This window comes from Cyprinus carpio, chromosome A25, assembly GCF_018340385.1.
Source record: "Cyprinus carpio isolate SPL01 chromosome A25, ASM1834038v1, whole genome shotgun sequence".
Lineage (NCBI taxonomy): Eukaryota > Metazoa > Chordata > Actinopteri > Cypriniformes > Cyprinidae > Cyprinus > Cyprinus carpio.
In genome coordinates, this window is record NC_056596.1 from 8,244,718 (window position 1) to 8,753,888 (window position 509,171).

At 35.9% G+C, this 509,171-nt stretch overlaps 23 protein-coding genes and 1 pseudogene across 56 annotated transcripts; 13 read left to right on the forward strand and 11 right to left on the reverse strand.

The window, feature by feature from the left end:
* The first annotated feature begins 354 nt into the window (after nt 1–354).
* Nucleotides 355–2,062, forward strand: LOC122135574 (spondin-1-like). The gene is made up of 2 exons (XM_042715283.1): nt 355–725; nt 1,914–2,062. Exons 1-2 carry the CDS (start codon nt 497–499, stop codon nt 2,045–2,047), a joined length of 363 nt encoding a protein of 120 aa, XP_042571217.1. The 5' UTR covers nt 355–496; the 3' UTR covers nt 2,048–2,062.
* A 6,703-nt stretch (nt 2,063–8,765) lies between these two features.
* LOC109078844 (spondin-1-like) lies at nt 8,766–75,428 on the forward strand. 2 transcript variants are annotated; one of them, XM_042715280.1, is made up of 16 exons: nt 8,766–9,444; nt 10,631–10,737; nt 15,750–15,883; nt 22,056–22,129; nt 22,494–22,610; nt 25,765–25,913; nt 60,049–60,113; nt 62,360–62,561; nt 63,702–63,842; nt 64,997–65,072; nt 65,835–66,020; nt 69,133–69,303; nt 69,422–69,589; nt 71,353–71,517; nt 71,745–72,008; nt 74,245–75,428. In XM_042715280.1, the coding sequence occupies exons 1-16, from the start codon at nt 9,213–9,215 to the stop codon at nt 74,403–74,405; spliced, it is 2,412 nt and encodes an 803-aa protein (XP_042571214.1). In that variant the 5' UTR covers nt 8,766–9,212; the 3' UTR covers nt 74,406–75,428. The 2 variants fall into 2 exon arrangements, with proteins under 2 accessions (XP_042571214.1, XP_042571215.1); XM_042715281.1 differs by having other exon boundaries at nt 65,838–66,020.
* Nucleotides 75,429–94,643: 19,215 nt separating this feature from the next.
* On the forward strand, nt 94,644–122,944 carry LOC109068227 (synaptotagmin-9-like). The gene is made up of 7 exons (XM_042715284.1): nt 94,644–95,182; nt 102,808–103,165; nt 103,381–103,926; nt 117,796–117,917; nt 118,884–119,055; nt 119,973–120,102; nt 122,411–122,944. The coding sequence occupies exons 1-7, from the start codon at nt 95,035–95,037 to the stop codon at nt 122,471–122,473; spliced, it is 1,539 nt and encodes a 512-aa protein (XP_042571218.1). The 5' UTR covers nt 94,644–95,034; the 3' UTR covers nt 122,474–122,944.
* Nucleotides 122,945–133,741: 10,797 nt separating this feature from the next.
* On the forward strand, nt 133,742–136,996 carry LOC109109595 (olfactomedin-like protein 3). Its single transcript, XM_042715285.1, has 3 exons — nt 133,742–134,345; nt 134,781–135,066; nt 135,781–136,996. Exons 1-3 carry the CDS (start codon nt 134,235–134,237, stop codon nt 136,548–136,550), a joined length of 1,167 nt encoding a protein of 388 aa, XP_042571219.1. The 5' UTR covers nt 133,742–134,234; the 3' UTR covers nt 136,551–136,996.
* A 550-nt stretch (nt 136,997–137,546) lies between these two features.
* On the forward strand, nt 137,547–188,542 carry LOC109109596 (liprin-beta-2-like). Of its 9 annotated transcripts, none has more exons than XM_042715286.1 (28): nt 137,547–137,637; nt 145,971–146,078; nt 148,829–149,034; nt 159,972–160,058; nt 161,347–161,460; nt 164,682–164,819; nt 169,880–170,083; nt 170,841–170,933; nt 173,227–173,338; nt 175,319–175,380; nt 175,507–175,582; nt 175,677–175,789; nt 176,628–176,695; nt 176,912–176,986; nt 177,757–177,817; nt 178,049–178,084; nt 178,447–178,588; nt 179,834–179,969; nt 180,227–180,349; nt 180,430–180,574; nt 180,879–180,990; nt 181,841–181,929; nt 182,035–182,157; nt 182,260–182,385; nt 182,583–182,771; nt 185,707–185,889; nt 187,046–187,111; nt 188,075–188,541. In XM_042715286.1, exons 2-28 carry the CDS (start codon nt 146,015–146,017, stop codon nt 188,135–188,137), a joined length of 3,006 nt encoding a protein of 1,001 aa, XP_042571220.1. In that variant the 5' UTR covers nt 137,547–137,637; nt 145,971–146,014; the 3' UTR covers nt 188,138–188,541. The 9 variants fall into 9 exon arrangements, with proteins under 9 accessions (XP_042571220.1, XP_042571222.1, XP_042571226.1 ...); XM_042715287.1 differs by lacking the exon at nt 137,547–137,637 and adding an exon at nt 144,342–144,512; XM_042715288.1 differs by lacking the exon at nt 178,049–178,084 and having other exon boundaries at nt 188,075–188,542.
* A 9,681-nt stretch (nt 188,543–198,223) lies between these two features.
* On the reverse strand, nt 198,224–208,813 carry LOC109109599 (fibroin heavy chain-like). Of its 18 annotated transcripts, none has more exons than XM_042715302.1 (7): nt 208,586–208,813; nt 207,368–207,502; nt 206,433–206,672; nt 206,151–206,378; nt 199,014–199,097; nt 198,572–198,961; nt 198,224–198,469 (listed from the first exon to the last, which is right to left on the reverse strand). In XM_042715302.1, the coding sequence occupies exons 1-7, from the start codon at nt 208,674–208,676 to the stop codon at nt 198,336–198,338; spliced, it is 1,302 nt and encodes a 433-aa protein (XP_042571236.1). In that variant the 5' UTR covers nt 208,677–208,813; the 3' UTR covers nt 198,224–198,335. The 18 variants fall into 18 exon arrangements, with proteins under 18 accessions (XP_042571236.1, XP_042571243.1, XP_042571233.1 ...); XM_042715309.1 differs by having other exon boundaries at nt 206,151–206,282; nt 206,421–206,672; XM_042715299.1 differs by having other exon boundaries at nt 206,151–206,390; nt 206,421–206,672.
* Nucleotides 208,814–218,107: 9,294 nt separating this feature from the next.
* LOC109109156 lies at nt 218,108–235,239 on the forward strand (annotated as a pseudogene).
* A 289-nt stretch (nt 235,240–235,528) lies between these two features.
* On the reverse strand, nt 235,529–244,374 carry LOC109109163 (dickkopf-related protein 3-like). The gene is made up of 7 exons (XM_042715313.1): nt 244,070–244,374; nt 243,381–243,506; nt 243,141–243,221; nt 237,541–237,633; nt 237,227–237,371; nt 236,327–236,477; nt 235,529–235,834 (listed from the first exon to the last, which is right to left on the reverse strand). The coding sequence occupies exons 1-7, from the start codon at nt 244,268–244,270 to the stop codon at nt 235,792–235,794; spliced, it is 840 nt and encodes a 279-aa protein (XP_042571247.1). The 5' UTR covers nt 244,271–244,374; the 3' UTR covers nt 235,529–235,791.
* Nucleotides 244,375–244,923: 549 nt separating this feature from the next.
* LOC109109600 (protein-methionine sulfoxide oxidase mical2b-like) lies at nt 244,924–291,497 on the forward strand. Its single transcript, XM_042715914.1, has 38 exons — nt 244,924–245,279; nt 254,629–254,975; nt 256,785–256,992; nt 257,821–257,937; nt 258,878–258,979; nt 260,489–260,644; nt 260,962–261,062; nt 262,076–262,333; nt 262,800–262,915; nt 263,014–263,140; nt 263,233–263,323; nt 264,354–264,501; nt 265,151–265,350; nt 267,016–267,121; nt 267,212–267,271; nt 267,362–267,497; nt 268,925–269,053; nt 270,176–270,514; nt 272,432–272,536; nt 273,743–273,859; nt 273,999–274,091; nt 274,803–274,907; nt 275,601–275,787; nt 275,903–275,967; nt 276,956–277,330; nt 278,887–278,912; nt 279,919–279,980; nt 281,017–281,140; nt 281,426–281,502; nt 282,049–282,117; nt 282,988–283,097; nt 283,575–284,388; nt 285,287–285,357; nt 285,482–285,571; nt 285,777–285,870; nt 288,139–288,238; nt 288,311–288,384; nt 291,145–291,497. Exons 2-38 carry the CDS (start codon nt 254,712–254,714, stop codon nt 291,327–291,329), a joined length of 5,601 nt encoding a protein of 1,866 aa, XP_042571848.1. The 5' UTR covers nt 244,924–245,279; nt 254,629–254,711; the 3' UTR covers nt 291,330–291,497.
* A 1,067-nt stretch (nt 291,498–292,564) lies between these two features.
* LOC109109157 (alpha-parvin) lies at nt 292,565–303,498 on the forward strand. Its single transcript, XM_019122291.2, has 13 exons — nt 292,565–292,792; nt 295,851–295,940; nt 296,040–296,110; nt 296,205–296,307; nt 296,449–296,589; nt 297,087–297,202; nt 297,785–297,843; nt 298,796–298,815; nt 299,358–299,419; nt 299,496–299,564; nt 300,643–300,744; nt 301,134–301,206; nt 302,439–303,498. Exons 1-13 carry the CDS (start codon nt 292,657–292,659, stop codon nt 302,513–302,515), a joined length of 1,119 nt encoding a protein of 372 aa, XP_018977836.1. The 5' UTR covers nt 292,565–292,656; the 3' UTR covers nt 302,516–303,498.
* Nucleotides 301,134–344,809, forward strand: LOC109109167 (transcriptional enhancer factor TEF-1-like). 3 transcript variants are annotated; one of them, XM_042715314.1, is made up of 13 exons: nt 308,835–309,012; nt 309,347–309,448; nt 320,309–320,563; nt 332,530–332,594; nt 333,022–333,084; nt 335,074–335,208; nt 335,334–335,374; nt 335,491–335,546; nt 336,098–336,222; nt 337,580–337,753; nt 341,696–341,836; nt 342,647–342,799; nt 342,923–344,809. In XM_042715314.1, exons 3-13 carry the CDS (start codon nt 320,362–320,364, stop codon nt 343,034–343,036), a joined length of 1,269 nt encoding a protein of 422 aa, XP_042571248.1. In that variant the 5' UTR covers nt 308,835–309,012; nt 309,347–309,448; nt 320,309–320,361; the 3' UTR covers nt 343,037–344,809. The 3 variants fall into 3 exon arrangements, with proteins under 3 accessions (XP_042571250.1, XP_042571249.1, XP_042571248.1); XM_042715316.1 differs by lacking the exons at nt 308,835–309,012; nt 309,347–309,448 and adding an exon at nt 301,134–301,206; XM_042715315.1 differs by lacking the exon at nt 309,347–309,448 and having other exon boundaries at nt 308,834–309,012.
* Nucleotides 344,810–346,891: 2,082 nt separating this feature from the next.
* On the forward strand, nt 346,892–350,767 carry LOC109109168 (ras association domain-containing protein 10-like). Its single transcript, XM_042715317.1, has one exon. The coding sequence runs from the start codon at nt 347,072–347,074 to the stop codon at nt 348,398–348,400; it is 1,329 nt and encodes a 442-aa protein (XP_042571251.1). The 5' UTR covers nt 346,892–347,071; the 3' UTR covers nt 348,401–350,767.
* A 10,358-nt stretch (nt 350,768–361,125) lies between these two features.
* Nucleotides 361,126–391,344, reverse strand: LOC109064490 (USP6 N-terminal-like protein). 5 transcript variants are annotated; one of them, XM_042715319.1, is made up of 16 exons: nt 391,094–391,344; nt 390,837–390,924; nt 390,356–390,475; nt 390,081–390,252; nt 388,425–388,550; nt 388,040–388,163; nt 387,746–387,815; nt 386,031–386,145; nt 385,737–385,854; nt 381,909–382,021; nt 372,099–372,203; nt 370,521–370,678; nt 370,225–370,334; nt 369,569–369,586; nt 367,738–367,932; nt 361,126–361,461 (listed from the first exon to the last, which is right to left on the reverse strand). In XM_042715319.1, the coding sequence occupies exons 1-16, from the start codon at nt 391,213–391,215 to the stop codon at nt 361,383–361,385; spliced, it is 1,833 nt and encodes a 610-aa protein (XP_042571253.1). In that variant the 5' UTR covers nt 391,216–391,344; the 3' UTR covers nt 361,126–361,382. The 5 variants fall into 5 exon arrangements, with proteins under 5 accessions (XP_042571253.1, XP_042571252.1, XP_042571254.1 ...); XM_042715318.1 differs by having other exon boundaries at nt 361,128–361,461; nt 370,521–370,681; XM_042715320.1 differs by having other exon boundaries at nt 361,130–361,461; nt 370,521–370,681; nt 390,356–390,463.
* Nucleotides 391,345–393,650: 2,306 nt separating this feature from the next.
* Nucleotides 393,651–394,980, reverse strand: LOC109053024 (suppressor APC domain-containing protein 1-like). The gene is made up of 4 exons (XM_019070456.2): nt 394,808–394,980; nt 394,116–394,262; nt 393,943–394,039; nt 393,651–393,821 (listed from the first exon to the last, which is right to left on the reverse strand). The coding sequence occupies exons 1-4, from the start codon at nt 394,883–394,885 to the stop codon at nt 393,766–393,768; spliced, it is 378 nt and encodes a 125-aa protein (XP_018926001.1). The 5' UTR covers nt 394,886–394,980; the 3' UTR covers nt 393,651–393,765.
* Nucleotides 394,981–397,367: 2,387 nt separating this feature from the next.
* On the reverse strand, nt 397,368–402,837 carry LOC109064543 (carboxypeptidase A2-like). Its single transcript, XM_019081586.2, has 11 exons — nt 402,678–402,837; nt 402,481–402,562; nt 402,261–402,395; nt 401,693–401,791; nt 401,510–401,611; nt 401,334–401,435; nt 401,147–401,257; nt 398,195–398,285; nt 397,924–398,123; nt 397,694–397,778; nt 397,368–397,607 (listed from the first exon to the last, which is right to left on the reverse strand). Exons 1-11 carry the CDS (start codon nt 402,740–402,742, stop codon nt 397,420–397,422), a joined length of 1,260 nt encoding a protein of 419 aa, XP_018937131.1. The 5' UTR covers nt 402,743–402,837; the 3' UTR covers nt 397,368–397,419.
* A 1,195-nt stretch (nt 402,838–404,032) lies between these two features.
* On the reverse strand, nt 404,033–407,424 carry LOC109064544 (carboxypeptidase A1-like). The gene is made up of 11 exons (XM_042715324.1): nt 407,135–407,424; nt 406,979–407,063; nt 406,742–406,876; nt 406,502–406,600; nt 406,305–406,406; nt 406,114–406,215; nt 405,307–405,426; nt 405,106–405,202; nt 404,825–405,024; nt 404,662–404,746; nt 404,033–404,260 (listed from the first exon to the last, which is right to left on the reverse strand). Exons 1-11 carry the CDS (start codon nt 407,197–407,199, stop codon nt 404,073–404,075), a joined length of 1,278 nt encoding a protein of 425 aa, XP_042571258.1. The 5' UTR covers nt 407,200–407,424; the 3' UTR covers nt 404,033–404,072.
* Nucleotides 407,425–409,670: 2,246 nt separating this feature from the next.
* On the forward strand, nt 409,671–412,757 carry LOC109064546 (V-type proton ATPase subunit E 1-like). Its single transcript, XM_019081588.2, has 9 exons — nt 409,671–409,882; nt 410,720–410,785; nt 410,881–410,990; nt 411,068–411,134; nt 411,223–411,312; nt 411,665–411,733; nt 411,811–411,905; nt 411,994–412,081; nt 412,181–412,757. Exons 1-9 carry the CDS (start codon nt 409,850–409,852, stop codon nt 412,241–412,243), a joined length of 681 nt encoding a protein of 226 aa, XP_018937133.1. The 5' UTR covers nt 409,671–409,849; the 3' UTR covers nt 412,244–412,757.
* Nucleotides 412,758–414,262: 1,505 nt separating this feature from the next.
* On the reverse strand, nt 414,263–423,563 carry LOC109064545 (mitochondrial glutamate carrier 1-like). 2 transcript variants are annotated; one of them, XM_042715325.1, is made up of 10 exons: nt 422,727–423,561; nt 420,950–421,067; nt 420,709–420,831; nt 419,738–419,793; nt 419,456–419,546; nt 418,431–418,546; nt 418,016–418,208; nt 416,334–416,503; nt 415,117–415,192; nt 414,264–415,003 (listed from the first exon to the last, which is right to left on the reverse strand). In XM_042715325.1, exons 2-10 carry the CDS (start codon nt 420,967–420,969, stop codon nt 414,862–414,864), a joined length of 987 nt encoding a protein of 328 aa, XP_042571259.1. In that variant the 5' UTR covers nt 420,970–421,067; nt 422,727–423,561; the 3' UTR covers nt 414,264–414,861. The 2 variants fall into 2 exon arrangements, with proteins under 2 accessions (XP_042571260.1, XP_042571259.1); XM_042715326.1 differs by lacking the exon at nt 420,709–420,831 and having other exon boundaries at nt 414,263–415,003; nt 422,727–423,563.
* A 1,192-nt stretch (nt 423,564–424,755) lies between these two features.
* Nucleotides 424,756–458,868, forward strand: LOC109064477 (cat eye syndrome critical region protein 2 homolog). The gene is given in 19 exon segments (XM_042715327.1): nt 424,756–425,042; nt 443,837–443,931; nt 445,321–445,504; nt 445,619–445,746; nt 445,857–445,931; nt 446,058–446,125; nt 446,610–446,770; nt 449,748–449,837; nt 450,654–450,798; nt 451,407–451,533; nt 451,690–451,727; nt 451,845–451,936; nt 452,018–452,144; nt 452,592–452,626; nt 452,628–453,005; nt 453,145–453,285; nt 453,398–454,133; nt 454,253–455,990; nt 456,141–458,868. Coding segments are annotated over 19 exon segments (4,536 nt in total). The 5' UTR covers nt 424,756–424,922; the 3' UTR covers nt 456,199–458,868.
* A 395-nt stretch (nt 458,869–459,263) lies between these two features.
* Nucleotides 459,264–464,940, forward strand: LOC109078308 (adenosine deaminase 2-A). Its single transcript, XM_042715328.1, has 10 exons — nt 459,264–459,436; nt 460,266–460,599; nt 460,785–461,004; nt 461,084–461,294; nt 461,394–461,521; nt 461,818–461,908; nt 461,990–462,098; nt 462,243–462,400; nt 463,228–463,430; nt 463,560–464,940. Exons 2-10 carry the CDS (start codon nt 460,299–460,301, stop codon nt 463,648–463,650), a joined length of 1,512 nt encoding a protein of 503 aa, XP_042571262.1. The 5' UTR covers nt 459,264–459,436; nt 460,266–460,298; the 3' UTR covers nt 463,651–464,940.
* On the reverse strand, nt 464,884–468,380 carry LOC109078309 (RIB43A-like with coiled-coils protein 2). Its single transcript, XM_019093619.2, has 7 exons — nt 468,167–468,380; nt 468,000–468,081; nt 466,343–466,654; nt 466,048–466,166; nt 465,706–465,933; nt 465,419–465,585; nt 464,884–465,138 (listed from the first exon to the last, which is right to left on the reverse strand). Exons 1-7 carry the CDS (start codon nt 468,281–468,283, stop codon nt 465,060–465,062), a joined length of 1,104 nt encoding a protein of 367 aa, XP_018949164.1. The 5' UTR covers nt 468,284–468,380; the 3' UTR covers nt 464,884–465,059.
* A 394-nt stretch (nt 468,381–468,774) lies between these two features.
* On the reverse strand, nt 468,775–474,792 carry LOC109078304 (probable polypeptide N-acetylgalactosaminyltransferase 8). Its single transcript, XM_042715915.1, is given in 12 exon segments — nt 468,775–469,136; nt 469,303–469,470; nt 469,542–469,637; nt 469,770–469,907; nt 470,017–470,202; nt 470,290–470,404; nt 470,769–470,966; nt 471,057–471,240; nt 471,537–471,703; nt 474,326–474,406; nt 474,408–474,601; nt 474,700–474,792. Coding segments are annotated over 12 exon segments (1,755 nt in total). The 3' UTR covers nt 468,775–469,001.
* Nucleotides 474,793–475,943: 1,151 nt separating this feature from the next.
* LOC109050640 (NADH dehydrogenase [ubiquinone] 1 alpha subcomplex subunit 9, mitochondrial-like) lies at nt 475,944–479,972 on the reverse strand. The gene is made up of 11 exons (XM_019068210.2): nt 479,862–479,972; nt 478,975–479,145; nt 478,771–478,868; nt 478,579–478,670; nt 477,791–477,932; nt 477,512–477,614; nt 477,276–477,346; nt 477,117–477,193; nt 476,907–477,002; nt 476,296–476,362; nt 475,944–476,213 (listed from the first exon to the last, which is right to left on the reverse strand). The coding sequence occupies exons 1-11, from the start codon at nt 479,914–479,916 to the stop codon at nt 476,043–476,045; spliced, it is 1,143 nt and encodes a 380-aa protein (XP_018923755.1). The 5' UTR covers nt 479,917–479,972; the 3' UTR covers nt 475,944–476,042.
* A 3,338-nt stretch (nt 479,973–483,310) lies between these two features.
* On the reverse strand, nt 483,311–499,554 carry LOC109050639 (dual specificity tyrosine-phosphorylation-regulated kinase 4-like). Its single transcript, XM_042715334.1, has 14 exons — nt 499,433–499,554; nt 493,520–493,603; nt 490,859–491,002; nt 490,281–490,422; nt 489,901–490,064; nt 488,898–489,034; nt 487,421–487,561; nt 486,285–486,423; nt 485,585–485,666; nt 485,047–485,219; nt 484,662–484,722; nt 484,107–484,236; nt 483,849–484,009; nt 483,311–483,650 (listed from the first exon to the last, which is right to left on the reverse strand). The coding sequence occupies exons 1-14, from the start codon at nt 499,532–499,534 to the stop codon at nt 483,382–483,384; spliced, it is 1,929 nt and encodes a 642-aa protein (XP_042571268.1). The 5' UTR covers nt 499,535–499,554; the 3' UTR covers nt 483,311–483,381.
* Between the last annotated feature and the right edge of the window lie 9,617 nt (nt 499,555–509,171).

Genomic DNA, 509,171 nt, shown 5'->3' on the forward strand with positions numbered 1-509,171 from the left:
CCTTAGAGCGCAGCCCCCTGTGATTCTTTTCTCCTGCTGCTGCTGCAGCTCACGGCTGTTCAAACATTCGCGAGCTCTTTCTCCTCAGAGCGTCTCACCAAGAATGTCAGGCGTCTATGTCTGGGTTTTGTTTAAAGTCTGGTTCTATTCTCTTTAAGTCTGAGCTCGGGTATCAAGGAGACCATATAGGCATTTCTCAGTGTGAATATCCTTTGAGTAAAGTCAACATCTGAGTCTTCTGTCTCCGCGCTCGCCTTCAATCAATCTCGCGCTCCGCGGGCACGGGACTATCAGCGGTCCGCAATCTCCACATCTGCTCAGTGGGAATGGATACGGGCGTCTTTGCTCTCTTTTAATCGTGAATGGACCCAAAAATAGACAAGTTTGGTCGATTAATGCTTCTGTTTTGTTTTGACCGTCTTTTCCCGTTCTTTGACTGCGTTTTCTTGCTGGTACTAGTCTCTAAACTTGTGTTTGGACAGGATTAGAAACGGAAATGATGGATAAAGACGGAGTGGTTGTGCTGTTAGTTTTGTTGAACGTGCTTTTTATCTATACGGATGCGTTCAGAAGAGATACCGCAGACAGACAGTCGAGATCCGAGGGGGGGTTCTGCCGGATCTTTCGGACGCAAACGCGGGGCGCTCGGAGAGACGGACAGAACGAGTTTCGCCTCAGAGTTGAAGGAGACCCAGAAACTTACCAACCCGGGAGCACTTACAGAGGTCAGAGGTCACAAAATGTTGCTGTTTGGCCAATTTAAGAGGCATTTAGTGCACCCCTGGGCAAAAAACATCATGTGTGGAGTTTGTAAACATTGGTGCGTAAAACGTCATCTTTCGTGCATCTTCCGCAGGTAAACCAATTTGGCTGACACTAATATGCTAAAAAGGCGTTTTATATGGTGAATATGAGTACATATTGGATAGTGTGTTGAAAAGAGTTTTATTTTGTGGATATGAGTACTTGTTTTTTTAGAGAGTTTTTTAAAAATGGAGAATGGGTTTGCATGTTTATTTAAGAGCTTCTAGCTTTGTCTTTTTTTTTTTTTTTTTTTGATGCCTTAAATTTAGATATAATATTCACAAATTTGGCTGCTTAAAGTAGGTTAAACGTACAATTTATAGCTTTACTGTAAATTAGTGTCAAGTATGAAAAGTGCTGTAGTTACAACACTGCCATACTATAACATTAATTAAAGTGTGTCTGGTCAGTCCTTCTATTTCTGTTTCTTTTTTAAAAGAAAAGATTTAATATTGTCATACACTATGTCAAATTAAACCTGCTGATTCAGATGAAACCAGTTCTGCAATTTAATGTGCATTATAATTGGGTTTTCAATCATAATAATATGAAATTATACTTTCAAAATGTGTTTTTGTCCTTTAAAATCCTTTGTTCTCACGCACTTGATAGCTTTTTATTGCCACCTTAGAAGGATCACGGTAATTTCTAACCGGTTAAACTGTTACAAACTGTTATTAACCAGTCCTGCACAAGTGAGAATTAGTTTGAAAACATTACAACTGTTATTTTCCAGTATAACCTGGGTTATATTTGAATGTTTATGTATAATTTACCTGTCAGGATAGTTTTTTTATATCAATACGCTCTATAACCTGATATTCAGAGCAATTTGGATTCGTGTAAGTGGCCTTCATTAAGCAGCAGAGGCCTTTTTATGAAGGTGTTATACCCAGTGTGTTTGTACATGCATATGTATTCACCGCTCCATGTGAAAACCACTTGCACAACCTACACACTTACATGCAAACGTACTGTACATGCCAAATGCGAGAGCAGTTCGTGACTTGCCCTGGCACACTCTTGAGATCTGACCTACTGTTAAGCTCATTTCTGGTACTTCTGACCTATATTTTGTTCTCTCTCTCTCTCTCTTTCTCTCTATCCAGTGAGTTTGTATGCCTCCAGCCCATCTTACTTTCGTGGCTTTACCCTCATTGCTCTGAAGGAAGGAAGGGAGGGCGTCACTCCTGATGATTATGCTGGCACTTTCAAGGTGAGGAATTGCAGTGACCCCGTATAACTGCCTTGAACTGTGGCAGTCAAAGATGACAGTCTAATTGCAGTCTCTGCTAAATTTGCAGTTTATGTCTGGTTGCGTCGGCGTGTATTTAGACGTGGTATGTTTTAGGAAGAAAAATTATCATTAACCCTTTGATGCATGGGGGAAAAAAAAACTTTCTTCAAAACAAGAGTGTGATTATAGATATTTTATTATTCTTTCCCAAACTTATAACTTGGTGCATCAACACTTATATTGCCCAGATTAATTTTATGTTGTCATTAATAATTTTTTTTATATGTATATATTTATAAATGAACATATAAAGAGGAAAGCTATGGAATTAATAATCATTGTATTTCTTTTTGGGTTTATACTTTTAAGTAAGTTTTTTTTTTTTTTTTTTTTTTTTTTTTTTACTGACCCTAAAAAGTGGCTTTTAAACACATCTTGTCTGTAATACGGTTTTTCCTGTTTTGTAGTTTTATTGTCACATAAAAACTAAATGTCTCTGTGTGTGTGTGTGTTGGTTACACCACACTGACATTTGGAAATTTTAGAAATATTTGTGTGTGTGTGTGTGTGTGTGTGTGTGTGTGTGTGTGTGTGTGTGTGTGTGTGTGTGTGTGTGTGTGTGTGTGTGTGTGTGTGTGTGAGTGATCATTCCCAATCTTTTTTTTTTTTGAGGAAATATTCCAAATATACTTACTTGGTGCATCAACACTTTTATTGGCCACTTGATGTTGTCATTAAAAAAACACTAACATATAAAGAGAAAAATAAATTATTGACTCTACAAAGTGGCTTTCAACTGCATATTCTTGTTATTTTTAAGTCTTATTAAGTTTTCTTTAGACTTCTAGGAAACAAAAATGTTTTAAAATATTTATATTATATACTATAGCTATATATATAGAGAGAGAGTAACAATTCTATTGTATTATTTTAATTATTATTTATTTATGTGATAATTCCCAATCTTTTTTTCTTCACTCAAAATTATGCATTTTTGAGATAATATTCCAGGGGTACTTGGTGCATCAACACTTCTATTGGTGGTCTTTGATTTATGTTGCCATAAGTAAAAAAAAAACTTATGGAATTAAAGGTCAAAGGAAATCACCCCTAATTAGATAAAATTGCTGTAGTGGACATAATGCATCAGAGGTTTAAGTGTTTTAAGGATTTCAGAACCATCTTTTGCCAGCAAGCAGAACTGTGTGAAGTAGTCTCAGACATGGCGCTCCTCATTGGTAACACACTGACCGTCTCAGAGCCGTGTCCTTTCTGAAAGACAGGACCCCTATCATTTAGTGCTCTCCACATCAAGCCGCAGTGCTTCCCAGACTGAAGCAAGAAGGCTTTCTCCCCCCAGATCTCATTAGCTGTGGTTGGCGCTCTGCACTCCTTACCGCTGTGTTTTTCAGCGCTTAGATTGCCTGGCGGATGTTAGCAGACATTCTCTGTTGAGGTCTATAACTGGGGATTCCTCGTCTTGACAGTCTAAATTGAATGAAAGAAAAACACAATAAAGGCAACTGCAAAGGACAAGAGACAAAATTACAAAAAACGTGGTTTTGTTCTAAATTTGTAATATGGAGCAAATGCCGAAAATAATGAAAATGAAAATTCTTTTTAAAATGTTCAAAACAGGAGCAATTTTGTTAGAAATGTAATCTTCGTATTCATTTTGGTTTCATACAGTTTAGTTTTTTTTAATAGTTTATATATTTTTTATAGTTGACTCTAAAAGGTGACTTTCAGACGTTTATGGCATTTGTTTGTTTGTTTTGCCAGTTGAATCATGCATTTATCTTTATCATATATTATATATATATATATATATATATCTATATTATATATATATATATATATATATATATATATAAATATAAATATATATATATATGAATTTTATGTATATTTCTGTAAATTGCTATTTATTTGAAACCTGATTTTTAGTATTTTGTATAGAATATTTAACCATAAAATATACTTGAATTTTACTTGAATATTTTTTTTACTAGAATTCAGAAATTTTAATATATTTTCATTCAAGTTCTCTATTTTAACGAAGCCCTGTTTATATTTTTTGTATAAAGTATTGTTGAATGGAATAGTCCAGGATTTAAAAAAATCTAATTTTTTATATTTATATATACAATATATTGTGTGATATAATAGCTGAGAGAAACATTAATGTGTCCTCTGTAGTATAAGGGAATGACACAATTTATAACATGAGAATCTAATTTTTACAAGCCCAAGTTTAGCAGAGAGTGCTCAACACATTTATTAGGTTGCTGTTATGTAATGTAATTTTGCCAATTGAAAATGATTGGCATTCGCATTTGCTGGGTAAAAGCTTTAAATCTATGGGATTTCATTCTATTTCAGTTTCAGTAATTTGATCAGTGACCCTGACCTTGACCTGCATTATCTCCAGGGTAAAACCTTTCTGGATGTTTGCTGCATTACCATTTTGCTGTTACATTGAAGTGTTTTAGATGTTAACTCACAAAAGTTTTCATTTGCAGACGTAAACCTCATTCCGAGTTGTTTGCTACCGGTGTCTGTTTAACTGTGCCTTCAACATATTAATTTTCATCAGTCATCATGACAGCTCATATACAAAGCTGCACTTCTTATGCTAGCACGAATTGACAAACACAACTCTCAAGCCAAACCAGCATGGTCAAAATAAGCGGTCGCGACATCTCGCCATTCGTTTCACTAATCTCTCCAAGGAACCCCCTTGAAAACGAGACATCCCCAATTCCTTCAGGAGACGTGGTTATTCACTCAAGCCACAGAGTTTTGTGTCTTGCAAGAGAGACAAACTAAAAGAAGGAAAGGAGAGTTTAAGAAAGTCAACAGAAAACTCCTTTCGCTGTCCCTCAGGAGCAGGGCCACACAGCCTCACCCGGAGCCACAATACAAAAACATGCCTCTCTTCTCCTCTGTTTTAAAACAACATTCCCCCAGCTGGTTTGCAGCTTTTTAAGGCAGGCCACTTACAGGGCCAACTTTAGAGCAGAAAAAAATTTGTTTACAGCTTGGTACAAAAAGTGGTTTTGGTCTATATAGCTAATTTTGCCCTTCATGACAATGAATTTTTTTTATAACTCATCCGTTTAAATTGTATTAAGCCTTACAGTTCTGCATAATTAAGGGCGTGGCCACTTGAGTGACAGGTGGATCGCCGCTGCTATCACTGCCATCGAGCTAGGTGGGTGTGGTTTCAGCAACCAGCTCCCGCCTCTTCGCCCATTTTCAATTATCTGGGAGTGACGCACGGTGACGAGCTGCCAAGGTGTGACAGCCCACTCCGCCAACTTTGAGCTTCAAAAACACTCTTCAGAAATCTACTAGTGACGTCATGGACACTACATCCATGTTTTTATACAGTTAATGCAATAATTTTTTTATTTTTTATTTTTGTGAGCAAACTACTGTATCCCTTTAAGATGACTAGGATATTTAAACGAGTCATGATGCTTTTTAAAAGATCATTATTTTTTGTAATTGCAGTAACAGAATATGTTGACATGCTTTAATGTTCAAAAAACTAATTATTATATATTTTTCAAATACTGTACATTATTGTAGGTCCTCTATGCCCCGCCTTTCTCAAACGCATCGTTTTCTAAGAAGTCCCTCCTTCTGACAAGTGCAGTCTGCTCTGATTGGCCAACTGAGCCAGTGCATTGTGATTGGTCGAACACTGCAAGCACTCATCGGAAATGTAATGCCCCTTTCCATAATCGCGAGTTTCATCTTTCAAAATAAATGTAAAGACAGTTAATAATGTCCTTAGTTTTACCATCAGTAATGCCCCTTTCCATAATCGCGTCGCATGACAGGCATTGATGAAGCTCGTATGTGTTTGCAGTACACAAGCCACGGACGGTTAAGACAGCTGACTCCACTGTGTAACCCTGTCTCTCTCTCTCTCTCTCACACACACACACACACACACACATGCGTGCACACACACACACACACAAACACGATGCGCAAAACTCCCCATTTAAACTGTCAATAGCAAATACTTAAACTAATAACAAAACATACTTACAGTAGCTGATTCAGAAGCACCAGATTGTCTTACCAAAGTCAGAATTACCTCCTCTCCTAGGTTCACAAAACGGTCGTCCATTAAATGTGTTGCTGTTCTGTTGTAAGTAATATTAAAGCTTCCTAAATGCATCTACTTTCGGAAGGCCAAACAAAGTGCTTTTTTCTTTCGCCTGGATACACACAGCATCTCCCTGACATGGCTGCTTCAACACTAACTGCGGTTTCTGAAACCACGCCTTCTGAACATTTGGGCGGCATTACTCAAATATTTCCACATAGTGACGTAGAGATGTTGGGGCATGTTTGAATGAGCCATTTTAGAAGGGTGTGGCAGAGTCTTAACTTTGATAAAGAATATCTCTTAGGATTAGAGACTTTAGTCTTTGCAACTTTACAGATCTTCTTCATGCACCAAGAGCTTGTAACACTCCAAAGAGAACGGAAAAATTGAAATCGCATCATATGAGCCCTTTAAATAGACTTGCAGGCAATCAGTCAGACCGCAGACAAAGACTATGATTTATCTGGTTGAGCTGTTTCACTTCTTCCTCTATATTTAACTGACTCTTAAATATATACTTCTGAACTTCATGTCATTGGATTCCGTGGGTGAAAAACTGGCCGAAACAGAAAACTTCCCCATCCATTTACCCCCTCTAACTTTTTTTTTCTCATCCCTCTAGAGTTGCACAGTCTGTGCCAAAGATGAGCTGAAGCATTAACAAGCTCAAATGCTGCTGGTGTGTTTTTCTCACACAACCCCCATACTTGCTGGGGCAATACAGCCAAACAAACCTTCTGCCATATTTCACAGCCCCTTGAGTTGTCGCAACCCCAGGCAGATCAATAGGTCAGGTGACAATATCACACACAGGTTAGTGAATGTGTGAGGTGTCAAACTAACAACTCAGCCTAGAAGGTCGTCCTCTATAGACATTTATGGGTAAGTTTGGCCTTTGTATTGTTAGAAAGTGAATACTTTGTTTTGCCCTTTTGGTGAAGCATGCTGTTTTGTCCTTGGTGTCTGAATCGGTATCTACTGATGGTTTCCAACAAACCAAAAATAATTAAAACAACAACAACAACAACAACAAAAAAGAATCCTTTATTCTCAGAAGTTCAGTGAAAGATATTTGACGGTGTTCCTTGAAAAATACCAATCCATAAAACAATGATCAAAGGCACACTAATTATTCAAAACCAGCTGTTTCATCATATATTATATGGTGATAAATATGTTTTTATTTTATGATGAAACAGCAATGGCTTTTTTTTAATAAACCTACTGATATAAGGATATCAGAAATTGATGCAAGGAGTTTGTATTTTAAGCTGACTTTTTTCCCTACAGATTTAAATAAACCAAATATGTAAGATAACTGAGTAACATATGGGAAATAATTTCATTATATGGCATATTTCCAGTGGGAATTAGTGCAGTCAGTCAGGATGTGTTAATGACATCTGCTGGTGTGGTTCTCTAACTTCCCTCTGATCAGACAGATATGCAGAGTATGCAGATGTTCAAAAGTTATTCTTGTAGATCAGTAATTCTTAACCAGGGGGTCGAGGCCCGCTAGTGGGCTTCAACAAATGTTTAAGGGGGCCACAGAATTATTTAAAATGAGAAAAGGTCTACTTTGTTGGTAGATTAAAAATTATATTCTGAGACCAAACTGGTGCAAACTCAAAAATTAAGTTAATAAAATGCATATTTACAAGTCTTACCCAGTTGCTTAGATAATCTATTTTAAATATATAATATATATATATATATATATATATATATATATATATATATATATATATATATATATATATATATATATAAGTAATGCAACTTTTTATCTCACGATTGGGATTGTTTTCAATTCCAAGATATAAAATTACAATTGAGAAAAAAGTCATAATGGTAAAATGTAAACTCAAATGTAAAAAGGGGAATGTCTGAAATCTGAAATCTCACAATTCTGACTTTTCCCCCATACTAATATGAGTCCACATCAATAATTTCAAGCTTGGACTGCCATTACAGCATTGTTTTTCCATTCAACGCTAACGTAACTTTCCTGTTAGAAATTATTTAAGAAAATATACATGTTAAGAAATACTTCAGTATTCAGTATTATGACACTAAAATATTGCCACGATTTTACAAGATTTACAGTAACCTTAATTTCTTAGGTCATAACTTTTCATAACCCAAGCATTAGGCCCTAACTGAGAAATATAACACATTAGGTTAAGGAAATCACTCCCTTCCACTAATATATGCTGATCCAGTCTGGGTTCCAGTCTGTATTTTGTTTTGAAAAATAAGTTACCCTATAATAATTACTTTTATGGAACTGTTGTATATAACGTTTATGTTGTAGTAGCCTACTGAAGATCAGCACGGTTGTGATCGCATAGATATTCAGTATCAACACCGTGTGGTACTGCTTGATTATGTAATATGGGGGGAAATATCTTCTTTTAAAAGACTGTAGAAATATTAAGGAATAAAATGCAGTTAATTCCTCATATTAAGAACATGAGCCCTCAAACCATTTTTCCTTGCATAAACACAGCATATCAGACGGAGGAGTTCCCAAAATCATCCTCCATGTCTCCTTAGAGCGCAGCCCCCTGTGATTCTTTTCACCTGCTGCTTCTGCAGCTCACGGCTGTTCAAACATTCGCGAGCTCTTTCTCCTCAGAGCGTCTCACCAAGAATGTCAGGCGTCTATGTCTGGGTTTTGTTTAAAGTCTGGTTCTATTCTCTTTAAGTCTGAGCTCGGGTATCAAGGAGACCATATAGGCATTTCTCAGTGTGAATATCCTTTGAGTAAAGTCAACATCTGAGTCTTCTGTCTCCGCGCTCGCCTTCAATCAATCTCGCGCTCCGCGGGCACGGGACTATCAGCGGTCCGCAATCTCCACATCTGCTCAGTGGGAATGGATACGGCGTCTTTGCTCTCTTTTAATCGTGAATGGACCCAAAAATAGACAAGTTTGGTCGATTAATGCTTCTGTTTGTTTTGACCGTCTTTTCCCGTTCTTTGACTGCGTTTTCTTGCTGGTACTAGTCTCTAAACTTGTGTTTGGACAGGATTAAGAAACGGAAATGATGGATAAAGACGGAGTGGTTCGGATGCTGTTAGTTTTGTTGAACGTGCTTTTTATCTATACGGATGCGTTCAGAAGAGATACCGCAGACAGACAGTCGAGATCCGAGGGGGGGTTCTGCCGGATCTTTCGGACGCAAACGCGGGGCGCTCGGAGAGACGGACAGAACGAGTTTCGCCTCAGAGTTGAAGGAGACCCAGAAACTTACCAACCCGGGAGCACTTACAGAGGTCAGAGGTCACAAAATGTTGCTGTTTGGCCAATTTAAGAGGCATTTAGTGCACCCCTGGGCAAAAACATCATGTGTGGAGTTTGTAAACATTGGTGCGTAAAACGTCATCTTTCGTGCATCTTCCGCAGGTAAACCAATTTGGCTGACACTAATATGCTAAAAGGCGTTTTATATGGTGAATATGAGTACATATTGGAGAGAGCGTCGAAAAACGTATATTTTGCAGCACTAAAACCTAGCATGTTTACCAAAGAGGATCCAAATGGAGACTGAGTTTACAACATTCTTTAAACGCTTCTAGCTTTGTCTTTTTTTTTTTTTTTTTTTTTTGATGCCTTAAATTTAGATATAATATTCACAAATTTGTCTGCTTAAAGTAGGTTAAACGTACAATTTATAGCTTTACTGTAAATTAGTGTCAAGTATGAAAAGTGCTGTAGTTACAACACTGCCATACTATAACATTAATTAAAGTGTGTCTGGTCAGTCCTTCTATTTCTGTTTCTTTTTTAAAAGAAAAGATTTAATATTGTCATACACTATGTCAAATTAAACCTGCTGATTCAGATGAAACCAGTTCTGCAATTTAATGTGCATTATAATTGGGTTTTCAATCATAATAATATGAAATTATACTTTCAAAATGTGTTTTTGTCCTTTAAATCCTTTGTTCTCACGCACTTGATAGCTTTTATTGCCACCTTAGAAGGATCACGGTAATTTCTAACCGGTTAAACTGTTACAAACTGTTATTAACCAGTCCTGCACAAGTGAGAATTAGTTTGAAAACATTACAACTGTTATTTTCCAGTATAACCTGGGTTATATTTGAATGTTTATGTAATAATTTACCTGTCAGGATAGTTTTTATATCAATACGCTCTATAACCTGATATTCAGAGCAATTTGGATTCGTGTAAGTGGCCTTCATTAAGCAGCAGAGGCCTTTTTATGAAGGTGTTATACCCAGTGTGTTTGTACATGCATATGTATTCACCGCTCCATGTGAAAACCACTTGCACAACCTACACACTTACATGCAAACGTACTGTACATGCCAAATGCGAGAGCAGTTCGTGACTTGCCCTGGCACACTCTTGAGATCTGACCTACTGTTAAGCTCATTTCTGGTACTTCTGACCTATACTTTTGTTCTCTCTCTCTCTCTCTTTCTCTCTATCCGGTGAGTTTGTATGCCTCCAGCCCATCTTACTTTCGTGGCTTTACCCTCATTGCTCTGAAGGAAGGAAGGGAGGGCGTCACTCCTGATGATTATGCTGGCACTTTCAAGGTGAGGAATTGCAGTGACCCCGTATAACTGCCTTGAACTGTGGCAGTCAAAGATGACAGTCTAATTGCAGTCTCTGCTAAATTTGCAGTTTATGTCTGGTTGCGTCGGCGTGTATTTAGACGTGGTATGTTGTAGGAAGAAAAATTATCATTAACCCTTTGATGCATGGGGGAAAAAAAAACTTTCTTCAAAACAAGAGTGTGATTATAGATATTTTATTATTCTTTCCCAAACTTATAACTTGGTGCATCAACACTTATATTGCCCAGATTAATTTTATGTTGTCATTAATAAATATATATATATATATATATATATAAAAAAACATATAAAGAGGAAAGCTATGGAATTAATAATCATTGTATTCTTTTTGGGTTTATACTTAAAAAAAAGTTTTTTTTTTTTTTTTTTTTTTTTTTTTTACTGACCCTAAAAAGTGGCTTTTAAACACATCTTGTCTGTAATACGGTTTCCTGTTTTGTAGTTTTATTGTCACATAAAAACTAAATGTCTCTGTGTGTGTGTGTGTTGGTTACACCACACTGACATTTGGAAATTTTAGAAATATTTTGTGTGTGTGTGTGTGTGTGTGTGTGTGTGTGTGTGTGTGTGTGTGTGTGTGTGTGTGTGTGTGTGTGTGTGTGTGTGTGTGTGTGAGTGATCATTCCCAATCTTTTTTTTTTTTTTGAGGAAATATTCCAAATATACTTACTTGGTGCATCAACACTTTTATTGGCCACTTGATGTTGTCATTAAAAAAACACTAACATATAAAGAGAAAAATAATATTATTGACTCTACAAAGTGGCTTTCAACTGCATATTTCTTGTTATTTTTAAGTCTTATTAAGTTTTCTTTAGACTTCTAGGAAACAAAATGTTTTAAAATATTTATATTACTATACTATAGCTATATATAGAGAGAGAGAGTAACAATTCTATTGTATTATTTTAATTATTATTTATTTATGTGATAATTCCCAATCTTTTTTTCCTTCACTCAAAATTATGCATTTTGAGATAATATTCCAGGGGTACTTGGTGCATCAACACTTCTATTGGTGGTCTTTGATTTTATGTTGCCATAAGTAAAAAAAAAACTTATGGAATTAAAGGTCAAAGGAAATCACCCCTAATTAGATAAAATTGCTGTAGTGGACATAATGCATCAGAGGTTTAAGTGTTTTAAGGATTTCAGAACCATCTTTTGCCAGCAAGCAGAACTGTGTGAAGTAGTCTCAGACATGCTGCTCCTCATTGGTAACACACTGACCGTCTCAGAGCCGTGTCCTTTCTGAAAGACAGGACCCCTATCATTTAGTGCTCTCCACATCAAGCCGCAGTGCTTCCCAGACTGAAGCAAGAAGGCTTTCTCCCCCCAGATCTCATTAGCTGTGGTTGGCGCTCTGCACTCCTTACCGCTGTGTTTTTTCAGCGCTTAGATTGCCTGGCGGATGTTAGCAGACATTCTCTGTTGAGGTCTATAACTGGGGATTCTCGTCTTGACAGTCTAAATTGAATGAAAGAAAAACACAATAAAGGCAACTGCAAAAGGACAAGAGACAAAATTACAAAAAACGTGGTTTTGTTCTAAATGTATATGGAGCAATGCCGAAAAATAATGAAAATGAAAATTCTTTTTAAAATGTTCAAAACAGGAGCAATTTTGTTAGAAATGTAATCTTCGTATTCATTTTGGTTTCATACAGTTTAGTTTTTTTTAATAGTTTATATATTTTTTATAGTTGACTCTAAAAGGTGACTTTCAGACGTTTATGGCATTTGTTTGTTTGTTTTGCCAGTGAATCATGCATTTATCTTATCATATATATATATATATATATATATATATATATATATAATATATATATATATATATATATATATATATATATATATATATATATATATATATATATATATATATATATATATAAATATATATATATATGAATTTAATGTTATATTTCTGTAAATTGCTATTTTATTTGAAACCTGATTTTTAGTATTTTGTATAGAAATATTAACCATAAAATATACTTGAATTTTACTTGAATATTTTTTTTACTAGAATTCAGAAATTTTAAATATTTTTCATTCAAGTTCTCTATTTTAACGAAGCCCTGTTTATATTTTTTGTATAAAGTATTTTTGAATGGAATAGTCCAGGATTTAAAAAAATCTAATTTTTTTATATTTATATATACAATATATTGTGTGATATAATATCTGAGAGAAACATTAATGTGTCCTCTGTAGTATAATGACACAATTTATAACATGAGAATCTATTTTTACAAGCCCAAGTTTAGCAGAGAGCTCAACACATTTATTAGGTTGCTGTTATGTAATGTAATTTTTGCCAATTGAAAATGATTGCATTCGCATTTGCTGGGTAAAGCTTTAAATCTATGGGATGTTCATTCTATTTCAGTTCAGTAATTTGATCAGTGACCCTGACCTTGACCTGCATTATCTCCAGGGTAAAACCTTTCTGGATGTTTGCTGCATTACATTTTGCTGTTACATTGAAGTGTTTTAGATGTTAAACTCACAAAAGTTTTCATTTGCAGACGTAAACCTCATTCCGAGTTGTTTGCTACCGGTGTCTGTTAACTGTGCCTTTCAACATATTAATTTTCATCAGTCATCATGACAGCTCATATACAAAGCTGCACTTCTTATGCTAGCACGAATTGACAAACAACTCTCAAGCCAAACCAGCATGGTCAAAATAAGCGTCGCGACATCTCGCCATTCGTTTCACTTAATCTCTCCAAGGAACCCCTTGAAAACGAGACATCCCCAATTCCTTCAGGAGACGTGGTTATTCACTCAAGCCACAGAGTTTTGTGCTTGCAAGAGAGACAAACTAAAAGAGGGAGAGTTTAAGAAAGCAAACAGAAAACTCCTTTCGCTGTCCCTCAGGAGCAGGGCCACACAGCCTCACCCGGAGCCACAATTACAACAAACATGCCTCTCTTCTCCTCTGTTTTAAACAACATTCCCCCAGCTGGTTTGCAGCTTTTTTAAGGCAGCCACTTACAGCCCCTTTTTACCCAGGAAACAATGCACCGGGCTGCTTGGCCCACATGACCTCTTTTAAAATAAACACTTGTAGAGCGACTGTTGCACAGTCCTACAGCTCAAGCATATCTTTACAAAGTTTAGCCTAGTTTCCCTATCAATTCAGAAATTTCTAGTTTTGTTTTTAGTCTGAACAAGGGTGTGACAAGGTTGCTTGAGATGCCAAAATTGCAGCTTTTACTTTCTTTGCAGAAATGAAGGCTAGAATCAGAGGATATTGTGTGCAGATTTGGGTTTGCATGACTGTATGTGTGTAAAAGAATGGAAAGTGGAAATGGAGAGAATGAGAGAGAGTGAGAAAGAGAGAGGAAGAACTTAATGCACCACAAGCATGGATTTTACTCTTCAATGGACATTTGGCAGCGATTTTGTTTTGAAACATGCAAACAAAATTGTACTTTTCCTTCCCCACTGGAATTTCCCATCACTTGGACAATGTGATTTTACAAACAGTAGCAGTAATATATATCTGGAAGACAAAAAAAAAAAAAAAATTATTTATTTATTTTGTTTAAAAAAAAAAAAAAAAAATTTACGTAATATTGAACAAATAATAATAATAATAATATATATATATATATATATATATATATATATATATATATATATATATATATATATATATATATATATATATATATATATATATATATATTTTGTTTTCTCTTTTCTATAAATTCTAGGGTGATTTTACTAAATGGTTTTGCATGAGGTATTTCATGGCAAAAACCTGCATCTCATTTACTAAGCACTCAAAATCTCATTCAACCAGACAGTGAGTGTTTTTTTGCTGTCATTCTTTTTAACATAAATACACTACTTTCTTTGTAAATTAGGCTTATTATATAACTTTTTTTTCACAAAGCTTAATGCTATTTGCTGGGCACAATTAACTTCACAATATTACCGCCTGAGGAAAGCCAGTGATTAAACAATGTTATTAAAAATGCAAGTTTAAATTACATTTTTAGTTATAATGGAAGCAGTAATTCAACGAATGATGACCAAATGACAAAGAAGAGCATTATAATCAGGCGTTTAATCAACATTTTAAAAGCCAATTCATGTGTGTGGATTAGAGCAGTGCATTTTTCTCAATTACTGACTTTTTTAAAAGTTCTAACAAGTGTTGAAGAGCCTAGTAGTTAAGTGTGTCAAAATGTTGTTTCATGGGTTTAAATGAGCTCTAGGTTTAAGTAGCACAGAACCGTCAGTTACAAATATTTGTCCTCTGCACTGAAAGATGTTGAAAGGGCTGTCATGTATGGTTAGTCATCTTGGCCCACAAAGTGAAATTCTGCATCACAGAGCTCATTTATGGTAATGGTTTACTGTTTAGTTGGAAACTGTTGCATAATTGGACAAAAAAAAATTACATTGAAATTAGATTCTTGTATGAATGCCATTTGTTTTTTGTTTTATTTCCAAGGCTCTCCTAAAAAATGAAAATTATTTACTCATCCTTGTGATGTTTCAAATGTGTATGCTCTTATTCTGCCATGGAACATACATAGAACTTTTCAAAGTGTTTCATATGAATCATATGACATTTCTTTGTGTATAACAGTCTGTATAACTTAATAAAAGTAAAAGAAAAAAATAATAAAATAAAAGTGGTCCACATGGCTAGGTGCACTATATTTCAAGTCATTTAAATGATACTGTAGTTGTTTATGCTATATCACGTTATTCTGAAGGATCTTATTATTTAAATCACAGGAATAAATTACATTAAATACATTATATAAAATATATTATGATTAATATGTGTTACAAATATTAAAAAACAACTGCTTTTAAATTCTAATAATATTGCACAGTTTTACAGCTTTTTTTTTTTTTTGGATCAAATGAAAGCAGCCTTGATGAACATAAGAATCTTATTTTAAAAACATTAACTAAGTTACATTGTTGCCTGTTCCACAGCTTATTGATGAAAGTGACACACAGTTTATGACCAACTGCCCCCCGGCCGTCACAGAGAGCATTCCCAGAAGACGCACAAGGATACAGGTGTTCTGGACAGCGCCACCTTCTGGCAGTGGTTGTGTCACTCTCAAGTGAGTTATTGTATCATTTTTATTTTTACTATTATTCTGGTCTTGGATAGCAATAAATAAATGGGAATCCATGGATTTAGGCTGAGAGATGAAAGTCTGTGGTACTGAACCGATAGACTGTTGAGTAAATAGAAAAGAAAAACAGACTCTCTATACTGAGTTTAGTGTCTAGAATACAATACTGAGTCTGAGTGCTTGTCTCATTTAGTCAGTGTTTTATCAGTAACGTTCTGCAAAAGAATTGAAAAAGGAAAACAGTCTTTTTCAATCATATCTTAAAGGGATACTCCACCCCAAAATGAAAATTTTGTCATTAATCAATGCCCCCATGTCGTTCCAAACCCGTAAAAGCTTCGTTCGTCTTCAGAACACAATTTAGGATATTTTGGATGAAAACCAGTAGGCTTGAGACTGTCCCATAGACTGCCAAGTAAATAGCAGTGTCAAGGTCCATAAAAGGTATGAAAGTCATCGTCAGAATACTCTATCTTCCATCAGACATGCAATCTGGGTTATATAAAGCGACAGGAACACTTTTTTGTAAGCGAAGAAAACAAAAATAACGACTTTATTCAATAATTCCTTTGTCAACGGTCTCCTCTGTGTCTCTCCATATCAAGGATGCTGTGTATGCTCTTTTGTATAAGCCGTGCCACAAGTATGCACTGTTTCTACATGTATTTAGCTTTGATTTGAAACAAAAACAACGCATCCTTGATATGGAGAGACACAGAGGAGACCGTTGACAAAGGAATTATTAAATAAAGTCGTTATTTTTGTTTTCTTCGCTTACAAAAAAGTGTTCCTGTCGCTTCATATAACCCAGATTGCATGTCTGATGGAAGATAGAGTATTCTGACGATGACTTTCATACCTTTTATGGACCTTGACACTGCTATTTACTTGGCAGTCTATGGGACAGTCTCAAGCCTCCCGGTTTTCATCCAAAATATCTTAAATTGTGTTCTGAAGACGAACGAAGCTTTTACGGGTTTGGAACGACATGGGGGCATTGATTAATGACAAAATTTTCATTTTGGGGTGGAGTATCCCTTTAAGCTGAGTAAACAGAAATAAATTTAGGGCCATCAATAGAAGATGTGATTATGATTGACTGATGTTGGGCAGTTATTGTATGTTAATCTCGAGCCATTGGAATTGCCCTTGAGTGTTCCCATCATCTATAGGAGGCTGCGAATCAGATGATTATGAAAATTAAAAAAAACTTTGAAAGCGTTAAAATATTCTGAGAATCCAAACAACATCCTCCCACTTGAGTTCCCTTTACATACAGCAAGCGCACAAGCACACAACAGTGGTCTTCAACCAAACAAAATCTGAATGATCTGTCGGTGTTGTGGTGTCAGTGTTTCCACTCCACCCCCTCATGCTTTCATGCTGTCTTTGTATCTTTATCTCTCTTTCTCCTACTCCTTTTGAGGTTATAAACAACTTTAAGTGTGTTTGATGCATTAAAGACATGTTGCAGTGCGTATATGCATTTTTCCACATTATGGGTGCCAACCCTCAAAACACCCTTTACAACAACTCTCACTTTCTGAAAGCCTCTGAATGCCACTCTGTTTGGCCTGTTTACACTTGTTGTGAACCAGTAAGGTCTATAATACCAGGAAAAAGCTATCTGTTCATTTTAATGGGAAGTATGCCATTTAATATCTGCCAGTTTTGCTCATGGACACTCAGTTCAGGACTGTTTTTGAGCCAATCACCTGAGCCCTTGAAGGGCTTCAAATATTGTAAGTGTAACTCTAACGTGCTTGTCTGACATGCAAGAACCAATGAGTTTTGTTCTCACGTGTCATGCAAACTAATTTAAGGTTCCACAAGAACCAGTGAAGTTTGTTCTAACGTGTCAAGTTTGGTCATACAGTTGTGTCTCTTTCGATGGAGAAACAGAAATTTCTCAGGTTCAAATATAAGGTTCAAATATCTTCATTTGTGTTTCGAAGAAGAATAAAAGTCTTATGCATTTGAAATACTGTAACATTTTTGGGTAAACTTGCAACACAATCACATGGTAATTCCTGTCTATTTTATATTTGAGGAATTAGTGGCTATTTCATAATTAGTACAATTTCATTTGTATTTATATTTAGGTTTAGGGTTATGGGTGGATTTTAGATTTTTTTCAAAATTTTCATTTTCATACAATGTTAATACAAGATTGGCATATTGTAAAATATTTTTCTTGTGAGATCTGGTTGGAACTAAACCTTTAAACCCTTTGTTGTAGTGCAGTGGATGATTGATAGTCGAGTGGGCGATCCTTAATATTCTCACAGTATTTCAACAGTTTGTGGATTTAACTTTTGCATCTAAAAGTGATGCAGCTGCTTAAATGAGCCCCTGAATGTGTTTTTAGTTTACTTAGTAGAGCAGATTTTAATCTGCTTGTGTAGCAGTTGTGTAGAGACAATTAAACCTTCACATTGAGTATTTATGAGCTAGCATCCTCCTGCACAGTTTTCTCATTCTGTCCTGTTCTCTTTTTATCACCCAGTTACTCATTCATCCTTTTCATCCCGTCTCTGTCCCCCTGTCCCCTGTCTTTTTTTAACTTCTCAAAAAGGATAGCAGTCTCTCCTCCACCTCACTTGGAACCCATATCACCTACCCAGGTCTCGTCTTCGTCCATCTGCGAACTCAAGGAATTATTATGGTTTCATTTACCCATCTGTCTTATTAGGGCAGGGATGTCTGATTTTTTCCAATAAACATTTTCAGGGAAGCATCTGCTGTGCCAACGTGTTGAATCTGCTGTCACTTTGCCTTGGCGTGTCAGAACCGTGGAGACATTGTACCTTGTAGCACCGGGCCAAATGCCAGTGCTCAGGCTCCAAAACGCAACTGGCAACAGCGCCCAATGAACATCAAATAAAAGTGCAATTACATCTGGAATCCCTCCAGCACTTTTCTAGTGAAATGTCAAACAGACCAGGGATTGGAAGGGAATTTTTAATCTGGATTTTGTTTCCTTTGATTCTTTGGTGCCATCAAACTGTGGAAGGCAGTTAAGATGTGGTAAACATGATTTTTTTATTGACAAGCTTTGGAACTTTGGAGATACATGGCTTAGATGAGACGATCAAGACCAAATACCAACAGAGGAGACGTCTTGAGAGGTTTTGAGAAGAATGGTTTGAGACTTGAGCAGTCATACTTTGTTGACCACTGTTAAGGGTCCATGAACATATGTGTTTGGATTACAGGCATAATTTGTGATTTGTCACATAAATATTCTACAAACATTCACATTTTTTTCTCTGTATGAGACAATTTATTGCCATCAGCATTGCTTTGAACATATTACTTAAAGGGATACTTCACAGAAAAAGGAAAATTAGCCCATTATTTTCTCACCCTCAAGCCATCCTAGGCATATATGACTTCCTTCTTTCAGATGAATCCAATCAGAGTTATATTAAAAATTGACTTTGATCGTCCAAGCTGTTTAATGGCAGTCAGCGGGTGTTGCAGTTCATCAGTCCATAAAAAGTTAAATAAAGCACATCCATCCATAATAAAAAGTGCGGGGGGTGAACAAAGGCCTCCTGTAATGAATCGATGGGGTGAACAAAGGTCTTCTCTAGCATGCAAAATGTAATAATCACTTTAATATAGCTTGTGCCAACAATTGTACACGTAAACAGCTCCGGGAGGATGACGTAAGATATCGACATTGCGCATGCGCTGGTGAGTCTCGTGAAAACCAACGTTTGTTCACAGGAGCAAAGGAAGCAAAGTTTCCTTACTTTAGCAAATGAAAAGCTATCTCCTCTTGGCTTATATAAAAATCCTCCGACATTCTTCTATACAAATCCTCTTTTTGTACTTCTAATTCATGACCGTTGTTTTGTTTTGATCTCTCCCCTGCGCTTCCGTGTTTGTCACTTCTAAGCAGCGCATGCACAAATCCGACGTCCTACGTCATCCGCCTGGAGCTGCTTCCATGTACAACAGTGAGCACAAGCTTGATTAAATTGATTGTTTTAAATATGGCTATTTTTCTTACAAAAACGCTTCGCTACAGGAGGCCTTTGTTCACCCCCTGGAGCTGTGTGAGGCACTTTTTATTATGGATGGATGCGCTTTATTTCATTTCTGTTAGATAGATGAACTGCAACACCTGCTGATTGCCATTAAACAGCTTGGAAGATCAAAGAAAATGTTTAATATAACTCCGACTGGATTCGTCTGAAAGAAGAAAGTCATATACACCTAGGATTCCTAGAGGGCGAGGTAATACATGGGCTAATTTTCATTTTTGGGTGAACTAACCATTTAAATGCAATTTTTATTAAATTTAACGAGTCACTTAGCTGTTTTCGTACAGTGGTTGTTGTGAAAGGAGCTTAAAGAGAAACGGCATTCAAACATTTTCTGTCAAACAGTGCGCTACTCTTCAGTAATTCAATAATATAAATATATCTTATGATTTGATCCCACTTTATTTACTTTTTTTAGCTACTATCCTAACAACAAAATCGGGTTACAATTCATTTTGTTTCTTTTGCATTGCATTTGCAGTGAAAGGGCCATGAAGAGGAATAACATTTAAGGTTCTTTGCTATGTCAAATTGGGTTGTTATTCAATTTCTGAAAATGCACTTTGTAAAACCCAGATGAGCTGAAAATCTGTCATATTGCAGACACCTCCACATTTTGATAAGGCCTGCACCAGATTCTCTTGTAAGCCACCCACATTAAACATGGGATTATTCTCAGGAGGGCATAGCGTTATGGTCAGACCTGCCACATGCCACATCCTTGACTGACAGCAACGGCAATGGGCTCTAGTGGGACAGTAGCAGGACTCGCCATTGTTATTCCACATGGGTCGATCTAAGCTGAGTGTGGCCCAGTCTCTGGGGGGCTCCATCAGCGGCAGCTTTAAAAGCGATTCAAACCTCCACCGCCCCCTGAACATAGATGGTCCTCTTCAGTACATTTGCTTTTTCCCCAACTCTTGCTAAACATATTGACATCAGCTGATGTCTCTATATGGCTTCATTTTAAAAGCCAAACTGTTTTAATCATTCAGGATGTTGACTGGAGTCACTGAAATATACTCTCAGGTAGTAGCATTTTGCAAATGCAGCATTATGCACGGAAGCCTTTGTTAAAAAGATGCATTGTCTGTTCCCACTACAATACAATTTTGAATGCAATAATGATGGTACCATAAATGTAAAAGCACACTTTCTCAGAACTACAGTGGCATGAGAAAGTTTGGGAACCCCTTGCAGAATCTGTCAAAATGTGAATAATTTCAACAAAATAAGAGAGATCATACAAAATGCATGCTATTTTTCATTTAGTACTCTCCTGAGTGAGTTATTTTACATAAAAGATGTTTACATTTAGTCCACAAGACAAAAAAATAGCTGAAATTATTAAAATAACCCCATTCAAAAGTTTAGGAACCCTTGGTTCTTAATACTGTGTGTGGTTACCTGGATGATCCACTACCGGTTTTTTGTTTTGTGATGGTTGTTCATGAGTCCCTTGTTTGTTCTGAACAGTTAAACTGAGCACTGTTCTTCAGAAAAATCCTCCAGCTCCTGCAGATTCTTCAGTTTTCCAGTATCTTTTGCATATTTGAACCCTTTCCAGCTCAAACATTCACTGATGCTCCAGAAGGAAACACGATGCATTAAGAGCCGAAGGTGAAAACTTTCGAACAGGATGAAGATGTCCAAACTTTTCTTATTTTGTTGAAATATCTTTTTTTTTTCCATTTAGTACTGCCCTTCGGAAGCAACAGAAGCTACTTGCATTTTTCCCAGAAAACAAATTAAGTACAATTTACCTTGATCTTCAAATTCCAAAAGTTTTCACCCCCTGCTCTTAATGCATTGTGTTTCCTTCTGGAGCATCAGCTTTTGACCCCAACTCAGCCAACTTTTGAATGGTGTTATTTTAATAATTTCAGGAATGTCTTGTGGACTATATGTAAACATCTTTTATGTAAAATATCTTACTCAGGACAGTACTAAATAAAAAATAACATGCATTTAGTATGATCTCTGTTATTTTATAAATTATTCACATTTTCACAGATTCTGCAAGGGGTTCCTAAATTTTCGCATGCCACTGTATATCTAAAAGACAGATAAAAAGTTGGATGAACATTGTAATGTCTTCAATACAGGGCCAGTGTTGTGCAGCGAAGAATAATTTTCTTCCAAGATGAGGGCTCACTTACCAAAAGACTCTGCGAGAAAGGTACTTTTAAAGCTGGGTTTCTCATGCACATCCCCACTGATAACATTTTTACATCTACAAAGTAGTTTTGTTTTTTTTCCTGTCATGAACAGACCTCTTTTTCTGTCATCTGTTTTTGATGTTTCTAAATAAAATATGCCTTGTAAATGGTTGTGTTTATGCATGCCACATCAATTTGTGTATTTTTAATGTTTATATAGCGTGTGTGTGGAAGGAGACAGATAAATGCACATGTGCATTTTTATGTGGCAAGAAAAAGAGAAATGTAGATTCTCAGCAGTTGGTTAAAAATAAGGATGTAAAATGGAAATAATGGACACAATGCAATGGAAATTAAATAACTATCATCTTCTGAATGTTGCAGATCCATTTGCGATGACTGAAAAACCCATGCAAGAGTGCTGTGCTTGTGGAACAGCCAAGTATAGAGTCACTTTCTATGGAAACTGGTCTGAGAAGGTGCATCCCAGAGACTACCCAAGTAAGAACAAACACTTTGTGCACATGAGCACAATACTTGCATCAGTACTGTTATTGTTAATTAAAACAAACATTTTAAAAGTGTTCATTTATTGAAATAAAGCTGGAATAAAGTATAAATATTAGAGAACTTCAACTTAAAAAGCTTAAAAATCAAAAAGGGTGCTAAATGAAATAAGTACTAAAATGGCTAAAGATAAAACTAAAATGAAATATAAAAAGACATTATATTTAAAAAAAATAACAAAAGCACATTCAGTAACAAATTTAGTACAATTAAAATGAAAACTAATATAATAAAAGCTAATTCAAATTAATTAATAATATTAATAAATCAACAAAATAACATGATTCAATATTATAATTATAAAAAAAATTATATTTTAATATAATATTATCACATTGTGAGGTATATTGTGCTAGGGTTGTGCAGTATACTGCCTATAAAACACATTTACAGCTGTATGATATCTTAATTGATATCTTACCTTGAGTTTGACATTCATTACTGTTTCATTTTGTAATTTATCTGTACTATAAATCAAATAAAATGTAGATGTGATGCTGAAAAGTTAGTGATTAAAATGTTTGCACTATTTGTGTGACAGAATATTAATTGATTAACATTAACATTAATTAACATTAAAGAGGTTGTTGGTTGGTATTTTTGAGTTTTTTGTTTTTGTGTTGGAGTCCCCTACATCAGGTTTTAATGCATCTAAGGTCAGAAAACATTGTAATTTTCTCAGAATATACATTTAATATTAGAGTCATTTGCCAATGATTAGGAAATGATTAGTTTCAAGCAAGTTCGGAGCAAGCCCCTCCCTTCCTCAAGCCTACTCTGCTCTGATTGGTCAGCTGGCCAAATCTGTTGTGATTGGCACAGAGATGAGTCCTTGAGCCAGTTAGCCAGCGCTACCATTGACAAAGCACCTTTACATAAAACAATCATATATTCAATTTGTTCTTATAATGACATAAAATACAAAAACACTTATGCAAGCGAATCGTGCCCACAGCTAAAGTTTAGCTGCTAAACTGTGAACACTAGGTGGATACGTTAGCCGAGTGCTAACGTGACTAACTGATTAAACAATACAGTTTGTAAACCAAAATATGTCTACTGTAATGTTTGAAGAATGACAGACAAAGACGCTTGGTCTTAACTTTTAATCAGAACGCAGAACAGTTGTATCACAGGAGCACCAGCCGAAATCACTCATATCTCTCCCGCATTAACCCTATAACTGTCAGTGCAGCACAATAAACAGCAATTTCACAATTATTATAAAGTCTGTGTGCTACACTACATTCTTTATTATTAAACAAAGTAATTAGAACAACGTCAGTCTACAATAATCAACATATGCTTAGGTTTACTGCGAATTTTTAGAACTAATTCAGTAAGACAGTGATATTGTGCTTTACCTGGAAACACATTATATGTACTTTGAAAAGATAGAAAGCATATATAAAAAATTAACATAGTAATAGTTATTTAGACTGGGGCTACAACTACACAGAAACAATTTGCAACTTTAAAATACTGATCAGACAACACAACGACAAACAATTCACATGTCTCAATACAATTGTCATTGAAGACCTAGAAGCTAAACGGTGCTTACACAACAAACCAAACAATTATTAAGCATGCTACATAAAACGTAAAAGCAACAATTATTAATAACACTTACAGGTTATGATACGGAGGAGGAAGCTGATGCAAATACACTTGGAACTGAACCTTCCTTCAATATCAGCCGGATCGCGAATCCAAGTTTTATTGCATTTAAGTTGGTAAAGCAATCGTCTTCAAAATGGCGTGAACAAAGCACAAGGCTCGGACTATACTTCTGTGGTACAGTTGTATATATGAATTGTAGCCACTTTGTCTTCAAATGCTCATCCTTGGGCAGATGAAAAAAGTTTGCTTTTGAGTCGCACTTCAGAACACAGCGTCTCGTCGCCATGATGTTTTCTAGTTTTCACTGGCGTCTTGGAGCGCAATAAGTGGGCGTATCGTATTCAAATAATTTGACAAGTTGACGTCATCTAGTCAGAGAAAAAAGCTTCGGTCTTCTAACGATTCATAAAAATGACTCAGAGTCGACTCTTACTTTTGAAAGACAATAACTTTATATACGGTGCACTGTCATATTTCAAACTTTGCAGGATGTTTTTGTTCACTTAGATCTATGTTACACACTACATGAAAGGTAAATTTCAAAATTCCATGATAGGTGCTCTTTAATATTCTTATATTATTAATTATCAATAAAGTACAATAAAGTATGAAATATCAAATTTTGTACAGAAGATTACCAGACAAAAGCTGCTTTTTAAATTTTTTTTTAATATTTTTTTATTTTTTTATTTTTTTTTTACACAGAAATGTAAGTGTGAAATGTAAGTAAATTAAATGTAAGAAATTAGCTATATTATCGAATCATTGGAGATTTGCATCAAGTTCAGTGTTCGCATTTTCCACATTCGGATTCAGTTTAAAAAAGTGTTTGAAATTGTTCAGCATCTTTATAAGCGAACATGGCAAAGATTTACACACTCATTTTTTTTGTAATTAATTGCAAAAATGTCATTTTAACAGTCAGGTACTACAAAGAGCGCTGAAAACACATTCTTGATATATTTTAATACCACACTGATTTTACATCTCAAACTTGACAATTTGAACAAACTGCCTTGCAGAAAGAGTGAGAACATGGGCAGAGATGGCCAGCAATATCTTTCTCCTGCAGCTTTAGCTCTCAGGGCTGGTTTGCTAATAAAGCAGTCAGCAGGAGAGCTGGTTCATTTCCTATGTGTGTGGCAGCAATGATCCAATCTGTTATTTACTGTCTGGCAAGCAGGCAGGACTACAGCCTGGGCTGCGATACTTTGTGAGATAAGAGAAGCCAGGCGGATGTTGTCACATAGCGCACTGCTGCTAGTTAATGGGTCTGTGGAAACAGACATTGATGTATGCGGTTGGCTCCTTAAAGAGAGACAAAAGTAGAGGCTTAGATTTTGAAGATACACATTAGAGAACAAGTTACTTCAGAAGTGCAATTATCTGGGAGGATTTAACACTGTATAAAGCTGTAACTTGAAAGATCTGTTATTTGTTCACCGCTGTTGTTTCTGTCCCAAAGGACGTGCTAATCATTGGTCGGCTCTCATTGGCGCATCTCACTCGAGAAGCTATGTGTTATGGGAATACGGAGGTTTCGCCAGTGAAGGAGTCAAGCAGGTGGCTGAGTATGGATCACCCGTCAAAATGGAGGAGGAGATTCGACAAAAGGTAGGCCTTCTGGCTAAGTGTGACGAGATGAGATAACAGGATCAGACAGATAAAGTTCAGCTTGGAAGCTAACGTTGAAGTAATTGCTCGACTTTCAGGCCAAGATGTTCTTTTCTTGGGAATAGCAGCAGTTTATCCGACAGAGATTGAATTTAAACGTTTTTCATTGGCCAGGATTAGGCTCATTACATTTCTGATGCTTTTTCAATTTGCTGTTTGTTTAGGATTATTTTAAACCTTGACAAACTAGCCAAACGGGATGAATCTGAATGAATTTTTAAAGAAAGATTTTTAAGTGAATGAATCGTTCTCTTTCTCTTCCACTGATGCTGAAAATCTCCCTCGTGAAGTGCATGACTGCTTTGGTTGCTTGATAAAAATCAGCTCTAGTCGAGAAAATGGAGGGAAACAAATCAATCTGCTTTATTGTCTTTGTTCATGAAAGAGCTCATTGTGCTTAAAAGCTATTTCTTCAACTTTTAGCTGACTTGAAGATATATAAAGCTTAATTAGGCATAACAAGACTTGTTTTGGGTGTGAATGATTCACTGATACAATGATTGATTCAGTCACTCACAATACATGAAACATTTGTTTGAAATGATTGTTTCAGCCTAATGATATATTTTACAGAAATAACCAATCTTATTGGTGAATGGAATCAGAATATTTGAGTCACTGGAAATTAATCAAAATCCCCAGATCCCCAGTACTAGAAGCAATGCCCTTGCTGAAGCTTTTCATCAAAAACCATTAGCTTACTTATTGCTTTCACTCCATCAAAAGTTGCTTGGCACTCAGTTTATGCACTCATGGCGTCGGAAATAACATGTCAAAGGTTGATCAGTTAACGGAGGGTTCTGCCTAGCATCTTAATTAAACACATTTGTCAGTATCAGCTAATCTTCACATTGCTGTAATTTAATTGTTAATTTCCGCCTCTTGAAAGATACGTTAACAATTGCATGCAGTCTAAGACGGAAGGTCATTTAGCAGCATTGTAGGAAGATGTGTGTAGTATAATTCAGCGTTAACATGACGGGCTGCCTCCATGAGGATTTTAAAGGTCGCCTAGGAAAGGTTCATACCCAAGATGTTCCCATTTGTCTTTTGCACAATGCACTGTAGGTGGTTTTGCAGTGCACATCTCGACACGTCTCAGATTGATGATTATAGAATCGTTTCGGCTTCACCCATATGCAAATAAGACTTTTCTAATAAATTAAATTAAATATAATGTAATATTATATATTTATTATATTACGAATAATTAAATATATATTAAATGTTATATGTTATATTAAATGTACTTTTTTAAATATATACTGTATATATATATATATATATATATATATATAATGTATATATACTGTATATATATATATATATATATATATATATATATATATATATATATATATATATATATATATATATTATATTATGTTATGTTATGTTAATATATGATGTTTTACTAAATCAAGCATATTTCTGCTTCATTGCAATATCAAAATAAGAAAGATGATTCACTTCTGAGTTCTAGATCATAAGATGTCTCATCAGTTTTCATTTTTTCACATATTCCTGGAAGCTCTTTGTTTTTTGTTGATTGTCTTGGGGCATGGCTGATGCATTTACCCACAATTATTTATTGATTTGTGCTACAGGCACTTTCATGCTGTCAACATTTGTTTTGTTTGGCATTGCAAACAAGTACATTAAAAGTCCTGTCTACACAGTTCTTCCAAAAGACCAGAAAATCACAAGTAGATTAAACAAGTTCAACAATGAAAAATCAATATTAAAAATACAAAGACACATAGTGCAAGAACACCAAGACACAATACAAAAGTGCAGTATAAGCCCCCGGCCAATAGAGCTACTTTTTATTATTTCTTTTTTGAAGCTGTCAACTGTCTGTCATTCCAGAATTGATTTTGTTTTCTTCTATCTTGTCCCTTTATTTTACAGCTCTTTTGTGATTTCAGGGCTTTTTCCACATGCTTGATCTCCTTTCTGATACTGTTGGTTGGTTTTACCTGACATGATCATTCATCTTTTGAGGTGATGCGGATGCTTTGTAACCCCAGTAAAGGTGAATCTGTCTGCAGGGGCCCTTTGAACTGATTTGCTTTGTGGCAGTTTTTTACTTAGCTTTAATTTGATGTGCACAATGCTCTTCGACTTTAAAGAGGTAGTTCACTCAACTAAATGAATTCTGTCATCATTCACTCACACTCATGTTAATCTAAACCTTTGATTTATTTATTTTTTTTTCTGTGAGAAATTTAGATGTTTGGCACAATGTTCACACTGTTCTTTTCTATACAATTAAAGTAAATTGCAGACTAGCGGTTGTCAAGCTTTAAAAATGACAAAAATCGCCATAAAAGTATCATAAAAATGGTCTTGCAATATAATGAACAAGTCGTATAGATATCCTTTATGATATTTTTATGGTACTTTGTGGTACTTCTTGATAGCCCCTGGTCACTATTCACTTTCATTGAAAGGAAAAGAGCATTATGGACATTTTTCTTTTTTGGGTGCTCTATTCCTTTAACATGTTTACATTTGTATTGCAGTATAGTTTGGATCATTTTAAAGCTTTTAGCATAAAATGGTATTTCAGACTTCTTTCGCGTATAATTTTCCCTGCTGTTCGCCTAGAGGAAGCAGCTTCCAGAAACACTGCAGCGCTACTGTAAAATCAGTCATCAAAGCCTTTTCCAAAAACCATCACAGTCATTTACTGTCATTTTTGGCATTTCACCATAAGGCACATTACTTTCGGAAAAGCAATCGCAGAACATTCTCAGCAGAAAAGAGCCATGCAGATAAATATTTCAATCGTAGATCACGTTGCTGAGTCTCTTCTGAATGCCAAATTGCAACAATAGACAGGAGTAAGTAATACGTATTCAACAACATTGCAGAGAAGCTCACAAGCATTCTTTTATAAGTGTGGACTAGCACAATTTCCCTTAGTATTTCATTGTAATCTCAAAACCTGACCTCAAAATAGGAAATAATCCTATAATAAGCTAACACTTATAACAGGTTAAAACAAAACAACTTTGCATTAAGCCAGAAATATCGCTCTAGTGATAAATTATACTATCATCTTGTTTAAGGCTGCTTGTTCAATGGCTCTACCTTTAAAACTTATAGTCAGAGCTCTATAGCACTACAAAGACAAAAACTGTAATTTTCTTTCCTGTAGCTGCTGCGTGGACAGAGATGTAATCTTTTTCTAGTCTTTTTTTTTATTTTTTATTGCCAGGCCGTGGAATTCAAATCATCTCTTTCCCACTCTTTTTTATGATGATTAAAATATGTAATTTTCATTTCTCCCAGAGTCCCCTGGTGAATTTTGACCTTGAGCTTACAGTTCACATTTCCACAGACACGTTTAACTTGGAATAAAAATTTTGAATAGCATTATAACATGCTTGCAGTTAGTTAATGAGGTGAACATTATGATTACAGAGGTGTCGTAAAACTGACTCTAGGAAGGTCATGCAAGCTTTTGGAAGATCTCAGACATTGACAAACACAGTAAGTTAGGAGGTTCTGAGGCAATTTCTTAGCTGTTATGTCATTATGAATCTTATTATCATCTCATCTCGGTGATGATATATTTATCCCACAATCTATCAAAAGCACAGTGTGAGGCAAATGGGAAAGTGAATGAAATGAGCGTTGGAATGAAGCTTTCCCTGAAGAGGACAAGATGCTTAATGCTTTACGAGCACTATGGTATACATAACTGTGAAATTTCTATTTGTACTAACAGTATGGAAGCTCTCTATTTACATGCTAAATACGCCACAAGAATCTTTATTGTGCTGTATAGGTGGGTGTTTGCTTGTGCCTCTTAGCAGTATCTGTTAATTAGTGCCTGCATGTGCTAATTAAACATTGCAGCATTTATATGAATTTGATGTTTAGTTTTTGCTGACCCACTGAACATGAAGTGCTTCTTTCCTTGTGTTAACTGTCAGCTGAAGCTGTGAAGTGTCTACTGTCATAACTGGTTTTCGGTCTATTTCCCTGTGATATAGAGTGCTGCTTCCAAAACACTGTATTCCAGGTATGTAATTGTCATTGAGAAATAATCAAACAATCAGAATTCTTATCTGAACAGGATTTATAGAAATCGTTTTGTGACATTATAAATGTCTTTAATTCAGCAAGGATGCATTAAAATGTTTTTTTTTTTTTTTTTTTTACTTGCATATATGATCAATATATCAGTATATATCATCATTCAGAGGAATGTACCACCACAGTGTTTTCTTTTTTCTTCTTCTTTTTTTATAGTTGTCTGTGCATTTTAAGTTGGAGAGAGCATTTTAACATAGACAAAAAATTACTGCCTTCAGGTTCAAATTAGTTCATTTGATGCTAATTCTTAATAAAGATACTATATTTTTCTCTTACTCTCTTTCTCAAAAAGAATCGCAACTGATTTGCATTCTTTTGAAAGTGTTAATGACAGCATTTTTGAATTTGAACATATGCACATTGTGTTAGCCTGAGATAAGTTTCTAGCACAGAAACTCTCAGAGTTCCTCATTAGCATTGCAGGTCATCAACAAAACAACAAATTTCTACCATTGCGCTGTTCAAACTAGCAATTAAAGAAGTAAGTCCCCATGGAATCTGTATTTAGAGTGGATAGACTCATTCTATCCTATTTCTGTGATTTAACTTTTCATTTTTCTCTTGGATGTGTCTTCTAGATCCAACAAAAGACCACTTTAGAATAAAAAAGCATCAGAGGGAAAATAAAGAGTTGTGCTCGCCGTTTTGTGCCCATCTCCAACTCTGGCTGTGATGACAGTATTCCTAATTCCTGCAGGCTGAGCTTGTAGGGCTTTGGATGGTATACATCAGATTCTTCCACACCATCCCAAAACTTCTGCCAGCTGGTCCCATTATCCTTTTTAGCATGACCTGACCTTGTAGATGGTCGTACTGTTTAGAAAGATGTTTCAGTGCTTTAGCCAAGAACAATTGTCTTGTTTCAGCCGACTGGTAGGTTTCAGGTTGCCTGTCAGCTTTGCTTTGGGTGCTGCACGGAGACATCTGCGTATGAAAAACAAAGCTAATGTTTCTTCTGGCGGTGGTTCCATCAGGCATTACTGATGTAAAAAAGAACAACATCCAGCGAATTGTTTCAAGGCGTTTTGCTGCTCTGTAAACAACATAAAAGTGCTTTAATGTGTGTTTAATGCTTGAGAAGAATCAAGCCCAAGAAGAAGCATTGGGGTTTGTAGTAGCTAATGGGAATCTCACTAAACACATGAATAAGTCACAGCTCAGGGGACCCAGTTCTCACTTTATAAAAAACTGTGGGGCCAAAGAACAGTTTCCTTGAGTTTTCTATCATTTGGAATTTCTCCAAAACATGCTCCAGACTTTGAGTGTGTTTGACGTCAAAGCTTTATTTTCATAAAGTAGGCTACTAATACATACCCCTTGTTTTATAACCCTAGTATTCTGAGGGTTTAGGAGCCTTAAAATGGGACTTTGGTTGTGCAAGCAAAAAATGAACCCTCTATTTATGTGCACACAACTTCTGTCATTTCCACTTGGGTGTGTGTGTGGCAACCTGCGTAAGCACCACGGTCCAAAGATGCTTTGGTCATGTGTTCCAGTAATCCTTGGGATCATGACGGAATGTGAAACATCTGGGGTGGACTTTGCTCTGATAGCAGTGACTCAAAGCCAAAGATCTCCATACAAAGCTCTGTGTCACGGCTTAGGGTTGGCAGCCACGTCTCCCAGGCACCCCGAGGTGTTTCCAAAGCTCCTCTTCTAATCCTGAGAACCTCCAACGCACATCCCCAACAACAACCTCCTTGAAAAATACCTGCCAGTGTTGGGAAAGCTGCTGAGCTTCTGTCTTTCCAAGCTATAAGCTTAATCTACTTAAAGTTTAAGTAGTTCTGCTCCACTGCCGTGCAAAGGCAAAAGACCGTAACTTCGATTTTTGTCAAAAATTAGTTATTGATATTTTTGGGACATTAAAGACATCCTTTATCATGTGTATAAGTATCTTGAGTCAATTTCATTGTTTTTCCGAGAAAATAATGGTTCGTCTCAACAGTAACTCTGAAAAGCCCCGGAGAAACCAAGGCAGAACACCATATAACACCAGTTACCACTCTTTCACTTTGTTTGGAATGCTCAAATTGAATTATGGCATTCTGACCACCGCGCGTCAATATGAAGTTACGGTGCCGGTTTGGAGTTATACGTGTTCTGTCTTTGTTTTACTGTCCATTAAAGTCTGCCGCATTTTAATTACGGTGTACAAACAAATTAGATAGATCACGATCTACCTAACAGCTCCATTTAACAAAGCACTGTAGAGACTAGATACCTTGGCAGCAATACGTAATCGTGAATAACCTTTAAAGATTTTTTATTTTTTTTATTTTTGTAATGCAGATTATTCATCAGGCTGTCACTTCTAGTTGGATGCGTGTGGACTCGAATGCCATAGCTAGCATGATCAATCATAAAATCAGTATCCTACTAACAGTTCGCAATTAAATCCATTTCCTACCTTTTCTTGTCACCCGATAAAATCAATCCATGGCGATGAATGTCATCGGAGATGTTTAATCCACAAGCATTCTGAGCATTATTCCCACTTGTTGGCATTCACATCAATCCACAAGTCATGTTTTTAGGATAGGCTATTTCATACAAATCAATATAACAGCAATTATGCTGTCTAGCATTCTTTTACGTTACTGAGCATAGCAAATAAATTGGTGTCCACGGTATGCACTCATGTTTAACTTTTAGTCTGCTTGTTACGATCAACAACAACAAAAAAAACCTTTATACAGTCACATTACTATATGCAACATCCTATATGAGACAGACCATGATCACTAGATTTCATACAGGTGTTACTATAATAGTTTTGTATATGGTGATCAGCAACCAGATATTGATAATGTGAAAGTTACTGCATTTTGCCTTGGATTGACTTCTCACGTTTCGCAGACAATGCAAAGGCAGAGTACATTAACTTCAAAATAGGGGTAAAAATCAAGTTTGAGCTCACAGTTTTTTAATGTAGATAATTTTCATTACTAAAACATCTAATTGTTAAATTTACAGTGTCCTACCTATAATTAATTTGGCTGGACAAGTAAAAAACTTTAAAGTCGTTTTTCGCAGTTTCACACTCTAGCGAGTTAAAGTCTTTTGCCTTTGTAGGGCAGTACAGTGAAAGTACAATTTACGGTGTATAACAAAGCACTGTAGAGACTAGATACTTGGCAGCAATACGTAATCGTGAATAACCTTTAAAGAATTTTCTTTTTGTTATGCAGATTATTCATCAGGTGTGTGTGTGTGTGTGTATTTTACATATGTGTTATATATATATATATATATACATTGCCCATCCAAAAAAAAAGTCACCACCTGGATTTAACTAAGCAAATAGTTAAGATCCTCCCATTGGATAATTACTGCATGGATGATTATGTTATGTGCCCAAAGAATGAGGTCAGCTGACTACCTGAATATACTGAATGACCAGGTTGTTCCATCAATTAATTTTTTTCTTCCCTGATGGCACGGGCATATTCCAAGATGACAATGCCAGGATTCATCGGGCTTAAATTGTGAAAGAGTGGTTCAGTGAGCATGCAACAACATTTTCACACAAGGTCAGTTCACACATTTTCCAGAGTCAGACCTTTACCCCAATGAGAATCTTTGGGATGTGCTGGAGAAGACTTTGCACAGCGGTCCGACTCTCCCATCATCAATACAAGATCCTGGCAAAAAATTTATGCAACTCTGGACAGGAATAAATGTTGTGACATTGCAGAAGCTTATCGAAATTATGCCACGGTGAATGTGTGCCATAATCAAAGCTAAAGGCAGTCCAACAAAATATTAGTGTGTGTGATTTTTTTTTTGGATGGGCAGTGTATATAAAAGTTATGTTCTTACTCCAGTAAGTGTCTTTATGAGTCACTGATTTATTCGTTCAGCCAATTTATTTGTATATGTTGATTCATTCAAGAATGAATCAAGTGTCTGTCTTTATGAGTGAGTCAATGAATAATTTACTCAACTGATTTGTTAAAAAACATTTAATTCTTTAGGAACTTTCCTAACTTTCCTTCAGGAATGTTCCTAATATTGTTTGGGAAGTCACCTACAATAGGTTTACATGCATGCAAGGTCAGAAATGTTTTCATTTTCTCAAAATTTGCATGTAATATCACCTCATTTCCCAACGATTCTCAAAGGATTCATTCAAAGCAGTTCTAAGATTCAGTCTCTCTAAACTCTTCCATTCTGTGATCCTACTCTGCTCTGACTGGTCAGATGGCCCTGTCTGTTGTGATTTGTGTACCGCGTACAGCGTGTGTCAGAAATTATATGCCCATTGCCATAGTTCTGTATTTTGAACACTTGATAGATAATAAAAACATATATTATTTATCATACTCACAGGTTGAGATTCAGTGGTCAGCTGGTTCAAATAAACTGGGTACTGAGTCATCTTTCCACAGAAATCATTTTGTGAATCCTGCGTTGAATTCCCAGAGATTAGAGAAGCGGTTGTCAGTCAAATGACAGGGACACAAAAAAAGATTGGGGTTATACTGCTGTTATACAGTGGAAAAAAAGGAATTTTAACTATTGATTCTTTGTAGCCTCATCTTTTGGAAGTGAAAATAAAACTAATTTAGTTACACAGCATAGGACACAGCGTCTTCTCAACATGATGTCAACCACACAAACAAACTACAGTGTTTGAGGGCAGGTCAAGTTGTCCGTGGCTGGCCAGTGTAGAACATTATGCAAATGTGTTACCCCATGATGTGTAGCCATCACAGAAGTGGGTTTCGAATTACTGACGACTCGTTTAGGCTGTTTAGAGTTGATTCTTTCTTTTGGGAGACAATAACTTTATTATTATGCACTTTCGGCTATACAACTTTGAAGATCATTTACATTCACATAAAGCTACTTTTACACTGCATGAAAGGCAATATTATTCTTTGGTTGTGTGTGTGTATTTTATTATTTTTATATAAAATGCATGTGTATATATATATATATATCAATGATTTAACTGTATTTAATAATTTTAAAGATTTTTTTCTTCTATATGTGGGGACAGATTTACTCGAATGAATGAGACCGTCTAGCACTACATATAACCCATTAAAACATTTTTAACTGAAGGAACCGATTCATACTATGAGGCTTTGTATGAGCAGACTTGATGCTTTATCAGAATATAGAAAAATATTTTTTATTCGTTTATATTGTCCAGTTAGAGATCTCTGAACCAGTTTGTTGTGATAGAGACATTTGTGGATATGTAATTAACAGTGACACACTCTGGATGTAGAGGTCAATGGAGCGATGCTGATTGGGTGTATTACATGGATATGGAGCTGTGCTTTCTTTGACAGCGATGTGATACCTTGCTGCAACTCAGTAAAAGATTATCCTTTGAGCCGCTCCTGGTGGCTACATGTATAGATGAAATTTGATTTTACCCATTTCCTGTGTAAATTAAAGAATGAACAAGAGAGAGAATGAAAGATGATTGTGTGATATAGATAGAGAGACTGATTTCAGTGCATTATTACCAAGTGATAATTAAGTCACAAGGGTTTCTATAGCCTTTTTTTCGATGGGGCTTTACAGTGCAAACAGTTAACAGCTGTTAAAAATATTATATCATATAAAATATCTATCTATCTATCTATCTATCTAGAGAATAAATCTTTATTTTTGGGCGCTCCATTAGAAGCCTGCCAGACCTCTTCGCATGAGATGAGGCAGGACCGCCTACCACGTCCTCCTTCACTTTCGTCTGAACCCCACTTCTGCGTTTCAGAGGAAATTGCTGCGAACCACTCGGCCCCAAGTCTCCCAGGTCTGTCAAGTGAAAAAAAGCTAATGCTAAGCACTCACATTTGACATGTTACAGGATGTGCTCTCATTTTTTTTCCATCTCTGAGGCAACAGACTTTAAAGGGAATCTTAGCTACCATACAAACCTTCAAAGCTACAGCCTCTCTTTGACTACTCGCATTGAAAATAGACATTTAAAATTGGGCTCTAGCTCTTACCAAACTGGGGAAAAAACATTCTAACAAAATAATTATGAAAAAAAAAATCATTTAAATTTTATTTGTTTGATTTACTTACTCTTCCAAAGATTTCACCTTTCTGGGACACAAGAAATTATTAATACATACTTTTAATTGATTCAAGTGATTCATGTTCAATTCATGTCAAATATTGAGGTGACAGTTTAAGGTACTGTATATCATAATTTTGCCTTGTTTCATGAGTATTTATATCGTGAATATTCATGTGATGATGTCAATTATTTTAAGATAACAAGCACTTTTCTCTCTGCACTTCTTGTAGAAACCATGAAACATAATACTGAATATTTAAATATGTTATGTAAATGAAGGGTACAATTTGCATATAACTCTTTATCTTAGAACTGATACAAAATGGCATTACAACTTCACATTTAAGGTAAATTCAGAAAAATATTAAGAATTAGAATTTAATCAAATTTAATATAATTAAATAGAAACTCAGAAAAGGCAAATTATTGTCTTCATATTTTTTAAGTTTTCTAATAATTACAATTAGTAATTTGTTAGTATTGTGTGTGTCTCTGTCAGTATTACTCAATGTAATTGATCGTGCTCATTTACCCCATTACAAGTTTTCTTAGAATGATTTTATTTAACATTAAATTACATTTAATTACATTTGTTGTTATAATTATTAAGTATAAATGTATTACATTAATTACATTTAATTTAATGACATAATTCACTGAAATATTTTAGTTTTTTTATTATTAAATGTAATAACTAAATAAGAATCTAACTCTTAAAAGCCATACATTTTATTGTCTTCATATTTTAAATGTTTTATGCACACCAAATATTTATAATGCAATCAATATAAAGGCTCAAAGTAGAGCTGTGGCGAATGACCAAAGTATAACCCTGTTGTTCCTGCAGAAATTAGCATGTTGAGAGCCATGGCAGTGGCGTGTAGATGTTTATAAAAGACTGGCTGGCGATATTTCAGGATTCAGTGGACACACATGGTGTTTCACAATGTTCATTCCCCAGAGGAACAAGAGCTAGACTCTCCATTCTAGCATCCAAAGAATGTAAAAGAATGGCTAGCATTCCCATATTGAGATTCAGAGGGTACATCCAGCTCTCCTGACTCCCTCTAAGTCGGTACAGTCTTCATAACCCAGCACTTGGACAAAACAAAATGAAGCCACATTATGCGATGCACTTTCTTTAATTCATGAGGGATCCCTCATAAATCCGTTTTCAATAATGTCCCTTTTTCCCTGCCTTGTTTTCCCTATGTAAATGAGACCTCGGCGACTGACAGTAATCTTCCATAATTTGGTTTGCACGGCTCTGTGCTAGCGCTCTGGGAGGCCTGAAAGAACACATATCATTCAGAGAGAGGTCAGACAGTGCACAAAACAAACTGACAAGGCCAAAGCTCATACACACTGCTGACTGACAGCTGAGAAGCCTGCATACTCAAAAGGCCAGCCAAGACAGCGAACAATTAAAAAAAGAAAGCTATTCCGATTTTAGTGTGCGTGTCAGAAGAGCTGATGCTCATTTGAATGGACTGTCTTTTGGATTGATGGCAGGTCAAAACACCTGTTACAAACTAACGCCATTCCTGAATTTTAAGCAGATTTGAAAAAAATTAAGCTTCATGGTCATGGTACTTTTTACCATTAGGAATTTAAAATGTAAAGGCGCTTATCTAACATTATGTGTTTTATTGGATGTGACATCGGATGCTCATTTTCCACAAGTTGGTATGATTCTTTAGGGTCTTCATGAAATGTCTGCAACATACTTTGGTTAAAATTCCTCAATAGTCATGTAAAACAACACCCTTCGGTGCATGTCTCTTTAAATGATAATGAGCTAATGCTCTCTCCACCCCTCTCTTCTGTTTTTTTTTTTTTTGTGTATTCAGTGGTGTGTTACCATCAAAAACAAAACTATGGATGCAAACACCATGTAAAAGTGAATTTTTAATCCGATGTCCCCTTTAATACATATTCCTTTGCATGATTTATTGGTGCACATTGATATTTTATTTCAACTAACAAAGGTTTTTTTTTTTTTTTTTACTATAATAAAAAATAACCCCGGTGCATATAAATTTTGGTTGATATTATTGGATATTTAATTAATTTTCCCCATTTTTATTGTCCTTTTTTTAGAATCATTTCATTTAAAATGCAATTATGCATAATTTTATTTAAAATAACATTTACTGTACATTTAACTTAAAATTAATTAAATCAAATTAATAACATCTCATTTCTTATTTCATTTATAGTGTTTTCTTTCTTTCTTTCTTTCTTTTTCGTTCTTTCTTTTTTTTTTAAATTTTATAGAAATTTATCAGCAATTCATTAGTTACCTGCCATAATTTATATAAACAATAAAAATCTGTATTGGGTAGAATTTTAATAATGTGCATTCCTGCTTGGTACTTGGTACGTATCTTAAAAAAGGGGGGTACTTTTATTCTTGTTGTTAGTTTAAGCTGTATCAACCATTACTGATAAGGCTTTCAGCACTGTTTGCCTTCCAGCAGAATCTCACATCCCTGCCTGTAATAGTCCCACTGCGGTCCTGTCAGACTGAGAGATGATTGGCTGTAGAGCTTCAAGATGAATGAGGGGGAGAGTGACAGGTAGTGGAAGACAGACTTCAACTCCTTTAAAGGGAAAGATGTGGACAGAGGAGATTGTAAAGGTCTTTCATTTGGACTGTTTTGGAACATGCTTCACTGGATTCTTCACTGAAAGTAATGGAAGGAAAGGAACTAGGCACTTTTGAGTTGAAAAGCTACCATAATTTACAGAAAAAGAAGGATTACTTTTACAAAATGTCCAAATCTGAAATTAAATAACAGGAGAAGACATATAATCATTTTAGCATTCAGTATCACTTTAGTTTCAAGAATGAAATGGTACATCAAAACTAAATCAAGTGTGACAGTCTAAATAAAAATGTAAAATGATTCGTCCCAAGTCCATTGCCTAAACTGAAATGTTTCCTCAGATTTCTCGATCATTTGTTGGACATTTTAAATCAAGGATTGGGGGAATGAGGAGCTTGGTTTGGGCTGAACCACATCTGTCAGGTCAGCAGGTCCATCGTAGCTCTTTTTTCAGTCTGTCTTGAAAAACATGAGGGATGAAAGCTGTATGTCAAAAAAACAGACTTTCCCAGAGGTGTCAAATGTCTTTAAGGTAGTGCTGTATTGTCTTCACTTTTTGAGCCATGCCAGATGCTTGAGTGGAAAACCCACTTTATAGCATAGCTGTAATCTCAACAAGTACAATACAACCAGGGCTGGACTGGGACAGAAAATCAGCCCTGCCATTTTTTGGTTCAAATGGCCCACTACTACAATCAGAATCATCCCAGTTGAACAGGAATTGTGGATGGGGGGAGTGCATGTACAGCTTACCTGCTGTGTGTGTGTGTGTGTGTGTGTGTGTGGGTGTGTGTGGTGTGTGTGTGTGTGACTGTATATAAATATATAAATAAGTATGTATATATATATATATATATATATATATATATATATATATATATATATATATATATATATATATATATATACACACACACACACTATTAGGTACACCTTGCTAGTCCCGGGTTGGACCCCCTTTTGCCTTCAGAACTGCCTTAATTCTTCGTGGCATAGATTCAACAAGGTGTTGGAAACATTCCTCAGAGATTTTGGTCCATATTGACATTATAGCATCACGCAGTTGCTGCAGATTTGTCGGCTGCACATCCATGATGCAAATCTCCCGTTCCACCACATCCCAAAGCTGCTCTAATGGATTGAGATCTGGTGACTGTGGAGGCCATTTGAGTAAATTGAACTTATTGTCATGTTAAAAAAAAACATTCTGAGATGATTTGAGCTTTGTGACATGGTGCATTATCCTGCTGGAAGTAGCCATCAGAAGATGGGTACACTGTAGTATCAAAGGGATGGACATGGTCAGCAACAATACTCTGTAATGTTGCGTATAAACAATGCTCAACTGGTACTAAGGGGCCCAAAGTGTGCCAAGAAAATATCCCCCACACCATTACACCACCACCAGCAGCCTGAACCATTGAGACAAGGCAGGATGGATCCATGCTTTCATGTCGCAGCAGAAATCGAGACTCATCAGACCAGGCAACATTCTCCCAATCTTCTGTTGTCCAATTTTGGTGAGCCTGTGCGAATTGTAGCCTCTGTTTCCTGTTCTTTGCTGACAGGAGTAGCACCCGGTGTGGTCTTCTGCTGCTGTAGCCCATCTGCTTCAGGGTTCGACGTGTTGTGCATTCAGAGATGGTATTCAGCATACCTTGGTTTTAACAAGTGGCTATTTGAGTTACTGTTGCCTTTCTATCATCTCTAACCAGTCGGCTCATTCTCCTCTGACCTTTGACATCAACAAGGCATTTTCGTCCACACAACTGCTGCTCACTGGATATTTTCTCTTTTTCAGACCATTCTCTGTAAACCCTAGAGATGGTTGTGCCTGAAAATCCCAGTAGATCAGCAGTTTTTGAAATACTCAGACCAGCCCGTCTGGCACCAACAACCATTCCACATTCAAAGTCACTTAAATCCCCTTTCTTCCCCATTCTGATGCTCGGTTTCTGATGCTCACCACATCTAGATGCCTAAATGCATTGAGTTGCTGCCATGTGATTGGCTGATTAGCAATTTGTGTTACCAAGCAATTGAACAGGTGTACCTAATAAAGTGGCCGATGAGTGTATACAGTATATACACTGTTGTTCAAAACACACACACACATGCGTGCACACACACATTTAAACCCCATAATGTAGGGAATACCAGGTACACACTAACACTGTGTTTATGTGTGTGTATACCTACTGTGTATACCAGTTTAAGTGGACCAGTGCGCTCACATGCTCTTGACTTGCTGTTAAAAGTTAGAAAAAGTTATGACTATTTGAGGAAACTAACCAGTAGGCAATTGATTTTTCATGGACGATTCCGACTGTCGGCTGATCCTAATTTACTGTATTTACAGATGTCGCTTAATGAAATCACAACATATAGAATGTAGAAAAGAAATCAAGAAAATAAGTGTCTTCTACTCACCAAGACTGCATTTATTTGATCAAAAATGCAGCAAAAATTGTGAAATATGATTACAATTTAAAGTAGCTATTTTCTATTTTAATATGTGTTCAAATGTAGTTTATTCCTGTGATTGAAAAGCTGGATTTAAGTAGCCATTACTCTGATCTTCAGTGTCACAATTTGTCACAAATATGGAATTTGAATATTTTTGGAGGGGGAATTTTTATCTTTTTGTTTTGATTTGCACAGGTGTTAATGAAGCACCTAAGGCCATGACAGAGCGGAGAGTATTTGTTTGCATGAGTGTAGTCCTGGGGTTGTCTGTGTGGTCAGGATCAGACATTGTCACCATCCACTGGTGGGCCTGTTGGCAGATATGTTCTCCTGAGCTGCTTGGTTTGATGGATCCTAGATCGCTCTCTCTCTCAGCTCTGTACTCATTAGGCTGCTTTCTGAACAGACGTCGTCTGATTTATGCATGTCAGGGTTCATTTATTATGCCGTGTGTCATTCAAGCAGATTAGTTATTTCTAACTTTTCCACTGGGTTGTCAATTTGAAAACTAAGAACAGTTGAATATTAATTCCTATTTTGTAGTTAATTAAAGGAACAATTCACCCAAAAATAAAAACTCTATCATCAATTACTCACATAAATTCTAAATCCAAAATTCTATGACTTCATCTCTTCTATGGAGCATAGTAGGCTATTTTTATACATCAATGTTAACCAAAAGCAATTGGTACCAACATTCAGGATGAGTAAATGATGACAGAATTTTCATTTTTGAGTGAATTATCCCTTTTAATCCTATGAAAACATCTGATGCAGAGTCTGTGGTGTGCATATTCAAATAGGTGTCAGAGATCAAGTTTTAAATCATTCATATTCATGAAATAAGTACTTGAGCAATGATCCAGATGAGACAAATCATTTGGAGATAATGACGGTGACAGTGAGGAAACTCTAAAAGGCCAACTGACAGAGTTCTGCAGGAGAGACAACAATAGGTTGTCACATATCTTATTAATTTACTCAAGGAATAATCAAGGTATTTACATAGTAATTTATGCTAATTGTGAAAATTGTTTAGCTCAAGCTTGTGGACCGGTATACAGTAGAAGCACTTTGACTGGACATGAAGGGGTTTATTCTTGGCAGTCGATTTCTTGCCAAAGTGACTTTGAGAAAAGAAAGTTCAGATTACATAAGTGGCAATTACCAAAGCAGGTAGCTAAGGTTAAATGGCTGAATCCCACGTACGAATGAGAAGATAATGCAATTACAAACAAAGTGCTGATTCAGTCACAGTGCTAGATTCAAGTCAAGTATTGAAAAAAAGTGCAATACAAATGAAGTCTGTGTGTTAGTTAGTTTGGTTACACTGATATTGTCAGAAAATCATGTGAGAGGAGGTAATTCTTTATTTTTGTGAAATATAAGTTTATCCAAGGTGTGAATGACAGCTTTATTTAGGCTACATTTGCAGCCCTATTATTTGCATCCCTGTAATCCAGCTGTTTTTCAGGTGTAATTTATGTATTTATTTACATTTTATATATTTCTATATTATTTATAACAATGCATAAACTAGATGAGACTTGATAAGACTTTTTAATATATTTTAAATGTATTGAGACTTTTTGAGTTAATTTTAATAAATCATATGATATTTTAAATTATAATATAAATATTATAGTTTTGATTGCTTATAACCAAATGTATAAACTTGATGAGACATAACAAAACTTTTTTTTTTTTTTAAATACATTGATATGGATTACCTGATATGACAGTTTTTTCTAAATCATATTATAAAATAATATAATGAAAATCATGATATGCATATTACAGTATTTATTTATTTAACAAAATGCATAACAATTTATGAGACTTGATAACACTTTTTAAATATTTGTATTAATATTTAAAAATTGCATTGAATCTTTGATATGACACATTTTATTTTGTTTTATTTTATTAATGTAATTATTATTATTATTATTATTATTTTCAGTCAGAAATAGGGTACCTATTGAGTACCCTATTTCTGATGATGGCCAGAGTCCATCTCTGCTTACTTTACTGATGATTTACACATTTAAAAGCTTTGTTACGTTTCACTGACCATGTCACATATCCATGGACTACATTTATATTTTATTTAGCCAAATTGGGCATCATACTACCTAGCCTGCAGCTAATCTGTGGGATATTCGCCGGCCTGACAATGAAGAGTTGCCTCTGAGGAGCTAGCGATAAGCCACACGATTAGATATCTGATCTGCATGCTCATTACATGTCGAGAGATTGCTTCCTTAACGAGATTAAAACAATGAATATGCATTACACAGCCCTGAGTGCCAGTCATAAAAATGCATCCCAGTGTTAAACGTTTATTTTAATAACCTTTAGCTCAACGCTCAAATGACAACAGCACACCAAACCCCGACACAACACACCTGTTGTTTGTTAGATGTGAAAAAATTCAAAATAAATTGCCCTCTGGTCCAACACGTATGCAATCAATATCATGCCGGCCATATGAATTAAATTATGCCTGAACTTTTTGCTCGGGGGCTCTGTGGCATGGCATTTGAAAAACAAAATGATTAAACATTGCTTTTTTTTCTCTCTCTCCCAGTATAGCCTTTCCTTTTTATTTTGTTTAATCAATTTATTGAATGTAAAGCATGGCTGAGTTTTTAAAGTGGGAGGTATCAGACTGCTCTCATACAAGAGAAACTAATTACAAAACAAGATACAAAAGCACTTATAGAAAATGAAAGTCTGTGGGGCTTCGGGATATGAAATCTGATGATTGTTTACCTGTGACTTCTGTCATTTCTTCTGCAAAATAGTTTGTGCATATAGTAGATGATTTGTTTTCCACATTCTTGATTGTAAGCTTCAGATTTAAGTCCTTAAAATCCAAGAGAATGTATTCCTGTCTGAGTTAATCTAGCCTGGGGTATATGTATGTTATCCTGTCTGCGCTTATAAGCGTGATAGAGACTGTTATGGCTTCTTCAGGTCAAAGCAGATTAGCTGGTAGTCACTGAAGCTGTAGCACGTATAGGTAGTGATATCTTATCAGTCTTATCCTTCATGCGTGGAATAAACACTCTCGTAACTTGATGTCTTTATGATGCCTTGTCCCTGATCTTGGATTTATATATTGCTTTGGAGTAACGAAATACATAAAGATAGTATAACTTACAGTATAACACAGCTTCTTGTTTGAAAAAGTTGCTTGACAAAATGCTACATGGCATTTTTCATCATATTTTGTCTTGAGGTGATCATCATAACGCTTGAGTCTGATTCATTTTACTAAATTTGTTTGAACATTTCATTTAAATGAACAGTTCACTGATCAAATAAAGGATTGACCGATTGATTTTTATTAGGTGTCGTCTTTTGTGAAGCAAAACTTTTACCTAAATACTGTTGTTTGTTACTTTTTTTTTTTTGCTTATAAATTAGTTTGCTTTACTATTTTTACTGTTTCACAGTTAAGTTAATTTTAATGCTGTTGTGCTAATCTAGATGCCCATGAATGTATGGTTTTGTTTTCTCTCATTTGCTGCATTGCAGTATTTTTCATCATATTTTGTCATAATCATAGTGTTTGAGTTCACTGATCAAATAAATAATTCACTGATTAATTTTAACATTGTATCTTCTATTTTGAAGCAAAGTAGAGTATTTAGCTAAAAGCTGATATTTGTTCCTTTTTTGTTTGCTTGTTATTTTGTGCTAAATTAAATTCATTTTAATTCTGTCATGCTAACTCAGATGTTTTTATGCCAGATAAATGGTCTAATTAAATTAAATAGTTGCGTCTAATATTATGCATTTATAAAAATATTACCTCCTTAAACAACTTCAGTGTAATTATAAACTTTTTTGAATTGGTAGCTTGAATGTACTTCTGTGGAAAAGCATGTTTAGCCAAATTTAGTCCAAATTAAGCAAAATACAATCTTGTATGATCAGATTCAGAGAAATCTGGTATCAAAACCATCTAGATTCAGTCCAAAATTCTTAAAACAAATTTTCTCAGCTTCAGTTTTGGTTTTTTAGTTATTTGGTGACATCAAAATGAAAAAAAATAAATAAAATAATATATGTCTTGAAATTAGTTTTGTTTTCCATCATTCTTTTGTTTACCTGATGCTTCACAAAGTGAAATCTCCCACTGTCAGGGTTTCATTGTCTTCAACTTCTGAATGACATTTTTTGTGGGACATAAGGGTTCACTGGGGTTTTCATTAATCCTCCATCTTAATTGCTTGACTCGGTTACCTTACATGTCACTTCCTATTAGCAGCATTTGGATGTGTAATGTGCGGAAGACAAGATAATTACAGAGAGATGGCTTGGGTAGTGCACAACATAGAGGAAAGGTTATTTGCATTTGTATAGAGCTTGGGTGCCATAGAGCTACAAAGTGTCACGTCTGAACGTACTGCTAATGCGTTTAGCTTGAGTTAGACATGCAAGCTGTATTTTTCCTAACTAGCCTCCCAAGTGGATACTGCGTGAATTCAAATAGCAAGTAAAGAAAGTTTTAAATGCTGAGTAATTTCACTGACAAGGTTTGATAATGCCCTGTGAAAATAAGGGAGCGACATAAAAAAAAGTGAGAGTAGTTGTTTTAACAAACAAAAAAGTGAATGGTGATACAAACACACACACATAACATGAAATATTTAAAAAGAAAATAAATACATAATAACTCGTATATAAAATAAATACTTTCTAAATATTTATAATTTTATATAGTATATTGTGTGTGTGCTGTTGTGTGTGTGTGTGTGTGTATATATATATATATATATATATATATATATATATATATATATATATATATATATATATATTTATATATATATATACGATCACACTATTTTATATAAAATGAAAAATTAATAAAATGAAAAAAGAAATCATATTCAATCGTATATTCAACTTTTATATAATATTTGATGTTATATATTAAAACAATAAATATTTTTGTTTTGTATGTGTTTTATTATTTTTTTGTATGTTGTTCCATTACTTTTTATTTGGATTCTTCCGATTTTTCTTGTTTTGTGAAAAAAGTCTAAAGCGTACATTTGGACCAGAAAAACAATCCTGATTTTTAAAGTTCACTTCATCTTCACAGAGGGCCTATACCATGAAGATAACACATGTTATTAAAGAGAGCAATGTAATGATCATTTTGATGCTCAGAACAGGATATCAAATTTCTCAAATCAAATCTTTCTCTGTCACAAGATTTATTTTGGAAGCTTGTGAACAAACAAACTTCTTGACACGCAACATTTTCTTTTGTTGGAAGTGCATTTGTTATTATTCATCACTTTGACCAGGTCTTGCCTCCACCCATGTCCAAAGATAACATGAACTTCAGTGTATTATTATATTGCAGATGTGCCAAAAGTCCTTTGGAGGAGTTTTGTCGTAAGTCTTCAAGCCTGCTGAGGTCAGCAGGTCTATTTTCCTGCCAAATAGGTCTATTCCCTGGGCTGGCGGGAGGTCGGAACTAATTACAGAGCGCAGGGCAGGGAAAAGTCAACTCATCTTCTTCCACCTCCTTATTGGGGGTTGCACTTCAGCATATTGGTATACCAACAGACATTGACGGATGCACTTTGGCCATAATTAAAGCCTGTTGCACTTCATACAATACCTCTTCCTGTCAACACACACACAAAATACACACATTTAGGTGGCTCGCAATACGATAACATAAGCTTGGAATATGTCTCCAAGCCTAATAGACCAATTAGGTTATGTAACACAGCGACATGTGCACATATGTACCAACCAGAAATTGATGACTTTTAAATGTCTATAGATTTTAAGGTGGCAGCTGCCCAACTAGTAACTGATCATTCTCTGAATCTGTGCCATCTGGACTCGTGATTACGATGCACAAATGAAAACCAAGGCTCATGTTGCTAAGCTACATGGCAACATCTGCAGTTATACCAATTTCTTGTTTGTCTAATTGAATTGAATTTAAGTCCAAGAGCTAATGAGTGTAGGAACAATGGCTGGAAATCAAGTGATACATGCTGGCATGTCAGGTTCGAATAATAATGTGTAATTGGAAGGAGCGATGATAATGGATCGGGCTTTTCAGAGACAATTAAAGCTTTATTCAGCTCCTTAACATATTAGCATCTGTGTTTTGTTTAATTACACATCTGTTGAAATTCATTTTAACCACAACAAGAGTAAACCAACATCATTTTCTATCATAATTAAGTTTAAGGGTCCTGAGAGGATTGCAATTCGAGTACAAATGGAATCTGAAATTAATTTGCATTTATTGTTTATTCTATAAATGGGTGCTATTTGTGTCCTTCATATACAGTATTTTCGAATGGAATTGAAAATTAGTGGTAAGGGTCAATTTCTCAAAATTGAGATTTATACAGCATATGAAAGCTGAATAAATAAGCTTTCCTTTGATGTATGGTTTGTTATGATAGGACAATATGTGGCCGAGATACAACTATTTGAATATCTGGAATCTGAGGAAAACCCCTTTTTACAAGCAGTGTTTCAAAAAGCAAACAGAGAGAAAAGGAGTTTTACTTCTTAGTGTTTTAAAGTGACTAGCAATCTGACAAACTTTGACACACTGTGTTTAAAGTAGTTGTTGGTTAATGCTAATGTCTTAGCCAACTTTATGAAATGCTTCTTTAATTCTTAGCTTTTTTCCCTTTGCCTGCAGGAGTGAGAGAGAATTTGAGTGTGGACAGTCATATCTCTGCACACTTCTGTCTGAAATCATTGATTAATGAAGCTTAGCGAAGCACTTTCTGGCGCAAATAATTTGGTAGAGTGGTAGCTTTAAGTGAACACTCAAAAGATGATTTTACTGCTCTGCTGTTGCTCTTTCAAATTTTAGGAGAATTAATGGAGTTATGTGACACCGTCAGTTATGAAACCTTGCAGTATTCACTTTGTCTCGGATGTTTCCTATACTATTGCTATAAATAAAAAATATAAATAAAAACAAAGGGCTAACACACAATATGAGTATAGAATTATAAAATGATTATAGAATAAATTATAGGAATAGTTCACCCAAAACTGTGAATTTGCTGAAATACTCACCCCTCAGGCTATCCAAGATGTACTGTAGATGCATTTGTTTCTTCATCAGAACAAAAATTGAAAAAATGTATCATTACATCACTTGCTCACCAGTGGATCCTCTGCAGTGAATGGGTGCCGTCAGAATGAGAGTCCAAACAGCTGATAAAAACACCACAATAATATACACATAATCCACACAACTCCATGCCTTCAGTTAACATCTTGTGAAGTGAAAAGTTGTGTGATTGTAATAAGAAAATAATCAATCATTAAGTTGTTTTGCTTCTGACTATCCTCAAAATTCCTATATATTATAATATTGCTTTGTCCAGTGAAAAAGCAGTCTTGTCTGAATCAGGAGAGAAATATTTACAAATCATCTCAAACCATTCTTTATAAGCAAAATCTAAAAAAAATGGTTTTTGATGAAATAGGACAGCAGGGGATGGACTTTTTTTAGTGAAAGAAGCTTTTTTTATGGATTATGGCTTCATATTTGGCTAGGAGCAGTGGTTTAAAGTTAAAACATCTTAATGATGGATTTGTTTCTTGCAAACACACATCTTTTCACTTCATAAAACGTTAATTATATGGACTGGAGTCTTGTATATTATTGATGTTTTTATCAGCTGTTTAAATTCTCATTTCGACGGCACCCATTTACTGCAGAAGATCCTGTTAAGCTCCATTTAAGACCTTTATATTCTCTCTTTTTATATCTATAGACAACATTGGTAACAAGCATCAAATAACCCATAAACCAATACACAGATCAGGATAATCTATGGTGACACATAAATAATGTTTTTAATCTTCGTTTAACAAAATAGAAACTTCTGTAAAGGCAAAAATGATTTCTGAATATATGAATGCTGAATCTATTTCATAAGAGCTCATTTGAAACTTATACATTACATTAAAAAGTTATAGAAAAAGTTTCTGTGTGGGATAGACGTTATGAATGCCAGTGAGTTGTGACATTTTCACGATGCCTGCCGGCTGTTGGCCTCACCTTTCTCCTTCATCAGAGTGACAGAATGAACGACTGAGAATTTTATACAGAGACTTTCGACCGAAACAACCCTTCGGCCCCGATTGAAAGGTTATTATAGAGAAAATGAGAATAAAAAAAAAGAAAAAGAAAAACATTTGTTATATAAATGTCCTGTTTTCTTATTTTAGAAGTACTATAGGGTTGACAAAAATCCATAAAGGAGCCCTATACAGTGTGTGAAAAATAGAGCGAAGGAGAAAGAAAGAGAGAGAAGCTGAATGTTATCTCATTTTCTCCTGTCTTGCATTTCCTGGGATTACATTAAAGCCTGGATGGTGATCCAGTAAGAGTTAGTTATTATTATTATTTTTTTTTTTGATTTACTTTTTATTAAATTTTCAAAAGAACACACATATACAAACAAAACAAACAAACAAACAAAAAAATTAATAAAAATCAATCAAAACTAAACAAAACAGAGATAAGAAACCAATTCTGTCAGCACTACTTACATAGAAGATAAGTACTTTAGATGACATAGTAATACCCTAGATATGGATACTTCACAATTCTAAGGAGATACATCTACATCTCACTACCTAACGAACAGGTCACCGATAGATTTTACAGCTCTTTGCCAGGCCTGTACCATTCTTGGTTTAGCTTTATTTAATCTAGCTAAGGAGCATTCCATCGTAACTATTTGTTGCATATTTAGTAACCACAGTCTTGAGATGTCTGCCTTAGTGTCCCACCAAAGTGTGATTATTGATTTCTTTGCAGCAGTGAAACCCGAAAAAAGAATCCTTTTGTCCACTGTGCCAAGGTTCAAAGAAGAGACATCATTCAGCAAGCACAGGCAAGGATCCGGAGTGATCTTACGGTCAATCAGTTCTTCTAAGTCCCGACAAACTTGAGTCCAAAAATGATTAATTACTGAACATTCCCAAAACATGTGATACATTGTACCAGTTACAGATCTTTGACATATAGTGCAGTTAGGATCAGATATTAATCCCATTCTGTATCGTCTATATGGCGTCGCATAGGCTCTATGGATAGTTTTAAAATGAATAAGTTGGTGACTCCAATTTCGAGATGTTTCACTCATATTTGACCATACCGTAAGCCAATCAGGCCCGAAGTCAAGCCTGCTCTAAGTCCTTTTCCCACACTACCTCAATTGGCAAACGTTTACACTGTGTTTTTAAAAGGGAGTTATAAATTTGTGAAACCAGGCCTCTAGACTCTTTTCCAGGATCAAACAATCCTGCCAGTGGATGCGAAGGTAAAGAGTTAGTTATTATTAGCTCAGTTTCCTCTTGCGTTTTAGCAATATTATCCTAAACACAGTCTCCCACTGTAAACGGCGCAACAGAGGGCTCCCAACCCTGGATGAAATTATGAGCTCTTTTGATGTTGCAGTCTTAAGCGATCGAGCTTTGTTTTCATGCGTTTGATCTGAATCATTGGTGTGTTGCTTGGCATCCCTTTCATGTCAGAATTATTAATTTCACTGTTAATTTCACTGTTGTGTTTTTATTCAGAACCTCACATCAGCATCACGTGGCTCCATTTAAATGGAATGTTGAACAAGGGATTGATCTGTCATGCATGGCACAGTTATACAGGAGACCAGGGGCTAGTTGTCATGCAGAGAAGTTCTATAATTTACAAGATATGTATTTTAGTAACTATAAGATTCAATATGTATATTCAGTGTAGTTTGAAATTATGCTAGACAGTGCCCAATTCATCATAACTTATTTTTAGTGTTTCTTACAGTGCGACTCTGTGCTATCGATTTATCCTCATTTTAATTTTGAAAGTCACATAAGTCATTAACCAGCAATGTTAAAGAGAATAGCATTCTCATTAAACTTTTCTCTGCTTTTAAACAATTCCAGATCTGTTGCTGATTAAGTGAGCCTTTGTGTAATGGACTTGAAAGAATGGTGGACTTCTTGTGCTATTGTGAAATCACGCACCTTTCAGCAGATCCATACTGAAGATTGTGAATTAGTGAACAATAGCCTATAGGGATTTACAGAGACTTTTTACTGAGCATGGCCAATTAAAAACAATGTGTGCCTGAAAGACAGCAAAAAATGATTCATACATTTTAACAGTGGCAAACTGTATGAAAATAAGTTTTTTATAAAACTGTAATTCATAGACAGCTTGCAATGAAATAGAGTATTTTGTTTCTAATGGAAGTTATGGGGCTGACCAAAAGCTCTGAGGCTGTATATTAGTTTCAGCTTGTATTAGTGCCTTGTTAATGTTATTAATTAGAGTTTTTTTTACATTTTTAATTGCCAGTTCACATCAAGGACAATAACTAATGTATAATGATAAATATAAACTTTTGATAATTATTCTAATTCTAATAAAATAGTGAAGTCCACATCGAAACTATTATGGGAACAATATTATTGGAATCACTTTCAGAATGATTTTGTGATAAATGATAAAAACATTCACAGGCAAACAGAATCCATTGAAGAGCTCAAATATTTAAAGCAGCTGACAAAACTGCAGCACTAAATTATAATAAACAGAATATCATCATCTGTTGGTGTGGATGCTAATATAAATCCATTGAAGAGCTCAAATATTTAAAGCAGCTGACAAAACTGCAGCAGAAGTCATGGCCTAATGGTTAGCTCAAACTCCCATTCATTTAAGGGTTGGTGAGTCTCGAGTCACCTCGGGCCGGCAGGAATTGTGGGTGGGGGGAGTGCTACAGTGCTCTCTCCACCTTCAATACACGACTTAGGTGCCCTTGAGCAAATCGAAACCCCAAACTCATCCCCTGCCGCAGCATAAAATGGCTGCCCACTGCTAATTATCTTCACAGTGTGTAGTGTGTTCACTGCTCTTGGTGTGTGAACTTTGGTCTTGGGTTAAATAGCAGAGCAACGAATTCTGAATGGGCATACTTGGCTGAATGTCAATTCACTTTCACCTTTACGTCACTTTCACTTTTTTATTTTTAGCTGTTGGTGTGGATGCTAATATAATTATCTTTATAGTTATCATTCTTGGTGTGAATGAGTCTTTAGAACAAAAAAAGGCAAAATTGTTTGTTAAAATGGTCACATTGGCTTTTGAGCATGACAAGACAATTTTTTTTATTAATTTATATTGTTTTAACAAACCTCTTTACTAAAAGTCTTTAAGGCTGAAAACATTTTAGATGATGTGGAAATAAATTGTGCAAAAGCCTTGGAAGTGTGACTCTGAGTTGTTAGCTCTGACTGACACCTCTCTGAGCACAACTCAATTACTTCCAGCGCACCGCACTCGTTTCGCCAGCAGCTGATGGACACGTCCTGGGGGAATTGCGGTCATGGGCAGCACAGGCTACAATGGTCCAGACAAGGTCAAGATTACTGATGATTCAGAACTAAAGGCAACACAAAAGGGCCAGTAATTTACTAGGTCTGTTGAAGGATTATTCTGAAAGGAGGTTATTGGGTGTTAAGTAGCAATAACTAAAGAAGCGATGTAGATTGGAAACAGTGATTCAGAGGAGAACTTCAGTACATGCTTTCCAGGCTCTGGACGGCTGGTAATTGCTGTTTGCCAAATGAGTGGCACTTCCAGAAAATTCAGTATTTTTCGTTGCCACTCTCTATCTAATTATGTGTGTGTGTGTGTGTGTGTGTGTGTGTGTGTGTGTGTGTGTGTGTGTGTGTGTAGTAGTAGAGAAGATGTCAAGGTTTGGCTACTTGGTTGTCCAGTCAGTCCATGCTGGTAGGTTGGTTAATGAGATTACTCTTATATTTGTTTTCAAAGCATACATTAAAAATACAATAAAAATGACTTGTATAATGAACATGATTTTAATTGATGAATTCAAATTAATTTTGATATTTATAGGAGGCATAAATTCACATTTTTAGGCTAATCTGTTGTGTACCTATGTTTAAAAAAAAAAAAATACAATTCATACATAAAATGACTTGAATACACATATAATGAACAAGATTTTAAATTATGAATTAAAGTTGTGCCTCCTAAAATTATCAAAATGCTTGCATGATACAACTGTCCTGATACAATGATAAAGAAAGAAAAAATCAATTCATACATAAAATGACTTGAATATATATCTAAAGTGTATGACTTTCTGGGAGCATAAAGTCTTTAAGGTGATACAAGTGGCCTCATACAAGAAAAAAATTAATTCATACATAAAATGACTTGAATACACATCTTACATGATGAACATGATTTTAATTTCTGAATCTAAAAACAATTTTGATATTTTGGCATATAGGCAAAATTTTAAGGTGATACAAATTCCTGATACTATATCTAATGATGAAAAAGCCTCATTATAGAATGGAAATTCATAAAAGGCAAACCTTAATGAGATTGGCATGATTTTTATTATTATTTCAGATTACAAAAATAAATAAATTATATATATATATATATATATATATATATATATATATATATATATATATATATATATATATATTATATATATATATATATAAACAACCCTACGTAAAAAAAGTGATATAATTTATTGTATGAATTGATAACTTGTTATATTTGTGTAAAAAAATCCACATTGAAAAAGTTCAGTCATACAATACAAAAAATAATAATAATTTAACATGCAAAAATCATAATTTAATTTTTTTTTTTTTTTTTTTTTTTTTTTTTTTTTACTGGATAGTTACACCTTGACATTTTTAGAGTCATTAAATGTAAACTTTTGTAGAAAATTGTAGTTTTTCACTACCAACATGAATGCAAAGAGTATATTTCTAAGATCTTGGCACCAGGATGTTTTCATAGGGGTGGCCAGGGATGGGCCAGCAACCAGTCTGGGGTTGCACAGAAATCTTCATTATTTCAATATAAAAATGTGTTTGACTGTAAAGTACTGGGCTGTTTTAGTGCCTAAAAACACAACTGAGTACAATTAATTTCTACTTAACTGTAATTGAGATTTTTGTGAATTAGATCAAGTAATACTGAGTGAATATGACATTTTTTGTATTATTCCTCAACTCCAGGTATTTTAATAAAGGGGCTCACTATAGCTTTATTGCTTAGTTTCTCAAAACTCCCAAATGCTTGCTCTCCAACAATGCATACTTATGGATGAGACATACAGATGGTGATAAAAATGCGAAAAAAGACCGGAAGTCAACAGTAGACATAAATAATAAAATCAGTTATTTTATGCATTTAAATGGTTTCATGTCCGCATTTTTTAAGTGCACTGTGCTCATATTTATTTGTGAATTAAATTACAATAAAAAATACATACCAGCTTGCGCCTTTTGTTGTGATCTCGAACTGCAGAATATATTTTAGTGTACATGCATTTGAGAGACGTTCTTGTGTGCTGTGTATAACATGCACAGTTTGCAGCTTTAATTGCCTTTTTTGGTAATTTCGTGAATTAGCTGACGACAGAAATAGGTATGTATGCTCATAGTTTCTTGTGCAGGTTATTTGTGATGAAGTGATATAGAGCGTGCACCACATATTTGCATACAGTTAAAGAGTGTGCACCATGAGCACAGTAAAATGGCTGATTAGACAGGAAAGTGTGTTTTACTGACATATAGTCTAACAACATCTCATCAGACAGTTGTTCTACTGAAGCTCATTTGGCTGCTGTAGCTTTTCCGTGCTCATTTGACTCGTGTATATGACCTTCCCCGAGGCATTTCTCCAAGAACCCTCTGAGACCCTTTGGCTTTTCAGCAGTCACACTCCTCTACCTCTCATCCTTTGTTCCTCTTCTCTTCTGTCTCGCTCCATCCCTCCAGCAATTTGGTCGGGGTCAGTTTGGGGCGACGGTCTGTGAAGTGTAAAACCCGTTTTCAGAAACAGCAGCCAGGGACCCGAAGTGACACAGTTCTCATTAGGTGCACAGCAAAAATGGCCCACAAGCAAATTCACTGTGTGCAAGTGAAAGTCAACAGCTGTCCTTCTTATACAACATCCTGAGAAATCTAAGGTAAGAACCACAGGTGAACAGAGTAAAAGGTTTTAACGCAGGAATTGACCAAAAAAAATTATAAATAAATAATAATAATAATAATAATAAATAAATAAATAAATAAATTCTGTAATTTTGTATTCACCCTTTTGTCAATCCAAACCTATATGACTGGCTTGCTTCTGTGGATCACAAAAGATATTTTGAAAATTGTGTTGTTTTGGACCCCATTCACTTTCACTGTATGGACAAAAGCAGTTACAGTTCTTCAAAATATCTATTTTTCGCAGAAGTCATAGAGTTTTGGAAGGGCATGAGGGTGAGTAAATGACCGCGTTTTAGATGAACTGTCCCTTTAAACACTGTAAATGAATACTGTCATTAGCATTCATACCGCGATACACAGGATATCTGCATTCACAAAATGAACACCAGGCGAATGCGTGTGACCTGTATGTGAAATACGAGCAAGTGGCAAAGAATTGAGAACCAGTTTGCGACCAAAACACCAAAACAAAACCAAAAGTGTACTAGCCTCAAGGTGATAAAAGTTGAACTGGAGACAGATGTGTTCTTTACAGGGTCCTTTAGGGAGCTGCAGACTCTCTCAAAGGTTCAAAATCACCAGTCAGCCAAGAACAAAATGTCTTTCTATTTTTCTTGAAGTTCTCAGGTACATCCCTCCTTAAAAACCCTCAAGGAGGTCAAAAAGCCTCAGAAGAACTTCGTTTCTAGCTCACAGTTTGGCACTGATGTATTATTATTATTTCGCACCACAATCGATGTTCATGTTCAGAGCACTGGACCGGTTTGCTTCTTGGTTCAGCGGTTTGGTGATTTACTTTGAGATTTCCCTCCCATGTTGTCAACCTAAGTACACTTGATAAATCCTCTGAATAAGCAGAAGTGAAGTCCATTTGGCCCATTTCAGGCAGTATATTTCTTTCTGGTTCGAATGCAAGGACCCAACTTCCAGAGTGGTGGACCGTAAATGAATATCCTCAAGCATGTGCGGCACCATCTGCCTCTTTGAAACATATTCATCAATTTGGCCAATTAGCAGATTAATTGCTTAATTACTCCGAGGCAGCTACGTATTTCTCACAAAAAAATGCCAACAACACCAGAACCAAGTCTTATCACAATCTTACTTCTTCCACAATTCTTTGTTTGGTAACAGGTGTTATTGAAGTTCTGTTGCCTAAGTGGGAACTAGTTAGTGTGTCGATAAATATAGAAGTTGAATGCTCAACAATATGTCTTTGTTTACCCGTTTTGCCTGTGTGTGCTATTTCTGAGGATAAATGCAGTAACAGCAAATTTACTTTTAGTGCACTTGACCTAAACTGATGGCAGTTTTTAAACTCCTAAACTAAATCTGCATGAATTGATCCAGCAAGCATTGAGTAAGCAATGCTTTTGTATTGGTTGTCTTTGCATTAATGTAATTCACGCAGGCCTTTAGGAATGTACAAACTCACTTTGTATGTCTGTTTGATGCTGGGCAGCAAACTGTGAGTGTGGATAATTTTCTCTCTCTGCTCTGCATCAAAAGAGCGTTTGCCAACCGCATGTTAATTTTTCAGTAGTCTCACATTCATTGATCTGATGGGAGAGTTTTTGTGAGGTTAAATCAGGGGTCTCAAAGACATTTCACAGGCCGTTTTCAGTGCCTTATGACACTCCCGAGCAAAGCTGAATCTATATGCCTAACATTATTTGATGCAAAGTGGCTCATCATTACAGATGTCCTCACAAAATCTCTTACGTTGAGTTGTTAATACAATAAAAATCTAAAAATAAATAAAAATTTTAACTACATAGCCTAAAATGTAACTGAAATTAGTCCAACATAAAAGCATGAAAAGTATTTAGGTACAGCTGTTTCATTATGCCTCAAACATTGCAGAAAACCATGAAAAATATTAAACAATTCAAGTATAATGGTTTCTATGCCACCAAATGGCATTCAAACTGGCATCACCTTTATGGGACATGAACACATCCTTAAGTTAGATCCTTCCTTTTTAACACAAGAATAACAACAACAAGAAAAATTAATAATAATTATTAACAAACCTTTAATAAATATTATTAACATATCTTTAATTGTATTATTGTACATTGTACATTATTAATGGTTGTGCTTACAAGTTTTATTTTATTTATTTATTTTTGTTGATTTTGTTGTTCGTTTCTTTTGTTTTGTTTGTTTGTGTACATGGTTGTATCCATGGTTGGCTTTGCAAATCTGTATATATATATATTTTTTTATCTTTTTGTGTGTGTGTACATGTGTATACAATATATTTATGTGCATCCCCAAAAACTATCCATAGGCTTTTCACTCCAAGTCTAACACTGAAGACCCATTTTTAGAAACTGTACACATGCAAATACTAAGAGCTATTGCAAAAAAAAAAAAAAAAAAAAAAAAAAAGCTGACATAATAAGCAAAAAAAAAAAAAAAAAAAATATATATATATATATATATATATATATATATATTATTTGATAGTGCTCACAAAGTGTATTTTAATGCAGCCAGATTCTCAATAAAGCTGTTTTCACTGGTATATGTTTCTGTTTCTGTTGTAAGACAAGGGGATGAATATGAAATAGTGACTAAAAAGCGGCCCATTAAGACTACATAACCAGCTCTCCCTTAATCTGCACAAAAATGCTGATTCATAATCACGACGTCATCTAATGAAATCAAATACTCATAAGATAAAGAAAATGGCTGAGTTGTGATTTCGGCTATATTTACATGTAAAAAAAAGAGTTCGAAGAGAGAATATCTTGTAATAACTGAAAGCGCTACTCCTCTCACCCGCCCGCTGAACAGAGCAGACACAGAGAGAGGTGTGTACATGCTGGGAAAGAGAGACCTCGCTCTCGTGCAGCAGTACTGGCAAATTTCAGAAACTAAATAAGGTTTGTCCAAGAAATTGCTAGATTTGTCTCTAGGCGCTTTTTTGGAAAAGAAAAAAAAAAAAGAAAAAAAAAAGTTGCTAAGTTGGCAACACTGTGTCCACTCTCTTACATTAGCTCTCTCTGCTTGCCTGCTGTGTCACTTGGTTAGGTTGACAAACAGATATTTATTAAACAAAAGACAAGTTATTTCGAGTAATTTAACTCAAGTCCAAGTCAACCCTTACCAAAAAGTAGTATACTTCAAGTTTATTGTAAAGTTCAAGTATATTTAGACTTTTTGTAAGTATAAGTCAAGTATACTTAAATGTCATTTTAAGTATATTTCTGAGAAGTACATAAAGCCCATTTCTGAGAAGTACATAAAAAGTAAACTAAAAGCATACTTTCCTATTTTTAGTTTAAAAGAAGTATACTAATAGCACACTTGAATAAACTTCTTTTTCGTAAGGGAAGTCTCAAGTCATGAATATCAAGTCAAAGTCAAGTCAAGTCTTTTATGAATATTTGTCAAGCAAGTCTCAAGTCATAAAATTTGCGACTTAAGTCTGACTCGAGTCAAGTCATGTGACTGGAGTCCCCCACCTCTGGGGTTTGAATCTAAAAAACAACGCGAAGGAATGCATGACATAAAATGCATACACTGAATGCAGTGCAAGTCACTTCAGGAAAAAAGTGTCTGCCAAATGCATAAATGTAAATTTCTGTGTCCCCTTTAAATGGATATTTCAGCTTGTCCCACCTCAAAACTAATTTGATCTTCATGATCTTCATGAGTGTTTATTTTTTTACATAATTTGTTGATATGCAATTAATTGTAGTAAACTACTGTTTTAATTAATCCATTTTGATGACCAAAAACATACAGTATATTATGCTGTGTTTCAAGCACTTTTTAGCTGCGGTGCTGATATGGGCAAGGTGGGTTCGAATTTTAACTGTTTTGTGCCCTTACTCTGCTTATTTCGAGTTAGCACCCTATATTCAGAATCAATAAAATGGCAAAAACATTTCTTTCATATCATCTACTGTGAGCAAGAATTCACAATGTAAGGAGAAATTGTTTGTATTCTTGTTTTCATCACCAGCAAAAAATTAAACATAAAAAAAAAAACATAAGATGCCTGTTATCATACTGGTCACACTGGGACAAACATGAAATACAGTTCTGTTTAAATTTAAAACTAAATGCATTATCAGACAGAGGTCTACATAATGAACCGCTATGGTTCTGAAGTATGTTCTTATGTATGGTTCTGAAGCTCCATTATGCTTCAGTATTGCACCTGAAACTGTCAGCGGTAACGGGAACCTTCAGGATCCTGTCTGAATGTTGGAACAGATCATCAGACACTTCTTTGAGCTTTTATTTTCGCAATCGCAGCCACACAAGCTCCCAGCATCTCCTTGTGAATATGTACAGGGATTGCCTTTCTTACTCTTTCTGTGCCTGACGGTTGCTTTTGTCTCAATCACGCTTTCTTACTTTTCATGTGCCTGTCTCTGACTGTTCCTTACTAATGTGGTTTTATTATAGCTATTTCTTGTGGTTCTCAATAAAGTATTGTTAAAGTGCGGTGTCTTTTCCCTTGGGTCCAGGTATCACATAACAGCAGCAACAAATGGATCAATGCACCAAACAATAACAGAAATCTTAAGCACACAACCTGAAGTGTTGTCATGAATATAATATTTTCAGAGGCTTAGGGAGAGAAATAAAGGATAGGAAAGGAACTTTTCTTTTTGTAGTGCTGGAAAGAAAGTAGAACACAAAATCCTTGCTGTTTTGTTTTAGCGCACTTGACGTTCTATATATAGGATGCAATAAAAATTCACTTTCTCTTTTTCTGTCTGTTTCTCTCCATCTGTCTTCTCAGGGTGATGATGTTATGACAGTTATCAAAACCAAAGCCCAGTGGCCCGCCTGGCAGCCTCTTAATGTGTAAGTTTCCCTCACTTTTGTACTTTTACATTTAGACAACAGCCCCAAAAGGTGTTTTGACACTTTAGCCACACCCAAAAATAAAACTTCCACGATTTTGTATGTTTGTGTTCATATCAGCAGTAAACCGTACCGGAGTTCACTTGAACCACACCCCAGACCACCCCTTTTAAGAGGACTCCGGGTTCGGGGTGCGCAACCGGGTTCGGAAGACATTGTTCATATCATTCAAACGTACCGAACTCAGACGTCAATCGAACCCGGGTGTGTACCAAAAGTGCAAGTGCGAAAGCACTCTAAAGGTCAGCAGCCATAGCTTACATGAATAAAAATCACTAATAATTTAATAATTTAATATATACAGATTCATTCATTAATATGTACAGCTTTTTTGCTTTAGACCATCTTTTAATTTTAAATCCACAACTAAAATGTTAAGGTTTCATCTGCTGTCAAAAAAATATTAAAATAAAATATATTTTCAAAAATTTCAACATACTCTCATTAAAAAAATAACTATAATAATGTTTATTAGTTCTTAAAAAAATAGCTCAAAACTAACCAAAATTAAAAATATATATAATTATGATTTCTGCACAGGAGAGACTCTGTGTTGTTTTAAAACAAAAAGAAATATATATTGATATCGGCATCGTCTATTGGCCGAAATGATTTGAAAAATATGAAAATAAGCATATTAGAATGATTTCTGAATGATCATGTGACACTGAAGACTGGAGTAATGATGCTGAAAATTACATTTTAAAATATATTATATATAAAATATATATTTATATATATTTAAAGATTTATTTTTTAAAAAGATTTATATAAAAAGATTTTTTTATTTAGATAGGTGGACAGGAAGTGAAGTGGGAGAGAGGGGGATGGGATCAGGAAAGATCCATGAGCCAGGACTTGAACTCAGGACGGCCAAAGCACAACGGTGCTGCATGTCAGTGCACTGCCCACAAGGCCATCGGCGCCAACAAAATATCTAATTTTAAAATATTACAGTTTTTACTGTATTTTATTATTATTATTATTATTATTATTATTATTATTTAAATGCAGCCTATCAAAAAAAAAAATTCTACCGACTCAGAAAGTGTTGCTTTCTCCTGGATGAACATTTTTTCAGTGGAAAAGAACAAGGTCTGGTTCATGAAAACCCCTGTCAACACCTGCTGGGTATGTAGATGTTTCTTCCCACTCACTAACGAGGCGGTTAATATTTTATGTGTGGTTTTGTTTAGCGAAGACTTCCGTTTTTTGATGAGAGTTGCATTTCCCCTGCGGTGCTTTTGCGATTGAGGTTAATGGCCTCCCTCCAGCTCCAATACATCAGGACATTCTCTTGACCTATTTTAACATCAGACTGTCGATTACCACAACTAATTTACCCCATGAACAGGGAATGGCAATGGCAGACGCTAATTATTTCCAACCTTAAGTCACACATACGAGGCACTTTCCACCAATAGAGCACACTGTAGTATCCCCCACTGTACTTTTTTTTAAAAGCATTAGAGCCATAAATTGCTATTTTTTGTGGTGAAACTTTTTGTGGTGGATATGTTTGATAATCTATTGTCTAACATAAAATTAGACTAGCAAAGTAGTTTGTATAGGCACTTTGGTCTTTCCCTCCTCAGTTTCTTTATCTTCTTGACTGTATCCAACACTATTTTTAACTTATTTTATTTAGCAAAAAAAATATTTTATTTTATTAAAACATTTAGTTTATTTTATTTTATTTTTTTTTAAGTTTTTTTTTTATTTATTCATTTATTTGTTATTTTAATTCTTTTAAAAAAATTATAGCTATGTCCCACACTTTGCACATCTTTGCTTTTGATTTCAAAACTTGAGTTTAATTCTCATCTGCCTGGAATGCATGGCTCTCTCTCTTCCTCTTTCTTCTGCTCTCAAGTGTGGGCTGTGCGAGTCATAAGGTGCTGGTTTAATGATGAATATTTAATATGTGTTAATCAATAGATCCAAGTAACATCTTCAAACATGAAGCCTGCTCCGCTCAAATGGCAACAGTTGCTTTGGTGATGGTTTGTTATCAGGGCAATTAGTTTGATTAATTACCATCTGCATGGATTCTTACAAATTATGCCTTAGTGCATAATACATGACACAGACTTCCTGTAAGTGGCATTATGTTTGTGTACAGTCCTTCCTCTGAAACAACAACTTTATTTTCGGATGACTACACCTCTTCCCTTGTCTTCTCTCAGGCGTTCTGCCCCCTCGGCGGAGTTCTCGGTGGATCGAGCCCGTCATCTCATGTCTTTCCTGACTATGTTGGGCCCCAGTCCGGACTGGAACGTGGGATTGTCTGGGGAGGACCTGTGCACCAGGGATTGCGGCTGGGTCCAGAGACTGGTGAAGGATCTGGTGCCGTGGGATGCTGGTACTGACAGCGGGGTCAGTTATGAGGTCAGTTTTCACAGACTGATGACATTGTTACATAAGAACATACTGTGAGAACTTTCAGCATGCAGTCCATATACTGTAGGGTAGTGGGAGGCAATGTGGGCCATTGTGCATGCACTGAAGATAGGTTTTCATGACACTTCTCTTCTACTGTATGTAAATCTGAGATATATATATATATATATATATATATATATATATATATATATATAATCATATATATATATATATATAAAATCCACACTTTATGGACTTGCATGTATAAATGTTTAACTTGTAAGTGATATTTCACTTGTTGAGCTTTACTGATTTAATAAAATATATGGGTTTGATTTATAAATAAATACTCATAATGGGAGTCTTTATTATTTAGCTTTAAACAGGAGCTCTGAGGCAGAAATTTTTGTATGCACTCTGATTAGTTCTAATCATTTAAACCCATGAAATCTGACAATCTTAATTAAAAGGTAATGGAATAATATTTAGTTTTGCCCTGAAGGATTGATGTGGAAATTAAATGGTTATATAAACAAAGCGAAAACTACTTTCAATTCATAGTGCTTCCACATTGTCTGATATTTTAAGGTTACTTACAAATTGCTTATGTATATACAAAATCCAAGTCTGCACTAGATAAATAAATACAGAGAGGAAAAACAAGTGGAAGTGAAAATGTTTCATTTTTGTGTCGTTTTTTGTTTTTAGTGTCAATAAAATCTTCATATTTACTCAAGAGCTGTTCAGAGCAAACAGTATTAAGTCTTTGCACATCCCTTATGCTAAGTGGAACCAGGACTTCACATGCTGCCCCCTGCTGGTACGAGACAGTCCTCAGTTGTTCCTTGAAAGAAATAAGTTTGCTTCAGAAGTTACATTCAGTTGGTCTTTGATTGCAGCATTGCTCGGATAGCGTTGAGGGTGAAATGCAAGTAACTATCAGGTGACTCAAAGTGCAGAGGCAGGAAACAAGGCCATAAATCACTCATAAAGGGAATATTACAGTCAATGAATGATGCATATGGAGATGAAAGGTGGGAGGCCCTGGCAGATGGCATCCAAAAGTCACATACTCTACTTCTGTTTTTCTCTTTCCCTCCCTCCCCTCTCTCTTCTGTCATCCTGCTGTTTCTTATGTATATCCAATCTCCCAATAAACCCAGCAATCCCCAGGAGCGGATTCGACCCCTCACCAGTTTGGATCACCCACAGAGCCCCTTTTATGACCTTTCCGGTGGCCCCATCACACCCCTTGCCCGAGTGATAGTGGAGAGAATCGCAAGAAAGGTGATTTTTAAAAGCTGTTTTAATTTCCGGTGGTATAGTATATATATATATATATATATATATATATATATATATATATATATATATATTATATATATATATATATATATATATATATATATATATATAATTGTAGTATTTATGTATGTCCTAAAAGTCCTAAGAATCAAATTATATTAATTTTATCAAAGTTTGAAGGCAGTACGATTTTAAGAAATTAATACTTTTGTGCAGCATACTTTTATACTGTTACAAATATATGTTCCAAATAAATGCTGTTCTTTTGAACTTTATAATCATCAAAGAATCTTAAAAAAGTTATCATGGTTTCCATTTTAAACAATAACATTTTTAAATATATTAAAATAGAAATAATTTATTTTAAATATAGCTTTTTCCCTCTATTTTTCCATTGAGAATACATTTGCCATAATAATTTAAAGTTTCAGTCTTTAACACTAATGATTTAATAATAATTAATAATACCAAATATAATCGTTAGCAAATTTTTAATGTAATTAATAAAAAAAATTATACTGTACATTATAATGTTGTGATGTCTAAATTATTCAAACGAATAGTTTATTTTACTTTGGATGTTTTATTTTTTAATTTATTTAGACAAAATAATACAACATATATTGGCCACTTATCAGTTATTGGCCATAATACTGAGCATGTGTGTTTGTGAATTTATTATTGTTTATTTCCTGTTTTTAGCATTCAGTATGAACAGCTGTGTTGTTTAATATAGCTACTTACCCTGAATTGCTGAGTCATAAAAGTCTATTTGCTAAACAAACTAAAGCAATAGCTTACAAAAATATGTCAAAGCAAGCAGTCGTGAAACATGAAAACTCAGCAACGCTCATAACACATCTGTTATGCTTCAAATGACAGTGTTTGGAGGATTATGTTCTAAAATAATCCATTCTGGAACTTATCGACATGAACCAGAACTCTCAATATTCCACACCAGATCTTTCATCTCTTGTCTCACAGCTGGGAAGAATCTCATCTCTAGGCTTTTACAATCATCTGCCCTCAGAGAATCATTGTTTTTGCGTGCGGGGCTTAGCGTGATAGTGATCAGATGGCAAATGGTGGATCTTATCAGGCGCTGTGATGTTGATCCATGTTCTTCCAATCTGCAGGGAGAGCAGTGCAATACCGTGCCCGACACCATAGACGATATCGTTGCTGATATTGCTCAGGAGGAGAAGGAGGAAGGTGCGTATGGCTACGCTATCTTATCCAATTTGTAGCACCTCATTTAAAAACATAGCCACAGGACAGTTTAATGAACAAGGCAGCCAGCAGGTATCTTAGAGTACAACTCCTGTCACGGTAAAGTCAAACAACAGGAAGATGAAGAAGAACAATATGCTTTAACATAGTGCACTTCAATTATGTTTATTGGCTAATGCGCTCTGCCAGATAATTACCTGTGGTTTACCTCCAGTTTCTTGTGAGTTTCAGGAATGAAAAGATGAGGACCGGAATGAACAAAAGCTTTGCTACTTTTAAAGCTAAAGAGTTTAATTTCTATGCTATTAGCAGCTATTAGTCCTGCTCCGAACTCAACTGATGTCAGGCTGGTCAGGGAATGTTTTGATAGCAAGCCACAGAGAGGAATAAAAACAAGGACAGGATGATAGAAAGACACAAAGAAAAGTCAATGTTTATGGTGTCCCTATTAAAATATACTCACCTTCGGGGCCATCCAAGATGTAGATGAGTTTGTTTCTTCATCAGAACAGATTCATTCTGATGGCACCCATTCACTGCAAATGATCCATTGGTGAGTAAGAGATTTAATGCTAAATTTCTCTAAATCTGTTCTGTTCATCTCATCAACATCTTGACTGGCCTGATGGTGAGTACATTTTCTTGGGTGAAGTATTCCTCTAAGAAAGGGTTTAAAAGTGCTGCTGCTTTCCATGAACCGTGCAATGTTCTTTAATGAGTCAATCCTGTCACTCATTTCCACAGCAGACAACACTCCAGAGACGTGCATCTACTCAAACTGGTCTCCGTGGTCAGCCTGTAGCTCATCCACCTGTGATAAGGGTCGACGGATGAGGCAGAGGATGCTAAAAGCACAACTGGACCCCAGTGTGCCCTGCCTGCATACCCAAGACTTTAAGCCCTGCATGGGGCCGGGCTGCAGCGAGGAGGGTGAGCTAGATAATGCTGGTCTCCAGCTCTCCAGCACACATAAATCCCTTTGAGGCTGATGGATTTAGGGATCACTATCTCAGGAAGGAAGGTGCATAGAATAAGGGAAAGAAAAAAAATGGAGGAAGAAGGAATAAAAATGTTGTGCAGAAAAACATGCATGAAATGCTGAGTGGAGCAGGTAATTAATTGGTAGTCTTGTTAGTGCGAGTAATGTAGAGAAATGCAAGGTCTCTGTTTTCAAGGTTATGCAAACCTTATCCGACCTCAAACTGCTGCTGTGGAGTTTTATGCCTGCAATCTGCTCGAGCAGACCAAGGTATTGATTCCCTCGTTGGAGAGGTAGACGCTATAAACCATAACCATAAATTATATTGTGGTTTATCATTTAAAAGAATCAATAAGACATTTGCACTTTGGTAGGTTGGCCATTTGGGTCAGAGTGTAAAATCTTGGTAAGTTAAACTTTGCAAATAATGTTTTCTCTTTTGAATGGTTGGCTGTCTTTTCTTAGATCTGTATATAGTCACACATGGAAAGGCTGCACAATCCAATTCAAATCAAAATGGCTGTATGGCCTTATGTGACCGCAAAAAGCTGTAATTTAATTAAGTACATATAGTCCCCATGTGCTGTGGGTTCTAAATAGGCCCTATTCACCAGTGTGGCAGAAACAGGTCTTTTAAATTTTCCACCAAAATAAAGGCAGCATTTAAATGTTTAAAGAACCAGTGTGGGTAGAATGATATTTTATGGTATAAAAATATTCTAAAATGCTCTAAATGTTTTCAGTATAATATACTATTTATAAATAGTAAATTATAATATATATATATATATTGTAATTTTGCAATATTTTAAAATATTCTAAATATTCTTTTTTTTGATAGTATGTGAAATATTTTTGTATAAAAATATTCTATATTATAAATTCTAAATATTCCAATGTGTTTGGTATAATATGATAAACTATTGTATAAAATATTGTAATTTTAGAATATTTTAAAATATTCTAAGTATTCAAGTTTTTTGATAATATATGAAATACTATATGCTGTATAAAATACTTTAAAATACAATATACTATATAAAAATATGTTCCAATATGTTTTAAATATTCAGAACATTTCAATGTGTTTGGTACAATATAATACATTAGTATATAAAAAAAGAATTGTAGTTTTAGAATAATTTAAATCATTTCATTTTCTAATTTCACATCTATTAATGGTAGTTGTGACGAGTGGGGCGGGGCCGAGAGCCGTGGGAACAAAGCGAGACCGGTGGAGTGATTGGGAAATGAGCGACACCTGCTCCACTCACCGGTCTCGAGTCCCACGGAGGAGATTGGGAGGATACAAAAGAGGAGCGACGACAGTGAAGGAAAGAGAGGACCAGGCCTGGGCTTTATTTTGTGGTTTGGGTTTTGTTTGTGCGTGGCAGTCGCCCATGAGGGGCTGTCACGCTATTTTATGTTTATTTGGTTATTAAAGTTTTATTTGAGTGTTCGCCGGTTCCCGCCTCCTTCTTCCCGTGATTATGGAGTTTTTATATTATTACAGTAGTAGTAGCAGTAATGTTACAGTATATGCAGAAATAATATAATGTGGACAAAAAATATTTATAAAAATTAACAACTAAAAGTCCACTTTGAATTACATTGTGAAGAACTGGATTGCTTTTTAGCCCATTCAACTAAAAAAGGTCTAAATTTTATACTTTTTAAGTGAAGAAGCATGAAACCCTTAATGAGTAACTTTTTATATTAGCATTCCTTTTTGTTGTGCAAAACATCATTTAACTAGGAGACAAAAGGCACGAATTGCTAGTTTGTATTTTTTGCTGTTTTAGTTTGAATTTGTATTTTTCTTTTAATCTTGACTCCAGAGCAACAAATATGTGAGATGTTCTAACATACTGAAGTTCAGATCTTAATATCAATAAGCAAAAATAATCACAATAAGATTCTTAGACAGTGCCTGTGACCTTTTCTGTCTGTCCACCATTCTTTCTCTCCTCACCTGGCTACTGGTGACATTTTCTCTTTATTTCTCTGTCTGTCGGCATATCTGCATCAACCCTACCTCTCCATCCTCTGATCCATCTGTTTTTCCACATCACGTCTTCATTCTGTCTGCTCTGATGTGAGGCTTTTAAAGATGTTGAAGGCGGTTGTTTCTCACCAGCACTCGCTATTGATTAATAGAACCTGCATCGCTTCGCGTAGACTCTCTTTTGTTTTTAATTAATGGGCCGTTAAGGGCCTGCATTGATTGAAAATCCACCATCCCATTGGCAGGCAGACACTGGGGCCTCTGGGGGCCCCATCAGGGCCATGTTTATTTACAGCTCTTATTAATGATTCACTTAGTTCTGCTTTATTAGGTAGTGCTTGCTGCTGGTCCCAAATGGGATCTGCAATACTACACTGGAGGCAAATCTATGGAGAGTCGCCCCATGTTCATCCATCCCATCTGATAACAAATCTATTTACAAGCTCTGCCTTAGAGATAATTGGAACAGCTGAGGTGAGATACAGCAAGGTTGGATCGGTCACTTTTATCACATCTGTCAGCACTTTATAAGGGGAGAAATGTGGAAGATATGAATGATGAACTGTAGAGCATGGCAGCATTAAAAAAGAATAGAGGACTGTAATCTTAGAGGATTATATGGGCAGGTAACTGCATTGAATTGCTGTATATAGCAAAGAGGGAATATCTTATATCTTACAAGAGGGAGTAACTTACATTTTATTGTATTTTAATAAAAATAATCACAGTAAACAAATTTTGTGGAAAGTGATATAGTTAATTATTATTATTAATAAATGCTATGCATTAAATATTACTTTTGATGTTAAACAATGTTGTTGAAATTATTGTTATTATTATTATTATGAGATTAAACTATGAATACATTTTTGTAAAATAATTAAATAACAATTTGCTCAGATTTCAAGAATTTAAGCATAAATCTTTGGATCAAGCTTTTTATGAGAAAAATAAATGTGGTCAAATGTATCTATTCACTCATCACCAGAACTGTACTTTTAGGAAAGATTTGTGGCATACAGTACCTCATTTGCATATGACTGTGTTCTCTTCCCTAGAGGCGTCCACCTGTATGATGTCAGAGTGGATCAGCTGGTCTCCGTGCAGCGCCTCGTGTGGAATGGGCATGAGGTCCAGAGAGCGATATGTCAAGCAGTTCCCAGAGGATGGCTCCAGCTGCACGCTGCCAACCGAGGAGACAGAGAAGTGTGTGGTCAATGAGGATTGTTGTAAGTTATATATATGTTGTGTTCGTGTTTTTATGAACGTTCAGTACAAGTATTTAGTCAAATAACTATCCTTAAGTCTACACAAGTAATGTTAGAGACATGTTTATGTGCGTTTCAGCACCCAGTAGCTGTGTGGTGACCGAGTGGGCTGAGTGGGAGCCCTGCAGCGTGAGCTGTGGAGTGGGGATGAGGAGGAGAGAGCGCATGATGAAGATGGAGGCCTCAGATGGCTCGCCCTGTCGAGTGCAGCTGGTGGAGGCAGAGAAGTGCATGATGCCTGAGTGCAGTAAGTATTAAGTCACGAAATGTCAATTCACTCAACTCAATCCAACACTTTCTCATGGGCCAGGCAAGATTCCCCGCTTCGCCAGGCTTGATTCATTACCAGAATTCCTTTGCTGCTAGTCGATTTCTAATTAGACCTGCTTGTCACTTGCCCCAGGTAGGGCTGGACCAGCCGTTCATAAGGCCTTATTTAAATTGAGGCATCAAGATCAAGCTTGGGATTTTGTAGTCACATAATATGACCTTTATTTATCTGCTAAACAGCTTTCAAATTTGTAAACAGAAGTAGTATTTAAACGGTGTACATTTCAGATTTAATGAGTAACATGCTTCAGACTGAACCTTTGAAATATGATACATAATCACAAAATATAAGAAATAATCAGGAACTGCATCTAAATTGGGGCAATAAATAAATACCAATACAACAGACATTTATAACACACATTTATGTTCTATTACCAATGCAACATTTATTTATTTGTTTGTTAGTCTGTTTGATTGTTTATAAATTATTAGTTTGTTTATTTATATTTTTCTATTTGTATTTAATTTTTTCATAGCAAAATTGTATGTATTTTAGTACAATCTGCACATTAAATATTACATTTGATGTTAATTATAATGTTGTCTAATTTAACAAAAACATCAATAATAATAATAATAATCAGAGATTCATTTTTAAATAATTTAAATATGATTAATCTACTGTGGATGAGAAAACCAGTAAGCATCATGGCAGTTTTGATCTGAATTCTATTTGTTTTATAACATTAATATTTTAAATATAATTTATTTGAATGGCTATACAGTATAAATCTGAAACATATGCTGTAAAATATACTTTAATTTATATATATATATATATATATAAACATACACCCTACATATAGATTATAGATAAACCAAACATAAAAGATTTATAAGTAATATTTAATTAATTTTTTTTTTTTTTTCACACTTTATTTAAAGGTCCAATTCTCACTATTAACTAACTAATAAACTATGACTTTTGCCTTATACCTCCTAATTTGCTGCTTATTAGCAGGTAGTAATGTAGTTGTTAAGTTAAGGGATGGGGTTGGATTAAGGGATATAAAACACAGAATGGTCATGCAGAATAAGACATTAATATGTGTTTTATAAGCACTAATAAACAGCCAGTGTGCTAGTAATATGTATGCTAGTTAACAGTAAAAATAGGTCCTTAAAATAAAGTGTTACTTTTTTTATGCTAGCAAATTTATACTTAATATTGAATTCGGTAACACTTTATTTTAGAGTCTCTTAACTAGTTGCTTATTAGCATGCATATTACTAGAATATTCGTCATTTATTAGTACTAATTAAGCACATTTTAATGCCTTATTCTACATCCCTAATCCTATCTAATACCTAAATTTAACTACTACCTTACTAACTATTAATAAGCAGCAAATTAGGAATTTGAGATAAAAGTTGTGGTTTATAGTGAATAAGTGTTCCCTGTTCTAGTGTTGTGTTGCCTTGAATTTATATATTCATGTATAACAGTTAATTTTTGTGTTTAGTGTGCTTCATCAAATGACTAGTACTTTCATAAAATTAAAAAAAAAAAAAAAAAACTAGTATGCACTAGATTATGTGGATTGCAAGTATATGCCATATAAGTCTAAAGCAGACTACAAATGTAGTATGCACTAGATACTGTGCACCTCTAAATTAGTATGACTTGGGGGTATGAACAGTAGTAAATGTTCATAACTTATGTACTCATGTGTGTAGACGAGGTGGTGTGTATGCTGTCTCCGTGGTCAGACTGGGGAGAGTGCAGTGTGTCTTGCGGTGTGGGCATGCGTTCCCGTCAGCGCATGCTGAAGACGCCTGTAGAGCCCAGCCTGTGTTCAGATGAACTCGAGCAGGTTGAAAAGTGCATGCTTCCTGAATGCAGTGAGTAACACACACACTTTGTTTATACCAAAGATTTTGTGTTTTCATGTAAAGCTAATTATAAATACTACAGACTAACCCTAATGTGATTTACCAACTGAAGACTTCCGTAAAGAGAGGTTTTGTGATATTTATTTCACAAAATGATGCCCAAATTGTAGTATATGCACAGAAACAAACAAATGGATAAAATGGTCCCTTTTTAATTCCTTCCATTCCTCCTCCAGCCACGGACTGCATGCTGTCGGAGTGGTCAGCATGGTCCGAGTGTAATAAGTCTTGTGGGAAGGGTCACATGATCCGGTCACGGATGGTCAAGCTAGAGCCTCAGTTTGGAGGCATGCCCTGTCCCGAGACAGTCCAGAGGAAGAAATGCAGGATCCGCAAGTGCACAAGAGGTTCCCGTGCCAGCGAGAAGAGGAAGAGACAGGAAGCTTCAGACAGGAGGAGAGCAAAACCGAGCAGGGAGTCTGTGGCAGAGGAGAGCTCAGGTCCAGAATTATTTAATATTTACTTATTACAAGTTTAGCTCTCTGTCAACCGATCATTCCTGGAAGCAGGATTTATGTTAATTGCTCATGGTTTGTGCAACTGAATTTGACTTGAATTTGATTTATCTGAGACAGTTATTCCGAAGAAGTCTTTGCAATCTTTCATCAGTATGTAATAACTTCAACAGTTCCTAAAGGGACATGGTGATGGAAAATAATATGAAATGGGACGGAAAAAACATTGTTCTCTCACAACTTTTGGCATTGTCTTGCAAAAAGATTCAACTAAGAATATTTTGCATTCTCATGTAAAACCTGTGTGTTCTCGCGAGAGACTCTACTCTTGTACATAATTACTTGAGTAAGCTGTACAGAGCTCCAAAAGGGACTTGGTGATTGAGGAAAATCAGGAAGGAAAAATTATATTTCAATACTTTTGCATTCATTTGCAAAACCTTTGGGGATACCCCAGGAAATTTTGCTTTTGATGATGAAAATAATACGAAGTGGTTGAGAAAACTGTATTTCAATACTTTAGCAAAGTTTCTCTATGGAACGCAATTTTTATTCTTTCTCTGTGGGAACATGTTTTGTGAGTGAACGCAAAAGCATTGAAAAAAAAAAAAAAACATTTTTATTACCATCTCATTTTCAAATAACCATTGGAATATGTCAAGATGATGTGAAATGCCATATTTTTACACAATCCAATCAGTTCCAAAGGATAAAATATTCCATTTCACACAGAAATACATGACATTACAGTAGTAAAATAAGTTTCTTGTCCCCCTTTTGAATATAAGTTAATTTCCTTTGTATATTGTTCCTGAAAAATCCTAGTCATCTGCCTACAGTGGAAGTATTTCACTCATCATGCATTCGCTTTAATAGGCAGAAAACTAATGAATCTGCTTTGATAGATACTTTATGATCAGACTCTAAAGCTTGCATTTGCATGTACCATTTATGGAGGCAATCCCAAAATGCATTGTAATTAGGTCTGAAACTTATGAAAAATAGTTTTGTGTAATTACAAGTTTACTAATTTACCCAATATTTCTGTGTTCTGTACATTTTAAGGTTACTAATTCATTTTAGACTCATAACTCATGGCATCTACACTACTGTTCAAAAGTTTGGGGTCAGTATGATTTTTAAAAAAGATAACTCTAATGCACACCAAGATTGCGTTTATTTGATACAATTTTTTCAGGATTCTTTGAAGAATAGAAAGTTCAAAAGAACATTTATTTGAAATAGAAATCTTTTGCATCATTATAAATGTCTTTACTATCACTTTTGATCAATATAATGCATCCTTGCAGAATAAAAATATACATTTCTTTAAAATCTTTAAATCTTACTGACCCTAAGATTTGAGTGATATTAGAACCTCATTCCAAATTATTCACTAATAAGGTACCATAAGAATTAAGATGCATCCTAACAAGGCAAAAATTCTCTTTATAAGCCACAAGGCAGCTTACTGTTTTGGAACAGAGACAATATTTTTTGTTATTGATCAAATTGCTCTCCTAAGCTCCCTGTAAACCTTCTGTAGTGCTCATGTGAATCGATCAATACATCCAATCTTTTAAAGCTCCGCCACTCTCTGTGAGCCGAAGCATCTCTTACACACACACAAACACACACGTATTGTCAGCGTATGATGAAGTGATTCAGTATCTCTACAGATGGTGATGTAGAGGATGTCGCAAGCTCACTGTACTAGGAAAGTCTCTCTGGTCTTGCCACTTATTCCTAAAACGTATGAACACACGCACTCATACATCACCTTTAACTGTGCTGTCCCCATCGGTTGCGCAGGACACTGGTGATATTCATTCTTGACACTTTACCTTGGTCACCACCAGCACGCTTCAGAAACCCTCCACCATCCCCAGCTCCACCTAAATAAATCTGCTATGGGGTAATTTCATGTATGTTATACATGGGGGTTATTTAATAAATGTTATATGTGCAGCAGCAGTATTTCCTGCATGCTCACAGCAGCGTGTCTGTGGATGTATTGGCAGTAGCAAGTCTCAGTACTTGCTCTGCCACTGCAGCAGCAGCGTAGCAGATCTATTCCACCAAAACCACCAAGATATTACCATGCTTAACTCTCCAAGAGTTTGTCATAACAGAACTTTATTGGTGAACTATTCCTTTAAAGAGCCAAATTCCCCCTTATACACAAAACCCCCCTTGACTTTCTTTTAATCTCTTCCAACAGCCTGTCCGATACGCTCATGGTCCAGCTGGACGGAGTGTACCAAACCATGCAGCGGGGGGATCCAAGAGCGTGTGATGAACGTAAAGAGGAAAGGCAAATCTTCACAGCCCAACCACTGCAAAAACAAGGAGATTCGCGTGTGCAATGTGCACCCGTGCTAAAAGTGACTCTCTATCACTGTAATACAATCACACACACCTCAAAACACACTGACTCCGCCCTTAAAGAGGCTGATTAGGGCAGAAACAGCATAGTTTTAACCCAAGGTTTCCAGAAGGTTCCCAGCGAGGGGTGTGTGTTCCAGCTTGTAGGGTTTTTAGAGTAACACACACGTGGACCAGGCCTGTTATCAGTGATTAGTTTTAGATGCCTTCTTAGCGGGCGTATATACTGTATCAATATATAACTGACACTTTTCTGTACCAACTTCACTAAAACATCAGTGTGCACTTCCTTTTTAACAATAATTGCATCTTCTTTTTATTTGTTATGCACAACCACCTTCTTTTTGGGTAAAGGTCGGCAGTCAAAACAGATATGTAGCATTTCCTGTAAACAAAACATGGTTTCCTACATCCCATAAAGATTTGGATGCAATCTTATACTGGGTTTTAAAGGAAAATAGGTCATGATGTGGGATTCGCAGACAGTTTCTAATCCTTGGCTGCCTCTGTTGAGTGATATCAAGGTGGGTCACCCACAATCAATGACCAGTTAATTCGGACAGTAAGTGTTTGGTGATGACAAAGGATTTTTTTTTTTTTTAAGGAAAATCTAGCTGAATACAGGCTTAGGGTAATGCTTTGAACAGCATATGGATAGTTTAACATTGTATTTCTGAAATAAAAAAGCACAGGTAAGCATGACCATTCAACCTTTTCTTGGTTTTATTTTATAAATCGTGATATATTAACTTTGAGTTGAAAATAGATTGTGACTTTTTATTGCATTATTAGATGTATAAGAGGCTAATGTTAAATATTAACTCATCTGTAGGGAAAGAAGGCATTTAAATTAGACTCTTTCTTACTTTTACTGTGGAATTTTGATATATTTAGCTTTAAAAAGTCTTGCCAAAGTCAAGTGTGGATTTTCTTCTTTTTCTCTGTTGTCCTCTCTACCTTTTTTTCTTTTCATCTGCTATTTTGGAATAAATCTTTACAATAAAAATGTATGTGACTAAATGGTTTGGATTGATTATTGCCTCACACACTCACACACACGCACACACACACACACACACACACATACACTCACACACATTCTTTTAAACAGTATTGCCTCTTATACTCTTTCCTGATCTAGGACAGTCTCTCTGTATAACCGCTAGGGGGAGACAGAGACTAAAGTTGCGATTACTGTGTAAATTTGTCACCAAGTGGCATAATTCAATTGCTCGACAAACGTGGCAGCAGGACGACACCTTAAAGGAATAGGTCAGCCAAAAATTCTGTCAATCACATTAATCTTTTTCTTTCTTCATATATGACAATGAATGGTGACTTAATCTGTCATTGCGTCTTTTTTGTGTTCTATGGACGACAGAACGTCATGTGGATTTGGGATGTCAAAAGGGCTGTATTTCAGTGTAGGTTTTTAATTTTTAATCTGATTCTGTGCTTTTAATTGGTGTAGATTTGGTTTTAGCAATGGATAGCTGCCAGAAACTGATAGCTCTGTGGGGCAAGGATGTGTCATATTTAGTGTCCGTTTTTATTACACTTTGGTAAAATCACAAGCTGAAGTGCTGCGCTGTTACACGGTAGTGGTGTACATTTATTAAGGTGTGAACTTTACACCCTGGTGCTTTTTAAACCTTTTATGAAACTCCTACTGTGAATTAGCTTGACAAGTAAACGGCCCAGAGGTTTTATACTCTAAACACAGGAGATTTTCCTCTCTTCCTAAACATGATGGGAGCAATTTACTGTTAGAACACATCGTGTCTCAGCTAGCACTGAGTACTGAAATTAATTAAACTTTGCCAAACACAGCAGCTTGGTAGTCATGGTAACACGCTCTGAAGCCTTAATATTTCTCACACATGAAACGACCTGGCAGTGGATTTAAGACCTACTATGAGAAAAGTTTGGCTTATGAATATTAATGAGACATGACTTTTCACAGGTGGCCTGCTTTAGTCTACTCAAAAATGAAAGTGGTCAGTTTATCAATAAAACCACAACGCCATAATATACGGGACAAAAACAGCAGTTACAACTATTATAATAGATATACATAGTATATTGTAGTAATAAACAAAATAATGTTTTATATATTATAAAAAGAAGTAAAATGTCACACAAGCATCTGCAAGGAAATGCTCAGGTTACTATAACGTAACCATGGTTAGTACACTTTTACTACAATAAAACTATGGTTAATTTTCATAAGGGATGAGGAAACTGCAGTTTACTCTGCTACTGAAGCCTGATTTCTTCACTTGCGTGTAGCTGCATAAAACAATGGCATTTCAACCCGCCAAAAGGTGTGGACCCGACCGCCAAATAAGTTGGCTCTGAGTGCCATTTTGTCAGAATCTTTCGTCTGATGTGACAGTCAGTGATTCGCATGCAGCCTCATAGCACGACAGCCTACACAACGCTTGTTCCCTTTATCTCAGGGAACCTAGGTTATGTTAGTAAATGGAGCATTCCCTTTCGAACTGTCTCTCCTGTTGCGTCACTGATCCTTATGGAGAACATGTCCAATAGTGCCGTGCTATAAGCAAGTGCAGAACAAAGAGCATACAAAGAGCTGCTCTGAGTGCCTTAATGGTCCAGAGCAATCAACATACACTCTAAAAGCCCGAACTGGGCAGAGTGGATTAGGACCCTTCTCACCTTCTGAATTAGGGAGTACTAGAAGGGTGGTGACTTGTGCTCTGAATGGAGTGGAGAGAACTTTCAGCACATCGCCATATAGGGCGATTGAGGACGACTCATTAGGCCCAAACTCAGGACAGGATGCAGTGACTGACAATGCTTGCAGGGCACCCACTTGCTTGCCCAACGCTAAAGCCAGAAGGAGGATGGTCTTAAGTGACAGGCATTGCAAGTCGGTCGACAGGAGCAGCTCAAAGGCAGGGCCCCGAAGTCGACCTGAGGACTATAGATAAGTCCAAAGTCTGCACAGAATGAGGACGAAGCGGAAATCTCCAAGCTCTCCTCATAAACTTAACGACTTGGTCATTTCTGCCGATTGACTGGCCAGCCACGAGAGAATGATTCGCACGATGGCTGCACACCACCAGAGAGGACTGACCAAGGGCATAAAGACGTCTTGTAGATGGGGCTCTAGCCTCCAAAATGGTTGCTGCAGTGACTCCCGTCAAGGGGCCAAACATGAAGGCTCCACAGCTCTGGCCGGGGATGCTGAATCATGGCCTTCGTTTGCAAGAGAAGGTCCGTCCACAGTGTTATTGGCCAGGGGGCTGCCAATAGCAGATGAATCAACTCGTTGAACCACATTTGATTCCTCCAGAGTGGGGCCACCAAGAGGACCGAACATCTGATTTTCCTGACCCATCTGATGTCCTGAGGAAGCAGGGCAACCAGGGGGAAGGCATACTGGTAAGCGTTGGGCCAGTCGTGGGCCAGGGCATTTCGCTGTTTCCAAAAGTAAATTGGGCAGTGGAAGTTGTCTTCTGAGACTAAGATGTCCACCTCTGCCCTGCCGAAGACAGACCAGGTCATTTGAACCATTTGGAGATGTAGTCTCCATTCTCCTGGAGCCACATTGCCCCTGGACAGCATGTCTATCCCTTGGTTCAGTCTGCCTGGCACATGAACTGCTCTCAGCGAGAGGAGTTTGCATTGTGCCCATAAAAGGAGGCATCGAGCCAAGATGTGAAGGGAGTATGACCTGAGACAGCCTTGGTGATTGATAAAGGCCACCTCGGTCATGTTGTCTGAACGGACCAGGATATGGTGCCCCCTTAAGGCCTGCAGGAGAATTTTCAGGGCTAGAAAAATTGGTGAGTAAGCGTTGCTCCAGGTTTGACAAGGAGCCAAATGCTGATCTGTCATGAATGTGAATGTGAGCATCGTTGTCCCGTACCAAAGTTTGAATGATACCTCTGAAGCGAGGTGGCCTGTGAGTGAACTAATATCATCTCCATGTAAACTACAAAAACCTGAATTTGTTGAAAGGGGATATCATGCACATGTGTATGACATGTGTGCAGGCACATAGTGTTTCTTTACAAAGTGACATCATCAACTACTGTCCTGGCATGCATAATACAGCATTTTTGCAGATTTGTGTAAACTGTGATTTTGTCAAAGTTGTCATCAACTTTTCAACAACGCACAGGAATTTTTTTTTTATTTTTTTTTTCATTTTTAGTACAGTTGTTGTTGTGTAAACATACCTGTAAGCATGGATTTTACCAAAACTGAATTCAAGATTCCTTTCCTGTAATAAAACGATAAAATTCACTTGAACTGATGTTATGTATTTATCTGAATTGGAACTAAATTTAATTCTAAATTGGATACTCATTGTTTAATTATGTTAATTGGCATGATACATTCTTACCTAAAATGTTATATTTGATTTATTCTGATCTCTTCTGAAATCCTTATTCCTAGTAGATCTAAGAGTCTGGTATTACCGCAAATCTTTGTTCAGGATTTATCATACAAAAGGTTCAGTGAATGGAGCATGGAGCACATCATCTGAGACCTTTTTCGATTTCTGACTATCACTGCCTTTCTAAGTTGCAGTTTTCGTAAGTAAACAAAAACTATGCTTTTTGTTATGAACAAGCAGAGGTAGATACTCACCCTGCATCCTCTGTCTAAGACCAGAACTGATGAGTTTGTGTCCGTGAGACTGCGACCAGCCGGCGTAAGTTCTCTATGCGATACTGGGTCCCTAATGAACGAATAACTGAATGTATGGGATGTTCGGCATAATCAAATTAATCTAAATTAATACATAATTAATATTTGTGATCAGTTCTTAATCTAAATTTAATAATCACTTGAAATTGGAGTCAGATTAAACACGGAGCTAGACTAAAATTTAAACTAAATCCTGATAAACTAAGTGTGCAAGTTAAATACCTACAAGCATTATACCTTCGCCCACACCATTGGATTACGTTGTTGGGCCAACTTGGTGGACTTTACATACCCTAAGATTCCCAACTTTGGAAATTCAGTTAAAGTACTTCTGAACCATATTTATATATGTCAAAAGAATTATTAAAGTGTATTTTGACTCTAAAGATATTTTGATGTCATGCACTACAACATTAGGAGGACAGTGAGTCAGTTCAAGTTGCCTGACAGTGTTAAATGCTGCACATTCGTTACTTGTTTTTCAGTGAAACTGGTTTCTTTCAGAGATGTTTCCTCTGCATTCAGTTTTATTTGAAGGTTTTTCAGAGGTTGCAACCCTACTTTAAAGAGCATGTTACTGTCGGTGGGTTGGTAGAGACAGCCTTGATGTGTGGGGGAAAGATGTGGATGAGTTTAACATTATATATGTCTATATTATAAAATATACAATATTATAAAATGATGGAAACCATGGGAACATAATGGTCGTACTGTGGAAAGACCATGAAGCAGAGAATAATGTGCAGGGTACAAGGTGTTGAGATGTTGGTAATCCATGAAACACATTTTATAAAACATTATCTGCATCTATATGTACATAAAAGATGTTTCCTGGAGCCTTTTGTGAATTGAATGCTCAGTTGCAAGGAATGAAGAATAGCAAAATTAGTATTGTGGGTTTTCAAATGTCACAATGCATTTCACAAAAAGAAAATTTGAAATGTTAATCCTTAGGCATTGGACAGAAGGCCATTAAATCTCTTGAGAACAAAAGAACGCAATTCTGCTTTTATAATCAATTCAAAAAGGTGCCACAAACAGCCCAAAGCAAGAAAGGAAAATATGTAGATTGTATCTTCTGCTATATGTTTAGATGTTGTGTATTCAGGTTAATTTTTCTTTGTTTGATGCACCTAAGTTTTTTTCAGCTGAATCGTAACAGGATTCATTACTCTTTAACATGTTGTAAATTGTAGCCATCTGGTGGTCAAACCACTGATGATTCTGCAACTGCAACTTGATGGATTTGTCACAAACACTATACTTTCATAAGATGTTAATTGATGGTTCCTAGATTTTTGGATGTTTTTATCAGCTGTTTGGACTCTCATTCTGACGGCACTGCAGAGGATTCATTGGTGAGCAAGTGGTGCTAAACTTTTTTAAAACTGTCCTAATGAAGAAACAAACTCATCTACATTTTGTATGGCCTGGGAGTGAGTACATTTTCAGCAAATTTTCATATATGAGTGAACTATTCCTTTAAGTTGTGGTCACATTTACTATTGGAAAATTTTCATGGTCAAAATCCAGTAGTTTTAAGAATCCATGTGATTGGGAATTTCTTCTGCATGAAGATTTCATAATGAGTTGTTCAGACAAATACACAGACGAACTGACCTACAAAAGACTGCTTGGTTTGAAAGTGATTTGTGTGTGAGCAGTGCTTTATAGGTCGTAAGAATTTCAAAAACCATTTTTTGAAAGTGACAGCCAAGTACAGTATGGTGTCCCATACTCTGAATATGTGCATTTTTCCCATCCAAGTGCACACACAGAGGTGTTAGTAGTAAACACACACACACACCTGGAGCAATGGGCAGGCATTTCTGCTGCTGCTCTTGGTGAGTTTTGTTGCCTTGCTCAAGGGCACCTCAGTTGTGGGTAATGAAGGTGAATGAGAACGCTGGACATTCACTCCCCCACCTACAATTCTCACCAGTGCTGAGACTCAAACCCACAACCTTCAGGTTACAAGGCCGGCTTTCTAACCATTAGGCCACAACTGCCCCTAACTGTTATTCTTTTAGCAAAATTGTAGGCATAATTTTGCTAAATTGAGTGCACCTTTAGATGGACAATGCTTCAGATGTCACATTCTTTTGACAAAAATAAAACAAACTTTTCAATACATTTTTGACACAAGCTTCGAGTCGAACGTAACATCACTAATTGTTAACTCAAGAACCTCTCAGACTGACTGAGTTAACAAATCATTCAGACCTGTTTTGTGAATCGTATCGAGCTGTTCATTAAAAAGATCTAAACCTGATTTGCAGGAACATCTAAAATGGTATTGGCTGTATGAATTCTGTGGTCCCCTGTGTTCTTCTGTTCAATTTATAAGTCAGTTGACTTTCATTGTTGTATGTTGTCCTTAGAACACTTGCTGGTGCTCTTAAAAGCTTCAGTCTTTACAAATCTCATGTTTGCTGGTGCAGGACTTTTAGCGGTTTTATTTCACTCAACCAGATGCTGGTCTTGAGTCAAGCACAGAGAAGAACATTTATTTTTGGCACAGGGAAACAGAGGTAGATATTCTTATTTCAAGATGACTGTAACTATTTCCTTCTTCGTATTTATTTATTTATTCAAATACCTGTGCATATAATGCGTCTCCCACATGACTGGTGATTTTTACATTTCTGTGTTTCTTCATATAGGGTTGGAGTGGCTTCAATTGCATCCTTCATCACAGGTACACAGTACAGAGCAGCAGGTAGGAGCTATACAATGAACATTTCTGAATATAGCATTCTTTGTTCTGTTCTAATCATTTCAGGCCTGGTTAGTTCTGTTCTGTTCTGTTCTACTTTATTATTTTTTATTTTTTTTTGTTCTATTTGTTTGATTCTGTTAATCATTTCTGTTTTTTTTTTTGTTTTTTTTTTGGTAACACTATTTTAAGAACCTATTCTTGCTATTAACTAATTGCTTATTAGCAAGCATATTATTATCATATTGGCTGTTTATTAGTACTTATAAAGCACATGTTAATGCCTTATTCTGCATGACTTTATTCTAGATCCCCTAGTCTGACCCCAAACCTGAACTTAACAACTACCTTATTTACTATTAATAATCAGCAATATAGGAGTTTATTGTGGGAAAAGTCATAGTTAAAAGTGAATTATTATATTCAGTTGTTTTATTATATCGTTCTGTTTTGGATTCCACTCTGGTTGTTCTATTTTATTCTACTCTATTTGGTTTCTGTTCTACTCATTTTTTTCTGTTATATTGTTCTGTTTTATTTGTTCAATTATGTTTTGGTTCTTTTCTGTTATTTTTGCTTTCATTGTGTTCTTTGTTTGTGTTTATTTGTTATTATTTTTTTCATTACTGTTTGGGAATATTATGCTATGTTTATTTAGATTTGTACCATTATGTTCTACTCTGTTTGATTCTGTTTGTTTGTTTTGTTTGTGTAAAGTAGGGAGGCATAACGACACAGTAGTGGATCCAAATGCAGGCTTTTATTAGAATCATGGTCAAAACAGAAAACAGGTATAATCCAGGGCGAGACAATAGAGTAATCCAGAAAACAGGCGATAGTCAGGGCAGGCAACAAACAACAAGAAATCAGAAACAGTCAAGGGTCAAAAACCAGGCAAGGCAACAAGGAACAAGGAACAAGGAACACACTGGAACTAGGGAACGCTACAGGCTAGCAAATACTGAGCAATGAATGAATGAATAACCAGGCTATAAATAGGGTGAGAATGATGAGGTAACAAGACACAGGTGAATACAGTCGGTGATTGATGAGTCCAGCAAAGAATTATGGGAAATGTAGCCTGTAAAAGTGACAAGAGTCAGGGGTCCAGTGCCCTCGAGTGGAGTTCATGGGCACTCCAGCTGGAGATTGTGACAGTTTGTTTGTTTTTATTCTATTAATCTGTTTTGTTTGTTCAATTCCATTTAGGTTCTTTTCTTTTCTGTTTGCTTCTGTTTTTTTATTTATTCAATTTCTGTTCTTTTTTTTTTGTGAAGTTTTGTTTCATTTTTCAGTTCTGTTTTGTTCTGTTCTGTTGTTCTTTTCCTTTCTGGTATACTATTCTATCATTTCATTTTGGTTGTTCTATTCTGTTCTATTCTAATTAGTCTAAAGTTTATTAAACCAACGTCCTGGAGTTTCAGTTACGTATCTGTATATATTCATGTACAGTAGCCTACTTAAAGATCCCTGTGTTTAAATGTGTATGTGTATGCATGCATTTCTAACAATGGCACATCCTTGTGATTTTACAGGTCGCTGTATGGTATTGCACTCTATTAAAGTTTAATAAGTAAGTGCAGGGAGGCGGGGGACAGTCAAGTCTTCCTGCTGCTCTTCCCTGTGAATGCCACCATAGTTAAGACATCTTTTATTCATGTGTTGACTTTTTCTAGCGTCTTTGTACTCCATTATATCAGATCCCACTGAGCATCACCGTCACCAGCCACTCTGCTCAAGATGAACATTTTCTGCTAAGTTGTCATATGCATATCATTGTTTAAAAAAATACAGGACTAGGAAACGGTTATTATCTATGATGTGCAACATGCTACTTGGTTTATTTTTCATCCAGAAGACAAAGGGTCACTTGTTAAACACACTAAACATGTTTCCATCACATGCGACACAGGCCTAGGGTTGCCAACCATTCCGTATAATACGGAATCATCCCGTATTTAAGGCATCAAAGAACCGTTCCATATGAAAGCCATCTGGAAGGCAGTTTGTCCCATATTCGCAGGTATACAGTATGACCACATAGACCATATGAAACTCTAAATTGATGATTACAAATTATTTTTGGATAAATCATTGTTTTATTGGCGAACGTAGCCATTTGAGGACCATTTAAGATATTGCAGAATCCCCCTAACACCTGGTCGTTCCCGCTTCACAGCGAGTGGGACTCGGCAGATGTGTGTAATGTGTGACTTTTTTTTTATGACATCAAAATTCTTTTTAGAAATGTTGTACATAGATTAAGCAAAACAAATGTGATTATTTCTGAGAAACTTTTATACACATACTTAACTACAGACATGGACATGCGTTGTGGTACAGTACAAATATTTTGAGCATCCGTTATTCTGTCCCTTATTTTCCTATAAGGAATCACAATTGTCCCTTATTTTCCTTTTCTGAAGTCGAAAGTGCCCTGTGTTTAGTGTTTTTTTTTTTTATGCAAAAGTGTGTGTTTTGTGAATGGTATGAATATCCCGTAAGACTGTATATTTTAAATGCATATATCTGCTAAAAGTGAATTTCTTCAACTTTCAGGAGCATGCTAGCATATAGATGCTCTTTTGATATTTCTTGAAAATGGGCAGGTCATTCCACCAGCATGGAACAGTTAAGGTAAAAATCTGTGAAAGTGATTTTGTGCCTCTTTGGGATGGCACTAATGTGCCGTTCACTTGCAGAATGCAAGCTTCTGGAGGGCACGTAAGTCTGATTTAGTGAATTTAGGTAAATAGGTGCAGAGTCGGTGGTTGTTTTGTAGGCAAACATCAATGCCTTGAATTTGTTAGTCAGTGCAAATTGATGAACAGAGGCGTGACATGCACTCTTTTTGGCTTATTTAAAACTACTCTTGCTGCCACATTCTGGCTTAGTTGCAGAGGTTTGATAGAACTGGCTGGAAGACCTGCCAAGAGAATGTTGCAATAGTCCAGCCTGGACAGAACAAGAGCTTGAACAAGGAGTTGTTCTGATCGAAAGGGCAAGATCTTCCTCATGTTGTGTATGGCAAATCTGCAGGACCTGGCAGTTCTTAACAATGTGGTCTGTGAAATTCAGCTGATCATCAGTCACAACTCCAAGGTTCCTGGCCTGTCCTGGAAGGTGTTATGGTTGATGGATTTCAGAAAAATCGGACAAAAACATTGGTGAAGAACATCGCCTGTTTGCAGTGTGATCGGAAGGTACAGTAAAAGTTATTTCCATATTCTGGTGGTTGGGAGCAGATCTACTGAACACTCGAAAGAGAGTTTTTTATGATTCAAAAAGTAATTGAGATCTGTAGGAAACTGTATTTTCAAACATTGATAATAATACAACTCATTGTTTGCTCCCCAGACATACACATTTGACGTTTTGTGTTCCCTGCCATTTATTCCTTACATTTTCTTTACTTGTTCTTAAAAAGGTCTAAAACCTGCAGAAACCCTGCAAAGCTATAACAGAAATGGATGAAAAGCTCAAAACTCCCACTTTAAGTTTTTTGTGGAAGTTTCATGATGGACTGAGTGAATTAAGAGTAAGGTGAACTCAAGGCTGAACTTTTAAGATACTAAGATACATTTGTTTGAGAATATTTGGAGATGAAATGACCCAGTCCGTCTGGCTATTTTCTTCTTTTCCTCCCGCATTTTTGTTTAGACTGCATTATCCGACACTTGATTTTTAAATGAACGTGATCATCTCCCAGTAGCTTTGTAAATTATTCTGTCACTCACATTTGTTGAATAAGCTGTAACAGTGTAACCAAAAATAGCATGCTTTCTATGCCGCATCCTTGAGAGATTTCACAAATACCAACATATGCCACAGTACTGATGCTGAGGTGACATTTTGCATCAGTTTGAAAAATTACTTTAGGTGATATTTTATGATGCACAATTAAAGAAGGGTTGTTTTTCGAGGAATCAAGGCAGAACATCGTGGGCTTATTTAACGAGTTGCCATAGAAATATTCTTTAAAGAACTGCAGCCATAGGTACATAATGATCTTTTAATAGTCACACCATTTTTAGAGACAATAACATTTCACCTATATGAACAAGAGGAGAAGAAAAAATGTATTAAAATGTTATTCCATATAAATATTCCTAGAATTATTAAAACAACACAACAATTAGAGCTGGACTCTCAAATTAATTATTTTTATCATTTTCATTTTGAAAATAAACCATGCAAGCATCAACAAATTGACTCCTTATGTTAATTATGTCATATTGCAGTGGACACAGATTCCCACCTGAGTAAACCCAGCTGCTCTGACAGACTTCAGCAGCCATTATTTATTTTTTAACCTCATTACGGATGACACAAATGGCTCCTTCGGAAGAGGGGCTGTTGCCATAGTAACAGAGTGCAAAAGTGCCACAATGACCTCCTATGGGACATGGCCTTTCTAAGTTTTTATTCTGTTATACACATGGTCAAGTGATCACCGTGGACATGCGGCCTACATGATGTAATATGACAGTGTACCCGCGACATGATGTCATTGGTCAGTGAAAACAGAAAAACAGAGTTTGACCTGATCGAGTTGCTCTTAGAGGGGCAGATACCGTGTTTGTTTCATTCTAACGTGATTTATGAAGTGGTTGAATATATAGACTCTGTGTTACCATCTTTATTTGTTCTTCTGGGGGCTCGACTGTAATGACAAACAGTGTGGTGAGTTTCAAGTCAAAGGCCATAATCATGTGACAGTTAGGCACCTTGGATTTTATTGATGATAAACAAGGAGCCCGCTGGGATTCTGGGAAAAAGTGTGGATCGTGTTATTCATTTTAAAAGTACTTTTGACCAAGATAAAGATTGATTTGTACCTGCTTATAATCTGATAACTTTTTCAGTAGAAGAACCTTAAAGGCACAGTTTTCCCAAAAAAGAAAATTTGATAATTTACTCATCCTAATGTATGACTTACTTCTGTGGAGGAAAAAGTAATTAAATTAAATTCAATTCAAGTTTATTTGTATAGTGCTTTTTACGATAAAAATAATTGCAAAGCAACTTTACAGAAAATTAAGTTTCTACAATATTTAGTAGTGGCTTATCAGTGGTGACTGTCAGTTTATGTGCATACGGCAGAAATGTTCAGAAAAAAAAAAAAATGTAAACAAACAGACAATTAATGCTATTAACAGCAATTATGCAATCAAACTTATAGCAAAATGTGGTAGTTTCATTATTTTAGCAGAATGTCTATGGTGCACTTTTACATATAACAGAATGGTGATCAAGAATTTTCAGTGAATAACACCTTAAATCATCATAGAAAGCATAAAAAATGTCAGTTTTTCACACAGAGCATTGTATGATTTAAGAAGACTTGGAATATAAGATCAGTGATACGGACTACTTTGATTATAATTTTTTGTCAGTTTTGCTTTTATGTTATTTCTAGAGTTCAAGACTTCTATGTAATTTTTGGAGTTTGACAGTGTTGTTGTTCTTAACTAAAACTAAAACTATTCAAATTTGTTTTTGTTGATTGAAATAAATCTGAAATACTTTCAATGAAAAACTTAAACTTAAAAAAAGAACTTAAATGAAAGCTAGAAATGTTACCTTGGCAACCAAATTAGATAACATAAATGACTAAAATGACTCCTTTCACAAAAGCAGGTCATGTAGGTTTGGACAGAATTTTCATTTTTTGAGTAAACTATCCCTTTAAAAAGAAAAAACAAAAAGTGCTATTAAATCCAGTTTGGTTTAAATGATGAAGTTGTACTGATGTTACTGTTGTGCATTTGCTTTGGTTTTGATTTCTAAGCATATTATCTACAGCAGTGGATTGATGGTATACTGTGCCATAAATTCACACATTGTTTCTTAAGCCAACTGCGTTTGTGCCTGTGGAGCTGCTGAGAGAGGAGCAAATGCAATCTCAAAGAAATCTGAATTACATCATAAATTCCATTTGGACATACAGTATATATGCCATGAAAGATGATCAAGTGCATAGAGATCAAAGCAGCACTACTGAGCGCTTTTATCTGTGTAATATATGTGAAATCTTTCCTACCTGAAAATACAAATCAACAGTATTGTAAAAGTTTGTAAAAGAACTAAAAAAGGTTTAATAAATTATATATATATACTGAAAATTTTTTTTTTTTTTTTTTTTTTTTTTAATAAATAGATATATATGGCCAGTTTAGTAGTCATCTTGCACCTATAGTGAGAAGTATTGGTGTGGCTTCAGTAACGGCAAAAAAATTAAGTTGCTGAAACCATTGCAGGAAAAAATATTCAGTTATTCAATGAGAGGAGGTGTCAATAACAGGAGGGTTACCCAGGCTACATCTACATTGATCCAGATACATTTAAAAATGCATCTTTTGCTCCATGTTTGGCCTTCTGTCCACACTTCTGTCCAGACAGCGTTTTTGTCTAGCAAACACAACTTTTAATGATGCAAGTTTAGTCATGTGAAGCATATTGTACCTATAGTTATCCAGTTATACCAGCATGTGTCAGCTATGTGCTATTCACTTACACAGTGTTGCTAAAATAATTGTTACTTTGATTTCTCTCACTGTTTGTCAGTGGGTGAATGCAGTAGTAAAGTCTATACCAAAGGAATGAACGTGACTGTAGCACATGGCAAACACTGAGGACTTATGATATAGTGCTGTGTGTGTGAGAAAGCAGCAGCTTGGAGTTCACAGGACATTGACCAATACAGAGATTTGCTAGTGAGGAGTGTGGGAATGGACAGTACTAATGACTGGCTTTGATTGAACTTTAAGTGGGTGTTTACAATCAGTCATTTCGTGCATTTTGATTGGATTGCTATCTGACTCAGCGTGTACATTACATAAACACACACAGATCACAAGTTCACTGTTGCACTAATAGAAGTTTGGGAGCCAAGGTTATTACTGTAAACTAAAACTATTAAAAACATTTGTATTAACTGAATTAAAATAATGATTGTATTTATATATATATATATATATATATATATATATATATATATATAGATAGATAGATAGATAGATAGATAGATAGATAGATAGATAGATAGATAGATAGATAGATAAAATAGAAAAAAAATAAAACGGAAAAATAGAACTAACAATAACACTGAAATAATGAATGAAACCCAAATAGAAATATTAAAAATAACAAAAAGCACATAACAAAATTACAAAAAATTACAAACAAATTTAACTATATTGAAATGAAATAAAAATAAAAATATTAGATTTAAATATGAAAATAGAAAAATAAATAAAGCCAAGTCAAAATATTAATAACAAATAGTACAGTGTATAAATAATAGTTAAATAACACTGTTAGGAGCTCAAAGATTGTGAACTATTTTTTATTTTATTTTTATAAATTTGTGATATGATAATTGGTTAGAAACATCTGAATGATCATTTTTTTAAAAGAATTGTAGAATTCCAATTTATTAGTGAAATAAGGTCTGTGTTTAACAATACTTAAATTCACTTAAAATGACTTAAGAATGTTCCTGTTTTGTTCCATAATATAAATTACACACAATCATATCTCAAACATGAATTTTAAAAACATAATGTTTTAAAATCAGAAGTTGCTAACAAAATGTATTACTGTTGTGACAGACAATCCATCTTGACAACTTTATGAACATTCGAATCAAGGATGAAATCATAGAGCACAATAAAAGAGGATGTCACAGCATTTCATTGTGCTTATACAAGATTTATCAATATAATGGTCAAGGTTATGCTCTGTGTAGCTGTCAGAACACTCCACATAGTCTTCAAACAAGCAGAGTGTGCCATGTTACATAAGTGTGCTCTGTCAAAGCTCTTTCTGAACGTTCTTCAATAAAAGCGAATATGATCAAACCCCAATCTAACGTCTTGTGGCTACTGATAGACATGTGAGGGTGTGAGGCTTCTTTTTGCTTCAGCCAGCAAATAGCACACTTGAATAATATGTGATGCCCCCTGGCATCAACATGTCCAACATTACAGACTCATTTGAACCTCCCAGGACCCCACGTTTGGTATTGCATCATGCTATTGATGGTTAAGGGGGGAATAGCAGAGGAATAGCCTGCAGCTGGCTAAGTTCATGAAATCACAACACAGAATATTTTTTGTCACTTTAAGATCAAAATGTGTTGAGTAGTGTGTTTATAGGCTAAAGAAACCTGCCCATTAACAAACGCAGGCAGTATGTGCTCGTTTTTAATAGTACCGTCTGGCAAAACACCATCAGTCATCCGCCAAACCATGATTAAAATGGTTGCAAATGCAACAAAATAAAATCTTTGCATCACTAATTTAAAATTGGTAATGGTAATTGCAACTTTTATCTCTTATCTCTCGATTTTATATCTCTCAGTACTAACTTTTTTCCTCTGAATTGTGTTATAAACTTGCAATTGCGAGTTAACTTCTCGCAATTCAGACTTTTTTTGTGATGGAATCGCAACTCTTTTTTCTCACAATTTTGACTTTTTTTCTAGCTGTGTTTTTCTCAACAAAAAAAAAGAATTGCGAGAAAAAGTGAGAATTGTAAGATATAAATTCAGAATTGTGAGAAAAAAAGTAATTTGAGAGTATCTTCAACAGTCTGTGATGCCTGATTAGCGAAGAAATTACTCTTTCAGACCGTTTTTTTCCTAATGAGTCAGTCAGAAAGATTCACAGTCATAAATTTGCTTGTTGAGTTAATGTCTTGATTAGACTCACTCTGTCAGTGAATCGCTCAAAACCATTAGAGATTTAACAATTGACTTCCTTACCGAGTCATTTTTCAGTAGCTATGTCATCTCTGAGATTCAAATTTATCTGTTTTAGTCTATTTATATAGAGATGGACCAATGAAATTTGGGATTTACAAGCCTGTTTTGACTGCACTGATTGCAGTGTTTTTGAAGCTGCTGCCACTGATCTGGATGAGCTCACAGATTCTGTAACATCATATATCAGTTTCTGTGAGGATATGTGCATTCTTACCAGGACTTATATAACATACAACAACGATAAGCCATGGTTTACAAGCAAAACTCAGACAGCTTCGTCAGGCTAAAGAGGAAGCCTACAGGAGTGGGGAAAGAATCTTGTACAATCAGGCTAAGAACACACTGACAAAAGAGATGAGAGTGGCTAAGAGGAGCCACTCTAAAAAGCTGGAAACCCAGTTTTAAGCAAATGACCCTGCTTTAGTGTGGAAAGGTCTGAAAGACCTCACAAACTACAGCAATGAGGCAAATTAACAACTCGCTGAAGACCTGAATGAGTTTTACTGCAGATTTGAATTTCCCAGTCTCACACCCCACACCTATTCTGACCATCTCTCTATACAACCATCAACACCCCCAGCAACCCCCCTGGTGTTGGCTTATCTGAAGGTCATCACTGGACCCTTACTGAACTACCTGCAGTTTGCTTACCAAGCAAACAGGTCAGTGGATGATGCAGTCAATATGGGACATGGGGTTAAGCAGCTGCCTGTCTGGTGCAGTCTTATCAACCTGGAGCTGAACATGCTCAAAACAGTAGAGATGATAGTGAACTTCAGGAGAAGTCTTATCAACCTGGAGCTGAACATGCTCAAAACAGTAGAGATGATAGTGAACTTAAGGAGATTCTGGATCATGTTTAGATATGGCTTCTTTTTTTACCTATAGAGTTTTAGCCAGCAACAGCGAATGGCACGGTGGATTGTGTTCACAACAATGTTTTCTGGAAGTATTCCTGAGCCCATGTTGTGATTTCAAACTCTTTGCAATTTTTCTCTGAGAAACTCCTTTCTGATATTGCTCCATTGGGGAATTGGTGATCCTCTGCCCATCTTGACTTCTGAGAGACATTGCCACTCTGAGAGGCTCTTTTTATACCCAATCATGTTGCGAATTGACCTAATAAGTTGCAAATTGGTCCTCCAGCTGTTCCTTATATCTACATTTAACTTTTCCGGCCTCTTATACCTGTCCCAACTTTTTTGGAATGTGTAGCTCTCATGAAATCCAAAATGAGCCAATATTTGGCATGACATTTCAAAATGTCTCACTTTCAACATTTGATATGTTATCTTCTATTGTGAATAAAATATAAGTTTATGAGATTTGTAAATTATTCCATTCCTTTTTTACTCAAAATTTGTACAGTGTCAAAAATTTTTTGGAATTGGGTTTGTATATATATATACAGTATATATATATATATGTATGTATAGTATATATATATATATATATATATATATATATATATATATATATATATATATATATATATATATATATACATACATACAGTATATATATATTATATATATATATATATATATATATATATATACATATATATATATACAGAGCACTGAACACCAGGACATCCAGGCAGCCAGGCACATATACAGTATATATATACATACAGTATATATGTTTGTGTGTGTGTTTTCATATTTTTGTTTTTTTTTGTCTGTGTGTTTTTTTCCTCGTATGTGCAAACATACTTGGCAATAAAGCTCTTTCTGATTCTGGGTCTGATTAATCAGTATAGCTGGTTTAAATAATACAATATATAAATAAAAATTGTTCTAAAAACATTAAAATATTAAAAAGTTGTGATGATTGTTTCATTGTAATGTTGACTCTAAGGGAAACTTAAGGAATAAGCATAATAAGACTGTTGACATAGGAATAAGCATAGTAAGACTGTTGACATAATACATTTTACATAACAGAGTGACACTGATATGGCACAAATACAATCAAGATGAGAACGACAGCTAAAATTTTACCTAAATAATCTATAGTTGAACAACATCCTAGTTTTTATAACTTAAATTGTCATAGTATACTAAAACAACCATTCAGAACAGTGCCCAGCAGTGACTTTTGTTAAATGGTAAATAAACTGCATGCAATGAACTAAAGTGCTTCTGAACAATTCTTTTTATTGAACTAAATGTCATTTGACTCCTAGATGGCTCATTTTTTAGTCTGGTGTCCTCTCTGTGAAATTCGTATCTCATAAAATGCATCCCTAAAGACATCTTAAAGTTAGTCAGAATCTTTGAACATCAACGCTACCAAGCAAACAATCCCTTTTTGTTCTATAAAGACAAAACAGAGCACATAAACTAGCCATTAAGGGAAAAGAAGGCCAGCCGTACTTAGCCGTGTCTCTGACTGCTTTCTTTCAAAGCGACTGAACATCTGTAGGGAGACATGACCGGTCTCTAGATTAGTCCCGTATGAATAATCCATCAGGCAACACAGAACTATCACAGAGAACAGCTCTGTCTGTTGACTCTGTGGAGAATGGCTGGCACTCACAAAGTGTGAGAGCTAATTAAAACACAAAATGTGGCACCACACTGCCATAGATAGGAGCAAAAAGAGAGAGGGGTAAAAGGAAAGCTGGGGTGAGCAATCTTCACATCTCATTAGCCTTTATCCTTGGATGTGGGACAGTCTGCACTTGTCTTAGCTTTGACTTCAGTCATTGTATATCTTGTCACATTGGTTAATTGTTTATGTCGGAACACATGCAGAGTCTGTGTGGAGTTTGTGTCTATTAGCTGCAATGGATGGGTCCAGAGGAAGTGAAGGGTGAGGAGAGAATCCACTTTAAGTCTTCTGATGTTGCCTTGGAGCGTGAGCTCTAGATGCCCGAGTCTTTGTACATGGAGCGAGAGAAGCCTCTTATTATTCCACTACAGGATTATTTGGATTGATATCGGATCTGAGCTGCTGACGACGGTATTAAATAATCCATCAAGAAACTGGGAATATCTTTCTCACAAGTATCTTAGTTCATGTGTAGACAGCGTAAAGTGCACTGAATGTAAAGCTCTGCATAAGTGTTTATATAGCTTTTCATTTCATTTCATAAGGTCATTTAGAAAAAAAATACCTTTTTTTATGTTAAACACAAGTTGTTGTTTTTTTAAGTGACGACCAAGCGGCCGACAGTGAGTTTACCACGGAGATGGCGAGTCAGAATTGTCAGCTTCATCTTTGCAGAAAATAGTTTATTGATAAATAAACTATTTTCATTTTTGGGTTAACTATCCCTTTAAGTTAATGAACAATAAAGCATGTGATGCCTGACTCACTAACAAATGACTCTTTCGAACAGGTTCTTTTCAATGAATCACACAATCAAGCCAAGGCCTATTTATGTTTTTAAAAAGTAGCTATATATAGCTGCATCTATATCTATCTATCTATCTATCTATCTATCTATCTGTCTGTCTATCTGTCTGTCTGTCTGTCTGTCTGTCTATCTATCTATCTGTCTGTCTGTCTGTCTGTCTGTCTGTCTGTCTGTCTGTCTGTCTAGCCTATCTATATAAATTACAGAATACCTTAAAAGATTTGCCTACTCAAATAAAAAAATATCGTAATTTTAACTAAAAAAATTAATGTAAAAATGCTACAAAAATGAAGCCTATATAACATTTATATATAGCCTTTGTATATAGGCTATATAAATGAATAGTCTATATATTCAGCATATTTGAAGTGATAGCATAATTTAATTACACTATTAAATACTTCACTGTATTTTCAAGTTCTACAACAATTAGGCTATGTGTTTTTAATCGTAAATTTAACCACAACGACATTCAAATTTAGCTTCAAACCCTTTTTATTTGTATTTCGTCTATACTTGCAACTGTCAGGCCTCTGTCATTGTTTAACAAAAACGTTGATCTCTGAAACCATTTTGGAAGTTTTTTTCCCTCTCTCTCTCTCTGTTTACTCATTCTTAAATTTCTCTCCAACTTGAATTATTATGGATTTGAGGAGCACAAGAGGGATTTTGTAGCCAAATGATCCCGTAATAGAAGTCTGTGGAGAAGAGCAAAGCTGGTGTGGGAGGAGCAGTTTTAGATTGGCAGAAGACAACGGATCCCAGAAGGCTTGTACTGAGGGAGATGCGAGCCAGCCAACAGCTTTTTATTCATGAAGATGCAATTCAGCACCGGCACTTGGTGTTTTCTTCGGGTGTAGCCCAGCTGAGTGAATTCAACCAGTGTCACGGAGCGCTGTGCGCTCAACTAGAGCCATTCACATGTGTGCAAACTTGTGTGCTTGATCGGAACACCACTGGACACTGTTCAATTCAACTTTCCTTAAGGGATTGTGCTGGGCGAGTATGAAGAGCGCTGTCAGAAGCTGGAAGGGGCGGTCAGCAGTGTCTCGATAGGCGTTATAGGAGTCTTCATTCAGGAGGATGCTGGTGGGAAATGCCTGCAGACAGAGAGGATGAGATTTGTGGAAAGGCGCTGGAGCTTCTGTCCGATCTGTGCTCGAGAGGAGAGGTGCACGACAAAAACTGTTTGGATTTCACCTACTATTTTCGCGATCTAGGGAGACCGAGATATTCGGACTCTGGTAAGGATATTGTTAAATTCCTGTTTAAAACATTGTGTTTTCAGTTTTATTAATGTTTTGTGTGTCGAAACAAATCTAATCACATTTAAACAGTCACGTTCAGCTGCTCTCAAACTACATAAGACCCTTAAACTTGTTCAATAGCACTTTCCGCTATTTTTACTCGCTAGAAAGTTATTAGAAGCGTTTTAAGCAAATTTCCTTATTTAAAATAGCCTATATACATTTTATTAATTCGATCGGCTAATTAGCAGCTAGTATTGATGGAGTTTGTTGTCATTAAAGTATAACCACACCCAATAAATTATCTAAAGCAAACAGTATTGAAGATTAACGCTGATATTAGAAAAAAAAAACTATTGTAGTCAACGTCTTATTTACACAATAAAGGTTAGGCCTACTATACTATATATTTTTTGTTTCTTCCTAGATTTTATCTTTTTTTTCATGAATTTCAATGTGTACATAACTGATAGGCCTAAGCAAAATAGGAAGAATTGTGACCCCCTCTCCATGATTAAATTGTAATTGTAAAATTATACAAATATATATATATATATATATTATATATATATATTAATACTATATATATATATACTAATATATATATATATATATATATTATGACCCCCTCTCCATGATTAAATTGTAATTGTAAAATTATACAATTTTATATATATATATATATATTAGTATTAGTATTAGTATTAGTGTAGTGTAGAGTATTAATGACCTATTTAGAGCTGTCCATTTGAAAATGCAGCCTACATTCATTCAGATTTAATGCTGCAGCATATCAGATGCAATGTAATTTTAGCACTAATATCCTTGCAGGAACATTAATAACCTTTTTTTTTTTTTTTTCCTGCATTCAGAAGTTAAATAAAGCATAAAATGATTATACAGGCATTCAGTGTTCCTGAAAGACTTCACAGGAATCCCCAAAACAACCTGTCACCGATGACAGAAATAGAGCATTGCTTGACTCAGTATGAAGTATATGGGCTTAACTAAACATTAGCTTCACTTAACCTTCATTCATAGATCCTAGACTCTTCTCAGATGCTGTCGTCTTCATCCTCAGAGACACAGAGCGGTCGACGGGAAGCCATTAGGATTCCACCCACCCTGCTACTCTGTACACTTTCTCCTTTGCGATTACCCTGCATTAACATCCCTTAGCACGAGGCCTTCAGACCTCATGGGAGAACGATTTATAGTAATTCGGCCCCTCAAGATGGACTGAACAAGAATTTAATGAAAGTGTACAGCTCAGTTCCGAGGAACCCAATAAATATACTCTTACAGTAGCTTGATTGGGGATTCACATGTCACTAGAAAGTGCCTGTATGGTAGGAAGGAAGCCTTTTGTAATGAAACCCAAGGGAACCCAGCACTTTGAGAGGTTAATAACACATCACTGTAACACGATGACTTATAGACAGTTCAGGAAACATGTGGACACATATTGACAAGTGTTTTTGAAACTGACAGCCCAAACACAGGAAAGACAGTGTCTCATTCTCACACAGGCGAGTTTATGACACGTCCATGAGCAATGCTGATAATATGTGCCAGTGAAGGGCTATTGACTGTGAAGGTTGTGTACTAGTGAGTCATATTTATTCATAGCAATAGTTTCTACTAACGTTGACATCTGGACTGTCATTAAAAGTCTTCAATTGGTCAACCTATAAATACTTTTCTTCCTTGCGGTGGAAAAAACTTTGTCTTGCCTTCAAATTCACAAACATTCTTCCAGCTTCGCTCTGATTGGCTAACAGCTGCTAGCATCTGCGGTCTGTCACCTGGAATTACAGAAGCAGAAATAAAAATAGACGTTGTGAGAGGTTGAGCTGGGTGAATATGGTCTTTCGAACTATCTACGTATGGTGCATGATTAAATAGTGTTTTTATGTTCATATGTGAACAAATACCCACGTGTCTGGATTTATGTTACACCTGCTGATGCTCAAGCAGACACCTGCTTAAAAAGATGCATAACAACATGATCTCTGGGAATGTACTTTAAAATGAACATGCAAATTGAGATAGGAGAGGCGATTTGCCGGGAAGGTACCTTAAATCCAATTGCTTTCCTTTTCTGGCAAGTGTCATGACCTTTCTCGTAGACATTCAGGTGTGTTAACCTCATGTTCCTCTGTTTATATATAAAAGTAAAAGCTCATCTTTGCTCAAAGGATAAAACAGACTGTGAGGAAGGAGAATGCAATATCTCTCTTTTTTTGGAGAGTGATGGTATACAAATTCACTTTAAGCCAGTGTCATTAATCTTGTGCTGGATAAGTTAATAATGTGATGTCAGAGCTTAGAAATGAGTTTAGTGTCTTGTGGGATTGTAGACGCATTCTTTAGTTTCCATATTTGTAACCAACACAGATGCAACATGAAGATGTTTCCATAGAGATGCACTGATCTTTCTGAATGATTGCTTTTAATGCCTGAAAACAAAGAAACACCCGCATAGAGTGAGCAAACTTAATTGTATTTGACTCCTTTTAAATCAAACTCCCTTTTAAGGCAAGTTGACTAAGCAGCCATTTTGGAAATGTAATTTACAGTTATACAAATGCAGCTCTTCGATATTTGAAAGGAGAAAGAGCTTAATCTGTAAAATGTTTGTTTCGTTTTAATAGATATTTAAAATCAGGAATGAAATCTGACAACTGTGCTGTCATAAATAGTTTTTTTTTTTTTTTTTTTTTTTTTTGCTCACATTACACAGAAAAACCTTTTATTTCTCAAGCTAGTCAGGCTAATGCATATTCAGTAGTAAACAAACAGGCGATGCCTCTATAAAAAAGGCAGTTGGAACTTGTAACTTTAAAGCAGGAGTTCCACTTGTTTAACAAACGTGATTGGCTCTTTTTACTGTAAGGTTGGGCTACAGCTTTCATCTTGAATTCTATATTTCCAATTTTATTTATGAGTGGATGTCATCTCTGTTTTAATTTTAAATATATTTTTTAGCAAAGAGGTCTTAAGAAAAGCTGTCACAGCGAAAACAGGTAATCAGTAATAATATCCCACATTTTTTTTATTCTATTTGAGATTTTAGTGATTGTCATGTTTTTGAGGTATTTTTGGCTTTTTTAGTTTTTTCCTTATTTAGTAGATTCAAGTAAATTTCATTTGCACTTTTGGCACCATGTAAGATGGCCTTTACTGTTACATCAGCTCAGCTAGTAAATCATACCCTTATATTATGACGATATGCACAAAATATGCATATGCATTTATATAAACAATATGCATGAAACGTTATCGGACTGATTATGTGTCCCAGTGAGGCTGCTAGGCAGACCATGTTCTCTGTTGCATCATGTTTTTTCATATTGTACAGTGGGTATAGAAAAGAATCATCCCCCTTTAAAATAATCAAATTTTGTTACTTTGCAGCCTAAAATAAAGATGGACACGGTTTTTGTTTTATCCAGCTGTATTTACTCAACTTATAACATCCAAGTGAAAGATATAACGCCAACATGTAAAAATAAAAAAAAATACATAAAATCACTGAGTTGGAAAAAAATTACAAACTCAGGTGTAGCTAAAATCATTCTCAATGGCACACATAGCCATTTGACTTTCAGCTGTGATCAGCTGTGGTCATTTTGATGAGTTTAACATGAAAAGAGCTTTCCTGGAGCAGTCCTTGGTTGTGCAAAAAATAATCAACTATGGGTGGCAAGGCACTGTCAAAAGATCTCCGGGATAAAGTTGTGGACAGGCACAAGTGAGAAGACGGTCAAAAACATTTTTCAAAGTCTTTATCAATGCCTAGAAGCACAATGAAGTCTATTATTAAGAAGTGGAAGGTTTTTGGTAAAACACAGATCCTCCCTGGAACAGGACATCACTCCAAACTGGATGAAAGAGCCAGGAGGAAACTGATCAGAGAGGTGACCTATGATGCTGTTATGGGGTTTTATGGATTTGTGTGGTAGTTTTGTGGTTGTGTGTGTGTAGTGTGTAACAATATCTCAAAATATTGTGGATTGTGTGTTGTGTTTGAGGGTTGAAAGCCACACCTCAAGAAAGGCCACATTCAGTCACGACTGAGCTTTGTCAAAACACACCGTGAAGATTCTGAAATTAAATTATTTGTCTTCTTCCCAAACGATATGTCTGGCAGAAATCCGATACAGCTCACCATCCCAATAACAGCATTCCTCCAGTAAAGCATGGAGGTGGTATTATCCTGTTATGGGGGTGTTTCTCTGCAGCAAGGCCTGGAGCCCTTGTCAGGATAGAAGAAAAAATGGATGGGGCAAAATACCGTCAAATTCCTAAAAGAAAATCTGCTGCCCTATGCCAGAAAGTTGTCAATGGAAAGAAGGGTTACCTTCCAACATGGCAATGATTCAAAGCACACAGCAAAACTGAGCACACAGTGGTTGAAGGAGGAGAAGGTGAATGCCCTTGCATGGCCTAGCCAGAGCCCAGACTTAAACCACACTGAAAATCTGTGGAATGTCTTGAAGACTGCAGTCCACAAATTCTCCCCATCAAATTTAACTGAAATTGAGAAGTTCTCCAAAGATAACTGGAAAAATATTGCAAAGTCTAGATGTGCAAAGTTAGTAGAGACTGAGACATATCACAACAAACTAAATGTTGTAATTAAGCAAAAGTTGTTTCAACAAAATATTGACAGAAGTGGGTGATCCTTCAGTGATTCTGTTTTTTATTTTGGTGTTATATCTTTCACTTGGATGTTATAAGTTGCAATGAGTAAATACAGCTGGATAAAACAAAAACTGTGTCCGTCTTCATTTTAGGCTGCAAAGCAACAAAATGTGATTTATTTTAAAGGGGGTGATTCTTTTCCATACCCACTGTATGTCCTTGTGTGTGTGTGTGTGTGTGTGTGTGTGTGTGTGTGTGTGTGTGTGCATATTTTACTGCATTATTGCATAATGTTATTTTATATTTTAGCCAACATACTCTCATGGCAATTTGTAACTCTTTACATTTTGCAAATTGGTGGGATTTTGTTTTTTTTTTTATTTGTATCTCATTCTTTTTTGTACGATCTGGGGTTTGGGTTAACCTTCACACTTACTTTTTTCCCATAAAAGTTTAAAAAATTGTCGTTTTCATATCAATTATCCTACATCTGCATTCAAATACAATATTGTCTCACAGTAAACCAGTTATGTTTTCTTATAAGGGTTGATTTCAGTTTGATATTTTTGTTGATTTCTGTGATGTATTTCATACAGACAGGAATATTGTTGTATTCAAAGCGTGCTGGATGTTATGCACATAGTTTAGTGCACTGTTTCACAAATGGAGCCCATGGTTAATTTACTGTCACTGAAATCCCATTTTTTTATTGAGTGCTTGCTGGATGTTATGCACATAGTTTAGTGCACTGTTCCTTGACAGCATTACAAATAGAAAATGTCTTAATCCATTCATTTATGATTTCCCAGTAGGGAAGCTTGCAGGAGGATCTGTTTTTATGAATGACTTTCAATGATTCTAGCTTTTATTAGTGATATTTAAGTTTAGGAAAATGCATGATGATGGGGCCTTGATTTGTTGTGTGATTCTTTTCTCTCATAATTTATTGGGAAGTATATTTCATCATTTTTTTAAATTGTTATTTTAAGAAAGTTTAAAGTATTGTCTTTGTATAATTCATAGTTATTATATAATAAAATAATTTTTCTTATTTTAATGTATTTTGAATTTTGGTGTTTTGATGTTTTATTTGAACTATTTTCATTATTTAATTATTTTGTTATTGTGTTTTTTTGTTTTTTTCTGAAGAACACAAAATGAGATGTTTAGCAGAATGTTTACACTGCTCTTATCCAGTGAATGGTGACCACAGGTTTTATGATGCTTTTATTTTTTGTCATTTTTTGAAGCTTGGCAGCCCCTGATTGCTTTATTATATGCAAAAGCTGCATTAATATCCTGACTAACATTTCCTTCTGTGCTCTAGACAGGAAGAAAGTCACACAGGTTCAGAATAACATAAATGTAAGTAAATAATGACAGAATTGCCTCAATTTTTGACTGAACTATCACTTTAAGGACACCCTAAATCCTTCTCAGGTGTTATAACCTGCAAAAGTAGTCTGAATGTATGCATTTTCTTTCCCCAGTATAGGGAGAAAAGATCGGAGTGGACAGAAAAGCATGCAGGAGGCAGGGTAATCTGAAAGGGATTCATTCAGTCCACACTAAAAGCATGTCTGCCTGGGTGGCCTAATTCAGAGAAACCATCTCAAGGGGCTGAGAGAGAGAGAGAGAGAGAGAGAGAGAGAGAGAAAGAGAGAGGCAAAGATACAGAGAGCCAGAGTGGATCTTAAATGTAGCATCTATTACTGTGCATTCACCAGCTAGAGTTAAGCTTCAACTCTAGACCAGATATTAAGAAATGTCCTTTACAAAATGTCTCAATATCTGGATTGCAGAAAGTGTTTAAAGTATTCAGAATTCATTTTTGAAGAAGAAAAAAAGGGTTTGTAACAAATGTCTTTAAAGCTTTTATTAAAGCTGGCTAGTTGAGTTAAGTCCACCTTTGATCCCAGGGGTTGCCATTTGTCGTGCCTGATCAAAAAAAAGCTGCATAAAACATATTGTTCAAGGATATAGGCTTAGTTTGCAGACTAATCCAGGCATTTAATTTCTCTTAATCATTCTTTTAATTAAATTTATGTTAATTAGTGTAAAATTATAGGCCCATTCACACCAAGAATGATAACTATATTAGCGTCCATAGCATGATGATATGTTTATTATAAGTGTGCGCCGCATTTAAGATGTCTGTCGCTTTAGAAGCTTGCAGGTGGAATCTGACTGGCTGTCAGTTTCATTTAGAAGACTTGACAACCGCATTCTACATCGAGGTTGTCTAATTTCAGAAAAGTAACCACTACAGTCTAAATTTAAAAAAATAATTACAGTAAATTACACCTCACAATTGAATAAGTCAGTTTTATAATGATGCTTTTTCTCAAATTTGACAACCGTGATGACTTCTGATTAGTTAGTTTTTTTATTGTTGTTTTTTTTAAATTTGGCAACCGTGATCGTTCTGAAAAATTGATGATGACTTCTGTGGCCAACAAAGGAGGAAAGAATCGTTCTGAAATTGATTCCAGCAGCATTGTTTCCCTTTGTTGTCTCTATTCTCATAGAATTAGGATGATTGAAATGTATAATTATTTTTACAGTTATCGTCCTTTGTGCAAATGAGCGTATAGTCTAGGAAACAGCACCTCAGAAAAGGTGCTGTAAGTGATTGTAGCCATTTTGCTCATTTCAAACCACAGACACTCTCTCTCTCTCCAAATACATGTCAGCAAACATAAATGTGCAAAATTATTCACAGCCAGAGAGCCTTTCTGATTGGCTAGTTTTCTGACGTCCTCTCTTGATTTCAGGAATATATGAATGCTTGATCTGTTTTGTTAAATTTGTTAACGTTTTGTTTTGTTTTTTTCAGCTGGAGCCAGGAGGGTTATTTTATGTCTGGTATTTCAAAAAAAAAGCTGCTTACAGCACTTTTAAAGCTAGTCTATAAATATCTTGAAAGTTTTGAACACCATCCAGTGACCGACTTTCTCTCTTGGTTATTGCTCCAGATGTGTCTGTGAGCCTGTTGTCCCTCTTGGTGACCACATGTGGCCTGGCGCTATTTGCCGTCTCCCTGTTCGTGTCATGGAAGTTGTTTTGGGTGCCCTGGCGAGATCGGATCTTGCCCGGCCTAATGAACAAGCAGGGCGAGCAGCAGCCAGTCCTGACTGAGGTGGAGGGCATGGAGCGGGAATACAGTGAAGACTTTGAGAAAGATCCCAATGCGCCGATGGTGCTCCCGGAGTCAGCCATGAAGATCAGCCATACGTCCCCAGACATCCAGCTGGAGGCCCAGACTAAGGCCAAGGAGCTCATTCACATAGCTCGTGTACAACGACAAGCCACCGAACCAACCTCATCTGTCAGGTGAGTCATGTTTTCCTGACTTCATCAGGCGTAATCACTCACCCACCATTGATATTCATTTAGCAATTCCCAGTTGGCATTTGTCAGACAGTGTGGGCCTCTGTGACCTTCAGCTTTAATTAAAGTTCTTCTCAGTCTCGTTATTCAGAAGATGTCTAGCATATGATGCCAGCAAATAGCCCAACAGACATCCGCCCCCTTTCTTCTCGCTGCAGGCACAACTCCATCCGGAGACAGATGAACGTCTCCAACCCCGATTTCAACTTGGCCCAGTTCCAGAGACAGGAGTCCATATCGGGTCCAGGTTTGGGCCGCATCAAGCCTGAGCTCTACAAACAGCGGTCGGTGGACACGGACGACGGCAGACGAGCGGACAGCTGTGGTCGCTTGCACTTCATCCTCAAATACGACTGTGACATGGAGCAGCTCATTGTGAAGATCCACAAAGCCCAAGATCTACCTGCCAAGGACTTTACGGGAACATCCGACCCGTACGTGAAGATCTACCTGTTGCCAGACCGCAAAACCAAGCATCAAACCAAGGTGCACCGCAAGACTCTGAACCCCATCTTTGACGAGGTTTTCCTGTTTCCTGTGGCATACGCTGAGCTTCCCACACGCAAGCTCCATTTTAGCGTCTATGACTTTGATCGCTTCTCGCGGCATGACGTCATTGGTCAAGTGGTGGTCGACAACTTCCTGGATCTACCTGACTTTCCACAGGAAACCAGGCTCTGCAGGGATATCCTTTATGTTAGTGCGGTAAGTCTTCCTTAGCGTGACTTTATATACTGAACTTGCATTTTTCATGTAACATCTTATGTGCTCAATCCTCTCAAATAATGTTGACAATGGAAGAATCTTCAAATAGTAAAATTCATGATTGGAAAGCAAGGCAGAATTGTCACCAAAAGGATTTCAGGTTTGATTTAGGTGTGGGTTGTATTAGCTGCTATATGAAGTGTTGCAACACTGTGGGGGCTTTGAGTGCATGACTCAAGATAGATTTATCCAGGTACAGGAGGCTGATTTTGGAAATCTATGCAGCTTCATTGTGGTGGATTTTAGTACTTTATGCAGGTTTTGTGTGTATTTGTACCCGGTGTGTTGGTGTGTGTAGTGTGTGTGTCAGTTTGTGTGTGGTTAAAGCAAATGTGTGTGTGTGTGTGTGTGTGTGTGTGTGTGTGTGTGTGTGTGTTTCCCTTAATGTCAGTAATTATAACAATTTTAAAATGGATGGAAATTGATTTTTTTGGAAAATGCTTATAATTAGTGAAATCAGGAGAAAAAAATCGTATCAAAGTTGGGGACAGTAAGATATTTTTTAAGGAAATTTATAATTTTTTTAATCAAGGATGCATTTTCAAATTGTTATAAAATTTAAAATAAATGCTTTTCTTTTTAACTGTCTGTTCATCATTGATTCCGTAAAAAATGGTTTCCACAAAAAAAAAAAAAAAATCAGCACAAATGTTTTCAACATGGATGATAATAAGAAATGTTTTATAAGCACCAAATCAGCATATTAGAATGATTTCTGAAGGATCATGTGACACTAAAGACTGGAATTATTGATTTGACGTCATATGAATATATAACTTATTGAAATAGAAAACGGTTGTTTAAATTGTAATTAATATTTCAGACTATTACTGTCTTTACTGTATAAAATGAAGTAAAAAGTAAATTATTAAATGGACAAAAAGTGTTATTTATTCTAAATTGAATATTGTATAGGTTATGTTGTGTTAAGTCAGTGTTTGATTTTATTTCCATACTACTGATAGAAACATCAGACAAAATCTTACCATTTATAAAGGTCTTTCAACATTTAAAATTATAGTTTTATGTAGTGTTTAATTGACAGGTCTAATAGTTTTATTACTTTTATATCATACTTTTTAAGCGTAATTTCTCAGAGATCAGATTGAACTTCACACAAATGTGTTGGAATGTGCTAAGATCCTTGACCTAACAGATTCTCCAGTTTGAACACTACTGTGTACTTTGGCAAGTGGTGTTAACAGTTCATTTTAACACTATAAATGATTATTAGACCCATGTGACCACTCTGAAGTAAAAGCAGTTAATGGTCATGCTGGAAGAACATGTGAAAATATTTGAGCATGGTGTTCTCTCTCCTCCGATCACTTTCATGCTTCAGAGGTAGCAACATAAAAATATACTTTGAGAAGCGTGAATATTTCATAATCACACATAGTCCACGTAGGGGTGACCTATATTTGAAATAGCTGGAGAGTTTGCTCTGACATGAATATTCGGCGGTTTTTGGTTTATTGTTTTTAACAGGAGAGTGCAGGATTAATGTCTGATGGGGGAAATTGATCCGCCTCATAAGGAGACCCAAGAAAGAAACACAAAAGTGTTTGTGTGCAGGCGGTCTTTTCATGACATACAGTACTTAAAGAAATTGTTCACACAAAAATTTAAAAATGTAATTTGCTCACTCTCATGAAACCTAACCTGTAATTTTAAAGTGTTGTTCAATTTATTTTGATTTGTCATGAAACCTAACCTGTAATTTTAAAGTGTTAACCAATTTATATGCAGTAACCTAAATATTCTCAGATGTTTGGGTGAAAGACGCTAAAATGCACTGGTATATATATATATATATATATATATATATATATATGCATATATATACATTTTGTGTAATATATATATATATATATATATATATATGTATATGTATATATATATATATATGTATATATGTATATATATATATATATATATATATAATATTATATTTAATTTAATTTAATTTAATTTATGCATTTAGCAGACGCTTTTATCCAAATATACATATATATATATATATATTTCTTGGAAAAGCTCAAACCAGCAAGTTTCATTGGATCTAGAGGTTAGCTTGAAGTAAACGTCACAGGCTGTTTCAGTGCATATAAGTGGGCCATACCTCTAGGGAACGCAAGCTTGGAGGAACACAATCCATGTGTGCAATCCATGCATTAATCATTTTTGGAGGCTTAATTGTATATCTAACATAACTAATGTGATACTGTACGACATTTTTTGAAAATGTACTAAACTTCAGGCCATCGAAGATGTAGATGAGTTTCTTTCTTCATAGATTTTGAGAAATTTAGCATTACATCACTTAATCACCAATGAATCATCTGCAGTGAATGGGTGCCATCAGAATGAGAGTCCAAACAGCTTAATTCCATCAATACGTTCTTTAACTGCAAATCTTTTTTAGCTGCAAAAATATGAGTCCTCTATCAATAAAATTGTGAGTTGTTTCATCTTAATCAGGAGAGAAATATGCACAGATCAAGCACCAATTACAAACCCAAACCGTTCTAAACACATATGTTGTTGGATTTTGATGTGAGAGGACAACAGGGATTAACTTTTTTACTGAAGATAACGTAATTATGGACATTTTTGGCCTGAAGCCACAGTTTAAAGATGGATTTGGTTTTTATACAAACACATTGCTTTTCACATCATAAGACATTTAATCTGTTTGAACTCTCATTCTGACGGCACCCATTCATTGCAGAGGATAGATTGGTGAGCAAGAGATGTAATGCTAAGAAAGAAAGAAAAGTACAAAAACACACTTCATATGTATTAAGAAAATAATTTGGATTAATGTTTTGATTTTATGTTGACTTTAAAAGTGCAAATCAGGTTTATGCTAATTATGATTAAACATGTTTACGCAGAAACTCATTGATCTTATTGAATAAAGCGCATGTATGATTAAGCACAAAAATAAATAAATAAATAAAATATAGAATTTGTACCATTTATCTGTATCTTTCTGCCATCTCAATTTGATTGTGTCAGGTTAATTTCTATATAACTGGCATCGATCAGCATCGGAACAGTGTAGCACAGATGTCAGAGTGCTCTCTGCCTTCATGCTAACTCTCTGTATTACTTTAGGGATTATGAGTAACTTGTTAAAAATGCATGAGAGTTCCAGCAGCACAGCTGCTCTTAGATTGAAATGAAATACAATCCACCATACACGATCATGACATGCGAATACAACTCTTTCCAAATAACACTTCTGGAAAAAAAGCAACTTTAACCTTTCTGTTTTTTTGAGCTCAAGTAATTTGCATTCCAATCTGAATGAATGATTATGTTTGCTCAGATCTATTCAAGGTGTAATTTGGCTCTGCCTATAAATAAAACACAAGCTAGTTAATGTATGAAAAGGCCAATCCATTCCACCCAGCTGGAGAGAGAAAGATTGAGGCATCACTAATCCGGAAGAGTAAAAGGTCGATCAGCAGGATTTAGTGCTATTGAATCTCCTGTCAGAATTCACCTCTAACCATGAGACATTTACCTTGTATTATGACTGGAATGACACTTTTTTGTAAACATGAAACTGGGGTATGTGGGCTTTAATCCAGTTGGGAATGACTGGGAGACTGGGAGTGATTGTTACATTTCACACTATGTACCTGCATGCCCTAGTGACACATGGTGAGGCTATGGTGCCATTGTTTTTGTGGCTCATCCAGGCTGTATTTATTTGGAAACACAGTAGAAAACAGTAATATTGTGTGATATTTAAAATGGGATTCAGAAATCTCTCTAATATACTGATTTGGTACTTAAGAATAATTTCTTGTTATCAGTGCAGCTTAATATTTTTGAGAAAACTGATTTATTTTATGATTCGTTAATGAATAGAATGTTCAAAAGGATAGCATTCTTTTGAAATATTTTTTTGAACATTATAAATGTCTGTACTGACACTTTTGATCAATTTAATGCATCCTTTCTGAATATTTTTTTTTTTAAAAATCCTAAAAAATAAAAATCCCGCTGACCCCAAGGAAACATGATGATGAAAAAGTAGCCTTTAAACTAAATTTAAATCCACTCTGACTGAGATGGAAGGACTTATAACAAAGCAAAGCTTCTATTGTCGTGTTTTTTAAAAAACATCATAGACATGAAAGACGGGTGTGTCAGCAGACATTCTGAAATAGTCTGCAGTTGAAGTCAGTAAAACCTGTTCCATTTGCAGTGCCATTTTAGGTAGATATTATAAAGCTTTACAGCAGTTGAAAGAGAAAGACGTAAGTCTGAGTAGGCTGTAGTAGCAGACATGGAAAAAGTTGCTGAAAAAGTTGCCTTTTTTTTTTTTTTTTCATTTTTAGTTTAGATATTTTGCTGAAGCCAATATATGTAACTCTATTAAAGGGATACTCCACCCCAAAATGAAAATTTTGTCATTAATCACTTACCCCCATGTCGTTCCAAACCCGTAAAAGATTAATTCGTCTTTGGAACACAATTTAAGATATTTTGGATGAAAACCAGGAGGCCTGTGACTGTCCCATAGACTGCCAAGTAAATAGCAGTGTCAAGGTCCATAAAAGGTATGAAAGTTGTGGTCAGAATACTCCATCTGCCATCAGACATACAATCTGGGTTATATGAAGCAACAGGAACACTTTTTGTAAGTTGGCAGTCTATGGGACAGTCACAGGCCTCCACGTTTTGAACCAAAATATCTTAAATTGTGTTCCGAGGATGAATTGAGCTTTTACGTGTTTGGAATGACATGAGGGTTAGTGATTAATGACAAAATTTTCATTTTGGGGTGGAGTATCCCTTTAAGGTATCTGTGAGGTAAAGTTTGAAACTGTGAGATGTAGAAGCACAATTACAAGTAAAGTCACAGTTTCAAGATATGAAGCCACAATCGTTAGATATACAGTAAAGTTGCAATTACAAGAAATAAAGCACAGGAACAATTTTGAGATATAAAAGTGTAATTAGGAGAAATAATGTTGAAATTTTTAAATGTAAAAGTTACAATTATGAGATATACAGTACAGTCACAATTACTGTATAAGATACAAAGCCGTCTTTTTGACATATAATAGGGCAAAGCCGTGTTAAAATGTAAATTATTTGCAATAAGACCAATAGTAATGCTGTGTGGACAACTCTTAAAATAACTCTCTGAGCTTGTAGTGTAATTTTGTGTATGAAATTACATGTTTTGTGCCAGTGCTACAAATTGATTACCTGTGGTCTGGTCACAAAACAGAAAATCAGCAATTAAGCAAATGTTAACATGCCTCTTTACATTGCCCTGACTTGCATCCGCGTTTTCATTATGCTCTCTCTTTCTGATGTGGCGACCAGCCCTTCTGCCTGCTAATAGGCCCTTGAACGAGTAGGGGTCGGCGGGTGGGATGACAGTAGATAGACTCTCTCTGAACCATATTCAACCTCTTCACAACTGCACTATAATTTCATTTACAGTGCGCAAGTGACCATAATTCTACCACTGACTTGATTTAAGTTCTTATCAGAGCAGAGGCGTCTGTTATCCTATAGTCTACAGATGGAAGGGTGTAATTCAATTACCTTGCCTGAGAGGAATTGGTTTCACGAGGTTCAACCCTTAATGTCTCTTGCACACAAAAAGAGGGTGTGTGAGCATTAATAGCTGTTTGTACGCTGTGCTCCACCCCTTCCCACCATATTCTGCCCATACTGTACTAATAGAGGTCAGATAAAGAAACCATACAAATTGCAACTGAAGGGAAATTTGGATTAACAGTCATATTTTGCTATTTTAGTTTGAGATATTTTTGTTTGGCTACAACAAATCAATTAATTTCATGAAATGGACTTCTACTCACCTTCATGTTCTTTTAGAGGCTTTCTGTTGTCCTCTTTATTTCGTGCAACACAAAAATATTTTTGTGTCTTGCGTCAAAAAAATATATCATCAATTAATCATTATAACGTGTTTTTCCATAATTTATAATCTAACCAATTTCAACTTCATTTTTATAGTGTATTTCCAGATAAAACACCTAAAAATCTTTTAAACAATTTACTTGAGAAGCAACACTTCAGAACATGTTAAGAGTTGTTTTCAGAGAATATGTTTTAAACGCATTTAAAATGTATTAATGTAGATTGTATAATAATTCATTTTAACTAATTGAGAAGCAACTCTGCATAGAATATTAAGACTTTTTAAAGAATGCATATTCAATACAACCATATTTTGTCTTACTTTTTATTTACATATAAATCTGTTACAAAAAATCTAAGAATCTGGTAAGACAAAACACACTTATATTCAAGATATATGCTCCTCAAGTAAAGGTATATTGTTTTAAGGATTTTAAGATTTTTTTTCTCATTCAAAATCTCATATACACAAATGTATGTTCACGTAAAAATGTGCCACAACAGATTTGACATCAGTGACGACGTAGGTTGTCTGTGAAGGTTTTTCTGTGAAGACTTTGATCATTTTTGTCACACAAAGTTATGACTTAGGGGTGTGCGATATATATTTTTTATGATAATATCGTAACTGTTGTTTTAATAATGTGTGATTTGACATTATCGAGTATATCACAAAAACCAAACAAAACACACCTACAGAGTGCATGCATGAACTATACGTGATGTAGTCTAATAGGCTACTCAGTCTGTTAAAATGCAGTTAGAATGCTCCCAAAATTCATTGCAAAGGTGAATTTTGTTGAAATTTATTTGGTAAAAGCCAAATGTCTTGTTGAAATTGACTTTATTGATTAAATGTAAGAATTTGAAGCAAAAGATAATGCACACTTTTAGAAAAAATGGCTTTATAAAGATAAAAGTACCCATAAAGGTTACAAATCAATTTAAACTTATTGAAAAAATATAAATGTCTGTCACTGCTGTGAACTGATCACCACACAGAATATGAAAAATATCATAAACTTTTGGAGTCAGCTGCCCACGGCAGTCCTAAAGGTTCCAGTGCAACACTGATTATTGTTATCGATAAAATCCCAAAAAATATTGAGATATAATCTTTTGTCAATATCGCACACTCCTACTATGGCTTCATAATTTGTCACTTTTATGATGCTTTTTGTCTTTTTTGGAGCTTAACGGATCCTAATCATGCTTCAATCTTGTATCGAAAAATAGCAGTATAAACATTCTTCAAAATTTCTCCTTTTGTGTTTCAAGTCTCGAACAAAGACAGAGGTTTGGAACAACATGTTGGTGAGTAAATGATGACTTTGTAGTGAACTAATCCTTTAAACAAACGCCTCTAGCTTTTTATTTCTTCATTTAGTGAGCTGCTTGCTTTAAAAGACATAGCATTTGTCATTATAATGAAGCAACCAGGATGTGGCTTGATGAGAAGAATCCAATTTAGGATTTAATTTGCAACAAGAGTCAACATCTCTTACCTCTCTGTTAATAAAGACTGTGCTTCGTATGGATGAGACAAAGGCAACAAGAGGAAACTGTGCTTCCTTACCCACACTCCCTTTTCTAGATGCTAATTATTATGTGCAAAGAACAACAAACACAAACTGCCTACATTACATCAAGCCCACAGGCCATTACATTTATTGATCTTTCTGCATACTTTGGTACTAGGAAGCCATCCAATATGAGAAGAAATATAATTCAAATAAATTTGCCTAGGAAAAGTTATTTTGCCATTTTTAAAAGCAATATAGGCCTACAGTGTAAAGTTTTTTGCTTGAATACAGGAATTATAGATTAATTGATGTTTTGTTTAGTTTTGTTTTGTTTTGTTTGTCCCCAGGTGTACAGGGTTCAAATAAATTTATTGAAAAAAGTCTCTTGTGTTCACCAATTCTGCATTTATTTGATCAAAAATACAGTAAAAACATTAATATTTTGAAATATTATTACAGTTTAAAATGGCTGTTTTCCATTTTAATATATTAAAAAATGCAGTTTATTCCTGTGATCGAGAAGCTGAATTTTCAGCATTACTCCACTCTTCTGTGTCACATGATCCTTCAGTAATTTATTATATGTTGAAAACAGCTGCTCAGTATTTTTGCTGAAATGGTGATTCTTTTTTTTCAGAATTCTTTAATGAATATAAAGTTCAAAAGAACAGCATTTATTTAAAATACAAATATTTTGTAACGTTACGTTTTTGGTTGCTTTTTTGGAAAATTTATATTGTTGTTTATGATTGTAAAATTATTTTAAGTTTTTATTTTTATTATTTTTTTTATTATTATTATTATTATTATTATTATTTATAAAAAATAAAGAGAAAGAACTTTAGAATAGTTTGACTACTGAGGAACACAAAATATATTTAAAAAAAAAAAAAAAAAAAAAAAAACTTAAAGTGGGATCCAAACATTAACATTTGGGCCCCATTAACTTTTAAAAATATTTTCTTTTGTGTTCTGCAGAAGAAAGAAGGTCATACTGTACATGTTTTTAGGTTTTTAGGTTAACTATCCATTTAAAAATGCCAATGGAGATAGGAAAGGTTGTGTTTGCCACTGTATTTGAACCTTTAGAAACAAAGACTTACCTCTGGACTTGGTCAGTTTGCATGATGGTAAACTGATAATTTTGATTTGGGTGTTTGAGGTATTGGTGTTTGAATTTTTATTGCTGTTTTGTATGTGTTATTGAAGGTGATGACCAACCAGTTCCAGTTCATCCCTGTAGAGCATTAATGAACACGGTTCTCAGTATAGCCGTCAGGAGCGAACGCAGTGCTGCGACCTGGCCAGATAATGAGCCTATCTCTGCTGCTTGCTTCTGTGACCTTTCTGCTTCACCATAATAGATGGAGCCTCCCACTGTGCGAGAAGCCTGAGGGCTCTGAACTTCCCAGGAAGGGACTGATCTATCTTAACAAGCCCTCTGAGCTCCTCAAATACACACAATCACAGATGATTGGATTTGTCAGGAAGCCTTAGAAGCCCATTGAGGTGTGCTGACCACTCATGCAGTTTTCTTTACAGTGCCCAAAGTCACTTTGAGAAAGACAGTACCAACAAGCGCACACATTATTTTCTAAATCAGCCATTTTCTTGTTTTAACATCCTTAAAACATGTCTCCAGTCAAGTCTCAGGTGTTTAGGGAGAGGCCAAATGTAGTTTAGTTTAAAAATCTTGTTGAAGAGCAATCCGTGTCATATATTGTTGATATTTGGAGTTTGTATTCAGTCAAAAGTCACTTAATTTGTGACTTATGAGTGGCTTTAGTCCAAGTCTCAGATTCGAGTTTCCTTCTATGATTAATAGTTAATTAATACATTTTCAGATACTTTATCTTGAATTAAGTTGATTTTTCTTTACCCACTTTTTTTTTTTTTTGGAAAGTATAATTATTGGAACTTAAAAAATTATTGATTTGTTTTTTATTTGCTTTTTTTTTTATTAATTTTAAAATGAAAAAAAAAATTGTGCAAATGTCAAAGATATACATTGTTTGAAAACCATTCTTAATCTTAAAATGTATCTTATTCTAAGGATGTTTGTTTAAATTTATAAACAAAATTTTGGGGTCGCTAAGAATTTTTAGGGGGGTCTGATACTGTCAGACCGATTATGTTGGTGTTCAAAGTCGTTTGGTGTGCGGTGTCTAAGGAATTTAAGACCAGCTGTAGCCTCTAGCCACTACACATCCATCTGATCCCAGTGCAGAGCGTGTCCATTAACATAGATCAGTTAATAATTGACAGCACGTGAAAGTTCTGGAAGATGTGGGATCAGCCAGTGCTTGGCTGCCATGTGCATTAAAGACCCATTTGGGTTCAGCGCACACTTTGATTCATTACTAATGTATGGCCGTCGTCTTCTCTTCCATCCTGTTGTGTCATTGCATTAACGCACTGAGATGAACCACAGAGCTGCATGTATAACGGTTAACCGCTCGTGACCCACGAACTACATTGTTACCTAGACAGGTAATGACCACATTTAGTTAACATTTCTAATTGATATTTGGCTGAAATGTTGAAGGAACATGTACATACACATTTGTCCCAATGTGCAGTGATCCAGGGAAATTACCAGTGACAGAATTCATGTTCTGTACATGATATACTGATTCACGAGCTCAGGAGCTGATTGAGACGCACCCCCAGACTTCTGCCACTCTATCAAGGACTTCATTCCCCATAATCCTCTGCCCAGTCTCATCAGCACTCCTTGTTGCACCCGTGTCTCATTAGCACGGTTAGCTCATCCTGTATAAGGCCGGATCTCACTGTCATTCTTGGCTAATTCTTGTATATGTCATTACTGCAATTCTAAACCATGTTCCATACACCAAGCTCTGGTCAGAGCTCGCTCCAGTCCATGAATCTACTCCAGAGCCCGCTCCAGTCCATGAGTCCACTCCAGAGCCCGCTCCAGTACATGAATCTGCTCCAGAACCTGCTCCAGTCTATGAGTCCACTCCAGAGCTTGCTTCAGTCCATGAATCTGCTCCAGAGTCCTGAACTCTCAGAATCTCCTGTTACGGCCACTGGGGCTATTTCTTACCTCTCTGTGCTCTCTATTGCAGTTCTGTCAGCTCTGCCTTGGTGGCCTTCAGATCCACCATGGTGGGTTCCAGTCCTGCCTAATCCGTCTCGGTTGTCACCTGCCTCGTCAGCTCCACTTTGGTGGGCATCTGCTCAGCCTGAGCCAACTCTGTGGTCCCCTGCACCATCAGCTCCATTAAAGCAGCCCCTTACTCTGTCATTGATTGCCTATTTGTGTATGACCTATGCCAATCAACCTATCAATGTTTTGCTGCTTAATAATTTTGTGAAAACAGTGATACACTACTACTCAACAGTTTACATTTTTTTTTTTTTTAAAAAAAGGATAATTTAAGTACAATGAAAAAGTATAATTTCAAAAAAAAAAAATTAGTTCAACAAGTAAGCATTTAAGTAACAGTAAAAAGTGTCAGTAAAGACATTTATAATGTTACAAAAGGTTTCTATTTCAAATAAATGCTGCTCTTTTGAACGTTCTAGCACATTTAGCAGTAAATCTAGCCTGGGTGCCAGCCCGAACCCCGCCCACAACATTTTTTGGATGGGAAGTTCTGCCTAGAATATGAGTATGACGAAGTCAGGCTACAGTAAATCAGCATTTTAGAATGATTTCTGAAGGATCATGTGTCACTGAAGACTGGAGTAATGATGCTGAAAATTCAACTTTGCCATCAGAGAAATTAAGTACATTTTCAAGTACAATAAAGTACCCCTATTATGCCATTTTTAAGGTTCTTAATATTATTTTTGGAGTCTCCTACAATAGGTTTACATGCATGCAAGGTCAAAAAACACTTTTATTTTCTCAAAATATGCATTTATCACCTCATTTCCAAACAATTCTCAAATGATTCATTCAAAACAGTTCTAAGATTCTTTCTAAACCCCTCCTTTCCTTGAGCGTTCTGTGCTCTGATTAGTCAGATGGCCCAGTCTGTTGTGATTGGTCTACTGCATACAGTGGGTGTTGGGAACGATACACCCATTGTCACAATTCCGTATTTTGAACACTTGATAGAAAATATAAACATCTTTTGTTTATCATACTCACAGGTTGTGATTCAGTGGTCAGCTGGTCCAAATAAACTGGGTACTGAGTCATCTTTCAAAAGCAAGCGTTTTGTGAATCCTGCGTTGAACTCCTCAAAATTAGAGAAGCACTCGTCAGTAAAAAGTTTTTTTTTTTTTTTTTGTACTGCTGTGATACAGTGGGAAAAAAAACTTATTTACTTTCACAGCGTATGACACAGCATCTTCTTGACATGATGTCAACCACACTAACAAACTACAGTGTTTGAGGTGGGTTAAGTTGTTTGCGGCTGGCCAATATAGAACATAGGCGGGCATTATGCAAATGAGTTACCCCATGATGTGGAGCCATCACAGAAGTGGGATTCAAATTGACGACTCGTTTAGGCTGTTGAAAGTAGATTTTTTCATTTGGGAAATGATAACTTTATTTATCATGCACTTTCGGCTTTACAACTTTGCAGCTCGTTTACATTTGCATACAGCTACATTACGCACTGCATGAAAGGCAATGTTAGAAATGTCATAATGGGGCAATTTAAAAAATGTATATATATTTTAATAATTTTGTAATTATATTCCAAAATATTACTGTTTTTAGTGTATTTCTAATCAAATAAATGCACCCTTGGTAAGTATAAGAGACTTCTTTCAAAAACATAAAAAATCGCAATCATATACAGTACATCAGCTTGTAGAAGACTTGGAATGTGTGTGTTCTTGTGGTGCCATCAGCCAGTTAGTGTTGTTATACTTCTATGCCGTATTAAAATAAACAGTCATTATCATAAATTTGAGTGGTGTGTGTGTGTGACAAGATCACCATTAAAGTGATGTTCTATGCTTTGTTGGCTCCCAGTACACTGAGGCTCGTTATGATGAGATGTTAAATATGAATTGCATTTTTAGTTTGTTATACGAACATTTCTAATTTAAAAAAAGGTGCAAATTGTGGCTATTTTCAGAAGTGATAATTAGACAGCAGGTTTCTGCTCGCTGTTAGGAGTGGATAGCAAAGTGCAAAAACAGGATTCCCTTGAGGTGAAACACTTCTCCGTTCCCATAAATCTGTATTGAGTGCTTACTGTACATGTCAGACAACTATAATAATGTTTTATTTCTTAAATGGGCTGTTTGTGATGTTTTTCATTTGATGTCTATTTATAATATTTCTTGCACCAAAAACAGTTGTAATTTAGCTGTAGGTGACTGTTTTCTACCCTCTTTCTGGCCTTTTAAATTGAACAGGCTTTCGTTGCATGTGTAATAAGTTGCAGTGTTTACTGGCCAGGTTTGCTGTGGGGTCAAATACGATTGGCACTGCATTGTTCTTCAATAGCAGCGTCTTTGCCAAAGTTGACTTACAGTTTGACGCATTCATAAAACAAGCTGTGCCTTTCAGCTTTCTGTTTGAAGAAACTCCTAAATCTAAATAATACATTTTGGGGTTTAACTCTTTAAATTCACTTTAAATCCTGTAGGTTTTTGATAAAAGGTGTGCTATTGCTTTAAGCAAACAGACATAAAATTATAATAAAATCCAATCCAAAAAAATCCAATAGCCTTACTTTGAAACACCTTAGAACTACCCAAACCCCTCAAAACACCTTTTGACCCATAGATTTGTATACGTAGATGCCTCATTAGTGACTGTTTCTATGGGCCACTATACGTAAGCCGTCTGCTATATTGGAAGGGTCAACTTAATGTCATTCACCATAATGATCAATGAGTATTCGAAGACACCACAATTCTTATATATCTATGGTTCCACCCATCTCTTGCATTCTCACCTTGGAAAAGTTATCCCGTTTCTTCAGGAATTTAAATCCCAGTGGTTTTTACAACCATCGGCTGTGCAGAATTGTGGCGTCTTTGAATATGACCATTAAATATAGCGGATGCATCTACGTTCTTGGAGCTGTCGAATGAGGAATCTACCTATACATATCTATATTTTGAGCAACAACACTTAAGCATTATGGCAGTGAGTTTTGCACTTAAAACATCAAGTAAAGAAACAGTTCCATGGTACTGACCATTTAAAAGTGTTTAAAAAACATTTTTGTACAAATTGTATCCAAAGAAGTGTTTATTTATATAATACTGCACACTGCTATGGGAAGCAGGAATAAATAGACCATTTTAATGAGTAGAAGCTCAAGGAAGCCTTGGTAAATGTAATTTAATTTGCACTTAATTGACTTTTATGATATGATTCTTTGAGTTAATGTATCCTGTTTCTGTTTTTTTGTTTTTTTTCTTGTATGATGTTGTTGTTGTGGGTGTTATGTTTTTTTCTCTTTGTTACTTGCCAACTGCCGGCCGACTGACAATAACGATAATTAAAGCCAGAAATCTTAAAGCCATGGACATCACAGGAGCATCTGGTAGGCTTCCCATCGTCCTAACCTCTAAATGACTTACTGTATTGTCTCCGCAGTAATGATTTTTTGGTGTCATCATGACATGTTAAAACATAAGGTGCCCTGGGATCTCGAAAAGAGCATTGATTTAATCGACCAAACACTTGAGAATGTGGCAGAAGATTTTACATACACAAGTAGTTGCTAAGTAGGGTTGGGCAAAATCCAGAATTTCTTTTGCAGTTCATCTAACCAAACCCAACACACAGGATGTTGCATTGGAGTACAGTCAGCTATTAACAGCATTTACAGAAGTGCTTTTACACCCTGGTGCTTCAAAAAAATATATATAATTAATTAATTAATTATTAAGTAAATAAAATAGATAAAAAATATTTTAATTCATTGTTATTTTATTGTACACACACCCACAAACACATACATATTAATAATATAAATTTTAATTATATAATATTATTATCATTATGTAAATTACAAATAAATTATATAAATAAATGTATAAATAAAACAAAATGATTTCATTGCTATTTATTGTATCTTTTTTACAATATCTATTTTTTTTATATTTCTAAATATGTATTTTTATAATCAACTATTATATAAAATAATTAATAAAAATAATTAATAATGATAATTAGTTTATTTATTTATTTATTTATTTATTTATATGTTTTGCCAGGGTGGAAGAACACACACACACACAGTGAGTGTGAGTGTGTGTGTGTGTGTGTGTGTGTGTGTGTGTGTGTGTGTGTGTGTGTGTGTGTGTGTGTGTGTGTGAGTGTGTGTGTGTGTGTGTGTGTGTGTGTGTGTGTTTTATATCAGTCCATTTTAATTCACTTTTCTAAATTCAATGCATTTCTGTATCCTGTTTCAACCCCATTTCATATTCACCTGAAAAGAAAAAAGGTAAAATCCATTTTTAATTCAGTTCTAAATGGCTATTTATTTGCTTTTTCTGTCTTTAAGATCCTTATGTAAAGGTTTCTCTAATGTGTGACGGCCGGAGACTGAAGAAAAGGAAAACATCAACGAAAAGGAACACTCTCAATCCTGTCTACAATGAAGCCATTGTTTTTGATGTTCCACCTGAGAACATCGACCAAATAAGTCTTTCAATAGCAGTAATGGACTATGACCGGTAAGATACTAATGTGCTTTTCAGCTTCTAACTTAAAACTAGCGACATTACTCACATCATAGTATTATGTCACTGTCACATTTACATCTGAGCAAACTGAAGAAATGATCAAACATATTCAAATATGTTGTGTTGGGAAGTCTGATTTATTTTTACACTTTATTTACATGTGTTTCAGAAAATGACTGGTTCATGCACAGTGTTTTTACACCTTTAAAAAACACCTTGAATAGCTTTAATATAACTAGCTGCCTTTTGTCTTGTACTACTATATTTTTAAAAACTGTAGCGTGAATATAGTTGGGCTTGTTGAAAAGACCAACATATGTAAGCAGCAAGCATCCAAACCAGCATAAACCAGCTTGGTCTTGTTAGATAAGCCTGTCTTTTCAAAGTCGCTTCCCCAACACTATTGTTAGCCCTTCAGTTTTAGCAGAGCTAATCCAAACGTACAGCTAGCAGCGTGGAGGGAGCTTTTGAGTGTTCACTGTCAAATTTGAACTGAAAAACAGTCTCGTTTATATTAAATATGCTTTTAATTTTTGCCAAGCACAGTGCTCAGAGACTATAGAAGTTTATTCTTAGTGCTGGTGGGTGATCTGAGGAACAGCCTGAGCTGTATATTCCCAATGCAGCGAGAGATTCATATCAGATTTAGATCACTGTCCTGTTTGAGACGTAAGAACCGCAGCGTTTCAGTGTCTCATCGCTGCTGCAAAAACAAATGAACAGAAATGGATAGAGACAGAGAGACCTAGTGTCCTTGTAATGTGTATTGAAAGGTAAATGAAAAAATCATATTTTCATTGCTAAAAGTGGGTAGACGGCACTTTAAAGTGGGAAAAGAGACATTGTTTTGGAGGTGTCATGGTTCAGCTGTCACATTTTAAGCTTGGATATGCTCTTCTCATTCACAGCGTAGGTCACAATGAGGTTATTGGCGTGTGCCATGTGGGAAACAGAGCTCAGAGTCTGGGACGCGATCACTGGAATGAGATGCTCACATACCCACGCAAACCCATCGCCCGCTGGCATCCTCTTGTAGAGGTAATGTTGAGCTTACGATTATTGCTTTATGTCAATTTCAACTGAATGATTTGTTTTCTGAGATGTGTTTGGAGACCTAGATTCACTAATAGCCTGTTAATTACATTTGCTGAGGTTTTGAGGTCTTCTGAATCAATCAGGTAAATCTTTAACTACTCTTGGATCCAGGGCTGTTCATTCTGGGTATTCTTGCAGATATTATAAATAATAAAAGGCATATTCAAATGTTAATAGACGTATCTGTTTTGCAAGCAAAAGGCACAATGCCATCTTTTGAGACAATCTGAATAAGCCCACAGTATGATGAAATGTCCTCATGCATAGCAATGGGAAAGATGACATATTCAAACATAATGGCATTGACAGTTTAATGGGGGTGGATTTTTTTATTATTATTTTTTTATATTGTATTATTTACTTTTATTATTTCTTTATTTATTATTATAAATGTATTTATATAGTTATATTTATTTTTAATAACAATATTCATTATTTTGTATATTTTATTATTTATGCACTTATTATTATTATTATTATTATTTAGTTTATTACTTATTAATATTTATTACTTATTATACACTATTTTTAATGGACATTCTTTGCCAACTTACTGTGCAAAATACTCACAGACTTGGCATACTTTGATATTACATTTGCTTTAACTCCCATTTTATTTAAATGTTATATTTCATTTTTGTATTTATTTGCTATAATTAATTTTTTTATTTAATTTGTTCATATTATTTTTATTTGCTCTTATTATTTATCAGTTTATTTATACATTTACATCTATTTTTAATAATTATATTATATTATGTATTTATTATTTTGTATATATTTTTATGGTCCATTATTTCGTTTATTACTTATTTTTATTATACACTATTTTGAACATACATTCTTTTCAAAGTTGTGGAAAATACACACAGACTTGACATACTTTTATATTACTTTGATATTATTTTTGTTTTTTATTTTTAGTTTATTGTTTGTATTATACACTATTTTTAATTTTACATTCTTTTCATAGTTGTGGGAAATTCACACACTTTGCCACATTTTAGTCATTTATTCTGGTGTTTAGGAACAATAGTATCCTACTTCATTTTTATTCTCTCACTGTGATTCTAATGGCGGGCCAAGTGTCTGAACACCAAATAGGTGTTGTTGAAATGTATTCATGTGTTAATTTTAGGGATGGGCATTTTTCTAAAATATTATATTTGAATATATGGGCACATACAGTAAAAAACAAATATTTGTTTATTTAAATGGCATTAAACGAGAAAGATGTTGTTTTTTAATAATCAAGTTTTTGTCACCATTTCTGAACAAGCTTATGATTAGGCATTATACACAACAATGTTCTACAACAACGTTACGTTATATTTCGGAATAAGCCATTTTGCAGCTTAAGTTAAAATGTTTTTTTTTTATTTTTAGGATTGGGAAGAAAGCGCTTATTTCTGAAAGTTTCAGTATGTTTACATAAGATTCAATTTTTTATCATATGCTGCCTTTATTACATCATGCAAAACAGCAGTGGAAATGTTATTCGAATAAACCAAACCTATGAAGGTTTGCTGCAGAAACAAACTATAAAAGCCAGTGCAAATTATTGCAGGTGATAATATTTTGTAAGAAAAGTGCAGTGTAATGTCTTATTTTTGTTTACTTCCAACCCCTTTGAAGAATCCCATAAAGTCTCTTTTAGGTTTAACACTCATTTTCATCATCTTCTTTCCCTTTTTTAAGGCTTTTCACACATTACTGCTCTGAAATCTTGTTTGCAAATCTTTGACCTCTCAGGAGCATAGACTGTACATCTTCAATAATTCACAATTCCTGTCCTCCTCAACCATGTTATGCTCCTGGAGCCATCATAATATTAAACAAAAAGGGAAGCAAAAACCTCTTATAGCCTCAGCAAAACTCGCATAAACAAATACGAAAATCACATCTCAGAAGAATGGAGGTCAGCATTACGTCAAGCAAAACAAAGACATTTTAGGGAAAACTGAGGTCGATGAAAGGGTTTCATGAAGATTTCTGCTGATTTTTGCAGCCGTGGCATAGTCCCAATTGATCTGAAGGCAAAAACGAGCCATTCAGGTGCTAAGAGGACCATTGTGACAATACACTCATTATGACATTGCAGCACTTCAGCCCTTCAGTATCACGGAATTCAATTTTATTTCCTCCCACGATGTGTATTATGTCTGCGCTTTAAATATGATTTTCAGCATCTGATCTGATTTGAGTTATTTTAGTCTTATCCTGAGCTTTTTTTGTTTTTTTTTTGTTTGGTTGGGTTGGTCAAAGCACGGGCGGAGGCTCCTATAATTCCCTGAGGACACCTCCTTCCCCGTAATGGATGCCGTCAAATTTCAGCCATGGAGACACCCGGCAAGGTCCAATTCATAACTTTAATGAAAAGGAAAGAGCGAGAGAGAGAAAAAAATATCTTGATCCTGTTAAAGGTCACTTTAAATGTGTGCACGCACTCAATGCAGTAAACACCCAGGACTCTTTAGACATAAGATTTCCCGGATAGAAGAAGAGTGTCAGGTCCACTGCATGTGAAGTGACTGTGTGTGAGCAGTATTTGGTTATAAAACGAGCCTTGAACATTGTTCTGCTTTTGTTGAAAACTTTAGTTGAGAGGTAAGTATTTTTGACATTGTCATGTTTTATGTATCTGTATTAACACATTGTAATACACTAATATTGTTTGAAGTGTGGTGCATGGGGTCTATTTTGTGGTATTTTATTGTAAAATCTTACTGTATAAAAATATATAAGAAATGCATAAAAAGACTTGAGTCATGATTTATGCCAAAATCGAATATTGGAAATAAACAGAAACTTTCATCATTAAAAAAATATATATATTATTATGAGATTATGATTTTTCATGTTTTTGAAAGAGTCTCTTATGCTTATCAAGGCCACATTTATTTGATCAAAAATACAGTAGAACAGTAATATTGGGATAATACATTATTAATATTATATTATTACAATTAAAATAGCTTTTTTATGTATTTTAAGATGTAATGTATTCCTGTCATGGCAAAGCTGAATTTTCAGTAGCCATTCAGAAATCATTGCAGAAATCATTCTAATGCTGATTTGGTTTTCAAGAAACATTTATTATAATTATTAATATTGAAAACAGTTGTTCAGCTTAATGTTTTTGTAGAAATAATTAACCATTATGAATAGAAATCTTTTATAACATTATAAATGTCTTTACTGTCACTTTTGATCAATTTAATGCATCCTTACTAAATGTATTCATTTCTTAAAAACAATATAATAATGGTGATGACACAAAACATGCTTTTGTTTTTGCATGCTTTGTGAATATTTATTTAATTTATTATAATTTTAAATTATTATTATTATTATTTTTTTTTTTATTATTTTTTTTTTAAGTTTTGTCCCATTGACGTTTGAATCTGTTTTACAGACAAGAGCTGGCCAAGAAAGACTGCAAGCAGATTCAGACAGTATAAAAGATATTACATAAATGCATAAAGAAACTAAAAAAAAGGAAAGAGAAAAACATTTATATATGGGTTAAGAAAGAATCTTTACAACAGTTACAACAAAACAACCTGAACCTTCATTTAACACTGAAAAGTTTCAATACAAATCATTCAGAAAATACTTTATATCTAATTTGTATATACAGAGTAATGCTAAAAAGCCATATGCTGCACTGTAGGCATGTTATTTGTGTTTTGTGATATTTCTTTCTGTGAAGTTAAATTTCAGTTAGGATGCTGCTTCAGAAGGTTTTTAGTAGGAGTTTGTCTCTACAAAGGCAAAAACACCAAAACAAATGCCTTGCTTTCTAGAATGTGCAGAGCAATGAAAGAGGTCAAAGATATGAAGTCTGAGCTTTCACTGTAATTTCTGTTTAAATGATTCCCCCTCTTGCCCTCAGTCTTTTACAGTAGATGGTGTCATCAGGCCCTGACCACACATGACTGATGCTCTTCTATCCTGAAATCAGTCGAGGGTAAAAGATCCTACACATAGGTCCCTGACAAAAGGGAAAGAAATTGCAATCTGCATGAAAAGATGATTGATGGCTCTTTAATCAGTGTCCTGCTGCACTAAGGCTTCCTGTCGTGTAGAGCGACCTGGGTTCTCATCGGTGTGAGGAGTCTAAACTTTTAAAGTAATGCTTGTCATACTGTGCTTTTTACCGGAGTCAGCAGGCGAGGACTGATGATAGAAAAGATGCTCCTGCCAGTTGGCAGGTGGAGATCACAATTACTGACAGCTGGTAGTAAGAGCTGATTGCCAAAGATGCAAGAACTTCAGTCAGGAAGATTCAAGAAACGAGAACCTTAAAGGGATACTCCACCCCAAAATAAAAATTTTGTCATTAATTACTTACCCCCATGTCGTTCCAAACCTGTAAAAGCTTAGTTCGTCTTTGGAACACAATTTAAGATAGTTTGGATGAAAACCGGGAGGCTTGTGACTGTACCATACACTGCCAAGTAAATTACACTGTCAAGGTCCAGGAAAGTATGAAAGACATCGTCAGAATAGTCCATCTGCCATCAGTGGTTCAACCGTAACGTTATGAAGCGACGAGAATACTTTTTGTATGCGAAGAAAACAAAAATAATGTCTTTATTCAACAAGGATACGTTTTCTACATGTATTTACGCTTTGATTTGAAAGAAAACAGCGCATCCTTGTGGCACGGCTGACACAGAAGAGTGTAAGCTGCCTGCGTTCAGCTCATATTCTCCTAAATGACACAGTGGAGACAAATTGTTGAATAAAGTCATTATTTTAGTTTTCTTCACATACAAAAAGTATTCTCGTCGCTTCATAACGTTACGGTTGAACCACTGATGGCAGATGGAGTATTCTGACGATGCTTTTCATACTTTTCTGGACCTTGACAGTGTAATTTATTTGGCAGTCTATGGGGCATTCACAAGCCTCCCAGTTTTCATCCAAAATATCTTAAATTGTGTTCAGAAGACGAACAAAGCTTTTACGGGTTTGGAACAACATGGGGGTAAGTGATTGACAAAATTTTCATTTTGGGGTGTAGTATCCCTTTAAGTTACTGATAACTTGAATTTTAAAATAACATTGTAGGGTTGTCACAATATACAAATTTCAGTAATTGATACCAATACCAGTAAAATTTGCAATTCTCAATTCAATTCAATTCATTTTTTTTTTTTTTTTTTTTTTTTTTTTTTTTTTTTAACATTGAAACAACTTGATTTTTTTAGTTAATATTAACGAATTAAATTACATTTGGCCTTCAAATAATATTTCAGTTGACCAAACATTGCATCATTTTTTCCATATTTACGTTAATATTTATATTATCCAATTTTTATGTAGCCTTCAAGTGTTTGTCAGTTAAGCAAACATAGGTTCACTTTTAAATATTCATTTATAATATTATTATCAAATTAAATTATAATTACTCTTCAGGTATTTTCAGGTCAATTAAACAAACAGCTTAATTCTTAAATAAAATATCTATATCATCAAACTTAATATTCAAATTATATTATTATTCGAATTATATTTAAATTATATCAAATTTAATTATATTCAGTGGTGGAGGTAAAGGCCAATTCACACCGCACAGATAAACGGCAGACCTTCAGCCGTCAGTCTGAAGGTCTGGCTACGCAAGACTACTACTGTAATAACAAATACAGCAGCTTGCAGACTAGCCATCTTCATTGATTATAACGACAGCATTCTAGTTATCTTGCTTTACTCACTCTTATCAGCAACAGGGTGTTTAAGCTGTTATTAGAAGCATTAGTTTTGTAAAATGATCGCAGCTAGACCTCCTCCTGCCATTAGACCCATCAATGTTTACCTAATGCAACCTAAAATTGTATGATGGCAAAACGTGCTAATGGCTCACAATGCTAATCAAGGAGCTGGCACTGAGGGGTAGAGGAACTGTCAGGGGTGAAGAGGGAAGTGTTTCCAGTAACCGTTGTGTTCTGTGGGCCCCACCGCTTCCTAATTACTGCCAGCATTATGAATTATTTAACAGTAGGATCTCTGTGATGTGCAAAACTGAGGCAAACTCTGTGCTCTCAGATCATTCCACAGGGCCGATCTGTCACCAGACGGTAGGGTGCTTTAGTAGCGCAGGCATCATGGGAATTACGGTCCTGTCCAGCGCTGTCTCCTATCTCACTCCACCTTTTCTCTTAATTCGCTCTTAAGTCTTAAAATCTATTTATGCTCATTTACTGGTTCTGGTAATAGGGCTCTCCTAATCAGACTGCCTTGATCAATGATATCTGGTTGATGGAGTGTTAATGGAGAGCCCTTTAGGGCCTTGGTAAGATGGATCTGAAGATTCCAAGTGCACATGCATTGCTTTTTTAATTCTGCTGTAGGTTTTACCATGGTGCAGTGATGGTATCCAGAGTTGGTTTATTAACTAAAACTATTAAAAACATTTCTGTTAAATGAAATAAAGCTGAAATAAAATACAACATGAATAATAGATTATAAACCTTAAACTAAACAAAAAATTACTTAACTGAAATTTACTAACTGCAATAACACTAAAACTGGTATAAAGATAAATTGTTTATAGTTTTTATTAATTTGAAATAGCTGTTATATTTAGATTTTCAGTTTAAAAAGAAATGTCTTATGCTCACCAAGGTTGCATTTATTTGAATAAAAATACAGCAAAAACAATGAAATATTATTAAAATTTATAAAACTGTTTTTTATTTTAATATATGTTAAAGTATAATTTATTCCTGTCATGGTAAAGCTGAATTTTCAGCATCATTACTCCAGTGTTCAGTGTCACACGATCCTTCAGAAATCATTCAAATATGCTGATTTGGTGCTCAACATTTCTTATTGTTATCAGTGTTGCAAACAATGCTTACAATTTTTATAAAAACGACAATTTTTTATAGAACAATGTTCAAAAGAGCAGCATTTATTTGAAATAAAAATCTTTTGTAACATTATATTTTTTTTTAATGTATTTTTTTTTTAGTTTTTTTTTTTTTTTTTATTTTTTTTTATTAATTTCTTTTTAAAAATAAATCTTACTGACCCCAAACCTTTGAAAGGTAGTTTATGTGGTATGGTTTCATGGTACTTCAAAGAATGGTACCATGGTACATGAATTTTTTTTTTTTTTTTTTTTTTTTTTTTTTTTTTTTTTTTTTTTTTTTGCTTTTAGTAAATACCTAGAGAAAACCACCGTTAATTCATCAAAAGAGCAGAAACGTTGGTGAGACAATCACATAATCAAACAGTGTGGAAACTTTTCACAGAGGTGATTCACACGGTTCTTATCCTCTGTTGTTAAGTGGTAAATCAGTTAAATTAGCAGCTATAATAAACCAATGAACTATACCGAACAATACTGAGTGGGAGAGAAACATTCATATTTTCTAATTATTCTCCACCTACACACCTGTTCAAATACAATTTGGGGAGTCATTCTATATTTGCTTTCATCTGCCATTGGTTGCATTCACAGCAGTGTTATTTAACGCCAATATGCTTAGTAACTAATGACTTTTCTTGCACAGCAACATCTGTTACAGGATCTGGAGGCTTTTGAAGAAGTAAAATGTTGATATCAATAAGAGTTATTTTCATTTAAATGTGATCATTTGTCAATGTGTTGTAATAATTTTGGTTCATATATTTCTGTGCTGTGATTTGACCTGGACATTCATGATTAGATGTTCAATTAAATGTTTTAAATGTCAAAGATGAACTGTAGAAATAGTTGTACCTGGCCATTATGGCCATTAATTTACATGACAGTAGCATTTTGTGGGCCCAAAAATGTTAACTTTTGAAAACAGGTTTTAAAGTGCAAGTTTTTGAAAATAATACCATTATCATTTAAACTATGAAAATGTGAATCTGTGAAAATGGTGGCATCATGCACATTAAGTAGTTTGAGAGCGTTGGGAGACTGAGTCAATTACGCTTTATGGGAATTATGCTTTATGGGAATGGAAGGGTGCTAAAGAGTTCTTTCTGTGCACTTTGCTTGTTGCAATTCTCTGAAACTATCCCTTTAAAATAAGAGACTGTATTTTGTATGTGGGATCATCTTTTCACACTCTTTTCATAGTTTAAAAAGACGACTATCTAAGTATTGCACCACTGCTTTCTGTGAAATTCTGCATCCATAGCACACCATGTCTTCGGTAATAGAGTAGCAGTCCAGTTACGGAGACAATTCTCCCCACTCCACACTACTACAACCCCCGCACACCTGTTCTGACACCAAGTTGGATGACATATCCATGGATGATTTGGTTAATTATTTCAATTCTTCTCATTTGCAACTTTAAATTAAACTTGAGAGTGGGTGTGCTAACAAGGGTCGCATCCAATTAAGCCAGAATATGATATGGCAATGTGTGATTTCCTCTGCTAATATGTCTATAAAGAATACTTTCTGAAGTGCTTTCTAAATCAGATTATAGGTTACACAAACATATGTTGTAGCCTTCAATTCTCAAATGGTAGGAATTCCATGCTCTCACAAATATCCAATAATGGTTTGTTATTGGCTGCTAAGCATGCAATTCATACACAGAACAATTAAGGCTCCATCCTACGGCTATATTGCTGTCAAAACAATACAATGGTACCCATGATCACTCTTTATTGTACATGCACAAATATTTATGCATGTTAATGCACTTTAATGCACATAAAACTCACAGATAAACTGACTTATATAGAACTGAACCCTAATGAGATGAGATTACAACTCACTCTTAAGCATTTACATCAAGCGCAATCTCTTCACAAGTGATTTTTTAATTGGTGGGCCGTGTCTCAAAAATGGGTCTCAGGTTTTTTCTGATGTTTAAAACCATGTTAAATGCAAGTAATAAAATGCAACTAACCATATAATCATGCATAGGACAGAGATGTGAATAGGTTGATAAATTTTTAAATGCACTGAGAAATTTTTCTCTCTAACTCTAAAATATTTTGTTGCAAATTCACATGGTAGAAGTTGAATGATGTGCCTTCATCCTCGAAAGACCATGAATAAAAGACAGCAAGGTAAAGAAAATTATACTGATTTTTATGTACTTTCATATGACTGTGTTGGGTAAGGTGACCAGATATCCACATTTTTCCATAATCAACTAAACAACACAATTATATTTGCTGAAAGCACATACTTTGTGCTCAAATAAATGAGCATAAAATGCAAAACAATAAACCTAATTATGGATATTGAAGATCCGCTTCCAAAAGCACACACATAAAATAACATTTAAAAAGTAAAAACAAAAGTTGTAATTACTGTATATTCATAGTTTGTAATAATAAAAAAATTAAAAAACTTAAATATAATTAGAAAGTGTTAAATATTTGTTAAATACAGTTTATCATGTGTTTTCTAATATATTTATTTACTTTTTTTAAGGTCACAATTTTGTTGTGATACTGTTTGCTATTTTTGTAATGATGTCTTTGCTATTTGCATTGGTTACTATTTACTATTTTGACCCCCAGATATCATAATTATTATTAAAAATAAATAAATAAAAACCAAACGCATACGAAAATGAATTGTGCCCATTTTCTGAATTCATTCATTGTTTTTCAGTGATATTTTGACCACTGAATTTGCATTTTCATCACTGGCTTCCATTTCTGGTCACCCTGTTGGGTTGCTTTTTGATGTCCAATGTAAAATCTGGTTCCTAACAGTAACACACACACGCACACACAAATTATAAAACATGGGTTAAAACAATTATAAGAATGTTGATTAACAAGGATATGGCAGAATTTGCACAAGCGTGGGTGTGTGTTCTGTTTTATCCTCCTGTCAGATTCCTTTAAGGGTGTCTCTATCTATCATATCCATCTGCATAACACGGATCAGGTTTCAGCAAGACCACCAAAACACTTAGAGTATGTGATGGTGCATAATACAGTATATCAGCTTGGGAATGTCACCAGATGTCAGGGTGATCCAACTCATAAAGATATATATTACATTATTTAGCATTTTTGTAATTTTAATGTAACATTTTTTTTATTGTATTTACATTTTCTTTAAATCTGTTTTTTTTTCATGCTTTTAATTGTGGTGTTTTTTTTGAGCCCCCAGTATGTGTGCACAACACACACTTTAGTAGATCACATGAATATTCAAAACATTGTATACATTAAAGTGGAATAAACAGACTGCTTGGTTTCCCACTAAGTCCCAATGTGCAAGACAGAATGTTTCAATGGTGATTAATTTTCTCCAGTACAAGCTCAGAAGAAAGACATTCAGGTCTCTATTCTCAAAGCATGTTTAATAAACACTGCAAGGCTAAGCAAGTGCAATCACCAAAACAAAGATTTCAACAACTAGTCACAGAAAACATCAAACAGAAGACATTGGCGACAAGGTCAGTAAATGCAAACAATTCTTATTTCAGACAAAGCAAGGAGTCAAATGAGCCTTAACAATAGCACAATCTATTAGTGCAAAATAACAGATTAGTGACAAGTAACATACACTGAATAAGAAGTTACATTTCAAAGTTACATTTAGAATAACATTTTAAGCCTCAGACAGGACAATAGCCATGTGTCCAAAAATCTAAACGACTCTAATATGATGTTTAGCGTTTCAAATATCAAAGAGCTGCTTTGATAACATTCCCAGGAGGTGGCAAGGCAATAAAGGCTGAATAAAACCAGTCCAAGAATAGAGCCTTGAGGGATCCCTAATGTTATAGTTGTTCCAGCTAAGCAAAAAACCTTGATTGAAGCAACGAATACCCAGTGTCTGGTTTCTCCTCAAAGTACAGTACTAATAAGGCAAGACGTTGTGTAACTTCCAAAGAAAAACAGACATACAGTATTAGGGTCTATTCACACAGAACTCCTACACCTTTATATATTCACAATCTTATGCTTAATTTCATGTATATCATTTGATTTGGTAACTTATGTTTATTGTGAATCAAGTAATCTCTACACCTCTAACAATGCTGTACTACTGTTTTCAAACAGGTTTCGGAACATTGGAGTGAGTGTCATGTTCTGTTTCCAAACACTCCCTTTGTCTGTGATTGGTTGAAAAGACAGACAGTTCCGCCCATAAACACACTCCAATAGTTAAGCATTCTGGTCATAATTTTCAAACTAACAGAGCAATGTTTTGTTAGCTTAAAATACTTTTGGGGGAAATGAAGCTAGACATGGATTAAGAATAGCTGAGAAGGTATTATAACTGAAAAAAAAAACTTACACTTTACCTATATATTTGAATCTGTTCTACTGAAGGACAGCGTTGATGTCTGTTTACTCTGTGCATTCAGAGTTTTTCTTCCTGGTTAACTGAAAATGTTCAAAAATTAAAGTGAATGTGAATAACACCAGTTAAAAAAAAAAGTTATTTAAAAAATAGTGCCTTTACAACATCTTATTTAGCCAGTATGTGTAGTTTAAAAGCCCCATGCAACATTGCAACTAAGAAATATTCTCAGAACTTTGGCTAACATCCTGGCAGGTTTCTCTCCAACTTTTTAACAGATGTTCTTCTAGTAATATTAACAGAACCTTCATTCAGTGTTATCTGAACTTTATTTATGTTCTCAAAATGTTAGCACATAAAAAATGGTTATACATTGTTCGTGGAATGTTTTATTTCTGAAATATTTTAGATGTATATTTATGTAGAATTTTTTACAAATGTTATTGACCTTCAGAGAACATTCAAAAGTAACATTTCCAACATTTGCAAAATGATTATATGAAATGTTCTCAACATATGCATAAAAATGTTCAGAGAACATCAGAAATAACATTTTCATAGCTTGATGGAAACGTTTGCAAAATATTGTTTAAAAAAAAAATTGTTAGTTAGGATTATAGCATGCCTATGCCAGTATCTACAGTCTTTTTATATCTGCTCAGTTTTTTTCTGCTTGACACAAAGGATGCAATTCTGCTTGACACAAAGGATGCAATTCTATCAGGAATAATAAATTAGTGCTTTGAAGTTTCCTGTCAAAGTCATGAATGGGTTGTTGCCTATGTAGTTCTAAACAGCTGGGAGGTGGTAGGGATAAAACCCTAAAAAAAGATGAGAGGGAATTATGGAAGTGTGTCAGAGGGTTGGCTCAGTTGTGGAGACTGTATGGGGACCAGGCATGCCCTCATTTGGTGGTAGAAGGAATGTTTGGGTCTGCTAGTGTATTGTCTGATATTTATGAACATATTTACCTTTTCACACTTATTAATTTGTGTATAAAAGTTCAACTATAGAGAGAAGCACATTCATTTCTAGTCATTTACCTTTTGAATTTTAGGGATGTGTTGTTTTATACTGTATGCAGCCTTTTGTGTAAGTAACCATTAGCACTAGATGCAACTCTCCAAAGCAGAGATGGTTGTAAGCTCAGAGAAAACTAGAGATTATTATAAGCGTTTATGGGCTTTAGATAGGGACACAAAGTCACTGATGATGAGATGATGTTAAACTCATTCAGGATTGGAAGAGACGATACGTTCCGCTAATGGAACCTTTGATGAGGGGTTTTGTCTCGCTTTGCTGGGTTAGAGTTCAGTCACCAGCCACTTAGAGATTGTTAATAATGGAAGTACATTGGGACAAGGTGTGCCAAAGTAGGCCTAATTTTAAAATTATTTTAATTACATTTTTTTAAAAACACAAAACTAAAGTAAATATAGTTTTATTTATATAGATTTATTGTTGTTTGTTGCTGTTGTTGTTGTTGTTGTTGTTGATTTTCTCTTCATGTACAGTATTTGCAGTGTGCTTTACTTTAGTAAATCAAGTTCTTGAATTTGCAGAGTTTTGACTGAATCAGGCCACAAAATTTCCACATCAAATGTTTCTGCATCATTTGAGCCTGTCGCTTTCCCTTTGCTGTGTTTTCTTTGACCACTAAAAATGTACCCACAGCAAATTAATGAAGCAAATATAAAGAAGATTTGATCTGATACTGTAGTTAATGCAAAAGGCATGTTTTGTGATTTCTATTTAAGACATAATTTTGAATGATGCCATTACCAGCCTAAATAACTGACTAGGGGAATTTGGGCCAGCGGTGTCAGGAGCATATAAACATCTAAAGGGAAAATGCTGAATTTCAGATAATCACTGAAAAACCAGAGATGCTGGAAAACGGATATATCTCTAATCTGTGTAAACACACTCTCATTGTCTTTGCAAACAAAATCAACAATGGACACATGTGAATCCTGTTCCCAGAGTTCACATTGTTGTTTTTGTCTTAAGGCGCCATCTGATGGACAAACAGAATCACCAAGTTACAATTTCTCTTGGAGGTGCAACTATTTGAAAAGAATCTAGCAATATTTTAATGCTAAATATTTTTTTGTTTTACTGATGGAAATCAAATCAGTTTATTGTTTTGACTGTAGGACCAATTCAAATAAAATTATTTAATTTGTTAATTTTTTTAATGAATTAGTGAATTAGTCAAACTCCTTACAGTAATTCAGGTTTTGGATCAAAATAAATAGATGAATTTACCACTGATTCTGTATTTTTAAGACAAACCACAAAGTTCCTTTGAGCTTTGAGAATTATTCCAAGAATAAAGTCATTTTTCCCCCTCATCACTTATTTGGCAGGAAAATGTCTGCTTGTGTGCCAAAATTGAAGTTATTTTGGACAGCCAGACTGACTGAAGCTCCTGAAGGTGTCCTGATGTGTTTCCGGTTCTCAAATTTCCAACTTGACCTCTTTAAAGGCTAATGGACAAATTGAAGGGGAGACAGGCAAGTATGGTGTATATTATACTCTAAATATGCAAACATTTGAATAGTATGATCTGCAGAGTTGATTTAGCGAGTGAAAGCGTGTCAGGACATCTGGAGTTTATTACGACTAAAAACACAGCTTGTGAAGACCTGCCTTTTCAGCATCTTCCTTCGAATACAGTGCCAGAATTTGAATATCAAACAGCCAGTTGCTTCTGGAACTCCATCTGGCTCCATTTTACCAGACTGACATTAGATAAGAAGGGAGTTTTCTCGGTTTTATTATATAACATAAACTAAACAAGACAAGAAAGAAATCAAAGGTGAAAATATACATCATGCTTTTGTCTTTGGTAACTGTATTTCTTTTGCTTGGAACGGGACAAGCTCAGAGGACAACTCCTGATTATATTATGGAATATTTTCAGAGACAACTTCAGCAGCTGGAGGTAAGACATTTTTTCTTAAGATTTTGTGGCCAAAAACATTTGTTCTTTTGCATGATTTAACAGAAACAATGTAATATTTTATTATATGATTTTAGCTTATGAGCTAAACATTCAGATATAACACTTTTTGGTAAGTTCAATGTGTTCCTGGATCTTTTTTTTTTTCAACATTCCTACAACATAACCTCAATCTAACTCTAAAATAGTCATAAAATCTGAAGAATCTAACAGTTTGATAACACTTGCATGCAGATTCCATAAGCCTAATTAGGGGTTCAAGGTTTAGCTGGTAATGCTAAACACAATTTATAGCAAGCAACATATAGTGCAACATTTAAAATATATTAGATTTTTTATAAGTCATGTTATGTTTTAATTTTGAGTTTCAGTATAGTGTGATCAGTCATATGGTATTTTTGTGCGTTTATTTGAAAAGGACGACTGATCAAATGTGAGCAAGACTTCCAGCACTTCAGTCAAAAGATGTATGACATGTCCAAGGAGATACACAGTGAAACGAGGAAGATGAATGTGCTAAAATCAGAGGTCAAAGGTCACATTGACACCTTCGCTTTGCGTATGGACCGAGTGGAAAGAGATGTGGAATACCTGCATAATAAGATCCCTGACACGGTTCAGGTTGACATTGAGGACTCATTGCTCGAGCACCAAGTGAAAGAAGCCAAACTAAAAAAGACATCTGTAATCCCTAAGGGCAAAGGTAAATAAGATGTTAATTAAGCCCTACAACTTTCATTTTTAAGTCATTTTTTATTGTTAGCACTTATATGTGCATTAAATGTAAAAATTAAAAATTATATACCGTATAAATAATTTGATTGCATTTGAGATGTTTAATTTTTTAATGTCTACAAGAAAGTATGCACCAATATTTCAATTCTATACTATTTTGTCTAAATAAATGAATACGCTAAAAACCAAAACAAATATTTTAAATGCTACAAGTGAATTTAGGCATCACAACATTATGAAAAATGAATATTAATTTTGAGATCTGGTAAAGATTAAGAGTGTTAAATACAGTATTACAGTAATAATGTTAATAAAAGAAATAACTTTAAATGAGTGTTACATGATGGCAAAAGTCATCTAAATGTAAAAATAGAGGAAATGAAATGTGAAATTAAATATTTATTCATCATATTCATTGAATATTCATTCATCAAACAACACTAACACTGGTAAATTCAAATAATCTTTAATATTGCCTCATAATTCATATGGTACCATAGTGCAACTCTATAATAAAGATATAAAGCATGTAAAGTACATAATTACTATATACTAATATATATATATATATATATATATATATATATATAATCATTATAGATAATTATAATATTTACTATATGCTATAGTTGCATAAACTTGATAATTATTTTTTATTTTTTTTTTACCTTGATTCTTCCAGACTGCAGTTCAGAGGTTGTGGGTATCAAGTCTGTCAAAATTGTCAAGAAAGCAGGTGACACCAATGGATCCTGGATGAAGGATCCGACAAAGGGTTCTGCTAAGATTTACTTTTTTAGCGGTACTCGAAACAATACAGTATTAGCATATACCTCTATGAAGACCTTCACTGAACCAAACTCCACCAAAAAAACAGAAGTTATCCGTCTTCCTTTTCCCTGGCATGGAACCGCCCATGTGGTCTACAATGGCTTTGTGTACTACCACAACGCAGACACCAACAATGAGATCCTGAAGGTCCACCTCGGCAATCGTACAGTGGCTGATCGGTTGCTGCTCCCTGGAGCCGGTCGGATGCCGGCATATTCCCTCAATCCTCACACCCTGCTGGACCTCGCCGTAGACGAAATGGGGCTCTGGTCGATCCATGCCGACCCAGACTTCAGCGGCAACTTGGTGATCACCAAGCTGGACCACAGTAGTCTGGCAGTGGAGCACACATGGGATACCAACTGTAATAGCCGTGATGCAGAAGCAGCTTTCATAACCTGTGGCACCTTATATGTGGTCTACAACTCCCACTATGGTGGAAGGTCAAGCATCCAATGCTTGTTTGATATCCATGACACCATCTACACCGAGGGCATCCCTGTGCTTTTCTTCCCAAAGCGTTACACCAGCCACTCCTCTTTGCGTTTCCACCCAAAGGATAAGCAACTGTATGCTTGGGATGATGGTTATCAGACCATCTATAAGTTAGAAATCAAGTAGATATAGGATAGGACAGTTGTATATGGTAGTTACAATGAGGTCCTTTTTCCCGATCACATCTAATCTGCTTGTAATTTAGTGGAAAGCATTTTGTAGTGCACTTTGTAGTTATGCCAGAGTCTGTCATTTCCTGAAAAACAAAGACCTCCTCGGTTCAGTCAGAAAACTGCAACTATCGTATTCTATAATTTGAGACAGTAAAAGATGCTTATCTAACAGCAGTACTCTATAAATAAATAGCATTAAATGAAAAGAATATCTGCAATGCATGTGTCTCTTGAAGAAAATATTTTTTTGCCCTTCAAATTCACTGTATTTCTGAGGTGGAACGGAGATCATGGACTGAAATATTACATTTATAATGTGCTCTGTACAAAGCACAATTTGTGTATTATTTTTATAACATATTTTGGCAATAAATAATCAACTACTATTTAACCATTTAATTAATTTGTACTCAATGAAATACTTCTTGTGGGCTTTTAATTGGGCATTGTTTCCCACCCTTTTTTGATCAGTACATTTTCATGACATTTCTTAGGCTACTTCTGCAAGAATTTAAAAAATATTTTAAGGAGATTGCTAGGGAGGACATATAAATAATTATGCTTATTTATGTACAAAGTCTGCAAACAGATACTATATTCACTAACTAAACGTTACGCGCATGCGCATTTGCACATGCTTTCTGTATTTGTGACCTTGCACAGAAGATGGCGCTTGTATCCTCAGATTTCCACCACCACCTGAATATCCTGTCACTAGTTGTAACCATAGGGTTGTAACAGAGCATATTTGATGTGCTTCTTAAAAGATTACCCCTTGCTACCTATTCTAAATTGAAAGAGTTCCACTATACTTTTCTTCCGCATTATAATGAGGGTTATTTTAGTTTATTTGCACATAATATGGAATTCATTTCGCGATAAGACCCACCTCTTACAGTACGTGACAGATGATTGGTCAGAGGAAATGTCCCTCATATGACTTTTTTATTATATGGAGCAGGGCAGCTCGATGATAACACATGAGGGGGACGCCAGCTGACAGTAGGAGGATTTCAAGTCAGACGGGAATTATACTACAGGTACGTTGATTTTTAAAAAGCATCCTGTCTGCATTGTTTTATTGGTGCAGAATAACTTTTTCATAATTTAAAGCAGTACTGAGTAGTCTTTCCCATGTGTAGAGTCATAAAAAATATCAAGAAAGTTTAGGTGCAGTAACGTTCCTCGTAAAAATAATAATAATAATAATAATAATAATAATAATAATAATAATATATATATATATATAATTAAAATCAAGTTAATTTTATAATTTATTGCACTGTATTACTATTATTGGTATATTTAAGTATTTGTGTGTATTATAAAGAATCAGAATTTCCTGAGATTTTGCAAAATATGCTTAACATGAATAAAAATATATGTCAGTATATGTCAAAAAAGTTTATATTAATATTGTGTATATATACATAATATATAATGAAAATGTAATTAAATATATTACATCTAATGAATACACACACACATATGCTATAGCTAATATGATGACTAGCTAAAGTTTAATATCTAATGCAAAAATATATAGCCTAGTGTAGTTGCGTAGATATTAATTTCTATTTAACATTTTCTTGTATTCATTATTCACATTATTTTATGGTATGGTAGGATGAACAGTCTCAGATGAGCCATTATTTGACTGTATATTCTCAAAACATTCTGCTACTTGCATTATATTGCAGTGAAGCCTATTATAGTTATTGTCTCTGCCTGTTGCTCTTCATTGCCCATGTTTGTTTTACTGCCAGTTTTTATTATAGAGTATAAAGCCTCTTCCTTCAGTACTGACCCCATTGGGCTCAGTGAGCAGTCAAACTATGTGCTGCAATGGAGATTCTACTTGGTAATGACTGTGGGGTTCAACAAAGTGTCTGTGAAGATCATGTGCTTAGAGAAAAAGAGTCTTTTTTATTTGTCCACTTTCCCTGGTTTGTGAAAATACAGTTGTATTGCTCTTTGATGACACCATTGTAGAATGGTTGCCAAATTAAAGCATTTAGAAAGAGAGTTTAATATCTTATAGATGAAATTTTAAATGTTATAGTGTTTGTTTAAAGGACAATGTTTTGAGATTTAGAGGAAGATCAATGAGTATTGCTTACAGATTAACAGTTTTTAGCATTTAGCAGTGTGTTCATTTCCTGTCAGAGTGAATTCAAAGCAAGATGTTGATTTTTGGTTGATTTTTTGTTCATGGTGGCAAGGTTGAACACGAGTAGTTGTTTATGAGAACAGGTGAAGGAGAACATCCATATGGTTGTTGTGAACAGACACATAGCCCTCAGGCTCTTCTGCTGTGTGATTACGGTGAGCTTATTTCCACAGAGGTGCACATACATGTCCCGACTGACCAGTTTTACCACAACCGTTTCATTCCCAGAATGATCATTTGAAAATTGTAGTTATTTTCTCACTGAGATCAACAGAGATAGTTCACTCAAAAATAAAAACTTTTTTTTCCCTGTGTTGACTTACTTTCTTCTGCAAAAGAAGATATTTTGAAGAACATTTTTGTCCATGCAATGAATGTCAATGGGAACCAAAACAATTCAATACCCCAATGACTTTCATTGAATGGATAATAATACACTGAGTCATATCTTTTTTGTGTTCTACAGAATTAAGAAATTAAGGTTTGGAATGATGTGAGGGTGAGAAAATAATGCCAGAGTTTTCATTCCATCAAATATGCCACCTAATGCTTTGCAATCCTCAGTGTGCTTTTGTATTTTGAGGCCCCTTGGAGGCTTGTAAAGTTAAATACAGTTTAATAAGCATCTAAAAGTGCTTATCACTCATTTCAGCTGTCACTCTTTGAGCTACTTACATGAATTGTCTTGTCACTCATTGATTTTGACGTGTCCATCCTCTAGGTTTAGGAATGGATATCCAATTCCTAGTTACATCTTGTACAAAACACTGTAACCAAATGATTTCCATGACGTTCCAGTTCTTAAACATCTGCAGTTGGCACCTGACGTTGTGTAAACCCCATTCTGTGGACTGAGATAGAGAGCGATGGAGATCCCATGCAATATGCATTGGGCGGTATTGATGTCAAGGACCTGTAGGACAGAGCCGTGATGTTTTGCCCCATGAGCAGGGCTTTCCTGTGCCGAGCGGCTCACTGACATTTTCAAGGGCCTCGGTACCACAGTCGAATGCACCTGCTCAGGACTGACATTTCTCTTGTTACTGCGGAGGAGTGCAGCATTCGAGCCAGCTGCAAACGCATCCGCTCCAGTGAGTAGAGCTTGGAGCCGGCCAGGGGTTGAGCCCGAATCAAACTTACAACCGCCTACACTGAGCCATGAATCATTCTGAGAATGGTGGTCCATGCGTGTAATATCAGAGCTGTTTTGATCTCTTGAACGTTCTGATGTTAATATGTGTGGAAGTGTTATGTGGAAACTTCTTTATTAATGCGATAAAGCGTCCTCTTAGTTTTCTGCTTGATCACGCTACTCCGCCTGTAGTGTGCACTGTAAAAAATTATTTTAGAAGATTATCAGAGTACTTAATACTATTTCGGTCTTTTTATACTTCAAAAGTTTGTTTGTAATGTATTGTTACTTGCCGTTTCTTTGTAAGGAGGCCCAAAGCTTTTCTCTCTGTCTGTCTCTCTCTCCATATATATATGTGTGTGAATATATATATATATATATATATATATATATATATATATATATATATATATATATATATATAATTATCATATATATATAAAAATTACCATTTTAAACGCTGTTTGGGAATAAGAAACATTTATGGAGCAGTTCATGTCAGATTTTGTTGCTGATTGTTTGTGAGCACACACTTTCATCTATGATAAACCAATGGTAAACAAGACCAACCCACCTAATTATCAAACAAGAGACAGAAATGTAAGAATAAATAGAAAAATAAATAATGCGGTCATAGCTGTATCACATAAAGAAATATAAAAATACAATTAAAAAATGCTGTTAAAATAAGTAAAAATGATAATAAATAAAGGGTGGGAAAGTAGCCTAATACAAAAATTAATTCAGGACTAAATTTAATACAAAAATGATAGTTTTGATGTTGTTATATATTTATTTATAGTTTTTTGCAGTTTGAAGTTTAGTCCTCCATATCTTTGTAATTATTTGTAAACTTTTCTAACAGTTTCTGAGTGAAGATTGTATCAAGGGAAATCTACACCAATTATTGTTTTTCTTTTTTTTCAGTGTAGTCATACGGTGCTGCAACTCTATCTCCTTGTTATTTGAACCGGGTTTGTTGTGGATGACTTAACATGTATGAAAAGTAACCTGTATCAAGAAGGTAGAGCTTGCGGCGATTACCTGTTAGATTTACCCAAAATGAGTTATATTTTATGTTTAACCACTAAAGAGACATCAGAGCCAGTGGCAAATGTCAGAATGACTAGCCGAGTTGAGACTGCTCTAGGCAGATACATGAGCACTGAGCTCCCGCTGATCATGTGGAGCTGATCGTCTCCGAAATTGGCGAAACACATTTTTAAATACACGCTGTCTTTATAAATAAAACGCAGATTTGAGTTTTAAACAACTACATTCTCACCTGAAAATACTTTTAAAACTACGTTTCATAACACAATAACTGTAATATTTTAAAAATGATCAGAATAAATGGTGGTTGAAATCACAATGCTGCCTGAACTCAAACAATCAGCATGTTTAGCGCAGAAAGTCCCGCCCCCGAAAGTTCTGGACCTTTGAAAAAGTACTTCCTCGCGAGCAGGGACTTTCTGAGGGGCATTTTTATACCTGGAACTTTAGATCCTGGTCCCTGCGGTGGAAACACACCGAGTACCAGCTCCAAGTCCCTAGTTCCAGGGTAAAGTTCCAGCAGTGGAAACGCGGCTAATGAGGCCTTGTGTCAGCCACTGCATTTGAACTGCACTACAGGTCACCTTTCCACCATTATATTGTGTTTAATCAAGGGATGCGCGGTGGCCACGCGACATGTCACCCCGTCAGCTGCTTACTGAACACACAAACGCGTCGTGATGGTTTAATGTAGAGTGCTGAGTGGGGACAACTAAGCTGTTTGAGGACTGCTGCCTTTGATGTTCTCATTTTAAGCTGTGTTGACGTGCTGGGTTTATTGGTTTGACACCTAATGCTGATGCCACTTCCTCCCGCTGCAGTATTTCTGCCCAAGGCTGCTTACAGTAAGTGTTGATTTTGCTTTTACTGTACATAGAGGAATTTTTAAACAACATGGAAAATACTCCTATGGAATGGCTTCTATCTATCTATCTATCTATCTATCTATCTATCTATCTATTTAATATAAATTTTATATACACTACTGTTTTGAAAGAATTCTCTTCTGCTCACCAAGGCTGCTTTTGTTTGATCAAAAATAAAGTAAAAAAAGTAATATTGTGCAGTATTATTAAAATTGTTTATTTATGTTTTCCATTTGAAAATAAATAAATGTAATTTATTCCTGCGATGGCAAATCTGAATTATCAGCAGTCATTACTCCAATGTTCAGTGTCACATGATCCTTTAGAAATCATTAAAATATGCTGATTTGTAACATTATGAATGTATTCACTGTCACTTTTGATCAATTTAATTTATCCTTGCTGAATAAAAAAATAATAATTTCTGACATATTGTAATAATAAACAAAAATATTACTGCCCCCAAACTTTTGAACAGTAGTGTACAATAATATTTTAACATTTAATGGGAACTGTTTTTACAGTAGGATAACTTATCAAAATTAAAAAAATAAGCCTTTCCTCAAATGTAGTTATTTATATATAATTGTATTTAAAAATTGTCCTGCATAATACAGCAAATTTAGAGTTAAATAAGTGATAGCCTAGGTAGAAATTTGATGTATGATTTACTGTTCAGGTTTACTTATGATTACTCATTAATGCATCCACCCCAAACATGTTCATCACAATTTTCCTGCATTTTAGTAAGGGATAACCTTGGATGAGCCTGTTCAACACTAACTGCAGCGTAGCTCCAAAATACAGGGACTTTCCACATTAGCTTCTGTTTGCAAATCTAAACATCCTGGAGTAAATTAAGTAGAACGTTACAGTTTGCTTTTTGGCACCAGATGCGGGGCTCAGAGTCTCTGACAGTTTTTAATCCCATGATGAATAGCAGTAGCTTGTTAAAACGCAATAAGAGAATTAGTGTGCTTGTTTGGTTTCACAATATATCAAAGGATTTTGGAACCAACGGGTCTATAGATTCTTGAAGTGTCTGCTTGTAAGTGATATCTAAAGCAAATACTTGAGTATTGTCGAAACCTGTCACATGTCAAAGTAAAGCAAACCACACTAGACCTGAGAGTCTCACTAGGTGAATCTCTTGAAAACAAATCCAGGTCATATTTAATCCTTGAAACAAAGATAAATAAACAAATGGTTTTCATGGGAAAAACGTTTACTTGAGAAGGTTTTTTTCATTGTGACATTATTTTCATAACAAGTATATTTCCCCTTAAAGTGCCCCATTATGCCATTTTTACAGTTCCTAATGTTGTTTTGGGAGTCTCCTACAATAGGATTACATGCATGCAAGGTCAAAAAAATGCTTTCGTTTTCTCAAAATATGCATTTAATATCTCCTAATTTTTAGCAATTCTCAAACAATTAATTCGAAGCAGTTCAAAGATTCAGTCTCTCTAAATGCCTCCTTTCCGTGAGCCTGCTCTGCTCTGATTGGTCAGATGGCCTAGTCGGTTGTGATTGGTCTATGGCGTACAGCCGTGTCGGAAACGATACACCTATTTCAATAGTTCTGTATTTTGAACGCTCTATAGAAAATATAAACATCTATTATTTTTCATACTCACAGGTTGTGATTCAGCTGGTCCAAATAAACAGCAAGTGTTTTGTGAATCCTCCGTTGAACTCCCCAAAAATTTGAGAAACAGTCGTCAGTAGAATGGCGTGTTTGTGGGCGGGGTCAAGTTGTTCGCGGCCGGCCAACGTAGAACATAGGCGCGCATTATGCAAATGTGTTACCCCTTGATGTGTAGCGGTCACGGAAGTGGGATTCGAATTACTAATGACTCGTCGATTCTTTATTTTGGGAGACAATAACTTTATTTATTGTACACTTTCAGCTTTACAACTTTGCAGATCGCTTACATTCACATACAGCTACGTTACACACTGCATGAAAGGCGATATTGGAAATGGCATTATTGGGGCACTTTAAAATGTGTCTGGCCATTATGAAGTATATAGTTGCTGTTTTTTGTTTTTGTGAGTGTGAGTTGTGCTTGCAAGAGCTGTGAAAACATTACCACCATAAGGCAGATTACTATGGTATTCTGGGTCGTTGCTTACTGACCCAAGTCAAAATAGCCCACTGGCAAGTCTGTATGATATTCTGGTCTCTAGATATAACTCTTGTCCCTCGTTCAATCTTAGTCTATTGCTATTATATATTAGTAGAGTGAAGGACGCTCCAGTTGAATGGGATCAGGCTCAATACCTTCATTAAAAATCAGTGTTCCCCCTATTAAAGCCTCCTTGTGAATAACCTGTGGTTTTGGATGGCCTTGCAATCTCTGTGAGAAACAGTGTGAACGGAAATATTCAGACTGCAGTTGTTGGGTTTGGGCAGAAAAAGCCATTTTGTGTAACCCAAGGTCCCGTCGTTTACAAGTTTCTCTGTTTGTGTTTGCTTTATCAAGGTTTTGTAAATACAGAGGATGTAAGCAACCAGGGACTTGAAGAGTGTTTGGCATGTGACTTGTGTGATGTCACCAATCATTACTGAGATTGCATCGGCGTTCAGTCACCCGCTCGGTCTTGACTCTGGGTGGCATATATCAGAATCACTGAGAGGAGTGGCTTGTGTTGGAATGTGTCCACACTGATAGAAACAACACTGACTTAATGGTGAGTAACCTTCCAGAACTTGTATTGCTTTTCAGTTAATCAGTCATTTTAATTGCCTGAAATTGCTGAGTTTGTGGGTCAGATAAGAGTGCCTGGTCTTCTGTAGTGGGTCAGGCATTTAAAAATGGTTGTTATTTCTCATTAATCTCAGGACATTGAGGGGTTGTTTATTTATTAGCACAGAAATGAACAAACCTGCAGATCATTGGACATAAAGCGAGAACGCAAATGGTAAAACTTGTTTTGTGAGACTTAACAATAGAAGCACATTTCTGTGCCCTACACACTGCATCATCTTATAATAAGTGAAGAGGGGCGAAAAAGCCTCATCAGTGTGATCAAATCAAAGACGTGACTCCTTTTTTAGGGTAGATAGCACATGACAGAAAGCCTACACACCCTTATCTGCTTGAATAATTGGGGGTGTGTGCAGAGGTTGTACTGGATTTTCCATTTTTGCTGGTATTAAAAAGCATGCTCTCGTCTCTTCTCGTCATTTAACTGAAGGCTTTACTTCTAAAAACTGTAAATTTAACAGTATTTTACTGTAAAAAATGACATGAAATGTCCAGTTCTATCAGTTTTTCCCTGTATGTAGTACGGGAACTTACTGTTAACCTATTAACTTTTTTTCCCCGTAGTGTTTTAACAATATTTTACAGTTAAAATTACACAATTTTTTTGCATTGTGTAAAAGATGCTGCAAATCTGTGTGATGCACTAGGAAACCTTTGCCTCACATGAAATTCCCAATTATGTGGATTCCTATTGAAATGTCTGTATTTCACTTGCAAAAATTTGACAAAAAATGGTAAATGTGAGAGCACCTCTACTGTGAGGCGGAAACAGGCTTTAATAATTTAGAGCCGCCTGTTTGTGTTTGCTTATGTGTGTGAGCCTAAATATATGTATGAATGTGTGTATTACACATGCCACATGGCATGACAATAGGGTGAAACTTGACCCTGACAGGTTTAATTATTCTCAAATTTCCCTCCATCACTGAGGTTCCACAGGGAGAAAGTCAACCTGCCACGGGATATGTCAAGGCAGAGAGTCAGGGGTTAATGCTTGGGAAAACACTAGCTCTTAATATGGAGACCATTTTATCCTGTAGCTTCAGAGAGCTTGCAATCAAACACGTACATAATGTTTTAGTGGCATTTTCTAAATATAGCCTTCTAATAGTGGACAATATGATTTGTATTTAGATGCTGTTGTAAACCACATTTACTCAAGGGAATGTATGTAATGTCAAGTTACGTTACAGTACAGGAAGGCTTATAAGGTCTTAAACACACCAAGCTGCTACTTGCCGTCAGATGAGATTCATAGTATTGGTTAACACACAAGATTAATTTTTTTACTCCACCCTCAATTTCGAAATACACTTTCCCAGCAACTGTAATTGTGACTTTTATTCATTATGTTGCATAATTACATGACACATTTTTGCAGGTCAGTGAGAAGCAAACCAGCAGATGCAGTAGACGGCTGGCGCCATGGCCTCAGATGCAAGTCACATGTTAGAAGCAGCCTTGGAACAAATGGATGATATTATTGCTGGTAAGACTTTAATTTAGCTTCAAGCTGATTTGAAATCCTCCTGATGAACTTGTGCATGGATCACATTCTTCCAAATAGCAATGATCTGGTCCATAATTATGTCCATTGCTTTTTTACTGAAGAACAAACAGGATATTTCAAAATAGCAATTGTATTTTCTCAGAAAAATGGGTCAGGTTAAAGGTAATTTTGCAGTCTGTTTCTGACTGGCTGCTTTACAGGAAGCGATCAGATAAGGCTCTGCTCCTATACAATGTTATTTCATCATATCTCTACAGCAGATAAATGTTAAAACACATTAATCTATTAATCAAGCTACATAATGAGCCAGTTTTGGAGGGGAAACTCTTAACAGGGCTGGGTAAGGAGAGAATGTGGGGCTGTGTGGCCCCTCAAGCAAGTTCAGCGATTGCAAAGATGATTTAACTAATCTGTGATAAACACTATTTATTCAGTTACATAACCTACGGTCACACTAGCATTAACTTTTAGGCAAAACAATGTTGGCTTGCTTACATTTAATGTGGGATAAAAAGAGCAAAATAAAAAGTGATCTAAAAAACAAAGGCTCGTATTTCTAATTTAGTCAGTAAGATTATTTATTTATTGAAAGAAAGAAATTAGTTATTTTATGAAGCAAGGGTATATTGAATTGATCATCAATAAGTGACAGTAAAGACATTTATAATGTTATAAAATTCAGTTTAAATTTTAATTTCAAATAGATGTTATTCTTTTGAATGTTGGATTCATCAAAGAATCCTGGAGAAAATAAATCAACATTAATAATAATAATAAATGTTTCTTGAGCATCAAATCAGCATATTAGAATGATTTCTGAAGGATAAAGAGTAATGATGCTTAAAAGTCCATTTTATCAATATATTTAAATAGAAAACAGTTATTTTAATTTGTAATAATATTTCATAATATTAGTGTTTTTTTAATGTTTTTAATCTAATAAATGCAGCCTTGGAGAGCATAAGAGACTTCTTTCAAAAAACATTTTAAAAAATCCTAAAACATAAATATCCTATAAAATCCTATAAAATACTATGTGTTTATTTAATATATAAACCATTTTATTGCATTTACGGTTAAAATATAATGAGATATGTTATCATAATGTAAACTTATTTTTACCGTGTTATAACATTTTGCATACCACACATGGTCTATTAGCTGTGTAGTCCTGCAAGTCATGACTTATAATTGTCCTGAATGAAGGCTACATGTGCCAAATATTGCACATTCAGGACTTCAAAATAGCACAGGCTTATAAATCAATTGCTTATGAATTTAAATCATATGAAACCATTAATGTTTAGTAATCAGATGTCATACCATGCGCCTAATCCTGGATCTAGACTTTAAATGAGTGTCTGTCTGTGTGTCTTTAGAATAGGAGGGTGTGATAAGAGATGACCACAGGCATGTTGTGTCTCTTTGGTTCTGCTGTGTGAACTGACTCATGACAATGTAGAAGTGTTGTTATAAGAGTTGCTCAAAGTTCTTGAAATGCCTCCACCTACTGGTAACAGTTGGAACATCTCGATTCCGATAAACTCAACTCAACTCAACTTTATTGACATTCTTCCAAATACACAGTATACAGAAGAGCGAAATGTCGTTTCTGACGGACCAAGGTGCAAGACATTGACAAAACAAGTATACGCACGTGTTCATGACAACAGGAATTTAAACATAAGAGCACATTAAACATATCATAACAAGAGCAATACAGCAACATGACAAGAGGTAGGAAAGTGAAATTGTAGTAATGTGAAAATGTAAAGATGTAATGTAATGTAAAGATAGCTTTATTTTATCTTATTTTGTTTTACAGCTGAAATTGCATTGTTACTAGGGCATCCCTCCATGCACAGCTTGTTTCAGCAACTAGCACAACACCCCCACTCCTCCATTAAAGCAACCAATAAGGTCATTTCATGCCTTCAATTAAGCAAAACACTTGCACCTGAATGCACAAATTATGCATTTGTATAAACAGTTGTACATTTGTCTCACATTCTTTGCATGCATACAAGAAGCATTTCTTTGCATTGTTCTCATTACTCTTAGCACCACTTTAGTACACCCACTGAGGTGGTCCTCACTGCAGAACACAAGATCCAGGGGGCATGGTTGGATACAGATCCAACTCCACCTTACATATACCTAAACCTACCCATCTCCACCCCCTGATCCCTAAACCCACCCATCTCCACCAAAAAGCTATTAATCTCAACTCCTCCAGATGTGGATCCAACCACGCCCCCTGGATCTTGTGTTCTGCAGTGAGGGGCTACTGCACCCACTCCTAATGGTTTCCAGATGTTCCTGTAAATTAGTTTTGTCTCATTCCATAGTATCCAGATGGGGACGATGGAACTGTTGTGTTAGGTGATGTAGGCAACACGTGGCTGCAGTGGTGTGGGGGATGATGGTTATTATGATGTGATGATATATGACATGGCGTGATGGTGCATCTCCCCTGCTCTCTTACTATTTGTTTTTCCTCTTGAGTCACTTTTTGCCCTAGCTGTACCATAGATTATATCTTTTCTCATCCTTTTTGATACTATGTTACAATAAAAAAACATGACAAGAAAAAAAAGGAATGGATTTTAAAAATGTGCTAGATTTGAACCTGTGTCACCCATACAGTATGAGCGTACTGTATGCCCACTAATCCAAAGATCAAACCTCTTCTATATTAAATTTAGTTAATATCATATTTCTGTCCGCAGGTTCCAAGGCTGTGGTGGGGTTCAGTAATGGGCTGTATGATCTGGGCACTCCTGTGAGTTCCGGGCCCCTGCCGGTTCTCCAGCTGGCTGAGGAGCTGAGACTGGCACTGGAGCTGCAGGTCGGGGACAAGGACCGCAACTCACTGCGCTCCCAGCTGCCCTGCACCACTGCACAGACCCTCATGGACTGGCTGGAGAAAGGATCGGTGAGGCACTTTAAACTGAAAGCCTCAGATGATAAATGTTTTGGAAACAAAATTTCTTTAATGTAAATGTGGTGTCAGGATTAAAAGCATCAAAAAGACCCTGCAAGTGTTAAGACTAGGGATGTAATGATTAAGCCATTTGAAAATCGATTCAAATATGTGACGATTCAAATCGGTTGAGATGCTAAACAAATCGCGGTTCAATTAGGGGTAGGAGTTTATATGAATGTATGTCCGAGGGGAACTTACTGTCTTTAGGTAATTTTTATTTTCATCTTGCCTCTGTATAATGCATATTAAAGTTCATAGGTGCAGCGCTGCTTTGTTTACAGTGGAAACCAAGGAAATGCTTTAAGCGCCACCTGCTGGCAGAGAGTGAATCTGCGTCTCATTCAGCTCGTCTGCTGTTTGTTTCATGCAGATATTTTTTATTTATCCTTTTACAAAACTGAAGTCAAATCATTCTGTTTTTGCTTCAAATTTCGAAATTATATAATCTTATTTAGATTAAAAGCTGCTCATGTTGCATGTATGCAGCATCTTTGTTTGGATCATGATTAAAATGCAGTGGTTGCCTCTCATTTTAAATGGAAAGAGCACAGACAAAGCCTTATTTTGTTTATATGAAGAGATTTCTTTTATTTATGTTACTTATTTATTTGATTTGGGGCTTGTTTTAAAATTTCAATTTAGTAATGCTTTTTTGTTAATTACATTTGCATGTATGCATTTTGGATCATGATTAAAATGCAGTGGTGCCTCTCATTTTTAATGGATAGAGGCACAGGACAAGCCTATTTTGTTTTATATGAAAATTATTTTATGTGTACTTATTATTTGTTTGCTTGTTTAAATTTTTCAATTAGTTTTGTTTAATTTACGATTATTAGTTTTGTTAATTACATTTACAAGACACTTTTATCCAAAGCAACTTACAAATGAGGACAATAGAAGTAATCAAAACCAACAAAAGAGCAATAATATATAAGTGCTATATTAGTATATTATTATAGTGTTATATTTCAATTTCACAAAGAAATGTGCAGCATTTTGTCCAAGCAATAATAAAAGGACACATTTCATTTATAATCTCATTTTGTTAGAAAAAAAAAATTGTTAATTGAATCGAATCATGAATTGAGTGAATCGTTACATCCCTAGTTAAGACTATTCAATAAGCAGCTATACTTTTCTCACTCTCCTTTTTGTTCCAAACTAGTTTTTTATTTATTCAGTGGAACACAAAAGTAGAATAAAAAATAACAAAGATATAAACAAAGGAGGAAAAAAACCTACAGTAAAGCTTTCACAAAGGTGGTCCATATACAATGTTGTTTTAAGTAGTATTTTAAATTAGCTTTTATTTGTATGTTTTCAGTTTTCATTTTACTTTTAGTTACACAAATGAATTTATAAATTAACACATACATCTTCAAAAAATATTTTTACTAGTTAACAATAAGAACAGTGTGTGCATATGACTTGTGCACTATATTCTTAGTCCTCTTTAGTCATTTAATCTCTTTGTGTGAAGAACAATTTGAAATCATTAATGACTAAAATCACTATTCACTGAAAATCTTCCCCTCTAGTGAGCTGTTCACTTAAGAACCATTGCAACTCAAGGTTAGAACTGTGAACCTAATCGATCAATTCATTAAAAAGAATTTACTCAAAAGACAGATTTCATTGATCCAAATGTGGTGAGTACAAGTCTTAAAGGGTTAGTTCACCCAAAAAAAAAAAAAAAAAAAATTCTGTCATTAATTACTCACCCTCATGTCGTTTCAACTCCGTAAGAGCTTTGTTCATCTTCAGAACACAAATTTAGATGTTTTTGATGGAATCTAAGAGCTGTCTGACCCTCCAATAGAGGATTATTAATGACAGAATTTTCATTTTTGGGGTGAACTAACCCTTTAAGAACTATTTTTATGGCGCTTTTTTAAATTGGATCTGTCATTGCATTAAAGAAAGAGCTGCTTGAAGAATCTTCAAAAAAAAAAAATTCTTATGTGTTCCAATGAAAAAAATAACAGCTTACAGGGTTGAAACAACATGAGTAAATAATGAGAATTATGATCTTTTTCAGTTTTGAGTGAACTATACCTTTAAGTAGAGACTCTTGCCTAATACAGAGTCATATCTCATGTGTCCCGGAGGCAGTTTCTGGCCCAGCATTTGTGTGCATATGCTTGTACTGTATGTTGCTTGGATGTTTTTAAAAGAGACATGTGAAGCTGTGCTTCCTGCCTCTCTCCCTCTCTTCCCTTCATATCCCTCTCTCCATGCAGTCTTTATCTCCTTTCTATTTGCTCAGCATTTAAAAAGATCTGGTCACCTTTAGCTCGACTTCATCTCCTCTAGGGTAAGTCTGCGGCTGACAGCTCTGCTGACAGCTTATACTAACTACATTATTTTCTTGATCTGTAACCTGACAATGCATGCATACTTGATTTCTCAGAATAGTGTTTCTCTTGTTTTGCCTGCATTTTTTATTGGCAAAAACAGTCACAAGATTAATTTAGACAGTTATTTGTGTATCCCGATGGAAAATGCTTGCACATGATTCTTATCAGTAGCCTGTGGTGATTTCTTGGTAAATGAAATTAGAAAATCTCAGAAAGTGCATAAGCAACCTTTTGGCAGAGCTCAAGGATCAATCAAGGGCCTTGTTTTTGCAGGGATTGGACCATAAACAGTCCCTCCAGGATTTTGTGATTCTGCCATCGCTGAATTTATCACAAAATCAAGCAAAGTCCTGTGACGTCATCACAACATGCATTCAGTCAAAGAAAGGTTGTTTCTCAGTTCCAAAATCGGAATGAACAGCCTTGTATTCTCATCATGACCGATTTACAAGAGCTACATTGGACAAACAAACCACAAGCGGAACGAATCCGCACTACTGGTTTGAGTTACACAACACAAACCATTTATCTGCTCGAGCTGGAGCCGCAGGCTACATCTGAATCACGCGACACCGTTATACACAGTGCTGGGAGATAGGCTTACAGTGAAGAAAGCAGTCGAATTCGCCACAGAATCAATAACATCTCTGTGAAATGTGATGTGGAAACCAGGAAAAACATTGTTCAATAAACACAAATCACCACCATTCACCGTGGATTTAACAGTAAAACTACAGGAACAACTTGTGGCAGAAATGGTCTAATGTTTTCGAGTGATTTTAAATGCTTCACACAATTTTTCCCAGCACTTCAAAGCTTTAAGTATTACCGAATTTGACAGTTATTTTTAATATGACAATATTTGTTCATCCTTCATAGGTTGCCCCCATTTATAAAGCTAAAAGTTTCATTATGTAGGAAAGCAAACAGTTATTTAAAAATAAAAAAAGATATTAAATTACCACTAGTAGATGGCTGCAAAGATGTACTTATAGGCCATTTCCACTCCCTAATATATATATATATATATATATATATATATATATATATATATAGGCTATATATAGGCTATATATATATATATATATATATATATATATATATAATATATATATATATATGTATGTATATATATATATATATATATATATATATATATATATATATATATATATATTATATATATATATATATATGTATATATATGTATATATATGTATATATTATATATATATATATATATATATATATATATATATATATATATATGTATATATATATATATATATATATATATATATATATATATATGTATTTGTATTTATTAAATTATATTTAGACAGTATATTTTATTTTACAGTATTATATTAATTTACAGTAATAAAAGTAAATTTTATCAGATGTAATATATTTATTACATCTTTGAGACGTCTGCTAAAGATCTGGGAATCATCTGCTGTATACTCTGATAAACGTTTCAGAAGCAGTTTTACATGCATTCTAATAAATGTCTATTTGACATCTGACAGGAAACATCTTAGAGACGTATTGCAGATGAGCAAGAACTCTTAAAAATACATCTTGCATATGTAACTGAGATGCATATGTGCGATTGGGGTGAGTGCTTTACTGTCAGGTGCTGGCGCCACCTTCTGTAGTACTTAATGGCACCGGTGCTGATTTTCCTCAAATGTTAGTCTGGAGCCCTACAATGTTCGATAACTCGTAATAAATTAGCGTTTTATTTCATAAAAAATTAGCACACTGGAGAGCTGTTTTATAGTAATATAAAGTAGTAAAGTCATAATTCTAATTAAAAGCAATGCTTAACACTGTTTATTCATGTTTAATACTGCAAAGCCACTTGCATTAAAGCAGTCTATTGTATTAAGTGCTGTATAAATAAACATGATGTAACTTGACTGGAGTGCCGAATTACAAGGCTGGTGCAAACATATCCACATCGCTATGATCAGATGCTTTCTTAACTGCTGTTTGCTCACAGCTGTCATCTTTGTTGTGTTTATTTTGTTATATATATATTTACGTGTATTTTTTAATCTAATCTCTGCTCACAACAGCATTGGCAGCGTGGGGATGTTCGCAATCAGTATCTCTGTTCACTGCTCAGGTGTTTCAAACTTCTGTTTACACAAAGAATGAAAAATAAAGAGTTATTTGGGGCCTTTAACATTGTTTGATGAATTTTTGCTGATAAAATCCAGTTATTTCAATAGAAATCCATGCAATTGGGGAATTTTGCATAAGGGCAAAAGATGTACCCATGCAGATTTTGAAATAGTTTCAAGTTGGTCTCGCTGCGAATTTACCAACAAAAAGCTGCTAAGTTTGAAAGTGACTTATGTGTGAGCTGTGCTTCATACATTGCTACTCCATTAAAGTGATAGTTCACTCATAAATGAAAATTCTGTCATTATTTATTTACCGTCAAGTGGTTTCAAACCTGTATGAGTTTCACAAAAGAAGATATTTGAAGAATTTTGGTAACCAAACAGTTGCTGGTAGCCATTGACTTTGTGTTCAACAGAAGAAAGAAACTCATAGGTTTATAACAAGTGAAGGGTGAATGAATGATGACAGAATTTTCTTTTTTGTGTAAACTATCCCTTTACCTTTAGACGATGGACCTTCTTTGTCCATGAAATTTCGCTAATGTGGCCGCATCTTAAAGGGGCCTCCTAAAAATCCATAGGATCCTTCTAAAACACATTAGTCCTATGAGCTGTGTGTTTGAGTGGGATCAAAAACACTCATGCTTCCTAATTACAGCCGGTAAAAACACTGCAGGAAATGCGATCAAGTCCCGATAGTGAAACATTCACATTAAAGGGGCCGCATTACGCTTTGTTCTTACACGCCATATCTGGCCCATGTTTACATGCACATGAGGAATGTTTGCAGCAGCTGCAGAAACGAGATAAGAGAGGTTGTTCATCTCCTGACCTGACCCGAGACCTAAGCGTGTCAATATGTCTACTCTTGTTTGTGTTTGCATGTGCATGTGTACATACGTTTGGTGTATCTCCAGCTTCACAGCTGTCAGGATCAGTGACTTTGCCAGGTGCAGCTGAACTCTCAAAGCTCTGGATAAGTTGCATGCTACACTAATAAGACACCATTGTCCCTGCTTGATCTCAGGGTGAAACCTTTTAATAATGCTTGATAGCTGACATAATCGCAGACTCCCTCGCTCAGAAGAATGTGTTTTTGAAGACTTAGAATGGAAAAAGTTCATTTGAATACACCAAAAGACAATGCAAAATAGCCAAAGTGTCATTTGTTGACTTCGTCTGTAGGTATCTAGCCGTTTTGACAACAGTCCCCAGGGTGACCGTATCCCCACTGCTCTGCATAGTACACAAAACTCCCTATGACGCAAATAGGAAATGCTCAAAGTGAGGCAATACTAAGAGGGAGTAATGGGGATGGTTTGGTATATTGGTTGAATCTGGTAACCATCACAAGGCCCATACTGAATGTTTTAGCATGTTGTATTATTGCACTTACTTGAGGGAAAACATGTGGATAGTTAACCATTTACTCACCTTCATGTTATTCCAAACCTGTAAGATTGTCTTCTGTGAAACGCAAAAGTGAATTTGTAAAGAATATTGTATTGTTATTTTTTGACCTACTGTATTTCAGGTCTACTGAAGCCATGCGATAGCTTGGTGACAAACAGGCTGAAATTAAAGTCCACACTAGCTCTTGACACATTCATAAGAGACCTGCCAGTGTCTGATTTGTGAATGAATCATTTATTCATTCAGATCTTTTTTAATAGTCTGAATCATTTAATAGTCTGAATGATTTGTCCATTAGACTAATTCTTGACTCAGTTATAGTTCACTAGACCGAAATAATGACCTAATAGACCAAATAAACTAGTTTTATCATCACTTTATCACACATAACTGTGGTTGTCAGAAATTCACCCTAAAAATATGGCAACAATGTTTCAGTTATTACAGGACAGCATTTTGGTGCCTGTATATCCTTAACCATTTATTTCATTAAGTGATATAATGAAAAAAAAATTCTGCGCAGCCAACAGAACAATGCTTGGTTTAAAAGTGACCTCTGAATGAGCGATGCTTCATACTACATTACATCATGCTTGCTACACTGTGGACAGTTTTTTTTGCTGAAATTTCGCTGATGTGACCATGTCTTAAACGATGACAGAATATTCATGTTGAGTAAACAATCCCTTTAAGTAAGTTAATACAGCATATGATTGTTTACAGTAGCTTACATAGTGGCATGTTAACCTTCAGGCCTGACAAGATCACAAGGTTATAATGTTATCTAGTATTAAACAGGCTAGTTTGTGCATGTCAGTCCCATCACAGTCTTTCCCTCAGCTGTGTTTGTCCATGAAGGAGACAACTGGACAGCAGGGTTGCTTGTAAAACTAAAAATGCATAGAAATGGATGGATGTCTTCCACAGAAACAGGGTCTCTGGTCTAATGGGTTGCAGTCTTGAGTAAAATCAGATGGAAGAGTGCTGAGGCAGTGTGACTTTAAATGTCCCGCTCTCCCTCTTTAGCTGTGTTTAAACAGAGACACTGGCTTGTTTCGGTTCAGACTTGCACTGGAACTTAATTAGAGCTGCTGTCTCATGCAGAGAAAAGAGAAAAGAAAAAGACTGAAAGAAAAGATTACAAGAGCCTTTCACATGTGAAAGAGGGAGTTGAATGTTGTCTTGGAGCATGTAACATCAGGGAGCGGAAGTTGTGGATTTATGTTTTGCATCTGACACACACACATTCTCTCTCTCTCTCTCTCTCTCTCTCTCTCACACACACACACACACACACACACACACACACACACTGAACATCTAAGTGCTGGGCAGCAGATGCAGGGGGTCTTGGATAGACGTCTGGCTTTAGAAATGAGGTTTGTGCAGTTGCTTCAGCATGTTAAGAGCTCCTGTCTTCAGCAGCCAATATAAGAAGGAGGAGAAGGAGAAGGAGGCGACTCTGTAAAACAGTCAGAACAGTCACTGATCTCAGCCAGCCGCTGCAGTCGCTCCTTTATTACAACGGGTCGAGATGGGCCTTCAGCATGGAGGAGGAAATTGACTTTTATAAGCATTTCACTTGGCTTAAAAAGGTAGGTTGGAATGGATGCTTTTCTACTGTAAGTTATCTACTTTATGGATATTTCCATTCAGCTTTTATTACTCGCTGTTTTTTTTTTTCTTTTCTTTTTTTTTCTCATGCAAAGTCAACCAGTCATTATTGCAAAATTTGTTATGGAATACTGATATAAGTTTAAATTATTTTACAATCTTTAGCTGTATTTTATCTTAAAGTTTCCAGTAAGAAAATAATAGTCCATTAAAATGTAACAAAACCTAGCACCATAACAAACACCATGACAATATTACACAACATTACAATATTAATATTACAGTTAAATTAAGTGAAAATATGCTGAAACATGTTTAAGTTTTTTTTTAGTTTAATGTATAGTTTAATTTAAATGTAATAACCCTAGATGGTGGCAGTTGCATGAAACGTGAGTCCATGGTGATATGAGAGACATGAAAGTTGCAGCGGTTTCTTTTACCCGGATGAGCAGACTGATATGTAGTGGTTCGATTTGTGAAGAACTGTTTGCTGTTGTTTGAAACATCAGGCTGGATAGTGCTGGTAAAGATGCGTGCCGGGAGCTTGTGATTTGCAATAGTACAAGAGGTCTTTTTATCCTGATCCGGCTTCAATGATTCTGAGCTCATGCCCTTGAACACAAACAAAAATGCTTTCACTAACTAACACTTGATATTTGGAGAAGTAAATCAAGCAGTAAAATTCAATTTAATGGTGGGTGTATGGACATCAATGTGCACACCTGTTCTTTAAGTGCAAGAGGCTTTGAAAAGCTTGTTTGCCATGGTTGATGTGATTTACAACACATTGTGGGATTGCAGTATGCCGGATATGGGGCAGGTATTTGTAACATTGCTGGAAGGTACACAATGTAAAACTAAACCAGCCATTACATTCCAAAGTGAGAAAGAAATTACACTTCACAAGGTGTAACAGTGTAAAATGGTGGTTTAGAAGAGGAATGGAACGCATTACTGTATTGCAGGGAGGGGCTATACTGTAGAACTCTCAATATTGTCATACATCCTTGGACAGTGGGGTAATAATGATTGCTGTAATTTCTTCTGAAGTCATATCAGGCGTTTACAGTTCTGCAAGCAGGCAGTGGGACATGAAAATGGGGAAATCTCTCTGGTGAGGTAATAAATTGAATTGGTGCTCTAGAGAGCATCATGAACCTCACTGTTTGAACTCTAAAGGTTAAATTATAAAACTATAGATCAGGACATGAGGTGGACTTCTGAAACAAGGAGACAAAGTCACTTTCTGTGAGTTTAGGTTGTAAATTCATGTTCTAGTTGATGTTTATATGGTTTCCAGGATAAAGCTGAAGTGTAGTTTATGAACCTCTAGTGACACTGAATGGCAACAGTCGTTTCCGTTATCCATAAGGGAATTGATTTTAACGATAACTCATAAACCTTAAACGACAGAACTATTGTGAGCTACAAGGTTATTTATCAGTGGTATATGCATTTGTTGAAGCCATCAGTCCACATTAGATTTTAAATAATCATGTTCAGGAATTCCTGGTGAAAAACTATATTACCCCTGATTTTGCAGAGAATCTCCACCAATCACTATATCGCCTGTGACATCAAAAGAACTCTTTAGCACCACACCCACTCCTGTGAAGCACTAGTACTTTAGATGAATATACTTATTCCTTGTTTTTAATACTGATGATATCTTTAGCAATGCTTTATGGGATTGTAGTTATTTCCCTCACTTTATAAATAATAAATATATGATTACTTTTAAGTTCTTTTGAGTTCCTTCCATTAACACATTGAATGATATCACACTCTTTCCTTCTGATATCAAACTTTTTTTCTCATTATCTGGTTCCCAATAAATAAATAACCTCAGGTTGAATGTAAACTTGCTGTGGACTGCAATTATTATGCGATGAAAGCCTCATGTGTGAGGACTGAGCGCTGCCTTTAGACAAGCTTAACCCTGTAACTCCTCCAGGCAGCCAGCCCTGTAAACCATGAGTAGACCGCTTTATTGTGAAAAATGACGGCCCTGAATACAGCAAAAGCTTTCTAAAAGACAGAGATTATCCATGTGGCAAGCGCTAGCTCTGCTAGCTTAGCGCTGACAAGTGACAGTGTCTTATCTCTCAAGCTGTGACATGCTGTATTTACTGACGTGTTTTTTGCTGATATAGTCTGAAGACTGGACAGAAGATTTATTTGATCATTCATCTTTTTTTCAGCTTAATATAATTTGGGTAACACTTTAGTATAGGGAACAATTCTCAGTATTAACTAGTTGCTAATTAACATGTCTGTTTATTTTTACTTATAAAGCACATATTCTGCATGACCATACATCCCTAATCCTAGGCAAAACCTAAACTTAACAACTACCTTACTAACTACTAATAAGCAGCAAATTAGGAGTTTATTGAGGCAACAGTGATATAGTTAATGGTAACATAGTTAACAAATAATAGCAAGAATTGGACCTTAAAATAAAGTGTGACCATAATTTGTTATGCTAAGTTGGTATATGTTCTGTCTGTCTTGCCATGCAGCCATACATTTGAATTGTGCACACAATATTTGCTAAAATAGAATTTAAAAAATGTAAATTAAAAATCTATCTATCTATCTATCTATCTGTCTGTCTCTATCTACTGTATCGCAACCCTGAGGCACAACATGCTGTTGTTTCTTTTTCCATTGTTTTTGTGACTCTCAAACCTTATGCATATTACCTCATTAATTTGTAATGAGCTCCTTTATTGTGTTTCTATTGAAGAGGTGTCAAAGCTGTCAGTTCATTTTTTTGTGCGCCAGCATGTCATTTAACACCTTAAAAACAACACTTAATTTTTTTGGCTTACTTGCATATTTCTCTTTGATGAAGTTTATTGAAGTCATTTATTCTCATAAAAAGTGGACAAGGAGGTAAGCTTTCCTCTTGCACACCTCTCTGTTGACTTTCAGTTTCTGTCTGTGTGTGTGTGTGTTATGGACACCAAATGTCCCCACAAGGATAGAAATACCAGTAATTTTTTACCTTGTGTGGACATTTTTTAGTCCCCATGAGGAAAACAGCTTATATATCATACAGAATGATGTAACATTTAAAGTTAAGGGTAGGGTAAAGGGATAGATAATTCAGTTTGTACAGTATAAAAACCATTACACCTATAGAATGTCCCCATAAAACATGGAAACCTGTGTGTGAGTGTGTGTGATTCAGATTTTGCTATCTGAGCTGAATGTCCCCACAAAGCGACTATAACCTGAAACAACCCACACTGAGAGGACATTTTGGTCCTTGTGAGGAAATCAGCCACTTCAAGTGATCAAATTGCACTTAGAATCCAGGAGACTTCTCTGTGTAAAAACTCATGTGCATGTGTCTCCACAGGTTAACCTCCAGTGCTCAAGCAACAATGAGACCTATCAAGAGCGGCTGGTGAGATTAGAAGGGGACAAAGAGTCTCTGGTTCTCCAGGTGAGATATTTCACTCAGGCCTCCAAGGCATTTCAACTCAGCATAATAGTCACAATGTCAACACAATGAGAAGACAGCTAGCCAACATGCTTGTTAAACCTCACAGGGTCAAACCGGGGGACTGTGGTGTCTCTGTGAACAGAGAGGTTTGTGACACTGCCGCGATGCAGCCCAGGGTGACACAGCTGCCTGTCTAATGCACAATGGGAAGGTTGTAGATCACATAGCTATGGGACAATCTGTGGACAGGTTAGGGGGTTGTTGTTACTTCACATTTTACCAAGCAGCAGTGGTGGACACCACAGTGAGAGTTTAGCCATTATCAGCTTTAAAGTGATATGTGTTTACTGTAAGCTAGCAAGCTTGTTTGTGTTCATTTAACAGAGATTATTCCAAAGCAAAAATTCTGATTTAACAGTAAATATATGTCCAGAATATGTGTCTGCTGACCTATATATCATTTAATTATTTTATGCCATAAAAATGTCACAGATTATACTATTTTTATATTGAAGGTCTTCTAGGGCATTTCTAGGGGGTTTCTAAGGCTCCTAAGTAGTTAGAGTATTCTAGATGGTTGCTATGGGTTGTTGCTAGGGCATTGCTAGGTGGTTTCTTGGGCATCTAGTTGGTCACTAGGGTATTCTAGATGGTTGCTAGGGCAGTTATTATTCAGCTGTTACTATGCAGCAATTATTAGCAGTTACCACTCAAACAAACCTAGCATTGTTTTGTAATCACCGCAGAGTATTAAAGGCTTACTTGTGGTTGTCTCTGCATATTAAACAGAGGTGAAAGAAAGTATTTTAACCTAAAAATGTGAAGCACTTCACCTTTAAGAAGTTAGGTTGTCTAACTCTGCAACAAGTGTTAAAAAAAAGTTGCCCTTCTCTATAGTCCCGCCCCTCTTGTGCTCTGATTGGTGGATTGTCCAAAACACTGATGAACATGATTGGCTCCTAATGGCCTCAAGGTGTTGTTCTTCTCCTTTTACCTGTCCTTCTGGTTGGCAGTCCTTCAGTTGGTGTTGAACAAAAGGACACTTTCAAAACAATTGAAACTCAAGCAGGCTTACATGTTAGCATGGAAGTGTCTCAGAACTAAGGAATGGCCGTTTTTATCTCAAATGTACACATTTGAAGGACTACATCCCTCTGCTGTTTAGACTTTGGGTTTGCATGTGTGTTGCAATCATCATTAGCATATCTGTCGGAGAAAACAACAGAGAAACACTGGCCAGGTTTCAGGTTAGCGTGAGTGAACGTTGTCTGCTGTCTGTTGGTTTTAGGTGAGTGTTCTCACTGACCAGGTTGAAGCTCAAGGAGAAAAGATTAGAGATCTGGAAAGTTCCCTGGAAGAACACCACCACAAACTCATTTCTACTGAGGAAATGCTCCAACAGGTAAGATCACATACTTGCTATCATTTACGTAAAGTTTTAAGCAGAATTGTAAAGGTTTGCAAAACATTGTTTACCACCTGAAACTTGAGCAATCTGTGATTTTTCCATCAGTTTCAGATTTAATTATGTAGACTTGACTCAGTGTACTAGATTTATGAATGTGGGTTACCAGTTGTTTGCTCAGTGCTGGCATAATTACACCCTCAGACCTTCACATCCATGTTTGTCTCTACAAAGTTAGTTGTTTGTTTGTGGGGATGTTATTATCATAAAGTATGATAACTGTGCATGTTTTTTAATATTTAGCATGTGATTAACTGGCTTAAACTGGTGGATCTATAATCACACTCTTTTAGCCATCATGTTAGTGTTTGCTGGCAAGTGTTCCTTTGATTTGCATAAAGAAATGTTTTAGGATCATTTCTAAAGTACTGTTTTTGAAACAGCTATGTTCGTTTTAGCATTGCCAAGTGAAACCACAGAAAGAAATATATGCTTATTTGTGAGGAGGATTTTACTGTTTTTAGTTGAAAAAAAATGGACAGACTTACTTTAGAAAGGATTTGAGTCATTGTGACAATGTTTACAAAAGGTTAAATGATTAATATGTATTGCACGTCACTTTTTTCCCCCCTTGGAATTCTGCTGGTAAATGATTTATTAAGTCATTAAATATTATTTTAAATTATAAAAAAATATATATACATTAAAATGTAACAATAATAATAATAGCAAATAATTTAATATTAAAAAAAAAATATATATATATATATATATATATATATATATATATATACATAAAGAATAATAAAAATATTAATTTAGAAATTATATAATCTTATCACATAATTTTTTGACGTACCAATTCAGTTCAATTTCATACCACTTTAAGCTTATATTAGTGAGAATTGCCCACTTTGCCTAGGATTATGTTCAGGACTCCATAACAGGATGGCTGTGTCAACAAATGCTAGAGATGGAGAGATAGAGAGGGCCTTCATGTTTTCTTTGATTGATGTGGCAAGTAAACTCTCAGCTTAGTAATGGCAGTTTTCTTAAATACCATATTTCTTTATAATAGTTGGATCCTGTTGCACAACAAAAAAATCCACGTCCAGGCACTCACATAGTCAGCAAGGTAAAAAGCCTTTATTGTAAGACAGGGTAACATATTTTAAAGATACCAAGGCGTATATCCCTGTCTTACCAACAGTGCAAAGAGCTGTTTTATCATTTATTTATCTAATTATGGATAATTTAAAGGGTTAGTTTACCCAAAAATTAATATGTGTTTTACTCACCCTCGAGGTTTATATGACTTTCTTCTTTCAGATGAATCCAGTCGGAGTTATATTAAAAATTGTATTGGTTTGTCTGTTTATCACTCTGGCTATGGCGCCATCTACAAACGCAGTTAAAGTTAAGGTGATGAGTAGACTGAAGTTGGGCTCAGGTGGTTGTGCTTTGGGATGTGTTTCCCATACATTTATTTATTTGTGTCGCTCACAATATCAAAACTGAGTGATTTTCCAAAAGGCTACATTGAATAAACATGAGCACGTACTGCACGTTCAAAATGAGGTGTGGGGTTTTTTATATAACTGTATTTCTGAAGGAAGACTATCTTTAATAAGTCGATTAAATTTTCGATGTCATTTTCATTTCATCTTGCATGTTATATGCCTGATAAAGCAGCGTTTGTGAGCTCAGTGCTGCTTTGTGTACAGTTACTGGGGAAACCTCTGTTTCTGCCGCTTTAAAGCACCTCCTGCTGGCAGAGAATTAATTTGAATTTTCAGTAAGTCTGATTTACGCAGCAAACATATTTTGCTTGTTATCAAAAATAATCTACTGTAGAGGGACTACTTAGCTGTTGTCATTGATTCTATTTGGAAGTCTACTGGAAGTTAAGTTAGGGCCACAAAAGCATGCATGCGCTTTTTTAATTAAAATTAATTCAAAGCACTTAAATACATTTACATTACATTTATTTACATGTAATCATTTAGCAGATGTTTTTAGCCAAAGCGACTTACAAATGAGGACAATAGAAACAATCAAAACCAACAAAAGAGCAATAATATGTGTAATATGTAAACTTTTACATTTTTATTGAGTAGAAATGTAATTTTTTAGGTAATTGGAGTGTTCTAGTAGTAATGTATTCTAGTAATGTAATTCTTACCCAGTAAATCACAAACAACTGGAAAAGTTGTGGATCCTTTAAATTTTTACTGTGGCCAGTGAGGGGCTTTGGAGTAGAAAAGCTGGAAAACCACTGCTGTACTCCATGATCTAGACTGTGATGTAGGTGGCTGAATGTGACTCATGTCCACTGTATTTTACAGAACCAGAACTTTGTGATGCATTCATTGGTTTTCATCCAAAACCACTATGTCTGGGACTCACTTGACACACTACTAGATTAAACTAAGTTATGAGCACACCATCTGAAATTTCTGATAGTCAGAATGGCAAGAGACTTTTGTGTTCTGATTCAGAAACTACAAGGAGGAAGTAGTTCAGGTGAAAGAGGAAGTGATTGTGCAAGGTAATTCTGGTCAAAGTATGAGGCATAACTAGGACCAGACAAAATGTGCTGAACTTTTTTTTTTTTTTTTTTTTTTGCTGCACTGATTTTGTGGGAATTGAATTGAATAGATTTGGCAAAATATTTACTAAACAAAAGTGCATGAGGCAGTTTTGTTTAGTAAATCTTTACCTGATTTCATTGTAATACTGTGTAGTTTTTCAAGGTATACTGCAGGAATATTGTAATCATTCAGCACAATAGTAAATATCACAATACCACATTTTTAACATCTTATACCATCATCATATCACCACTATATTTTAGGTTTTCTTATGTGCACAAAACAGTTTATGCCCTTTTTAAACACTGGGTTAGCAAAGGTTCTCAGTGCCCTGCTGAATTTAGCCCATAGTATCAGGAATGCTGAGAAACAAAGTTTCCCTCTTTTGGCCCTCCTGACTTTCTCACATACAGGCACTAGAGAGGCAGATGAAGTAAAAATAGCGTTCATTGCTTGAGTATATTTAGTGGCGCTTCGCTTTGGCCTAAGCGTTACTGTGAGAGAACTAAGCCAGTGGAGCAGTGAGGAGCGTTTGTGTGCCGTGTGATTGTTGCTGTATACAGTACAAATGTGTGGGTGTGTTTGTGTGTCACCATGTGTTCGCTAATGTGTGTGTCTGTGCTTTAGGAGCTCTTCAGCCGAACCTCACTGGAGACGCAGAAACTGGAACTCGTGGATGAAGTTTCCTATCTGAAACTCAAGCTAGTCGGCATGGAGGAGGAACACAACCACATTGCTGAACAGGAGAAACATCATAAAGCTGAGGTACTGTATCACTCTCTCAGTTCATACAGAGCAATGGGTTCATCTGTTAAGAGATGGTATTTGATTAATGTCATACTATTGTAGTTCCCTAAATGATAATGATTTAATCCTATGACTGTTTACTTTATCTATTTGTGTAGTCTGTCTTGTAGGCATGTCACAATACCAGTACTCAATACCGATACATTGTTTTCATGATTCTCGATGGCAATTTTATTATCACAGCAAAAAAATAATTTAATTTAAATTAAAAAAAAATTTAGCCTCTTTAGCCTATTTTTATATTTTTAGTTTTCCTGTTAATTTTAGATTGAAGTTTGAGTAATGTTATGTGCTTTTGCCAATTTATTAGTTTAAGCTTAAATTTTTCATCTAATAAGTATTTTATTTCAGCATTATTTAAATTACTGAAAAAATTTGTATTTGTTTTCTTAAATTTCATTTTAGCAATAATTATTTTCAGATTTATTAAAACATAATTTGTTCTAAATAAACTATATTAAGTAATATATATTTAATATACATGTAAATACTGTATGTATATAAAAATAAATGTTCAATTTGTGTTTATAGAGTATAATTTATACAACTTTTTTTTTATTATCGACACCTCTGCTATCTAGAATTGTTTGACAACTGTTATGTTTCCCTGTTTCTTCATAAAATAATACTGATGAATACTTTGTAATACTTGTTTAGATTTGTTGACTAGGAATGATTTTGGTTGACTAAATGATGCTATTTAGGTCTTTTTGAGCATGTCTGTGTCTTTGTTGTCCACCTGTTGGCTCTAATTCAATTGAAACCACACACACAGAAAGCAGACGTGTCAGTATATGTGTTGTTAAATACATTTAGAGGTATATTAATAAAAAAGTGTATGGTTATATAGAAGAGAAACTGATTTCAGACACAATATTGTGGTTTCTAAGAGTGTCATGTTGAAATGCAAGATCAGTAAACATGCTCAAAAGGTTTTGAGCTGATATTTAATCTGATGTTTCCACTTGGCATATGGAAACATAACTAGGGGACAGGGAAGTCATGGTGGCATGTTTATGTTGTGGTTTGTATATGTAGATCCTGTAGACTTATCACCTCTTAACACCTAATTACTTATCAGACTCGCATTGTAACACACTTTGTGCAGAGCCAACAGACTAAACAGAGACTCAGAAAAACACCATAAAACTTTAAAGGAGCATCTTTTCTGTGCTTTGTTTTTCTTGAACATACTTAATCTGTGGCTTTCTGTCTAAAGATGGAATGGTTTCTTTTTTAAAGCATTTTCCCAGACAGCAACTGAACGGGTTTCCTACAGTCATGGGAAAACCTGGAAATATCAGAGAATTCAAAGCCTTGAAGAACCATTATTATTAACAGAAGCTTAAAGTCAAAGCTTTCATAGCGAATATACATTTGCCTTGGTATCATTGGCTCAAAATGTTTCATTAGCTTAAAATAGTTCTTTGTGAGTATATTCTATATTGAAAAAGTCATTGGTCATTAGAAAAAATGGCTTTTCAATTTCTCAGTTAGTATGTGAACATTCTCCTGGTGTTTGATTTCAGTTAAGTATGCCAAGGACTCAAAGAGACCAAAAAAGAGACCAGAGACTCAGCCTTTCCACACTGACAGTGTGCTTACGGAAACATGATTTTCGGAAATGTACATACAGACAGACAGTAACACACAAACATTCAAACCCCACGTCCCACAAATGCTCTCAGTGCCAAAAAGGCAGTGTGCTGATAAGGAAAGATGCTAATCAGTAGAGACACAAAAGCATGCGGTGGGCCTAAATGGGAGATAGTGACCGGCAGTTTGATGAACACAAAATGACAAACGCCAGAAGTGCTCAGTGCTTGACTTGATGAGTGTTCAGCTGCACACATATCTGCAATGGGTGTCATTCACTTTAGAAATGAAGCAAAAAGCGAAGGAAAAGCTGCTAATAGATGTTCTGTACAATGTGCGCTTTCAGTTAGGGTACGTAGATTTTACATTTAATATTTATGTGTGTGTTTATATAACATTTATATTTGTATGGGTGTGTGTGTGTGTATATATATATATATATATATATATACATACACATACATATTTATAAACAGTAAAATTGAGAATTGCACAAATCTTGCTTGTCACAAAAGTATGTGCATATTCTGTGACTGGTTTATGTTGAAATTGTGGGTTTACTGAGTGAATCTTTTTTCTCATAAATCCATACTGTCATTGCTAGTGTTGTTTTTGGCGGCCTGTTTTAATTTTAGTTTTAGTCTAGTCTTTGTGTGAAGCTGTCATTTTAGTTTTTATTAGTTTTAGTCACGTTCATACTCTTTTTAGTCTAGTCTAGTTTTAGTCGACGAAAACTGATGACATTTTAGTCAATGAAAAAGGTATTTTAGTCTCTTTTTAGTAATGCAATTCTATTTAACCCAGTCAATATAGTAAAAGTACCTAGAAGTATAGACGAAACCAAAATTTTATTTTAGCCAAACCCATTTCAAACAAGGTTATCTTATTATATTATTGTTATCTTATAGACTCAAGAATATATCCATTCCAGACACGGAGGACACTCTGATTTGAATTTACAACATTTATTTTCCAACCAAACATGTTAGAAGTACACACACATAAATTTAAATAAAATAAATGTAAAAAAAAAATAATAATCTGCTAATTTTTCTCCCAAAGACGAACCCCGGCTGGCTGGCCATCGGTCCCTTTCTCTGTGTCAAGGCTGATTTATACTCGGTGCGTCTGCAATTTCGCTTGGGTAAGCGTGGAAAATATGACATCATCGCAGTGTTGCTGGAAGTTCGCTTTGAGTACACACAAACTAATTTCACGTGGCAGAGTGCACAGCATTCTCACAGCATTTGTGTGAAACAGAAGCAGTTTAATGTGAAGTTCAAACTCCATCAGGAGTTTGCATAGTTTGTCCAAGGCTTCTTATTTGAAGTATGTTTTATTTTTATTGTATAAAAAAGAATTAGAATTCATTTAGATATTAATTATACACTATTTGCTTAAAGTTGTATTGTGTTTGATGCAAAATACAGTCAATAGTTTAAGATTGTTTTAAGTTTGTACATAAAGAAATTATTAATTCATCAACTCATTCGTCACAAGACTTGTACTGACAAATGAATTCTCACCGGTGATTCCCGACGGTTTTAGGGGACAATTACTCCTCGTCGCTCCCCTGTCATTTCAAAGAATACTACGACGCGAACGTGACAAGTATAAAAGCCTCATCCTTTTGGGAAGGTGCGCTCGCAGTCAGCGGAGCCAGGTGAATGTATAAATCCCATTTAAAGCCCCGTTCACACCTACAGTGACACACAGCGACAGAGCAACATAATCCCATTCATTTTCAATGGAGAGCTGGCGACTTCCGGCGACACGAGCGGCAGTGACCGTTGGTGAAGGAATGTGGGCATGTCAAGCGATGCGTGTCAAGCAACAAATGTACAGAATTCCTCAACTTTATGCAAAAAATTATTAATAAAAAATAAAAATGTATGCAAAGAAGCGAATTTCACGAGCGACAACCAATGGGAGTAAAGTCAGTGGAGAGCATGTGATTCATCTGCTGTAGTAGAGTGTTATGGGGTAACTAGGCAACCAGTAGTGAGAATGCCCAGTAGATACCTCAATTGGCAGCCACAAGCGACAAGCAAAGAAAAAGTCGCTGGCGGTGTGAATAGGGCTTAACTTTGTTGTCATCTTCTAAATAATGCCGTGAGTGGGGCTTGAGGAAGTGATGTCGGTCACATTTGCGCAGTGAGACACAGGGAACAGAAATACTGCAAAATAATAACGTGATACGAAATAATATTATAACGTTTTGTTTCGTCTCGTTTTGGTCAACGAAAATGAAGAGAGATTTTAGCATAGTTTTTATTTTGTAAACCAAATTTAGTCTCGTTTTTATTCGTTAACAATATTGCATTATACATTTAATTATAGCCATCATCACATGCATTTACGTTGCGTCTCGTCTTGCTTTTGTCACATGATAAAGGTTCGTTGATGACGATATTTAGTCATAATTTTCGTTGACGAAAGCAACACTAGTAATTGCACACTCTATGTTCTGTGGTAACAGAGCTCTCCTTGCATTTGTTGCATCAACAAACACTGGCCTCAAGGGTGACAGCTGCAAGGCTCCATTCAACAGGATGGAATGGCAGAAATTCACTTCAAACATACAACAGACACAAAACAATTTCACCACACACATCTCCCCCACTCACCTTTAGCATAGAGCTAAATATAAGCATGGAACGTGTGCCTTATCATCAGCTTTAGCATCAACAGGGAATATCATATGAAACTTCCTCTGGCTGACAGCCTTTGCCTCTGTCAGAATAGCCAAGATTAGCCTGACTAATCATTCACTTTTTCACAAGAGAAAAACAAACTGGATCAGATCTAAAGTCAGATCTTGTAATTGGCGCATGGTACCATCATATGTCACAGATTAAGTATTACAGATGCCCAACATTTATTTGAATCTCAAACACCTGCATTTTATCCTCTGAAATCCAGTATTTTGGTTCCCAGAAAAGCTTGTCCTCATGTAGACCCTTCTTTAAATTTAAAAGTAGGTCAGTAAAAAAAAATTACCAGCAAAGAGTAGGTCACAATGCAGGTCCCTTCACCACCATTTATACAGAAGAACGTTATTTCAAGTATAACATAAAAAAAATGCTGAAACATGAAAGGTATGTGTATAAACACATTTATGTTGGGCATTGGTTGTGGACTTTTTTTTATTTATTTTTTTTTAAGTTTGTTTTAAGAGAATTTCTTTTCTAAAAGTCCACAGGGCCAAACTTTAGAAAACTAAACCTGAACCTCCAGAAATACTTGTTTTGAGTGGAAATGTAAATTGATTCTGAAACCTAAGGTCCACAAAGCCAAAAATGAATATGCCTATTCAGAGAATTCAGATTAATCATGAGACCATCTATGTCTATGTGTAACTGTGTTTCCAAATCTGATCAAAGTTTTCCTTTTTTCTGGCTTTCTTGTTTTTGCTCTCTCAGAGTGTGGTTAATCTAATTAGTGAACTACAGGAGCAGATGTGTAAATTCCATGAGGAAATCAGCAATCGCATCCAGGAGCAGCGAGCCCTGGAGAGTCTGGGGGACAGTGGCACACGTGAGGCTCTCGACCAGAGCCCCGATGTGGGCCTTGGTGCCTCTGATGCTGAGGAATGCAGCTGCCGCTGTAGAAGTGGAGAAGAGAATGTAGGCAGATCCTCATTACGTGGTGGATTTACTTCAAGACCCCCTTTTTACCTCCTTGCTTTACCCTAAAACATAACCATTCCCACATCTCACTTTTGGACACTCCAACAGGAATTGCTACTAACTGCCTCTTTCTACAGTGAATCCAATTTGTCTGTGGGCTCCACTGTGGGAATCTCATGGTTACTGGTGTTTGCAGTGTGTTCCGATGACAGAATGTCATGATTTATTTTGGGTGTAAACCTGCATGATGGAAGTTCACTAACGCTAACGGTTGCTGAGTAGATCCAGAGAGCTTCCAGAAGGGTTGTGGGCTTAGTGGTGACTCTATTAGATTCTTTTCCTTGATCAATTTGGGCAGTTTTTGAGGACCCGAGTTATCTTTTTAAGAAACTAATAAGGTTTTCCAGGAATCTCCAGAGCTTTCTTGTGTTTTAACTGCACGGTGTGTGGGTTTTATGGATCAGTCCAAACCCTTTCTCCTGATTTCCTTTGTATTGATATGAATGACCATAGCACGGAACCCCTGAAGTTGAATTTGCAGGAAAAAAGCCCCTAGAACTTTCGAGTGCCCACAAGAACATTTTTCCACATGCACAAGAAAGTCTCAGGGTTTTATTTTTCTGCAAGGTCAATTTAGGGGCTCTGTACCTTAGACAGAAGCATAGTTTTTCCAGGAGCAGTTACCAGAATGGTTGGATATTTGCCACTGCAAGGTTGTGTGTAATTGTTCTTCTTTGTTTCTGTTTTTCATCAGGTTTTGTTACAAGAGCTTCACATTCTTAAGAGCAAGGTTGAAGACCTGGAGGGTGAGAAATCACAATATGAAAGGAAGCTCAAAGCCACTAAGGTAATGCATATTTAATCTGGACTCCTATTAGCCTTCAGTCTAGTATCTTGTCATTCTGTATTATTCATTACGAACTTTAACTGCCCTATCAGCATTTACTAACAGCCTCTTTAGCCATATTGGCTTAATCCCAAATGCAAACTCTTGTCAATGCAATTTCCTCCTCTGATCCCGTAACTTTTCTATACATACTTTTTATTCAATTGTTCACTGCACACTCACAATCTCTTAAGCTCTTAGCATAATGAACGTCCCTCTGGCTTTCTCTTCCTCCAGCTTTCTATCACCTATTCCCTCCATGTCTGTTACCAGTCGCTCATGACCAAGCTTTCTACACTGAAGCTCACGGTTGAGCACACTCAGGTAGAACGACAGCATTGGGAGAAGCGCTGTCGGACAGCTCAGGTGCTTAACCCTGCTCCCCCTCCTTATCCCTTATCATCGTCCCTGAGGAGTATGACACAAAGGACAGGGCAATGATGGCCAAAATGGCACCCTCACCCTTGCGTTCCTTTTGAGTTCACATGACGTAATGTTGCTGGATAACTGACCACTATAGGTTTCTTCAAAATCTGTTGACGACACATGGGGAGTACCCTTTTGAATCATAAAATGGGACACGCTACAGTCTCGTGGACCATAGGGACACCCAAACATGAAAGACCCCATGACCACATGAAGTTTGCATCAAGAGTGCCATTTAAGACAGGGTTGATTTCATAATACTTCCACCTCTACTCAGGAAGTCTACATTTTCCAAGCTTTGTAATAGTTCCATGAAAATGTCCACTCCTTTGGTTGTTATGCCTCTCTGAGCTCCCAGTCCTTGTGCTTCTTGAACCCTCTTCCATCTAGATTTGTTTTATGTCAGGGTTATCCAATCCAGGCCACTATCCTGTAGAGCTTAGCTACAACCCCAATTAAACAAACTTATACCACATAATCAAACTTTTGAAGATCACTCAAAACTTTCAGGGAGATGTGCTGGAGGTAAAGCCATCTAAGAGTGAGATTAGACACCTGTTTTACATCACTGATTGGTACTTGGTCAGTTGTTGACAAGCTCTTCACTAGATATTTTACGATAATCTTGCAGCTTCATGATCCCCAATTTTAAATGGTGACCCATTTAGATGGCTTGCAATTGCTCGAGAGTTTTAGCCAAGGATAGAGCTCCACATGGTCTAGCGGCAATCTTTGAAACCATATTATGTGTGGAAGTGAGCAGTGAAGGGAAACTGTACATGTGGATAGGCTACTATAGATCATCTATCTCTGTTTGTGTGAGTACTTGCATGTTAGTGTGGGTTCGTATGACTTCATTCTCTGGTAGATTGTCAGGTCTGTCCATCTTGGGAACAAGGGTTGAGCAGTTCGGTATGGGGATGTAAACAGATTCACACACTAAATCTGTACATACAGCACATTGTTTATGTACATTTCATCATGTCTTATTGTCTCCTATAGCCTGTAATGAAATACTACAAATCCCTTTTCCCTAGTTAAGTCTTGTTTGCCTGTTACTACCCACGCAACCTTCTCTCATGTTTGACTAAACAATGGCTGATGAGGGAATGTTTATTTGTGGTGCTGTTGGTGGCACAGAAATAACAGGAAGGTCGTGTCTTTTCCTATGTGCTAACATTTGAGCATTTACAAGGTTTGGACACTGATGTAAGGAATCTGCTGCCAAAGAAGTTTTAGCCAGTCTCAAATTTCTGATGGGGATGATGTAATCTTTTCAAGATGATGTAACGCGAGAGTCTGAAATCTGTTATCTTGATTTAGCTAGCTAGAAAGCTACAGTGTGGAAAGAGTTTTTGTGTTTGTTAATTCAGCTCAAAATAAATTATTTTGTGCCTTTTTTAACTTTGTAGCCTACTGTAGTTCTTGCATAGTTACTTGAATGGGTTTTCTGGGAAATCATGTCAGAGAGTTGTGCTAGCATTTTGGTGGTGGTATATGAACAGTAGGTATATTCTACATATGAAACAGAAAAAGCTTACATGTGTGTGTGGTAGTCCAACTTTTTTCCCCTGTTTTGTGACAATATAGTGGGTGTTTTTAAATGTTAATGTACCATTTCTCACCTTCCAAAATGGTGAAGGTCATTTTAACCTGTATTTAACCCTATTGTGCCTGTCACTTTTGTGTTGTCAGTGTCAGATTTCCCTGTTCTCTCAAAAAGCATTAATATTAAGATACACCATTGTGTAAAATGTGGACCTTGTTTTCTTCTTTCTTACATGAAAGTGTTAGTAAAATGGTGGTTTAAAGTGTTTTTTCTTTTTAGACTGAGATTGGCAAACTCCAGCAGCTGCTTGCTACGAAGAATGCTGAAATCGTGTGTCTACAGAATCAGCTTCTGTCCCAAAGAACCATCAACAATGACATCACAGAGAGAGGTACCTCTAAGAAGATTAAATCCTAACGGTTGCTGAAGTGAGGCCTACTGAGGCCTTAGTGCAGAATAATTTAGCATTACATTAATAAAAGACACTTTCCACTAATATGGTACAAAATAGGACCTAAACCCTTTAAAAATTAAGCCTTAAGGACAGTTTTAAACCCTGATTAGTTTGACTGTTGAATGTTGCTATTTTCTAGGAATAAACATCAAAGAAACATCAAAATCAAATAGACAAAATGTATGAATTACTAAATATGTTCCTCTCTTCCTTGCAATCCCATCAATGTTTACCTGTGTGTGTGTGTGTGTGTGTGTGTGTGTGTGTGTGTGTGTGTGTGTGTGTGTGTGTGTATGTGTGTGTGTGTGTGTGGAGGGGGTGTTAAGTGGCTGATTCATGCTTGTCACACCCCGCAGCCACTCATTGCTTTCCCATGGGTCTGTGAGCTAAAATATTCCTTAATATAGTACCAGGGACAGTTCAAAGAAAGAAAAAGAAAGGATGAATCAACTACTCGCAGCTTACATGTTTTGTATGTTGCTGAACTTCATTTTAGCACATTTTAGCAGTTAATCTCATAATTTGTGCATTATTAACAACACAATGGTGGGTGTATTTTATTGACTGTAAAGTATTACTCCGAGTCATCACAGTGTGTGAAAAGATAGTTTTTATATGTGCAGTTAAATGTAATACATAATTACAAAATAATATTAATAGTAGTTAAAGTATGCAGTATAAAGTTTAAAATCTAATATGTGAAATATATAAAATATTATATTATACATCAAAAAATCAAATATAATATTATAAATTGATTTATAATATTGAAATATTTAATTTTATTTGTAATCCATGTTGAATTGTGATGTTAAATATATTGCACAATAATTAGAAAATATTATTAAAATGGATAAAGTATAAAAATTATTTATATATATATATATATATATATATATATATATATATATATATATATATATATATATATATAAGTACAATGGCACCATTATGTTATAAATTATAGTTGACTTTGATTTTATTTTGAATTTATTTCCATATATGGTGTTGTGAAGGAAGGTTTCCTTGCTGGAAATACTAGCTCATTCTAGTTTTAGGACGTCATGCTGGTTTGTCAAACATGGTAGCTGGTTGACTTAATTTAGCTGAGGTGGTCGGCCAGCTCTAACCAGGTTAACGCTGCAGGATGAGGTTGAGGTAACTGACTTGACAGAGGCAGTTTGTCTGAGCATGAGTCTTGAATTAAATCACTGCTTTGTTCAATGTTGTTTTAAAGAGTGTTTCACCTGTCAACTACTATATTTCTCCTGGCAAACCTTCAGAAAGACCATCACGTCTTTCTGAACTTTTCTGGATTGTCACTTAACCACAGAGAATTTTTTTTCCCCTGGAGGGCTGGTTTACTTCAACATCATCGCTCAGTGTGTTTTGTAAATGAAGTGTGTCACCACAATGCAGTGTTGGATGAGTAACTAAAAGTAGCAACATTTTTTGTAGTTCAGAAATGTTCATTCATTCTAGAAAAACACAGTCTAATTCTGTCTAGTCAGTCAATTTGTCCTAAATGTTCTTCATATACTGCATAGTATTTCATTAAATCTGCTGTGCATATCTATGTTCATTTAAATCAGGGTGTATTCTAGTTGTATTTAGTGTGAATTTACTTTTTCAGATTTGAGGCTGCCGGCCTAATCAGTGTTCATTTGTTCAAAACTCCTATTGTTTTTTGTGTCAGAAATATGTCTTGGATTAAATTATGAATTATATAATTTAGATTATGTATCTAACAAAAACATCTAATGAAGTTTCTTTTTGCATGTAGATTAGTGTATATAACTGCATATTAGCGAATCTTGCTTGTAGTCTTACTACAGTACATTGAAACTCTAATGTTATAATTTAAACTAGTTTCCCCAACACTGCCATAATGATGTAATGGTGCTCTTTATGTTCCAGATCAAGAGCTGCAGAGGTTAAAAACTGGAATGGAGATGCTAATAGCTGCCAATAATGAAAAGGTAAGTCAGCATCTGTGCACTTTGCATTTGTTAACAGGTCCAAAATCTGCAGGAAGCAGCATGCATGTTGTAACAGGGAGAGGATTTGTTTATAGACTAAACATCAACTCTATTTCATTTCTGAAGGATCGACATATAGAGAAACTCAAACTTCTGTTGGTCCAGTACAGAAAATTGAAGGACAAATTAGCCCTTTCTCAAGGTACCTTTGAGTAAAACTTAATTTTACTATTTTAATGTTTTAGTCACCATTACTAGATGAATTTGACCCTGAATGTGATTCTGTGTTTCTTCAGTGACCAATGATATGTTGCTGTCTGACAGCAGTGAAGAGGATCTTAATGGCACTCGAAAAATAAGAGCCCTGACGCATAAAGCATACTCTGACATTGTCAGATCAGAGCTACAGGTACTGTTCAAGGTTTCAAACGGGTCATATCAGGGAAAAACTGCATGATCTTGCTTTTTTGAGTTCCTTCCAAGTACAACCAGAACATTTATGGAAAAACAGGTTATTCAGAAATCATCAAAATGTTGCAACCATAAGCACATTAAAAGAGTGGGTTGTTTTACATGTGAAGAAATTAGCCAATGATAATTTATATATAGAAGTCTATATGCACTACCATTTAAAGTTTGGGGTTTGTTTTCGTTTAATGTTTTTTGAAGGAGGTCTCTTATGCTCACCAAGGCTGTGTTTATTAAAAATACGTAATTAATAAAAAAAAAAAAAAAAAAAAAAAAAAAAAAAAAAAAAAAAGAATTTATTCCTGTGATGCAAAGCTGAATTTACAGCAGGCATTACTCCAGTCTTCAGTGTCACAGAAGTCATTTGTGCTGCCTAATATCTTTGTGGAAATTATAATGCATTTTTTCTATTTGGAAAAAAAAAAGAAACACATTTATTTGAAATCTTTTGTAACACTTTAAATCTTTTACTATCACTTTTATACATTTAATGCCTACTTGCTGAATAAAAGAACTAAATTTGAATTTCTTTCAAAAACAAACAATCCTTAATTTGAAATTGTCAGAGTGAAAAATGTGGAAAATGATTTTGGAAAAATTACATTGTTTTTTTGTTTTTGTTTTTTTGGTGCAAGAAATCTTGACTAACATTATAAGCGGACTTCAGGGGAAACCCTAAAATGCTAAAAGGCATAGATTGTGGTCCATTTGTCTCCATATTTCCATTCAATTTTGGTTAGATTTTAGGTTTTAAGTTCTACTTATTTTACTCTCCACAGATGTCTTCCCGAGGCCCGTCGCCACTCCTGGTCTCTCCTCCATGTTTACAGAGGGAACTTGACTCCAGGTGAGTGAGAGGTTGTATTAATAACAGTACATTGATTATAGCAGAATCTCAGTGGGACGCTGTTCTTAAAGGCAGTAGGGATCAGGAGGCCTCTTTGGAAGAAGGACCATTTAGTTGCAAACTCGCTGTCCTAATCATTCACCCAAGCTAATGTGATTTTGTCAACTCTATCTCTCTTCCTTGCACTCCATCCTATTCTATCCTTCTCTGGCCCAGCTTTCGCAGTATACAGCCCTCCATGGAGACCTCGATGGTATCCATTGGCCACTTGGGCTTTTACAGCAGACAATGGCAAGTGGAGTGTGTGTGTGTTTCTGCTGGTTTAAAAGGGGTTCTAAAGAAGCAGTGGCCTTGTTCTTGTGATGTTTTTGCCACACACCACACACGCTGTTACTAATCAATCTAGTTATGGCTGGAGCATTTCCTTTGATATTTCAATGTTTTCAATATTCCTCTAGTGCATGTTACATTTTTTTACAACAATCAATTACTAGATACATTTAGCAGAAATTATAATTTTTGCAGTATATGTGCAAATAGAAAATAATTTTGTATACTGTGAAATAGAAAAAAGAAAATTAAATTGAAAAATATGTATGTTAATGGTGCAAAAGATTTGTAAAAATGTAAATGTCATTTTTTTTCATATTTTCTTTTTCAATTTAATAATGGAGTTTTGCCTTGAGATTGCTTTACTATTTTATTTATTTATTTTTGCAAAAATGTCATTCAAATTTGACAGGAACGATGTTATTGTCAGCATGCAAACTGAAAGTGAATAAAACCATTCTAATTTTGTTCCATTGGAAGTCAAATAGCAATCCAGTTTTCATTTTCATCGTTATCACTTTATTTTTTAAATTGGGTTAATGCAACATATAATACAAATGTTTTTGTTTCTGATGCTCTAATTTCAGTCATCTATTGTTTTTAACCATGAGAATATGCTTCTAGCTTACATTAGTTAGTCTGTGATGTAACCTGAACAAACAAGATGCACTTATTCTGCAATAATGTAAGCAAAGCTTGTTCAATATAATTGTTCATGGTTTTATTTTCAGGTCAGTGCCACGGATGCTGTCCACCAGCTTAGAAGAACTCCAAAGTGGAAGCTTACAGATGGTACAAAAACCAGAATCATTTTGTATAAATTAATATGACTATTCTGCTTCTTGTGGCCAACTAACTCATATCATTAACAACATGCTTTAAGTCTGAATGTCTCAACTCAACTCAGATCTCTTTAATGCTAGATTAACATGAACAATAGTGCTTTGATTTTGTATGTTTCAACTAACAATGTTACTCATCTGAGTGTATGTTTGTGTGTTTTGACTATTGTTTTTTCTTAAGCATGTAGTGGGCCAACCGGTAGAGGCTGTTTTAGAGGTACTATTAGCTAACATAAACCAATGAAATAAAGCGAACACAACACCAGAACCACAACAATAGCCTTTGCTGTATGCACATGTATTATTTAACATAACGTACGCACATTTATTTGTTTGCCTGGCTTAATTTTAACAAAAATGCTTATTAATAAGAAAACGCTTACAACTGATATTAGAGTTTTTTTTTCTTGTTGTTCGAGATTAAATTTATTTGTTTATTTGTTAATTTATTTGTTACATGTTTAATTAAATTCTAAAGCTGTTTGTAATTATGCATTTTTACGGTTAATATAATCAATAGCAATATAAAAATCTCAACATGAATATTTAATCACTAAGATGAATTATTTTCTTCCACAGAACCGATATAATCCTGAAAATAACAAATACCAGACACTTCCGGGCAAGTTTAGTCGTCCAGAGCAGAATGGAGTGAGACTGCAGCCGTCTTCCCCAGCGCAACTGTCTCCTGATGAAAGTGAAGGCAGCGAATTCAACCTGAGTACGCAATTGTCTCACAACACCCATAATTCTTTGTGTTGAAATAATTTGTTAACATGGGCTGTTTCTGAAAACAAAATTAAGTGAGCTTTTGAGAGAACCATGCATTTAGTGTGTACAATGTTTATTTCTTGCTATAAATTAAAGTAATAGTTCACTTAAAAACTCTCATTCTCACGGCACCCATTCACTGCAGAGGATCCAATGGTGAGCAAGTGATGTAATGCTAAATTTCTCCAAATTTAATAAAGTAAAAAAAAAAAAAAATGATGAAGAAACAAACTTGGATCTTGGATGGACTGAGTAAATTTTCATCAAATTTTAATTTTTTCAATAAGTTAAAAAATCTAAACATAATAAAATATAAATATTAAATATGTGTTCTAAAATATTAAAATAAAAATACAAATAGAAAAATGATTTTGTAAATAAATGTATTTTTAGGCATAATAGATAGGATGTTTCTGTGTACTTTACTGCATTTTTAGCTTTCAGACACAGGCATCATTTTTATCATACAACCTTTGACCTGATTAATACTGTATAACCTCAGCTGGTTTGATTGTGCTTGTTTGCTCTTCCATTTTCTAAATACTTTTGTCCTCTAAGCTTTTTGACCATAACAGCTTTTTAACCATCTTATTCAGCCTTTTTTAACACAGTGTCTTTGCATGGGCTTCTGTGTATCTTCTCGTTACTCTTTCTCTCTGACTAACCCATCTCTTGGGGCTGTGCGACTGTCTCCACATGTGTTTCTCCTCTCTCACTCGGTGTGAAGACCGCTGCCGAAGCGCCAGTGCTCCAGCTTTAGGTATTGTCCTCTCAATCTCACGTTTGTATGCGACCACAGAACACACTCTTGCTGTGTCATATTGGATTTAACCTAAGCTCTTCTATCCTGATTCTTTAAAGCTGAAAGCAGGGGATTTATTTTTCCTTTCTCTCTCACTCTCTCTCTCGACTCAGAGATTAGACTTTGAGTTTAAACTTGATTTGATGCAAATGTAATGTACTATATATGGAAAAAAGGAATAAGGAGAAATTCATTTGGGTTTTATATAGGCTACAGAAGTCTGATGCTGAAAACTAGAAAAGTTTGAGCGTTTGCCCTGCTTTGGTGGTTTATTATTCAAAGTCTTTACTCTAGAGCAGGGATCTCAAACTTAAACTACCTCCATCGTTCTCCATTGGAACAGTTCTAAATTTGAAAGTTAGACATTTTACGTGGATTGCTTCCTGTTCACAGGAAAGGCAGAGAAGACAGATGATTCGACCTTGTCTGACCTCTCACCCATGTCGTCTGGAGTAGAATCAGGTCAGCAGTCTCCTGTTTCACCAGAGGACAAGAAGAACCAGAAAAGCATTCAAAAACTGTGGGGAAAGTGAGTATTTGAGCGGTTTTTTTATCGTTTAAAGACAGCTTTCATAAAAGCAATATTTTTTCTAATATGATGTGTTTTAAGTGATATTGTGTGAAATATGGAAATTAGTGTAGGGCATAAGTTTTCATTTTATCCTTCAGGATTGGATTGTATCATGAAAAGTGGCTTGTGATTTTATTGGCTATATTCCTTTTTTTTTTTTTTTTTTTTTTTTTTTTTTGCCCTTATGTTCCACATTTTTTTGCTCTGGTTCATAGGATCAGAAGAACACAGTCAGGCAGTCTTCCTGCAGACGGTTCTGATTCTGACTTCAAGAGAGGGGGTTTCAGGGCCACGGCCGGCCCTCGACTCACCTGCCCGGGCACCAGTGCCTCAGCACGGTATCTCAGCACCTACTATGCAATATACATAAACAAGCACCATTATTCACCGTTTCTAAAATTCTACATGTGTTCTGCAGTGACATGAATGCCCCCTTCTCAAAATGGTCATGTGATCAGGTGTGTGCATGGATGGAGGAGTTTGGTCTGGTTCAGTATGTGAATATGGCCAGACAGTGGGTCACCAGTGGTCAGACTTTACTCTCCTCGCAGGACATTGAGAAGGTGAGAGATCAAATCTTGGTTTGGTTCTACCTGCCAGGGCGACTTTAACCTCTGTTCCATGTCTGTAATGCTGCAGGACTTACTACTTTGTTCTGCCATCAAACCCACTCAAATGAATGTTCGGCTTTGGTTTTTAGTGAATGTTAACAGTTCTAACATTTATGTGAGGCTTTATGCTTTATTTAATCGAACATTTCAAAATATTTGTTTTCATTTCTTGATATTGAGAACTCTGTTACCACAGAAACAATATGCTGTAACAACCAATTTGATTTCTGAGATGTTTTTATTTTTTCACATGTAGGAGCTGGGAATTAAACATCCACTTCACAGGAAGAAGCTCCAGCTGGCTCTGCGCTCCTTCAGCACCAAAATCACAGAGAAATCCTCTGAACTGGATCACATCTGGGTCACACGTATGTACCCATGAAACCACTCTGAGACAAATGCAGACAATTTTCATCATTCTGCATATGCATTACTGATAAATATTTTTTTTTTACAATTTTGTTTGTAGCACATATGGAGGACCAGTGCTGTAACAAAATATAATTAATCAGTCCAAAATATTAATTAAAATATAAAAATGTAAACAAATAAATGTTCTTTTCAAATGAACAAATACACAGAATTATTATTATTATTATTTTTTAATGGAACATTTAAATTGCATTTATGAAGGGCTTAAAATGTAAATTAAAATTTGTATATTTATTTGTCAATATAAAAAGTTATTTATTTGCTTGTTTAATTTTTATTTTGTTTATAATTAATTACTTCACTTTAAGTGACACTCCTAGTTCTCCATACATACATACATACATACTAGGGCTGTCAAATGATTAATCACGATTAATCACATCCAAAATAAAAGTTTTGTTTACATAATATATGTGTGTATACTGTGTATATTTATTTATGTATATATAAATACACACACATGCATGTATATATTTAAGAAGAATATGTTATGTTTATATATTAAATATATTTATATATAATATAAAATATAAGAATATAAATATATAAATGTATATACATGTAAATATTTTCTAAATATATAATTTATGTGTGTGTATTTATATATACATAATAAATATACACAGTATACACACATATATTATGTAAACAAAACTTTTATTTTGGATGTGATTAATCGTGATTAATCATTTGACAGCCCTAATACATACATATATTTAAGATAATGTAAGTAAAAAAAAATATAGCAGTTACACTCTATATAAAGAAACTGTTATTTCTACACAGGGTGGCTGGATGATATTGGTTTACCACAGTATAAAGACCAGTTTAGTGAAGGACGTGTGGACGGAAGAATGCTGCAGTACTTGACAGTGGTAAATATCTTAACTTCCTATAGGACCTTGCAAATCAATTTAGAGGACTGGAATTAACTAATATATCATATGTGGTCAATATTGGTAATTTGGTTTCATTCTCAGAATGATCTGCTGTTCCTGAAAGTCACCAGTCAGCTGCATCATCTTAGCATCAAGTGTGCTATCCACGTCCTACATGTTAACAAGTTCGACCCCAGCTGCCTCAAAAGAAGACCTGGAGACGAGGTGTAGATGAAATAAACAGAAACACAGAGAGGGCAATCCACTTCTATACTTCCAGGACTGATATTGCTCATTATTGATATGCTAATTCATGTTGTTTGACAGAATAAGACATCGCCTTCTGAGGTTGTTCAGTGGTCCAATCACCGTGTGATGGAGTGGCTCAGATCAGTTGACCTGGCAGAATACGCTCCCAACCTGAGAGGCAGCGGAGTGCATGGAGGACTCATAGTGAGCAACTCACATGTTACACGTTCTCCTGCAACTCCTAAATCAATTCTTATGGGCTCTTTTCATAACCAGCAAGCACCCATCCAGACCACTCTAGCAAATGCTTAGCAGCACACTAAAAACTACTCAGAACACCATAGTACTGTAACTGCAGATCATCTTTTTTTTTTCTCTCTCTCTCTTTTTTTTTTTAACAGATCTTAGAACCTCGTTTTAACTCAGACACACTGGCGATGCTCCTGAACATCCCCCCTCAGAAGACTCTTCTGAGGAGGCATCTGGCCACTAATTTCAACATGCTGGTGGGCTCTCAGGCTCAGCAGGAGAAACAAGAGTATCTGGAATCATCAGGCTACACGCCGCTAACCACCACCGCTAAAGTCCGGGTGAGAAATCGTAGATTTGTCTTTGATTCACATTTGCTGACTAAATATTTAGAAACACCTTCATCCCTGCAACTGAACAAAATCGGAAGCCCTGACATAAACAGACACATGCTTCAGCTGTCCGATTCCTGTTTAATCTCAGTTTAATCTCACATGTTTTAACACTTCCATTTCGCTTAGTCAGAGTCGGCGTCAGAGCAGATCTACTGGAGGGGCATTGGATCATCGGCGGGGGGGCACTGTCGTTTGATAAATATTTTTAGACGCATTGGCAACATCATAGTAGCATGGAAATCCAGACCTAAATCTGAAAGATCTATATAGAATGACAATGAACGATTTAGACTTGGTTTTTTATCTAAAAGAGGAACAGAAGACAGGGCTGTAATTTGCTGTTTTGCCGACCGGATACGGCAAGAGTCAGTTAGCTCCAATGATCTATATAGAATGACATTCTACCCTAGAATGTTAGCTCCAATGATCTATCTATATAGAATTGTGACGAGTGGGGCGGGGCCGAGAGCCGTGGGAACGGAGCGAGGCCGGTGGAGTGATTTGGAAATGAGCGACACCTGCTCCACTCACCGGTCTCGATTCCCACGGAGGAGATTGGGAGGATACAAAAGAGGAGCGACGACAGTGAAGGACGAGAGAGGACCAGGCCTGGGCTTTATTTTGTGTTTGGTTTTTGTTTGTGCGAGGCAGTTGCCCGTGAGTGGCTGTCGCGCTGTTTTATCTTTATTTGGTTATTAAAGTTTTATTTAAATGTTCGCCGGTTCCCGCCTCCTCCTTCCCGTGACTATGGAGTTTTTTATTATTACAAGAATGTCATTATATAATTTTTTTATTTTTTTATTTTTACCTGTCTTGATTACTAATACACAACAGATGACGATTGTTAGTTAAAACGTTCCGATTCCATATAAGGTTAGTATAGCCTAGTTCAGCACTTTGCGAATGGACAGCGACTTAAGTAGCACGTAGTAGCCTATTCTCGCGTTCGAGTTCAGTAGCCTACATTTTTGGGAAACGCGCGAGGAATTGCGGCTAATGTTTATAACCTTGCACGTAGAGAGCGCTTTTAAGAGCTAAGATAGGCTAGGCTACATCGTTATCGGGAAACCCGGCCCAGAACAGATAGCCTAAACAACAGAACAGGAAAGAAAATAATAATATAAATATAGGCTAAATAAAAAACATAAAATAGGCCTACAATAAATAGCAATATATTTTTTATACTTAAATAATTAACAAATTACGACGACAAAAATAAAACACTGAATCAGTTTGAAGCTTTGAAAAACCGGCAAAAAAATGTCCCCATTAGACAAAGTTTTTTCGTATAGATGTTTCTGAAAACTTAAGGCTTTTTTCTTCAGAAAACGAATTGGACATCATCACACAAATGTCTGCGTATTAAATCTTTTGGCGGTTGTCCGGAGCTAGCATTTTGCAGAAAAAGCGCCAGCTCGGCTCTCATAGACCGTGGTACTGGTGATCGTCGTGGCCCGTATCTAAGTCTACTGATTGACGAGGCTGCGGAGGTCTAAAATCTTTTTTTTTTTTTTTAGAAATTTTTAAAATTAGCTGCTAACATTTGTCTATAATATAGACGGACAAACTGTTCTTCAACTTGAAATGGATTTTGCGCGCATGCTGCAAATCAAATGTAACAAGTTTGCTCGGCGACCAATAAGCATTCACCATGACGAAGCCTATTAACGTGCCATGCACAAACAAAATTATGCATTTTCCCCATTCTTTTTATTTGAATTAATTTAAGTTTACAGTTTGAACATTTAATATTAAAATAATAACTAAAAGGGATATTTTTTTTGGGCCACGCCATGGCCTGTAGGAGGGGCATCAATGACCGCTAGGGGGGGCACGGCCCTCGAATGCCCCACCACAGCGCCGGCGCTGCGCTTAGTCCATCTAGACCAAATGTGCTGAGCAAATGCTCATACAGTATGTAACACACTTACTAAGCATAGTGAAGCTTTAGATGAAACATTTCTGTCATCATTTAGGCAGTTGAGCCATTAATTTTCTTGATTATAGAAAGAGTGTGTTTAAAATGCTCTACTTATGCAGAGAAATAAATAATTTCCAACAAACAGCATTAAAGGGTCTCTTATTTTTCTATTATTTTGAATCTTTTTCAAAAAATTTGAAACAGATTCTGGAGATTCATTATTTGGTCTTTTGTCACAATCCGATTATGATAATTTGATAATTCGCAGTTTATCAAATCATAAGGCAGTTTCTGATATCTAGCCCAATTCAATTCATTAATTTTAATTATTTTATTTGAATAGTTAATTAATGAAAACGACGTGGAATTTAATAATAATTAATTGAATTTGGTGAAGAAAAGTTAATAATTATTAATAATAATAATAGTAATGTGCCAGTATCAAACACAATTATTTATTATTTATTTTAATTATTTTAATATTAATTTAAATGTATTTTAATAATAATGAAAAAAAATATTAAATTTGGTGGAAAGTTCTGATTTATTATTATTATTATTTTTATTAATGCTTGTAGTAGTAGTGATAATAATAATAATATAGTGTCAGATGTAAAAATATATGTGTGTGTGTGTATATATAGATAGATAGATAGATAGATAGATAGATAGATAGATAGATAGATAGATAGATAGATAGATAGATAGATAGATAGATAGATAGATAGATAAATGTTTTGTATCAAAAAAAATAAAATACTAAAAACTAAATCAAACTAAACGTGAATTTGGTCATTACAATGTAAAGTATGAAAAATAGATAATCATTTTAGATATTCAATTTGCTAAAGATTTAAATGTTATTCAATTATAAGTGTTTCCAATATTAACTTTAAGTAAGAATTAGATGATACATTAGATCATGTTGTTGTGTTTTAATCTTCATTTGTTGTTCCTCAGCCACGTAAAATGGGTTTCTCCAGTTTTGGCCACCGTAAGAAGCGCACTGACGACTCCACTGACTACATCTGCCCTCTGGACGCTTCACAAGCCCAGGCCCTGCTCAATGGGGCCAACCGACCCTACAGCGGCTTCAGGGGCCTGAGCCCCATCTTTGACAGGGACCCACAGAGACGGGAGCAGGTGGGAGATCTACAGATCTGATGCTCTGCTAGCTGTCACCACTGAGCTTGCAGCCAATAACCCTCCACCCATATTCCACAGAACCCACGACAACCTCACAACCACACAGATGCCATTTTATAACATCCCAACATCCCACATTGACGGACACAAGACAGCAGTATGGACACTGCAGGAAGACATGGGTCTAAGGGTTTAGTAATGTGAATGACATCATCTCACAAAGGCAGCAGGGTTTAACAGAACACTTTTCCCAGAATAGTGCCATTTATCCTGTGATGGACAGTCGGATACATTTGAATTTATATATTTTTTTGTAAATCGTAAAAAAATGTTTATTATGAGATTTATCTAACAAGTATTCAATTTTTGTAACCTAACATCTACTTTGTGCTGTTTTAAAAGACAGTGTGTACACTTTTGTGCAATATTTGCATATTATATGAATTAATTTAATGGTATATTTATGGTGAATTTTTAAAAATCATACAGACTACTATTAAATCTTCAGCAGCATATTTTAAATAATCAGATGGTTATTTTCATACAATAAAATGCACAGGAGTATTTTTGTAGGTAGAAATCTTGCCTCTTCAGTTGAAGATACTGTAACGATATATAACCCAAAATATTGTGACCTAATCAATAAACCTCCTCAATCACAGTGATATTTGTTTGTTTTTTGTTTTGTTTTGTTTTTTGGGGGGGGGGGGTTTGGTTTTTCAAATCTTTATCATTGTCCTTTGAAATTTCTTATTTTTTTCTTGATGAATGTTCTTTTGGCTGTAAATGATTTCAAAAATAAATCATCTTGCAACAAATGTTTACTAACAAACTTTGAAAAATGACATTGACATGCATGATTTGCAAACATTAAGCACTAACCTGCTGTCATCCATGCATCTGGCCACCACCAAACACCCATTTTCACAATGTGGAGAAGTGCATGCTGGGAAAGGACTTTCATGCACTTGTGCAGGTACATTCTAATATACTTTTCTTTCTCTTTACAATATCTGCACTTCATTATCACCCATTGCTTCTGCTTAATATTCCTTCTATTAATAAATACATTCGTACTTAACTATGACCAAAAGATGAATATGAACTAACATTATTTACATCAATATATTTGATGGATATCTTGGTTTTTCAGATGTTGCACACTAAAGAATCAGGGATGCAGATCGAGGCCTTTTCCAAGGGAATTAACAACCTCACAGTAAGTAGATAACTTTTTTTTTTTTTTTACTCTGCAGTGCCTATTAACAAATTATTATTCTAATATTTTTGTAACTGAAATATACAGTATATATAAAATGATACAATTATGAAATTAAAAAATAAATCTATAATTAAGCAATGTGACTATTGCTGTAGTTTCAAATGAAATACAACTAAAATATATATATACATTTATATAATAATAATGATAGTTTACATATATTGCTCTAACTGACACTACTTATAGTTTTTATTATTATTTTATTTTTAGAAGTAAAAGTAATAAGACTCATCGTTCTGATGAAACTATTATTAAAGGGATAGTTCACACAAAAATGAAAATTTGATGTTCATCTGCTTACCCCCAGGGCATCCAAGATGAGTAAATACTGTTCAGTTTCTTGCACAGACCGATCGTTTTTTGTCTTTACACATCAATGTATCGTCACGAGCCGCAGGGTTTCATTTAGTTTCGTTTATTTTTTTTTTTTTTTTTTAGTTTTATTGTGTTTTAGTCGTGATTCCCATCCACTTCCATTATAAGACTGACAGACTGCAATGGTTTGTTAACAATCTTTGTGTTCTACTGAAGAAACAAAGTCACCTACATCTTGGATGCCCTGGGGGGTAAGCAGATAAACATCAAATTTTCCCTTTAAGGGAAAATTATATTTATATTTTGTATTTATATCCACCAATATAACAATTGTTTAAAAAAAAAAAAAATGCTTTTCCATGATACACTTAATGGCCAAATAAAAATCACATTTTAAAACTGCAATATTGACATTGCTTAAAATGATTTTTTTTTTTTTAAGCAAAATGATCAAAGTGAATATTCAGTATCTCACCCAGCCCTAGTGTCACATATCTAACTTTTATTGGAAAGTTTAGGTTTAACTCTGCTTAACTAGGTTTAACTTATGCAGAGCTTCACACTAATCGTACTTCACACTTATAGTACTTACTCAGCCGAGACGAGCTGCTGAGAGGAATGAGACGCAGCCAGACCGCCATAGTGTGATCAGCCTGCGCCGCATTAACTCACCGTCCTGCCCAGAGCATACCTCAACCTAACCCACCTCACCCTCAAAGCTTCAGGACCTGAACTTTGTAACACAAGAGTAACACAATCCTACATAATTCAGCTAAAGAACACAACTCTACTATTTTTGTTATTGCATTACTAATTATTTTGGATGCGTTATGAGGTTATAATGTACTGTATGACAATCAGATCTGAGTTAAAGAGCAAACAAAAATGAATTTGTGTAATATGCAGACTGCACTTTTCACAAAGCCTTTCTGTCAATAGAAGAAATCATCTACCTCAACCATTGTGTTTTTCTTAAAATATTGTATTCATAAAACCAGTGGAACTGGATGTGAGTAAATCCTTCTGTTTGACGAACACTTTGTCATTTTCTTAGGCTGTTTTACTTCATCTTTTTTCAAAGCTTGTTAATAAAAGCAGTTTGTTTTTTCAAGCAGAAATGGTTGTTTGCTTGCTATACCTCTGTTAAATCCATCCCAAGAGTTAAAAGGTGTTTGTTGTAGTAGGGGGCTTCATGCTGTGAATGACGACTTGTCCAATGTGTCCCATGACCCAACCGACAAACACTGTGACAAACTTTGGGAGGTCCTTATATGATGGCAGAGCTTTAAATGAGCAGACTTATCTCAACAGGACTACAAAGAAGAGAAGAAAAATCTGACCGCAGGTTCACTCTCAACCAATACCAAGGAAAGAATAATATTGGTGAGATATTTTACCTGGCAACATTTTACATGCCAGTGTCCATAGACAGCTATTTTATTGTAACAAACAGTCATGTTAGCGATGTCAACTATTTTATTTTGAATAATCTTAATCTTTTTTTTTTTTTTTTTTTGAGAGAAGTCTATACAGTTCAAAATATATATATTTTTAAATACAATAACAATATTGTGAAATATTACAGATTTTACTCCAGTCTTCAGTGTCACATGACCCTTCAGAATTCATTCTAACATACTGGTTTGCAGTTCAGTTATTATCCACTAATATTGGTGCTCAATTATTAATAATGGTGAATATTATTATTATTATTATTATTATTATTATTATTAAGTTAAAAACAGTAAGCTATTCTGGGGTATAAACATGTTACTTTTTTTGTCCGGATTCTTTGATTAATAGAAACAATTTATTTGAAAACAATGTCTATCACTTTTGATTCATTTATGCATCCTTGTTGAATAAAGCATTAATGTCTCCTCTTTTTTTTTTTTTTTTTTCTTACTGACAGGGTAAAACTATTCCGTTTTTTTTTTTTCAAACATTACAAAGTCACTTAATCAGTTTGCATCCTTTCTGAATAAAAATATTAATTTCTTAAAAAATGAATTAAATATATTTATAAATATTATTTATTTTGAATCTGACTTTTGGTGAGTTAAAGCAAAGATTGAAGGAACAGTAAATGGAAAATGCAGCATTGTAATTATGTATCAATATTTCCAGTGTATAAGGGAAACCACACTTTGAACTAGACCAGCAGGAACGAAGCAAACAGAACTCCAGTAAGCTAAAACCAGCGTTTTCAGAACCTTATGGGCTAAACCCAACAAAATCACCTCGGCAGACCTCATCCACCTTTTTAATGACTGCATCCAGGCAGCCTCATCCAGAACAAAGGAGTATCTGCATTTCAGGGACCTGGAGAACAAGTTCCACCCAAGTCCTACAACACTAAGTGACATCTTTCTGATGACCTACATCAGGGTTCCTCAATTAGTTTTCGCAGAGGGCCGAATTCTGCCAAAAATACCAAGCCAAGGGCCAATGACCTATATATATATATATATATATATATATATATATATATTATATATATATATATATATACACACACACACATATACATATACATGTCAGTGGCCCTTGGCTTGGTATTATATATATATATATATATATATAATTATTACAGATATTATATTGTTGCTTTTGTTAAAATAATCACAAGATGAATATTTAGATTTTTTTCCCCCAGTAGTCTGTTTTATTCAACAATTATGAACATTTTTGCATTTAGATACAGAAGAACTTCCAACAAGACACGACGTAATAAAAAAAGTATCTTTTTCATGTAGTTTTTCTTCTAACCACCCACGACAGCGACACGTGACAATAAACGACATGGGATTCTGTTTTAGGAACGGTTATTTTCTGCGACGTCAATACAGGAACAACATATGACAGCGATAATCTCAGGTAATGATTATGTCACGTGCTTGATTCAATGTTAAAAGTGTCTAATGTGAGTTTGAAAATTATTTTGCGTTATCTTTATAGCCATAGTGAAAGCAACAAATATTTTACCTCAGCTCTTGAAAATAAATTAAAGCAAACGTGTACGTTAAAACTGTGAACTCACTGCGAACCAACAAGTGTATTCCATAACAAAGATGGTATCAGTCACTCAAAACTGTTCAGTCCATTCACATTTGAATCATCTATTATCCGTATCCACTTTTCTTTTCTACACACTCAGTATGTTTTTACTTTGATTCCACAGCGAAGCAAAGTGATAGTAGTTCATGTGCAAGTGAGTTTGCAATACTACAGAAATTGTTCGCCAGTTTTTGAAGCAAGTAGAAACTGAAAGTCTGCAACGGATCACACAGTTTGATGGCAGAGATCAGTCAGGCTGCCCAATAATATGTTCCTGCATATCCGGAGGCTGCAGTTTCAGGACCGCATTTCCAGGTCCCTGGTGGTTTAGTTGTAGTAATGTCTGTACATGTTGTCAAAGATATTGGATCTCTGGAACATTTTTTTTATTTCAGTTGTGATTTTTGATTCAAAATGCATCAGAGGTTAATTGCAGTGTGTAATACCTGCTTTGAGTCACAGTTTTAAATTTAAACAAATTAATTTACACTTAAAATATAGAATGAAAAATGTATTTTAATCTTTAAACTGAAATCTATACAGTATATTTCAAGAAATATACTGTATAGATTAAAGGCACAATATGCAATTTTTCGCCCTAGAGGGCGCATATTCAAAACAAAACAAAGAAACAAAGACTAAGTTTGATGACACCGTGACTTAGTGTGGAATCATGGGAGTTGTCGTCTTTATCCCCACAGCCGATGCAATCTGATGGGACTCAGGCAGAAATCATGTTAATGGATAAGCTAATGATTTATTTACATAGTAGAAAGAAGCAGGGTGAGACTGAAAGCCGTCGAAGTGAAACGAGGCCGCTGAACGAACGTGACACAAAGATCAAAAGCAGCTTTTATTATGCTGCAGTCGACTGCTTGGAAAAAAGCAGCGCTGTTTTATCATAGTAGATACGTTTGAAAGTTCTGTTATAAGGCTACTCTGTGTGGTCGTTTAACATATTAAAGTGTCTTTGGTGTTTCCATATGTTTTCTACAAAACAAAACCAGAAATCGAGGGATTATGACGTCATTGGCGGGCGAAACAATGACACTATGGACACTGTCTCAATTTTTCCTTACTCTTTGGAGTGTTACAAGCTCTTGGTGCATAAAGAAGATCTGTAAAGTTGCAAAAACTAAAGTCTCAAATCCAAAGAGATATTCTTTATAAAAGTTGAGTCATCCACAAACCCCTAAAACGGCTCATTCTAACATGCCCCCACATCTCCACGTCACTATGTGGGAAGATTTGCATAAACCTGCCCAAATGTTCACGCAAAGAAAGAAGGCGTAACGTTTATTCTCTCTGTTGCCGCCGCTGCCATGTTGTGGAATGTTTGTTTAGTTGTGAAAGCGAAACTACTTTGTTTGCCCTTCCAAAAGAGGACATGACTAGAAATCAGTGGTTAAGTTGTATTTCAACACTGTTCCTGAACAGTTTAACCCAAATATTCAGATGTGTGCAGCGCATTTTATGGAGGATGAGGACTGTTTCCTGAACCAGACTGTTTCCTGAACCTGCAATGTAAATAATTAAATAATTTGCCAATGAGAATTCAAATGCGAGTTTTGAGCAGTAGAGTAGTTGTTGTTTGTTGTTTCTCAGATCACAAATGCAGACATAGTTTTATGTTTACGCAGTGCAATACACAACGCGTAAAAAGACAGTATAAGTCATTATAATCAGTAATTATGTCCCCACTGGATGCAACAAATGCCTCGTTTGTAATGGGTTTTATTGGTTTTGTCTTGTCTAATGATGTCCGGATCGCGAACTAATCTTTCTATGTAACCGGATGTTCTTAGTGAACCGGTCAAACCAGTTCACCAAATCAAACTGAACCGTTTGAAACGGTTTGTGTCTCCAGTACAAACTAATCCACAAAATACCGAAGTTATTCGGTTTATAAAAGTGCCTTAGCCTCCCTCTGATGCGAAATAAACCAATATCCCGAGTTATTCAGTTATTCCTAAAAGTACATTGAGTGAACTGCTAAAAGAGAACCGATGATGGGATGTGCACGAGCAGAGCAGCTGGACTAAGTCTCGTTCTGCTGCCCTGGGAGACGGCATCACAGTATGTTAACCCCTTAGGTTTAACTAATTAGTTTTTTATCAGGTAAAATAAAGATGGAATCGAATGGAATCAGCACACCAATCTCTCATTCAATAATTCAGCCACCACGCACCTGTCTTTCATTAATCAACAAATTACTTTCAGTTCGCAGAAATAGCAGAGATTCCCCTTTCCCCCCCCTCTAGCTCCCTTTGCGTCACCTAGCCCAACGTCTTAAAGCAGGGAATTCCCTCTCTCCCAATCATAAATCCCTCAGTCATACGGCCAGCACCGTCGACTTGCCTTCTCTCCTGCAAACTTCTAACCTTTTTACTGCCACAGCAGTGAAATTTTAATTTTTCTTCTTAACCTTAATCAACCTTTCCACTGCCGCAGCAGTGGCTTTCCCTTCCTACAATATTTTAATTAAACAATTCTCTTCCTTTGTCACTATAGCAAGTCAAGTCCCCTTTATTTATATAGTGCTTTAAACAGAAAGATTGCGTCAAAGCAACTGAACAACATTAATTAGGAAAACAGTGTGTCAATAACGCAAAATGACAAAGGCAGTTCATCATTGAATTCAGTGATGTCATCATGCAGCTCAGTTCAGTTTAAATAGTATCTGTGCAATCATTTGCAATCAAGTCGACGATATCGCTGTAAACATGGAATTACATTTGGTTCAATAAAAATGAACGTAACTTTATAAAACTGAACGTAACTTTTTCAGAAACTATCAAAAATATGCCATTACAAAAGAAGAAAAACACAATGAAAATGAAAAAAATGAACTCAGTCGCACAAATTTAACAGGCTCTTCAAATATGCTTCATTCTTTGTTAATGTTTTTCAAAGATTTGTTTTCGCTAATCGTGGATTCTGAATGCATTGTCACAGATTTCGCTTACGCTTCCCAGTTTTTCGTTTGGTGTTTTGACACAAACCTCTCGTGGGGGCGGCCTTAACAGTGATCTACTCTGATTGGATAGTGAGCTTTTGATGAACAGGTGCTCTCTGACCGGGAAGTACAGACGTCACTCAGTGGCGCGCATATTGGAAAGCTCTCGCGGTGATTAAATCTGGTCTCTACCGCAAAAATTCTTTTTCACAGACAAAGTGAAAGAAATTTATTTTAAGCTCATACACAGGTTCTACCCTGTAAAGAGGTTTATACAAAGATTTAAATTTGACATTGATTTTACAAGCTTTTTTTGTTCGAGTTCTGAAGAAACTGTACACTTATTTTGGTCATGTCACTACACTCAGAAACTTTGGGATGATATTGGTGTGTTTGTCAAGTAAGATTTTGCCAGGCTTCTCAGTACATATGAAAAACATTATACAGGTCCTTCTCAAAAAATTAGCATATTGTGATAAAAGTTATTTTCCATAATGTAATGATAAAATTAAACTTTCATATATTTTAGATTCATTGCACACCAACTGTAATATTTCAGGTCTTTTATTGTTTTAATACTGATGATTTTGGCATACAGCTCATGAAAACCCAAAATTCCTATCTCAAAAAATTAGCATATTTCATCCGACCAATAAAAGAAAAGTGTTTTTAATACAAAAAAAAGTCAACCTTCAAATAATTATGTTCAGTTATGCACTCAATACTTGGTCGGGAATCCTTTTGCAGAAATGACTGCTTCAGTGCGGCGTGGCATGGAGGCAATCAGCCTGTGGCACTGCTGAGGTGTTATGGAGGCCCAGGATGCTTCGATAGCGGCCTTTAGCTCATCCAGAGTGTTGGGTCTTGCGTCTCTCAACTTTGTCTTCACAATATATCCCACAGATTCTCTATGGGGTTCAGGTCAGGAGAGTTGGCAGGCCAATTGAGCACAGTAATACCATGGTCAGTAAAACCATTTACCAGTGGTTTTTGGCACTGTGAGCAGGTGCCAGGTCGTGCTGAAAAAAACAAAATCTTCATCTCCATAAAGCTTTTCAGCAGATGGAAGCATGAAGTGCTCCAAAATCTCCTGATAGCTAGCTGCATTGACCCTGCCCTTGATAAAAACACAGTGGACCAACACCAGCGGCGGCTGACATGGCAAACCCCAGACCATCACTGACTGTGGGTACTTAACACTGGACTTCAGGCATTTTGGCATTTCCTTCTCCCCAGTCTTCCTCCAGACTCTGGCACCTTGATTTCCGAATGACATGCAAAATTTGCTTTCATCCGAAAAAAGTACTTTGGACCACTGAGCAACAGTCCAGTGCTGCTTCTCTGTAGCCCAGGTCAGGCGCTTCTGCCGCTGTTTCTGGTTCAAAAGCACACGCCTGTGCACGGTGGCTCTGGATGTTTCTACTCCAGACTCAGTCCACTGCTTCCGCAGGTCCCCCCAAGGTCTGGAATCGGTCCTTCTCCACAATCTTCCTCAGGGTCCGGTCACCTCTTCTCTTTGTGCAGCGTTTTTTGCCACACTTTTTCCTTCCCACAGACTTCCCACTGAGGTGCCTTGATACAGCACTCTGGGAACAGCTTATTCGTTCAGAATATTTCTTTCTGTGTCTTACCCTCTCGCTTGAGGGTGTCAATGATGGCCTTCTGGACAGCAGTCAGGTCGGCAGTCTTACCCATGATTGCGGTTTTGAGTAATGAACCAGGCTGGGAGTTTTTAAAAGCCTCAGGAATCTTTTGCAGGTGTTTAGAGTTAATTAGTTGATTCAGATGATTAGGTTAATAGCTCGTTTAGAGAAACTTTTCATGATATGCTAATTTTTTGAGATAGGAATTTTTGGGTTTTCATGAGCTGTATGCCAAAATCATCAGTATTAAAAACAATAATAAGACCTGAAATATTTCAGTTGGTGTGCAATGAATCTAAAATATATGAAAGTTTAATTTTTATCATTACATTATGGAAAATAATGAACTTTTTCACAATATGCTAATTTTTTTAGAAGGACCTGTACATTGCATAAACGAGCACATCAATCAAATTAATACAAGTAAACACATTATCTGGATAGATTAACACAAATAATGAAAAGACAAGTATGAACTGTAAGAAACTGTGACTTAGCTAGTTGAATATAGCATGAGAATACTCACCCTCAAAGGGCCTGTTTACACCTGGTCACTTCATGCATTTTCTCTGATTGGATAGCTATCTGATCCTGAAAAGACAAGGTGTAAATGCCCTCCGAAATGCTTTCGAGACAGATTTAAATCTGATTGCTCAAACCACTTCAGGAGGTGGTCTGGGCCGCATTCCACATGAAACTGGACAAGCTAGTGTAAATACATTTAGCTGTTGAAACCACATACGAAAAATTTTACTCCTCCTAAATGTTAAAGGGGTCATATGATGCGATTTCAAGTTTTGCTTTCTCTTTGGAGTGTTACAAGCTCTTGGTGCATAAAGAAGATCTGTAAAGTTGCAAAGACTAAAGTCTCAAACCCAAAGAGATATTCTTTATAAATTTAAGGATTGTTAAAAGCTTTTGGTGCATAAAGAAGATAAGATACTTTGAAGAATGCTGGTAATCAAACCCAGCAAGTTTGTCAGGTATGGACAGTATGAAGGGGACTAAATGATTTTCATTTTTTGGGTGAACTCTTTCATTAGCATGCTACACACTAAATATTAATCATGCTGGGCACAGCCACTTATTGTGCTGTCATTGTGGTTAGTGCTGTAAATTGTCAAACAACGGGTACATTGCTACAACATAAATTTAATGTTGTTCACATTGGCGCATTACGTTAGACCTTTTCTAATAGATACAGTACTTGCATATTATTTGCTCTTTACAGGTGCAGAAATTAATGCTCCCAAACAAAGATGTCACCAGATTAAGAAATGGAAAGACATGTTACACCACAGCAACCATAAATCCTGAGCTATTTGAAAACTGGCAACAACCAAGAAAAAGTAGTCATTGTTTCACTCAGAAATGATCCATGGTAATAGTTGTAAATTATTAGATAAAAGTACAAAATGTTTTTAATTTTAAAACTTTGCCATTTACTAATGTGTTGTCCAAAAGCACCAAGTTTTGGAGTCTCTTTACAATAAGGTATCTTTAGTTAACATTAGTAAATGTTGAAATTAACATTAAATAACAATGAGCAATACATTTGTTAAAATATGCATTCATCTTTGATACTGTTAAAAAACAACAATTGTTCTTTGTTAGTTCATGTTAGCTCTGATCCATTAAATGTCAACAGGCACAACTTTTGTTCTTAATAGTGTATTAGTAAATGTTGAAATTAACTAGGTTAATATATTAACTACAGTTAACTAAGGTTAATGTTAAGTATTTGCCATGTTAATCCATGTTGGGTAGGTAACTTATGTTAACAAATGGAACCTTAAAAAAAAAAAAAAAAACCCTTTGAAATGTGTAAGTGTAGTTGTTTGAGTTGTCCATAGTAAAGTCAGGTTAATATTGGGAATTTAATTGACAAAATCATCGATAGCAGGGTTTTTTTTTTAGATAGGCCTATCATCGATATACAGTGTCAACTTGAATATTTCACATGTACAGTGTGAGCACGTAAATCGTGAGCTTTGACTTTACATCTCATGCGATCTGCTCGTATAGTGCGAGTTGGTACCTTGATGAAATCACACAGAAATCTCACAGTGTATGCCGGGCCAAAGAGATGAGTTGAGACTGGAAAACTTGACATCGCGTTGGTTTCATATGGATTACTTTAACAGAATATTTGTTTTGGACACGACTTCACTTAACAGTAGACAGTTCAAGCTATGCATACATTTCTCTTGTCCTTGAGACAAGTATTCATAGAGATTCAGGTTGTTTTATTTACATGTCTGTGAAGAGAGGTGACAGAGACGGCACAGAGCACACCATTTATTTTCTTTATTTTACAAAAGCACATCGTTTTAGAACTATACACAAAAGGAGACCCTTTGCGGTTTCAAATTATTTATGCGATCAAAAAATTTAGTATTTTTACTTTTTGCTGTTATCAAGAAAATAGGAGATAGACCGCACCAGTGCCGACTTCGACCCCACTGGGTTATTAGTTTAAAATAAGTCAGAGCTATGCATCTTTATATTTACAAGTAAATCTCCATATTATGCATCAGCTACTTTTCCCTACACTAATGAACCAACTTCTTGCAAAACATGTACATAGTGCAAAGACATGTTTTGCTTTATACATAAACATTAGTATGACTGAGTTATAAAGCATGACCAAAAAAAAAAAAAAAAAAAAAAAAAAAAAAAAAAAAAAACTAATACTCCACTAAAACCAATAGACAAAAAACTTGGATGGGATTAAAAGATGACATGAACCAGCCAATTATTTAAAAAAAAAAAAAATAATAATAATTTCCTCCCAACGCCTCCCTCAGCTCTTTCATTAAGGGTTTCCATTGCGCAAACCAACTCATTTTGAGTCTTAAGATGTACGTTATTTTTTCCCCCCATACCATAGATTTCCCCTCACTGTCCATAAGCATTCCTCAAGTGTTGGTGGCACCTTCTGGAGCCATTTAATTGTAATGTTCTGTGCAGCAACTACGAGTACTCATATGAGGTACCTTTTAATTGAATCTGAGTCAAAAAAAACCCAACTCTTCAAAATAGTTTTTTTTTTTTTTTTTTTTATTTGTATGGGGGTGGGGGGCAGACAGGAAATCTTTAAATGGTTTAAGAAAACAGGGAAAATGCCATATGAATAAAGCACTGAATTGAAAAGATCCAGTAAGCATCATGCAAAACACCCATGACCATTTCAATGACCACGTCCCCGAACACATCCCTGACCATGACCACGTCTGCGATCACATCCCTGGCCTTGACCGCTTCCCTGGCCACTACCCTGGCCACTACCCTGGCCCTGACCGCTTCCCTGGCCGCTACCCTGGCCTTGACCGCTTCCCTGGCCGCTTCCCTGGCCTTGTCCGCTTCCCTGGCCTTGTCCGCTTCCCTGGCCTTGTCCGCTTCCCTGGCCTTGTCCGCTTCCCTGGCCTTGTCCGCTTCCCTGGCCTTGACCGCTTCCCTGGCCGCTACCCTGGCCTTGACCGCTTCCCTGACCATAACCACTTCCCTGGCCACTTCCCTGGCCCTGTCCGTAACCGCTTCCCTGACCATAACCACTTCCCTGACCCTGTCCGTAACCACTTCCCTGACCATAACCGCTTCCCTGACCATAACCACTTCCCTGGCCCTGTCCATAACCGCTTCCCTGACCATAACCGCTTCCCTGACCCTGACCATAACCGCTTCCCTGACCATAACCGCTTCCCTGACCACTTCCCTGGCCCTGTCCATAACCGCTTCCCTGACCATAACCGCTTCCCTGACCCTGTCCGTAACCGCTTCCCTGACCATAACCGCTTCCCTGACCATAACCGCTTCTGACCCTGTCCGTAACCGCTTCCCTGACCTGAACCGCTTCCCTGACCGCTTCCCTGACCCTGTCCGTAACCGCTTCCCTGACCTGAACCGCTTCCCTGACCACTTCCCTGACCCTGTCCGTAACCGCTTCCCTGACCAGAACCGCTTCCCTGATCACTTTCCTGATCACTTTCCTGACCACTTAGTTCACTACATACATGGCCACAGGTGGTTGGGCAACATTTCTGTGTGGCAGGACACTGGCCATCATGGAAACAGCTTTCAGCACATTCTGGAACGCTCTTCGGTTTGGGACATTGACCCGGCTTCACTGCATGGACACAGATAGTCAGCATTAGTCTGTGCATATAGACTGTATGCCACTTCAATATACAGCATGAAACACTCAAAGCATGAACAGCAAGTTTTACCTACAGAGTAAGTTATATTCTAATTATTCCTCCATTTTGTAAAGCCATCCTGCGTTTAAAACCATCCTAAGGGATTAAAAGGTGGGGTATGCATTTTCAAAAACGCTTCAGAAAACCAAGTCGGGCCAAGTACCAAAAACTTTTAGCCAAACAGCAGTAAGGGGTGTGTCTACTCATGCGTGTCTACTCATCTACTCAGGCTTACGACAAGGCAAGTAGGACATGTAAATATTGGATCAGCTTTCTTGCGCTGAAAAGAACTCCAGGAGCAGGAAGGCCTGCGATCAGACCCCAAGGTTGCCTTGTTTCTTCTCGATAGGCGAGTAACATTGGTTTTGCTTTGTCTCACAGAACTAGTATACTGGCTTTTGCTTGAATATGCTCGTGTCAGGTTCGCTTGTTTGTTCATCCGTAATCGTACTGTCGTTCCCTTAATCCATGCATGTGTGGGAGGAGCTATCAAAAGGGGCGAGACCCTTTTGGGGTAGGCAAGTGTTTGTTTTGGTGATTTGAAATAACATTGGCTACCAGAAATCACTTAACCCACCTTTAATTGAAACCTTCTTTTGAAGAAAGCAAAATTACCATCAACTAACCAAAACAGTGACCAATACCTGTATAAGGAGCCGTACAGTAACTTCCACATCCATTGCTGCAGCACTTCTCATTGTCGGGACAGTTAGAGTCACTGTTACAGGACGTGGTACACAAGGTTCCAGATGTTTGGGGTGGACACTCTCCTGGCTTTGCTGTTATACAGACATGTCAAAGGGTCACTGAGGGCTGAACACGTCCATTCACTTATGTTAAAAATTGTTTTACATCACATTTTAGTCTCTGCTTAAAGCTCACATTGAATTCAATGCGTCCTGCTTTTTTTTTCTCATGGATCCCTAGCATCCATTAACTGAAACTCACTGGAAACAGGCAGCATGCACACAAGCCCAAGTATAATTTTATTAAGTTACTGCATTAGTAATTACTTTACTTTCAAGTTTACTTCAAGTTATTCATCTTCCTGATACCAGTCACTAAAATGAACAAATGACATGAGAAATACAGTAGGCTAAAGAAAGTTTGAGGTGTCTGATTAAATGAAGGCAAGGTACAGTCTCTCCTGTCTGAGCTCACCTATATCACACGCTATAAGATCATCCACACGGAACCAGGCTTGAGTCGAGTTCATCTTGGCTACTTTTTCGTTTTTGGAAGACGCACCTCTTAAGGAATAAGCAACTGTGCTGCTGACATGGCTTAATGCAGCGGATGGCATTACTGTGACAAACTCGTACACATTCACTTGTTAAACTTTTCCCAAACTATAATGCCAGACTAAAGTGTCGAATGCAACATTGAAATGTTATTCATACGAATTAAAATACGACCTTTCATTGCTTCTAAATGTTATAGGACTCATCTGCATTTCAGCTCACATTGTCCGGTGATTTATTAATCTGACCCGCAAAACATGATTTTAGTTCATAATTTAACACTGCATTTGTAACAAAAGTAACCATTTTATTGACAACTAATCAAAATTACATAAATTTAAAGTGTAACATTACCAGGAAAAAGTAATTAGGTTACAGTAACACACTATACCCAACTGACAGTAACCAGCCACTAGAGAATTCAAGAGGATCATTGGGGGAGGCCAAGGAGTGCGGTTTGTAAATCAGGGGTTATGCAATGTGTCTCAAACCTTAATACAAAACTTACAATTTAACTGCTTCCAATCAAAAAATCAAAAAATAAAAACTCAAAACCTTATTCCCTTATTTCTGCATTTCTTTAACAGATCTTTAACAAGTTAACAGATCCTCTCACCTGCAGTTTGTCCTTGAGTAGCATCTGTTATGCTCAAGTATCCAGAAACACACAAAACGGCAATCAACGAGCAGTACACTCGAGCTGTCATTCTCTCAACCTGCAATCTCACAATGATCCCTACTGGAAAATGCACTGAATTGGTGCGTCAAGGGGAGTGGATAACAATGCACACAAAACTAACACAAATAACAGTGTTGTTGCAATAGAAACCACTGTAAAATGGGGTTTTAAAGAGCCAAGGAGATCAGGTCAACTCCAACCCTGATCAAACTCACCTGCCTGTAGCTGTAATCTGGAAGACCTTGATCAGCTTGTTCAGGTGTGTTTGATTGGGGTTGGACGAGCTGAAAGCTGCAGTGCGTTTACGCCATGTCATAATAATTAAGGTAGTCTAATTATGAGAGGATTGTGTGTTTCTATGGCGACTCAATCAACTGCAAAATCAATATACAGTGGTCAGCAGGTACAGCGATCATGTTGTGGTACTCATTTATGTTTCTGAAGCATATAGTCTACTGCCATTTTTTTTCTTTTTTTGTCTATTGCTCTTTCAAGTGTGAATTCCTCATGAATATGTGGACGTTATTCCCAAAACTTTGCAGCATGTATGTGGCCGAAAAAAAAAATACATACAAATCTAAATGGACAATGTAGCCTAGAAAGGATATAAAGAGGACTATCTTTATAATCACTAAACTATAAGCTGTTCCTCGTTTTAGTTTATCACGATCTCAGAAAAAATTTTTATAATGAGATGATTCTTGGAAAACCCAGCACTGGGGCCCGTTCTTTGTTTTTATTTAAGTCTGTAAGATGGGTTTGGGTGTTGAGGATTTGGCATGATCTTGGATTATTTGGTTCTTTGAAGCTTGTCCTGGGGCCCTTTTCAGAAAGGAGGTTAAGTGAAAACTGAGGGAAACTCTGGGTTTTCCGTTTCAGAATGGGAGGTTTTTCAAACTCAAGAAAGCAGTGTAAGTCAAGTCTGTTTCAGAAAGAGAGGTAACTTATACTCAGAGTCAGTTTCCATGGTAACTTACTCTATAACCCTAACCTGGTCAGGAACAGGTTTTCTTTGTAAAGTCAGAGTTTCTTACGGTCTCCTCCCAAAAGCGCAAGTGATGTTTAAATCCTCATTCACCCATTCACACTGCAAAAATGCTTTTCTTACTGAGTATTTTTTGTCATATTTCAAGTACAAATATCTAAAAAGTCTCACTTTAATATGCAATTTCTATAGATGAAAAATGATACAAGGTATTTAGTCTTGTTTCCTGGGGGAAACAAGTGCATTTAAATGCATTTTACGTAAAACATGTAAAATTGTTGCAAACGGAAACAAGCATATTTTGAATTTCTTACCCCACTGGCAGATAATTAGCAAAATAAGAAAAATGCACTTGAATTATTTTTTCAAGACTTAATACCTTATGTCTTTATTATGTAGAAAATACATCTTGATTTAAGAATATTTTGATATTTTGACTGGAAACAAGAAGACAAAAATGTTCTAAGTAAGAAAAGCATTTTTTGCAGTGCAGGTGTTTGTTCATTGTGCATATTTTCATCATGCAGGCATGGTAAAAATGAAAAAATGGTATCTCCTTTTAAACAGGATCCCGTAGATGAGGAAGCTGACTAATTCGTAGGACGTTTTTTTCACTTTTATTTTTTTGCCTAGGGATAGGCTACCATCAAAATGAATATTAATTCAATCATTTACCATTTTACCTCTGATATAATAACAGTCCTGTTGGAAATTGAAAAATTATTCAGTTAATATTCATAGTACAAAAATCATATATACATTGCATAAACAAGCACATCAATCAAATTAATACAAGTAAACACGTTATCTGGATAGATTAACACAAATAATGAAAATACAAGTATGAACTGTAAGAAACTGTGACTTTGCTAGTTTAATATATTTTGATAATTTTTATAGTTGAATGTAGTGTTTGAATATTGTCACTTCATGCATTTTCTCTGATTGGATAGCTATCCAATCTTGAAAAATCCAGGTGTAAAAGGCCTCCGAAACGCTTTCGAGATGGATTTAAATCTCATCGCTCAAACCACTTCAGGAGGTGGTCTGGGCCACATTCCAGACTAAACTGGACAAGCTAGTGTAAATACATTTAGCTGTTGAAACCACATACGAAAATTTTACTCCTCCTAAAATGTTAAAGGGGTCATATGATGCGATTTCAAGTTTTGCTTTCTCTTTGGAGTGTTACAAGCTCTTGGTGCATAAAGAAGATCTGTAAAGTTGCAAAGACTAAAGTCTCAAACCCAAAGAGATATTCTTTATAAAATTAAGACTCCTCCACACCCTCCTAAAACTTCAAAAGAAGATACTTTGAAGAATGCTGGTAATCAAACCCAGCAAGTTTGTCAGGTATGGACAGTATGAAGGGGACTAAATGATTTTCATTTTTTTTTGGGTGAACTCTTTAATTAGCATGCTACACACTAAATATTAATCATGCTGGGCACAGCCACTTATTGTGCTGTCATTGTGGTTAGTGCTGTAAATTGTCAAACAACGGGTACATTGCTACAACATAAATTTAATGTAGTTCATATTGGCGCATTACGTTAGACCTTTTCTAATAGATACAGTACTTGCATATTATTTGCTCTTTACAGGTGCAGAAATTAATGCTCCCAAACAAAGATGTCATCGGATTAAGAAATGGAAAGACATGTTACACCACAGCAACCATAAATCCTGAGCTATTTGAAAACTGGCAACAACCAAGAAAAAGTACTCATTGTTTCACTCAGAAATGATCCATGGTAATAGTTGTAAGTGATTAGATAAAAGTACAAAATGTTTTTAATTTTTAAAACTTTGCCATTTACTAATGTGTTGTCCAAAAGCACCAAGTTTTGGAGTCTCTTTACAATAAGGTATCTTTAGTTAACATTAGTAAATGTTAAAATTAACATTAAATAACAATGAGCAATATATTTGTTACAATATGCATTCATCTTTGATACTGTTAAAAAACAATTGTTCTTTGTTAGTTCATGTTACCTCTGATCCATTAAATGTCAACAGGCACAACTTTTGTTCTTAATAGTGTATTAGTAAATGTTGAAATTAACTAGGTTAATATATTAACTACAGTTAACTAAGGTTAATGTTAAGTATTTGCCATGTTAATCCATGTTGGGTAGGTAACTTATGCTAACAAATGGAACCTTAAAAAAAAAAAAAAAAAAAAAAAAAACTTTGAAATGTGTAAGTGTAGTTGTTTGAGTTGTCCATAGTGAAGTCAGGTTAATATTGGGAATTTAATTGACAAAATCATCGATAGCAGGTTTTTTTTTTTAGATAGGCCTATCATCGATATACAGCGTCATCGTCAGCGCAACTTGAATATTTCACATGTACAGTGTGAGCACGTAAATCGTGAGCTTTGACTTTACATCTCATACGATCTGCTCGTACAGTGCGAGTTGGTACCTTGATGAAATCACACAGAAATCTCACAGTGTATGCCGGGCCTAAGAGATGAGTTGAGACTGGAAAACTTGACATCGTGTTGGTTTCATATGGATTACTTTAACAGAGAATATTTGTTTTGGACACGACTTCACTTAACAGTAGACAGTTCAAGCAATGCATACATTTCTCTTGTCCTTGAGACAAGTATTCATAGAGATTCAGGTTGTTTTATTTACATGTCTGTGAAGAGAGGTGACAGAGACGGCACAGAGCACACCATTTATTTTCTTTATTTTACAAAAGCACATCGTTTTAGAACTATACACAAAAGGAGACCCTTTGCGGTTTCAAATTTATGCGATCAAAAAATTGAGTATTTTTACTTTCTGCTGTTATCAAGAAAATAGGAGATAGACCGCACCAGTGCCGACTTCGACCCCAGTGGGTTATTAGTTTAAAATAAGTCAGAGCTATGGATCTTTATATTTACAAGTAAATCGCCATATTATGCATTAGCTACTTTTCCCTACACTAATGAACCAACTTCTTGCAAAACATGTACATAGTGCAAAGACATGTTTTGCTTACTAATGTTTATGTATAATGACTGAGTTAAAGCATGAAAAAAAAAAAAAAAAAAAAAAAAAAAAAAAAAATATATATATTTCCTCCCAACGCCTCCCTCAGCTCTTTCATTAAGGGTTTCCAACTCATTTTGAGTCTTAAGCTGTACGTTATTTTTTTCCCCCCATACCATAGATTTCCCCCTCACTGTCCATAAGCATTCCTCAAGTGTTGGTGGCACCTTCTGTGTTCTGTGCAGCAACTACGAGTATTCATATGAGGTACCTTTTAATTGAATCTGATTTTAGTCAAAAACCCAACTCCTCAAAAAAAATTTTTTTTTTTTTTTATTTGTATGGGGGTGGGGGACAGACAGGAAATCTTTAAATGGTTTAAGAAAACAGGGAAAATGCCATATGAATAAAGCACTGAATTGAAAAGATCCAGTAAGCATCATGCAAAACGCCCATGACCATTTCAATGACCACGTCCCCGAACACATCCCTGACCATGACCACGTCTGCGATCACATCCCTGGCCTTGACCGCTTCCCTGGCCACTACCCTGGCCGCTACCCTGGCCCTGACCGCTTCCCTGGCTGCTACCCTGGCCTTGACCGCTTCCCTGGCTGCTACCCTGGCCTTGACCGCTTCCCTGGCCTTGACCGCTTCCCTGGCCGCTACCCTGGCCCTGACCGCTACCCTGGCCGCTACCCTGGCCTTGGCCGCTTCCCTGGCCTTGGCCGCTTCCCTGGCCGCTACCCTGGCCTTGACCGCTTCCCTGGCCGCTACCCTGGCCTTGACCGTCCCTGACCATAACCGCTTCCCTGGCCATAACCGCTTCTGGCCCTGTCCATAACCGCTTCCCTGGCCCTGTCCATAACCGCTTCCCTGACCATAACCACTTCCCTGACCATAACCACTTCCCTGACCACTTCCCTGACCCTGTCCATAACCGCTTCCCTGACCATAACCACTTCCCTGACCCTGTCCGTAACCGCTTCCCTGACCACTTCCCTGGCCCTGTCCGTAACCGCTTCCCTGACCATAACCACTTCCCTGACCATATCCGCTTCCCTGACCACTTCCCTGACCCTGTCCGTAACCGCTTCCCTGACCACTTCCCTGGCCCTGTCCGTAACCGCTTCCCTGACCATAACCACTTCCCTGACCATAACCGCTTCCCTGACCACTTCCCTGACCCTGTCCGTAACCGCTTCCCTGACCATATCCGCTTCCCTGACCACTTCCCTGACCCTGTCCGTAACCGCTTCCCTGACCAGAACCGCTTCCCTGATCACTTTCCTGATCACTTTCCTGACCAATGAGTTCACTACATACATGGCCACAGGTGGTTGGGCAACATTTCTGTGTGGCAGGACACTGGCCATCATGGAAACAGCTTTCAGCACATTCTGGAACGCTCTTCGGTTTGGGACATTGACCCGGCTTCACTGCATGGACACAGATAGTCAGCATTAGTCTGTGCATATAGACTGTATGCCACTTCAATATACAGCATGAAACACAAAGCATGAACAGCAAGTTTTACCTACAGAGTAAATTATATTCTAATTATTCCTCCATTTTGTAAAGCCATCCTGCGTTTAAAACCATCCTAAGGGATTAAAATGTGGGGTACAGTATGCATTTTCAAAACGCTTCAGAAAACCAAGTCGGGCCAAGTACCAAAAACTTTTAGCCAAACAGCAGTAAGGGGTGTGTCTACTCATCTACTCAGGCTTACGACAAGGCAAGTAGGACATGTAAATATTGGATCAGCTTTCCAGCGCTGAAAAGAACTCCAGGAGCAGGAAGGCCTGCGATCAGACCCCAAGGTTGCCTTGTTTCTTCTCGATAGGCGAGTAACATTGGTTTTGCTTTCTCACAGAACTAGTATACTGGCTTTTGCTTGAATATGCTCGTGTCAGGTTCGCTTGTTTGTTCATCCGTAATCGTACTGTCGTTCCCTTCAGCTATGCATGTGGGAGGAGCTATCAAAAGGGGCAAGACCCTTTTGGGGTAGGCAAGTGTTTGTTTTGGTGATTTAAAATAACGGCTACCAGAAATCACTTAACCCACCTTTAATTGAAACCTTCTTTTGAAGAAAGCAAAATTACCATCAACTAACCAAAACAGTGACCAATACCTGTATAAGGAGCCGTACAGTAACTTCCACATCCATTGCTGCAGCACTTCTCATTGTCGGGACAGTTAGAGTCACTGTTACAGGACTTGGTACACAAGGTTCCAGATGTTTGGGATGGACACTCTCCTGGCTTTGCTGTTATACAGACATGTCAAAGGGTCACTGAGGGCTGAACACGTCCATTCACTTATGTTAAAAATTTTACATCACATTTTAGTCTCTGCTTAAAGCTCACATTGAATTCAATGCGTCATGCTTTTTTTTCTCTCATGGATCCCTAGCATCCATTAACTGAAACTCACTGGAAACAGGCAGCATGCACACAAGCCCAAGTATAACTTTAAGTTACTGCATTAGTAATTACTTTCAAGTTTACTTCAAGTTATTCATCTTCCTGATACCAGTCACTAAAATGAACAAATGACATGAGAAATACAGTAGGCTAAAGAAAGTTTGAGGTGTCTGATTTAATGAAGGCAAGGTACAGTCTCTCCTGTCTGAGCTCACCTATATCACACGCTATAAGATCATCCACGTGGAACCAGGCTTGAGCCGAGTTCATCTTGGCTACTTTTTTCGTTTTTGGAAGACGCACCTCTTAAGGAATAAGCAACTGTGCTGCTGACATGGCTTAATGCAGCGGATGGCATTACTGTGACAAACTCGTACACATTCACTTGTTAAACTTTTCCCAAACTATACTGCCAGACTAAAGTGTCAAGTGCAACATTGAAATGTTATTCATATGAATTGAAATACAACCTTTCATTGCATCTAAGGGTTATAGGACTCATCTGCATTTCAGCTCACATTGTCCGGTGATTTATTAATCTGACCCGCAAAACATGATTTTAGTTCATAATTTAACACTGCATTTGTAACAAGTAACCATTTTATTGACAACTAATCAGTTACATAAATTTAAAGTGTAACATTACCAGGAAAAAGTAATTAGGTTACAGTAACGCACTATACCCAACTCTGGCTGACAGTAACCAGCCACTAGAGAATTCAAGAGGATCATTGGGGGAGGCCAAGGAGTGCGGTTTGTAAATCAGGGGTTATGCAATGTGTCTCAAACCTTAATACAAAACTTACAATTTAACTGCTTCCAATCAAAAAAAAAAAAAAACCTCAAAACCTACTACTCATCCCTAAACTGTTACTTTCAAAAACCTTATTTCTGCATTTCTTTAACAAGTTAACAGATCCTCTCACCTGCAGTTTGTCCTTGAGTAGCATCTGTTATGCTCAAGTATCCAGAAACACACAAAACGGCGATCAACGAGCAGTACACTCGAGCTGTCATTCTCTCAACCTGCAATCTCACAATGATCCCTGCTGGAAAATGCACTGAATTGGTGCGTCAAGGGGAGTGGATAACAATGCACACAAAACTAACACAAATAACAGTGTTGTTGCAATACAAACCACTGTAAAATGGGTGTTTTAAAGAGCCAAGGAGATCAGGTCAACTCCAACCCTGATCAAACTCACCTGCCTGTAGCTGTAATCTGGAAGACCTTGATCAGCTTGTTCAGGTGTGTTTGATTGGGGTTGGACGAGCTGAAAGCTGCAGTGCGTTTACGCCATGTCATAATAATTAAGGTAGTCTAATTATGAGAGGATTGTGTGTTTCTATGGCGACTCAATCAACTGCAAAATCAATATACAGTGGTCAGCAGGTACAGCGATCATGTTGTGGTACTCATTTATGTTTCTGAAGCATATAGTCTACTGCCATTTTTTTTCTTTTTTTGTCTATTGCTCTTTCAAGTGTGAATTCCTCATGAATATGTGGACGTTATTCCCAAAACTTTGCAGCATGTATGTGGCCGAAAAAAAAAATACATACAAATCTAAATGGACAATGTAGCCTAGAAAGGACATAAAGAGGACTATCTTTATAATCACTAAACTATAAGCTGTTCCTCGTTTTAGTTTATCACGATCTCAGAAAAATTTTTTATAATGAGATGATTCTTGGAAAACCCAGCACTGGGGCCCGTTCTTCGTACGTCACTAACTCAGTAAGCTGGATTTGACTGTTGAGGATTTGGCATGATCTTGGATTATTTGGTTCTTTGAAGCTTGTCCTGGGGCCCTTTTCAGAAAGGAGGTTAAGTGAAAACTGAGGGAAACTCTGGGTTTTCCGTTTCAGAATGGGAGGTTTTTTCAAACTCAAGAAAGCAGGGTAAGTCAAGTCTGTTTCAGAAAGAGAGGTAACTTATACTCAGAGTCAGTTTCCATGGTAACTTACTCTATAACCCTAACCTGGTCAGGAACAGGTTTTCTTTGTAAAGTCAGAGTTTCTTACGGTCTCTCAGAGTTTCTAGACAGATTTAAATCTGATTGCTCAAACCACTTCAGGAGGTGGTCTGGGCCGCATTCCACATGAAACTGGACAAGCTAGTGTAAATACATCTAGCTGTTGAAACCACATACGAAAATTTTACTCCTCCTAAAATGTTAAAGGGGTCATATGATGCGATTTCAAGTTTTCAAGTGGTTTTCAAGTGGTTCTCAATTCCAGTCCTCGCGCCCCCTGCTCTGCACATTGGGTATGTTTCTCTTATGCTTCAGACGTTTGTTCTATTCAAACATAACTGCCCTGCAAAGTGGACATCACTGGATATTCCGCCATGATTCCAGTTCGAAGCGAATGTATACGTTCCATTCAAAGTGCACTGAAGTGTGCGAGACGTGAATTTAAATTGTATTTATTTACAGAGGTATATGATGTCACACTTGTCCGTGTGTGAAGACATTACACAGCGCAAATCCATTCTGAATTGAGATGGGATCAACAAGAGTGAGCCCATCTCCGAGCCCCCTTCCTGACCGGGGAAGCGCAACGAGCCTATTTTGCATTAACTCCTCCTGAGAGCAAAGACTACGGCACGGTCAAGCGAGAAATCCTAGCCCGAGTGTGGCTGTCCCCCATCTGTGCCGCACAACAGTTCTGAACTTGGACATATGAGGAAAACATGACAGTGAGAATACAAACCACCCGGTAGTCCCGCATTGTGCATCTGTTGCTGCTCGTAGATGAACCCTCGGCCGCCCAAGTCACAGAGAGAGTGGTGGTGGACCTCCTGCTCCGTGCACTTCCCCGTCGGTATAGGAACCCAGTGGGAATACGTAACCCGAGTAGCCTGGCTGAGCTGGCATAAGCGGCTTTCGCGAGAGATGCGGGAGAGAGGGTGGTAGCCAACCCCCCTGTGTTGCGGTCGGAAACCAGATTGAAAATTGTCCAGGTATCCATTTGAGTTTAAGTAGTTGTTCAGCTGATTAAAAACTACATTTTCAATAATATTGCCTATAAAAGGAAGATTTGATATTGGTCTATAGTTGCTCAATATAATGCTATCAAGATTGCTCTTTTTCAGGAGGGGCTTAACAACTGCAGTTTTCAGGCATTTTGGGAACGTCATAGATAGAAGTGAGGCATTCACCACTTCTAAGAGATCTGCTTCTAAACAGTTAAGCACCCTTTTGAAAAAAGATGTGTGAAGTGTGTCAAGATAGCAGGTTGATCAAGTTGCTGTACTATTTCTTCTGAAATCTGACCTCTGCATAACTTGAGGATGTGCTAATCGCCTTTCTGATATTATTGATCTTCTCAGAAAAGAAGGAAACAAACTCATTGCATTTGCTGTCGGAGAGCATTTCACTGGGAATCTGACTTGGGGGGGGTTTGTCATTCTCTCAAATATAGCAAAAAGAGTGTGAGTGTTGTGTAAGTTACTGTTTATAAGGTTTGAGAAGAAGGTCTAACTGTGGCTAGTTCCATATTGAAAGCATGAAGGCTGTCTTTATAGATGCTATAGTGAATTTCAAGTTTCGTCTTCTGCCACATCCACTCAGCTTGTCTGCATTGTCTTTTCATACTCTGAACTGCTGTTGATTTTCTCCAAGGTGATTTTTGTCTGCCAGTCTTCTTGCTGACTTTCACATTAGCCATATCATCAATAATATTCTTAACTTTTGAGTTAAAGTAATCAACGAGAAGATCAACAGAGTCTGCAGAAATGCTTGGTGTTAAAGATATAGGCTCCACAAATAGCACACTAGTGTTCTCATTAATGCATCTCTTTCTGATCTAGATTTAGTGGTAACAGAGATAAATATATCAAAGAAAATACAGAAGTGATCAGATAGTGCTACATTCTTATTAATAACGGATGAAATGTTTAGACCCTTAGTGATAAGTAAATCTAGAGTATGTCCACGATTGTTTGTGGGTCTATGCACATGCTGAATCAGGTCAAAAGTGTTTAAAATAGTTATAATTTCTTTTGTAGTTTTGATTTTTGCATTATCTATGTGGATATTAAAATCCCTTGCAATAGCAAAACAGTCAAACTCTGAGAAAATCATTGATAACAGTTCTGTGAACTCTTCAACAAAGGCTGGAGAGTAATAAACAGAATGCGTGGAGCATCTTTCAGCACAATACCTAGATATTCAAAGGACAAGTTCTGACCAAATGACGCTTGCATTGATAGACATCTTTTAAGAGAGCAGCTACACCTCCACTGTCTTCTAGCCATGTTTCGTTTAGAAACATAAAATCCAGGTTGTTTGTGGTTATTAAGTCATTGATCAGAAATTATTTATTTTTTTAGTGAGCGAATGTTTAAAAATGCTAACTTGATGGCATTACTTTGTGTCTCAGCAATATTAGTTTAATGCATAATAGGTCACAGATTAGACGGGTTAGCCGTATGGCTTGAGAAGGCCTTAGACTTTCTATCACATGATAAAACAGAGATAGAGAAAGTAAGTAAAACATGACTGCTTTTGCTGTACTTTGGATCAAATAAATGCAGGCTTGGTGAACAGATGATCAAAAATCTTATTGTTTTGACTGGTAGGTTATAAATATTACAGAAATTTTATATTTAATGTTATTTAATGCCCTCATGTCATTCTAAAATTTCTTTGTGGAACAAGAAAAGTTATTTTGAGAAATGTTTTTGAGGGTTTGTTTATCCATACAGTGGTTTAACAGCTGTTTGGCTACCAACATTCTTCAAAATATCCTCTTTATTTTTGGACGTGGCATAGTAACATGCTCATAAGCAAATTGGCAATTAATGACGTAAAATTTGGTCTGTTTCTCATATTGAGTCGTATGGGTTGGGTATGGGTTTTGTTGTTACATCAAAGAAAGTCATAAGCTGTATCAGAAATCACATACTCTCAGAGCACTTCTTTTGAACAATTACTTTGTGATAGTTAATCAGTATCAGAATTAGCTTTATTCGCCAGGTGTGCGCAAACAGACGAGGAATTTGTTGCGTTTTTTTTTTTTTTTTTTTTAAGGTGCTCCTGGTACAAACATACATACACATCTGACATGAGAACAGAAAAAAAAATAGAAAAATAACAAATACAATAAAAATAAAATAATAATTTCCATATGGCATCAGATGCATGTAACAACTGCCATTCACAAAAACTCTCCCGTCGCTAGTCAGTTGGATGCACACTTCAGATTCTCACTGTAAGTATCTTTGTACTTTTCACCTACTGTTTTATGAATACCTTGAACATGGTCATTCTATTCTTTTCAGGTACATTTTTAATTTTTTTTGCCTACTATATATGTAGTGAAGTGTGCATTTTCGCATAACACCTTCATGGATCACTTCCACGTTTGACAGTAATTTCAAATCAGCAAGTGTACATGAAGCCTGTCATTTGGTACAGAGCCTGTCAAAGTAACTGAGGAAGCAATTTAAGAATCATTACCGAACCTATCCACTAGAGGTCAGCATTTCTGCAAGTACATTCCCTTCTAGCGTGTATTAACTGTACAGTAGGTTACTACTCCACTGCTCAGTCCAGCACAGAGCATAGTCAGTGTCAATGTAGTTTTGTGCCATTGTTCACACACCACTCATTCCAGCACATATATTTTTAGCCATTCTGCTCTGCCCATGTCTTGCTAAAAAGGGTGTATAACACAAGGGCGTATAGCCTAAAGCTCCACAGAAACCAAAATGTGCAAAAGAGAAATTAAAATTATGCTTAAGGAAAGAAGTTTTTCAGGTGACATTCAAGTTCTGAAAGTTCAACATTAGGTTAGCTTTCAATTTATTCAACATGTAGTCATGAAATGTTATGTTTGTGCACACACACAGATATCAAAATCCTCCCAGCCAGACTTTTGTGTAACCATCACAACTTGTCTGCCTTCAAATTGTGAAGGCAGACGGGTGACGTACACATTTGGCAATGGAGGGAGGGTGGGATTTCCTGTCCAGCAGAGGGTAGACAGACAGGCTGTGTACTTTCACTGAGGTTTAACGAAGAGCTCAGCTTAAGCAAAGCCACATTGTAGTCGATAGAGCATGGGTTGTAATGAGGGTGCACCAGTACTCCAATCACATCACGGATCTGAGAAAGAGATATTTGTGTTAAAGGGATAGTTCACCCAAAAATGAAAATTCTACTAATTTTGGGGTGAACTATCCCTTTAAGACACAATATGAATGAATCCCAAATTTGATCAAAATCCTTAGTTCCTTGAACAACATTCCAACCAATTTCCTGTGAATGTCCTTCTCACCTGTTTCTTTGAGCCTCTTGTTGTCACTGATAAAAGTCTCAAATGTCTTTCTTCCCTACAAAGAAATGTTCAATCATCATAAAAAGTTAATATACTGTTTATGCATAAGTTTAAATGTAATTTTTCCAAAGATAATATGTGCACGGCTCTAGAAAACTTTTAAAAACATTTTTGGTATGTTGGTTGCTCACAAGTTATAGACACAGCATGCATCAGAAAGGATCCATTGTGACTGGATGATCACCCCATTGCAGTCATACCCAGCACCCAGACCAATGGTTACTTGGCACAACAGTTTCCCATCATCCACTGCTGTATTTGGGGTGTCCAGCCCAGAGGCAGCAAAGATGTCAGGCATTCCATACAGAGCTGAGAAATCAGTAGAACATTTGCAAGAATATTTGTGGTACACCCTCACAATCTGTTCAGAGATAAACGCATTCACAATTGTGACTCAGTATGTGTGTGTTTTTTGACTCCAACTGGATTCCACGCATTCTAAAGTCCCTCTGAGACAAGGAGCCTCTTTTAGAGCTCAACAAAAAAGTCGATGTGATGGTGGACAGCAGAAAGGACAAAAGCAAGCGTGTGTGTGCAAATGTGGTGAGACTCTGCTGTCATCATCTACTTCCTCTCCCTGATTGTCATACATTGTTTCTCTGAAATCTGTGAGGAAATGTGCCATCAGAATCATTTTTGTCAACATTTCATTCATCGGAAATCTGTGGTTACAAATTTATTGCTTTCAAAGAAATACTTAGTATGTTGGTTTTGTATAAGCAGTATTCATTGTGTCTTTGTTGCAGTATAGGATTTTATGTAAAATATATTTTAAAAATTATAATAATGCATTTTTGTGATGGCCAACCGGTACGACTTCTCTTATAATTTAATATAAACATTTTAATTGTAAATTATATTATTAATATAACAATTAAGGGAAAAAGCTGAATTAAAACATTTATATGAATTCAAGAAGTTTTTGGAAAAAATCTTGAATTTTATGTTTAATACGTTTTATACATATACAAAATGTATAATATCATACATAACATAATATCAGTTAGCCTTTATTTTTTATTTATTTTTTTTATTAAGTTTTATACCGTAAAATAATACATATATAGACTGCAACATGTTTTTAACTTTTGACATTACTGTTGAGTACTGTTAAGTGTCTTCCTGAAGAGCCAATCTTTCAGTTACTAAACCCGATTATTAACCACTACCAGTTCTAGGAGTTTAAAAGCCGGTAGCTCTAACTCGACAACAATACCCACCTTTCCTAAGATTAGACTTGATCCATGACAGGAACATTAAGACATCAGTAAATACTCCAGGTGAGCCTTTTCTGGACAAAGGTTTGATCTTCTTGTTACCCTTACCCCATGATATGGCTCCCACAGCCACCCAGCGTCCATCTGCTCTGGGGCAGAGGAGGGGACCCCCAGAATATCCCTGGAGCGCAGGAGAACAGATAGGAACTCAAAACAGACAGTTTCAAGTGTTTGAACCATCTTTTTCCAACCTGAACTTGAGTCTCATAGGTGTTAATATAGTAATATTTGGGATGTTAATTCTGTAATTCAATGTTAATGTTGGGAGAACATCTTTAGTGTCAACTTACTTGGCAGGCATCTCTCCCTCCTCTCTCTGGGCCAGCACATAGGACTGTGAAGGACTTCTGCCCAGGTCTAAGTGTTTGTAGGACATGTTTGCGCTTGCTTTGCTCTAACAGGTCCTGCTGCACCTCTTGAAGAACCGAAGGAAGTGGCCCTTCTAAAGAAAGGACAGACCTCTTCACCTTTATCCTAGTAATGGTTTAAGATATTTGAGATTGTTTTTTCAAGCATTTATGGTTTTTTTACAACACACATGGTCTCGAATGGAATCCCCTCACCAGGGTATGGCAGGGAAAAAGGCTTAATAAAATCACCTAGAAAACATGCATTTAAGTGATTAATGAAAAATTTTCATTTTGGGATGGAGTAACCCTTTAAGATCGCTGCAGCACAGAAATGTGATCTTCTGATCCTAAGAGACACCTGTAGATAACAGAAGAATTAATTTTTGCACACTGATATATCCAACACTTCAGTGCCTTTTGGAATATAAAATTGCATTAATTTATAATGTAATTTGTAAAGTTAAACAGTTACATGCCAACCACAGATGGGAACCTTGTCTGGCCTCTGATCCCCCGATTACCCTCAAGGAACGGTCAAGGATGCCTCTTGCCTTTGTAGATCCACACTTTACATCTGGGCATCAAATGGCAGGTCAAAGTTTTGTAATTAATTTGTGACTTGTTCCCATTTGATTAAATTAAACATTTTCTTACCACTGGGACGAACAGCAAAGGTCATTCCGAGACAGCCCAACAAGCTGAGAAAACAGACAAAGGTCCTGTAGAATAATTCAGGCATTCTGTGTCCTCTGCTGTTAAACAATAAGATTGGCATATTTATAGAAGGGATGAAGGGGTGGTCTTTTTGACAAATGGGGTACTGGTTATTCATTAAATTCACACAGGAAATGAGCATGTTGAATAGAAGATTGCATGGTGGGTATCTAGCATGTTACCCAAATTATCTTTATATTTTGTATTTTATACCTGATAGTTTATCAGTCTACTGACATTAAGGATCTAATTTTACCATAGAATACTTAAATATTTTGTGCATGTGTTTGTCTCATTTTCCTGTAGGTTACAAGGAGCATCAGCAGAAAAAGATTTTACAGCCACTTGTGATTCAGCTGAAGGAGAAAAGCTCCTCCATTGACAAAGATGTTTCCCTCAAGGACCAGAATGACCTTTTAATCTAAACGTTTATTGGAAGTTGTTGGATTCTGACACTCTCAGAGTTTGCTGAAAATTGTGCACTAACACACAGTATGTAACAAATATACAATTAATAATTAAACAGAATGAAGATATTATAGGCAACCTATGAATTTATATAACTAGGAGTTCAAGTAGATTCTTTCTCTCATAATTCAAATCTTTGAAGAATTTAATGAAGAAAATATACTCACCAATTACAAACATTTCTGAAGGGAAATGAACATTATTTGTTGCATCCTGTTTTATCTATAAGTTTAATGTGTGTATTTTGCAGATTTCTTATTGAGCTTGCCATGCTCTACCAGTTGAACTACAGAAACTCTATCATCTAGTCTGATTTCACACATTTTAGACATTCAAATAAAAGATTTGTGAATTCATGAACTAGATATGTACATTTGAAAAAACAACAATGCCAGTTCAAGAATTAGTAAGGTCTAGTAAACAGTAGGGAAGCTCTTCTTGAATCAAAAGATAGTTGTAGATAGATGATGGTATGAAGCTCACCACTGGCTACACCAAACCAAACAAGTATGGGGTCCTGTCATAAAACTGTCAACACATTTGTGCTTTTGTCTGCAAAGAAAAAAAGCTGAAGGCTGAAGTAATTTATGCAAAAAGAATTTTAGACAACCAAGGCCACAAATTACCACAAACATAACCTTAGGGAGAGAGAAAGATATACATTCATATGCTGTTTGATCCCAATTGTCAATTGTTCCATGCTAATTTAGTCCAGCACAACAGTTCTGAAAGTGAAATATAATGCTCTTTTGTTTTGTGATATCCAACAGGAGTCCCTGGAGCCATGCTGCCTGGCAACCACAGTAAACCACAATATGCAGTTGAGAGAAGCCAGGAAAACCTGAAATTCTTTTTTTTTTTTATGCAGATTCCCAGAATAGATTTGCTGTTAACAACCTCTGCACCAGTATTTGCCAGTAACATGATTTGCTCACTATGGTTTTAAAAGAAAGAAAGAAATATAGGCTAATAAGATACATTTCAGTGAAAGCCAGTGTAATAGAGTTACACTGGAAGCTGATTCATGTTATGTTAAGTGACTTGAAAATGGTTCAGACAGACAAGAAATTTAGAGGCAATGTAATGGATACATTCAGAATTATTTTGCTCACATTTAGAGAAGTGCCATACTGCTTTGTTAGCAAATGACCATACTTTCATTCATTCACTTTAAATCATTTTTCATTCAGTTTGTCCAGCATAGGTCACACATTTTTAGCCATTCTTTTACTCTATTCCTTCTTGCAACACATTTTTAAGGACTGACCTATTGGCTACTACCACACTGGTGCTTCATGCTATTGGGTTTTACAGTAACATTTGAGAGGCACTATGGTCCCTTGAGGGATTATGGAAAAAAACCTAAAATCCTACTCTGAAGAAGAATCTGTGATCTCTTCCCATAATCTGTTAAACTCTCACAAGCGAATATACACTGAATATTTATCATGTTATTTCACCAATTCATTTTACACATAGGATCAAGAAGTGACGTTATTCCTCGCGCGTGGTGGGTTGTGACGTCGGTCCTGTTCTGAGAAGCATCATTTGGCAACCCATCACAGTTCCTCTCCAGCGAAGCTAAGCTACAACCCTGCTGCGTTTCCCATCACTGCTGGATAGAGCACCACAGCCCTAGGATCGTCAGGCAAAAAAATAGCGCGGGAAATATATTAAACATCTCAGGTAAGCGTTCGAGTGCTTTAGCTATATTCTGTGTTGCCTCGTTTTTTCCTGAGCTCTGAATTGAGTTTGCACATTTTTAGAGAGTGAATGCTAGCTGTTAGCACACTTTCGCATGCTGGGTTTTCGGCGCCGGTGTGTAGGAAATCCTCCCTGAAAGACTCCCCGCTGAAAAGTTAAGTTTAAGATGCTTTTCCGAGTGTTTACAACAATTTAATGCACAGGGTTATCGAGAAAATTATTTTAGTTCCCTTGTCCAACTGGTGACCATTCTTTCGATTAAATAACCAGTGGATATTAAAAAAACGTGGACGTTTGTTGAAACTTATTTTAATTTTATTGCAGTCTGTATGCTTTATTAATAATATGCAGTTATTTAACATAAACATGTATTTATTACATTTTATTTCTCTATTGTGTGCATTTATGTAATATTAATTAATATTTTCCCCATAAACTCTTATAAGAACAGCAACAAATCTTACTATTTGTGCGACCTGTGAGGTCCAAATATTACATTTTAGTTAAGAGAACAGGGCGAGTGACCTTGTTATGAAATGTGAAGCATATGTCATTTTGGCTCGCGCTCAACGATTATGATTAATCCCGGTGACTGATACTTGTTCGGCTGATTCGTTCATTCATTCTTTTTCTGCATGTCACGGCGTTATGACTGTATGTGGCGACAAGTGTGTTTATTTTTATCTGTTTTACAGGCTAAGTTTCCTGATAATTTACTCACCCCCATGTCTAGTGGTTAGAGAGTTTGACTACTAACCCTAAGGTTGTGGGTTCGAGTCTCAGGCCGGCAATACCACGACTGAGGTGCCCTTGAGCAAGGCACTGAACCCCTAACTGCTCCCCGGGGGCCGCAGCATAAATGGCTGCCCACTGCTCCGGGTGTGTGTGTTCACGGTGTGTGTGTGTGTTCACTGCTGTGTGTGTGCACTTTGGATGGGTTAAACGCAGAGCACGAATTCTGAGTATGGGTCACCATACTTGGCTGTATGTAACGTCACTTTCACTTTCTCCATATAGGCCTAAAGTACTTGATTCATTCTGATTCAAACTCCATACAAAAAAATGACACTCACACATGTTCTCTTTAATAAATGAAAATATAATGGCCATTTTGTTATAATAATTTGGTTATAGTAGTGTTTATTATCTAATTTTCGAGTATATTCACAGTCGGGAACCAATCTGACAGGGCTTATTTGATTTTGAACATTTTTTGTCTATATCCCTGGTTTTTCTACTTCTAAACAGCTAATTGCGTATTTCTGCCATTTCATTTCCAAGGTTGTCATTTTAATGAGGGTCACAAGACGCAAAGGCAGTGCAGTCTGGTGACAGCACCATTTTATTTCCTGTCACTGTATCTTTGATTCTGGATTTCATTGGTTTGTCGTTGTCATTTTTTTACTGTACACACACAGAATATTCGAACCCATTAGCCTTGAGTACTTTTATTTCGGTTCTTAATGTAAAGCCTTTATGCTGAATGTCAGTCAGCGCTCCTGACTGACTATGGTCATTCTGCTGTTATTACATTGGTATTTGTTGACATCTTATTTGTTACAGTAGTACAATTCCTCAGGTGCCCCATGTGACACATGACTTATTCATACTGAGGATGTGGGATGTAGGGTCAATTTGCATCTGGTGTACATGAAAGGGACTTGATGGCCCCATATAGGATGGTTATATCTCCAGTCGGTTCTTTCTTGGATGAGTGATCAGCTTTCAAGTGTTAGAAAAGGCCAGCTTCTCTATAGGGACTGATTTATTTTGCCCACAGTCCCAGAACTCCTTTTTTAGCTTTGCTCCCTGTAGTTGGATGCTGTTTAATGCCATTGTCACTGCAGAAGCAGCTCTGGGTCCTTAGTCACAGAAGTGCTGAGTTTCTCTTGAAAATAAATCGCACTGCACAACGTCTTGTCTCACCTTCTGAAATAATCCACCTGACCCCTACAATTAAACCGGCATTCATTTGCTCTAGATTGGCTGCTTGCCCTTAAGGTACTCTAAGTGTGTCAAAATAACCCATGCACTTCACTAAATGTTTTGAAGAGACTTTTTGATGCTGATTGGGGTGGGAGGGTGGGACAAGGATTTGCCGCCATGCAGTGTGTGTTTTTGTGTGTGTGCAAACTCTGCCACTGTTTGGGGTGCATGCAGCTGTGGAGCTTGGCACCGGTGTTATGCAGCAAACAATGCGAGGCTGCAGCACCGAACAGAAAGAGGCTGTAAAAAGAGGTCATCATTGGCGTTCCCGCTACTGAGTGGCCTGATAAGTTTATGGAAAGGATCGTATGATGCGGCTGGATGCATAAAGAAGAAAGTGGCAGGCTGAGATTGAAACATCGTGTATTGCGTTGAATGTGTGTAAGATATGTGAAAGTGAGCCTTAAAATTGTCAAATGCAGAATAGATCAGATTACATCCTATATCTTTTTGTTCATTTACAGTACATGCATTTTTAGACCTTGCAAATGAAAACATTTAGTTGTCAGTTCTACATTTTAAATTTGTCAGCTAGGTGAAATTATATATGAGATTTTGTCAAAATTGCAAGAATGCAGTACAATCTAATAATCTGTCATCATTTTCCTGTGTTTGTTCGAGTGTGAATTTAAGGTTGTCTATGAGTTTTGTGTGTGTAATTATAATGCCTGTAAACTTTCAATGTCAGATAGTCATTTTCTTTAAATATAAATCTATATTTAAATCTGAATTTGAATCTGAATCTGTGAATGTTAACTAATAAATGTAAATCTTTGAATTTTAAAATTATGTATATACAATAATAAATTCAAAATACAATTATAGATTTGCTTTGGATAAAAGTGTCTGCCAAATTAATAAATGTAAATTTAGATTCAAAATTTGTTGTAATTTTATTTTTAAACTAAGATTTTAAAAATTTCGATTATAATTTTTTTTTCAGTGTTTTAGAAAGATGACTCTTTTTTTCCAAGTTTTCCAAGGCTGCATTTATTTAATCAAAATAAAATAAAACAGTAATATTGTGAAGTATTATTACATTTTAAAATATTTTATTTTCTATTTGGATATATTAAAATGTAATTATTCCTGTAATGGCAAAACTGAAATTTCAGCAGTGTCTTCTGTGTCATGCTCTTCAGGAAATCATTTTAATATGCTGATCTTATTATTACTGATAAAAACAGATTTGCTTCTAAATATTTTTGTTCCATTTTTTTTAAGATTCTTCAGTAGAAAGTTCAAAGGAACAGCATTTATATGAATTTTTATTTTTTAGTTTTAATTTTTTTTTTAATTTTTTTTTTGGTTGATTTAATGCATCATGCTGAATCAAAGTATAAAGTAATTTCTTAAAAAAAAAAAAAATTACAAATTCTTACTGACCCCAGACTTCTGATTGGTAGTGTATGTGGAAAAAAAAATGGCAGGGCAAGTAGAAGTCTAAAGTAGAAAAAATCTTTATCTCTTATTTTATTACATATTAACCCAGTATCTGCTGTGGATGAGCTGTATTGACTTGTTATCAGTGGACAAGAGATAAGAATAATAAACCTGTGTATTTTGTTGTGATTTTATTATGCCATTTAATTTGTCCAATCAAATAACAGATATGTAAAGCTTTTTGCGGTCGATGCACCTTAATGCTGTTTAGCAGCACTTTTATTGACCCCAGCAAGTCAGAATCCAGCTGCGGTCCAGGATAGTAATACAACACCACTTCTTAAGTAGCCATTACACATTTTTACAAAAGTTAAGACTTGTTTCATGCAGTAATTGTGGACTGAGATCTTAACAGGAAAGGAAGGAAGTGACCTGCATGAAATTTACCGCAGACTGATGAAACAGCACAATTTATGAAGTTCTCTATTTGAGTGAGAACCGTTGTGAAATGTGTGCGTATTTGCAGTCTGATACTGTGTGACAATGTTTCTGTTGGTGTTTTTCAGGGGTGTAACAGAGGAGGGAAGGTGCACTCAGGATGGTTACCATTCCAGAGTACTACGAGGGAAAAAATGTTCTCATCACAGGAGCCACAGGCTTTATGGGGAAAGTACTTCTGGAGAAGCTGCTACGCTCTTGTCCTGGTGTCAAAGCTGCCTATGTGCTTGTCCGCCCCAAAGCAGGACAGGGGCCAAATGCACGTATTGCTGACATGATCAACTGCAAGGTAAGTGCAGGACTGCTGGAGAAAATCATGGTTTGGTCTCTCAGTTCTCAATTGAGTTATATACTTGATGGCATAAATTAAGGGTAAGGCTAGGCTATACAAAAAAATAAGCACTGCACATTTTTCAGCCTTTTTTTCCCAATCAAGTGAACAATCTTTCAACGCATGCTTAAAATGTTAAATGCTTGCCAATGCCTAAACTAAAGCATATGTCTTTGATCTCTTACTATTTAAAATGTCTTATGGGATATATGACTAAGCCACAGATGCACTATTCAGATCACATGTTATATTTGCAGTGACTTTCAGGCTGCTTTGATTATTTTCTAGATTGTGCTGACAAATCTTATCTCTCTCTGTATTTGCTCTTTACACAATTCTGTTATACACACATTTCTGGCCCTTTCTAGGTTATATTGACAGCATTGTGTCATAGGCTGTGCGTTTACTGTAGTTCTTGGCCGGACTGTGATACTTGATTATGATGAAAGTGATCTTGAGCCTTTGAATGTTTCAGCTTTTTGACAGACTGCGAGAGGAGCAACCCGATTTCACAGAGAAGATCATTGCGGTCAAGAGCGACCTGACGCAGCCAGATCTGGACCTTAGCATAGAAGACCAGGAGACCCTCATTGGTTGCATTAACATAGTGTTTCACTGCGCTGCCACTATCCGCTTCAATGAGCCTCTGAAGTAAGCCATAATCTCAAACCCACAGGACGGCACAAAGCATCATCCACAGCTACGAGTTTAGATGGTTTAGGTGTTTATATCACAGGAAAGTTTTTTTTAACACGTCGCTTGAGTCATCTCTTCATTTCATACTATTATGTAGTCCATTGCATTGGGGCTGTTGAGATAAGACATATTGTCTGATGATTAACGGATAATTCCAATTAGCGATTTAGTTTTGTTTGTCATTTACAGTGTCATGTAGCTTTAAATCATGTATTCACATTAAACCTGGAATCACACAATAAAATGCATGATTCCATTGAATGTGTTTATTAGCCTTAACAAAAATAATAATCATTTTATTAATGATACAATTATAATGAATAATTCAAATGCTGCTAATAATCCATTATTTTTTACTCACATTTTTTTTCCACTAATACAAGTCATATTCACAAATACACAAATCATTGTGTTATTATTATGATTATTAATAGTTCTAGAGGTACTAATAGTTTTAATAATATTGACATTGTTTTGCTACTGCTATTGTTTTTAATAATACTATTATTGGTAATGCTAATAATACAATTATTACTATTATTATTATCATCATTATTATTAATAATAATAATACAATTATTTTTTTAATACTAATAAAATGTAAAGTAATATTAAAATACTTGTCACTGTATTTGTCTTCACTACTTTATTATTGTTTTTATTGCTATTATAATAATTTTGTTAAGGCTAATAGTACTAACTAATTGTTACTATTTGCATTAACAACAACAACAACAATTTTAATAATTATATTATTAATGTACAATAAAAGTATCATTTTATTCATAGTAGCATTAGTAATTGCAATTAAAGTACTGTCGTTATTATTTTATTTTTAAATATTATGTTATTATCAATATATTATTATTATTAATGCTAATACATTTATCGTATCATTAAAATATTATTTGTATTTATGATCTTATTATTAATAAGAGTAGCATTATTTATAAAATTCTTATTTTTAATAATAGTAGAAGTGACAATATAATAATACTGTAATTTATAATATATTATTCAAATATGTTGCATTAATAATATATTTCTGCTCTAATTCTTGAGTCAATGCTGCGTTTTATCAGATCGCACATATATATATATATATATATATTATACTTATTATATATTTCCTTAAATGTCTCTTATTCAGATGGCTTACTAACTGCAAGTTACCGTGATTGGATCAAATTTTTTTGGTTAGGTGATTTTGTACAAATCACAGCAGGTCTATCTTCAAGTTAATCAGATCTGCTCAGAGTCACTGCAGTTCAGTTTTTTTTTCTGTCCCTCTGCTGCAGAGATGCCATGCAGTTGAATGTACTGGCCACGCAGAAGATGCTTAACTTGGCTCACAGAATGAAGCATTTGAGGTGTTTATCCACGTGTCCACAGCCTACGCCCTGTGACCGAGAGCTTATTGAAGAGGTGGTCTATCCACTTCCTGTCGATTACAGGAAGCTCATAGACACACTTGAGTAAGTCTTGGCTCTCCAAAACATTCTTCTTGTCTTTGATCTTGCAAGCACCTTCCTCATCATACTATATTTCAGGGACATATACATAGTGGCTTCACACATAAAGCCAAAAATTTAAACAGTCCTTTCCCAGTTAGAGATCATGCATAAACCCATTGTCAGAATGCTTGCAAATTAGTCTGGTAATTATTTGATTATTTATATTATTATTATTATTATTTTTTTTTTTTTTTTTTTTTCTGAGGTTTACTTTGTAATGTCATTAGTTTGTTTTTCATGACCATTTTCCACACACTGTTATTTAAGTGTTATTTATATTTTATAATTATATTTTTTTTAATTAGCTTTTATTTTTATATTTTCAGTTAATTATGATTAAGTTTTAGTCATTTTATGTGCTGAATTAAGTTAGTATTTTGGATATAGTATAGTATATTCTTAGTATTTAGTATATAATATAGTATATATTTAGCATAATTATATATGTGTGTGTGTGTGTGTGTGTGTGTGTGTGTGTGTGTATATTTATGTGTATATATTTATATATAAACTTATACTAAATAAATACTTTATATTAGTTGTATTAATTTTAGCACGTCAGTTTTAACTTAGTTCAGTTAGTTGCAACATTTCAAATTTTCGTTTAACCCATTTAATTAATTGCTTAAAAAGTAAAGTAAAATAAGTGTGTGTGTGTGTGTATATATATATTTAATATATACACACACATGCATACATATATGTGTGTATTATGTATGTTTATATTTTAATATTTGTAATTTTTACATAGTATATTTTCCAAAAAAAAATTATATGTAATTTTATATATAATCTTTAAAAAATATAATCTTTTGAAATGGTTTTTATGTAAAAAAACAAAACAAACATAAAACATGTTAAAACATACTAAACATATACACATACATACATGCAAATAAACATACAAACATAAAAACGTAACTAACTACAAAACAGCTCAGAAATAAGAAGATAACACAATGAATATTGAAGCTATTTCAAGCAGGATTAACTAGATGAGACCCTCTAATTTTTTATTTTTTGGCTCTCCCTTAACCTCCTGGATTTGTACGATGCTGACAGGTGGATGGACGACAAGCTCGTCTCTTTAATGACACCAAAGCTGTTAGGTGAGCGGCCTAACACATACACTTACACTAAAGCCTTGGCAGAACACCTCATCCAGCAGGAGCGTGGAAACCTCAACATCGCCATCATCAGGCCCTCTATCGTAGGAGCTAGCTGGAAGGAGCCGTTCCCTGTAAGCATGCTCATTTCCATCCTCCCGCCTAATTAAAAAAATACTGCCTGGATTTTGAACACCACTCTTTCTTTTCCACTCTGTTAAAGGGCTGGATTGATAATTTCAATGGGCCAAGCGGGATATTCATCGCTGTGAGTGGCCACTTTGATTTTTTTAGAGTAGACTTAAATGCAGTGGCATTTCAGTTTGTATGATTGTTTATTGGTACTTTATGTTAAAAGCCTTTTTTGGTTGTGCAGGCAGGAAAGGGGATTCTACGAACAATGAGGGCTTCAAATAACGCTGTCGCTGACCTCGTGCCAGTCGATGTGGTCATAAACACCACTTTGGCCGCTGCCTGGTATTCCGGTTCCCAGAGACATGCCAGGTCAGACATCCACACGAACACCAACAGGCACCATTAATCCCTCACAATGATCACTGGAAAATAAAGTCATGGAATAAATGTGACGTTTCTCTCCATCGCAGGCCGAGAAGTATGTTGGTGTATAACTGCACGACAGGCGGGATCAATCCCTTTCACTGGGGTGAAGTCGGTATGGATCACTTTTTCAAACAAAACGCTGCATTACTCAAATGTCCACAGTGGCCTTCAGTGCTTCATTATCCCCATTCCATTTTCCGTATCGACTGCAAATTGAAGAACATATCACGTTAAATGAAAGAGTGTGAGAACAGTGACATGTTTGAACAGCGTATGGTTGTAGTTCTTTCTTTTGCTCTTTCTTATTTGGGAATGGATTTAACTTTGATTTGATTGTTCAGACTTAAATTTCTGAGACTTCTCTTCATAGCTGTCTGGTTTACACTGAAGTGAACACTTTCGTGTCCTTGATATTAAATTATAATATGTAATATTTATTATATTATATTATATTGTAATACTAAACACTTAATTTAATCTAATTAATCTGTAAATTATACATTTTCATTGTTAAAAAAAGGTTTTTATTTTTTATGTAGCAGACAGAAGTAGATTATTTTATGGATTTACAACATAATTAGGTCAGTAATGTTGTGTTTATTTCTTATGTTACTAATATCTTACTTTAAATTTAATCTATAGTAATGACTTCATTATGGGGTGCAACAGTCTTGTAAATACTTGATGCGTCATCATTTGATACAGTTACATGTTATTTTAACTGCTTTCTGATCTGATCTGATTTTAATTTCTAAAAATACCTTTTTCCACGGAAACATTTAGCTGTATATTGCAGCAAAATGTGCCTTATGTTTAACATTTTGCATTGCACACACTAATTATGTCTCAAAATTGAGATATATATTCAAAACGTTTTAGTGAGAAATCCTCAGTGTCTTTGATTTGTTTACCCTGTTTAGGTTGTGACGCATCTCCCTTTCTACTGGAACCATTTGACCCATAGTTAATTAGTTAAAATACAAACAATATTTGGTTATAATCAGCATTGTGTTGCAGTTGGAGTCATCCTTTTATCACTAACATGACTCCACAATAAGGATTTTTTTCTGCTGGCCCAATCAGACTAGTAGTTCAGATTTGTAGATGCCCCTCCCATATTTTCCCTGCCCAAGCCACAGAAAGCTGTTATTTTTAATGTATCAGACAAAAGTGTTTGTGCTTATTTCGTAAATTAAGAAATATATTTACAAAATTATATTTTTTAATTAAATAATTTATATAATACTTAAATATTTTTTAATATAGTAGTGTAATATTTATTGTGTTATATATTTAGTGTATATATTTAGTATATTTTATTATATATGAATTTTAGAAAGTGATTGGCATGATGCTTTGAAAATGATCTTAATACTCGGATTATGCCAATTAAGTGACCCCAATGCTTATGAATGCAAGAAACCATCAAAATGTTGCTTTTTAACCCTGAACGTCATGCACAGCTGTGCTGTTTACTGTTGAACCCCTTTTTTTCTCTTAGAGTACCATGTTATATCCACTTTCAAGAGGAACCCCCTCGAGCAGGCCTTCAGGAGGCCAAATGTAAATCTCACAACCAATCACCTTATCAATCAGTACTGGATTGCTGTAAGCCACAAGGCACCAGCATTCCTATATGATCTCTTCCTCAGGATGTCAGGAAGAGAGCCCAGGTAAATCTGACCACTTCGCCCATTTTTCTCCTGCCCCGCTTCCTCCTCAATGCTCGGTCTAGCCATCACGTGTCGTTCCCTGTGTCTTGGGCAAGAATGCATAACCCACTCGGAGACTGGGTTCTGCAAGCTTCCCATCCACGTGTGTGTGTGTGTGTGTGTGTGTGTGTGTGTGTGCTTGTCCATGTGTGTGTACGTGTTGTGTAGCTCTGTGTTTAAAATGCTCCTGTATGTTGTATGCCTGTATTCCCTTCTGCAGAGTACTGCATAAACATGACGTTCAAGACCAATCCCTTAGAACAGGCTTTCACACGCCCCAATGTTAACCTGTGATCCAACCCTTTTACCAATCAGTACTGGACCACAGTGAGTCACACTCTTCCTGCCCTGCTGTATGACGGGTTTCTCATGTTGACCTGTCAGAAGCCCCGGTAAGGTCTTCAGTACCCGCTTCTCCACCCTTTTGTCCTCCCTCCTCCGTTCCCTCACCTCCAGCACTGGGTGTTGGGTGTGGCATGGCCGGCAGGCCGGCTGGGAAGGAACCGCTTAGCCTGGCCATCTTCTTGACTTCATGGCATCGGACAAATGCTGCTACCGGGCTGCCATTAAGTGCATGGAGTCCTGCATGCTTTTTGTTGAAAAGGAGATGGATGCATCCCATAAATCCATCTTTATCTTACGTTTTTTTTCCTCTGAGCCATGCCATTAAGTCTTCAAGAGAAGTTGTTTGATCTGCTCTTGTAGCACATAAAAACAGTGGAAGTTGGGATCAGATACAGACTGTTTGCACTAACATTTTCCATGAAAAAAGATCATAGAACAGCACTCATAAATAATAGGGCCAGGTACCAAACTCTGCTCTGAGAATTGGTTTAACTCAGTTGTTTTCAAACTGGCATCCAGGACTCCCAGAAGCCTGCAAGAGGAGACTAGGGATTTATTTATTAAAATATTTTATGCCATATATTTTTGACTCAGAAATCCTAAGATTTTTATTTTTATTCTTTTTTTTTATCTTTAATGTATTTGTCTCTTTATTTAACCTTTCTCTAATAGTAGGTTGAAAAAAGATATGCTGTACACATAATACTACAAAATACAAATTTTCCTAAGAATATTTTAATCATTTGTATTTTATTTACAGTGACAATATAAAAAACATATGATTTAATTATTAATTTACAATACATCTTATTGTTTGCATTGATATTTTTCTCACGCAATGTAAATGCTTCTTTGCTCATAATTATACAGCAGTCTGTATCTCTAAAAAAGGTGGTCCTTCAAAAAGGATTCACATTTGGGGGTCCTTGGCGTTAAAAGGTTTGAAAGCCTCTGGTTTAATCAACCAATATAGAAATTACAAGGTTACAATCCTTCTAATTTTAAACAAAAAACATTGGGGAAAAGGGAAATGTTGGTTGCATATTTGACAATCATCAATTCATGCAAAAATGCTTTTATTTGCAGGGAGTAGGCATGTTTGGTACCTAGAGATGAAATGACTGGTTATGCACCCTAAATCTGATGTGTTTCAGTTCAGTGTGGCTTTCTGCTCATGCAGATTCAACAAATTTGGTGTGTATTGCTGACATGCGTCTGGTTTAAGGTGCAAGTGTTTATATAATTGAGGTTTTGAGGGGTTTTAACACCATGAGAATGTTCTGAATTAGATTTTTTAAAACGAGTTAATACAATGCATGTAGTCATCCCCTATCCAACCAATAAAAGATCTTGTTTGGAAACTGGGTGTTTCTGGACATTTGCATTCAACTTCAACAATGCTTTGTCAGATAAAGCCTGAAATTTGGCATACTTGTACATCTGGTATAGTTTATAGAGGTACACAAAGCATCACACAGAAAAAACCTCAAGTACACAAATGCGCCCAGGTGCCTTACAAGATCCTGCAACCAAATGATGGGAATCCACAGTTGTGTTTGCCAAAGGTTTGTGGTTCAGAAGTGCTGCAATGGGATCTAACCTGAATCAAATACTCTATGGGATGAAAGGGTTGGAGACATTCTGCAATTATTATTTTTCACTATCTGAGGAGTATTTGTTTGGTGTTTTTTGTTTCTACTTTAACTTATTTCATTTTTATTTTGTTTTTTGTTTTACTTGTTTAATCTTTATTTTTTTGTTTAGTTTAATTTGATTCTATTTGCTTCATCTTTATTTTGTTTTTTGTTTATTTTACTTGTTTAATCTTTATTTTATTTTTTTGTTTGTATTTAGTTTGTTTTTAATTTTATTCTTTTTCCTTTTTGTTTTATTTTACTTTTTTATTTGTATTTGCTTAATTTTTGTTTTTATTTTATTTGTTTTATTTTTATTTCATTGTTTTATTTTATTTTACTGAATTAAACCAAAATATTTTGCTTTATTTGGGAAAACTAACCTGTGAAAGCCAGTTTTTTGCCTCAAAGAAAAAAAAAGAAAGACAATTACAAATTTATTTCTCACAGTGACTTAATATCTTGCAATTACAGATGTATATCTGATAATTTATACTTTATATCAAATATTGTAAATAATTCATATTTTAAGCTTTACCTAACTATTTTTTTTACTATGAGGCAGAAATGGGCTTCACTATTAACCAGAATTTTTTTTATATATAATAGACCATTGAGTTAAATGTTTGTTACTATCGCTAACCAAAAAAATTTAAGTCATTTACAAGCTGTGGTTTCTGTCGTAGTCTCAGTCACCATCTGCTATTATTAAACCGCTTGCCCTTTCGAGGATTAAATGAGAGGGAAAACTTCCAGTCCCCATCAAAGCTCATCTGAAGCTAATGCTCACGTCTCTCCTTTTCTCCCGCTCGCTCCCTGCATTGTTTCCGTGGTGACGCAGGATGATGAAGACAATCACTCGGTTGCACAAAGCCATGATGGTGCTGGAGTACTTCACGAGTCACTCCTGGGTGTGGAACATGGACAACGTTACCATGCTTATGAACCAGATGGGATCTGAGGACAAGAAGGTGTGTGTGTTTATGTATTAATACACTCAGTCCGCCATTGGCACAGTTAAATGAGTTGCATCTGTGATTCTGAATCATGTCGCTTAAAATGTGTCAGTATGCTATTTGAAAATTGTTGTTGTCAATGAAACATTCATTCAAGTAGCTCATAGCTCTGACATTTATTAATGCTTGAACTCAATGAATGTCTTAAACATCTTTTTCTTGTTCAGGCATTTAATATTGATGTCAGGCAGTTACACTGGGCAGAATACATGGAGAATTACTGCATGGGCACTAAGAAGTATGTTCTCAATGAAGAGTTGTCAGGACTCCCAGCAGCACGCAAACACTTGAACAAGTAAGTGTTGAAGTTCTCTAGGTTACCTTCAGGATAACTGTTATTCTAGAGGGACGATCAGTCTGGTGGTAGTTTCTGCATTGTTGTATGCAACTCTTCAACTCTGTCACATTCCCATGTGGGACAGAGACATGAATGACGTTTGGTCACTGCAAATAGATGTAAGGTAGCTGGGTTGCCATCTACATTTGTAAAATTTAGCATGCTGCATAAAAATGCAGAATTGAAATTCAAAGATTTGTATACAATTTCTACAATGCACAAAAACACAAAATTTATTCACTTGTTTTATAGTTTGATGAAAACACATTTTATAAATAAATTCCTAGATGCGCAAAATCAAGTGACTTTTCCTCACTTTTGGGCGGTTTAACACTATTTTTTTTTAGTGTGTGCATTACTAACAATGCATTATATACAGTGTTGGATGTAACATGTTCTTAAAACTGCATTTATTTGAGTAAAAGAACAGTAAAAATAGTAGTATTATGAAATATTATTACAATTTAAAAGAACTGTTTTACATTTAAATATATTTGAAAAAGTAATTTATTCCTGTGATGGTTAAACTGAGTTTTCAGCAGCCATTTCTCCAGGCTTCACCTTCAGAAAATTATTCTAATATGCCAATTTGCTGCTAAATTATTACTATTATTGGTTCTTATTATTATCAATGTTAAAAACATTTGTTTTTGCTGCTTCACATTTTTGTGGAATAAAGTTCAAAAGAACATCATTTGGAATAGAAACCTTTTGTAAAGTCTTACAAAATGTCTTTACTTTTGATAAATTTAGGCTATGTTTACACTAGTGCTTTTTTGTTTTAAAACACATAACTTTTGCTACGGTTACGCCTGTCGTTTAAATTACACTGGTGTTCTCAACCCTCGAAAATCGAGATTTTCGAAAACGCTGCAGACCCCGTTTTAGTTTTAAAAACTCTGGGGTTGCGTTTTAGTGTAAACGGACCAAAACGGAGACTTTTGAAAACGATGGCATGGCTGCCCACATTCACTCTGCATATCCTTGACGACTGTGTAAACAATTACATCCTGCACATTGCTGTACCTGCATGAATGGTCATGTGACCTGCATTTTCGGTTGTGTAGTGTGGACTGAGAATGTTTCTGAAACGCAGTGAAAACGCCAGTGTACACAAGGATCGTTTTCATTTTAAAATGCTGTTTTGTAAAACAAAAACGCACTAGTGTAAACAGCTTTAATGTGTCCTTGCTGAATAAAAGTATTAATTGCTTGCCTTCTTTCTTTTTAATTTTACCTTAAACTTTTAAATGGTAGTGTCGTGGTTTCCACAAAAACATCAAGCAGCAAAAATTATTTCTAAATGGTCATGTGACACTGAAGACTTTTCTTTTTATCAAGTTTTCTTTGTTTTCTTTTCCTGTAGGCTGCGGAACATCCGCTACACTTTCAACACCATCTTGGTAGTCTTAATCTGGCGCATTTTCATCGCCCGTTCGCAGATGGCCAGAAACATCTGGTACTTCGTCGTCAGCTTGTGCTTCAAGTTCCTCTCCTATTTCAGAGCCTCCAGCACCATGAGATACTGAATCCACCCCAACTGTCCTTTCCCACCCCTCTTTCCCAACGGCTATGCACATACTTCTGCTTTGCGACACTCCAGAATCTGAGGGCCAAGCGTACAGGCGTAGTATCCGCAATCCTCCCATCCTGCGCAAGTATGCCCTCAACATCACAGGGTGCAAGTGCACTCATCTGCTATGTAGAAAGCATTAATTTTCAGGGCTTGAGGTCTAAGAAGCTCTCTCAGCACAATGAGAGCGACTGCGTTCGCACCGAGCGCGTTTGAGCACTTACTTGTACCTGTTCCGCTTCCTGAACGCAAACAGGTTTTGGGCAACTCTTGATTATTATGGGTTACATACCTGCTCATTTTGTCCAACTGTAATCAACAAAGCACAAGAAGAGAGAAAGGAAAAAAAAAGAGATGGCTTTGTCTTAGCTCTGTGCCTACAGTTTAAAAATGACCTTCATCATTTGCCCAATGTCTTAGTTAGATTCATGGCTTTTGCCTTACTTTTTTCCGATACTCTCACCATCTTTGAGATGAAAGTGATTGACGTGTCACCAAAAAAATAAGCGTCTCGAGTGTCTGATTCCAGGCCTTATGTTTGTCTTCACAATGTCATCTTCAGTCAATACCAAAATGTCATCTTGAAATACATTTTTATGTACTACTTAATGTTAGGTTGGGTTTTTGTGAAAGCAATCAACTGCTTTTAGTCAGTCGTTTATCTGATATTAATAAACTTGTTAGTTTTCCTCAGAAATGCTAGCAAAAGCAAGCATCAGTTTGTTCACCTGTTTAAACCTTTTAAGAATTTATGAGGCTTATCAATAAACATGAGCAGATGGGTTTGCGTCGACGGTTCGTAAAGCCATTGACGTTATACGAACAATTTACAGATTCGTTTCGCTCATGATTAAAGCGTGATAATTGTTTCTTGCCATAACTTCTTAGTGTTCAGGTAATGGGCTTTTGTACATAAAACATGTTATCTTTTGTGTAAAGCTGTCTGAGAAAACCAAATATGTCAGCTTATATGTAGACTAATTTAGTGTATTTATGTTCTTTAGCGCTTTGGGCCCATCATATCAGAGGAGGGTGATGGATCAGTTTAACTGGACTGTGTGTTTTTCTTTCCTTTTTTTCACCCAAATTGTTCTGTGAACTGTCTTAATGTTGAAGTTATGTGAAAGAACTAATGGATATATGTTTCCTAAATCATTCTATTTAGATAAAGCACTGAAATTTAACATTGTCTGCTACCAAGAATTTTCCATGTTTCAAATTAATAGGAAGTGATCGTTTATGACGCAAAATGACGAGTGAAATGAAGAAATGAAAATGCACCATATAGGCTACTTTTATGGTCACACATGATTCAGATCACAGTGTCAAGTTATGTTTGCAATACAAGCCAATCTCTTTGCACAGCTAAATATCATGCCAGGAAACGCTAGTTGATGGATATTGTTACTAACTGTGTGGAATATAGATTAAGTATTCTGACTTTTCTATTAATGATGAACTGATAAAAAAAAAAAAAAATCCTTCCGTCATTTTAGCACTTCTATGAGGATCCATATTTTTATGTGGGAGTTTGAGTGGAATAGTGATTTTTGAAAACCAGTTCTGTGTATTCAGGGTCTCATTAAGAGTATTTATTTTTTTTTTTACCCCAAAATAGGGTAAAATAAAACCAAAATATATAGTATTTTTTCCTATAATAGATTATCTTTGTAGTTTTCTCGGTGATGGGTAAAATAGGCTTCATTGGGTTTCTTGTGTGTTAGGTCATCTCATGTTTCATTACCCACAGCATTTTATAACGATAATATAAATTTTTCTTCCTTAAGATCAAGCTGAAGTCAGGCCTTGATGGGACAAATGTAGATTGTTTGCCTTTATTTTGTCTGCCTTATGTACTTTTTGTTAAATATCCTGTAACAATCAAGAAATGTGAACTATTCTCATGTTAAGATGTCTGGTTTCTGGGAGAATTGTAATTGCCACATTAAAATGTCAGTGGAGGGTTAAAAATCAATGGGTGCCTTTCGTTTGTAAACCAAAAGAAATTAAGAATAAACTATGTGAACTTATTTTTCAGTTTAATGAGTCATAATTGGCTATGACCGCTTTATAGAACTTAAGCGCATATCTTAAAACTTGCTGCAGTAGTAAGTAAAATATTGTTATAAGCAATACAGGTTTTTAATGAGAAATCTGAAAAACGTTTGTGTGAAAATTAGCCAGTAAATTGCTTGCTTCATCCATATCTACTACAATTCAATACTGCCATCTGCTGTTCACATTTCAACAAGCAATTTAATGTTTAAACTGAAATGTTTGCTTTTAAACATTTGATTTTCAAAATAAGTTTGACAAAAATGGCAAGAAATCATATTTATTTGGAAGGAATATAATGCCCAGCTAGGTCCACATATTCAGAACGTTGTCATGTCTTATCTGTTTAAAACATTTGTAATTCCATTTGATGTAGTGGCACACAAATTACACAAAAACTATAAATTAAAGCTCCTCTCATTGAATTAAGAGGAAAAAATAAGGCACTTCGATGTTACAAATAGAGACAAAATTACAAATTACAACACTGATCAATGTTTCATTGGGAGCGATCAGTCCACATTTCCTTAACCAGAAGTGTTCCTCTCATGCACACACACTGATTTATTCCTGTAACATAAAACAGATACATTTGAGTCTGTTTGTTCTCTGAAAAAAAAAATACTATTAAATATACATGCAGTACTATATATATATATATATATATAGGGAGAGAGAAAGAGAGAGAGCGTTCTATATTTTACATACATACACACACACACACACACATATATATATATATATATATATATATATATATATATATATATATATATATATATATTTATATATTATATATTTATATATATATATATATATATATATATATATATATATATATAATTTCATAGTGCCCACATAGTTCCCATCTGATTCATGCTGCAGACTAAAATACCTACATCTTTGTCTTACCAGGAAGCTGCAATCTGACTGGGTAGCTAGATTACGGTTATAAAAAGCACAGTCGTCTATGCAAACGTCATTGTTTTCATGCCAAACTTCTTTAGCTGTAACACATAAGCTAGACATATGCAAGGAATATTTGTGAAGAAACTTTCTCACTTGAGAGGCTGGCAGTGCAGGCCTGCAGCACAGGGGCAGTGCTCCTGCGGCCCCTCCTCGTCCCACAGTAACAGATCCATCAGCTGATTGGGGTGACTGTGGCAACCCTGGCCCTCCTGTGGCTTGGGGCGGCACACGGGGAAGAGCAGGGCTGGAGAGGGGAAAAAAACCCCCAAAGAAATATTAAAAATAGGAGAGTGGGAGAGACAGAGACTACAGAGAGAGGTACAGCAGAAAGGAAGGAGATTAGGATGAGATGGACTCCAGACCACAGGAAATGTAGTGACATCAAAACCACAGCAAATGTAAATGGTTTTTATCATGGGAATATGTTGGAATGCTAAGAAAACTGAGGAACGTTGTGAACCGAGTGAGAAAGGAGTGCGATTCTAAATTCAAGGAAACAATTATTTAGTACTCTGAAGGGAAATCTGGACCGGAAGGCCCAGTGAAACTGGATATTTTTCAGATGTTTTACTGCATAACCAACTGCTTATTGATATCTAATATGGTTGTTTATACAGGCACTTCTATGTCTCAAGGGCTGATTTTTTATTCTTTCTTTCTTTCTTTTCTTTTAAACGCCATACCAGCTTCTAAGGCTATATTCATGGCGAGAATAAAGTGCAATCAATCAAAGGAGGACTAGAAAAGATGTTTAAAATTGATTTCCTCTAGAAACTGATTTTTTATTAAAACTAACTTTTTTTTTTCTTTTGGTTATATAAAGGTTAAAACTTTCACTTATGCCTTTACTTATTTTTGCTACTTTTAAAATGCATTTTATTTATAGCATTAGTTTTATCGTCATCTCAGACTTTAAATCTTAGAACACGGAAATCCAATCCATGAATTATTAGAAATGTAAAACAATGATAATCTAAACAAAGATTAAAGAACCTTTGTGAAAGGCGCAGCAGTGTTGAGGGCTGCAGTCGCTCTGGTACTGACAGATGGTTCCAGACTGTCCTTTAGTTCTGTTCTGAGCACAAACACCCCACACACACAGCTGATCTCCACAACACTCCACATCCTTTGTGCACTCCTGTCAATTCAAGAAGCAGAAAAGGAATTTTATATATATATATATATATAACATTTTCAGATGTGATTTATATATTTTAAATGATATATACATGAAATTAATATATATAAAATTTGTGTTTTTGTATAGATAGATAGATAGATAGAGTGAACACAAAATCAGCACAGACCATATTAGTTGTCTGGCACAGAACGCATTTGGAGGTGAGGATCTCGTACAGGCAGAAGCTGCCGTCCCCACAGTCCTCGTCAATCATGCACTCCTGAATGAAGAAGAATGAACCTGACATTATATATTACAGAAACACTGTTATTACAGTTACAGTTGAGCAAACATCCCAAGGACCCTATTAATACAATAAACTCTGCAGGTTCAGGATATGACATCATAACTCCATGAAATGACAGTGATAAATTCCCAAAAGACAACTTCAGTTTCCGGACAGTGGCAGGCAGTAGAGTGCATCGTCTGGTCACCATTCACTTTCACTATATGGAAAAGAGCAGCGTGGACATTCTACTAAACGTCTTCAACTGGGTTACACAAAAGAAAGTCAGTCATAGAGGTCTGGAAATGGCATGAGGGTGAGTACATGATGATAGTGTTTTCCTTTTTTTTCTATTTTGGGGGAACTTTTTCTTTAAGCAACCTACAGCATTGTTGTAACTATAGTTTGGAGACAATGCTGTAGGTTGCACAAAGAAAAAAAAATACTGTAACAGCAAGTTTTGTTTTGGACTTTAGGTTAGGAAATTCCAACGAAATGTTTCGCCTCCCAGACAAAAATTCAGTTGAGGACTAAAAGAAACGCCCACCTACCATTAACTGAAAACCACATTTTTGTTGTCTGGAACATCCTCCTCATTATAATGTATTATCAAAAACAGTCATGTGTGTGCTTGTACTTTGTTAGAGACCCTGGAACTTGATTTGATGGAAATTTTGTGACTTAACCTTATAGCCTAAGAAAAAGGTGGGAAATAAGACATATGTTGAATATTTACACTATGCTGAAAATATTTACAAACAAACTGGATGAAGAATAGAGAATAGTCTCAAACTGGCCTGTGGTGCAATACAGACAAACAGGAGTCATTTTTTAATGCCTGATGACATCATCATCGGTGTCATAATTAATTTCACATTTACAGAAGTGGAGGTGCAGAAATCCACCTCAGAACTTGAATCCTGTGAGAGGTGTAACAGCTACCAACCACTCAGCAGTCAACATCAGAGCCCAGCTGCACCCTTCCCCCCAGAGTTACAGCGTCTGGAGTCTAGACTAATGTGAGTGAGTCACATGAAAAAACCTTCAATTCCTCACGGACAAAAACAACTTTCTGAAAGAACACGAAGTTTGCGTTTAAATTATACTTTAAGACAATATTTTAAAAAAAAAATCAAAATTTGTAGAAAACACATGAAGACACGATCACAAAATTATAATAATTCAATAAAACCTAATTAAATTAAAGGGGACCTATTATGGCCCTTTTTACAAGATGTAAAATAAGTCTCTGATGTTCCCAGAGTGTGTGTTAAGTTTTAACTTAAAATACCTTACAGATCATTTTTTATAGCTTGTTAAATTGCCACTTTTAGGGTATGAGCATAGACTGTATAAAAACATGGATGTAATGTCTGTGACGTCACCCGTAGACTCCTGAAGAGCGTTTTTGAAGCTCAAAGTGTGCAGAGCGGGCCGTCGCCATCTTGGCAGATATATCCCGGATAATCGAAAATGGGCAAAAAGGCGGGAGCTGGTTGCTGAAGCCACACCCACCTAGCTCGACGGCGGTGTCAGCAGCGGCAATCCACCTGTCACTCAAGTGGCCACGCCCTTAATTATGCAGAACTTTAAGGCTTAATATAATTTAAATGGATGAGTTATAAAAAATTCACCCCCCTCACAGTTGTCATGAAGGGCAAAACTAGCTATATAGACCAAAATCATTTTTTTCACCAGGCTGTAAACATGTTTTTTTTCTGCTGTAAAGTTGGGCATTTTAACATGGGGAGTCTATGGGACTGACTCCCTTTTGAAGCCAGCCTCAAGCGGCCAGTCGATGAATTGCAGTTTTAGTCACTTCCTTTTTGGCTTCACAAGAGAGAGCGGGAGGTTGCCGCTTGGGTATGAACCAAAACGCGCCGCTTTTTGTCTTTCCCTTTAAATACAAATGAATGCTCGTGGAGAAGAGGGCGGAGCTTCAAGAGCTCAAGCTAATAGATGCCAAGTCTGCGTATTATACGCAACTTTGGGCTTCTTTTTTTGTAAAGTTGCGTGAAAAAATCCCGGGTTGCGTTTTTTTGGGCTTATTTTATAAAATAGGGTTGCTTGTTAGGTAAACCTGACAAGCAACTTCGTTTCTTTTCATTTATGTTCACTGTATTAAACAATGCATTGATTGACACTCTGTCTGCTCACAGTTAATAGCCAATCAGTGCAAAAATATAAGCGCTGAAGCATAATTTGCCAAATATTCTGCCCCCTCCTTTCAGACGCCTTTTTTTACGTGATTTTTCTTCAATGAGGAATTGGAGAAAAATCACATTAAAAAAAGAATGTGTGTGTCGCTGTAATCCAAGCAATGATAGTAGTAGATGTAGAGGAGTGGGATGACTTCCTTTCCTTTATAAGGCAGCCTAATTTTTTTTTTTTTTTTTTTAACAATGTTTTGTATCAATGTTTTATCATCACTGTAATAAAAAACAAGTAGGCCTATAGTATATAGTAGGCCTATAGCCTACTGATACTAAGAGTATATTTGTTTTTTTATATTTTATATTTGGCCTTTTCCATCTCTCCAATCCTACTCTGCTCACAGGTGACTGGAGATGAGTTTTGTTCCTGCTTTGTTGCAGTTTGCTGATTTTTTGTAAAATAACTTATGTTTTTGCTATTCAGATAAAGGGGTAATTTCAGTTTAATATGTTGCAGGCTCAGCTATTGGAAATAAATAATTGATAATAATTAATATTGATGATAATAAATTATCAAAAAATATTGGGCTTGTTTTGGGCTTGTTTTTGAAGCTGCGGTTGCTTATTTGTCTCGCGAGAGTTGGCAACTATGCTCAAGCTCTGCAGCAGTCTCTCTTGCAAGCTCCAGTGCTAGCCTTTGCAAATAAACACTCCGCTACTAGTACAAGCCTGTTATCTTTACAGAAAACGCACTCGGTTTAAAAGTCAGTCATCTCATTGTACGGTGCGTAAAAAAAAGCACTTTATGAATTACACAGATGGGAGACGATAAAAATAACTCATGGTGCCATTCAAACTTTATAAGCCCCACTTGCGATTATGAGCTCGACTAATTCCAGCGGTTGACTTCACATTGCTTTCATATGCAGTTTTAACTCCCACATTCCTATTCACGGTCATTCTGGCAGCATCAGTGAAAACAAACAGATAATTGTAGCTTTAGCAACATTAGCCTTACAGAGTGCCAAGAAGCTCTTTCAGAAAGATAATTTGGAAAACTAATGCATGATACTTCTTCTGAAGGTGTAGCTGGATCACGAACAGTTGGCACTGCTCTATCCTTCAGGAGCAACTTTCAGAACCACCTTCTCTTCAGCGGCTCAGATTTCGGGAATAAGGAGAGAGTTATGTGGATTCATACATTCAGCTATAGAACTCCTAAAGCGCTTGGGAGACATTCTTGTCAGTGCTGCAATGGCGGACTTTATACAACTCACTGTGAACTCGCAGTTCTATGTTATAACGGCAGTGTCTGTCAACATTCGTGGGCGGGGCCTGTGGCTAATGTGACGTCACATTAGCACCAGATCAGAAAACATGTAGTTGGGAGACACTGCTTATGATCTAAGGGGATTTAAAAAAAAAAAAAAGTCGTGATTTTTTATCATTATAGGGTGGTTGTGTACACACACTTCCACCACACATTTATTTCCAAACACCATGCAAAAGTGAATTTTGCATGAAAGGTTCCCTTTAATATAATATTATATAATATATAATTTGAACTAAATATGTAAATTATACACACACACATACACACACACATGTACATATATGCTGTATACAATTCATAATTTAATATTTAGTTATATTTTATTTAATAATACTTATATGTAAAATGAAATGAAACTGAAATTAATAATTTTTACTTCAATTACTAAATATGTATAATTGAATGTCATTTTATTTAATAATTTAAAACTATAATTAAGTGAAAACACATTTATATATGTATGTGTGTGTGCTGTATATTATTCATAATTATTTTATTTATTAATTATAATTATTTATTTTAATAATTATAGTATATTTACACATACACATACTTAATGCATGTAAAATGAAATTAAACCTCAATTAAAATAATTAACAATTAAATGCAATTACATATACAGGTCAACTACTAAATATGTATCATTTAATGTAATTACAATTAAAAATTCTAATTAATTAATAGAAACATTCTAAGACTATAAACATATGTAATATATAATATACTGTATATGTGTGTGTGTGTGCTGAATATTATTAATAATTTTATATTTTAATAATTATAGATCATTTAATAATTCTAATATATAAAATTAATAAAAAACAAATAAAATGGTAAATCTAAAACACACATACACACACACATTTTATATATTATATATATATATATATATATATATATATATATATATATATATATATATATATATATATATATATATATATATATATATATAAAATTGATTTCATTTAGTTAGTTGTCTTGTAATACATGTAATAATGTATTTATTGTATATTTATGGGATACATTTTGCAATACTTACCGGCTGTATATTTTTATCCCTCACACATAATGCTCATCTTTTGACTGTGAGCTCACATTTGGCGCTGTGCAAAACGAGAGAGAAACCACTAATTGCTGCCTCATGGTAACATGGCTGCTGGCACTAACTCTCCACCACACATTCCCAGTGCACCAATTTCCATGCATTTTTTCCAGCAGTTCTAATTTCACCATATATTGTCATGGTGCCAGAAGACTGCCTGCCCAAAGAGCCTCTAATGACACTGCCGTCTGTTAAATTGTTGTGGAAATGCATAAGGACCTTACTAGTAATGTTTTTACTCTGGAATAGATATAATGTAGTAGATTTAATTTATTTAAATTAAAAGCTGTTAAATAGAGTAATTACTACTGTAATTCAAGAGAATTGTGAGTTAAAACATCACATTTAGTTTTGAAAACAAAGACATAATGTGTTTATGTTGAAAGATCCAGGGTTTAAAGGATTAATTTCTGTAAAGAACATTTATATTAGCCTTATAAGAAATAAAAGCTTATATTTTAGTCTGTGGTAACCACAGTAACAGTGCAACACAAGCAGAAAGAGGACCGATATGGACCCTCTGTCCCTCAACTGCTTTATCAAACAGTTTACAAGAATTCAACATGTTTAGAAAAGTCTCCGTAATGATGTGCAACATGCTTCCCAAGCAAACAGAGGATCCTAGTTTGATGACTGGTGAAGTGGAAAATCCATGTTGGTTTTAATAAATAAACTCTGCTTTCTAACCTCATGTTGCCTAGGTGACGACAAACTCACTGCAGGGTTCATAGCGCTGCCCAGAGTGACCAATGCAGCCAGACCAATGTTTACTAACCAGGATGTGCATTGAAAGTGTGATATCCCTTTAATATGGCTGGAAACAATCCAGAGCACTTTTCAGAAATTAGATTGCATACAACAGCTTGAAGTGATAGGAGACATTAAAGCTATAGATGAGAAATAGACTCACGTGATCTACTTCATTCCAACGTTCAGTGTTCTGAATGAGAGTTCTGGAAAAATTAGTCTTTCCAGTCGTATTATCTGTTTCCTAGAGGAAAACCAGGTGTTAGTTACACAAGGCATATCAATATACAAAGGCACTAAGACATGTTAACACTGTGCAGTTCTGTGATATATATGTTGCTAATAAAAATCGAAATCAGATCAAGTACAAGCTAATAAACGGAGCAGAATAAATAAGAAATACCTTGTCGATTCTCTCTATCAGCTGGACTGTTCGATTTCCAACCTTGATCACGCTCGTGGTTTCATTGTGAAAACTGGCAGGAAAGTTGCGTCCATGTAGCAACGATTTTGAAGACTCGTTCTCCATCTGATTCAAATAAATTAATAATAATAGATGTGAATGTTTTGATCGTAATTCTTACTATACACTACAAAATCGGATATAAATATTACGATTCGTTTTAGCGAATCAGTTCATTTCAAAGAATCAGTTCAAAAACGATTCGGTAGCATTACACACACATACACAGTCACACACATATGAATAAGTTTTATTAATAATACTATTTGTTGAAATTGTATGTGTTCCAGTTCAGTTTGTTTCAGCAATAAACTCAGTCATGTAACGTTGAAGCAAAATATATTTACATATACGCTGAACAATACTAAAATTAATCTACATCGGTAAACATTTTGCACATTTTAATACATTTGTTATTTATTAAAAACCATACCTGTTGACTCGGTTCGCTCAGATTCGTTTGAGGTTTTGTGAACCGATTTAAAAAGATCCAATGAAAAGATTCGACTCAAAGGAACAATTCGTTTACGAATCTGTCAGCGACAATCCTACTGTACGCTCAAAGCAGCATGGCGCAAAACAAAATTCACATGTTAATCTGTTAGGATTGTTTTTTAATCTAGTCATACCTGGTGAACAGCCTCCTCTAGTTTTTGCTGGGTGTCCTCCATCAGTTTTTCCACTTCCCTGAACATCTCGTTTAAAGTGGTTTGTCCCTGCGCCACATGCTTCTCCAGGGCCTCGGTGATGTCCAGATGTCCCCCTCTGTGAACTGAACTGCCCACCACAAAGCCCACGCAAAGGGATAATATCACAAATTTCAGCATCATTTTGTGCTTAGGCTAGTCACCCTGTCTGTGCCTGGGACGTGGATTATTTGGAAACTTGTGAGGGGGAAAAAAAGACCGGAAAAGGTTTTTGGCGCATGATGGCTCAATTATTAAAGTGACAGCACACTGGCTTTTAAAAATTACGGAAACAAATCAAAAGTAGGCATATGCTAGCTCGACAGAAACGACTGTGTTTTTTATTTGAATATATTTTAAAATGTAATTTATTCCTGTGATGGCTGTCATTACACGATTCAGCAGCCATTGCCCCAGTCTACAGTGTCACAAGATCCTGGTGCTTAAGAATCATTTATTTATTTGCTGGTTAATATTGTTAAGGAACCCGTGATATACTTAATACTTAAGTACGATTAAAATAATAAGAATAAGAATATTCATTAATGCATCAAAAGTTACAGAAATCTTTTGTAAAATTATAAATCGCTATTTCAGATAAATGCTGTTCAATAAACTTTATTTCTATCCATCAAAGAATCCTGAAATAAAAAATGCATCAGTTTCTACAAAAATAATAAGCAGCAAAAACTGATTTGATAAAAACTGTTAATGATTTCTGAAGGATCATGTGACACTAAAGGCTAAAGTAATGGCTGCTGAAAATTCAGCTTTCCCATAACAGTCTAAATCAGTCTAAATCGATTTTTACGGCTCCTTGTTTTAACATAAATTAGTCTGTTTTTGTTCCATACCCAGCTATCAATTTTTGGTTCCTATAACGTTCTTATTTGGTTCCCAACAAAATAACCAAATGGAAACCTAATGGGAACGTTCTGTGTTTGTTGGGTATAGACTTGCGAACGCATCTCATTGCGCTTTGGGCTTTCAATGTGCATGGAGTGTGTGCACATACTTTAATAATCCAGTAGATGGCGACAGAGTACATCTTGTTCACCATTCATTCGCTGCCTGTCCTAATGAAACACCTGCCAGCATGTGTGTGTGATTAAACTATGCTGATTGTGCCAACAGAGCTATTCTTCAGTTAAAGGTAAGACAAAATGCACACTTATCATATCTATCAAGACTCAAACGCTATGTAGCCTACTACAGTAAAATATTGTTTATATAAAGAGAATAGTAGTGAGTGAGTTTGGTAGAATTGGATTGCATGTTAAAGGAGAGAGACCTGATGCCTGGAACACGAGGCGTCTGTAGAACACAGCTAGTACAGAGCAGTAAAAGATAAGATGCAACTGTGTGTGTGTGTGTGTGTGTGTGAGAGAGAGAGAGAGAGAGAGAGAGAGAAAGAAAGAAAGAAAGAAAGAAAGAAAGAAAGAAAGAAAACATGGCTGTAGGTGCTCGATTCGTGCGTTTTGGGGCAATACAAAAAATTGGGTAATATTCCAATTATGCATGCATAGTTTTGTGTTGTGCAATGAACAGAAAAACTATTTTTAATATGATTGCGAGATTGATATTTAGCCTAGATTTGTCCTAAGATATTAATGAAACACCGTTTTGCAGGTATAATTGACATATGTTACACTCCATAACACAAAATTGGAAAATCCTGGAACGTCTTAAGTTTTGTTTATTTGTTTTACTGTCTAAAGTATTTTTACATGACCGCTTTCCCAAGCTGAAACCTTCAATACAGTTGAGAATGAAGTGCAGCCGACTGCTAAAAAAAATGTAACAGTGGGATTTGCCTTATAAGTTTATCTGAACTTCCCATTGGCCGTCATGAAGAGCGCCGCCTCTAATTGTAAGGCGCATAAAGAGCAAGTGAGTCGCGAGCGAGACTGATATCGACATCCGAGTGCATGGAATTATGAGATAAGAACATTTTTCTCATTGCGTGACAAACGTTAGAGCTCAGATACGCTAAACGGATAATATCGACCACTGTCAAACAGATTCTGCCGAAAGTCACATTACAGCGGAAAAAGTAAGTTTGCTGATCTAATTTGAGCGCGTGTCAGACTCAGTGCACGAGCTGCTGGGAAACTTAAAGTGACGCGCTATATTGGGCACGCGCTGCGTTGACAGAATACACTGTTGCCATACATATGAAAACAACAGTGTAATATTAAAACAAATGAATGCTTTCGATATTTGTTACAGTAATGAATTAACAAATAATGCCAAGTTTGTATTGGATATCCAGTCAGGTGTTTGATTACATCTTAGCCAGGTTAGTTTCATGAATGGTGTAAATAATTTACTGCAGCCTTTGGAGTGCTTGTCAGCTGTCTGGGTTTAGTTTGGTTTGAAGTTTATCTCTTGGATAATGCCAATACAGCACTAAAGCATGATTTTTGTAATATTATCTGTTGTCTGATACAGTCATTGGCTAAACTGACAACATTCACTGTTGGGAAATCCATCTGAAGGACCACCTTTAGCTATATGTTGCTGGTCCAAGATGGTCTACTATCTAAAAACCTGCTAGAATGCTCCAAAACATAGTTAACAAATAGATTTTCCAGGAAAGTCTCCTAAGAGACCAGTTTTGCTCCCTTGTGCTGTTTTCAGGTAAACACTTGACAGGTGTGAAGATGTTGAATAAGATGTTTTGACCATTAAGCATTTTTCAATGGTGATGGTGTTTCTTTTGGAAGTTTCCTAACTTCTGTGATATGTATAGTTTTGGTCAGACTGGAGTGTTATTTTCTCCATGTTGTCCAGGATTAGTCATTGTTAGTGTGAATTGCTCAGACTATAGAGATCAACAGGCTCAGACTGGCATCAAATGTGTCTGGGTTGATGAATCACTAGCTTTATTTACTCCGCAGGTGTTTCTTCTGTATTTTGTAATGAACATGTGTAATGACTTGCACAGATAAATATTTCTTATTATTTTGTAAGCCATGTCTATATCCTAAATTTCCAGCAGTGCTACTGAAGTTTAACACCGCTTTAGTTTTTATATTGGGCTTTAATAATGCAGTGTGTGAAATGCACCATTAGATGTTTGCTTTTCTTGATCTGTATAGTCTTGCTTGCAGATTATGTGGTTGTTTATTGGAGCTTTTGGATGTGTTGTTGTCCCGCTGCTGCCTATAGGGCAAAACAGTATGTTACACAGTCTGCCCTTCCTGGAATATGCCATTGACTTATAAGGGCCATTCTGAGCATGGAGAAAGACAGAAATGCACTAGAACTATGGCGATTGTCTTTCATATGTGTTGACTCAACCACGGATTCACCACAGGCATGAGGAGAAATGAGCAGAGAAGTTGCAAATGTAAGAAATTGAGAAAATGGGACAAAAGTAAATGTGGGAAATGAAGCAAATGTGAGAAATAAAGTAGAGAATGTGAGAAATAAAAAAGCAAATAGGAGAAATAGACACGATATTGAGATATAAAGTTGAACTTGTGAAAAAAGTTGCAAATTGAGTCACAACTGTCAAAAATAAAGTTGTGAGATATAGTTATAGATATGAATATGATCAAGTCGCAGTTGTGGGAAATTAGTAGCAGTTGTTTAAAAAAACTGCAATGGAGAGTTAGTTACATTTATGATAGTCGTGAGAAATACAGTTGCAATTGTGAGAAAGTTACAGTAATGATGAATAAAGTTGTAACTTGCAATTCTAACAAAAATTCGTTTGAGGAAGCTGCAAATTGTGAAAGATAAAAAAAAAGCAAATCTGAGAAATAAAGAATGTGAGGAACAGACAGAATTGTGAGATACGTTGCAACTGTGAATAATAAAGTTTAATTTTTAAAGTTTAAAAATTAGCAATTGTTAGAAAGTTGGAGTTATAATCAATGAAGTCAATATTTTGAGAAGTTAAGTTGCAGAAAAGTTCAGACCAAAAAAAAAGACCAGCCAAAGGGCCAACACACATGCTGTCGGAGCTCTTCTGAGCTTTTTAGGTTATTCCCAGTATTTAGGAATTTCTGAAGATAAAACTCTATGGAAGTTCAGTTAAAAATGCCTTGACTCCATTTTTCCACAGATGTGAATGCTGAAAGTTTATCTGCTGCACTACAGACATCTCTAAAAATAACACATCCTGTCTATTCCTCTTGGACTGCCGTGATGCTCTCATGCGTTTCTTATGGGTAGTATATCACAATATGGCAGTCTCAGTAAAATAATTTTTTTTTTATTTATTTTTTTTTATGAAATTGCATACATTCTTTTGTTGGATTCTGTTTCACATTCCCTCCAATTTGCAACACTGATTCGTAGGGCTGTAGTACTCGAGTCCAGGGCTCGAGACATTTTTCTATCGTCTCGGACTTGTCTCGGACTCGTTGGTGTTTGCACTCGGACTTGTCTCGGATTTGGTCATTGGACTCGCCAAATGTTCTTGGTGGTCTCGACCAAGTCCAGCAAAATTTGTTTTTCTCCTTCAAAACAAAACCACATTTGCATGTCGCGCCTGAAAACATGTGGAAAACGCTTTCTCCTTTTTTCCAAAGCACTCTGTAGCCTGCGCTCTATGCTTGCGCTCCCGTGGCGTCTGCCATTGCTAGGCAACCATGACCTGCTCTCCATGATGACGCAGAAGTTTCAGCAAAAAATAAATGGATTTCCAGGACTAAAAATCCATTGCAGTAGCCCTGCTAATGAATTCATTTAAAAAAATGGCTATCCTTGTACAGCTATGATCAGCTGTTTCTCCGTCTTGGCTTAGCTTTCAATTTTGTTACGGGAAAGGATGAAGCTGATTCGTTGATTCTTGTCACATGACCAGCGGTGCACTTGCTGCGTTCTGAAAAGTTTAGATGTTTCTAATTTAATTTTCTACCTGTTAGTTTTATTAACGTCTATACCTACCCCAGCCTTAAACTTACCCTTTACAATAATGAAATACTAATTAATGTTGTACAGTATGACAAAAATTACACTGTATTTATGTGCGCATGCCCAGTAGAGCCAAACGTATCCCTTCTAGCCTTAAACACGCGTATTTGTCATATCCCGAGCTTTGCATGTGTCTGCGTGCTGCGCCAAGGCATCAGTCATTTTAATTGTTGACCATAGACATAATGCCAGCAAACAGCAGCATTATAAAGTAAATAAAATACATAAAAAATTATTTTATCCTACAGCTCCAAACTCGGTCCTAGAGAGCCGGTGTCCTTTAGAGTTTAGCTCCAACCCTAATTAAACACACTTGAACCAGCTAATCAAGCTCTTACTAGACACACTAGAAACTTCCAGATAGGTGTGTTAAGGCCAGTTGGAGCTAAACTCTGCAGGGCACTGGCCCTCCAGGATCTAGTTTGGAGACCCCTTTCATTGTTAAGGTTACTAAGAGTTTTCCATTTGTAAAATGGCAGTGTATGAGACTAGCTTTGGCCTAAATGTGTCCATTCTAGTGAATACATGGTTTACGGTTGGTCATCCTGTTATAGTGTAGCGGAAAGATTTTAATTCAGAGTAAACAAACTTTTTTGAGTTGAAACCGATTGGGTGTGTTGACATTTGACATGCTTGTCTGGAGCGGTGCACGTTTATAGTCTTTAACTTCCTCCTCTGTTTCCTTTATAATCCTTCCTTCTGTTCCCAGTAGGTTAGAGAATGTTAGAGGAAGTGGAAAGTTGTTGGTTTGTTATCGTAAGGATTATATCATACACAAAATGGGATCAGTTTAAGATGCTGCCAGAAATCTTGATGTCTGCAGGGTACAGTATCTGATGGAATCTCAGAAGAATTCTCTTGAAGTCTGCAGAGTACAGTATCTGATGGAATCTCAAAACAAGAGAGTTTTAAAAGTCATATTTATGGAAAGATGATTCTGTTTTAAAAGTAGGATTATGTACCCCAGGACTTCATTACCCGACAGTTTGAACCTGCTGTACATTGCTGCATGGCTATAGAATCTCACCATGGTAGAACTTGAAACTTGAGACCCGTCTATTCTGAGCAGGAACTACCCGAATGTTTCTCCATGTTATATATACGGCCATGTCTGCCTCAGAGTGAAAAATAAAATAAAAGCCTGTTCGCATCAAGAGTGATAACCGTTCGGTTTATTCTAAGCACATGTTGCAGTTTTGTCATCTTTAAAAATTATGGATTCTAATTGGCTGTCAGTGTTTTTATCATTCATCAGCTTAGAAAAATCATTTTGAAAGTGATTCCTCTGTGTCGTTATCATTGTTGTTGAGGTGTGGACTTTCTTATTCCAATAGAACTAGAATGATTTTTAAAACTATATAGTTATCGTTATAGTTATCATTCTTGGTGTGAACAGGCAATAATTGTTGTAGAATATTTTAAAAGACATAAAAAGTCACATTGAAGGATTTATCACACAAGTCAAATTCGCAATTCCGAGAAATGAATTTGCAGTTACGAGAAACGAAGCTGGAATTGTGAAATGTAAAGTTGCGCAATCAGTTGCGATTAATTGTAAGAGTCGCAGTCTTGAGAAATGGCAATAATAGATTCGCAATTATGAGAACTGAACTTCTGAACTTGTTAGATATGAAGTAGTAATTATGAAAAAGTTAATTACCTTTTATTATTATTATTATTATTATTATTATTATTATTATTTTTTCAGACAGAAATTGGCTTTCATAACATTAATACAGAAGTACAACTAGATTCAGTAATGTGCAACAAGCTGCTTTTGGTTGATGCATCACCTTACCTTACAGATTATTCAGACCTTGTTCATCCATAATTTTTCCTCTGAAATTCTCAAGTAAATGCCTCGGAGTGCATTCTTTGCAAATGTTTTTGCACACCAACACAGTATATAGCGGTTATATATCTAATGGGAATAGTAGGCCTGCCGTTGATTTTGATGACTTTAGGGATTCCTGGTTACACATGGGTGTTGCCCAGTTCACTGTCACTTGACCAAATCTCTACTAAATACATTACTCTAGAGAGCTCATTATGGGTTTGACCTATATCTTCCCCTTCATTATGCCCTAACGAATGATAAGTTGTGCCGTTTTGTGGCTTTGCAGAATTTGTTGGAACAAGAGTGATTGTATATCATTCTCAGGAACCATGATCCCAAAATAGCTGATTTTGCCTCTGCATTTTTTTTTCTTTCTCTCTAGATGTTTCGTTATGATAATTATTTGTTAGTTAAGAGCTATATTTTAAAAATTGTTAACATTTTAGAATTTATGTGATCCAGAGGGTCTGCTTTGTATTCTTTGTCCACCACAAAGCAATAAAAAAGTGCACAAACTGGAAGGACTTGGACCTCATACAATATCAGATATCCTGCCTCTGGAACTACTGTGCAGAAAATCATACGTAGCAATTTTTATGAGCCTTTATTTCTGACAAATATGAACATAATACATTTTTTTTTTTTTTTTGCACTTTTGACTGTGTATTCTTCCAAATGTTGGAAAAAATCATTAGGAATAAGTGTCCCTGTAAGAAAATACCATTTTGATATGCTTTATTTCTCAGGTATTCCTGGCAAAGTGTGCAAGCATGTCAAAAATCTTTCACACAGGGTTTTTCTTTCATGCACTCTTGTGCTGGAATTCCAATGTCACCGTTTAAACAGATGAACCATTTAACTATGTTATTAAATTATTACTGTTTTTTTAAAGATTGACCAGTACCAATACATTTAAATTATCTATATTATTAGCAGATAATATATTGTGAATCCCTAATTTCAATTTATGTGTTTTGCCATTTCCAAATCTATTGTATGTGTCCAAAAAAAGCTTTATCCAGTCCTGTATTTGTATCAGCTACGCAATATGCTTGTGTCTTATAGGTCAGCTGGCTAACATTTACCAACGTCACCTGAACTGGTGTAACCGAACTCTCCAAGGCAGCAGCATTGCTCTTTGGTTACTTTTGTTTGCCTGTACTATAATAGTCTTTTACTTCAGGCTGTAAACTACTAATCCATATTGACTCAGTAGGGTTTACTTTCCCTACAAACATGAATGACTGCTTGTGTGTGTGTGTGTGTGTGTGTGTGTGTGTGTGTGTGTGTGTGTGTGTGTGTGTATGTATGTGTGTATACTATTTTCAACACTGAATAAAATGTTTCTTGAGTAACAAATCATTATAGAATGGTTTCAGAAGGCTCATGTGGCACTGAAGACTGGAGTATTGATGCTGAAAATTCAGCTTTGCCATCAAAGGAATATATTTACATTTTAAAATGTAGTCAGATAGAAAAGTTATTTTGAATTGTATTAATATTTTACAAGATTACAGTTTTCATTGTGGGTTTTATCAAGTAAATGCAGCCTTGGTGAGCATAGTAGAGAAGATCAACTTCCTGTTTGTGTGCTCCTGTAGGTCACATGATTAATCTTAGTGTTGTAGGAATGTTGGCTCTTAGGAATTCCAGTTTGAAGTTGTGCCGCTTTCTGTTGAATCCACTTGTACGCGGTTGAACCCTTTGATTGTTTCTCAAAGCTGAAGCTCCTGCAAAAAGATCTGTCAAGACCTTATGCTGAAAGACTGCAGGTCTGAGCTGTCGGAGTTAACATGCTTGACAATCACTATGACATAAGCATATGCTAGTTTCAATGACTATTAATGATAGACAGGATGGGCAAATGTGCATGATCCTGTTGAAAAATATCTTTGAAGGCAATGGCAAAGGGTGTTAACTTGAATTCCCTTGATTGCAGTTGTACATCTGTTGAGAGGGTGTTCCTAGAGACACAATATGATTTGTAGCTTCTAAATGAGGCCTGTCTTGTTGTTTTACTCGCACACAATTTTGATTTTCTGCCAGGACAACTTTCCTGGCACGTCTTGCTTCAGAAATATCCCCTACTGCATTTTCAGCATGGTTAAATTTAGCTGTGGGAACTTTCCAATACTGCGTTGGCTGCAATGACCATTGGTGACATGTAAAAACGCATTGCTTTCATTGGTCCTTCGAGAATTCAAGGACAAGGAATTTGGGTCATGCTATATTTCTGTGTGTGTGTTTTGAGAGTGGATGGTAGAGGACCAGTGATAATGGTAACAAACTGTGGACGTGGCCGCACAAATGAATCAGGAGAGAGCAGCTAATGCCACCCTGCAGATAAATGAGAAGGGCTTGCCAGCTGCCAGATTTGATTAGGTCGGTGAGACTCAAGTGACCCTCAGGAGTGTTAATAGAGAGAAAGCTATAGGACTGCTCTTGGGCTCAAGCTTCTGACAGGTCTGCTCACTCATTCAGATGACCTCCGATAACATGCATGCAAATCATTCACATATCAGTGCGCTCTAGTTTCACTCCCAAATCAACTCTTCGTTCGAGAGTGGAAGAGGATTGATTTCCTCAGTCCATTTACCTGAAGGACAAATTGAGAAACGCTTGATGCTATTATTTACACTCTTCTGTGGATACATTTTGCAGAATGTGTTGGCAGCTCTTAGTACATGCAAATATTTTCTGGCTTGCAGGTTGTCTACAACTGGGCCAATCTTGGTGTCCTGATTCTTGTTGAGCATTCCTTTGTTCTGTCCCGCTTGCGCTGCATGCATTAATCCTATCAAGCATGCGATTCTTCTGGCCTATTTTACAGCACATGCCAACTTTTTTTGTGTCATTAAGCTGAAAATCTAGAGCATTTTCGTTTGATTTACCAGCAGTACTTCAGGACAGAATGCACTGCTTTTTTTCAAGGCATTGTCTGTTGGTCCAGTTAGCCAAAGATTGCTGTGTACCTATACGTTGTTATTAGGTATTAGTTTGGATGGTTGGCTAGTTTTCCAGCTGTTGACTATTTCTTCCTTCCTTAAATCCTTACAAACAAACAAACAAAATTCCAAATATGATATTCCCCTTGCATGGGACACCACATTTCTCAAATAATTTTTGAAAAACCACAAAATTAAAATTTACAATTTGCTTTTATGTTTTTTTTTTTTTTTTTTTTTTTTTTTTTTTTACTTTTATACTTTTTACTTTTATACTTATACATACTTTTATACTTAATTTTTTAATTAACATTTATGTATTTTTATTATTTATTTATTTTCTTTTACGTTTTTTTTTTTACTTTTTTATTATTATTATTATTATTATTATTATTAAGTATTATGCATTATACCAAATTATTTGGTGAATTTAATGTTTTTTTAATCACTTAAATTTTCAGTTTATTCCCAGTTTTAAAACCCCTGCTTTTTATGAAATTATGTAGTTTTGTATATCCCAAATTATTATAAGGACAGTGCAGTTTTATTGATCTAATTGACCTTCATATACAAACAGCATTGAAAGGCTGCAATCAGAGCCCTAAAGCAGTAAATGAATATAGGTGATGTGAACTGTCTACCATTATTAGTCATTTCACTGCATTGTATATCCATATATAGGATGTTTTGTGTTCTTTTCACATACGGATGGTTGACTGCACATAATGAAATTTATGGCACTTTGGTCCCCGTGTAGAAAGAAATAAAACCCTCTCTTCCTTTTCTTTCTCTAGTCTTGAAAAGGAATGCCTGCACCAACCAAACCCTGACTGAATCTCTTGTCAACAGAGGGAAAGAGTGAGTTAAAAGAGGAAGGATGGGGGAGACGGAGGACGAGCGTACGTCTCAGGCTGGCCAGCTGTTTGAGAACTTTGTGCAGGCCACTACCTGTAAAGGCACCCTGCAGGCCTTCAGCATCCTCTGCAGGCAGCTGGAGCTGAACCTCTCAGATCACAGGGACTTCTACAGCAGCCTGAAAGCTGCCATCACCTACTGGAAGGCCAAAGGCCTCTGGGGGAAACTGGACAAGAGAGCCAGCCACAAGGAGTACAGTAAGGGCAAAGCCTGCGCGGACACCAGAGTAAGTCTGTAGAGCTCTAGACATGTACTTAAAATCTTACACTTCTTAGAGGAAGCGAAAAAATCTTTTTGGGGTATTTCTGACAGGCTCACTTGGAGATTTTAGTTGCTGATCTTGTGTTGCAGAAGACGACAAACTTGCAATTGATTCTTTGACTAAAATATCACTATTTTTTGCATAACTAAAGAGAATTTAAATGGCACCAACAACAACTCATTTCATATCCAGATTGTTAGTCAAATGCAATCTTACACTTCTTAGAGGAAGCGAAAAAATCTTTTTTGCATGATAACAATGGCTGAGATTGTTGTTGCGATGGCTGTTTTGGCACTGCATCTTATTATATAGCACTTTTTACGATGCAAATCGTTACAAGCAACTTTACAGAAAATTAAGTTTCTACAATATTTATATTTATATATATAAATTTATTCATTTATAAAATTAAACTGGAAATTTTGTACTATTTTTTATGTTGTATATATTAATTTATTCATTTTTGGAATTATGGTGGAATTGGTGATAATTTTGTTTGGAATCTGCTATGCATTAACTAGACCACTGTGTTATTGTGTGGGTGTTTGTGAGCAGTCAATGGAACAGTCAGTCTCGGGTCACTTGACTTAGTATACGTGTTGAGATTGTTCTTAGCACATTTTTTGTAGTGGTTTTGCCTGTGGACTTAGTGACCTCATTTGAGCTCAATAAGGTGTTGAAATGATTGGAAAACTTAAGGAATATTTGTTTTGCAGTTAAATGTCAGATTAAGAGGAATTCAGTGCAGAGCTCTGGGGCTTCATTTCTAGTGTTTTTTTCTAGTGTCTCTGCTAGAATTATTGCTGTTCTTTTTGTTGTGGATCAAGTCGTAGTTTGTTTGCATAGATTTGCATTGTGTGCTTAAGCTTAATCTCACACAGATTTGTTGACTTATTCCATAACAACAGTATTAAAGGAATAATTCACTCAAAAATGGAAACTCAGAATAGATGAGCCTGGGCTCTCAAGTTATTAAATAACAATAAAAATGGTTCATACAACTTGTCATTCACATTGAGCATAGTCGTCAATAATTACTGTTCACGTTTTGATGTCACAATGTCATGACATCACTGACACTGAAATGTTTTTGTGTTTTAAATGGATGCTAAGGCAAGATTTAAAATAAATAGTGACTTGAATTCAGTTTGATGTTACAGTGCTTTGTTTGACTCTTGGTGCTCTCAGACGTGCCTCATTTTTCAGACTATTACATTTCCCAAAGCCAAAACTTTGAAATTGTCTTTCCATATAAAACACCAAAAGGTTAGTGCAGCAATTTATTTTGTTCAATATTGTCTTCTCTCCTCACTGTTACACATCCTTGCTGTCTAATGACAGGTAATAAAAGTGTGATTAAAGTGTGTTTGCTGTTTTATGACCTCTTCTGAACCAGCCTTTTATGGATGCCAGTTTGTACACCATATTAGGGCAAGTAAACCATAACACTGGTCATATTTTTCTCAGAAACTGCAGTCATGATCCCTGCTTTGTTGTGAGAGACAAGTAGAGACGTCACCTGGGTAATAGTCCATACTTGTGTTTGAACTTGCTTGGAATGGATTGAGTTTAAAAGTGACAAGTAGGGAGGTGACATCATAGCATTTGATTGTGCCAGAAGAACGGGCATGCACCGATTGGTTTTGATTGGTCAGGAAGCTGACGTGTTTGGATAGTCTTTGCTTCCACTTGTAGACACTCTCCAAAAAAAAAGACAAACAGTGTCATTCAAATAAGTCCTTCAAATAATGCTAAACTTGTTTGTTTCCACAGTGTCTTATCATTGGTGGCGGTCCCTGTGGCTTTCGGAGCGCCATAGAGCTGGCTTTGCTTGGCGCCAAGGTGGTGGTGATTGAAAAGAGGGACACCTTTTCCAGGAACAATGTCCTTCACCTTTGGCCTTACACCATCCATGACCTCAGGAACCTTGGAGCCAAGAAGTTCTATGGAAAGTTCTGTGCTGGGTCTATAGACCACATCAGTAGGTCAAATCTGTTTCTTTCTAACCAGAAACGTTTAGTTACAGTTTTGACCGTCCTCTTCACTGATATCCCTTCTAGTCATCGAGATATATCATAACACGTAAACAAGATATGGTGTCACCGTAGGAACCTGTCAGATGTTGCAATCACATGCAGGCTTTTGCATATGAGCTTGCTGGAAATCATTTTCAGACACTCTAACATACTTTTTCTTTCACGTTCTGCCAACTGAACCTATTGTAAGTCTGATATGTTCCTCTTTATGGTCTCTGAGATGAGACCAGTCCAGCCTAACCAAAAGATATGTAAAACATTTAGAGTAGCTGGGATTATGCAAATGCATTTTTCCATGTTTATCTCTTTAAAGATACTGGCCACCATATGATAGTTTAAGTTCATGCTAAACAACATGTAAATGCATACATACCTTAATATTTGAACTGATAACTTGTGACTTTGAGTCATTCATTTATGAATCAGACTGCATTGGTCAAGCTGTATGTTCGTGCAAGCAGCCATTAAGACTGCTTTGTTCTTTTTTTTTTAATTGTTATATCTGTGCTTTTTTGTTTTGTCCTTTTTATTTTATTCCGTGCTTTTTTATTTGTTTGCTTGTCCTTTAGGGGTCTTATTTTATTTTTTATTCATAATTTAACAGAACCCAATCTCATCATATTTGATTCAACCTCACAAATACTATATCAACGATATTGTAACAGCCTTGTGTCCAAAACCAGCACATACCCAATTATAGAACATGACAAATTGAACAGTATAAGTGTGTTTGCTTCCTAGTGGAACTGATGGTGACTTTCTTCTATTTTCAGGTATTCGTCAGCTGCAACTCATGCTGTTAAAGATTGCTCTCATTGTTGGGGTTGAGGTGCACGTCAACGTGGAGTTTGTCAAGCTTCTCGAGCCGCCTGAGGGCCAAGGCACTGATGGTAATTGGCCAATCATCATGACATCTAGCTTTGAGGACTACAATGAACATTGTGTCTCTTAGCTCTCATTTACCGTCCATAAGGCACCCTGACAGACATGAGATGTGTGAAACACCAAGGCAATATCATATAATCCCACACAGCCATAAAATAACTATAAATATGTCCAAGACAGACCGTCACATGTTTTCTTTACACCTCATGTAGTCTGGAAAAGGTTGGGTAGTCATTACCTTTCATCTTATGTCATTTCTTGGCGGAACCACACACACACCCTTTTGCCAGTCTCCCTACACGCATATCCCCACACACACCCAGGACACTCTGTTTAGGGATGAGATCACGGACAGAAAGAAGCTGTAAACCGGTTTTCAAATTTATCTGCTCTGTTTACACTCTGGGCTATATTTCTTTCAGCCTATTTGACTAGCTAACAAAGTTAGTTAGAGAATGCTCATCATTTTCTCTTTTAAAAGTGTCTTTATGTAATTTTGACATCCACAATGGGCCTAACACTGCTTGAATGTCAATTTACCCAGGGACTGTTGTAACTTCCTACTTCAAGATCCTAACGGATTTAGCGAAGCAAAAGCAGGGCTAAACAAGATCATGAAAATTGACACCTTCCCACTATGTACCCTTGACACACATACACGACTGATACCGAGAAGGTTTGTGTCATTCCTCCACATCAGTGGCACTCACCAGTCTGCATTGTGCAAATGATAAACCCTCAGTTCTGTACTATATATAAAGTCAGAGGTCATTGGGGTCTATAGCGCCTCGCCTGCTATCCATTGCTGGTCAAAAGAGCATCAATGGCCTCATGAGTGGCTTCACACACTCAGCTGACTGTACTTTTAAAGCTGCTGTAAACAAAAGAAAGGCCAAGTTATTTTGTTTTCCTTTGAGTCTCTCTGACCAGGTGTCTGCATTCCAGGGCCTGGATGGAGGGCAGAGGTCCGGCCGGCCGGTCACCCCATCTCAAACTATGAGTTTGATGTGATAATTGGAGCAGATGGAAGGAGAAGCACTCTTGATGGTAAGAAAATATTTAGTTTATATAAAACTAAAATTAACATTTCCCATTTCACCATACATAGTTTCTAAATGGCTTGGGTTTGAAATAGAAGTGTTTTTCTGTGTTTGTGTGTCTTAACTTTATCCTTTTGTAAATGAAGGAATTCTGTTGGTAATGAAATGATCTTATCTTCTAAACAAACATATCCTCCTTGTAAAAAAAATGTACTTCCTCTAAGGAATCAATATTAATCTTGCCAGAAATATTTCTGGAACTCAGCTGGCAGAACATGATGGTAACAGTCAATGTTTTTTTTCTCTTTAAATCACTAGGTGTAGTGTTTAAGGCAGCATATATTTGCAAATGATGGCCAATGTCAAGGGTTTTATTCCCAGAGAATGTGCTAGATTTCATCATATATCACATACACATATATGTATATATGTGTCTGTCTCTCTCTCTGTATAAATATGTATGCATGTCTGTATATATATAATTATATAGCTATATTACTTTTATTAATGTTTTTAACGTCACAGATGTTATTAGTAATGTAGGTAGTAATCTAGCAATTATATATTAACATTATTATATATCTTAAATTTTATTATAAGTATTTACTCATAATTTTGAGTATTCATCTAGTATTTATTTGTGATGATGACAATAATAGCAACAATTAATATATATATTCATTAATAAAGATAATAACTTATTTTGAGTTTTCCTTGGGTATTTATTAGAAGAAAAAATACACTATGCAGATGTCTGTGAATGGCACATATTTAGTGCTTTCAGACTGGAAACTTTTCATCTTATGAGATTTGGCTCTCTCAAGCATAATAAACCTGCTAAAAGGCTTTAACATGCTCACTCAGTCAAGAAAATTGCCCCAGTGACTCCAGTGTCCAAAAGCTGTCTGTCCTACATTCATACCTTGAGAACACGGGTCAGCTCTTTGTGTTTGACAGGAAGTTTGTTAACTCACTACAGGAGGGACGGAGCGGGACTCCTTTCATTGCTTCCTGCTGACACAGTTAGACTCTAGACATTGAGCAGAAGAACAGATCCTAGATCAGACTTTAATCGGCTCTCCAAGTTAGAACAAGAAACCCTTGAACCATGCTGTGCTAAATTACACCCAGGCTTGACACTTGTTTTTTGTTATTTCTTTCCAGAAAGGTGCAAAGACTGTATTGTGTAATTTGTTGTTGTGCAAACGCTTTTGTTTTGCAGAGGTCAGCGTAACCTGAAAGGTCTTGCACTTTTATTTTTGCAAATATACGCTGCCTTAGCAATTACTTTACTGATTAAAAAAATAAATAAATACATATACACCTCGCATCTTATCTTATAGTTGTCACAATGTAATGTGACAACAAAGCTGGATCAGATATACAAGTAATACCACACTCCAAAAAAACAAAAACAAATGCTATGTGTGAGCAATAAGAATAGTGATGCTTCTGTTAGCAATCAACACTAAATGAAAACCATGAATGCAAAGCATTATGTTGCTCTCTGCTCTAGGCTTCAAGAGAAAGGAGTTCAGAGGGAAACTAGCAATCGCCATCACTGCAAACTTTGTCAATCGCAACACGACAGCTGAGGCCAAAGTGGAGGAGATCAGCGGAGTGGCATTCATCTTTAATCAGAAGTTCTTCTTGGAGCTCAAGGAGGAGGCAGGTGTGGTGAAGCTCCTGCATGACGGAAACAAAATCTGGCTGCATTCTTTAAACACAATGATATGTTCCTTAATGTTTTTAAAATACAAATTACATAATACAGATCTTAACACATTACTGGCATCAGTATCAGTGTGTAATGGTTCCACTCCTTAAAGTGAGCAAAACTGGATTGTAATCATCTTCTGAGACAGATGCCATCTTGAATATGCTCTCATCAAAGTTAGTAATAGAGCTTAATTAATTGTATTGTACACTGCGATTAAAAACAAAAAGTTGCACAATCATGCTAATGGACCTCATTTATCTTTTGTACAGGCATTGATTTGGAAAACATTGTCTATTACAAGGACAACACGCACTACTTTGTCATGACTGCAAAGAAACAAAGCTTGCTGGACAAGGGTGTGATCATCAATGTGAGTAAATATTTTAGTAACATTTATTAATTTTATAGATTTTTATATATTAATTTGTATACATCAAGGTAGTATTTGTTGTAGTGCTGTTTAGTTGTATTTCATTTTTAATGTAATGCAATTATTTTTTATATTTTTGACAATGTTTTCTTTTAGTGGTAAGGTTAGGATTAGAGTTAATCTTTAATAATTATAATGAGCTTAATTTGCAAACAATAACAAAAATGGTCCTCGCCATTATGTAAAAACAATAATTTGTGTGTCCTATGGCAAATATAAGTCATCCTATGATAGACGTTACAAAGTATTTTAATCTCTGAAAGCATTAGAGAGAACTATTTTGTTTTTATTGTGAAAAAACACTATCAGGAAGCCTTGTGTTGGCGTCTGTGTCAGACATAGTTTCTCAGTATGATACAGGATATTACAGCACAGCAGCTGAGTGACTGAAGCTCTTTGAGTGTTTGGAGTTTGTCTGGAGCCTTAAACTCTCACAGCCTTGGACAGCAGCCCCGGTACTCACAGTGTAGACCATAAAAACCCAGCTCATCACTCTAACATGATGATGATGATGCTGCTGCTGATGTGCAATCCATTCAGATTTGCCCTATTGTTTTGACATGCCTTGATGATAAGATTGTTTGTGATTACTTAACATCCTGCACGTGCATCTAAACTTATCTCAGTTGCCCTAAAAAGTATTTAGATGCTTAATTGCATTTCACAAAGTAATATAAATTAAAATGTAAAATGCAATAATATAAAATAGATTTATATAAATCATAAAATAAATATAGATTGAAATATAAAATATAAAGTGTTTTTTTTTTTTTTTTAATATGGCACATTAAATGCACATTTCAAAACATACACCATAGATATTTTTGTAATTAATATAAAAAATTTAATTTACATTTTAAACATAATTTGTTTGTCATAATTTTCCATTTAAAACTATATAGGACAGACAGGAGTAGGTTTTCCATTTAAAACATAGTTTTTTCCTTTCCCAGGACTATATTGAGACAGAGCGTCTGTTGGCGAGCGACAACGTTAACCAAGAAGCTTTGCTTTCATACGCCCGTGAGGCTGCAGATTTTGCCACAAACTACCAGCTTCCCTCTTTGGATTATGCCATCAACCACTACAGCCAGCCAGATGTAGCTATGTTTGACTTCACCTGCATGTACGCCTCAGAGAACGCTGCGCTTGTGAGGGAAAAGCACGGCCATCAGGTGCTGGTGGCGCTGGTTGGAGATAGTCTTCTAGAGGTGGGTGTCATCATATGCCATATCTAGATACATTTTTAATTTGATCAGTTTTTCTAATTTATTTAGAATTTAAAAAAAAAAGATTATATATATCTGAATGAATTATGTATTGTATGTTATCATAACTATTAAGACTAACAAGCATTTTAGGATATCTTTATCCTTCTTTTGCTTTAATAACAGCTGCTCTTTAGCAGCATAAAACTAAAATTTTTATTTTTTAAGTTTAAACATTCCAAAAAATTCCATTTATTTTGTGGTTTAAAAAAAATGTAATCCTTGATTTTTAATCTACATCTTGAACACTTTGACCCCACAGTATGTCTGAAATTACACACAGGAAAAGATAGAGTTAATTTAGGTTTAAAAATTCCTGATTATTTCAACATGCCTCTTGACTGTACAGCGTTTTGTTTAGAGTGCCCTGTAAACATGCAGTTTTTCTCTCTGACTCATTGGTCTCCAGCCTTTCTGGCCCATGGGGACAGGATGTGCTCGAGGGTTTCTGGCCGCCTTTGACACAGCGTGGATGATAAAGGGTTGGGCTCAGGGCAAAGAACCCCTTGATCTTCTGTCAGAGAGGTGCGAACACACTCCATCAACCAATGAAACATATTTGGTCATATTTTTTAATAATTAGTTTGTCATGACCCAATGTCCTCTTTGTTTGTTTATTATAGGGAGAGCATCTACAGGCTGCTGCCTCAGACGACCGCAGAAAACATCTCAAAAAACTTTGAGCAGTACACCATAGACCCAGCCACACGCTACCCCAACCTCAACTCCACCTGTGTACGACCACATCAGGTGAGACTGACACACATCATCACCATACATCATACACACCAGATCTATATGCATCCGTCTTCCTCCTCTAAATGCTAAACTTCCCGTCCCAGGTGCGGCATCTGTACATTAACGGCGAGCAGGGCTTGAGCTCTCTGGGGCGCAGTGGACCCACACGCACATCTGTAAACATCTCCAGACAAGGTAAATTCAAAATTTGTGTTTTATGAAGATGGTAGTAGATGTGACTGCCTGATTCTGTTTTGTTGAAACAGTCCTTTCAGGGACTGCAATCAGAAGAATCAATGCAAATTCAAGCAATCCCTGCATTTGCTTTGCAACATCTTGCAATTTTGTCTTATTTCTGGATTTCTACTTAAAATTGATTGAAAAAGAAAGCAATATCAGGTTATGATTCCCCTGGCAAGTTCCCCTTGATCATGCTACGCTTGACAGAAAAGCACTTTATGAAACTCCATATTGAAAAATTTAATTTGTTTCATAATCACAACTGTCATATTTCCACTTAACCTAAATCTCATTCAGTTTCATTATACTACAGTTAGAAAAAATGATGTAGTGATGCCACAAGATCCATATTTGTTTTATACTGGCTCATCTGGATGTGGCCTCACAGGAACAAAGGTTTCCACACCCTCTACTCAATCAAAAGAGTCATGTTACATGACAAAAGGGCCTACAAAAGCATGTGTAGACTTTTAGTGAATCTGATCAATCACACTGTAATGAGGTGTATGTTTGTATATGTAAAGCAACTTACAAAAAAACTATTTGTCACAGAGCCTGTATATTATACAGATTATACACACACACCCGTTCAGGGTTATACAAGACCACTTTATTTATTTGTTGGCCATAATAAAAAGTAATAAAAAAACCTTTTATATTTAAATAAATTATTTGATGAATAGAAAGTTTAAAAGAACAATATTTTATATAGAAATGTTTTGTAACATTATAAATGTCTTTACCATTTTTTAGTTAATGTGTCCTTGCTGAATAAAAAAGTATTAACTTCTTTCAAAATAAATCTTATTGAAGCCAAACTTTTGAACAGTAGTGTTTATCACTGGCAGGTATTATAAAGAGCTGTCTTATTTTTCAACGTTGAATATTTTGGCTGTCTGTGAATACATGTATATTGGATTACAAATTTCATAATTAAAAAACGTTTCACTGTAAAGCTCCTAATGATGGTTCTTATTGATTTCAGAATCAGAGGTGCGTCCCAGCCGGCTGCTGCTGTGGTGTCAGAAGCAGACCCAGGGCTACAGGGGCGTGGATGTGACTGACCTTACAACCTCCTGGAGGAGCGGCCTGGCTCTGTGCGCCCTCATTCACCGCCAGCGGCCGGACCTCATGTGAGCAAGATCTCACACACAAACTGGCTATCATTTTCATTCAGTTCAATGGTCGCACCCTCATACGGTTCATTATTTGGTGGCTCTTTAATCTTTCATGCGTGGCAGTACCTCCTTCCCTAAGCCATCTAAACAAGTTTGCCTGTACTAAAGGACAATAGCTTTGATATTTCAACTTCGCTTCCCCTGCAGCTTAGTGAAAGTAGTTCAGTTCACTTCAGTAAGTTGAATGTATCAAAAGGGACCAGTAGGGAGGTGAAACATTTATTTGACCGAAAGAAAGATTAAGAAAAACATGCACATATTCTGCCCTGACTCTGTAGACCTTGCATCATGATTGACATCGGATATTTTATAATATTTTTGTCATTTTTTTTGATCTGTCCCTTATGGATGTGAAAGAAAATGTGTCGGCGAGATGTGACTCATTATAAATCAGCTCGTCCAATCATCACACCATTCTGTGAGAGGGTTTTTGACAAATATTATGCATCACCAAGGATACAGATTGCGAGAACACAGGTTCTCAGTGCAGTGGAATGCCATCCAGACCTGATAAGGACTTTCTTGCCCCTGTGTTCCCTCGTTTGATCTACCTGTTTATCTCACTTTTGTGGTGTCTTCTTCCTCTCTTTATCTCTTCCTTCAGTGATTTTGACTCCCTGAACGAGGCAGATTGCGCTAAAAACAACCAGTTGGCATTTGACGTGGCAGAGAGGGAGTTTGGAATCCAGCCAGTCACCACAGGAAAGGAAATGAATGCCGAACAGGGGCCGGACAAGCTCATTATGGTGCTCTACCTCTCCAAATTTTACGAGATGTTCCGCAACTCGCCTCAATCCATCACAGGTAGAGCTTTCCATAGTGTAGTACCTCAATAAAAAAAACCCAAATGAAGTTTGAAAGTCTTCAGTTGGGTTGTATCAGTCATGTAGTATAATTCTGAATTCTAAAGTACGTCATAAATGTACTTAGGAGTGGGTGATATACCTGTAGACACGATTTATTGGTAGAAATTTTTCTTAGGTGTGGGTTTTTTGACTGTAGTCTCTATTTATTGGTAGAAATTTTGGAATTTAATTTCTATCGCAGTTTGATATTCTAATTAGTTTTGTAAAAATTTTCTCACCGCTAGAGCGCAGGTTATTTTTGGCCTTTAACTAAATCACTTCTGTAACTTTAATAATAAGAAATATATATTTAATTTACACAATGAAGAATATGCAGTGTTTTTATACATTTGATCACTTTATACAATGCATGTAGCATTTATTTATTTTTTTAATTTGATCAATTTATAATATGCATGTAGCATTTATTTATTGTATATAGTTTTATTATTTATTTATTTATTTATTTATTTTTTTTTTTAAGTGACTGTTTTGTTTTTTTTAGTGAGGTTTTTTTTTTTTTTTTTTTTTTTTTTAACTGACTGTTTGTCTTCAGTGGTCTTTAGTTCTGGACGATATGGCCAAAATTTATATCACAATATATTTTTTTAATTTTGGTTGATACAATATAATTCCGATATCAACATGAACAATATTAAAAACAAGCCTCAGGAAAAATTGCCAAAAACTCCCACTGAACGGATGTCTGTACCTACAAACTTCTGAAAAATGTATTTGCTAAGTCTGTGAAACCACCTCCTATAAAACTATATATTTTAGACATAAAAACAGTACAAATAAATTAGTTCATTTTTTTATATGTATTTAGCCTTCATACAAACAAGAAATAAGAAATCCCTTTCAAATAAACAAAAGACTCTCACTCACCTTATTAATATTAATATCTTTAAATTTAAACTAAAACAAAAGCTGATTATTCTAATAGATTGAAACAAAACTGCTTCAGCCTGGATAAAGAATATGAAAAGTACACAGAGTTGCTGCAGAAAACCAGAAAAAAGAGAAAAAAAGAGTGAGCAACAACAAAAACACATGTTGCTGCAGATTCTATCTTTGCCAGCTGGAGGCGCTTTTGGAGAGGCAGAAACAGTGGTTACCCCGGTAACGGCTGTAAGCTCGTTTTGATTTGGAAATGTGCAGTGCGTTATTCAATAAAGTCAAACGGTCAAAGTCTTTTGCAAAATCTATTTGTGGCGGTCAGTGTTGATATTATGGTGGGCTGCCACAAATAAATCAATGTATGGGAAACACTGGTAATGTAAATTGAAATATCGGAAATGTTTAAAAATCATAGCACCGTTATTGAAAAAAATTATATTGCGATATAATTATATTGCAATCTTAATACTGCCAAGATTATTATAACTAAAAACAGTTTATATAATAGTTAATTATGGATATTAAATTGTTATGAGTTTTATAATATACAATTTGAATATTATATTTCATATATTATATTCTAATTATTACTACTACTATTATTATTATACATTTTTATATATTTAATTAATGTTTAATATATAATAAAATGAATTATTATATTTCCTGTTCATTTGCACACCAGAGTATGATACAAAACAATAGTTTTGTGTTTTGTTTGCAGGTGTACCCAAAGAGACTGATGCTAATAATGAAGACTATTCATCAAGGACCACAAACTCTCTTTACAACTCGATAAATCAAGCACTGCCTCGGAAGAGAATCCCAAAGGTAGCATTTTTGTCCTATTTAATTAACTAATATAAACTGAGCCAAAAGCTTAACCTTATAATGTAAAACACTACCACTTTTTGTATCCCAGTTGATAAAAAGTTGGAAGACAATGACAACAAAAAGAGGAAGGGGGTCATGTGTAATATGTATGTTGTATTGCCTTATATGTCATAAGTTTATTTATTTGTCTTACTGTTTTTTGTTTTTTTTTTTCTAATTGTTATGTTTATTTATAGTGCTAACCTGCCCAATCAGAGTGCACCCCCTGTAGGTGAGAGAGAGGAACAGAAGGAAAATAAGGTGCGGTCCATGGCAACTCAACTGCTGGCCAGGTTTGAGGAGAATGCACCAAGCTGTGGTATGCACAGACAGGTACAGCTCCACTTCTCTTTTCTTCTTCTTCTTCTTTTTTTTTTTTTTTTTTTAAAGCAGCCAGTGTCCATCAGGAGACATTACTACACCAATGATCCTTACAATCTCCTAAAGCCTTAGCTGCTGAAAAGATAACAGGATGTATATTGAGACTCTTTGTGGACTCTTCTTTTGTCTTGTAGTTGGTCGTTTTAGTATTTCAGAAACACAGTGTGTAAACTGCTCATGTGGTATTGATACTCTGGAGTCAGCAGAACGAGCAGCAGGGATCTCTGATCTAATCCAGATCCTGAACCGTGCCTGTAATCCCGTATGAATACCTGTCTTTGTGCAGCGAAAGTAAATCCTCTGCTTCATCAGATGCAGAATATTTTCATTTGGATGCATGACAGTGCATTTCAAAACATGAGTTTTGTTTCTCAAAGAAGAAAGTGTAAGATTAATGCTGTGAATTTGGGGAGTTTTTTTTGGTGGGTTGTTGGTAGAAAAATGTTGACTTCGTTAACAATAGTTATTGCAGTATAATGCATTAAGTACACTTTTCTTTTACAGCTTTAAATAATCTAGATTGTTATTTCTCAATATACATTTTTAAATTATATCATTCAGGGATGAATTACCGTATATTAATTTATTATGATCTTACATGAATAACAATTGTATATTTATAGAGTACATAAACCTTCATAATACAATAATAAATTAAACATATGAACAATAGTATAATAATAATAAGTACATTAAAATGTAGTTTATTAAATGTTATTGAGTTAAACTTTATTGTAAAGTGTTACCAGTGACTAATTGGTAACACTTAAAATGACAAATGTTTTTCTAGTCAATTTTAGAAAACTAAGATTAAAACTAGCCACATGAACCAGTCAACAAAAACAAATAACATTTCTGTTGTTCCTGGCACAAATTTTATGTAGGTTTGAAACAGATTTTCAGGAAGTATGAATAGTATTATTTACAGAAATTTGAAATCAGAAGAATGACTCTTTTGTCTTTAGTTGTAATCCCTTAATGCAGTGTAATTGTGTGTTTGTTTTTTTTTTTTTCACAGTCATCCTGCTGTTTTTTTCCTGCAAGCTTTCCTTTTTGAGATTAGCAGTGGTCATTAAATGGTCTGGCTGCTCAATTATAGGCTTAAAGGATGTAGGTCACTCATGGAGTGTTAATACTCTATAACTGAATATGAATAGCTAATGAATTTTCTTTGCAGTGCTGTCGAGTTGTTGATTATAAGCCAGTCTGTGGTTTTAAGCATTTAATGCCGTTTCATTCAGTTGTTCTGCTCTTACATTTACTTTCCTTTTTCTGTGGCATTTCTAGCTTTCCTCTGATTTTCTCTTCCTTTCCGTCCTGTTTCTTTCTGCATTTTCTATCTCTTTCTATCTCCCTGGGTGCAATGTTACCGAAACTAGTCTGAATCTGAGACTGACTCTGTTGCTGACACACCCGTATCTCTGGACATGACAGAAAACCCACGGTTTGCCAAACCTAAGAGCCAGCCCGCACCCCCTCCACCCCCTCCTTCCAAACCAAAATGGCAGGTATGCTCCGTAGCGTGTGAAAGATCCGTCATTCCACATCACCCACAATCTCATGCGGTGTATTGATTCCATCATGTGTGTCCACTGCTAACGTGATACACATCCACGAATGCAATGTGATTTACACGAGTAGACAATGTCACTAGATCGACATTTCCTAGAATAACATTCCTGTCAGTCAGTCATTCCGTATGGGTTTTCCACATTCAGTCGATCATTGATGTTCCAGTTAAATGTCATTTGTGTGGTATGTTCTTTTTAGAACAGTCATTTAAAGTTTGAATTTAGACTCTTTTTAAAGTCTATTTAAGGGTAGTTTATAGACTATTAAGATTATTTAATAAAAAGTTAAATAAAAAAAAAACTTTTTATGATTTCAAAATAAAACACTTAAAACCAAAATCTACAAGTGAATTTAGGTATCACAACATTAAAATGTACCCACTGAAAAATGGAAATTCATGTTGAGATTTGCTATATATATATATATATATATATATATATATATATATATATATATATATATATATATATATATATTGCATATATACACATATATATTTATTTAACAGTGTTATTAAATTAGTTTTAATTCAAACTGTTCTTGAGTTTAAAAAATAAAATAAAAATAAATTAGGGATACAGCAATATATGCACCTGTGCCAAATATTTTTGCGTTATGGCTGATATTCAAATTTTATAAATAAAATATATTTTTAAATAATTTGATTAATTCTTAAATCAAAAATTTTAAATGATTATTTCTTAAATTGAGACTTTCTTAATAAATTCAAAATAAAATACTCAAAAGTAAATTGATGCTACGAGTGAATGTAGACATTTAGACAATTATTATGAAGAGTGTGAAAATGGATATTTATTTTAAGATTTTGCTAAAGATTATTAAATTAGTGTTTTTCTAAGATTTACTATTGGTTAGTAAGCATTATATGATCTAAATGTAAAAATAAAGAAAATGTATCTACCAGTACAATGAATTTTTTTGAAAACCTGTAATATCTGCTGATAACCGATATGGCACCAACATATATCATGCATCCCTAATAATTTTTTAATGAATCTGGCTTCAGATTTGACAAATTGTCACCCGTGTCCTTTCAGCCTTCTCCTTATCTCAGACTGCTGGAATCTCACACGAGGAATGAGACCCATCATTCTGACCACCGTTTACAAATCCAGTCCAGTCACGGTCACAAAGAAATCCAGTCCAACCACAAAAACACTGGCATTCACCATAGTCCTCCGCTTACTGAAATTCCCTCAAGTTATCAAAGCAGTGAGCCTCGTCCCAGATCTCCTCACCTTCCCTTCAAAGTGCTTCAGTCGGATTCTCATCTGCCCTCATTGACGGCAGATCCCTCAGATTCACTCCCATCCTTCACGCCAGCCCTGAGCACCATGTTGCAGTGCCAACAGAAGCTGGAAGAGGAAGTCAGCCAGGTGAATGGTGTGATGCATCAATCAAACCCATTACATTTCTAAAATAGAGGAGTATCAAAAAGCACTTAAACACCTTAGCAACAGCATAGTAACCAAGAATAACATTCCCAGCATGAGTTTTGCACGCACTCTAAATAATCGCTACTAATGTTTTCTGAGCAATACATACAGTAAAATTTATTTCAAAGAGGTCATGTACTGCCTTTTTAATTAATTTTTACTGTTCTCTATGGTACACTTATGTCATAATTTAGAAGTAATATGCTATTTTCTGTCCTGTTTTGAGCCCCATAGGCGTGGCAGATTGTAAACTCAGAAGTAAACACCCACTGCTATGATTAGCTAACAGCTGTGTATGATTGACAGCCTACATCCTACAAATGGACACTGCTGTGATTTAGGTTAAAAACGCATAAATACTCAGTACATATCAAACAATCTGTAATAACAGAAGCAATAGCGATCACATAATAAAAACAGTTACTCACACTTGTGTGGTGCACATTACTGTCGGATCCAATATAGTCAGCACAGCATTGTCTTTTAGTTTGTCTTTCTGAAAATCCTGCGTCAAACTGTACCTTGTTTGTAAATGAATCTGCGGTAGAATGAAGCGAAGTTCTTACTGACGTGGTCTGGAACTTCATTAAAAATAAACTTCATCCACTCTTTCTTAATGTTGGGATCAGAAGGAAGGCAATGCAATGTTGTTTTCTTGTTGTTTTTTTCAGGGCCATCTTTATCGTTTGATTTCTTTGTAGACCTGCGAATGTCTCTCTCGTTATTTACCCACTACATGCACAAATCGATTAGCAAAGCTAAACAAGCAGTGATGTCGAAGCAGGTGTTGAACATCATCTGCAGAGGCGGGGTTTAGCCACACTATTACATCATAAAGTGGCACATTCCACAACCTGTCATTTTGGCAGATTGGCTTCAATATATGCTGTTTTTAGACTAATGAGAAAGTTTTGAGTTCTGAAATTTACAGGATGTATTTATACTACAATGACCTCTTATATGTAAAAAGATCAAGGGAATTTTTATTTCTCTGTTCATGACCCCTTTAAAATAAAAAATAAATAAGATTATTACTCCAAAGATTTTTTTCGCATAATTTTTAGGTTAATTCAAATAATTTATATTAATATCATTAATATCAAGTCATTTCTTTTTTTTAACTACTCTGATTAAGCATGAGGACAGACTCTTATATCTTCTTCCCAATTTATTTTGAGCTTGCATGCCATGCATGAATATTTTACATTGATTATTGAAAACTTTGAATAATCTGTTTTCTTAAGGCCCTGATATTCTTCAAGCGAAATCGAAGAACCAACTGATGTGATGTCACAAAATCCGGCCAAAACGAAGTTTGTTTGATGTCACATGTTTTGAAACGTTTTGGGAGTTTGAAAATTACGCCACAATTACTGGCTGCAAAACACCTTCGTACTACCATTGGTCGCTCCGCCTTCTTTCACGCAGAACCCTTCTCTGGGTACATTTCACCTGTCGAGTCCTTGGAGGTGAGATGTCCGTGCAGTGGAGAGCTGCTTTATAGTTGCAAATTAAACTTCTGATAAGATGAGACAGTTTCTCATGTTTAATACTGCTGCTTGCTTTTAAGCAATATATTGAATAAAGTGCCATGTAAATAGACGTGACCGGAAACTGAGAGGAAAGCACGCAGCACGTATTTAAATATTCATATAATCATCACATTCATCAGAATGATGTTTGATAACAGTATACTGCTGCTCACGTATTTCGAACTTCGTTTTACCCCTAAACGAAAAATGAAAAAGAACTTTGTTTTGAGTATATTGGGGCCTTTACTGCTACAGACAGTCATGGTTTTACTTCCATTAGCTCTTGTGATGCTTTCTGTATCTTTTGCCTTTGAATACTTTGCAGAGAAAAGTGCAAGCTGAAATTACTAGACAGTTCAACAAAAAGAGCATTAAAGAACGAGCTCAGCAACTGAGCCGCCTGTTCACTGGCAAACCACTTCAACCTCAGGTGAAAAGCAAAGACTTGTTTTTGGATTGCACCCATAATACTAGAGCATCATGGTACAGCCCTGCTTGCTGTGTGCTCACAGAACTTCAGCAGCTGGTTTAGAGTGTTTTAACAAGTACTTTGTGTTGTGTTTTGGTTTTTGGTGAGAAAATAGCCTCAATATCTATGACATTTTATTTTGGACACTTTCTGCAAAGTTTGTTTGTCCTTACTTGACCTCACAAGGGATTTTCCCTTGAAAGGACTTCAGAGGAACAAGGACTTAAATATGCCAACATTGGTGATCTCTCTCTCTCTCTCGCTCTCTCTTTCTCCATGCTTTATTTACAGTGACCTTTTCTTTTTCATCCTGACTTTTATAGTTATTAAATGCAACAACTGAGGCAGAAGAAATGCAGAACAGCATTTGTTTGGTCAGCACGCTCTAATTTCAGCAGAACTAATCAGGAACGCATAAAACAGTCACATTGCGGTTGGCCACTTTGCTGAATGTAGTCCTCTTTTCTCTCTTTCTGTCTTTCTTTCCCTTTTTCATTCTCTCCTATAGTGAGACTGAAATCCTCATGGGTTTTGACCAATATGATTATTTTAAGATATTCATAACTGATTTTTAAAAATTATTCCATTGGAATATTTTGAAATATTATTAAAACACGAATTATATTATTATTGTATTATTATATTTTGTAGTGGTACTGATTTAATTTATTTTTATAACAATATTAAATTTAAAACTGTATTAATATTTCAATATTAGCTACACTCACAATAATAACTAATATTATATTTGTAGTAGTAGTTATTTATTTCTTTATGAAATGTCATTTTATTTATTAATGACATTGTTATTAATTATAAGAGATATTTAATATAATACATATTAATATTTTAATATCAACTACACTCAATAATATTATTGCTCAATATAGTTTATTTATTGTTAGCAGTAGTATTTTATTTATTTATTATAACAATAAATATTTAAAATAATGCAGTATTTCAGTATTAGCTATAATAATAATAATACATTTATTTATTTATTAGTTGTAGAAGTAGTGGTAATTTGTTTGTTTTTTTAATATTTATTTTACGTCTGTCCTTCCCTTCTGTCATCTTACTTGTTTAGTTTCTGAATAATCTTTGGACTGTGATTTCTTTTTTTAAATGTTTCTTTTTTTCTACATCTTCTTTGCCCTCCTGACACAGGCAGATGAAAACTCTTCTGCTGTTTCTTCTTCTAAAGCTTTTTCAGTTCACGCTATCCCAGAATGCTCTACTCCCTCCTGTCATCTGTCTCCTGTTCCTTCAGTCCAGTACAAGCAGGTAAAACATTGTGATTATACTAATAATAGTAATTAGAGGAGCTGTACTGTTTCAAAATGCATAAACACTCTGTGGTTTGAGTCACATTACAGAATGAAAAAAAATAAAATTTGTATATCCAATTTTCCATTGGTTGTAGTGCAGTGAAGATTCAGAAACACAGCTGAACGACGTTAAGCACACAGATCACTCTGAAATCAGACGTGTAGAGTGCCTTGACCCCTCCAAACAGGTATTCAAGCAACTATGCTGTGGCCGTGCGTCCTTATACTGCCTGAATAAAAATGAAGCAAAAACAATAAACTGACCTTAACCTTGCATGTCATAAACACTTTTTTGGTGTTTGCCATTAATAAAGCAGTTATGATTTCTTTTCATATTTTGTACAGTTAAAAATAAAAAATAAATTATTTCTAACTAGGGCCAATGTAAAAACTGTCATTTTTTTTTTGCATGATTTACATTATAAAATGAGCATGTCGCTCCTTTGAAGAAGCATCACATTTGCTACACATTGAATGCATGAAAGAACACAACTGTAATTTTTATGTAGTAGTTTGTTGAGAGATCACAACACTTTTTAAGATATGTTGCTTTTTCTCAAGTCCCTGAAACATGAAGAAATGAGATGGGCGGTAAAACTTATTACATTTCTATTTAGTATTCCTTGTATATATCGTGTAGTTAGCGGAAAACTGTTAAATAGGGCTATATAAATAGTTTCTTATTAAAAAAAAATTAATGAGAGAGAACTTTAATATAAAAGAATACCATTAAATTCTGTAAAATTTATTTAAAGTTTAATTTAAATTTGATTAAAAAGGGTCCACTATCTCACTCTTTCACTTCTGTATCATTCTCCACTATGGTTTGAATATCTTCCACATTTCTTCTTTTTTCTATTCTCCCTTTTCCCCTTCATTTCTTCACTGCTGATTGTCAGAGAACTGTGGGAAAGGTTTCCTCTGCTATTGGAGTTAAAGCAGCTACACTGGCCATCTTATATGAGACCGATCACAGACCTAACAACCCCTTTACCCTCTCGCTGGTAAGCACCTTGTGTCCTGGGACAAGATGATGTTTAAAAGAGATTTCTTCAGGTTACAGAATCCTCTGAAGTTTTTAGAGGAGCCCTCGTGTGTTTATGTGAATCAGAAGTCATTTCATTTTTGCCCACAAAGGTTTAGTCTTTATTGCAAAGTCTGGGATTTGGGGTGGTAGTGTGTTTTTTTGTGTCTGGCTAATCAAAGCACAAGCTTTTAGCCTTATTTTTCAGGACAACGCTTGTTGCTTTGGCTTAAGCATTGATTCATTGGTTTATTTATTTATTGACTGTTTAACTTAATATTGTGCCCTGTTCATCTTGTGTAATTGCACAGTGTGACACTGACCTGCTAACTTAAACTTGTGATATTTTACTGTGGTTCCTAGCAGGTTTTGCCCTAATTTTCTCACTAAAACAGCTGATCAATGTGCTAATAATGTGGCAAAATACTTCAGCATGCCATGTAACCCTAAAAAAATGTTTGTTTAGTTTAATTTATTTTATTTTATTTCATTTATTTTAATTTCATTTTTAATTTATTAATTTACATTCAAATTGATTTATTTTAATGTTTTTATTTGAATTAATTTATCAATAACCTGTGTGTCTGATCTCATTTCAGTGTATTAGAAAATGTTATAACAGCAGAATTTAGTTTTATCCCTTTTCCCACAAAAATCGATGATGTTGTTTCAGACCAGCATGCGGAAGGAGTTTCCTCAGGGTCTGGGCGGCAGTGACACCTGTCACTTCTGTAAGAAGCGCGTGTACATAATGGAGCGGCTCAGTGCGGAGGGATACTTCTTCCACAGAGAGTGTTTCCGCTGTAACATCTGTGGTTGCACGTTGCGTCTGGGTGGTCATGCCTTCGACTCCAATCAAGGTTTGTTAGAGTGACATTGTGTTTACAATGCCATTTTTATTCATTAGACTGCTACAGTACATGTAGTATGTAGTACTGAATGAAAAAAAAAAAAATTACTTGCATTTTCTTGCAGGCGCTTTTTACTGCAAGCTGCACTTTTCTCAGCAAAAAATCAGCAGTAGGCATCGAAGAGGAGAGGTAATATTAATACATTTTATTAAACAGATGTTGTCAACCAATAAATCAGACAGTTTATACAGTTAAGAATTGGTTATACAAAAACATTTGACTTCATAATGCTGCGACAGACCAATAATAACTGATTCAGTAATCTAATTTGTAAATTTTCATTTACATCTGATGCACAATTTATTTTGAATTTATTTGTAATTGAATTACGGTGCATACAAATGCATACAAAACTGTTGACATTGAGCACATTATTAATATTATATTATTATTAATATTAATTATAATATTAGTTATTATTATTATTTTAAACTTCATTATAAAAGGCATTTTTATTATTTGTAATAGTACAGTATATAATTATTAGTTATTAGTAATATAATTATTAGTTATAGGTGTTGTTTTTTATTATTAATAATAATAATCAGTATAATCTAGATTTTGCTGATAACTTTTTAGAATATTTTTTATTACTCCGTCATGAATTATTATAATTTCTTTATTAATAATCATACCTTTAACTAATAGTAATAATAATTATTATAACTTAATTATTAAAGCTATTTTTATTATTTATGATAGTATATAGTTATTAGTTATATCATTATTAGTTATAGGTGGTGTGTTTTTAATTATTATTAATAATCAAGACAATCAAATAATAATAGTAATAACAATAATTATAGTAATATTAATTGATATTAATTAATAATAGTAATTTAGATAATCGAGATCTGTTCATAAATAATTATTATTCTTAGTCATGTTTTATTTTTTATTTATAATAATTAGTTTTTAGTAATATAATTATGTTGTTGTTGTTGTGATTTATTACTATTATTATTATTATTATTGTTATTATTATATCACTAATATATACAGTATGTCTGTGTATGGTCAGTCTACTTGCCATATCCTATGCACATTCGATATATACATTAGAAGCAGTAAATGTTACTGTCTGTTTTGTTAATATCATCATTATTATGTCTCTCAGATCAATGGAGTTGGCAGACCCTCGACCAGCACTAGTCCTGATTACACGGCCACAGACGGCCTCCGCGGCCTGTCCTCAGGTACCCTGACTTCCCTTATTAGGAAAAGTCTTCACTGGCCACTGCCTGTGGGCCGTGCACTGTTCGGGACGCCCCGCCAGCTTGCACGCTGGATGTATAAGGCGGCCCGGGCCGTAGCGCTACACATCAGAGAGCGCCAGGAGGACTATGTATTCCTTTATGAGCTACTAAGTATGGGTGTGCCCTTCATATACGTGCTGCATGAGATGACGGGCCAGATGAGCCGAGAGGCCATCACTCCCTCCCCAGTGAGCATGATGGAGTCAGTCGAGCCGTACTGGGGGCTCCAACAGTCTTAAAGGGTCCTCGGTACTACTAGACTGACGAGGGAAGGGGATTCCTAAACTCTGTAGACCGGGCCAGTCCCTTACACTGAAATGCTTAGCTTATTGCTTATAGTATAGGTTATTTCTTGGTACTTTGAATGGTGTTATGTGATTTGTATGAGAAGCTGAATTTTAGAATTCTTAAAGAAACAGTTCAGCTAAAATAACAAATTTAAATTTACTCATTTCATTCCAAACCTGTGTCACTGACTTTTTTCTGCGAAACACAAAAGATATTTAGAAAAATGAAAAGTCATGTTATTTTGTGGACCCCATTGACCTTCACAGTACTGACAAAAACATCATCAGCATTCATCAAAATATGTAATTTTGTATTCTGCAAATGGAAGTAAGTCATACAGGTTTGGAATGACATAAAAGTGAGTAAATGATGAAAGAATCATTATTTTGGGTGAACTGTCCCTTTAAGACGCAGCTATGGCCCTACAGGGTTTAAGAAATATTCAGTATTCGTAAATATTCTTCTGATTGAAAATGTAAGACCCAAAGCTGATAAACTAAGAGCACTTTACTGAGAAAGGTTGTGCTGCTTTATCCTAACCGCCTGAAACTGCCGGTTAGCGTGAATGCAACATTAAGGAATGGCCAAACAGTATTAAAATGCATTTTGACGACTTTGTTATTTAGGAAATATGAAAGGCTTCATCTTTTTTTCCTTTTTTTTTTTTTTTTTTTTTTTTTTTTTTGTTGATGTTGTTGAAATGTTCACTGATTTTGTAGTTTACAGCCTTTTGGGGAATCTAGATGTCGCTTATAACCAAAATTGTTTTGTTTTGTTTTTCTTTGATGTAATGCAAATAGTCTTTATTGGTGAAATGCGTCATATTCTGCATTGATTTCTAATGTAAAAGTGGCGGAAATGTCCTTCGGGATCACCGTGAATAGGGTACCTCCAATTGTTTAATCAATCAGTGTTCAAACGTTCCACTAAATGTGTGGTGTAAAGCTTTAAAAATGTCTTTTTGTTTTTCTTGCACTGTTTTATCAGTGTTTCAGTGTACTGAACATGCATAATTATAGTTCTGGAAAATTCACCCTTGATTTTAGTGCTATTTCTCTCTCAATTTCCTTCTTTCTCTTCATATTTCATTCTTCCCATCCTTCTCTACATCATACATAGTCTGTTTCAAGTTTCCAATGCTCCAACCCTTGATTGGCTGAACCGTGAGAGCAGGAACACGAATGGCCTGCATGGGTCAGGTGATCTGGTTGTTTCGCTTCGCACCGCACATCCCTTGACTATAATATTAACCCCATTATTGTGAATGCATGCAGCATGGGTCTAATGTATGAACATTTCTTATGAGACACCACAAACACCATAGTCCTTCACCAAAAGTCAGCATTGCGTTTGTTTGTACCCAGAGCTAACATATTAACAGAAGTGCACTTGTACACTTGACTATCCCAGCATGCTTTTTGAATGCACCGTTTTTCTAGTACACGACGTCCCGTAATATAACCTCCCTTCTTGTTTCTCTCTGTGTTTGTCCTCTCTGTTGCAGAGGCTGCTTTACTATCCCAATCCCACGTAAGAGCACTCTCTTGTTCCTTTTCCTAAAAACACACTGAAGTCATCATATAAGAAGACTTAGTTTTGCACAGTTTTTAAAGGATTGTTTTTGGTAAATTTTAGCTTACTATTTCTTTCTATATTTCACAGTGAAAGACTGTTTCTTTTAAATTTATAATATATTTAAAGCCTGTACGCATAAAATAAATTCATTTTTAAATCAAAAAATGTTTCTGCTTTTTTGTCAGCCGATTCAGTGAGCTTCCTGTGTAACCCCCAGCAAAGAAGCATCTGTATTCATCAATGCAATGATGAAACATTCTATACAAATATTTACTACCAAGCTGATAATATAAAATGCAACACAACTATCAATTTTCATTATAGGCCTAAAAAAATAATTCTGTGCCAGATATATCACACCCACGATATACAAATGTAACCCTCCTCCTTTTTTGTGTTTTCACTTTTCACACTATTTAACTTCACATCCCACGTTTTAAAAGCATTGGAACTGCAACAAACCATTTTAAATAAATATTTTTAGTACATACATCAGACCCATTTTAAATCATGTCTGAATTCTTATATAGTCCAACTTAACTTGGTTCTTTTGGGTCTTTTCTATCCTGTCCTTTTATCTGCTTTTTGTAGGTGACTGTACTGCAGGGATAGGCAACTTCGGTCCTGGAGGGCCACTGTCCTGCAGAGTTTAGCTCCAACCCTAATTAAACACACCTGAACAAGGCAATCAGTGTTTTCGGGATTACTAGATAGATACAGGCAGGTGAGTTTTTATGAGGGCTGAAGCTAAACTCTGCAGGATAGTGGCCCTCCAGGACCGGAGTTGCCTATCCCTGCTGTACCGCCTCCTAATTTGAACTCAAATAATACAGAATAATCATTAAACAAAAGCTCAGCACAAATTGTTAACCACCATGTTCTGTATAGATAGATATATCTATAAACTATATTATAATTTTACATACTATAATAGGGCTCGCAAAATTTGAAAATCCGACAGACTTATTGAGAATGCAGATTCAGTCTCCTGTCAGCAGGAGGCGCTTTTGGCACTTTTCCATGGTAACGGCTACAGGTAAGATGACAGGAAAATGCCATCGAAACTTTTCTGAAGACAGTCTGTTCCCTTCAGAGATGCATTCATATAAAAACACCCGCGTTGCATTTTGATCCCTGTATTTAAGATGACAGTTGGGCAGGCCGCTGATATGTTTCGGTATCCCGACTGGAAGACACAATAGCACGGGACGCCGGGCTAACAGTGATTTTGCAAGCCCTGCTGTAAACAATGTTAAATATATTTATCAAGGCCTTGCGGTCTCAAACATGCAAACAGAACATGAGGGTTAAATTGAGTTTGTTTATATCCATGGTTCATTTAATTCAATTGGCTAATTTATATAGCCAAAATCTAAAGATGAAACATTTGCAAATACTTTGTTTGTGTTTTTTTTTATATTTAAAGTGTAAAGATTGAACATTTGCAAATACTTTGTTTGTGTAATTTATCTCTTGCTATGTCTTCAACTCATTTGACATAAAAAGTATTGGTGTTTTAGTTTTTTTATTTATTTTGTTTATGAATGAATGTCTGTGAGTGTGTTTGATGGAGGGAGATAGATAGTTAGTGATGGATGGTATTGAAAAGCACTGAGACTATTGAAAAGCACTAATCAAAACACATTCATAAGGGGAGTGTCTCAAGGTTATAATGTCTTCTTAACGTGAATAAAAAGCTGAGAAATTAGTTCATATTTAGCCATGTGTTCAGATATACTGTCATCTTATGAAAGTCAGTGACCTTATACTGTCATTTAGACAGGAATTCAGCTTTTACAAACCATTTTATTAAAGTGATGAACTAAAGACTGTCATGTAACATTTTACAAGTTATAAATTAGTTAAGCTTCCTCTTCAGGGATATGAGGAATAATAATAATAAAGTAAATGAATAAACGAAACAGTTTATTAGTAGTAGAAGTTGTTGTTGTTGTGCTGGTGTTATACAGACATTAAGGTACGTAATCATTTCTGAACATGGGAGCAGGGGCTGGTTTATAAATTCAGTTTGTCATTTGTGTGTGCGTGGACCCCGCAGGAGCCGAATCAGACTCCGTTCTCAGAACTCAGAATGACCTGAAGGGTTTGTCGAACCCCAGCGCTCCGGCTGAGAGTGCAGAGGTGCAGGCCCTCTCAGACTCAACGGAGGTCATAAACATGAGGTTTGTCCACAGTATTCACTTTAAATGTTAATGTCTAACAATGAAACTTTTCATTTACGCTGACGAGGAACTTACTTTTGTCGACATTTTAGACTCAGAAAGTGTTATTGAGCTATTTGAGACTGAGAGATACTGTTTATTATTTATGATGTCTAGAGTGAATTATTAATAAATTAATAATAATTGTGTTTTTTTTTTATTTATTAAATAATATTATTATTAAACCACTAATAATATATGTGAAAGCTTTTATCTTAAGTCTTTTATCTGCATATTTTGGTGTAGTGAAGTCAAAGATTCATCTAAAAAGTCAGATCCTGCAGATTCTGCACCTGCGTGTCCCGATTCTCCACTGCAGAAAGGTCAGTCAAAACTTATGTTTTCCTCACAGTTTTACTATGTCACAGGATCCAGTATCATTGTCTCTTACAGTCACCCCCAAAAGATTTCAAGACACATATAGAAGGGCCGTCACAGGATCCAGTATCATTGTCGATGGTGGTTGAAGTGTCCAAAAATGACACTTTTTCCCTATTAAATAGTTAAACAGACTGATATGTGGAAGCCATGTTCATCCCTGGGTTTCCTGCTTGGATTCTTGTCTGTTTTTTAATGAAGTTAAGGAGTGGCAGTCAAAGCCAGACTTTCACATTGACTGTATATTATTTTTGGCCCATGGACGTGTCTTGCAGCGGGCTGAACATTTTGTTCAGTCACACATGCAGCTTGTTAGACAGCATCTGTTGGATTTGTTTGCTTAGCTTGTCTTTTTTTGGGTTTTGGCTGAAAACAAATTCCAAGGTGAAACAATAAATATACATTGAAACTTTGCATTAAGTGAACTGAAATAAATGCTCTTAAATGATCAGTCACTTTAAGCGCTCAGTTTGATTTCCTCTTCTCATCAGTGAAACGTTCTACAGCCAAAGGAGAAATTACCAACAAAAACAACCTCTGGAGAAAGAAAATCCGATACAGTAAGTATCATTCAGTCGCCCACGAATAAAACCAACAATATGAAAATCTTCAAAGACATGGCAGAAGTGTTTTTCCTTCCCATTGAGCTCGTGTTGTCAACCACAATCTTAAATTCTAAGTTGAGTTTCTATGCACGAGTTATTATTCTGCTCAAGATTGATAAAGAGCTCAAAATAAATAATGAGTCTCTCTGTGACTCTACTGAACATGCTGTATGATTCAGCCTTGCTTATTGTTTTGCCTGTGATGTCAGTTGCCGCACGTAACTAATCTGAATTCATTTGTTAATCCTGAATGGATTAATATCAAGCGTCATACATGATCTATTTATAAAAGCTAATGCAGCTTTTGGTCCCCTGAGCACATGTGCTTCATTATTAGAGCTCAGTTTCTGGTATTTAGCACGGAAAGCAAAACTCTAAATCGACTTCTGTGAAGGCTGCACTATAGAAATGGTTGATATGACTTTATATAAATTAAAACCCAGAGGCAGACTAATGCGTCTACTTTTTTTGTTGTTGTTGGGTGCTGGTCATATCCACCCACTTCACCAGAGGGCGCTGCTGGTCTGTTTCACAGCTATTGTTTGAGCCCATACAAAAGCAGTTAGTACAGGCAAACATTTCAGTCTTTACAGTAAATTTGAATTGTTTTGCCTACAGTTAATTCCAACTCCTTAATGTAGTTATTAGCTCAATTTAGCCATTGTTTACCATGTCAGATTCCTTGTTAAGTATATAAGTGAATCATAATTCCAAGTGAGACTAACCAGTGAATGCTGAATTTCACTATTTATTTTGTTTCAAATTCAAAAAGCTACTTTTTATTATTATTATTCATTTAATATTCATTTTAATTTCCTCACTCAGCTCTGCCCCTCGTCCTGATTAAGAAATTTCACCGTGGAAAACCAGATGGTAGAACTGAAGCCCTCACGAAGGAAGATGGAGACTCAGACTTTGAGGAGATCCATGAATCTGTAAACTGATTTACATTCACTTTTTTGTTTATCATTCTGTGTGACATCGTCTAACGCCAAATGATCATTTATTTCATCCAGCTGTTCTACAGCTGCTACTTAGGAGCTTTCTTGGTTCATACTATCCGACTTTTTTTTTGTTTTTCATTATTTTTGACATCGTCTAACGCCCAGCAGATCAGTATGCTGCTACTTTTCTCTCCAGTAGGGTAGGAAGTTAAATTAAACTAAATGTGGAGGATGTTAACTGTTAAGATGATTGACAGGCCAGTATTCAGTGACAAGGTGCGTGTAACTAAGCGACAGAGTGGTCCGTTAAAGATGCAGTTGTATTATGCGATAGTATGTCCCAAAGCTTGCCTACTCTTCTACTACACACTCAAAAGTGTGTACTTTTTCTTCTCCAAAAGAGTACATACTTTAAGGGCATAGTAAAGTAGGCAAATTGGGACACAGCATGTGTCTTTTCTCACACAGCTCTCCTCAACAAATGCTGCAACATCCACTACAGAGTCTGACTGCCCCCTAATGGAGGACAAGAAGTCAACACCCATGGAAGAGATCCCAAAAATCCCTCATCACACACATTTTCTTCCCGATTCCCCAAAACCCAGCACTTCCTCTCCAAAGCCAGTCATCATGGCCGCTTCCTCAGAAGCAAATTCCCTCAGCCCCAAGAAGAAGCTCATGCTGTCTTTATCTGAAAAGGAGAAACTGCTCAACTGGGACTTGGCCGCTCCTGGAAAGCCCTCAACTTCTGAAGGAGAACAAATTGACAGAACCTCAACGAATCCTCCAAATGCTCAACCAGAACCAGAAGCTCCACCAAAACCAAGCCGTCCCCAACCTGAACCCACTCCTCCACTCTTTGTCTTCCAACAGTGGGCCAGCAGTCTCCGGAAGTCCTTATCCTCCAGCAAAGGGAGCAACCCTGTGGTCCTCAGGAGAAACCGGCCTTTGAAAGCCAGGCCGTTGTCTGAGGGATCCTTCAACCTCAGCAGCTTGTTTGGCAGCAGCATTCGGAGCAACCAGGATGAGGAACACAGCAACACCTTTACCGATGGCAGCCAATCCAGAGTGAAGACAGGAAGTGAGCTCACCACGTTACTGGAGCAGGTGGCTCTCAGCTCCAAAACCCACAAGGGCACAAAAGATGATATGGCCTCATTACCACCCAGAAAACTCAATTTCTTCTCCTCTCTGCGCATTAAGAGGAACGAAGGAGCAGATCAGATCAAAGGAGACAACCAGAAGGACATCTTGACCATTCTTTCCAGGTTCAGAAGCAAAGGTAATCGAAGGTTACCTTTAACTCTCAACTGGTTTTAGAGCGGTTTAAAATCACTGCATTAAAATGATAAAGAAAAATAAAAGCACAAAGTGTCTAATAGGTACAGCAACATTCATTCATCTGAACATAATTTCACTTCAGTTTTGATGCCACTCTCATGACGTATGGTGTGTGCACAAAAACCAACAGTGCTGCTTGTGTTAACTTCATTGTTATATGCAGCACTGTTATCTCTCATATTATAATCTCCCACTGGCTTTTATTATATTCCCTGCATGCAATATTCAGGTAACTGTGGGACATGCCGCTTTAATATTGTGATGTATCAAAGCATATTTCTAGAGGCCAAAGTAGGGAGAAAAGTATGATATCCATACCACATTGTTTGCAGTACATTGTTTTGATAGCATAGTGATACAGTTTAATAAACAGTCAAATTTCAAGTAATGGATCTGTTCTGATCATCTGGTTCTTGTATTATTTTTTTAAATGTGCCTTTTTAAATTAGTAATTAACGTTTTGATGTTATTATAATAATAATAATAGTTGTTATTATTATTATTATTAATTTATTATTTTAATTATTAAAATTCTTATCTGCCATATATATATATATATATATATATATATATATATATATATATATATATATATATATATATATACTGTGTGTGTGTATATATATATATATATATATATATATATATATATATATAATTGTATATATATATATATATATATATATAATATATATACTGTGTATATATATATATGTGTGTGTGTGTATTTATATATATATATATATATATATTGCTACTAACTCATAAATTTCTACTTTTTTAATATGCCTTAATATCCCTAAAATAAGTGATACATTATTGTGGGTATGTGTCCACAGCTTCAGCTCAGCAACAACAACAAGAGTCCAACTCATCTAGTGAAGAGGAACAGGATCCAGACTCACAAAGGGTAAACGCCTCCTCTACTTCTCTTAAAGAAACACCACCAATGGTATTCCAACAATTTGTGTGAAATCTTCTGCATATTTCAAACACACAATCATCACTTTTTTTGTTCATTATTTTCTGTAAAGACCTTCAGTGACATCTCACAGAAGAAAAAAGAGAAAACAGCCATCCAACAAACCAAGAGAGATCAGCTGAAAATACTTCACAGGGCTCAGGTATGCCACACACAGACACACATATGAATATGGTTTTCAAATAAATGTAATTAATAAATAATATTAAGCTAAAGTAATAAAAAAACACATTTATTTATGAACTACTGTTAAGTCTATCTATTTTAGAAACATACATACAGTATGAATCACATATATTCCAGTTACTGTTATCTGATGTATATCAGTTATCTGATGTGATTGGCAGGTAATCCAGAGACAGCTGGAGGAAGTTGAAGAGAAGCAGAGAGCTTTGGAGGAGAAAGGTGTAGCTCTGGAGAAGATCCTCAGAGGAGAAACAGGTACAGCACATTCTAACACTGTCACACGTTATTACATCTGGAATATATTACTTAAAGTGCCTCATTATCAGTCCCATTGTCCTTACATGCCCCCGTCTCCACCCACTCACTCTGTGAAGGTGATATAATTATTTAAAGGGGTGTTACGACACTTATGACTTTTATTTCGTTTGCTGTCAGCTATGCGAATGAAGTGCACGATGTCGTTGCCCTATCAAGTGTGCAAACCTGAGAAATATTTTGCCATCGGGAACGAGATTTCGCAACCTTATTTCCACCAGTTTGTTCTTGAATTAATTATTATATTATTATATACTTTATTGGTTTTGTTTTACCCTGTTTATTTCATGTCACACAGGAAGTCACAGGGAGTGACTTGATGGGGTGTCTCTATGTGGACTTCCTGTTATTCTTAGATTATATTTGATAATGACAAACTAAGACTTATAAACCATAAGGTATTTCTTTCTTTCTTTTTTTATTTTAATATATTTTAATACTTTTAATATGTTTTTTTTAAAATGTATAAATGTATAATTTTTTTTAAATGTTTAAATGTCTTTTTTTTATATATATTTTTGTGTGTGTGTGTATATATAATTATTTGTTTAATTATAATTATTGGTATGTATTATATGTGAGTTTATGTACTGTAGCATGTATTTTTAATTTTGTATTTTAATATTGCTATTTTTTAATTGTGTATGTATTGTCAATGTATTGTGGTGATATATGTACATAATTAAAAATATAAAATAACAATTAAAAAGTAAATATAAAATACACACAGTACATTTAAATTATACAGTATGTATGTGTGCTTTTAATTGTAATGTTTAATTAAATATTTTTATTGTATTGTGTATGTATTGTATTTAAGTAAATTAATTTATTTTTTTATTTGATATTTTATATTATTATAGTTGATTTATTTTTTATTTAGTTAATTATTGTATCAAGTACAGTGTATTGTGATTGTCCATAGAAAGATTTTGAACCACTTCATGACATAAATACTACGTCAGGACTAACCCCTGAATCCATATGGCACGTACACAAAGACAACCTGCAAATAAGATGCTGCCTTATTGTTTGACTTTTTTTAGAGGGGGAAAATTAGAGATTCAAATAACAGGGATTTGCATTCGAACTAAATGGTCATTTAGAGTCAAAATTATGTTGAAAGACTGCAAAGGTAATGGGTTCTGTAAATAGACAGGGAAGGAAAAGTGCCTCAGAAATGAGCTGAAAATGTGATGTTTCATTATTTTGGTGAATGTTGATCTACGTGGGGATTATTAAAGGCAACATGTCGTTCCGATGAAAAAAGCCAAATTGCAGCAGCCTTTTAACATACTGCATAATGAGTTTATAATCATATTTTGAAAGCTCTAAGCTCTAATTATAAGGACTGTAAATTGAATTTTAACATCTCCTAGAAATTCACTTCTGCATCTGCAGAAATTTCCCTTTTGACGTCCTACAACCAAATGGAAATGAAGAGATGGAACTTTGCTCCTAGATTTATAGTCGAAGGCTGCCATACTATTAATGCATAAAGCAAAGAAATGCATTGCTTTAAGTGTCATGTGACATCTTATTCCTGGCCTTGTTTCGTCATAGTACCTCTCTGTCTTTCACAATGCCACAAGGATGCAGGCGGCATAGAAGACGTCCCTTTTGTGAAGTGGACAGCAAGGATACAGTCTGTCTTCTATCAACAGATTTCATTGAGGGCAGCAGAATGCTATTAATAAATGCATGGGGGCGAATCTTTTGTGACGGTGCACTTTGACCTGCTAGAATCCATTGTTCGGCATGTTTACGTGTCTTTGTGTGGATAATTGTATTAAGATGAGGGACTGTGGGGTGCGCTTTTTTGTTGAATAGGTTCTTTGTTAACTGACATTTGCGGCCTTCAAATGGATAGAGAGTTGGAGTATGTGGTAGACAATGCTCTGAAACTGTCAATGTGGGAGACTCGAACATTGTGGGACTATATGAGTCTCTTAGCTAAATAATAGTACTTGGCTTCTGTTTTAAAGTATACAATTTTGATTTTTTTTATTAATCACAAATGACTGGAAAAGTCATTAACTAACAGTAGATGTCTATCACTAGAATCAGAAGCTTGGGACTTATATCACACACTGTCAGTCATATGTTTAGGAACTAATTCTATCTGATACACCATCACAGGACTGAGTCATATTAGTCGTGTTATAGATTTCAGTGTTCAGTAAATTTTGACTTGTGTCGTGTTCACAGGCGATGATTCTTCAGATGAGACCACACTACTGCAAACCTGGTTCACACTGGTCCTTGAGAAGAACAAACTGTCGCGATATGAGTCTGAACTCATGATCTTGTAAGTACTGTGACCACTGTTTTTTTTTTATCAAGGTTTTTATACATTTCTTAAACATGCTCTTGTCTCTAGTGCTCAAGAACTGGAGTTGGAGGACACTCAAAGCAGACTACAGCAAGACCTTAGACGGCGAATGGCCACTGAAGGTGGGTTTGTTATGATACATATAATGCTGGTCAAAAGATTGGAATATTTTTTTTTGTTTGTTTGTTTGTTTGTTTGAGAACTTATGCTTGCCAATGCTGCATTATTTGGTCAAATAAGAAAAAAACAGTAGTCTTGTGAAATATTATTACAATTTAAAATAAATGTTTTCTATTTGAATATATAATTTGAAACTATTTGAAAATGTAATATATATATATATATATATAGTGTGTGTGTATGTGTATATATATGTGTGTGTGTGGTGTGTGTGTATGTGTGTGTATATATATATATATATATATATATATATGTATATATGTATATATGTATGTGTGTGTGTGTGTGTGACCCATGATAGATTTTTCTATATGTCTTTTATGATGGAATTGGCTCTGAGAATGCAGCGCTGTTTGTTAACATCCATCGGGGAAGGGAGAAAGGCACCAGTGATTTTCCTGGCTGTCTTCACTATTCTATCAAGCTGCTTAGGTCAGGATGCTTACCGTGATTCGCCTATAGAAGGTGGTAAGGAGATGGGTAGGGAGACTTGCCTTTATAAGTCTCTGAAGGGAATGTAACCGCTGTTTGGCTTTTTTGACGACTGCCATGGTGTTCAAATAAAGAAGTCATCAGATAAGTGAATGCCTAGAAAATTGATGTTATTGACCCTTTCCAAGATAGCGCCATCAATGGTTAGTGGTAAGAGTAGGTGGTTGCCTCTTCTAAAATCTATTAGCATATCCTTTGTTTAGTCCACGTTGAGGACAAGATTATGAAGTCTACACCTTCCTGTAAGCTGCTCTACCTCCAACCTGCAGACTAATCATTTTCACTTATGAAACCCACTACTGTTGTATCGTCAGCATACTTAATAATATGGTTGGTGCTTACTCTTGCAGTACAGTAATGGGTAAGCAGGCAGAACAACAGGGGGCTCAAGACACAGCCTTGTGGAGAGCCAGTACTCACTGTGATGGTTCTTCAAACATCACTGCCCACCTTGACTGTTTCCCACCGCTGTGTCAAGAAGTTAAGAACCCAGTTTGTGCAGTCTTTTAAAACACGTCCAGGAATGCCGTCTGGCCCTACAGCCTTAAGTGAGATATCTCTGAGAAGGGCCTTTTTATCTTCAGATGTTGATTTCTGGGGTGCCTGGTCACTGGGTGAGGATGAAAGCATCCGTGCTTGAGTGGTTATTGGCCTCAAAACATGCATAGACGTCATTTAGATCATCTGATAAAGAGGAGTCGTTGTGGCATACCTCCAGAAGAGGGGGCTTGTAGTCAGTGATGGTCTTAAATCCCTGGCCCAACCGCTGAGAGTCTCTGTTATTTGCGAAATAGCTGCTTAGTTTTGTGCATACAGCCTTTTCACCGCCTTAATCCCCCGGGACAGATTTTCCTTGCCAGTTTGTATGCTGCACTATCCCCAGATTTAAATGCAACATTTTGGGCCCTCAGCAGTGAACAGACTTCCCCAGTTAGCATGATTTCTGATTGGTGCGCCTCTTAATGACCTTAACAACTGTCACATCCTCCATGCATTTATTCACTTAGCCAATGACCGACTCTGTATATTCCTGTAAGTCAATGATGCAGCCCTGAGTTACTGCATCCTTAAAAATGTCCCAATGTGCAGTTTCAAAACAGTCTTGCAGTGCTTCAGACAGATTTAAGACTTGCCTGGTTGAAATCTCCAGCAACAATGAAGAAAGCATTAGGATGGTCCATCTGCTGCTCACTGATGTTATTGTAGAGCTCTGACATTGCCTCCTTCACATTAGAGCTTGGTGGTACAGTGCATAGACAGCCATAATGATAACTGCCGTCAACTCCTGCGGCATGTAGAAGGGACGGCATTTTACAGTTATTAGCTCTATCTGAGAGCAGTAGAACTATGATAAATTTAATGTGTCCTTGCTGAGTAAAAGTATTAATTTATTATTTTTTTAATCTTTTACTTTACCTAAACCATTGAATCATAGTGTATCATGGTTTCCACAAAAATATTAAGTTTCAACATTGATAATAATGAGAAATGTTTCTTTAGCAGCAAATCAGCATATTAAAATGATTTCTGAAGGATCATGTGACACTGAAGACTGGAGTAATGATGCTGAAAATTCAGCTTTGCATCACAGGAATAAATTACATTTGAATTTTTATTAAAATAGAAAACAGTCATTTTTTTTTACAATATTACTGTTTTTACTGTATATTTTATCAAATGAATGCAGCCTTGGTCAGCAGAAGAGACTTCTTTCAAAATTTTTAAAAAAGCTAATTAATTTCAAACTTCAGACAGATATTATAGATATAGAGCAACGTAAAAATAGTGGTTACAGACCTGATCTAGTAGCTGGATATTGGATTGGATAATTGGTTGTTAGAATGATAACATTGAAAGTGGTGGCGCATTTACTTGTGAACTGGAATTGATAGCTGCTGAGGAAGGTGATGGTGTCTTAATTTGCAAGTCAATGGTTGGTCCCTCAGCCTCCGGCAAACACAAGTTTATTTGAGTTCTTGATAGTGATGACGCTCACTGTTTACCAGTGAGACACATGTGGCTTTAAGCCTGCGATTGCTGCAGAACACAGAGGTGTCATTGTGTAATACTTGATTATGGTGTCATGCTTATCATACAACATGATGTTATCCAAAGGGATTAAACCTTGTTACATGGTGAAAATGTTATGTGGGCAATATTTTACTTTATTATTGACGATATGCCTCTCTTTGTATTCCCTCCATTTGTAGACTGTGAGAAGAGTGCGAGTGAGCTGGTAGAGGAGCAAAGCCTGCTGGTGGAGATCATGAAGGTGGTGGAGAAAAGAGACAAACTGGTGAGTCTGCTGGAGGAGCAACGGCTGAAGGAGAAAGCAGAGGACAGAGATCTGGAGAGCATGATCCTCTCCAGGGGCTATCAGTTCCACTGGACCTGAACTTCTCACACTGGATGAAGATCTGCTGTACAGACCTACAAGAAGAACTACTTTAGACTGAGGAAGCCTTATTTGAAGATCAGCTTCTGGATCTTGAACAAACTGTAACATGCTTGTTTAATCAAACCCAACTGAATGCTGCCTTGTGTGTTCTTGAAAAGAAATAAACCAAAAACCAAACACGTGTCTCTTTATTAACAGAAAATGATTAATGTTAGATTTCAAAACACAGGTTGCACAGCCACAGAGTTGAGAGGACTGACTGCAAATGTTATTCACACTGGTGCAATGGTATTTATATAGTTAAAGCTATTTTTCGTGGACTTCTTTGATTTATCTTCCTGTTTTGTTGAAACTCTTAATAAATGTTTGTTCTGTTCTTCAGGAAATGTTCCAATAGAGGTCAAAGTTTAATGGCAGTGATAAAGTATGTCTGTTGAGTGTTTGTCTTTTAGTCTCGCAATGAACAGGATATCTTAAGTGACCTAAAATTGCAGCTATTTCTAACGTAAAACCAAATATCATCGTTTCAAGAATCAAGAAGTGCTTAAGAAAATGTCCAAATGCCTCTGGTTTTATTTTTGTCTGTCTGTTGCCTTGTGTAATTTATTTAATACATTTAAAAACAATGAGTTGACTCTCCTAAATGTCTTAAAAACAAAATCTTAAGATGAAATATGAATTTTTATGTTTAATTTATATAAATGTACATGTACTAAGACTGAAAATAATTTAGGAATACTGTTATAAGTTTTATAATATTTTATAAAAGTTTTTATATTAAAATATAATAAATAAGAATATTGTGTTTTATTATAAAAATATAAAACTTTGCATATTTTTATTTACATATGAGTTTTAAAAATTCAGTCTCTAAATTTACACGCTTAAGTATGAATAATATGAAAATATAAAGAATAATTTTAAATGCTGAGTTTCTGTTGATTTAGATACAAAATGTTAACATTTGAAAATAAAATATTACATTTCAAAACGTTTTGATGTAAATTATTATTATTAAGCAAATCGGGTAAAGTCGGTCATTTTTATTTTATTTATTATTATTATTATTATTATTATTATTATTATTATTTGTATGCATTGTTTTACATTCGGCGCTTCATAGCTCAAGACAGTAATAATAAAATTGTACTCATATGATATTGGCAACTCACTACGAATAACTTTCTGAGCGTCTCCCTTAGGAAAAGAGGGTGGGATCAAAGGATAAGAGAAGGCTGGACAAATAGCTGGAATCCCCTTTCCGTTCCTGGGATTTTACTTACTCCCTCAGCGGGGGAAATCATATATTATTTACACTTTTCTCATGGCGTCTTCCCCGCAGAAGTCTCCGTCTTCTCCAAAGTCGCCAACTCCAAAGTCTCCGTCCTCCAGAAAGAAAGATGACTCATTTCTGGGGAAACTTGGTGGGACTCTGGCCAGGAGGAAAAAGGCGAAAGAAGGTAGCAATTGAGCTTTAAATGCTTTATTTTTCGCATTCTGAACATTAAACAAACGAACTAGTCATGACAGTTTTGCTGTGAAGTCCTCAAGTTACTACACAACTTACTCAGAAGTCTGAATAATTCCCTCCTCCAACTGTGTACAGGCGCAGGAATACGTTTCTTAAAATTGTCAGCTTCTCTACTTCTAGTATACACTTTAAAATCCGGAAAGAAAAATGACAACGGGGTGTTTTTAAAGTGGCGAAAAATGTGATGTTTACACTCCAAAGTTTGTGCCGCTTTCAAACGACGTTACGAATCATTCTTTTGAGTCGGATCTTTTTAATGAATCAATTTACAAAAGCGATCTGAGCGACTCATTCACGAATCAAACTGAATCAGTCCTTGCGTTTCTCCAACTCATTTGAATCGACTCACTGAATCGAGAATCATCTCTTCTAAACGTCCAGCTCATAGTGCTTAGAGAAGCGAAGAGTTAGCTGATTTGACAAATAAATAAAATTAAAAAGGGAAGTAGTAAAAATGTTAGAAATAAAACCTACAGGAAATATATCCCAATGTTCATGGGATTGTAACTCTTTCCCTCATTAAAGGAATAGTTGACCCTAAATTAAAATTCTGTCATCATTTACTCATCCTCAAGTTGTTCCAAACCTGTAAGAGTTTCTTCTGTTGAGCACAAAAGAAGATATTTTAAAGAATATTAGTAACCAAACAGCTGACGGTAGCCATTGACCAGCACTGTTGAATTTGACTGTAATGTTACTCAAAGCTGCACATGAATAGCGGTTCAGTGAAGATTTTACCTTCAGTTTAGAGATTTGTTTTGTGCTCAATTTTGGCAATTAGCACTTTAAAGTATGCACCCTGGAGGCAAGATTATAAATTTTTTTTCGAAGTATCCAACCACACATGAAAATGTCTGAATCATCAAATCATTCTGACAAAAACCTCTAGACTACAGTCTTGAGAACACTGATCGGTCATTTATAGACCTGAAATCACAGGTTGGCACACTATAAAGTGCTCTTAAATGCTGTCTTCAGCTAACACCCAGTTTGGCAGTATTCTTCTAGCCATGTAAGGTATTCTGTCTGGACGAGGCTTGAGAGCGGAGTCATCTCAGCCTTGAAACAAGAACAGCTGCTGCGCTAGATTACAGTTCCCAATAATAATCCTGACAAGTTATAGTGATCCACATCCTTAACAAATAAAGATATATTAGTCGTCTTGTTGTCCTCTTATCCAGTAAGTAAATTAGTCTGTGTGCCACTGCCCATTACATTGGAGTAGTTCTTCTGGGTTTGCACGATTCCCAGAGTGCACTTCTGTAATGATTGCGCGGCATCCATCAGCACTCGCAAGACTGAATTATTAGAGGAAAAAGCAGCTGAGCCTTCTGATACTATGACTGTCTGTTTCTCTGTCTCTTATTCACCCACACACAGGATGAGAAGTGTGATCCAGATGGGTGATCGATGTATGATTTGATGATGCAGTGCATTTTATGTTTATTGCTTTCATTCCACATTTGGAAATATACATTAAAAGGGTGCAGGATGACTACCACTACTTAAAGCATTGGTGAAATTATTATTTAGTCGTCACCTTAATGTCATTCCAAACCCATATACTGTTTTTTTCCTTTGAATGTATATGCAGCTCTTTCCATATACAATAATGTCAGTTAAAGCTTCAAAATGCACCATAAAAGCAAAGATCTTTTGGTGGAGTTCTGAATTTCATTAACCTTAACGCTCACCATAGTACAAGATACATGACGTCTTTGTCGTGCTGTTGGATTTTATGTGGCCCCCACGTCAGTAAGAAGAAGCAACGGGAGAGCAGCTGTGCGTGAGGTCGAGAGGGTGTTGATTAATAGGCCTCTGGAATCCAGTACAGGATGTTCATCCCCATAATCAGCGCTGTTGACGGTGATGCAAGCTGGGTTGTTTCTCTGAGGATGCTGATAATGTTGATGCCCTGAAAGGCTAATAAAAGTCTAATAAATATATGCATTTTTACAGTTTCTTCTAAAAATGTGAACTGTGATGCCAGGATGTTGCTATGCGGTTGCTAAGGTGTTTTTGTGGTGTCTCTGATACTCTGGTGGCTAAATATTGTTCATAGCACAAACAATAATGTTTAATTACATAATGTTTAATTTAACATTTATAAATACAAATTTAATATATTTTAATGGATTTTTAACATTTTAATATTTTTTTATTTACATATTTATTTATTAATTATTTACTACTTTATGTTATGAATATAATAAAGCCTACACTACTGTTTAAAAGTTTGGTTTCAGTAAGATTTTTTTTTTTTTAATGTTTTTTTTTTTAAATAAGTCTCGTATTCTCACCAAGGCACCATTTATTTGATCGAACGTGCAATTAAAGCAGTAATACTATGAAATATTGATCATTTTAAATAATTGTTTTCTATTTTAATAGCTTTACAAATGTAATATATAATTCTAAAATGCTGATTTGGTGCTCAAGAAACATTTCTTATCAGTCTTAGTACTGAAAACAAGTCTTGAAAAAGTAATAGATTTGTGGAAACCATGATACAATTTTTTTTTTTTTAGGATTCTTTGATGAATCATTCATAGTTCAAAAGAACAGCATTTGTTTGAAATGCAGTAGAAATATTTTTGATATTGTTGATGTTTTTGTTGTTGTTTTTTGTTATTTTTTTGGTTGTTTAAGTGTATTGATTTTATTTATTACTATTCAACAGTAGTGTACAGTAACATCCATTTTCACTGTAAAGTATGTCAGATAACAGAAGTAAATTGGCTTTTTAATGGTTTTTTATATTGACTTAAGTTTGGGAAGTTAAAAAGATCCTAAACCCTAGCTATCTATAGTAAAATAGATACTTCTCCGTGGCACTCATTATAATCTAACAAGGTAAATGAATATCTTGTCAACCACTTGTATAACAGCAATAATATGAAGGCGAAAAAACCATACTCAATTTCTTTTCTTTTCTTTATACAGAAATAATTTCTCATCTCTCACCCAATGTGTCCTGTATTCTATAGTATCTGAGCTGCAGGAGGAGGGGATGAACGCCATTAATCTCCCCCTGAGTCCCACACCTTTTGAGCTTCATCCTGAAGACATCATGCTAGGTAGGTGAATCTGTAGCCTCATTATTCAATTGATGCTTGCTCAAGTTAATAATATATCCTTACACCTTCCTCCTGCCTGTATCTTTCTCTTCCTCACAGAGGAAAATGAAGTCCGCACCATGGTGGACCCCAACTCAAAAAATGACCGAAAACTCCAGGAACTCATTAAGGTTTGTGTTTAAACCCAAAAATGTAAATTCGTTCATTATATATTCACCCTCATGCCATTCCAAACCTGTACGGCCGTGATTATTCCCAAATTAGGTGCTCATCGACTGGATCAACGATGTTCTGGTTGGGGAAAGGATCATCGTGAAGGACCTGGCTGAAGATCTCTATGATGGACAGGTTCTCCAGAAGCTCTTTGGTAAACAGTCTCTGTCTGTTTTACAGTATTGGCTGGTTTGGCTTGGTTATATTTGACTAAATATCCAAGAAAGATCTACATGAACTCCTAGAGAACTTCTCCGATCTCCGTCTTCTCTATTCTTGTGTTTCCATTCCGTAGAAAAGCTTGAAGGTGAAAAGCTGAATGTTGCAGAGGTGACCCAATCTGAGATTGCCCAGAAACAAAAGCTGCAGACGGTTCTGGAGAAGATCAATGATGCTCTGAAGGTCTCCACCAGGAGCATCAAGTGGAACGTCGACTGTAGGTCCCTAGAGCTCCAGCATGAGTCATTCAAATGCTCCTAAATAAGACGAGTGTTATGCGCTGTTAAAAATGGACCTGTATTAGGCGGTGAGTCTTAAAGTGTCCACTTAGACACGCTGTGGTGCACAAAATGGCTTTACAACAAAGTAACATCTGTTTAAAACACTATTGATGGGTGTTTCTTGTAGCTTTGAGCTTCAAAGGCTTGGAAAACACTTAAAGTGATGTAACAGTGTCTTTAAGTGGATTTCAATTCCTCCACTTATGTGGAAGAGACACTAAAGAAATTGCAGGTTGTTTTATTGTGTTTTATGAGGCAGAGAGATTTATGCGCTATTGATTTTTGTATTAAATGGAAGTGGACATCAATCCTGTGTCCTTAAGTAAAAATTCACCGAGCTGAAGCTATGTCTCAGATTGTTTCATGCCAGTACTGGGAATGTAAGACCTAAATGTAATTTGTACATTTTTTTTTTTTTTACACTATTGACTAGCGGTTCACGCTAAGAGCATTGTGGCCATCCTTCACCTGTTGGTGGAGCTCTCACAGCACTTCAGAGCCCCCATTCGCCTCCCTGACCATGTGTCCATTCAGGTGGTTGTGGTTCAGGTATGTAACCGCTGTTTTAGACTGTAATGTTCTCTAACCGCTGATACATCTTTGTTGTTATGATGCTAGAAGTAGATACCATCAAGCGACAGTTATGTTTGCTTTTAAAACGCTGAACTGAACTGAAGCTAGCTCAATGAAGTCAATGTTTTCAATTGTATTTTCTCATTTTTCTTGCTTCCATTTAATATTTCCTTGCTTTCTTTCGATATTGAATCAAATACTCATGATTATAGTCAACTTGCTTTCTTTTGATATTGGATCAAATATGGATAGTTATAGTCAGTTAGCCTCAATTTCCAAAGCTAATTAGCTCCAGGTAACTAATGCTAGAATGCTGATATCAATTTTGAATTTTTATTAATTATTATTATTATTATTATTAATATTATTATTATTATTATTCTGTCTTGCCTTGCTTTTGATGTTGAAATAGTCAAGGAAAAATTAGGAAAGTTTCAAACCTGGAAAAATAGTCAAACTTAGTAACATCTTATAACAGATATTTTGATAGGACAAATGTCTTCTAGAGATTTCTGGCTCCCGCTCATATTCAGTCTGTTCCTTTTTTCTGTCCCTTAGAAACGAGAGGGCATTCTTCAATCCCGTCAGGTTATGGAGGAGATCACTGGCAACACAGAGTACGTCTCTGTGACAACCTTAATTTCTAGATGTCAGCCCTATGTGTTAACAAATGTGTCAGTATCAGGGTTTAATAATCTTTTGCACCTGTCGTAATGATTTCTTTCATATTTTTCAATCATTATGCGGTAGATCGATGATTACAAGATGGTGTTTGGATTAGATTTGGTGCTGTTTCATTACCCTTTGTGCGGACACACACACACACACACACACACATATGTGCACAGCTGACTGTATAGCGGTCCGGCAGGCACCTGGCAACTGTGGAGATAAGTGTGTGTTTTTGCACTTGTATGTGTGTGTTTGTGGAATACTTCCTGAGGCTGTTATCACACACACAGTAGCTGCTGCTGCCCAGGCTGATGGCTGGCAGGAGTGATTAGAGAGTGAGGAGGAGGGGGCCTCATGGGGAGGAAGCCCTGTCCAGGGCTGTCCCAGACTTGCCCGATCAATTTGATCACCCTTCCACACACCCAAATGGCAGCCGCCTGGCTTTCAGTGAGCGTGGAATTAAGAGAGATAAATTGCCTTCCCTGCTGTACAGGAGATAAATGAAATGCCTAGCTTGCATTGCATGCAATAATACAATTCTTGCTGATAAATGACTGATTATTAAAATTCTAGACAATAATAAAAACAAATAAATTAATAAAATCACTAATTTTAAATGCTGTAAGCACCACAACATTATAATATACAGTATATTCCTATTCTGGATACAAGGTTTGCTAAAGATTTAATCTAACGATGTTAAATTGTTAGTGTTTTTATAGATTAACTTTAATTGAGCATTACGTGATGGTAGACAATTACATATTGGACAACAGTGTTATATTGATGTTATGTGATGATTTTCACACTGCATTCTTATATGTGTGTATATGTTAGTAACAAGTTCAATCATAATTTAATGTTTCAGTCATATGTATTTTTCTTTTATGTTCATAGGGCATTATCTGGCAGACATGGTAAGTCTTATTAATATTTCCATCTTTTAAATTTTAGATGTTAAACACACTACTGTTCAAAAGTTTGGGGTTAGTAAGTTTTTGAAAGAAATTAATACCTGTATTCAGCAAGGATGCATTAAATTGACCAAAAGTGATGAAGACTTTTATATTGTTTCTTTCTTTCTATTTAACAAAGAAAATGTATCAAGGTTTCCACAAAACTCTTAAGCAGCAAGTATTAAAGTTTTTTTTTTTTTAATTAATGTCTTAAGCAGCAAGTATTAAAGTTTTTTTTTTTTCATGCGACACTGAAAAATGCAAAAAAAGTTTTTTTTTTTTTAATTTATTGGAAATTTACACTTTATATTAAAATAAAATAAAATAAAAACAGTTATTTAAAATAATTACTTAATAAAGTAAATGCAGGCCTGGTAAGTTTAAGCAACTTCTTCAAAACATTTACAAATCTTTCCTCCCCCAAACTTGTTAACACCAGTGTTTACTATTCCTTTAAAAGTTGCAGTTGTTTTTCTAATTGATGGATGTATTCTTATATTCAGAGCGTGATGCATTTGATACCTTGTTGGATCATGCTCCTGACAAGCTGAATGTGGTGAAGAAGGTATGAAAGTGCCCAAATATTAGCCGAATTGACTTTCTTGGACAAACCTGACCACATTTGCATCTGTTTTCTGCAGACTCTAATCACCTTCGTCAACAAACACCTGAATAAACTGAACTTGGAAGTAGCTGAACTGGATACACAGGTAACACATGGATCAGCACAATAAATATATTGTGACTATTGTAAAAGAAAACTGCTAAACATGTATTACCGTGATTTAATAAAATGATAGCAGCAGCAACATGATAAAAGACCATTTGTACAATAAATTAATTAAAATTCTGATTCTGTTATTATTTATTCCCTTTCATGTCTTTCCAAACCTATTTGACTGTCCTGGTCACTCTTTAACAAGGAATAACAATGTGAACTGAAGCATTTAAGCTTCAAAACGTTCACTAAAGCACCATAAAAATATAATTTAAAGTAGATATCTATAATTTAAGTTTTTTTTTTTTTTTTTTTTTTTTTTTTTTTTTAAGTCTTAACCCATATGATATAGCTTTGTTTCATAAATATAAATGTAAGTTGTTATTCTTTATCTTATTTGTTGGCTATTTACGATTGGCAAGTATTCATCATATTATATATATTTATATATATATATATATATATATATATATATATATAAATAATATATATATATATAATATAAATAATATATTTTAATCAACTAATAAAAAGCTAAATGATTGCCAGTTAGTTTAATTTATTTTATATTTTAAATATATAAGTTATTATGTTAATATAATACAAATTCTAATATAAAAAGTATCTTATGCTCACCAAGGCTGCATTTATTTGATCATAAATACAGTAAGAATTATAATTTTATTGTTACAATTTCAAATAACTTTTTAATTTTAATATATTTTTAAAATGTGATTTATTCCTGTGAGTCAAAGCTGAATTTTCAGCATCACTACTCCAGTCTTCAGTCATATGATCCTTCAGAAATCATTGTAATATGCTGATTTGGTGCTCAAGAAAAACATCATTTTTTTTTCAGGATTCTTTGATGAATAGAAAGAACAGCATTTATTTGCAATATGAATCTTTTTTTAACATTGTCTTCTCTGTCTCTTTTGATAAATTGAACACCTCCTTGCTGAATAAAAGTAGTTTTAGAATGTCAGAATTATGTGTGTTATGTAAGTTTGCATGTCTTGATTTGACGTCTATTATAGGATTGTGTTGTTCTGACTGAGGTGTGTTTCTAGTTTGCAGATGGTGTGTATCTGGTCCTGCTGATGGGACTTCTGGAAGGATACTTTGTCCCCCTCTACAACTTCTTCCTGACGCCTGAGAATTTTGACCAAAAGGTATAAATTAACAGTATGTCTGCGGTTAGCGTGCTTCAGTATGAAAGCCACCCTGGTGTGCTGTGTTGAGTGTCGTTGAGAGGGGTGGTGTTGACAGTCATCCCAGAGTACAGGCTGCTCACCTGGGTCACATCCAGCAGGCCCGTCCTGTGCCAAATGGGCATGTCGCACCAGGATGCATCTGTAATCTGCCTCTGCACAGGAAACGGATAAGTGGGGTGATATGTAGCTTCTTTCTAATATCCAGTGCTTGTGTATGGACATCAGAGATAACTGCTTTAGGTCAATCTACTGTCCAGTTTGGGGAAATCACCTTTTTTTTTTTTCTTTTTTTTTAAATGCATGCACTTCAAGTTGTCACAATATGACAGTTTCTTTTTTACCTGCAGGTTCATAATGTGTCTTTCTCCTTTGAGCTGATGCAGGACGGTGACCTAGAGAGGCCCAAACCCAGGCCTGAGGGTAATTACGGCTTTGTTTTTCTTCAAGTCCTATCATTGCAACTGTGTGGTTGACAGGCCATTTTAAAAAGATTTGTTTTGTCAGAACTGTACTTGGCTACTAATGCTTTCACAATTCGCAAGTGTTGCTCTTTTAACCTAAAAGTACATTTCTTAAATGTTACATACAAAAGTTTCAGAGATAATTGAAAACATATTTAAATAAAATTAAAAACAGGCCATTCATGGGTTGCCTTGTGTTACATAATGAGTATATATAAAAAAATCTTGTACATAATTTTTATTTTATTATTATTAAAATGAGTTTTAAATAAGTCTAGCTATTTGGTTGTTTATTACTTTTTTCTTCAGCTAATTAATTAGTTTTTTTTCTTTCCTTGAGAATTTTTTTTTTTTTTTGTTAAGAAAATGTAGTTATTAATTTTAAATCAAGAATACATAGTTCTATTTTCCTTACTTAACAATAGTAAGTTATCAGTTTTCCCTCCTTTTTGAATAATTAATATTTAAATAGTATAGTTAATATATAATAATAATAATAATATACAATAAAGTATTAATATTAATAAGTTATTTTAACCTAAGTATGATGAATTAATAACAGCCTTCTCTTTAGAGCTGGTTTAACAAATCAGCAGTTCATAGTATACATTAGATGCTATATACTGTATACAGTATCCATAATATACACATACTAAAACAGCCTTCCTGTAGCTGAAACAGAAGGGCAAGATACTAGAAGTGCCAAGGTCATTGGTTTAATTTCTAGGGAAAGCAATAATTGATAAAATATGTACCTTGAATGCAATGTAAGTTGCTTTGGATAAAAGACTCTGTCAAATACATAAATGTGAAATGTGGATAAATACTACACAAATACAGCTCTATTATTTATAGGGTTTCAAAGTATTCTTTATACCGTGTTTACATTTGGTTGTGTGTTTTTGTGTGTATTTGAATGATTTTCAGGTTAAAAGTGTGTCTAGGTTTTTATTTGTTGTGATGTTTGCGTTATATCATTCAGAGTCCTTGAAGAGTCGGGTACATTATTTGGCATTGCATAAATCCTCTCCATGCTTTAAATCAATTCAAACATATACTGGAACTGAAGAAACTGTGCACTCTGTGTTTTTTAACTGTTCAAGAGTTCTTCAGGCCAAGACAATTGTAACTATGAAAGCTTTTGTTCTCAAAATGTAAAATGAGTATTTTTTTTCCCCCATTTTATTCCAGATATTGTGAATTGTGACCTAAAATCGACACTCCGAGTTCTTTACAACCTTTTCACCGGGTACAGGCATGTGGATTGAGCTAAAATGGGAAATATATCTATGTGGACCGCTATTTTGAGTGTTAATGAGGCTGACAGACAAAACATGCTGTTAAGTATTGTGGAGTATTGTACAATACCCTTATACAACTAATAAGTGTGACTTAAGTATTTTTCTTGCCATTTAGATGGATGATAAAACACTAAAGAAAATAACACTATGAATATAAATGTTTTTGCTGACAGCGTTCACCTTTTACCTGTGGAAATGCAATTAGCGGTGTAATCCTTTTGAAATGTATTAATCCTAAAGTGCCTAAACAGACGTATGAGAGAAAATACCCAGCTTGCACTACACATTATATCAAATAAAACACTATATTATTTTAACAGTATCAGCTCTTTTACAAACTCATACCCAGCAGGAGCAGGATTAGATTTAAGGCAGCTGTATTTCCAAGTGGATGTTTGACCAAATAATTAGTTACTTGTAATGAGTTTGTATTTCACTGCATATCTTAATTTGTTAATTCCTGATTTATGTGCTAATGTTTTTATAACTTGCATAGTGTATCTGCATCAACTGAAAATATTTTTACTCGCATGCTGTTGTCACACAAATTTGGCTCAGTTAATAGTTGACTAGATTCATTTATTTTCTTATTGTCTTGAATCATTATTGGAAAAAATTCATATTTAAACTGAAAAGAAAAAAAAAACTGATTTAATTAGCAATGGAGCAGCTATTATGTTTGTGGAAACTACACAAAAATACTTTTTTATACCTTGTTTGATGGATTTCATTATATGTTCCTGTGGCTCAGTGGTAGAGCATTGCATTCTGTGTAGTAACTATTATGTTTTTGGCTGAATGCTCTGCAAGTTGCTATAGATAAAAGCATCTGCTAAATGCATAAATGATAATGTAATTACAGTAGAGTTGTTTGTAAAATTCAATGTTCATGTTTTATCTCCACCTGAAAAATGTTTCAAAATCTACATTAAACGTGGATGAATCATCTAGCCCATTGTGATTGTCAGATTTTATCTTTCCATTCCATTTCCTCCCTCTCTACCGAGCCAAAGGCTGTGTTCTTGAGTGCTGTATTTTAAGTCGTCTTGTCACTGATAGACTTGGTTCACTTCACTCACTGGAACAGATGCTTGCGGCATTCAAAATACCGCAGGGATGACCAGCAGATGTGGGCTCTCTTGTCCTTATTTAAGTGGAAGGCTGTTTCGGTGTAATTTAGTTCCTTTCTAAACCGTCCACGTCCACATGGAGAACCGGTGCTTGAAAAATCGCTTTAACGTTCTTATTGGATTTTTTCAAAATGGCAGCAAATCAAAGGATGGTCTAATTTGAACTCTTAAACAGTTTGGCAGACCCCATACACTACAGTGCTTGAACATCGTAGTTTGTTTTGTCTTTTGTAACCACCAATAAATACAAAATAATTCTGATATGGAACATCTTGAATTGAATCACTCTCTGAATACTGTTGGTTTAAACAGAAGAGAAATACTCTAAACTTGGATAGGTTTTTTTTTTTTTTTTAAAGCTCTTGTAGAGAACTAGTTTCATTCTTCTAGTCAGAATAGATTAATTTTCCAGAACATTACTTTACTTTGAAATTCTTGTGCCTGGTTTGCTATAGAAAATTTCGGATCTTTATGTGTAATGGTAAGGTTTTGCATTGCCTAAAGAAAATGTGAGTGGTGCTTGTCCAGTACAACTCACCACAACAGTTCTGGGGTGTTTCTATGCAGTTGCTACGATTGGATAAAATCAAAAGAGCTCCTAGCCAAGTCTGATATTCTGGTCCCTCTTTTAATTCAACTATATAGGGTCTATTCACCATTTTTAAGGTCAGTTTTAAGAGTCAAAAATGGTCAATCTGAACATTTGGAAAAGTACATTTGCGGTCACATTAGCAAAATGTGGGCCATTTTCCACTCTCAATAGCGTAATGTTGCATGAAGCATTGCTCACACAGTACTGTAGCTTTCAAAACAAACAACTTCATGTTGGTCAATGCGGCATATTCACATGAAAATCCTGAAGGGGAAGCTGTGTGAGGAAATGCTTTGCCATACTTTGTAAAACTAGATTATGTTGATTCTTATTTAAATGACTAGATTTCGTCATTGAAATTTCGCCCGACAATGATAAACGCAACCACAACTTTAATATTACATTTCTCATTAAACTTTGTGATTTGTCTGTACTTCTGTCTGTACCACAAAAGGAAAGTTGTTACATAAAATAATGTTCCACTATACATGTCTTTTGTGTTTGTTTAAAATAATGAAAAAGAACATTACAAACAGAACATATTATATAACATATTATGCAATTTTCACATATTTTGATTTCCTGTTATTACAAAAGCAGGTGATTTCTGTAATCTAAGGGAGAAATTACAGAAAGGACACCTGGGTAATTGACTGACCTGTGCATAATGTCCGGAATTGCAGTGTTGCCACCATTATATTGCAATTATTTTTTTTTTTTTTTTTTTTTTTTGCTCTTTGTAACATTTGTTCTCTCTCTCTTAGTCTTAATTCTTTTCTTTAATTCTCTCACCTTTATTTCTCACGTATTTTGTTTGTGTACAGATCACTTATGATCACTGTTATTAACATGCTTTAAGAGTGCTTGTATTTTTAAAGGTTAGAAAGACAAAGGTGATGGAGAAACTCAAAAGTAAATTAAAGGTTCAGCGAATTTGGATTTCGGAGCCCCATCTATCTTTTTCAGTATCAGCTGATGGGTCGGACTCTTAGTGTGTGGATTTTCAAAGTTACGGTGTCTTGAAATTCAACTGAACATCAAAGGTATAGAAGATCATTCATCCTGAACATCAAACATGCCTCTGAGGGCCCCATTTATAAAACATTCACAGGAAAGACATGACCTCCAAACTGCTAAAGAGCATTTATACTTGTTTTGACTATATTTTATTCATACAGGCATTTTAATCACATCTGAACGTCATAACTAAGAAAAATTTATGTTCTATTTGACCCATGTGCCCCTTTCTCTGTGAATATCATTCTCGGAAAGAGAAACGCTCAAGGTGTTCCTCATAGTTTCCTTTTCATGCTGTTTTTTGATTGTGTCCCTATAGAATGTGAGAACAACATTCCGCTAATAGCAGGCTTAGGCACGCTAACAAGTTACAAGTTAACAAGCTGCTTCATTGCTTGTTCTCCAGATCCAATTATATGACCATTTAATTACACCCCTTCATCTCGCTCCTGCTCTCTACTTCTGTAAAAGCACATATTCATTTTTAAGGATTTTCACGTTTACCGTTTTTTTTTTTAACCTTGTTTTTTTTTTTTTTTTTGTGAAACCATGATTGGTGATTTTTTTTTTTTTGTAAGGGATATAAACTAGAGGGTTCTATTCTTTCAATAAATCACTCAAAATGTGTTTCTGTTTATAGTGGGCTTTCGGTTTCCATATTATGTAGAAACAGTCAAAGCATTTCCTTGACAACAGCTTTAGTCTGTTTTTACCACAAGATGGCAATGGTACATATAATGATTGAGTATTCTATTATCAATGTTAACAACCCTTGTGTGGAATCTTTCCTAGTGGAAACTTTAATGTTTAAATTATCTTTACACAGTGTAGACTAATGTAATGTAAATACATCCGTGTAAACATTATTGAAATTAATCCAAAATGTAACAAGTCTGAATGACTTTCTTTTGGACATTGCCTGAGGATGTGTGTGTGTGTGAGAGAGTATAAACAGTCATCGCCCCTATCTTTAGGCGGGAATGTAGCGACTTATTAGCTTTCTCAAAAGGTTTCAATAAACACAGTCAGGTTACTAACGTAACCATGGTTCCCTGAGATAAGGGAACAAGCGTGGCATTAAACACTTATGCAAACTCCTGTTTACTCTAAATTTGTTCACATTCATGTAGCTGCATGAACAACTGCCGCTTCAACCCACCAAAAGGGTTGAAACCGACTACTATATAAGTTGGCACTAGGGTTGGGAACCGAAAACCGGTTCTTATTCAGAACCGGTTCTGTTTTTTGAAAAGAACCGGAAACGTGACCAATTCTATGTTTCGGTTCCGAAAACGGTTCTGTTGCGACACGTGAGTTTCGGTTCCGAAAACTTTCAAGTTTCTGTTTCCCGTAAAGGATGTCACGAACCAAATAACAGAAACTCTGCCGTGTAGTAAAAAAAAAAAAATTATAGTTCATTTAAATGGAACCAGAATCGGAAAATTTCTAACTGTACCCAAACCTACTTATGAAGATCCATATACTGTAATATATGTTGAATTTTGACATTGCCAACCTTTAAATTAAGTTGGCAGTAAGTAATAAACAGTATTGAGTAATTGAGTATTGTGCATTTTTCCTTACAACTATTTTTTTAATAGTTGTTTAATGATTTCAATGGAACCGGAACCGTTAGGTGGAACCGGAAAAATTTCTAACAATTCCCAACCCTAGTCGGCACGGAGCACCATTTTGTCAGAATCTTTTGACTAAAGCGACAGTCATTGACTCACATGCAGCCTTATAGTAGGATTTTTTTGCCTAAGGGGAATGTGTTGATTTTCATGTATGGTTATGGAAAGTGGATTGTGTAGGTATTTATCCCTTGTCTAGGGGAAGTTCGAGTGGTAGGACTGTATATTGATAAGCCACCCCCTCAAACACAAATCTCAATAATGGTCTGATGAGAGGATAAAAACCAGTCTCCAGGACATAATTTACGTGAGGATCTGCTTCACGTAAGTTGCGTTGGCAGTACAATCATTGATGATGTTCCTTCAGGTACCACTCGTCTAGGATACTGCACTGCTCTCTGTCCACACTGGGCCATGTTGTCTGCATTAGAGGTGGGGTTTTGGGCTCTTTGCCAGAACACGCCAAGTCCTCTGCATCTGAAGCTGTCAGTGACATGGAGTCATGTCGAAACAACTTCTTCCTCAGACCTGTCGAAGGAAATCAAGCCACTCGCAGCTGACAAGGGGCACTGATCCTCACATGTGAAGCACATAGGCGAGTCGAGGCGTTGTGGGGAGAGTGAAGCACGGGGGACCTGTATGGGTATTAGTTCACTCGAGCCCAGTGTTTGAACCCTGCTGTCCCACTGTTTCATCCTCCTAGGCTCCTGGGAGGGAAGAAATGGGAGAGCAGGCCAAGGAGGACCACCTTTGTGAAAGAAGGTGATCGCGAGAGAAGAGGGACAGGACTCGTGCTCACGCAATCAGAGCATTCTGTCCCGGTGAGCGCCACCTCTGAGTGGGAATCCCTGAAAAATCCCTGCATGAGCCACACTCATGGCGCGACATTTGCAACAACCTCACAGGAAATTTCATTGCTGGATGGCCACAGTGGAAGTCTTGCTGGTGATCTTCCACTGCCGGGGCTCTTCTACATCGAGCAGCAGGCTTCTTGCTTCCGGCTTCTTGTTGCTTCTTCAGAATCCAGTGAGGAGATTATCTTCACTCTGAAGGAGAAAAATTCTGATTAAATGGCTTCAGAGCAGTCTTATATAGCAGTTGGCTCCACCCCTTTTGGCGGGTTGAAACGCTGTTTGTTCATGCAGCAACACAATCGTGAACAAATCAGGCTTCAGTATTCAGAGTAAACAGGAGTTTCCCAATAAGCGTTTAACTCAATGGGAGAGACCGTTCAAAAGGGTATGTAATTTTGCTTCTTCACTTGGCATTGTCGATATTATATATATGTTAACTTCTCCCCAATTCGTTTACATTACTGGTGTTTTGTTAAAAAAAAAAAACAGTGTTCATGAACTAATCTTTAAAATGAACGAATCTTCTTCATTTCCATGCACTGATACATAGTGTTTACTACATTCAGTCTACTAAGAAAAAATAACATTTGAGTGCGGTCTGTGAAAATAGTGTTTATTTGGTTGAAACTACTTTTTCAAGTAGGCTACATTTTGATTGAGAAAAATTCTAAATGTGTAATATTGACTAAAATGTAAAAACGAAAGTCTATTTTTGTTTTTTGTACGGCTCGATAACTGTCATGCCAGCAGTTGAAAAAATGTAAAGAAAACCTAAAATGAAGAAAATGCTCTTTTAAAAGTCACTTCGTGGATTATTTTCGGTGTTTAATAAATTGATTGAATAAACGATTCAATGACGTGTCGCCACCTATTGGCGCCACGATGTAGTTCAGAAAGGCCATTGTACTCAAATAAAGAACTAGTGAAGGGATTCAAAAGAGTCGAGTCACTGATGAATCAAAAATCCTCACCACTTCAGTCACACTCAGCGGCGGCCCCTCCCACTGCCTAGGAGTTCTGCGGGCGACGTCACTCCGGTCCCGCCCCCAATGCAAACTCAGTTCTTCGCGTTCATTTCATTCTTGCCCTCATTCCGCGCATACTTCACATCGTTGTTAGATACTCCAAATACTCGCGCTCTTGCGCTCCGACAAGAAAAAAAAGTGATCAGCTGGAAATAAATCAGAGCGTGCTCTCGGTCCGATTGCTCAGCATCAGACACATTTAAAAGACTAAGGTACGTTTGCGCTTTTTACTACTAAGTTGTCAGAAGCGATATAAAGTTATAGACTCTATTTAGGTTCTGTGTAAAATTGCTTTGAAGTGTAAAAATGGTATGTTTCATTTTTACTGCTAGTTCTGCTAACACTTTGTGTTTACTGTTAAGTATTATGGGTTAAAATATAAATATTGAGAGAATAGTGGCTGTAATTTTATTCCCAGTTATTTTTTTTAAATGACACGGCAGAAATAAACAGCCTTTCACGATGAAAAGCGAAAGAAAAAATCCAAAATGCACTGTGCCAAAAGAGGCAGTTAAATAAAATGATTCATGTTTTCCTTTTTTGTAGATTGTGCAAACATCCGCAGAGATTTTCATTGCTTGTGGAGGTTCAGAAAACACCTTTTCCTTCGATCCGTGCCAGCTAGTTTACCACGGTTTGGTTGTAACAGTAAGTTCATATTTACTTTGATAGTAAACCTCACGTTGCGGTTCATGTTTCTGGGATGACTCAATCACTGTCAGTGATTTCTGGTTATTAGCGTGACCTCAGTGACTTGTGGATGTTTAATCGCTTATTTGGTCGGGTTAACACCCCGCTCCCGTTTGCTTTCCTGAAAAACGCCAGTTTTGTGTACATAAATAAAGGATTAGGGAGAAAGTCCATGGTCCAGCCCCTGTTAATAATTAATCTGGACGTTTCAAAGCCATCAGACTAAAATTAGTGCCTGGTCTGAGACCAGCCGCGCTGCCTAGACAGCATTTTGGGGCATCATTAGTCATATTTTTGGACACATTCTGTGCCATTTGTCTCGTTTAACTACTAAAAGAGGGTAGAGACTTGAAATATGCGTTTACTGCTATTTTCCAACATAGTAAGTCTGTATGTTTTTCTTCAGTTTTAAAGTATGCATTTGCCATTAAAATAACATGAAGCCTAGATATCAGCAAGAATTTAAAGGTTAAACTAACTGAATGGACTTGGGGGGCTTAATTTTGTGCAGTGTGTTTTTCAGCATTATGAAAAGTTTAATGAGTGCATGTACACTTTATGTGCTTATTTTAATTCAGTTTGCATTTAAAAGCCAAGTACATGCCTTAAACCGTAGTAGAAGAAGTAGAATTATTAGTATTTTGTGTTGTTGTTTGTTGTTCCCCTTTCCCACTGCTGTCTGACAGTGGTTTGTTGTCTCAGATGAGGTCGACCCTCTTCACTATTGTGTTGCTGTTATGACTTGCCAGTCTATTTAGCTTCTGTAAACAGAGTAGATAGACCCTTTTAAAATTGAAACACCAATTCTTACACACCCAAAACAGTACATATCACTAATAAAAACCAGTATCTGTGACCGTTTTCTTATTTATATATATATATATATATTATAATAATAATACTCAAAAACCAAATAATCATCTTTGTCTAAAAGGTGTTCATTTTGAAACTGAAACCGGCAGTTATAAGCTTATATGTGATCTGATTGTTTGTTTTCTTCTCTCTGAAACTAAATCATGGCTTTAAAAATGAACTTTATTTATAACATTGTAATATAATATTTCCGAAGGAGAGAACCAGTTAACACAGTCAGTTTATTTATCTGTTTTCTCTTTCTGTTTTCAAGAATTGAAACTTTGTCAGAAAAAAATGTGCCAGATTCAGTAGACAGGGCTTCCTCTGGGAGCACGGGATTGTGGGAAAATGGGGGAAGGGGCCCTTCATTGTTCCTGCTGTTATTGAAGCAGGGGCTCGTGGAGCAGCTGAATTACTCCACAAACAGTCCCGCTCCCATGCTGACATCTGGTTTGCCACTTAAGCGCACCTGTAGGCTGAAAGATGCTAAACTGTGTGTATTCATTCTGGCGCTGAGCTAATTCAGAGGAACGGCCATTTGTTTGACTGTTGCTGCCACTCACCGTCTAGCCAACTCCATTGTTATGCCAGCAACAGGCGATAGTGGTGGAGGCACCATATGGCTTGTGTGTGCCTCGATGTTATCTGGTAATTTAGCTTATCAACACCATTATGTTGTATTTTGTCCTTTCTTTTACATGTCTTTTTATGCAAAGAGGGTGATTGAGTAAGTTAAGGGAGGGAGAGACTGTTTATGTAGCCAAAGTACAATAGTTAGGCACTTGTAATTAATGTACCTTTGCTTTCCATACAGTTTTAGTAGGAAATAAATTACACTTTTTAACTTGGTCTAATGCAGTTACTAGAAATTTATGTGTGGGAAATGCTAACAAAATGGGACAAAAGAAAGAGAAAAAACTGTTACGGCCCATGCATCTGATAAATATTCTCTCCATCTTGTTGGTTTTCATTAAAAAAAAAGTCTTTTTGTCAGATATTTGTCATTAACATTAATCTTAATTGCTGAGCGTTGCTGTATTTTTAAGAAAAAAAGTTCAGATATATGAGGCAAGGATGCCAAGTATTTAAGCAACAGGTGCTTATGATCTGCATCATAGGTTTGGTGATCAAAAGAAGAGAAACGTGGACTTTTAACGTAGTGAAAAAGAGCTTTCGGTTTAGACTGGCACTAAATTTGACCATACAGACTATGTTTGTCCTGCAAGTTACATGTGTTCATTGCAGTTTCATCCTTTTCTTTTGGCACGCACAATCACAAGTCTTGTATGATAACTGGTTTGGGGAGGGGGTGGAATATGAAACCCAAAAAGATTTGTCGGAGCAAAACGCGAGGGGGGGCCTGAAGGGGCGACAAAGGAAAATTCATATGTAATGAAATTTTGGTTGAGAGTTTGTCAGCGGAACAATGGCTCAGTGGGACTGTGTGTAGCAGGGGCACGGGTGGCCGGCTTTGTTCAGGAACACAGGAACAATAGGGTGTCCTCTGTGGCCCGGGGCAGCGGGAGGCCCACGCCGTGCCCTGAGGTAAACTCTGTTGTCACAAAAGGACCGCTCTCTCCACACAGCCCACCGCTCCACGAGACCAAGGATAGCCAGAGAAGAGACCCTTACTGGAACTCTGCCACTGACGTCAGCACGTCTGCTCCAGGCTGATCACTGGACTCCCTGTTATTTTGTAAATGTTGGAGGATTTTTGTGAATTCAGAAACAAAACAAGACAGACTGAGAGACTTGAGTGAAGTAGAGTGAAAGACACAGATTATAGAGTCATTTCCGAAAAAATATTATAGCTATCTATTAAAGATAGATCGACTATTATTGTGTATATAGATCATGACTTTGTGAGGTTTGGTGAGAACAGAAGAGCTTTGTTTTGTGTAGGTTATTTCATCATAAAATCTGTTTTTCCTTTAATGTTCCCTCAGCTCATTGGAAACGCCAGAACAACAGCTTAGAGAGAGTCAGAGTGAAATCAGTCACTAAATGAGTCAGTTCCTGACACAAACCTCAGAGTTCCAGTTAAACCGAGCATTATTCACCTCCTATACAGCATTAATCAGAGGTGGTCTTACAATTTTTCTCTCCTTAATTTCATCTAGTTTATGCAATAGTTTAAATATCATTTCAGGGAGGAGTTAGTACCTTGATCATAAAATACATCCTTTTTAAGAATAGTGAAAAAAAACACTCCTGAACAGAACTAACAAAACAAAAAAAAATGCACAAAAGCTTTTTTTTTCCCTGTTGGGGCAGTAGATAAAAAATAAAACAGTACTGTGTCCTAGATGGATTTCAGGAGATGCCAAGAAAGGACGAGCAATTCTGTTTTGATACAATTTGATCAGATGTACTGAGAGTTTTGAAAAGACTTTCTTCTGCGTTTATAAGAACTGTCTGTGTTATCTGCACGAAACCGTATCTGTGGTAAATCAGGAAGCGAGTGCGGTTCATGGCACCCTTTGGAGTAAATGTATTTGTCCCCTGCTGGATGGTCAGGAAAGGTTATGAGCAAACACTGGCCATGCTTCTCAGGAGCTCACACTTATTTGAACACGTCCTCTCTTCCATTTCCTGAAGGAGGCATTGTGTGTTGGTGTGGGGAGAGTGGCACCCCAGGAAGACATCGGATAATAGCGGGGTCTGACTCAGCGAAAAATAGCCTGCTTTAAAAGAATGGAGCCTGTGGAGTGATCACAGAACATGTCTGCCCCACAATACCGGGGAGGAAACCTGTCTGCTCCTGGATTGTCTTCAAGGAAGTAGACTTTGTACGTGACCTCTGGCACTGTAGCGACTGAAATTGGTCATTTAAGTAGGACATGGTCTTGAATCATCTTTCCTATAGCAACCAATTAGATTTTAGGAATGTGGAGGTTACATATCTGTGGCAATCTTTCTCATGAATGTTAATTAGGTGATGTAACTTTTTTTTTTTTTTTTTTAATATGGATGTACAATATATCCTACAATATATCAACTTAATATCGTTTTTCTTTATTTAATACATTTTTGGGGATTTATTAGAGATTTTTGAAAATTTTTAATATTGATATTTTAGATTTTATTATGCATGATAATTCCTTTATTTTTACTTTTAAATGGCCTTTGCCGTCATCTAATTTCACTTAAAGTTATTCTTTAAAAACACTAAGAATTTTAGTAATTTTAAAATTTTAAAATTATTCTTTAGCTAATCTCAAAATATGTTTTCACATTATAATGTTGTAATGCCTATACATTTATTTGTAGCATTTAAATGGATTGATTTTAGTGTTTTATTTTAAATTTATTTAAATAAAATAATATAGAGTTTTAATATAGACCATTTATCGGTTATCGGCCGATATTAAAATGGATTTTTAAAAATGTAGATATTGGATTTTTATTTTTTCAAGCTCATTTCCTCTATTTTTATATTTAAATTAATGTTAAATTTAATCTTTAGAAAATCTCAAAATGTTTATCCATTTTTCACAACATACATTATATTTTTGTGAAGCCTAAATACACTTGTAATATTCATTTATTTTTTTATTTTATTTTATTTTATTATGCAAAAATATTTTAGAATTTTAATTTCGGCCTTAAAATTAAAATAATAATCCGCTTATGTATTAGCTAGAAATTTAAAGGGATAGTTCACCTAAAAATGAAAATTCTGTCATCATTTACTTACTCTCATGTCTTTCCAAACCTGTAAGAGTTGCTTTCTTATGTTGAACATAAACAAAGATATTTTGAAGATTGCTGGTAATCAAACAGTTGGTGGTTGCTATTGACTCCCATAGTAGGAAAAAAAATACTATGGAAGTCAATGGCAACCACCAACTGTTTGATTACCAGCAATTTTCAAAATATCTTCTTTTATGTTCAACATAAGAAAGCAACTCATACAGGTTTGGAACGACACGAGGGTGAGTAAATGATGACAGAATTTTCATTTTTGGGTTAACTATCCCTTTAATAGGGCCTACGAGTCATTGTTTTCAACCACTCATTGATTTTAAGGGCAGGCTAAGATTGGAATTTTGTTTCCGAATCAACAAAGGATGCTGATCCTGGAACATGTCTTACTCGTATAAATCAGATTTGATTCTTTACTCACTGCATCAGATTCCATGTTGCTAAATTTGAATGAAAGTGAATGCAAAACCTTTCTAGCCTTATTGTTTTGTCAAGCCAGCTTTCTCTGCCCACTCGACAATAACTTTCCAGAAGTCCAGCCGTCACTTTTGGGTCATTAGCACTTGGTTGAGAGGATTACATAGCCATGAGGAAAGCAATAACAGTGCTCACAAGCCCTTGTACCGTGACACATGCTACACTGACAATCACAGTACAAGATGTGCTGGCCACTATACAACACATGCCATTGAAATGCAAAAGCCTATCTCTCAGAGAAAGACTGAAAGAATGGATTTTTAGGTCATCCTTAATTGAATTTGCTGGCTGATGACAGAGTAATATAGAGACTAATAGCATTGTGTGCGCATCTCGTGTCACTGCTAGAAATGCACTGGAGGAAGGCTCTTTGTGATCACTTACAGACACTGGATATATGAAAACCCTTCATTCATTATGTCTTCGCTTAATAACTTAATAAGCCTTCTCTGTTATGTCCTGTGTAGCTCATTTTCTGAAAGTGGAATAGGCTTACAAGAGTTAATGCAACATTCATTTTGATTAATTGAATGGAGCATGTAGTGGTGTTACAACTATGTATTTTTATTTATTGGTTTTCACTGAAATTAGATAGTTTTTTAAACTATTGTCTCTTCAAGTTGCTGAGATGAATATTCATTGAATTAATCAAATAACAATTTAACAACTAACAAATAACAGAAGCAGTCCAGTTGTTACTTACCTTTAACTAATCACAGGGCAATTACAAACATCTAACACAATGTATGACTATAATTCCCAGAAACTGTTTCTTTAATACAGTTAAACTAACCAAAGCCACAAAGTGGAGGCGAGCGGAAATGTAGCGGTTTTCTGTCGTCCCGGCTGCCAGCTTCATCAATAGGGAGCCGCTAATGTGCAGACGAGAGCCGTGCAGTTCGATTACAGCTTCATTTGGTAATGAAGTGAGAGCGAGAGGCTCCCGTGAACACTTTAAAGAGCTCAGCGTGATGGTTTGGAATCGAATAAAGCAGATTTTGTGATTTAGACACATGTAGGAGAGTTTGCTATAGCATTATGACACAAATGAGACCCCACGCAAATACTGTCTGTACTCATATACATATCATTACATTTAATTACAACAAGCTGGCACTTTAGTGGTGTTCTCGCCCATGGAATTGGACAACCACAAGCGTACACACGAATACTGTGAGATACCCTCATCCGTTGGCAGCGAGAGTAGACCAGAGGGAGCGAGACAGCTGCCCGGGGTGGATGTGTGCCGCCCAGTTTGTGTGGGATTGCACCCATGCCTTTCGTTTGGCCGGCTGAGGCTGCCTGGAGGGTGAAGTGTATTGTAAGTGTGACCACAGTACATTGTTGCATGACTAATCTCGGCCTTCCATCTGCCACTGAGGCCCCGGCACAAGCACTGCACTCTCCAGCATCAAGCACTGCCATATTGGAGCAGTCACAACATCTTGGCTTTGACTGGCACTCTACAACAGCAGAAGCGCCCCGGGTGAACCCACTGCCTGCCTCACAGCCGGGAATTATGGGACCTTACATGTGCAAACATAACGAAACACAGAGATTTGTCCTAATGTTTAAAGCTGACGGCTTGTGCAAATGTCTTTGGATTGCAAGAACTTGACTGTGATGCACGATGTGTTCAGTTTAAAGTGTTTTACTTTACATGTTCATTTTATTTTTTTTATTTATTTTAAAAAAATTTGTTTAATATTTTTGTGTTCTTTGTCCTTTTTTAACGTTTTTGTAAATGTGAGTAAACAGAATTTTTATTTTTGCGTGAACTGTCCCTTTAAGATGTGCAGTAGTAGTTGAATTTTTAACTTGACACGCCATCTTAAAATGCAATGCGTGTGGTGGGATGTTCATAAAACTGTTTTTCTCTTCTCTCTGAATATGTAAGACCACTTTAAAGTGGATAAATTTACAGGCACAACAAAAATGTAACCATGCAAACGTCCAATAGCTAAAGCATAGCAAGCTAATAGCCATGCTAATTAAAGGCATGCCAATTAAAACTCTAAAGGCTTTAATGTGGATGATTTTTAAAGGCATGCCAATTAAAACTCTAAAGGACATTAACGGATGATAATATTCTGTTTGTTGTAAGCGTATGCTACAGTTTTGTCATCTGGCTCTTTAAATACTTGAGCTCTTTAAAGCAGGATGGATTTTGATTGGCTGTCAATGTTTTTATCATTCGTCAGCTTTAAAAAAAAAATCATTCTGAAAGTGATTCCAATGATTTTTGCCTCTTGTGTCATTATAGTTATAGTTGTTTTATGGATTTAAATGTTCACATAGAATTAGACTGATTTAAAAAAAAAATATTTAATATTAAAAATTTTGAATTTTTTTTTATTATATATAGTTGTAATTATAGTTATCATCCTTTGTGTGAACAGGGCCTAACTGCTAAAAATATCAATACTAAAAATAAAGGAAAAATCAAGAGAAACTAATCAACTTGACTAATCGATTAGTTGGTTGCTAGACGATTAATTGATTAGTCAGCCAAAATAAACAAGTAGTTTATTTATTTCTTTAGTTTCTTTCTTTTGCCATCCATACAGCTTTTTTTCTTACTGAGTTTCATTCTCTTTTTTAAATGTGAAGTCTTGTAAACTACAGGGAGGATGTGCGGTGTGTCAAAAGCCGCCTCTCTCCCTCTCAGATTAAACCACCACACTCAGGCTCTCTTTAATCTTCTGCAGTTCAAACCACCAGCCTGCTTTTGTTGATGCTAATTCAAAACTCATGTAGAATCTCTCAGATATCTGAGATATTACCATACAAGTAATTATAGTATGCACTTTTTGTTCTGGTTTGGTCTGCTGGTAATGCACACGATCAGGGAGTATTTGCATGAAAGAAAACCTTCACATGAGATAGACACTTAGGTATTTGCATGAATGAGATAGACACTTAGAGCTCAAAAAAAAAAAAAAAACTCTGATCTGACATGCAAACTCCTATATACTGCACTGAAAGCACAAATACAGTATTTGGTAAATGTTTCCATGAAGTGTAATTGTGGGCAAAGCCAAAAGTGCACGCATGACTGTGCTGGAAGTGATTACAGCTGAGTTCATTTCCAAGTCAGGGAGATGATGTTTAAGAGCCCAAGCATTTAGCTGTTTGCAGCATGCACAAATTTTATCACTCTTTCTCAGCAGTACAAGTGAGATTTTGTTTTGCAACATCAGCATTTAGTACACACATGCACAAAAAAAGAAACATTCACAACTGTAAAGTGTTAGTGAGACACCCAGTCACACACATTTTCACACACATTTAGCTACCCAAATGGGGACTTACGATATATTATTTTATTTTTATATACAGCTGATTTTACAGTATTCTAAGCTTTTACAATTAGAATAGCTGGAGACTAAAAGAAAGTGCACTAATTGTATTGAATGTACACTTGAAGTGCAGTTCACATTTTAAAAGTATATTTAAAAAAAAAAAACTATTTGCAGGCAATATATAATATCATTGAAATAAAAAGTAAAGTACTAGCCTACATTATAAAGTACATTATAAATCCTTATGTATTAATCTTTTGTCCTACTGTACAGAAGAACACTTTTATGTTCACTAACATACTAAAGCACATCTAAAGTACTTGATTATAATTTTAACGGTAGGGTGTTATAAAGTTAATATATTTTAAATGTATTAAATTGCAACTTCATTACAAATGTGTAATTACAAATATATTTAAACTCATGACAATTATTTTAAGAACAGTTTTAGTTTACCATAAATGCTTGTCAGTCTGTGTATTCGGTAGTAAACTTTAACCTCATTTCAATACAAGAAATTATTCAATTACATATAAAGATCCCATAATCTCTACTTATGTAAAAAAAACAAAAACACAAATTTTCAACTAATTGCGTTTAATATATAATATATACTCTGTTTAAAAGTATCTAAAGTGTATGTCTTTTTCACAAGGGACCAACATTCTGTAGACACACATTAACACACTGTGAAGTGTAGCCCGCTCACATTTGACAGGAAACACATGCTAGTAGTTCTACAATAGGCAGCACTGTTTTGACTGGGCATTTCCCCAAGTAGTGTAGCCTCTAGGCCAGAGGTGACTTGAAAACGCAAGTTTTGTAGTTAGCAATCACTCTGTGTGACCATTTAGATGAGATTTGCATGGTTTTAACACTTCATGGTTTACCCCAAAGTCATACACACATATGCGTTTGATGTTGTGCCACTCTTGGCTGTTTATTTGAGCAGTTGGATGTGATTTTCTGCCAGATTGTTGCAGTGTTTCCTTGATTTGTAGTGCAATGGTTATAATGAGATTGCAATTAGCCGCAAGCAGTTTTCCTTTAACTTGAAACGTACTGTGTGGTGCTAATGCTAAACACACTGACTCGTAGGAGTGTTGAATGTGATTTGGGTTAATCACTCTTTCTCTTAAGCTACAGGATCAACATTTTTCATTCAGCAATCTTCTACCACAAATTTAAAATCTGGTCTGACATCATAGCCAGGTTGTAAGTGTTTCTTTCTAAGACAGCAGCTGTTTTGGTTTAGCATAAGTGCCACTCCTAAATTATTGTGGCTTATGTGTTTTCTCATTTCCTTCCTGGGCTTTCAATTGTGTGTTGATCTTTAGCTTTTGCTTGGATGTTTTTTATGGGTGATGAGTATGGGTGATGAGCAAATGTTTTAATTGTATTTAATGTGTTCAGTGTTGATTATTATTTTTCATTTCCTTTTCCAAACCTCAAATAGATTCACTGTGTGAAGTTGTAAACAGGCCATTTTTGAAGATACAATGGCATTGTTTAACAGGCCTAATTTTCTTCCCTGCATATATTTTATCTTTAAACAGGAAGTTTGATGTAGCCAGTAGGCTTTAGAATGTTACCGCCATAAGCCATGATTTGCTAGTAAGTTGGTATTAGGGGGCAGGACATTTTCATTCTAGAGAGCATCTGATTGGATGAAAATCTTAGTAGTGCAGGATGTCATCATTATATTTGGTCTGTTTTCCTGCACTAAATTTTAAATAAATACATCTAAACATTAACAAATTCACTTGGAGAATGCTAGCATGTAGCATTATGGTCTCAAAACTAACAGACATGAACTAAAAGAGCCTGGAAAATCTAAAATTTGGATTTCATTTAGAAGATTTGCTTTAGCTGAGCTACATACAGTGTTTATAAATATATATATATATATATATATATATATATATATATATATATATATATATATAGTATCATTGAGATACTATTATAGTTTTTATTTATATTTTGAATCAGTTTTTATTTTTATATTTTCTGTTTTCATTTTAATTTAATTTATTTTATATTATATTTATATTTTTGCCAGTTATTTCAGTTTTAGTTATGAAAATGACAACTGTTTCCTTGGCAAATGGCTGAAATAAGTTTTAAAAAAAATATATTTTATTATTATTTCAGTTTACATTTAATATAATATATTTATTTTTGTTTTCTTTTTAAATTTATTACAGATAACATTTATTGTGTTATTTTATTTATTTATTTTATATGGTTTTGTTTTTTATTGTTTTATTATTATGGTAATACTATGGTATTTTTTGATGTATCTTGGAGTACCATTAGAAATACCACAATAAATTAATATGGTAATCCTATAATTTAAGTTTTCTTCCTGTTCACCCCTCCTTGAATTGAAGTGTTTTCAGAGACTCTTAAGTTAACTCTTTGCAGCAAGTTAAACAAGACTAATCATTTGCTTGTTTTTATTGGTTGCTCTTCCCAGGTCAGTGTGCCTAGAGTTCTCCAGGCTCGGGCTCCGAAATCCCAGCTGTTGCCATGGATCCCGGCAGCTGGAGTGGCAGTGAAAGTGCCGGCGAGGATATCGAGAGGATGAGTGACTCGGCTGATAAGCCAATGGACAACGATGCAGAGGGTGTGTGGAGCCCTGACATTGAGCAGAGCTTCCAGGAGGCCCTGGCCATCTACCCACCCTGCGGACGACGGAAAATCATCCTGTCTGATGAGGGAAAAATGTATGGTGAGTAACCTGCAACAATTGGTTTGATTGCTCAGGTCAGAACTTGAGTTTGCATCCAGAGTTAACATGAACCAGATCACTTTTTCCAAGTATGAATTGAACCTAACTTTGACATCAAATTCACTTTAAATATAGAGGTTTTACTAACAGACCTTTATCTCAATCTACATATTTTGACTAGCTGTGTAACGTTATGGCTGCCGTTGCAGCTTGTTTTGACTGCACGTAATCGTGGGTTGTTTGTTGAAGTTGGCAGGGAACACGCTCATCAGAAAGTTCTCAGGGAAGTTGTTAGTTGTTTGTCCTCAGGGTAAAACCATGAGGTCCGTCGGGCCTCTGAAACTGGAAAAACAGGACTCCAACGGGCCAGGCGGTGGAGCAGGCTGGCTGTCCTGGGTTCTGATGTAAAGTCAGCGTGAACCATTAGTTAGGAGCAGATGGTCGTGCGGCTGACACCAGCTGCGTTCCCAATACCCCCCCCCCCCCCACCTCATTCCCCAAAGCTTCCCCCACCCTTCCACACCTCCCTCAAACTCCCGGCTGGGGTGATGTCATGGAAAGAGGGGATACTGCTTTTCTTTTCTCGAACATGCTCTTGGCCTTGTCCACAATGAAGCCTCCTCACACTGCTTGGACATGTGTCCAGCTGTCTTTATTAGAAACAACTCGAAAACCAAACAGGTGTTAAAAGCCGGATGCTTGATGAAAAAGTGTACAAGCTTATAAATCATAAAAGCACTGCATTTTAGAAAGTTTTTTCATGGTTGCAGCCCACCTGGGGACACAGGTCTGAATCCAACTTGCTATTTCCTTTTGCTGTTTTCTTGCCTTTTACCAATTTCCTGTCCTTTTAAAACATTTAGGTTTATGCAATTGCCACACATTTTTATCCAAAGTTATATTTTAAGGTGTTTAAGTTATACATTGCCTATATAATAAGGTTTAAAATAAGGTTCAGTTTGTTAACATCATGATCACCTAATGCATTAACTAAAAATTTAAAATATCTAAACAGCATTTTTTCCATTTTTTAAGTGTGTATAAGTCACTTTTTTATCATCTAAAATGTGCTACGGCTTATATAATGCAATTATAAATTAACAATTTTTCTTAATTAAAAATTTTGATTTGTGCAGTGCGAGAGAGTTTCATAAGCCCATGAGTTTATTTGTAAAGCGCAGTTCTCAGACATTGTAGTTTCAGTTTTTCTTTTAATAAATTAGTTTAGGTTTGGCATTTATAAGAATTTTTTTTTTTTTTAAATGCATACCATTATAAGTTATGTTCGTTTAATCTGTTCTGTTTTGAATGCTGTTAAATTTAAAGGATGTTTAACAGTGTTAATATTTGTAAACATTATTTTATTTATTGGTATTTTACATTATTTCTAAATGTAATAATAGAATGTGATGTGACTTATCTGTGGGGGGGTTTTTCTCTCAACAATGCAACTATTGATCTAATAGTCAGGTGCGACTTAATTTCTGGAAAATAAGGTGATCTAGGTTAATGTTAATTTCAAAATATAAATGAACTTGAAGCTTAGGCCAGATTAATAAATAGTTGCTCGTTGTTAGTGTTTTAACTAATGATAACAAATTGAACCTTATTTAAAAAAAAGTTTCACAAGGTTAAATGAATGCCAAAAAGGATATTTCTTTCTCAACAGACACCTGTTTGTTCCCATGACCACAGTGGTTTTTTTCTTTTTGTTATTTCATTTTATTTAAATTGGCTGATGTTCGTGGGGGGTTTCTTGGGTCGCTGAGGCAAACCTGTCACCTCCTATGCTGGTGTACGTGTAGCATTCCTTAGCCTTGCACTTGCCGTCACCTTCGTTATTTCATCGTCCATAGCAACTGTTTGAGATTGAATTTATCTGCGCGTGCCCATCACAGATCCATACAAGTCAAGCTCCTGGTCCCCAGTTCTGCTCTCCAGGTCTGCCAGCGCTGTGTGGTTAATTAGCAGCCGTCCCTATAGCAACTGCCTTTCATTTCAAAACAATATGTCGTTTTTTCCTTGTGTCTTGGTTTAGCCCATCTCAGTGTCTACCTGAGGGGGCTCTTTAGCCTCACAGAGGCACGAAAACTGGACTCATTCCAAAGAGTTCAAGTTTTTGCTATAGATGGTACGAAACGCTGTGGCAGCTGCTATGTGGTATCACAGGTGAACAAAACACTTGTTTTTCCCATAAATCTTTTCTTTCCTCTAACAGACTTCTTTTTTAGTGTAAATTTGGCTGTTTGTTGCATGATATTTCTCTCTTTTTTCCCCCTTTGTGAGATTAGTGCCCTCTGTGTCGACTCTGATATCTAGTCGCTAGTACTTATATTAGACAGAGAAAGCATGCCATAAGTAGATTTGAGAGTCCCCCACTGGGTTCAATGAAAGAAAGATCCAATCACAGTGGTTTCACTTTTGAGGGGATGTACTGTGAGGACTTAACATAATCTCAGCCAATTAATATTTCTCAAGTGTTTTATATTCCAACATCCATATCCACCTGCACTTAACAAATGTATTGTATCATTTTCAAGCACAGCTAACATACAGTACTTGGCCATTTTGTGTTCATATATATTTTAGTATAATGACTGCTTAACAGTCAAATTTAATGTGGTCTAATAGCTATGCCAGGTTTGAATGTCAATAGTCTCTTTTCTGTTGCATAATAAACTTATCATTTTGTTTATGTATATAGATATTTTTTGTTTCTAATTATTTTTAATTTTATTTTTTATATTTTTTATTACTTTGTAAGTAGCCGCACTGTCTGTTACCACTGATTTGCATGAGTGCACCTATTTTCATTCTGATTGTTTTTACTGTCAGATGTTCATACAACATTTAGCATGTTTTTTTATGACTTCTTTAATTTGAAATATATGTGAATCTGCTTAAAGATGTTTATAGTATGTTTGTAAAAAAAAAATATCAAGCCTAAAACTAATGCTATTCAGTTTTGAGGGGCATTTCAGTGCCATATTTGTTCTTCCTGGGGTGGTTAAAGTGCAAAATACTTTTTATTTCATTTAATTTTAAAGGATATTTTGTGAACAGCTCTATTCATGCAAAAAGAGCCTGAATCGTTCCTAATTTTACATTACAGCACTATGTCTTTCTGCATTTCATAATGGCAAATTGTGAGTGTAAAATAATGAATAGACTGGTGTGCTCAGGCAGTGATGGGCTTTGTGAACATAATGTGTGCCTCGGAGGATTGGAAATACTGTGATTTTAAGCTGTGTCTTTAACAATAGGATAACAGACCCGCTCTGAGACTCTAGTGCCAGTTTGGGTTGTATTACGTTCCGCAGGGGAAACTAGTGGTTATGGGAGTTATCATCATTCTGTTCTGGCTAACTATATGCAGCTGAGTCTCTGCCATCAGCAGAAGTACATGATAGGTGATCCAAAATCACAAAACAAACCCCCACTCTTTTCTTAAGGTATTTTTTCTTTATTTCCAAAGATGAAAGATAAACAATGGACATACACATTAATTTAAATCAATTAAAAACCTGGTACATTGAATACAATGATTATAATTTGTAACCTTTTTGCCTCTCTTTTTATTTATATAAACTAGCAATTCTTATGAATAAATTGAGGTTAGTAAAGTCCAGTAGTTTTAGAATAAATTTGTTTATTTATTATTGTATGGTTGTTGTATTTAAGTATTCATAATTAATTTGCCTATGTAATGTATTATTTATGTCTTATTTTTTTTTAGTTTTTTTTTCTGATTATTATTTAGTTATGAAATAAAAAGCATATTTAAATTTGAACATCCCATAATAATGTGATGTCAATAAAACTTCCTAAAAACAAACCTAATTATTTAGGATTTCCTTAAAACAGATTGGTCAACTAAAACTAGTCGTTCGGGCCATAAACCAACTAGCTGCAAATATTTGCAAATATGTAGTTTTGCACATCCCTAACAGTAAAGTTAACAAGAAAAGTTGACGAAGAATAAATGTTGCGAGCCCGATTCAAACTCATGTTACCCACGTCAGCACCTCAGCTCAAAAAAATTTGAGCAGTACACGTTAGTCACCGAACTTGTGTTATAGTCTTATTAGATTTTATCTTCTTGTTAAAATAGTTTTAAAATGATAAATGAGATAGTGTTACTGAAAATTATACCTGTAATACACCCATAAGTATTTACTCACTGTGCATAAATATCTGATTATGTTTTAAACCCTTACAAAATCCCAGTTCTGAATGCACTTTGCTTCTTTTGTGTTGCATAAAATGGGGCCAAGGAGTCATTTTGCCCATTTTCTTTCCCAGAGGTACAGAGTTTAATCATGTTTCTCAAGGGACAGCGTGTGAATTTGAAAAAGGGACTTTGTGCAAGGAGGTACAGACTCCCGGAAGGCCGTATGGACATAAGAAAATAGCATGCTTCATCCTCACACCTCTTAACTGTTTGAGATTGATGAGTGATTGAAATAGACACTAATATCATGTTACAAAGAGGCCTTGAGCTGCATAATGCATGTTATTGTTGCTTGGGGGTGGGTGAAAAAAATTATTGTTCCTCATTAGTGTATTTTTTTTTTTTTTTTTTTTTTTTACTGGTCGTGTTTTTGTACATGAAGCATGAATGAATTTACGAAGTCTTTTGAAATATTTTGACTTATTTGTCAGTTAAGACAGCAACCACTCATTAATTTCAAAACCCTTAACTTTATGTAATTTTATGCATCAAGATCTCAAATTTTGATTACGATTAGGGCTGCAACAAAGATTATTTTGATAATCGCTTAATCTAACGATTAATATAACAATTAATTGACTAATCATCGATTATTCCGCTGATTAATCAGTAGACTTTTATTCAGCTTTTCCAATTAGTTAAAATATTTAGTTATACACATTCTAACAAATAAATTAAGGTAATCACTTCAGCTTTTGAAAGTCATATTATGTAATTACAATTATACAATTAATTTATACATATAAATATATTTGGCACACAAAATGAGATGACAGAGAAACTCTCATTCACCATTTAATTAGCTATATTAAAAAGTAACTGAATGACACATCATTCTGCCTAACATCTCCTTTTGTAAGTCATATGGATAAGAAACAAATTAAAGGTAAGTGATAAGACGTTTTATTTTTTGATAAATGATTTTATTCACAACATAATCTCTCTTAACATAGCCTAACATTTCCTTTTTTATTTCATTTGGTCATATGAGATCAAACGACTACTCAACAACTGTCGGCATTGTCGATAATGTCGACTAATCGTTTCAACCCTAATTACGATTTTAAAATGCAATTGAAAAAAGTTTATTATTATTTATTTAGACCAATTTTTTTTTTTTACTTGAACAGCCTCTGTGATGTAATCTGAAGTGGAAAGCTGTTTTAGAGATGGTGAATAGTTTTATTTGATTTCATTTTTTTATAATAATAATTTTATTTTAGCAGCATTTATTGGAAAATGAACGACTCTGAGACACTATGAGTATGTTGTGTGTAAATGAACACTTACTCTGAAACATTTGTTTACTCTGAGATTTATTTAATTATATTGATTAAATAATTATATTTAATTAATTATATAGTTTTACTTTGATTAATCATGCTTCCCTATTAGGCTTTTTAGTGGAAGTTACTGTACAACTGTATACAGCGATGGTGAAAAAGTTGCATGCGAACAAGACTTCAACTCCAAAAGTTCAAGCTCATTAAAAATATTATAATTGAAACCATACATCTTATTTTGGGTGATCATCACATTTAAATACACATTAGCTCAGTCAGTGTGCCTTTGTTATACAAGTTTCTCTCTTCAATCTAAAAATCATTTGGTTGTCAAGTTTACCCTGGCAGACAAACAGATGTCATTTTTAGCTTTCCTTTCATGAAGTTTGCACACAGTAACTTTATCAAGCAAACTAAATGAGGGAGAAAGCAAGACAGAGTTTGAGAGGGAGTGAGCGAGAGGTCATTTGAGGTTGTTTGGATTTTCCATGTGTGATTTCCAGCAGGCTGGTGTGATGTTTCCAGCCAGCGCACCATGTTAGGACACAGTCAGACAAGCACACTTGCACTCACTTGCATGTCCACACACACACACACACACACACACTTGCTCTCCCTTGCGCACACACAGGAAGCATGCTTAATTGCTCCCATTAAAGAAAACAGCTCCAAACCGAGTCCTTTCACTCTGTGTTTCCAGATGCTTTTCTATCAGAGCAAGAGAAGCTTTCAGTGTTCTAGAGCTCTTTCAGTAGCGGACTTTCGTATGTGAACACACTTTCAGGGCTTTTAACATCAAGCATCCTGCAGTGAGTTGTTAACTGTGACTAAAGACTAGCAGTGCTAGTGGTTCCTCAGTTCCTTGCTTTCTTCTGTTTGACTGTGAAACACATTCAGAAACCATTTTACATTCATAATGTGAAGTATTTAAAGAGAATAAATTTAAGGGCAGGACCTTTTTTTAACCTGTGGCCGCCTTTTGGTAGAAACAGAATGTTTTGTTTTGTTTTGTTTTATTTTGTGTTTTTGTTGTTGTGTGTTTTGTTTTGTTTTGTTGTTGTGTGTTTTGTTTTGTTTTGTTTTGCCGTTTTGTTTTGTTTTGCTGTTGTTTTGTTTTATTTTATTTTACCAGAAACATGTAATAAGAAAATATTTTTATTTTAACAACAATATATTTTAACTTCATTTTCACTTTAAATTTATAATTATTATTATTATTATTATTATTATTATTATTATTATTAATAATAATAATAATAATAATAAAAAATATTATTAAATGTGTATATTTTCCCTCTCTTTTTTATGTAAAAATTTTAAAGTTAAACTTTTATTCTTAAATTTTACAGTGCTTGGTTCAACTTCTGTAGTTTTTTTTTTTAGTTTTTTTTTTTTTTTTAAATGTGCTTTATGAATAGAGTTTGACTTGAAAGTTCATAGTGATGACAAGGCTCACCATATATATATTCATATATATATATATATATATATACCGATTATTCTCAACTTTATCAAGTATTGGTCCATCTGATCATGTCCATGACTTTCCTCTCAGAATTGGTTTCTCTAAATAATAGTAGTGGTTTTGGCGGGATAAGGGGTGTGGGGGGGTGTCCACTGGAAGAGAAAAGATTGTCCGTCATGGTCTCTTGCCATCTGGCCTTGAATTTGCTCTCAGACCCTCCCTCTGAAAATGGCTTGCGGACGGAGGGGTGTCATCGTGTTACGGGCTGTTCCCGTCACAGAGGACAGCTGGCTAACTCTAATCAGATGGTAGCAGGCATGTGTGTACACATAAGCGTGTGTATGTGTGTGAATGGCTTTATCTGGCAGGGGAAAAGTTGGCCGCACCCCTCGGTCCTGCTCTCAGGGAAACACCTGCATTGAGCCTGCAGATCGTATCAGTCTAAGCTGACTGACTCCCAGAATGGGGATTGGTTCAGACCACCATCTGCTTTTGGAGGCTGACCTTTACTTATAACCATATGGCATTTTGTCGTTCCTCACAGTTCATGCTTGTGCAATAAATGAGCAGGTAGATGATAAGTCTGTTAGCGGGACTGGACAATGTAGTGACAGCCAAGTCAGAATACCTTGATTTATCATAAACTTCTGCACATGTAGCTGTGTATTTGGATCAAAGTTGTTCAAAAAGGTGGAGTGAAGTCTTTTCAGGGCACTAATGTAACGATGTAAAGCATCTACATTTAGCTCTTTCTAAACTTAGCAGTTGAGTAAAGTGTGGTTGAAAGAAGTTTTTGGGACATTTTATGTTATTGGAAAAACGTTATGATGCATAGTTGTTAAGGGATCTGTCACATATTTCTGTTTTCAGTTACACATGAACATTTCATCGTAATGTAATAAATATACATTTTACCATAATCATTAAATATTCATTAAATAGTTATTATAATACATTTTATGTTTATAACACATAATATTATAAATGTAGTTTATTTTTATTATTATTAAATTAAATTTAGGTTTTATATGATAACAACAAATAACTATTAAATATTTTGTATTATTATTACAATTATTATTTTATTTTGTATTATTATTACAATTATTGCGGTTGTTGTTATTATTTTTATTATCATAATGTCCACCTGAACTTTCTTTAATAATAATAATAATTGTGTTTTTAATATTATTGACAATTATATCTATTGTTGTTCTGTTCTTTATTGTTGTATTCTGTTGCTAAAAATGTAATGTAAACCAATACATAAATTGTTGATCTCTATGATGCCCATGGAAATCAGATATGAATAGTGCAGTCTCAGTTTGGGCACTGAGTTTAGACTCGTCATTCCTTAGTCATAGACCTCATGCAGAAAGTCTTTGTATTGTTAGTTTAGGCCATTGTGATTCTAATAGCAGCCTGAGACCTCAGAGTCATCCATCAGGCCTGGCAGGGCAGCAGACCCATTGTCCCAAAGATTTGGGGTTTCTGTCCTGCCCGTCACCATTACACCCTCAGGCCAAAACCCTGATACTTGTGGGTCATTTGAAATGGTCAAAGCTTTTCAAAGATTTGTGAGGTGAACCAAATTGTTTTATCTAATTTCATCACTTTTCTGAGAGATAATTTAGTTGACAAGATGATTGCCATATGATGCACTTGAGTGCAAGAGTGAGTAAGCCACACGTCTCAGCTTCTGACGTCACCATTTCTTTTCAATGACACATGTAGTCTAAACTCTCTTCAGACAGACTCAGCATGGAGAATGGAGACTTGAGTTAGTGTTATCTGAAATCAAAGCAAAGAAGGGTTGGCCAGAAAGCCATGAGCAGCTCATACTAGCTAGGAGTTAAAACTGCAACTTTAGCAATTTTACTGTATTATCACAACTTTTTTCATCACTAACTCATCCTCATGCCATTCCAAACCAACTTTTATTTTCCTACAAGACAAAAGAAACATTTTGTAGTCTGCCTTAAATATTTTAATGTGTCAAAAAAAGGACACAAAAATATTATGAAGTAATGTATCAATACTATACTCACTAAATAAAACCATGCACTATGCATTTTCTGAAGCCATATTATAGCTTTTGCAAGAAGCATACTGAAATGTAATTGTTATGACATGAGAGTGAGTGAATTATGACAGAAATCTCATTGTTGGGTGAATTGTCCCTGTCGGACATAGTACCAGTTGCTTTAGAAACTGAAAAATCCTGAGAAAAGCTCTCAGCTTTAGATATCACAGCATAAATCACATGCTTTCATTTAGTTAGTTGGAAGAGGCTGACAGCAGAGAAAGCTGTCAATACACAATAACTGATGAGCTCCATTTTTGGCGCCATCTTTCCCCTCTGAAGACACGCTGAGGTTAACCCTGCGTCAGTGTGAGGTCCATTTATCAGCTCGCTTTTAATTGCAAACAGTGGGTGTTATTCAGAGCTGCTTTACTTTGTGCTGATCAAGCAGATATTGTAATTTTATGACCTTTAACCCACTACATTCTCAGTGGCTTTGTGGCGTGCCATCCACCAACATAACATCAACACTTTTTTAATGCCACTGTAAAGGAATGCAGTCAACCCCCTTACAGGGATTTTTTTCTGCTAATTTCAGTGCATCCGTTAAACCACATCTTGTACTGTTCTGTGTCAGAGATTCAACTCCTGTGTTTGCTTTTAACATTTTTTGTCATCACTCACTTTTAATGATTCTGTGTTGCTGAGTGAGTCATCACTTAACCTGAACACATTTCTATGAGAACGTGGCTGAGTCATCAGAAGATTCAGATGATTCAGATGTCCTGTTATTGGTGGATTGTCAACCATTTATATTATAATATGTTATTTATTATATATAATCCATAATAATTTATAATACTAATTATATAAATTATATAATATATGTAATATATCCAATATATATCTAATATACTATATATATATATATATATATATATATATATATATATATATATATATATATATATATATATATATATATATATATATATAGTGTTATAGATATATATGTATTAGGGCTGCACGATTATGGCATAAATCATAATCGTTGATTGTTCCCATGAAACTGTAATTGCGATAATTAATTACAATTAGCACAATTTACATTGAATGATGTTTTGAATAGCTTTATACCATTGTTTGACTGGCAACCGTATGCTATATTACTATAAAAATAAACAAGCTGAATACACTCATGAAAAACTTGTAGTGCTTTTCTATAGCATTAAGCTTCAAATGTCAACTATACATCAGTTTTGTTTCTTCTTTAAATAAAAAACAAGTAAAAATATGCATGGTATTATAAACATTAAAATACATGGTATTATAAATATTAAAAAACAATATTGTTATTATTAATATATTTTATAATACTATGATAATATTACTATAATGTGTATTTAATATATAATTAAACATTTATATAAAATGTATATAAAAAAACTATATAATGAGTGTAATCGGTGTATTATGCATAAGATGCAGTAAATAAATTTCTTTACTATAAAATGTTCGTTTATACGGAACATGATGACTAAATCTGACATTTATGGCACATTTTTCCCAGTATATGTTACTTAAAGTACACAAATGTGTAAAAACGTCTAACTTGCAAATAGAGTACACTTAATTTTTGTTAATATAAAATAATTAATCTTAGCAATAGTTTGTTAAAATATCATATCAGAGAGAAGCCGCTGCGTGTGGACGCGCCGCCATCTTGGTTTGTTGAATCTGTACTGTTTGTGAAGGAGTGTTGAGTAATAATCAGCTGTCATTCAGTAATTCTGAGATGATAGTGTTGTTTATCTTATCTCTTGTTGAGAGTGAGCTAGTCTCTTTGATCAGTTTCTGCTTCGGTTTGTCTACCAAACTCCACAGGGGAGAATTTCAAAACTCAGCACTCGTCGACAGGCTCTCTCACTCTCTCTTTCTCTGTCCCTGTAAGTCCCCTTTCTCTCTGGAGGTTGTTTTGCAGGTTTGCCAAGTCCAGCTGAGCATGTTTTCAAGTGACTGAAAAGAATGAATTATGCAGCAGTAAGCATGCTTACAGCTGGCCGTTTGGAGTGTCTTTGATCTGAGAGCAGAGTGTGCATGAATACCCGCATTGTGAGCGTACAGAGCGTGTGTGTGTGTGTGTGTGTGTGTGTGTACGCGAGTGTTTGTGTTTGGAAGAATAGGGAGGCCCAGGTCTGGGTTGGAAGAGATTACACTGCAGGCACACTGGGTAAAGGCTAGCTAGAGTAAATACCCTGACGCTGCTTGTTGGCTGGCGGTCGGATATTGTCCTTAAAGGACTAGTTCACACAAAAATGAAATCATCTGCTAGAGTTTATACTGTTTCGATGCTTGTTGTGTAGTTGTCTTTTATTTTTCATTATGTTTGATAATTTATTTTGTTTATTCTTATATTTAGTTTATTTTCACATAATACTTTCATAGCTCCATATTTATGGTCTTATAATATTTGCCTATGCCATATCATTCAAATTTAATTTTTAATTTTAATTTAGTGTAATTAATCATTTAATTTACTGTACTGTAATCAACAATTTTATTTAATCTAACATAAATTACTGAGTTGCAGGACAGTGACTGGCTAATGTTAAATTATATGAAAATATAACAAACAATATATTGACTTCTGAGCCATTTTTAGTCTATTCAATGATTTACTCGTCTGCCACAATATTGTAATGTTGTATTTGAATGATCTTCATTTGATGTAAGTCATTAATTATGGTTATTATATCTAAAAAAAATTGATAATTAGACCTTGTTTGTATTGTACACTAGTTCAGCCAATTCTTCATGTGTACTGTGTATTTAAGATGTATTTATAGTCGTCACTACTGGTGTATTGGTGTAACCTTAAATACTTAAGTTTGAAGTCACTGAAATAATTTGTTTAAAAAATGTAAATAAAGGTTATATAATACATTTCTTTATTTTCTCTTACAGGTCGTAACGAATTAATCGCCAGATACATCAAACTCAGAACGGGAAAGACACGGACGAGAAAGCAGGTTAGTGGAGCTGCTTCAAGTTCTGAGCGTGACATGAAATAAATAATAAAGGCTATTTCCAGTAAATTCACATTGTGACGAGCCAGACTTTGTTTATGGCTCTATCCAAACGTTGTCTCGCTGGCTTACTGCCTTCCTTAGTTACCAAAGCGATCTTCACTGAGTGGACACCTGTTGCTTTGTGTTCTCAATTCAGTGCAAATCTTTACAATTTTACTGTAAAGTCAGTTTGACTTAAAAACTGAATTTTTAACTAAACAAATAGCCGATCACTTTCTTTTTTTCTTGTTCCTGAACAAATGATGTGAAAGGCTGTGCTGGATGTTCTGTTTGTAATTAAAGTGCATGTTTTTGTGGCTAATGGCAGGGGGCCTTTCATCTCCATGGTTACAAAATGCTCCTTTTGTGTTTGTGTGTGTGTGACCAGGTCTCCAGTCATATCCAGGTTCTTGCCCGGAGGAAATCCAGAGAATTTCACTCCAAGCTAAAGGTACATGCCAATCTTGTGTTTGACACAGTCTGTGGGTGTATATGTGTAGGTTCTCAGGCCATATCTGTACTGAACGGTGTGTTTTTTTTTTTTTTTTTTTTTTTTTTTTTTGTGTGTGTTGGAGTGCTGTTTTGTTTGTCTGTATATTAGATTTATTTCTTGTGATTGGACTGCTTAATATGCAGTCAACTGGCTAACTTCTTTTCTTCAGCATGTTTGTCCGTTTCCTTCCTGTTTCGCACAAAAGTGTGTTGGTTTTGGAAAGGCATAGAAATATTCAGTGTGTGATACACGGGTTGACTTGAGTAAAGTTGTTCAAGAACAATCACACGATTTAAAATGCAGTGTGAAAGTCAAAGGCAGACATTATTCGGTATGCGAGTATCTATCCAGATGCAAAATTTCCAGACTCTTATGCTCACAGGGGGTGCACAAAACAGTAAAAAATACAGTAGAACAGTTATATTGTTAAATATTATTACCTTTCTGTTTAAATACATTTTAAATGAATTGTATTCCAGTGATGCAAAGCTGAATTTTCAGCATTATTATGATTTATTTGGTTATAAATAAATATTTCTTATTATTATCAATGTTGTAATGCTTAATATTTTGTGGAAGCCAGGAAAACATTTTTTTTCAGGATTCTTCTATTCTAGAAAGTTCAAAACAATAGCATTTATATGAAATTGAAATCTTTTGTAACATTATAAAGACATAAATGTCTTAACTGTCTCTTTTAAACAATTTAAAATGCTTTTGCTAAATATAAGTATTAATTTATTAAAAAAAAAAAAATTTACACCACATATACATATATTTTAAAAAGCAATTTTTAAATGTTGTATTAAAATAATAATTTTTAATTATCATTGTACTATACAACATAATGCATAGTGATGTGTTGATGCTGATGTTGTCATTGGCTGACCTGAGGATGTCAAAGGATCATGCTTTTGAGCAGCTGTGGCATCTCGTGGTTAAACAGTGAATGACAGTCCACTGGCAAAACCCCTGATTCAGTTTTTTCTTTTTCTTTCATTCTTCTTTTTTTATTTTTTATTGTGGTGCTTTTGCCGAGGGAGAAAGAGGGGGAATAGGATTGGTTACTCATTTTATTTGACAGTTTCTATGATGATACAGAAGACTCTTCTTTAAGCATATGCGCTCCAGTGCCTGTCAGCCTGCTTGACCACAATGCAACACATTTATCAGACAGTCATGCGCTGTAGCTGAGCATATGCGCTCCAGTGCCTGTTCTTACAAAACAGAGCTCACGTTCTTCACACAATGCAAACACAGCATTGTGCATTAAAAATCAAATCTAACCACAAGCTTTACGTGCTGTGCATGGTCTAGTTTGCAACATTTGAAGGATATTGGTTGGCCGAAAGTGTTTGTGATGCTGAAAGTAATTCACATGTCGTAGTATATGATTCATAAAGTTCTGTTCCAAATTTAATTTACAGCTTTGAGTTTATCACGTACAGTTTATCTCTGCTATATTCAGTACTCAGTATTTGTGGTTTTGTGTTAATATTGTGGTTATTGAGGTTTCTTTAGTTGTTTTTTTTTTGATTAAGTTTTTTCCTGTGGCTCAGTGGTAGAGCATTGTGTTAGCAGCGCAAAAGGTCGTGGGTTCAATTCCCAGGGAACACACATACTGATAAAAATGTATAGCCTGAATGCACTGTATGCTTTGGATAAAAGCACCTGGTAAATGTAAACATGTTCAGATTCAAAGGTCAATGGCAAAACTATTCCCATTCCCATTCAGCTTGTATAGTGGAGCATGGTAGAGCAGTTTAAATGGACATTATTTATTTTTCACAGCGTCACGTCTTAAGGAGACAAATTCATTTAAAGGAATGATTAGACCCTTTGCCCTTGAGCCAGGGTTCGATTTTATTTCATCTAACAAAATAAATGAGGTTTTATAGCAGTAACGGTGCAGGAGCTAAATCTTCTCTGTGATGTGTGTCGTTGAAGGACCAGACCGTGAAGAATGATGCGATCAACAGGATGGCGGCCATGTCTTCAGCACAGATCGTCTCAGCCACAGCTATCCACAGCCGGCTGGGGCTCGCGGGACTCCCCCGCCCCTCCTTGCCTGGGGCGACAGGGGTAAGAGATGCCCCAGACCACTTTAAAACCATTAGTGTCCATTTAAAGGAGAAGCAGACGAATATACCCATGCATTGTATATTCCCCATGGTTTAACACAGCAATACATTTTACTCCTTTTCTAGATTTGGCAAGTGTCAACAGGGCAGCCTGGTTCCTCACAAGAGTAAGTGGATATAACTTAGATTAACTTAAATATACAGTACATGGCTGCATTTGTACATAATAAAACGTGTGCATTAAAAATGACACCTTGTGATAATCACCTCTGTTGTTCCTCAGTGTGAAGCTGTTCGCACAGCAGAATTACCCCATCCAGACGGCCACAGCCATCGCAGGTGTGTATATTCATGTTTAACAGATGCCTTTCAACTTAACTATACTTTAATATATGTGAAAGTTTGAATATACCTTCTTAGATTTAGCATTTTTTTTTTAGTTTATTATGTTATTTATTTTTTGTGTTTTTATTGTGGGTTACTTTTTTTTAATTTTTTTTTTGTATTTATATTATTAATTTATCATTTAGTTTATATGATATAAATAAATCTAATTATATTAATGCTATCCTATTAATATATGAGGTGCATTAGTGAAAAAATGTCATTATTATTACATTTATATTATTCATGTATAAGTTTGTTTCTATTATATATAAATAAATGCTATATTATACTCATATTTATCAATATTGTAATATCATTTTAACATTAAATTAATTTATGCTTACTATCATATATCATTTAATGTAAGAAGTACATTATGTGGTGTAAGAATTATGAATAAAAAATGACAGTATATTTATTCTGTTTAAATAACTCTTAATGGCTCTCATCTTATTGTTTTAATCCATCGCTCATGTTTTGAAATGCTGTGTTTGTGTGTGCAGCTTACGAGTCCCCCTCCTCCCTGGCAGCCGCAGTGCCGGCGTGGCACGGGCGCTCCATCGGCACCTCTAAACTACGGCTGGTGGAGTTCTCCTCCTTCCTGGAGCATCAACGGGACCCAGATTCTGTAAGTCAGCACACGTACCCAGAACCACTGCAGAGACAGCGACAGGAGAGCAGCCTTGACCTGCTTTAGCAGCTACTCTATAATACAGCTGCTTTACAGCTTCAGTACTGAAGACCTACATGTTTTACACACAATAAGCACATTTCAGCAGCTCTGCAATTTTGATTACTTCATAAACATTGTAAAATAATAAACGTTACATTTATTTTAAAATATTATATTTATATATAAAATAAATACACTATTTTGTATCTTTACAATAAATTAATAAAGTATATATAATAAATAATATTACAGTAAATAATATAAAAATGCATTTTCATTTATTTATTGCATAAATATAATTTTACTTGATGAATAAAAAAATTCAAAATTAATCAAACTTATTAACAGCTTATGTTGTTTATACAAACTACTTTAAATTAAAATGAAAAGATCAGTTTTAGTAGTATTGCATGATTTTATTTGCATATTCTTGGTGTTGGTGAGAGATTACTGATTTTGCGGTTATCCTTGAATCATGGACCTTGTGTGATGATTTAGAGAAATGCAAATCTACTGACAGCAGCTGCAGGGCAGTTGGCTCTTATTAGAGATGGTCACGATGACCGAGGTCACATCCTGCGTTTTTCCTGATCCACTGATAATGATGGAAATCTACACAACCTTAAATCATTGCGAGTCATTTTCAGCTCAATTTAATCGACTGAAGTGCTAAGCTAAAACAGAGCTTGTCTTGTAAACTAGAAGAATCCGGAAGTGTAGCTTCTAAACATGATCTTATTATGATCCAGTAGTCATCCAGAAGTGGGACTCACTCCATTAAGTGTCTTCAAATCATCCCACCGATGCTGAATGTCCTATTTAAGCACTGATCTGACTACAGTCAAGAAAATGAAGACAAAACAGTGTGTGTAGATTAAAAGTGAGACCCGGGAAGAACTTCTCGTGACCTACAGGTTACCAAAATGCCTTGCCGTCCGTGTTAAAGCAGACCTGTGTAATCGATCATTTTGGCAGCATCTCTATGAAATGCTTGTCCCTCTGGCCTGGCGTGACAGCGGCTATTAATCTTGTGTTTGTAGCCATACGCAGAACGAGTTGCGTTCTCAATACAGTCATCCAGGCACACACACATAACTTTCAGCTTTGGGAAAGAGGTTCTGAACGTACCTGCAATCAACATTTGGTTATAGCATTGCACTCTTTGAAAACTATAAACTATATTTAAAAATCAAAACTTGTTACCCTGGCAACAAACATCTTAAGTAGTTATTCTTTCACAAAATAGTATGTTAGTTAATTTTCTATAGGCAGTATTAATGTTGCCTTGATCTAATTCCATCTCTTTCTGCAGTACAACAAGCATCTATTTGTGCACATCAGCCAGACGAATCATTCGTACAGCGATGGGCTCCTGGAGACAGTGGACATACGTCAAATCTACGACAAGTTTCCTGAGAAGAAGGGTGGGCTGAAGGAGCTGTTTGGAAAAGGACCTCAGAATGCCTTCTTCCTGGTCAAGTTCTGGGTGAGTCTTCAGCGTTTGACTGTTTGAGCTGTTAGCACACTTTTGGCTTTGGCTTAACAAAAAATTAAATCTAATATAAACTGTAATTTAAACATCATTAATGTTTATGATGGCTTTTATAAGTCTGGGATAAGGGTAATTCATATAATAATTCATAATTAATTTCTTCAAATTTTTTTTTTTATTCTTTTGGCTCTTTTTTAATGTAAATTTTAATACTATTTTTAATGCTAATACAATTTTTATAATAAATTTAACATTATATGATTTCATAGCCAGTATAAAACTTAAAAGTTTGATAACATTATAAATATGAATGTTTTTGAAGTGCAATTTTGGGTTCATTTAAAAATATAAAATAATGTTAATATGTCATATTGATAATATTAATATTAGTTATTCATATAATAATATTAACTATTATTATTTTTAAAATATAAATATTGCTAACTAATAATAGATAGTTGTTTCATTAAGTATGGGCAAATTTGAATTAACTTTAAACATTTGCTAACTAATAATAGATAGTTGTTTCATTAAGTATGGGCAAATTTGAATTAACTTTAAACATAAACTTGAAATTGTTATATGACTACCCACCTTATATGAAATTTAAGACCTAAACCTGTAATGTAAATACACATTTTATTGCATTCATATATGTAATATTTAATGTGTTTAAATTAAAAATAAAAACAAAACATCATTGCAGTAATAAATGATATTTATTACTACGATATACAGTGAACTTTTAATGTCAGCAGACAATATTCCATACAAAATATCCCTGCAAAATAACTAATTTTTGGTAGAGTAAACAATTTATTCTGAATCAATATTTTCATCAGTGTTCTGTCTATCAGCTTTTACATACTTAAATCAGCATATTTTTTATTTACCTTTACAAAGGCCTATGTTTAACCTTTTTAGATGTATGCATCATCTTTTTATGTCAAATTATTACAATTTTATCAATAAATTCAATATACACTATAGGGCTGCTACCAGTCAGATTAAATGATTTACACTGCAAATAACAATAATTACAACTGCTATAAATAATGTTATTAGATTAATGTTTTAAATGCATTTATGAATATACAAATAAGAAAGGTGCCAGTTGAGGGGAAAAATGCATACTTTCCAACATACTTCTCCACTAACGACCAGTAAGTAGCAGTAAGTCACTTAATGAGTGAGTCACTGAATCATTCATTCAAACTGATTGAGTGTGTTTATCATGCTGGTATCTTAAGGGTTTTTTTTATATTCTTCATATTCTGTGTGGTGGTCAAATAGAAATTAATTTTTTTCTAATAAGTTTAAATTGATTTTTTACCATTTATTGGGCATTTTACCTTTATAAAGCCAATTTTTTCTATAAGTGTTTTTCATTATCTTTTGAGTCAAAATTCTTACATTTAATCAGTGAATTAGAATAATAAGAAATTTGGGCTGTTACCAAGCAAATAAAATCAGTTTTCCAACAAAATTCCTCTTTGCAATCCAGACATAAGCTGCACCTGAAGTGGCATTTAGAATTATTTACACATTGTTTAATGAAGAACATGAATGCATTTAACCTGCAGTTTACAAATGCATAAATAATTTGATATATTAAACATAAAACGCTGAATACTGATATTTTGAAATAATATAAAAAAAAAAAAGCTACTTTAAAACGTGAAATTAAAACCGCCAGTAAGGTGGCAGAAAGTCCACTGTTAATAAGTGAGTCATTGCGATTGAACCGAATCATTTAAACGGTGATTCATTCAGGAACAAAATGGCAACACTGTAATGTTTCTCAAAGACGCAAAACAGCGCTGTGGATTTGTTTTGAATTTATTTTTGTTGGCGAAATAGAGTATAAACAGGCAATATGATGTCTAAAACGTAAGTCTCTCTTAAAACTTCTAGTTTATTGAACTGTTGTAAAAATATATATATATATATATATATATATTATATATATATATATATATATATATATATATATATATATATATATATATAATAGATATTATATAATATGAAACAGTATTCAGATGCAAACCCTCTAAAAGCCATCTGAAATTTTCTTCTGAAATTAGCATTTTTATCAAGCTCCTGTGTTTATGTTAAGTTATTTCACTTTAATGGCAATGAGAAGAAACTATTCAATGACATTAAAGTGAATTTACTGAACATAAACACAGCAGCCGAATAAAAATGCTAATTTTAAAGGAAATTTTCAGATGGCTTTTAGAGGGTTTTGCATCTGAACTCTTCATATTTATATATATATATAATTACATTTGTATATGGTAATCATGCCGTGAAATAGTGCACTGTAAATGCGCATGTGCACTAGACTTCACGTTATGTGCGCATTCTCTGTGTTTTGAATGTTTTTTTTAAAGTTTTTTTGCGTTTTCAGAATAGTGAGCAAAATAGCTCACTTGTCATGGTATTAATAATAAGGCTATATCATGTTATGAATAAACTAAACATTTTACATTTTTACCTCAGGTGTCTCGTTTTGTTTATGTGGCTGTTACGATCTTTTGTTCTGAAGTCTCTCACAAACAGACAAACAGATGAGCCTCAGCGCGAACTTGTATTCTGTATTCTGCTAACTTACTGTAATTCTCTGATTGACGCAGTAACATACTGCGGGGTAAGAAAAAATCTTCGGTCTGTCCAATGATTGTAAACAGTCATTAGGGCGTCACACTAAAGATATTTTAGCGGTAATGTGACCAAAAAGACCAATCGAATCCGAATCTTTAAGACATTTTAAGACTTTTTTAAGGCCTTATATTAGGAAAACGTTATTTAAGACATTTTTAAGACTTGGGAAGGACCCGCGGACACCCTGATTAATGGCAAATTTGAATTAACTTTAAACATAAACTTGAAATTGTTATATGTATTTATCATTTTAATATTTATTTTGAAATAAACTTAATAAATAATAATTAATATATAATAATAAAATAAATGTAATTAATTTAAATGTACTTTTTTTATGATGGCTAATCTGGGTAAAATCTATCCATAAAATACATTTGAAAAATAGACTTCTATGACGTAAAAACGGCCAACGTCGAAGCAGTAGCCATATATCAGCATTATGTCAAGTCAAGTCACCTTTATTTATATAGCGCTTTTAACAATACAGATCGTGTCAAAGCAACTGTACAGCATTAATTAGGAAAATAGTGTGTCAATAATGCAAAAAGACAATAGCACTTTCAGCACCAGCTGTTGAAAAAAGTGTCCGTTGAGCACTAGTCACCTGCATCAGTTTGAATTGAGGCAGCTGAACTGGTTCAATGCGTTCCTGTTTGATTAAAGTGCTGCGTTAAAGCCAGCAGTGGTGCATTTAATCCAGGGTGGTCTGAATGTGAAACAGCCCTGCTGTCCTTTAATACTGCTGATGCTGGATTTGATAGGGAGCCTTTATTTGAACACCTGCCGCTCTGAGCAACAGCAAGCGCATGAGCGGACCAGACATCCACGTCTTGTCTCTGGAGGTTAACACTTATTACACTTTTGCATCAGATACTAGTTTTGAATGGTGGTCTGTGCTGGCCAATAATCATATTTTATAGCCTTGAAATCTCAGTTGAAACCAACAGTGTCTGATGATGTTTATTTTTTGCTGTTTTAAAATAAACTTGTAAAAAAGTTTCATTAAATGCAGCTGTAAAAAAATAAGTAAATAAAAAAGCTGCCAGTGATTCCAGGTACTTTTGGCCTTGATGAATATCACAGGACCCAAAGTACCCAAAGAGTTTACCGTTGACATAAAGCACCTTTTATTTATTAGCATCTGATATATTCATTTCTCAGCTGTATGCAAACCCTGGGGTGGAATTCAACACATTTGCTTTTGTAATTTTTTTCTCTCCATCTGTTTATTGATTGTCACTGAGCTTTTATCTGATGTGTCCACAGGCCGACCTCAACTGTAACATCCTGGAGGATTCTGGCGCATTCTACGGCGTGACCAGTCACTACGAGAGCTCAGAGAACATGACCATTACCTGCTCAACTAAGGTCTGCTCCTTCGGCAAACAAGTGGTTGAAAAAGTTGAGGTGAGGAGTGAAAATAAAGCTTCTGTTAAAAAAGATGTTCATAGACATCAAAATGTTGTCATATTGAAAATAAAGTAAATTTACTATATATACATTTTATTTTACGCCATATTACTATTAATTTGTTTAATTTCTGTATCACTTTTATTAACATTTTCTTTTTCATTAACTTTTTTAAAGTTCATTTAATATTTTATTTGTGATATTGTAATATTTAAAATCATCATAATGTAACATTTAAAATATAATATACTATTTAATTTTCTATGTAATATATTGTAATTATTGTAATATTTTAAATACAGTACATAAAACAATATTTGTAAAATATTTAAAATAATTTAAAACATTTTATTTTTTAAAATCTTTTTATCTTTAATACAGTTTAATACAGTAATTTTTTTTAATTCTATGGTTAATATGTATTTTTATATACAATTATATGTAATTTTAAAGTTTATTTAATATATTAAGTATTATAAATTTCATTTAATATAATATAAATGTAGTTTATAAAAATTATTAGAATTTACCACAAAATATTAATATTATACTATATAATATTATATATATATATATATATATATATATACACACACATATATACACTTATACACATATATATACACGTACACATATATGTACACATGCATTATAATATATAATTTTGTATTTTTATTTATATATAATATATTGTATAATATGTAATTGTATTTAATTTTAGATATGCATGCAATTATAAAATGTAAACAGTATTAATATAACATTTTTAATTTAAATAATTGATTTTTTTTTTATCTCTTCTGGTAGACAGAGTATGCGCGGTTTGAGAACGGACGTTTTGTGTACAAGATCAACCGGTCTCCCATGTGTGAATACATGATCAACTTTATCCATAAGCTCAAGCACCTGCCTGAGAAGTACATGATGAACAGCGTACTAGAAAACTTTACCATCCTACTGGTAGGTCCTACAGTTCCCATGTCATTTGTAAATGCACTTTTAAATATGAATATGTATTCAGCGTCAAATGTGCTTGTGTGTTGCTGACTGCTAAAAGCGTCAATTCCTGCACCGTTCCCGCAGGTGGTGACGAACAGAGAAACTCAAGAGACCCTACTGTGCATAGCCTGTGTGTTCGAGGTGTCCAACAGCGAGCACGGCGCTCAGCATCACATCTACAGACTGGTCAAAGACTGAATCTCCTCGACTCACACGAGTACCACTAACAGCAGACAGCCAGTGACCCGCTGCCCACAGAGAGTGAAAAAAACTCAACAGTGGAGACTTTAAATTCACTGAGGCTTTTAGGCTACACAGCTGATGACCGCCGAGGGACTAAGAAAAGCCTTTGAATGACTCACGACATCGTTTTAAGTGGCTGTGCCTCTGTCAGTCCCACCCAGAAGGCTTTTGTCATGTTTTGGGTGAGGTCTGGAATGAATAATTACGTTATGATTTGTTTATCAGTTGTGTATCGGTGTTTATTTTTCATTAACCTGTTGTATGGGTGAAATGGTACGCTTTTGTTACTTTGTTCGGCTGTCTGTTTAACTTGGTTGATGTTTTAAACCAACATTGTGTTTTTGAAAGAACATTGCTTATATAAAATCGTATTGTCATAGTACATGAAAGCTTTTTTCTGTTGTTCAACCTTTTATTCTCACACTACATTTCTTCGCCCCTGGTAGTTTTTGACCTTTAGTGGATTTAACTTTAATGAAAGAGCATACAAAGGTACTGTATTATTTATGTGGAACTACCTGCCTTACACTGCACACGGGCTGTTCCAGCGTGACCTACAGTTATATATATATACTAAAACACTAAGAAACAGGTCATTTTCTTAATAGAGACTTTAAAAACAACAACAAAATTCAACCCTTTGTGAATTATCTTTGCATTAAAGCTTATGTAATGCAATTTTCTGTTTAAAATCATATCCCAGATACAGATACTGTGAGTAAAGACGTTCATCGGTTAATTTTCGCGAAAACTATATAAAGATTCTCTCAGTTGCGCTATAAGAAAAATTCCCCCACCTAAACTCTGATTCGACCAATGGCGTGAGTTGGGGGCGGGGTTTCCTGTTCCAGCTGTTCTAAAAACAAATATTTATTTTTGAAATTCCATTAGTTGATATACTTCAGCTTTATGAAACATGCGTTTTTTCTTCTTATAACATATCATATCATCATATAAGAACAGGCTACACAAAAAAGGGAATTTATATAGCAAAACCACCAAAGCATATCGTGCCTTAGTGTTTATCATCGCAGACTTCGTCTAATTGTGAGTAAAAGCAGGCTATATAACCTCACTTAACGTATGTATTTTGTCCCACATTTTTGTCAAGCCAGTCTAAGTGAAGTTAGGTCTCATCTCGCTCTCGTACACCAAATAAACACATTCTATAACTTCTGTTCATGCCAAGTGAAAGGTGTTGAAAGTGCCTTTTGTGTGTTTTTCCAGCTCAGAAAATTGTTGACACCAAAAAAAAAAAAAATTTAATCGAGTCAGATTTGGATTCTATCACCATAATGCCTTTGACATTTTAAAAGCGGGGAGAAAAAATTATTAAATCGAAATCTGATAGAAAAATGTTACTGTTCTCTTATTTTGATGAAAGGATATTTTAATTTCAGTAGGAATCAAATGACAGATCAGGAATTTCTTATCTACAATAAGAAAGCAGGTCGTTATGGTGTCATGTATATAGCGGAAGGGATTTCATGTACATGAAGTGACTTTAATTACAAAGACAAGCAGACTAATGAGGGACAGTTCACGTGCTTAAAGAGCCGTTATTACTCTGGGTAAAATGACTCCTGAATCTGAATCAAACTGTTGATCTCAGTCTTATTTAAAACATTAGATTGTGTTTTGTTTGTTTGTTTTTTGTCAGCCAGGTTTTACATGATTTGCAAAGTATCTGTTAGTAAAATGAGCATTAAAATAGAACACTAATGTGTATGACGCAGCTCTTGTTTGTTTGTTTTCAGAACCTTTTGTCTGGAGAGCACTGAAACGGTCAGTTTGGTAGCTTTTTTTAATAGGTGGACTCATGTCAAATAATTGTTTCCAGTTGTGTATATTTTCCTAGAGGGGGATGAAAAAAATAAACTTTTAGTGTTTGTACTGCAAACTGTTTTGCTTTGTGTTTCTATATTCTCTCCTGCACTAAATAATTTGTAGCATGCTTGTTGTTTTTGAGAAACAAATATATCACCAGTATGAATAATATGGCTTGTTTTGATTGAGTCTGCAAAAAAAAATAAATAAATAAAACATAAGTAATGCTCCTTACAATCACTAGGTGGCAGTACACTGTAAATAATGACACGCTACACTACCCTGTTTTCTTCAACGTGCAACCCTATTTCCCACGAATACTTCATTCCTTTTTACAAAATAAAATTGAATACATATTAAATAAACATTAATATATATGAAATGTTACAATTATTATTTATAATAATTATACATTTAATGATGGAAATAATTATAAAAATATTAATATAATCACATATTATTATTACTCTCTATATATATTATTATTACTATATATACTGTCATATGTCACTGAACATTGAGCGCTGGACCAGCTAAAGAACACAAATAATCTGGTTGATAACTCATAAATGGCCAATAATATATTACTTTGTCTAAATGAATTAATTTTCATTAATTTTCAATTTGCTAAAGATTCAATTTAACAGTAATTTTAATATGGTTTATTTTTTATGATTTTCTATTATTATTTTTGTGTGTGTGTATACACACACACAGATTATTATAATATAATACTTATTATTATCAGTAGTACTACAGACATATGTTGACAGCTCTATATTAGCACATAAATTATATCTCAATATTATCCTGCCGGCTTATTTCACCAGGACAGTTGTCTTTTGCCCTCACTCATCTGGGGATATTACAGCTTAAATCTGCACTGACCGATGGGAAATCTGAACATCCGGTTATGCACAGCTGGATAAAACCAGTGTAGTGATTTACGTTATAGTCACTGACCTTTTACAGACTAACAATAATAAACCTCCCTCTAGTGAACTACTTTACAGGCTTAACATTTTGTCATGATTTGTTTTAAATGTTACATATGTATGCAGTTTAATTACAAGGTTCCCAAAGGTTTTTGTCAGCCAAACCTCTTGAAATTTTAAGTTAATATTTCACAACACGTGTTCACAGTTCTCTGTTGGTTAATTACATGCAGGTAAACTAAGAAAATATCAACATTTTTAGTAAGTGTTTTATTTAGATATTTATATATGATTTTTTTTAAGTTTATATTTTTATGATATAATTATTAGCTTTTCATTCTCTGATGTTGGTTAGTGGCATGCAGGTAAACATAAAATATGTAACTCTTTTAGTAGGTAAACTAATAAAATGTCAACTTTTTATTAAGTGTTATTATTTTTTATAATTTATTTTAAATTTGAAATTTTGTTATGTAATTATTAACTTTTTTTCTCTGAATTTAATTAATTACATGCAGGTAAACTAATAAAATGTAAACCTTTATAGCCTAGAATTTTGTATTTTTCATTTATTTTTAAATGAATATTCTATTTTTACATTTTTTACAAGTAATTATTAATATTTTGTGAACTCACAACCCCCAGGGGTTGATGGATTTCAGTTCGGAAAACCTTGAATTACAACATTTGTTAGTTAGTTTCAAAAATTACTTTGTGATTCATGGATTCATTTACATTTTGCTGAAACACCTATATAGGTGGTTTAATGGCAGGTTCCATTGTGACAACTTTCCCATATTGAGTCCTGGGACAACAAGCCCCGTTATTGGTCAACATATGTTCTGTGAAATCTATTTTTTTTTTCCTGCGCAATAATGTCGGAAATGTTCAGATGCATTTTTGCATACACAGAAATGCTTTCAAAAAATAATGGCGTAAATGGAGTGAAAAAGTGACAACTAGACCCTATATTCACAGCATGTGTTTATGATCATCTGAGTGCATTATTATCTGTTAAGAGTGAAGCTGGAGTTTAATGTCATGTGATGTTGGGACTCGATGGGGTGGTGCCTTGGTGCTCAGAACCTGCTCCTGTAGTTCAGAGACAAACACAACTCGGTGACGAGCGCGCGGGGCGAGTCATCGCTCTAGTTTTACCGCGTGTAACATTTGCTGAATGTGAGAGTGGAAAGTAAAACTGGTTCCGGGGACTTCGATGTGAATTAGCATGGAACAAGAGGAGAGCAAAATCTCGGTGTGGGTATGCCGGGAGGAGAAACTGGTGTCCGGGGTGTCCAGACGCACCACCTGCGCGGATGTAGTGAAAGTGCTGCTGGAGGACCAGAACTTCCAGAAAGGCGCGATGCTCACCGGTACTCCGCAGTCGTACTGTATCGTGGAGAAATGGAGAGGTTTTGAGCGCATTCTGCCAAATAAAACCAAAATCCTGCGGCTGTGGAGCGCCTGGGGCGACGAGCAGGAGAACGTGCGCTTCGTCCTGGTCAGGAGCGACGCGTCGCTGCCCAACAGCGGACCGAGGAGCGCAGAGGCGCGGGTCGTGCTCAGCAAAGAGAGTCCTTGCACTACCAGAGCCACCATGCAGATTTCACAGGAAAAACAGCGGAGGATTGTGCGGAAGGCTTTTAGAAAGTTGGACAAAATTAATCGGAAGAAAGAGGAGGCTTCGAGAGATAAATCATCGGCGGAGAAAATGGAAACGCTCGTACATCTCATAGTTTCACAGGATCATACTATCCGACAGCAGATACAACGAATAAAAGAGCTGGATAATGAAATTGAAAGGTATGAATCAAAAGTTCACTTTGACAGAATGAAAATACACGGCGTAAACTACGTGCAAGACACTTATTTGCTCGACCAAGGCTTGGATACAGATTCCAGCGCGCATCCGGACGCGTCCTTTGCGCAGTTTGAGGAATACGCGGCACGCTGCGACCAAGTCATTCAACTTCAGGAGGAACTGGCCGAGAGGGAGGCTCTGATGGAGATACTTACAGGTGAAATACAAGAAGAACTCAACCACAGGTGGATGAGACGGCGACAGGAGCAGCTTTCAAACAAAGACGCGGAGAGCACTGCAGAACAAACGGCTCTCAAGGTGACTTCGGTTCCTGAGGAGCCGGTCCCACTTGTTCCGGACCTCCTAACAGACAATGAACTCCAATTAGAGGAGGAGAGAATCAAAACACAACTGGATACGAGTTTATATATCGGGCTGCGCTTGAACACCGATCTGGAGACGGTGAAGAGCGACTTGGATGTGAGTCAGGAGCTTTTGGACACGAAGGAAAAGGAGTTGAGGGAATTACTCGAAAAGGTTCACAGCTTAGACGAGTTGCAAGGGATACAGGCGGATGACAGCAAAGATGAAGGAGAAACTGAACAACTGCCTTCCGTGGACAAAGACCATGTTTGGGTAGAGCAGGCGAGGGGACTGTCCAAAACATGCACCAATGATGATGATTCGGACACCGGATTGAGTTCAATGCACAGCCAGGACTCGGATAACGCGCCTGTTTGCGAGTCACTTGTGTGACAGGACGCTGTGGAAATCTTAAAGGGCCTAGAATCGTGTATATGGCTCCGCGGGAATCATTCGAAACGGCGCGAGCTCAGGGAAGATTTCACCTCTATTGATTTCACGAATGTTCTCTCTTCATAAGAGAGGAACGCATGTACATTATACCAGTATAGTGTTATGATCGCCTCACTCTCTAATTGTCTCATTTATACATACGGAGAATAGCTTGTAAGGTGCAGCTTATCAAATTATAACGAATTAACCAATGCATACACTGTCCACTGCGTGCTGACTAATGTTGTAATACCAATACTATGTATTTGATTTATGTAGCCTTATGTTTCAAAACTAGAATTAGAGTTTTGTGGGTTTATATATATATATATATATATATATATATATATATATATATATATATATATATATATATATATATATATATTCAAAATTTACATTGTTAAATATTGATGACTCATCCTGCACTAGACTACACTGAACTCAGATGTTCTCTAGAAACAAGTAGATGAAACCTAATTCTTGGCTGAGATATACCTGAAGTCTATTGGCTATTTAAAAAAAAAAACAAAAAAAAGGATGAGGCTTTCAATATGCCCCGGCCACACTTCCTTTTAAACAGGAAATATGTTTTAAACAGAGGAAAGATAGTAGTTACATCACAAACATGAACCATGATTTGCTAGTCAGTTGCAGGTGGTATTAGGGGGTGGGGCATTCTGACTTTATTGAGCATCTGATTGGACAAAAATCTGTGTAGTGCAGGATGAGTCATCAGGATTTCTGGTCATTTTTTTCAGTGTTTAGCATACAGAAATCCTCATAGTTAACATGCATGGACTAAAAACTACAAAACTCTAATTTTGATTTAATGGGGTCTTGAGAATTATTTATTGTACAACATTTAGGCAGACAAAATATCTGCATTAAGCAACTATGTGCTAATTACTTCCATTTTCATCAGCTGACTAATTAGAACAATTTGCTATGCAGCTTTAACTTGAGGAATCAATTTGTATAACCAGAAAACATCCTGAGCTGTAACTAAAGTTGTGGGAATCTAAAAGTGCGTGCGACAGACTGCTGTTTATTCAAACTTCTGAGGAGCTGATGCGAGAATCCCTGTTTTCTCATAGTAAAGAGGAAGACTAAAGCGATTTCAATGAGACTGCTCCAATTAAACTAAATGCACAGTCTTCTAGACATACTTTGCTGTTGTCATTTCTGGTTACTGTTTTTTTCTTCTTCTTCATTTTTTAGTCTCAAGGGACATTTTAGGATCAAATGATCATTTTTTCATTGATTATACTCACTCAGTAAATATGATTTCTCCATTGCAACTAATAGCAAAATTTTCAAGTGGAACACCTAAATATGTTTTTGAATGCTGTTGCAGCATTTAATCTCAATTTGTTAGGTAATTTAATATTAATTATATCATTATAGGAATTAGAACGTCAAAATCAAATTTCTTGCCGATATAGTACAAACACATTGTAAAACAAAGTCATATACTCACTTAAAACATGCCAGAAACTGTAGATTTTACTCCAGCATGAGCTCAGCATCATAACCGACACAGAGTTTCTTAAGTTTGGGCAGGGCGTCCATCCAACGCAATGCAGCAGAGTCACAGAGTTCAGGGATTCTGTGGTGTATGAAGAGGATTTAAGAGTTAAGCCTTAAATGTGATGTTTTAAAACAGAGGAAGAAAAGGGAAAGAACAACCCTCCCACTTCATTCTCAAAAATGTTGAGTTTAAGGGATGAATGACATTTAGGAAAGCCCTAATATGTCAGCTCCCTCCGAATTTGCAAATAAAAAAAAAAATGTTTTATGTTCCATCTCTACAAACTTTAATAATAAAAACATCAAATTAAAATTGAATAAAAGTCCTCTGTTTATGCTCTATGATTTATGCTCTAAAATAGAGCCATTAATTTGTTGATTAATAATTAGCCATTTAACATTAGGCAAATCCATCAGAAGTCATATAAAAGGGTCTGATTTTCATGCTGGCAGCAGTGAGTTTTGTGATTAAAGTAGAAGAGGAGGAGGAGGGGGACAGATGATAAAGCGCCATTAATCTGGATAGAATTGAACCATTTCAAATAAACAACAGCTCTGACGGGTTTGGAAGAGATTCAAGAACAGCTGGACGAGCAGAGATGCACAGCGTGTCGATGTGGGACAAACAGTGGCTGTTGAATCAGGGGACACGCTGAGAATGACATTCAACAAAACCTTCTGGATTATTCTGGGAATCGCAGGAACTGCTGTATTGTACAAATGTAGATCTAATGTTTGCCATTATTTATTGTCCTGTTTATCTGTGTAAAATAAAAGCAGGGGTTTTTTGACGATAAAGCAGTGTGTTTATAGGTGCAGAGCCAACACAGACTCATTACACAAGCATAACTGAGTACAGCTTTGGCAGGATCAAAGACATGTCATTCAAAAAGTCCTTTAAGCACTTTAAATTACGTCTCACAAGGAGATAGTTATTTAAGAAAGTTCATTTCGAAGGGGCACATTCAATAACCACTGTCATTCATTACAGGAAGTGATGCGTGAATGATTGACACATGAAAAAAAATACCCCAAAGGCAAAAGTGTGTCAATTTTGGACTTAGCATCAAAGTCAATAATTGTTGTCTTAGATTTAGTTGAGATTACCACAGCACAACAGACAAATTTGAACCTCTCAGGATAGAATTAAACTGCCATTGTTAGCAGTATGTAGCTTTTAACAAAGGAAAACAGGCTATGCAGCTTTATAAGGAATGATAATTCGGTTTTTCTTGTTAAGAAACTTTAGGTTACCAAAGCAACCATTATAAATAACCAAAACAAAATGCCTTTTTATTTAGTCCATCATACATACATAATACTGTATACATACATACATAATACTGTATATATATATATATATATATATATATATATATATATATATATATATATATATATATATATATGAGTGTGTATGGGGCATTTCCTCCGAGTAGGCAAGGGAGGCAGTGTCATATTGGATGAGAAAACAAAAACGTATTACAAAAATAAAACAACAATATTACAATATACTAAGTGTATAAATCACTTGTTTTTCTAAAGAGACATTGTGCTACAGCAGGACCAGCAGGTAAAGTTACAGCAAGAGTCAGCTTCACTCACCTCCCCTGAGCACATTTAATTTTAATTAACAGACCCCCTAAAAGCGTGCGGTGATCTTGGTGGGGGGTAATAGAGATGAATAGTGGAAAAGGCAATGCCTCCACCGCAATAATGATTGGATATGACTGGTTATGGCTGGCTGATTGGTTCATGCGATAAATCCCGCCTCTTGTTTTAATGCGCGTTTCATGTTCATGAATCAATCTGAATGATCAATATAATGGCATTAATGGGAAGACTCATTTAAAAAAAGTAAGTAAACAATTCAAACACTTAGATATAACCACTTTTTTACGTCATAATAAGACTGGAAAGGGCCTGAAAACATACTCTATGGGAGTTTTTAGTGAGTAATCAGCTTGGTCAAATTTATAGTAAGTCTCCATGTCTGTGACCAATATTTACTGAGCTTTGATGACTGATGAACCGAATAATTCAAAAATAGTTAGTTATTGAAGTTAAGACTTGTCCACGCCCTCCTAAAATGCCTCGTTTAAACATGCCCCCACATGTCTACGTCACTTTGTGGGAAGATTTGCATAACAGCACCGAAATGTTTTAACCTTAAACCGCATAAACACATTGCATTACACCAAATACACCACATAATGTTCTTTTTAACAATGTCATATGACCCCTTTAAAAGTTAACTATTAAAAAGAATAGCCGAACATACGTTCACATATAAAATATATTGTTTAAATTGTTACTGCCTTGAGTTATTATTTTGGAATAAATGTAAAATGCAAAAAAACACTAACTTGATGAGATTCATACTTGGCTTTATGAATTGTTACATTGTTAATGTAAAAATATAAAATAGATTTTTTGTTTTCTGGTATTGTAAGTAATGTTTATTTAACCAAGAACATGTGACTGGGACAGGTATTTACATTTGATTAAAAAACAAAACAAAACACCACCGCACACCACTGATGTATATGTATGTGTATACATACACACAGATGCCAAAACAAATTTTTACATTTTTCACTTCACAGAAGCAAATTACATTTTTACATTTACATACACAATTACATTAACACATTTTCAAATATGTGACCCTGGACCACAAAACCAGTCATAAGGGTCAATTTCTCAAAATTGAGATTTATACAATATATGAAAGCTGAATAAATAAGCTTTCTTTTGATGTATGGTTTGGTATGATAGGACAATATTTGTCCGAGATACAACTATTTGAATATCTGTAATCTGAGGGTGAAAAAAAATCGCCTTTGAAGTTGTCCAAATGATGTTTTTATTTGGCTGTGTTACTAATATTTAATTATGTTTTGTTTTATTTACAGTAGGAAATTTACAAAATATCTTCATGGAAAACGATCTTTACGTAATACCCTAATGATTTTTGGCATAAAAGAAAAATCGATAATTTTGACCAATGCAATGTTTTTTTGGCTATTGCTACAAATATACCCCAGCGACTAAAGACTGGTTTTGTGGTCCAGGGTCACATATATTAAAATAGAAAACAGATGTTTTTTACTGTATTTTTCATCAAATAAATGCTGCCTTGCTAAACATAAAAGACTTCTTTCAAAAACATTATAAAATCTTATTAACCCCAAACTTTTAAACAGTAGTGTATATATATTAAATGTGATATACAGGTGCATCTCGATAAATTAGAATGTCGTGGAAAAGTTCATTTATTCAGTAATTCAACTCAAATTGTGAAACTTGTGTATTAAATAAATTCAATGCACACAGACTGAAGTAGTTTAAGTCTTTGGTTCTTTTAATTGTGATGATTTTGGCTCACATTTAACAAAAACCCACCAATTCACTCAATCGAAAATGAATTAGAATATGGTCATGTCAAAAATGCCAAAATGGTCTCTCAGTTTGGTTCACTAGGCTACACAATCATGGTGAAGACTGCTGATCTGACAGTTGTCCAGAAGACAATCATTGACACCCTTCACAAGGAGAGTAAGCCACAAACATTCATTGCCAAAGAAGCTGGCTGTTCACAGAGTGCTGTATCCAAGCATGTTAACAGAAAGTTGAGTGGAAGGAAAAGATGCACAACCAACCGAGAGAACCGCAGCCTTATGAGGATTGTCAAGCAAAATCGATTCAAGAATTTGAGTGAACTTCACAAGGAATGGACTGAGGCTGGGGTCAAGGCATCAAGAACCACCACACACAGACGTGTCAAGGAATTTGGCTACAGTTGTCATATTCCTCTTGTTAAGCCACTCCTGAACCACAGACAACGTCAGAGGCATCTTACCTGGGCTGAGGAGAAGAAGAACTGGACTGTTGCCCAGTGATCCAAAGTCCTCTTTTCAGATGAGAGCAAGTTTTGTATTTCATTTGGAAACCAAGGTCCTAGAGTCTGGAGGAAGGGTGGAGAAGCTCATACCCCAAGTTGCTTGAAGTCCAGTGTTAAGTTTCCACAGTCTGTGATGATTTGGGGTGAAATGTCATCTGCTGGTGTTGGTCCATTGTATTTTTTGCAAACAAAAGTCACTGCACCCGTTTACCAAGAAATTTTGGAGCACTTCATGCTTCCTTCTGCTGACCAGCTTTTTGAAGATGCTGATTTCATTTTCCAGCAGGATTTGGCACCTGCCCACACTGCCAAAACTCACCAGACCTGAACCCCATAGAGAATCTATGAGGTATTGTCAAGAGGAAAATGAGAAACAAGAGACCAAAAATGCAGATGAGCTGAAGGCCACTGTCAAAGAAACCTGGGCTTCAATACCACCTCAGCAGTGCCACAGACTGATCACCTCCATGCCATTAAGGCCCCGTCCACACGGAGACGCGTTTCTGTGAATACGCACAAATTTTTTATCGGATAGGCGTTTCGTCCACACGGATCCGGCGTTTTCGTAAGGTGAAACCGCTATTTTTTGAAACCGGGTCCCAAAGTGGATAAATCTGAAAACGTCGCCTTAGCGTTTTCGTCTGGACGGCTAATCCGTATATTTTCTGAAACGATGACATCATCAGCCCACGTCTCCCCCCCGTCAGACACCTCTACGTCACGTAACAGCACCAAAAACATGAACAAACACTGAACGATTGTCTTTTTATTAACTAACATTAACACAGATTAATAAATGTATTGTTCCATGTTCGTTTGTGTACCACGCGCAAGGTTTATGAGCATAGTCCAAAAGTCTTCTTCTCCGTTTTTAGTGTATCCCTGTGGCAGGATTGTATTTTCACATACTGGTCTGGCATGTATACTACATCATTTAGCGGTTTCGTGTGGACGCAGATATTTCTTGAGACGAGGAAAAAAAAGATCGGATTGGGGTAAGCTCCGTCTCCGTGTGGACGGGGCCTAAGTTTGAACGGTAGTGAAGTTTAGCTCAATTCAAAACACAAAGCACACAGACGAGATGGTGAAAATATTAAAGCTAGCAGAGAATCTGGCTATATCACTCACAAAGATGAGTTTATTTGCACCTGTTCTGCCAATTTTTTTTTTTTTTTTTTTTTACATTACATTGTATCAGGACTGTATTTCCACTCAGATTAAGCTTGGAACACTGTTGTAAACAATAAAATTGTACTAGAAGAAAATAATATATTAGATATACAAAAAACGGGATCAATTGATTGCAATCTCATGAATCAGAATGCATAAAACATTTCAATAAAATGTGTTTTCAATGAGTTTTGAATGTGGGAAGAGATGGTGGGGGAGGGATTTGTAGTATCAAGAGGCCATCCAAAATAAGGTGTTTATTTCTCTACATTTAACCACACTGATTTACAGTAAAGGAATGTGAGTTTGTAATAAGGATTACTCATTTACAAAAGGTAAACTCATCTGGCCCGTTGCCTTGATCCCAGTGACAGCCAAAGACAAACCCAGTCAATGAGGAAACGAGTTTTGGCTGAGATACAATGTTCCTCAGAACGTGTTTTCTATGGAGTTCTACTTCACTGCATTTGAATAATTTTTCTATGTAAAAATGTGTTATTTATGGGAAGCACATTTCCACCACGCAATAATAAATAAAACGTAACCTCCGACGTCTTATCTGACAGATTTTTTTAAACATCAGAATTGTGAGATGTAAACTCAGATTTGAGAGATAATTGTGAGACAAAAACAAAGCAAAACAGAACTGCAAGATGTAAACTGTGAATTCTGAGAAAAAAGTCAGAATTGCAAGATATAAACTGAGAATTGTGAGATATAAAAAGTTTATATCTCATAATTCAGACTTTTTTTCAATTACAAGAAACACAGTCCAATGTCACTTTTACCTTATTTATTTTAATGTTTTTTTTATTCCATGGCAGAAATGGGCTTCCTTAGTTATTAGCTTATTTTTGATGTTGCAGCATTTTTGTGTTTAAAAATGCAAGACACAGGGCAGTGAAATGACAACTAAAAAAAACAAACAGTTGAACTACTATTAACTTGAAAGTGTTTATAGTTTCAAAAGACTCAAAACAGTTAAATAAAAAAAATGCAAAAGTTAAATACAAATGCAAAAATGCTCTCTGTGTGACAAGATGACATTGCGACAAGACTTGCACACTTCCTATGTTTCCCCAGAGCACCTGTGTCTGACGCTGAGCTCCTTCTCCACTACAGTAACAGTCTCAAATCGAAAACACACAGGGCCGAGGAAAACTCAAGGGGCATTGAAAAGGTTTTCAGCAGAACAAGTTAGGGCACTTGCTCTGGGAGAAGAAAAAAAACAACCTTGCTTTCAGTTTTCCTGTCAACGATCATAATCTCAAATCCGAGTCACTAATCTTAGCCTGTATGCAACCTGGAGGTAAACAACCATGATGCAAGCATTCTCAACTTCATTGAAAACTAGAGGAATAACACTCATGTTTTTATATTTTCTGTCAAATGTCAAACCTGTAATGAAAAAAATAAAAATAAAAATGAACAGATTAGCATGATAAATCCAGTCTGGTGACATCATACAATCACAGAAACAAAATTGTCCTTTTTCTCGGGCTGGAGATGCAAGACTGGGTCAAAATTAAAGTGTTCAAATGTGCCGGATGCTCATTTTAATGCTCATACATCCCATAATATGAATCTCAGGAAGCAGATGGCTTTTTGCTTTCCCTTTCCTGTAAAATTATAGCACTGATAAAACAAGAGGAACAAAAATGAAGCGGGAGTGTGTGTGCAGGTTATTTTGAAAGAGAAAACCAGAATTTCAGTTTCTTGTTGTACCTGGCTTTCCCTCCTTTTATTCCAAGGAACCTGTATAATCATTTAAGGTCATTTAGGGGAAAATAAACTGTAAAAAGTTATTAAAACCAGAGATTGTTTTCTTTGTTGTAATGTCTTAAAATCTTCAAATGCCTTTTATGTATAGATTTTATTATTTTACTCATGTCCCAAATCCACTTTTAAACTTAAAATTATTATCCATCATTAATAAATTAATTATTATATTTAAAACTATGATAACCATGATAAACAGTGAAATGAACAAATAATTTCAGTATGTATTGTGTGAAATTATAAAAATATTAAATTATATATGAATTATACATTTACATTATATAGATATAAACTGTCTCACAAAAATTTTGCCACTGATAAAAGTTTTGTTTTTAAGAAAGAAAAAAACAAAAACTTATTTGTGGCAAAATTGACTGGTTAAAATGATGCCTCAAATGTGTCTCGAATTAGAATTTTTGTAATTTAAAAACTTGAAAAATATACAAATAATATTAAAATATATATAAAAAAATAATAAAGAAAACTGAAGATGCATATCACTTGTAAACAGTATTTTAAATGTATGTCTTTTCCAATCAAGCTGTAATTTTCTCAAAATTATGCAAAAAAATAAAAAAAGTAATATTGTCAGTACTACATAATATGTTAGCTGTGAAATAGACCCTTTTCCCATTTTCAGGGATTTTAGAAGCAGGGTAAAATTATATAGTAATGAATGGAAATTAAATGATGAATTATTATTATAATTATTATTTGTGTGTGTTCCCATTTGCTCCAATAGTGTAAGGAACACTCAGATTTAACAAACTCGGAACACAAAATATTTAACTAGCTACTAGTTAACTATGTAATTTAATGCAAAGGTAAATTAACAAAAAATATAGTTTTATAAATGTACATATTGAAAGTCTATGAAATGGGTACATTAGCCTTAACAAGACAAATGAGTCACTTATTTTATTCCAAAACTGTTCATCTCCATCATAGAATGCTATTAAACACAATACATCAGAGTTGATATGTGTTGGAAATGACACTGGGGTAGAAACAGAGGAAGGTAAGACTCAGAAACACTGCTAAAGCGTAAGAGGTGGTGTGGACACCTTCTTCAGGGGGCGGAAGCTCTTGAGTAAGGAAGTGGTTAATAATTAAGCCCCTTAGCTTTTAAACGGCCCGGGCAGATGTTAACTTGTTTCTAACATGTGCTGTCAGAGCCACTTCTGTGAACAGAAGGGAGACAAATTACATCCCGTATGAATCCCCCAGCCTATGACATCCCTTTAGGACAGATCCGAGACCAGCACTCATTTGTCCCGACCCAATCAAGTACATGAAAACTGCCATTTGACCTAATAAAAGGCACCTGTAAACACAACATAGCATGTTGGCCTGAAGGTATCTGCTTTAAACAGGTCAAATATATACACTTCACTTCCGTTAGGCCTTCAGGTGAAAAGCTGACGAAAAACCAAATGACTTGGAAAGCATGGGAAATTGGATTATATTGTTATGAGTCAGAATTAAGGGATATTTCACCATCATTTACTCAACCCCATGTCATTCCTAACCTGTATGAACTTCTTTCTTATGTGGAACAGAAAGGAAAGAAGATATTTTGAACAATGTTGGGAACCAAACGGTTCCATAGTAAATACTATGTTGTTGACTGAATGGTTTCAAATCCCACTTCCATATTTTTTTGTCCATACTATGTTGGTAACCAAATGGTTTTGGATCCCACTGACTTCCATAGTATGGACAAAAAATAAAACACTGAAAAAAAATTAAGAGAACTCAAGATAAATATCACATATTGAACGGTTTTGGGTCCCACTGAATTCCACAGCATTTAATTCAATGGGACCTGAAACAGTTTGTTTCCAACATTCTTCAAATTTTTGAGTGAACTGTCTTTTTAAAGTCACTTTAAATTTTAATTTAAAAAGGGCAAGATGCAAGATCCTTGGACCAAAGAAGATTTTTGTTTTCCCACGCATTACAAACAATATATTTAATGGGCTTCTCATGATGAAATATAAATGGTGCGTCACATTAATGAGCGCATTAGAGAGAGGAGGAAGGGGATGTTTCTCAAATACAAACAAAGCTGACCTCTGTGCAGGCAGGTTTCGGAGCAGCAAACTTTCCAGCTTTGATCCTGAACTAGTGGCTTTCAGCCATTACAAGGTCATGGAGGTTCACTCAAAGCATTCCTCGACTTAATAGGTCACTACACTAATAGACTATGAGGAGATGGGTGGGAGTGGGTTGACACAGGTATGCAGGATCTCACAGGGACTGCGACACACTCACCTCTTACACATGTAGTGAATATGAGAAAATATCTTATAATAGCAAATGCATTCTGCATTCTTGAAAACTTATTTCCTCTAATACACAAGTTGTGATTCATCCCAGAGCTGGTTGAACTAGTTAAAGGCTCAGAAGTCTTTACTGAGGAATTTATTTGAATTCTTAATGATGAAAATTAACTGGAAAAATACTTTCAAAACCAATACAGCTAAAAAAAAAAAAAAAAAACAACAACAACAAAAAAAGTGTCAGGTTACACCCTAGCAATCACAGCAGCCACCCACAACATCCTAACAACTACTTAAAACAACAGCAACCCCCTAGCAGTCACCTACAACCTAGAAACCACTTAAAACACCATAGCAACAACCCAGAACACCCTACCAACAACCTAGTTACCACCCAGAACATCACAGCAACCACCTAACAGCCACTTAGAGCAACCTAGCAACCATACAGAACACTACTAACCACATAACAATAGACGCTTTTCACAAACTGGGAACGCAAAAAATATATTCAATGTAGTCTCCATGACTTCCACTGCTGAGAAACACCAAAATGTGAAAAAGGTCTATGCTAAAAACTAAAAACCTGGCAACCACCCACAACACACCAGTTATGAGCTTTCCAATTGGAAGCGCCACAAACTTCAGAAAATCTGGTCAACACTGGAAAACATTTGGTGTTTATTTGGCTGAAACAATTTTCTCTCATGGATTGCAAGTAAATTTCACAAATAATTACAAAAACATGGAAAGTAACATTGAATTAAACATGAAAGATTGAAATTTTCTTTTAAAACATACTAGTTTTTATTTATAACTATTATTTTTTTGTACAGTGTACAATTTTTAATTTTTAGTTTTAATTTGTATTTGTGTACAGTATGTGTTAAACGCAACACTAAAAAAACACTTAAGCAGTATTTAGTGACTAATATTCAGTTTAATGTTAATTTGAGCCATTTAAGATGCTTTGGATGGGTGGACTGAGCTACTGGCTCATCTCCAAGCCTCAAACAGCATTGAGGTGAAGTGAGCCGGTGAAAGTGTGAGGTCTGTGTGACTAAAATCGAACAACACTAATGATAAGATTAACTCATGGAAATCAATCAGCTTTTCACACGACCTGTGTGTGAATGGAGCCCTTCCTACGCTGTTCTTTATGTTGACTTAGCAGGCAGACACGTTGAGAACAGCACACAATTACAAATTCTCCTTGCAACTGATGGCAAACAGTGTGTGGATGTGGAGCCGTTTGAGGACTGAATCTATATGCTCACTTGCAAACAGAAAAAGGCCTTCGAGGTGTATGAAGTGAAAAAACAGAGGATATAAAAACAGAAACCGGCTCCTCCACTGTTACATGACATCAGTGCAGGACTCGCTCGCGTGTGGCGCTGCTCATCTGAAACCTACACCTCAGATAATTACAGGGCCGTGACACTCAGACACTTTATGACACACACTCACCCACTCTTAAAAAAAAACAAACAAAAAAAAACAAGTTCCTGTGTTTTTGTATCTTACTGGAGGAGGTTGTGGAGCAACAGCAGAGAGGCCTGTGGGAAACAACTAATGCACACTGCTCATTTAGTCACAAGGTCAGTTTTCATTGAAATATACACAGTGTTAAAACCACTACCTTGATTTGACAGGATCTCACAGATTCTCAAAAGCTAATGAGACATTTTACACACATGAAAACAAACATCTTAATACATATAATAATTAATAAATATTTTTTTTCTTAATTATTTTCCCATTTCTGTAATTTGATGTAACGAGATACAATGCTTTATCACCTCTATTTTATTTTTACTGACGTTTGTTCGTGTAGTTGTTTTCCCAAATGAAAATTAATTTCCAATTAAACTACAAATATCTCCAGAAAACACGTTTTGTTTGAAACATCTTGGGGAAGGATAGAGAGACAAAGAGAAAAGGAAAATGACTGACAGACAGATCTTCACAAATAAAAGACAAGAAGCCAACAAGAATGTTTATTATGAATTAATCTTTTATTAAATGACTATAAAAGCTACATTAAAATATGGACATTCCATAAATTATTTATGGAATAGTCAGAAAAAAAACTGGATTTGGAAAATCCTACATTCATACATTAACACTGACTTGTGTGAAGTTGGTAGTGCATATCAGCAACATGTGGTCAGAGACAGTGAAGGAGGAGTCAGGCAGGGCCTGCTTTGTCAAATCACAATGCTTCATTGAGCAGTTATGAAGTGAGCACACTTTGTTTCATGACGAGTCCCACGTGGGCTCAAATGAGCTGTGATTCTCGCACTTGACTGGCTGTCTTTGGGCAGGGGATGAAGTTTCTCTCGTTCAGCGGCACATGCTCATTTACAAACACAGAGAGGTAGTTATTCAGGGTGTGCGTCAAAATTATTTTCAGAACAATAATTGCAGGGACAATCCCATGATCACAATGATAATGGCCGGAGTGCTTCTGCCCAGGTCATGGTTCACTTACTGAAACTGAACCTGCAACCTGCTTGGCTATAAAACAATGTCAAACGTACATGCTTCAATGAATACTGTAGCATAACTAACATTACATCTAGTATAGATTCAAAAGAACAAGAGCAATAATGCACATCCCATGTATGTAGCCTTACGTGAACTACTAAATTAAAATGTAGCCACAAAAACAACCCGCTGTAGCAACTGTTCTTAAGGGCCCTGCAGCTCGTGCTATACAAAACTGAGCGCTAAAAGCATGAGAAGGCACCTCAGGCAGCAAGAGCACTCTCGTCCTTTATTGTCTTGCTCTCGTCTCTCAGGAGCGCTCGAAATATCACTTTGCCCGGCTGTGCCATTTACTTTGGTCTTTGCAGAACATCATCTTGCACTTAAAATCTCTCAAAAAATAATATTATTCAACGAACCTACTTTAACTTAAAATATTTCCATTAAATGAAGCCTTTTCAACAACAAAGATCGAATGGAATCAAATGGAATAATCTTGTATGAACTAAAATTTATTAAGTTATTAACCTACATGATACAACAAATATGAAAATTAACATGCTTGACCACACAACATATTATTTATATACATACTGTATGTGTGTGTCTGTTTTAGTCCATATATACAATATATACATATTATGCAAAAAAACATACAACCAGATTTTTTTTTTAATTTGAATATTACTAAATAAATATATTATTAAAAAAAACATACAACCAGATTTTTTTTTTAATTTGAATATTACTAAATAAAAATTATAATAATATTATATAATATGTATATATATATATATATATATTAATACTATTATTACTTTTAGTAAAACTTTTTAATTTTAAAACTAAAATGCTTGAGATTTCTGGAAAATCTGGTACAAAATCTTCTCAAACAAATTTACTTTTTAATGTTATAATGTTATAAACTCTTTTTTTTTTCAAATTAAGTTTTAATATATTTACAGTAGGAAATTTTCAAATTTTCATGGAACATGATCTTTACTTAATATTTTATTGTTAATTAATTAATAATACAATGTATTTTTGGCTATTGCTACAAATATACCCCAGCGACTTATGACTGGTTTTGTGGTCCAGGGTCACATACTTTGTAACCTAATGATTTTGGGTCCCACTGACTTCCATAGTATGGACAAAAACACTATGGAAGTCAGTGGGACCTGAAACTGTTTGGTTACCAACAATCTTCAAAATATCTTCTTTTCTGTTCCACAGAAGAAACAATCGCATACAGGTTTGGAATGACATGAAGGTGAGTAAATGATGAAAGAATTGACATTCTTTGATGAACTATCTCTTTATATTACATATTCAAATCTGACACACCAGATTTGACATTAGTCAATTAACAAAAGAACCTTTGTGGCCTCTTGACCCTGGACAGCATAACACTGCCCAAGTGTGACTTGGACATGATCATACCTGAATGGACTGGAAAAGCATGAAAAGCAAAAGGACAACCTATGAAGCTACAAAACTCCATGAATACCAGACATCACACAAACAAAATCGCAGTTGGGTCTAAAACTAACTTAAAATTTGGGAATTTCAACATTTAAACATGGAAAAAAAACATTTTTAGTATTGTAAAATATTTTAATATTTCATGTAATCTAATTTTTCACTCAAAACATACAATAGTAATATAGCCTCCATATTAAATAAATGTATTAAAAGAAGAAAGAAAAGATAAGCGTTCACAATATAAGCTTTGCACTAGTGTTCTCAGACTTTTGGACTCGACTCGACTTACTAGATGTAATTAGCTAATTTAGCGGCTTCATTTAGTATTCATGTGGCAGGAATTGTGGTTTTGGGCTTGTACTGTACATTCGAGAAGCCATTATCTGCATTAGACACAGCCAGCAACTGCACCTGGGCTCAGGTAAAGATATGTAAGGCCCTATGAAATCCACTTTATATTTTTTTGTTCCAAATTCCATTTTTTCCTCTTTAATCTTTCTGGATTATATATTTTTTTTGTTTTATTTTTCTGGACTCCATTTTAATTGTCGAATTAGAGTTTACTAATCAAAAAGCATGTCTTGAAATCATGAAACTTACAATTTAACAACTGGTTTAACAAATATTTTAAAAAAATTAGGGCTCTATGAAATAAGTTTGCTTTTACTTTTTTCTGGTAATCAAATAAAGGCATAAAATATGAATTAAACTTTTCTTGTAATCCAAGAAAACTTTATACAGTAAATCCTGTTTTTATGACTGGATTCTGCAATTCCATGGCATCATGGAAATCATAGGGCCCTAGATATGCAAACATATTCAAACAATGAAAAAATTACTTCACTAAAAAAATTTCACAAATAATTGAACTTAAGTGGAATGAACGAAAAGATTCCCAGAATTCACAAGGTCAGAAATTTCAACTATATTTATATATGATTTCATTCAAATTCATCCATCCGAATCCCAAAAGTATAAAAAAAAATCTTACATTTAGATAAAGTTCAATCCAAAAAAAGTTTACACTCAGTATACTTGTTTGTGAAATGTACTGTATTTCTGTGCATATTAAGAGTTATTAACCGTGCACTAATTAATGTTTACTACGGTACTCTGTTGTTATCTTAACATTATGCTACTGTCAAACTCTATTGAAATCAAAGATCTCCTGTGCATTTCAGGTTGTTGAAATGTAGAGCATATTAAATCAGTCAAGAAGTTAATTTGGAAGAGAGCTAAAGTATAACTCTCCTCTGCCTAAGTTTCATTCACAACAACCACGCACCACGCACTTTAAAAACTTCGCACGGACTCAGGTTTCTAGATGGCTGAAAACATTCCCTATTGACCCGGTCCGCTGGGGCAGACGCAGCCTTCTAAACAGCAGGGTGATGCTGGGAAATCAGGAGCTAAGCCATTAATAAGTAAACGCCACTCCAGGTCGGTGCTGTTAATCATGGGAGTTCATACTCCACATATTTCCCTTGGGATTTGATCCCATCACATCTTTCCTCAGTGTTGTTTATGCAATGCCTATAGCACAGCCACCAACACGGTCACCTGAATCTCAATGTGATCAGATAAGATCAGCTGTTCCTTGATCAACTTTCCTACTTTCATTCAGTTTGGTTGCGTAACCATCGCACCCGACTGAACGACAATGGCTATCGCACCCCTATCCAACAGCCCGGCACGGACCTGTGCTGTATTCCAAGATATGTAGCCCATCACAGCTTTGGCAGGGTTGCTAGATATGCTGTAATCTTTTCCCCTGGAAACCAGATACAGAAGAGGAAGATCAAACACTGGGCATGGGATCACATGTCTCTGCTGCTCGTAGAGAGCATGACGCACACATGGCATACAGGGACAGAGGTTTTTCCCATAGCCTCTGTCCCACACTCTGGCTCTTTTCAGAGGTGGGACGTCTGGTAATCACATGAATGGGAAAAGAACCACACCACAGATTCAGCCAGGTTTGTGAAGATGGCAAGCTGTGGTGGGAAGAAGAAAAAAAATATCCCACAGGAAGCACTGTTAACTTCAAAGAAGGAAAAAGTTCAAAGTAGTATTTAACTACCTACACAGGAATCATTCAAATGATAAAATATTAAGAAAATACAGAGGTTTTAAAATATATATACTTACAAAGTATACTAATATAATAAAATATATTTGTGGATTTTTGTTTCTTAGTGTAGGTTTTATCATGTCCATTGCTAACATCTGGGAAAACTATATGCATATGTGAATGAATTCTAGAGCTGTGTGGAACAGTTTGCAGATGGAATATATGTTTTAGGAAATCCTGTTATGACCACCAATGATATATAAAAAAAGAATTGTAAAAGGTGGAAAATATAAAGTACATTTAATACACTATAATTTAAATGACCTTCCTCCATAAAATAAAAGAATAAAAGCAAAACAAAGCAGAAATAAAATAGCATAAATGTATTAAATACCACAAATTAAAATGTTTAAAAGAAACTAAAAAGGAAAAAATAAACAAAACTAAGCAAAAAGCAAAACAAAGCAAAAACTTAAATAAAATATAAAACGTTTAAAAGAAATGCATATAAAACCCTAAAAAGAAACAAAATAGATTAAGAAAACAAAACTGAGATAAAAGCAAAACAAAGCAAACAAAACCAAGTGAAGCAGATTAACAAACAACACCAACTGTATGCTGTTATTGGACACCACTGAAACCAAAAAGAAATCATTTAGACTACATTTTTTTTGTGCTAAATTTGTTTCATTGTGTTTACATTTTATGCGTGATAAGGGACTTTTCATAAAACCAGAAACTTGCTGGAAGAAACCCAAGTCAGCCTGCATAAAAGTTTCTTTTCAAATAAATCTCTATGCATGTGAATAAAGAAAAATGCAGTTAGGCTACTTTTATGCTTCAAAGTAGCAATTAAAATGTTCCTGGAAAGGATTCTGCTTTAGGAACTTTATTTTGAACTCCTTATTAACTGCATTATTGGTTCACGGGAGGATTAAAATTCTCAGGTGATGCTGAAACTAAAGCAACAACATGTTTGTTAAAATCGCACACATAAGAGAACAACCTCTCTTACAGTCCCAGTCAAGGAAAGTTTCACACTCCCCCATGACATCATTACAAGTGCTACAAAGGCACCAGGAAGGTGGATGTTAAAAGTTAAAAGGCCAGATGGTTGTGTTTATAGCTGGTGTGACTCATCTGCTCCTGTGTCAGCTCCTTCCATAGAAGGGGGCAGGTGGAAATGGCAGGACGCTGGCCTCTGGGCCCGAGGGTTTAAATACAGCCTGCTGACATAACTGACTGGAGATCAACACTTCTGCTTCATTTTTCACCACACCTACTGCTTTTCCGCATGATCCCAGAGGGTAAAGATGCTGGATGTAAAACGGTGACACAGATAGAGCTCAAAAAAGGGATGCAGGCTTAACCATTTATTTTTGTCCTCGTAACGCTCATAAGCTATCTTTATCGAAGTTTTTTTCCAGTGACGGAGACAATGCAGGCCTGCTCAGTGTGAACATGGATGAATTTCTAAAGCTGGGAATTCTGATATAGGGATGCACCAATATTAAAATTTCAATGCAGATAACGTGATAATTTTATGTTACAGCCAATAACAAACAAATGGTCAACATTAAAATAAATACCATTTTGGCTAAATAAATGACAAGTAAAACACTACAACATTCATTTCAAATTCTATAAGTGAATTAGCCATTGCAACATTATAATGTACAATATGAAAAATAGATACTCATTTTGAGATTTGCTAAAGATTAGATTTTTAGCAAATGTAAGTGTTTTTAAAGATCAACTTTAGGTGCGTGTTTGAAGACAATTAAATATCTATTATTGGCTGATACTGTCCAAATGTAATTTTTTTTTTTTAGTTTTTTTTTTTTTTTTTTTTTTTTTTTTTATTATTTTTTTTTTTTGTAATTATAGCTTTTGTCATATCTTTAAATAAGAATAGTAAAAAATTCCAGTTTTGCATTTTTTATTCTATTTATTTTGAATTAGCATTCATTAAGGTCTTTAATGTCATTTTTTCATTTCAGTTTTAAATGTAAGTTTTTTAATGTAATATTTATATTTTTTAATGTAATATTTATATTTTTTAAAATGCAATATCCAATAACCAATATACTGCGTACCTCTTAATATGATATGTTTTTGACTTATCCCTTGCAAAATATATGTACAAGCCCTTACAATTGCTTTATTTCTTACAAAAACTCTAGACTTCCTTGCTGAGATCAAACCAATCCAGAGGTATGCCACTAAAAAGTGGTGAAAAGGCCCCTAAAACTCCCATTTACCTCATTAAAGTATCACCTTTCATGATTCCCTGTGCTTTCATTTAAATCCTTCTCCGTTGTAGAGAATCCATACGGTCGCATTAATCACTTTGAATATGAGGGATTGGGTTCAGATTAAAGCATCATTATAACTAACCCATCTTCAATGAGCACAAAAACCTGCCAAACCAAACCAACGTGGTCACCTGTCAGTTTAATCCCATCCCAAAGCAAACACATGAATTATTGTCGGCACTGGCGAACAAATGTTTATGATGGAGGATCAAATGCCTTTCCTCCGCCTACACAAACCAAAGATGTATTCATCTTGAATGCAAATGATTCAGTACCTGCTTTGGGTTTCTTGACATTCATCATTCTTGGTGTTCTCTGGCCGCATAAACGTTTGAGCTGCTGTTTGCTGAGATCTAGAGCTGCGATTCTTCAGCAGGAGGGAACCTCCTCGTCCAGACTGACCTCGGCTCCTTCTGCGAGCCACTTTACCCACGGGTCCTGACCTCACACGCCAGGCTGAAGAGCTGGAGCTGTGAAGAGTCAGAAATCAGTACTCAAAACTCACTCAGGGACATACAGCGACCCCCGAAAGTATTTGGACACTTGGCCATTCACAAAGAATGCATTTTTACATTCCAATCCCCTTCTTTCCCATTGTTTTCCTGTGTAAACACATGCTAGACAGACGTGTTTGACCATCTTGTTCAACAAAAAATAGGTTTTGCAGCTTCTCGCTCGTGACACGGCGCTCTAAACAATATATTAAACTTTGAAAAAACTAACACACACATACATATCGTATATATACACACACACACACACAGACACACACACATAAATTAGCTTTTATTTAATTTTTTCAGTTTTCATTTTGATTGTCATTTAAGCTTTAATCATTTTGTTATGTGATTGTCGTTTTTATTTTTTAATATTTGTATTTAGCTTGAGTTTTTTTTTATTTGTGTTATTTTTTTTATTATTTTTTTTATTTTTAATTTTTTTATTTTTATTTTTTTTTATGAGAATATTTTTATTATTTTTATTTTTAATTTATTTAAAAAAATGTAATAGTATTAGTTAACAGTAACAGACAACACTGCTAAATTAAAAATATATTAACTGAAAACAAGTTTAAATACCATATGCCAAGTTTTTTATTATTTTTTGGCATAAGGTATTATTTGGTTTATTTTCTTATTTTTAAGAAGTTTTTTTTTTTTTTTTTTTTTTTTTTTTTTTGCCGTGCAAAACAACTAGCATTAACTATATACATGATGCATAATATTATTCCAGAGTATCATGATCTTTTGAGCAAAGCTTTGAGCTTTTCAGTGTCATTTCTGATTTATGGAAATTTGGACATGATGGAAATTTGGATTTTCTGGGTGCCTTTATGACTCTGCAACCCATCAGTAAAATGTGCATTTCTCACAGGGATGTTTGCATTTCAATGCAGGCTGTTTTACACTTGGTTTTCTGGGATCAGGGTGAAGTGTTGAAAACCTGAGCTGGGGGTTTGGACACACACAAAGAAACAGCCTCCTTATTTCCTCATCACGTCAAATTAGAAAAATCCACACGCTGACCCTCGGTGACCCTATTCAGTCTCAAGGATTTCATTCTACTGACACTAATGCAGGAGCTCCTGGGAATGACAGGTATGTTGGCAAGTTTTTCCAACTTTTATCAGGAGAAAGGTTTGTGAAACACAACAGCGTGTACAACGTTGAAATTTACAATATAATTATAAATGCACATTTTCATTTCAATCTTTGTAGATCATTGGGGTACTACATTCAATGCAGCCACTTTGAAATATAGATTGAACTATTTTCAACCTAAATATCTAAAGAAACAAATTACAAAAGACACATGCCACCCTTAAGTGTGCTCTATATCTAGGCATCTCAGCAATGTTCTGTATGAACACAAGCTCTCATAATAAAATGTGATGACATGCATGTGAACTTGAATTTCCTGCACAAAGATAATCAGATACACATACATGCAAACAGGTGAGCAGACACGCAAAACTATCTCAACTAGCCAGAAGCATTTTCTCAGGTAAAGCTCCAGAACAAAGATTCATTCTTGCTTAGACATAAGTACAAAGCCATAAATTATGTCACTCTGTGATAAAAAAAAAAAAAAAAAAAAAGCAAGGACCTGATTAGTGACTCCCACCTGTATTTAACAAAAATAAAAATGATTTTATTGTTTATTCATCATTTACTTCCTCATCTTGTATCAAACATGTATGACTTTATTTCTTCTGTGGAAAAAAATGAAAGAAGTAATTTCAAAGAATGTGCTGGCTGCTCTTTTACATGCAATTGCAATGAATCAGGAATACTGCTGTCAGGCTTTAACAATGACGCAAAAGCACTACTAAAGCATCATAAATGTTGTTTATAAGAAATGTGCAATTCGTTCACAAACTAGGCATCATTAAATCTCTCAGAAACACTCTATAAGCTGATGGATATGAGGATCTTTTTATTATTATTACTTGAATAATTTTATTGCATTTAATACAAGTATTATTAAAATATAAATAAAAGAAAAAATATTTCAAATGTCTATTTATTTATCAATTTGAATAGTAAATTATGTATTTACTTACTTTTAAAAAATTTCAATTAATATATTGGAAATTATTTCTTTATGGGATACTTCCAAAAGTTTGTGTGTTTTATATTAACAGTTCTTTCAGTGAGGCACAGGTATTGCAGTCAATTAAAATGTTGTACCAATTAACTAAACCTATTTAAACACAAAAGGGGCCAGATTGTTTAGCGTTTTGTCTTTATTCTTTCACACACCTGTCTTCAGCAGCACCTGCGTCTGAGTCTTGAGAAAAGAGCTGCTCCTTCTTGACCTCACCCAGAGTGGAATTCTGGGAACGCCTGCTACTGCTCCTCCTGGTTCGACCCTGAATCACACACATTCTCAGAATAAATATGTATAGGACTAATGGACAGCACAGCAAAGAAATGTGTCAAGTTTATCTTCTCTCTGATATCGATATCTGATATCAACAGTGGAGCTGCTGCTAACACACTGTTATTTTCGGCCTCAAATAATGCAGGTCATAAATTGGTGATAACGTGAGATGTACCTGTGCCTGAGTGAAGGAGGTGGAGATTCTGGTTTTGGGGAGGCGGACGAGGGCAGGGCTCCTCTTGGCAGGCACACTGTACTTCCCCGATTCCAAAAGGTAATGCTGAGCCACTTTCAGCAGCCGTGTGAAAACATTTTTAGTGCTAGAGCCTGGAACCGCTGGAGAAACACAGATCACATAAAATTTACACAGAAGGGAAGTTTGTGTCGATCAAAATAAATATATACACACAAATAAATATAAAATTAAATTAGAATAAGCATACAAATGTCATGTTTTTTGCACTTTTATCTGGTGACAGAATAACAGATATATAATTTACAAATTCAATAATGAAATAAACAAACATATACATACATACAGTACATACATACAGACAGACACATACATGCATAAACAGAAACAAATTAATATGGTACATACTGCTCAACTCATGTATTGTGAATGAAATGCAAAAATAAAATAAATTAATAAATAATTTTTATGCAAATTATTATTGTGATAGCAAAGCTGATATTAATATTAAGCAGCAAAACAGTTTTCAGCTTTGATAATAAGAAATGTTTCAGAAGCACCAAAGATATATGAATATATCATCTACTTATATCTACTGTGGGGATGATATTTTATGTGTACATAATATTAATAAATCTCATAATGAAAAAAAAAAACCTTTTTAGACAAATATTTTAAAACAAAAGCTGAAGTCTGTGATTTATAATGGCACCAAATGGAACATCAAAAATTTATTTATATCTAAAAGGCTTTATTTCATTGTTTAGTCAATATTAAAATACCACATGGAACTGCAAAAATAACTATACTTTCATACTTTCTGGAGAAAATGTGAGTGGTTCTATTCTTGTAGCATGCACATAACTTTAATAGATTAAACTGTGACAAAGGGTTTTTAAAGCCACTTTTAAAACATTTGGCTCTTTCCAAAGTAAATCTAACAGCAGTACCAATGGCTGAACTTTTGTGAGCTGCAGTATATTTCCAGGTACAAACAAACATCACACCACAGATGGGCCCACAGCACAAAACTGAATGTTATCAGACTATCACATTTACACAGGTGCTGCCGGCCTGCTCTTGCTAATGCAGGCTGTGTGCTGGAGAACAGATATCCATGCCAGCCACATACAGTATGCCACTAGGGACTCTGTCTGTAGCCTGTATCTCATCAACAGAACAAGGAAGTGTGGGCTGTATTGTATTTCAAAGCGTCTGTTTTGGTGGTTTTGAATCGGTACAGCTCTGTAAAACTCGAGTGTAATTCTCTTGACATTGAATGCATGAAGCGGTGACCTGAAGTACAGTGTGTCAAGGGTTTTAGCCTATTGTCTTGATTTCTTTTTCTGGGCTTTCCGCCAACAGTATTAACTCGTGCCGTGTGATTGGATCCAAGCAATACTATAATCTCATGGATGATACAGCAGGGTGCCATCTTGAGGTACTTGCACATTTTATGATACTGTATCCTTCTCTCGTAGTAATGACCCATCAGGTTAAGAGCAAGGAGGTCCAGACCTGCCTAAATTACTCATTAATCATCTCTATGAACCGCCTCACCTTTCTTGGAAGTGCTCCTGCCAACTTCTTGTGAAGGTTTTTCATCTTGTTGTCCATGGCTGAGAGAACTTGTACAGTCTTTTGTGCTTTCTTTATTCACTTTCTCTGCAAAAACGGATGTGAAATGGACATTTTTATAGGTAATATATATGAAACAACTGGTAGGACAAAAATTTTTATAGTTAATATAAAAACAAAAAGATGTGAAATGGACATTTTTATAGGTAATATATATGAAACAACTGAAAACAAACTCATTACATTTTAAAATACAATAATATTTAAAAATTTACCAATACATTTTATATATTATTAAAATATTTAAATAAAAAAACAATTTAAATAAATTATATTACATATATATACATTTAGAAATCAAAACAATTATATAAATAAAATATATACAAAAAATTTAAAAATTATTAACATATATAACACATGCACAGCCATTCACACATACAGTATATAGTGTTTATTGTGGAGAAAGCACATTTCGTTTGTAAGCTTCTCTGCCCCACAAAAAGCAAAGCAAAGTGAAAAATACCGCAGACACATGCCAACTCATTGCAAATTACAAAAACAGTAAATGTTTGTCGCATTTTTAACTATAAAAAGAGTCGGAGATACATTTGAAGTACTTCTCAACTCAACAATCAATCTTATTCTGCAGCAGTTTAAAAGCTTTAGTTCGCAGTGGATCTCATTAAAACAAGTTCTGGCATGTTCATGAGAAAACCCTGGAAGGTACCGGCGCTCACCCTGCCTCCCTAAAGCACTGAAGGCCCTAAAGCACATATATAAAAAGAAAACTTCTCATTTATGCACAGATAAAATACAGCAGAGAGAAGTTATTAAAACAATTCAAAATCCTGTAGGCTAAAACTTCAAGGCTTTCCCTTGTAGAGATTCAGAGATGTAATTTGGTAGGGAATGAAAGTTAATGGACCATCACTACATTCGACCCATTGGCATCTGTTTCAAAGAGCAGGATCCGAACGCATTAACAGATGCAAAATAAAGGTTTACCCTTATGCAGTAATGAATGACAGTGCTATTCTGAGAGAATCATGGGTAATCACCATTGAAGGCCATCGCTCTCTATCAGACTCAGAAAAAGGCTGTGCAAACATGATAGCTAAGGCATTAGTGACAATACAAACACATCTGGTGTGTGTATGTGTGTGCTCCTGAGCACTCAGCCAATGTTTAATAACGAGAAGACATTTTAAACGCAGCGTACTGTATGTAGACAACATCAGAAAACACTGCTGAAGACATTATTGGTAAAATAGGTATAGTTTAGACCTATAACATTCTAAATAATGGTAACACCTCATTAAGTTACCATTAATAATCAATGCTTAACTAAAGGAAACACTGTGAGGGAAAAATTCTACATCTTAGTTTTATTATTTTTATTTTAACTATCCTTAAAACAAAAATAAAATAAAATAAAATTACTTTGAATCAAAATTGTATAACACATTAGGAATTGTCAGAGAATATGTCTTGGCAATTTTTTTTAACCATAAATCTAACAAAACACAGTGAGGTTTATGCTTATGATTAAGGCAGGGAAGAAATATAATTTCATAATATATTAATTCAAATAATTAAATTATATATTTTATTGCAAATATACAACAATTTGCCTATATAAAGGTATCACAGGTTCCAAAAAAAAAATAAAAAAAATAAAAAAAATTAAGCAGCCAAAACTGATAATAAATCAGCATATTAGAATGATTTCTGAAGGATCATGTGACACTGAAGACTGAAAATTCAGATTTGATCATAGTAATAAATTATATTTTAAAGTGTATTAAAATAGAACACTGTTATTTTAAACTGTAATAATATTTCACAATATTACTTTTTTTTTTTTTAAATAAATGCAGCCTCGATGAGCATAAAAGACTTCTTTAAAAAGTAATAAAAATCGTACTGAACTTTTGAACGGGAGTATATACACCACATAACATATAATAATAATAATAACATAAATAATATAATATATGCAATTTTGATTTGACAAAAAAAAAATCATATGATATAATTTTATCTACTGTGGGGAAACAGTGAAATTTATTGATGTCAATTAAAAATACAAAAAATATCTGTAAAACTAAACTGGAAAAAGAAAAAGTTTGTGGTTGTGTATGTTGTAATGTTTTTTATTATGTTTATTGAGGTCGATGTTGCAGAAACTACCTTGTGAAGGGACAAATAAAGAGTACTACTACTCCCCATTAATATCATCTAATAACTCAAATTAAAGAGCCCTGAGAGCAACACAGCAATTTATTCTACAGAAAACAAGTATTTTGATTCGAATTTGTACAATATTGTGAAGCTCTTAATTTCAAGTGCCTTACGCAACAAATCCCATTACTGCAGCACCAGATCAGATCTGCCACCATCACAATCTGCTTGTGCATGTCATGTCTGGCTGAGCGCAGGGCTACAGGTCAGCATGGATCATCAGTGGCAGCATATTCCAGCTCTGAAACTGATATCTGCCACTTCCTCTGACGCACAAAGAGCAACAATGTTGGCCTGGCAACCGGTAACCATGGCGTCTATGCACAGGAACTCTGCAAGAACAAGATTAAACCTGAAGTTTCCTTCTGGACGCAAGGCCCTGTTTCATAAAGACTGGATCAAATGTAATAAAGTACAAAAAGTGAATGACCTACATAAATATATATATAAAGCATAGTATAGTATAGTTGGGTTTTAAATTAATTCCAATTATGAAAATAAATATTTTCTTAATTTTTTGCATCAGATATCATGACTTTACATGTATAATCCTAAAACTCGGAATGTTAATATTCAGGTTTAAATTAGATTTTAAATTTTAGAATCTCAATGTAGTTTCCTTTTGAACCCCACTACATATTATCACTGAAAGCTCAAAAAAATTAATAAAAAATATATATATTTAATGATGTATGTGGAATCATACGAATTCATTGGTACAAACGGCTCAGCTCTCTCATGTAATGTTAATGAATTAAAAAAGGTAAAATAAACATTTAAATAAAATTCATACATTCAGAAAATCTGGTAGGGATTATCCTTATTGGTTTTGTTTACTGGGTTCATTAGAGTGGATATATTTTCACAAGGATCATAATTATTCTTAAATCAAGCTCATGGAAGAGGTGTGCACATGCAGGGTGTCTTATCAGTTTCCAAGATCCAACTTCAATGCTTCCTGTTCCCATAATTTTCCATTAAAACTCCCATAACTCACTACCATTACACCCGGAGGGAAGAGGCTCCAAGTTCTCATGCACCAGAAAAATGTTTTAATAATAAAAGTTTATTATACATTTATTTACCTTTATACCTGAAGACACAGTATTTTGTTTGACAGATTTCCCGGATACCCTCTAGCAAACAACTTACATCTAACAGAGTCCAAACAAAACCTGCAAGAATCAGTTTTCAATTCAACACTTTCCTCATGTTATTTAGTGTGCAGTCTGCACACGCCAAAACATTGTGCCGCAGGAAAACAGATAACATACAGCCCAACAATGACAATAGTAAAAGTCCTGAGATGGAGCCAAGGAACACAATAGGTTATCCATGCCAATACAAAGGAAATGGGCTGACTTTTGAACTTGCAGCCAAACAATTCATCACAATAAAAAAACACTCAAGTAAAGAGACCACCACTTAAAACATTTGAGATTAAAAGAACTGCACCTCCGCAAAGTAAAGGTAACGTGCTGGTGATTAAACTACTATAACGTCCTGCTTTCCCTTTGATGAGATTTATGGTACAGCTGTGGGTCATGTGATTACAGGAGGTCATTAACTAAGATGGGAGACTCAAGACACCACAAAATAAGTCTCATCTAGGAACAAGCTCACTGATTTTAAACTGAAAATTCTATTGTTTTGGATGGGCAGGCATCATTTCTTTCAGAAAAGGTAAACATTTAAAAAAAATAATAAAAGAAAAATCAAAAAGAAAGAAAAAAAAACTAAAATAAAATAAAATTGAAACTGAAATTCCCCTTTTTTTTATTGCCCATCAGTGAGGTCCAATCAAGTGTTGTTTTAGATGCCATTAACTTTGATAGGACAGAAATGGTTCTTTAAAAGATCTTTCTTTCTTTTTTTTGTATTCCACTGAGAAAATAAAAGCCTGCAGGTTTGGAAAGAGATGAATGCCATGAATTATTCCTTTAAAAGACTGACTGACTGACTTCTGGTTTTGTTTTTTTTTGTGGAAATATTTTTTGTTGATAAATCTTCTTTTTGTGAGAGATGTGTCAGTGTGTGTTGTTGTGGCGAATCTGAGTGTGATTTTTGGATATTAAAAAGATTGGAGCAGACATGAGGAGGTTTGGCAGATAGTAAAACATCTTCACACTGATTAACTGTGCTCCTTCTGTTTGCACAAATCTTGGGCTATATTCCAATGTTAAGCAAAAAATCTACCTTAGAGAGAAACGTCAATGATTAAGAAATATTTCAGAATTAGCACTATTTCTAGGTCAATATTCAAATGAGCAAATGAAGCACATTCTCTCTCTCTCTCTCTCTCTCTCTCTCTATATATATACATATATATATATATATATATATATATAAATATCTATATTAAATATATAAGTATAACAGTATATAGTTAGTATATATAGTATATAGTTTAATATAAATGTATTTTTTATTAATACCATATGCTCTATTATTACAAATTATTACACAGATTTTTTAAAATGAAAATGTAATAATATATTTACAAATAAAATAAGTAAACATATTTATATGTAAAAATGAATAAAGTAGTATTACCAAAACATCCGGAAGTGCCATTTAACAACCATGTTCTGTTATTACTGTTATTTTATATAAATAATTTATATATAAATAAATAAATATTTAAAATGCATAATCTAAAGATAAATAAAATGCGTAATACAAAGCTTTATTATTTACCCATAAAATTAGCCTATATTTATGTTAAAATAAACAACATTACTAAAAATTATTTATATTTATATTATATATATATATATATATATATATATATATATATATATATATATATATATATATATATAAAATAAACCTTATGGAAATATTAATAAAAAAATAAAATGTATAAAATAAAATAAAAATGAATTCTTTTTTTAGTTACACATAAAATGAGCCTATATTCACATAAAAACTAATAAAATAATCTGATAGAAATAGCAGAAAGCTCCATGCAACAACCGCATGAAGTCTTTAATTAGCTTTAAATGGCTTTCCTCAAAACTACTTTTCTACATCACTCTGCTTTTGGTTTTCAAAGCATGTCATTCTAGGGCCAGGTAAGAAGGTCATGAAAGGGTACAAAGGAGGAATTTTGGAGGGAGGCCCAGCACTGCATTGTGCTTTCCGGCCATCAATCAGGCCTGAATCATCTTTGAAAGATAGTCATCTATCAAACCCTCAGGAATATCAGTCACTGCAGGGTCAAAGAAGAACCACTTGATGCTGGTCTTTCATTTTGAGTCACTAACCATGGCGTTCGTGGATGCACTCAAGAGATGCAGTGAATGGATTCAGCTGTGGAGGAGGGTGAGGATACAACACACTTCAAATGTTTGCATCCAGCCATGAGTTTCCTACATTTGCAACTCAAATTAGGACTGATAAAATTTTTCAAAATGCATATTAATTTTATAAGGCAAAGATATTCATTTTAAAATGTTTTATAAGGCAAAGATATTCATTTTAAAATATTTTCTGAATTAAAGCAATCAGTTTCTAATTATATGCGCAGACAGCTGGCTTTTTTTTAATCCATGTGAAGTGGTAGATCAGTTATGAGTTGATTTGAAAGCATCAGTAAGGCAAAAGTGGTAGGAAGCAACTGACCTCCTGACACTGAGCTTAGACTCATCATATCCAGGACTCAACTTTAATGGGCCAGCTGGATGATGGGTGGCCTGATACTGGCGACCCAGGAAAGCCTTCAGTCATTAGTGGATTTATAGCCAACACAAGGCTCTACTCAAGAAGGTCGGAAGAATTTCACCTTTCTGACCTGTTTAAGCCAGGGGCCTAAGCTGTGCTGCACTCTTTTGACTAAATGCAATGAAGCCATCTCTTCACGCTCATCAACCGTGTGCCGCCCAGAATGGAACGGCTTGTGCTGGTCATTGTCTGTTTCACATTTTCTGAACAAGTGCTGGGCGGTTATTTGATTAAGCCGGTCCAGCGGGAGCGCTCAGGTTACAGAAAATATTAGCCTTCAGCAGAACATGCTCGGGGACAGAACAGTCAAGCGCAATGAAGGGCTGACTTAATCAGCTCATTTTACAGGATTAGAGGCAAAATGCCTGACTATTGTGTTTGCTCAGACACAGAGCCCTGCTCAAGGTGACCAGAGAAGCAGATTCACAGCTAAGATACAATATAAATGGTTTTGATAGCCGTTTTATTATTCTTAAGTCAGCACTGTACCATACCAAAGGCCAGAGTCCCTGAGTCCCAATTAGGTCCTCTATGGTATTGCATACTTTTTGGCATTGCAACTGTTCCAGGCTCCACAAGTCTGAATTTATTGTTATTATAATAAGATACAAGACAGTGTATCGTGAAATAATGGCAATACATACAATATGTAGTCTGATTCTTAAATGATCCTGATGAATTTGTTCTATTAACTCTTTCCCCACTAATGACGAGTTATCTTGTCATTTATGAGAAAACACTTCACCGCCAAAGACGAGATTTTACGGCTTACTGTGTTTTCACTGTTATATGCTCAGGGACGCTATTACGCATCTTCTGAATGAAGGAAGATTCAGAAATGTGCATGTGCATCTCATATGTATGCATATGTATATGAAAAATAATGCGATCATCAACAATAAACAGCATACAAATCAAAGCTGCCAAAGCTTCTTTCAGAAAGACTCATGCACTCTCAGGTTACAATACTGAACCAGTCTGAATGAATCGTTCACTGAATGAACTCAAAATAAAGAAAAAACTTGAAAATTGAGAAATTTAAATCAACATTATTACAGATTTGTTAATATAACAATTTATAGTTCAAAAACATGCAGTACAATTACAAAATCTGGGGTCAGTAAGATTTTTAGTATTTATGAAAGAACTCTCTTATTCTCACCAAGCCTACATTTATTTGATCAAAAATATAGTAAAAACTGTAATGTTTTGAAATATTACAACTTTAAATAACTGTTTTCTATTAGAATATATTTTAAAATGCAATTTATTCCTGTGATGCAAAGCTGAATTACACCAGTCTTCAGTGTCACATGATCCTTCAGAAATCATTTGAATATGCTGATTTGCTGCTCGAGAAACATTTATTATTATCCATGTTGAAATCCAGGTTTTGCTGCTTAATATTTTTGTGAAAATACTTTACTGTCACTTTTGATCAATTTAATGTGTACTGAATAAAAGCATTAATTTCTTTCCAAAAAATCTTACTGGCGCCTAACTTTGAAACAAAAGTGTACATGAATGCATATAAAATTGAAGTAATTTTAGTAAATATTTTACATCTTGAATTTGATTGCACCTGCAGAAAGCAGCTGAGTCACTGCACCACAGACGGCAGGGAAAATCACAGCGATGCACCACAGCGCTGAGATAGCAGCACACCTCGGGATTCTGCCAACACACTCACAAGCAAAATACAATCCTGCTCTCAGGGCAACAAACACCTTCATGTACCACACACCCCCATGGGAGCCTAAACAGCAATCATCAGTGATGTCTGTGCTGCAATATTCATGACAAATTAATTTGTTCTTGTAAGCTATAAAGCCTGACTTTCAAACGGGGATCCAGGCGTAAGCTCCTCTGCAGTAAAGAATAGCTGCTTTATTAGCTGAAACAAGAGTAAAACCCATTTAAAAGCTTTTATAGGGTGATTTTCAGTAAAATTTCTGATTATTCTGACTATACACTCTCAGTCAAAGGATTAGGATCTGAACGATTTTTTTTTTGTTTGTTTGTTTGTTTTAAAAGAACCCTCCTATGTTCACCATGGCTGCATTTATTTATATTCCTATTCTATTTCTATTCCCATGATACAAAGTTGAATTTCCAACATCATTACTCCAGTCTTTAGTGTCACTGATCACTGAGAAATCATTCTAATGTGCTGATTTGCTATTAAAGAAACATTTCTTATGATCCATGCTGAAAACAGCTGTGCTGCTTCATATTTTTGTGGAAACGGGATACTTTTTTCAAGATTCTTTGATGAATCACCAAAAGAACAGCATTTATTTGTAATATAAATATTTAGAAACATGTCTTTAATGTCACTTTTGATCAAATGATGAAAAAAAAAAAGGATTCAATTCTTAAAAAATAAAATCTCACTGACTCTCAAACTTCTTCTTTAAAGAAAGTGTTAAATTACATGATTCAATGCTGATAAGGATACAATGAGCAAATCTTATGAACTCGTGCTCCTTGTTGCTTAAAGCAAATGACAAAATACCTTCAGGCAGGTATGAAGTCATGGACAGGTGTGCTAAAAACCTAATAAACATACAATCTATTTAAAGACAAAGACCACTAAAAAACTCTTCAGTCAACAGTAAGTCAGCTGTGGTCGTTCTGTGGTTTCCTGACATCCAGATGTTTCCCAAATAGACCTGTACTGGAAGCTCAGGTGCAGTGAGCGAAGGCTTTATGAGTCAGTTCTCATTACCTTGTTAAAAGGTGGACACAGAGGGCTGACGGCACCCCGGATGACTCACAGAGCTTTGGATGACAGATTCATACTGTAAAAACCACTGCCGGGCCTTTCAATTACATCAGGGCCCCCCAAAAAACAGCTCCAGCATGCACAGCCACCTTCAGGGAATTTCTCTGTCATTCAAAGCCGATGAGTCACGGCCGCAAAACAGACAAGTGCCCGTCGAATGGGATTCTGTCAAACCTGCGTTAACTCTACTGCAAATCATAAGAGGAACTTGAATAAATCAGAAGTTGTAAATGAAGACACTCCGAGCGATAACAAAAGTATGCCAGGCACTGTTGGTAACGAGAGAAACCTGACGATCCCAGTATGGGTGGAAAACAGGAGATTATGGTGTTTTTTTCATTGGGAATAGAAAGTGTGTAGACCTCTGGCTAAGATAGTGACAAGTGTGGTGATTTTAGTTGGTGTAAGTGTAAGGTTAACTTATATACTTTACTTTTTAATGCATATAAATAAATGTAATATTTATAAACCATTAGTGTGGGAAAACTCAGAAACCTGCATTAGTAAACAATGTCTGTTCGCTTTAGCCTGTTGTTACTGAACTCAAAGATAGCATCCAGACAGAGCACACTTAAGAGTGCGCTTTGTACACCGAGGCATGGCGTCCTCCCCTGAGTCTAACATGAGATGCAGCTGACATTTTGTTCACTAAAAGCCAGCACTTACGGGCTCACCCAGTCTAAAGCATCCCTGTTATTGGTCCCCTAACAGATTGAGTCACCAGTCTGTCCCTATCAAGTGTCTCTGTCAGCCCATTACACTTGACCCTTAGTCCTGAACTCAGAGTCTTGCTTACAGCACAGTAGACTGCTGAGGCACATGGGACAACATACTGTACTGAAGGTAAGCTCATATGTACACTAAACAAACAACCGGGACAAAGAAGGGGGTCTTATGTAAGGGGGTCTGGAATGTCAGTACATGTTTGGATGGGGCTTTGCTTGGAGAACAAGCGTATTCATTGTTGTAATCGATTGAATGTTGTAAGCTGTCCTTGCATGCTTGGATGTTTAATGGTGGGATTGTGGGTAAGTGTTTACCTTCATCCTGTCCGCCAATGGCCTCCTCCAAGACTAGGCGGTTCATGCAGTTGATTTCCCATTCCTGAACGTCAGTGTTCCAGAGGGCTGGGATCAGGACACGATGCTGGGAGCTGGACACAAATACAACACAGTCAAACTTAGATATTGACTTTTTACATTTTCCACACTGATTTACATTGTTAGGGGGAAAAAATCATAATATTAATCAACAGCCCGTCATAAGTTTTCAAACAGGGTTTCAGGAAACCACAGGAAGCCTGCAAGAGGGTTCCGATTTTACATAATATATATTTTTTACAATCAATTCATAATATTAAAAAATGTAATTCTGCTTAGAAATCAATGCACTGTCAACTTTATAAAAAGCAAATATTTAAGTAAATGTTTTCCAGACAATTTACTTTAATGCAATGACAGTGTGAAATAGGGCTGCACGATTAATCGCATGCATTTGTCATGCGTGTCTCATCAGTAAAGCCGGTTCCGTGATTAGCGGTAAATGTCTGTCACCTGTTTTCAAACGGGAGTGGCAGTTAATACACAGAGCCGTAGTTCACTGACAAGCTACGCAATATTCTGTTCATAATTGAGATTAATCGCATTCGATTATGAACACGATATTGCGTAGCTTGTCAGTGAACTACGGCTCTGTGTAGTAACTGCCACTCCCGTTTGAAAACAGGTGACAGACATTTACCGCTAATCACGGAACCGGCTTTACTGATGAGACACGCATGACAAATGCATGCGATTAATTGTGCAGCCCTAGTGTGAAAGTCAAATATTGGTGAAATATTTCATTTTAATCTTGTTTTTTTATATATATAAATATAGTCAATTATAAATATAGTCAATTTTGTAGATACAGTATACAAAATACTTACAACGTTCTTATATGTATTATATATATAATTTTATTTATTATAAAAAAAAGCATTTATAATATTATTTGTAATATGCATTATAAATATGTGTGTGTGTGTGTGTGTATATATATATATATATATATATTATTCATCTATGTATTTAATTATAAGTATCTATTTATGTACTGTTTAAATATTTACTTGTATCATATTCATACATACATAATATTATATATATATGTATATATATATATATATATATATATATATATATATATATATATATATATACATACATAATATTATATATATATATTATATATATATATATATATATATATATAGATAGATAGATAGATAGATAGATGGATATTTATTATAATAAGTATAAATATTTATTTTAGTTATATTTAAATAATTATAAGTGTGTATGTGTTTGTGTTTGTATCAGGGCTCCCGGAGGGCTGGTGTCCTGCAGTGTTGAGTTCCAACCCTAATCAAACACACCTGACAAGCTAATCAATGTATTCAGGACTTTTTAAAAATGATGAACAGGTATACTGGATAACCTATGCAGATCACTGGCCCTCCAGGACCGGAGTTGACTAGCTCTGGATAATACAATACATTGAATTTTAATACTTTCCAGATAATACTTCCAGATAAGTCACTTAAGTTAGGAAACTCTTATTTAATTATAAAAATTATATAGCTATATAAAATATTATTTTTTAATCACAAAGTATAACTTAATTTTTATATGTAATAACATATATGGTCCTTCACAAGAGGACCATCATATCAGAGGGCCCTTGGCATCATAAAATTTGAAAACCCCTGCCCTAGGTGAAGTCAGCCAAAAAGGAAGATTGTTTTAGATGGATCTATATCTACAAAGTTTCTAAATCCGACAGTTTTATTCAATTTACACAAAAAATCTGGATCAAACAGCAGACGAAAAATAGTTTCCCTTGCTATTAAAAGCAAACACTATCCCTGTGAAATCAGCCCTCCTAGCAGAAGTAAACCTTGTCTGGCTGTGCTTAATGTCACAGTGAGTTACATAAGCCCTGAAGTGGCCTTGTCAGGGAAAAAGCGGCACACAAACGATCTGTCAAGACTTTGCAGTGGGCAACATGTCAACGCCACTGAATGGGAGGAGGGGGGGAAGTATTGTAAAAGAGTCCAAGGTCACCCCAGTCCCTTTTATGAAGAACTGACATTTTTCACAGTCACCGGTGATGGCTGATGGACAGCCAGCTAGCAGTGACGTCAATTGAGTCTCCCTGATTTAATGATTACATAACATAAGCTGTAAAAATCAGTCATCACAGCCCAAAAAAACAAAAAACAAACAAGAGTTATACCAGTTTCTTAAAGGCCAACTAAGCTGGTTTTCTCAGCTCAGTTTGATTGAGAACTCAGAGACTGGTTTGAACCACCTTAAGCTGTTATGCTGTTTCTGCAGGGATTTTAGGAGTTTTGAGGCAAACCTACTTGTTTCTTCTCTTTTCTTCTTTCTGTTTCCCTCTTTGGCCTCCTAAGCGAGGCGACCGCTTCGTTCTCAGACGGCTCAGTTCTCTGCCTAGCAAAGCTCTAATACTCTGAATCAGAGAGGAGCATTTAGGCTTGACCTTGTCGGCACTGACGTCGTGCCAGGCGAGCAACATGAACCCATTCCCTGATGTGTAGGAGCTTTGTGCTGACTGCCATCTGCATGTCAATACCAAATATCCTCTTTGAAACTGGCAAATGGCTTCGTTTGCCCTTATAATCCTGTAAAGTGGCTGACAAAGTGCATGGGCTTCACATGGGCATGGATGTTTTTTCACCAAGCCACAACAAATATTGTTTTTAAATGTTAATCGAAGATCTATTCAGAAAAGTGAGTTTTATTTGCCCACATGCATATAAAAGAATTCCGGATCACATGACAAAGGATTCTTCGGATTGGCATGACTCTGTTGCCATGACAATACACACTACTGAATAAACAGCAGCCATAGAAACAATTTAACAGCTTAACAATTGGCTTCATGTGTTTGAGGTCTATACTAATGAAAGCGGTACTCATGGCCATTTCACCATGGTGACTGTGACATCATCAAATAAACATATCCAGAGAATGAAACAAGTGCCACCGATTTATGTCTGAAGTGTACGTCACCATGAACCCTTATTGCCTTATTTTTTTTTTTTATCTCAGTAAATAAGTGTTACTTTTTTATAAACATAATATATAATTTCTAGAACTGCTAGACCAGGTCTTGATTGTTCCACTGTTATGAAGAGGGAGACATAATAATGAATCTGCTTGGCTTCAATTGATTTATTGGTGATCATATTGGCAAAACAAAAAGCAGTTAAAAATATTTGTATAATATTTGTTTTAAAAGCAGATTATATTGGGGCTTATTTATTTATTGTTATACTTGCATAGGTTTTAAAAGTTTTAATTAGATAAAAACTTTTAAATAAATAAATAATTTAATCTAGATTTAGTGCAATTTAGAGCAAAGACTAAATAAGAAATAAAATGGCTAATCAATACATTTAAAATATTGCTCATCAGAGTGATTACTAGCCTTATTAAAGATTTTTATTTTTATAAATTAAAGTAATTATTGGTAATATCATTATAAGTCAAATTCATATGTTGTACATTTGCATGACAATTATTAATAACTCTCAATACAGTTAATAATTAAGGGAGAAAATCCTTTAAGGAAAACACATTAATTTTTTTTATTTATTGCTTTCGGTCAATACTGGATATTTAATTGTTCATGCTCATTTCTTCTATTTTTACATTTAGATTAACTTTGCCATCATCTAATGCTCAAAATTAATCTTAAAACAATGGTTATTTAATAAATGTGATTATTATTAAGTTAAAATGTGATTTTTTGCACATCTCAAAACAAATATGCATTTTCATCCTGTACTTCAGTGCACTCACACATCCACAGGCACTCGCAGCAGAACAGGCAGTACTGCGGCCTCCTCACTCATGTTCATGATACGAGACTCGAGCAGCAGGATGATGGTGAGGCCGGTGCGAAATACAGCCTGCAGACCTGTAAAGAATGTAAAGAACTGATCAGATCAGGTTCAGGAAACCTGTTTGAAAACAATAATTTTCTATTCTTTTTAGTGACGCTTAAGACACATTTCTCCTTTGATATACAAACATGGCAGCTTGAAACTAGAGGTGTTATTATTCTAGAGTAAACAGGATAATGGGGTGTAATACCATGCAGCATGATAAGATCCCAAATGGCCAATACTGAGTCCCAGCATGGCAGCGAGGTGAAGAGAGTGAGAAACCACTGCATGATGAAATGCACAGAAGACACCCCGAGAGTCTCCTACCAGCAGAGAGACAACAACACACTCCTGTCAACATCTGACATTCATGCCACATTTGTATGAACAGGTTACATTCACACACACAAACAAACAAACATAAATATTTCTAAAGCTTGAAAGCTCCTGTCTCACGTTGTAATTTAATGGAAAAGAGCGATTGGCACATTTTGCTAAACTTCTCCATTTTTTGTGTTCCACACTACAAAGAAAGCCATTTGGGTTTGTTACATCATGAGGTTGATTAAATAACAATTTTTTAATTAGAATGTCCTTTCCATTAAGTTTTAGTATGTCACTTACTTTGACTACTTTGTGAGTTAACGGCGTCATCTTTTCTCCTATGCTGTGGTCTAATAGCTCAACTTTTCAGACAGCTGTGCTGAGTCAACACACAATGGGAAGGAGATCCCTTAAGAGTTCTCCAAGCTGCACAAATGCTCTGAGGGGGCGGATAGCCACCATTATAAAAAAAAAACAAAAAAAAAAACAGAAGAGCTTATTTGAAAGCCCTCAGGAAAAGGTCTATAAGACACAGTGACAAACCTATGAGGACGTTAAATGTGAGAGGCTTCTCAAGAGAAAGGCTGTGATCTACATAAACTCTAGAGGACTGAGACATTTAAACCACTGTGTGTAATGCAGCATTTGCCTGTTTTTCTATTCAGACATTTTTCTGATGAGAGTTGAGGTCAGAGTTTAAGACCTCTTCCTTAGTTTAGTAGGTCTCTCAGTTTCAGAGGAAGTGCAAAGGAAAGAGATGATTCTGCTGTTATGAAAGTTTGTTGGGATCCTGATCCTGTTTTAGATGTAAGAGGACAACCAAGTGCTGCTGTCATTAAAGCAAGAATATTTAACTGATATAACTGATAATGTGACATTTATTTGATTATATGTAGTCCATTACTGATAAAATTATGAAAAATGTAGTTTGTAACGAAATCTAGGTTACTCATTTTAGGTAATGTATTCTGAGTGTTTTAAACTTACCATTAAAAATACCATATTGATATAAAAAAAAGTAAAGAGAAAGAAACATTTTTTTTTTATATCAACATAAACTGCATTAAATTAGAGTTTCCCAAACTGGAGTGGGTTTGTGGGTTGATAAAAAAAAGGCAAATAATGAATTAAAACATAAAAATGTTAAATTATTTAAACACTCGAACACTAAAAATATATTTTTTTTATTTGTTTACATATAAACATATTTGTTTTATGTCATTGTGACCATTAAGCGACATCAAACTGTCAACATGCGAATGTGTTGTTAAATTATTGAACTATTCAACTATACATATTTCATGTCAGTACTGGATTTTTGGAATCTAATTACGTAAACCAGATTACATGTAATCAGTTACTACCCAGCTCTCTGTGCATGTGTATATGTATATGTATGTATGTATATCATTTTTAACAGGCAAATTTCAGAGCTTAATTTCATCTGTATTTAATAGGCAGAATAAATATTAATAAATAACATGTAATAATATTCATTAGCATTTTTAGAGTCATTTTTAATTAATATATATATATATATATTTTTTTTTTTATTGAGTGAGATTTTTTTCATTGAAAGAAATTGACCATAATTCTCACCAAGTGCTGGAAGAGCAGAGGTTTCCTGTGCTTCAAGAGATGGTGAAAAATCAAAGCTTGATGCTGAATCCTGAAAAAAAAGAAATTATGCAGATTAAAACAGATAAAAAGTTATTAACCAACCAATATGTCGCTTATTTTTAATTATTGGCATTTGCAAAAAAAACATTAAATTGGCTAAAGTGTGTTATATTTCCAATATCTTCCAACAGCTCTGTCATCAGATGTTTTCAGTGTAAACCTTTGTAAAGTAAGCGTTTATTAATGCATTTTATGTACAGCTGAAGGTCTTACTTCGTCAGAGTAGCATCAAAGAGCTCTGAGAGATACTTGGGCTTCTCTAACAGAGCAACCAGAGCCCAGAAAGCCTCTTCCTCAGACAGGATCATCAGGAGCACAGCAGCTATATAGGACATCCCTGAAGAGAAAAACAAACCTTGAGGCATCACATAGTCCCATTATAGCCAGAATGTCAAGGGCAAACTAACTAAATTAGCTCCACAGAAAAAATGCAAACAAAATTATGACCATGACATGCAATATCAACAAGATGGCACTTGACTGCCCTCTTGAGACCAAACCTCAGTATATACTGAACATAAAAAGAAAAGGGGCAAAGTTCAAGAAGATTTCAGTAATGCCAGTGACCTCATTTGTGGAAGTACAGGCAGTTCATTACCTTGTACGTATCCAATCTGGGGATTATATCGGGCAAATGCAGTAAGAACTCTGAAAAGTTTGGCCTGGCCCTCAATAGCCTCCGGACGGTCCCCCATGAGAGTTCGATGGGTGGGAAACGACCTTCCTATATAGACAAATATGGAACTATCAACTGAACTGCCAAAACATTTCAAACTATATACAAAAAGTTCTAGAAAGATTACATTCAAAAAGGCAAATGTTAAGATTAGTAATGTGAAGTAACGTAGTCTGTAGAAGTATTTCAGGCTTTTGTAGCTCAAAAGGTAGCGCATGGTGCCAGCAACTACAAGGATATAGATTAGATTCCCAGTGCCTTGGTGCACGTGGGTGAAAGTGTTGGCCATATGCATTAATGTACAGTACATGTGTTAAGTGTAAAGAGAAAGTGTGTTCATGCAGCGCCCCCATGTGGTGTTCAGAATATTGGCCAAGTTCAAACAAAAACACTGCCATCTGTGCCAAATTACTTCCGCCTGAAATTCCCATTCTTTCAAAAATGAGGCAGTCAACCACAGTTTTTAGCAGAAAAAAAACACAAAAACATAAAAAACAAAACCATACATTTTAATTATTAACATTTTATAAATTATTTGCCAAAATGTACTGCATATATTATATATATATATATATATATATATATATATATATATATATATATATATATATATATATATAAACAAAAACCATACATTTTAATTATTAACATTTTATAAATTACTTGCCAAGATGTACAGCATATTATATATATTATATATATATATATATATATATATATATATATATATATATAGTACTTTTTTTATTTCTGCACAATCAAAAATCCTTAAAAAACAAAAAATAGGATTGGTAATAGGCAATAGCTGTTTTTTTATATTGATAATAACATGAGCTAATGGTTAATAACAGAGTACCAAAATTTGATAATAATGGAGGCACTGATATTATGCGGCTGGAGTTATGGCTGCTGGAAAAACAGCTTTGCCATCAGAGGAATAAATTACACTTGAAAATACTTGTGTAACAGTAAATTGGATCTGTGCGGCTCTTAAAGTGACAGCAGGCTAATATTCCTGCTGCTGCTCAAACAACAAAAGACAAAGATTGATTTTATTTAGGCAATTGATTGATGGTTTTTTGTAGCTTTAATAAGAAACAAAGGAGGTTTAATTCTTACAGTGAAGACTATGCTGTTTTATTTTACATTCAATTATTCAATTTCTGTCAAAGGATGTTGAATACTTTAGACTTGCATAAAAAACTTAAAGAACTCTTTATACCATGTGTATCTTTTTTCTATTATATATGTCTATTTTTATTACTGATTGTTTAATTATTTTCAATAATTTTTGTTTGTTTTTTACTAACATTAGTTACCCTAGGTTTTATTCTGCTGAGAATTGTGGTATTTATATTAGTGTATTTTGAGTTTTATGTAAAATTTTGATGTTTTTGTTATTTACAGAAAATATATATTTGGTATACAGTATATATCTTTTTTTTAATCACTCATATAAAGTTTTGGTCATGTGGCCCACTCATAATCATGTTAAATAATTGTGATTACAATATTGACCAAAATATTGCCATAATCGAGCAGCCCTAATTTCAGTGGTCATCCAAAGGCACAACTCACGCAGGTCGAGGGCGATCTGTTTGAAGAGCGTTAGGTCAGCGCTGAGGAGATCCGAAGCCTGTCCGCTGCTGATCTCATTCTCTGTGTCCACTAGAGAGTCTATAGTGAGGACGATACTGTACTCACTGACTCCAAGATCAACCAGAGGTTTACGGATCTCGGCTTGACATGCCTGAAGTAAACAATCAGAATGGGTCATAAACAAGGCAAATGTCCTTCAAAGCACCACATTTCAAGTTTGCATAATAAAAATAGATTTTGACGGGGTTGCACACCTCATAATCAAAAGAGCTGGCAGCTCTGATACTGTCAATATTTAGGAGGCATTTCCAAACTCGTCCACGTATTGCTGGAGGAATACCAATACGAATAAACCTCTCGATCTGAAAATTAAACTGATTAAAAATTACTAAATGCATTCAAATATTACAGTATGTAAACCATTTTAAATGCAGTGTTGGGCAAAATTCATAATTTAAAATTTGACTGATTTTTTTGATGAGTGGAAATTGGGTTTGGAATGGGAGGAAGTTCATTTCATAAATTAAACAGAAGAATGTAATCTGCCCAACATAAATTTTGCTATAAATCATTAATTCTTATATGAAGAATAAAGTAGATGTATTTCTCTAAAGACAAGTGATTAAATATTACACTTACAGATAAATTTCTGTGAATTTAAATGGATTCTTAATTCTAAATGGTGCTCAACCATTAGCAAATGTAACAGAGCTATAAAGAGAAACATGTACACACCTGATTTCTGCAGATAAAACTGGCTCCATTCCAGTAACTGAGAAATTCACACAGTTCTTTCACTTTAACTGGATTAGGCTGTGGATAACTGAGGAAAACAGCTAACGTGTTAACTTACTTGCCAAGTGCATGCACATCAAAACATAACTTACAGCGTTCATTCATGTGAACTGATTTACTCTGAATTATATCTCGAGTTATGAAAACGAACTGAATTCTAAACTACTCTTGGTAACGTTATATTAGTAAACATCTACCTGTAGTCGTGACATCTGTGTCGGAGTTTCCTGTCTCTTTTCTTGCTGAGAGCAAAACCGAATTCATCAAACCCCACTGAGCTGCTCCTCCCGCTGCTCGAGCTGCTCGCTCTCCTCGACATGATTCTCCTACAATCAGTCTGATTTCATTCTGAACGCGCGTGCTTTCGTCTGCGCACTGTACACTGTAACCGACGCTTGAACTCAGCGCCAAGACTAACACAATGCAACTACTCTTCAAAATAAAAGCCTCGAGCCAGTAAACCAGTCACAAGAGCTTTTAAATACATTATATTAAACTTGACACACTGAAAAAATATATATATATAAAAAATCAAATCAAATCAAATTTCCTAATTTATTTAAATTATATTATATGTAATTAATTCAACAATGAAAATGCTAAATTAAATATAAAACACATTTCATCAAATCAGGAGGATTATATGAACGGTGACAACCTCTCACTCAACAATATAAAATTTCATTCAACACATTAAATACAATACATAAAATAAATACATTAATTGTGCCATATTTGTGATATTATTGTGATATATATTGTGATATTATTTTAAATTGTACATTGTTAAACTATGCTGTAAACTACTGTATGCCATAATGTTATATAAATAAATACTGTATGCTTCTAAACTATGTTGTTGTGATATATAAAAATCACTTGTAATCATGGCAAAATAGTTTTTTTATGTATCGATTATATAAACTATTGAACCATGTTTATATAAACTATTGAACCAACTGTACAGTAACTACATTGTTAAAGTATGCTGTTATGATACTGCCTCAAGCCAAGGCACCAGACTACCAAGGCTTGGCAGCTTTGCAAGATGCTAAGGCCACTGATGTCAGTCTGTCAGATGCTGAGCTGAGGAATGGAGAGGCCAAGACAGGAATCTCTAGGCTGGCTGTGGCAGAAACAGCTTTCACATGAACCTCTTGGGCGGCCATGAGAGGAAATTCTGGGACCACGATGACAGGTGACAGGGCATTTTAGGACTGTCTAGGTGCCACCAAGGCTTGCCAGCTCCAAAAGATGCTAAGGTGTGGAAGAGTCCGGCTTGGGTCTTGCTGGAGGAGACGCCGAATCAGATGGCAGCAATCTGCAGGAAAGGGGAGATGGGAGAGTCAGGTTATAATCTTTAATTTTGCACCTGCTGTCTTCGAGCCAGGCTCAAACCATTTGCCCCAACCTATCTTCAGCAGGTCCTTATTTTTGGGATAGCGTCCACACACCATTACGAACAGGAGCACTCCCAGTGACCACACAGTAGCAGGTTTCCCGTGGAACCTGCCCTCCATGTCGTATTCAGGGGGGAAAATACTCTGCTGTGCCAAAAGGAAAGATATTTTATTTGATAAGCGAGCTTCAGTACAGTGGAATATGGTTTAAGTAATCACTAGAATCCTAAACTTCACATTTGATGAATATTACATACCCCAGAAGAAGTCATAACCAGTTTCCTTCAGAAGATCCCCACAACTGAACAGTCGGATATGGTTTAATCACTAGAATCTTAAACTACAGGTTTGATGCATAATACATACCACAGAATCTATCATATCCAGATTCTCTCAGCAGGTCCCCACACCCGAAGTCAACTTCGTTGTTGTCAGTTGAAGCTGTACTGATAGGACTTTGGTGGACTTCCGATGGAGGGGTTTGAACCTGCTGTTGATTTGTAGGAGAGAGGACTTCACTGAATCACTGAATGTGGCCTTGTCCTCCACCTGCTTCTCAAAACTCTCCTTCCTCATCCTCTTTCTCTCATTTCCCTCACTAGCATTAATGAGCTGATGGTGGTACTCAGCCGCGTCGGTGCTGGATGTTGGGGGTGTACTTTAATGGGAGTTATACACCCGAGCGCTGCGACAACTCATTTTCTGAATTCTGAAAGCTGAATTTTCAGCAGCCATTACTCCAGTCTTCAGTGTCACATGATCATTCAGAATTCATTCTTATATGCTGATTTGGTACTTTATTATTACTGGTGGTGCTCAAATATTAATAATGTTTCTTATCATTGTGAATATTAAAAACAGTTTTTACTGCTTAATATTTTGTGGAAACCATAATATATTTTTTCATGATTCTTTAATGAACAAATTCCTTAAGAACAGCATTATTTATTATTTTGTTACAAATGACTTTGTGGTCACTTTTGATGAATTCAGTACACCCTTGTGAACGATAATTCCTTTATTTGATGCCTTTTAAAATTAACCTAAAATATTGCAAACTTTTAGCAGCCAGTGTATGTGAAGAAATTTAAAAAGAAAAAATTGTAGTGTTCTCACATGGTCTAATTTCATTGCATGTATCAATTTATCATTGCAAACATAAGTGTTTTGCATTTTTAATCCAAAAGTATCAGAAACTAAATGACAGACTGCCGTTAATATACCTTCACTGCATTCATTCCTGGAAGGTCAATGGAAATGTATGGTCAAATCGAGTGCATTGAATTCTTGAATTAAACATTCAAAACAGTGTGCGAGTTGTATACCATACTGTACATTTTGGAAATCTTATCAATTAGGCAATTTTTCATTTATTGCACAGAAACTTATTATTTCAATCCACTCAGAATACATTCTACAAGCACAAAATACAGGAAAATGCAATACAGAATTTCAAAACAAATAGCTGTTTAAAAACTAGCACTTTCTTCTGAACAGGTAGGAGAGGGCTGGTGTCCTTCAGTACCTAACAAAAAGTAAACTGCTTTCAATACACTGAACTGAATAGTTCTGGCACATAAAAGTGACAATGAAGAGTGAACTAAATGTTTTTACAGGAATTTGGTGCACATTGTTAAAATAATGACCTTCTATTGGATTCCTGGAGTCACAAAGTAGATTCCTTAAGGTCCTGTTCACTCTGTGGATCTGAGCCAACAGTAGGGTGGGGGTGTCTAGAAACACCTGATGAATAGAAAATATATTAAACACAAGAAGGTATAAACATGTTGATACAAACAAAAATAAAAAAACATCTCACTTTTCTCATCTCTCCTTTCTTGAATTGGTCTTGCACTTCCATGTTGTCTTCTAGGTTGTAGCATAACTTCTCTCGCACCTGCTCTAAAGCCTGCAATCCAATCCACAAAAAGTCCTTTTCCCTCTCCAAGTCCTTCATCTTCTTCACCTGCAAATTAAACTCATGCTCTTAAATCTTAAAAAACAATCAATTTTGGAGTTGTGTTATTGCATGACTGTCAGCGACAATATTACTGTTTGTTTCCATAGTAGCTTCAACAAAAAAAAAAGTTCTCACAATCGCTTTGTGAAGAGTAAACAAAATAAAAATAGATCACAATGTGTGTTAAGTAGCTGTGAACTTTGAATATTCCCCTCAGAGCTGGACAGGAATGTCATGATGAACTGTGATAGCTGACATCTGTGGATATGAGAATTGCTGGTTTAAAAAAAACAACAAATTTACATCTACATCTTAAAATTACAGATTACCAACTTAATATACCATAAAAACTGCAGTACATACATTGCATGACTAAATGTATGCTTGTCACCTTTTCTAAAGAATATGAATGTGTTTAGTTCATCTAATAATACTATATTCAATTCAGTTACAGTATATTTGAATCACTTCATCTAAAAGCATACATAGAACAACAACAACAAAAAAAAACTATTAGAAATAAGCAAACATACAAGAAAAAGCAAACTAACCCAGAGGAAGAACTGCAATGCATCCAGACTGTTAGGACTGTTCCTGAGAGGGACAATGACCACTGTGTAAGATGCCATTAGAGTTGCTAAGGAAAGCAAAGCTTTATATTTGAGGAGATGAGAAGAGAAGCAGGGACAAAGAGAGAATAGAATAACAGAGGCAGATGTTTTGCTGAAACCCCACCCTTGTGACAGAGGCAGGTCAAAGTGTACAGTTTGCACAACTGCTAATAAAGAATGACAAAACTCTTCACAAATGCAAACAATAAAAATGTATTAAAATGACTTTCCACACTGAACAAATGCACACTGGCATTTAACAAGAACACATAAAACTGCTTTAACATGAAACACTTTTAAAGTTGCATCACACAACAACCTCTTAAACATTCAAATGTCAATACAAAATGTAGTTTTAAAAAAACAGCTCAAATCTGTTAAATGATGAGATCTTTAGACATTTAAATTTAACAGTCCAACATTCAATCTTTTAGACACTTTTAGCTGGTTTGCCTTTAAAAATGCACATTTAATCCTGCACTATCTGCCACCAACTCATCATTTGTCCTTCTCTCTGTCTCATGGCGTTCTCGTCATTGAGTAGGTATGGGGCGAGGTCCAGGGTGAGCAGACAGCTAAACATGCATTCATCAAACTGTAACAACCAAAAAAATAAATAAATAAAAAGAAGAGGTTAATGACAAATGAGACAATTAAGATCTGAATGAGACTCATTAAAGAAGACCCCCTTTAAAGACTTTTAAATAAACCTGATAAACCGATTTTGTAAATATTATAATAAAATATTATTTCCAAATATTATGTTAAATTTTGTTGCACTTTCCTGCATTTATTGAGCTATAATATAATATAATAGACGGATAATGACACTAAGTAAATATATTGGACACATTTCTTCAAAACCGTGTGTAGCATGTTAACCATCTACACTGAACAAAATTATAAATGCAACACTTTTGTTTTTGCACCCATTTTTCATGAGCTGAACTCTAAGATCTAAGACTTTTTCTATGTACACAAAAGGCCTATTTCTCTCAAATATTGTTCACAAATCTGTCTAAATCTGTGTAAGTGAGCACTTCTCCTTTTCTGAGATAATCCATCCACCTCACAGGTGTGGCATATCAAGATGCTGATTAGACAGCATGATTATTGCACAAGTGTGCCTTAGGCTGGCCACAATAAAAGGCAACTCTAAAATGTGCAGTTTTATCACACAGCACGATGCCACAGAAGTCGCAAGTTTTGAGGGAGGACTACAGGAATGTCCACCAGAGCTGTCGCCTATGAATTAAATGTTCATTTCTCTACCATAAACCGTATCCAAAGGCATTTCAGAGAATTTGGCAGTACATCCAACCGGCCTCATAACCGCAGACCACGTGTAATGGATTGAGTGGCCCATGGTGGCGGTGGGGTTATGGTATGGGCAGGCGTATGTTATGGACAATGAACCCAGGTGCATTTTATTGATGGCATTTTGAATGCACAGAGATATCGTGACGAGATCCTGAGGCCCATTGTTGTGCCATTCATCCACGACCATTACCTCATGTGGCAGCATGATAATGCACGGCCCCATGTTGCAAGGATCTGTACACAATTCCTGGAAGCTGAAAACATCCCAGTTCTTGCATGGCCAGCATACTGATCGGACATGTCACCCATTGAGCATGTTTGGGATGCTCTGGATCGGCGTATACGACAGCGTGTTCCAGTTCCTGCCAATATCCAGCAACTTTGCACAGCCATTGAAGAGGAGTGGACCAACATTCCACAGGCCACAATCAACAACCTGATCAACTCTATGCGAAGAAGATGTTGCACTGCGTGAGGCCGTCGGGCCAGGATGCTGGGCTGTCTAGTCCCTTCAAGCAGCGTGGCCAACGAGATGGATGCAGCCGCTGGAAGAATCCGCCACCCCTCGCACCCTGGACCGAAGAGGGGAGCGTGTGCGGCTGCCATACTCCACCACTTACCTGGACCCTTCCTTCCTGATTACTACCTGCCCTTCACATACCCCGCAGCACGACAAGGACACCTGATTCCCTTTGGACACTTTTATTCCCTCTTTTTTCTGTTAATAAAAGCCTCTCCGAGGCCTGACGCCACACCCACTGTGTCTGTCGTTTGCTCCACCATCCCCCCACTATATATGTATATATATATATATATAGAAAGGTCATAAAATATGTTTTTGATTTAAAAAATACAATAAAATAAAAAATATATATGTATTTCTGAAACTATACTGTGACTGAGGTAAATTAACTATGGTTTTATTGTAGTAAAAGTGTAGTAACCATGTTTTTTGGTGTATTGATTACAATTGTATAACCATAGTTATAAATACCATGGTTAAACTATGGTAAGTGTAGCAAAACCATGGTAAATTTGTGGTTACCATGGTTTAACTAAAGTAACCATGTTTTATTTGTGGTAAAACCTTGGTTCATTTTCGTAAGGGTTGGGGCAATATTGTCACCATAAAATGGCAAAATATGTTTTGAGCAACATTTAAGCAATTCAAAATTACTACTTCAGTGTCTTAGACCTTTATTGAACCTTCAATACACTTCAATTCATTTCTCTCAATAAGGGTGATTACGAACATATTCCATAATGTACTTGAGACCAAGCCAGGTCTCCTCTGCAGTTGGGATGATCTGGTTGGCAGGCAGCAGGAAACCATAGAAGCCGGTATCTCGTAACTCAAAAGCAAAGGAATATTTGATGCCAATATCGTAGGTCCAATCGATGCTTCCACCACTTGCTTGGTCTGAAATATAACAAGCCAATATTCACAATCAGAAAACATTCAGAAGCCATATCTAGGTACTCAAACAGAGTATGCAGTTTACTTACAGATAATCTTGCATATGCTTCCGACTTGGTATCTGGTGTTATAGAGGGAAGTGAGTTCTTTGATCGCAGCTGTGCCAACAGAATGCTGCAATAAATGAAAACAACAATACAAAATATTAACAAGGAAATTGAAAAAATAAAGAAAGAAAAAAAAATACACCTGAAAATGTGATTATATAAGAAAAACCAGAGTATAATTTTTTTTAATGGATATATATGAATTGACTTACGAGCTCAGACATGTCAGGAATGTCTGTGCATGTGTAACCATAGGGATACATTAAGAGTTGGGAGTAAGAGTGGACGGATATGAAAGATTTGAAATTGCCATGGCCCATGATGAGGTCCACAACATTTTTCACTTCGACCTCAGAGTGGGCATAGGGCCCATGGTAGGAGTCGGAACAGGGGTCCTTGCTGGCTCCAGGACCTGGGAGAACATGTCAATAGTTATATGGGGAAAAAATTGTGCAACAAGAGAGAACAATTATATCTACATACCACCAAAACCAGCATCCCAATTCCTGTTGGGATCAACACCACGGCAGGAGGAGCCAGACTTCACTGAACGAGTTTTACGCCACATACGGTTCTGAATGTAGAGGCACAAATGTCATTAGTAATGTTTCTAAACAAGTCATATTCAATTCAATTCAAAGTTGTTACATAGAATGTATTAAACTCCTCAAAGCTATACTGAAAGATAATAGCTCATCAGATTTTACAATGAGTACAGAACATTTGATGCAGATTTGCTTCATGTTTTTGACCACTGAATTACGTTATTTTTGTAACAATAATTCTATAATTATTGTGTGAAAGGTCATAGAAATTTGCATGTAAAGAAACCAGAATTTGGTTTATTTTTTGATACCAACCTACTTTTTACTAAAGTACTTTAATCCTTATAAATAAATATTCATTTATTTATATTAAAATATTATGTGTTAAATTAAATTTAAGCTGAAATCAACTAAAATATGTGACCCTGGACCACAAAACCAGTCTTAAGTGTAAATTTTTAGAGTGCAAAAAAATCCAAATAAGAAATTGTCCAAATGAATCCTTAAAGGGATAGTTCACCCAAAAATCAAAATTATGTCATTAATGACTCACCCTCATGTCGTTCCAAACCCGTGAGACCTCCGTTCATCTTCGGAACACAGTATAAGATATTTTAGATTTAGTCCGAGAGCTTTCTGTCCCTCCATTGAGAATGTATGTACGGTATACTGTCCACGTCCAGAAAGGTAATAAAAACATCTTCAAAGTAGTCCATGTGACATCAGAGGGTCCATTAGAATTTTTTTGAAGCATCGGAAAATACATTTTGGTCCAAAAATATCAAAAACTACGACTTTATTCAGCATTGACCTCTCTCCCGGGTCTGTTGTGAGCGCGTTCACAACACTGCAGTTTAGTGATATCCGGTTCGCGAACGAATCACTCGATGTAACCGGATCTTCCTTGAACCAGTTCACCAAATCGAACTGAATCGTTTGAAACGGTTCGCGTCAACAATAAGCATTAATCCACAAATGACTTAAGCTGTTAACTTTTTTAACATGGCTGACACTCCCTCTGAGTTCAAATAAACCAATATCCCGGAGTAATTCATTTACTCAAAACAGTACACTGACTGAACTGCTGACCGAGCCAGATAACGAACGAAACATTGACTCGTTCTCGAGTCAAGAACCGGTTGCATCGGTTTTTCGGATCACCGGTAGTGATGGGAAGTTCTGTTCTTCTCCGCGAACTGCTTTCTTTCGGACAGTTTGATTCAATAAACCGGTTGCCGAAAACTGTTCACCAGTTCTTTTGCGCTCGACGTAATGACTTCATTGGCGATGATTGCCCTTAATTCAAGCCTTCGGTTTACCCCCGCTCATAACATTAGCACAGAATCAGTTCAGAATCAATCACCAAAAGAACAAGTTCGGTTCAGATTGCGCTGTGTGTCGTCAGTCTGAATCAGTTTCATATCATCTGAATCTCGCATTTCAGTTTCATCAGCTCCTCAGTTCTCGAACCGGACGCGTCCGACAGAAACGGTGCTTGACTCGAGAACGAGTCAATGTTTCGTTCGTTATCTGACTCGGTTCAGTCAGTGTACTTTTTTAGTTGATTTACTCCGGGATATTGGTTTATTTGAACTCAGAGGGATTGTCAGCCATGTTAAAAAAGTTAACAGCTTAAGTCATTTGTGGATTAATGCTTATTGTTGACGCGAACCGTTTCAAACGATTCAGTTCGATTTGGTGAACTGGTTTAAAGAAGATCCGGTTACATCGAGTGATTCGTTCACTAACCGGATATCACTAAACTGCAGTGTTGTGAACGCGCTCATAACAGACCCGGGAGAGAAGTCAATGCTGAATAAAGTCGTAGTTTTTGATATTTTTGGACCAAAATGTATTTTCGATGCTTAAAAAAATTCTAACGGACCCTCTGATGTCACATGGACTACTTTGAAGATGTTTTTATTACCTTTCTGGACGTGGACAGTATACCGTACATACATTCTCAATGGAGGGACAGAAAGCTCTCGGACTAAATCTAAAATATCTTATACTGTGTTCCGAAGATGAACGGAGGTCTCACGGGTTTGGAACGACATGAGGGTGAGTCATTAATGACATAATTTTGATTTTTGGGTGAACTATCCCTTTAACAATGCATATTACTAATCAAAAATTACGTTTTGAGATATTTATGGTAGGAAATTTACAAAATATCTTCATGGAACATGATCTTTACTTAATATCCTAATGATTTTTGGCATAAAAGCAAAACTTGATAATTTTGACCCATACGATGTTTTTTGGCTTTTGCTAAAAATATAGTACCGCAGTCACTTAAGACTGGTTTTGTGGTCCAGGGTCACATATATAAATAAAATATATATAAACATATTAGAAATTAAGCAAATTTAAAAATAATATTGCCCTGGCAACTAACTGAAATAAAATTATTAAAAGTACTAACCGAAAACAATTAAAAAATATAAATAAATTGGAAATAAAAATAAAATAAAACTACATAGTAATATTTATTAAAAAATAAAAGTAATAAAATCACAAATGCACATAAGAAAATTATTAAAAATTAAAATTAAAATGAAAACTGAATAATCTAAAAATAAAAGCCAATTCAAAATCTTAATAATGATAATAGTATGTAAATAATACTAAAATAGCACTGCAAGGGGGTCACTCTTATCAAAAAGAAAAAAAAAAAAACTCAAGACTGCTCAACCTCAGACTCCACAAAATTGTTGACCATTTTGAGAGCTCTGAGTATTTTTTATTGGCTAGTATTTTGATACTTTATTGAGAGTCTAGGGCTGTCACAAAGACAGGTGTGAGTACTCAGAATTCTGGACATTTTTTTAGTGCTCTCAGTGCTAATCCCAAAAAATAAATAAAAAACACCTTCACCAAGTTGACTTACATTTGTGTGAGTGAAAACATATCCATCAGGGTTTGTCACAATCATCAAATAAATATCCATTTGACCCAGGAGAGAGGTCACGGAGGGATCAACACCATAGTTTGAAGCAATCTAAAGCAAAAAAGATTGTGATTATTTCACAAATGTATTTTTTTTTTGTTTCGTAGACATTTTTCGTTCATCTTACCTTGTTGGCGATCCACACAGCAGAAGCCTGAGTAACCCACTCCCTGGAGTGGATTCCAGCATCAACCCAGATCGCTGGTCGATTCACACCACCCGTGCTGAACTGGAATCAGTGCAAATAGATTAAAAATAGACCTGTGTTCACAGTCATATAATCTGTACCGTATCAGACTTTACCTTCAGGGCATACATGGGACGGTTCTCATAAGAGTTGCCGATGTGCACTTTAGTGATCAGGTTAGGGTGACTTGCAACAAGCGTGTCCATAAAACTGTAAATCTGAAGTTAATAAAATATTCAGACGAAAAACATATCATCATTCCTACATCACGCACATGGTTTTCTAGTCCACATACTTACAGTCTCCAGGTCATGATAAGCAGCAAAGTTGAAGCTCTTGGTGCTGCGTTCCATCTTTGCATTACTAACCATCTCTGATTTCTCCCTGTCCAAAAGTTCCTGAGACACAGAAAAATCTTGTATGTTAAAGTTTTATTTGCTTTAAATGTTCTGTATGGGGTGGGGGGAGCATAAAAGCCCCTTCACACCAAGAATGATAACTATAACAATAACTATATTGGTGCAGACACCGATGTACAATGTTCCATTTATTATAAGTGGGCACTGCAGTTTTGTTGGCTGTCACTTTAAACGCTCGAGCTCTTTAAAGTCAAGTGGATTCACTGTGAAAGTGATTAGAATGATATCGTTCCCTCAGTGCCATTTTCGTTATAGTTGTGGTATGGAATTTTGGTATGGAACGATTTTTAAAAAGTTATCAATATTGATGTGAACGGTGATAACAGCTTATATTCTGGGACAAAATGAAATTTCTAAACATCTTTACCACGTAATTTCTAGTGATATCAATTTGATTGGTACATTCTGCACAGGCCTTACTCATGTTTTCGATCTGTATTTTACAAACCTGCACATTGTTGATCATGACGTTGAAAGGGACGTTGTTTTTCTTGAGGAAGTCTTTGACAGCAGACAGACTGGAGTGAGGCACACGGATGTCAATAGGCCGTTCAGTTGAGAAGCCATGAGTCCAGAAATCCAGCTACAGGACCGCATATATATGCAATTAAAATTTTAGGTATTCAAGTGAAAACTGAAATACGTCAGCAGATATAAAACTGTCATACCCCAGAATCCACATCTTCTTCCAGCTCCTTCAAAGCTTGAATGTGGTCTTCAGATTCTACATGGATTCTGAGAACTTGGTCTCTATCCAAAGAAAAAAAATATATATATATATTGAACATGAAACAAGACATTTTTGAACAAGAAACAAGGCTGGTATGGAAATAAGTCATAAAAGAAGGTAAATATCTGAACTTACCCATTAAAGAGCTCCTCGCAGTGAACTGCAGCCAGGAGCGCAAAGACTGCTAGATAGACTCTCATGTTCTCCTGTTCTGGGAATGATCTCTACTGTATGTCTCTTTCATGGAAAGCCGCTCTTATACAATCAGAGACATATGTTGAGTTCTCAGCAATATCAGTGCTGATGCAGTGCTGACTATTAAGCAACAAGTGTGTATCTTTTCCAGGTGAACATTGCTAAAAAATTCTCAGGGCTTCTAAAATTAGGTTTAAAGAAATTGTTCACCCAAAAATGAAAAAAAAGCCATCATTTACTTACCCTCAAGTTGTTCCAAACCTGTATGAGTTTGACTTCCATAGTATGAAAACAATTACAATGTCTGCCAGCAACTGTTTGGTTACTAACATTTTTCAGAATATCTTCTTTCGTGTTCAACAGAAGTAAGAAATTCATACAGGTTTGGAACAACTTGAGGGTGAGTTAAAAGGGTGAGTATGTTATTTGTTTGTTTTAATTGTGAATTTTGGTTTTTTTTTTGGTTTTAATTCTGTTTCTTGAGTGGTTTTTTGGAAACAAAATAGTTGCTGGATTTGCAAAAATGCTTTTGTGTCTTAAAGTATTGCGAGAACCACAAATGCTCAGGCTTTGACCTTGCACTTTGTTGCAGAATAAAGTACAGTATGTATTATGGGAGGTACTGACATTTGAACCCCCTTAAAGAAAGTCAGGACAAAATGCTTGGGTCTTAAAAGTATGTTATTTTTACTTTGTTTCATTTCATTTTCAAATAATGTTAGCAACAATTCAGTTGCTAATTGCTTTCCAATAAAAGGATAGTTTTCCGAAAATGAACATTTTATAATTTACTCAGCCTCAGGTCGTTCCAAACCTGTATGAATTTTTTACTTCTTTTACATTACAAAACATTATACTGTTTTGTAACAACATGGGTGACAGTATTGTAATTTTGGGTGATTTCCCCCTTTAAGACCAGTATCGGATGGTGCGCCAACCAAACATAACTAGGCCTACTGGTTATATTATTAGTCTATTGTAGATTTAGACATTTTATTGCATATTTAAACTGTGCTCAAAACATCAAGTTTATGGGTAGCTAGTCATTCTAAGAGGCGTCATAAAGATTGTTGAAGTTGCACAAGGTGAAACACAAAAGATTTGACCCCCCCAAAAAAAACACTGCCTTAAAATTATTGTGTAAATCTGAACACTGACCAACCCAAAATGGATCTGAGAAATTCGAAAAAAAGATGTAAAAGTGTGATTTGGGAACTAATAGACCTCTGTCAAAACATATTATTTGGACAACACTGAAGCGTAATATCTGAAATGACACGTTTCATATTCGTATATATCCTCTGGGAACTTTATTGAAGCTTCAGTACATTTCTATCAGTAAGGGTGATCACAAACATATTTCATAATGTATCTGAGAGCAAACCACGTCTCCCTTGCAGTGGAAACGATCTGGTCGGCAGGCAGGAGGAATCCATATCTGCCAGTGTCACGCAACTCAAAAGCAAAGGAATATTTGATGCCACGTAGGTAAGCCCAGTCAACACTTGCACCACTAGCTGGTTCTGAAATGAAATGTGAACAAAACAAGAATGACACACATTTTCTGTGTAGAACAGGCCTTTCAATTCAATCAGTAAATCAAACATTTTGTGATACTATTATTCAAGATATAAAACAATAAACGAAAGCTGGGTTGGCCAAAAGTACATCTGTTGTCATTATCAACATGCTATTTTCCTGTTTAATACTGTCAAGCTGCTTTGACACAATCTGTTCTCTTTGACACAATCTGGCTCTTTATAGTGGAAAAAGATTCTTTAAATTATTAAAATCTTTTTTTTTAAATGGTTATTTTCAGACCAGTTCACTGATTCTCTGGGAAATCTCAAATGGTTCTTCTATGGCATCGAAAAACACAACTTGGTAAGTGGTTAAAATAGAGCCCCTTCCACAATCCACTTACTAATAGTGTGGAAAATGCTTCCAACTTTATAAACAGTGCCATGCCAGGAATTGAGAGCTTTGCTTGCACTTGTGGCCACATCATGCTAGAAAATAACACACAAAAAATATCACTGTGAGATCATAAAACAAACGAGATTCAGAAGACGAGTAGATTTGCTTACCAGTTCAGGCTGGTCAGGAGCATCTGTGCCACTGTAGCCGTAGGGATACATTAAGAGCTGCATGTAAGAGTGGATGGTAATGAAGGATTTGAAGTTGCCGTGGTTCATGATGAAATCCACAATGTTTTTCACTTCAATCTCAGATTGAGCAGATGGACCGCGGTAGTCTTCAGCGCAGGGGTCATCGCTTGCTCCAGGACCTGAAGAAAATGTAGACACGTTTAACAAAGCAAAGTCTTTCGGATCTGTTGCAACAAGGGAAAACGACAATATAAACGTACCACCAAATTCAGCATCCCAGTTTCTGTTTAGGTCAACACCAGGGCATTTGGGGTTAGAGGTCGCAGAACGACTCTTACGCCATAAACGGTAATGTGGCTGAGGTAATGTGAATTAGTAATGTTAATTAACAATACATGCAATCATAAAATGTTTCTAAACATTTATTTGTGCATTACAGAAACCAGTGAATGGCTGCTTACATTGGGAGAGAGGTGAGTGAACACATATCCATCAGGATTGGCAACAATCATCAAGAAAATATCCATGTGACTAAGGATACTGGGCACAGGGGCACGGTTTCCCATAAAGTCTGTGGCAATCTATAGAGTCAAAAACTTCATTTCAGAAGCATAGCTTTATGTTGTGTGAACTTTTATTCTTTCAGATTTGGCTGAATCTGTAATTTTCTTTGGACTATTTTAGCAACTTGTTAGTCTGTACTTGTGTTGTCAGCACATTGGGCCAATGTTCAGACACTATGAATTCTACTATAAACTAGTTTTAGAGTTCATTGCTGCTGCTCTTGGCATAAAATACATGTAAAAAAATAAAAATAATAAAAAAATAAAAAAATGATGAAATCACATAAAGAAAAAATATATAATAAAATAAAAGATTTTGCTAAAAAGATCATTGTTGCTGCTCTCTTTTCAGAAAATTAGAAAAAATGAATAAAAAATCTTTCTACTGCACATACAAGTAAAAAACTACATAAATAAATTAAATCTTGCTAAAAAAAATTCTATAAGCATCTATTTCTAAGCATTTTAAACAGGATTGTTGATTTTTTTTCTTTTTAAATGTAGCTCATGTGCAATGGCAAGTGATCTACAAACACTAAATGTGCTTGCAGATTTCATCTTTCCCATAAGAAAAGAAAAATATAGTCTTACATTCTTTTGTTTACTGCAATAGTTCACACTAGAAAATAGTTCTGATATACTATGACAAACAGACTCAAACAAACACTTATATACCCTGTGTAATTTTTCAACAATCTCACTCACCCTGTCAGCAAGCCACACTGCAGTAGCGTGAGAAATCCACTCCCTCGCATGGATTCCAGTATCAATCCAGATTGCAGGTTTTTTCACTCCACCAGTGCTGAACTGGATGCATTTTAAAAATACAAAAAATCAGATAGTGGTACATAGATATCAGTCTGTAATCTGAGTTTATAATCATATGATCTGTTTACCTTCAAGACATACATGGTACGGTTCTCATAAGTTCTGCCAATATTCACTTTAGAGATCAGGTTAGAGTGACTTGCAACAAGGGTGTCCATAAAACTGTAAATCTGAAAGGAGTAATAAAAAAAACAAACAGATGTTTTGTTAAGGCTATAAGAATGGTTGTGCATGGCATTTTGCAAAAGTCATTACATGTACTTACAGTCTCCAGGTCATGATAAGCAGCAAAATTGAAGCTTTTGGACTTGCGTTCCATTTCTGCATTGTGAACCATTTCTTCTCTCTCTCTGACCAAAAGTTCCTGAGACACAGAAAAAGTGGTGTATTACTTTTTCTTTACTATTGGAATTTATAGGATAATAATCAATGGCTGATCTTCTTCTACAAATTGTGCAAAGGCTAAAAATGTTAATTTGTATATGGATTTTTGTATTTAACTCACCTGCACATTGTTGATCATGACAGTGAAAGGGATGTTGTTTTTCTTGAGAAAAACTTTGACAGCATTCAGACTGGAGTGGGGCACAAGGATATCAACAGGTCGTTCAGTAGAGACGGCATGGGTCCAGAAATCCAGCTATAGAATCACATAATATATACTCTGAGAGATTTCCATGTCATGTTGCACATATGTGATCAAATGAAAGTTAAAGTATGTCAGTAGGGATTTAACAGATACCCCAGAATCCACATCCCTTTCCAACTCCTTCAAAATCTGAATTTGGTCTTCAGATTCTGCATGGATTCTGAGAACAAGGTCTCTACTAAGAAAGAAAAAAGACAGTTGGCACATTTGGTAATAAGTCACAAAAGAGGAAAACGTATCTGAACTTACCCATTAAAGAGCTCCTTGCAGTGAACTGCAGCCAGGAGTGCAAAGACTGCTAGATAGACTCTCATGTTCTCCTGTTCGACTGTACGTCTCTTTCGTGGAGAGCTGCTCTTATGCACTCAAAAACTGTTTAAGTTTTATCCTTTTATGGCTGTCCGATTTCTGTCCTTTTAACCATATGATGATTAACATAGCTAAGTGACACCTTTGAACGTCCTTTAACATATTCTGAGAACTGCACTAGGTTGAGGTCTGAGGTGTAAAGTCAACTGAAAAGTGTGAGACCAAAGTTTTTTCCATTTCAGCTTGCGCTATGGTTGGTCATGAGAAAAGTTGGATCCTGTCCCTATAGGGACGGCTCTTTTAAATCAGGCAACATGGAAAGTGCCAATTCCATGGTAAATGGGGGATGGGGAGACCCATTAAGGGACCACAAAAACATGAAAGAGTCATTTAATAAATGGAAAGATATGAAACGATATTGGGACAAGGGACCAAAAAACCTACATAGAAAAGAAAAACATTTGATTCTCAGCCTCCCACGTACTAACCAGCAACGACTGCCCCAGCCCCTGAATCCCAATATCAACCTTACATTTATCAAGTGCCTAATCTATATTCAGATTTATTAGCACCAAACAGTGTACACTGCTTAGTGACAATGCAGATCAGGGCGTGACAGAATCACCTAAGAATTTTAACCCAACCCGTCCGGTGAAAGCTAATGATAATGAAAGCATGTGCAACAGCTTACCTAAACAGATGCAGGTATATAAATTTGTGCATATACTAAAAAGCCACACCACAACTAACGAGTCCAGATTTTAGGACAATATTCTTGAGAACTTGTTATATCATAGAGGAAATCTTGATTGAAAAAGTCTCCAACTTTGGACCCCACACATGATAAAGTAAAAGAGTGAGGGAACGCTACTGACCCTCATCAAATTAAAAGGGATAAGCCTGAATACAGCTAGAAGAACAAAAACAATGTTAGAAGCCAGATGCAGTGCTAAGTGAGATATATCACATGCCACAAATACACCTAAAGCTTTAGGCACCTGAAGCTTTCGTCATTAGATTCAGAAAAGAATTGGGAGAAGGAGTTCAAATGACCCAAAGATCCTCCTCATTCAGTGTTATTGAACAACATGAATCCAAAACAGGCTCAATTAGTTGGAATCACAACATAAATGATGCATGGGTATGGAATTTTTTTTTTCTGAAACTGATCTGTATCTATATTTGCCATCTGTGCTGATGATATCAGCTGAGCCATAACCACTTCCTGTTGACTTTGATAGCTCAAACTGCTGATGGAAGTATGCCAGAACTCTTGATAGTAAACCCTACTCTATGTGCGGCGTATAGAGATGATGCTCATCAATGCATAGAACAGACCACTCAAATCATTAGGATCGAGTCAGTTAGAAATACCAAGGGTTAACACAAACAAGGGGGGTCCGCTTTCAGCTATTATGCTGCCCACAGTTGGAATCAGCTTCCAGAAGAGATCAGATGTGCTAAAACACATCTCAAAACTCTGTTTAACTGTGCATTTATTGAATGAGCACTGTGCAGTGTCCGAACTGATTGCACTATATTTTATTTATGATAATTTTCTATTCTTAACTGTTTTAAACTCATTTTAAACCTCTTAAATCAATTTTTAAAAAAAATCTCAAAGTTTTTAAATTCCTTGTTTTATTGTTGTGATTATTTATTATTATTATTATTATTATTATTTTCTTTTATGTAAAGGACTTTGGATTACCATTGTGTATGAAATGTGCTATATAAATAAGCTTGTCTTGCCTTGTTCTGGGAATGATCTCTACAGTACATTTCTTTCAAGGAGAGCTGCTCTTACGCACTCACAGACATATGTCGAGTTCTCATTAATATTAGTGCTGATGATGCAGGTTAATATGACTTTTGTCACCTGATGCACCCAACTTCTGTAAGTGTATCCGTACCAGGCGTGCATTGCTCTGTGTTTCTCAGTGACTCCAACAAGGAAAAAGTTTCAGCTCACATAAAATCTACTTCATAGTCTGTATAATGCAAGATATACAGTCTTCAGAGCAGCTCATGTCGAGGCCAGGTCAAAATTAGAAATTATCTTGGTATCATTAAACCTTTGCTCCAACACCAATTCTTAGTAACTAATCTAACTTTAGCATTAGTTGGATTTCAATCAATACTTTAAATGTGCTAACACTTTCAATCAAATGCTACATTTAAGAACTCATACACAAGTATATGTCTATAGAAAAAAAATAGGGTACTATGAGACAGCATGTTGCTCAACAGGATTTCCCATTTCTTAAAAAAATCACCTTTTATCATAATATTTAGTCTTGGACGTTTAATAGGGTTAAATATATTTTCTTACAGTTGTTCACAAAATAACTTCATCAGGAAGTAATGACCCAGTGCACGCAGCAAGTAATTTTAGAATCTGTTTGAAGTCAGTTCAGTTCAAATATGAAAAATGAAAAGTGGGCGGAGCCTTAACTTGGCCGTGACGCGTCAAATCACGTGACACATTCGTCCTTGTCAGCTGACGCTTGGCGGAACTGTAGTTTCGTCCTGCATATTTTAGTAATACAGATAAAGTAGTGAATAGTTTAGTTTAGTAGTTCTAAAGTTAATATTAAATCTTTCCTGTGATAAATCTCTCTTCAGATCGCAGTCAGTGCCTTGAAAACATCAGCCATGGCGCTCAGCGATGCCGCTGTTCAGAAACAGGTAAGAAAACCAGAAGTTCACAAACTAAGTTTATAATTTATTCAATTAACCATTATGTTTCAGATCAGGTAGCCTATTGTTATAAGGCTCATTACACGAAAACAGTGCACTTTTGAAATCCCATGACTTTTATAACGAAACATTACAGGCACAAATCTGATAATTTACATTTAGGATACTAATTTTATACTGTACATTTAAATGTAATTTTATAAACTAATAACTAATAAAAACAACAAAGTGTCATTATTTTGGCATATTCGGAATTGATATTCAGAAGATTTTTTTTAAACATGTGAAAGTAATCGCCTAATTTCTTTTAAATGAAGTTTTAAAAACCAGCTTTAATCGTAGGATTATGTTTTAATAAATCTGAATTGATATTGTTTATTATATTTGTTATGAATTTATATATTGTTTGCAAGGCGTCGTTACGTGTTTTGTAATGCGTATATAAATAAAATGCGTTATTATTTTATTATTATTCATTATCTTCTACTAGTAGCAAGACATCTGTTTATATTCCATTCACTTTGAGGAGTACAAATGCACCTAGACTGTGTATTAATAAATACTCTGTGAGTGTTTAACGCTGTGTATTATGAAGCCAAAAGAGGAAATCTCTTTTCTTTCAGTCGTCCAGCACACATCCATGGACTTTCCCAACAGCACTGATACAATACTTTCAGTCTCATTTCCTCATAATTTTAGTTTATTTTCTTTTTTTTTTTTACTTATTCTATTTTATTTATTTGAGTGGTCTGGATCAAACTCTTTCATTGTAATTTAACCTTATTTTGCTCGTTTATTGACACTGATCTCCTTGCATCTCTCCAGCTCAAACACATGATGGCCTTTATTGAACAGGAAGCCAATGAGAAGGCAGAAGAAATTGATGCAAAGGTAACATATAAATGCAGTGATTAGCATAAGTGCATGGATATGGAATGAAATTGTCTAGAGCATTTTTAGAGCATCATGTGTATTCCGGCTTGCAGGCAGAAGAAGAGTTTAATATTGAAAAGGGACGACTGGTACAGACTCAGAGGTTGAAAATAATGGAGTACTATGAGAAGAAAGAGAAACAGATTGAACAACAGAAGAAAATGTGAGTTGGAATTCTTTAAATGAGTAACCTGTGTCCTTCTTCAGATTATTTAAAAACGTCTCTGTACAAATCCACAGCCAAATGTCGAATTTGATGAACCAGGCCAGACTGAAGGTACTCAAAGCCCGTGATGACATGGTTAAGGTATGTGATTTTTGACATTTCTAGAGTCTATACTTTTGTAGAATTGCAAGAAATCTCACCTTTGTCATCCTCATGTGATTCTTTGCAGGATCTTCTAAATGAAGCACAACAACGGCTGGCCGACATTGCCAAAAACCCAAATGAGTACTCAACACTGCTGGAAGGGTTGGTGCTACAGGTCAGCTGATTTCTATTTTAAATAAATGCTGTTCTTTTGAACTTTTTATTCATCAAATAATCCTGAAAAAATGATCACAAGTCCCAAAAAATATTAAGCAGCACAACTGTTTGCAACATCGATAATAAATCAAGAATTCTAAAGGATCATGTGACACTGAAGACTGGAGTAATAACTGATGAAAAGTCATCTTTGCATCACAGAAATAAATTCTATTTTAAAGTATATTAAAATAGAAAACCATCATTTTAAATTGTAATAATATTTCACAACATCATTGTTTTTATTGTATTTATTATTTTTTATAATTTCTACATAACTACTTTATTACTGTTCCTTTCCACCTCTGCAGGGATTTTATCAGCTGCTGGAGCGCAAGGTTATAATTCGGTGCAGGAAGGAAGATGTAGCGATGGTGCAGGTGAGCTCATCAACGTACGTATGAACTATACAAACCCTTTACATTTTTAAAGAGGTTGATATACCTGTTCATTTTAGGCTGCTGTTAAGAAAAACATCCCTATCTACAAAGAGACAGTAAAGCAGAATATTGAAGTGCGCGTTGACGAGAACAGCTTCCTGTCCCCTAATATGTAAGATCATTTATACACTCAGTTTTGTTAGAAAAGGCACATTTATACATTATTAGATATGTTAATTTTTCATGCTCGGCATCCTCAGCTCAGGAGGTGTTGAAGTCTATAACGCTGATGGCAAAATCAAAGTGTCCAACACACTGGAGAGCAGACTGGACCTTCTATCGCAACAGGTAGAGAATCCAATCACATTGTAGAACAGGAAGAAACAGGATTGGGGGTATTTGTTGTATTCAGGTCCTCATATTCTTTGCCCCTTTTTGCTTTCACAGATGATGCCTGAGATCAGAGTGCAGCTGTTTGGTGCTAATCCAAACCGCAAGTTTATGGACTAATGGTCCATTACTAAATATGCTTTAGTGGTAGTTGGAAGAACGGTGAAATTCAAAAGCCTTGATAAAGTGATGACGAGGTTTGATGGGAAGTTCTTTTTTTAAAGGTCACTTTTTGGATTTTCTGAAGTTTCTGTTGCAATTCATTTGATCATGTTTCAGCAATGAATTGCACTCTTGTGGGTTTTTTCTGGTTCTCTTAAAAAAACATGCCAAAGAAAGTAGTTGAAATGAAAGGCTTATCATGTGTGCTTATGTTAACTTATACCTCTCCTTTGAGTGTTTTAGTGCTTTCTGTTTGAAAATGTCATCTGTAGGGAAAGTGGACACCTGAAATCTCATCTCAGCCTGTCTGAACAAAGAGCTTTAAGCACTCGGGAATTTACATTGTTATTTCCTTGAATGCTGTTAGCTAAGCTAGAAGTCTAACCTTCAGTTGATGTCAAAAAAAAAAAAAATGGATGCCTTATACTTATACTGCATTATACTACAGTGAAATAAATATATTTTATTTATATTTTGAAGCATTTCTGTGCTCATTGCAATATAAACAAAACATTGCTTGTTGTGTTGGTTACATCAAGTCAGAAATCTGTCAAGAGGTCTAAAGATGCTACATATACCTTAAACATTAAAAACACGCTGCCCTCTTGTGGAGTTCATATATACGAGATGCAAATTAGCATCAGTTGTGGTCCACAAACAATGTTTTGCATAATCAGATGACTCCAGACCAAGTTTTTTCTAGAAACTTTAAAATACAAATGCTTTTCAGTCAACAAATTTAATAAGCAGAGATCAGTCTTATATCAGAAATCAGTCTTGCATATTTAAATGTACAGATTGCTTGTTGCTTATTACAATTTAGTATAATATATGAATAAGAAGCCTCTGAGATATTATTTCTCAGAAATCAAGTCTTGTCTTCCAGGAATATGCCACTGCATAGTTCGAAAAAAATATCACATTCTTGGTATTACTAAAACTATATTTTAAACAAATATATTTTTATTTTTTTGCATTTTCTTTTTTTTTTTTTTTATAGAAGTACACTCAAAATTAAACTATTCAAGATTTCATTTCTCTATTTTTTACTATACCCTTTTTCTACCTAATGTGAAAAAAAGCAAGAAAATCAATTCTCTACATAAGAATAAACTATATATATATATATATATATATATATATATATATATATATATATATTTATATATATACATATATATGGATAAGGCTTTGTTGCATTTAAATTTATTATGCACTCAACAAAATTTAATTTAAAGAAGCATTAAAAAAAAATATTACGCCAACAAGGAATTTTGTCCCGTAGAGGAACATAAAACAGGAGGACAAGGCATCCGCTGCGAAGTCCAGCAGTCTCTTCACATTTAGAGACTGAGATTTACTGAGAGACCAGAATTTAAGCAGCAGCCAGATGAGGTCAGCAGGCACTAAACCCAGTTTGTGCTTACTTTTTGCTGTTTAAATGGGTGGTAATCAGCAGTAGAGAGCCAAAACATAAATTTAGAAGATACAGATCCATCTCAACTTTGATTCAAGTCTGCTTTCTATGGAAGCCTGTTTCTGCCACAGCATAAAAAAATTTTTTTTTTAAAGGTAACTGCAACTTTTTATCTCACATTTCAGACCTTTTTTTTCTTGCAATTCTAAGATATAAAATCAGAATTTTGAGATAAAGAAGCCTTTTTTATTTTTTCATTTGGTGGTGGAAAAACAAAATGTGAAATTTAAATGTAGAATTCAAAGAAAAAAAATGTAAAATCAGAATTCGAGGAAAAAAGTCAGAATTGTGAGATATAAACTGTGAAATGTACACTCAGAAATGCGGGATGTAACCATTCAGTTGTGAGATAAACAGTCACTATTACCTTTTTTTTATTTTTCCATTTGGGGGCAGACACAAAAAAAAATGATTGTGAGATGTAAACTCAGAATTCAGAGAAAAAAGTCAGAATTGCGAGATGTTACCTCTCAGAATTGTGAGAAACACACAATTACACATTTTATTTTTTCCATTTGGTGGCAGGAAGTAAATAAAAGTTAATTGTGCGATGTAAACTCAGAATTACGAGCACAATTCAGATTTTATTTCTTTCTTCGAATTGCGAGGAAAAAAGTCTGAATTGTACGATAAAAACTCACAATTATCATTATTTCCCTTCCATACCTTTCTGCAATTTAAATACACACCAACCCTGTTCACAACTATTATCACGAATCATGTTGGTTTAAAACTGATTGTAACTATGGGCTTTAAAGACATAAAAACAATATTAATTGGACGAAAAACCCTGCCAGATTAGTCAGAACAGGACCCTGTCTTACCTAAAGAACCCTGTTTGTAGTTTTTAGGTACTTAAAGTTATTGTGCAATATAGGCTTTTATATTAGTGTTACACAAACCTCCTCTATTTTCCCAAAGTGTCTGAACCTCTTTTGGTTGGGTATGTGAATTTCTCTCAGTATTTACCTCATCGCAAATAAAGTCTGGGACCTTCTTTTTTTCATCACGAACATCTTCCTTCATCACTCATCTTTATGCCTCGGCCCACGTAGAAACAGTACTGTGTGTATGATGACTGAGGTAACGTCACCTGCTGCTATCCCAGCAGCCCCAGCATGTGCTCGCCGATGCCCAGGAAATACACACCCTGAGCTATGCCGAAGAGTGGAGCGATGACTAAAGCTCGACACGTTGCTCCTTTAAGAAACGCAGCTGGTCCTTCTCGTTTTAAAATGCGTCTGTGGATAAAAAAAAAGGAGTGACTGCCATATAAACACTATGATACATGAATATGGTCATTTTTATATTATCATACACCATTAAAAGCAATACATGCAAATATAAAGCTTACTGTGCGCAGTCAATAATGCCTTTATAGGAATCCTCTCCTTCCCCTTTCTGCAAGGTCTGTAGCCGAGTCTTTATAACTGAAAAGGACAAATATTAATAGATACAATAAATTATACTTTTTTTAGCATAAGGTTTCAGTCTCATCACAGCAGGATTCTACCACAGCACATGGGCTTCACTAATTAATCATTCAGAAACAAAAGACTCATTCTGTGCCTTTATGAAATGCTGTGAGTGAACTGATGGGGAACATTTTGGTAATTTTTTCTGCAATCTGTCATTGCAAATATATTGACTAATATAGCATTCCCTTAAATTATATTAAATTTATCACATCTATTAAATGTAGCAGTGTTATTGTTCACTAAAAAATAAATAAATAAAACTAATAAGAATGGTTGTTGTTCATAGAAATAAAGCTGAAATGAAAAATATTTATATATTAAAATAAAATTTTATATATTATATATATATATATATATATATATATATATATATATATATATATATATATATATATATATATATATATATATATATTAGGTAAGGAAATTTACACAAAAATTGTTTTGACAAAAATATGAAATGTTGTCTTGGCAACTAACTGAAATAAAAAAAATTAAGCTAAATAGAAATATAAAATAAATAATAAAAGCACATAACAAATTACTTTCACTTAAACTAAAATTGACATAAAAACTAAAAAAAATATAAAAAATCTAATCAAATTCAAAATATTCACAACTAGAATATTATATAAAATACATAACAAATATAATAGTACTGCATATAAATAATATTAATATAGCAGATTAAATGCAATAGTCACTTGTTTTTCTGATATTACTAGCTACTAATGAGACCTATTTAAAATCAATAAATATATATGCAGCAAGCAAGTTTGGAAATAAAATATTAAAACGTATTATATAGTTATATATATTCAATATATTAAAACATAAGTGACACAACACAACACATTCAAATGTAAATAAATAAATATTTAGCATCTGTTAGCCATACAGTTAGCCTATAACTGACTATCAACACCTATGCACAGTTTCTCAGCAGTGCAGCAGTAGTGTTGAAACAGGATTAGCACTGATTTTTACAGGCTTGGGTGACTCTGACTAACTGAATGGGACTTTTATCTGCATACAATACTAAAGGAGAGAGAGCAAACTGTGTTCCTCTACTCCTCTCTTGCCTGCATCTCACCGTCCAGGGGAGTGACAGCTACTGCCGCCACTGAGCCGGCTGTGCAGCCAGCCACGAAAGACTGCAGGAAGGGGGCCCGCTCCTGGGGGTTGCTATGGCGCTCCTCGGTGCGGCCCACGGCGTTGAGGTTGGCGAACAGCGGGAAGTAGATCATGGAAAACGGGACATCCCTGAACAAAGAACAGACATAGAGCCATAGAATGCAGACATAGCTGCAGGATGCTATTGATGAATCGTGATTGATCGCTGTGTCTGATTAGTTTTAGTCTGTAAATGCAAAACGTGAAAGTGTGATTGTAGAAATATGATTTAGGTTGTGTAAGCCGCAGATGAGAGACAAACAGAGTGAGATAGATTGAGTTCTCATTAGAATTCCATTAAGAAGAGAATTCCGCCAACTGTTAATTAGAAGCTATGAATAACAGATCAGAACCGACAGCTCGCAGGTTACACCAGTTCAGCTGGGATTACATCACAGTCTGCAGGGAGCCTGCGGGGGAGGGGCTGTTCCGATAGGTGAGTGGGTTTATTTGTGTGGGAGGTATTAAAGGTGAAAGGTCACCGTGATGTATATCTATCCTTTAGTAACAAAACAGTGCATGTTTGCTGAGAGAGCAATCACTCAAGTTAGTTAAGACAGCACGCCACTGAAGGTTTGCTAAAGATCTGGATGTTGATTGGCTAACATAGCTTAGTTATTTGACTTAAAGGGAGAGTTCACAAATCTATTCAAATTCTGATATTATTTATAAGGGTGGCATGACTTTCTTTCTTCTACCAGAACATAAAAGGTGCATTTTTAAAGAATCTCTTGGCTTCTTTTAGAATATAATGACAGTGAATGATGATTGGGCTCTCAAAAGACTCTAAAGAATTTCATAACAAATGTCCATATGGCGCATGCACTATATTTTAAGTCGGACAATAGTTTGATGAACAAACCAAAATTTAAGTTGTTTTTCTATTAAAATCTTCAGGATGTCAAGTTCCACATCACAACTATGATAATGACACAGAGGAACAATATAATTGGAATTACTTTGAGAGCTATTTTTTCCATTACAGCGTTTTTTTCCAGTTGTTGACTGATAAAACCACCTACTGTATATCGGAGTAGAAACTAATATAGTTATCTTTATAGTGATTATTCTTTTTATTTTTTTTATTTTTTTTATGGAATATTGCTGTTTATAATAAATAATTTATCCATGCACAACATTATTTTTTAAAATTCAATCAAATCAATTCCTTATGAACAAATCAAGTCCTGCAATAAATTTTTTCTCGTTCAAGGAGGCATTATAATTTGAATAATTCTGATTTGAATAATTTATGCACATTCTCTTTAATTGTTGAATTATGTTTTGTTTAATTCTGATTTGATTTATTTATTAACAAATTAGTTTGTTGTCTATTATTCACTAAATTATGACTTATATTGCTTCAGAAGAAGCATGTGAGTCCTGTGAACTACGTTTAAAGTGCTTTTGGTTTCTTTTTTGACCTTGAAAGCTCCAATTCAATGTATGTTTAAAATTTACGTTTAAAGTGCTTTTGGTTTCTTTTTTGGGGGAGTTAAATGATGACAGGATTTTCATTTGTAAGTGAATTTTCCTTGACAACATCAAAAATATTCCTTATAGCCCATATTCTTATAGGTCAAATAGGTGATTGTTTCTTACCTCATCAGTGTAGCACCAGCACCTTTATAAAGACCCCTGAGGCCTCGAGTCTTAAGAAGCTCCAGGGTGATACGGGTCGCTGATGATCGAGGAGGGGCATTGGTGCCCGGCTGTGCTGCCGGAGAGGCAACCAGTGAAGGGGTCGGACCAGCGGCAGAGGCAGAGGCAGAGGCAGCGACAGTCCGCTGAGCAGCTGTTAAGACAAAAGTGGAGAGGTGACAACTCATATCTTCAATTTCATCTTTATTTTTATTTTTTTATCTTGTAGTGTAATAAAACTGGAACTGCTGTTCGGTGGACACCATTCTACTCAAACATCTTATTTCTGGCTAACCTTTGTACTTAGTAAGGCATCCTAAGATAGAGTCATACAGACCTTGGATGACACTCATGGGAGCATTATAAAGACATTTACCCAACCTGCCAGCATCCTGGAGTTGTATTTTTAACATTTCCATGGGGGTGGTGACTACCACCTGACAGGTTCCGGCTCCACAGCCCGCGAGGATTTCCCCCCACAGAGGTAATTTTCTGAGGGTGACAGATACAACGACAGATGGGGCAGATTAGAAATGATTATTATTGCATTTATGAAAGAAATAATTGGTTGCATTAGTCAGTTGGGGACCTAAATTCCTCTGTGGAATAGCTTACAGATAATGTTTCCTAAGGTCTTTGTTAAGAACCACAATAAAACTCTGACAGAGTCGCCTACAGTGTTTTCTCAACACTGCTACTGAATCCACAGACTCTACCGAACCATTTCTTTCCAGCTAATGTGAAACATTCAGCACAACCAGCACGGTCCATCTCTTGAACAAATTACTCTAATTAGCCGATTCTTTTTAGTGAATCGGAAACATACAATGGAACTAGTGCAGTTAAATTCCTGAACATATAACTCTTATGAGTCAATGAAATTTAGTGAATTAGAAACATACAACACAACCAGAGTGGTCCGATTCCTGAACATATGAATCTAATGACCTGACTCTTTTTAGTAAGAAGTCAATGAAATTTAGTGAATTAGAAACATACAACACAACCAGAGTGGTCCGATTCCTGAACATATGACTCTAATGAGTCAATTCTTTTTAGTGAATCAGAAAGTTCAAAATATATCCTTTTGTGTTCTACAGTAAAATTAAAGTCATAAAGGGTTAAGAACAACATGAAAGTAAGTAAATGATGACAGAATGTTCAGTTATATGTGTTTTATTCCTTTGATTCTAATGTGCCCGTTCTTTTCAGTGAATCAGAAACATACAGTGCAACAATGTGCCCCGATTCACAAATGAATCAATACTTTTAGTAAATCAAACACATGCTTTCAACTTATTGTGAGATTTAAATCAGTATAGCTTTTTAAGACAAATATATGATGTGGGAGAGTTGCGGAAAAATGCTCGCTTTTAGAAATGGTTAAAAAGTGGAGGTTACCCATCTTTGGAGAGCTTCTGTCTGAAGACATCATTGGCAGCCAGTTTGATGGCTTTCTCTGGTGTGACCAGTGTAAGATTCACAGCTGCACCTGAGAGAAACACAGTGAAGTGAAATTCTCAGAATATAAACAAAAGCTACATATACCAGAACCTGTCGACGATTAAAACTATTAATACTTGAAATAACACTGTCCTCACCAGGAATGTGCAATAAGGTGGGAAATTAAATTTTGACTTAAAACCCAAGTTGGCACTGTAAACAAAAAAAGAAACTTCATACCTCGATACATGCCAAAGTAGCCCTCCATTTTGATCGTCTTTGTCAAACAGTCCAACTTCATAACAAGACAGAAGTGTTCTGTGTGATTAATTAAATAGGTCTACTCCAATCTGGTTATGAAAAATGCTAACTGAAATGTAATGATTCATTCATTCAAATGCATTGTAAAATCTAGATAACTAGAATTAAAACAACCAGAATAAACAATGTAAAATCTCTTAAACAACAGACACCAAAAATGCTCTCCATGTTTGTGTATAATGAACAGCCAAATTAGACATTCACAAAAAAATTCTTAGAAGAGTGAGTAATGTGTGGAAGACAGAACTTAAAACATAGCAGCCTGTCTCTTGCCCACAAACCACTTGGGTATTCGCTTGTTACATAAGTGTACTAAGATGAAAAGAGCCCCTTACGAACCATCACTACAAAGAGCACTTCTCTTTATCTCAAAGGTATCACACATGCATAAAGAGCAAGCTACTTCAAAAGTAAAAGAGCAAGCTACTTAAAGAATATTCGGAAGCGTGAACAGATCAAGCATGCAAAAGCATGTGACTCAAGTTGTTTTGCATCATCTGAGTCATTCAGTTAAATTGAGACAAAGTCCTCCGCCCAGAATAAATCACTAAAACATGCTGCCTTCGTGATTCACTTTGAGTGAAACCATAAACAGTTGGTTTTAGATGCAGAAATGTTTGTAAAAATTGTCAAATCAAGTGCACAAAAAACGTACACACAGGACCATTAAAATTAAAGAACTATTTAATAATCTAAATAGTCGCTTTCCACAATAACTTTTTTGTGCAGTGGAAAGTTTCTATGAATGTTAAAGGTTCTTAATGCAACCATAGATGCCAATGAAGAACCTATATTTTTAAAATGCACCTGCAAAACAAGAGACCCCAAAACAAAGTGGGGGACATGCAATGCAACATAGTTATGGGACCTCATAAAGATGTTGAACTCACATTCCACTATAAACACGAGCACCCTGCTGATTTTGGAGGCGGGTCTTGGCGAGATCAATGGGAAACACGCAGGTCACTCCCACCAGTCCAGCCACGCCCCCATTAATCAGCTTAGCAGGGAGGCTGTGAACACCAGGAAACAAACACGCACATGCACAACAAAAACCACACACAAAAACATGTCAATAAAACAGCTTAGATGGATCTCAGATGATATATACGACATCAGTGGAAAATTTACCTCACTTTCTTCTCGGCCATTTTGGCCACACTTTAATTGATTTCCTCCAATTCTCCTCTCTCTGCCGCAAAAGTTTCAGGATAAACCGTCCACGGCGTGCCGACCTTCACACCCTTCCCTTTAGGGAGAACAGCCACTCTTTGGTAAATATAAATCACCTTGAAACTTGCTAAGACACAGTTGAAATACAATTCAGGACATCTGTGATGACTTTTTAGTATAACATGCAATATATCTAAAAGCTCTCACTTAATTCATCGTGATCTCACAAAGTTACGTTATAGCTATTCGATGAAATTGACAACACCGGAACAAATACAGTCACTGTGATTTTGCCAAGTAAGACATGTTCCTGGATCAACATCTTTTGTTGATCCAGGATCAACATTACTTTCTAAAAATATAGACCTAACCCAATCCCTACCTCTAAACCCAACCCTACCCATAATTTATTCCTAAAATCAGAGGGAAATGATAGGTGAATAAGAAAGGTGTAGAAGCACCTAACCCTGACTGTAAACCTAAAACTGACATTTCTTGAAAATGTATCCCTCAATTCTGATTGGTTGATTGGAATGTTGTTCCAGGATCAACAAGGATGTTGATCCAGGAACATGTTGTTCTTGGTGAAATCACACTCACCAAAAAAATACTGCTGTGGTAATTTAAGCGGTGAGTGGATTCTAACTTAAACGCCTCTGATTGGCTGTTGGGTGCAAGAAATATGTTCAACAGATATGTCTGTGAAATGCCATTATTACAGCATTAACTGAGGATGCTATTGATTTCGTTTGAGGGTGCTTCACACCGTAGAACCTGGCCTGGCTTTTCTACAGTGCACACACAGAGAACATCCTCCCTCCTAAAGACTCTCTAATCTTGCTGCTAATGAGGTTGTGACCTCTTGAATTAATCTAGAGAAGGTGAGGGGCTTATTAACATGACTTCCTGTTCTCCAACACAGTATCAACAACATCATTTGTAAAAAGATGCAAATATAGATGTCTACAGTAGATTTTGCTCTCTTAGTTTTTATTGACTACATATAATACTAAAGTCTTATACATTAAACTTTTATATTAGTATATCAGTGTTTTTAGTTTTCTAGAGTAGAATGATGTAGTGTGGACCTTATTTGAGTAGTTGACACAATGTCTCTGTCTTTTATTCTAGATATACCTGTGAAAATGTATATAAGTATAAGGGAATGTCTATATCTTCCTGAATTTTTGTTTTACCACTTTATTTATTTTGCTCGCTGAAGCCAGTTGAAATTTTGCCAACTACTCATTACTGCAGGAAAAATTGCAGGATTTCTTTACACTTTTTCATTGTTAATCTTTTTCTTGCTTTCTCTTTTCCCTAAAGTCCCCCTTTTATAACCTTTCTCTTTCCTCATTTATGTTTCCATTAACTCTCTCTTCATTTGGGGTACCATTCTTAATTTCACCCCTCTATCATTTTTCCTCCTGCATACTGACATTCTCCCTTTTCTCCGTCCCTCTCTCTTCCTCTCGCTCTGGCTTTTCTGGAGCCCAGTGGCATTCTGAGCATGCCTTTCTATTCAGCACTGCTTTCTTTCAACCCTGCTCTATTCATACCACTCCACTGCCAAAACATAGACAAGTGAGATCTGGCCCCCCTTCACAATCCTTAACCGCTCCCTCACAAGTCTTTCCACAACTACCCCAAACAGATCCCCCTCACGCAAGCCTGCATATTTGACCAATTCACAAGTTAGGAACTCTGTTTGAGAGGATGATTATCATGTTCTTACCTTTGTCAGTGCATTGACCGGGCAGATCAATCCGTCCACTTCCCCCCTCTGCACGCTGACAATGTGTGCAGCAGCCGTAGTCAGGCACAAGAGATCCGACAGAGCCAGCTGCCTCTCAGGGGCCGTTGCACAAACACAAGCATTGTCCCTCCTTGTTTAAGTCCCTCCCCTCTTGTGGCAACTCCCAGTGACATAGACAGGGAATGAACAGCTTTCCACTAATGAAACTTGACACACATTCACACATATATACTCAAACACAAGCATGTACCTTGCATTACACACGTCATCACAAATTACAAAAAAAGATAAAAAATAAATAAATAATAATAATTATATTAACACGATCATTGCATCCATTATCTGCTACATCCATTGGACAGTTTTGGCTACCAAATGATTATTGATTATCATAATGAAACAAATACATATTGATGATCAATTGTGTTGCTGTAAAAAACAAAAATGCCATAATTCACATAAAATTTTATACTGTGTAAATTTAGTTTTTATAATTTTTTTTATTTAATGAATGAATGAAGAATCATATTAATTCACCAAAACAAATACTAATCTGTACATATGTTACTCTTTGGGAACAATTTTTTTCAATTATTCATAGTAGGTTCTTGTAAATAGAAAAATAAAAAGTATCTGATGCTGGAACAAACAATTTAATAAAAAAGATAAACGATGGGCTATTTAGACCTTTAAGACAGAATGAAAATGCCAGCCAGATAGATAGATAGATAGATAAAAGAAAGAAATACAGACAGACAGATAGAGGCCTAATGGTTAGAGAGTCGGACTTGTAACCCAAAGGTCGCAGGTTTGAGCCAATTCTCTGTTTCACTCTCAATACCACAACTGAGGTGAGACCCTTGAGCAAGGCACTGAACCCCCAACTGCTCCCTGAGTTGGGTGCCATAGCAAAAATGGCTGCCCACTGCTCCAGGTGTGTTCTTTGTGTGTGTGTCCACTACTCACTGCTGTGTGTGTGCAGAGCTCAAATTCCGAGTATGGAACCAATTTGTGGGGAAGTCATGGCGTAATGGTTAGAGAGATTTACTCCTGACCCTAAGGTTGTGGGTTCGAGTCTCTGGCCGGCAATACCACGACTGAGGTGCCCTTGAGCAAGGCACCGAACCCCCAACTGCTCCCCGGGCACCGCAGCATAAATGTGTGTTCACGGTGTGTGTGTGCACTTTGGATGGGTTAAATGCAGAGCACGAATTCTGAGTATGGGTCACCATACTTGGCTGTATGTCACGTCACTTTTTTACTTGGCTACACGTCACGTCACTATCATATATAAGCACACCAGCAGTTTGCAGTATATCTTTATGTCACCAGGGGGCGCTGGATCCTTATATTAAACACCAATTTGTAATTCACATCGTTACAATTAGTCAAAAGGTATTAGTCTTAAAAACTCGTGTCTGCCGTTAAAAATAATAATAATTCGATCTACGGACTTATATTTTATGTTTATAATCACTATGCCAAAACGCTATTTAGAAGACTTAAGCGCATTACAGATTACAGTACCAATCAACTTTTGTCGTCGGTCCAAAACAACAGCCACTATAGAGCTAATAAACAACGATTTCATTGCAATGTATTATTTTAATGCGTTCGTACACTACTACAATTAAACGTTAAATTAAACAAATAATTTACGATAGAAAACGAATTATCATATCATATCATATCATTATAATTATCATAACACAAGAGCAACTTCCCTTTCAACGAAATTCAAATGTGTGTGCATTCCCTTTAAACGAACATACCATTTCGACCGAAAGAAGGACACCTGACCGCAAAGACTGACTAACTGCGATATTTTTTCCCTCACATTGACTCGATCAGGTCAGCTAGTTATTAAAAAAATTTTAATATTGTAAACAGCAGACATTATTAGGGTTTCGGTTGACTTGTATTGATATTTGATTTGTTTTGGTACGCGTAAACCCCTATCCCCGTGACAGGTGGTAGCGCCCAGCCCATCTGTTCTCCTCCTGTGAAACGCGGATTGAAACAGATTGAACGACTCCACGGGTCGCGATGGCTACTCTACCGCAAGGACAGCAAGTTTTGCAGTTTAGTTAAACAAGTTCTATGTGAGGAACACGACGGACGGAATCGTCTAAGCCACACTTTTTTAATGTGAGACACTCGTTGGATAACAGAAAAATGTCCCAGGGATGTATAACTTCTGTGGAGGAGATCCAGTCTTGGTGGGAAGTCCCCGCTGTAGCGCACTTCTGCTCTCTCTTCAGGACGGCGTTCAATTTACCAGACTTTGAAATCGAGGTAAATTATACCTGTCCGAATTTACGCCTCCGTTTCCTTTCCGTAAGGTTCATTAAAACGAAACTAAAAAATAACAACTCAAGTTTGCCATTTTTCCCAGCCATATGACTCTGTTTGTTACTTTTTAACATTCGCTCTATTTGTGAGCTAATAATGGTGCGCTAGCGCAATTCTCTGATAGTGTAACTGATAGAATAAAGTCAGTTATTTAGCGTTGGTTTATATAATAACAGAGCTAAACCGTCCGTTCGGACGTCTACCCAAAACACTGGACGTGCTGACTCTTGTGTTTATGATTTGTTTTTACTTCAAAATAAGATTTTATTAAAGACAACGCTTGTTTTTTCTGTGGTTAGTGGTGTTTGGTTTTGTCTTTGTTTACAAACTGCGTGACTGAGCGGCGAGTTGGGTTATGAACGTTAGCAGGTTAGACTTTTTCACCTTGTTTAAGTTCAACAAATTATTAATGTAACGTTAATCGGTTTAAGTTTAGTCTTAAATTCGCCTGTTCAATCTTATGAGACCCTTTTTTTTTGTTTTTTGAGATTCACGCCGCAAGTGGCGTCGAGTAAGACTGGCTCATAAGCTTTTTAGTGACTTGATTAACTGGATCACCTGTGCTTGTTTTGTTGTGATGTGTTGTTTAAGCTAGGTCCTTTGTTGTAAACAGGCCAAGTTAATGATTATTAGGTTACAAGTTTATCGTTGGATCACTGGCTGCCTCCGAATTGGGCATTGTTTCATACAGTCTGTCTGTTTTGTTTGTTATTGATTTAGTCACTCTACGATGATGCTGAAAAATTAGTTTCAAGTTGATCTCTCGGTGCGAATGTAAGCCTGAAACATTTAAATAGAGTCGATTTTACATTGACACCCCCATTTTTAACATCTTCCCCTTAACTTGCATTTGGAAACAACACTGAGTTTGTCACAGGCATCAGTACACTCGGTCCATCTCGACCCCCACATGTGAGAAACGTGCTAGTCACTGGCTTTGTTATTGCGTGGAGGATTTGAGGTGCTGATCACCGCGTGCTGCTTCCCGGAAAAAAGTTATAACTGGCATGATCAATTAGGATTTTCATACTAGAGATCGACCGATATTGGCCTGTTAATGACAGATTATTTTATGAAAGATTATCATCTGTCTCTGAAATGCAGAAATGACTTTTAATTGTCTTTTTTACTCAAAATAACTAAATAAACAACAACACATATTTTTTATTATGACAACATCAATTATTACTATTAAATAATTATTGAATTATACACCTGTTGTTAATTATAAAGCTAATTTGTTTTATGGAGATTTTTTTTGTAATAAAAATGTATTGCTTTAGAATAAATTGCTGTAATTAAAAAAAGTAATTCAAACAATACTTTTAAATAAGTTACTTTGCATGTAGGTGCTATTTTTCAGAGAAAAGCGATGCCATTGACCAGTAGAGTATTAATAAACTAAAGCGTAAGTCCTCGATAATTGGTATGTTAGATGATTGCTGTGGCATGACCATTTTTGATTTTATTTTTTATTTATTTTTTATTTTTTTGCAACACTGAGCATCCTGCATATGTTTACTGTGTGCACAGTTTTTGTAATCTTTTTTTTAATGCAGTGATCACAGATTACAGGCAACGTGTGTCAGTGCAGTGTCAAAGGATTTACATTCAGAGGGTGGGGGTCTGTGTCAGGCGCAAGTCATTGACCGTTTCGCGATTCATCCTTGCATCCTAATTGCATTCAGCGTAGGTGTCCAAGGTCATTCAGCACAAAAGCTCTCAGTACCACTTCAGTATCCTGGTAACTTTGCAACCATGCGTGAATGGGACTGTGAATAATCCAATCGTTTGCTTTAATCTTGTGATTGAGACGTTTTTCAAGTCATCCCTCACATTGCACCAGTCTACTATTATAATCTTTTCTCTTAATCTCAATTGTCCTAATGCCTATTAGTGTTAGACTGGTTTATGAACACAGTAAGGATTCTCATGTCTTTGCATTACCGCAGAAGATTTTGTGTGAAAATTTGGTTGAACATGTTTTGGCATTGTAATTCCTTTATAGATTTGAAGAACTTTTAAATTTTGTGTTTAGTTCAAGTGCAAAAATGCTAAATTGGACTTTTGTTTTCCTTAATCCACTTTGCGTCTTTGGATTTCTGTCAGGTTTTGTCATCTCATTTGCATGAGCCAGTCAACACAAGTTGTTGGGAATGTAATCAAAGCAGATTTACCAGCAACTCGCTCAAAGATGATCCTCAATGGGGTGATGCATTAGTTTAGCTGACATTTTTATGTACCTGATCTGTTTGTTTTCAGTCCTTGTGGGTCTTATCCAGGGCCATGTCTAAAAAAAGCAGGTGGATAGTTCAGTAAATAGAATGCAAATCCAGGTGTAAGAGGATAGAATGTTTTTTACGTAGGAGAAAGCCTACCCTAAAAGGTGGCTCTATTAATGTTTGTCTTATGAACAGATTAACTTTGCACGTTGATTTTCTCACACACCTGATTTTTGTCACAAAGACCTTGATCACACCTGTTGAATAGGCTTTTTGTTCATCCGTTGAATCAAACTCTTGACTTCTGAACATTTTATAATATAAACTGGGAAAAGCAAAGTCAGGAATCTTCAAATAATCTTGGATTATTTTGCCATAATAAGGCTGAAAACCACTGAAAAAAATTGAATTTGCTGATGATTGTCACCCTCCGAGCTCAAGCTTTGTGTGTTGAACACGGTGGATATTACAAAGGCAGTGATCCAGTTTGAAGTTTAAGGTGTTGGCCAGCTCCTTTTATTCTAAGGATCCGTTCCAGGGGCTGACAATGGAGATTCTTCTTGGCAAGCTGACAATACAGCTCCTTGCACATTGTTCCTTGGTTACACTTCACAGTCTCGCTCCATATCTCTGCCCTAGATGAGAGAAGGGCTCGGCAGGAAGAGGCCTTATTCGCTTGGGCTCTCTCCGTGCTCTTTGTCTGTGTGAAGCACGCTTGATTTCCTGGCAGTGTGGCTATGAAACGAGCCCTGAAATCCCACCGCCTCCAAGAGCTGAGAGAGGCCGAGTCCTTCAGGATGTCCCCCCTCACCCCTCATACACAAACACAGCCAGAGGACCGAGCCTGCTGACTCCACACAGAGAATGAGAGTTGGTGTTTTGTTGCTTGTCTGTTTTCATATGTCTTCATTATCAGTTTGATGGTGTCTAGAGAGTGGGTGAATAATTGATCTGTAAGCGTTTGATGGGGTCTGGACACCAAACATTTGTGTCAATGAAATAAAGTTGCAACCAATACGTAGTCATATTTTAAGGATATAGTGACAAATAAGCCAAAGTTTTAATTGCAAGAAACAAAGTCAATTTGTGCAAAAAAGGCTCAAATACGAGTCACACTGTTTAATTATAAACCCACATTATAAGATATAAAGTTGCGATTACGAGAACTTGCCACTTGATCTTACAATGTGGACTTTAAACCTCACAAAGTCACAGTTTTTTTTATACTGAGGTGGTAATGATGATGAACCATAAACATCTATTATTCATTTTATATATATATATATATTATATCTTTTTTTTCTTTTTTTTTGTTAAAGATTTGCAAAGATTAAATTTTTACAGGGTGTGATAGTCATCCTCGTAATTGACTCTTCATTTGATCCTCTTGTGGCTGGACTCCTTTTGCACAGGCTTGCTAGTTGTTTCTCTGTGTTATTTCTAATGAGAATCTGTGACTGAGCGAGTTTATAATTCAGACTACTGATGCACCCCTAATTAACGCTTGTCTCTGTCAGAGATTGCATAGGCCATTGTGCAAGAGCTCATTAAGCCTTTGTTGAGCTCTGATGTAGCACGTCCACATGTTCCCTGACAGCTGTTTGTCTCATCCATGATCTTTTACATGGCAGAATTATCTCAGTGTCTTCCCAGTGGATTTTCACAGACTCCCCCCTTTTATCTTCCTTATCTCACCTTCAGCTCCGGGTACAAGTGCCCTTTTTGCTCTTTCCTCCACCCAACTTGGGGTTGTGTGTTCTGCCAGTGTTGAATAGAGCCTCATTCACGTTCCTCCTCGCACACTGCTTCATCATTGGCCCTGGCATGAGCATGACTAAATCACAGATGGTGGCTTTCTTTGCCTCTCCCCCCGGAGAGCCAAGATGGTCGTAACTAGGTGCTGGTGTTCGTCTGGGGCACCTTTTCTTTAGGGCCTCGCACTGCTTGATTGTAAAGGGAGATTTAATCTCAATGGCGGAGCGGGAGCCGACAATGGCTCTTGTTTTGAAAAACGGATGGATTAAGATGAGGAAAATGGATTTGTGTCAGGATCTGTAGTGAACTCTCGTTTTGATCCAACACCGGGTGCTGATTGAGAAGTATGGCCATGAGCGCGTGTGCACGTGTGAAGCCTGTTTTGAATTAGCAGCTTTGATGTGTGAGGGGCTTATTCTCGGTAGAGCTCCTTTGGTTTTGAGGAGGAGGAAGTGAACTCTGGCTGTGGCATTTGCACCATCAATAACTGATGGGTCATCAGGCCTTGTTTCAGGCCCCAGATGCTGTGGCTTGAAAAGGACCGCTCTCACCCACCTTCATTCTAGATATTTTAACTAATCTATTCCAGTCAACCAGATGAGAAAAGACATTCACGCATACTTAACAGTATCACTTTTTTTTTTATCAGAATAGCTTGTCAAGGCATGTTACTTGTCCCACACTGTTTGCTCTCTTAGCCTCCAGATGAAAGATTTTTGCTATGATATGATAATTTGTTCAAAAGTTTGGGTTCAAGATTTATTTTATTTTATTAAAACTTTTTTTTGTTTTAAGAAATTAGTACTTTATTCAGCCAGGAGACATTAAATACGATCGAAAGTGACAGTAAAACATGGTAATTTTGAAATAGATTTCCTTTACAAATAAATGCTGTTCATTTATACTTTCTATTCATCGAATCCTGCAAAAATACTGTTTTCATAATTGATAACAATCAGAAATGTTTCTTGAGCAGCAAATCAGCATATTAGAATGATTTCTGAAGGATCATGTGACACTAAAGACTGGGGTAATGACTGCTGAAAATTCAGCCTTACAAGACATTATGGGAATAAATAACATTTTAAAAATACATTACAAGTTAGTTAACATTGTAATAATTAACAATATTACTGTTTTACTGTATTTTTGATCAAACAAATGAAGCTTTGGTGATCATTATAAAACCTATCTCAAAAACATTTAAAAATCTTATGACTCCAAACTTTTGCTAACATCTTTATTTTCTGAAGTATGTAATACTAGATAGATTTATCAGTGTCTGCGATTTCTCTGATTCCAAAAATAGGGCCTTAAACCACTCATAACACCTTGGCAACTGCATAACAACCACCTAGCATCATGGTGTCGTGTTTTGCATTAACTTTGCATTCTTCATGTGTTAAATAATGACCCCATGCAACACTGAATCCATCATATGTACACAACACTTCTGCCTTAACCACCGTATCCATCCACATTGTGATCACCAACCCCCCACCCCCACCTCTGATTGACAGGTGAGGGTAGAAGTAAATGTATCAGATGGGTCCACATGGGGTACGGGTGGAGCGGGGTGGAGGGGTTTGTACTCTGTGGTGTTTGTTTCAGGCAGCTCCATTGTTGAAGCACCCCATGGCTCCCAGTGTCTGTCTCCAGTTTGAGGCTGCCGCCCCACACGCCGTTGCTTGTTTGTGTTTGGTCTGGGATGAAATTGAAGCCCCCATTGTGATTCTAGTTTGTCGGGTTTGTGTTAACCCGCTTAGAGTGCCACTGTCAGGTGTTCCTCAGAGCGACGTGCTGTTTTTTGCTTGTGGCAGCATGATGCAAGAACCTGCTGGGAGCTCGTAAGAGCATGATGGGAAATCTGATGTTTAGTGTGTCATTGGGGATTCCAGCTCTCTCCCCGCAGACAGTTGAGTAGGTGGGGTGGCAGCGATGGGAGCTCCAGCGGGAATGTCAACCTGCAGGATGGAGTTGTATGGTGGGGGAGGCTGTGCGCATTAAGGTTGTGACAGTGAGGAAATTTTCCCACCGGTTAATTGCCTTTTGACAACACCAATAATACCGGTACCACACCATGGGGACGGAGGCGTTCCGGCTTTTCCTCACTTTCCTTTGCTTTTAAATAGCTTGTAAAAGCGCCATGCACATTTTACTTTCACTTTCAAATTTTGCCAATTTGGTGTAAAGAAATTGTTTGTTTTTAGTTTGTTTGAATATTCCCTCTTTTCCTCACTTTTAAATAGCTTAAAAGCGCTGTGCGCATTTTACTTTCACTTAATTATCAAATTAAAACCTTATCGAATTAGCGGTAGTTCAGCGTCAATTGCTTGAATGCAGCAACAAAATACAACGTCAAACTCACTTTAGCCTATATATAAAACATAGAACTTTTATTAACAAAATTAATAAAAATACGCCATGCTATAGGGAAGGCTATGCCTAATATAAAATAAAAAATAACTTGTATAAAGTTTAAATAGCTATACAAAACTGGAAATAAGTAAACGTATAATATAACCAAATAATTAAGAACAAATGTTTATTAGCAAAACGAATAAGACAGCTTGGAGGCACAGCATACACCTTGATGTCAAATAAAATAAATAAATTATAGTTTAAATAAATTAAAAATCATCAAACACTGTGGAACCAATTAACCAAGAAACGAATGTTTAAAAAAACTTCCAAAATCACCTTAGATAAACAGCAAAAGTCAACAGCCTTTTCAAAATAAAAAATATTGCCAGACAGGCGCTTTTGCATTTCGTTTTGAAACTAAATCATCCGCCATCGTCTTGTCTGTCTCACCCATACAGTCTATGGTCTCACCTCACTCTTCTTGTCAGTCAGCTTGACTCACTCTCCTCACTGGATAAATTAAATCTGATCTGTGATGCGACTGTCGTTCGGCACGCTGCATTGAGCAGCCAACGTTCAGTTTTTAATTGTAGTGTCTGTTCTTTTACTGAACTAAATGATTTTTATTACTATTAAAAAAAATCTAAACGATGGTGGGGGTCGGTGATGTAACCGGTGTTGTGGCTTAACAACGGTATCACCGTAAGCTCTGTCTATAGCGGGACTTATACTTTCACCTGGCTCCACTCCGCAAGCCTCCACTGACTGCGCATGCACCTTCCCAAATGCGATGAGGAGTAATTGTCCTCTAAAACCATCGGGAATCACCGGTGAGAAGAAGTAATTTGCCAGTACAAGACTTCTCGCGTGATGAATGAGTTGATGAATTAATAATTTCTTTATTTACAAACTTAAAACAATCTTAAACTATTGGCTTTATTTCACATCAAACACAAGACAACTTTAAGCAAATAGTGTATTATTAGTATCAAAATGAATTCTAATTCTATTTTATACAATAAAAATAAAACGTATTTTAAATAAAAAGCCTTGGACAAACTAAGTCTGATTTATACTCGACGCGTCCGCAAGTTTGCTTGGGTGCGAGCGGCAAATATGACATCAACGCAGTGTTCCTGGAAGTTTGCTTTGAGTGCGAGCGATTCATTTTGTGTGGCTGTGTGCACGGCCTTTTCTGTTACTTTCCGCGCAGCTCCGCATTCGAAGATGCATGAGTTCAGGGTGATTCTAGCTGAACATGCACACCTGTGCCGGCATTTGTGTGAAAACAGAAGCAGTTTGATGTGAAGTTCAAACTCCATCAGATTCTTTTTGACAATTGACGGAAAACAATGCATAGTTGTTTTGCATAGTTTGTCCAAGGCTTTTTATTTGAAGTACGTTTTTTTTGTTGTATAAAAATAAAATAGAATTCATTTAGATACTATTTATACAATATTTGTTTAAAGTTATCTTGTGTTTGATGTGAAATAAAGCCAGTAGTTTAAGATTTATTTAATCAGTTTGTACATAAAAAAATTATTAATTCATCAACTCATTCATCACGTGAGAAGTTTTGTACTGGCAAATTACTTCTCACCTGTGATTCCCGATGGTTTTAGAGGACAATTACTCCTCATCGACCCCTAATGTTTCAAAGAACAGTATAACAGCGAATGCGACAACTATAAAAGCCTCGTCCATTTGGGAAGGTGCACACTTAGTCAGCGGTGGCTCGCGGAGTGGAGCCAGGTGAAATTATAAATCACGCTTCAATTAGCCTTATCGTGGCAAGCCTAGTGCGCATGAGACCTGAGGAACCCTCAGCCTACAGTGGAGGTGGCAGAGAGAGCGTGTACGTGTAAAACGTGTGTGTGTGTGTTTTAGAGGGGTGTGCTGGGGGTGTCAGCGTGCTTTAAGAGGCGAGTTTGTAACAATGGCCCAGCTAGACCCACTCATCTGCTCTTGGGAACAGTTGTTTGGAGAGAAACCATGGTTGTCTTGTCTGTTATGCTTATGGTAATGTTTCCTGGTTGTGCTCACATCACGACACTCTGTTTGCTAAGGGTCTTGATGTTAAAAATAGTCAATGTCAGTTTGTTCTGACCTCTTTTTCAGACCAACTCAAACTGAACTCTGAAATTTGACTTCTTGGTCTTTCTATGCTATAAACTAGGGCTGGGCAATATGGGCAAAATTATCACGATGGTAAAATTATCATGATAACTTTTTTTCATATCAGTTGATATCGATAATTATCACAATAAATGTCAAATCTTTATTTATTTCAAGTTTAAAGCCAGATTTTTGCTCCAAAGTAAAAGTTGTAGAAACCAGACCATTAATTTTCAAAATAAATATCTAAATTGAAAAATTAATTTCTTAAAAGTGATATTGTTTCAAATCAAGAAGCAGATTTGGGTTGCCTGATAATATTAATAATAATAATAATATCACTTTTTGTCTCTTAGAAATGCACATTTGATAGTAGCTTGAGTTAGGTCAGAGGTACATTTTTGTAAAATCTGTAAAAATTGCAGCAATCTCAGTTTTATATGGTTAAATTTATTCTGACCAAGTTTTTATTTATTTAAGTAAGCATTGGTCTCCCATTGTAGCATACATTTAAATCATGATAAACACAGTTAAAACCACACATATAGCACCTCAATACCATGATAAAAATATAACTATATGGTTTTAAGGTAGCCTATTTGTATGAAAAGTAGTCTAAAAACATTCAGTATAAATGCACACATGCTATATAGCTTAATCACAAATACATACTACAATTATATACCATTACTTATGTAATTATATCACGATAATTATAGTTATCGAATTATCGCCCAGCCCTACTATAAACAATCAGCCCTGCCTTATTTTGAGTATTAGCCTCTAACTACTACATGCTTGGCTTACAACTAGTTGCTAGTAAATGTAGCTTAATTCATACCTGCTTCAGATACATTTAAGTTGATACTTTGGGTCCAAAAGTCAGACTTGAATCACACCTAAATTCAGACTCAACTTAGACTCATAACCAACTGACAAAAATTAACTTAAATTATGTGTATGCCTACAAGGAGAAGTATTTTATCTGAATATTGTGGAATTATAGACGAGCAAGTCTCTTCTGTGGTCTCTATTTTGAAAACAAGCACATTTTTAATGAGCGGCATTTAAAGAAGAAAAAAATTGTTATATATGTGTATCCTTTGACTGTTAATTATTACTTTTAAAGCAATGTTATTAATATAAAATGGTCAAAACTATTGATGCACCGATCATGATTCTTCATGGCCGATTCCGATACCGATTTCTAATTTTTTTTTTTCTTTAAGCATCAAACAAGAAAGAATGGAAGTATACATAAGATGTATATTTGGTATATAACAGGTCAAACTGGCTTTTGGTTACTGAAAACAATAACTGTAATCTGAAATTAAGGGTGGTAATTGCGCAGTAAGCACATTCAATGTAATGATTTGTGGTTATGAGATTTAAATGAGGATTTAGCTTTTGTTTTTAAATTGGATTGGTTGTTGGTTAAAATAGTGGCCAAAGTAGAACAATCGCCATATCATAACTCAATATGTCATTTCCATACTTAAAATACATATTTTACAATGACTGTTATGCATATTTGTCAAAAATGCAGCTAAAATACTTCCTACCAATGGCCATCCTTCACAAAACTTTAACATCTAGCACAGATTTATCGTAGCTCATTGACAAATATCTGATCTTCCTTTACACAGAGTGCACATGATCGCGAAATCGAAAGTCATTCAAAAGAGATTTAAATTTGCATATATGCCCATCTATATGCATATATGTTTGCGGAAGTGGGTGGGACTGGATTCAAAAATCTTGAGCAAGCGGTAATGGTCAGAAATTCAGCGTGAGCGGGATTAAGACAACAGATTTCAAAATAATGGCACACAAATTACATGTTTGCGAATGATTCCAATGTAGTCTGTGCACACGGGCGTACTTCCGGAAAAATCTGCCAAAAAAAAAATAACATTTATGGCCAGTCAACTGGTGCATCCCTAGTCAAAACCAACTTATTAAAAAAAAACAAATACTTTTAATATAGGATAATACTGATGTTAATTTTGTGTGCAATATACTTTTTTGAGGGATTTACCTGATTGTTAACTTTTTTTTATTTCTTTTTTTTTCTTTTTTTAGTTATCTTTACTGACAAGGCATGGTTTAACCTGATGACATTTGTTTAGCAGGAATACTTTCATAAATAGTAAATATTGTAACATTCTCTCAAACTCATGCTTGCCAATGTAAGTAACGAGAAGTCATTTTGTGGCTTAGTATTTGTTGATAATGTTTTAAAACTTTTTTTTTTTTTTTTTTTCTTGATTATAATTGTCATTGTGTATGTTTTAAGGCATCAAACCCCAATGCTCAGTTTTGTTTTACTTTCTCTGGCAAACTAGTCCTGTGTTAATGGTCCATACATAAGCACATTATTGCACCTGGTGGTATAGAGTAATATCCTGTTCAAGATGTTGGCAACAAGACCACCAAGTGGAGGCCACGCAAGAGACCTGAGAATATGTGGAGGCCATTGTGAGGGGAGGTTTCCTACAGTTAATGATCCCCATTCAGTCGCCTGCACAGTGTTCCCAAACCCTGGATGTGTCTGACCACCCATCCATGGCCACCTGTTGCACCTGGCCCTGACATTGAGATGGGTGGCCCAACTGTGCTGTTTAAGCTGCCCTGCTCTTGACCCATTCTAAAATTTGACTGATGGGTGGTATGACCAAAATATTTTTGAAATTGAACCCAAAAATGTTTTGCATTTTACACAACCATATAAAAATACCTAGTTAAGAATCTAGAATTTAGTATTTCAAAAATTAAAGGTACATCATCTAATCGTGTTATTTTGTGATTTTTAGTTTGAAAGAAATAACTATTAGTTAAAGGGGTCCTATTATGCTCTTTTACAAGGTCTTGATTTTGTTTTGGGGGTGTACTAGAACAGGCTCTCATACTAGGTTGTTCGAAAAACACATTATTTTTCACATATTTTACATTACATCACCTCTCTCCCCAGTCTGGCTTGAACAGCTGGAATAGTTTCTGTATCAAATGAAGGCCCGCCTTCTGAAATACGAAATGAACTGTGATTGGTTAACTGAGCCAGTGTGTGTTGTGATTGGCACTCGGCGCCTGGTCGGGAAATGTCATGCTCCTTACCATAGTCGCCTGCTGTGAGCTTCAGTGTAAATATTGCATCAAAATCGAATCAATTTGAGCGTGATTTAAACCTGGATGATTGTAACCACTCTAAGCTCGTCTGCCTTGGGAAAGCTAGCGTATCTCTGACATAGTGATAACACTCGTTGCCTTCTCTAGTGCAGCTCAACCAGGTCTCATCCCATTCGTCGATCTTTGTGATATCACAAATCCCGGAAAATATGCGTTGTAGTACAAACGAGTCATTCATTGTATTTTTTTTAAAGTGATTTTTGTTAAATAAAATATCTCCTTTTGAATTGGACTTTAAGCTTTGTAACTTTGCAGATCTTTTTATGCTCAAACAGCAACATTACAGACTAACTAAAGTTGAAAAAGTGAAAAAGCATAATAGCACCCCTTTAAGTTACAAATAGAAGACGTATGAGCCATAATTATTTGTAAAAGTGTACAGTAAATATACTGTACTTGAAGAAAATGTAAAAAAAAAAAAAAGAATAGTATATTAAATAGTATTTGATGATTTGTTAATTGCATTAAATAGCCTATATTATACTTCCAAATAAACATTTGCATTGGGTCTTTATTTAAGCATGTTTTGGCCTGAGTTTTTGTAGCATTTACAACATTATGACCAGCAGGCGTCACCAAGCGTGTGGCGTTTTGAGTGATTCGAGTGAATCATTTTGCGAAGCTAATGGTTCAATTGATTAAAAGCTTTGAAAGGTTTGTTTCTCACATCCGTACAATGTCAAAGTACAACAGTTTATGAGATTAACCATGCATTGAAATAACTTCTTTCTGTGAACTGATGAGGCTTCTACACAGTGCTAAAGGCAATGTCGATTAGAATTTCATTATAAATAAACATTATCCTTATGAAAAATGCCAGAGATGACTTAAACACAGATAAACCATATAGTGTTGCAATCGTGTGTTAAAGGGTTACTCCACCCCAAAATGAAAATTTTGTCACTAATCACTTACCCCCATGTCGTTCCAAACCCGTAAAAGATTTGTTCATCTTCGGAACAAAATGTAAGATATTTTGGATGAAAACCGGGAGGCTTGTGACTGTCCCATTGACTGCCAAGTAATTTACACTGTCTAGGTCCAGAAAAGCATCCTTGTGGCGCGGCTGACACAGAAGAGCATACGCTGCCTGCGTTCAGCTCATATTCCCCCCGAAATGGCATTACGGTGATGCAAAGAGAAACAGAAGAGACGCGTTGTTGAATAAAGTCGTTATTTCGTTTTTCTTCACATACAAAAAGTATTCTCGTTGCTTCATAATGTTACGGTTGAACCACTGATGGCAGATGGGCTGTTCTGTCGATGTTTTTCATACTTTTCTGGACCTAGACAGTGTAATTTACTTGGCAGTCTATGGGACAGTCTCAAACCTCCCGGTTTTCATCCAAAATATCTTAAATTGTGTTCCAAAGACAAACAAAGCTTTTATGGATTTGGAACGACATGGGGGTAAGTAATTAATGACAAAATTTTCATTTTGGGGTGGAGTATCCCTTTAAGTTTCATCAGTCAAACATTTCTTTCTGCATTTTATTCAGCTACAGCGATTTTCCTGGAAAGTCATTTGTTTTATTACTCCTACGAGTCTGCCTCGTTAACTTTCTGTGCAATGGTGCCCTCTGGCGTTGGGTATGAATGAAACTAATTATACGTGAGTTTAGTGCTGTTTGAAAAACTTTTTGAAATATCACGGTTATCGCTAATACCGGTATATCACGACACCCCTAATTAACACGATAATGATATTTAATTTTTTTTTATTATGATTATCGTCAGTACCAACAAGGGGTGTATATCATGACACCCCTACATCAGGCGATGTCTACAGTGTAACATTGTGATGCACGATGACATCACTAGATGGCCATCTGCCAAAACACTGAAAACAATTAATTAAAAACACAATGTTCTCATTTTCCACAAGATATTTTTGTCTTAATCTCATCAGCAATTTTGATTTTGGCATGCTCTGTGGCAGCTGCCCACTGAAGGCTTGGATATACTTTACTTTCCGAGTTGCGTTCTGGCTTGCGCACAGCTGCGTCCACACAGCTTTCAAAGTATACTCAACCGCGGATTGACGAGCTTGACACATGTGCAGTATCACCTACTTGGCGGCTGGACATTGTGATGTCTGTCAGCCAGAGTGCAGATGGACAAGCTTGACAAATGTTCAGTATAACCTACTTGACGGCTGGACATCGTGATGTCTGTCAGCCATCAGCGATGGAAGATGGCATCGTCTATCGCACCAACCCTAGTTCACGGTCTTCCTGTTGCTCCCTTACACAGCGAAAGCTGTTTGTGCCCATAGGCTATACCATCTGTAGAGGGTTTCTGGTGTGCACCAAGAACTGATACGGGGGCGGCTCAGTTTTGCCAAAGCTCTGTCATGGCAGAATCACAAACCTGTATCATTGACACTACAGTTGTCATGTGCCCTACCGCGTCATACACATTGAAGATTTGCTTGGTAAACCATTAAAGGAATATTGTATTCTTAAAAGTCTTCTTTTATATTCTTAAAAATATCACACAATATCACACAGGGTAAGTAAATGATGACAGTATTGTCATTGTTGGGTAAACTCTTTAACCTTGGACTTGACTGAAGATGTTACTCCTAATGACTCATCAAATGCTTTCACTTTGGTTGCTTGCCCAGCTGTGCTGTGCACTTGCCATACCTGTTTTGCTAGTTGGTTAAGGAAGAAGATTGAGGTCGGAGATCTTCAGGGAGCTGTTAGAAGAGACTTTGTGGAGGAAAGGACACGTACAAAATTAATTCCCCTTCTCTGCCATCTGAGCCACTGAATGGCACTTCAAAAGCAAAGTGGGGTTGTGTTAATCCCCCGCAGTCGGCCTCAGGTTTGAAGTGTGATCAAAGTCATGGCTGCACTGATAGATGGGCCCACTCTGGCCCTTTTACTGTCAAGGGACCAGGAAGTTTTGTAGGCGTAAGAGAGGATCTGAGGGGATGTGTGGAAGGCCAGAATGGCCCATCACTTGAAGATGATACTGGGTGTTCATGACAACCCCAAACACTCACAGTGTTAATGAGTCATGAAGAGATGGATACAAACAGATGAAGCCATGAAGAGGTACAAAATTTGCCCGGGCATAAGCCTTTTTGTTACATTTCACCTCTGGACTTCCTGCCCAAGTACACTGTCTCCTTCAGTAAGGAGTTTCACGGACACTTTAGACTCTTTATTGAGTACCTGGAGGGGATTATCAATAGCTCTTAAATTGCTTCAAAAATCAACCCAAAATAGCCTAATAGATTCAGCATGTTAAGCAATACCACTGACATTTTTCCTAGAGAACAATCTAAGGACAGTGCATTTTTTTCACCTTAAGCACAAACGTGTCTCATCCTGTTTTTCAAGCTCTCCCTCTGTTTTTCCTCCTACTGACACTGGGCTCCTGGTTTCCATGCCTTTCCACAGCCAGGAGTAGTGTGAGCTGACCCTCTGTGACCCCATTCTCTCCGTCATTTCTCTAGAGAGAAACAGCAATCTGCAGCTTGAGTGAATCTCACAATGAATGGATGGGCTGCCTCTCTTGCCCTTGAGTTAATTTTGTAGTGTCACTCTGTTCTGAAGGGGTAAAGGGGGAGGATGTTTTATACGGGAGTTAAAAAGTGCTCCCTGTTGCCTGAGGGACTGAGCAGCTTGCTGAGTCCTTGTGAAAGGAAAGCAAACGCAGTCGGTAAGCTACTTGATAGGGCTGGACGATTATGGCCTAAAATCAAATCCTCGATTAATTAAACATTTTACCTCGATTATGATTAATGAACGATTATTTTGTTTCTGTTTTGTTTTTTTGCCTTCATAGTTCACTGACAAGGTTTGTACTGTAAATATGATTGACTATTAAAGGTGGGATATTTTTTCCTATTGAAAGAGCGATCTGACATCATAGCTCACTGTCAGCAGTTATTTTATCTATGTTCGTAACATTTCTTACAGATTATTGCTCGGTGTAAGAGATAAATAAAGATCAGATAAAGATAAATTAGCACAGTAGGCCTACAAGTACGAGTGATTGCGTGTGTGAATTAGTCATACCATCTCTATATTAATTGTGAAGCTGTGGGTTGTAAATAGCCTAGTTCCTTCAAAAGTAGAAAAATATGCTATAATAAGTTTTGAGATTCTAAGCTACTTAAGTGATGAATCACAGGACAGCGCTGACAAGTAGTTTCTGCATTCCTCTGTGTGCGCGAAATTCACAGCTACTATTTATATGAGTGTTCGTACCACAGTGCAGCTGCGCGAACATGGTAGCTCGATATAATAATACAAATCCGATCGTCTAGTCCAGCGGTTCTCAATTCCAGTTCTCGCGCCCCACTGCTCTGCACATTAGAAGTGAGCTCCGGTCATGAACTGCGTTCCCATTGACATGCTCCCTACTCCCTGAGCAGGGGATATCTGTTGAAATTTACCTCACTTCGGAACATTCCTTCACAGATTTGCGCTGCGCAACGTCTTCACACATAGACAAGTGTGACATCATATACCTCTGTAAAAAAATACAATATAAATTCACGTCTCGCACACTTCAGCGCACTTTGAATGGAACATACACGTTCACTTAGAACTGGAACCATGGTGGAATATCCTGTGATGTCCACTTCGCAGGGCACTAACGTTCGAATAGAACAAAAGTCTGAAGCAATAAGAGAAACGTACAAAATGTGCAGAGCAGTGGGGCGCGAGGACTGGAATTGAGAACCGCTGATCGCTTGAATGTCCAAACCATAAAACAAATACAACTGACAAAGTTTAGTGAAGACGCAAGGCTCACCGCTCGCACGCCATCACTATGTGTTGAACCGGCATTCACCTCTGTGTTTTGCTTTTATGACTGACTGGACGGGGCAGAGTCATTGTGGCTACACGCGGTAGTATGCTTTTAAGGGGTAAGTATTAACAGGATTAAAAAAACTAAATAACCGTCATGGGAAAATTACGTTGGTTAGAGTTTCAGAATTTCGGTTTCAATTACTTTTCGATTAATCGTCCAGCCCTACTCCTTGAGATGGACTGGTGATGAAGCACTGGCCATTTACATTTCTCAATCTCCCCCTCCCTTTGACATTGGGCATACAGAGGAGAGAGAAGAGCATGCTGGGTCAGGTTGTGCTGGGTCAGCTCAGTCCAAGCTGTGGCTGTGGGCTCATGCTGTTGCTTAGCTTCTCTTCTGCTCCTTTCAGTAGGCTGGAGTTTGCAGTCCTACTTACTGCCGCTTCATAAACCCTCAATAGTTGCAACACAATGGAAGAAGACGGGGTTAAGGTTAAACCTCAGTTCCATCTTGTTGCTAGAAACTGTATTGAGAACCTGGAAAATTTTTGAATGCATTTTCAGTATAGTTACTCTAAAAATTTTACCATATATCGAAGTCAGGTGGTTACCTACCATGCTTTCATACTCTTGTAAGTGCTCCATTGTTAATTCATATTGACAGTGACTTATTGCTTCTCATATTGGTTTTACCTAATGTTTTCATAGCCTGTTCATAGTCTAATTTGTTTTGAATTGTCATTAAGCTATCACTTTCATCTAGAGCAAATTACAGTACACCTATTATTGGGAAAATCCCTTCAGAGCAACCCAGAGTAAAGTGTCTTGCCCAAGGTCACGATAGTAATAGATCATGGATTGCCCCTTGAAGGGATTGAGCCTACAATGGTGCCCAGATCTTTCAGGACTTGGCTACGCCAGCTGTTATAATTTAATGCATCAGTTTGCTTCAGGAATAAGGACTTCTGACCAAAGCCTTTCAAGTTGTGCCACCCTTGGTACTTAACCTTCACATGAATTACATTTGTGAATCATGTGACAAAGTATGTTTACACTTTATTAGCTTATTAGCATGCATATTACTAGCATGGCTTTTTTATTAGTACTTATAAAGCACATTAATCCCTTATTCTGCATGAACATATTTTAGATCCCTTAATCCAACCCCATACCTAAACTTAACAAATACATTTCCAACTATTAATAAGCAGCAAATTACTAATCTACTGAGGCAAAAGTTGTTGTTAATAGTTAGTTAATAGTCAGAATTGGCCTCCAAACTAAAGAGTGACTGTCTTTTTGAAATTGAGATGAACCACTGATGGATGATACTTTGCTTTAATCCAACTAACTTCAAACTTTTGAAGTGCAAGGTTGAGAACCAAGGGAACACTTGGTAAATTTGGTCCTGTTAACACTACTAAACTAAAATAAACTATACAAGTAATTATACTACAATTAGCCTCTGTGAAAGACAGAGGTGATGCCCAAGGTGCATTTAATCCTTTTAAATATTGAAATATGCATTGTGTGGTTGGACGAAACCTGCTGTCGCTTAATTATAAAGACATACTTAAATGTCCTCACTATGACATACACCTACTCTGTGCTGATTAACCAATCAAAGTTGACCTTGGGCTAAATTTCATTAACACAGGTGAGAAAGCAAAGACTTAAGAGGATGAGTAATACAATTTTATACAGGAACTTGGGTTTATCCAAGTCAAATGGTGCATGAAAGTGCTTTGTAGTGGTGTAATCTTATAGCTTAAAATATCTAATTAAGTTGACACCACTTTAATCCAACATTAAGTCCACATTTAGAGGGTTTTTAACATGTGGCTCTTGAAAACAAAAGAAGTTATTCAGGTTGGTTCCTGAACTGGCTATGGTTGAGTGCCATCACTCTACAGGCAGTTCCTTGTAACAGCAATTTGTTTTTCTCTTGTTTCAGTCATAATGCATAATGACAACCTTAGAAGGTAGTCAGACATGATGTTATTGCATGCCCTTACTTTTAGCTTTAGTAAGAGTTTTGTAACTTTTTTTCACTGAAAATTGAAGCTACCATATGAAATTCATAAATCTACACTACTACTGTCTGTGAGTGCCTCACGCTATGTGGCTTTAGTTAGCCACAACATTTTCTCATCAGTGAAAGAGTGTATAAAGAGGTATAAAATGGTAGAGTTAGAGGTATAAAAATGTCAGGCTAGGCTGTTAAAGCTGACATCATTTCATATGTTCATAAAAGCAGCTGCTAGTTAAACTCAACCCTGCTAAAATGGCTAACCTCCCCTGCTTGCTGTTCTCTGTTTGATAGGAACTTGAGCAAGCACTACTGAAACAAGACCTAGACTTCCTCTCAGACCTCCTCTGCTCCCTGCTAAAAGGATGTTACCAGCGCAGAGACATCACGTAAGTGCATCACTATCAGTATTTCCTGTTCCCATTAATGGACTTACAGTCACAGTGTAACTGAAGTAGCATCAGTTCTTTTCTTCCATATTGTGATGTACATCCGAGTAAAATGGATTAGTGAAAATTAAAAAAAAATAATAATTAAAAAAAATGCAGGACGAGAATTATTTAAATTAAAAATTGCGACGTCCATACAAATGACAAAAATGAAATGATAAAAAATATGCTTTAGAAAATAAAGAATTTAAAAAATAGAAAATAAAGCTTAGTCAGTACTTGTGGCATAATGGCATAATGTTGACTTCCATAAAAAGTAATTTCCACTTACCCCTTGTTTTCTTTACAACTTTGTTGCCAAGACAACATAATGCCCTAAAATGACTAAGAATTATTTAAACATCTTTACAGCTTAAATAGCACAAACATTTTAACATAATATAATGGTTTTTATAACATTTTAAGCTTCACATTTCTTTTAAATCCTCCTATAAGAATTGCCACATTAACTTCAATTGGAAGTGCCACATGCCAGAACCTCTTTAATCTCTAAAGAGACCCTTTTTTTTTTTTTTTTAGTAATTAGTATTATGCAACAAATGTTGTTGATTGAGCTTAATTTGTGTTGAACCTGAAATATTCCTTTATTGGTTTGGGTGATTTATCAACCCTCCTCTGTGTTCTTGAAAGATCTTGCTCATGTTATTGCCCAACCCACATCCTGAATCCATCTACATCTGCATATGACCAGTTGCCTGTAGTAGCACTGTAGTCGTGCAGCTAGGTTACCTGCAGCAGTAGTAGGTCAAGGGGCCATGGGCCCCTTCCTAGTAAAGAGTGTGAATTATTGTGTGAGCTAGTGCTGTGATGAATCATTGGCCCCTAAAGGGAGCTCCCTTCCATAGTGGTCCCTCATCAGCAGCAAAAAGGAGTCTGGTCGATGACTGGGTAGGGAAGAATGATCCCTTTCGCATACTCAGGCAGGCCGTTAACAGGACACGGGGTTTTATTGGATTCGACAGCAACTGGCATCCAGGGGGAGGCCGCGGGGCACTGGCCTTTCACAGAAGTGCCCTTTTCATTCTACATGTGCTAAACACCCCAGCAGAATGGGGGAGGGAGTGTTACGGATGAGAGAGAGGCAGAGAAAGATGGAATGGCAGGGGGCCTGCAGCTGTGAGAGAGATCATTCTACTTTCTCAAGATAAGCCTATTCTTTCTCTCCTTTTTTGCTCTCTACCTTCTCACTTGTTGTCCTAAGGCTCACCCTTACCCTATGCATTAGTACCAGGAACTGGGTTTTGGGTTGATCAAATTGACCCCACCTGGAATTACCTTTTTTTTTTATATTATTATTATTATTTATTTATTTTATTTTTTAATTTTTAGGATTCAGTCCTTTAGCAGCTACCTGCAAGACATTATCAGTTACCGCTGGGAACTGGAAGAAGGGAAGGCCAATCCACTGAAGGAGCACCCATTTGAAGAGCTGCCACCACGCACACAGGTGGAAGTCTTGCACAGACTCTGTGACTATCGTCTTGATGCTGCTGATGTCTTTGACCGGCTCAAGGTAGTAACCTTGTCATAGCGCAAAAAGAGATACAGGTTTTGCATTTGTTTAATACTCACCATAACAGAAGTGATAAAAATGCATTTTGTCTAAAAGAAATCCTGGGTTTTGCAGGGCCTGGATTCAGACAGTTTACGTGTTGAGCCTCTGGGCCAGGATGGGAATGGGGCCTGCTATTGGTACTTTTATGGTACACGGCTGTACAAAGAGGAGCCAGTCGAAGCAGTGTCTCCCCAATACAGGTATGGAGAGGTGCTTCACAAGAGCCTATAAGAAACAATGGCATTTATATTTGTTAGTATATGTATGTTAAAAGTTGTAAAAGAAACCTTTGTACAAACCATTTTTACAGTGATAGTTACGACAAAGTGACAGAAAAGAAAAGAAGATGGAGGCCACCAAAGAAATCTGAAGATAGACTGGCCATGTAAGACCTCTTTAAACATCTGTTAAATGCATTGTATAAAAATGCTTTTGTACAAAGACTTACTACTTGCTAGGCTCTGAAGTTGAATTATTTAGAAAGATGCGTGTCTGTTCTTGTTTGTTTTAGGGAGGAGGAGGGGGAAGACTCTGTGAAGGAAGAGGATGAAAGTATTGAGGAGCCCAAGCCTGCAATAGGTGAGTCACTGGAAACAAGTATTGCTGCTTTTATTATTTTAAGTATTTTATTAGTATTGCTGCTGTTTGTTGTAGGCCTAAAGATGTAGAGTTAACCATTTTTTTCTTCATTATTTTTCTGCATCATTGTTTTATTGTGGTGAGGGGGGCTGTTGTGATTGTTTTCTGCAATGTGCATGAAATGCTCTTTCAGCAAAATCATAAAATGTGAAACTCATGACACAAATTAAAATGAAATTCTAGTAGTCATGCCAGAAATTGTAGCTTGCATACACAGATTTCTAAGAGATGATAGCTCAAGCTACTGGTTGGAAGCTAAATCGATTTAGTAACATTTGACAAATTATTATCAGGATTCTTTTGGTTTTTATAAAATTCTATTTTGTCATTTTTGTGTACTTTGGAGGTTTTTAACTGATTAATCCTTGATATTGATCCTTTCTGAATCTGTTTATGAGGTGATATTTGTGTAATGTGTTGTCAGAGCGTGAGCGTGGAGCCTGGTCTCTGGTGTGTAACTCAGAGGAGCAGTGGGTCAATCTGGCCGAAAGTATTAAGGACAAAATCTCTCCTCAGGACCGGCACCTGTACCGTATCATCACTCAAAACTTCCTGCCTGAGATCAGTAACATGATTGAACAAAAGGTGAGACTTTTCACTCTGTCTGATTACACCTTTTGTGATGTAATCATGAGTCACGTTATGAGTCAAACCGGGATATAGGTTCCATAATATCCTTAATAGAGATTGCCATTTCTATGGTGGCATATGCAGTTAAGCTATGTCAGTAGGGTGTTTAAATGTTTTTTTTTTTTTTTGAGAAGTCCTTTGAGAAGAATATTTAAATTCATGTAATTTAGATAACGTTCATATGAAGAATTCTTCTTAACTACTTTTTTTTTTCTTAATATTTTGTAAGGGTGGTTTCCCTACAGTGGTTCAGCCTAGGGCTGCATATGAAATATGAGCCTTTTATACATCCACTGTGGGGAAAGAAAAAAAAACTCCTTTTTATACACTTCTATACATGGAGAAAAACATGGATTATTATGTTTGTTTTCAAATTTCTTTAGAGAGTGGTATTTTTTTTCCTAATTATGGCCTAATTATAAGACTGAGTGCTAAACTCATGTAATGTCTGTTTTATTCATACGCCCTCATGCCTGTGGGGAACATATGCATCACAGAAGTAATAGAACACATGACGCTCCAGGAAATCCCTAAAATGTGCTGTGTCTCATTTCGAAGGTGTCCTCTGGAGGTCGCATCCTCTAAAGTATGCGTATACGGAGTGTCCTCCACCCAGAATTAAACGAGACTGCCTTTGTAGGATGGGCGGAAAAGGAAACAGGAAGTGTCACGTTGCTAGGCCAACACATTTAGTGTCGTTGCACACTCACACTAGTTAAATGTACAATACCAGAGGGTTAAACAAATTAACAATTTCTCGCCTTGCTAGCAAAGAACTGTTCTCAACATTTAAAAATCACTAAACACTTATAATCCTGTTTACCACATCTGCCAACTGAGATAATACAACTTAAAAAAGAAGAACTTGAAAATACTTATATTTAAACCACATCTTTGCTTGTGTGTCACTTTACAATCTCCGGACGCCTCCATTTTTTTTTTTCCCAAACAAACGACTGTTGTTTACAGGATGCAAAGAATTGTGGGTTATCTGTAGCAGTGAAGGATACACCTCATGCCTGTGAAAGAAGGTCACATTCTAAGGTCGCATTCGGAGTACTTGCTTTTCTGAAATGAGACAGCCTTGATGATGTATGCAGCCTTTGAATGCGACCTCTGGAGGGCGCAGCCTTCAAAATAAGACACAGTTATGGACAAACATCTAGCTATCACTGTGACTGAATTAAAAGCAGCTAGAAACGTATAAACTGATTAAACATGAAGACAATAAACCTACAATATATGGTGCTCTTCATGCCATCTTGGGTATTTTCAAAATAATAAAGTCAATTTGTAATGCAATGCTAATCAATATAGCCTTTATTGCACTATAGAATACATTTTCATTCTGTAATAAGAAGCCACATCAGATTAGAAAATTGATTTTGTTGCTATTGTGTGACTGTTGTATTGCAATAGGTAGCACTTTAATGTCAATGTTGAATTGAGGCTAGTTAGCACATAATTTATAACTGAAATGGTTTAATGACAGAATTTCATTATGGTTACAATATAGATGAAGGATGGTAAAACATAAACAGTTAATTGTACCCAGCATGTATGTAAAATGTTACCTGAGAGAGAGAGAGAGAGAAAGATGGAGGGAGAGAGAGAGCAGAGACCCAAGAAGAGGGCCCCAGTAAAGAAAGAGAGATCGCCAGCCAAGAAAAGAGACAGAGCAACAGTTACAATCTTCTTTTATCCCTTCCTTGACCATGTGTCTAAAAACCAAATATGAGACATTCAAACTGACCAATCAGCAAATTACAGCTTTCCCCACCATGCAAAAGGTGTGACAATTAACAGACCCAGATGTATGCATATGTTGGCCTACAGGCCTTGATCACAATCAGCACTTTTGTGCCTTCAAGAATTTCAAATGGCCCTTTGGCTACTGAAAATAGGTTTGGGACTGGAAAGCAGAAGTCTTTAATCATTTTCAACCCTACAATTTTTTTAAATGGTTATTTCAATTAAAAATTGAATGTTTTTAAAATCAAAGTAATTAACCACTATACACTGGCTCGAGATTAAGTTGCCATGCAGGGTCCATTGTCCTTATGGATAATTGCAACTGCTCCAGAATATTTTCAGAGGCATTTAGTATCTACATAGTGCAGCAGATTAAAAATACTCAAGTTTAGAGCAATATAATACTCATTAGTTTGAAGCTATTTCAATTTTTCATATGCACATGTATAATAGATTAACTAGATACCTGATCTTTGTCTTATCTTACCAGTGAGAAACTGTCTATATCAAATACATGTTGGTATGCACATTTTGCAGTGGTGTTGACATGTAATTTCCGTAGCTAATCAAGACCTATTAGAGTGTCTGGTTTCCATAGCTACCATGCTTCCAGCAATTACCATTACATACCTTCACTGTTAAATGTACATCTTGCTTCAGTGCTTCCAGCATTATGGAGCTTCACATTTTCCACACCTGTACATAGATCTGCAAAGAACCAGATATTTTCTTTCGCAACCTTGATGCAATAGGTTTTAACATAGACAACTGCCTCTTCAAATCAAACCCATCCTCCCACTCTCTCTCATACATGCACACAATCACAGTCTCATAGCCCTGTCAGAGCCAATCCATCTAGCCGTCGTCATGTGGCAAGCTCTCACCTTGAAGTGAGCTGGAGCATGGTGATTGACGGCCTGCAGTGCTGCAGGTTTTTTGACCTTTTAAGTGGTGATACCACAGACACTCCATCTTCTAGCATGGGATTAAGTGTTGTAGGGTAATGCACAAAGCTGAAGATCCTGAATATACTGATATGGGGGAAGATGGGCCTTTGTCGCCGTGGGTTGTTTGGTTCTGTGATGACACCCTTTACCCTTCCTTTAGCCTCTTGGTTAAAACAAAGTGACCTACCTGACACCCACATATATGTGTAACTGACAAGAATATTCTTCCCCAGGAGAAAGAGATGAAGCATAAACTACTGAATCCGCCCAAGGAACACAACAGCCATCACAACACTGAACAAAATGGCAGCAAAGAGAATGGGGTGGGCCTTTTTTAAACATGTCAGCACTTTCTTGTTTATGTATGTGATGTAAGACAGGGGTTTTCAACCTGTGGGGCGTGCGCCCCTAGGGGGACGCCAGCACCTGTCAAGGGGGGGTGCAAGCATCTGTTAATTCAGAGGCATACCCTTGAGTAGCCCAATCTACTGCCATCCGCTAGGGGGCAGTTTGATTAGTCCCACTGCTAATCCGTTGACAGAGCAGCATTGGATTGAGTATCAGTCACACTTATTGACAGTGTAAGATGATTTACGGTTAGCCGCGTCGGGAATCCAGCCACGTATTGGCATGTTGCTATCAGAAACGGGCTCAGCCATCAAACTGAATCAGGTAATATATTTATTATCAGGTTATATATTTGTTTCATTATAATTATGAACACTATACCAGGGGCAGTCGTAAACCCTTTTTAGACTCCAGCCCCACTACTCATTTTAGCCCCCCAAAACTGTCTGAACGATCGGGCCAGTGCTGCTTCCTCAAAGTTTTATCATTCTCACGTGTTTTAATTCTTGTCAGTTTAAACATTAAAGTAATTTAAAGCCATTTAAGTGCAAGACATCTCAATGCGGTACTAACACGCTGTGATAACGTTAGATCATTTCTGTGCGCACCATTCACACAACTGAAACGCACAAACAAAGCCGTCTGAGATCCGTTTATTTCTTATGTTAATAATGTTAATCATAAAGAACAAAAGAAAAAGTGAGTGAAATTAGACCAACTTGGGGCGGGTGCCCGAAAAGGTTGAAACCCCTGATGTAAGCTATGGTTTAATTGATGAATTTGGGTGACAGACACAAGCCACATCTGAGGTGGACAAGCATAGGGAGGAGGACCTGGAAAGGCAAGTCCTGCTCGCTGAACAACGGAAAGAAGAAGAAAGACTGCTTCAGGAAGAACGGGAGAGAGAGGAACAGGAGCGAGTCAAAGCTGTCGAGGGTGAGTAACAGTTCAGGTAACCAGTGACCAAAGTTTCCCCAGAAGCGTGATCAAACACACACTGACGCTAGAGCACATTCTGTGGTCTTGTCTCAACATGGCGGTTTTGAAGTCAGTATGCCTTTAACCCAAGGCTGCTTTAATCATATAAAGAGCTGAGCTAGGGGAAACGATCAGGCTCACTCCTCGTGAGAATCATACAGCTCTGATATTCCCTGTCAGTGGGTTAATTAACTCTTGATTGTGCTGCTGCTGATGGGCCTATCCACATTAATGTATTATGGATGAAGATCGGGCCTGCAGTCCTTTCCAGTGGTTTCTTCCTTGACCTCTTTTAATCCTCCCAGCAGGGTGTGTCAGTCAGGGCCTTTAATCTCAGCACATAAAGCACTTCTCTCCTTTATCTTGCCTGTGCCCTTTGATCAAATGTGCCTTCTAAAGCTGCCTGATGAATTGCTCTTATTACTATTTGATTTAGTTTGCAAACTTTTCATCACCTTGGCCTAGGCAGAAGTGGGCAGGTAACAATTGCACTATTAATGGTAATAAAAAGTGTAAACTGCTTTATTATTCTGTCATTCACTGATATGTTTTTCTACATTGTTCAGAACGTGCACGTAGAAGGAAGCAGCGAGAGGAGAAGGCCTGGCTGCTCTCTCAAGGAAAAGAACTTCCCCCTGAGCTGCTGAATATGGAGACTCACTCTAGTCGCCGAGCACGTCGCACCAAAGAGCTGTAAGGACTTTTGTTTTAACTCTCAAACTCAGTATTAGTTTTACATTTTGCTAATAGTCTCCTAACACACATTCGATGTTTGTTTTGCTTGTTAATTAATGTGTAGATTGGTGTGGTTGTTGCTATTCATTACTCGCTTCTCTTTCTGTATTGTAGTTATGACATAGACGATGATTACACTGCTCTCTACAAAGGTATGTTTGGACAACAGTGTTTGTGTTATGATTAAACCATAGTGTTTGTTTCCTCATTAAATACCTACAGTAAAGAAGAAGTTCCACTAAAATAATGTAAAATAATTTTCTCTTCAGTGTTGGAGGCCCTCAAAGCTCACAAAGATGCCTGGCCTTTCATGGAGCCTGTTGATGAGTCTTATGCCCCCAACTATCATGAAATCATACAGGTGGGCATACAAGCTGTTATAAAGAAATTTGTTTGACCTTGTTAAGAATAATTCAATAAGATATTTAAAATGTTCCGTCAGACTCCAATGGACCTGTCCACCATTGAAAGAAAGCTGAATGATGGGGAGTACATGGCTAAGGATGAGTTTGTGGCCGATGTAAAGCTTATGTTTGAGAACTGTCTGGAATACAATGGAGAAGAGAGTGGTAAATATGATTTAACTGTTTTGTTGCAAAGTTAAGCAGCATAGTGAAACAAAAAAAAAGTGTTTAAAAATAATCTACTCAACAAAATGTAGGAATGTGTAGCAGTGTTTAAAAATTGATGAGCAAAGCAAGTCATAATAGTTGTGGAAGTATGTGGAAAGGCTCTGGCATTGATTAATAGAGAGTGATTGAGCTGTCCTCCAGTGCACCAGGTCCTGCAGTGCCACAGAGACATTCCAGCCCCACAGCTCCCCTCCCTGGAGACATCCATCCATCAGAATGCACTCCCCTGGGGCTGGCGGGGTCAGAGGTCAACTGTGGTTCTGTGACCTGGTTGGTGTGCTTGCTGTGCATGGGGAGATGAGATTGTATTTACATTTAATGATGTTTATGTGATGTGCGCTTGTATAGTTTAGGCCTCCTGTCTGTCTTCTTAAATTATAACAGAATATGATGGTATTATAATGTCTGAGTCCTTGGAAACGCTGCTTAACATAACCGAACGGCCCTTTGAACTGAATTGTGGCATCTAATCGCCCTGCTGAGGATGGCGACACGGACAATAATGGAGTTTCACTTTAACCGGGCCCTACTGAAGCTGCTGAGGTGACGCAGTGGGACCGCAAGGATAAGAAAAAGAGCAAAAGTCACAAAGAGTCGGGTCCTGAGAGCTTGATCAGAGTCACTGAGCAAGTTCAAAAACGCAAAACGTCCAATAGTGGAAAGGGAAATTATCAGCAACAAGATAAACCCACATATACTTTACAACACCCTCCCCCACACTACATCAACGGTCCCCCACATCCTCATAACATCCACCCAGGACAGCAACAGTCTGGCATGTTACATCCCGTTCAACAGGTTAGACTACACTCCCTACACAATAAAATTTGTTTATTGTTAACAGTTGAAACAACTGCTTTGACTTATCATAAAAGTGCTTCTGGAGGACTTATTATTGCCAGTACTTCATAAGAGATGTGCTCTTTTTTTCCTATAGTTTCAACAACCTGCAGGACCAGGAATGTATGCTCAACGAATGATGATTGACCCCCAATATCCATATCCTGGACAGAGACCCCTCATGTCCAGGCCACCAGTGGATCATGGAACTCAGCATATACCTCACTACAGCATGCAGGTATGTAGTGATCTTCACCAGCAGCATCAGTTTGATAACTTAGTGAGGAAAATTTGTTTCTTACCACTTGAAGGTTGTTATAATGGTTTTCTTTTTTTTTTTTTTTAATCAGGGTTCCCACATAAATGGTCCAAATCTCGGTCCTAGATACCCAATTGGACTTGGTCAACCACTACAACATCCACATCAGCAAAAATCTTATCCTGGTCCTACTCATGGTCCTTCTCTTGGCCCAAGGCCAATGACCCTTCAGCCTGGAGGCCTCTGTGCCCCTCCACCTGAAGGCAACATGTACCCTTCATGGCAACATCCAGAAAGGCAGTCCATGCAGCCTGTGGGGAACCGGTATCCCAGGCCAGGTATTCCAATGCATAGTTCCTACCCTCCTTATGGCCCCCATAGCATGAATGTGCCCAGGATGTGGCCACCCATGAACAATCAGGGGCAGCAGACACCTGGTGGACCTATGATGCAAGAACAGAGTGCAACTAGCCAACATCCATACAATAACAACATGATCCATCCTCCACACAGTACTGGTTATGCAGTGACAGATGGTCAATATAGAATGCCCTCTGTCAGCTCCCAAAGTCCCATTGGCCAAAGACAACCAGGGGCGCTTCAGGTATTAAGGCCACATTTGGCTTCCATGCTTGATAGTCCAGAGATGATTGCCCTCCAGCAGCTCTCTGCCTCATCTTCTCAACAGGATGAGACTTTTCAGCCCACCCCAGAATGTGGTGGTAATGCTTTGGCTTCTGCTGCTTTGTCTTCTCCTGAAAACCAGTTCATCAGGCCTTCTATAGATGGTGCTACAGACATCCAGCACACTCCCATATCCCCCAAAGGTAAGAGTGGTATTTTTTGCCATGTTTGGCATTACAGTATTGCTTTCAATGAAAATGAGATTTGGAGTTTGCACTTGCATGATTTAAGAACATTTTATCACCATTGTATATCCCAACAGGTTCAAGTCCAAAATCTGGTGATAAACAATCAACTGGAGAAAATGCCTTGACTGAAGCTGACATGCGTTCTCATCCTAATCCAACAGAAAAATCTGAGCAACCACTTCTAGGAACAGCTCCAGCATCAGTGTCCGATTCAAGCACAGAAGATCCCAGTCAGAATGAAGAGAAACATAGACTGTCAAATCTAGAGAAAATACACAACAGTGACCACCCAAATTCTCAAACCCAACCAGGTCGCCCACAGCAAAAATCTGTGAATGACTCTTCATTACCCCTAAATGGTCCTCAGCCAATGCCTCATAAATCCCCAGATGAAATCCCCCAGTATCCCTCTCAACAAATCCATAATAACGTTCCACCACAGTTTATTCAGAATGGTTCTCAACGACAGTCTCAGAATGTTCCTTCACATATTCTGCAGAATCTTTCTCAACAGATGCAACAAAATGAATCTCATCAGTATCCTCAGAACAGCTCACAGCAAATACCACACAATGGACCAGTCAGAGGGCCACAGGTGGGACCTCTTCATGGAATGCCACAGATTCCACCTCAGGGGGGTCAGCCCGGTGTTCATCAGCCTGCTACCCTTAGCTCTCTACCTCCTAGCCACCCTGTATCGCATCCACTTGCTCAACCCTCTCCAGCTGATCAGGGAGACCAAAGACCTTGTGAGCCTACCAGCAGGAAAGTGTCAGGTGGGAGTACAGCCTCCAAGGATAGCAGCAATGCTGACATGAGGAATGATCATGCCAATGGACTTTACAAATCACAGCCCTTCAGTCCAGAGTCACAAACCCAACTAGGAAGGCAGGAGCTAGCACCTCTTCACAATCAGGCTCTTCCAATACACACTCAGGGTCCAGAGAGTAACATTGTGACCCAATACGGTGCAACTGAGCCAGTACATCAACACTTTGGCCCACAGATGGGTGGAGCATTAAACCCGCCAAATCACCAGCCTTACCCAAACCAGGGACCACTATCACAGGGAAATAACCCTCATCAAAATCCTGTACACTATCCTGCTTATCACCAGCAAGGTGTTTCATACCAGTATCGCATGGCCACACAGCATCCTCAAGGCCAATCCAGCATGTATCCTCAGTTCCAGCAGCAGCAGTTCTATCAGCACCCCCGACATGGCCGACCTGGATTTCCATCTGAGGAGTGGCCTAGACCTCTGTATCACCCTCAGCACCCAATGATGCCCAATTCTTACCCATCACCATCCACTGGTAGTTTTAATGGCCGACACAAGGACAATAGCGTGTCTCCACATGGCTCTGATCGATCTGCTGGAAGTTTAATGTCACCTATTCCTTTACCTGATGGGTCCCATAGCAGTGCATTGGAAAACAGAGAGGATGGCAGCCCTGCCAAGCAGGCAAGGACTGAAGAGCCTTCTGAACGGTCTGAGAGCCCAAAGGAGATCTTGGACCTGGATAGCCACAATGCTACAGCCCGACATCGTACTTCAGCTCAGCCACATCCCAGTTTCCCATATGAGTCACGAGGCATGCATCCCAGCATGCAGCAGTTTCCCAGTGGACATTTTGCACCACAGCATCCTCATCCACATTTGATGGAAGCTTTACAGAGACCCCAGCACCTGCCTTTCTCTCCAGGCCAAACTCGCATGGCTATGTACAGGCATCCAAATGTTGCAGGGCACTTCCAGGGAATGATGGTTGCTCAAAGAGCAGTGGTTGCAGAACACTTATTTCACACTGGGTAAGAGATCTCATTTATCTCTCAGATCTTATGATATAATTGAGTTTGATCCAGAAGAATGATCCACTCACACATTCATATACATATGTCTGTATAATTCTTTCACATTAATTTTCCTTACTTGTAGTAACCCGTTTCCTTGTCTGATAGGCACCAGATGTTGAGTACAGCATCTCCCAATGGCCCAGGTAATAAACAAGGAGTATGAAAAGTAGGATTTCACAGACATGCTCCACTACCCACCTAGAAGACTTTAAGACACTGATAACCAGTCCTTGTCTGGACTAGGCACTCGCAGTCAGTGTGGAGGGAAAGGAATAACTTGCAGTACCAAGAAGTGGGACCACTGACCAAGGAAGAGCTGTGAATCTTCAGTCCTGTTTATTGTTCCATAATATTGGTCTACAGCTTTTCTTCTCAGCCTGGAATGTCTCTTTGGCCTTATTCCCTACAAAGGAACAATATATCCAGTCTCCTTTGCATGGGCTGTTACTTAGGAAGTAAATAAACAATTTTTTTCCCAGTCCATGAGAATAGCAAGATATGATTTACCAGTTTGTGTTCTGGTTCAAAGTTAAACTCAGGTGTAGTAAAGAAGGTACTGAGGCTACTAGAGCTTTTTCCAAGCTCTGTGGACAAACTAAACTCGGTTACCTTCATGTACTTGTTGAATGTTCTGTTGGAAGATTTTAGATGTAGTCGTAGTAGTAACTCAACTTAAGGAATAAAAGATTAATCTTCTGCTCCAATACGAAACACCACACTTGGAGTGTTTTAATGAGGTGATGCTCATCTCAACTAAAACACAGTATCAGCTTGATTTCTGGTGATGTGCATTCTTTTAATGCAGCCTCAATTTAAAGATTGTCTTTGATTTTCTTAGACTGGCAGAGAACTTGGCTTCTCTATTTATGCACTAGGAATAGTCTTTCATACTGGAATTAGTGGCCTTGGGCATAAATTAGATGTGTGCTCCTTTGTATGGGACTAAATTCTAACTTTTCACTTGTTGTCTTGTTCCATACTGATGTGTCCTGCTAGTTTATGTGTGCACAGAATGAACTAGATTTCAGATACTGAGGTAGTCATCTTTCACCTCTTAATATCTACAAAGTCTTCTAGTAATCCACGGCTTTTGGGATTCCTTGAAGGCTGGTTTATTGTTGTCACCCAATATCATTCATCACTGGCCATCAATCTTAAAATGTTTTTTTTTTTTTTACATATTGGATTGTAAATTGAATTTTTGTCACAATTGACAACCAGCTGGAGTCGCAATACTAAAAATGCATTAGATGAGAGAATATATATCAGCCTTAAAACTGACTTGTAAAAGTACAATTTTTGCTCCTTTTATCAAATGGGAGAAATGTGGATGTGCTCATATTTTACATGAATGCTTCCTCTTTTAATTTAATGTTCTGAATATGTCCTCAGGGTGTAGAGGTTTTTATACGGGTATTGTCAATAGAATATTCATTGAAAAAAATGCCATGAAATGTCACTGGAACTGTGGTTAACTTAAATTAATCTGTGATCTTCAGTATAGACACAGGAACCAGGTAAGCAGTACTTGGGGTTAATGGCATCTGTCACACTGTTCTTTGAATTACTCTAATATTTGTTTTAAATGGATGTTTTTTTTTTTTTTTTTTTTTTTTAATTGGGGAAGGAAAGATGGACTTGCTTTGTTCATTTTAATTGCTTCTACTATTGTCTTGCACTAAATGAATTGCTTTGAATATCTGTTTGTTTTTTTATGTGTCCTCTTGGTCTTGTCGACAAACCATTAAAAAGAAACCACAATTTGTGAGAATATGGCAGAAAGAATATCTACCTCATAATGCCAGAATGTGGCACATTGTCCAATCCAATCTTTTTTTTTTTGTCACTTGTTTATATACTTCAAAATCCTTTTTCATGATTTACAGCTTGATCTGTACATCAACACTATATATAGCCTTAATATGTTCACTTGCAACACCGAACGGTAATTATTAATTTATCAGTGCCAAGTTTGAACATGATTAAAATATCTGCATTCCACTTTTTTTATTGTTGGTGTTTAAGTGGTGTATCAACCATAAGTAAAATGAAGGCAACATTCCAAGTTTAAAATTTTGCCCTCATTGTGCCATTTTGTGGAATCCACACATTGAAGTGGAGATAAGGTTGTACACCTCGTACGAAGGATTTGACAGTGATTTTTGTGGTACACGGAGATAATTTTCCCAGAAACCTATGATGGTGCAAAATGTTGTACAGTAATATTTTAGTATTTTTGTGGACATGTGAACAGTTTATATGTATTTTATGAACTAGGGATATGGAAATACTAGCAGCTGTGAGATGACATGGACATTGTCCACCATTTTGTACCAGTCTTTGCTAATAAGTGAAGATGTATCACTTTAGCAGTCTGTCAGAGGACTGTCCTACTCCACTGTTAATATGTTAAGGAATTTAGTTGTAATGGACTACAGGAATGTGTGGGTTTTGCTGTGTACAGGTGTTTTTTATTTTATTTTCTTTCACTTATTGCTGGGTACTGGGTAACAGATCTGTATCTCTTGAAATCCACCCTTCAACGTCTCTGCTGTCATCTATTCTATCTGTACTAGTTAAGAAACTAGTTAGTTAAATGTGAATCATATTTATTTGCTCTTGGGATTTGTACACTTTTGTCTTTTTTTAATATAAATGTGTCCTCATGTTTGTTTTGAAACTGTTCACTTTAATGAAGATGGCATCCAAAACGACACCTGTAACTTTTATTATGTAAAGTTTACAAGTTCTTACCTGACTGACGAATTATTTTGGAAATGGACCGAAGTATTTTCTATACTGTACATTTCTTAGAATAAATTACGTTTCATTAGATTATGCTCTTGTCAATTTTCTGTTCAATTTCCCTCATAAAAAATACATTGCACTATTAAAAGTGATGAGAGTTTTGAAGAATACATGGTACCAAGTGTTGCACTACCAACTTGTTACTAAGATGAATAACATTTTAACTTCTCCTTAATAGACATGGTCTTGTTTCTATGTTTTTTGTTATGTACTTGTTAATAGTATGAATTATTTTAGTATGTTTAACTGAAGATGGGAATAATGAAAGATATCACGTTCGTAGTGATCACTCGTCGTCTTATGGACTTTTAAACTTCAAAAAACAAGACTAAAATTAATTCAATATATTAGTTTTTTAATTCAAGTCTTTGTCTTCCGCGTGTCTTTTGTCCTCGCGCACTGGCACACAGCGGAGCCAATGAGCTTCAAGGAAAGATGTGACGTCACTGTCTGTTGTGGAAGTCAGAAGTGGGGCTGAAGTCGGTCAAGCTCGGTTAAATACAACAAACTGCATCTTTGTTACCGGTGTCGTTGTAGAGATACGGCGTACTCAGTTGCCAGAAGACCTATTATAATTCGCTTCGTCTCGGAAGGTATTTATTTTTCTATACGTTTATTTGGGCTTTATTCCTGTAACCGTTACTGCTGCGGTTTAATGTGTGCTTGGTGAAAAACTCTTATTGGATAATTAAATATATTCGCAGTTAAATCGTTCGAAACTCGAAAGGCATGTCAGGACGTTTATAAGCGTTCTATATAAAACGTATAACAACATTTAGACAGACTTAAAATCATGACCGATAATAGGTAGAGTGCACTGTGTCATGTGGGTTGTTTACAAGTAATTGGGTCTGTAACAGATGGTCACATTGTTTTAGCAGGATTGATAGATTTAATTAACTGTATGTCACGTGTTAGTTTATATTTTGCTGATAAAAGTAAATAGTTTCCAACAGCTGACAGCTGATGGTTGAAATGGTTGAAACTGGTGGTTGAAACTTCCTTCAAGGTAAATCTGTTGTTGTGAGAATAAAAAGAAGTGCAAGCAGTGGGCAAATCCCATTTTCTGCATGTTCAAATACACGTTAATACTGCTATTCCAGTTACTAGCTATACACTAATTACTTTATTTTAATTAGAAATCAACACATTTTATAAATGAATCATTGGTGAGAAATGCATCTGCAAATAACTTGTTTCTATTAAATTTATTTTTATTTAAATTCAGCAAATTATAATCAACAGACACGAATAGGCCACAGTTACTGAAACCATTTAATTTTACTTGTCATTACTGCATCACCTGTTATTAATATTAAATACAATACCATCATATCAGCCATTGGCGCATTAACAAAAAAATCACTTGGTGGGCCTTTAAAAAAATTAACCAGCTACTTGTTTATTACTTTTCACCAATAGTACAGAGATCTGTGGTTGAATTACATCACAGCCATGCACGCGGTGACACTAAGAGGCCTGATGTGGATATGGATGCTGTTTCTGTGGTGTGCATCATGTAACTGTGGACCAGATCCCGGGAAGCGGGAAGCTCTGTTAAGGCTGGAAGCGTCTAGACGGACAGGAGGCAGTATAACACTGAACGAGAGAGAGAAACTGCTTGACACAAAGCTTCAGAAACTGAAGCAGCATGATATGGAAGCAGGAAACTTCCCACCGTCCATGCATTTCTTCAAGGCTAAGCGCTTCATCGATCAAAGTCCTGTGTTTAGTTTGCTTCAGAAGATGCCTAAAGGTGCTGTAATCTAATAATGCAGATTTATTGTGTAGTTTGTGTGTGTATGTATAAATGTATGGTCACACTTTATTTTAAGGTCCATTTCTCGCATAACTGTTAACTATGACTTTTGCCAGAAAGATAATATGACAAAATACTCCACCTAGGTTTAGGTATGATGATTTATCTGATCTTTTGTCCAGGTGCTGCCCTGCATGTTCATGACTTTGCTATGGTGGGTGTGGATTGGCTGGTGAAGAATGTGACCTACAGAGAGAACTGCTACGTGTGCTTCACAGATGAGCAGACCGTGCAGTTTATCTTCTCCTCTGGACAGCCTGCATCTCGTCCACACTGCTCCTCATGGACTTTGCTCAGATCCCTCAGGGAGAAGATTAAAAACAGCACTGATTTGGACAACAGGTATATCCTGAAAAAACGGCAGTGAATCTGAGACTGGAGGTGAGGGATGTTTGTCTCAAATTTTCATTTACCTCCACAGTTTCATTCGAAATCTCACGCTCTTCACCGAGGACCCAGACAGAGCCTATCCTAGCCAAGATATTGTGTGGAAGAGATTTGAGCAGGCATTCTTGGTGGCCTACGGGTTGGTCACCTATGCACCTGTGTTCAAAGACTACCTCTATGAAGGTCTCAGACAGTTTTATGAGGACAACATCATGTATGTGGAAATCAGAGCGCTGCTGCCAGCGGTATGGACAAATTTAACCTTAGAAAATAAAGAAAATCAATTTAAAATTGTGTGTACTGTAAATAAATACTAATATGCGCTAATTTTCATCATAATTTCAACATATGAACTTGATGGCAGATTTAATAACAAGGACTGGAGTATGAGGGCCTGCCAGGACGTTGTGAAAAGATTTAAAGAAAACTTCCCAGACTTCCTAGGAGCTCGAGTCATTTTTACCGTCCACAGGTGAGAGAAACGTAAATTAGAATGTAAATTATTATTGTGATGCAAAGCTGAGTTTTCATCAGTCATTACTCAGTCTTCAGTGTCACATGATCCTTTAAAAAACGTTCTAATATACTAATTTACTAATATTATTATTAATGTTGAAAACGGTTGTGCTTCTTAATATTTTTGTGGAAACCTTGATATATATATTCTCTCAGGATTCTTTGGTGAATAAAAAGTTCAAAAGAACAGTGTATTAAGTCTTTTGTAACATCAGAAATATTTGATTTGATTTCATTTCCTGTTGCTCTTAGGGGTATAAATGCAACTGAGGCGGTGAAGACAGTAGAGGAAGCAATGACACTACACAGGAACTTTCCAGATATCATGGCAGGCTTTGACTTTGTGAGTGTATGATGAGCATATTGCAGAAATGCACCATTTGTGAATAAACTTTGAAGGAAACATTTGCATTTATAACTCCAGGTAGGACGGGAAGACCTCGGAAGACCTCTGTGGTACTTCAAGAACGCTCTGAGTCTACCTGAAGAGAGGGGTGTTAACCTGCCATACTTTTTCCACGCAGGAGAGACAGGTTTCTTTTGACATCTTGTTCTTTCATCTGGTACAAAGTAGTGTAACTCAAAGTTGTCCTTCAGGCTCAAAACGATTGAGTGCTTGTTCTTTTTTATGGTTGCTATAGTAAAATCTGGCAACTTCATTCACTTTTCCCACACAGATACACAGGGAACAGATGTTGATCAGAACCTCATGGATGCTCTTCTATTCAACACCACACGTATAGGTCATGGTTTTGCTTTGGCACGCCATCCTGTAGTTAAAGAGTTGTCTAGAAAGATGGATGTACCTATTGAAGTCTGTCCAATCTCAAATCAGGTATATCATCACTCTTTATGCCTTTAAAGTGGAAAAAAAATAATACTCCTGCTTTCCATGATTCAATTTACAATGGATAAGTCCTGCCCCCTTTATTTTAATTTTTTTAAGATATCCTGCTAAAATATTTCACATTTAATAGGTTACAAACAGGATTTGATATTCATACGTAATGTCTATGTCTTAAACAGTCACCTTTTTTATAAAAATGCTACAATCTTATCATTTAAGATGTAAATATATACATATGTAAATACTATATGAATTTAATTTTATGCAAGGTTACATTTTGGATTAAATTTACAGTTTGAAATTGACATTCAGACGATTGAGGTTGACAAAATGTTTTAATGTTTTTAAAAAGTCTCATGCTCAACAAGGCTGCATTTATTTGAACAAAAATACAGTAAAAACACTAATATTGTGAGTCTTTAGTGTCACATGATCCTTCAAAAATCATTCTAATATGCTGACTTTTTAAAAAAATTTTGGAAACTGATACATTTTTGATGAATAGAAAGTTAAAAATAACAGCGTTTATCTGAAATAGAAACCTTTTGTAACATTATGAATGCCTTTACTGTCACTTTTGATAAATTTAATGCATCCCAGTTCAATAAAAGTTTAATTTCTTTCAAAAGCAAACAAAAACATTTACAGACCCCAAAATTTTGACCGGTAGTGTATCTTTTTGTTTTAGTACATTATAATTTTTTTTTTTTTTTGCTTTCCACTATGCTTTTTTTCAGTCTTTGCTATATTTATGTTTTATTGTCTGAATAGCCACTCATTTGAAAAAACTAATAATGCTTTAACTCTTTTGTCAGGTGTTGAAATTGGTCTCAGACTTGCGGGACCACCCAGTGGCAGTACTGATGGCTGAGGGTCATCCTGTAGTGATCAGTTCAGATGATCCAGCTCTGTTTGGGGCCACTGCCCTTTCACACGATTTCTACGAAGCCTTCATGGGCTTTGGAGGAATGAGCTTTAATTTAGGCACATTGAAAGAGCTGGTCATAAACTCCCTCAGGTAACGGATAACTACTACTCTCATGTTTTAGGATTTATTTTACAGACATTTCTTGGTCATTAGTATAATCTACAACCAGGCTTTGCTGTTTATTTGTAACTCATTTGTCCTTTCGCTCTTCATTTCTAGGTACAGCTCACTGCCAAGTCAAACTAAGAAAAAGGCTATTGAGGTATTGCTGGTAAATTGGGACAAGTTTGTCTTGGAAAGTTTACTGTAGACTACTTTAACAGGTAGTTTGTAAATCAGGAGGTTTTAAGCATGCTCTAAAGGCATTTTTTACAGGATGTTTTCCCCATTTGTTTGTCATATTGGTGAACATACTGGGGTGTGGATACTGCAATTTATGCTGTTACTTGGTGTGAGGAATTGAATGTATTCTCTTGAACTGGCCTGTGCTGCCATCTGGTGCAGAATCTGTGTACTGATCATCTGTACTTCCATTGAAACAAAATGGAGGACTCTAGTGCTTGCACCTTCAGGCTGATGACAGCAGTTTTGTGTGCAATTCTGTGAATTCAAGACACCTGTTAAACAACAAAACTGTGATGTACTGTCAATTAATTCTTTTATTTGAAAAAGTAGTTATTAAAGGAATAGATTAACCCCCCAAAAACAAAACATTGGCTAAAAATTTACTCTCCTAGATGAGTTTGTTTCTTCATGTTGCTCATCATTAGATCCTCTGCAGTGAATGGGTGCCGTCAGAATGAGAGTCGAGACAGCTGATCAAAACGATTATCAACAAGTAATCCATAAGACTCAAGTAAAGCAAAAAGTTGCATGTTTGTAATAAATCCATCAATACAATGTTTTAACTGAAAACAGTTTCTCCCAGCTAAAATCCTTTATCCATAATATTGCTTTCTCCAGTGAAAATGTCTGAATCAGGAGAGAAATACGCACAGATCAAGCACCAGTACAAGCAGGGAAAAAAAGTCCTAAACAAACAGTTCTAAACAAATATGTCAGTGGATTTTGATATAAGAGGACAAAAGGGAATAGACTTTTCACTGGAAAAAGCATTATTATGGATTATGTATTTTGGCCAGAAGCTAAGGTTTAAAGTTAAATTTCTTGATGGGTTTGTTTCTAACAAACACACAGCTTTTTGCTTCACAAGAAGTTAATTGATGGACTGGAGTCATGTGGATTATTGTGATGTTTTTATCAGCTGTTTGGACTCTCATTCCGATGGCACCCATTCCCTGCAGAGGATCTATTATTGAGGAGGTGATTTAATGCTAAAACAAGCCTGTTCCAATGAAGAAACAAACTCATCCAAATTTTCACTTAAATTTTGGGTGACCTATTCCTTTTAAGTTTTTAAAAGTACATTTTTACTTCAACAACCTCAGCAGGCTGACTTTAGTTACCTGATTTCAGTTTTTTATGAATATGCAACTCATTTTGTTTACAACATGAATGTTTTAAAGAACAAGTGTTACAACTCCATTTGACATTTGCCATCTTTACTGACCTATTAAAAATTGTGCAGCTTTCCAAAACACTTCAAGTGGAGTCCCCTGTCTATTTAAAGCTTAGGTGTCTACTGTAAAATGATACGGTGAATTGTCCTCGATTACCGAACCCTGATGGTCTTCATCTTTCAGGTTCCCGCTGTAATGTTTATCTACTGCTGGTATTAAACTGGGTAAAATAGCGCTCATCGGGAATGTTGGTGTACACATCCTGAAGATGTTTATTCCTGTAAATGGAAAGAGTGATTATTTCAGTTTTAGATTTAATTTTAATACCTAAAAACATTTTAGTTAGTTATCACTGCAACATTTTAATTTTCATGTAATTGTTTTTATCTAATATTTAGATTTTGTTTCATATTTTTGTTCAAATAATTAACATTAACAATGCTGCTGTATAGTCCACTGGCTTATTTAAAATGCATAATCAATATTAAAAAAAGTTATTTCTAATGAATTAATAGGTGTGCTAATCATATATAGTCAGCAAAACCCTATTTAACTCACTGATCGTCATGGGCCTGGGCCAGCTGTGCGTTGGTGTTGTCCATTGCTCTGCGCAGCTCCTTATTAATACGTGCTTGCTGTCTTTCTAGCAGCAGTGCAGCACGGGCGGATGTCATGCGCTCATGATGCTCCTGACGCTCCTTCTCTCCTTGCTCCATGATGGCACGCTGCACACATTTGTTTGGTTATTAACACTTAATTGTCTGAAACATTTCAGAAGTGCCATTTGATGTTACTTACTCATAAATAAAAGGTGAAAAAAACAAAGTACCAAGTGCTGGCTTTACCTTCCTATCTTCTGCTTGCTGCAGCTGGTATTGCGTGCACTGCTGGAGCTCTTTAGGACTCATTCCCTTGTAATAGTCCCTGCGCAGGCGAGACAGACCCAGCACGCTAATATTCTGTTCAGGGTTTTCCATCAGCAGGTCTCCATTTAGCTGGTTCAGGATGTCCATCTGGTTGTTTTCCTCCTCTTCATGATGCTCTTGTAGATGTCGGTGTGTGATTTCTGCAGCCTGTGGTCAAGAAGCAGCATGGAACAACAGGAAAATGATGGTTAATTAAGAGTACTAATAGTTCTTCTTGAATTTTAAATCCTAACTTGTGAAATTTAGTCGTCAGTGACTCACCAGTGCAAGGTTAAAATCTTTGGTGGTGATGGCTGCAGCTCTCTTGCTTTGTTCCTCCATCTTCTGCAATTCAAGAGCTCGGTTGTCTAGAGCCAGTCTGCTTTGATCATATTGGTGCACTATATAGTTTGTAAAAGGAGAAAACATTCATAGTAGGGCTAGGAAAAACTGCATTCGTTCACTGTACCATTTCAGAAAGAATATACACTGAACATTTAAAATTGGGACCAAGCGTCACTGAAAAAATTGTAAAAATTGACAGTTTTTGGGACTCCCGTTCAGCCAGTGAACTTACTCTCTTGTTGTAACTCTTGTTTTGCTCGCTCTAGTTGGTCTTGCTGTTGTAGGGTCCATGCTCTGAGCTGCTCCTGCTGCTTCCTCAGCCTGTCCTTCTGGGCCAGATCTTCTCCAGTCAGCCCCGGCAGTATCTGCACCCCTTCCTGCTTCTTCAGCAGCTCTGGATCATTCAGATCAAACTCGCGCCGACTGGCAGGTTGTTGAAACTGTTGCCTGAATTGAACAATGGCTTCATTCAGCAGGTGGTCATCTTTCTTCTGCCGCTGCTCTAAGATACAGGCTGCACGATCACTGCACAGCAGCTCATCAGCTAAAAACAGACAGGAAAGGGGTTTGAGTTAACTTCAATGTAAATGTCAGTTGTGTTATTTAAGTTATCCACAACCTTTTCATATAAAAGAGTAAAGTAAAATGGGTAACACTTTACAATAAGGTTCATTAGTTAACAGTAATTAACTGTATTAGTTAACACAAACTAAGCATGAACAATACTTCTACAGCATTTCTTGATCAGAAGTTGTATATGTTAACATTAGTTAATGCACTGTAAACTAACATGAACAAATAATGAATAACTATTTTCATTAACATTAACAAAGATTAATAAATACTGTAACAAATGTATTGTTCATTAGTTCATGTTAGTTTATACATTAACTAATGTTAACAAATGATACCTTAAAACCATAAAATGTAATTAAAATGCTGAAATTCTTGTAAAGCAATTACAGCCATGAATTTAGAAAATGTGTGTACATGCACACATACAAAATATAAAATATTTCTTCAAAAAAAAAATCTAAATCATTAAACGTTTATACATGCACACACACAAGTTTTCTAAATTACTTAATTGCTTTACTGATTATTTTTTTAGGATTATATATATACATTTATTTAACATTTTAATTAGACTGTTTTTCCCTCTTGTTCTCTTTTCTAGTTAGTTACATCACTTGGACATTTTTTAAATATAGGAATTGAGGGGAAACGTTAATTGGAAAAAAAAAATGTTATTTATTAATGTAGTCATTGTATGATTAAATAATAGGCCTATTTTTTAAAGTGTTTTAATAAGACACCCCCCCCCCCCCCCCCCCGTTTTCTTTTACATTTAGTCATTTAGCAGATGCTTTTATCTAAAGCGACTTACAAATGAGGACAATGGAATAAATCAAAATCAACAAAAGAGCGATGATATGCAAGTCTCAGTTAGCTTAACAGTACAAGTAGCAAGAGATTTTTTTTTAATTATATAATAATTACAAATAAATAATAGAATAGAAAATGAATAGAGCAAGCTGTGTTAGAGGTCTTTTTAATAAATAAAAAGAAAACAAAATACAAAAAGATTAGAGAAGCTAGTGTTTTTTTTTTTTAAGAACAAGCAGTAACGAATAGAGTGCAAGTCTTTTTTTAAAGAATAGAATTAGAATAGAAAGTGCTAGAGTTAGATCCATATAGTATTCATATATACATATAGTTACAGCACCTGGAGATTTATTTTTTAAAATACAAGAATTGGGAGGAAAAGTTAATTGTAAAAAATGTTATTTTATAACGTAGTCATTGTATGAATAAATAATATTTCCTATATTTTTAATAACAGATACAGTCCAAAAAAAAAAAAAAAAGATGTTCCTCACAGAACTCACCATAGTCTTTCAGTTCATTCGCTTCGCGTTGTTCTTTCTCTCTTCGTTCTTTAACTTGGTGGTCGAGAGCATCCTTGTCAACCTGACAAAGAGAGAAATCAACAAAAATTAACTTGCATATTATATCGTTTACAGCTGTAAAAGTTGTTTCCACCTAACAAACTTACTCCAATCGTGCGGAGTTTATCATTGAAGACCCTCTCTCGGCGTTGTAGCTCCCTGTTTCTCCCTCTGTCAAGCTGAACAGCTTCGACTCTGTCTGACAGATGCTCGACTGGATTCATCGTGTATCACCACCACCACATCAAATCCACATAACCAATATAATCGACGTACTGGATGTCACAGAACGAGGGAAACACACAAACAAACGCGTTGCTAAGTGACGGATGATGCGTGTTTGAAAATTGCGTCCTCTCTGTGTTGTTTTTCATACTGCAATTCAGTTGAAATACACCACACGCACTCCAGATGCATATTTATTATAGGTTTCAATCGGGTAATTAAACACTTTTCAAAACTTGATCCTATTACTTTTTTTTATTTTTTATTGCTGCAAATCCATAAAATTCCGGTGATAAGGGAATGCATATGATAATGCGCTTTATTGATGCTGCAGCGTTTAGACTAACGTTAGTACTTTTTTATTATTTGTACATTTGTAATTTGTTATGCTGTACACCAACACCAATGTCATTTTACTGTAATGGTTTGATCAGTGATTTTGAAATGTTATCAGTAGTTTAGCAACATTAAAATTATACTTCAAAATGATACGTGATTATGTAATCTGTCACAGGACACAGACCTCAGTAGCAATATAACACTCAAAGATATGATTTGATGTAATTAACCCTGTCACCTGTATCAGGTTAAACTAGCAGTTTATTCAAAATTGTAACAACATTTATTCAAAAACAAGAACACAGTCATATGTATCCAGTACACACATTTAATACATCTACGTCCTTTACAATGTTTACACTTCTGTGAAATTTCCTTTTAAAAGTCTTTGATGACATGTTGTATTGTCCATTTTTGTCCTGTGCATGTTTGCAAAATCAGATGATAGTAGGAGTCCTCTCCTTGGCTGATCTCAAGACATCGATTTGTGTTTCTGTTTTTTATTGCATTTCCCTAAAAATAAACCAGAAACCAGAAAATACATTTCCACTGATTATAACAATGCTAAAAATCTAATTGTAAATGACAAAACAGAATGACCACACATTTAGCAATGCTTAGCAATGTGCTGTGAAATATTCCATAAAAGTTCTAAATAATACACACAGCAGGACCTTACCTGAGAAAAGTCCCAGTATATACTCAATCCTTTCACCTTGGCATTTTTACAGTCGTGCAACGCTGGTGTCTTTCCACTGCCAGGATCCATTAGACAACGGTTAGAGTTATACGTGTGAGATTTGATGCCTCCAATGTAGATCTCTCCATTACGGTTGTAATAACAATGCTGTCAATCAAATGAAAAGTGCTTTTGGGATGTGGTTACTCAAAGCAATGGTTTACACTCACACACAGTACCTGAGGTTTATAGTAATGACACCCATAAAGAATAGGTACACTTCCAGGAACAGGTCCTTGATCAACGCAGAATTTTTCTTTAAGGTCATTATTCAGCTGTTATGAGAATAAAACAGCAGCAGTTTAAGGATAACTAGTTTAGATTGAGCAATCTAGTAAACTGTATTTATTTCCTCTTTTCAGGGAAAATTTGTATATTAAAAGACTTTGAACATCTTTGTTGCTTACCGCACCATAACCAATTATGTCTTTCCAGGTGTCTAGGAGAGGATATACATTTTCCAGATACCATTTGAAGGGCTTACATTTGAGTTTATTTCGTAATTGTTTTCTTTCACTCACATCACCGATATCAAGCCCATGATTCTAGAGAAAAAAAAACAGGCTGATATGAGAATCAATGAAATTAATATAAACAAGACTGTCAATATTCAGCTTCAGCTAACCTTAAAACAATGTTTACTATTACTGTTACCTTTAGAGGGAGATTCCAGGCAATATTCACATTTGATTTATATTCATCCAGCCAGATTTCAGCCACTCTCAGGGCGTTTCGAATCATGGGTTTCCTGAGATCTGGTGAATAGGGCTTATGTGCTCTTTCGATGTGTGCGATCTTTGAACACGGCACCACTTCAATACTCCCACCACAGAGCCAGACCTGATTTATTACATTTTAGACATTAATCAAATCCAAGAACATATTGTAGGCATCATTTTGGCACCACTATGTGCAGTAATGACTTACACGTATTCCTAATTCAACATTTTCACCCCCATAAATTGTCATTCCTTCATCCAAAACTCCAATTTCTCCCAGGAATTGACGTTCAGCAACAAGGATACCCATGACTGAGGGACTCCTAACAAGAAAGGAAAATGCATATGTACTACTTCAATCAAGTCATAAACTGCAAACTGTTAATTTATTCATTAAATTATGTTAATAGTTGGCATGTCCTGCAGCAGTTAGTTCTGTTTCCCAAAGTAATTCATTGTAAATTAAATCTCAACTGATTTGTTCAGAAACACTGATCAATAGAAATGCTGCATCATTCGCTCAACTTATTCAAAAACACAGATACATAAGTTTTTTTTCTTCATATGAGTCTGTGTTATTTTTCTTGGTGGCATTTTACTTTTAAAAACGTTTGTCACATTCCATCAGGGACATTTAAAATGAATGATAGAAAGTAAATGTGAAAAAAGTGAAAAAGTTACACTTACTTCCCTGGTTCTGATGGGTCTTTGTTTTTGTACCATTCTGGCCGAAAGGACTCATACATGCACCAGAGGTTCCAGTCAAACGCATGAGCACGAGCGTTATACTTCTTAACCTCCAGTGTGTCAAAAAGCACTTTGTCAAACACCGGTGACAGCACTACTGTCCTGTCTGCTTTGATTCTTGCAAGTAGTGGCTCTGCCCTAGAATAATACGGCAGTCAAATGTACAGTATATTTAAAAGGTATTACGTCCCTCTTATTATCATACTCAGACTGTGGTATAGTATTTACCATTCCTTATGAACTTCAATGTGTGCATCCAGAATGGCTACCACCTGACCTGTGGCCTCTTCCCAGCCTGAGACTCTTGCCTTGGCAAGGCCCATATGCCTTTTGTGTCTCACTTTCTTGATTAGGCCAGGGTTGTCTTTATTAAATAGATCAATGTATTCATCTAGAGCCAGTTGCAGATCCTCTGTCAAGAAATAAAAAATATAAAATGGAAATAGAATGAACTGTTATATTAAATGATTAATATTTAGAGTATAACAAATTATATTTAATTGAATAATTTTACGAATTAATGCACACTGTGTAAATAAGTTTAAATCAGTACTTTTGTCTTATGAATCTTTCTATATTTTCCATTATGTTTATTTTTCTTTATTGTTATCAGATTTATGCTTGACAAAAAAAAAAAAAAAAAAAAAAAAACACACAAAAAAAAACCTTCTCAAATAAAATATCACAAATGTTTAGGGTGAAACTAACCAAACGAGCTGTAGTCGTCCACCAGGATGATCTCCTTTAGCAGATGAGCAGGAGTTTTGTCAGTGATGCTGTGGATTGCCCTTTTAATGACTGACAGAGCTTCATTAAAATAGATCAGAATCACACTAATGGTTGGCAGGTCCTTGGGGTAGCTCTTTGTAGCACATCTGCATATATATATATATATATATATATATATATATATATATATATATATATATATATAAACTTTATGAAATTGATCAAAAATGACAGCAAAAACAATCTCTTTTCAGCAAAAAATCCTAAAAAAAAAAAAAAATTAACTTTGGAAAAAATATAAGCATCAGTTCTGTATGGTGGTCATGAAGTGCAAATAAAATTTACATTTCAGTTAACTCAACAGCAAATTATGAAATGGAAAGAGTGGTACTTATATAAGTAAACCTGCTGATTGGATTGATACAGTGTCCATTTATTTTCATGTCACGCGCAGTTGCCGCGGGTTAAAGCGATCTCTCCCCTGCCCCTTTGTCTATCATGTCAGCCCCGTTAAAACTAAAATCACCTGTCTGAACGATTGGGCCAGTGTTGATAACTCAAAATTTAAATTTTCACGTGTTTTTAAGTCTTCTCAGTTTAAACATTTTGATTAAACATTATGGTTTTAAGCCATTCAGGTGCAAGATGCCATAGATGGCAAGTGGTTTCAGTTTTACGAAAGGCATTTCGCTACACAGGGGCGAGGAACTGACGTTCATGGTAATGAGGAGAGGGTTCACTATCACAGCGTTTGTTTGCTTGGGCGCGTGCTGAACTAGAAGGATGGGCATAGCTTGAATGGCGCTTCCATCGCTCGGTGTTGAACGGAGAGATGGAGAGTGAGCGCAAGCTTTCTTTGAGGGAGTTCCGGCCTCTGTGAGAACTGATCCTCTCTTCTTCCTCTCGGCATGCAGGATAAATTCTGAGGCTCAAGTTTCAGCATTACTATGGAGCCTCATGTATGGATAGTGTTTTGCCATCTGAGGGCGCTGCTGAAGCCCGGGCTCAGGTTTTAGCCAGGGCTGAGTCGGTTTTGCAGGCTGCTGGGTGGATGGGGTCTTTTGGTGACTTGAACCACCCGCCACACTGAATCACTTTGGCAAGAAGTGACACAGAGTCTGCAAGGTCTTCTGTGCCGCTGTAAAATGCTCGGCAAACCCATCTACAGCAGGGCCAAATAGTCCCATAGACGAGACTGGCGAGTTGTGGAAGGCCACCGTCCCTGATCTCAGTTAGATTCAGCCAAAAGTGGTGCTCCAGCACCACCAGATTGGCCATAGCCTTGCCGATTGCCTGTGCCGTTGCCTTGGTAGCATGCAGAGCCAGGTCGGTTGCTGTGCGCAGCTCCTTAAAGGCATCAGAATCCTGGCCAGACTCGTCCATGAAGTGGAGAAGTTTGGCCTGAAACACCTGGAGTACCGCCATTGTACCACAGTGTCCCTTCAGGTACCATTCATCGAGAAGGCTGTGGGTGGGCTCTTCCGGAGCCGACCAAGCCAGGCCAAGATCCTCCACAGCCTTAGACGGAACGTGGATCGCTCGCTGTCCATGCTTGTCCCTGTTGTTTGCGTCCCACTCTTCTTGGGGAAGTCGTGGCCTAGTGGTTAGAGAGTTTGACTCCTAACCCTAAGGTTGTGGGTTCGAGTCTCGTGCCGGCAATACCATGACTGAGGTAACCTTGAGGCACCGAACCCCCAACTGCTCCCCGGGCGCCGCAGCATAAATGGCTGCCCACTGCTCCGGGTGTGTGTTCACGGTGTGTGTGTGTGTTTACTGCTGTGTGTGCACTTTGGATGGGTTAAATGCAGAGCACGAATTCTGAGTATGGGTCACCATACTTGGCTGTATGTCACATCACTTTCACTCACTTTTTTCTTTTCACTTTCAGTGTCCAATGCTGTTAATGATGGAATCATCAGCAGTGATCCCCTCTTCAGAAGTGCTGAAGGATATCAGGCCGCATGCAGCCAACGAGAGGCATTGAACATCACGTGTGAAGCACACCGGAAATGGGAGAGCAGAGCGGGGAGGACACGATCCCCGAGCAAAGTCAGCACAGTCTGGGTGCTGCCCAGACAGGCAATGCACTCGCGGCGGGACATTTGAAGCATCGTCGCTGGAAATTTGCTCTGAAATTTGCACTTTAGGTGCCAGATGGCCTGAGGGGAAGGCTTCTTCCTCTGCCGGGGCTCCTTCTACAGCAGTGAGCAGCAGGCTTTTGGTGGGCTAGAGCGCCATTGGTTTGTGGAAAAAATCCTCAGAAGGTATGCAAGTGCTTGTTCATAAAGGTAACAAAAAAGATAGTAACATAAAATAAGCTTTTTTCTATTATATTTTATTCACATTTCACACATCATGGATCTGCATTCAAAAGTTTTTTTCCCCCCGTTTTGCAAAGGGACATTTTCTACGTAAAGTATCACATATGTGATGTTTGTTATAGAAATACATCTCACCTTCAAACAAAAGTGGAAGTAAAATTGCTAAACATAAAAATATAAACTTATTTTTAAGCATTAAACAAAACAATGTAATTGTTCCCAGTAATAAAAACTGATTAAAGATTAAAATAAAAGATTAAAAAATGCACACAATCACAAGTTACAGAAGGCAGCAATGTGGATTAAAGAATTTGGGTATGTGATGTTAAATTAACCTTGCTTTTTGGAACCCCACCACTTTCATGCTTTGCAATCAACAAAATTAATGATATATATTAAAATAGAAAGTATATATATTAAACTAGAAAACAGTTGTAAAGCAGTTACCTGATGTCTCGAGTATCAGGGATTGTTCTGTTCAGTGGTAATCTGTTACTGAGGAACACATTGTATCCGAACTGTTGAAACCCTCTCTGCTTCCATCTGTTCCTCTTCTGTGAGTTCAGTTCCCCATGATTTAAAGAGAAGTGATTTTGGGTACTTCTTAACCTCCGTTTTATTTGTAATTTTATGTTCCACAACAGCCTCTCTGACTTTTTGATTTTTGATTTCTATGGCTGAAATTGGAAGTATATTGCAATAATTCCACAGGATAATGAAAATCTTTCAGTCATTAATAATGTTCTCAAAATGTATGTAATGCACACAAACTCACCTATTTTATTAACTTGATCTTCTATTCTCTTCAGTCTCCTAAGTACCTCTGGATCTTCTGACTTAATAAATGACATGTACACAAGAATATAAACTATGACACCAATAACTAACACACGGACTCTAGCAGCAATCCTCATTTTCAAAATGTCTCTGTGGCCATGTTTTCTAATCCTCAGAAGGTATGCAAGTGCTTGTTCATAAAGGTGACTGTCAAAAAAGTTGCAGTTCACTTTGATTTATGCAAGACACCTCTAAGATATGGGAGTGGTTAAAGTAATTGCTGATTTGATCAGAAGCATCAGATTTAACATTTATTATGCTCACCAAGCCTGCAATCATTCCATAAAAAATACAACAAAAACAGTCATTTCTATGCTGGATTATAGCGTAATAAAATGTCTGTCAAATACACATACCATTTAGGGACTTAAGTAAACCATAAACCAGCAGCAATGCTTTGTAATCATTATAGAACCTTATAGGTACCTACATGATAAATGTATGATTATATTTTCTTGACCTGGTATGAACTCTACACTGTTAGAAATCACTGTAGATTTAGCAGCACGGTACTGTATAATCCTACAGTAGCCTACAATTCCACATTTATACATTACAGTAAAATACCGTAATTTATATTGCATTCTGTTCTGGGTAGTTTTGACTGAGCGGGAATACATTATTTTAGTGCTGCTGTAACCTTCCTGTAACTTTACTGTAATAAGCAAGGCAATAATACACGATTGCTGTAAACAGCGTGCCACCTGACGTCACATCACACAGACAGAACATAACTGTTGCTGACTGGAGAAGTAGAATGGACTTTTGGATGTTAGGTAAGGCATTTATTTGAAAGGTTAGACTTTTTTGTAGTAATACAAAGGTCTTATTGTCACGTTTGATCCATTTTAATGTATCTTTGCTGAATAAGTTATTTTCTTTGGGTTTTTTTTTTTAGTAAAATTAAATGAAATAAGAAAAGTGGGATGTAGTACCACAAAACAAAACTCTTGAATTAAAAAAATATATTGAATAGCATGACCTTCACCTTAGAATAACATTAGCCAACAAAGTCATGTGATCAATACTAATTTCTACTGAATGTAAATCACCTATAACTTAGCACACAAGACCACTTGTCATTAGTCATTAAAGACACTGAATATTAAATATAATTTTTTGTGTCTATGTAAAAAATCTGTTCCATCTGTAGTTTTTTTCTACATCAGGCAATTGTAAGAAAATGCATCGCACTCGCACAAGGGGAAAATAAAACATGCGAAAGCTATATGTTGAATATCTTTATTTATGTACAGAAAAGGTTCAATTTAACAACACGTGAGGACCTGCAGAGATCTGACAGGACACAGGAGCCACTGCCTCTTGTTTAATAGCTGACTGTTTTGGCGGCCTTGGTCTCTCCGAGCTCAGCATCCAGGTAGCGGTAACGGCGATGGCGACGCAAGGTTTCAATGGCCTTCTGCTCAATGGAGGAAGGTGTAATGCCCAAATCCTCCAGTCCTGGGAGGTCAGGGTACTTCATGTCCGTTGTGTGGAACTATAAATGAGGGTTATAACTATTTATTACATTCTTGATGATATACTAAATGTAGAATTTTGTAATGCTCTGAAACACATACCCGGTCGACTTTATCACGGGTCGTCCAGGGCTCGAAAGGGTTCATCTCAAAAAATCTTGCTATGAGGCTAAAACAAGAGAACACAAAAGGAATATATGTGGCTGCCAAAGTAGGTAAACTTCTGTAAATTGTCAGGTTGAAAGCAAAAGTTGTATGATTTTTATCAAACTACATTCTCTTAATCCATGGCATAAAGTCATGGCATAAAATATTGCATTCACGGCAAAAAAATTAAAATCTTCCTCAGAATTTCTTGATTTGTTTTCCAATACGAATATCTAAACACCCTTAAATCAAGATAAACTCATTAAATTTAAAAATAAACTCATTTCCTTTTTAAACATTTCTAATAAAACAAAACTTTATGTATTTTATGTATTTTTGCTTCTTAAGTAAATGTACAAGTTGTGTGATCAGAAGGTACAGTAATAGGTATAATTCCGTATTCTAGTGGTTGTATTCAAGACATTTTTTTTGGTCTTAAAAAGGTCTTCAAAACTCTTAAAATTTACATTAAAAAGAACCTGCCAAAACTATGTCTAGGTGACACTATTAGCATACTTCACCTTTAAGAAAAGTCATATAAATGGATTTTTTTAGGAAATGCTTACTGATAGAGAGGGCGAGGTATGGGGTAAGCCAAATATGGCCTGTGGGACAGAGCATATATGTACTCCACCAAGTCATGCAGTAGATACCGGTTGGGCCTGTGGAGCAAGAGAATCATTTCATATTATTTCGGACACAAGAAACCATAGATTGGAAAGTGTGCACTTTCCAAAATTAGAAGACAATGAAGGAGAAACTGGACTGGTTTTTACCCAACTAAAGCATATGTTTTCCCATTAGCATCGGGGTCTTTGATGGCATTAACGATGGCTTTGGCCACATCCACCACCTTTAAAAAGCAAAATATTGCATAATATTGCATGAATATTTACATAAGATGTGTTCTTGTGTTCAAACTGGTTGATACTCACATGAACAGGCTGTTTGACTGTCTTCTTGCCCATCGCAATAAGAGGAACAGCTTTACCAAACCAACGCATATCTAAACAACAACAATTACAGGAAAAACCAATTTAACAAACAGGTGACCTGTCCCTTTAAGACAGACCAAATTCTACTTCTGTCATCACAAAACACATACAACAACAAGGCATATTTTTAATAGTTACAATCAGTAACTGATTTCAGGATATAATCAGACACCTACTAGCAAAGTGGTTCAAGAATCTATCCTCTCTTCCGAAGCACTCAGAGGGTTTCATAATGATGGCATCAGGGAACTCTTCCCGCACCACTGCTTCACCTACAGCCTGCAAGAGTTACACACACGACCAGTTATGACACAACAACTGTGCAATTATCCACTTTACCTTTGTACATGCATTATTATTGACTTTAGAAAGGTCTACCTACATCAGCAGCCTAAATTGCTATTTGGCTATTGGCACACCCAATTAAGCATATTAGCACATTATTAAACCTTTACCTTATTCCTTAAGTACTTGGAAGGGCTGCGGATATCTGCATTAAGGTGGGACATATGTATGAACTTTTTGATTCCGGCTTCATGAGCTGCCCTTGCGATCTGCTGGGGGATGGAGACGAAGACATCTTCAAACTTGTAGTTCCTTTAAAAAGGAGGAAAAAAGACAGCCTGTTTTATAGAAATATAATCTATTGAATACATCTACAGACCACCTTGTGGTATCTAAATTAGAATTTTGTTTAGCTTAGGAAGAATTTTGTTCATTAGGCAGGTTCAGGATCATCTGATTTTGAGATATAGTAAAGCTCTGATGTTTGGCACAGTAATTTGAAACAAAATCAAAACTGAAATTACAAAATTAATTAGCGTGATTATCAAACTGCAAAGGTTGCTGTTTAATTAAATAAATATATGTGCTGCATGTGTTCGAGTGAGGCATAGCATTGTGTTTCTACACATGAACAGCTCATCAATAAAAGTTTCATGTTTGAAAATGACGAAAAAAATTATAAAATAAAGTATAATTATAATATATTTGATTAAATACTTGATTGTTTTTGTTTACAGCGAATTATTACAATAGTATTTATTGTTTTGTTATTAGTAATTTTTACATTTTATTTAGTAATATTTATATTACTACCATCATTACTGTATTATTATTGTTATTATTATTATAATATAGCCATATTGATATATATTCACAAAACTCTGGCCAAATAGTGCAGCCCTACAAACAAGCATAGTAAACATAGAATTGTATTTTTAAAATCCCTACTTTCTAGTACCTGGTCTCCCACTCTCTTCCCACAAGGTTGATCACCACGTTGGAGTGAGAAATAGCTCTTTTGATCGATTCCTTATCCCTTGCATCCCATTCCTGAAAAAGCATCATAATGCATTTTATGAGTTTAGGCCACTTTCATTAAATAGGAAACTCTTCCTCTGGATATAACACAAATGCTGGTGAGTGCATTTACCATAAAGATGATCTGGCCCAGATCACCCATAGGTCTGAGGTACATGAGATCATACTGGTCACACCGGTGAGGAATCACGATCTGGGAGCCCATACGTCCTAAAACAAACCAGTACAACTTTTCAAACCAATGAAACAGCAATGGATGGCTTGTAAGTGAATGAGGCTCATTATGGTTTTTACAATGAATAATATCATGACTCACCAAGTCGGTTGACAACATATCTCCCCAGGAAGCCAGTGGCTCCGAACACTGTCGCAGCTACCCCACTGAAAGACGAGCGGCCTCCTTTTCCTCTGGGCACCACGGCATGATGGATCTTCCTGTGCTGAACGGCCACAGGACCGGCCGCCAGCAACACCGGAGAACAGGTGCCTGATGACAGAAGAAATAAAAACAAAATATGTCTATTTCAATAATTCAAGTACACTGACAAAACTGTATCTTAAGCCTCTAAATGATCAACAGTTGAAACTGTTCTACATGCATTCTACAACAATGCATTCAATATGGTATGCAAAGTTTTTTAGATTTTCTTTTACAAAAAGCATTCGATTTAAAAAAATAATTCTTGTTTTTTTTTTTTTTTTTTTAGGCTTTACAGGCAGAGCGTCTTTCAGAATAACAATACTTAGCATAAACATATGCATGATAAAGGTTGCAGAACGTGTAAGGGAATTATAAAATAATAAAAGAAGCGTTCTGGGTATCTCATGTGCGCTTGTGATGATTATAAATTCTCTCTAGGTATGTTTTGAGACAGTCTCTGATTATGCTGCACCGCATAGAGCGCACAATTAAGTTACCGCATTAAAATTAAATTAATAAAATTAAAATCTTACAGCAAAACCGCACGTGTTTATAGTTTTAAATGACATAGTAACATATTTCTGACAATAGTAATACATTTCAACTGTACTAGTGCACAAATGAGGCCTGATGTCTTCAGCCGGGGTCACAAAACACAAGATAACGACTTATTTAAACACCATCGAATCGCTTTATTAGTCGTTCTGATAACAGCCTCAACCATAATAGTTCATATACAGTCACACTGTGTGTATGGTAAACTAATCTAACTGTGAACTCACCTGAAAGCTTGGGAAGGACACCCACAGGACGGCAAATCAGAGCGACAGCCGCCATGATTCTGGCCGTCAGCAGGGAGAACGGAAGCTGGGGAGGGTCAAACGCAAACTGAAAAACGCCAAAGCTGAATTTTAGGGACGGTACGGTAAACTTATAGAAAGATATAGATTTTTTTTCATGTATAATTTTAAATACGTCGATGAAGCAAAAACTAAGCTATAAATATATTATAAAAACAAAACAGAAAGCGCCGGGTTCGGACAATAGCCTATAAAGGATTTTCCCCACACTTTGTACTAACATTACGAGTTGTTTACATCAAACCTATAAAATCAACATATAAAATATGTAAAAGTAATTTTTTGTACTTATTTTATTGTTTAAACGCAGTATATCTGCTACACAGCAGAAAACACAAGTTATTCTCCAACTTTTCCAAAATACTTAAAAATTCACTATTGTTTTAGTGCATTATAATAACATCGAGTCTAAATATTAATGTAGTAATGAATAGAAATCCCCTTGATAAACATATAAAGTCCATTTTGGGCTAACTACAAACCCGATTCCAAAAAAGTTGGGACACTGTACAATTTGTGAATAAAAACAGAATGCAATGATGTGGAAGTTTCAAATTTCAATATTTTATTCAGAATACAACATAGATGACATATCAAATGTTTAAACTGAGAAAATGTATAATTTTAAGGAAAAAAATAAGTTGATTTTAAATTTCATGGCATCAACACATCTCAAAAAATTTGGGAAAAGGCCATGTTTACCACTGTGTGGCATCCCCTCTTCTTTTTATAACAGTCTGCAAACGTCTGGGGACTGAGGAGACAAGTTGCTCAGGTTCAGGAATAGGAATGTTGTCCCATTCTTGTCTAATAGAGGCTTCTAGTTGCTCAACTGTCTTAGGTCTTCTTTCTCTGTCTCGCATCTTCCTCTTTATGATGCACTAAATGTTTTCTATGGGTGAAAGATCTGGACTGCAGGCTGGCCATTTCAGTACCCGGATCCTTCTTCTACGCAGCCATGTTGTTGTAATTGATGTAGTATGTGGTCTGGCATTGTCATGTTGGAAAATGCAATGTCTTCCCTATAAGAGACGACGTCTGGATGGGAGCATATGTTGTTCTAGAACTTGGATATACCTTTAAGCATTGATGGTGCCTTTCCAGATGTGTAAGCTGCCAATGCCATACGCACTCATGCAACCCCATACCATCAGAGATGCAGGCTTCTGAACTGTGCGCTTGTAATAAGTTGTGTTGTAATTGTACTCTTTAGTCCGGATGACATGCCATCCCAGTTTTCCAAAAAGAACTTCAAATTTTGATTCGTCTGACCACAGTCCATTTTAAATGAGCCTTGGCCCAGAGAAAACGCATGTGCTTCTGGATCATGTTTAGATATGGCTTCTTTTTTGACCTATAGAGTTTTAGCCGGCAGCGGCGAATGGCACGGTGGATTGTGTTCGCCGACAATGTTTTCTGGAAGTATTCCTGAGCCCATGTTGTGATTTCCATTACAGTAGCATTTCTGTATTTGATGCAGTGCTGTCTAAGGGCCCGAAGATCACGGGCATCCAGTATGGTTTTCCGGCCTTGACCCTTAGGCACAGAGAGATTGTTCCAGATTCTCTGAATCTTTGGATGATATTATGCACTGTAGATGATGATAACTTCAAACTCTTTGCAATTTTTTCTCTGAGAAACTCCTCTCTGATATTGCTCCACTATTTTTCACCGCAGCATTGGGGGAATTGGTGATCCTCTGCCCATCTTAACTTCTGAGAGACACTGCCACTCTGAGAGACTCTTTTTATACCCAATCATGTTGCCAATTGACCTTATAAGTTGCAAATTGGTCCTCCAGCTGTTCCTTATATGTACATTTAACTTTTCCGGCCTCTTATTGCTACCTGTCCCAACTTTTTTGTAGTGTGTAGCTCTCATGAAATCCAAAATGAGCCAATATTTGGCATGACATTTCAAAATGTCTCACTTTCAACATGTGATATGTTATCTATATTCTATTGAGAATAAAATATAAGTTTATGAGATTTGTAAATTATTCCATTCCTTTTTTACTCACAATTTGTACAGTGTCCCAACTTTTTTGGAATCGGGTTTGTAAATTATACTGAATAAATCAAGCCCAAAGCAAGTTTTGCATTAAAAAAAATCACATTCAGTACGGTATTACATCTTTATTGTCATTGGTATGACAGTATTTTACAGACATTTTTCAGGAGACAATTTAAAATATTTAATTATAATACTGAAAGGCACTACCTAACACACTTGATTCAAGACTTTCTTCTAAAATCCCATGAACTAAATTGTGAAGAAACAACAAATGAGAGAGATAGCACATGGTAGTAAAAATCTCTTTTCTATTATAACAGATAAACAATATAAGAACAAGTAAAACCTTGTCTAATGCTTACATGACTTGGTGACATCCACACAGGGTGCATGGTATTTACCTTAAGAACTCTATGTACAGGAAAATATACTATTACAATCCAAAAAATGTTGGATTTTCATATTGTATAAACATACAATGATCCACTAATTTTACTTTAAATTTCTACATTCTGGACCTTCCCTCTAAATCTAAATCATAACCATCATCAGCAGCAGCATTGCCATCATTATCAGTCATCATCAATTCAATCCCACAAGTATTGTGCACATTCTGATGATCTAGTGTGCTTTCCGTCAGATTTAGTCTGAGGATGTGTTGCTCTAGAACAAAAATGTATATGATAAATCTCTTTGGCTCAGTAATTACTGCACGACAGCTTACTAACTCATAGAAACAATAAAAAACGTGGCAAACATACAAACACTGTTAATCCATGCAGTAATATTGCACAATAAAGCTGCTTTGGTACTCAAGTTTACCTTGAGCTCTATTAATGACATCACTAAAAGCTTTGATGTTTTGAAACAAAAAATGAAAAAGCACACTAGACCCAATAAACATGCACATAGCATGATGCTCAGCAAAATATGCCATTGTTACAAACAATCTCATAGTAATAATCCTTTCAAAATACATCACAAGCACCAAATTATTCACTTTACTTAGAAATCAATAAATCATTTGAATAGTCAAAACACAGACTATCACCACTAATCTGATTCCTCTAGACTGGAGAGTGAAGATGTGGTCACACTAGACTATATAGAGGCTCTATTTATTTACTTTATGTTATTTTTTTATTTTATTTTAGTTTGTGAAATACAGAAGCCTTACAAGCATCATATCCTCTTGCCAAATTAGTCACAAATTAATTTTGGATGCTCAAACTCTAGTGTGACCGCAACTTTACAGACCATGAGTTTGAAGTTGGTAAATGATAAAAAATTTGTTTTTGTTTTTGTTTTTTTTGTTTTTGAAATAGTAAAAGTGTATATGTCTAAGAATAGGTATAGGTAAGTCCAGACCAAGCGGCTGAAGTATAAACCATACGTTATAAAAACATTACTTGTTCTTTTCTTAAGGGTGTTATACAAGAGGAGGGAGAAACTGAGGCTCCTGTCCTTCTGAAGAATCAGTGCTTGAGCCTGTCTGAGGTTTGATGATGATCTGAACGGAGTGCTCTCCACTTGAGTCCGACTTGCTATCTTTGCTCACACTTTTGCCTGTATCTTCACTGTTGTCTTCATCGGCTGATGCTCCTATTGGACGCAGACGCTCTTCTGATGCCATCTTGCCTCCTTTGCTTGAAGTGTCACTGACCCTCTTAAGTTTGTCGTCAGAACCAGATTTATCAGCTATAGAAAGATAAAAGATATAAATTATATTATGCATAGTATAATAAAATGTTAAATTAAGAAAAATAATTAATTGTTACATTAAATTAAATATTAATAAAATATTTAATTTATTTATTTTTAAAAATATATTATTATAAATATATATTTTATTTAATTTTATTTCAAAATTATTAATTAACATATTCTGACCCTTGCCTGTCCTGTTTAAAGTCGCTTTGCGGTAAGTGATTTCATAATTGTTGTCAATGTCTTTCCGGATAGGCCGAGGTCTAGGATGGAGCTTGTTGAGACGTCCCTCTGTGATCCATTCTTGCTGCAACCCTTCATCAGGTGTCATGCGTTTTGTGGGATCCCATCTACAAGAACCCGATGATACAGGTTGAAAAAATCTGTTTATGTGTGTTGCGGTGATAAAAATAATATGAAATCAAACCATTACTTTACTATACATACACAAGGCAGCGTCGAATGAAGTCAAGAAATTGAGGATCATTGGTCTTCAACACACTGGCAAGATCTTTTGAGTTGGGGCGACGTTTCTTCCCTTTGCTGTTGGTGATATTCCTTGGGTTACCTTTGGAATCTGATTTAAACATTTTATTGTTAAGATGTCAGTCAAAATAAGTTAGCATGAACAAAGTCATTTTTAATTAAATGTTATTTGGATAACACTTTACAATAAGGTTCTATTAGTTAATGCACTAACTAAAATGAACTAATAACAACCAGTTCATTTGTAATAGTATTTATTCATCTTTGTTAATGTTAGTTAATAAACAATACAACCCTTCAGTGTTAGTTTATCTCAGCTCAGGACCATCAAATAATATTAACAGATACAACTTTTGATTTTCAGAATGTACATACAGTATGATTAATAAATGTTTTAGAATTATTTTTTCATTGTTAGTTCATGGTAACTGATGTAGTTAACTAATGTTAACAAATGGAATCTTGTCGTAAAGTGCTACCTTTATTTGTAAGCAATCATGTACTTAGTCATCTTACCAAAAAATAACCTCCGTCTTGATGCTGTTTGAACAAAGTCATTTGGAGGAAGTCCCATAATCTGCAAAATCAAAAATGATTGTGTTCAGCAACCAGAGCATTTCAAATAACTACAAAAGAATCATTCATGCACATAAAGGTATTAAAACAGCTTTCATCCACAGAATGCAAAGACTCTTTTAAAGACTTTGAATACTCTTTTCAATACTTTTTCATGCAATAAAAATAAACTATGAGTGAAGGTTTTATGACACTTTTATGCTGTTTTTGCATCCATTTTAAAGCTTTAAAGCTCCAGTCCCCATTAGTCATAACTGCATGGTTTCACAGAATAAAGAAAGTCTTAATGTGAGCTAATTCTTTGACTGCTAATACAGTCTCTCACCTCCATGATACATGCGATCTGCTCCACTTCACTCTCTCCTGGGAAGAGGGGATAGCCAGTGTACAGCTCTGCTAAAATACAACCCAGACTCCACATGTCTATTGCCATGCTGTACGGATGGCCCAGAATCACCTCTGGTGAGCGGTAGAAACGGCTCTGAATGTAAGTGTACACTGTAGATGATACAAGTGGTCTATTAGACATAAATACAAGTGGTCTATTAGAGATACATGGATTTAACAATGACACTTTGACAGTATGAATTATCTTAATGGATCAAATAGCACTAAATCATGGTTTCTCAATTGCCGGGTCACAGGTTTGTTTTAATCTAGGGTAAAATGATGCTAAATGCAAATGATAAATGATTTTAAAAAATCCTTCATAGTTAGGACAGCAAAAAACACTTTCCAAATCTATGCTAATGGCTTCTAATCAACTGATTGCAGATTTTGCTATTTAATGCCCCATATGGTGAAAATCACACAGTCAGGATAAATCTGGTGATGTGCTCATTACACAGGGGTTTGATGCTTACCTCTCTGTTGCTCATAGCAACTTGATCCAAAGTCAACAACCTTAATGTTTCCTTGTCCCCTCTGGGACAGGAGAATGTTCTCCTATTAAGACAAGAATAAAGGATTACAGGTGTTTTGTCACAATGGTCATTGGACTGGTGAATGCTCTTATATTTGAATTGAAAACAGCTAAAGGAGCTATTCGGCTGAACATCCAAGTTGCTCTTTTCCAGACTTTGAAAGTGAATTGGGACCATGTCTGTCCCTGGTCCCCATCCTTCAGAAATCATACTAATATGCTGATTTGGTGCTCAAGAAACATTTCTTATAAATATAAAAAACAGTTGTGCTGCTTAATATTATTGTGGAAACAGTGATTTTTTTCAGGACTGTTTGATGAATAGAAATTCCAAAAGAACAGCATTTATTTGAAAGTGATTGTTTTGCAACATTATAAATGCCTTCACTGTCACTTTTAATCATTTTTAATGCATCCTTAATGAATAAAAGTATTTATTTTTCATATATATTTTTTAGTGTACTTTATAGTAAAGTATATTTACTATATAAAGTGCATCACATTTAAATTCTTAAGGGGTAAAATGTCCTTAATTTACATAAAAATAATGTTGTTATAGTCCTAAAACATCAGTTTTTAATTATTTTTTTATTTAGCTTTTCATTTTGGGCTGATTCACACTTTAACAGACTTCAGTTTACCGGTTTAAGGTCACAGTGGATGATCTTCTCTTTGTGCAGCATCTGAAGGCACTTGAGCAGTGAGTGAGCAAAACGGCGAATCAACCCCAGACTGAAGCCCTGGAAGTTGTTCTTCTTAATAAGCTCATAGAGGTTCGCTCTGTATGGAGACAAGAGGTACAATTAACATGCAGTCATCTGTGACAATGTTACAGATTGATGTTAATGGTTAATACCTTGGGAACTATGTATGGCCTTGGATTGGAGTATGGCAGTATGCCATTTATCTAAATGCCTCTAGAGGGCAGCACAGTCATTTTTGGCACTTCCGCACACTGAAACTTTGGACAAACACATCCATTGTCACTCAACAGCCTCCTGTCTTTAAGCACATCCATAAAAATATTAGTCTGTGTTAACCGCTAAGCATTATGCTAAAGAGCCATTTGAGAGGGAACCCATGAAAGTCATTATCTTTGGCAGTAGGGAGGCCTAAAACAGCAGCTGTGAACAGCCTGATGTAATCGGAGACTTCACACCATGAGTGGGCAAGGAAAGAGATAGCGGCCTAATCAAGGCATTAACTAAAGGATTCTGTGACGGTAACCAAAGACGGGGAGGACGCATCTGATGTCCTCTAAAGGTCAGGCTGCCAGAGATGAAATTGCTTTTCCTGCAAAGCGACTTAATTGAAGGTCTTCAGTGGGAAACTCTCACTTCACACTTAAATATGGCCACTGTCAGGACAAACCACCACCCCAGGTCTAACTAATGAATCATAACTTATATGATGATCTGCAACAAAATAAATTTTTTTTTTCCCTGTTTTACCTTGGATATCTGGTCTACTAGAAATCTTAAAGCCAACATGAAATCAAAATGGACTAATAAAAATATTAATTAATAAATAAATGTAATTAATTACAATTGATTCAAATGAATTGTATATGTTTTTAATTGAATATCCAGTTTCATATACGTAAATATGGTAGTAAATGGCTTTATATTAACTTTAAACGGATGTCTAAAATAAGCTGTAGTTACAGGGAAGTATTCTATTTAAGTCCAATACGTGACTCCCGTGTTTAACATGAGTTACTATGTAAGTTTAATAGTATAAATTAAAATAGATTATGAGTCCAGTATTTTCCACCCACCCTAGCAGTTCGAAAGTGATGCACAGGTGGTTGCGGAAGTAGAAGTATTCCTTCATGTGAATGACATTGTGGCAATTATCTCTGTCTCTTCTCCGCACGGCATCTAGGATCTTCAGCTCTACAAGAGCCTGATGATGGAACCTGAAGGTCACAAGAAAAATAACTTAATTAAGTTAATATATATTAACTTTATAAATATGCAGATTATTAGTACTGTTTTTCCAAACGTGACAGTGTTTCTACAATGATATACTGCATATGATTTCAAAAAAGTAGTTTGGATGGATTACTACAGTTTTATATTACTTTAGTCTATGGCCAACATTTTAGAAGCTACATCTACATTAATCCAGATAAATTTGAAAGCAGCATTTTCGTTTCAAATCGCTCTCCGTCCACACTAGTGTTTTCAAGAGCATGTTTCCAAAAGTTTTTCATCCACACTAAAATATCAAAAAAAGGCACAATTAACCTTACTTTGTATCCGTAAAGCTGTATTCAAGCTCACTGAGATGATACAGTTCTCACACTATTCTTCTGGCAAGATTATTATTTATTTAGCACAATATCTCACCATTCATTGATGCATCCAGGTCGCACTGAGGCACAATTATATGTGTGGTCTAAAATGCAACTGTCTTCATGTTTTGCCACTGGACAAAAATTGTAAAGTAAATTTCTTTAACACCGTGAAAGTGAATAACAGGCACAATACTGGTCTAAACATACAATATGTGGCACATGATTAAACATGCATAATTTCCACACCACTCAGAGTGGACAGAAAGGCAAAATGCAGAGAAAAAGATGCATTTTCATATGTATTTGGATTACTGTAGACATAGCTTAAAATATATGGACTTTCTAGCTAATTTTGTATGCAAATATTGTATGTATATATGTATTGAAAGCAAATTCAGAAAAGCATTACAGTATTCAGCACTGAGCTCTGCATTTTGAGAGGGTTTAAAGTTAAAGCATCAGTCAAAGCAGGTGTGAAGGCAGTTGAAGGGCATGAGATCAGTTCTGCGCAGACACGTAATGTGATACAAAACAGACACCTTTTAACACCCTTCAGTGTATTAAGTCCAGTGTAAACTATGACCCAGTTAAGCGCTGATTAAAGACCTTTTGATGGCCTTATTAAGAGAAGAGTGTGAAAAGGTTTATTTTACTAAGGCAGGGCTCTTCAATATTGTACATATTTTCATTGCTATTTCTAATTTTAATGGGGACAGTAAAACATTTTTAACTTTATTAATACCCCAATATTATTTTAATTAAAGAAATGTAATTTTTTATTTAATATTTGTTATTATTTAGTTCACATTTACATTTTTTCCCACAAAAAATAGCTTGAAATGAAACAATAAGTGACAGACCCCCTTGGCAGTACCACCAGAGACCCGCTGACCTTGATCGTACCAAAGATTGCATGGGAATGAGAATGAAGACATGGACGGGAGGTTCATTTTACCTCTTCTTATTCCGAATGATCTTGATGGCCACCATCTCATTTGTCTTGTGATCCAAACATTTCAAGACTTGGCCAAATGATCCTTTCCCAATCACCTCAAGGACTTCATAGCGATAGCCTATATGGTCATGCAGGACCTGCACAGAGTATTTAGAGGACAGAGTCAGCTGACAAACAGGTCAGCATAATTATTTCCGTCTCCTTTCCAGTGGCAGACTTCCTGTTACTTGGAGAACCATCTAAGTGGTAATATTGAGATGCATAAATATTTCTCATTTGTATATATCTTGACTAACACTCAGACACATATCTGGACTGTGCAACATGTGACACAGTTTACATGTTTTGACTGTTAATGCCTGCTGTATGACTGTTTAAATCGTCAAGCCTGAAGGCATGCAGTCTAATGCCCAGTAATCCTGAGGAACGTGTTTCTGAAAAGGCACATTCATGGAAGATGGTGTGAGACAGCAGACATTAGAGTCTGGCAGCCTGTAGTTGAATTAGCCAGCCTTGTGCTGTAATGCAATTTCATAATTTATCAAGAAGTTGAAAATGAGGTCAGTATGTCACCCAGTAAGCTGTTTGCCAGAAGCCATAAAATAAATGTTAACTGAAATCATATGAAATCTAAAAAAAACCCCTGAACCTATTTTATTTCAGCTACTGTAGCTGCCAAAGTGACATCTCTCATTTTCATTTAGTTCAAGTTAACTAACATCCTAAAATGACGAAAAGTAAAACCAGAAGATAAATAAAATGTATACAAAATTATATAGACATATTTAAAAACACACACACACACACACACACACACACACACACACACACACACATACACAACAAAATTACTTTAGCATTCAAATTAAAATGGAAAATATGAAAATAAAAACTAATTCAAAATATTAATAAAAACTATAATAGTATCTCACTGATACTAAAATAACACAGGCAGGCAAAAGTAATATAATCACAGAAAGATATATGAGATGTCATATTTAACCTTTAAGTAGCTGCCATGTTCATCGTCATAGCCTGAATTCTGTGGGGATCCCTGGGAGCCCTCAATCTTCTTAGTGTCCAAACCCAGATACCAGATCTCAGAGTAGTCCATGATCTCCTCCCTCTCAAATTCTGTTAGCTGGTTCTGGAAGTGCTTCAGTGCCGCTGTTTTGAAGATGAAGGAAGATGTGCATAAATAGTGAACATACCTGTATATAATCCAATTAACCAGAGCGATACCAGAGTATTAGAGCAGTCTAATTCTATTTTCAGTTATTATTGCACTGATTATATATATATATATATATATATTTTTTTTTTTTTTTTTTTTTTTTTTTGATTTATTAATTTTTAAAAAACATAAACAAAAATACTTAGTACTTGTTGGTTGTTTGGGTAGTATTTGTCCTTTGTATGTCATGTTTTTCTCAAACTTATTGATGATGCTCCTAGTTAAGGATTCGGAGAGGTTTTCCACAGATGAACCAAAGCGACTGGGGAACTGCGGCCTCGGCCTCTCCTCCTGTGTTACAAGAAATAGAAGTCAGACTGAAAAAAAGGTCTTTATGTAGCCATTACATTAATTGTTTACTCAAAAATCTAATTTAATTCCAAACCCATATACTACTTTTTTTTTTTTCTGTAAAACTCCCAGAAAAAAAAATACAAAAATGGTCCATACAGCTTAGGCACTATATTCCAAGTCTTTTAAAGCTAACCATAGCTTTCTGAGGAATATATTTAAAATTTAGGCACTATTCTAGTCATTTGGACTGTTTTGAGCTATTTCTGATGGGTCATTTTGGAGACTGACAGATATGACTACTGTTAACAGTTGTTATATGGAAAAAATCTGCATCAAAAATCCTGTTTTGAGTTCTAGAGAAGTCATAGAGGACTGTTTAGACATGAGAGTGAGTGATGATAACTGGATTTTCGTTTTCTGAGCGTTATCCCACCTGATTCCCTTGAGTGCTTTGCACCAGCTGTTTGACGATACTGGGTAAGGTTCCATTCGAATGCAGAAGTTTGCCATTGGTCACCAAAACTTGCTTGACCGGAGCCTCTAGCTGGGGCAAAGTACCAACCCCCGTCCCACACTTCTAAAAAAAAAAAAAAAAAAAAAAAAAAAAAAGGAATACTCTAAGTACTGTTCAACATGAAAAACTCTACAAATCAGTAACAATAGATTTAAAAATGATTTTTTTTCTGAACATGATTCTTTCATGGACAGTGGTTCCACATGTGTGTACCATGTTATTTGGACATGAATAAATAAAGTTATAAGGACATGTCTACTTTTAGTTGAGTTTACTCAGTTTGCTTTAGTTCATCCAAATTGTTATAAAAACATTAGCAAGTAAGACATAACTTTTCTTTACACATGATGTTAGTTGTTTGCAGTTTAAGGATGTTACTATGTGTACATCATGCACTAGCACTCTCATTAAAGTTACTTTTTTTTTTTTTTTTAAATTAAGCATTTTAGACTTTCTTTTAACCAGGTCCTCAACGCAACCACAAGCTCCACACTTCACCACAATGGTAACTCGCACAAAATACACCAATATAAAGTATTTTAAAATGCCCACATAATAGAGCATTTGACATGAAAAAGTCTCCTTATTATCACATTTTACTAAAAACTGCATAAAATAACACTTTATTTCAACATTTTCTCTCCCCACATCCAGTCCTGTGCAAAGCATGATGGGAAGTGTAAAACTTATTTTGAGGTACTTGATTGAAACATGTTCTTTCAAAATGAAAACTTTATGTTAAACCAACGAGTGACAGTTTTAAGTCAGTTTAACATGACACAATCATGTTGAAATGAAAAATTGTCAAAATGGCATTAATTCAACATGAATTGTTCAGGTAAAGTGAACAAAACTGAAAAATCACTTTTTTGAGTGAAAAAAACTCTACAAATCAGTAACAAGAGCTTCACACAAGGCTTGTGGCCAACGGCCCCAGTGACCCGGACCCCCTGCGTAGAGGATGGAATTTCAGCGGCGGTTGAAACTGAGGTGGGGACAAAAGCAGTGATACAGCAGTCCATCACAACCCCATCAGAGGAACGAATACACACTCTAAATCGTACATTTTTGGGCGTAATATGAGCAAATGATACAGATTTTCTTATGGAAGGAGATGAAAGGTTCCCTCGCTATGAAACAAATGTAGGGCACTGCACAAGGGAGGGGCTCTTTCATAGCTTGCCGGTTTTCCCTCAACTCACAGTTCAAAGCAAGTGCTCGACAAACTTCTGGGCTGAAAAAAGAGCTAGTGTGTCTATAGATAGATGCGATATTCAATCTCATATGGTCTGGGGATACTGTGGCATCTGCCAACTTGATCATGATGCATAGAAACAGAAGCTAAATATAGCATGGGGCACCTGCAGAAACCTACAAGAATACAGTAGACTGCGCATAAAAAAGTGCACCGTTCAGGTACAGCAGCTGTGCGTTGAAACCACAAACGAATCAACAGATTTCCACATTCAGAGGCACTATGCCAAGCACTTTAATATGAGCAGCTGTTATCACCTGTGAAGAGATTGCTTTTAGTTAATAACAGCTGTTAGGGGGTCATTTCACACTCAACATTTAAGATTTAACACAAGGCCATCCATAGGTGCTTGGAGGGATCTTCCATTGTCATCTATATATAGCGGCAAACAAAGGAAGGACCTATTCACTAAACCAGCTGAATGAAGGTTTGTATATTTAAGCCAAACAATGTTGAGCAATAGTGTTGGGGGGTCCAATTAATTTAGCAAATCATTGGTTTACATTTTTTCTGATTTGCTGAATCGTTTGAGTCATTACATAAAATAACTGCTCCCAGAAGTGTTTGTGCAACATGTCTCGTAAATACTGTTGTTTATTATTAAGTCTGTTAGATTTTTAATGTTATATTTATGCAAGTGGCACAGAAATTACAGATGCTTCACCTTCAAGATATCTAGATTGTGTCACGTTAGATGGTTTATAATTTAAACAGTTTCTTAAAATATTTAGCCATGTGTATTAACAACCAAATATTCAAGATTAGAGGATGCCAACTGTAAAATATAATAATCAGTCAACCAATTATCTGGATATTGGAGAGACGTGTTTTCCACAGTGTCAACAGTGATTACGGTGACTTAAACAATTCGGTCCACTTGTGGAATTGAGTTTTGGATTCTTGGGGTAGCCATTCATAATGCCTGATTAAGTAAAATCACATAAAAAATTGATTTACTATTTGCATAGTATATAAGCTAGCATGCTGTGTTCAGCTTGCAAAATGTTAGCTAAATAAAAAAAACATAATTTAATGCATTTCTGCTGAATAATACCGATCCAAACTTTTGAATGGTAGTGTATATCATATAGCGATTTTGTAGGATTTCTAGTCAGTCATTATCCATTAAAAATTTATTTCAGCCAGTGAAATCGCTTTGCATCTTAGACAGATTTAATTCAGCACCCTACACCCATCTCACAGTTTTTCTGCCAGACAGAATCAAACTTACAGTAAAATGATTCACAAAGCCTTCACGAATCAATACAAATGAATCATCACTGTTAAGTAACCACTTATGATTTTCTCTGTGAATATAGTCTCACCTGTGAGTAGGTGCAGTTAGGTCCTATTTTTGTGTTCTCGGCCTGAGACCTGTGGGGGTGAGGGAAAGCCTCGGGTCTGGCTGACTGTGAAAGAGAGCGGAGGAAAGACGTCATGAGCGTGACGAGTGGGCACACTCTCGCAACCCACATCCACAGTCATACGTGTAGGATTTTGGCTATATAACTCCAGAATCCATCTCCGCTCTCTCTATGTTATTTAACACAGTGGATGACTCATGTTCAATACACCAAGATTGCTTGTTTTTAATTCAAAAGCACATTAATAGCATTTCAATGATGCCCACATGATGCAGTTTGACCTCATAGTAGAGGGCAGTCGTGATTTGCAGTCTGGTACTTCACAGCAATCAACTACAATGCAACTGCAATGCTGAGCGACCAAGGATACCAGGGGACCTCCGAAGACTACAATCAGTCATGATTGCAGACATGAGGAAACAGGCCTACATCAATCTTAATCAGGTGGAGCGTGCGTCAATAGTGTTGACAGACAGCATAAGGACGGATGGAAAGCTCCAGCTAAACTTAAGCGCCTCTCGGGTGGAGGGGGAAGGGGATGAAATACAAAGAGAGGATATTGGTGGGCTGGTAGCAGAAGTCAGACAGATTGGCCAAGAAACATACAGACAATGGGATGATCTCACATGTGTACACACCTTGGAGACTTGTGTGGCTCTCACACCCTTAATCTAAAGGGTGATTATTTGCAGAGTTTAAAACATATGGTGGTTTTTGGCCAAGCAGTGGGGAGTTTAGCCATCCTGATGTGTTGGGACTTAACTGCATTCATTCACATGCAGCGAAGTACATACTGGCTTATGAGGGATCAGAGAGTACATAGACTCCAATGTGGCAGCAACAAAGAGATGCATTTAGAAAACAGGCAGTAAAGATTTGTTACACTTAGACTGCGGCCGTCAGCTGTGCAATGTGAGCCCCGGGCTTTAAAACACTCATTCAAATATTAACACCTTTGCTATGTTCAGGAACAAGGGCTTTGTGTTACAATGTGGGTCAATGAACAATGCAAGGGTGAGATAGATACTTATCGGTACCTATCTATCAGTATTGGTTGATTCTGCATTTTTAACTGTGCATGAGAATTTCTCATTTTTACATGTAGATTACTTTTGCCATCATTAAGGGCTTACTTAAAGTTAATCTTTAAAAACACTGACTATTTAATAACACTTTAGCAAATCTCATAATTAATATAAATTTTAATGCTTACATTTAATGTTGTGATGGCTACATTTGATTGTAGCATTTAAAACACTTGATATATATAAAAATTAATAAAGAATTTTAAAAATCACAAAAAATAATTATTGGCCAGAATGCATCCCTAAAATAAACTCTTAAAATAAAAGTTCTTTCTATGGTTCCATGAAAAATGTAATTTCTTTATTTGCATTTATGGTTCAATGAAGAACCTTTAACATTTATGGAAGCTTTCCATTCCACAAAAATTCTTTATAGCGGAAAAAGATTCTTTAGATTCTCTTCACACTAAGAAAAATGTTTGTTATGAGAACAGATCACTGAGAGGTTCATGTTTTTTCTATGATATCACTGCGAAAACACCCTTGTGGAACCTTTATTTTTAAGAATGTAGATCCTACTGAGAGCTAAACCTTTCAAAACTACACATTGCCGAATTTTATGTCCCATATGCTATTTTAACACACAGATTGGTGTTTAAGCCCACCACCAATGGTTTTTACTCATTTTGGTATCACATACATAGACAGACCAATAGAGGATTTAGGTCACCCCAATAAAGAAGAAACTATGATCTATGACCACACCCTGCAAGGCTCAAAAATACATCATATACCGTTCTTAATACTCAGGACTCTTAATGCCTTTCTTAGTAACTTGGAGCTTAGTACTGAATCATTTGGAGACAGCCACCTTAAAGGATGGTTCATACTTAGACACTGGCTGGAGGTTTTTTAAGCATCCTAAGCATCACATGTTCAGACCAAATATACTCGTAGGGTACAAGGTGTGTTTTTAATATCAGTCTTCGACTGAACAGAACAATACAGCTGTCAATGCAATTCACTTCATTATACATAGCTGGGATAAATCTCAATGATGGAGTGATAGGATGAATAGAAGACTGAGACTTAAATAATTTATTGTAACCTTGCACTCTAAATTTTATCATCAATAAAACCGAAAATACACAGAACGGAACGCAAACAAATAGACTCGTGTTACTGTGAGTTACGATTCTTAGAAGGCAAAGTGCAATGAAATCTGAGCAAATAACCAAATAAAACAACGTGAGGAAGTTCTTTAATAATCTCTTACAAAATTACCATGGTAACCACATTTTCTGCTTCTAAAAAGCCTATAGGTTCTAGGCCTATATGTAAATAATAACAATAATAATAAAATAAAAGTAATAACAACATATTATAATTAACATGCATATAATTGAAATAAAATTTAATCTAAAAATATTTTTCAGCATTTCGGTTCATTTATTTATCTTTTTAAGAACAGATAACAAGTTACCGCTATAACATCAATTATGATGGCTATTATATGAACTGTATAGGTATAGTAGACTATTATATAAACTGTGCTCACCATGGTATGGCTACATTTTAAAAGGCGTACCTGCAATGAATAATAGCCTATGTTTTAAAAAATCCAGCCTATCTAATAAAAAATCATACACATGCGTAAATTATTTAATGCTATGAATGTATAATGTTTAAAACTTTAATAATAGTAAACTCCAGTACAACCAATACAGTAAGATAAATATGTTGCAAATATATACAAAAAAAAAAGCCTATATACTTAAAAAGCTTTAAACAAGAATAATCCCAAATGCATGCGAGGGAAGGCATAAACTGCTAATCTTCATACATTACCTTGTTATTAATTTCAGGAAACATGTCGTTTTTTGACACGTGGATATTTAACACATCCAAGTCACAAGGCATAAGGCATGAGAAAGAAAGAGCGCGTTCGTTATTAAATCCAGCAGGCAACTTGCATGTGCATCTAAAGAATTCTGCAAGTCACCGGAACCCGTCCTGTCAGCACTGGAAAATAGCAGCTAGACTTCGCGAAATGAAGTGTTTCCCGATGAGGCGGAGAGGGGTTGAAAAGCTTTCGTCAGCAGGAGATTAACGGAAAGAGGCAAGCTGTCCCTCTGCTCCACTTGACGTGTATGTCCCGAGATGTCCCCACCTGTTCAGGTTTTCCAGCCTGACCGCACTCTATATAGATTTGTTTACGTGCGCTTACTGATCACTGAACCCATATTCCTTCCATCCTAGCACAGTGCATTTGTTTGCCAAGTCATGGAGCTCCTAAAGTGGTAATTCAGGACAGTTATGGCACAATGTCCGAATGTGCAGCTGCACAAGTCAGCCTCTAATAACACAACCGGCTCGCAGGCATTAGTTTTTTAGTGTGTTCCTGCCGCGCTCACAATTTCCTCGCTTTGACACGAGCTTTCAGTATGCAAGGGCACCGCCTTCGCCACTATCTGTTTACTGCTCTCTCTTTAAGTTTCCATCTGTCAACGAACGATGGGACCCCAATAAATAACGCCTATCAGTACATCGTCATTCCCAAAGCCCTGTGTATTTCAAAATGTCAGAAGAGCAGTGCGCGAGCCAAGAGCTAAAAAACGCTCCTCACTCAACCTTAACTCCGTGATTAATTAGGCTTTGATTTGAACGGGAGATCGAGTAGTTGCATTAGTAGGCTAAAAAAGTAAATTTTGTACACCTAAAATTATTAGTACTGTTGACAAATGTGTAGATGGAAAATGAAGACTGGGCGATGTAAATAAAACTATTTTATTCTACACAAAGGCGGTCTCTGCATGTCGAGATCACACAATCAGCCAAATGTTAGTCACTTAACCCCCTAACCTGACCTTTGCTTAGGCTACAATAAATAAATAAAGAAAGAAAGAAACATCAATAATGGGTTATAAATATGTCTGAACATTGTAAAATATTACATTTAATTAAGGGTTATTATTTATCCAAAGATAATTATAACAGAAAAATAAGCACAATTATAATATTAGTCAAATATATATTAAACAATATAATAATTACAAATAATATTTTAAAAAATAAAACACATGCTCCTGGAGCCATCTGGGATTTTCCGAGCACTGAAGCCCAGAGTAGGCTACCAACTATCACATTGGGGTTATGAGATGAGTTTTTAATAGCTTAACTGTTTTTAAGTCGACATGGCGTGTTGGTGCCAGGCATTGGCACAAAATATTAGTCTGCATGTTTCCATAGTCCAACCAATTAAAAAATCTCACAGTGGGAAAGTGAGAATGTGTGAAGAGCCCCTAAGTCTGCCTACAACAGATACATCCAGATTGCAAAAATATATAGTGATAGACTATGTTTAATGATATATAGGCTATTTAAAAAAAAAAAACTTATCTTCGTAAGCCATTTGTAACGTCTTGAATTATCATCAAAAGTCCCTTTTACTGAACACAGTTTGAATTATTCTAGTTATACAAAACACTCCAAGCCTTCCTAAATGGCAAATATAGAAGGTAGCAAGTTGACACTTTTTTTCACACCTATTCCCTATAGACTAGCTCGGCTCACAAGCATGGTAGAGGTGGAAGCTGCACTGTATCTGATACAACATGACTTAGTAAGCCGGCTTATTATCGAACCAACTTTCTCAAATGTCAGACTCAGGCAGCCTGTGTCTATACTAATTTAGGCCTAAAAAATTGTGATCAAAGTTCTGAAATTAAGTGATAGGATGGGGAAAAACAGGAGTGCATTTAGTTTTGACCCTGTAAAATTTAAGCAAGCATGCATAGCATAATAAAACCACAGTGCATGGCATTTGGATTGGATTTGAACAGATTGTACGTAGTGTGTGCGCCTATATGAATACCAAGAGTATTTTTGAAATTGGTCTACTTAAGTGAAAAACAAATCTATTGTTAATGCACTGAATATGGATTAATGTTTAAAGACTAAGTTCATTCTGTCATTATTTATTCAGTCTCATGTCTTTCCAAACACATTCTGTTGTTTTATCATAGTAAAAGTAGAACTTTAATAGGGATTTTTCAAATAGATCCATACAACAACAGTTCATCCCCTGCAAAATATAAAAACACTATAAAAGCAGTCCAAAACAGAATATGTTCGGAAAGACATGAAGTAGAGTAAATAATGACAATGTTCTTTTTAGGTGAAGCTATTTCTACTGTAACTATTGAGAGAGCAAACTAGACTATTTACAAAAGACAGCAATAGATCAGTAGAGAGAAGCAAAGGTGTGAGAAAGAAAAACAAACGCTCTCACTATGGTGGGAGGAGGGAAAAGAAGCCTGATTATGATTAGTGTATGTTACATAACACAGAGGCACTGTAGCAATCATGGTGAGCTATGGGGATGAACTGTTCCTGATGGATTGCTCATTCAGCACAATGGAGCTCAGAGAGGGCACATGCATGACACATCTTTCCTAGACCAATCCTCATCAGCCTGCAAGCATTTCTGGTCCATCCCATTCAAGGCTCCTTTATTAAGAAAATAACAGCTCTGCATGACTGAATCCAGTCATGGAAACATGTGAGGTTGGATGGAAATGAGGTTTGGATGAACTAATCATTTAAGCAACAGGTAATTAGACTTAGACAGATCTTTACAACAGGCTGCAAGGCATTATAGAGGATTCAAAAATCTATGTAACCCTTTATTTAAGCATCAGGTAATTAGACTTGGTGAGTTGTTTTCTAGAGCTGATCTAGAGTTGCAGGTACACTTGATTCAGGTATCCATGATTTATTATCACTATTACATGGGGTTTACATTTTAGGAGACTGCACATTCTGTCAGCAGAACTCCACTTATCTTTACCTCGGGTTGAACTCTCCTGTTCCTTTGACTCTGTCGGGTGCCCCAGCAGTTCTGGAGAATCTCAAAGCCACAGCAAGGTGGTGTGGTCCCATCTCCACCCATGGCAGGGTCTCCCCATGCTCTGGTAACCATAGGCCTCAATCCCACTACATTGTGTACATTATGTCCACAAGTTAACCACGCCAACTTCTTTGGTCTTCGATGATCTAGAGCTCCTGGTTCAGAATGAACAACCTGAAGGTTTTGCATTGTTTTAGAAATCTCTGGATTTGGGATCAAAGAGGATGTGGCCGCACTTCACCTGTCTGCACTGTATCTGAGAGTCCATTTTACATGCCATCTCCACATCTCTGCTCGAGGAGATGTGTGCTGTAGGCAGGGATAAATCGGTGGTAACGTGGGGTGCTCGGGGAGAGCTTGGTGACGTGTGGACAAGACTCCACAAGGGAGCCATCCTGAGCCGGAGACTGAGCAGTGGGGGCTCTCAGTGCCATCTTCCTCTTCCTCTATGGGAAGCATCAGGGGAGTGATCCCTGACAGTGGAGCTCCACTCAGGGGCAGCAGAAGCTGCTTCTGTTGGGACTTCTGCTGGTAACTCTTCCCTACCAGAGGTCGTCTCCTGGAGACAGAGCCGGAGATATTTCCTCCCCTCCACCGTTCACATTCCCCCAGGACGCTGACAAACAGCAATGAAGTGCAGAGAGGAAATCTTATCTCCCAGCATGCACACATAGGCTTTGGTTTCTCCTGCTACAGCACAGAGAGAGTGGGAAAACTAGCCCTGCCCTTCATAGTGATACCTCCGCCATTTGCCTCCACAGAGGATAATATTTCTGACTGTTTCATCCATGGGGACTTGGGGTCTAATGTGTATACCCACATCTCTCAGTGCCAGCTCTCAGAACAAATTGGATCTTGTGCATCTGCCATCAGCTGAGAATTGAAATGTGTTTACCAACTTTGTGTTTACATTGTAACTGACATTTGGAAGACCTTAGACATATCAATTAAATTGTGTCACTCAATGGTTATGTAACAGATGTGTAAACATAATAACATGGCCACTGTGGGTTTTCAATGTGAGGTAGATGTGTTACAGTCTACTGTGACATTACAGGGCTTCTGAAATAAAAAAGTTTTAAAATAGAACAGCTTGAAAATGTCGTTAAAACTTCACCTCTTCTATCAAATTTCTTCAGAGGTAACACAGAGTCATTTGGATTGGGATCAGTTCTTATAAAGTATTTTAAACCAATACACCATTTGCCACCGTCTGGCATAGTTTAGCTCCAACACACCTGCCTTAAAGTTCAAGCTATCCTGAAGTTATGAATTTTAAACCAATACACCATTTGCCTACGTCTGGAACTAAACTTTGCTGGAAGGTGGGACTCCAGGACCAGGAGGAGGATTGGACACCCCATATACACATCAACATTAAATTTATGTCAGGGGTCGCCAATCTCAAGGCGTTTCTCAATGTCAAGGATACTTCCTTGGCAGGACTGGTCCTTCTAAATCACTTCCATCAGAGGCTAGACGAGGCTCCTCTTTAGCATTCGGAGAACACGTAAATGGAACAGGCTAGCAAGTGCACATCATTGCGTCATTACATCAATGAAAAGGTCTGCTTTTGGCTCTGAAAAATGGAAGTGCAAACGTTACTGGTTTGTTTGCTTGTTTTCTACACGGAGACGTATGAACACCTCCCTTTGTTCCTTGGTCCCTGTTAAAAAAGACGAGAAAGCTATGAATAATGCTGTGAATGGTATAATATTAACATTAAATTACTTTGGACAACTTAACTAGTTATTTATAAAAGAAATGCCGGTGACAGCAACCAAGCTAACAATTGTTAAATGACAGGTCCGGTTCAGTTAGCCATCAATAACGTAATTTGTATTTGTATAATTTATAATATCAATAAGGTAGTAATTTGTACTGGCATTTAAACATTAAACTTTACTTATTTACTACAGTTATAACAAATGTTTGGTAACGTAAATACATATTGAAAGCATATTGCCCCATTAACGCTTTAACTAATGTTTGGTAAGGTATTTTGGAGTTTTTTGAACAAGATAGCAAAGCTGCACACATAGGATTGTGGGTGATTTGAGAGCACGAAGGCTACACATATGCATCCTTTCCTGTATATGGGATATTTTTCGAACGAAGGACTCAGTCCTTGGTTGAAATTCCAAGGATCCTCGACATTGGAACAGTCCTTCGACGGATGTCGATGTCGTAGCATCCTCGAAATTCTGGCTTCCGAGGATCCTTCCTTGACAGTGAGAAACGCCTTCAGTCTTGGAGGCCAACCTTCCTGCAGAATTTAGCTCTAACTTGGTTCAACACACCTGCCTGGGAGTTACGAGTAATCCTTTTGACCTTTATTAGCTGGTTCAGGAGTGTTTAATTAAAGTTGGAGCTAAACCCTGCAGGGAGGTGGCCCGCAGGACTGGACACTCCTAGTTGTGAATACAGTTGGGAAATATCTTCAAATTTTAATATATACATATACAGTTGTCAACATTTGAAGTGGATCAAAACTTTTCATCAAAGTTGTCCTAAAACCAAAACCATACCAGTTCTTGTCTTTAAAGAACTTTTTTGATCAACTTCAAATGTTGACTTCTATATACAGTATATATATCTATATAAACAGTTCTTAATCTAGAGAAATTTTATTGTTGTGGCAGTAAAAGAACTTCAGAACAGAAGCTTTTCCTGACAATAAAGTGAATTTGGAGGATTATAATCATATCTATAGTCATGGAAGCAAAGTAATGATTTTGACTTACTGTGGCCCTAAAAATTACATCTAAGCCACAACTTTAGTACATTAGATAATTAAATATAGTGGTTTCTACAAATGATGCTATACTTTATGAGAACAAACTTTTCTTCTTTTTGATAACAAACTTTTCTTCTTATGTTTATTTTAATTTTATTTTTGTTTTAATTTTGTTGTTGCTGCAAAGTGTGTATGGCTAATGATATTACAAATGTTTAACAGTGTATATATCGGGGGTGGCCAACGTTGGTCCTGGAGAGCCACAACCCTAATCAAACACATCTGAACAAGCTAATCAAGGTCTATGGGTTACTAATGCCTTGTCCAAGTACCTACACTTGTGGTCTTGGCCACTTGAGAGCACGTGCACGCAACAGGAAGAAAGTGCGCAAGACTGTCCCAGGTCTTAAAAATGGCAAAGCACAGTGGCCTTAATGCACACTAAATCCACACTGTCTTGAATACTGCTCCGGAGCGTTTAGTGTATCCCATCATGTATCATGTTCTGGAAATAAATCATATAAATGCCGAGATCTTGTGAGAGGTCACGGAAACATTTCCAATGTAAGATATATATTAATATAATATTATTAATATAGATTAGCTTGCAGCAGGAAGGTGAGTATTTTATCAAGGCTGGAACAAAACTCAACAAGGCAGGACTGTGGCTCTCCAGGACCAACGTTGGCTACCCCTGGTAAATATCATGCATCAGAATGCAACAGACTGATGGCTAATGACCTAGCTGGCAGATATGCAACTTAAGCATATGTAGTGATTAGCAAGTGGATATAAATTGTTCTGGTGAGAATAGGGTCATACAATAGCAGGTGTTGCAGAGTAGAGGTTATATGGATTAACCACATGTGACACGTTTTGGAAGCCAAAAGATAATGTCGAGGTAAAGTCCACACCTTTGCTAAGACGTTATTTTTACACATGACCATATATATTTGTGCCTCATTGAAACTACAGATGGTGGTCTATTTTAACAGGTCAAGTATGTTGATGACCAATTTAAGGCCTGCGCTTGGACTAATATAATTAAACGGTATATGCAGTCTTGTAGCCGAAAAGATATTGAGTGATTTAGTTTAACATAGTGTAACACAGGTCTTAAGAAAGCCATGCATATATCTAATTAGACACACTTTTAAAAGTTGGACTATTTTTGACTTACCATACTGTACTAAAAAGTGCAACACTCAGCAAGATGATCAAAAAATAAAAAACAGAGCAAGCGTTGATGCCAAGTCTAAAGATGTCGTCCTGAATATGTATAGCTGCAACAGCTCTGCTTAAAATATACATTTATGGCCACAGCCATTCAGTATGCTAATTAAATCACTGTACAGTAATCTGTACTGTTGATATACTTCTAAATATTATATACTCAAAAAAGACTTTTGCTTTCCTAATTCCTAAATGCCTGTGTAAAACCTTCTAATATGATGTGGGTGGTTGCAGGGTGCTGCTCTGTGGTTGCTAAGCTGTAAAGAGTGGGTTTTAGCATGTTACTATGTGGTTGCTAGGTTGTTCCAAGTGCCTACACCAACAAAGCCCACCTTTAAGTCTCTATGATATTTGAGATAGATCCCTTCTTCATTGTAAATCTATTTAATCTATCTACTTTTTTATTGTTTAATCACCCACCAGGCAAAAATGATCCAATTACCTATAAAACTAATAACACATCTTTTGTGGTATCATTCACCCAGGACAAGTTACATGCCAAACCCTAAACCTTAAGATTCGCTTTTATTCTAAACTTTAGCAAGCACTGTTTGTAATGAATGAATAAGAACAACACTCCAATCTCTCATGTATACGGTCGGTTAATGACTGATGCTTGAGATATACAGTTGTCCATGTTCAACAGTAGAGTAGTTCAGTGAGTGGGCAGAGAGACAGACTGACAATGCCCCACTCGTTTATGCCAGCATGAACAGCATGAGTAACATTATCTATCAAGGTCAGCTGTCTGGGCCAGGCCTCACATGGGCTAATCCCTTTCACACACACAAACACACAAACCATGTGCATACACACAAAGTGGATGGGACAGGATGGCAATGATAACATTCGACATCTATTCATGTTTAAATTACAGCTGACATCTACAGTAATTACTCTGAGAAGCTTTGCTTTTGTTGCCAGGGATTTTATTTTGGCTTTGACCTAGACTTTAAATGTGCTGAATCTTTGAGCACAGATGCCCCATGGACTGTCTCGGCCAAGGATTGTTCCAAAATGACCCAACTATTTTCAGTGTCGGGGATCTTCTTTTAAACTGTAAGTATTTTTAATTTACAAGTGATTAACATTGAAGCTATTTAAAGCTGGCACACTTTGCTATATGAATGATATACTATGTATATAGTCACACTAATACAAATTTTAAGTACACAAAATTTGATGTATAGACAAACATTTCGAGACAAACACAACTAAATATAATAATTATTTGACAGTTAGTTTGAGTCAGTTTTGTTGTTTCAGTAACCGCTTTCACTGGTTCATTCAGGGAGGTTATTCAGCAAAACATTCAACAGTCTAATTCAAACCGCTGAAGGATTCGTTAAAAGAACAATTTCAAAAGAGTAATTTGCTCTTGAATTGTACTACACTGGTTGAACGACATCTTTGTTTTGCAGGCAGACATCACTGACAAAAACTCAAGACTTGTTTTATTTTTATTTTTCAGTCTAGTGCCTTTGAAAAATACATCATATTCATTTTAGACTGCAAGCTAACTAATAACATATTTTAAATACTCGATCTAATGAGTATTTTACTGGTGTTATACTAAAAAGCAATTCTAAAATAAGTGCAAGACAATCAGCAAATTTTTTTTTTGCTGTTGTTTTTTTTTTTTGGCTTATTCTTAAAAGGTTTATGCCATTAGCTATATATTGTGCACCTGTAACATTTCTAATGTAACAGGTTTAAAGTTTTAAATATAGATAGAGCCTCGTTTGTCCAAACGATAAGTCTTTTTACATGAAAATGAATAGTTTTGTGCAATGAAAGTTATATAGTAATTAGAGTGTTGAGTTTACAAGTTTGAACCTAATGCATCTTTTTCAGTCAGCTGTCCAATGGCGAACTTAAACTAGATCTTGGGTGTTAAATAAAGGATATAAATATGCAGATACACTTTAAGGTTATGACACATCCTTGCAAACATTTCTTACAGACTCAACAAATGAAGATCATGCATTTAAACTTTTAAGATCAACACTGTCACATTTGGCTATAATTTATACAGTCTGCAGGTAAAGTTGTTTATCTTACAGGACTATGGGCATCAGTTAACTAAGCTCAAGAGACTAGTTACTTCAGTGTTCTCTGGTTGCCTGGGTGAAGGGAGAAACCTCATACCCTAGAAACACTAAGGAAGGGACTACCTTGTTATTGCAAAAAGAATATCCCCCATGGTTTACATACAGTATGTATATTATCTTAAACTGAATTACAAACACATGAAATCACAACCTATAAAGAAAGAAATAAAATAAATGTCCCTTGGTTTGGTGTGGTATAATTATCTATCACAATTTGGAAATTCTGAACCCTAAAGGATTTACAACCAACTGACACTACAGCATCACATACCTGCTCATTATATAAAGTGTTCTTCTGTAGTCTTTCATCTCCCTGTTCAACATCTTACCTTCTCTCTTCTGTTTTCTCCTTCTTCTCTCTCTGATTCTGCCCTTGGGCCCATTTCTACCGTAGGCAATGCTGAGGAGTGTTCGGATGAATCCAGGCAACAAATTAAATAACAAATCTAGTCCTATTATGGACGGCAGCTACAGAGTGGGCTGCGATGATACTGTTTGGGTGCTGTGGAGCTCCAGCCAGTGAGCCTGGTGTCTGGTGCTGACATGTTTGGCTCAGACAGTGAAGGAACCTGATGATAAGGCATTGAGTGATGGAAGCAGGTGCCGTCAGGCTACCACGCGCTCTTCTTATGCCATCCACAGGTTTGGTTTTACTGCATTCACATTCTTGTGCTCTTCAGAAATGCTTTACATAATGTCAGTGTCACGTTCAGGTAAAGATGAAGGACAGATTTGGCGAAATTTAGCATTACATCACTTGTGCTCACAAATGGATCCTCTGCAGTGAATGGGTGCCGTCAGAATCAGAATCCAAACAGCTGATAAAAACAAAACTATAATCCAATCAGTTAACGTCTTGTGAAGTGACAAGTTGTTTGTTATGAACAAATTCATAATTAAAACATAGAGTCCTCTATCAACAATATTGCTTTCTTCAGTGAAAAAGTCATTTTGTCTGAACAAGCAAAACTATTCACAGTTGTATACAAATGTGGGTTTTGAAATGTCTTTAAAATGATAAAATTAAAGTTAAAATGTCATTATGATGGATTTGTTTCTTACAAACATGCTGCTTTTCACTTTACAAGATGTTAATTGATGGACTGGAGTTGTTTGGATTACTTGTGGATTATTGTGATGTATTTATCAGCTGTTTGGACTCTAATTCTGACGGCACCCATTCACTGCAGAGGATCCATTGGTGAGCAAGTGATGTACAGTAAAGCTACATTTCTACAAATCTGTTCTGATGAAGAAACAAACTCATCTACATCTTGGATGGCCTGAGGGTGAGTTTAACCATTTTGTGCAGTTTTATGTATCATATTTACATAATATATATTTATATATATATATATATATATATATATATAATATATATTTATATAAATTAATGGTATGATTAACACAATTAAATTATTTTTTGAAGTCAGTGTTGCATTGTGGGTAGTTCTAGAACTATCTGTTTACTAAACACTGTCATTAGACCATTGGCGGCCAAAGGAGTTTTCTATCACACAGGTAAGCTGAGAATTGTTATGTCACTGTCTGTGCATCCTTAACACAACCATCCAGTACAGACACAGAAAAACACGTGACAACATCAGTCAGAGCGCAAGGTGATCTTCCTTTGTAACAGACACAAAGTAAGTCAAATTTTGTGAATTTTGCAAAAACATTTGAGGTTCTGTTTAGCACCAAATTACCTTAATCTTAAAATGTTAATCAAACAAAATCCCTTTTAAAACCACAATTAATCATCACCATTTATTTGATGACATAACCACTGTAATCCAATGCATCACTATTTAAGCACAGCATCTTATCAAATTAAGAGACTCGGGTTTGAGATATCCAGCGGTACATCACATGGTAATGCACACCTCTGGGAAAGATGCATCTCTATGTTGGCTTATCATAGTGACACATGTCAAGACTTAATCAACACGCGGTTAATCGTCACCAGTGTAGTAGAACAGTAGATCCCATTATATCATAATCACCATCACATGATGATGTAACTCCAATATTTGTTTAGAAGTATACTTGTTTTTAAGACTGTAATTAGGAAATTGTGCCCTGTATTGAGGTTATGCTGATTGCTAAAGCTTGCACACTTATGTTAGTGTGACTGTGTAAACACTGGCCAGTTTTGTCATGTAAATCAAGTGTGTAGGGTGAAACTTGCAGCTCTCTGACACAACTGAGGTGAATTGCCGGGTTTAATTTGAAGTATCCAATATCATCATGAATGCGGCAAGCTCCCATAAGAAACATTATCAGATGTGGAGTTCATCTCGATAATGGCTATATCAGCAATGCACACTCGGCTGGAGGTCTAGTGCCTGCCAACACTTAGTTTATCAGACACCAAATGCAAATCAGTCATCATACCCCATATGAAAATAAGATGCGTATAAGATTGATATCTCAGCAACCTTGCTGTTTTGAACTCGCTGCTTATTAGTATACTGAAGATGAAGTTTGTCGTTTCTAGCAGCATAATTGCAATCTGCCTGTTTAAACTGAACTGTTTTCTGAAGATATAGCTAACTCAGACAGAATCTGTTTTAGCATTACACTTTTCTGTTTTTCATTGTAAATACACTCTAGTTCCTCGCTTTTGTTGTGAAGCGTCTTGTGCATAACACAGCATTCTAAAAGCATGGCTCTCAAATTCAATTTCTAAGTAGTTTAACTTTAAAAACATGCCAGTAAGCCTTGCCTTTTTTATGTAAACTTGCTAGATGGAAGTATTTGACCATTGTGCTTGAGTTTTTTCTTTTTACAGTATCTTGCACAAGACATGGCATTCTAAAAAAACACTTTTCTATGTAAACCTGTGCTAAACAGATGCTATCCAGATGCATTTTCATTCCACTGTCCTGCATCTTGTGTTCTGTGTGAATTGTTTAATTATTGATGCTAAATAATGTCTTGCAGTATAAATCACAAATATTTGAATAACTATATTATAGCAGATATTTTTTTGGATGGCTCTTGAAACTATTAATCCCATTTTGGTGCCTTACAGCTTAGGATAGTTGCTATTAAAAGGTTTGAGAAATGCTTTATAGTATTTTCGTAGTCACTCACGAAAAAGTCTTTAAACCAAATCTTAACAATACTATATATACAAATAAAAAATAACTGATTTTCACATTCATTTATTAATAGCGTGACAAATCATCTCAGGCTTAAATTAGAAAAAATGTTTAGCAGTAAGTACAGATGGACGGTATGTTCCTCACACAAACTAGAGCTAATGATAGCTCAGCACCAAGTTCAGATGTGCCACATTCAGTGAATCTCTCTTGCAGTCAAAGGAATGTTAGGAACACAACACCTCCATAAAAGAATTGAAACCAGCACCAGTCCACCGTTCCAAAGCGGCAGCTGTTTCCATGGCAGCGTAACTTGTAGAGCAGAAGTGGGCTCTCTCTTAGAAACTCAGTTGCCTCAAGGTCTTCACTACCTCTCACTCTGATTGAAATGAGCTCCTTCAGAAAACAAATGTTCCAGTTTTTCCGCCAACTGATGTATTAAAGTGATGCACTGTGAGGATCTTGTTCAGACTGAAAGCAAATACGCACATTAT

Bases quoted from the DNA above. Each gene is read 5' to 3' on its own strand.
- LOC109078309 (XM_019093619.2), bottom strand. From the start codon at position 468,283: ATGAATCCAGTCGAGCATCTGTCAGACAGAGTCGAAGCTGTTCAGCTT. The intron at 466,167-466,342 runs GTAAGTTCACTG...CAAACTATATAG, and splicing joins ACAAGAGTTACAACAAGAGA to TGCACCAATATGATCAAAGC. The intron at 465,139-465,418 runs GTGAGTTAAATA...TTCCATTTACAG, and splicing joins GCCCAGGCCCATGACGATCA to GAATAAACATCTTCAGGATG.
- LOC109109596 (XM_042715286.1), top strand. From the start codon at position 146,015: ATGGCCTCAGATGCAAGTCACATGTTAGAAGCAGCCTTGGAACAAATG. The intron at 178,589-179,833 runs GTACGCAATTGT...TCCTGTTCACAG, and splicing joins AGGCAGCGAATTCAACCTGA to GAAAGGCAGAGAAGACAGAT. The intron at 182,772-185,706 runs GTGAGAAATCGT...GTTGTTCCTCAG, and splicing joins CCACCACCGCTAAAGTCCGG to CCACGTAAAATGGGTTTCTC.
- LOC109078844 (XM_042715280.1), top strand. From the start codon at position 9,213: ATGATGGATAAAGACGGAGTGGTTCGGATGCTGTTAGTTTTGTTGAAC. The intron at 15,884-22,055 runs GTGAGTTATTGT...TCTTCAATACAG, and splicing joins AGTGGTTGTGTCACTCTCAA to GGCCAGTGTTGTGCAGCGAA. The intron at 69,304-69,421 runs GTAAGTTATATA...TGTGCGTTTCAG, and splicing joins TGTGGTCAATGAGGATTGTT to CACCCAGTAGCTGTGTGGTG.
- LOC109109157 (XM_019122291.2), top strand. From the start codon at position 292,657: ATGGCGTCTTCCCCGCAGAAGTCTCCGTCTTCTCCAAAGTCGCCAACT. The intron at 298,816-299,357 runs GTAAGTCTTATT...TCTTATATTCAG, and splicing joins GGCATTATCTGGCAGACATG to AGCGTGATGCATTTGATACC. The intron at 299,565-300,642 runs GTAACACATGGA...GTGTGTTTCTAG, and splicing joins TAGCTGAACTGGATACACAG to TTTGCAGATGGTGTGTATCT.
- LOC109109163 (XM_042715313.1), bottom strand. From the start codon at position 244,270: ATGATGCTGAAATTTGTGATATTATCCCTTTGCGTGGGCTTTGTGGTG. The intron at 237,372-237,540 runs GTCTGTGCTGAT...TTGAATTGACAG, and splicing joins TGTGCCAGACAACTAATATG to GAGTGCACAAAGGATGTGGA. The intron at 236,478-237,226 runs GTTCTTTAATCT...TCCCCTCTCCAG, and splicing joins CTGCTGCGCCTTTCACAAAG to CCCTGCTCTTCCCCGTGTGC.
- LOC109064546 (XM_019081588.2), top strand. From the start codon at position 409,850: ATGGCGCTCAGCGATGCCGCTGTTCAGAAACAG. The intron at 411,135-411,222 runs GTATGTGATTTT...GATTCTTTGCAG, and splicing joins CCCGTGATGACATGGTTAAG to GATCTTCTAAATGAAGCACA. The intron at 412,082-412,180 runs GTAGAGAATCCA...TTGCTTTCACAG, and splicing joins TGGACCTTCTATCGCAACAG to ATGATGCCTGAGATCAGAGT.
- LOC109109595 (XM_042715285.1), top strand. From the start codon at position 134,235: ATGCTTTTGTCTTTGGTAACTGTATTTCTTTTGCTTGGAACGGGACAA. The intron at 134,346-134,780 runs GTAAGACATTTT...TTTATTTGAAAA, and splicing joins GACAACTTCAGCAGCTGGAG to GGACGACTGATCAAATGTGA. The intron at 135,067-135,780 runs GTAAATAAGATG...TGATTCTTCCAG, and splicing joins TGTAATCCCTAAGGGCAAAG to ACTGCAGTTCAGAGGTTGTG.
- LOC109109168 (XM_042715317.1), top strand. From the start codon at position 347,072: ATGGAACAAGAGGAGAGCAAAATCTCGGTGTGGGTATGCCGGGAGGAG.
- LOC109053024 (XM_019070456.2), bottom strand. From the start codon at position 394,885: ATGGCATCTTACACAGTGGTCATTGTCCCTCTCAGGAACAGTCCTAAC. The intron at 394,263-394,807 runs GTTAGTTTGCTT...TTTAATTTGCAG, and splicing joins CATTGCAGTTCTTCCTCTGG to GTGAAGAAGATGAAGGACTT. The intron at 394,040-394,115 runs GTGAGATGTTTT...TCTATTCATCAG, and splicing joins AGAAAGGAGAGATGAGAAAA to GTGTTTCTAGACACCCCCAC.
- LOC109068227 (XM_042715284.1), top strand. From the start codon at position 95,035: ATGCCTGCAGACAGAGAGGATGAGATTTGTGGAAAGGCGCTGGAGCTT. The intron at 95,183-102,807 runs GTAAGGATATTG...TTATTGCTCCAG, and splicing joins ACCGAGATATTCGGACTCTG to ATGTGTCTGTGAGCCTGTTG. The intron at 103,927-117,795 runs GGTAAGTCTTCC...TTTTTTCTTGTA, and splicing joins GATATCCTTTATGTTAGTGC to TGATGTTGTTGTTGTGGGTG.
- LOC109064543 (XM_019081586.2), bottom strand. From the start codon at position 402,742: ATGAGAGTCTATCTAGCAGTCTTTGCGCTCCTGGCTGCAGTTCACTGC. The intron at 401,258-401,333 runs GTAAGATGAACG...TTTTTGCTTTAG, and splicing joins CTGTGTGGATCGCCAACAAG to ATTGCTTCAAACTATGGTGT. The intron at 397,779-397,923 runs GTAAGTCAATTC...CATTTATTGCAG, and splicing joins TTCCTGACATGTCTGAGCTC to CATTCTGTTGGCACAGCTGC.
- LOC109064544 (XM_042715324.1), bottom strand. From the start codon at position 407,199: ATGAGAGTCTATCTAGCAGTCTTTGCACTCCTGGCTGCAGTTCACTGC. The intron at 406,407-406,501 runs GTAAGTACATGT...TACTCCTTTCAG, and splicing joins CTTATCATGACCTGGAGACT to ATTTACAGTTTTATGGACAC. The intron at 404,747-404,824 runs GTAAGCAAATCT...GTTATTTTCTAG, and splicing joins CTCCTGACCAGCCTGAACTG to CATGATGTGGCCACAAGTGC.
- LOC109109600 (XM_042715914.1), top strand. From the start codon at position 254,712: ATGGGGGAGACGGAGGACGAGCGTACGTCTCAGGCTGGCCAGCTGTTT. The intron at 256,993-257,820 runs GTAGGTCAAATC...TTCTATTTTCAG, and splicing joins TGGGTCTATAGACCACATCA to GTATTCGTCAGCTGCAACTC. The intron at 270,515-272,431 runs GTGAATGGTGTG...AATACTTTGCAG, and splicing joins TGGAAGAGGAAGTCAGCCAG to AGAAAAGTGCAAGCTGAAAT.
- LOC122135574 (XM_042715283.1), top strand. From the start codon at position 497: ATGATGGATAAAGACGGAGTGGTTGTGCTGTTAGTTTTGTTGAACGTG. The intron at 726-1,913 runs GTCAGAGGTCAC...CTCTCTATCCAG, and splicing joins ACCCGGGAGCACTTACAGAG to TGAGTTTGTATGCCTCCAGC.
- LOC109064545 (XM_042715325.1), bottom strand. From the start codon at position 420,969: ATGGCCGAGAAGAAAGTGAG. The intron at 416,504-418,015 runs GTAAGAAACAAT...TTCTTTGTTCAG, and splicing joins GCTGGTGCTACACTGATGAG to GGATGTCCCGTTTTCCATGA. The intron at 415,004-415,116 runs GTAAGCTTTATA...TTTTATCCACAG, and splicing joins GGCATTATTGACTGCGCACA to ACGCATTTTAAAACGAGAAG.
- LOC109078308 (XM_042715328.1), top strand. From the start codon at position 460,299: ATGCACGCGGTGACACTAAGAGGCCTGATGTGGATATGGATGCTGTTT. The intron at 460,600-460,784 runs GTGCTGTAATCT...TCTTTTGTCCAG, and splicing joins GCTTCAGAAGATGCCTAAAG to GTGCTGCCCTGCATGTTCAT. The intron at 461,909-461,989 runs GTGAGTGTATGA...TTATAACTCCAG, and splicing joins TCATGGCAGGCTTTGACTTT to GTAGGACGGGAAGACCTCGG.
- LOC109050639 (XM_042715334.1), bottom strand. From the start codon at position 499,534: ATGGGTGGAGATGGGACCACACCACCTTGCTGTGGCTTTGAGATTCTC. The intron at 493,604-499,432 runs GTAAAGATAAGT...TCTCTTTCACAG, and splicing joins ACAGGAGAGTTCAACCCGAG to TCAGCCAGACCCGAGGCTTT. The intron at 489,035-489,900 runs GTTAAATATGAC...TACTCTGTGCAG, and splicing joins AACATGGCAGCTACTTAAAG to GTCCTGCATGACCATATAGG.
- LOC109109599 (XM_042715295.1), bottom strand. From the start codon at position 208,676: ATGACAGCTCGAGTGTACTGCTCGTTGATCGCCGTTTTGTGTGTTTCT. The intron at 206,673-207,367 runs GTATTGGTCACT...GTGTCCATGCAG, and splicing joins CTGTACGGCTCCTTATACAG to TGAAGCCGGGTCAATGTCCC. The intron at 198,470-198,571 runs GCCAGGGAAGCG...GAAGCGGTCAAG, and splicing joins AGGCCAGGGAAGCGGACAAG to GCCAGGGTAGCGGCCAGGGA.
- LOC109064490 (XM_042715318.1), bottom strand. From the start codon at position 391,215: ATGTCGAGGAGAGCGAGCAGCTCGAGCAGCGGGAGGAGCAGCTCAGTG. The intron at 390,925-391,093 runs GTAGATGTTTAC...TGTTTTCCTCAG, and splicing joins CACAGATGTCACGACTACAG to TTATCCACAGCCTAATCCAG. The intron at 370,682-372,098 runs GTGAGGCGGTTC...GTGTTTCTCCAG, and splicing joins CAGGAGCACTTCCAAGAAAG to CGGTTCCAGGCTCTAGCACT.
- LOC109109167 (XM_042715316.1), top strand. From the start codon at position 320,362: ATGGATCCCGGCAGCTGGAGTGGCAGTGAAAGTGCCGGCGAGGATATC. The intron at 335,209-335,333 runs GTAAGAGATGCC...CTCCTTTTCTAG, and splicing joins CCTTGCCTGGGGCGACAGGG to ATTTGGCAAGTGTCAACAGG. The intron at 335,375-335,490 runs GTAAGTGGATAT...GTTGTTCCTCAG, and splicing joins CAGCCTGGTTCCTCACAAGA to TGTGAAGCTGTTCGCACAGC.
- LOC109050640 (XM_019068210.2), bottom strand. From the start codon at position 479,916: ATGGCGGCTGTCGCTCTGATTTGCCGTCCTGTGGGTGTCCTTCCCAAG. The intron at 477,003-477,116 runs GTAAAAACCAGT...CTTGCTCCACAG, and splicing joins AAAACATATGCTTTAGTTGG to GCCCAACCGGTATCTACTGC. The intron at 476,363-476,906 runs GTAAGCATTTCC...CTCTTGTTTTAG, and splicing joins ATACCTCGCCCTCTCTATCA to CCTCATAGCAAGATTTTTTG.